The sequence below is a fragment of the Drosophila montana genome, unplaced genomic scaffold (assembly GCF_035044405.1).
Source record: "Drosophila montana isolate Dmon_TW-CO22-7 unplaced genomic scaffold, ASM3504440v1 contig_2081_1, whole genome shotgun sequence".
In the NCBI taxonomy this organism is placed as follows: domain Eukaryota; kingdom Metazoa; phylum Arthropoda; class Insecta; order Diptera; family Drosophilidae; genus Drosophila; species Drosophila montana.
In genome coordinates, this window is record NW_026996991.1 from 1,891,631 (window position 1) to 2,367,801 (window position 476,171).

Below are 476,171 nucleotides of genomic sequence, written 5' to 3' on the forward strand. Positions count from 1 at the left end.
AATCGAATTTGGGTATTCTTTTTTTTTCGGGTAAAACCAAAATTTTCTGTCCTTAATATTTTGAGAAATGATTGAATCCAAATCCGGCAACATTGCAGTGGCAACGGTTCAGCACACTGTTGCACGAAGGCAATAAGGTCTGCGCTCTGACTAAGGAAAGTGGGCGTGGCGCGACAATGGGCGGCTGGCAGCTTGTTGCTTGTTAGTTTCGCGCTCTCTCTCTCTCTGTGTGTCTCTTTATCTCAGCGTGTAGGTTCTAGGCGCGCAGAGGCCTCTGCTTGACCAAGTATTTGGAACAGCTGTTCGAGCTGACTTCGTCTAGATTAAACAAAAATAAAATAAACATTGCGTTAATTTGTTTTCTTGCATAAACTTATTTATAAGTAGTCTCTCGCTGCCAAGACTGAGTACCCAAAATACATATATGTACGCATATATTATACGAATTTGTAATAGATTTGGTAAAAATAACATATATATATGTATATACATATACCCAGGTATTTCATTCAACTTGAACTTGCCAAAAATCATCTTTTAATGAATGAAATCACAAATCCTAGGGTCGTCCCATAAGTAAATGACTTAGTCAGCAACCGACTTGGGATATAATTTTTTAAAGAACTATTCAGTTGGAACAGCTTGATATAAGTTTCTTTCAACTTGTAAGTTTCATTCTGATGCGCAGGATGCGTAATGTGAATCATTGTGCATTTCATTGCAAATCCTTACACCCCCCCACACCTCCTCTGCGAGGATAAACAGTGAGCCAACTTCGAGCATAAATTAGCCATGTATGTGAGTCTTTGGGTGGGTGTTTGGTGGTGAGGGGCGGGAGGGCGGGCGTGGGGCGTGGTGCTCACCACTGCAGTGCAGCGATAAAGTGCTGCATATTAAAATCTTCTATGCCTCGAAATGAATTTTGCGAAATAACCAAACAAAAGCCTCACTTGCAGAGTGGGAAAAGGATACTCTCTCTGTGTAGTATAGAAGGCTTACCCACTATGAAGGATTTTGCCATGCGTGTTTGTTTTAGTTTTCCATGGCTGCCGGAATGAATGCGTAACTCCAGTTTCCAGTTGGCTAATGCCACAGATACATCTCATAAGTATAACAAATTGTTTATGCAAGCGAAACGTGATTTCATTCCATATGACTGGAGATGTGGGTGAGCCTGCTGATCCTATAGTCTTAAAACTATCTCAAAGGCTCTTTAGCTATTAGATATAATCATCGTTGTGTTCGTTAAAAAAAATCGTTTAAGCATTGCTTGTTTCTAGATCTGTATGTAAGAGGGGCAACAGCTCTTCAAACTGAAATTATAAAAGAGTATTTCAGCAGGCTGAGTGTATTGTAATTGTCACAGTACTGCCGAATCCTTGGGTGCGATTCCTGTGTCGATCAATCCACAAAATTAAGGCTTTTTCCATTTGGCCGCCTGGTGAATTCTTCAGTTCTCCTAGTGTTTATTCATTTTCAAGGATCTATATGAAAAATCATTTGAGACGTGTTTCACATTTTTCGCAAAATGTATGCTTTCTCGGTGGAAAGTGCAATTCATAGATTTTTTAATGAATTTTTAAGTTTTGTCCGATTTGCTTCAAACCTATTTCCAAAGCTCTACTTAAGAACTTAGTGAATAACTGTTTCAGCGATTTGGGGAATTCCACCCGCAACAGTGGTTTATTGGCGGAAAACGTTTGTATGAAAGTGGTTTGTTTACCGTCTGATCTGTGTCCAAATCATTTATAAAGCTTTTTGGTTAAATTTACTTTAAACGTGCCATGGCAAGGCCGTAATACTTACTTTCATTATCATCAACTGAACATGCTCCTATTCCAGATTATTTTCAATCAGCTGGGAGCGGTTGCCCCTAAAGGATCTGACCTTACTTGTCCGAGGCTTATGCCTCAATGCCTGGGCGTGGGCAATGCGACTGATAATTCGCAAATTTGCGCGTCAATGGCCGTGACAATGATTATCCCCCGCACAGAAACTTTTCGACCGCCATGGCAAATACTTTTGTTTCGTGGCCTACCATCATTTTGACCAGCTGCAACGAATCTTCCGGCGTTTTCTTTTCTGTCTGCTGTTGCTTTTTTTTTTGTTTTTACTTGCTGGATAAAGTTTTGGCCAAGGTGGCGTACTAACAAAACTTTTCCATTTACTCAAACAGATGAACTGGCTGCGCTCGGAGGTTGAGACTGTTCTTTTGGGTGTGTTAATCCTTTTAGAACTGCGAGAGTCGCGATTTACAAATAGCAATGTTTTTGGCTTGTGAAAGGATTCGAGCTGCGGACTCACAAAAGAGCAGCGAATCTTTGCATTTTATTCATCCAGCTATTTATTGAAAGCGCAACAAAAGCGAATTTCCTTACCTCAGTCCCCTTTATCGATGTTGAGGCTGAGAACGCAGCCGGCGGTTGAGGCGGGGCTGTAAAAGTATTTACACGCTTTTATGTGAGTGTGAGAAGGAGGGCTTTATTTGGCAGTTTGGCGGAACTAATTAACTTCAATTTAAATGAAATACGAGCTGCGATTTGGCCACATCGAGAATGGGCATCATAAAGTCAGTGAGAGTAAAAATAATGGTGCGAGCAGCCGGAGAAGTGCGCACATCACATGTCCAATGGGCCGTATACGCAATTCGAAGCCATCGCCCTCGCTGGCTAGGCTGCGAAGCTGTTAAATTAATGCCTGCTCGTAAGTTTTACAAGGAATTCAATTTTTTGCGCCACACCAAGTAAGACGAATAGTGGATACTTTCTTGGGCGTCGCTGGCCCACACCTAGTTCCCAGCTCTAGCTCCAGCTCCAGCTCCAGCTTCCGCTCCAGCTGCCGTTCACACACACGTTTGGCAATCTCCCAACGTTCTTTCCCTTCTTTGTTTCACAGCTCTTGTAGTTTTATTTAGCTCGCTTGGCTTTCGCTGAAAATTGATTGGAAAGTTTTACCATTAAATTGTCCTTTGCCGTAATCTACCATTTTACGTCACTCACATCGAGATTTCTGTAACTCAGCCCGCACCGCCCCGTCCACTCTACAGATTTAAGTGACTTAAATGAAAAATATTATTGTATTGAATATTCTTTTTATTCATATATTAACAGATTTCTTAAAAATGCAATAAGTTTCATATGCATTATTTTCATTCCTTCAAATTAATTTATACAATTTTTGACTGCGTTTTCATTTAGCAAATTAACTTATATATAATTTGTTGTTCATTATTTTGTTTTCTGCCTCTTCTCTCATTATTGTTTCACTTTAATCTCTGGCTTCTGTACACCGCCTTGCTGCTTTTATGCTGCATTAAGAGTTCTAATAGATGCTACATAGAAGTAAACCCAACTCATCATAAAAACATTCACAATAATCGAATCTGCTTAGATGCATTCATTTTTTACAGGGTATATAAGGTCTATGAGAATACCTGTTGGTATTCTATTTACGTTGCTTGAGATTGAATTACATTTAAACTAAGTTCAGTATTCAAGTCTTGTCTGCCGGTCTCATCGCTCCTTTGCCTATTATTAACATATTACATATGCGTATTAACAAGAGAATTTCTTAAGAATTGTTTTGTGATTCGAGATGAAATCATAAAAGGCAATTGAGAACAAACATTTGAATGCTGTAAATAATTATATTCTTTGTTAACAAATCTCTTTGGCCATGCTTTAACTACACATTAGCATAATAATAATAATAATAATAATAATTATAATAATAATGTTATAACTTATATTATTTTATATTAAAATTTAACATAATTAAACTTTAGTCTTATTTAGTTTCCCCCATTTCATATGTTAGCATTACAAACTAAATAAATACATACTCGTATCATATCTGTGTATGAAAATTATAACTAATTAAATTTAATTTTTATGTGCACTTATCATAATTAAAAAACACGCTTTGTTTGTACCCAACAAAAAGTATTCTCTATTATGCGGGGAAGACATTTTTTTTTTGTTTTTTTTTTTTATAAAAATGTATGTTATCCATATTCTCATATATTTCACATTCATACTTGTATTCAGTTATAATCGAAATATTTGTAAAGTGCGGTAGTTATATTTAAAAAAACAGCAAGATAGTGTATATGTAGTATATGCGGGAGACGCACTGATAGACTCTAGTGTTCCGAGCGATTGAATCATTCACAAATTATTCACTCTTGTTGAGTAACCGTCAAAGAGGGGCCTCTAAGGTTCAAAGCTAACTCATACACTCACGGGTTTCTGACAGCTTAAATAGTTTAGATAGGGAGTGTCACTTAAGTGTAAAACACATTTCTACACGTACGAGATGCGAAATTTATTCTACTTTTAATAGCTATTTATGCTTGTTTCCAATTAAGTTTATTTTAAATTTATTTTATTTCTTGTATGACTGTCTCTTTTCTATATATACCTGCATTTGTCCTTTTACATAATTTATATCGTTCTTAGTTTTTCCAGTTAACCTTTTATTGTACAAATTAAATTTGGCATATTGATTGAGTAGGTCGAAATACGCTTCTTTTCTTTATCCCAGTTTATTGATTTATTCGTAGTACTTTCTCTCTCACTAGAGGTTTAATTAGTTCGCTTAGCTACTTATGTCTAGAATTTAATTTTAAATGCCTTTTATGCAATTTTGGCAGCCCTATTGGAGTTATAAGCTTTACATATATGTTTGTTAATTGGTGTGAATACACTCGATCCTAGACGTGTACCTTCAAGCACATTCGCAGTATCGCAGATCTGACTTGAAAGAATAATATGACTATAATTGCCTTTTCTCATATTTTCTCATCTGTTGATGATAAGTGTATTAGCTAGTCTGTTTGTTGCTTTGGATTTGCTATTAAGTCTTGTTTCCAAGGCTTTCAATTTATTGTCTGTCTGAACAATGGAAATCTTTTGCAAATATGAGAGTATTTAAGCTGAATCAGTTAGTCTGGTATTTATTGATAAATGCAGTTTCAATTTTCGTTGGTAAATAATCTGCATTCGTACACTCAGAGAAAAACAACTTACAAAGACCTAAAATGAATAGCAAAGAATTTATATATTGTTTTACTAAAATTTGCATAATTTATTTCGTTCTAAAGTTAAGTATTCTCAACAATTAAGAAATGTCTAACTTGGACGAATATGAAAATTGTTTGCGTTAAACAAAACAAGCTAGACTTTTTCTCTGAGTGTATATGTTGTACGTGCATAAAGAGAAGTATGTGCTGCTGGCCTCTTGTGGCATTAAGCTCCATTATAATTTTCCTTATTTTCCTGCTCATTTAACTTTTATCTCCGAACAGCAATCACAATTATTCAATAGCGGAAATCCCAGCGAAGACCTCACACAAAGCAGGGCCTGACGCAACAATGTGCGGGCGGGAGGAGAGGCTTGCAAGGAGCTGCAAGGCCTTTAAAATTGATAAACACATATATATATATAAATGTATCTGTATTGTGTGCAAGGATATGTGGCTTATCCTTAATTTTACTTTCTGTTTGGCAAAGCATTGCTTCGCTCCCTGCACTGCCTTTGTCTCAGGCTTTGGCTTTGTCTGTACGTTCGTTAATTTCGAATATATATATATATATATATATATATATATTTAATTTAATTCTTAATTACTTTCAGTCAGAGAAACATTCTGGCAGCAGCGACAAATGCTCATTTTTTATTGATGCTCAGATAGAGGCATGCAGTTGCGATTATCTGCGACTGCATTAGAGAGTGGCAGGGGGCGGGTGGGGAGTATAGAAGCAGGGTCTTGCTTTGGTAATTACAGCTCGATGAATATTAATTAACACACACCCACACACATACACATACACATACACATACATATATATATATATATATACAGAGCGAGATACGGCGCGGATATCTCCTTGGATATGTCTACTTTTGCCCTTGGAAAAAGGGTGGCATTTGCGGGGCGCTGGGCGTAGGGGTTGCGGGGTTCTACACTGCATTGATGCTACATAATAGAATTGTCATGATGTGCTCCAGCGCGGCCAGCAGCAGCAGCAGCAGCAACAGAAGTTAATGGCGTCCTCAAGATGAGGAGCATGTCACGCTCGCTGAGCTGCGACGAGCAGCAAATGTGCGGCGAGCACTTAAGACTGAGTCCGGATTGGGGGCGCGGTGGGGCGGGGTATCTGGGTTGGGGTATGGCAATGATACCTATAAGCACCCATAGATCGCAATCGGAGGCGGCAACAGAGCAATCGTAGCTGTGCGGAAGCCTTTGAATGTGCCAACTGCGGTGCCTGCACATAATGTGCCCGGGCATTGCTGGGCGTGGCATCAGCTGCTCCATTTTGTGCTTTGTGTTATTAGAGGAGCCGCATTCGGCTACCGGCACTGCCACTGCCACGAGCTATGCTTGTTTTGGTTATGCTCCGAGGGAGTCGCCCGTCTTCAATATGGCGCACTAACTTTCAGCAACAGTTCAAGGAGTTGGGGCCAACTAATCGCTCGCCGTAACCTGCCGCTGCTGCTGTCGCTGCTGCTGCTGCTGCTGTCAACTGTGTGTATTTTTTCTTTCGTTTATTTGCTTGCCACGCCCAGTGCGCCCGGCGCAATCACGTGCCCATCGACTTGAGGCCTGAGCACGCCCCGGGGAGCTGTCAAACGGCTGCGCGGCTGTTGTCTTCGTTCCGCTGAACTAATTTCAAAAATTTTGACCGCTTCCTGCCCCGCTTCCCCCCGGAGCCACCCGCTCAAAGTTTTTCGCTATAGCTGTTGTTATTGCTGCAAGCAGCAATCGGCGAAGCGACTGACGAACCGACCGCCTGTCCAGTCTCTTGGCAATGAGATCTCTGGGCTGGTTATCTGAATAAACACAGTCCAATGTTTTATGGGGAGGGAGTTTCGTTTTAAAAATTAACATAAACTAATTCTGTAGCTGATTTGAATAAGGTAATGGGGCACTCGTTGTTCTCATACCCTGTAGCCTTTCCACTGTGGGGTGGCTAATGTGTGTAACAGGCAGAAAAAAAAACTTCAAGCCCTATAGCGTAGCTTCTACTTTCTTATCTCATATCACAAACAAACTGATATCGCAACCCATTTGAATAATATCGATAAATATCGATTGTATGTATACCTCCCCCGCCACTCTTCGTATGCAGGGTATTTGGTAATTGCCTACAGTACACGTCTAGGATACATTCATACAGACTTCACGCTGAAGAGAGGGAAAGCTTCTAAACTAGCTACGAGTCGAGTGGAGTACATTTAGTTATATATATGTATATGTGAAGATGATGCAAGAAGTTACCTCGTTCAATGGGCCGAAAGACAGACAGACAGACAGACTGACCTGGCATCTTCTGTCTCCCCGTCTGGGGGCTGGCTGCTCAGTACCGGGTTTCAGTGCTGGCCCCAGTCTCTGCCTATAGCTATACGAGATGTCCGTCCGCATCTGTGTAGGCTACCGGCACGCCGCCGGCTCCGCTCGCATTGAAGCTGCTCAGCGAGGCGGGGTCGTAGGTGGCGCTGGTTGTCATCAGCAAGTTGTTGCCCAGCGCCGCGCTGGTCACGGGCAGATTCAGTATTTGGAGGCTGCCAACGGTCGCAGAGACGGGCACGCCCACCAGGCTGGCGTTAAGCAGCTGCTGCTGATGTTGTTGCTGCTGCTGTTGCTGCTGCTTGTTGCGATTAGGATCCTTGAGGATGCCGTGCGGCTGGCGAGGCAGCGTGGCCGTTGTCAATGGCAGGGCCGTCGTCATGCTGCCATTGAGCGTGGTGCTAGTTGTCAGCGTTGTCGCGCTGAGATTGACCGGATGCAGGTCGTGCATGATTTGCATGGATGGCGTGCCGCCGGCTGAGGTGTGATGCGTAACATCGGGTGGCGGCACGCCCACAACGCCGCGCAATATGCCGCGGCGCAATGTGCCCGAACCGCCCACGGCGCTGCCATTGCCCATGAGCGTGGCGCCTCCATTGCTCGCCAGCAGCGCCGCCTGCGAGGTCACCGTAATGGGCATCGGCTGCAGATGCGCCAGCGGCAGCGGCGGCCCACTGAAGTCCAGCGTTGCCGGGTATTCCTGAAACGAATAGAGTAGCAAAGAAGTCGGCAATTAGAAAAAGTTTCACATAGTAACTGCCACTGCCCTGGCTTAGGCCTGAGCCATAATTATGCATAGCTTTCGCTCTGGCTTTAAGACGAATTTCGGTCTCAGTTTCCGTTTCGTCAAAAGTTTTCTCATTTGTGAAGAAAGTGGGCTGTGAACCCAAGCCCAGCCTTTGTTATGCCTGCGTCTTACTCAACAAGACTCCTTTGCCTTCCTACCTCATAGGGCTAAAGAGAAGTTATAGCTGTGAAAATGATAGTCCTATTTTGCTCTGGAGGCGGCACAAGTTACGAACCCTAAACTTTATTTGTATTATTCTATGAAGCGATTAAAAAAGAGAATATAGTTTTAACGTGGAAAAACAGACGAGGTGTGATCCGAACTCTGCAGTTTTCAAGTGAAATCAACGCGAACCTTTGCTGCGTTCTCTTTAAATTGGGAATTTATCTTTATTCTATCTGTCAGTTTTGTTGAGAAAGGACTGCCCGTCAGGAGTAACAATGTGATAATTGTAAATTGTGCGTTGGTTCGTTTGAAATGTCGCTACACGAATTGCAAACGTATTTGAACCCCCATTTTGGCGTTTTCTTGCAGCTTTTTGTTGCAATTGCTGTGCATTGAATATGTGTGACTACATGTATAAAAGTTGTGGACAAGTTGCAAGTGCAAGTTGCAAGTTGGTAAAAAATGTGCTGCATTTTTCGTTGGCTGTGCTGCTAGTTGCCTTAGTTGGAAATATTATCTTCTACTTCGATTGACATGACACTTTGTGTCAGTTTGGAAATTGTTTCGCATGCTGGGGTCCAGTTGGATCCGCGCAAAAGTATTTCCAGTAGTTAGACCGAAGTTTAACGCCCGGCACAAGGCACACGGAAAAGGAGCTGTGTTAACTTTTAAGTTGCCTGCTAAGAAAAACTTCAACTTGGGCGGTGACTTGCGTGCCTAATTGGAATATTGGAGACTGAAAAAAAGACAGCAGCAGACTCTAAAGAATTGTTCTCTTTCTACCTCCTTTTTTTTAATCGAGAACAAATTATGTAAGGAATATGGGGCTGTGGCACATAAAGATGTATCGGGGCATATACACACACACACACACACCGTGCCTGGCCCTGATTAACAGCGAAACTCTGAAGGCCTGGTAGTTTAGCCTAAAAGGACTTGAGTATACCAAGGCGGACATTTTGTATCAGTTTACAAAGTTAAATTGTCTTTAACGAAAACTTCGAGCTGAGCTTCGGGTGTTGGCCAGGCCTGAGGCAGAGGCAGAGGCAGAGGCAGAGCGCCAGCAATTTGTTGCACTAGCTGAATCAGCATAGGCGGCGGTAAAGGGGTTTCTCTATAAAACTTTGGCGGCTTGTGCCACTTAAAGGTCTTTGTTGTGTGTGGCAACTCGCGTGCGCTAATTCTGCTGGACGGGTTGGGTTGGCCGGCTCATTATTGTCGTTATTGTTAAAGTTAAAGCCAACGAGCGGCAAGGAGTTCATTTTGCGTAAATAGAATATCAAATGTATATGACTGCGCACCCCAAGGACTACGTAACCGAGGCGCTGCCACTTTTAGAGCCATCAAACTTTACACATTAAAACCGGCGAACGCGGCAGGCGCCAGGGCTACGCGCCGTGCCTGCACTGAAATTAAATTATGGACACTACTGTGAGTGTATTTGGTTATTTATTTAATCGACAACAGCTCTGGTCTGTGTGGGCCTTGAATTTTAAACACGACATACCATACAGTGCGTATGCGGTATATACGAGAAGCTGACTTTCGACCGGCTGTCTCCGACAGGCCAGACACGACTCGAAAAGATTCCAGCTAAGTGAGACAATGCCAAGTGCCCGAAGCCCGCACAAAACTAATTGAATTTCAAACTCTGCAAAACTCGCTAACAAAGTGAGCCATAGTTAAGTTGGACGACGCCACTCAGCACATGCACGTAGCTGCTCCCAGATAGCGCTGGAATCCAGTCCAGAACCAGAACCCAGTCCCGGTCCCGGTCCTGCCAGCTCACGTCGCCCACGCCCAGCTCGGACATGTGTGTGCCGCATATCTAAATGGGACAGCAGCTCTCAGCCAGCATTTAACTTATCAACTAGAGTTGGGCAGGGGCGAGATGTGGCCCAAACTTTATTTTTTGTTGCTCTTGTTTTTGTTGCTCTTGTTGTCGTCGTCAAATGGACATGCAGAACGCAATTGGCAATAAAATACAAATTGCCGCTTAAATAGTTACATGTGGGCCCATGCCATCCAAACACGAACCTGGGCGTTGGCCAAAACTGGCATACGTATGTATACCCTGGACTTTAATAAGCAATGCTTGTATTCAAACCACACCGTTTTGAGCCTAAAATTTTATAGTTTTTTTTTTACCTAAGTTTAATTGGGGTAGAGTACAATTTTTTTTCCTTGGAATGGTGTCATTTCAAACCTAACATTTCTATTGCCTGACCTTTTAGTGGACAACTTTCGTGTTTACAATTTGAAATAAACAAAGCTAAAATTGTATAAACTTAAAATTGAATTGTTTCATTCGAAATGGCAGAAAATAAAAATGCTGCAAGGCTCGAGGCAAAAACTGGGTTTAGGTGCAAAGCTAGTTTAACAAGACTTTCGAGCCGTTAACCGAATCATTGGCTATTTTTGTTTTGGGTCTGTTGCCGGCGTGTTTGCTGGCATTAAAAACAAATTCAACACTTTTAATAAGCCGCACTGTCCTCGTATATTACGTATGCGCCGCGTGGGCCACTTGGGCCAATCCAATGGCCACGCTTTGCCTGTCACTGCAAACAGGAGCATCGTGTGAATGTGAGTGAATCTTTTTTGTTTGCAGTCAGGCATGCGATTGAAATTTAATTTGATTTACTACTATAAATTGTTTTTATTCATTTAGTTTTGTTTGAGGCGGTTAGAGGGAGGGGGGGGGGGGGGGGACGACGACGACAGAGGATCTGCGCAGACATCTGTGCACCGAAAAGTAATTTAGTGCTAGGGAAAATGTTTTAGAAAAACCGCAGCTGATACAAATGTTGTGCCTCTTCCTCTTCCTCTCTCTCTCTCTCTCTAGTCTCTCTCTCTGTCTCTGTCTCTCTTTCTGGCTGATTTGTTGCCGCATGCCGAGTGCTCTATATATTTTGTAATTTTTCTAATGATGTTTATCAAATAATTCAATTTGGCTTCACAATAAACATTTCTTATGTGTGGCAGAAAAGGCTCGCACGAGCATGTCCACACACAGTCACACACAAGAGGACCCTCACACACACACCCACAATGCCATTGTTGGCCAACTAAACCGAAATTGAATTTTTCTCCCTCGTTGACTAAAAACCGCAAACAAAAGGTTTTGTGTCCCATGCTGAATGACTAACATGTGCAATGGCGCAGCGCGTGGGCCGCAGGCGGCACAGGGGGCATCGAAAGCCTGCAGCTGTCCTCGGCACTCTGATATGGCTAGTGATATCTCCACTGGGCGACTCTTCATCATTTAACTGTTATCCAGAGTAAACAAACGCGCGTTGCCGGGACTTGAATTGGAATTGAGTAACTGGCCAAATCGCATAAAGCATAAAAGCCCATAAAAATGGTCAGCAGCTAGCATAAATATTATTACATTAGCCGCCATTAGGAGTGTGTCTCTGTGTGCGTGTGTGCGTCCCTTGCAGCTGGCGACATCCCTTTGGGGATCCACAAGAGTTGGCTGCTAACTGCATTTCGTTCGTATCTAATTTATACAATTATTGGCCTGGCAGCGCCATAAAATGCTAGCTGACAGTCGACAGCTGTGGGTGGCCGGGCGATGGCAATGCCAGGACAGGGGGACACGAGTGTCAGCCGCATTGAGTGTCGTCTTAACTTGTCACATTTACACCCCTTTAGCAGCAGCAGTCGACAGCGGCAGCAGTGATAAAAAGAAACAAGTAAGATTGCTCTAGTCCGGAGTATATGACTAGCAAATACCCTGAGCATTGCGTCCAGTTTCTTTTAAAAACATTTAAAAGCTTATTTCAATACACGTATAAACAAAAAAAACACGCATATGCACTCGAAAGCAAGCCGTTTATGTGTCTGCTGCGCGTCTTCTTTCCTGATTTATAATTAACTTTCAAGGTTTATTGCCTGATCCTTATAAACTTTGAGTGTATATGCCAACAGACAGACAGGCGACATGCTAGATCGGCTCAGTTCGTCCTCCTGATCAAGAATATGTTCACACCGTGGGGTCGAAGATGCCTTCTTCTGTCTGTTGCATACATTTACTCAAAACCATTATACCCCTTTTAGCCATTTTCAATGGGTTTAGCGAATAAAATATACATATACACATATCCTCACCTAAAAAAAGAACGATAGCAATAAATTTGGAAAATTGATTTTCCCATGTTTATTGTGAATTTGTGGAATTTATATTGGGTTAGCCTAATGCGACACGAAGACACTGCTCTCTGGCATTTTTTTGTGCCAGTCGAGCCCGGTCAGAAGATCAATGCTGGCTGTGGCATGCCACAAAATCTGGCAAAAGTTTGAAATAAGGCATGCCGCATACATATTTGAAATGAAAATCATGCCCCGGTCGAGAAGGTTGGGCGGCAGCTCTTTATGAGTGATGCGGCGCAAAACTTTGTTGCATGTAATGAAGCGAGGCACATACAACAAGAGGGAGCAACATGGCACAAGACAGCACATGGGATAAATTGTAAGTTACAATACGCGGAGGTTGTCTGTCCTCAGAAACGTCGTTCTTGCTGCTTCACACGCTGCGTATGCGTAATATTAAATTGTTGTCTTGAGAAAATAATGTTTACTTTTGCAAGTACAAACAGCAGCAGCACAAGCAACAACAATGACAACAAAGCAAATGCAGCATCCAACTTGCCAGCTTCGCCAATATTACAGCTGCCCCCCCCACCGCCTTCATCTTATGTACCCCTCCTGCTGCCTGCAGCTTAATGCTTTTGAGTTTGTCATTTGTCTTTACAGCGTTGCATGCGGCACGCGGATTATAAAAGTCGAACCGAGTTAACTGGCAGCCATTCTGCTGCAGCGCACATTGGCAGCTGCCAGCTGCCACATGGCAGTTGGCTGCCGCCCCGCAAGCCTGATCGTATATACAGATATATATACATGTGCATATATGTAGATAGATGTGCTAGCATATATAGTACACTTGGAGAAATAATCAATAGTTTTAGATCAAATTTGCTGACCGAGTTCAGCTTAGAGAAAACTCGATTTAATACTCAAAATTCCTAATCACAAGTTTCGTATACTCATTTTAGGCATATACAAGAAATTAAATTTCAAGAATCCAAACTGTATGAATCCCATGTCCTTCTAACTAGACTACATAACTTGCTTTTTCTCTAAGTGTATGTATAAGTATATGTGCATTGCCGGTCACAGAGCGATGCAAATGGAGTGGGATTTGCCTAGGGCTGACTGGCGGGTAGGGTGTGTGTGTGTGTGTGTGCGTTGTCCGGGCAACGTGCATAAAACTCCAACTAATTGCGCGAACTAATCCTTGGCCGTGACTAGCCATAAGCGGTGCAGCGGGTAGCGATATTAAGGATCAAGGCGGGCAATTAACATTGCATTGCAGCTGCATCTAATCCCGGCGAGTCTTAAAGAATCGCCGAGGCGTGACGCGGCAAGTTTGACGGAGATAAGGACGAAAACTCGCAGTTCTACTCACCATTGGCGGATACGACAAATATCTGTCGCTGTTCATGTTGTAGTAGGAGCCATCCGTTGGCGGTGCTGGCGAAGGGGACGGAATATAGACGCCCTTGCTGATGAGCATCTGATCGTCGCGCGTCATGTGGCCAGCGGCGGCGGCGGCGGCAATAGCGGCCGCGTGCCCGTTGTTATGCCGCGGATGTGGTAGCGTGCAGGCGTTGACTGCAAGTGGAGAGATAGCGGTTAATTAGTATCGTGTAAGGTCAGCGGGTCACAGGTCACAGATCACCCAGTTAGCTAGCTAGCGGGAACTTTGACCTTTGCATGAATTGAATTGAATTTTTAATGGTTGGCCCGACTGTTTCCGTTGCCAAGGCCCGTTCCATTAATGTTGTTGTTGTTGTTGCAACAACTAAAGCGCTTGCCAGCCCAACTAAAGCCTGGCCAGCAGCACAATTTCAATTTGGGTGCTGCAAATGACACATTTACAGGGGCATTTGAAAAAACCAAAAGGCACAGACTTTGCCTGAAAGGGACACACACTCGTACACACACACACCACATTGAGCACTGGAAATGCACACACGTAGCCTCCATTCGGCATTGAGCTTCCCTTTTGGCAGGCATGCGTGGCGCACCCACGTAGGTGCAACATTTTGCTGCTTTCTGGTTCATTTGGTGTGCAAACGTTTGGAAGTGAATAAAACGAGTGCCATTAATTGCAACGAATGGCCGGGACAGGTGATAAGAGGCAGGTGTTGCGGCGATAAGCCCAATGGGCAAATCGTTTCGATACACTTGCAACAAAGCCGGTTGCCCCAAAGCGTTAAAGTTGCGACGCCGATTGCATAGTATTTATGGCATCTACTTATGATAAGACAAATTGTCTGGTATTTGGTGCTGCCACAATCACACATGCACAGGACCCTCCCCCCCCCCCCCCCCCCCTCCAAACAGCCCACATTCACAGCGCTTTAACCACTCAAAACTCGCCGAGTTCCAACAAGGCTGTCATTCGAAAAGGCGTGAAAGCCACAAACGTAACAAATTTGTAATTTTGTAAAATAGACTTAGACAAAGAGCCACACACGCATACACATCGATACACACCCACACACACACACACACACGCACACCTACTAGAGTATACAAACGTGTAGCTCAAGTGCCAGCAACGCTCGAATGTAGGCAACAATAATTTTGTTAAGAAACTTGAGGAAGCTGCGGCTGTGGGAACAATCTACTCGAAGTAAGAACACGGAGACAAATCGAAGACGCCCGGGAGCCTGCCACACGCCGTAAAGGAAATGAAGCTCGAGCAGATGGAGAGGGAGCAGGAGCAGAAGCAGGAGCGGGAGATGGAGCTGTGGCTGACCTGCTTACGGGCTCCCATGTTCATTTTGTGGCCTGTTTACTTTGCATATGCGTATTGAGTATGCGTGTATAGTACAACATGGCGTAGGCTGGGGTGCACCTTCTAAAGGTGGGGAGGGGGGAGAAGGGGGAGGTGGTGTGTCCTCATGAATTATTGATTTTTCGATCAGCAGCAGCAGCAGAAGTCTTTGCCAGTTACAGCTAAATCAAAATCGGAGCACCGGCAAAACAAAAAAATCATTACTGTACATATACTTATAATGTGTGTAATTGGCCAGATCCTTGCAAGTAAACTATGCACGCTCACACACATTCATACATCTGCCCATATGTACATCTATAAGCCTTATCCACCCAGGTGGCATTCATTTCATATTAATAGCTTTGTTGAAAGGGAATTATTTTGTCGAAAGCATTGCGCTTGGTAAATAAAAACAAAGTAAGTAAGTTGCCTACGGATCGCCGAAGATTGAATACCCTTGCAGACATTTGTGTATGTGCATGTGGTTGTTAAAAAGATTTTGTTCAAGCTGTGGTGGAACATTTTTGAAAAACGATTTTGAACGATTCCTCCTATAGGATCTATTTATAATATTAGTGTAAGGCCAATAAGATTGGCCACTGTTAAGGAGCATGGTAGAATAAGTAACTGACAAGTCAAATTAACATATCATAGAAGACTAAAAAGTTTTGATTTTAAAAACTCATTTCTGGACCCATTCTTTCTAAGGCATTTATATCATATATATCGTTCCGATGCAGCTGACATAGGCATATGCACAGTCTGTATATTCGCCTTATATATATTTTGAAAGAGTATACAAAAAATATTTTATATATATTTATCCCTGGTCGGTTCTAAGCCGGCCAAGGCTATGGAAACTTGCTCAAAACCTGACTTTTCATTAAATTTTTTTTTTTTTTTTTTTTGTTGTCGCATATTTGCACATTCGTAGTTCGGAAAATCGCCCGTAGATGGCCGGGGGCTTTTCCATGCGGCTGCTCATTAACAGGGTGGCGCGTTCTATGGTATCTCATTAAAAATGCGCTTCACAGTTTGCTTTTGGCTTAAATGCAATGGAGGGGGATGCGAGGACGAGTTGTGTTCATCTATTATTTGATCTCAACTCAGCCAGCAGCAGGTGGCGACAACTAACAGCAAGACAGATGTATTTAGTATGTACGCTCGCATGTATGCATGTACATATATGTACATTTGTATATATGTATGTATTCCGGCTCTGCCTCTGCCCCATGGCGCATTTTCGCCTGGGGCGCTTGTTTGAGCTTCAGCTTCCGGCAAGCATTTTAATTTTTATGCCACGAGGCATTTTTGTTTAACATTTTTTTCTTTCATTCCTTGTCGCTTGTCTTTGTGTTCGTGCTCGTGTTCGTGTTTTTGTGTGGCTTTTCTTATTGTTGTTGTTTGTGTTTTATGTGTTCCTTTTTTATTTTTTACCACGCAGCCGTATACATAATTACTCGCCATCTCCGTTTATCTGTGGCAAAGTCCTTGTCCCGGCGTCAAGCGCTATCAAATATTGTTGGTCTTCTAATACCCTAACAAAGGGAATTTAAATTTGAACACGAAACGTGTAACGCATATTACCCGACCACCTAAAGTATTTACTAATAAAAAAAAACGGCGCTTATAATTCTCAACAAGTTTAGGCTTCCAAAGAGGAACAACGTGTTTGCAGTTCTTAAGTCGATAAAAAAAGTATCTTGACAATAGAACGGGGAGATTCTATAGAATATCTATACAATTAGCAGGAAGTACATATGTATATATATATTTGGTATGAAAAAGGCACTTTTGAGGATCAAAGGATATGCGACATATCCGCTGTCTGCAAGGGTATTTTGTGTTCGGCAATCGGAAGTTTATTGTTTTTTCTTGTTCTTCTTCTTCTTATTTGAGCTGTTGTTGTTGTAGTGGCTGCCACTTTTGAAGTATGCTCCACTTGGCGCCTTCACTTGCCAAATTCGTTGACATAAGGTAATTGTATTTTATTTCCAGCGCAGGCACGGCGGAGAATTGACAAGGAGACATGGGCACACCGGCGAGAAGAGGAAGAGGAAGAGAAGAAGCGAAGAGAAGCGAGCAAAAGTTTGAAGCTAATGTATTTTTATTATTTTTGCGCTTTGCATTTGAAATGCAGTTGCGATGCTTTCAGCAATGTCTCAAATGTTATTATAATACGACTATTGTTTTTCCCTTCTGCTTCTTCTTCTTCGTCTTTTACTCAGACATGCTGAGCATATTCCCCTCTCTAGTGGGGGGCATTAATATTATTATTATTCTTTCATTTTGATGCGCCTTGATAAACGATATTCTTAAATTCAGACGCACTCTTAAATTAGCGCAGGGCCCGGAACGTGATTTGGTTTCTAGTGCTGAACTCAGCCGGAGGCAGCACACATTTGCACGCACACACTTGCACGCACACACACACACGCATACACACTCATGAGTCAATTGAAAATCAAGACTGGCAAAAACTTTGCTGCTCAATTACAATTAAGATGGAGATGTTGCACTCAAATTGAATTTTCAGCTGGCGCGTACTTAGTTGCTCTGTGGATTTTGCCGATATCCGTTTTTACATCGCTTTTATTTTTATTTTTAGCTTTGATTGCAATCATGGCATAAAAAAATCAGCCAACAACTGCAGCAGGGCAGGGGGTCTGCCGCTGGAAGACTGGGCCAGAACGGACGTTGACGTGCTGACAGCGCGTGCAACTCTGAACTTGGTTTGTTGTTTTGGTCAAAAGTTAATTATCTAAAATGCTTTTTATGTGCTCTTCTCCTTCTCTTTCTCTCTTGTTTTTTTTTTGATTTGCAATCTGGACATTCATTATGCTGCAGCTGATATCTGGTCAGCTGGATCTTGACTTACCCATATTATTTGGATATAATGCTGGCAGTGTGCCATCCTTTTGGTATCTGGGTGGTGGCATGTCCGTGCTCTCAACTAGATATGTCGATGCCGCCTTCTTGCGTGATTCGTCCTGCATGGAGAAAAAAGAGCGACACGAAAACAATCAATGAAAATGCAATCGCCAGGACTTTTGCCTGCCCCCTGACCACAGCTCTGATTCAAACTCTGACACCTGATCCTTTAGCTGCACCTTGGTAATTACGTTCTACTTAAGCTTTTGTTTCGGGAGGCGTTGAAAGTCATTTGCGCGCAATTGACAGCGGCAATGACAGCGACGACATCGACGACACCTTCTCGGAGGGGTGCACGCTGCGTATACGCAACGTTGATTTATGGCACGCCCCGTAGGCAGGCAGACTGTTAACAGTCAACATTAGGCAGCAGTTTTTGTGGTTTACTGCGCCACAGCAAGATTACGCGGGTAATAAATGATTTTAATAATTTGAAACGATTTGTTTGCCGTTGTCCCCGCTCGCTTGGGTTGTGTTTGGGTTCGGTTTGGTTTTTGGACTCGCGCTCATCATTATCATCAGCAGGGCGTAATTAATCATGACGTCTTAGCCGGCTGCTGCTTCCGGCTAGCTGACTGGTTGCCAGCCAGTTCCGGCGACCTCGATGTCAACAGTCCCAAGCCCGAACCCAGTTCCGGCCTTGAGTTGTAATTTCAAGCGCCTGGCAATAACTTAAGGCAGCCCATAATTTTTTAACGCAGTGCCTGCCTAAATGCTGGCCACAGTTCCTCAGCTCCAGCATCAGACGACATTTTTGCCCATTGTACTCTCATTCGCGTTCACAAATTGCATATTCATGCAAAAAAAATCCAAATAAAAATGCTGCAATGGGGTTTAACCAACTGGGAGCAACGCTCCATCAGACAGCTATAAAGCACTCTTGTTTCAAAAATAATATTTTCTAGATCTGAGTGTACTCTACGAGATGGTGTCCCTAACTTCTGTATGCTCCAAAAAAGTGTGGTAAAATCTACTCTAGAAGCTTTCGATAATTTGAAATAAACTTTATTCTCGGACGGACGTGTCCCAATCATGTCTTCTTTTAACTTTTACATACAGTTGCATAAAACGATTATACCCACTTTCAATGAGCACAGGGTAGACAAAATAGTTTGGTATAAAAAGTGGACCTAAAAACTGAATTCGCAAACGGGTAAGTGGGGTGGTAGTGTGGTGGCAGTGTATGTGTGTGTGTGTGTGTGTGTGTGTGTGTGGTATACTCACAATATATTCCGGTTGACTGCCCTCATTGGAGTAGGACTCGCTCTTCTCCGACACGCTGGACAGTGTCTCGCCGGTGACGGTGTCATTGTACGAACTGGGCGCGTACATTTCGATGGTCGCCGTTTTGCCTGGTTGATTTGTAGTTTCCGCCACTGGATGCGACAATGCAGAGAGAGGATGACAGAGGTACAGCATCCAGCCAGTTTGGGCATCCAGCAAAAAAAAAAAGGTAGAAAGTATGCGGCGCAAATATTGAAAAGGTGTAATTGGCAGTGACATGCCGAAAATTGATTGGGCGGCGGCGGCGGCGGTGCGCAGTGCGCCAGTCGTTTGGAACACCGCACGGGCGGAGCATCGAGCATCGGAGACCCGGATATGGAGGGTTTGTTGTAATGCCATGGGCGTGGGCGTGGGAGTGGGCGTGGGCATGGGCGTCGGAGTGGGCGTGTGCATGGGCATAGTTTCAGGCAATGCAAATCAAATGCAAATAGCAAAGATTGTCAAAGTGCAGAGCAAGCAAATGTTGCCAAATTTGACAGGGTGAGGGTGAGGGTGAGGGCAAAGCGAGGTGGCAGGCATTGTGTTAAATTATTCACATTTGGTGCAGAGTAGCGCGCAGCCAACAACAACGCCCGCCGTCCATTTGGGATGCCAACGCATTTTTGTTGGCCGTGGTCAAGGGTTAAAATCAATGCACGATGTTCAGTTCGGCGATGCGTGGCAAGGCAAGGCATGGCAGCGCAGGGGCGGCGCAGGGACGGCGCGGGGTTGTCGAAGAGTAAAAATGCAATTAAATTTGTATATAAAATGCCATTAAATGATTCATGGCACATTTTCACAAATGGCAACGACAAAAATGACCGCGCCACATGGTTAACACGTGTTTTCCATAAAGTCAATGTGCGTGTGTGCGTGTGTGTGTGTGTGTGTGTGAGTACGTTGAGTGCATTTGGAGTTTCCATATTTACACGAAAGCAGCATTTCGATGAGTGATTCGTTCAGGTTTCATGTTGAGGAAAAGGTAAAAATCGAAAATATTATGTTAGATTATATTCAAATATTTATGAAATTTTATAAATTTATTACAATAGAATATTTAAGTATGTGTTGTTATTGCAGCTTTGCCAAATTCTGCCTAAATTCTGGTTTTTTGTTACTTGACTATTGTTCGATATTAGGGCTATTTTTAAACTCTTACCCATATTCACTTTAAATAATTTTTTGTTTATGTTAATACAAATATAAAAAGCTTTTAATTGCGAGTCGTCAATTTGTAGAGCACTCCCAGCCGACTGCTGTCGACAGCGTCACGTATTTATTGCGACAGTCGTTAATAAAATATGTTGCCCGGGGTCAGCTACTCGGGGAAGTGGCTCCACTAACAAATATGCGATTGCATTTATAGTTTAGTGAATTAAAAAAATATTTTTTCAACCCATTTACATGCTTTATTTATGGCGACACGTGGCGGTTACAATAAAGCCAAAGCCTGCAAAAGAACTACAATTGGCTTTAACAAGAATGAAATGTTATTTTTCGGGTTGCCGATAATTAAATACCCTCGTTCCTAAAGGAGCTATAATAAATCCCATGCTGATTGGATTTTGCCAACTTTGCATGCGTACTAGCTGCATACTCTTAAGCTCAGAAAACAGTTTACCTAGAAACAAACAGATGGAAGGACGGACAAAGCTCTATCGACTTGGAATACCCTCTGCTAGGGTATAAATAGGTTGAACTGTTAAATATAGTCAAAAGTCGACCAATCTAAACCAAAATTGGAGACGCACCCATTAGAAATCAATGCACAGAAATAAATACGCTTCGAATGGCAAAGGTAATCTCAACATTTCTGGGCTACTTGACTCTGTCAAATGTGTGGACAGACAGAATTAAAGGTTACCACACGGGCTTATCACTGTCAAAGCCTTCGGCCAATAACGTTCTGGGTGGGAGGCTTTATTCTGTGCTGTACTACAACCAGCCATACGTCAAATAAACCAGAGCCTTACTCGAAGATGAGCCGAGTCTTCCTCCGACACCTCCTCCGCTGCACTTTATGTGGCCGACACAGAGATTACAAATTTTGCACTTATGCCACGGCAGCCCGAAAAATCTGGTGCCTAGTGGACGGGAAGGACTGAAGGCGAGCGGATTTTGTCCGCTTTTTGCGCTGCTATATATATATATATACATATATATTTATGTATGTATATATGTACATATATGACATGGCTTAGACAGCTTTTGCGGTCGTCAGGACAGTTAATGACGTCGCCGTCGACGGGCTCGTCTGCTTTGAAGGTTTTTCTCCTAATCTGCTGAACTGTTGGGGCACAGGGTGAGCCGGGCAAAAAAATAGCTGCCAGTTATGCTTTGACTTCTCTCAGTTTTTGTCAGCATAGCTTCTGTTCGAAAGTGTTGGGCAAACTTCTTGCCTAGCTGTGCAGTTTTTATACCCTGTACCCAGAGAGAAAAGGTATATTGCAGTTGTGTAACTTTATGCAACGTGCAGTAGGGGACATATTTGACGCAATAGGGTATAAATATGATCGATAAGGTGAATTGAATTAGCCAACTTCCGAAGATAACGAAGAATGAATTGTGCATAAAGTGGAGCAAAGAAATGAAGAACTACAGCTCTGAGCTGTCTACAGGATATCTGGAGTTGGTACAGAAAATTGCAAATACCAAATATTTAAGGTTCACCCAAATATGTAGCATGTAGATAGCAATCCTTGGAAGGAAACTTTTAAAACTTTTGGACATCGGCAATGGCGCCGAATTGTTTGACAGGCTGTGTGCTTATCTCAACAGATTCGATGGACAGTTCCATACCCGCTGCCCACTGAGGCCGTAGTCAATTGTTTAAAGAGTGTCAAAGTCAAGTGGTTTCCGGAGGATTTCGTTTGTATTGAAGCGTTAGCGACATCGCTTATCGCCTCTGGCAACGTTCGCACAAAAGTTTTGCCTAGTGTTGCAGCCACAGTCTGCCCCAACTACTCGCCTCTCGCTCCCTGTCATTGGTTTTTGAAATTTCATCTTTTCCAGTCTCAAATTAACGTTTGACTATGCCAAGTGCTAGCCCAGGAGCACGACTACTCTTGTAATTTTCATTTTTTCTCAGTGGAACTGCCGCTTTGTCATTTCGCTCTACGCACTTCATATCTACGGAGCAGTCGACGAAAGGCAATAAACATTAGAAATGGCATTCTACAGGATGGCAAACTCATACGAGAATGATATATGTGTGTGTGTGTCCAATGTCCACTGGAGTCCATTGACCTAGTGGATAGAGGATACAGCCGAAAAGCCGAACCGCCGACCAGCTGCCAACCGCAGACTTTTGGCATAGTTTATCGGGCAACAGCCCAGTGGAATAGTGAAAGCTTCTTGGCCATGTCCTAGTCTCTGTGCGGATGACTTCCTCTTGTGGCGGGTGTATTTCTTTGCCGTCATGCGGCATTTGGACACAAAAGCGCAAATGCACATTAAAAATGCATATCCAAGGGCCGAGCACAACAAACAAACAGCAGCTAGCAGCCAGCAGCAGGCAGCCCACAAGTCAAGTTTCGCTAGCGAAAACATTGAAATATGCAGAGTTATCTTCGGGCTAAAAGCTGTCCACTAGTCCCCCCCCCTCCTCATACCCGCCACCCTTGTCATCCTGGCCAACGCACCAGTTTCCCTGACAACTCTTTTATGGTATAAAAAAAAATGGAAAAAAATGCTTTTGGGCATTGTCAGTTATCGGCTTATGGCGGGTTCGGGAGCGGCTCCAAGCCGAACATTGTCATAAAAATGTTGTTGGAGTAGACAGTTTTTTTTTAGTTTTTTGTTGGGTAGCAGAAGAAGGAGGCTCCTGGCTCGCTTAACAGTTCTTGTAACAAGCGGCTGTTAAAACTGAAATATGAATTTCTTTTGTGCAGGATATTCAACGGGATGGTGGTGTTAGGCACTTGCATCCATATGCAAGCGCGTCATTTGTTCAAACCTAACTGTGCACTGGCAATAAGAGAGAAATTGCTACCCCTAACCCTATCCCCACTGTTATCTCAGCTCGCATCCGTATCCGTATAATAAAGCAAGCGGAATTCTAAGAAAAATATCTTATTTATGTCCTGCGGCTATAGTTCATGCTCCGCTAGAGAGTGCCTCGCGCTCATAATGTCAAAAATCTTGGCCTACATTTCACACAGAGCAAATTCGAGAAAGCAGACAAAAGCGGCAACTACAAAACCCGCTGAATAGGGCCTAGGCTAGGGGCGTTCCCAAGGAGTCAAACTTCATTTAATGAAGTACAAACAAAAAAAAAAAAACGAGAGAACATGGACATAACTAAAGCTGAAGTACCTAATGATAATTTGCAATTTACTAATACATACATTGAGTTTTAATAAAAGCCAGTAAAACGGAGTTAAAAACCGATTGGATAAAAAACAGGAGAACAGTTTTCCGGGAAATGAAGACAGATCTTATGGGCTTTCTAGCTTTTTGAGTTTGAGCTGTGCGTCGTGTTGTCGATGGGTCATTCAGTCAGTCAATCACTCAATCATTCAGTTAGTAAAGTGAACCAGTTATGTATACATAAATACCCAGCTAGTTAAAAACTTTTTAAACTTTGTGCAAAAGATATCATCTATGCTACTCGGCCATGAATACAAAGCGTCCCATTAAGCCGTCAAAAGTTGAACTGGCGGGCAAAAAGTCGGAGAAGTTAACCAGCTCATAAGTCAAATGTTTGGCAAAAGTATACGAGCATACATTACAACTGCAAATACCGAGTACATACGGAGAACTGGGAGTATGCACAGTTGTACAAACTGTTGCGAACGACAACTGGCAGTCGGAATGCTGCATCTGCTGTCTCTGCTGCCTCGGGGTATGGCATGTAGGAGCACATCATATCGTACCAAGCTCACGTACAAATGCGTATGCATAATTCTGGAACGGTGGTGCACTGGGACTGACTCTGAGTCTGATTGAGAAGATGCTCCTGCTACTGCTGCTGCTGCTATTGGCACTGCTGGTGCGGCTGCTCGGGAACTCTGCGTGTCAAACCACTAAATTTGGCTCAATGAAAAATAATTTGGTTAGCACGCCCGGCCAAACGTTGGCTCATCTCTGGCCAAGAATTTTTGTGGTTCTGGCACTTGAAGCGTTCGAAATTTTTTGCTTCTGTGCTAACACTTTCTGCACGTTCTAGCTTGGTTTGTCTTTGAGACCTGACTTGCCAAGAAATGTCTGCAATTTTCTCAACTCAACGGTCGGGTGGCTCGGTGGCTCGTTGTCTTCGGTCTGTGGGAAGGGGAGGTATATTTATATTTCGTTCACTTGGCCTGTTGAAATATAATTCCATATTAATAAACAATCTCCAGCTTTAGCTGCAAATTGAGCGGCAGGCAGCCAGCGCAGGATTCAAACACTTGCCGGACACGTGCTCTCTATGCTATCTGGTGTCTGCTGTCTGCTGTCTAGTGTCCGTTGCCGGGTGTCTGCTGGCTAAGGATGGGGTAAAGCAATCTGATTTCCGAAAGATTGTGCGTTCAGCTAAGAAAACGATGCACATTTGTCTTCGCCATCGGGCTAACGGGGGCAACCGGACGAGGGGCAACCGGACGAGGTGGCTGCCAACGTCGTTGTTCAATAAACAGTTGCACTTGGCATGGCCCCGAGTCGTCGCTGCTGTCCGCTGCCAGGATGCATCATTATTTTCTGTCATCATTATATTCTTGTTGACTGCTCAGAAAGCGGTTTGTTTTTCTTTTCGCATTTCGCATTTCCAGTTTTCCCTTTTGACTTGGCTGTTTCCTTGCCATGCTCGGGCTCTGGTTTTCTCGCGGAAATTACAAGAAGCGCATATTGCGCATATACGATATTCAGACCTATAGCCCGCCCCACCTTTATCTATCTGTATCTGTGTGTGTATCATCTATGTAGATGCAGGAAATTGTTTAGTGAGCATCATAAAGTGAGCAGCCACGTCCACTGGGAGCATCGGATGTTGCACAACGCGTTTGCTTCCTGTGGTATCGCGGAAGTGGTGCGAGAGCCACGAAGTGGCTGCAGCCTGACTTAAGACTCAAAGATTACGCCAAGCATAAGGGTGTTCATGAATTTAAAGTATAATTTACATGGCCAAATGTGCCTGATAAATACGATTAGAGCTCTGAATTCCATACCACTTTGAAACGCATAGGAAACGCAACAAAAATAAATAACAAACCAGACACATAAAAGTACAATAATAAATAGTATGTACGTTAAAGGAAATAGGATCAAATAAATAAAAATCCTGTCAACGAACCTTTTTTCCGTCGCTGATGTACAAAGAACCAAGCGACGAGCGCCGCATTGACCAAAAGAAATCCGAATGCCGCCAGAGAGATGCCAATTATGACCAGATTCGGCGTGTTGCTGGAATCCTCAGTTAACTCGGCTGGCATCATTTCAAGTCCTGGTCCATGACAATGTCGCGACATCGAGTCAAAATAAACCAAAGCCAACCGAAGCGAACCAAACGAAACCATGAAAAAAAATATATAAAAAACAAAAAATATGCTTGCAAAAATAAAACAATAAATAAATTCGAAACGAAATGAGAAATTGTAATAAAAATGACGCAGCATCGCTCCAGGGCAATGGGATGGGGATGGATGCGAGCTGCTCGGGGCTGGGTAGTCGGCTCTGGGAGTTCTGCGGTTGCGCCCTATTTCCAGCTAGAGCTGAACGTATCTGGTCCCAGTTAAGGAACCCATGCAAAAGTGACGCAAATCACGTAGCCATGGAGTCACAATGGCGCACGCGGAAACGCAGCCCCAACATGTGACGGGCAAATGAAATTAGCGCCGTCCGACGCCTGACCACACGGCACGTAGCAGAGGACCGTGGGGTAGCAGAGGAACGGTGGCTGGATTATAAATTCAAATGATACGATGGTCAACTACGGCTGCGACTAGCTGTGACAGCTAACAAGTATTGTATTCCTTAAATTTAAAATCTCTTTATCTTCCATTTTTTATGAGGTTTATCGAATGTAATCTTTAAGGAGCTTAAGAAGTGTTCTATCCAAAGGAATTTCGCAAAATTCCGTCATGGGTTTCGAAAAAAAATACTCTTACGGAGTTAGTCAGTCAATCAGCTGCATTATTTAGACAAAACAACAACAACCACATAAAATATTCCTTTTGAGCGCTGATAATATACCTCGCTTGAGACGCTTCTCGTTGCGCTTGTGAATACAGCAGCCGATGAGAAACACGTTGAGCAGAACCAATGTAATTCCTGCCGCGATGCCGACTAGCAGTATGCCCGATGTGCCACCCAGGGGTGTCTGACTAGTGGTTGGCGGTCCACCGCCCAGCGAGGAAGCCGGTTGCGAGGGAGGCGGCGCTTCTGCGGTGCGGACGCATCCAGCGTGTATTCATGTTTTAGGTCGAGGTTTGGCCGTGTTGTCGTTGTCGTTGTCGTTGATGTTGTCGTGGACGTTGTTGATGGCCATAATACAATTCCAATTAAGTGCAGCGTTGAAGTAGAGAGAGATCATTGAGCGAAGGAATATCGTTGGGTGGGACAGAAAACGGCAGCAACTACCGCTGTGCCAATCTCAGGGGAAATGGACACTTCATTTTCTGGCACAGCGACTGAATGGACAGCGGATGACCATAAATGCCAACTGGCGGTACGCATAAATCAATGTGGAGAGGCTGGCGCCAGGACGGGACAGGCATTTGGCCCCCGGCTAATTTGAATATTTTGCGCGGCTTAAAGCCTTGCTTACCTTTGGTCTGGGCACGCGCCAAATCCGGCAGGTAGGAGCTCTGGCCCAAATCATTCCACGACATGACCGAAAACAGATACAGCGTATTCATCCGCAGCCCTCCGATGGTCAGCTTGTGGCTGTTGGGAAGCCCATCAATGTATTTGTACTGCTCGCGGTCGGCCATCCTGCAATCACAGAGAGAGGGAAAATGCAACGGGTTAAGGGGGGGAGGCTTCTGGTCGAGCTGGCAATTTCATTAGTGCGCGTGACATTTGCAGTAATTGCAATGGAATGAACTTAAGGTTTTGGAGAATCGGGTTTTCGGATTGGGAGGGTGGGATACATACCGATATCGCACGCGGTAGGAGGCCTTTAGGCCGCCATCAAAACCTGGCGTCCAGGCTACGGTGACAGTGTCATGGGTGACATTCAGTATATTAAGACTGAGCGGTGGCTCTGGCTGGGAGGTAATGTCCAGACGAACCGTTTCGACATCCTCGCCCAACTCATTGCGTGCCACACATTCGTAGGCGCCATAGTCGGCGGGTGCCACCTTCTCAACAATCAGGGAGGACTCGTAGGTGAGCGAGTCGATTTTACGCTCCTCCAGCTCGTATTTGAATGTGTGATTGATTGGCAGATCTTTGCCGTCCTGGCGCCAAATGAACTGCGGCTTAGGAGAGGCCTGCGCTCGGCAGGGTAGTCGGCCCCGCTCCCCAGTTCCGCTCGCGGCTCGCAGCAGCGTCGGCGACTTGGCGATCTCCGGCGCAACTGCAAATGGAAATTGGGAGTAGCAGACGCAAAAATGAGTTGCTGTCGAATCACTTACATTTGACTATAAGCAGCACATCTCTATTGGTGGGATTGGCCACGTGGTTGTCGGCCACGCAACGAAAGTTTCCGACATCTTCACGCTGCGCGTTCTTAATGTGCAGATAGGCGGTGCCATTAGTAAAGGTTGTTGTGGTCTTCACTTTCATATCGTAGCCCACTCGCTCCCATTTGACATGCTCGTCGGCGAGCGGTTTTCCCTCTACGGTGCAGGACAACATGGCATCCTCGCCCGGATTGACAATGATATTCTCCGAGACGGACTTAATGGCGGTGCCATCTGTGCAAGAGCAGCTGCTTAATGGCGGACTTATATGGTCGCTTTAGGTACTTACATTCCACCACAACGGTTATGTTGATGCTGGCCTTGCCCTGGGAGTTGCTGGCCGTGCAGGAGTAGATGCCGGAATCTTCGCGATGCAATTTGGTAAAGTTGAGAACAGCGCCATCCGCAAAGATGCGATGCTCGCCGGCGGAGACGCTGCCGCTGGTGTCTTGCGGTATGGGTGTGCCGTTTTTTGTCCAAGTGTAGCTTATTAGCGCAGGATTTGCATTGGCCTGCAGCGGTACCTGCAAGGACTCGCCCTCTAACCCAACTGACGTGGACGAGGGCGGCGGCACAAACTTGGGACGATCTATGCATGTGTGTTGGGGGTGGAAAGGGAGGAGCATTTAAATTCCAATTCCAATTTCAATTCCAATTTAAATTGAGATTCAGATTCAGATGGAGTCTAATTGCTCAATTAGGTATCCAGACGGACTACTTACACAGCACATTCAGGCTGATTGCCTCGTGGACGCTGCGCTGCAATGCCTCGTTGGCGCTTTGGCAAGTGTAGACCACACCGTTCATTTCCTGGGTAATGTTTAGCCTGAATTCGAGCGTGGAGACCGTGCCGCCCCAGAGGCCTGGCTTGGACGTGTTATTAATGCCTGTGGAGCAGCAGCAGCAGGAGCAGCAGGAGGAGCAGGAGAAGAAAACAAAATGGGCGTGATTTTACTTTACTGACTGAACTCGACTGGACGTTGGCTGGGCCAGTTGACTGGCTGGCAACCAGACCGGATGTTGTCGTGGAAACGCCTTAAAAAATGCAACGGCGGCATCAGCTCTTGGGAGGACGCAGCAGCAACAGCAGCAGCAGCAGCTGCCATTTTGACAACGGCGCCGCCAAGTCCACACCATGCCATGCCCTGCCGCCTGGGCAAACTTCCAAAATCTTTGGCGCTTACGTACCTTCAATGGAAATGCCATCCTTCCACCAGGACAGCTTTGCCGGTGGATTGCTCGAGCTCGAGTCGCAAATGATGGTTGCCTCCATGCCAGGTCGCAGCTCTTCCGGTTCAATGCGTATTTTTACCGTCTCTGGCGCAACTGTAAGCACAGCCAGCGGATAATAATGGCATGAGCTGTCTTCAACGACTTTTTCTGTGGCAACAACAACAGCAACAACAAGAACAGCAACTACTTACAGTGAACACTCAGCGTCGTAGACTCAAAGAGTGGTATCTCCGTGGCGCTGTTCGAGGCCTCGCAACGGTATTGCGCCTGGTTGTCGGTGACGTTGGCCAAAATAGTTATTTCGGCCGAAACAGATTTGTCTGCGGCCCGAATGACGGAGTTGATCTGGAAAGCAACAGCAAAGGTAAATTGCGTCAGTTGGCATAATGTATGTACATTCGCCGTTTGCTAAAAAATAAAAATGCACCTCCCATAACATGGCAAGAAATATCCAGAGTGTTCTAGTTGTGAGTGTCCAGCATTGAGATACCGTGTACCCAGCCATAACGTACATTAAAATTTGTCTTTGCACATACATACACACAAAAGCCGCAAGTGGGACTCTTCGGGACAGGCATACTACAAAATATGCTGTGTGTCTCTATATTCTCTCATAATCTGTATAATATGCTCGAAATGCTTAGACTCTAAATATATACTTTATTTTGCTTGTTACAGACATTTGCCCAGCTGCACTAACCAATTCCAATGTCTACAGGGTATACAAGGAGCACACATACACATACTGATAAAAGGTGGGCGCGAAGTGAGCTAAAAGCAAAACAACTCGCGGCAATGTGCTGCATATGCAAAGGGACAGGCAGCGGCAGCTGGCTGAGCAGCTGGCGGGCGAAGCCGAGAGCTGGCGTAAAACACAGCGCATTTTAATTTTGTTGATAAAATATCATTTAATCTGCGCGCCCAGATGAGCAGCGGCACCAGCGAAACCCCCGGGCAGCGCCTTTCGACTGGGATAGATACCAAACCGCAATGGTGATAAAGATGGCGAGAGTTGAGCGTGCAGCAGCAGCAGCAGCAGTTGCTTGTTTCCGTTGCTGTGACAGCAGCCAGCAGAAGGCAGCTGGCGGTGGCCACTTGCCATTTGTTGTATATCAACTTTACAACTGCTGCAGTGGCAGTGGCTGGGGCAGTGGCAGGATGTCGCCCCCATAAGTATGCAACAGCAGCTGTGCAGCTTGTGGCCACTTCCGTTGATGCCCAGCCCAGCTAAAGATTTAATTTTTCAGCTAGACCAAGGCAACGATAATTGCCCGATAGCGCATCAAAGTCCAGGTGTAAAAAGAGGCAGAGAATATATCTGGATATATATATAGAACGGCCCTCGGCCTGCTAACGCCTTATTAGCACTTTCAGCACATAAAGCGGAAGCGGAAATGGTCAACAAAAGCGTCATTATTGTTTGGCGCATGTTTGTTGTCTGCTGTTGATATCATAACGAGTCCAACTGTGTGTGTGTGTGTGTGTGTGTGTGTGTGTTTCTATCTCTGTTGCTCTAGTTAGTTTTTTGTACCCAGTACCCATTGAAAATGAGTAAAATAGGGTATACAAGTTAGCTAATCAAAGTCATAGGAAGGTTGCATCTGTGAACCCAACAATTATTTTGTCTAGAAATCAATACAGCCCTTCACCTAAGATTTGAATTATAATTTCTTTTTAACGATATCTTCTAATATTTCCAAGATATCGCTTGAAGAATATAGCCTAACCTGATATGTAGGTTCTCTATCTATTTTACATGGTAACTCCGAGTCGGGCACTCTAATTTGGATGTTTTGCCTGTGTGCTGCAAATGCTGTGCTGCATATGCAAAAACAAAAAACAGCAACAAGAACTTACCCGCTTGTCGTTTTTATACCACGTTAACGTTGCCAGCGGATTGCCGCCCGATGAGACACAGAGCAGTTTTTGCACCGAGCCGGCTGGTATAATTTGTCCCTCCATATAGCCCGAAATTAATGGCGGCGCGGGCGGATCTGCGAAAAAGATAGAGAAAAACGTCAGCATAAAGGACCTGAAAAAAACAATGGGAGCTCTCCCAAAAACTTGGCCAGCAAATTATGGCCTACTAAGAGTCGGAGCCAAGCCAACCCAAAAGCAGGACCAACCGCTGTGACGTCGCAACGGGCCGAAACAATAAAAATTAAAATTATTTAATTTGCCGCGCATAAAGTACAAGTATCTGGAGGGCCTCCCCGAGGGCAACCGCATATCCACATAAGACACAGCGGTTCGGCCTTGAATATTTCTAAATTCCCGAGCAGCTGGAGGGAGAGAGGAAGAGTGGAACAATTTCTATGCCCCACCAAACTGGCAGCTGCAACGTGTCAGCACGAAAGCGGTCGCTGGACACTGGGCAGATGGGTTCTATAGGGGGTTAGGGGGATCTCATTACCCCCAGGCCTGAATATGGCTAATAAATGTAAATCTCACAGTCGTGCTTCGGCTTCGGCTTCGCCCCGCTAATGCTGGGTGGAAAAATTAATTAGCGCTGCAGGAGCTGCACAAAAAGGACTCATGGAGTGGAGTAAGGCCTTTCAAGTGCCCACACAGACACACACACACACACACACATAAACACACACATACAGAGAGCTGGCTTTGTTTACAGTTGTTGCCACTGGCGTTGACCAAGTCAAAGCTAAAACTAGGAAGTCGGCGCAATTATTAATAAGCCTTGTGTCCTGGGCCATGTTACCAAGTTGGCATCTTGTTATCGAGAAGTGACTGGTGGTTGGTGGTTTGGTGGTTGGGTGGTTGGACTGTCGGCTCCTTTTCTCTTTCTCCCCCTCTCGATGAATTTCGTGTTCCGTTGTGTTCGTTGTGTTTTGCGCTTTTCCTCGCGCTATCCACTTATAATTGAGGCAAATGAAGAGTGACGTCGAACATGGCATAATGGAGTTTAAGACACCTGCGTTTGTAACGTGGCAAATAGAGATGAGATGTGACTGGACATGGAGCAGCAAGCAACTATAGAGAACTATGTCGGTCGTGAAGGGAGGATGTGAGGGGTTAAACAGATTGACGAGCGTTGACGCAGCGCTGGCAACTGATTGGACTTTTATGTGACAAGTGTGAATGTTAATGACAGTCTGTAAGAGAAGTTCGGGGTAAATGTAGCCGCTGTCGTATTCTCCCAACCCAATAACAGAAAACAGAAGTCGAGTAAAAATTTACGAAAGTCGTTAAAAGTTAACTTTGATGGTCAATATCACATAAAATTTATAGCACACCACAGCCCGTGAAGATAATGCTGCGGCTAAGCTTGCCATTCTTGGTGCCATAGCTTTGGAGGCAATCCAGAATCTTTTTGCCCTTAACAACTTTACCAAAGCCAACGCGGGAACCGTTCACCACGCGGAGCGGCTTAAACGAAATTGAAAAGGACATGTAAGTGGGAAAGCCCTGCAAATGCTGCTTGCTAAAGGACAGCACATAACTGGAGGCACCATGATCAATTATTTTGGCATCATACTCCATGGGCTGATTTAGATCCGCATTGCCATGGTCCCACAATTCGACGTCAAGCCAGAGATTTGGAAACAATCGCCTAATAACCAGATTTCTCTGCTTATTGCACATGCAGTCACGCACCAACTGTAGCACAACCACAGGGGCCGCCTCCGTGTACAGTTGGATGACGATGCGGCCGAGCGGGCGCGAGCCCTTTAAATAGATGTCCAGGTAAATTTGCGGACGCAGTAGCTGCCAGCGATCCTTGTCCGTTTCGGGCATCTTAATGTTGTAGCCCCTGTACTTGTCCAGGCTTTTTTCGGGCATAACGAACGGCTGCGCGGATCGATTACTTTTCGTGGGCCGTTTGTCTTTCGCTGGAAGACCAGTATCGATCTCGCTGACAACTTCCAGGAGGCGCTTGGCAATGTCCTGATTCTCCTGGTCAATGCGAGCCATTACTTTTAGGGTCATCGGCACCGCAGACATGGTATATAAACGCTCATGCCGAAATGGGTTTATAGCACCATGAGTTCGCATTGTTCTTGATATCTCTACCAGCATCTGAATGTTCGCCTTGGTACGTACATTGTAGGACTCTGCATTTTTCCGCAAGCCCAATACGCCGGTCATACGGGCCGCTTGGAAGCCGGGAGGTTTCGTATCTAGCTCACTCACAACATTGAGCACTCGATGACGATGCTCTAGCCATGCTTCCATGTGGCGCGTATCGCCCACTTTAACTTTCGGCTTTTTTTTCGAAAGTCTCGTTCCTTTTGGCTTAACACGCGATTGTGCCTCTGAAACCGGATTCTCTTCAATGGAATAAAGAGAATCCCCCGAGTTACATTGCGGCAACTCTGACATGGCCGGCTTATCAAAACGTTATACGATAAAAAAAATCACTACAAATTTCTGTATTATTTTTCATCCGACACGGAAAGTCGATTAAAAAGCACTAAACTAAAATTCAGAGCGTACTTACAACTCTGTGTCACTAAATTTGAAATGAAATGTTTGGCATTCTATTTCAAAAAGGATTCAGAAAATTTCTTGTGCTCTGGTACTTCGAAGACTTAACGATTCCTTTACATATTAAACAAAGAGTGTAGTCTCGCTTAGACGACGACGAAAGCATCAAATAGATGCCACTTACTTAGGATAAGTTAAAGCATCTGAGCAAAGCTTCATTCCCTTCATCAGGGAGGTCAAGTAAAACACAATGGACATTCTCGGGTTTTAGCATTTGCTGAGACTAGCTATCAGTAGTTTAATGCTCACCCATTCAGTAATCAGTAAATCAGACGCCGCTTAATTACACACTGATTTACTGGCAATACATCAAAATTTTGTCATGTTTTGTGGAAGGACTAAAGTACGCCACAGCTGGTACAGAGTATGCCGCGGCTGAGAGTGCCGTTCTTGGTGCCATAGCTCTGGAGACACTCAAAGATCTTGCTGCCCTTGATGACGCGACCGAAACCGACGCGCGAGCCATTCACCACTTGGAGGGGCTTGAAGGAAATGGAAAAGGACAGATTATTACGAAAACCCTGCAGGTGTGTCTTGCTAAACGAAAGCACATAGCTGGAGACACCATGGTCAATGATCTTGCCATCGTACTCCAAAGGTCGATGCAGGGACGCATTGTTGTCCGTGGGCAGCTCCACGTCCAGCCAGAGGCCAGGAAATAGCCGCTTGATGAGAAACTTATTGTGCATGTTGCACATGCAGGCGCGCACCAGTTGCAGCACCACCACTGGGGCCGCCTCAGTGTACAGCTGGACGACAAAGCGACCCAGTGGGCGCGTATCCTTGAGATAGATATCAAAGTAGATGCGTGGACGAAAGAGCTGCCAGCGCTCCTTATCTGTGCTGGGCAGCTTGATGTTGAAAGGTTTATACTTGGCCAGCGCCTGATCGGGCATGGTGAACGGCTGCGTAGGTTGTGGTTGGTTGGTATGGCGATCGGGTTTTAGGCCCGAGTCCACCTCGCTGACCACTGTTAAGATGCGCTTGCCCAGATCACGGTTATCCTGCTCCATTTGCTCCAGATTGTTAATGATTGTTGGCACTGCGGACATAACACTGACATTCTCGTAGCGGAAGGGATTAATGGCGCCGTGGGTGCGCATAGTCTGCGACAGACCCAACAGCATATGTATGTTTGCCTTGGTGCGTTCCATGTAGTGCAATGCCTGATCGCGTAGTTGATTCACACCGGTCAGCCGCACCGCTTGGAACGAGGGTGGCTGCTGGTCTAGATCGCTCACCACATTTTGTAGACGCTGACGATGCTCGCGCCACATCTCGTAGCGTGTCGCCTCCAGTATATTCGTGAACTTCTTTTTCTCGGCGACCTTTTTCTTAGCGACCTTTTTTGATGGCAGCTGGAACTTCATCTCTGATTTAGCCGAAGTCTTTTCGGAAGAATCATTGTCCAGATCCCCGGATGACACACATTGCGGAAACTCATACATTGCAAAAGTTTCAAAAGTAACGCAGACACGTAATTGCGCAAACCCAATGATATTAAATATGCGTAATTTTATGATTTCCAACCTATGTGTTAAGACTTTGAAAACAAACTGAGTTAAATTTCAAAAAGCCTAGTCGGATCCCCATAATTGCTACTAGATTGATTTGTTGGGCAAGCCCGTGCATCATAGACACTTTTGTCGCGACAGACTGCGCTATGGAACAATTTGTGAAAATCTGTCTTTACAATCTAAATAAAACTGTATTACTGATTATTTGACTGATTGATGGAATAGTACTTTAGAGGGAAATCGAAAAACAAATCTTATTAAATTGCTACTACTTACATAGAACGTTAATTGTGTGCGTGGAGACAACATTCTCCGTGAGCTGCATGTTGAGGCCATGACAGATGACCACCAGGGAACGCTTATTGGGCTCCACGATGGTCGTGATGTTCGAGCTGGTTGTCCAGCCGCCTGGAATGGATAGATTTCAGGATGATTAGTGAATTAATAAAGTGTGCTCAAGCCAACATATTTCTATACATCTAGTTGGCACTCACCCTCGGCACTAACGGCAGTCTTGGATGTGGCATTGCGTATCTGCCGGCCGCCAACCATCCACTTGATCTCGGCGGGCGGGTTCGATGGCGCTGTAGCGCACGCCAGGGGCACAACGTCGCCGACGCGTGCCTCCGTCGGACCCGTCACTGTCACTTGCGAAGGTGCGACTGTAGGTTGTATTGGAGCAGATGGAAGTAGAAGGGGAATTTTAGTTAAAACGGAGCAGAGTCGGAGCATCAGTAATTTCGCACAGCATTAATATTTAATAAGCCTGCGTCAATGTGAGACGCTGCCTTGCTTGTGGCATGCCGCACGGCTTCACATACTGCGTATCGTTCGCTCTTTGCCGCGTGTGGGCCAGAGCTGGCTAGAGACTGGCTGACTGCATGCAAATGATGACTGAGTGACTGAGTGACAGGCGACTGTGCTGTGCCGAGCTATTACCTAATTCCAGGAACGAGCAGAAGCTGCAGCTGCCTTCTGTCAGCTATTTGCCTTGATGGATAAGTGCAGGCAGCCATCAGTAGCAGTAGGAGTAACAGTAACAGTAGCAGTAGCAATAGCCGTAGCAGTAGCCGTAGCCGTAGCAGCAGCAGCAGCTGTGCATATATTACGCATACGCCGTAGTGGACCGATTGGGTCTGCAACCGGGGAATACGAAACTTCGGTTCGATATGTTTCGCATATAAATAAACATTATGAATTCTTAACTTCTCGCATATTTCGCCATACATCTTCATTCCGCACACACACACTGACACACACACACACACGCACACCCTCGGGTGTGGGGAGGCGTGTGGGGCAGGGCTCAATGTGTATTCCTGCTACGTCTTCATTTTTGTGCCACATTTCTTTATACATAAATAATGCGTGCTGCTTGGCGAGAGCGAGCGCAGCTGAAGTCAATGTAGATGCGCATGTATGTGTGTGCGGGCGCGTGTGTGTGTGTGTGTGTGTGCGAATGGCCACTCAATGTGGCATATTTTGGGAGCTAAACAAGGTAAACAAGGAAAGCTTTTTGAGGCTAAACAAGAGCCAATTTTATTGGCAATCGCCAGCAACTGGACAAGTCCTGGCCACGTCCGAGTAGTTGCTGGAGGCTGCTGCATCAGGTGCCATCAGGTTCGCCTAAAATCTTTCATACTATGCAACCATGCTGCCAGGTAAGGCCAGCGCTAAACAGCGACAATTCAGCTGGGCGAGTGGCTCGCCGCTTCAAATTTAAATATCACGCATACGCGGCGTATGCCCTCAAGTCAAAGCCCATTTGCATGTTAGACACAAGGGTGTGTGGTGGGGAAGGGGGCGACAAAGACTAGAAGCTGGAGCCACTGCATGCAAATGGCGTAGACTAACGACGTTTTGGACAGACGTCGCCTACTTTTTAGGCTGCTGCGCCTCGGCCTGATTGCAATTGTTGTTGTAAAGAGGCGTAGCTGAGGGGGCGATGAGAGGGAAGAAGTGAGCGAGGGAATGGTGCTATTTGGCACTTGAAAAGAATTTGCATTGCTTGATTTGACAAAGCTAAGTGGGGTGCGGGTGCAAAGTGCAAGCTTAAGCTTAATTGCAAAAGAAAGCAAGCAGCCAGAGCGATGTAGAGACAGAGAGCGGGAGAGAGCGAGAGAGACGGAGAGAGAGAGAGAGAGAATGTTGCCAGGCCTGTTTTCGCTTTGTGTCGCGTGCCAAGTGGCAGGCTCTGTGGAATGCAGCGAGTATGCAAAGGACGACTGTTGACACAAACCAGCAACGGAATCTGAGTGTTAGCATAAGTGTGTGTGTGCGAGTGTGTGTAAATATGAAAATTAACGAAATACAATTAGGCAAACAAGCAAAGGAGTCACAGGCGTCGCAGTAGTAGTAGGCAATTGCCACCGTCTGCATAACGAGCTCGGGTCTGGCTCTGGACAGGAGAGAATCGGTAGGCGAGAGATTCAAGTGTCACTTTGATGATGATGAGGCTGCAGCTCGAGAATGGTTGGGTGGCTGGGCGGTTGGGTGGTTGCACTTACATAGAACAGTCAAATCCACTTCCGCCTTGAGCGGTGTCTGGGACATCACATTGCTCGCCTCGCATCGGAAACGCGCCTTGTTGTCGCCCGCCTCGGCGGTAAATGTGTAAATGTTTTCCGACAGCCGGCCCGAGGTTCTGCAAGCAGTTAGATCGATTAAGGGCAATGGTGAGCTGCAACCAGCTGCCCACTTAGTAGCCACTTACCTGTAGGCCATACGTATCTGCGAGTTGTTTTTATACCAGATGAGCTGCGCGGGCGGATTGCCGCCGCGACTGCGACAAATCAGCTCCACAGTCTGGCCGCGTCGCAGTGTTTCGCTGGGCGAATAGCCCTCGATATAGGGTGGTCCGGGTGGATCTGTGGTTGCATAGAAAAAAGAGCAAACACAATAGTAAAACCGTGCGACGTGTTTATCAGCCCATATATATAGTTGGATAATGGATAATGGAAATAGCAGTAGCAAAAACCCGTGTCTGTGTTTTTTCGCGTGCATATTTAATTGTACTGGCTGCCACAAATAAATTCAATTTACACTAAAACAAATGTGGCCAGTTGGACAGTTGGACAGTTGAACAGTTGGCCATGCGGCATGCCACCAGGCCGAGCCGACATGGACAGGCGGGCATATGCAGCAGAATTTGTGCGCGATTTTTAATTGAAGTGTTTGCATGCAAATCGTTTATGTGGTCAAACGCATTATTTTCCGATTTCCCTTTTTCCCTTTTTATTGTTTATTTATTATTATTATTTTTTTTTATTTTTTTTTATTTGTTTGTAAAATTTGCACTTAGGGCGGGGCCCTGTTAAAACGTGTGCAACTGCATTGCATTTGTTTAAAGTGCAACGAAATGTTGTCTGTAATTTTCCATGTTTGTGGGCGGTTTAATAACATTTTAAATGCCGCAGACAATAAACAATGCGACTTGTTAAAAGCGGCCTTTAAACGCTTCAAAATTGGTGCGCAGTTCAAATTTATAAAAAAAGAAAATTTGATTGTTTCCCCTTGTCTAGCTGCTATAGGTGCGTATACGTAATGTGTGTGCACTTTAAAGCGGGAACGAGGTGTGCTGTAATGTATGCCACACAAATACACACACACCCACACACACACAGACACATGCAGAGCCGGCACAAAATTAAATTAATATCACTTAAAATATTGTGCGAGTATCGGTTGCCTCGGCGCTTGCCCATGACTATACATACATACATATATAGCCCAGCATGTGGCCAACTGAATCCGATTACACCACGGCCAGTTCTTGCAAATGACAGGACGAAGGGTTTGGGCTACGGGTTACGGGTTACGGGTTATGGGTAACGGGTAACTGGTAACGGGCCACAGGTTGCGGGGCCCGGGGTGCAATAATAGCGCATAATTGAGCACGCGTGTATACGAGTATGGCCCAACTGCACGGCAATGTGCATGTCCCAGAGATACGCGTAAGTGTAGCCGCAATTAAGATATATAAATATTTATATCTAGTACACACACAGACACGCACGTCGGATATATATCTGTGTGTGCGCGCCTGTTATCGATAAAAACATATCCATCACATGTCTGTATTTCATATATCAGCTGCCATGCATCAAATTGGGCAAACCGAAAAAGAAAATGCATACGTAGACTAAATACCCCTGTCGACCGATTGTTCCAAAGTTATATATGATATAGTAGTCCGATATTGATAAGATTTTGCGCATGGCTGGCTTTCCGTTTTTAATTAAGACATCTTAAAGAGGTCCTTTTACCTGTGCTCAATGCTCGACTGATTTTTCTTATTTATATGAACTGCATTCAACAAAATAGCTGGCCAAGATTTAATTAAGAGACTGGTTTGCATAGCAACAGACAACAGACTTGACTAAGTCATCTTGGCTGTTGATATAGATGAGAAATACATTGACTTCATGGGAGACGGGGATGTCTACTACTAATAATACAAAGCGTGTGTTCGGTTGCTTGGCTGCTTTGACAATTGAAATCTATTAGGTCAACGGGCGGGCTTTTGGCCAAAGAGCACGAAATGGCTAAATGAATGGCGGCGCCAATAATAGCCTCGTGGCCAGCTTCAGCCTGGCGGTCAGCGTCAACGCCAGCGCCAGCGCCAGCGCCAGCTTTGGCTTCATAGGCAGCAGCCTATGCATAAATAACAAACATAATTAATTTGAATATGGCGCACGTAATGTGTGCTGGGGGCATGGCCAGGTGCGTTGGTTACCTGGACAGCCAGCGCCGGTAATCAATAACGGAAATACGCAAATGCGACGCACCGGGCACGGAATTGTTGTGACCTCCCGTGCCGCTTCACGTTGCCATCATACACATCATACAATGTCCCCGTTGACCCGTGCCCCTTGCCGCATGATGCATGCAGCAGCTGGGCATCGCATTAGAATTTAAAAACTAATTAATACGCGCGCCAATTGCGCAATTAGCGGCCGCGGAGGCCATCAGAGCGACCGGCTGTGGCCATCGGTAGCCATCTATGTTTTGCGGGTCAGCATTGGCTGGCACCTCGTTGCGGCCCGAGCCTGCCTTTGGGTGAGGTGGGCACTTGGCACTTGGCATAAACGCGCGGCTAGCATTTCAATTGTATTGCAAACTTGGCCATTTGAGCTGGCTAATGAGGTCGGCATTTGGCATTTCGCAGTTCGCATATATTTGACATGCCATACAAAAGGCATCCCAGTTGGCCCGCTGGCCCGTTGGCCACAGGCCTCGCAATTGCAATTGCAATTGCAATTGGAATGGGCATCGGAATCTATAACGCTACTCACACAACACGGACAGTTGCACGGTGGCACGCATGGGCATATCCGGCGAGAGCGCCTTGTGCTTCGCTTGGCAGGTGTATTCCGTATAGTCATCGTTCGCGCCGGGCTTCAGCTTCAGGCTGGAGGTTGTCGTATAGCGTTTCGGTGTCGATTCCTCCACCTTATCGTCGCGTTTATCTGTGGAGTTGAGAGCAAAAATCGACAGCAATTATAATTAATGTAACTATAGTCTATAACAGGTATTGCCAGGCATTGCCCGGCCAATCTACAATTTTTCTGCATTTTATGAAAATGAGCTTGAAGCGACTCGGATGACGATTAAGTACATTTACAAATTTTACACCCTTGCATCAAAGACCTGTCGTGGTCTTAAATTACACATCAAAGTTAAGCTTCCTCTTAACGCTTTGCATGCTGATAGTCAGTCAGTCAATCAGACAGTTCGTCAGTCAGAGCATAAAAACAGTTTTGCATGAATAGATACATGACTTCTATAGTTTATTTGCCTGTCGTCTGCAGTTGCTGCTAATGTGGGGTCGGGCTAGGGGGGTCGGGCTGGGACTCGCATTGCCATAAATAATGACGCAACAAGCGAACTTCCAAAAATGCAGCTGAGCTTGGGTGTGTGTGCGTGTCTGTGTGTTGTGTGCTGTGTGTGTGCGTGTGTTATAAATTCTTGTGCGCTGCGTTAAATGTCTGCGATTTATCATAATAACAACAACAAAACATCAACAGCAGCACTCGGTCGAGCTTTACACAAAGAAAATTAAAATGGCGGGTGTATCTGTGTGTGCATATGTGTGTGTGTGGGTGTGTGGGGGGGGGGATGGTTGTGTGAAGGGCGTTTTCCCTCTGACTGGGTATTGCAAAATTTGCACGCCATTTTCGCGTACGTGCAGCTCCTCTGCCCTGTCCCGTCCCGCACCGCACCGCGTCTAAGTCGTTGTCATAAAGTTTAACGCATATTTTATGAAGTTTTCTCGCACCCCGCACCGTAATTCTCTTGCCCCTCTTGCCCTGACCCACGACCCATGGAATTCATTTGTAGGCGCATATTTTGTGTAATATTTGCTACGCGCACATTTTGTGACATAATTTTTAGTCATAAATTGTCAATGGCTCGTTGTATCTGAAGTATCTGCAGTGAGTCGCTCCCTCTCCCCTCTCTCTCTCTCTTTCTTCCGCCCTCTCTCTCTTTTTTCTGGCTTTCTGTAGGCCGGTTGTAGCATACTATTTGGGTTAAAATGAAGCTGCCTCAACTATTCACGTGTTGAGCATATACGCGAGGTTGGGCTGAAAAGTAATCGGCACCAAAAGGCTGTACACATTGATCAATTGGTATATCGGCTTTCGAATAGTATATTTAGATATAGACTATTTTACTCTTTTGGATAGATGGCAGGTGATTATGTTGAAACAACAACAACAAAATTGTATCTTTTCTCATCTAGATCGAATACTTTTCAGCCTGCCCTCTTGAACGTATTTAACATGGCAGCGGGATAATGAGCAGGCTGCTCGGCCTGTGCCTTGAACTGGCATTAACCGTCATTTACGCGACCACCACACACATATAGGGACGACCCTGAGCCACTGAGCCAGAGCCAGAGTCAGAGTCGAGTCAGCTTCACTGACAGCTTGCAAATGATGCTACAGGCTGCAGACCCGCTGCTGCTGTCCATTGTCGTAAAGTCTTGTTTTTGGGGGGCCCAGCCAGTCCAGCCGCAACATATTGTGTCGTAAACATAATTCATCATGCAGCTACGTCCAGCGCTTCCTGCCCCCTGTGCTGGCCGCATTTCCTTGCGGATTTTCCTACATTTTACGCCGTTTTGCGAAATTTTCTTATTTTGTTTTTCCTCGCTTTTCTTTTTGTGTGTGTGTATGTTGTTTTATTTTATGTTTGCCCAAAAATTTCCATCATCATCGTCGCTGTGCGTTTCACATTTTAAGCATTTTTAACGCGCCAGTTGTGTTAAAATGATTTCGTTAGCCGCCAAATGACAGCCGGAGACGACAGCCCGCACACCCACTAGCCACCCACACACACAACCACACCCACACACACAACCACACACACACCCACTGCTCGACAACACCTATATGTATGCCGCATATCATAATCATTATGAAAATTAAGTGTCGTGAAGGCGACTAAGCGACTAAGCGCCGTATGATGCCCATGCCCATGGCCATGTCCTGGTTAGCCTGGCCATCCCGATGCCTTTATACATTTGCATTTTTCCATATTTTCCGCAACGTCCACGGTCCCGTTTTCCAATTTGGCCGACTGCCGGGCAGCGGGCCACAATGACAAGGCACAAACAGAGGCCAACAGATAAGGGAAAAACGTCAGCATCGGCAGCTAAGAGAGACCGTTTTGTTAGGGTATAAAATTATTATTTAAGCACCGTCATCAAGCAGAAAGTCAACGGGCGGGTCTCATATGTGCCCCGGCCAACTGGTTGACAGCCAAAGGGCTACCCCTTCCCCTCCTTCCTTGTACCCCACCCCCGCCAAAACCCATTTACACTTTTCTCTCTTTGTTTTTTTTTTGGCCAGAGTGGATCAGCCCGTCGCGGTAGCCGTTGCGGGGGCTGCCTAAAAGCGCTCATCGGGTCGATACAGGAACGGCAAAGTGGGGAAGGGGGTGTAAAGGGGGGGGGGGGTGCCATTAGAAGACACATGCGTTGGAGGCTGGATGTTGTTGTGTAAGTGGACATTAAATTTGATGGCTTAGTGTTGTGACACTTGTCACGAGCTGCGTCTATGTGTGCGTGAGTGTGTGTGTGAGCTTGATGTTGATTGCGCCAGCCTTCTATTACATTAGTGCATTATGTGCGAATATATAGAAGTATCTATAGGCATATATGAATTTGCAACTTCGGGCTGACTGATTGAGCGACTGATCTGATGTAAGTGAAGATTCCAATTGCGGCAAATGGTTGAAAAACTGATACTTTGCCCGGGCAACGCCGAGTAATCCTTGCTAGCTGTTATAATACGTATGTTTGTATACCAACCTGGCTTATATTCGACGTTTCCTCTATACCAAACGATTTGCGCTTCCGGCTTCGAGTTGGCCACGATGCACTTGAGCGTGAGGTCCTGGTTCTCGCGCACCTCCACCTTGGAGTTGTGGCTGTAGCCTTTGATCTCGATCGATGAGGGTGGCGCTATAGAAAGAGAAAGAGCGAGAGAGAGAGAGAGCAAGGATAAGTGATTAGACGATTGTTACTTCAAATGCTCGAATCCAACAACTGTAGCAAATAATGCAACCGTCATGGAAGTGGGCGTGGCCGTAGGCGGAATAAAACAATGGCAGAGCAAAACAACGCTCGCTCATTATGCGACAATGCAGCACGTTGGCCAGCTGCTTGGGTGTGCGGGCATGGGCGTAGGCGTGGCAGCCATTGTAGACGACATTGTTGTGCTGTTGTGTGTGTGTGTGTGTGCGGCGGTTGCAGTCGCAGGTTGAATGGCCGCCAAAGTAGTGGATGGCCTGCAGGCTGACGTCTGCCACCAGCTCCCGTTAATGTGCTCAAGTATGAGTCTCAATATTTGTGCAGCACACGGCCAACGGGGCAGGGCAGGACGGGACAGGGCGGGACGGGCGGTAGCCTAACAATGGGAGCATTGCAGCAGAGTTGCAAACACACACACACAAACAAACAGTCGTGGATAAAGTTAAGTGCACGTGTGCATTATTTTAATGCCACCTGAAGGAGTAGGCAGCCATTGCGTCTTGTGTGGCAGCCGCAGACGGTCTGAGGAAAATGCGCTCGAAGCTGCTGCAACACATGTAGAGAAGTTAAAGTGAAATGCGGATGGCAGCTGGGGGCTGGGGGCGTAGGGTGTGTATTTGACATGCAACATATGTTGCCTGCTGTAGAAGTTGTTGCATGCAAAATGAATGCTCAAAGCCGTGGCAAAGCGAGGCTGCCCAAGCATATTGCCAGGGGAGCGCAGACGCTGCCACCGCGTAAGCCGTCCTGTCGAGGTAATTGCTTTTGCTGCTACTCCAAATGAAATCAACACCGTCCGAGCTCCCCATTGATAGCCTTAGCCAAGCCCTGATGCCTCGAAGCTGGCGCGTTGTTTGTGAATTTTATTTGCCTGGCTCGGGGCGCATTAAATTATTATGCACAAATCAAATATACAAAACACAAAATCCCGCGACACACAACAGAAACACAGCAGTACACAAAAGGTGCGACCCTGACATGTGTGTGTGTGTGTGCCTGCGGCATTAAATATTCCAGCTTCTCCAGCCTCCAATTTGGCTGCACATTGAGTATACATAATTTCAGCGCTTACTCCCGAAAGCAGGCAACGCTTCTACACACAAGTTCCCTTTGATTTCATAGATATACTAAAAAATATCTCATAGTTAGCTTTACATTCAAACTATTTAAAGCCGCCTTCGCATTTACTTCAGCTTCCTTCTTATGCAACTTGCTTATCTCGCATCTGTTAAAGGATATTTTCGATTGGGTCTTTAAAAAGACATATTCTTAAACCTATCTACGTGGCAAAGTCAGCCTTAAGTGAAGGCGTTTGTGTGCAAATTGGTGTCGCAAGGACGCCCCAAGGAGCATTACGGCTGTGCGGCATATCCGCGGCAAGGGAGGCGCTTTGCATTGGAAATTCATAATATTTGGCATATTGCAGCAGCAACGCAGCGTCACGACGCCGCGCGTGTTGCATATCTAACAGGAGAGAGCAACTGAGAAATCTAGAAGCGTAAATACTCTTCTAAATATACAAAAATATTGGGAATGTCTGTCTGATCGATTGACTAATTGAATAATGATCAGCGCATAACCCAAACCCAAAGAGCTAAGAAGCTAAATTTTTTACAGTAAATAACAATAAAAAACAACTTAAATGATGATTAAGACGCGAATTTTGAAAAGTTTACCAGAAGTATTGCAAAAAAGGGATAACTTTTTTTAGAAAACTTTTTTGGATCTTCAAAAGGCGTCCGAATGTATCCGTGTTATTTCCCGGAATTTCAGAAAAACCATAGTTGGGGTCATAATTATAATACCCTACATGAGCGTAGAAAGCGAGCAATGCATATACATTTTATGATTCTGTTTTGCACAAAGTCGAGGCAATGCAAGTGCGATTTGTAACAAGTAAATCCTGGGGCGACTTCGACCTGCAAGCACCTACATATATGGGGATTGAGAAGGACCTGCGAGCACACACATATGAGGGGGTCGAGAAGGATGTGTGCATTGTTGATTGGTATGCAAATTGTATTTGATTATTGACATGTGCGAGGCGCATTCACGACAATCGATCAGTGTAGCCGACGGGCCCGAATGGCAGAAGAAATGAGAAGATTGTCGTCGTTTTGTGCTCAGTTGTTGTCGTCACAATTGGCGTTACATGCGATTATGAACGAGCTTAGAAGGTACCATGCTGCAGGTGCAGGAGCAGCTCCATTGTGCGCTCGACCCTACTCCATTGAACCCTAAACATACGAGAGTCGCAGCGATTCGTTGATTAAATTTTATGCACTAGCCCAGCAGGGTAGGGCTAGGGGCAGGGGTAGGGGATGCTGAGGAGGTTGCAAATAATTTATGCAGCCATTGTTGGGCTGCAGCAGCAGCAGCAGCAGCAGCCCGGGCAAAAGGGTGTACAATGTGCAATTTGCCATGAATTCAGGCTGGAGCTCAGCCCGCTAACCCACTAATAGTACGCCTCATAAAAGTTTTATGCGCTGAAATATTTCTCGACTCTTTTCTCTACTTCTTATTTTTTGGTGGGTAAGAAAAGCAAGAATTGGCAATTTTTCCATTTGACGTCAACTGTTTTGCTGGGGTCTGGAGACAGCCTCTGAGTGAGTGAGTGCTGAGCCTTGGGTTCGAGTCCGCGTCCGAGTCCGGGTCCGAGTCGCTGTCGTCCCAGGCACACTCCAAATTGTTCACATCTCTGACATGCGCTCCCTGAGGGAATGGGCTCGAATGGTGACTTTAAGGTCGCAAAACAAATGTTTGGCCATATTTCAGAGCCTCTCACTGGGTGGCCTTAGCTGGGGATTCGAACTTTGATCATTTGCACTACAATTACGATGCGATTACTCGAGTCAAATGAGCGGAAATTGGAAAAATTCTTGACCATTTAAAAATCATTAAAGCACATTTATTGGCTGCCAGCCTCAGCCAGGCCAGGACTGAGACTGAGTCTGAGTCTGAGTCTGCGGCTTGGGGGTTGCTCCAACCGTTCGCCAAACTTCCGTCCCCACCCCCTACAACTTCCATTCGCATTTTCCCATCTAGACTGCATTGCATAACAGAAAAAAATGTTTCTCCTTTTTTTCTTTCAATTTTTGCAATGCTGCTTTGTATTCAAAATTTATAAAGGCAGCTCTGCTTTTTGGCCGTGCATGCCTGGAATTCCATTGTGCCTGGCCCGAAGCAGCTGAATCGCCATTGCCCACGCCCAGGCCCAGGCCCAGGCCCGGGCTCAGGCTCAGGTTCAGGTTGAGGTTCAGACTCTGGTCGTGGGTCCCTATGCGTTGGCAGCAAAAACTTTTGGACCCGGTCGGTCGGTCGGTCGGTCGCCTTGCGGCATATGTGTTTTTGGCTGCGTTTTTAAAAATTAATGGCATGCGAACATTTTCTAAATTTCCATAAATTTGCACGTGGACTTTTGTGTGCAAAAGTTCTTTACTATGCCAACTTATAATCTAATTGCGCCCTCACGTGTGTGTGAGTATGTGCGTGTGTGTGTGCGTGTGTGTGTGTGTGTGTGTGCGTGCAGTTGGGTCCATGAAACTTTTAGCTAAGCGGCCAGCGTACGTTGAAATTAGTTCAAAAAGAACTTTGCATCTGCCTCGTTGGAGTGTTTCAAATTTAATTTGCGAATGACAAAGGTTCGTTCATTAGGTTTCTGCGTTGCATATGCTATTTAAATTAGAGAAAGACAATGAGACACAAACAGAGACGAACACGAAAAAGCATTTAAGAGGGTTGCAATCGATTCCGCAATGTTCTATTCAGTGTAATAACCGCCGACAACAGGTCGGGAATTGCCTCTGGGAATAGGGAAAGATATATAAATTTTTGCAATCTATAATCAATATGCTTTTAACTCATGCAATTCTAGTTGGATTTGTCTAACTTCAAAATCGAACCAATATACCCCGTTTTGTGTGCTTGATGTAATATGAGATCAATAGAGAAATTACAGAGGAGTCATCCTATAGCCAACGAAACTTGACTGGCAAACAATGCGAAAGCAGGCATCAATCAATAACAGGTATAGGGGGGGGGGATGGTAAATTAGCTTAATAAATAAATCAAATAAATGTTACTTGAACTTAATTGAATTATTACGCATTTGTCTACATTTTGCCGGGCTAATTGCTGCAATAATGTCGCACGTGTTTTCATGGATGCCTAAGGGACATACCTATGTATGTAAACACACATACACACACACACATACAGTCATAGCCACACATATTTTAGTCCGTCAGTGAAACATAGTAGATGCCATTACAGAACAAAAGAGAGAATGGCACCTAGCGGGTGTAAGCGAGAGGGACGCACAAGTACCGACAATTATGACAAACATTTCTTCATGGGCTGCTGTGTTGGGACACAACAAGAAGAACAAGAAGAAGAAGAAGGCAGAGGCGCCGCCGGACGACCTTTTGCCGCAACAACAACAACAGCAAAACAAAAACAACAACAACAACAACAGCAATAACTAACGAGCTTATACGAATCCAACCCATACATATACACAACCCATACATATACACTCAGAGAAAAAACCAGAATTAATCGTAAGTTAAAAATGAAGCTGTTAGTTTATAAACTTTTTTAATTTAAGTATTCCTTACTTATAAATCTTGTTCTTCTTTTTTAGAAAGTGTTGGACTTATCTTATGCATACAAATTATTTTTTTCTGCTTAATCCAATTAACTTTTAAATCGAGGATAATTAATCGCTAATAAAAGAACATAAAAACAAATACAACTGAAATATTGAGCAGAACTCGTTATGTATGTCGGCCATGTTTGCAATATAGAACGTCCTTTTTTCTCTGAGTGTACATAGGAACTGGCGAGAGATTTTTTTCTTCTTTGAGTTTTTGCAAGGCTCCTCGGCACACATCATCATTGTCACAGCTCATGGCGCGTAATTAACTAAACAAACGTCATTAGGCATGCGCATATATGTGTGCGAGATGGTGTGCGCGGGTGTGTATATTGGTGTGCGTGTGTGTGTGTGTGTGTGTGCATGTGTGAGCCTTGGGCAAGACAGCAGCATCGCAGTCGACGTCGTCGTCATCGTCGTTGTCGTTGCCGTTGTCGTTGCCATGGACCATCATAGAAGTGGGCTGAAGTGGGGTACTCGCTGCGGAATCTCTACAAGAATAGAAGGCAGCCAAACGAAGCAAAGGAAATGAAAATCGCTGTCATCAAATGTAGCGCAATTTCTTGAGTGATTACAACAACAGCAAGCGGGAGCAGCAACAGGAGTACCCACACATTCAAAGTGATTACACGACAGCAGGAATAACAATGCAACGAGACCAACACACACACACACACAAATACACTCTTACTTGCCCACACACACATGCATACACTGATACCCATATACACCCAACACTAAAAACAAAAATAAATTCATTTCGCTTCAATTTGAAAATGCTTGCTTCCCTCCCTCTTCCCTCTTCCCTCTTCTCTGTTCCCGTCCACCACTCCCACTCCCACTCCCCTAACTTGGTCCTGACAGTGTCAGCTCAGACTGTGACTCCTTGGAGCAATAAACTGCGCTAAATTCAGCTCAGCTCGCACAAAGTTGTTGTTGTTGCTGTTGTTGTTGTTCCAGTTGCTGTTGCTTTGCAAATTGCTGACAATAAATGTTGGCAGCGACAACCAACAGCCGCCCCGCCATGCCATGCCCCCAATTTGGGCACCCGCATGCGGAATCTCCAGCATTTAAATATGCAAGTGCAAATGCTATAGGTGCAATGAGCGAGAAACTAAGGGGTAGGAGGTTCTACGAATTGTATTTATTACCGGAATTAATTGATGCTGCCTGCAACCAGAGCCTGGACTGAAGTTAAGAGGAAACTGAGAGCTCTAGTTAGGAATCGACCACAAATGAATGTCGTGCACGCCAAGCAGCTTGAACTGTATCTTAAACTCCCATTTAATTATATTTTGCCATGAATTGAAGCCTTTGTATGCTCAAAAATGAAACTAATTTAAGCCAGAAACAGATCATATTTTTCCATCCAACTTGAACTGTCTTGAACTGAAACAATTTTAGCTGATCTGATTTCAATTACAATAGTTTGTATCATGTTTTCTCCACCGAACTTTTTCTACCCCTAGTAAAATCGTTGCTTTCAGGCTTTCTTCGGGCACTCACTGACCATTCCCAGAATGAGCAGTGGCATAGCTTGCCCGGACAGGCTATAAATTTTCTCGCACCGGGTCGCTGATTTCCCATTACTATCTCTTTATCCTATCTAATTAATACTCTATATATCTAGTATACATTTCTATACTTCATTAACAACTTCTTTCTTTCGTTTTTTCCTATTTAATTATAAAGTAAATTACGATTATTTTTAATTTTTACTTAAGAGCACTATTTTCTCTACTTACACCCTTCTTCTTAGCTGTAGTCACTGACACAATTAACTGTGAAAAGGGGCATAGCTGGGTGGACGGGCAAATAAAATACCTTCATCGTTCGGTGATGCTATTGGAAAATTGTGTATTTTAATTAATGATTAATTAGGAAGACACTCGTTTTTGTCGACCATTAAATAAAAATAGTGAAACAAATTTGATAGCCGTAAATTGAACTACAGACAATTTCGTTTAGTTTCGAAGACATTTAAAGTACGTAGAAATAAAATATGTAGTCTGGGGCTTACTTACATATGACAGTCAGCTTGGCATTCGCCCGAATGGCCGAGTTGAGGCGCGCTGGCCCCACCTGGCACTGATACTCGGCATCATCGTTGATGGAGGCATTGGAGATGCGCAGATTGTAGACACCCTGTTTGCGATCACCCAGCACGGAGTAGCGCGGAAAGCCGGGTATGACCGCTGAGAAGCCCAGGGCGAAGCCATCCTTGGTCCACTGCACGGCGCCGGCCACGTTGGCCACCTCGCAGCGCATCATCGCCTCGGCGCCCTCCAGCACTTGCAGATCGTGCGGCGTTGTGCGAAACTTTTGCTGCTGGGCGTGGCTGGGCAGGGGCAAGAGTAGCGCCCATAGAACTGCAAGAAAAGAATAAACAAAAAGAAAATTGGAAAAGGATCGTTGGAAAAATGCAAGATTAATTGTCAGGCCATTTGTTATTCTTGGCCAGGCCATGGCGTCTCATGGGAACGGGGGCGTTGACTTTCATTTCCATTGGATACGTGACTTTCCATTACAGCTGAATTATGAAATGTGTATTTAGCCAGCCGGCAAAAAACAATGAGCGCCGCCCGGAGTCACAAAGAGACAATGGAGCCGCGCACAGAGACTTTCCTAAATAGCAAATCCTGCCCGCAATAAAACAGGACATGCCGCTGTCAGAGCAGGAGCCGCCGCAGCAGCAGGAGCAGCAGCAGCCGCAGCCTTTACCCGCCGCTAAGCTGCCGCAGAGCTGCATTTGGGGGTGAAGCTGGGGCTGGAGTCGGAGCCGAACTTTGACCGCTCAAAATGAAAAGTTTTTTAATGAAAAACAAACACATTTCCCCTCGCTGCTGCTGCCCGCTGCCCGCAGCCCATTGCAATCCAGCTCACAAAAGCCAATTGTGGGCGTGTCCGGCATCCGCCACGGCGACTGTTTGCCAAGACTTATTGCGGACTGCATTCGCAGTCGCAGTCGCCAGCAGTTTATTTCTTGCCAGTGCCACCGCCGCCAAAACTATTAAATTGTGTAAAAAAAAAGTAAAAAAAAAATAGGAAGAGGCGCGACCAGAGCCGAGGCCAGAATCAACAAAAGCATTTAACGCGGCCATCAGGCAGCTACAGTTGTTTTAGGGCCAGTGCCCATGTCCGTACCCGTGTCCGTGCTCAGAGCTCAGTGCACTTTATCCGTGGAACGAGGCTTTCATAAATTTCAAACGGATCTGAAGGTGGGAGGGTCTACGGTCTGTGGTATGCGGAATGCGGAATATGCGCGCATATGGCCAAAAAGTGGAGGAGCTGTTTATTTATTAGCGCCGAAATGCAGTTTTAAATACCACAACGAACGAGCTAGTCGCGAGTGGCAGATGAAATTCCAAACTTAAAACAAAACAAAAACCTTTTAAGAGTGCGCTAGTCGGGTGTGCTCGACTTGCAGATACCCTTAGCCCAGTGCGAGCGGGCAACAGTCGGGTAAGTCCTAGCCAATATACTCTTTTACACTTTATAGTATGAAAACAAAGAAGAAAAAATCACTAAAACTTGCCGAAAAATGCCGAGGCAATGATTAATATGGCCACTATTTGCATACACACGATGTCTGAAATGAATTTTAAACACAATCCCTACCATGCGGGACTTGTCGGGGGTCTTGTCAGGGGTCTTGTCAGGGGTTGTGCCTTGGATCGGTTGTGCCTGCCAACTCTTTACGATTTCATTATTTTGCTCTTTCGTACATAATTTGCGTTTTCGAGCCGAAGAATGCGATACGAAAAGTTGCTCCGGCTCCGGCTCCGCTCCTGTTGTTCTTGTTGTCAATGTTGTCGCGCAATTTAGCATAGAAGTTGTTGTTGTCGCTGTTGTTGTTGTTGCTGTTGTTATTGTTCTGGGCAGAGCGGCAGCAGCCAGCATTACTGTCAATTTATATAAATTTTCAGATGCCTTGCCCCCAACCTCGCTTTATCTGAATGAAACTGTCAAGCGCAGGCGAGCCTTGGCCCTTGGCTGGGAACCCTTGCCAGCAGCAGCAGCAGCAGCAGCAGCAGCAGCAGGCGCGGCTATAACCTTTGCCCCTCGAGGGGCACGGTCTACGCAAATTCGAGCCTATTTCACAGACATCACACACACACACTCGCATTGGTTGGGCTGTGGCGAGAGTTCATAGTTGAGTAAATTTTTACCTCGTTCATGATGGGGCGCATCATTGGCGAACTTGAGCGGCATGTGTGTGCTTGTGCGTGTTGGTGTGGGTGTGGGGTTGCGGGTGTGTGTGTGTGTGTGTGTGTGTGCGTGTGGGATTGCGGGTATGTGTGCGTGGATTTTCAACAAATTTGCCTAGCTTGTTGTTTTGTGCTCATTGCCATTGTTGTTGTCCCATATTTTTGAAGCGAAAAATTTTAATAAAGTAAATTCCTATTTTACGGCCTGAGAGGAAATGGGCTTCCATTTTGGCCGATGGGTGTATTAGGCACGGCTCATCCTTGGGCGCACATTGTATTGCGAAAGCGTCATCAAACTGAAATTGAAGCATGACAAGCAGTTCACCCATCCAACACATACAACATACTCGCAGACAGACTTGCACACGCACGCACACATAGACACTTCATATGTCATACGTGTCACACGTATTGCGGCCGGAAATAGTCGATGGAAAAACACGCAACAAGCGGAGACAGCGACAAGCAAAGTGCGAAAAGGATTTAAATGCTTTTCGTGTCGCCTTTTGACCGCGCCCGAGTCCCTGCAATCGGATGGCCAAGATTGGGAGCGGTGCAGGGCACCCCTCAACCCCAAGTGCCATTGTCAAATTTGTGCACTTGGAGAAAAATGGTATTCTAATTCAACTAGAATTGAAATCAATAAAAACGGCTTGAATTCAGTAGAAGTATATATAAGTAAATTGCAACTAAGATTGAGTACAAGAGTTGAGTGCTATTTTAAGGAATATCAGGATAAAGAAAGAAATTCTTAAAATAAAAATTCTTGTGCTCAGCTGAAGAAATATTGACATTAGCTGGATTTTTGGTAGAAAGTACTTGATTCTTTCTTCGAGTGTGTGTGTGCTGTGTGCGCAGCGTGTGTTGCTTTTCCTGTCGCGCGCGCTTTCTTGATTGTTTTTGAAGCTGGAAATGGAACGGCACACACACAAACATACACGCAGAGACGACACACATGAGGACATCCGCACACAAATCCCGGCCGCAGTGCCCTGACATTGCGGCAGTGGGCAAAAAGGGTTTTATTTTACGAGCGGGACTATCAGTGTTATTGTTATGACTGAAATTTGATGGCCTCAAACGCTTCTGGCTGAAACTGAAACTGGAGCTGGAACGGGAGCAGGAGCGCGTGCTGGAGAACTAGCCAAGTGACGAATGTGTGAAGTGGTGGCGCACCCATCGCCGGTCCCTTGCGTTGGTCCTTTATGGCGCTGACGCAGTCAAACGATGATGATTCCTGCTCCCGCCCAGCCCCAGTTAGTTATCTGTCACGGCCTGGCCGCTGATTAAGCAGCCCTTTCAGTTGGCGCAGATTGGTTTAACGAGGGTCGGGAGCGCAATAGGCTGCCCGCCCAACCGCCCAACCGCCCGCTCGCATCAGTTGACACCTGGTTAGCCTTGGCGTAGCAATACGATGCCTGCCAATCTCTGACACCATACATATATATATATAAGCATATACCTCTTTCTACACACGGCAGCACTTAAGTTTTATTCGCATGGCTTTAAATGCTCACGTAGTATTTGTGGCCCGCATCGTTCTCCCAAGCACCAATTTGAGCCTGGCGAATTTGGTGTTTCGTGCGAGGCGCGCGTTAATTTGATGATTATGATTTTCACACTGGCGAATCGTGAACATCTTTTACGGGTTTGCTTTTGCCATAGCCAAAGTAGGCTGTGCTGGAGCTAACTGTCGCAGTTTGGCATGTGGCATGAGGCATGCGGCATGAGGCATGTCAATTGTGCCACCTTGCGGTATGCCTTGGCCACGCCACGCTGTCAACAACGTGCTTTGCATGCCCAACTCGACGAATTCGTTATAAAATATTGTTAGTCCAATTCAGCGTCGCCTACTGCTACTGCTGCTGCTGCTGCAAATGCAATATAACAATAGCTGCGGGACCTCTCCGCCTAATGGTGCATAGCTCTATCCCAGTTTCCCCTTCTACCTTGGCGCGCGTACGTGCAACTGCAGCATATGCTCCACTCGATTGGACACATGGCCTCAAGCTTGAATCCTTTTTGGCTCCTGGCCTCTGGCAACGGCAAGAACTTATGTACAAACATTGCGGCTGCTGACTAAACGGAGCCTGCCCTGGCAAAGCATCTCCTGTCACTTCCAGCCTTTTCGTGTGATGGCAGCTGGCCCAAAATATGTTGAACGCAAGGGGCATGAGCGGAGAGTGTGGGCCAATTAATCGCATGCATTGGCTGAAGTTGGCATCATTATTGTCCATTTTGGCTGACTGCAGATGTCAGTCTTCACTTTATTGGGCAAACACATGCAGAATTCACTCAGAGAAAGAATCGAGTTCTTTTTACTCCAGTTAATATCTACCCAAGATTGCAAAATTTTTGGCTCTTAACGAAAATCTTTTTTTGTTTGCATTGAGATTGTTTTATGTTTATTTCAAGAATGTAATATTAACAATTAATTTTTTCAATAAATATTTTTACCTAATACAAGTAATTGATTGATTTTTTATACCCTGAACCCATTAAAAGTGTGTAAAAAGGATATAATGTATTTGTGCAAATTTATGTAACAGGCAGAAGGAAGCATTTTCGACCACATAGTGTATGTATTCTTGATCAGCATCAATAGCCGAGTTGATCTAGCCATGTCCGTGTGGCTGTCCGTCCGTCCATCTGTCCGTCCGTCTGTCCGTGCGTCTGTCCGTCCGTCTGTCCGTATGTATGAACGCAAGGATCTCAGAACTTATAAGAGCTAGAGACTAAAATTTGGGCTGTAGGTCCTCCTAGTCCCCGCGCAGATCAAGTTTGTTACCGATATTCGATAACTGCCCCGTTCCCAAGAAATCGAGAAAAATCGATATCGAAATCCTGTTTTTGAGCAATTTTGGTTAATAATAAGAGCTAGAGTCTCCAAACTTGACATGAAGCTTCTAGAATAGTATATATATATCAAGTATTTTATATCTTATACCTATCGCCTGTGGAAAGAAGAGGGTTTAGGATATGCCCTAGTCGGGAGCTCCCGACTAGAACCTCTTGTTTTGTAATATCGAAAATCAGTTTTTAGCTCAATTATCTTTAAAATAACCAAGGAATATTGAAGGACGAAATGTACTAGAAACTTGAAAGAAACAATCGGTTTGTATTCTAAAGTCATGCTAAAGTTTACAACTGGATTTCTCGAGGGGTCGATTCAAGGATTCTCATATTCCACCTGAGCAGCTTCAGGCAAACACTTTGCCTGAATTCTTTCCCTCAACATTGAGACCTGCGGCAAAGGGAAGGGCAACATAATCACCAACAACATTATTAGCATCAACATTGCCGTAACGGCGCCGGGATGAGGCCATAGTGCAACACAGCTTGCCAACCCCTCCTGCTCAGTTATCCACAGTCTTGAGACTTTTTCCGTGCCAACATAAAAAAAAATTGCGAAAATGCGGCAGACAACTTGTAACCTGCAACCTGCAGCTAGGTAACTCACGCTTAAAATTCTGCAACAACTAATTTTATTTATGCATTAACTATGAATATTTGCGGCGCCAAGCGACCGCAGCGAGTCGCGAGCCTTTGCCAATTTTTCGCAGGACTAAATTAAGAAGGAGACCATGAACCATCTAATAAATAAATGGGAGCAGGAATGAACCGAGCTATCCACAGACTGCCGAGAGATAAATGCCCCTGCAGATGAGAAATATATATTTATACATGTTATATAGTAACCCGTACAGCTAGTTGGTTGTTTCGAGTGATAAGAATAAATTCATGCATATACCTTCATCGAATACCATTTCTATCTTCTTAAAGATTCAACTAAATAATTCATAAATATTTAAATAAATATTACTTGCTGTTGGCATCTCTAAAAATGATATTTGCGAATTCTGCTGCACTTGAAGTGCTCCAAAACTAGAAAACTTGTTGAGGCAACCGTCGAAATGCTGCCGAATGCGATTTGAGTGCTTGAATGTAGGGCGCGGAGGAGTTGGACGCTGAAGTGGTTTTAGGGTATATTCTGTGAGTGTTGCGTTTGATTAAAGTGGTCATCGTGGCGCATACCTGTTGCAGGCAGCAAGGTGAATGCCGCATTCTGCATGTGCCTGCTGCTGCCGTGGCTGCTTGCACCCACTTTAAGGGTTCTCAGTGGCGCATAGTTTTTGCCACATCTCGTGCAACCACACAGATACATACATATACACATTTATGCGTAGTTGTGCCTCAATTAGCTAGTCGCATATCAAGAGGGGGCCAAAGCTCACTTTTAAAATGTGAAAAGTACAATTTTTATTATTTTTTTTTTTTGACTTCTGGACAATTGTGGGAAGCGACAGTCCATTGTTTTGAACATGCGTTCCGACAGGAAAATAATTTGGTCAGTACACGCTACAAGCGCAGACAATTACAAGTGTTGACCACTAAAAAGATCGCGGGGCTTTGTTGCCCGGGGGGAGAGCCTCTACCCTCTGTGGGGCATTTAAATTAAATGCCAATCTCTATAGAAATCCAAAGCTGATTCGAACGACAAGCATCTGAAAAATTGCTCCCAGCATGCTTGATTTATTTATAACACATGCGACGCATCTCATATACTTATGAAATTCACAGAATAAAGAAAACGTATACCAATCGACAACAACAACAACAAAGATGTCGACAGGATACAGCGGGACAAACGACATAAAAAGCGACATCATCCAATCAATTTATGCGCCAATGTCTCCAGTGGGTGGCTTGGGCAGCACATGAGCAGGCTCACAGATTGGAAAATGGATAATTGGAAGTGGGTTCGAGTTCGATTTGGGGCTCCTTTGATGGGGCGCAGGGTGGGTGCGTGCGTAATATTATCTTTAAAAAATCATTTCAGTTAAATCGAATTTTTAGGGCAAATCTATAGCAAGCAGTTCCTTTATACCATATCTCCTGGGTGCGGAGGTAGAAACAGAGTAGAGCCCTTCCTGACTGACAGCTCCAATAACTACAACAGACTCCAATTTTTGCGCAATAAACCCATCAATTGAGAATGGTGCCGATTTGGTCAAGAAGCTGTCATCATTAGTATTCTCATCCTAGTAAAAGGACAACTCAAATCCCGACTCCTGCTCGATTTCAACTTTAATTCTCCATTCAGGCGAATGCATTGCTTGATATTTTTGGCTGTCGTTGTTGTTGTTGTTGTTGTTGTTGTTATTGTAACGCTTTCAAAGTTATTTGCTGTCCATTTCCAAACATTAAACCAGAGTGACTTGAATAAATTTCATATTTGAAAGCCTCACACACACACACACACACACACACATACACAGCATACAAGAACACACACACACGGTAAATGGGGAAGGCGGAAATATCGAAACCAAAGTAAACCAACATGGCTAATATGTGCGGAGCCGACGGCGGCAGCCACTTTGGCGGGGTCAGCGGTAGGAAGGGGCAGCCTCTGCTATCCAGAGCCTGAGGTAGGCACAAGCCACTGAGCGTGTGTGTGTGTGTGTGTTGGGGCATAAACCAAAAATTCCTATACGCTGATGCAGCAATTTCCGGCAGGAGCGAAAGTGGTGCGTGCGACAGCAGTGGCTGGCCTGGCCAGTGGGCGTAGGCGTAGGCATGGGCGTGCCACCAGCTCGTCCTTTGCCTCACCGCCGCCTTATCACAGTGTCCCGAGTGGGGCAGGCAGGCAGGCACTCAAGAATTTTTGCTGCTGCTGTGGCTGGTCGGTGAGTCGACGGGTCGGTCGAAATAGCTGATATGGCTACTGCGAAACTGATGCCATTAACAGACGCAAATTTCATTCATATTCATACACTTGACAGTGGTTTCGGGTTTAGGCATTCAGTTTTTGCCTCGACTGGTTGCCATTTTTTGCCAAAGAGAAACAGAAAGGAAGACCGAGAGCAAGAGCGAGAGCGAGAGAAAAAAACGTCGACTATATCGAGGCAACATCTAGTTGGAACCGCAAAGAATTTTCAAAATTATGGCAGCAGTTATCGGGCGTGTCAGCAAATGTTGCCAAAATTGAGGCATGCGAAATTCAGAATGGATAAGCAAAATGAAGATGTATCTGTGGTTCAATGAGAACGAAAGAGGGCGACTGAGGCAGAGGGAAAGAGAGAAAAAAGCATTGCTCAGGCCAAATGTGCTACGAAGCACACAAGAGCGAGGTTAACTTTGGAGTGCCACAAATGACATAAGTCAGATGGGTAGATGATATAGTTAAGAGCTTTATGCTCCACCCTTTTTAAAATAGCACTGACTAATATATCCTTGGGATAAGAAAATAATGCATCCATCGACAAGCCTGCGATTCCCCACTTAGACAATTTATCTACCTTTCAGAGAAAACAATAAAGTTGTCCATAAACCGGGCCAAAAAATAGAAAGCTATTGAAAGGGTCATAGAGCCTGAGAGACTAGTTATAACAAATATATAATCAGAGGGACAGAGAAAAAAGCTTTTTATCAACTCGGCTGATCACAAAAGTATATATTTATATCCATGCGTTACACTCTTCTTGTTAAAATTGAAAGGCAAATAGCCTAGAACCTGAGACGTCGAACTTGAAAAACGGCAATTAGGGGAGACACCTGCAGCTTGCAGCTTGCAGCTTGCATCGGCAGCTTGCAGCGTGCAACTTGCACCACCAAATGACATCGGCGGCAACGGGTGAGGCTGGCGAGTTGTTTGTCAGCTTATTGTTTGCTTTAATTGCCGTTTGAGCTGGCAACGCGGAGCATTTGCATTGTTTGTCCAAATTACTCGAAGCACACACTTGCCCCTGCCACACACACACACAGTGAGTGGAACGGTGATGACAATGGAAGTCACCCCAGCGGGTTGCGAGCGAAAATACTGCGAGGAGGATGCTGCTGCTGGTCGGGCAAGGGTTAACAGGAGTCGAGTTACCAGGATTGGAATGAGACCAAATCTGTGCACACAAAATAATGTTTGCGCAATCGAACGACAATGCGAGAGGGATGGGGGATGAGATGAAAGAATGATTGTGCTGTCCGAGCTGTCCAATGAAGCATGTCTGCGTGTGAAACCCGATGCGAAGAAGAGTGAGGGAGAGGGCGAGTGGGGGGGGGGGGGGGGGGGATAGGGTGGTGGGAAGAGCTGTTGCATAGTTCCCAGCAATTGTTGCAGAGGAAAACGAATTTTTCTCTGTCGCAATTAAAAGCGCTGCGAAGCCATCGCCAAGTTTTTCCCAGTTCCCAGCAAATGCCGCGTCACAGATTTCCACACATGAACCACCGCCCCCCTCTCGTGTTCCCTCTAACCTGATGATGGGGTCAGCGGCAAGCCGGCGAAGCGGAACCACACGTCAACTGGACAGGTCGGTGCAAAAGGTGCAAAAGGTGCAAAGGCAAGCGACTCGCCCGAGACAAGTTAACTGATGCGTGGCACAAAGCGTGCAGCCGACACAGACAAAGCCAACAACAGCTCGGACGAAGACGAAAACGAAGGCGAAGACAAAGTTCACACGATGCAGCGCGATAAGCCAAAAGCCATCCACGAGATGCGGTTGCCACAGGCAGCTGCCGCTGACGACTTGCAGCATGTGGCAGGCTGCAGTGTAGCCAAAACCGGTTCAACACGCGCCAGCGTGTCGCAGCAATTAGGACCTGGCTTGGCTCACAAATGCTGCCTGCTGCCACACACCGAAGCATGCAACAAAGCTCACAAATCATGCAACTCAAGTCGAATGTATGCAGAGCTGATCAAATATTAATTTTCAATATGTGAAACAAGCTGAACAACAGAACTCAATTTATAACTCGGACTAACATACTTCTTGTTGTACACAAAAAGCGTGTGAAGTGGGGTATACACAACTAATGCTAGTGTATGCAACAATATAGATAAAAAGTCTTACAGGAGAACAATTCAACGAAAGTGAAGCCCGTGAAAGGATCTGTCAACAAATAAAAGTTATTTAAGAATGAGCGAACGGGGATGCGTGCAGGGTATCTTCTTGTCGGACATTCGCAACTAGTCCACTCTTATTTGCTCTTCTTCTTATTGTTGTTGAGTTGTAAACTTATTGAATCTGCATAAAATATGCAGAGGATTCCAAACTCACACACACACATACACACACACACTTGGCACACACACACATGTTGCACAATAAAGGCACTTGGGTAGAGGGAACACGAAAAGCGAACATTCATAAATAAATAAAATTTCAAAATTCATCCAACTTGCGATGATTTCGATTTTAATGCAAAAATACAATTTGAAAAGAAGCAGCAGCAGCAGCAGCAGCAAGGAGACCAACCGTATCTCAGTCATGAGCGTGGGCGTGGCTGTGAGGCGCCTGTGGTTTTCCTTCGCATATCGATAACAGGACCCGGCCTCACATCAGACGGAGGACCAGACGTTGGGATTCACGCACAGTATATCTCTGGCCGGGCGCACACAAAGGAAATCGACTCCCTTTGAGCAGAATGATGCAATTATTTACACTTGATTAAATACTCAAGAAAAGTGAAAGTGTGTGGAAGCAAGTGATGCGGGGTGGGCCAAGGATTGGGGGTGCGGGTGGGGGTGTTTCTGTCGCCCGAAACGAACACATAAATTTATATTTTAGGCAAATTCAAAGTGTGCCACACGCACTTTTCGTATTGAGCTGTTTTTCAGAAATTCATAAATTTAAATTAGCAAATGAAGCCATCGATCCGGGCAGCTCTAGAGGCTGGAAAGGGAACGGAAGGGAAGGGGGCGTGGTATATACCTATCCGCAAATGATATTCAATTACAATCGCAGTCAGCTCTACCCAGGGCAAACATTTAATTTATTGACTGTGCGCTGTGAAGGCGTTTCTTATTACCAAAAGTGCCAAAGCGCTGTCATTGCCATGGCCAACGCGGTGGACACACCAACACCCCCCCCCCCCCCACCCCCCACCTCTACCCCCAACCGCACCCGCAGCAGTTCTCCTGCCACTTCGCTTGCCTCTCTGTAACCATCTGTCAGTCAGGCAGTTAGGCAGGCAGTCTATGACGAGTCTCATTTGGCATTTGCTTGATTTGCTCTCTTTATTTATTCATCCATCCTGTCCAAACTGTCTGAGCGAGGGGTCGATAAGGGAATGGGGGCAGCTACTTCTTCTTCCTCTTCTGCTTCTTTAGCAACTGCTACTTCTTCTTCTTCAATTGTATCAGTCCGCATTGCACGCTTACCAAATCAATTCGCATCAAAATCGAACCGAAACCCATCAAAATTGAGGCGCAGTCATCTATGATGCCATCTAGAGTCCACACCCAGGACCCCGTCTACCCCTCTACCCCCGCTCCCTCTACCACTGTGTGTGTGAGCTTGTGCATTTCAACGGTATATTCTGCGTAGGAAATACGCTGGGCTGCACATTGCTAATATCCTGCGCACCACCCTTCTCCACGATTCTCAACTGAAATACATTTCATTAAGATACCCCCACAGACCAAGGAGAAACGCGTAGACTTCTTTAAATTAAGTATAGCGTAGTCTAGAAGTTCGCTTCTTGCGGCTGGACCAGAATGGACATTAGGCGTCCGTTTCGATGGCGGCGCAGGAAACGATAAAGATACGAGTACACTGAAAAAGAAAATGATAGAACAAATAATGCCAAATTGAATACAAAATGCTTATTTGTTCATTTCAAAAATCCATTTGTTATCTTTGTAGCATAAACACAATTTTGACATCAAAGATAATTCATATTAAATTAAAGAATGTATGCACACGAAATACAATTAAATGTTTGCGAGCGAAACAGCATGAATTCCAGTTGGAACTACCCTTTTCTCTAAGTGTACGGCAGCGTAGCAATAAAACTGTTTATTTGGCATTGGCAGCGAGGCGTGGCAAGGGGCCATCTACACACTCGAAACACAAACACAAACATAAACACAAACACAGGCGCATTGTGGGATGTGTTGAAAACTCATAAATCTGAACACAGATGACAAACTGAGGCAGGGATCAGATCCAGGGGCAGTGGCAGTAGCAGGGGCAGCATCAGTCCAGGTAGCCTCTGTCTGCGGCGCAGAGCAATTACCACATGCTACGATTGACAAACGCTGCAGGAGTTCAACTCGCCTGCGGGAGCTGTGCGGCAAGTGGAAACTGGAGAACAGGAAAATCAGAGAATCGGAGAAACTGGAGAGACGGCGACTTCAAGTGCGCAGCGCTCTTTTATATCTCCTCTCGTCTCGTCTCATCTCGTCTCGTCTCGACTTGTTTCTGTTTTCTCTTTTTTTTTTTTGAATAGTTATTGCCACATGCTGCAAGTGCAACCGATTTATTTATACACACACACACACACACACACATACACATTTATTTATATGCATTGTGCTGCTGCCGTTTGCTCACAAATTGGATTTGCTTGTTTGCTGTTATTGTTGTTGTTGTTGTTGTTGCTGCTGTTGTTGCTGCTGTTGTTGCTGCTGTTGCACTGTTGACATCCCAGCAATTACAGCGGCATTCTCAACAGCTTGGCCCGCCCCTGCGGCTGTAGGCGTGGCAGCACGAAAGAGCGTGTGGCCAATGTAGTTTATAGTTTTATATAGCCCGGCGCTATTTCGGTGCTGGCCACTCCGCAGGCGGCAAATAAACACACGCACACACACACGCACTCACACACGCACGCAGGCACACAGCCTGCCACAGTGTGTGGCAAGTGCAAGTCATAAGCGCGACAGCTTTCGGCTTGTGCATTACGTAAACACAAAGACACCAACGCAGCCGAGCTCAGCTTTTGTGTCACCTGCGTGGGCAAAAGCCACCGCTCAGACGGGCTGCCAAACTGGTTGCTCGGCTCAAGGTGTTGCGGCAGCCAACTAGTCAAGTACCGATATATACTATATATATATACTTTATATATACATATGCATGCAGTATACATGCGACTGCCCACACGGGTCGAGCGGGCGCAATCTTTCAAACTCGGCTGGCAATTGACAGCTGGAGAGCAGCGCAATTAACTTTGGAGCGAGAACAAACAAAGTCAAACGCAGACCACGAAGCCAAGTGGCCAATGGCTTCTGAGATGCTTGCTGCAGATATACTAGCTACTCTGTACAGTGAAATCTATCCCGAGTGAACAGAACTACTCTTCAAAGATTTGTCGAAGAAATGGGAAAAAACTCTATTTATTATATACAACAACAAATATGTTTTTTAAGGAAAATCACATTGATTACTTCCTTAAGATTTTCTCCTGCCATTTTTTGTATAAATTTGTAGATAGTAATTGTACAAGCAAAATTGAATCCATTTAATTAGAAAGGCTTGTGGGGAGTTGTTCGCCGTTAGCAGACTTTTTACTGTATTTGGCAGATTATCCGCTGAAGATATGCGCGTTGCAAGGACTCTTCATCCTGTATTCCCTTCACTCCATCTCCTACTCACTTTTTGTGTGTGCTAAGCACTTGCCCTTTGAGCTCTAGAATGAATAGAAAACGCAGTCTTGTTTCCTGCATGCATCTCTCTCTCTCTCTCTCTCTTTCTCTCTCTTTCTCTCTCTCTCTCGCTCCCTCCCTCTCCATCTCTGTGTGGTCGCTGGTCAAGCGGTGGCTCCTATTGTCAATGCACTTCAGTACATTTACCAGCTGTCAGAGACAAACGCAGCTGAGAAACCTTTGGCGCTTTCTTTGCTGCTCCACCTGCTGCCCCTCCTACCCTGCCCCTACCTAACTCTGCCCATTCTCTTGCTTATCTCTCGCGCTCTCCTACTATCTATTACGACATGTTTGCCGTACACTTTCGCCGAGACTCTTCTGTGGCACACACTTCAGCGTTTCAGCCACAAAAAAAGAATCGCACTCTTCTTCTGTATACGTGTCCTTGTGCTTGTTTATTTGGCCCTCGAAAGTCCGTCCTTCCGTCCGTCCGTCCTTCCGTCCGTCCGTCCGTCCGTCCGTTAGTCCGTTAGTCCGTCCTCGTGCCCGCATGTCCGGCTGTCTTTTCTGCCTGTTTGTTGACATATTATGATCCTTGATTATTTTGTGCTGACAAATAAATGCTTTTATTTTGCTTTTCTATGCTTTAACTTCGCATTCAACTTCATCTACATCTTCTGCTTCTACCTTTTGCTACCAATTTCCTTGCCCGCTTGTGGCATTCAGCTTCAGCCTGTGGCCGCCGTTGCCAGGTGCGCGGGCTTCCATTTCATTTTTTTTTTTATTTTGGCTAATTGGTCCAAAGCAAAGCTCGGGAATTAGTTGTCCGCTTAGCTCTTCATATGTTTCATTGACGCATCTTTTATATTTGTGGGCGTTGCCCTGTTACGCAGCTGCTGTCCCTCGCAATAGAGAATTGTGTGTGATAGCAGAGTGAGCAAAGGGGAGGAGGAGGCACTGATGGAAGGCACTGATTCCAACAGTCCAACATATGGGAACAGCAAGATTGCACTAGGGGAAAAGTTCACACTTTTTGTGCTATAAATTAAAAGCTCAAATGTTCCCAGATATAGTTTTGACTTTTTTCGAAAAAGTATGTTAAATATATATGATATAAAAATTTCTATTTTTCAAGTTTCAGCAAAACAAAAACTGTCGCCAAAGATTATTCCCTTTAAGTTAAAGTTTTTTTAATAGCAAAAATTCGTCTAATGCGAGAAGAGCTCAGTTTAACAGCTATTAACTTTACAGATGTTATTTATAAAAGTTATGTTAACTTTTCTGCTTTATTAGATTACATTTTGAAGTATTTGTAATGTATTTTGTGCACAATGTGCTGAAAATTCGTCGAATGCGAGAAGAGCTCAGATTAACAGCTGTTAACTTAACAGATGCGTGAGTCATGTTAACTTTTCTGCCTTATTAGATTACAGTTTGATGTATTTGTAATGTATTTTGGCACATAAATGCTGAAAACTCGGCAAATGCAAGAACAGTTCAGATTAACAGCTGTTAACTTAACAGATGCGTGAGTTATGTTAACTTTTCTGCCTTATTAGATTACAGTTTGATGTATTTGTAATGTATTTTGAGCACAAAATGCTCAAAATTAGCCACAGTGCATTGTTGGCGACCTGCCGCTGGCGCTGTTGATTGCCTATGTGATTTCGTCAACAAAATCAACAAAACAACAACAACAACAACAACAAAGAGCAGCCCATCACAAAGGCAAACGCCCACCAAAAAGCTACCAAATCTAAAAACGGTGGGCGTTTAAACATATTTTGTGAATTATATTTGATTGTTATTGTTTTGGGGGCCATCGAAAATGGAGACGGCCAAGTTCCGTAAAAAGCCTGAGCCGCACAATGAGTTGCTGAATTTCAATGGCCTGGGCAGCTGGTCTTTAGCTTGGGCTTGGGCTTTGGCTTGGGATTGAAGGGCGGAAGTGCGATAAGCGCCTCACGAAGTGCATGTGCTAGCCACTAGACCACGCCCCTTTGCCCATTCGATTCAATTGCAGCCACAGCATAAAAGACGGATGTGGAACGCTGCCGAGGCGCGTCTTCCGGCTCGCACTTTAATTATTAATTAGCTCCAGTGCTTTGGCTGGGCTGCTTTTCTTTTATTTTGTGTTTGTAAACAAATTATAGAGTGCCACGAGAAAGAGTTGCGGAGAGTTGACTGCGGTTAAAGGACACACTGTTGCTGAATCTCCTCCTCCTCCTCAGTTTCCCATCGCCCCTTTCGTGCGCTGAGCATGTGAACGACATGTGAAGACACCTTCAGACTCATCAGAGCTTTGCACTGACCGCAACGGTTATTAAAAGGAAGTTTGGCTAACCACAAGTCCAACACGCACACACGGACAATGTGACACATGCAGTCCCTTAACAGTTCCTGCACTTTGAGAAAAACTCAAGAAACTTGTTCTCAATTTCTTTAACTTGGTTACAATTTTGTTTATTAAAAGACTCAAATACAATGCTCGGAGTAAAATAAAGGTTGTACTTCGTTTAAAAATTCTAATGCTTATTTTAAGCTTGCAAATTCTTAAAATACATATTTTGTATTTCTTTATTCAAACCAATTTTACTCATGTTTCATGTTTCAGGTCAAAATCAAAATAGACTAAATTATTTGAACAAATCACAACACTTTTCTCTCAGTGCACAACCGATTGGTTAGTCAGCCGCAAAAGTCAAGCGAAATGACTTGTGTTTTTGGCCTAATGAGCTCGGTTTGGGGCTAGGATATTAAATAGTGCAGCAGCAACAGCTGCTGGAGGTGGGCGCTACCGCCACGCCTCCCCTTCAGTAAACGCCCCCTTTTGTCTGTGATATTCCCAAATGTAAAACTTACCAATGCAGACCAGTCGCAGCTGTTTAATCCAATGTGAATGCTGCTGCTGTTGTTGTTGCTGTTGTTGTTGCTGTTGTTGTTGCTGCTGCTTCCGTTGCTGTTGCCGGCAACTGCAATTGTTGTTTCTGCTGCTGTGATTGTTGTTGTTGCTTGCATTTTGCTGCCACTTTGCGTGTTGTTGTTGTTGCTGTTCCTGTTTCTGCTGTTCTTCTTCTTCTTCTTCTGGCTGAGCTTGTGCTTGTGCTTTCAATGCCATTTTGCTGGTACCTCTTGCTCTTAGCCTTAACAGTTGTTGTTGTTGTTGCTGCTGCTGTTGTTGTTGTTGTTGTTGCTGCTGCAGTTGCAGTGGCAATTGCTGCTGCTTTGTCCGAAAGCTGAGTGCTATAACAAGCAGCAGTTGCTGTGGCCGCTGCTGCAGCGCCGCATTTGTTGCAGTTGCAGTTGCAGGTGTAGTTATTGTTGGTTCAAGCAACTTTGTGACGCCACGCAACACACTTTTGCCCGGCTTAAATACCCTATAAACAAACTAGTTTCAGGCTGAGCCGCGATCGAGCGGGGCCATGTTCGGCGGGTTACGGGCTACGGGTTACGGGTTACGGTTAACTGAGGCGGCGACAGGACATGTGACGAGCCGTGAAGTGCCGGAACGGGAGGAGCCCCGCGCGACGCAACTAACGAAGCCGCGCGACAAAATACAACAACGAAAATATGTTGACGAGCAATCGACGAAGGATGCGTGGCGGAGGCGAGAGGAACGGGCAGCCGAATTGTGCCTTGAATTTTGGCCACTTGCACTTGATGTTTGGGGTACATTCGCTGGGATATTAAGTATATTCCCGCACTGCTTTAAGATTAACAATTGGCATCACTTTTGGCGCAGACTCGATAATTTGGCGCTTGTACCGCGGCGGCTGCCGAATGGACCAGCATGTGTGTGTGTGCGTGTTGCGAGTGTGTGTAGCTGCCCGACTGCGTCAGAGTGTGCGTGTGTGCGACGCACTTGATACGGAGCCCTTTTGCTTTATCGAGGCGTCCACACTGAATGAGAGCTAAAACCGAACTAAAACTTCTTCTAACTGGCGAAGCCATCTGCAATCAGCCAGCAGCCAGCGAAGGCAAAACTCACGAGCACCCCTTCGCGAGCACGCCTTCGTCTCGTGCAGAGCGAGAGCCACAAACCGAAAGAGAGTGAGAGAGAGAGAGAGAGTGAGAGCGTGCATGTGATAACACAAACAATTGGACTCATTGTGTTTGTTTGGCTCTGGCTGGCATTGCAGGTGAGTCGCTTTGTTCGCTGCAAGCAGAGCCGGTTTTACACACTCTCTCATTGTAATACTTATACAAAGACACTCTGTGCACTTATACAAAACGAGAGAGAGGCAGGCATGTGTGTGCTACGAGTCGCATACAATAGTAGCAGCCACTCGGCCTTCGATGTTTCCGGCTTTTATGTGCTACAGGACTTATACGTTACTTATACACAAATAAATGGTGTTTTTCGTTTTTGGTTTACTTATACTGGTAACACCCAATATAAGTGGTGGTTTAAGTATACGATAAAGCGTGCGACTTGACTTATACTGATTATGCTGCCGTATGCCTGGGAGTATACTCCACGTTTGGTGGTGGTTTAAGTATGCGACTAGATGACTTATACACGTATCGTATATTCATACAATAGTGAATCTACTAACATCTTATAATATAAGTGACGGCTGCAAGACTTATACCATTAACTTATACAGCACTTTTCAATGCTGCTAAATATTACCTTATAAATTCTATGTTTTTGGTTTGCATTACCAAAACTGTTATACACCGTATAAGCAAGGTAGAAGACTTGCCTTTCGTAGAAGTTGCGACAAGTTCGATGCGCTGTGCTCCGGCATCAAACAATAACATCAACAACAAACAGTAAACAAATAGCAATTTACAGGGTAATGATTAAAGGGAAAAGCCAAGTTTAATAATTGCATAAAATGCAAAAACTCATTTACAACACACAATTTAGATGTTTTTTCTCAACATATAATTTTCACAGTCATATGTATACCCTCGCAAAGGCGTATACATGAATAGGTAATCGAAGTACATAAATCTAGAAAAGAAAATATTATTAAATAATTTGATGGACTATTTTCTTATGTTAGCTAAACCATGACTGCAAGGGTATTTAGTCTTCGGCTTGTTGTAGATAATTGCTTTTTCTTGTTTATGTGCAATTCTTTGTCTCATATTCTGCGCACCCCTTCTTATACTCGCAATACTCATGAAATTCCCTTGCCAAGTGTAAGTAATTTTCATTTCATTTGCAAGAGAATTACTTCACACGCACGCACACACACACACACACGCACGCACATGTGTGTGTGTGAGAGACAACAACAAACACTTGTTACTCTCCGCTCGCCACACGCGACAAGTCCCGCGGGAAAGCTTCGCGTGCAATTTGCCTGAAATAGACGTGAATTTGGATGTGAAATGGCAGCAAACTGTTGCTGCCCGTGCAGGGGCAGGGGCAGGGGTGAAGAAGGATGAGGTGAAGAGCTGACAGGGAGGAGCTGCTGGCAAATTTAGCAGTAGGCGTGCCAGACGGGCAGAAAGGGCAGCCAAAGGCACAATAAAAGCCAGATTAAATCCTTAGAAACGTTGAATTTAGGCCAAGTGCGCAATTCAATCAACAGCTCTGGCGGCGAGGCGCAGAGTGGAAGAGGGGCAGTGGGGAAGTGGGCGTGCCGCCTAATAAGCCTCAATTTAAAATTGAGTGCTAATCTTTTTATGCGAAAACATAGCGAAGCGAAAATAACAACAAGCAAAACAAAAATAGAAAGCAGAAGAAAAATGCAAAAATAAAAAAACAAAAAAAGGCAGCTAAATGACAAACTGGCAGCGTTGTCCTTGAGCCAGGCGCAAAGCAGATGTCCTGGCAGATAGAAAAGCAACCAGACAAAAACAAACTCGAATTCGTTTTCAAATGTATTTTGCACATCATTTTCCAGCTCTCTCTCTCTTTCTCGCTCTCTGCCAACCCTCCCTCCCCATCAGTTCGCGCTTGGCTCTTTTCTACGGCGTTGCCAGCTGCAGCAAAGTTGATTCTGATTCCCAAACCGGAAGTGACAGGAAATGCAGTGTCTGTTGCTCAAAAAGGATTCAGCTGTTTTTTAAACCGCCGAATTGTGGTTGAAATGGACAAATAGCTGCTGCGACTCGCCGTACATCTTCCTCACTTGCGCTCTCTGAGAGTGAGAACAGGGAGAAAATAAGTAAGTAACACGAGCGCCTCAAATTAGCTGCGATAATACCCTGTAAAAAATCTGTGCCAGAAATCGATACCTATCGCGTTGAAATAATCAGGCACATTTATCTATAAGTGCAGAGTATACAAATTGATCTCTGCTTCTGTTACATGAGCATGCACAACTGTTGTATACCCTCATTTAGACACTTGTAATTAGTACAGGGTATACTGTCATATACTGCCATTGCTGCTGATATATTGTGCCAAGCATTCTGGTCTGGTTTAATGCTAAGCCAACAGATTTGATCCATCCGCAGCCCGCTTTTAGCCAAGCATTTACACTGCCAGAATTCGGCACATCAATCGCCCATCTAAAGCCTCTTTTTTGCAGTGCAACTTGGCAGAGTATCGTAATCTTCAGCGCACACCTCCACCCCTCCTTCCCGCCCGCCTCTCCCCTCATGTGACTGAGCTGCTGTTGTTTGCCATTGAGTCGGGCGTTTTTTTTTTCCTTTGCCACTTTTCTGGGGTTGCTGTCTTACTTGTTGTTGTTGTTGTTGTTACTTAGTAGGCCGCCATTGTAGTCTTTATTTGTTTATTGTTGTTGATTCAGCCCATTCGCCATTCACCATATAACATTCCCCCGCCCCGTCGCTCTCTTTGCCATGTGTTTTGCTTGAGCTATTTGTCTTTGTACATTACCAGCTCAGCGACAACTTATCCAGCCCCGCCCCCAAGAGACAGAGCAGCCCCCACCAGCCCCCCAAGATTTGAGTACAAATTTTTGTACGCGATTTGGAATTTATTGCTAAGTGATGCTTTGTAAATTCATATCGCAACAATTTTCCGGGCATTTCCACTGTCCAAAAGGCCGTCGATACTTTAATGAAATTAAATGCAAATATTTTCACAGACCCAACAACAAATATTTGTGTGGCAAAGCGAGCCATCAAGCTGGCCCACTCACTCACACACATGCGAGTGTGTCTTGAGAAAACTTTAGATTCATTTGCAAACAATACACGCACAACTTGGACTCTAATGCCGGGTCCGAGTTCAAGTCCGAGTCTGAGACGCGTTCCAGATGAAGGCGTCTGCCTCGGTTATGCGGCTTCTCGTTCCAGCACGCACGCAGTTTTTAATTATGTTTTGTAATTTACTCGCACTTTATATAATACACAATTGTTCAGTGTTTTCTTTTCATTTTTGTATACCCTGTAGCCATTGATAGTGCGAACAGCATATCAGTATCAGAGCAAGTTTATTATAAATAGATTATTGATAACTCTCTCAGTTTTCCCAACATCGATTTGCATTGATTTTCATTCTAGGGTTTTTTGGCATAGCTCGGATACTATAAGAACTAGAGACACCAAAAGCTGTACCAACTTTTTGTTCCTGATAAGCATGTTTTATTATTATTATATATCTATATTTAAAACTGTTTGTCCTGACTAACTGACTGACTGACTGACTGACTGACTGATTGGTGATCAACGCATAGCCCAAACCGTAAGAGCTAGGAAGCTGAAATTTTCACTGTAGTTACCTTATGTGATGCAGGTGCACGTTAAGACGGGGTTTCGGGAAATTCCACCCGCAAGTGAGGAAAAGTCGCGAAAAACGTTTGTATGTAACTTTTTTGTTACCATCCGATCGGCCTAAAACTTATTTTCAAAAATCTTTGTTCAAATTCATTTGAGGGGTGTTTCACACTTTTCCAAAAATGTATTCCTCCTTGGTGGAAATGGGGGTCAAAGATTTGGTGGATGACGTTTCGCGCTCAAATTCATTTTCAGAGATTTATAAGAAAAATCATTTGAGACGTGTTTCACATTTTTCGCAAAATCGTAACTTCTTCGGTGGAAAGTGCAATTCAAAGATTTTTTGGGCGAAGTTTTAATTTTTTTCCGATTTGCTTCAAACTTATTTTCAAAGCTTTTTGAGAACATTTACTTAACACGTGCCACGGGCAAGGCCAGGTTATTCCCGCTAGTATATATGTATATATATATTTATTATTTTAAATTATTTATAGAGGGTAACCTCCTATTCGAGCACTCTTCAGCAGGGTCTGCCTTCGTGCTTTTTGTCACTTTGTTTTTTGTTTCTTGGAAAATTGGCATACGAAATGAACTCATTTCTTTCGATTCGCATTTGATGGCCCTGTCCAAATTCGTAGTCTGCCGTGGCCTATTTAAAGGTGCCCCATTTTTGGGTTTGGTACAACCACGCACACACACACACACACACACACACACACACACACACACACACACACACACGTACACACACACGTACACACACACACGCGCGTGCATACACAAACAATTGAAAGTTATTTGTGAAAATTTTATTGTAATTACAAAAGTTTCCCCGTGTTGTTTTCTCGCGCTGCTTTCCCTTCGCCCCACCGCAACCTTTTTAGAGGGCTTCTTCGATTCCCTGATACCTTGAATTTTACTCAAAATTCCTGCCCCCGCCCTTCGACCACTTTTTATTTGGCGCTATTTCTATTCCTAGTCCTGTTCCTGTTACTGTTGCTGTTGCTGTTGCTGGTGTTGATTCAGTTTGGCTTGCCACGTTTCGGTTGCGTCTCCGTCTTGCTGGAAAACTTTATCCACTTCATTATTTGCTCGTTTTCATTGCTTTGTTTCGCTGTTTGTTCTCTTGTTTGTTTGTTGGTTCGTTTCGATTTTAATTGTATCCCCCCCGCCTGCCAACCTGCCAAATGGCGACCCCTACCATGCCATTTAATGGCAAAGAGGTGCGAGTATATTAAAATAACCCCAACTCAACCCCCTCAAGCCAAACGAAGCCGGTAAACCCGAGCCGCAGGAGCTTTGTTGCTCTGCAAAGCCAAAACTAACTTTTATAAAATAAAACCATTCTAATAAATAATTTTCGTTCACAAATTTCAATTCAAACTAATGCCTTTCTTCGATTTACGAACTAGAAAGAGAAACTAAATACCCAAATCGACCCAAGGTGGATAAGGAATATAGACTTGAATCGATAAGTTATAATTTCGTAAGTTATAATTTCGAAACAAGCCAATGTTCGGATCACATCAACAATTGCAACGTAGATACATCAAGTTATTTATAGTAAAAGTTTCCACAATATCGAGTGCCCTTCTTTAGGTTATTGTAGATAGGCTCAATGGGCACAGCATATTTGGGGTTAAGCAAATACTGCTCCTGGGCCAGTCGGGTAACATGCTGCAGGGGCTCGGAGAAACGCCGCTTTCCGTACTGCTGTGCATGCTGTGGATACTGGGCGAGATATTCCTCCTGCTGCTGCTGCTGCAGCTGCTGCTGATGATCTGTGGGCCGAGAGCCCATTATTGTGGTCGGACGTTGACAGAGCGGCACAGACGCATATGGGTTTTTGATTTTCAGAATCGTCCTCTTGGGCTGCTTGCTTTTGTCATTATTGTCAGACGTTTGCGTTTTCTCGTGGCTCTTGTCTCCAATATCGGCATCGCCTTGCCTTTGGTTCCAGTAAGCACGCAGCATCGTCGCATCGACAACCACAATCTTGGGCATCTCCTTCGGCTGTTGCGGATTCGGTCTGCCATTGCGCTGTCTTCTCTTCTTTCTATTCCTGCCCTCGCTACAATTCAGAGATATCATGTCCGCTTGTCTGCAACCCTTACAGTGCAGAAGGCCGGTCCCCTGCTGCCTTTGTGCACTGTATACCTGCTGTTGATCAGCGTCTACAGGATTGCAGGCTAGTTGCCAGGATAAGCTCAGATTGGGGCTGGCTGTTCCTGTCGCTGTCAGCATCGGAGACAAGGACGGAGGCGGAGAGGGAGACGTTGTCCTTGTGGCAGACATGCAAGGCGTGGACTGGCAGCGTTTGACTGTGATGCTGCTAAAATACCTGCTGAGCTCCACATAGTCGGACCATCTCCTTTCTGTTTGCCCCTCGGGAAGGCGATCAGGTGTTCCTTTATCCATTTTTATTTTGACCCAGTTAATTTCTTGATTGAGCGACTTCTAACGGCTAATTTAAAAACTGTACGAAAGCTAACCAAACAACATTTTATAGATATATTAAAAAAAAAAAATTTATCAAAAATTTTTATTTTCTATTTTTTTGTAGCTGTTTAAAGTGTGTTACTCAGTATCTGATTTTAGAATGAGGAAAAATATACAAACATTTCCAAAGCAAGCAAAGTTTTCGCTTTGGCTGTGTTTTTTGTCATTTTGAAAATGTGACTTGTTTTCGAAAGGAAATAAGCAAACATTCAAAATCTTAAAAAATAAACAGAGACTGGAATAGAATACAGCCCAAGCCTAGATAGCTGAAATCCAAACTGTATTTTTCCTATCTGTCGAGAGTGGCGCTTGGTAAATTTCACCCGCAAGTGTGGAAAATTGGCGGAAAGCGGTTGTAACTTCTTGTTTGTCATCCCATTGGACTTGGAGTGGAGAAAGGGTATCGAAGTTTGAATGAGCGGAAGTTAAGTGTTCGACTTCAAGCTCATTTACAAAGATCAGCATTGCAAAATAAAATGTGTATGTAAAAAATATTTTGCAAACTATATTACAAAACTAAGTAATATAATCTTGGATGAAGAGCAAAACAAAACACTTTTTACAAGAATTCACATACTTGAAATAAGCTCAAAATCTTCTCAACTGAACTTTAACTTATCTTAGATTATATTCTATAGTTGAGTTCTGCATTTAGGAAATTCCGTATATAATAAAAGTTCGTTTCTTAGATTATATTCTACATTTGGGTCGTGCATTTAGGAAACTCCGTATTTAATGCAAGTTCTTTAAGCGGGAATTTATAGATTTGTTATTCCAGATTGAACCAAGTTGTGATTTAAATCATTTGCAATGCGCGTTTGTAATACCTGAATGTAATCTTTGCTTATGATTATGTTTGGCATTCGATGGGTTTTGTTTATGGCCTATATGGGTCGCAGGTTGCTTTTGTATCCGTCTCCACCTCCGCACACGCACACTCACACACACACACACACATAAACTTTCAGATCGGCTGGGGCATTAATGCAAATAAGTGGAAACACAAATATTTTCAACGTTTTGTGGTCAGGGCAAACCTTTCTCTCTTTTCCTTTTTTTTCTCTCTGTGTTCTGTTGGCTCAAACATGGCCCATGCCCAAATAAATCGCTAGGGGGGCGTCGGATGGAGGCAACGGCAGCAACAAGGTCGATGGATCATTTCCGCTGTCATGGCGCTTCCTGAATCCCTTTGCCCAAGCGTCCGTTTGGGCAACCGTTTCCTGTCGGCGACGTAGTTAAATATTGAAATTTATATTTAAAATATTTCAAAAATACAGTTAAATGTGCGCTTTCCCTTTTTCCCCGTTAGCCGCCATTTTTCACTTTAGTTTATGTGCCGCATGTTTAATTTATGAGTCCAACCTGCCCCCAAATGCTTTTGCTCGACAGGCTGCCTTCCACATTAGGCCAATGAATATGAAAATCAATTTGGCTGGCCAGCAGGCGTCACACACACACCACAACACACACACACACACATATACAGGTCCATTAGTGTGCGTACAACCTTCCCGCTGAAGGTCAAAACCGTGTTCTGCTCTTTAAACAATCGCATCTCGTGCTGGACTGTCCGTTCGCCCAGGTCTGACTGAGTCCAGTTTAATAGCTCATTCTACATTAATTTCTCAAATTGACAATCATTTTGACGATGACTTAACCATTGACCATTGTTGTCTTTCCTTTTTTCTAAACAGAATAAAGTACGCGCTGCTTAGACTTCCGGTTCGTTGCCGAGGGTTCGGGTGAGTTTTTTTTTTATGATATCCTCCCCCGACCCTCGATTTCCAATTAGCAACAGGAATCACCTTTTTGTTTTGGGCTTTTCCTTTTACTTTCCTTTCGACTTCTTTACGTGTCTTTGTGTTAATTGAAGATTTGTACTTGCTACGATTTTATGAGCAAGGGATAACTCGGGCAGCTGGCGGCCATTGGGGGTTGTGTTTTTCCAACTTTCGTGCGAAAGATGCTACAAAGATGCCCCAGTTCAGTCTGCCGAAGGGAGGAGGCGGCTTCTCACTGTAAGCAACTGAAACTTGTTCGATAAATGGCGTAATAAATGGAGCTCGTGCTGTCGGGCCCCGAGTCAAACAGGATCCTCGGCACGCGCAGGTTAATTGCATTTCGCACTCATTTATTTGACGATTTCGCTTGGGTCGGATGTAGTGTGGTGCCTGCCGAGGACATGATGCTGAATCTATACAGACGATGCTTTAACTTGTATTTGTATTTAATTAGGCATGTCGTTTTTATGCTCTTAGATTTATTTGGACAGTTCTGGTTTGGGAATGTGTGCATTGCATTTCCGCTGTGCGCAGTGCTCGACTTTGGCAGGCACAAATGGAAGCTGAAACAGGATGTGGCACTGCCAGAGCACGATGCGAACGCAAAAATCCACGAATCCACTTAGCAGCGCATAAATTTTGCTGCGAACATAAAGTACAAGTGTACAAACAAAGGACTCTTGGCGACGAAGACGACGAAGAGGATGGGGATGAGGACGAGGACGAGCGGCATTAAAAACATAAAGAAACCGCATTCAAGTCCAAAGTCGGACAAAGTGCAGCTGAGCGGCCTGGGCAAACATAAACTGGGCGAGTGAATAAAATCGCTGCCAGAGCAGATGAAAAATGAAGGAGTGCTAGGCTGAAATCCTCTGCAGACCGGAGCCAAGTCGAGCCGAGCCGAGCCGGGCCGGGCCGGGCCGGGCCCCAGACCTTTGCCTATTTACAAATGTCCTCGCCAGCCAAGCGGACCAAAGGAGCACCGAATCATAAAGAGACCAGCCCCCCCCTCCCCCCTCAAGAAGATGGCGAGTGAAATGCACGTAAAATAATAAACAAGGCTTTGCAAACAATAAATGTTGCTCCTGCTCCGGCGACTGCTGCTGCTGCTCAGTTCCTCAGCTCCCGCCCGCTACGAGCTGTTGGCGACGGCGACGAGATTTCTGGGCAACCATTGTCGAGTCTTGTTGCAGCACGGAGTGCTCCCGACGTTGCACTCGCTCGCATTGTTATTGTTGTTGCATTAAATGCGAAATGCTTGTAACGGCAATGCAAATGTAATGGGCAAAGGACATTTCACGCTGCCGTGCAGCCAGCCTCCGTATGCTGCAGCCAGCTTTTGGGCTGCAGCTGCAGTAAATATTCGCCGGGGTCAGCCGCTAGTTATGCAGCCAAGTGGCAAGGCGGCAAGGCGGCACGGCAGACAGCCGCCGGAGCTGGCGACGTCGACATTGCCACGTCCTTATTAATTGCAACAATAACTGGGCCGTGTTGTTGCCACGTCGTGGCGATGGGTGTAGGTGAACCGGCCACGCGGCGCAAGGTCTCTTCTTTACGGCTTGCTCTGACTGCGAATTTATGGCATGGCGAGCACAGGAAGCGGCACTTAGCTTCTGGCACTTAGCCCTCCACTTAGCACACTGTCCTGGTCCAGTTCATCAGAAGACGAGGCAACAACCGTGCAGGTCCTGGCGGAAAGCAGGCAGCCTGTCAGGCTGTATGTGTATGTATATGATCCACCAAATGCATATCAATCGCCAGGCACATCCACTTCTTTAGTGTCTGCCGATAAGTAATTACTCGAGCTTTAACTCGGCCTCAGGCATCTCTTTGCCGGCGCTGTAAAAGCCATTCCTGTTGGCCTAGGTTTTTATGAGCCAAGACTTTTTGGGGCTCTAAAAACATTTAAAGGCAATAAAGAATGGCAGGCGTTATCAAGAGGCCCTCAAACTCAGAGCGGTCCGATTTTCCAGCCAGGTATTCAAATTAGAGGGCGAGAGCTACCCACCCCACTCCAAAGGGAAATGAGCCAGTGGCGGTGCCGTAAAATCCCCGGCGACCATAAAAACCACTGTGACGCTGACGTGGGAAAATCGGGGAGGGGGCAAGTGAAAAAGGTGGTAAAGGTGAAAAAGGGGCAGCAAAAAAGGGCAAAAAGTGCTTGGCAGTGATTTTTTTGCTTCGTAGCCTGGCAAATAAAACGAAAATGAACTCGAAATGTCGTAGAAAAAGTTTATTTTAATGAAATTCGCGTCGACATTTAACGTCGTCGGGCAGGAAGTGAGAGCGCTGCGGCAAGAAGCTCTCAAAGGTGGAACAGCCAAAAACCAATGGCAATGTGATTCACGTGTTGTTCAAAACCTGGGCACAGGCTGAACCTCTTCTGAAAAAAACCGATTGGCCGCATGTATTTAATTCGACTACCTTACCAAATCGAAGTTTAACTTAAACACAGCCAACACAATCGACTATAAATTTAAACAACCACACAACACTCAGAAAGCCAAACATAACCGGATAGATTGCCAAAGTTGAAAGTGATTGGCTGTAAGATTATTTATTTGAGTACGTTATTATTTAAACAACACAACAAAATAAGAAAGCCAATCAGCAAAGCTGATTTACATTTTTGAGAATCGCATAGAAAGGTCATATTTTGCTGAAAGAGAACGAGTAAGCAAGGTAGAGCAGGAGTGAGCACTAAAAGTGTAAAGGCGAATGGGCATGGTAAAGCTAAGTGTATCCCTTTAACACTTTACAAGTGGGTAAAATGTACAAATATTCAACTAAAGGTCGTAGCGGGAGCCTGTCAGAATCTCTCCCATGCGTATTGAACTTTCTCTCAGAAGTTTGGGTTTCAGTTAAACATTTTTAAAAGCCATAAATTTGGTTTTACTTGTTCGTTTATTATAGCTTTTGTTGCTGTGCAGTCAAGTAGAAAGACGCACAAGTAGGTCGCATTGTTCCATAGGGGTAGGAGGTAGAACAAGTGTTATAAGTTGTGCACTTGTCTTTTAAACAGGATTTGCTAGCTAATTTCCTATACGAAATCTGCATAATGAAGCACATAGAAGCCACTTGACATTCATTTCTATGCAGAAGCTGGAGAAGTGCTTTGGGTTAGCTGTAGAAAATGACAACTCCGACTGGTTAGTTGTCGTCCGTATTGCCTGGATGCGAAATTAGCCTGCTTCACCCCGCCCCTGAGCCGCTCGCTTAAAGCCTTTGATGCGATTGACGCTTCTACAAGTGGTTTAAAGCTCTCCATTGGCAACGGAAGTGCCGATTAGTTAATTAAATTATGCGGCTGCTCCACTTCAGTCAGGCCAGAACAGTGCGGGCCCAGAAATATTTTTAATTACCCTGCCACCATTTTCATTTGCCAGGACGCCGCTTGCCACTGAATGCGGTGTAGCCGGTGCCGGTGCCGGTGCCATTGTCGGTCCCGTTGCCGGAGACGGAGACGGAAATCAATAAATATGTTTGCAAGCGCAAATTGAAAAACTTGCCAGCCACATTTACTCGTAATATGATTTTTCTCTTATTTTATTTCATTTTATTATTTTTTGTGGAAAAACTCTAGGAAATATGCATCGTGATTTCTTTTCCCTTTAACTTTGCAGTCCGCACTAAAACAAAGGCTCAACAAAAGGCAGCCGGAGGCGTAAGCCACTTGAAGCAGAAGTGAAGGCGACTGCGAGAATGATAGGCAACGGCGACGGAGACGGCGACGGCGACGGGATTGGAGGCGGGTGATGCCTGTTTTCGAGGCACTCATTCATTCATTCGTAAAGGCTTTAGCAGTAAAATAAACGTGCATTGATGCGGAAAATGTGCTACGCACGACGCACGACGGTTGCCGCCTGCCGCCTGCTCCGGACCCCAATCGAGTCCTGTAGCTGCCACTTCCTCTAACCACGTCCGGAAGGTTTAGGCAGCGACAGTTTCCTCTTTGAGTAATACGCGCAGTCAATACATTTTTGGAAGTTTTAAAGTTGCACTTGAGTGGCTTAGCAAAGCCAAAGGATAAGGCGCTGGGGAGGCGGAGCACTTGACACCGACTAAAGCATTCATCGTTGCCAAGCGTTCTACACCGGCAGGCAGGCAGCCAGGCAGGAGGGAAGGAGGACAGGAGGGCAGCGCCACTTCATCATTCAGGCGTAAATTTTACTTTACGCAAATACGCGTAAATCTTGCAGCCAAGAGGCCACCTTCAGCTGAGGAAATATACACAGCAACAACATCCAAACCTGCTCCTGCTGCTCCTGCTCCTGCTGCTACTGACCTCTTGGGTCCTTTGGTTTCAGCATGATCATGTTTCATATTTATGTGTGCACTGGCATTGGCCAGGAATTCAATAAGCCCGCCTCACTTGCTCTCAATTCCTTTTTTCGCTTTGCCACTTTTATTATTTACTCCATTTACTATTTATTTGCTGCCTCAATCCGCAATCCAATATGAATCACCGCACATTTGTTTACCCTAAGCAGATTACCTCTAGTCGAGTTTCGATTGCCAAACTTTTGGCATGAATATGAAAACCTATAAACTCCCCTATATATGTGTGTCCAAAGTTAGGTATTGCTAATTGAACGAATTTCAAGGCGCACCTACCTTTCTTTTGTGCCGAGTTAGAAGCCCGCCTTCGGCTTGGTCCGGCAAGTCCAGGTCCACAGTTGCCTAACTCGATTTACCAGCAGCAGTCGGGTTACAGCTGCAATGCTAATTACTGGCATTTCTTAGGGGGTGAAAACACTGTCGAATATCCAAGCTGAGGTCCTGCGGACAGAGAAAAGAGTGATCATAAATGAAATTATCGACGCATAAATTATGAGCTGGGCTAAACGCCAGAAGCGTGCGCATGGGGCGTGGCTCAGGATGTGAGCTGGATACCATGGAATAGCATGGAATAGGATGATGCTTAGCAATAGGGTTGCCCTATTTCGTTCCAAATAAGTTCAATTGAACGGTTTGTTGGAACAAACCACAATATACATTAACAATGAATTATAATTTTAATTATACTTAACAATAATAATAATACCAAAAAAAAAAAGTAATAACAAATAATAATAAAAACAACTGAATAGAATGCAGCGCTCATGAACTAATTTAATTCACGAATCAAAAACGAAAAACTGAACTGATGAAACAATTTTCAATCTTGAATTCGAAACTCTATAAAACACTATTTAGATGAACAACTCATAATTATAATAGTATTAAAAATAATAACAATAACAATAATAATAATAATAATAATAATAATGGTAATAATAATAATAATAATAATAATAATAATAATAATAATAATAATAATAATAATAATAATAATAATAATAATAATAATAATAATAATAATAATAATAATAATAATAATAATAATAATAATAATAATAATAATAATAATAATAATAATAATAATAATAATAATAATAATAATAATAATAATAATAATAATAATAATAATAATAATAATAATAATAATAATAATAATAATAATAATAATAATAATAATAATAATAATAATAATAATAATAATAATAATAATAATAATAATAATAATATATAATAATAATAATAATAATAATAATAATAATTAATAATAAAAATAATAATAATAATAATAATAATAATAATAATAATAATAATAATAAAAATAATAATAAAAAATAAAAATAATAATAATAAAAATAATAATAATAATAATAATAATAATAATAATAATAATAATAATAATAATAATAATAATAATAATAATAATAATAATAATAATAATAATAATAATAATAATAATAATAATAATAATAATAATAATAATAATAATAATAATAATAATAATAATAATAATAATAATAATAATAATAATAATAATAATAATAATAATAATAATAATAATAATAATAATAATAATAATAATAATAATAATAATAATAATAATAATAATAATAATAATAATAATAATAATAATAATAATAATAATAATAATAATAATAATAATAATAATAATAATAATAATAATAATAATAATAATAATAATAATAATAATAATAATAATAATAATAATAATAATAATAATAATAATAATAATAATAACAATTCATTATAATAATAATAAGTAGTAATAAAAAGATTTACAATAATAATAAATAATAAAAAACATGTGAATGGAATGCTGCGTTCAAGAACTAATTTAGTTCACGAGTCAAAAATGAACAACTGAACTTATGGAACAATTTTGGATCTTGAATTCTCAACTCTTCTAAGCAGACAAGGCAACAGCAAAAGTTTTGCCGAGCCGAGCTGAAAATAATTGATTAGAAACGAACGTGATTGTTAACTTTTTGCATATGTAATTTCGATTTGGCCAATTCAGCTCGTATTCGTGCTAACCCTATTGCTAACACCCTCTCCCTCACTCTCTCTCACACTCTGCTGGGTGCAACAGTGCGTATGAGCAATGTGTATAGGGTGGGGGGTTCAACGACTGTTGCTGTTGCTGCTGCTGCTGCTGCTGCTGCTGCTATTAGCAATAAGCAAGCTGCACAATTGCTATTATGGTCGCTGCTGCTGCTGCTGCTGCCTAAGCAACATTTGCCGACATCCCCCCCTCGCCAGACTCCGCCCATGCTTTAGCCACTCACTGGCATCACACAATGCAAATTTACAGTTACATGCTTCGATTGGCAATTTAATAAGGTAACTTTTTTCTACAGAAAGAGCTCAGCTCGAGCCCGAGTCAGCGCAATGAGAGCCCTTTCAGTAGCGGCTCCTTCTGCGAGCAGCGCTTAACCGCTCACACACACACACACACGCACACACGTACACACGCACACAAACGCGTTCACACAGAAACTGACGTGCTTTACATATTTAATGTTTAACTGTAAATTAGGTTAAAATGTGTTTGCAAAAGCCGTTTTACACTGAAAGGATTTCAACGTGCAAACTTTGCACACATATCCGCCCTCCCCCCCCCCCCCCCCCTTGCTATCACCGTTTCCCTATCGCTCACTCCCTCTCTCTCTCTCTCTCTGCCTCTCTCTCTCTCTATCTCTCTCTCGTTCGTTCTGTATGCCTAACTACCCCCCTTTTCGCCTCCGGCTGCGTGTGGACCAAGTTTTTTACTTTGTGGCGCAAATTGTTTGCCTTCCATTTACTTTGCTCACGCGCTTAAAGATTGCCCAACATTCTCCTTTCAAGCTGGCCACCAACTCTGGGGATTGGCGCCTGTGACCTTCGCACTGGACCACATCCCACCTAATTGTGCACTGGAGCTGCTTTGCAAAGCGCCGGACGGCCAAACAGCTGGGATAGGGAACAGAGTAAAAACTGCTCACGCATTAATTAATAATTTATGCATGTGTGTTATGAGTGTGTGTGTGTGTGTGTGTGTTAAAGTGCATTTGCACACGCATTTAAAATAATTCATTTGCTGACGTGGCCCCGCGGCGCCGCCTACATTCAACCAACTCCTTAACTACACCTAATAACCAACTACTTAATTTTGTGAATGTGAATACACTTAGCCAAACAAAAAACCAACAATAAAATTCTTGCAATTTGCACTTGCTGCCCAATCTCACTCGTGGCCAGTCAAAACACGTTTTCTTTAATAACTTCTGTGTTTCTTTACCGATCTTGATGAAATTGTCAAAAGTAGTTCTTATTGTGCTATAGAGAATTTATATATTCTCAAAAAGTCAATTGCATTAAAATTGTGGCCCAAATTGGTGAGCAATACTAGTTGGCTAATTATCTTGATTTATAGCTTTGGTGTTAACGGGAGCTGGCGATAACTATAAAATGAAAGATACTTTATATTTCTATACTGTTCTAGAAGCAACACATCAATTTTGGTGATTTTCATCGCTTACTTGGAAACAGGGCAAGTTATCGATTATCGGAAACAAACTCGTACTGGCGTGCACTAGAAGGACCTACGTTTATAATGTCTTTAGCTCTTATAGGTTCTGAAATCCTTGCGTTCATACATACAGACGGACGGACAGACGGACATGAGTAGATCCACTCGGCTATTGATGCTGATCAAGAATATATATACCTTATGGGGTCGGAAAAGCTTCCTTCTGCCTGTTACATACATTTGCACAAATACATTATACCCTGTTACCCATTTTTAATGGGTTAGGGCTATTAAAATAAAATTCTTGAAAAAGGCATTTTATCAGTTTAATAAATTTGAGCCTAGACTCGTTTTGAGCAGAAATACCTAGATATGTTCTCTCAGGAATTGGAATCGAAGTACTGTCCGATTTTTGAATTGTTACCCAGGGGATGCAATTTATGTGTGTCTTGGCAATTTGAATTGCTACTCTACTTGTTTGGTACACAAGGCAATAAAATTGAACAAATTTTATGTAGAAATTTGTATTTTTTATTAGCACATTCAATATGCAAAGCACACACACACATACGCACACACACAAAGCAAAAAACAACACGAATTGTTTTCTCGTAAAAATACAAATTCTTCATTTTACTTTTCAATAAGAAATATTTATAGACTTTAAGGATAAGCTGAGCAAAAACATGAAAATGCATTTACATAAACAGAGAACGGAAGATTGAGCGGAGGCAGGACGCGGGAGGCGTGTCAGCTGCCGTCTTTTGCCAATATTCGCTTGTTTCCACAAAGAAAGAGAGACACTAAGAGAGAGAGAGAGAGAGAGAGAGAGATAGAGGCGAAGGCTGGCTCTGGACACATCACAAGACACAAGCAGGAAAATGTAATCCCAGCCAAGCGAAGCAAACTTCCGGCAAACACTGGAACGGACGCTTCAATGTATTGGATACGGGAAATGGCAGCAATTGGCAACAGCGCAAGAGCTGCCACTGCTGCTGCCACACCAGCTCCAGCTGCAGCTCCAGCTCCAGGTCCAGCTGCTGCTAGCTGCTGCAGGCTGTTGCGGCTGCGTCTTTGCTGCATGCGTGCCCGACTCCCGACCATATGCAACCAAAGGCAACAGCATTACAATCGCTGAACCATAACCAAGAACAGGCAACAATGGCAACGGCTTGCACAATGCCAGCAACAGCAACAGCAACAACAGCAACAACAGCAACTTGCAGCTGCAACATTGTCAACTCAAGCATCAGAGCGCAGCTTCTTTGCTCTGTGCCCCATTGTGGGCGTGAGTGTGGCAAGTGCGACGCCAGCTGCTGTCGGTTCGGGCACGGGCTTAGAGGTATTTCCCTTACAGTTTCTTTGTCTGTGCATCGAGATTTTTCTTTACCTTTTTCATGCCGTAGCACTTCCATGCCTGGACTCTGCTCCTGCTGTTTTCCCTGCCAGAGCCGAGCAAATATGAAGTGTAAGTGCATAAATGACTCTGAAACTAACTAAACATGTCCGTTCTATTGGTATTGCTCGCCACTCGACAATTGCTGCTGCTGCCTGCTTCTGCTCCCGCTCCCGCTCCCCCTGCTGCTTGCATACAACAGCATATGACATCGTGTTTATAAACATTTTTACTGCATGCGAGCTGCACGAACTTTAATTTCTCTCGCTCGAGAACTTTTATAGTTGTAAATATTTTCAACCAACTTTTGCCATGCGGCCTAGCAATGTTTTGGATCTGTGTGTGGGCGGCTTGGCTAGAGATGAGCGCGTGAAGGAAATCAGTCTCACGGCCCGACACGACATGACGCATGTACCAGCCAAGGCTGCGCGTTCGTGTCACGAAAGAAAACACGACACGCTTTCAGCTCTAGTGTCGGATGGGATAAGCACGAAAGTTGTGGGTTGTGTGTTGGTCAGCATCGAGGCCGCAGGCTGCCACGCCCACACAGTAAGAGAAAAGCCCTCGAGCGTGCGTCCTAATACTATTTGCATTTTTTTCACTGTTTGTTTTTTTTTCCCCGACAAGTTTTTGCGAATGTGGTTTTTTTAATTGAATAACTAGAACTCTAATACTGCTGCTGCTGCTGCTGCTACTGCATGAAATGGCCCAAAATCAATATAGTAGTGTATAATGTACAGTGAGGCATGTCGATAAATAAACATTATTGCGGGTTCGCCTTCAGTTTTCCTAATTTCAGTTCAGGGCAAACAAAGTTTTCACTCAGCTCAATCGCTGAATGTTTATGCAATAAACCCATTTTATAATGAAACTACCAAAAGTTCTGATTGACTCAGCCGCTTAAGCAGTAATAAAAAGCTGTGTGTGTGTGTGTGCGTGAGTGTGTGTGCTTGGAGTGTAATATGCCAAGTATCCTACACTAAACAAAGGCTCTGCTTTCATTTACCCCAACCTAATGTGTGTGTGTGTGTGTGCGAGAGTTTAAAGCAGCCAATAAATTATTAATAGCCCTGGCATTGATTGGAAAACTTTTCAAATATGTTGCCACTTTTCTACACGAATAATTTGAGAGCATTTTCCACACACACACACTTACACACACACGCCCACACACACACTGCATTCACAAGGACATCATCAAAAGAGGTGTGAGCGCAGGGCTCTGTTTATTTATTAAAGCTAAGTTTCAGGTGGCTTCCAGCTTATTTACTCGCAACTATGCACCACGCACTCCATCAGCTGCCCCACCCCCACCCCAGCCCCTCGTCCTTCTCTGAGTGGTAAATATTTGCTTGTTTATTCTGTGGCAATTTATTTTTGCAATATTATTTGATAGCTAGCAAAATCGTTACACAGCAACTGCATTAGTTTTCCACAAATCGTTGCAAACACGCATATATAATATATATATATATATATATATCTATATCCATATATATATTTTTCAATTTAATTTGTTTGCTTTGGTTTTCGGTCGTGGTTTGCGTGCTTGCAACTGCCCGGCCGGCCCGGCCGGCCAAGCCCTTTATTTATATGCAGTTACTGCTGCAGTTTCCACAATAGATCTGAAACTGACTGGAACTGTGGCAATTAGAAAAAAAAACATACACAGCTACCTGGAGGACAACATATTGCGCATACGCCGCATTGTGGCGCCTCGACAAGCTCTGTGCCTGGTTCTGACTCCAGCTTGGCTGTTCGACATATATGTATGTACATATGTATGCCAGAACTGTTTGGATCTGACCATAAACTTTGCGCTGTCAGAGCCTTGCGGACAGAACGAATGCGAGTGGCATTATAAATTTAATGCCATCTATTGGCGGCTCACTGAACGAGACACACAACACAGTTAAGCACGATTAGACTGCGCTTCCATGTCCTCTCTATCTCTCCTTTTGCCACAAGTTTTTCGAAGTTCAAGATGGCGCCCACAACTGCAGCAATTGTTGTTGTTGTTGTTGTTGCTGTTGTTGTTGTGACCTAACAACAAATTGCATACGAAAATGGCTGCAATTTGCATTCGACTGCCAAACAAGGACAGCTGACAGGACTCGTGCCACCCATTTTGCCGTTTTGGCATGTGTCGCACATTCATCGTCTTTTGGCTTTTTCTTTTGCTTTTTATACCCTTGCCGAGGACATTTCGACTATGTCACGACGAAGAGCCCATCAAATATATATGGCATATCCTTCGATCAGCAGCTACAGCCGCAGCGATATATCCCAGTTATATGTTTCTAGTTTCTAGCTAGTTTCTCATTGATGCAACTAGCCTTTAATCAATAAAGGATCGGCTGACTAAGATGTACTTTTGAAGGGTATTTAATCTGCGGCGGTCTGCTCTTCGTTTTTTTTTTTGTGTAAACACTTGGAGCATTTGCAGTATTGTCACTCTTGAAGTCGAAACCCAAAAGGGCTGCAGACTTTGGCTGCCGGAAGAGGCCCGCGTCAGCTGCCTGTCAGCTGTCGTATGTCAAATGTGGCCTCCGTTTGCGTAACTCTTTTACGGCAATATGGCGACATTGTTTGGTTGATGTCCTTGAGAGTCCACCTACAGCCAGCCCAGCGGAGGCTGTCGACACAGCGAGCCTGTTGTGGCATTTGGCTGCCTTCTCGTATTTGGCGTAGTTAATTATTAGCGCGTTTTAGTCCATTATCCGCTTCGAATCTGGCGCACTCCATTGAAATGCAATTAGCGCGCCATCGCGTCGTCCAGAGGGCCTCCATCACGCGGATGACGTATGACTATTAAATGAGGACACGTGTCCGCTCGTCCGCCTGCCCGCCTGTCTATCACTCCGCCTCTTGGCAACTGAGGCTGCAGCGCGCGATATATGTATTCATACGAGTATGTAAGTACGACTAAAACAATTTCGCTGAACAGCAACAACAACACCAAAATCAACAACAACATCAACAACGACGACAACGTCAATTTGTCATGGCATAAAAAGTGTTTAATTGTATTACAACTACAAGAGTGGCCATTTTATTTTTTGTTAGCCAAAGAGTAGCGAGGCTTTTATTTAATTTAGCGACGCCGCACGAAATATTTTGATAGCCAGCGCTATAAAGTGTAGAGCGGCTATGCTAAGCTATTGGGTGAGTATGCACCAGGCAGACAAATACTCTAAGAGAGAGTATCTACATGTTCATAAACAGATAAAATCCGTACACAACTGTAGAACACGACGAATGCCATTTCATAATTGATTTATACTATTTTATTTGTTGCACATCTACCAATGGCTATATCATGGTTAGGCTAATTTCTGCCTATGAATATATTACACCTTATTCTGTTTTTAAATTGATTCCAGATTTGTACACAAGCATAGTTATTAAAGAGAAAAAAGATATGCATATGCGTCTGATTGCATTGATAGTTCACAAAATATTAACAGTATCCACAAAAAGGGAATTCCCCTAAATTTGTGATATGAACATATTTCGGAAACAAACAAAACTTAAGCCCAAAAGTATTTGAATGGTAATAAATAACTTAAAATCGTGTAAAAAAATTAAAAATTTGTTTATTTTCAAATTGTGTTATATCAAAACCGTGTAAACTCAGAATTATGTGTATATATTTCTCACATTATCTAATGGGCATCTCATAGTCGAGCGTTATTCCCATTTCTTGTTCAGTTTTGTAGTACTTACATTGAAATCGTTTTTGCTGCTGCTGCTGCTGCACATAAATCTTTGCACATGCCCCAATCGCCCAGCTGCTTTAACTACAGCCAGCCCACACACACCCACAACCCTCCAACCCCTCCTTCCGCCACAATTTGCCATGCACCTCACCGCCCCCCCCGTTGGTTAACAAAGCTTGACACTTATCAAACTCAGCCAGCGCTTATAACAGGGTTGCGGTTTGGAACGCAATAAAAAACGGAGTAGCTGGCAAATAAAAAAAGGACAGCAGCAAACAATTATTGTCAAACGCAGACACACACACACAGCACGCACACACCACGCACACACCACACACACACACACTTAAGCATCATCTGTGTTTGTCAGTGTGTGCACATTCGCATGGCTGACAATTTTAGAGTTTCACACTGACAGTCAGACAGACAGACAGACAGCGAGTCAGTCAGGCAAACCAAACCAATCCAAACCCTAGCCCAAGCCCAAGCCCCAACTCGAGCTCGAGCTCGAACCCTCGACAGCTTTTACTATCCAATAATTTCTGTGAGCCGGTATTAGTTTTACGCTTATTATATTCTCAGTGTAGTTACAGTTGCCCCAGTCCTGCTCGTCATGCCCATCAAATACTTACACCAGATGAGGTCGTAGGCAGAGAGGGAGAGAAAGAAGACAGATAGAGATAGAGAGAGAAGGGGGAATGGTCCTGATATCATTAACTTATTGCATTTCATTCCACACCCGCATATTACCAGCCCCACCCGACGGACCCTTGCCCATATTTATGCATAAGATCAGGCAAACGCTGGAGTCGACTCCGACTCCCGCACAAAATGCTCATCTATCAAGGAGCAGCCGCTGACACATGCTGCGACGATTGCCTTTCCCTGTCCACAGGACGCACGAGGACACGTACCTGAATGTGGGGAAATATTATTTATGCACGTAACTAGTTTGTCATGTTATCCTTCTGCTTGAAGTAACTTTTTGCTGTTGCCTGGCGACTGGCGACTGGAGACTGGCTCTGATGACGATGTTCTCGAGTTTATTGCCAAGTGTGTGGACGCACACGTAAATAACCAGCTAGCCAGTTAGTCGAGCAGTCAGTCAATCAGTCAATCAGTCAGTCAGTCAGTCAATCAGTCAGTCGGCCAATCAGCCACCTGCCTTCTACTTAGTTCCGCAAATGTGACGTCATTGGCCTTTTTCAGCTGCAGTCACATACGAGTTAATGACGTTGCTGATAATAATAATGATGATGATGATGATGATGATTATGATTATGATGATAATGCGAAATCGACAGACTGTCGCACAAATCATTAGCATATCAAATTGACAGATGGCTACTTATAATTCACTCCCAAACAACTGCTCAGCAGGCGCTCTCTTATACCCCGGCACTTATACGCAGCAGCTGCCAATTGCTGAATTGCGTTTTCGATTTTCGAAATTCCCAGAGAGTCGGCTGCAGCCAGTGTGATGCTCTCTCTCTCTCTCTCTCGCTTTCTGTTCACAATGAACCGTAATAGCCACATAAATTCGCCAGTTTGGAGGCAACTCTGATGCGGTGTTGACCGTGAAAATTGTTGAATAACAACAAAATTGAGAGCAACTAATGCACTCGGAAAAAACCCGTTCTAAATTCTAGTATCCAGACAGATCATTCTTAAAATACGTATGAATTATTCTTGATTTCAAAATTAACTTTAACGGTTACAAAAACAGAATTTAATAAAGTTTAAAATACTGAATAGACGTAATACCACATAAATTGACAGCTTGATTAAAACTTGTTTTAGTGATTTCGGGCTTGACAAAAGAGTTCTAGATATAAGAATTTCGTTCTCAAGCTATTGAAAGTTCGGATTTAGACAACTTCTGTACTTGATTTGTGCACAAAATTGCGCGGATTTTTTCTATGCGTAATCTATTTGGACTCAATCATGTCCTACGCAACGAAAATTGCACACCTAACTAGGCCTAGAATTTTTGGTGAAGCAACGAATCTGCTTTGGGCTCGCTGTCGCCGCATAACCCTAATCAAAGCCAGCCAACCATAAAGTCCACTTTGGTGCCTCATCAAAATCACTTTATGCTAATGGACACATTTGCATAATTTCCAAGCATGCCCCGGCTCCCGCTTGGAACAAGACAAAAGCAAAGCAAAACAAAACAAAACAAATATTTCATATGCCAACTTTGGCAATAATTCGCAGCCTTAAATAAATTCATATATGTCTGCCCATACACTGTATAATACATAAATTCTTAACGATGCTCGGTTAAAAAACTATTATTGACATTTTCATGCCATCTGAATTATTGTTAACGGACATGTGCAATCCATGGCCCACCTCTCTCCTGGCTCTGGCCAAGATGCTCTGCGATTTGTTTGCCATATTTCACGTGGTTAACAATTGGCGGTTTGCTGGATTCACCTGGGCCACGCCCAGCCGCCTCAATTGCTGCCTGCCGGCTCTCGTGCGACGGAAACGGTTGGTTATACGCTCAAGTTCCGGTAATTATTTGATATAGGCCAGCAGCGACTGGGTGTGTGTGTGTGTATGTGTGGGGGGGGAGGGATGTGCGGCTGTTTCATATGTACGCCGTGGTTTTTTTTCCGTTTGGCAGTGCCAACTTTTTCATATGGTCACGTAATGCATTAAAACCTGTTACCAGGACTTGGACTCCGAGCCAGCGAGCGTCTGTCATTCGTGCATTGATTCATTGATTCGAGAATATCTATTCACCAGAGCTGGTGGGTTCATAAAATTTAATCTCCAGCTCAATTAGTGGCTGCCCCTCGAATCAAGAGGAGCACTCTGCTCCTGGCCCAGGACTCGCTGCTAGGTAGCAATTAGAAATGATTTATGCCAGGCCATCAAGTGCGCCCTGCGTGAAGCCCAGTCTAGCCCAGTTCAGACGCTGTCAATTGCAGTCAAAGTATTTTTATGAGCATCAACTTGCTGCTGCCACGCCCACTTCCAGCTTCCTTTAGCGCCCGCAATGAAGTCATCAGTAAATCTGCGGCCTGTAGTCATCATAAAAAAAGTGGCGTCTGTGCGCGTTTTTATGGCTTTTAATTTGATATACGCATTTACATAAACAGCTCATTTACTTAATACAAGAGTGGACAAATCACAAGCCGGAACTGCCTTCTACTCGGCAGCTCGACACTGTTCAACATGGTTTGTTTTCTTTTCGACACAGCACCTGTCCAGCCAAATACCAGGACACAGTCCTGAACAGCTCATCTGTTCAAGCCAAAGTTTGACTAGCTTTTAGGAACACAGAAAAATCTGGGGGAACTAATATTCAAGACCTTCGTGGAGAACACTTAAATCTATGAGTTAACACTCTAAGGACACAGCCGAATTCATTTAGATTTAGAGAAGTCGTGTCAAGGGAAATGACAAAAGAGCCTCTTGGCTTATAAATGTGTACCTAAACCGATCAACGTACTTTTCGAGTCATAGATTTTTTTTTTTATTTTTTTAATTCGTATTTTATTTGTAATCTGTCTTAGGACAATAAACAAACTGCTTTGCAAGTAAGGATATAATAACAGGATTGTTTCAGCTCCAATGAGTTCACAAAATGTATATCACATTATAGTTTGTGTATTTAACCTAATTAATGTGTGGAAGATCCAGCACGTGTAATCTATTTAAGCGTCGTGTGTCCATGCTATTGTCTAAGAGATCCTGAACCAAGTTCTTTTTGTGATTGCGTAACCTATTTATATACCTGAGATCTACTTATTTCACATCTGACCAAGAGCATGTTTAGGTCCTTATGTATATTATAGTTTCTCATATACCAAGGAGCACCTGTGATGGTACTCATAGATAGGGTCAAAGACTGGTATCTTTGCAGGATTTCTATGTTGGAGATGCTTGCCATAGATTTCAAAATACTTTTATTTGAATACACATTATTGTGTACAGTAAGAACTTGAAACTCGAAATCAATATATTAGCTGATTCTAGCTTCGCACACACACAAATCAACGTTGAGCTGGCAAATATTAATTGCTCAGGTAAAACACATAGCCACATATGCACACACGCACACACCTGTTCACCTAAGTGGCGCAACAGGAATCCATTTGCACTGATTGCCTTGCGGGACGGAGGGGTGGTGGGACGGGGCGGGGAGACACTAATGCGACACCACACCGAACTTGGCTTACTGGCAAAATTCCAGCTAATTACCGCATATTTAAACGATCTGAACTGAGGTCTGCATATTCTTTCGCCTGTTTAACAAATCTCTCGACATGATTTCTGACGGCAATCGCAATTGCATCATCGGCACAAGTCAAGTGGCAAGTGGCAAGTGGCATGTGGCATGTAGCAAGTGCTGCTGCCACACAACTAACTGAATATGCAATGAGACAGAAGCCATACCCCAAGCCCCAAACCCCAAACCCAAAGGCAAAGGCAGCGGCGAGTGTGAGTGTAGCCTTTGCTCTCTTGAGTGCAGTTTTGAGTTGTTGTTGTTGTTGTAGTTGTTGTTGCTGTTGCCTGTGAGTCTCGTTATCATTGGTAAATACTAAATTGCCTACAAATATGAAGCAATTATCAAACATAAATGGGGAAAAAAAATTATTAATTACATGTGTGGCATGGCCCGAGTGTATCTGTGTGTGCTTTTGATTGTTGTTGTTATTGCTGTCTTTATTGCAGCGTGTAGCGTGTGGTAATTGCCATCATTGTGTGCAATTGATTGCATCTGGCCGAGGGGCGCCAATATAAACAAACCAATTAAGGGCCAAGTGCACAGACCCAATCACTACAACAGCAACAACAACAACAATGGGAACAACATGTCTGTGTCGAGTGCCAAAAGGGGGCCTGAACTTAGGCCAAAGTAGGGGCCAGAAGGGGCCAAGGGGGGGTCAGCGGGGGTCAGCGCCTACGTCAGCGGCCAGCGTCAACGCAGGTCACACACAAATGGCAGGCAATGAAAATCAGAGCAAATGGAGCCAATTGTTTTATGAACTTATTGCACGCTCTTTTATCATGCCAGCCAGAGAATATTGTAGTTTCTCTCGAGTAGTAGAGCTCAGGACGAGGACGAGGGGCAGACGACAAAACCAACTGAGAGAAATGCTTATGCTGCAAGAAACGGCAAATACAAGAGTCCATATATATCCAAATAAAACATACGCGAGTGTATGTGCCTGTGTGTGCGTGTGTGTGGGTGTTGCTGTTGTGTTGGTTGAAGCGTAAAATGTATTGCAAACAAATTGTCAAGTATTTTTGTGGCTTACATCTTGGCTGGAGCCTCGTCGTCTTGAATGCTCCACCCCGAGCCCCCTGTCAAGGTCCACTCAGTCGCGCCACGGGGGGACTCGACCAGACATTTGGCTGGCTTTGGCACAGCTGGGCACTGACACCGCCCCCCCCCCCCCCTCACCATCTGCCACAAATGGATGTTGCGCGCCAGCCGAATGCCAGTCCTTGCTGACTTTTGCCATGTGCCGCGTGGTACAGTCGGAGAAATACGCCAATCTAAATTCTAGTTATATAATTGTTAATAGCAAACCGGATCACCAAATCGGTTCAATAAATCGCTTTCTTTATATATTTATTGGTAACTATTTTGTACGTGTTAAAGCTTGACATCAGACCTTAAACAGCATCAATTATAAAAAAAGGACAGCTAAGCCTTGACCTTGACTTTTTACAAATCAATAATTATCCCAACAATTGTTTATTCTTATAGCCTTGCAGAGGGTCGTGAAATGTGTAATGCATGGAAGGAGACATATATATATTCTTGATCAGTATCAACAGCCGAATCGATATAGCCATATCCGTCTGTCCGTCTGTCTGATTCTATGCGAACTAGTACCTCAGGCTTAAAGCTATTGCCATGGATCGGACCACTATATCATATAGCTGCCAAAGGAACGATCGGTCGAAAAGTTGGTTCTTATATGAACAACTTTTTTGTTTATCAAGATATCTTGAACACACTCGGCATTTTAGTTTTACTATGCTCCTCATATATATGCAAAATCCTATCAACATCGGACCATTATATCATTTAGCCATAGGAATGATTTGTCGAAAATTCAGTAGTTGTATGGAAAACTTTTTGTTTTTAAAGATATCTTAACCATACTCGGCATTAATTATTTCCCCTGTGCTTCCTATTGGTTGGGTATTAAATCTTCGGCATGTCCTTCTTTCTCGTTTCACATGTATGTAAAATTAATGGAACACTTTAGTTAACGATATTGATATTCATATTGATATTGATGATACATTTTTCTTTTAGCTTTTTGCTGAGTGTATGTCCCCGTCTGGGTGGCTTGTGCAACGCAAGAAATCGCTCGACAAATAATGAGCAGTCGCTGACCCAGCGACTGTGGGTTTTGCGAGTCCAACTCGAGTTGCTTAGAAAGTGCAAGTGGAATTTTTTGATGCCACGCTTGCCGCAGGTTGGCAGTTGGGAATCGGCTGCCGCATTGCAACATAATTGAATTATTTATTTTAATTAATGTAAGCAAATGGCAAACTTGGGCTTACGCTTTGCTGCATTACGCATACGCAAGGTGTGCCTTGTCAAGTTATCTCACAACAAAAAGTTCTTTGCTTAATTATTTGTGTGTGCGTGTGTATGTGTGTGCACGCGTCTAATCAAACTTTAAATAGAATTTTGTGCTAGCAACAGCAAAACAACTTTCTGCTGCTATCTCCCACCTCCCCCCTCTGCCCCCTGCCCCCTGCCAGCCATCCCGCCCACCAACCATCACGTACATATCAGAAATGTTTTACAAAGTGAAAATGCATGAAACGTGTGCTTCCAGAGTTCGTACGGTTAACTTGCTTTCTTCCTCTTCTGCTCTTCTTATTGTTGTTGTTGTTGTTGTTGTAATTCCTGTTGCTGCTGCTGCTGCTGTTGTTGTTGTTTGTTTGTTTTCCACAAAAGAGCATTTTGTATCTCGGGCTGCTCTGAGGTGCCGCCTGCCACATTGCGCAAAGTTTTTGCCAAAATGTTTTCGCTGCAGTTGTGAGTTGCACAAGTCGAAGTCGCCGTCGCCGTCGCAGTCGCAGTAGCAGTCGCAGTAGCAGTTGCAGTCGCAGTGTTGTGAAGCAACTGCAACAACTGCAAAACAACGGCGACACATTTCAGGCATTCGCAACACTTTTGCCCACAATTGTTTGCCAAAGTAGCAGCAGCAACAGCTTCTACTTTCGCGCTGCCGCAAGTTCTGCGGATCGAGGCAACTCCTGACTGGCACACATAAGCTCTAGCCGCCTGCCGCTTGCCGCTTGCTGCTTGCCGCTTGCTGCTTGCCACATGGTTGATGGTGTTGAAAAGCGGCTCATAAACAGTAAGCTGCTTAGAAAATGCAGCACGCGCCAACACATCGACAACTGTCTGCGTTCCGGCTGGAGCATGGCATGCCATACTTTACGCTTTATTTCAATTTATAAGTAAACCCTTTTTAACACCAAATCCCTTAAGTCGCCCCCGGCCACCCACCAACCCAAAGCAGCGCCAGCGCAGCAAGGACATCCCAGCCTGATGCAGCAATATTTATTTTAAAGCAAATAAGTTGATAAATATGTGTGCCAGCGTCTGTTGAGGCAGCAGCACAGTGCCATGTGGCAAGCGCCGCCGATTAGGCTTGGAAAGAGGTAGTTGGGGGTTTTGGGGCAGGCAGCAGGACTCGCCTCCTGCAAAGCGCTCGAAGCGTGCTCCGTTCCTGCTGTGTGTGAGTGTGTTGATATTTCAGACAGCTTCATGATTCTGCTAATTGCCAGTGCTTGGTAAGCCGCGCATGCCTCCGCATTTGTGTGGTCTAATGGGTGATGGGAGAGGGCGAGGGCGAGGACGAGGGAGGGGGAGAGGTTAGAGGTTAGAGCGTGCAGGACAGAGGTGATATTGCGTGGCTTTGTCACATTGTGCATTGCACAATGTGCTCCCCGCACAATCTATTGAGCAGTTGCTGCAGCAACTGCTTTAAAGCGCCTGACAAGCCGCCAGCGGGAATTGAAGCTGAGTCTGGCTGAGTCTGGAAGCCAGGAGATAACCATAAATCATTCCATTCATATAATTTGCCTGGTGCTTAGAAGGCGACGCTGTGTGCCAATAAAGTAATTTGTATAAACAATATAATTCATTGCCGACTCTCATTTATCAAAGCGAAAGAAATGGAGACACCGAGACATGGAGCGAACCCTTCTGCTGCTGCTGGAATAATCAGGCGCATCTCTTATTTATGCCATCGATGATGACAACGATGACGACGCTGACAATGATGACAATGATGATGATGATGATTGTCAGCCTGACAACTGTCAACTGTCAGCAACAACAATAACAACAACAACTGGAACTGGAACTGCACGCAGAACTCAAGATACAAGATACAAAATACGAGACAAACAATTGTGTCGCAACGGGCCCTGAAAAATTGTTAAGCATTTGTTTTGACAGCGCGTTTTGACAATACAAAGCAGACAAATAACACGACGCATCGGTGTAAAAGCAGCCAAACTCCTGGATCCTTAGCACAGCCAACGGGCCGCTGAATAGACGCTTCCCACTTGAAGATGTTAAATTAATTGTGTTCTGTGACGCGTGCCAGGCCCCAATGAATGTAGAAAAGCAGAGAAGCACACACACACATGTGTACCTATTATAAATATACTTAGTTGCGGGTGCCCCACGACTTCATTTGCCTAGTTATCAGTCGAGGCAAAGGCAACTGTAGTAAGCGATTGACTGACGAGCAGATACCTTGTGCTTAACCTCCGGCATGCAATATCTCTTTAATTTTTCACTTTCTATAATACAACGGAAAAGGGATACGAAGAATGTACTATAATTGCTCTGTATAACCAAATGAGAATAAGTACCGTCCTTTTTTATACTAATACTATTAATTAATTTTTGATGTAATATGATATTTGAATATTTATATATAGAAATCGGTGTAGCAGTCATATATTTTTGTCGATTATCTCTGCTTAAATATGTTTGGGTGTGTTTTCGAAATTAATATCTTATTATTCGTGCTTATGTGATTGCTTATGCATTATCTGCCTTTGAATTGCGCTAACTTTTTTTTAAAAAACATTGATTTAACCCATTGATTTTATTTTTAAGTTGTTGCATTTCTTTGAATGCCAATCATTAGTAGATGCTCAAAAAGGTATTACATGCCTAAATCGGACATTATTTACGCGTGATAATCAAAAAAATAATCATCCAAACAGTTTTCGAGCGGAATTATGTCGTCTTTAGAGCGGCGGAGTTATGTCGCCTTAAAATGACATAATCTCGCGCAGGTCAACGGCGGAACTATGTCAGTTTTTTAACGACATATTTCCGGCGCCAAATGATTGCTATTCAGGGTACCTAGTTGACCTATATATCCTTGGTTATTTTATATCATGGATATAGTCCTAGCGAGCCTAAAGGACCGAGTTACATTTTTGCCCCTAACTGCTGGGCAATGATCATTTTCATTCGAAGAACTCATCGACCTTCTGGGCATTTCTGTTCGCCTGGTATTTGAGTGCAAATTTGAGTGCAAATTGGGGGCACAGCCGGCGACGAGGGTGCCCCTTCGGGTATGCAATGCAATTTTTCGGCAGCTAAAAATATTTTTTGTCGACCTTTTAGGCATTTCTGTTCGCCTAGTATTTTGGCAGATTTTAAGAAAAATCTGGCTACCGCAGTGGTTTGAATTTTCATTTTTTAGCCACATCGTCTTGGCAAATATATATTTTACTCAGATCCTGGAAAGACTTACGTCCTTTCTATTATATTTTCTAAGTTAACAAGGCAAGGACTGCATGATGACCAAAGGACATGGCCGATTTAGTTATTAGTGTCCTTTATATATATATCGCCATATGCTTTGGCCTACTTTCTGTACAGACTAATGTCTCGTTTTGTTTTGAAGAATTACCAAGTTGTGGCCAATTTTGTGTAAGGAAATATCCTATTCAGTTGGTAACTGTGCCCTATACATGTCGTTTAACACAGGACTCGACATGATCGGACTAATTTTCTTGATTTGTGATTAAGATAAAAATGTCCTTTGACCAAATAACAGCGCTATTAATACACGTCGTTTGGGACAGGACAGTTTGGGATCCGCGCGAATGCAACCGACGTACAATAATATCAATGTATCTTGGGTTGGCAAATAAATTAAACTCATATGTGACTTACCTCGCTGTGAATAACAGTAATCTGGAGGGCATGACAGCAGCAGGATAACCAACGTAGTCCACAGCCCGTGCCCTCATCAACAACGGAAGCTGCCAATAGCAACGGGCCCTTGGTTATAGTATACGGGATAGAAAGAGCAAACAGTCTGCTTCAGGCTGCACAATAGAATTGCGATCACGTTATTCCACGGAGATTATTGGAAAACGTGCAACAAATACGTTCAGACTAAATTGTTTAAAAACATCCGACATCAATAAAGTAAATCTGTGCTCCCAAAATCACCTGAAATTATTGGATAATGTAATAAGACTAGAAACACCTTAAGCTTATGCTCCTACCTCTCCAGGCAGTTGCGTTTCGTAATGCGCAAACGTTCTGTATATCCAGACAGTTGCTAGAACTGCAAAGACATCCAAAACATTCAAATTAGCAAATTACTCCGAACTTTATAATGTGAATCAATGGTCCTGAATCTTGCTAGTTTAACAATGTATATCCTTCTCAACTCTTGAAGAATTTGGCCGAGTTATGTCCCAAAAAAAAAAGCGAATGAGTTTATTGGCCCTGCTTGCCGATCCGTGGGCTGGATACGGAGATAGTAACGATAGCCATTATAGACCGCCCAGATGAGCATCTATATGAAACCAAATTAGTTGATTGCATTAAACACTGTAATTCAGCCTATGTATACGATGTTATAGGATTTTAAGCACAAGAAATACTGCATAGATCTCGGAATTGCTAAACTTTTCACCATTATTCAATCTGTATATATTAATGTGTATAATAAATTTAATAAATATAAATCATACAAAGCTAACTTATTCAGACACTCACCTGTGTGCTGATAATCATGTACTCCATTCAGAATTCCATGTAATAGCCACAGCTTCACATTGCTGCAGCCGGACCCGTCCGGATTTCTTTACCCTTGTACGTAGATTCAATGCACATTTGGTGGAATCGTGGAAATCTTAGAATGCCAAACGATGGTCCTGAATCCTGTGCGTTCAATAAGATGTGACCTTGCTAGATCCTTAAGAAATTGGCCGAGCTATGAAAAAAAAAAACCAATTGTCTTATATCTTTTGATTATATCAATTGAAAAAGACGCCAGATTTAGAGGCCAAATTGATAAGGACGCCAAACCATGAACAAAAAGCCAATCCTCGTGAAAATCGAGTGAGATTTGACCGAGTAATAAGGGTGGGAAATTTTTACCCATGTCTATATTCAAAGATCTTTGAAAATGAGTCTTATGCCGATCGGATGGTATGCCAATTTAACACTGTTGCGGGCGAAATTTCCCAAATCGCTGAAAAACGTATTTATTAAGTTCTCAAAAATCATCAGAAAAATGTTTGAATCTCACTTCTTAACGATGAAACTTTGGTTTTTCGAAAAATGTGAAAAACGTCTCAAGTCATTTTTTAGCCCCCAATCTTTGGCACCCATTTCCACCAAGATTGAATGTATTTTACGAAAAGTGTGAAACACCCCTCAAATGAATTTGAACAAAGTTCTTTGAAAATGAGTTTGAGGCCGATCGGATGAGTAAACTATAAAGTTTCATACAAATTTTTTTCCGAGATTTTTCCACATAAGCGGATGAAATTTTCCCGAAATCCTGTAATAACGTGTACCTTTATCACACAATGTAACTGAAGTGAACATTTCAGATTTCTAGCTCTTACGGTATGGGCTGTGCGTTGATCATCAATCAGTCAGTCAGTCAGTCAGTCAGTCAGTCAGTCATGTCACAAAAAGTATTTATTTGTCAGGATGGATTTTAATACATTCCATTTGATATATACAGTACGACCTCGCTCAACGCAACCTTTTATAATTTGGCCAGTTGCGAAAACTGAGGGAACATTTTCTGTTGGCCACGAGACCTATTTCCAAAAAGAGATGCCTTTGCTAACCAATAAAATTAAAGTAAATCGAATAGTTCTGTGTTCAAAGCAAGGATTTCATTTTACTTTATTTATTTTTTGAAAAATTGTATTCTGTACTTTTTTACAATTTATACTTTTCTGAACAGCTGTTTCTACAATGTTAAGAAATCGGGTGTTGCAATTATCGAGGAATTGCGTGTAACGAGGGTTGCGTTGAGCGAGGTCGTACTGTATATACTTTAACTTTATTCTTTTTTTCAATGAGTTCTTCAGTCCGCGGTTTCCTCATGTCCGCTCTGCCCAACATCACAAATCAGACAATCGATAATTCCTTTTTACTAGTAATCAACATATGTCTCTTACTTCTATCTTATGCTACTCTCCATCTGTCATTTGACAGTCAGTCAGTGAGGACAAACAGTTTTATATATAGAGATATGGGGTCGCAAATGATTTCTTCTGCTAGCAACACTCTCTTACACATTATTATACCCCTTTACACATTCTCAATGGATGCAGGGCATAACAAAGCATCAACTAGCAAGGACTATGTGTGTGTGCGCGCGTCTCACGTCTTGTTTGCACAAATTTCAATTTGTATATTACCTCATATCATATGAGTATTGAGCGCATTTCTTATGCACTTGCAGGCAGCACCCTTGCATTCCTTTTGCACAGTGTGTGTGTGAGTGTGTGTGTGTGTGAGTGAGTGTGTGTGTGGTAGAGGGTGTAAGCGTGCGTGCAGACAATGAAATTTATGGAAACGCCAGACGGAATAGCAATAACCTCACTATTGGTAGGGCACCGAACAGAATATGCTACAAATTTGCTTTATTTAACATGCAAAAAAGTTGTAAAGTTTTTTTACGCTCGACGCAAGCTTTTTGCGGAGCTCGAAGTGCTGTGCAGCAGCAGGTATGGCAGGGTATGCCATATTCGGATTGACGTGCTCAGCATTTTGTTGCTGTTTCAGCTGCATTGCATTGTCAGACAAAGTATGTAATGTTCTTTCATGTGATTTCATTTCTGCTGGCAAGCAACCGCCCATCGCCCATCGCCCACCGAACCTCCAGAACCATCAAAATATCGCGAACGCGCAAAGTTTGAGAACTTTCTTGCGCTGCTTCAGTCTTTACCACGTATGAATAACTTGACGTGATGCTCTGCTTTCTGCTTCCTTCTTCAACACTCGGCGAAAAAACCAAAAATGTTTGCTTAATTCAAGTAAAAATGTTATCAGAATCCAGACCAGTTTTCGAGGAAGGAAATTCTCATTTCGAGATATTTTCTAATTTAAGAATATTTCAGACGGAAAACAACTTTGAACTTTAAGAACAAAACAACATGAGTTCTATGATAGTCTCCCTGGCAATTAAAACAACTTTCTTCGAGTGTACAGACTCTTGCTCACACCCTAAAAGCATCAGTCTGTGGTTCTACCACTGCCCGGCCGGGAAAGTCAAATGCTTTAAGGCACGACCTCTGGCTTAAATTGTTTTCGGCCAAACAAGATGCACGAGCTGCCTTCGCCGGCATTGACCAAAAGCAATTTGTTGTACAATTTGTAGCAAGTTCTGGCGCGCATGTAGCTGCAATGAAAGGCGAAAGGCGAAAAGCGAAAGCAAAGGATGCAGCCAACGGTCAGTGTGAGTGCGCGTTGGTCCTGCATCCTGCGTCGTGTGTCCGTGGCAATGCTGACAGACAACGGCGGGGACAATGTGTCCTTATTATTATCGTAATTATCTGTGGAGCGTGCTGCAAGCGTGAAGCAAATGTAAATATAATAAAAATAAAAGCAGTTAAATGAACAAATTGAGTTGAGTCCGGGCCAACGGTGACGCGTCGCCAGCAGCCGTCAACTTGCCACCGGGTCGAAAACATGGCGTGGTGTGACATTGTTGTTGTCTTTATAAACCTCTTTATAGCTTTTATTTTTAATTGCGTTTTTATTCCATTTAATTCTAGCTTCTTTTTTTTTGCCATTCGTGTGCGCACTGACCGAACAGCCGTAAAATGAGCGCACCTTGTGCACCACGTGACGTATGCGTAATATGTGCATGTACTTTGACGTGTGTTCTTGAGTTTGTGTGTGTGCGTGTGTTTTTGTTTTTGTGTGTGGCTATGATAGCTGCTCGCAGATCAGCTATTGTTGCTACAGAAAAGTTGCCACGTTTGGAACAATGCTCACCTGATGCACTAGCAATCGCAGCTGCTGGATCAAAGAGGACATTGCCCCACGCGGCACGCGGCACGCTGCATGCGGCATGCCTTCACCGAGATATAAATACTTCATATGTTTGCCAACGGCTTTGGCTATTTATGGTCAGCTTTGTGGCAATGCCACAAAATTTAATTAGAGAACGCACTGGGCTATCAACTGGACGCCAGTCTGTGCCACATTCACCATTCCAACGGTGGGTCTCTCGGCTGGCTTAACGCACACACGCACAACAGGCTGTAGTTGTTGTTGTTGTTGTTGTTGTTGTTGTGGGTGTTGATGCCTCATTTTATTTGCAGCATTTATCAGTAGAAACCGCAAAAGCCAGAGAGAAAGGGAGCACAGCTAACAGGTGCCGCAGAAAATTTTATGAATCATTTATAACTCAATAATCCTGTTGAGTTGATTTTAACCAATAATTGATTATTGTTTCCGTCGCTTAATGTTGCTGTTGTTATTGTTGTTGTTGTTGTAAAATGCAGCCATAAATTTATAAATTCATTTCAAAACGAATTTGTGTGCGCGGTATGTCTTTTTTTGTGGAGCCCTTTAAAAGTTGCCAACGCGTATTTCGTGGGAAATTTAATATCAAATTTAACAGATAAGTCCACAGCATAAAACAGCTGCTGCTGCTGAGATCCCAGCCCAAAGCTCGAGCCCTTATCCGCATATAAACTAGTCGGAACTCAAACTCAAATTTATGCAAATTTGTGGCTGCTTTTTCTGCAGCTAGCTAGGCCTGGTCTGTGCACAGTTCCATGAATATTAATGAGACAACACATGGAAATTAGAAGCAGCTAGTGGGTGTATATATGTGTGTGTGTGTGTGTGTGGCAAGTCAAACAATTGCTGGCAAATTATGTATTTCAACATGATTTCGAAAATCAAAATGCGAGCATAGTTTTTGTGCAGCTGCAGGAAGCAGGAGTCAGCCAACAATAATAAGACAGAAGCCGAAAGGTGTTGGACCAATGAATATATGAGCAAAGCGTGTGTGTGTGTGTGTGTGTAAGTATGTACGTGTGTGTTTGAGCACTATGCATATAGTATATACCAATGGTATTTATGGCCTGACCGGGAGGCAATTTGTGGCTTGCATAAATTTTAAGCAGTTGAAATTAATGACGCGCCTGAAAGTAGGCAACCGACAGACACAACCAAACATGCATACACACACGTACACACACACGCTAGATATACAATTAACAAAAATCAAAAGCAACAACAACATCGTCAACAACACTTAATGTGCCACAGAGAGAAATTTAATGAAAATTACTGCCCCTCCAAACAAAACTCGCCAAGAGAATACAAGAAGAAGCGGGTAGGTTAAAATGGAAGTATGTTAGTGTGGGTGTTGCTGTGTGTGTGTGTGTATTTTCTCATTTATTGTAACACACATTATAAAGTTTTACCGACACTTAAACATCGCTTACATACACAAACATAAACACACACACACACACACACACACACGCACATTCACTATGCAGATAAAGCTGCAACAGATTCCTCTGGCAGAGCACAGAGCACGCAGCTTGTATGCTAGATTGCATCTCGCCAAAGAGTAAAAACAAAACAACAAAAGTGGGCCCAGAGTGTCAGAGTGAGTCCTGCATAAAGGATATACAGATAGGGATATGCGGGTGTCGAGACGAGGTCAGACATCATCAGCCGAAGCAAAGGCAACATCATGACCTGCCACAATTTTGTGCACAGTTTCGGCAGGTTGCATTTAAAGGGGAAGCGGAAGGGGACTAAGCGAACATCATGGATCACACAAATATTTCCATATTAATAAAATGGAAGAAAGACTTTCCCACGGACAAGCACTTGCTGCCAGTTACCCAACGTACACAGTGAGAAATTTAGTTTAACAATCAAAAAGAAGGAACATAAAGAACGAATTAAATTTGTTTCCGATAAAGTTACGAAATATTTACTTAATAAAACATTAACATTATTACTTTACGCATGTTAGCAGACAAAGAGTTTATTTTAATCTATTTAAATTTATTTGTTTACTCATTGAATTGTTACAGTGTAGCCACACACATACTCGCTTTAATATCAATAGCTTAACTTATTCGAAGCTTAAATTTTGTGCGGCAGTTGACTTGATAGTTGACCCGACAGCTGGGCCAGAGACAGAGGCCACATATGCATATATGTTCCAAACTTACATGTGTCCCAACAATACAAAAGTCAGCTCTAAAATGGTATTGCTGGACTGTTCGGCACTGCCAAGTTGGGATTAGCTGAATAGAAGGCCCCCGACAAAGGGCTGAAAACATGCAATCTTTTATTTAATGAGTGCGAGTCAACAGCTCAGCTCCACTTCAAATTGACACTTTGGCCGCAGTCGTCGCTGCCAATGACTGCCTTATTGGGGACAGACGGAGACGGCGACGGAGACGGAGCCGTAGCCCAGCCAGCCATGCAAAAGTCGCCTGGTCACACACACACACACACACACCCAAGCACATGCACACGAATGAGTTATTAAGCCATGTTTGCGCTTGTCTCTGGTGTGGCACACATTCATTGAGAAATATTTGCAGTCAGCCTGGCTTTCAAGCTGTCTTTGAGGCGTGATTTGGAAACTTTTCAAATATGTTGGCCATTGCCACTTTTTGTTCCATGTGTGTGAGTGCGTGCGTGTGTCTGTGTTTGTGTGAGTATACACTAAGAAAAATGCCGTTTGGCTCTTTAATTCGTATATTGAAAACTTCCCAAAGCTTCAAGCTTCACTTAGTTCAAAAACACATCATCTAAGAATTTCCATGCCTAAAGTTAGCGTCAAAGAAAATATATAGCAGGGAGATTACTAAAAGAACAGTCTGCCCATCGTAATATACTTATATCCAGCTTACATTTTACCAACTCTATTTAAGCACAAAATACCTGGTTATTTCTTGACGTGTAGTTAAGCCATCAAGCAATCTTGACCAGCCTAGTCTACGCCTGTGATCTTTGGCTAGACGCTCGCATTCATTTGATTGGAAAACGCGCTGAAGCAGAAACGGCATCAGGCTATACAAGTCCAGGCACAGCAGTAGCAGCAGCAGCAGCAGCAGCAGCAACTACGTATGTCCTTGTGATTTATATTCAGTCACTCCCACCGCCACCGCCACCGCGCCCGACTCTTCAATCATCATTGTCAAACCCCTCTGGTTGCCGCTTTGCCAACCTTTTGCTACAAATGTGCATAGAGTTTAACTTGGCCGGGTTTACATGCTTGCTCTTGCTTTGCTGGCAGCTCCATTAGCAGCAGCAGCAGCAGCAGATACCCAAAGCAGGCCTCAGTCCGGGGGAAGTGCAGGTGTAAGTGTTCCAAAGCGAAGTCTGGCTATGGCCATGGCTACCCGCAAATTAGTTTTCAATGGCAACTGCTTCACTTTTGGCTCACAGTTTTTGGCTGCCAGGATTCCGGCCACTGTGTGCGGTGGTCGGCTGGCAAACCGGAATCATTGGAAACATAAATAAATATGCCTTAAACTGCCATATCGAGGCTGGTCAATGGCCAGCAATGGCCGTGCCACCCAATCCGGCCTGACAAGTATAATAATTTATACATTTATTTCATTTGCTTTGCGTTTTATTTATTTTTGTATTTACTGCGACTGCCTGCAGCTGCGCAAAAAAAAGAAATAACAAAGCAAAACCACAGTAAATATGCGCAAATATTTAATATTTTTTATAAAGATATGTGCATATATATATTCACTTTAATTGATACCTTTAAGGCTCAGACGTTAGCAAAACATCTAAGCCTCAAGGTTGCCAACATCCGTATATATAAACGATAGCTATGGCCTGTTCCTGACCAGGGTCAATGATTCTGCTGCTGGTCAGTGCGCCCATCGCTCTTCCCCCCACCCAACTCCTGCCGCAATCCACAAATTTTGTTTACGTTTTGCTGGACGCGGCGCGCACATAATTTATTTTGCCCGAGATGTCCTTGTCCGTGCTGTGTGTTTGTGTGTGTGTGTGTGCCTCATTGCTGCCTGTCAGCGCCTCTGAGATAAGCTGACTGCGAGAAATATGCGAGCAGCTCGGCTCCTGTCACTCCCACCCCCCCAGCTGCAGCCTCACGAATGTGCGAATAATGAGCCAGCGGAGCAGGAAATGGAAGGCGTAGCGAATGCGAACAAAATATGGCAAACGCTTCGAAGAGCATCAACCAGCAGCAACGAGACATAGATAAAACCAGCCAGTTATCATGGTATACCCAATATTAGATACCCTTCTTGTACAACAACTCAATGTCCGAACGATAATTTCAATGCAGATAAGAGTTTAATCATATATTTTCAACCAGTATTTCGGATGAAAGTAGTATGAAAATATAGTGCTTGGATTATAAGGGAAACAAAACAGTTTTCAATGCAAAATTTTTATTTTCCACAATACGACACCAACAAATATGTGCCTGCAACAAATTGCCAGATCTAGTGGCCTAGTGCCATCAAGTAAGCTTCAAAATTGACAGACTATATTGCCTTGGGGGAATCTGAGATGTATTTTCCTATGCGTTACACATGCGATGACAAATTGGGAATACCCTTTACCAAGGGTATAATGATGGTGGTCTTTAATTGGTCACGGCGGCAACAAACAACCGACTCACTGAACAACCCACAACAATCCAGCAGCAATCCACCGAGCACCGCTGAAACTGTGGCCAGTTTCTGTTCCTGCTGTTCGCTAGCGAGGTTAATATGTGCGACTGATTTATGTTTGCAGCAGCAGCAGCAGCAGTAGTAGCAGTAGCAGCAGCAGTAACAGTAGCAGCAGCGGCCGCAGTAGCAGTAAAACTAGCGGCAGACTGGGATTGCGATTGGGCTTGGTATTCGGACGTGGCTGCTATTGCCATCTTTAGTGTTGGCGCCAGGCGCCAAACGCACGCAGCACATCCTTCATCCTTCATCATGGAGCGCTCACATGCTGCCCCCACCCCACTCGCCGCCCACTTCACCCCTCGCTTAGCCAGTAGCTTGCGTGGCTCGGCGCATTATAAATGATTTTAATAATTTGAAACGATTTGTTTAGTTCTGCATCAAGTCGGATAAACGTCGATGATTAATTAGCAGCCGCGTCTCGGCTAGGGCACGCAGGACAGCGGCAGCAGCAGGAGTGGCAGCAGCAGCAGCATGTGCTAAAGCGCTCCGTTACATAAGCATGTTTTCTATTTTCTCCATTTTTATCGCTTTGCCATTAAATTTGTATGTTTAGGCGCGCGGCATTTGCCTACGAACTGTGTGTATGTGAGTGTGTGTGTGAGCGGAGACAAAGGCATAGTGAGAAAGTATGAGTAGGTTGATTGTGTTGCTGGCTCAATTGCCGTTAATCAACTTTGTGTTTTGTTCGCGCATCTTACTCAAAGCGGAAATTAATTGGCTACCCCAACCCTAAACCCACCACAGCCCTAACCCACCACATGTTTGTTGATTTCGCGTCTATTTTTTTCCCTCAAGAAATGGCGCCAATTGTGATACTCGCAAACGCTTGAGTGAATACATATGTATATGTGTGTGTGGATGCAAATTATAAATGTACTCATTTTTTTGTCTGTCTCATATCTTATAAGTATTGCACAATATAACATATTTTTGTCAATTACTTATTATTTACGAGCAAAAAACACACTTACCCCACCAAAAACAACAACAATTGCAGCACTTTTTCTATCACTTACACATTTTTCAACTGTTCCGTTTTAATGCGCATCAGTGACTAAACAATCGTCGCGGTGAGATTCACAACAATAATCAGAGCAAATATGAAGATCAAAGCATGTGGTCAATATATACGTGCGAGCGAGAACACGTGTCAATTATTGTTGCGCTCACTTACACTTACTTGACTTGACTATGCTACCTTGCATATGCACTCTCTGTTAATTAAGAGCGCTTAGATCAAGCTCAATACAGCAAATGTTAAGCAGAGAACTGTTATAAATCTGTAATTGTATATGTTAACATTGTAGGCGAGCTACTTAATATTATGCGCTTCCCTTTTAACTCGTGTGCAGTAATTAAATTTGTAAAATAAAAAAATTAATTATTTATACAATTTAACAACGGGCAGGCGAGTTTAAAACCAATTTATGCAAATGCATACGCAAATATTTGCATTGAAATGTACACATTGCCAAATTGAAATTATTGTTCTATATATGTATGTACATACATACATATGTGCGTTCGTGTGTGTGCGTGTTGTTCCAGCTGCATCATTCTGACTTCTGAGTTAACCGCATCCGCATCCGCATCGCTCGGTCAAACCTCGAATGCCATCGGCCTGGTTGCCTGTGAGTCAAATAACAAACTGTTTCCCAGGACCTGCTGCTTGGGCCATTTGTTTACCAGCCAAGGATACATTAATTCTAAATAAAATACTTTGTAGGCAGCGCTTAATTACCAGAGAGGGAGAAGGAGAACGTGTTGGAGCTGCCATTTGATACCTGGGCCAATTTGTCCATCTGCTGGGCAATTTGTCAATGTGTCATTATTATTGACACATTTAATCCATAATTGTCAGCATTATTTGCTGGACAAATTTAAGGCCATAAATTGAAATATAAAGAGTTATAAATATGTTTGGGCAATCGCCCGATGCGACCGCCGCCTGCAGGCAATATTCACAAATTTATTATTTGAAACGCATTTCAGTTTATTTTATTTAATATATTTTTTCAATATATTTTTAGTAATGCATTGCGACAGCCAGGCCCAGCATAAATCATAATGCAAGACAAATACTTAATATTTTTTAATTCACAATTTGCATATTTATGCGCATTTATTGACGCTCCAACAGGCTTCACGAATTCCATTCGCATTACTGCTTCGATTTATAACATTTACAATTTAAATCATTATTAATATATATATTTTAAATGAAATCATTAAATGCTCTGTGTGAGTGTGTGAATGTGCGCCGTGTTGATGGACGTCCAGCTATATTCAGCTAATTAAAATGACCAATCGTTGGCAAATTAAGCTTAACTTGCGACGGGTGTATCGCCCCGCCACGCCCACTCCTCTCGCACGCCTCCCACGCGCATGCTGCTTTAACTTCTCCTGCTCCTGCTCCTGCTCCTGCTCCTTAGTGTGGCCAGTGTCTGGGCGAATGACAATGCCATTTAATTAATGGGAAAAATCAAGAGTTTCAATTACGTGGCTTGCATTGATAGAAATCTATGGGCAAACATGCATAGCTACTAGCACACGTGCACACACAAGTTCACACTCAGAAAAAGAAACTTCGTTCTAAATTCTTGTACAAACATTAAATACGTGTACTTAAAGGCTTTAATAGAAAATACTTATTACAACAATTTGCATACTTGTAATTAACAGAATATTTTTAATCAAAATAAAACATTCCTAAATTATGTACTGTATTCAAGTCTTGTCAAATAATATTATCTTTAAGAAAACAGCTATCCAAATAAAAGAATTTTAGTATCAATTTTGGAAACGTCGAACTTAAGCAAATACTCAACTTACGTGAAGTGTACACAAATAACAAGTATATTTGAAGGCAAAATTCTAGTACAAATATTAAATACATGTTATACAAAATATTTTTAATTAAAATAAAACATTCCTAAATTATGTACTGTATTTAATTCATGTCAAATAATATTATCTTTAAGATAACAGTTATCCAAATAAGAATTTAAGTCACAATTGGTCTGGTCTTAGTTTCCATGAAGTGTACACAAATACCAAGTATATTTGAAGTCAAAACGATGGGCAGGGCAGGGCTGGGGTGGGGGGTGACAGGTGACAGGTAAACGGAAGCTAGAGAGAGAGCTGGAGAAAGCTATGTATGTTAATTATCTGGCACTATGATTTAACTGCTCATCTCTTCATTGCATAAATAAGTATATATATTTGAGCAGTTGCCGTTCTCAGGTTCATTCCTGATGCAAGTGCTTCACGTTCGATTAGTTTGAGTGCACATATGAATATATGAATATAACTCGTATCGATGGGTATTTTAATCACTTTCCTTGCACTCAAACGCACACTCGTTTGCCTGTTTCCGAGTGCATTCAATTACTTAGGATAATTGAATACCCACGACCGGCTGGCTGGCTGGCTGGCAGGTTGGGCCCTTAACTACATACACTTACCCATCATCGCGTGGCCCGCACTCATTTTGTCACGGATGAAATTAATTAATAACTGCACTCGCCGGATGACTGATTGTCTTCAAGGTGCAATAAAAAAATGACACGCTGCGTGTCGTGCTATTATGTCAACACAGGTCACTGGGCGTGGCAGCTGCAGCTGCAGCCGTTGATTAAGTTAATGTGAAACGAATTAACACCAATTCTGTCCATAATCGGCGGCTCAGCCAGGCACAGCCCTGCTCAGCTTGCTGGGAATGGGGGCAAGTAAATCTTGAAAGTATTCTAACACTTTTTTCATTACTGCTTAGTTCTCGTTGCTGCTGTTGTTCCGTTTATTTGAGAGATTTTTTTAATACCCTGTAACAGTTTGAGAACGAGTGAAATAGGGTATTCTGCTCCAAGTCGATAGATATAGATGGTCAGCCTAGATTTTGTATAAACAGAATTTAGATAAGCGATCGAATAAGGAGAATAACATTTATTTACGAATACAATTTTTCATAAGTAGTTTTTGCATAAGGGAAAGCTAAGAGAAAATGACGAGGCTCATCACAGGGTGTCTCCAAGTCGGACCCACTCGACTTGTTTGTTTTTTAAGTTTCTTGCATATTTTGCCCAACTTCACTTGCTGACTGCGATTGCTGGGTAAGGGAGGGCTTGCCCGAAGCTGGGCTATAAATTTATTGCTGAACTTTGAAATACCACGGCCGCAGCTACTTCCTCAGCCTCGGCTGGAGTCGAAGCGTTTTAAAGAAAAACTTCTGCAGCTGTATTTTTCGCAATTATCCTTGAAAATGCAAGCAGCCAAAGTTGGAGCGTGTTGAAGGATGCAGCGGAAATGTGTTTTGGGGTGTTGACACGAGCGCAGAACCTAAAACTATGGGACTGAGAGAGATAGAGAGAGACGGGTGAGAGGGAGAGGGGCGAAGGGGGGAGGGCAGAGCTGCGAATAATTTATTAGTTGCGTAAAGAAATCATTTATTTGTCGTTGTCTCCCAGCAAGCTGAGGGGCATGGGCAAAACCCACTGTTGAAATTAAATGAAGCACAGTTCGCGTAGCATATTTCCACGGTTCACGTCTTTGCTACAGTTTGAGTAGCACTGTGCAGCACGGTGAGAAACCATTTGAGATAGCCAATGCCCGGGTTGTGGTCGCAGCTAAGTTAAGAGTTGTGATTTTATTAAAATTACGTACACTTCACATTTACAATATGACGAGAATTGCAACAAAGGTTAAGAGTCCCTAGAGAACTAAATACCGCTTGGCTGGAGCACAGATCCGTCTCCGGACTGCGCCCTTGCGGTTGCCATTGATTAGAAATATGTTTCGATTCGGATTACGATTAGCAACTAAGTGTAGTTAAATATTAACAGCAGCGGTAACGGCAGCACCTGGTCTTCCCAACGGCTCACTTTGTCTTGGCGGTGCGTAAATTCGATGCTGACAACAGCGACCTGGTGGGTGGAGTACGCTCATCCACATGGTAGCCATTGGGGCGTCGTGTGGCCGCTTCATGGTGCTTGCGACCCAATCGGCTCAGCGTGCTAGCGCTGGTTGCGCCATTATGCGGTGGTGGCTTGCGCGGCAGCGTGGAAGTCTGTAGAAGATAAGGGCATGTGATTAGCTTAGGATTAGATGGTAACGGGAGTGGCGGTTGACGTACGCGCTTGTTTTGCTCCTGAGAGTAGTTGATCTCGTAGCCCTCGCTGATGTGCTTGGGCTTCCAGGGCGCCAGCATGGAGACAGAGCGAGAGACGGTGCGCGTCATGGGCTGCAAAGGCGGCTTAGCAGCAGCCCCACTGCCAGCTGCACTGCCGCCGCCCTTGCGTAGATCATCACGAGACATGGAGCGACGGCGCAAATTGTATGGCTGTGGTATATCACCCACGGTGGTGGCATGCAAATAGACCACGCTGCGCTGGCTATGCAGACTGGACTCGCCCTCGGTGCCAGAGCTCTCCGCGGGATAGCGTTCCCTATAATAAATAATGTTGATCAAATATGTTCTGGCTCACTGAGACAGCTAATAATTATACGACCACTTACTTGCCATAGCCGCCATCTGCACTGGGGTGCAAACCTCGTCGTTGGGCACTGCGCTCCGGCTTCGGCGGCCCCAGCAGCGGCCGCTCCTCAAAGCGCGGTAGCACATCCGCCGTGCGCTCCAGCGACATGGCACGCTGTGCAACATTGCCACGCTTGTGTCGCTCGACAGGCTCCGGCTCAGAGCCGCTCTCCGATATGTCGTGTAGCTCGCGGGAGCGCGAATAGTGACGCCGCTTGCGGAAATCAACCTCGTCGCTACCAGGTTCCAAGTGCTGCATAGAGCTGGCACGTTGCCGAGACGTTGTCACGGCCTGCCCGGAGAGACTCTGGCGATAGTCGCGCGACGGCGGCGGCGGGCTACGGTCCAGATTATAAGCGCTCTGCGAATGTTTCGAGTGCGCCAGCTGTGGACGTCGTCTGGGCGTGGCCAAGATATGAAGGTTAATTAGGGCTTTAACTTGGGATATCCATTGATACTTACCGCGGCATGCTGCTCGCCTTTGATATTGTTGGCGGATTCGAGTCCAAGTCCGTGTCACCAAAGAAACGCAAATTCTTTGCCGGCGCTGCGGATGCATTGCGTTTGCTGCGCTTCAGACTGGAACTGGCCTCGCTGTGTCCATTGACCGAAACGTTTAGCTATGGTACAAAAGTTATCAATTAGTGAGTGTCCAATGAAGAGACGGTCATCTGCTGCACTTGCCTGCTCCTTGGGATTGCTCTTGGCACGACGATCCAAAGACTTGAACCAGCTGGTCTTCTCGGCTTTGACTGGCGTCGAGCTGGCCGTTTCCTTCTGCTTCTTGGGCGGCTTATCCGCGGAGCCGCGCTTCAGCAGCAATGGACTAGCTTTCGGTGTGGATAGACGGCGTCGCATAGAGATGTCCATAGTCTGTCGTTAAAAGAATTTGATTTAGTTACGCTCACGCTCTGGCTCCAAACCGGGTCAAAGGTTTGCCCATTGCCCAACTGCCCAAGCAGCAACAGGTTGCCCAGCAATGTGGGGCAGGTGGCCTTTACACGAGCCTTGCCACAGCTCATGCCTGTCTAATGAGTGGCTGCAACTTTGGCTGTGGCTCTATCTGGAACTGTGGCTGTAACTGTAGCTCCGACTATTGCTTGTGGGGGCGCAACAACCAACAACAACAGCAACAAGCGAGAGTGCTCGACTAGGAGATAACCTGCACACGTATATATCATGAAATTTTCAGCGCTCAAACATGGCACCCATGATGTCTCTAGCCCTTATATTGCACCATAAAAGTTAATTTAAAATTGATAATTGTCATTATTTTGGCAATGCATATGATACACGAGATATATATGTTTATATTTATGACGAATTCGAGTTTTTGTAAACGGTTAGAGAGGCGAGTGTATTTCGACCCAGTTGATCTTGACTATATATATATATATTATATATTAGTGGAGTCGGAGATGCTTTCTTCTTCCTGTTACATACATTTGCAGAAAACCATCATGCCTTCCTTTAGGTATTTTCATTGGGTACAGAGTATAACAATGTCAGCTCACGTTGCAAACAAACTTGTTTTGCCATTTGCGAATGCGAATTCGCTCGTTTTGGCCCAATGAGACTTTGCCCCACTTGCGGTTGATATTATATTTAGGCAGGTACATGGGCATATGAGAGAGTCGAGTGTGTGGCAGGGTATTTATGTTTGTTCTATGCTCTGTTGTTGTTGTTGTTGCTGTTATTGTTATTGCAGCTAACAAACTAAGCTTTGCAATGGAATATTGGAATGTCGGAAAAAAGTCTAAAAAGATCGAAGCAAACACTTCGATTTGACGCTTACGCACCCACCTGAAATAATTAAATATTCAAATATGGCCGCCGCCTTAATATAGTTTATGGCCCCGACTTGTGCCATAAATTAGCTAACAACATTATTGGCGCACCATTTGCTGCGTATATTTATTTCTTTTTTGGTCATGTAGAATCTTCGGAACGAATGCCCAGCACTTTATGTTATTTCTTTGAAACATTTATTGTGCGGCTCCGATTTTTATGGCCATCGGGCATGAGCATGAATAATAGCCGCATATTGTCCAAATCGCTTACCACCAAACCATTCGAAAGTTTCGCTGCGGCACGCAATCATTTTGACAACGGTCCCAGGCCACATACTCACACACACAGAGACCACACCTTTTGATCACAAAAGAATCTGCAATCGTGTCTGGCCTCTCAGATGACGCCCCCGCGCTCCTGCAGGATTTCGGGCCGCCCGCTGAGCTGGCCAAAAATGTTGCTAATTTGTTTGTACCTATCAATATTGTGAGCTGAGCTGAGATGCAAACCGATTTTGACCGAACCGGTTAGAGCCCGGAACACCATCTTTTTATTTGCCCTGAGCCGAACCTTAAGCCTTCACCAAACAATATTTATCAGCCCGGGTGCATCGAACCGAACCTGAATATGAGGTTTGCTGCCTCACCAGCAGGTGAGGTGAGGCGAGGCGTTGTAGTGTGTCTTGCAATATCCGCTAGAACCAACGGTTGAGGCTAGCAACATCCTCTTGACAAGGTCTTGCAGGCCCACAAATCCGCTCAAGCATTGCAAATTAGCTAAGCACCAGCTGCAGTTGCGCCATGGCACAATGCCAATTGGCTGCGGGGCCCAACACCTCGGCACAGTAGCCCAAAAGCGTTTTGCAATGTGGAATCTGTGTGCGCAGCTTAATCAATTTCTCATACGCCCCGTTGGCCGTCGTCTTGCTGTCAGCTTTCCTAGTTCTCGAGCAGAGCAGATCGTGAGACAGACAGACAGAGAGAGAGAGAGAGACGGACAGAATGACTGACAGACTGACAAACTGTATTACTGACAGCTGGTGCGTGGGTTTCGCTTTTGTTCTAGCTTAAACGCTGAGCGACGCCTCGTCGAGCTCTTTGAATTCGCAACTCTATTTGGAAAACATTATTTAAACACAATTTCAAGCATTCTTTATGGCAGGCGACGTCTTGATTCGACTCGGATTTGTTTGGCCCCCTTCAGATGTGTCTCTAAGTGGCCCCAGCTGACATGACGTCGAGTCGCTGTACCATTTTCGGCTGTGCCCAGACGCCCACCTGGACAGCGACTGTGAGCAGGAAGTAGACGAGTCAAACAATAAATAAGAAAAGAATTGTTAATATCGGCACGCCGAAGATTAGATACCCTTGCTCATATCTATCAGAATAATAGAAGACGAAATATTTCTATGCTAAGAATCAAATAAAAAAGGATTGCTTGAAGAAGAAGATCCCTCAAAGCTGGAATAATAATAACTGAACTAATAAAATAGTTCTTAATATTAACAAATATATCTCAACTAATGCATTACACATTTTCTGAGAAAATCGAATACCCCTTGGAAGAGCATCAGAAGTCACAACAATTGCAAAAGTTCGCACGTACCGCGACGACTTGAGGGTGACTCGGGCTTAAAACTCATCGCCGCAAGTCTTGATTAATTCGAAATTAATAAGAGCCAAACCCATGACCGAATGGGCGAGTTTAAGCAGCTCCGCTGACCAAAACTGACCCATCGGTGGGTTCAACGAACTCTAGTGAAGCACTATCAATTGGCCATTAAGAGCTGGGTCAGGCTTACCTTTGGTTCGCGTGAGGTCTCTTCGGTCAGTGCTTGATGTTCGCGGTAGCGCGAACGCATCTCCTCCTCCCGGACCATATAGCGCTCCTTCTCCTTCTCTCTGCCCCTGTGTTCCGTGTTCTCCTTGTCGCGGCGACTGAGGGTGCTGCTGGTGCCGTTGGTTAGACGCGACTGTGTGTCCTTCTTCGCGCTGGAGACATTGCTGCCACTGCTGCGCCCGCTGCCACCATGGCTGCCACCTCCGTTGCCCGTAAACAGCTGCTTCACCTTCTCGAAGCCGCCGAGCTTTTTGTTGCGCTTCAGTGTGCTCGAATCCTCACGCTGTTTCACCTGCTGCGCTTGCTGCTCTCGGCGCCGCAATGTGCTCGTGGACACCGGATACTTGTCCAGGTGCGGATCGAAGTGGGAGCCATCGTCAATAGAGCGCTCCCGGTACACATAGCTGTGACGCGTCGATGCCGATTGCCGCTGCTCTTGCAGCTGCTGGGCGCTCTCGCGACGCTCCTTGCGCAAAAAGGATTCGCAGGCCCTCATATCATCAAGGGCCGTGCGCTTGCGCCATCTGTTTTGGAACAACAAAAAGGTTGTACAAGGATCAGCGCTGGGGCTACAAATTGGACTTACCTTGTGGTTAGATCGCCATTGAAGGACTCCTTGCGAAAATCATTCTCGATGCCCGAGTCACCCTTGTCAAAGCTGCGCTGCTGCAGCTTGTCGCGCTTCAGGCTGCTCTGCCAATAGTCCTGCTGCTGCGGCAGACGTCCGCGCTCTGTGATGCGCAGCTCTGGTGAGGATCTGTATTGATCGGTTAGCTGCGAGTCCAGGCTTTTCGGCTCCTGCTCGTGTCGCTCTGCAGAATTGTAGTCGCGCTCAAGTTCCCTTGGCGAGGAGCCGAGACGTTCGCGATGCCGCGACTCGCGCACCTGTCCATCCCTTTGTGTCTCCCGCACATAGGTCTCCTTGATGCCACCGTGACCATCGTCATAGTACTTGGTGTGGCGGTAGCGCGAGCTTTTCTCCATTTTCGGCAGTGTGCTGCTGTTCTCAGGCGTCGGGTGACCCCGATCCTGTGTATACTCCATCTGTGCAGGCCGATGGTATCGTTCATCAGTAGCCAACTCACGGTCCCGCTCTCGCTCTCGTTCCGGGCTGGGATATTCACGTAACCGGTCGCGCTCTCGCTCCTGCCTGAAGTTGTGCTGGCGGTCCAGCGTGGCACCCTCGCCAAAACGGCGGGTCAGTATGCGGTTCTCTAGTTGTGCCCTCCTGTACCCCAGTTCATCGAGATAGGGCGCCGGACTGACGCTTCTTATAACCGGCACAATGGGTGGTTCTGCACGCCGTTCTCTCTCGCGCTCCTGTTTGGGTATCTCGTCCTCGTAATAAACCTTGCGTGTCTCAAAGCCCAGACCCTCATCCTCATCGCTAAGATTACGTGGACTCAATTGTTGCCAGGGTGACGGCGAATGAGAAGAGCTGGCCAGTCTCGCTGGTGGCGCTCCTCCGTTCTGTATGGGTGAGTAGCTACGCTGCGGTAGACTACGCAACGGTCTGTCGTTGGCCCTAGGTGGCCTGGGCGGTGCGAATTCACGCTGTGGTGTGCGCGAATCGCGACCAGAAACACGCTGCTGCTCGTCGCTGAGATCGAGCTGGGCGTAGGTGATGCCCTCGTTTGGCCGTATGTAGGAAAAAGCCGGCTGACTAATGGCCGGTTGGGGTGAGAAGCGCTCCATCGAGAGCCGCTTCACAAGCCCATTGACAGTGCGACCCTTGGTGAGCGGCAAGCGCTCTGCGGGCTGCTGCGAGCTATGCATATTTTCGCTGGACTTGGACTTGAGTGTCTCAATGCGATCCCGAATACCAGCGGATATTGAGGGTCCTGAAGCTGTACCTGTACCTGTACCTGCAGCTGTACCAGATCCTGATTGCTTTTTGAATAAAGGCCCGTCCACTTGCGCCTTGGAACGGCTGCGCGAAAGCAATTCAGTCAGACCCTTCTCGCTTTCATTCTTCTCACGCACTGTAACAGCGTCTGATTTGCGTCTCTCGCGTTCCCGAAAATAGTCCTGCTCAAAGAAGTCCTCTCGTTGCGTTTGTTCAATGATGGGGCTCAGCTGTTGCTTAGCTGTAGTCGGTGTGTCGTTCTTTTTGCTCACTTTGCTGCGCGCCTCCTTGTGGTTGGCACTGCCAACATCACTTTTACTGCGAACTAAACGCCGACCGCCGCCGTCCTCGAAACGTGGATCCCGATCCAATTGGCTGACATTCGTGTCGCTCTTGCGACTGAAAAGTCCAAAGATTGAGGGACGCTTTGCTGGTTTCTTGGTTGCCGCCGCGTCGCTAACGCTGCGCGCCACGGGTTTGCCCTTTTTGCGACGCGTGGGTAGCGAATGGAATCGCTGTGAATCACTGGAGGCGCTTTGGCGCTTCTGCTTTACACGGAATGTGGGTATATTATCCCCGTTGGCCGCCTTGCTCTGGTGTTGACCGGCCTGTGCGATGACTAGGGCGGCCTCTTTGCGTATGTCCTCGGGATCGATATCCGGCGGGAGCTGATGGTAACTTTGTGGTATGCCAATGCCGCCAATAGGAGCTAGATCTGTCGTCTCGTAGTCGTACTCCGAGGGCTCGTTGGGACGCTTGGCTGCATAGAGATAGAAAACACAAAGAGAGAGAGAGGGAGAGAGAGAGAGAGAGGAAGATTCGATTAGCAAAAAGTCACAAAGTTCGCTTCGGCGAACTACTTCGCATTCATGTAATGACAATTAGCACATTAGCCGACGCTCTGCTGGCGATGATGTAATACGTAGCCAGCCGCAGCTGTTGGCCAAAGCCTCAAAGTGTGAATTGGCAACAGCTGCCTCCTAAATAAGGCAGCCTGACTGGCTGCTGCTGCTGCTGCTGAATCGTTGCCACTAACAATGGATTCAGCATTAGCCCACGTCTTTTGGTACGTGTTGTACTCTGTAATCGGGCGCTGTAAGCGCTAATGACCATTGAAGCGTTTCAGCCCGAGCCGAACGAGGCGCTACTAGAGACCGCTTCTATTCGAAGATCATCAAGATTCTTTCCATCCACTTCCTCACTTGTTCATAATCATTATTATTTAATACCCCCCGAAAACAAAAAACGTGCCGCTTCATCTCTATCTCAAGCAGCAGCGGAGCAGCCGAGGCGATCATCATGACCAAAAACAAGATTGAGCAGCAACAGCACCACCAAACTACATACAACCAGGGCAACCAGTAAAAACAGCAGAAACGTGCGTGTTCTTTGATAGCTTTTTTAGCTCTTTGTATCTTTTTTTCTGTTGCCAATTCGTTGCTGCTTCTTTTCTTCGGCTCCTCAGCTTAGCTCTAACCAGCTGAACGGGAGCAATCACAACATCTTGACAATCAGCGCTTGTTAAGCGATAGAACATACTATATACAACACATCACATCAGTTCGTTGCCTAAGTCATTTGTTTTATCTGCTTGACAACTGCAACTTGGCCTTGGCCTTGCCATACTCAGATTCTGAATCTATAATGAAGTCCATTTCTTAAAATTTCCTTAACTGAGTCAAAAATCGACCAATTTTGGTATAATTTTTATATATTATTTCTGCATATAAAAATCGTACATTCAAATTACATTTTTCATTTTATTACTCTCAAAAATACAAAAAAAAAACTCTGTAATATCTTATATTTTTATTTCAATTTTTCTACTCAATTCTAGGCAGCGACCTATATTCTTCTGCTCCTATGGGGATTATTATTCACCTGTAAGCACTCAACTGACTGCATTTGCACAGCCTGTCACATTGGGGAGCTTGCCACACCTGGCCAAGTAAGATATGAACCTGTGATTGGAACAACTGGCAACTGATTCGATACAACGAATAATGACAAGCTGGGCGTGGCAAGTGTCAAATTGGCAGTCACCATTCATGCGGGCAGTGTTTGATAATTGTGAAGCTATGCGAGAATTCCATGACGATACCAAGACGGCTCAAAGCGAACGCCGCTTGCCAAAATGATGAGCAAACCGCAAGCTGTGATCAGTCATATGTGTCAAGGTGAAATGTAGCTATGCAGTGCGTGCAAACATACATACATACTGGCATAAATACATAGCTGCAAGTATGTACGCATTTATAGTATGCGTTGGGTGCCAGTCGACATGCGAGTTGGAGGTCTTTCGAGGAGCCACTCGCATGTTTAGCCGACTGCGGTTGTTATACCCTCTACCATCCAAAATTGGAGAAAGAGAGTATGAGGTTTTTGATGACGGACCAAGTCGATAAATAAGTCGCATATTTAAGCGCCGTGTTTATTTGCTATCTATTAATATCATCAAGATGCGACTGTAATGACAAACAAAATTCAGGTTGCGTGATATAAAGGAAACAATGGTCGTTATATCATCGTGGCGCTGCGTTGAGGGTATCTCTTAGTAGGGCACTCCCGACATACTGTTCTTGTATTGTTGGCATACGCTGCAATGCCTTTGCGTTTTAGCTGGAGGTGGTTTTGGCCGCATTTGTGGCTGCTTTTAGGCAACAGGAAAACATAAATTGCGACTAAGCGACAGTTGCTGCAACTTGAGGAGCCAGTAAAACTGAAGCTCAAGTCAATGTCAAGTAACAGTAAACGCTTGAGCGCATTCCCAAGAGAGAACTGAGAGGGAACTGAGCCACACAATGAACTGGCTGTGAATTTCTGCGAGTGCAGCTATGATTGATTGCGAACAACAACACCTGGCGTAAAGGCAAAGGCTGCTGAAAGCCATTCATTAATTTAATCATCGATCCACTTAATGAATTCGAGCCAGGGCCGGCGGGCTCTATGATTTGTGTGCCCATGCCGAATGAGTTCAAATGAGTAGGAGAGAACTAAAGCCTCCAGGAATTGGCAAAAACAAGTCTAAGAAAATTTCAACGCATTGCGATAAAATATCTGATCCAATTTTCCGGCAGCCCAAACCTGCCTCAGCGCCTGTTCCGGTTTTATTTTCATTTTTTTTTCGGCATTTGCTGTTGCACTTAATTTGGTTTTCGTGGTAGACAAGGCAAGCCAGTTAATAGTAGCAGTTGGGCTTTATTTTTTATCGCAGCACACTGACCAAGTCTCAATCCATATAGCTAATAGTAGCAGTTGGGTTTTAGTTTTTTCATTCAGCTGACTTTCACTTGGTCAGTTGGCCTCTTCAATGGCTCGAGCGGAATTGTATATACGATGGCATGTGCTTGCCTCATTAAGAGCCAGCTTAATGCCAATAACGATACGTTTAGGCCAGCAAATGAATCATATCGAAACGCGCCCACAATCTGTCATGAGCTAGATAACAGGGCTCTTAGGGCTCTTTCCAGCTTCAAGACATGCCCACTACTGGTCTAAGTTCAAGTTCCTGCGCTAATGAACCGACCGAGTGGACGGGACTCGCACTTAAAGAAACCCATGCGAAAGGCAAATGGGCAGGGGCATGCATGCCAGTGCCAAAGATCTTGCGGCTCAGGGCCGTTCGCCTGCCGCATGCCACGGCGCGGCGCGCCTTTGGGGCATTTCAATTAACCTGCGCACTTTCGATTTCATTGGAACGGGGGCTTAGGCCTGACCAAGGCATCGGCTTCGGTATCGCCTTCGACTTGGACTTTATCTAGGCGGATCCAGTGCAGCAATTCCAATGCTAAACGGCTGCGCACTCATTCCAGAATTGAAATAATTGAAAGCCCTTGTGCGCTTATCGTTGACCAGAGGGTTCCCAGGCCTGACCAGGCCTCCTAATCACATCAAAAGACATGCCGCACCGCGCCGCGTCCTTGAATGCCAGCGAATACGCATGCCAGTGCAGCCACGGTCTTTCCGATGTGACAAGTATGCAAATAAGCTAGTGTATTTTGACATGAGCCTGCACTCAATCCCGGCTCGAGTCGACACAGAATCCAGCTACTCGTTGAGCCCAATTAAAATAGCTGCACTTGAGAGTCGAAGTTTGAGTTGTGGTTGCTGCTAAAGCGCTTGTCGAATGGCTTTCAAAACAAATACAAATATAAACTTTCGCTAAAGAATGGACGCGGCTGTAAAAAGACTGGCTAAGACGAAAGACTTAAGCGACAAACTTGTTTTGCACAGCAGCTGTCAACAGCACATTAAGTGAGAGCAAACAACAACAAGAACAACAACAAAACACTCTCACACACATAGACCGTCTATAGACGGTACCTCGAGTGCCAAAAGTTCGCTAAATATAATCTGAGACTCATTTCAATACACATTTCGATAAACAAATGACGCAATCTTTGCATTTCATAGCGATTTTTGCGCCAACTGAAGTTGCCCAGCAGAAAATATGGAGTTGTCTTTGAAGAGTGATTGAGCTGATGTCTGATCGAGCTGATCGGCAACTTCATTTACCCAATTCGCAATAATATCACTTTTAACTTGATAACTTCAATACACATTTAATAACTGCGACCGCGACGACAACAACACCCAATGCCAACCGGGTAAAGAACCTGACTGAGCCAGCGACTGAGCTAGCGACTGAGCCAACAACTAAAGAGAGGGCCGAGCTGCTGCCAGTTCTGCTGCCAGCTCTGCTGCCTACGCCAATGTCACAAAAGCAAAATAGTGCGAAATGGTGGGCAGCCGCAGCCAAAATGCGACTTATTAATTAAGTTTCTTTTTGCTGACTGTGACAGTTGTTATTGTTATTGTTATTGTTGTTGCTGTTGTTGTTGTTGGCACTATAAAACAACATATGCAAATTATGAATTAAAACAAAATATAAAAAACATAAATGGCATTTTAATGGTGGAAATGGTAGCGTGTGCTCCCAGCCTCGCAGATCTGCGTCTCCGTCGTCGTCGTCCCCTTCCCTTTCATGCGGGTGGAGTTCTCAACCTCAACCACGTACAATCAGGTTTGACAAATTCAAGCAAAGCAATTCTATGTGAAAATTGCGTAGTAGGCGAAGCACAAACAAAGTCATCAACTCAATTGTTTAATATAATCAACTATTAAATACCCTGTAAATTAGAAAAAACAACTAAAAAAGCTACCATGTTAGCTGTCACATATTCTCATGATTATCATACCCTTTTTGCAACTTGAAATTGTTACAGGGTAAACGAACTGATCAGCAAATAAACTCGCCAGTAAAAATTCTTTTTGTGTCTGGAATCGGCTTGTCTGCTGGCTTTTATGAATTGTCACATTTAGCATACCTTTTTTGCTCATTAATAAACTCGGACTATGCGAAAACAACAACTAATCAAATTCAAAGCTGGCCACAAATTAAAAATCACAGCAAGCAAACGGTATAGAAATTGCACGACTAGGAAACGCCGCGGCAATTTCATAATGAGGCATACTCATTTTTGTTAAACAATTTAATTAATTAATTAAAATATATGCGAGCTCATTAAAATACGTATGCATTATACAAAAAATACAGTAGCAAACGGAGCAGACACTCATTTAATTACGAGTGCAAATTGCAAATCTTACGTCATGATCGACTGGAGCTACCCAATTACGACAACTTGCTGCAAGATCAAAGCCATAATTGAATCAATTAAAGTGACGCGTTATGGTAAACTCTTGCAGCTAGCCACAGATTATGTCATTCACCAAGCGCAAACAGGAATATACATATATACATGCCGGGCATTGGCAGTTCAAGTATAAACAGTAGCATCTGCTCTGTCAATCTCGTGCTCTCGTGTTCCCCTGCCTGTCTGCAGTTGTCCGCCTTCAGGTGAGCAAGTGCATCACAAAGACAACAATAACAACAATATTTACGGCAACCACAACAACTATACTCACAACAACAACAGTCCTGAGCTGTGGCAGCCTCTGAAGCAGACTCGTTTTTGCCAAATTTGTCGCTACGCAAGGTTGCCTACGAGCTGAGACACATACACTCACACTCACAGTCACACTCATATTCATTCTCATACTGAGACTCACACTCATACTCATATTCACATTCATAAGATTGTTTTTGTTTTTATTCACTTGTTCATCAGGTGAGACTCAAGCAAAGAGCAAAAGTTTGCTGAAATTAGCCTCAACAGCTCGAACGAAATGTGGCTTTAACCCCCACGAGCGGCTAATTTGCGCTATATGTGCACAAATACACACACATTTTGAGCTCAAATTAAATCATCATTTTATCTATGTTTTCTCACATAATTGCCTCAATTTGCATGTGAACAACAAAGTCATTTAAAACATTATGGTTAACTACGTGTAGTCTGTGTGTCGTTAAATGTTAAATGCTGGCGCCTTGGCCGTTTTTAGATAGGACTTGAAGATCTAATTTCAGCAAATAAATCTAATTAAAATAACACTAGACAGAAAACGGACAAAGAAAAATTAAGTGGAGAAGATTTTTGCAAAGATTTATAGTGGGCTTATAGAAAGGCCCACCAAACTTGTTGTCAAGGCCAAATACAAAATTAAAAGTCGACCAAAAAAAATTTACAAGATTTGTCGCTTAATTAAGCGTATCTAATTAGATACAAACGCAGTTTACACCATATTTGTTTGCAGCCTCTTTGGCAACTAAGATTGCATTTTTGCTAGAACTGCAGCGCCCATAAGGAGATTCAAGTCAAGCCCAAAACAAAAGACTCGGGCAACGAACGTGGCATGCCAATTACAACACACACACATACACACACACACACGCACACTAAGAATGGGCGCATCTATTAAAGGCAGCTAAATAATTTACATTTGTGCCGCTTTTGTCATAATCAATTTTTAATTTCTTCATTTCAGACAGACGCCATAAATTCCATTCCGGCTTTGGTATAAATCGCATTGCCCTGCAATTAAATGCGGCTGCTTGGACGGGCGATTGTTCTGGTTGCTGTTGTTGTTGTGGCTGCTGCCAGACATAATCATAACAATAATAATGTAGTCGACTCTGGAGACAAACGGACAGTTGCAGCAGCAGGGAACAGCCGGGAACAGCCGTGGCCAGCCACAGGCTGACGCTAGGCATATACATATATTTAATGCGAGTGCCACTGATGAGTTTTGCTGCCACAGTCACCCATTTGCACTCCCCACTTCCCCCTCCAGCGAGCCGCAAAGACAGATGTGCAAAGTGATACTTTTGGTTTTAACAGGCAGACGCAGCAGCAGCAGCAGCAGCAGTGGACAGTGTGTCTCTCTCTCTGCTTGGTGCTTGTAATTCCTTATAAAAATTTATATATATATATATATATACATAACATATATATCTACTTATTTAAAATAGTTATTTGTGTGGCTGAGTTTTGCGCGATTGTGTGTGCTCTCGTGCTCTCAAGGTAAACTACATTTTATTGTTGAGGCGGCATTGTTACGAGCATTGCTTTTGGCATTCGTTCTGGCTTACTCGCCCACTTCTCGCTTCCATCTTTATATATAAATACCCATATATACACTATGTATGCATGCAATCAATATCAGCTGAGAGACTCGTCAAAATAGTTCAAAGAATTATGCATTTGATGGATGCCCAAATGCCATTTGCCAGCCCGGAGCAGAAGCAGATAACCATTTTGGAACAGCACGAAGGTGATCCGCTTGCCATGTCTCTGACCATCTTAGAACCCAGCTGTTGAGCGCCCGTTGACTGCGACTGCCCAGTTAATTAGTTAGTTAAATTATGTAGTCATTCAGTTGCCGATGTGCGGAGCGTGGGTTGTTAGCGGCATTGATTGACCAAAATTAGCGTGTATGTCGTACTACGTGTGTGCGTGTGTGTTTGTGTGAGTGTGTGCGCGAGTTTCTGTATGTACAAAAGAAAGTACGATCGTATAGTACGTTATACAGAGTATCACACAGTCGGCCACACTCGGCGAGAACACACTTGTTAATAATGAAATTTATTTATCGTTAAATAATGACAGCTTTCAGTTATATGTATATGTGTGGGAGTGTGTGTGGGTGAGAGTGTGTGTTGTGGTTATTTTGAGGTTATGTTCCTTAGCACAACACACTGACCTATACGCTTCACATGTACATCCCGATTGAAGCTAACACGTGGTCCGCCATTTGCTGCTGCTGCTGCTGCTGCTGATGTTGATCCTGGCAGTTGCTGAGGTTGCGGCGGCATTTTTAATGATTGTGGACGTGATTTTTTTTCAGTTGTTTGATCTGGTGCAGCTGCTGCTTGGGTTCGCTTTCAATTTTTCACTTTGACTTGGAGAAAAGTGTTAAGCTGCCGTTCCAGGCATTTTCAGATCGGTCTAGAAACCTAGGTTAAATTCTTGATATGCGACTCATCAACTATTTTGTACTGCAAATCGAAATAAGAAAGATAACAAATCTCAAAGTCAAATTTACGAGCCATTTGCGTTTTTTAGTTCATATTATTTTTGTTGTTTATTGTTGTTGTTGTTGTTTTGTTGTGTTTAGATGCGACCTGGTTAGATGCGACCTCGTTAAATTTGGTTGGGTTAAATAAATCAACTTTTTACTTGCTTGATTATGGGCACTTCACATGTGCCCCACTGTGCCAACAGCGAAAGTGTTATTAAAATTAAATCAAAGCTGGTAATTTAGCACAAAACCAGAAAAAAGAGCCCTCATCCTATTTGGCTTACAAGAGATTTCGCGTCCATTTGCAGACAACGCAATAAACCCCAAGAAATTAGAAACGAAAACAAGGGGAAGAAAACCAACATAAAAAGTAAAAACAGGCAGTGAATAGAATAATTGCCAATTAATAAAAAGCCAATGACTCTGACTCCCCCCCTCCCCCTCCCTCCCGAAAAATGTATTAAAATTAGTGTATGCTGGGATCAGGCAGGGGGGATCAGAGTAAGAAGTGAGCAGAGCGAATCAAGTTTGTTTTGCGTTATGCTCGTTAGCCGAAGCATAAAAAAGGGAATGGTCTAGTCGGGAGTATTCGACTAGGAGTTACCTTCTTATTATTCAACTCTTCTTAATACCCCATTATGGGAAACTTATTCTTCAATAACTTCGGTGTATATAGTAAGATCCTTATGAAAATTCGAGGGCTTGAATATGTCACCAATATATGCGTATATTGAGAAAAGGTTCAGTTTCCAAGAAGGTGTGAATATGGTCATTGGTCACTGGCTCATACAAGTTTTAAATTGTTCTTAAAAAACCGTCTTAAAATAGATATTTATCGATATTAGGGAGTCGGAGGGAGATATAGAGAAACAATGATAAATTGGTTCTACGTATGTTGTACAAGAATCGAGATCGACTCGGTTAAACAAACGGATCAAGAATTTATACACTATTTCCTGCCTGATGCCTGTTACATACCTTTGCACAAAACCATAATACACTTTTTTTAATGCCATTTTCAATGTGTACAGGGTATAAGAAATAGACATCATGAGGGTGTTTGTCTGCATACGACGATATTTAATTCGACTCTCGCCTTTGTCATTGTCAAATGGAATGGGGTTTGAGTGAGTGGAGCGAATATCAATACAAAGCGGATGTCGGGAGCCAACCGCCAACTGGCCGGCAACAATGTGTGTACCCCCACAAACGACAATTTGGGTGTGTCCTGCAGCAAGAACAAAAAATGTTGATTGCGATTAAGCAAACGCGATAATATTCATATTTGAATACGACTACGAGTTCGAGTACGAGTACGAGTTCGAGTACGAGTACTTGCAGCACAAACTCTATTTAAACAATGCATTTGGCCCGAGGACATGCCGCACACGGCAGAATGGTGGTCGCAAGTGCGCTAAGCAGGCGCAGCCAATGAGCATCCACTTAGTTTGGGGCCAGTCGTTATAGCGCCTGCTGTCTGCTGTCTGCTGCCTGTTGCCTGTTGCAGACACGCACCCACCCAAAACGCCAAATGCGACGAGCAGGAGCGCGCTGTAATGGCTAGAAAATGCATGCCCATTATGGCACCTGGTCAGAGGCCGAGGCGCAATCATGGTCAGAACCAGAATCGGTTCCGAACAGACGATGCCCAGTGCTCATTCACTTACTGGCTTACTTACAGACAGGACTGCTTTCCACTCTAACAAGCACACACTCACACACACAGAGCTACACACAGGCTAAAGCCAATCGAGCGACTAGACATCAATGGCGACGGCGTATGATCATGACTAGAACGTCTGTCTGCCCAGTTTAAGCCAGGCTCTAGCTGCAGCGGATACACTCTAAAAAAAAGCGACATACATTTTAGAATAACTTTAGAATAAAAATTCGTATAACGAAAATAAAGCGTTTGTGCGATGAAATGCAGGACTCGTAATAAGGATCTTGTGTTTATGAACTTGGAGACTTAACAAACTTTTCATCTTAATGCCTGTGCTTGATTAAAAATAGAAAATTCTTGTTGATTTTTCTGTAAGTGTACGCAAAACGCTTGCAGCTGCCAATAAAAATCCTTTACCATATAATTTGAGTGGCCATGCGTGCGCTCGCCGCAGCGACTGACGTTGATGGGAAGCTGACTAGTCAGCATGGACACCGACGCGTCGCTCCGCTGGATTCCTGCAGCCGCACCGGGTCGGCCAGATGCCGATGCCGATGTCGATGCCGATGCCGATTGCTGCGCGTTGATTGCGCCATGAACGTGATTTGTTTGTAAACACGCATTATTAAGGTGTAATAAACATAAAATTTGTAGCGCTTCAGAGCGTCCTCGCTAGACTCGCCATATATATATATATATATATCTATATATAAACGAGGGAGTGTGTCTATGCATATATCTATATATATATACATACATCATTCAATAAAAACAACGTTGCCGAATGCAATTTGAATCAAATTTTGCGTAGTGTGTAGCTAATTTTATACAATTTATTTAAAATTGTACAATTATACCTGTATGTACATACGTATGGCTGCGGCCTTTGCACTGCCCGTAAAATGTCTTGCAAATGGGGCTCTTAAAGCACAAAACAAACATACGCCCGACAGCTAAAGAAGAAGAACAATAATGATTCTGAACTTGAACTTTGACACTGCGAATGAGGCAGAAAACGCAATCAGCAAACATAATGATGGCAACTGCCCAACCCAGCCTAGGCTCTATACACACGCCCCCCGCAGTGCCTGCCCCAGCTACCACGGAACGTTCGTGTCAAGTGAAACCAAAAGTGCGGCAACATCAGCGAAGTGGAGTGGACAGAGGCAGAAGCACGGGCAGGGGTAGGGGCAGGGGCTGGGGCTGCGGCAAACAAACAACGCGTTCGCCCACTTTGCGTGTGTTCTCAGCGCCAGCGCTGACCTCTGGGGGGTTCAGGTTCAAGTTTAGGTACAACACCAGCAGGGAAATACGTACAGAGATTGAGTCTGTCTAAGCCATGTCGAAGCACAGCTCGGCCTTTGCCTGAAATGAAAATGAAGGTGTAGTCCAATTTGTAAGTATGGCCAAGCCCCGGGCGCACAGCAGCAGCAGCAGCAGCCGACGTCCAAGTTATGCAAAGCTTGGAGCAGAGAGTGGCAGTCTGAGCCAGAGCCAGAACCTCAGAGCCTCTGCTCCCGCTGGAGTTGAGCTAGAGCAACGTTTGGGCTGCATTTTTCCATGCGTGCCGCCTTTTGCTTTGTTGGTGGCGCTCGCAGCGGCGGCGACGGCGGCTCTGCTGCTGCGTCGTCCATTTGCCGACTTGGCAAATACTTAATTGCATTTCGATATCTATGCTCAGGCATCTGTGAGTAGATGCCGCACTAGGCTCAATACCTCAGACAGGGACAGCGGCATTTGGACACGCAGACAGCCAAGCAGCGAGCTGGTCGTCTCGGCAAAGATGCGAGGCGGCTGCTCCGTTTGCTGTTGCCTGTTACCTGTTGCTTGTTGCCAGTTGCTCTTTTTACTGACCAACTGCAGAGTTAGTCCACATTTTCGATTTTTACAACTAAATTCCGTTGATTCAGGCGCTTTACAAAAGAAATTAGTAATTGCTACGCCCATTTAGAGCCACATTGCATATCTACGCGCGCATCTGAGACGACAACGATGACAAGAGATTTCTACGCTGGCGCACTATTCTAATGCTGTGCACATACAGCCCAGCGCCCACACACATACACACACACACACACGCACATACATACCAATGCCAGCTCAACTGAGTTCGTCTCATATCCGCTCGCATATTGTTTGTCATCGTTTTGTTTGCTGCCGCTGATGGCCGGCCGTCAATCTTGCCGTCAGTCGCAGTAGCCCAACTCACAACGACATACACCTCCCTTGATCGCATTGTGCCTGAGCACGCTGTCATTTTCACGCTTTGTTAGCTCACCAAACTGTATATTGAAGTCCGGCGTCTACTAGGAAGCGCCGAGTTTTTTTTTTTTTTTGTATTTATGACTACATATTTAGTTTATGTTTATTATGTATGTTAGAAGGTTAATCTCTGCGGCATTACATTGCAACTTTTTGCGCCTTTGTGGCAATTTCATTGCCTTGTATAATATGTACACTGGATAACAGTAGAATATGGCAGCAGGAGAAAAGATTTGCAGGCAATGTGAAAGAAATGTGAAACTGTATCTATGCAAGCGACCTGGAGTGTACGTTGGCAACATCAAATTTTCTTTTAGATGCGGTAATTGTAGTCGGTATTTTGATGAGAAATGTAAATCAATTTCCTATTTAATGGCAACTGCCATGATTAATGTGGCTTTTAACTATGAGCTGCTCCCAGCGGGCAGTTTGGACTACACAAATTTCACTTTTCGAATTCATAATACAATAATTAACCCAGAGAGCATCTATGCTCATCTAAATGAGCAAAAAAACAACACAGAAACAACAGTTATGTTTGGAATGTCGAAGCTTAAATACACTTGAAGACATGGGTCTTAAAAAACGTCACTTCCGACCAATTGTTCAATTATATAGAAGACCGATTTTATATGGTTTTACAGATATGTTAGGCTCATAATTGCCAAGAGAAACATAAAAGTTTTTTTATTTAAAAACTCAATTTTTGAGATGGGTCTGATATTAAATTGCATTCATGTAAGATGCACAGTTTGGTCAACATATCTTGAGGAACAAACAACTTTTCCAATAACAACTTAATTTGTAAACAATCATCATATAGCGCTATGATCCAACCGACTATATATGTATATATATACTATCGATTATATATGTATACTGTCTACAAATTAGAGACGGGCCTTTGAAAAGTTGCATTAAGATAGCTTTTTAAACTAAGAGACTATAATTTAAATAGCCTTTGCAAGAGTATTAAAAAACGACTGCTTTCGACTGCTGTGTCATTTTTCCATGTCACAGTCGCCGGCTGTGCGACTTTTAACCTGTGCAGAAATCAATTAGGCACCATATCGAAAAGATACACACACACACACACACATGCAAAGACAAGCGATTTAGGTTTGCCAAAAAGCGATCGATCATCAGTGCCAAACAATCGCTGTAAAGTTGAAACTTGAAATATGAACGTCATAAAGCGATTGCTGAGTTGGCCCTTGATTGTTGGTTCAGTGAGTTTCAAAATGTATTTTATTTATCAATTAAATGAATCGAAAATTGTGCGCAATTACTGAGCAAATAGTTGTGAGCCAAGTTTGTTGCCCAAGTCTTTCTAGTTATGCGCCAAGTTTGTTGCCTAAGTCTTTCTAGTTATGAGCCACGTTCGTTGCCTGAGTTTTCTTTCGCCGCGGCAATTCTCACTGAGAGGCCGCACGAAATCGGCGACTCTCTGCCTGCCCCTTGGCTGGTGTCAGTTTCATTTTCGGTTGCATCTCCGAGTCAGTCCACATTTCCGGCAGCTTCGATGCAGCGCCACGTTGACGGTGGCAAAGGTCACAGCAGCGAAAACGAATCGGCACTTGGCACTTGGGCCCATGCAATCGGGCTGCATGCTGCATGCAACGTTCAGTGGGAAAAAGGGCGACTGGCATGCGATGCCTTCTTTGGGTCTGTGGTACAAGTCATAATCAATGTTGCATGCGACTCTGGGCCATCTTCCGTCTTGCATAAGCCACAAGAGTTTCACTTTTTTTGTTGTTGTTGTTTTTTTTCTTTCAGCCAAATCTGTCGCTGCCGGGTAATTAAAGCCAATGGGCTAGCGGTAGCTGATAGTTGAGCTTTAATTTATGCAAATTTGTGCTGAAATCTCAGTCTAATTATTAGCTGCCAGGCAATGCGATATTTGTATTTACTTTGATTGATAGAGACGCAAAGTCTGTTCGAAAATATTTATTTACATATAGGTATGCACGTGAGTATCTCGTAAAATAATATTATTGGGAGCAGCGTCTTCAGCTGATCGAGGGGTTCATTGATATGCGGTTCAAAGCATATCATCAAATGTTGTTGACCGCAAAGTTACGCGGCATACAAAGCAGGTTGCGGCAGGGGAGAGGGGGGGGGGGGGGGGTATCATTTGGGTGACTCAATTTCAACATTATATTTATTGCTTGATACTCTTTTGGGGGCCCATTGAGTAATGCGCATAATGGCAGCCCGTCCCTAAATGGTGGCCCAATTTCATTATGAAAGCGTTACCAATTGTTTTTTATGAGTCCTCTTTGACAATTGGCAAACCAGGCAATTCGCTTGATAAGACGCCCATTTTAGTTAATGGCAAATGAACTGGGAACAAGCTAACAATACATGGCCGTAATCGGTCCAGTTTCCATTTGTCTCATTTGTATGCATGAATCTCTTTTTGAGTGCAGTCAATGTCACCATCAAATTAAACAACCAAACCTGACGACTCCGGTTGCCCAATGACATCACATCGGATCGGCCCACGCTGACCACGACAATTAATAACCTCTAGCAGACGCTAGGCAAGAGAAATTTGCTGGAATCCAGAAAGTCGCAGCCAGACGCAATTCTTGGAAATTCGTAATTGGCTCGAGATGAAAGCTAAGCAGGCCCAGCGGCCAATATAGCAGTCAATACATCAATTTAATGACTTCATTGAAAGCATTTTCGGCTAACCTCATGCACGCCCCAAATATTAATATCGGTTCGATCCATTCGGCGGCCCAGCGACAGAGATTGGCTCTGGGCTTAAGTAAATAAAAACGTACGCAAACGTACGTTTGTTTTAACCGATTAACTGGCTAAACAGTAGAAACTGGAAATCTTTATTTATCACAGTAGTTACCTTATATAGCATAAGTGAGAGGGACCAATTCTGATTGGCATCGAGCTCATTTTCAAATGTCTCATTTTAAATGAAAAATTCGCTGTGTTCAAGACTTCCCTACTTAACTTTATAGGGTAGATCACTGCAGAGCTTTGGTCAAATAAATCTGCAAGCATCGTTCCCAGGGCGTCGTATTGCAGCCCAAGTCTGCAGCTGCCAATGCCAACGGCGACACTTGACACCCAAAGCTCCAACGGGCCAACACAAGCTCAGCTGTGAAGCTGAAGTGATCGATATAATTTGTCGGCCTAATTGGTGCTTTTATGAAGCATATTTACTTCCGCACATGCTTTGTGCAGTGTCAAATGCTGTTTACCGCTCAAGTGACCGATCAACTTCCGCTCGCAATGAGCGATCTCAGTGCCAGCCTGCTGTGGCTTACAAATCGAACGCGATCAGGTTAACCAATTTGTTAAATAGCAGCCGTACCCTGCCCACCGCGACCCCATTAAATCAACAGCTAGTCAGCGCTTGTTTTCAGGCCGCCTCAACAATCACGCACACACACGCACACACACGCACACACACACATCGCGATTACGCCATTTGGAAGACATTGTGTGCTTAAGTCGTGTCTCAGACATTTCGAATTTGGTTTTGATTTTGTACCCTGTACACATTGGAAGTGGGCTTAGGCGTTGTAGTGGTATGAAGGTTCTCGTAAAGTATACACATATTGAGTATATTTATTTTTTCGATTCCTCACAAACAAAGCGTTTCAAGACCTTGCTTTTAGGCAGACAAATGTTGAACCCGCTGTAGGGTATCTTTCGGACTGGCAACCTCGGTTGGACCACACTTGTTTTGATTTTGATTTGTGTGGCCCGTGGGCAATTAAAGGTGCACGATGCGAAAGTGAATGTTGCCGCTTTGTTGACCCGATGCGCAGCCCCTTCGTTTTGATTAGGTAAGGTCACTCGGGACGACGCGCATTCATTAGCAGCTTTTTTAAGTTTGGCAAACAGTCGCTATACAAAAGCCACTAAAAGCCAGTCAGCAATGCCAATTTGTTTATATTTGTCTTTTAGATAGGTGGGTATTCACAATTGCAAGTGAAGACTACATTTTTATTTCGAACAGTGTTAATCACCCTGCGGCACACTTGTGATGTTTGTGTTTGACCAAAATGTATTTTGTAGGTGCTAAACGGCGTACAGCGAATCGGACAATGAGTCAAAAGGGAAGCATCCAGAGTTGGGGGCTAAGCAAAAATAAAATACAAAATTTTGCTGACTCCGATGCCTTTGCATTAAAACAAATCATCCTTGACGCATGCACACCAAAAACGGCAGCCTGATAAATGAATAACAACAACAACAACGGCAACAAAAATTAAATGAGAAAAAAACAGCTCCCAAAAAACGAAACAAGCCGTAGGACTGCGTACAAGGCAAGGCTGTACACCATTTTTGGCCTCATCAACGAACAAAAAAAAAGCTGCCGCTTTTTGAGAATTTTCAATTTGTAGTGTGTGCGTGCGTGAGTGTGTGTGTGCATGCACAACTCCCCTTAGTCCGCTGCTGCTGCTGCTGCACAGGTTCCTTTGACGTTTATTTCCAGACACAAAAGACGACGGCCCCAAAAAGTCGTCGCAACTTTCGAAAGTTTTAATGAGCGCAAAATGTGTGCGTCGATTTAATTTGGCGAAGCGTTTGAAAACAGGAACAGACCCAGACTTGGATACGTGCTTCTGCTGCTTCTGCTGCTGGTGCTGCTGCTGCTGAGCAAAACGAGGTGTTTAGCCGTTCGAAAGACACCTACACAGACATACACACTCTACTTACATGCAGTCCACACACAGACACACAGACACACACACACACACACCAACATGACGTCATTCTGGCATTGGCATTGAACTGAAGGTGAAGATCGTTAAACAAGTTCGAAATGCTCCCACGTAGAGAACGTATATAAAAATATATAAAAGTGCATAGGATTTTGTCTCCCTAGTGTTTCTTCGATCATATTTCGCATAGTTCTCATCCTTCCACAGATCCTTAGTATTTCCATATTAGAAATGGACGCGCTATATACATTGAGTGCGAGGGATAGAGACTCGAAAGTGCCAGCAAATCCCCCAGCACAACCACAGAGACCTGGGCATATTGCACAGCTGGCAAACTGAAGAACCACACCAGAGAATCGCGCAGCCCGCGAAGTCTGTTCGACCTCGGAGCAGCTTCGGTGACCTCAACAACCTCCATGTCCTCTTTAAAAATATATAATATTGTTTGTGTTTCGGAGAGGATTTTCTATTTTTGTTTTTTTACTTGAACTTTCTCGAACAACACACAAATGAAGAATGGAGAAATTCAAGAATTTTACGTTTAAAGACTCGAAAGAGTTCTAGATCGAAGCATAACTCATAGAGTTTTTGATTCTAGCAAATAAGTATATCTTATGAATTTGGGCAAAAATACATAAATAACAAATTCCTAATCGCATTAAACACCAAAATTTATGTGCATTTTTAGGCTAAATTGTACGAATTTTTAATTTTGTTCAATCAAATTAGCAATGCTAATTTCGGCTCTTAGAACTGAAATCGATACAAGATAACGAGCAGCTAGGCTAATTTTTTTTTACGATATCGATGCATTAAGGTGAAAATGTATCAAAATAACGCCCATTCCCTACAAATGTCCAAAACTTTCACTAAGAAAACTTTAAGCCAATAGATTGCATTGTAAGTAAGACCTTCCGAATTCTATTTCCGTTTCGAGGCACAAACGAAAAAAAAAAAAAAAGAGGGGCATCCATAACGTGTTGTCGAGCTCTCAGCTCTCCACCATGTTCATAATTATCGTCATAATGACAGTGGAGCTTTTATTAACATTATAATTGGTTATTAATTTGCATCCAAATTCAAAGCACTCGCCGATCGCTAAACACGAAAACTTGTAGCTCCGACAAGGCTGTGATCGGAGCGGGAACCTATAGAGGTCGCATATTTACCAGATTTCTGTTGCAAAAGCTTTAAAGCAGAAAGAAAGTCTTCAATATATTCGCGCACTCTTTGAACCCCGAATACTTCAATTAACAGCAAATCAATTTATTGACTCCATTTAGAGCAAATGCGCAAAAGAATCAAGAACCACCAAATGTCAGCTGACTCACAAGACGTGAGTCTATTTTCAACAGCCTTTCCAAACTCAGAGAGAAGTCCCAGTATGATTGTAATATAATTCAAGTCGGTTTTAAGTATTCTGGTACATTTTGAGTTTGCGTTAAGGAAACTTTAAATTAAGAAACCAGTTCTTGAAATATGAATTTCCTACTCAGCTTAAACATTTGTTCGTTAACTTGAGTGCAAAATGCTTTGTTTTTTCTCTGAGTGTAAGTACGCCCACACGCACACTTATGCGTGTCTGTGTAACTGGAACAGCTTTAATAATATTCTAGGTCCATAAAAGCAACATTCACCCCGAGATCAAAGATTAGAATTTGGCTGACACATTTGCCTCCGCAGTTTTGAATTATTCAAAGCTGAAGAAACCAAAATTCCTCGTGTTTATTAAGTTTTTTAATATTTAGTACAGCTACGATTTAGTTTGTGTTTTAATCAATTTATATGGGTTACAGAAGGAAAAGCGTTACAGAGTCAGAATTTTCAGGTTTTGCTGCATTAGAAGTCTTGTTTAGCGTAGCTCTACTTTAGTTCATTCGGATGCCTCTAAGCCCACGTTAAATATTTGTGACAATTGTATTTACAATTCTGTTCAGCTCACATCTGCTGGGCGACTCACCTCATAAACTGGCAGTTCAAAGCAATTTGCGCAGTTCTAATTACAATACTTGTGCCTGTTCTTGTTGTTGTTCTTGTTGTTGTTGTTGCCGAAGCAGTTAATGTTGTTGTTGTTGTTGTTGTTGTTATTGTTGGAGTTGTTGTTGTTGAATAAACAACTTGTTATGCACTTAAAAATGTTACACTTGCTAAGCCGAGTGTAGTTCGATCTTTTTGAAATCGTTCGACGTTTCGCGAATGCACAACAAATTTTAATAAGTCACACACACATACACCTGCACACACTCACACACATGCAGTCGTTGTTAAATGTTTTTTGTTTTTGAAAACAAAAAAGAAGCAGCTCGGAAATCACCAAAATCGTTTGCACAATTTAAGCGAAAATTTATCACGATTTGTGCCGTATTTTTATTTAGCTTTTTGCACTGCGCACAAAGTCGTTTGTTTTTTTTCTATTTTTTCTATTTTTTTTTTCTGTGTGGGTTGAGTGCAGTTGAATGGACGTGCCGATGGTCGTTGGCGATTGATCGCAAATACTCGTTAGTACAGGAAAACACAGACAAACACAGAGACGCAATGCGCTTCTATTGGTTTCCTAATTGCAAATCTAGAGTTAGGTTAGAGGGGTGGGGGGTGGCGGTTTAGCAGCAGGGCTCGGCGCTGACCAGTTCGAATTGTATATATACGTATGTGTATATATATATGTTTTAATCGTCGTAAATTGTGAATATTAAATCAAACATCTCACGCGAACACACACACACACACTCGAGTACGCACGGCGCGTCTTTGGTTCAGCCAGGTGAACACCGTCACGTCTGAAAGTCGACTGAAGCTAAACGTCCGCACGATCTGCGGCTCGAGCTCTGTTCGTGAGCGATAAAGCTCGTCGCCGCTGCAGAAGAGCGTAAGCCAATCAGAGCTAGCTGGCAGAGCGGAGCAACAGGTAGCCGGCATTTCTTTCGCCCTCTTAACGGGCTCTCTCGCATTCTCTCGCTCTCTTTGGCTTGAATTAAAAATTATTCATAGTCATATTGCTGCTCTGCTCTGGTAAAGCCGTCTGTGCGGCTGATGATGGCGATGTAAACAAGTGAAACCAGCTCGCCCAAACATTCTTCAGATAGTTGTCCAGTTGCATCTTCGTTAAGATTGCATTTCGAGGATGGGGCTGGAAAAATATGGAAATTCTGCCAGCCAGAGCTGACAGACGCGCTCAACACGACCAGCTGCTGTTGTTGGCTGCGTAAGAAAAACAAACAGTAACCCAACCTCCCAGACAGCCCAGCACCACACCCTAGTTCATCAATCACGATATTGGCTAGCTATAATCACTGCACTCTGAGAAATATGTGGGCTTAAATTCTAGTATAAAAGGAAGAAACCTTAAAACATCAAGAGAGCATGGGCCAATTTTTAATATTTAAGAATTAGGTATAAACAGCCTTAGATTTTGGATAGTATGAGAGGTAGAAATCGAAAAACATCAGGAGAGCATGGGTCCATTCTTGAATATTTTAAAATTAGGTATAAACAGCCTTGTATTAAGCACGTTTGGACTTTTCGGTAATTATAGAAATTTCAATTTTGGAAATTTGTTCTCATGTTAAGAAATTTCGATTTCTTCGATTTTTCTCTGAGTGTGCCTGCGTTCAATCAGAAGTCATTAATGTGCTGGGCGCTTCACTCATTAATTCGTCTTGTAGATACGTTAGTTATGAAAGAGCGCTAATCCTCAAGGGAACTGAAACTATTCTGGCAAGTGTCATAAACAAAGCAAATCATGTAGGCAGTTTCAGCAGGTAGCTGAAGTCCAACTGGGCCCAAAACGAAACAGTCGAAATGAAATAATTCACGCAAATATTTCCACACACACTTGAATATTTGAATATCACAGTAATTAATCAAAAACTGAGAAATACGCAGAATATACAAATAAATCAACGATCGTCATCGTCGTCGTCGACGTCAACCGGTCAAGAAACTATAAAGCACCAAGCTGTTGTCGTCCCACGTCCACTCCAACTGGGCACCCCGCTCTCCCTCCCGCCACTCCGCAAGGAGCCCATTTAACTTTTAATAAAGTTGTCAACGCACGAGAAACTGTCGTGTGAAGCATTCGTATCTTTTTCAAGGCGCCAACGTTTTTCGACGGCCGAAATGACAGAACCAAGTGGACGGCTCACGTTTGCATTCCTGCTGGTGTTCGAACTAACGGTAACTTCGATAAGGTGAAAGCCCTTTCCCCACCATGCATCAACAAGTTTTCACGGCTATTGACAGCTTGCGAGTGGGATTTGTAAACTTTAATGAATCCCTTGAGCTTTTAACATTATTTCAAGCATAATGAAAGCTCTCGTTGGGGAAGCCTGCCAAGTGAAAAGCTCAGCTTTTGTGGGCAAATATTTTCTGTACAAACTTTTCTCATTTAGTACTTTTGCTGGGACTAACAGCAAAGTTTGCGCCGTGTCTTCTTCAAGGACGTGTAAAAGTGAAAGCATCTTAATTAATTTAATTGCAAGATTTTGTCAAAAATGTGAATTAAATTATGCAAAAAGAAACAGTGATCGTAATGTAAAATTATTAACAACATAACATTATGTTAATTTAGTTAATGTTAATGTCAAATTTTGCATTCCCACTTGCTGCCTTATGTAAATGTCAGAGTGTCATCTGCTTCCCAAACCAAGCCATAGATAAATCAAATAACAGCGCACGTGCATAACCTCTGTAAATGTACATCTATATGCATATAAATATACGTACCTTAAATAGCAATAAAGCTTAGAGCACTGAAAACGGGTGCTTTCTGCCCGTTACGTGTCAACAGCTGATTTTGGCTAAAAAGGTACCACACACATACATACGTACAACATCTGTATGGATTAAAACACACACACACGCACACACACAATTGTCTTCGTCGGCTTTGAGCGCGATTCTTGGCGATTTCAAATGGCTTTAATACGCTGCTGCTTTGAACCACCCGAACTGCCGGAGTTCTTCGATAGCTTTGTACAGAAATGCACCGATCCTGGTTGTAAGTATATTAATAATATTGTACAAATAAATTAAACAAAAAACAAATCGAGCTATATGGGCCAGGCGCTTAAACCAAAGTAGCAGTGAATAGCGAGGAGCAATGCTGTTAAGCAGCGCAGCCAACTTCATGTTTGAAAAGCGCTGCCAGACCGACGAATATGACTGTGTGGCAGCTCCATGGAAATAAGGAAAGAGAAAAACAATAATCGAGCACACAATTTTACAACAGCAGCATAGTTTTATCGCAGCGTTTATTACCTAACGCCGCGATAAAAACAAAAGTAACGACTGTTGACCAAACATGTCTGGTGAGTAATTGGACCCAACAAATTTTGAATGGCATAGCAGAGCGGCGCGATGTGACGTGATATGACCCCGAAATGAATGACACCAGCAATCGATGACGAACACAAGGATTTTGCGAAGATGTCAGACAAAAGAGAATGAATGAAAATAGCATTCGCTCATATCACGCGATGCAGGTCAATTCGCTATATAGCACGGCAACGATTATGGCGATAAGATAAACGACAAAATGGCCGACGCACCCAGTCCAACGGTGCGACCCCTACGGTGCCTAGAGCCACAGTTGGGGTTGGTTCTAATTAGTCACATTTTACCGATTGCCTAACGCACAACCGCAGCGGCGACTATCTCCGCGACGTAACAGACGCAGCGTCGTCGTCGTCGTCGACGTCATGTTTACCTATCGCTGCATACACGTTTGCCTACCTAATCCCTCTAACAGCTGTGCCTTCCCATGCGCTGTTCTAGGTTGCTGCGGCTGCTGCTCCGCTTTGCGTCCGCGCTACAAGCGGCTCGTGGACAACATATTCCCCGTCAATCCCGAAGATGGTCTGGTCAAGTCCAATATGGAGAAGCTGACGTTCTATTCGCTAAGCTCGCCGGATAAGCTGGATCGCATTGGCGAATATCTCTACCAGAAGGCAACTAAGGACATCAATCGCAAACGTTACAAGTGAGTACCAATTGCTGCCTGTGAACTGATATCATTAACCGAATGCATTCACAGGCTGGCCGAGATTGCCATGGAGGCTATGGACTTGCTGTTGCAGGCTTGCCACGCCCAGACAACCCTCAACTTGTTTGTGGAATCGTTTTTGCGCATGGTGCAAAAACTGCTCGAGGACTCGAATCCGAATTTAAAAATAATGGCTACAAATTCGGTATGAGGCGCATAATCCAAATCTAATCAGATATTTAACTGGTCTTCCCCCCTTAGTTTGTTAAGTTTGCGAATATAAACGAGGACACGCCCTCCTATCATCGGCGCTATGACTTCTTTATCTCAAAGTTCTCGTCCATGTGCCACAGTGATAGTCAGGATTTGCGTGACAGCCTGCGACTGGCCGGTATTAAGGGGCTGCAGGGCGTCATACGCAAAACAGTGTCCGACGACCTCGTCGAAAATATTTGGGAGGCACAACACATGGAGAAGATTGTGCCCTCGCTTCTGTTCAACATGCAGGTGGGTCCAGGTCAGTCGATTGGCTGCCAATAGGGTCAATTAACTTAACGTATTCCTAGCAAATTGGCAACTTAAACAATCTCTACTAATTTTGTTGTTTTCGTATATTCTGTTAATGCAAACGAAACGAAACGAAACGTAACCCAAACCAATTCAACACACAAACACACAATTACGAATCCATACATAACCGACACAAACAAAGTTCTGTGTAAATGTTATGTTTCTGAAGAAAAATTTTCTGGCGGTAATTTCTGAATATTTAAATTGCATTTGTACCGAATTCCATAATTTGTCTAAGCTAAGCTTTATACACTGAGCGCTGCGTACAACGGACCAATTGAAGCAGACACAAAGCTTGTAAGAAATGAATGGATGGCAATTTGAATTCAAGATTGGGATTGGCTATTTTGCCAAGGCAGATGTTCGTTAGCAGCGTTTTCATTGTATATATGTTTAAGAAATACCCAACTAGCTATTACATTTCCCCGACTCAGCAGGTAAACAATTGTAGCACTAACAACATTTTTAATTCACCAGTCCGGCGACCTCACGCCCATTGAAGATGCCGTCAATGTGACACCGCCTGTGCTGGCCGAGGAGGTGCTGCGCGAACTGGTGGGACGTGCCTCATTTGGACACATACGCAGCGTGCTAAAGCCGCTATTGAAGTGAGTCCTATCAGCCAATTCATGCTGAATATCCGGTTAATCCTTGCCTTTGACTCTTTTACAGGCATTTGGATCATCACGAGCTGTGGGTGCCCAACAACTTCGCCATACACACATTCCGCATTGTGATGATATCAATACAGCCGCAGTACTCGTACACGGTGGTGGAGACGCTCATGCAACATTTAGACTGCAACTTCAAGTCATCGCCGAAGACACGCACCTCGCTGGCAGTGGTGCTGTCGAAGATAATTGCGATTGCGGCGGGCGAGAGCGTAGGTCCATCGGCTTTGGATATTATCAACAATCTGCTGACCCATCTGCGCACAAGCGTCAGCACAACGACCGAGATAACGCCCGAAGAGTCGCAGTACCAGGAGGCGCTTATCAATGCGCTCGGCGAGTTCGCCAACCATCATCCGGACTATCAGAAGATAGAAATCATGTTGTTTATCATGAACACGGTGCCCGATCTGTCCAAAAAGAGCAAGAGCGATCAGATGCTGCAGAACATATTGCTCAAGTCACTGCTCAAAGTGGGGACCCAGTACAGCACAGTATCCTTCGAGAAAGCATTTCCCGCCTCGTTTCTGCAACCGCTGTTGCGAATGGCGCGCGCTCCACACGATCCCACGCGCATGATTGTCATGCAGATCTTCCAGGCGCTGCTTGATCGCCACCAAAACGAGAAGGTGCTCAGCAACGTCAGCGTAAAGCCGTATCCGGCTCTGTCCCAGGAGCCGCCATCTCGCTCTGATATAATCTTCACGCACAAATATGGCGCAAACATCATGCAGGCGCTGATCGATAGCATGGCACTGTCGGATCGCGTGGACGCCTTGTCATCTAGCTACAATACAGCTGCTCTGCTCATTGTGGAGATGTCGTGCAGCGAAACAGTGCAGGAGTTCTTGCTGTTCATATTGGGGTAAGACAATTCATGACCAAATTGAGTGTACTCCAAACTAAACCCGGCTTCAATTAATCCCTGCAGCATACAGCAAGTGGCCAGCACTGTAGAGACCTTGGGCGCTGTGCACAGATGCAATCTGCACGCCATATCCATTGGGCTTCTGGTGCTTATTTCACGCGTCAGCGGCATCAATAATTTGCTGGAATACGCACAAAAGATTGTTGAGGCGCGCCGCGAAGAAGCCGCCTACTATTTGCCGCCTTTGATGGAGCCCAAAAAGGTATCCACGAAGAATCTAAACCTGTCTTTACCACATCTGGCTATCGATAAGCTGGCGCTGGGCGAATGCATGCAGAATGCGGGCATGGATGCACAACGACTCAATACCGGTGCACCGTATACGCTCAACCAGGCCGACAATCCGGGCCACCGTCACTCCTGGGTGGAATCGGTTAGCACGCACATGACGCAGCGCAATAGCTCTGCCGATCTGACCCTTTATAATGGTGATGTAGACAGCGTAAACAGCTCGCCGGGCGTATGCAAAAAAATCTTAGCACCAGAGTTCAACTTTGATGCTATGAAACGCGCCCTGGCCGAGCCGACGGAGGCGGCGAAACGGGAGCAACGCGAACGGCAAATGCAAATTGTGCGCACCTTCCGCGAGGGCGAGTTCGACGATCTGGTGCGCCGCACCGAACCGAAGGTATATCCATTCCTCCTTATCTTTCAAGGCTCCTAGCTAATTGAGTTATCTGTTTCCAGCATGATCTCATTCAAAACCGTCTGAATGAACTCTTTAACTCGTTGGCCGTGGAACGCCAGATTACGCTGAGCGACAATAAGACAGCCCCACTGCAGGCCAACAATGAGAAACCCGTCTACGAGACGAAATTTCCAGAGCTGTTCTACTACTAAAACATATATTATTTGCAGAAACCGTACGTAGTATCTATAGTATATAATAGCGAAATTGTTTGTATATTACGGGCAGGGTATAGATATTTTTGACCTGGTCAATTTAAAATTAAATTTTTGTTATTACATGCTAATACTTGTTTAAGAGAAATATAAACGTTATGCTTATATCTGAATATATATACACATATATCTACTTGGACTCTTTTTAATGGCAACAGACCATTTGGGGGCAGCACAAGCTCAATCAAATGGAAAATTCCCGTTAATTATATTTCACACATTTAATAATTTAGTGAGGTTGATTAAAATGCAATGAGTTTTACGTGAGACGTTAATAGATTTAATGATGTAAGCAGTTGTGATTCGAATACGTTTTAACTTCGATTGTTGCTTAACTTTAGCGCTTAGAATCTGAGCTTTACATAGATAAATAAAAAATATATATATATATTTAACAGCAATGTGCCGAGCGCACAAAAAGTGTGCAAAAAAACTTAAACGGATCTGTTAAAAAATAATTTTACAATAGTTTCTAGGATAATGTAAACGATTATACAAAAATATAGAAGGGCGCATAAAGCACACTAAAGGATAATATACAATTATATGGCGTACCGTTAGTAGAATGATTAACTATATGTATATATAGTATAATATATATATATATATACATATATATATATGTATGTGTAGCACGCTAGTCGTAGCCAACGGGAAACGAATGTACAACTATATAAAACGAGGCTCGTGTGACGAGTCCTTGAACAGAACGAGGTGGTTGTGCCTAATGTGGGGAGGACTTGGAAGGGGAGAGTGTGCAACGCGCTCAACACGCCACGTCACGACATAAGGACTCGCCGTCGCTAGTCCTGGCCGCATTATCGCGCGGCCAACTGAAGCGTCCAGCTGGTCGAAGTCCCATGGACGGCGAGGACGGCGTCGATGCCTCCGAATCGCCACTCACACAAACAGCTGAATCATCGGCGCTGGCTGGCGTCAAGGAGCGCTCGCAGCTGGCCCCAATCTCTGAGATAGGTATGGCGGTTGCCGACAGCGACGAGTCCTCGCTCTGTGGCACAATCTCCTTGAAGCTCTGATTGGGCGGCATCACGACCAGCATGTTAATAGATATGAGCAGCGGATGCACCAGCTTTGGGTCAAGCACCATCAGCGACACCTCCTCGTTCTTCTCCAGGCTGAGCGTTGTGATCTCCGACGTCTGGGTAAACACCGGCTGGCGCTGCGCATTAATCGATGTGACCGTGGTGCGAATCATAAACTTTCGTTTCGTCTGCAAGCTGAGCACCCGCTCGTGCTCGTGCCGATGGTGACGTCGTATGTTCAGCCGCCGCGAGTCCATAATGAGTATGAGATCCATTCCATAGTTGAAGCCCGTCCAGCGCCACTTCTGATACCCAGGCTCGAGCAGCAAACGACCACAGCGCATACAGTTCTCGAAAAACTGCTCCTTGTCCAGCTGCTGCGGACTCCTGTTTTATTGTGTACACGTAATTGGACTCACATTTCGAAATAAAAATTGTTTACTGTCACTTACCCATCCTCCTGGCCGTGATCGATGCGCAGCAGGGCATCCCAGTGGCTGTGTATGTGCCTGTAGAGCCACTCCTTGGGAATGATGTTGTCGTTGAATATAATCTTCAGATCCATATAGTGATTGGTCAGGTACTGAGTGCGCAGTTTCTGGAATACGGGCACATATGCCTGACCCTCGGGCGTAGCCAGAAAGGAGCGCTCCTCCATGCGGCTAGCAAAGTACGTCCACTGAACAACATCCACGCTGGGAGTGTGCGTCTCCACGCCGGCATTCACCAGTCGTTCCTGGGTCTTTTGTGCCTCAGCGCGCTGCACAGGATCATCTGGATCGTATTGAGGATGCAGCTGTAGAAACATCCAGGTGCGCAGGAGTGTGTACAGCGAGAACTCTGTTTGCATCACGTACAGATCGTGGCTGGCAGTTAGCAAAGTCATTAGATCAATGGATATGTGCCGCAGCAGATTGGGATTCTTATTGTAAATGCTAAGTAGATTGATCTGGAACCACTGGAAGGTGGACTTCTTCACGCTCAACACACCGTACTGGCAGGCAGCCTCATAATACTGAATGGCAGTCTCTGCATTGATGCTATCCACCATCACTTCGGCGCACTTGTCGATGATGCCATCCAGATGAAAGAGTGTGGCGGTAGCCAGAACGGGTATCACATCTTTGACTTCAATCTCTATTTCATCCGAGTACATGGAGCCAAACACTGCGTCCAGGCTATCCGCATTGATCCGATCGTCGAGTATTTTAATGTGCACAAAATTTTGTTGCGCCTCCTTCCACGAACCATTGAACATGCTGTAAAAGTAGGGACTCTGGCTAAGATAGACCTTGTGCAGATGCCACACCTTGTCCAAAGCCATCACAGCCACATCCGAGTTCTTCTGCTCCTTAAACAGAGCATTGTATATATACTGTGTGGTCGTCAACAGCTTTTTTCTGCACAAGAAACACAGTGGATTAGTGGACTATATCTGTAATCTTCTGGAGCTTCTTACTTTTTCGGCGATTTGGCGTCCAGTTGCGCCCGCTCGCGCTCCTCCTGGGACGCAGTCGTGTCTGTGCTACGTCTGCGCTTCCGTCGGCTGCCGAACACCTCCGCCACATTGCTTTGCATGGATCCAACAATTTGGCCCATGGTTGTGCGTCTCTCTCCAAACAGGAGCACGTCCCAAAATTCTACAAACAGACACAAATATCATGGATATACAAAGAGATCAAGTCTTTCGTGAAACGAACAATCACGACCCAACCCTACATGTCTGCGTAAAAATATAAAATATAGTTTGACTTAAAATCAAATTTTAAATTAACATAGAAGTTACAAAATTCGGGCTGAATAATGGAACAAGTTGGAAACAGAAATGATTGAAATGTGGTTCGCCCATCTCTAATTCATGCAATATTCAAGCGGTGGACATTTGATGGTTCGGTTGCGTGGCTACATATTTTGTTTGTGTACACCAAGTTGACCCACTTTTGGGCTCTCCCCACAACGCCCACAACGGATCACGACCTTTTATGGTGGGCGACCGTCGAGTTGATTTTTGGGGGAAAGTTAAGCGCAGTGCAGTTCAGTGCATTTACCGCTCAGATCTAACCCCTCCTACATCTGCTTCGCTTAGCAGATGATGTCACCTGTGTGTAACCTTCAAAGTGGAGGCCCGTTTATAAATAGAACGATTTCGAAAGCGACCAAAAGTCCATCGAGTAGCAGATGTTGCGCCGCGAACCCGTTTATATGCTAAATACTACATGCATTCGCATTTGTTTATGTTTTTTTTGCTGCTTCTGTTGTTACTGGATGTTGTAACCGTGTCAAGGCCGTTGCCATAATAATAATACGAAAAAAAAGTTTTGATTTTGCTTTGTTTACAACATGTTTCTATGGTTTGTTACTCCATATCGGAAATTACGCACTCAGTCTCAGTTGCGAATGCTCAGGAGCAAATATACAAATACAAATACTTATATACACATACACACATACCTAGATACCTAGTTTGTTTTGGTGCGGCGCAGTTGAAGCTCTCAAAACCAGTTTAGGCATACTTTTCTTATAAGACCAAAACAAGAAATTCGATTGCAATGCCTGCAAATTACGTCACTACAAACAAACAGCAAGAGCGAGGAGATATCAAAATAGAGAGAAATAGAGAGAGGAGGCAGAGAGCAAGCGCTGTTGTCGTTACTTTCAAACGCTGACTATATCAGATAGCGTACAGCCTCTCCCACTCTGCTGCACGCGCTCCATTCATTGAACTGCATACAATTGAAAAAATAATAATAATGATAGAGAAAAGAAATAATATCCCAGCAGGTCGACTATTATTTTAACTTTATACAAGACCGTTCTTTTTCAAATGTTTCCCCTTGCAAGTTATAAAAAAAAGTTACTGTAGCCCGAGTAGTTACGGCCAAGTAACGTGAGTTGTCGTCAAAGAAGCCAACAAGCTCGGGCGGAGCGGGATTCGAACTCGCACTGAACGCACGGAGCGCCAACGAGAGTCAAAATGTTTAAACGGCTACGCCATCCTCAACTCTAAACGCATGTCTGCTAAACATCAACAAAGTTAGATACTTATGTGAATTTGAGTAAACACATAAAAAAATGTGCACGCATATATGTGTTAAACATACTATGAAATATGTTTATATATGTTTGTGTGCTTGTTTAAAATATTTGGTTTTATATACATAGTTTGATTTGATATGAACACACATGCAAACATACATAGGTGTAGTGAAGAAGTTCAGCGAACTTGCGAGACAACACGACGGGCACGATATTCACAGCTGTTCGGCTGTGGATCGGAAAGACGGACCAGATTGGTAAATGCGCTGCTGCTGCTGTCGCTTTAAGTCTCCCCAAATTTACTGTTGTGCGGCACTGATAGCGGGGCTTTATATAGGTACAGGCCATATGCATGTACATACTCTAAGACTTTTTAAAATAGAGTCGAAAATGAAATATGCCATCGCTTGTCAACATGTGTGCCGCCCTCACCCCATTCTCAGACAATTCGCGCACTCTCTCTCTCTCTCTTTGTTGCTTACACACCGATTTCCTGATGATACTGGCTGCAGCGATGCTGTTATTGCCATTGTAACAGTAAATCGTTAATATAAATAGCAAAGGAAAGTAAATTTGGGAATATGTGGGGGAGAAGTGGAGAATACAACAGCAACGACGCAGTAATATACCAAGGTGGAGAGGCATACAATTGTCTGTATTGGTGAGTGCGTGGTGCAGAGAGAGAACTGTGCTTACTCTAGAGCACCAAACAAAACCAGAGCGAAAGACGCAAAATGCAACGACTGACCAAGGTACACATACACATACAAAACTAGCTAGCGAACTGATAAAACAAACTAAATACATTGCAATAATGCAAACTTACTGTAAATGTGAAGTTACAGTTTTGCGTTTTTTTTTATATAACTGAAATATCACTTGACTTGACGTCTATTTACTAACAATTGTAGCACTTATATTAAATCACAACAGACTTTTTTAAATAATTTATTAACAATTCATTCCTATTAGTTGTATTTCAATTTATGTATTCTTTTTCATGCACAAGAGCTTTGCGCACTCCACAAGCAACAACCGTTCCGTCCCGTGAATCTTAAGCAACTCTCAATCATTCGTGCTTTTCTTGGACACCAGAAAACAACAAAATAAAAAACAAAAAAAACCCTGTGTTGAAAATGTTAAAATTTACAGTGCTGTTATTACTAACAGCGCAACACTGAACAGCTTCCGTTACTCTGTCTCAGCTATTAATTTATTTATGAATTTTTTAAAGAAATATACAAAATGATTGCACTACAAATATTTATATAGCCGCTTGCTTGTTCGATAGAAGAGTAACACGAATTTGAATTTTACAAGAAGAAACTATGCTCATAAGCATGAATAACAGCAGCCTAACAGCCCACAGCTGCTTAATTCAGAATCGATGAAACTTTCGATAAATGGACTATTACAAATGACCATCACTAACGCTTTTGACATTCACTGCGTTTACATTTGAAAATTTGAAAGAATCATAAAAAATAATTAAGGAAGCATTGGCATGAAAGTGACGCCAAAGAAAATACGCGGCGCTGCTGCGGAGTCATCACTGCGTCCGCGGGAATCCCGTAAAGAAGTGCCAAAGGATGAATCAGAAGCTCCACTACCGATGCTGCAAATCGACGACGACATTGAATCCGAGCTGCCGATACGGGGACGTCCCTCCAAGAAGCTACTCTTGCAAAAGCAGCAACAGCGCGCCCAGTTGAATGCTAAACAACAACCAGAATTAAAAACCACATCGACATCAACAACGGCAGCTGCTGCGCTAGCAACTGGTTCAGGGCGTTCCAAAGCAAAGCGCTCGCTCTACAAAAAAAACGGCAATAATGCAGCACAAAAATCCCACAGCGAATCCTACGTGATGCGTTTGTTTGAGCGGAGCTTAGACCTGTCCAAGTATAAGGACAAGACGCCGCTCTACCCGATATGCCGCGCCTGGATGGCCAACCAGCCGCGCAATCCAGCCGTGGCCATTTATAACACAGATGGTACTAATCCAACAGTCAAACGTGAGGACGACGCGGAGGAGATTCTGGCGAAACTGCTGAGCGGCGAACTGAAAGTCTTAAAGGAGATGCCACAGGCACGCAAAACAGATTTGCCGATAATTCCGCCTCGCCTGCAGCAAACCCAGGACGCGAAACTGCAAGGCGCCAGCAAAGATGAGCTGCTGGCGGACAATGTGAGCCACTGGAAGCGGGTTCGCAGCCACTGGCTGAAGCATGCGCAGAAATACGAGCATGAGCGCTATGAAATAATTGACCAGATAATGGATGCCGTTTGCAAGCGTGAATAAAACTGAATTTCACTTGAATAAATCTTTATTTGTATGCGTTTGCCATTTTCATTTATCTGTGTTGGTAATTAAGTCTAATTTCATGGACCATAGCGGTCACTTTTATATTTTGAATAGAATTAAAATGCTGTTGGATTGTTCTTGTTTGGTTCTGTTGCCACTGCCGGAGCGCGCCAGGTTGTATGTGTATATGTGCATGTGTATGTATGTAGCAGGTGTTCACACACACACACACAGACGCACAGTCTTCGGCTGTTTGCTGCACCCGACCACTTATTCGACCTTGAGCAATTCGACATCGAAAGTCAAGGTAGCGTTAGGGGGAATGACACCTGGATGGCCTCGGCTGCCGTAGGCGTAGTCAGGTGAGCAGATCAGCTTGGCTCGTTGGCCAACGCTCAGTTGAGCAACGCCCTCATCCCAGCCGCGAATAACTTCGCCCTTGCCAATGGTAAACTTGAACGGCTTGTTGCGGTCCCGCGACGAATCAAACTAAGATTTTGAAAGTGGAATATGATTCCAATTTTCTGCTTCAGCTAATTCATTTACATACCTTGGTTCCATCATCCAAAGTGCCAGTGTAATGCACCGAAACCTTTTGGCCATTCTTGGGGAAGGTACTGCCTGCAATACGAAGGCGTGTGAGAGTGAGATAAATATATGTATGTATGTATATAGAGAACGGAAAAATACTTCGTTTTTATCATAGCCGCAAAAATAGGGTTAGGAAAGCATAAATCCAATAAAATAAATATTTATTTGCTTACCATCGCCGGCTGAAATTGGAACAACTTGTACACCCATTTTTACGTTTTTTTGTTTGATTTATCTAATAAATCGGGCTGCTGAAAAAAACTAGCACGTTTTCTCTTCGCGTCGAACAGAAAAACCAGAGATGACACCAAGTATTAAAAATTCCGATAGTATCTAGCCTATTTTGATAGCTATCAGAATCGGCTTCCAGTGCGTCGCTGCATGCAGGAAAATGATCGATACTGCTCCCAGCCCTAACGCCAAAATGATAAGACGCGCGGTTTTTCAAAATTGGTTTATTAATCAACATACTGAATACCGCTCTCGTTGATGACAATTCTTTTGTTGTTCAGCGTTCGTTTGCCCTTCTTAAAGCAGTTCAATTGAAACTTGTGATCTATGTTTATCGCTCTGGAAGGTGCGTATGAATTTTTTAGATAGCTGCTATCCACTGTGTACATGCAGCAAACATAAAATCTCTTTGATATCCTGTGTATACGTTCCACAAATTTCATATAGTATATATATTTGCGCATGAGCACATTTGGCGGCAAGTCAAACCAATAGAATTCGCAAAGTCCGTCAATGGCAATTAGGCTAGCTTTCTCGTTATCAAGCAAAATATGATGATCTAGAGCTTTTATGGCCATGCGAACATCCAGGGATGAAAAGCAATTCATAATTTCCAATGAATCCATACACTTCTCACAGATCTCTTGCAATTCGACGGATGTTGCTTTTGGGTTGGCATTTTTAACCGCGTCCTGCAAAAGTTTTCCAAGTAACTGAAGATCAATTTTATGGTTAATATTAATTAGTATGACATCACAGCGTGTTAAACAGTTTGCCACTAGCTGCATTAGAAGTAGAGTTTTGCCGCTCCTACGCTTGCCAGAAATTTCAACAAGTGATCTGGGCTCTGGTCCGCCTGTTGTAAAAATGCCGGGATTCAAATCCGAGATTCTTGGCCGCAGCTCGCCTATCTGACGTAAGTAAAGATTAGCGGCAGAAATAATATCCATTTTCAAGCATTTCAAATTAAATTAATTGAAATTGTTTACAACTTGCATAGATATGCGAAACAGAGATGTTATGCGTCTATCGAAAATGTTCAGTGTTAGAAAGTGCGAAAAAGCACATAATATATTACCAGTCCACTTAATACTGACAAGAAAATAAGAAAAATAATGTGTTAAACTAAAAAACTAAAGAAATTATTATAATAATAATAAATATAGGAAATAAACAAGATTGTTGGCTGTTTGGCAACTCTGCCTGTATACCATAACTTTGTAAAACGGCACACATGTAGTTTATGTCTAAGAAAATCAGTTTTACAACTTGAAAGTGCATCGAATGCCAGTTGCAACATGCAGGCTGCTCCGGAGCCAGAGTCAAGTAGCAACAGCAACGGCAAGGTGGCAAACGCAACGCAACTGGATACCCCAGAGGTCAACGCCAAACTGTGCACTATTTGCGGCAGTAGCAAATCATCGTCATCCGCCCTGCTGGACCTTAGGGGCAACAGTGTGATGCAGCGACGCCTAAGCCGCGATTGGAAGCTGTCGGTAAGTGGCATCAGCCAGAGATAGCTAGCGCCCATTTCGCTTCATAATCGCACAATTGCAGGCAGACATAGTCAAGACAACGCTGCGAGCCATATGCGTAGAGTGCGTCTGCAAGCTGAACATGCACTCGGAGGTAACACGCACGCTGATGCAGCGGCTGCAGCGTCTGACCGTCACGGCGAAATCACAGGTTGGAACGCCGGTGGAGCGTAGGCAATGCGACAGTCCGCCCATTGCCGATGCTGAGGTATCTACGACAGGGGTGCCATTGGCACAGGAGGAGGATGGCACAGTGACAGTTAGAACCGCTTCGCCTACGTCCACTTCATCATCGTGCTCAGTGCTGCAGGCGTACTCAGCCCAACCCCCAGAATCTCCCTCCGCCACAGAGTCCGGTGGCCTGCGCAATAACAGCGGCAACGCTTTGGATGGCTGGAAGTGGCGCACACGGCGGGTGTGCCAGTATTGTGAGCGCGCCTACTCTCGCAAGGATCACTATACGCTGCACGTGCGCCGTTGTTGGCGTCGCCAGACGCAGCGTCGCCCCAAGTGTCGTGTGCTCAATGAAGCCGGCAATGATGAAGACGATGTCGAGAACGATAATGGGGATCAGGCTCTGCCCCGACACTCGCATACTTTTCAATGCACGAGCTGTGAGAAGGAGTTCGCTGGCAGTGTGGCCCTGCGGCAACACCAGCGTATCAGCCACCAGCATCGCTGCAGTCTGTGCGAGGCGGAATTTGGCACGAAATACGAGTGGGAGCTGCACCATACCATATGCAGTGCCAAGCAAGAGGCAAGTACTCTAAAGCAGAAGTGTTCTAGAATTTATACTCAATTAAAAACGCTCTACCTTAGGCTTTGCAAATGCAAGAATCCCCCACACAGCCTCGATCTACACGATCGCGATCGCGTGCCTGCTCGCTGGCCTGGTATAATGGTGAACTGGGCGATGAGGAGACAGATGACGATCAGCAGGACGACGAAGATGCCACTTCTATAGCCGACACGATGTACACAAGGCGCATGAACTTCACCGGCGATTGGATAGTTAACCACAGTCGCAGCAACAGCAACAGCGCCCTAAATCTGACCATGCTGTACGATGATTATGTGCTGGAGGAGTCTCATATAACCACAGATAAGGAGTATGATCTCTACTTGCTGGATCTGCTTAAAACGCAGGTACAGCTGAAAGCTTTCTCATGCTTTGCGCCCGCCTGCTGCTATCAAACGGACACGCTTGTTAATCTAATGAAGCATGACTACATGCAACACTGGAAGATGAGCTGGTTTTACTGCCACAAATGCGGCGACGTGTTCACCAGCAAGTGAGTTGACTGACACGTGTATTTTACTATTATCATAATTAACTTGCTGAGACACCTTGCAGGGTCTTCCTCGACTATCATCTGCATCGGCAAAACCGCGGCGTTTACATATGCCACAAGTGTCACGATGAGTTTGAGTTCCAGCATCAATTGGATCGCCACCAGGTGCTGCACAGCAAGGGCATCAATTATTACTGCAACTATTGCCGCTTGGAATTTCTTAGCGAGGCCAAGCTGTTGGCCCACTGCGAGCACGAGCGGCACAGCCCCAACGATGAGCCACCCCTCATACGCATAGAGCACGAGCTGTCCATTATCAATCCCGTACACAAAGAACCAGCCAAGGCACCGCAGTATACGGTGCGCGTGCTGAACATACCTCACATGCCGTGGATATCGAATCGGCCCAGGCATTTGCCAAATCATAAACCCTTCCGTTTTGCCATTGGCATTTGCGAGTTCGACAATCGCAATCCGCCCAATTGCGTGGGCTGTCTCTAGAGCCGATGGGAGAGTGTGTCCGATTTAACAGTCTGCATAATTGTATATATATTTGAGTAGGACTGAAGTAGTACTGGTTCTAGGATATCTGCTCGTCGAGCAAAGGTCATTTAAACTAATAGTACTTGTTTATAGTGTCATGTATATAAAATTAGTATGATTCAATTTATTTCTGTGCTAAGCAAAAACTGCTAGCTAAAGTCTTCTTCTGAATATATATATATTTATATATATATTTTTGTATTCGAATTGTAAATGTTGTAATAAATATTAGCTTACCATTGTTAAACCCTTAACATACGGACTTCCGATCTCATTTGTATAGAATCAATGTGTATTATTTTATTTATATATGTGTAGATATATCTTCAGTCATTTTTATTTTGCATTCATACCGAAAATGTTGCCTTAATTATGATTTGCACATTGCAATTGTAGTTACAAATATTTAAGAAATTTTCAATTAACACTAACTTTTATAACGGCAAAATACTTGGTTTGCATCCAATTATTTATGCATATTATGTACACAGGGATTGTTGTTTCTCATATCGATAGGCTTAGTCTACAATTGTATAACAAATGAATTAACGCTGTAGCTATATATATATTTATATATATCGTATGTGTAAGCATAAGTTTTTTCCATATACTTATGTGTACTTATATAGAGCCTATTGCATTGCCCCCAGCGCATGTTTGTTTGATTTTTGCATAATTTTTGCACTATAAACTAAAATTCTAATTACATTTCAATTAAGCTTACAATTAATTAATTCGCTTAGTTAAATTTGTACGCATTAGATTTGTATGTTGGGTTTAAATGTTGTGCGTATGTGTGTGTGTGTGTGTGTGTGTGTGTGAGTCGGTGTCAGTCTTATAAAATTCAACCCAGGACAATTGTTTGATTAGATTAAAATTTAACAAAAAAAAAAGAATATGTATAGGATTTTAACTAGTAAAATATACCAATTGATTTTTGAGCTTTTTGAGGTAGTTCGGTTTTAGGTAAATGGAGCTCAAAATACCATCATATTCATATAGTAATTAAACAAAACATAAACTAAAGAGCTGTTTTGTTTTTATCTAGTGTTTAAGAATTTTTAAAACAAATCACTGGCATTTTAAGATAGTTGTACAAAGTATTGCTAACTTGTTGCTGATCTACGTAACGATCCACTCTCAAATGCTATGCCTAACGAAACGATATATATATATATATATATATGTATATATATATATATACTCTATATAATCTATATACTGAGCCTCTTTTGCTCTGCCACGCCCACTATTCTTCAGTCTTATGCGACATAAGCATTACCATGGCCTAACACTGCCTAGCCTATGTGTGTGTGTGTGTGTGTGTGTGTGTCTGTGTGGGTGCTCGTAAGTCTAGTCTAAGCCTAAACTAGCCAATATACATATGTCTAAATCTATTTATTTTTATGTGAATAATTCTATTTCTTTTAGGCACAAAGTGATGCTGACAACAATTTTTTGTTTTATATTTATGTTTGATTTTTGTTTTTGTTTTTCTTTCTTTCTTTCTTTTTTTTTGTCTCTTGCCCTGCTTGTGGTGGGTCGGTGCCGGGGTGGGTATTCCGGGATAAAATGGGTCATTAAAGCTTCACTACCGCTAAATCGTTGCCGAGGCATGTCGATGATGAGAACACAACAAATAAGTTTGCACGTTGTACGCCGAACCAGAGAAATGAATCGATTGGGATATACACAAAGTGTGGTAAGTAAAATTTGTGGGTGGGTTGGTGGGTTGGTTGGTTGGTTGCGTCGAAGATTGGCCTAGAATATGGAATCGTGGCTATCGGTCGCATACTGCCAGGCCATCGTTAGCATCAATCAATCGGTGCGCGCCTGTGCCTCATCGCTGCCGAGCAGCTCGCGCTTCAGAGCCACGCCCATGCTCAGGGGCTGCGATGCTGGTGATGCCGCTTCGCTATAGTCCTCCAGCTCGTGTTCCTGGTCCTGCTCCTGTTCCGGCTGCAGCTCATGCTCATGAGTTTCCTTGCCATTCGCTGAGACCGATGCCGAGTTGGAGTGCATGATTACGCTGGCACTCTCCATGGGCGAGGCAGCGCGCGGCGGGGGTGGCGAGTAGGGCGACTCGGGACGCTCTTTGCGTGCCAGCGACAGATCCTCCACTTGGTCGTGATCATCCTCGTCGTCAGCGTCGCGCTCCTCCTCAATGGCCTCGCGCTTGATCAGACGATGCTCGTGCTTGTCCAGCGCCTCCTGGTCGGCATAGTGGCTGGGCGAACGGGCCGCATGCCCATTGGAGCCCGGCGGACTGCTGGACATCCGATTGGCTGCCGCGTGTGCGGCTGCCGCCAGGGCCATGGCGTGCAACGCCTCCCGTCCAGCGATATCGCCGCCACGATTCTCTAGCGCCTGCTGCAGGAAGGCGTGATCCAGCAAGGCGGCAGCCGAATGCGGAATGGTCGGCGGCATACCATGATGCCCGGAATGAGCATGGGCATGCCCAGCGCCCTGGCCATGTCCGTGCTCCTTCTGCTCGCGCTCCAGCTCCGTCTGGCCGTAGTTATGAGCAGCCGCCGCAGCTGCCGCCGCCGCGGCTGAATAGGGGAATGCGGCCGATGACTCGACGCCGCCCACGCCAGGTGGGCTGCGCTTGGGCGTGCGATGGGTGCCACGGCCGGTGGTGATGTTCAGCTTGCGCACCTTGTCGTATAGCGTGCGGCTCGGCAGACCGAACTTGCGGCTGGCCTGAAGGGCGCTCATGCCCTCGCGCACACACTGAATGGCGCACATCATGTCCGCCCGGGTGTATTGCTTGTAGCGCTTCCATTCCGGCTTCTTGCCACCCTGGCCGCCTGTCTCCTCGTCAAAGGAGCGATCCGTGTGCGGCGACAGCGGCTCCTTGTCGCCGCCATAGTCGGACCCATTGAAGCTGTGGCTGCTAGCGCCCGCAGCGCTGCCGCTGCCCAGCTGATGCTGATGCTGATGGGTGGGTGTCTTCTCGGCGGCTTGCTTGACGCCGGGCAGCAGCAACTGCTGCGGATTGGGCTGCGACGAGTCCGGCGGGTTGGCCTGGGCCAGCACATTGCGCAGAATGGGCGTGTCCCGTGTGGTGTTCAACAGCATGCTCGAAATGGCCGAGAGCTTCTTGCGCTTGAGCGGATTCATGTCCGCCGCCGACTCGTACACCGAATTGAGCATTGCCGCCGCCGCGGCGGACGGAGAGAGCGGCCATTGGCCAGCCTCGCCGGCAGCTGGATGGGGCGTTGAGTGTGTGGGCGTCAGCGGTGCCTCGCCAGCGGATATGTGAGCGTTGATGTTGATAGGTGCTCCGCTGGAGGCCGGAAAGCTCGTGTAGGGCGTCTGATACGAGCCAAACGGTGGCGGCGGCGGCGAGCAGCTGCTCGAGATGGCCGCACTGGGTGATATATGCGTCGACGTTGAGATCACGGAGGAGGAATTGTGCTGGCCATGATGGTGCGTGCCATAGGAGCCATCAGTACCGGCGCCGTTGAGGGGCTTGCTGCTGGAACAGCTCGAGGTAGGGGCAGAGTGCTGATGCGGATGCGGATGCTGATGATGCGGATGCGAATGCGGATGCGGATGTGAACCGGATGTGCTGCCCTGGAACTGATGATTGTGTGAACGGTCGTCGACCGTCGGAGTGGATGCCTTGTGATTGAACTTCATGAGATTGTCGTAGAGGCCCTTCACCTGCAGCTCCTTGGCGGTGCGCAATATCTCTGGCTCCTGGCTCTTGGTCACTGTCGTCTCGCCCGTGTACATGTACTGGAGCAGGGCGGCAATTTCGAAGCCCTTAACGCCCGGCAGTATGATGCTGCACTGATCCTGCGGCACCTCCTGGAGTATGGACTGAAAGTAGGGCGAATTGGCCGCGAGGACAACGCGGTGCGCCTTGAACTGCTCATCGTCGACGACCAATGTGCAGTCCACATAGCTGCCCACCTCGTGCAGGGCGTGCAGTATCTGGACCAGGTTCGTCTGATGATTGTTCCAGCGCAAGCAATACGTCTGACCCTCGTTGCTGGCCACTGGCGTCGGCCCGCCCATGTCGCCGCTGTGTCGATCCCTCTGGCTATGGCTGTGGCTGTGGCTGTGGCTGTTCTGACGCTGGCGTTGGCGCTGGCGGTGCGCTGGGCTGAGGCTGGGCTCCGGCTCCTCGTCCGGTGCGGTGTCACTGCTGCTGTGATAGGCGCTGTTCAGGCTGGTGAACGCGGCGCTCAGCAGTGTGGGCGAGTATGAGGCGAGGTGCTTTCTGACCTTGAGCGCCAGCTTAAGGCTTACGGTTCACCAGTTGCCTGTTGTTCGGGGAGAAAGAGAGAAGGAGAGAGTGAAGCGATTTCGTTACAATTAAAAAGCTGCCAAGTTCTATGCTCAGGAACAGATTTCCCTAATGCCCCTAAAGATTTGCACAGATATTTGGAAATGCCAAAAAAAAAACCTGAAGCGAATTTCGCATGGGTTACTATAATCAAAATGAAAATTGGCAATGGAACTGGATATGGAAATGGGAATGGAATATGCCCAAAGACCTCTCTGCCTAATCTCCTCATCCAACTCACCCCCCTCACCCAACTCACACCACTGACAATACAGGCAGGTGTGCGAAAATATTGTGTATTTTGGGAATGGTTACGCATCCTCCATGTTCAGCATCCTCCCAGTCAGCCCTAAATTTCCTGAGCCATTTTCATTGCAAAAGTTCTTTTTTCGTTGCTTTTTGGCGGAAAATCTACGGTTTTTTTTTTGTTGTATTTTTTAAATTTATGCCCAAATGCCACCCTGCCAAGTTTTATGCGCCATAAAAAGTGAAAGCGCCTTTTGCCAATGGAGAACGGGACGAAATATTAAGAGAGGTGGAAATGGAAACCGGGGCGGTGCGGTGCGGTAGGTGGGTGGGTGGGTCGGTGGGTGACAGAAATACGCGGATAAAAAATGGGGGAAAATATGCAAACATCCCTCGGAAAACGTGTGCGCGTATTTTTCCGGCTGCTTTTCGCGCGTTTTACTTTACATATTTTTTTTTATATGCGAACTGGAAAATGGAAAGCGTCACACACACACACACACACAGAGACGCACACAGCGACACACTCACGCACATAAAAACAAAAAAAAAATACGAAACTGAAAAACTTGCAATAATTTGCTTTGCTGAGTTTTCATTCATTTTTTTGTTGTTGTTGTATTTATTCTTGGCTCGTTTTTCCTGTTATTCTTTGGTAAGGGCGAGGGTGTGTGTGTGTGTGTGTGTGTGTGTGCGCGCGTGTTTGCCTGTTGTAGGCGCGTTGCAGCCGCGAAGTGGTTGTAGCTCTAACTGGAACCCCGTCCTAATGCTCGTATTTCAGCTCGAAACTCGTTAAAAATTGGGTTTTTGGCATGGGCCACCGCTCAAGTGGTGACCATATGTTGGCCCTATGACCATGTGCAGCATATGTTGGACATGCGACTGCCGACGCCATGTGTCGCGTGCGTTGCACTACGGCCAATAAGACAAGACGACCTTCTGATGGAGTTCGTGGAATCTTGAGGTTGCCAACAGGTAAATAATTCCGCACATTTCCCCCAACTCAGGCTCGATCGCAGTGCGTCGCAGAGAAATTAATTTCAAAAAAATAAAATAAAAATTGCCAGGATAATGGCAAACGAACAACGGGGGAAATGTCAAACAGACAATAGGCGGAAAAATAAACGACCGGCATTGTCTGCAGCTTGAAGTGCGGAAAATGCGCAAGCAGCTCGCCTTTGTGCTCGCTCTATTGTCCGTCCAAAGCGGATAATGAGCAAGAACGCGCAACCTGCCGAGTCTCAAACGATCCCTAAACAACTGCCTTTTGCGCAACCGAGACAACGACAACAACAACAACTGCAACAACAGCAATTGATATGCTCTGCAGGTAGCTGCGTGCCTGGCATAATGGGATCAAAATGGGATCGCATGAACGCCTCGCATGGAATATTGCAGCCGCAAGCTCTTATACTGTGGCTGTAGCGTTGCGCATACGCCGCCGATCGCCAAATGGCTGCAAAGCTTTTGCGAGCTTTTAGTTAACAGCGCTTTAACAGCGAACGCCATTTTGTTTGCTTCCAATTTAAAATGATAAGCCGAACGTCATTGAAACGAATGCACTTGGAAACCGGTTTCGGATTTTCCAGTTTATTTTTTGTGCCCTTTTGGTGTTTATATACACATATTTTTTGCTGCTGTTTGTTAATTTTTTACACGTAGCCCCAAGTTTTAGTTGCGGAATTTAAGGCCTAAACGTTGTGCCTAATTTAAGTTTTTTTTTTATAAAAGCAATATAACAGAAATACAAATAATATTTGCAACAACAAAATATAAGTGCATAAATTAAAATTTTTTTAAATCATATATCTTACCACAAAATTGTACAAATAATTCGCAGCTGCAGTTGACACTTAATTGCAAATGGCACTAAATTGTTTTAAATTCCCACAGTTTTAAAAAATGACAAGTTTGTTGCGTATTTAAAAATTAAACTTTTGTTGAACTTCGTTAGGTATTTTGATTAGATTTTAGTTCTTAGAAACTGTCAGCAGTCAATAAGAAAATTTGCAGTATTTTTGTTGCTAATAAGTTTCTAATTAACAATATCGCGATAATCACACGCACAGAGACACGAAAACCATCCGAAGTGCAGTTTATCCAAGTATTGTGTTTTTTTTTTTTTAAATATTTTTATTTTTTTTATTTTAAACTAATTTTTGTTGTGTTTTGTTTGGAGTGCCCAAAATAACTGCGACACGTACGAATTTGCGTTTTGAATTTTGCGTGGCACGTTGTTGCAGATTCGAGCGCTCAAACTTGAATAAAACTGCCACGGCGCTCGTATGCAGCAAGTCATTGAAAACAAAATTTCCCGAGCGAGACAGCGCGCACATTTTCACGCACACACAAGCAGCAAAAAACAACAACAACAACAACAAAATTAAAAGAAGACCTCTCACACGCACAGCGGCAGGCGCACGCAGGGGAAGTGCTCGCACATATAACGCAAAGGAAAAGCCGCAAAACTGTGCTACGGCTCTGGCAACCCTCTTGCTGTCTCGCTCTGTGCGCTCTGACGCCGCAGTCGACGTCGCTGTTCGCCGTTCGCCGTCGCTGTCTTTATTGCAGTCTGCAACTGTGTGCGTTTTTGCGCTGCGCTGTGTGTGTGCTTGTCTCTGTGTGGGTGAGTCTTGCATATGGCGGCTGCTGCTGCTGCTGCTGCTGCCATTGGCACCCAAGAGAGTAACCTGTCCATGTGTGTGAGTGTATGTGTGCATGTGTGCATTTGAGTTTGTGCTCTTTTTGGCGTATGTTGGACAAATAAAAAGTGTGGCGGCTGCATTTTTTCAACTGCCTAAAGTTGCCCAACTGGCTGCAGGTTGTCAGCGTGTGTGTGAGTGTTGTTTTTTTGTGTATAAATGTATAAATGTATGCGTAAAGCGCTGGACAGCAAAAAAAAAAAAAAACTGGTTAGCCCGTAACCGAATGAGAAACCCTTTTGCCTTTGGCTCAGCTTCAGTTATTTTTTTTTTTTTTTTTGAAATTTGAAGTTTATTTAGATCCCAATGCTAATTATACAAGCCATAAATGCCAATCTGCTAAGAGCATAAAACGTTTAGTAGGTAAAAAAAAGAGGAGAGCTGCAATTGGAAATTGTACAATTTATTTGGCATTTCGCTCAAGTTATGCAAATTCGATTGTGCCTTAAGACGTGCAGCGAAACCTTCTGTAATCAATATGCATTGAATGCACTTTTCTTTTTTTAAGGGTCGCTTGCAATTTGCATATGGGTTGGCCGTTTTCTATGCCCAATTTTTTTTTTCCATTTATATGCAAATCGCTTGGCCTTGGCAGTGTTGTAACGGTTAAAAAGTGTTGTTTGGCGCTTAATGTTGATGACGTCACAAATGGTCATTTAAACTGAGCTAAAATAAAGCTGCCTTTAATTAATAAATGCACATGTGTGTATGTGTGCATGTGTGTGATTACGCATGGAATTGCAGCAGAATCAACGCGCTGCGATTCGCTGACACATACACACACACATACATACAAGCAGCATCCGCAACAGTCGCCGAGCTGCGGCGCATGTGCAACTGTTGTGCTCTCGCTTGCACCCGCATGGCCTGAATGGCATCAGTTTCTTTTTGCGGCATTTGCTGCACATTTAGTTCAACAATTTTAATTACATAATTATGCTTATTTTAACAATATGTGGTTAGAATTGCTGTACCTGCAACTGTTGCCATTGCGAGTTGCTGCTGCTGCTGCTGCTGCTGTTGATATCAATTGTGCATCATTAATTTCTCCGGCCGTTGTGGCACAGTGGACGCCTCCTCCACTGGCGCTGCTTTTTTGGTTGTTCTTTGTTTCTCGATTCATTAATCATGGCCGGGAAATTAAGGTCAACCGCATTTTGGCATTCCCTTGGCGTGTAAAGATTTGTATTTTATGCATTTTAGTAGCTATTTTTTATGTACTCTTCTACTACGAATGACTTGCAGCCAAATTTCGGGTCTAACAAAACTAGTTCGCAAGTGCATTCAACTTCCCCTGCTCTGCGGCCTGCTGATAAAACAACAATTAAATATAACGAAAGACAAGCAACAAGAAAAACGAAATACCGAACTTGAAATACCCTTTTCTAGCTAACTTTGATTAACCAAAGTGTATAAAGATTTGACTCAGATAAAAGTTGGCAAACACAAAATACACTTTTTATACAGATTTACATGCTTGAACATTTCAAGCATTTTTGCTTGTCTTTAAATATAGGCTGACAATTTTGTAGGGTATGAAATGTTATAAAAAAAAAGTTGCAGCCAAGTCGAACTGTGCTGACTTGCACCATATAATCTATGGCATAATGTCTATGAGCTAGTTGAGTTCGTGTGCCGGGTCTCTCTCTCTCTCTCTCCCTCTCTCTAATCTTATCAGCGTTTTTCTTGGTTGTCAGCCGCAGTCGCAGAGAAAGTTTCAGTTTTTCTTGCAGTTGCATTTTGCGTTTTCATGTTTTATTTATTTTTTCCTTTTCGAGATAAGAACTGGCGATTCGGCTATATCCGGAAACTGTACAGATTTGCGGCCACATGGTTCGTGTGAGTTGAGCCAATCGACTTGTAGAAATCCCTAAACGGATTATCCTCTTTGGCCGTCAATGTTGACTCGGCTGACTTTTTGACTCTATTTTCGCTAGTGTGGCTGTGGCATACCAGAATGAAGTTATCCCATGAGACCGCTCATTATGTGAGATTAGCCCATGGAAATGCACACATAATCCAACCGCAGCAGCAGTCAATAAAGCTGTGAGCCCATCTAATGAGCGGCAGGTACAGGCCACACTTGAGCATAGTGAAAGCAATTGAATTGCATTCCGTATTGACAATTGATATTTGACGTGGTCCGGCCCGGCCCGGCCCGGCCTTGGCGGTGTCTTTAACCTTGCCACAGACAAAGGAACGCCTCCAACTCAAAATCGCACTGTTTCCTCGGCAATTTGCGATTATCGCTGGGCAAAACTCACAAACAGTCGCTTATCTCGTTGATTTTGTAAATGGAAAATGTAAATGGAAAAACAAATGGAAATGAGTGCATTTGTAATTTCGCGATAAGTTTTTACCAGCTTTCGGGTTTCCTTGTGGCGAAAAATGTTCATGGAAACCGAAATGGGACTGCGTTTTATGGTCCTAAAGGGTTTTCGGTTTATGTTTTTATTGGGCCCAGACTTTTGCGAAATAGTGCGAAAATTGTTCACGGGAAACTAGTTGCGATTTATGGCCATGTGTAACCCTTTTGCCAGGCCAAACTGTGCATCGTTACCATTGAGCAAACTGTTTGGTTATATGACGAAAGGATTCAAAATTCCTGGAACTGTGCTAAAAACTTGGCCTGCATATTTACGCAGACGAACAGCATCTCATCTTCATCATCATCATTATCATAAGGGGCTGACGTGAGCTCAATCAATGTCTGCAGACACAAAATAAATAATTTCCATTTGTCACAAGCATATGCAAAAAGAAGAAAACTCCGTCGACTCGTTTCCCGACCGATAACCCTTTCGCTTGGATGGTTTACCTGGGCAACTGGCCGACTGGCGGACTGGTCGACTCAAGTGTCCCCTTTGTGGCCGAAAGTAGCCGCCGATCTTTGAAGTTGCAAGCGGCATGTTGAAAATTTCCCTAAATATATCCAACACAATTAGCAATTAGCGCTCAGTTCCGACAAATGGACCAGGTCCAGGACCAGGACCAGGACCCGGCCGACTGTTTACTCAGCAGCAGACGATAGCCGAGGATGCGGCTCGGGCCAAAAAAACAGAAGCTGCCGCTCGACAATCGACCATCGACAATGGGCGACCTGCAGCGCACAGGTTAGCGTTATTTTCGTTCCGGCTCGAACCCGAACTCGAACCCGAACACGGGCTAGCCATAAAACGCATTTCGAAAATTCGGTGCTAATGGATGCGAAAATTAGAAACCACGGACAGACGTCCGACTTGAAAGCCAGCAGCTTTTCATTATCTTATGTAATATCTAAATAAATATAATTTTTCCAAATTTCTACATACTTTTTTTTGCATGCTATTGTAAGTAAGCTGCAATTTTATTCTGAAATTCAATTTTTGAGTATTTTCTATTATTCTGAAATTCAATTTTTGCATATTCTCTATTATAAAATGGCTTATTCGCTCCACGAATAATTTTCGTACAGAATTAAGTTTTTGAATATTTCTCGGAAAAGGCAAAAATTGGAACCTAAAAAATTTTGAAAATATCTGTCCGTTGTTACAGCTTTCTTACTGTACTCACAATGAATGCTGTTTATATATACTGCAAATAATCAAATGATTTATTATTTAAGAAACGTGAAGTTAGCTTAGGATATGAAAATGTAACAAATAGATTTTATATTCATTTGGTTAGGTGCATCGAACGAGAGAGATATTATACTAGATTCCCCACCCCCGATGTCTCCCTCCACTAGGTTGACTGACAAATGTTTATTCCAAATTCGACTGGCGGAAGGGCAAAAATACGAAATATCTACCAAATATTTATTTTTATGTGCATGTATATAAACATGTTTATGTATATGTGCCTGTAATTGTGCGTGTGTGTGCGTAAAGCAACAGTCAGAAAACAAACAAAACTGCAGCAATGAACGAAATTAATAAAAATGCAACAAAACTAGAAAAACGAAAAATGTGTGTGAGTGTGTCTCTGTCTCTGTGTGTGTGTAACAACATCACGAAAAGCAGAGGTATTGAAAACGCTAGAAATTTATCGCGCGCGTCATTTTGCTGCAACTACAAGCGCGCGCGCGTGTGTGTGTGTGTGTGTGTGTGCATTGCGTGTGTATTTATGCGTGTGTGCCTGTGTGTGGGTATGGGTATGGAAAGCAGCACGTAGGCATAGAACCGAAGCTGCGTCGACGGCAACGTCGTCGTGTTGGCGTCGAGGGCAGGGCCGGTGGAATAGCTGGAAGGGCGGTTGGGGGCGCTCATTCGCGCTACGCATGGGTCATTGCACTTTTGCAACGCGGCAACGGCAGCGCGGACGAAGACACAAATACATGCACACACATAAGCACACACACAGACAGATAGTACACACAGATGCAGATACATGCGGAGATAGCAAAAGGCAACATTTGACGGGGAATTGAATAAAAAACGTACGAAAAATTAGGCGAAAGCAAGCAGAGACAATGATAGAATGAGAGAGAGAGAGGGAATGGGGGGAGGGGAATATGGGAGAGCGAGAGACGGGCATAAATATTTGAAGCGCAGGCATACAAACTAAAACATACACAGTTACGGATACAAATACACGCGGAGAATAAAAAAGTACAAGCATTTTTTACTTAAATCAAGTGTTAATGTGATCAACATCGAAAATTTCTTAGGCTTAGAAGAAAATTCTTAGTTAAAAAACTGTTTCTTAAGTACAAAATTTCTATCTGCATTCAAACTTAAATACACTACTCAAACTATGAAATACATATATTACTTATTTAAAAAAAAAATGTTTACGCTTATTTCAAGAGTGCAAGTTCTTTTGCATTTTTGTATTTGATATAGGCTTTCTAATTTTTTATTATATAATAATATAATATTAGAATAATACAATAATAAACTAATAAAATTATATAATAATATACGTTATATCTCATTTGAAAACATTTTTAGTTTACATTTTCCATATAAATGTTTTTCATCTTAAGCCAAACCTTTTTTCTTAACATTTTTTTAAGCTTCAATTAAACATCACTCTTGAATTCTTAACAACAAATTTCACTTAAGAGCCGCTTTTTCGCTGAGTGTATGCATGTGGCCGTTGTGCGTGAGGCACGGAGGCACGGAGGCGGCACTAGGAGCACTGGCAGTGGAATTGTTGCATTGCGACTGCGCCGGCAACTTTGACTTTGCACTGGCGGCCATTTTGTTTTGTCGCGTTAATTTCGCCTGCATTCACAAATGAGCACACACACATGCACTTTCTAAAAATAGGGCCCACGCAGGCGGCGGGCTGCTTGTATGTATGTGCATACATACATATATCAGCTAGCTTGCCCCTGCCCCTGCCCCAGCCCCTGGCCCTGGCCCTAGTCGCTGGCAATGCCATTTGTGCCGCCAACGCCACTCGAGTGTTGCAGTTTGCTGCACATGTGGAAAACGAAAAAAAAAAACACACACACGAAATTGAAGTACAGCAAACAGAGCGGCGCATGGGGTGCGTTTTCCATGTTTTTACCAAAAAAAAAAAATTTACACACACGCACATTTCCCAGCGTCTATTTTTAGCAATTTGAATGTGAACGAAATTTTCAAGTCCAGCACAATGAGAATATTTAAGGCTTGAGCACAGAGGGGAAACAGCGGCGGAGCGCGGGCGGGGGTGGTGACATTCGACATATACGTTGTTAAATTGAATTGCCGCGAGTTCTTTTGCAGCACAAGCATAACATACCTTCTTCCGTTGCAGGGTATTTGCAGCTGATATAATTAGTTGAGCAGATCGAGAAGAGCGAATAGTTGATATACATATATCGCGATGTTATAGTTGATGTCTGGACAAGTTTTCACTTGCACATTTTTGCAAACTTTTTTGCCACGTGTCACACTTTCTCACTGTCATTTCGCACATTTCGCCAATACTCGATGATTCTTAAACTGGTTCTGCTCCGAAACTCGCGACGTTTGTGCCAAGCGTTGCACGCGTTTCGGCCACAATGCGAAATGGCTAGGCAAAATCAGAAATTCAGTCCGAGTTGAGGTTACAAGTTGCGCGAGTTGCTTACAAGCTTTTCTTCTTTTTTATTTTATTTGTGGATCCACGCAAGTTTATGCTGAACCATGTAAGACCAGGCGGCGGTTCGGATAGATTGGACGTGGTTTTTGGACGACTTGAGCTGACCTTGAGCCAAGTTACGACAAAATTGGCCAAGGGTCTGGGTATGGGGTCGGTCTGTTTGTCTGCCTGCCGGCCGACTAATTTTGTTTCTGTCTCTGGATTGCGTTTCTGAAACTAATTCTGAGTAAAGCGCCAGAGAGGCGGTAAAAGCTCCCATATACATAAGTCTATGTACGTATGTATGTGTATATATGTATGTATGTACAAATATGCCAAACTATATACTAAACTTCTATATACAAGCCACACACATACACATGCACGCCGACACAAACTGACTCATAGAATTGAGCAAAATAACAAAACGAATAAAGTTTACATTACAACAACTAGTTACGTATACAGTAGAGGAGAGGGAATGGGGACTAGGGGGGAGGGCTACAAAAGCTCTCGAGCAGCATAAAATTATCAAGCAAAGGGCCAGAGAACGTTTAGATTGACGCTCTCCGATTCTACGAAACCAAAAAGCATTTTGCAAATAGGAAAGAAAAAAAAAGAACAAAACAAAAAAATATTAAAATGGAAAAAACAAGAACCGCCATTTGGTCTCTGGGGTATCTGTAGAACTTTTCAGGGTCAGTTAATTATTACACAATTTTTGTTTACAGCGAAAAATATAACCAAGAAGAAGAAGCACTGTTAGATTTTTTGTTGTTGCTGGCAAAAAAAATACAAAATATGTTTGTCTGTGTGCGTGTGTTTTGTGTCAGCGATTCTGTTGTTTACAACGAAAACAAATTTAATTAATTTTGTTGTTTTCGTCGCTGTAGCTGTGCCAGGGCCATCAAAACGATTGCAAGTTTTTGTATGTGTGTGTTGGATATACATATATTTATACGTACATATGTAAATACGGAAGATCTTTTCCAATGCTAGAAATGACGAGCACATGTAATGTATAACTGATTGGTTGGCCATTTATTGAGCTATGTAGTTCAAGGCGTTGTTTTGTTTTTTTTTGTCGCAATATTCTGCGCAATTTCTCCCGCCCACAACAACAACAGGCGCAACAAGTTACGTCAACCACAGAACCCGGGCGTGTTATGTACTATAATAGACGAAAGCACGTTAAAAAGCTAAAAAAGAAAAAAAAATTCAACAACAAGAACAACATACGCAGAAAGCAGACGCACGCCTCGCGGCGCCGTCCCTAAACTTGAACTTGAAATACTGCGAAAACAAAATTCAAGAGCAAAATGCCGGCAAAAAACGCAAAAAACACACGCCAATAACAATAACAAACGTGCTAAATTTCAGAGTCATTGACTTTTCCATACCCTGTAACAACTAAACACCTGCATCTTGAGGCTTTAAAATAACTGCATGCATAATATTTTACATACCTTTGTGTTGTCGGACCAAGATTTTTCACAAAATGAAATATAAATTATAATAAGCAAGCTGCCTGCCACTGCCGATTGCAACATGTGGTACGTATTGCTCAACCCGTTAGCGCTTTTGTTGCATAGGGTATAGCATATAAGAGCTCTCTATCTTTCATTCGGTCTCGCGTTTCGGCAGAGCCGAAAGCTCCCGACGCTACCCGAAGTTTGCAAATGCGAAATTGCGATTCGGCTCTCCACTCGCGAATTTGACGGCCGACCAATCAGCTCGGCTGGGAGCCGAAAGCTGCCGCTATGTTCGCACACTATGTGCAAATGTATTTCGCTCGCTTTGCTTATTTTTGGCACAGATAAGTCGCCATTTTCGCGCAAAAGTCTACTCAACGCTGGCACCAAACAACAACTGCTCTGGAGAGAATTCGTTGTCTCCGGCGTCGTTCTATTTATTTACTATTTATTGTTTGGCTTGTGTGTTGATTAGGTAAATTGAAGAACCCGAAGAAGACACGTGGTTAGCTGGCGGGCATAAACTTTGCTTGAGCAGAGCTTTCTAGAGAGCGTTTTGCGCTTATCTACAAATAAGTCCAGCTCACTTTGCTCATATAAAGGTACTTGAGGCGAGGTTCGATGCTAATATTCCAAAGATAATATATATACATACATATATTTATAATGCTTTATTTAATTGAACAAATGATGAGAAATTCATTTCAACTCTTATAATATATGTTCCAAAGAATCTTTTATGAACAGCAGATATCTTAATATGGACAAGCAAATATTTTGGCGAATCGCTTGGCAGATTTTTCTGCAAATTAAGCTTTTTGCGTGCTTTCGTTTACAGTGGGGTTCTTGTCTTAGCTTAGGGCACTTATACGCCTAAGCTTACAGATCGTGTTTAGTATATAAGAAGATTGAATGTTGGGTTTGCTCATGTCGTATTGTGAGAAACCGCAATAATTGATCGTATACTGATTATCCGAATATGCCTAATTCTGTGTACCTTTCATCTCCATTATCCTCTTTCCCAAGCCAGGGGCTATTGATGCAACCTGCTGCATTTCAGCTGCTGCTGCTCGCCCCCTCCTCTTCAATTCTCGACTGACTTGCAACATGTTTCCATCCGCAACAGTCTGTCCTTCTGGAACGCAATCGTGTGACTTTTCATGTGATTCTTTTGCTTCAAATCAAAAAGTTAACTTTTCCCAGGGTTTCTGCCGAGCTGCGTCCCGCATGTGTATGTATGTATGTATGTATGTGTGTGCCTGTATCCTGTTGCTCGCGTCCTGCACGCACACCCATACCATGCAAGGTAAAATAATAATATAAGACTCCTCCGCCGTCGTCGCCCCTGCAACAGAAGCAGCAATCAATTTGTGCATTCGTTTTGGTTTTTGCCTGCTCAGCGATCTCCGTGTGTGCCTCGCTTATCCTTTTTGTGTGTGCCATAATTTTCCGTCATTCTCTTGGTTTCCTATTGTTGCTATTCCTATTGATGGGTTATTGAACTATTGATTCCACTGAATTTATTGTTCGACCCGGCACAGGTGATAATTTTTCAGTTCGAGATTTTTGTAGCGACAAGTGCTGGAAAGTGCATTGCGCAGATATAATCGCATTAATATACACCTTTGGCAAGCTTCCAGCTTTGGTAGCAAGATCTATTGGTTTTACCTGTTTGGGCTCCCTCAACTGTTTGCTGCACAGCTCACAATCGGTTTGTTTAAAAAAATTTCACACATTTTTCATTCTCAACTGCCAACAACTAAGTCAACAATTGCACGGCAGGTAGTGCCAGCCATACAGCAGCTCACTGTTTAGCCAAGGAACGTGAATATTCTCTTCTCTTGGCCAAGTCTTCTCAACAGGCGCAAATTATTTTGACAAGTGGCCGAAAAATTGTCTGCATTGTTTAAGACGTGTATGCACAGTGGAAAGAAAATATATAGAAAATGACAACAACAATCGCTGGTTTGGCAGGAACACAGAGTAGACACAGAAGACGCTCTTTTGAGTGGCAGCGGCTATTAAGCCAGACCCAATCTTGAGTGGTCTGAGGACAGAGTATCTTTGCTATTGAATAAATATTACGGCCCATTAATTACAATCCAAGTGCCACACACACACACGCACACATATTGCACATTAATAAATATGTTTTACCACTGACATTTAATCAATGTCATCTGTGCGTCGAATAAAACTGCATTGACAGCAAAGACAATTGCAATAACAGAGCAAATACAATTTATGTTTATGTTATTGCATATGTTAATGTTATTGCATAGCAGAGCAAAAGTCATTTATTCGCTATAATAATAACAGTTAGAGAACAATTTTTTTGCATTCCTTCAACTTTACGCTCCCTCACAGAAAATTAACACCACAAATGTAGCAAACGCAATTTATACGCATTTCCTTTTTACTAAATTAACAAAACTTGCATAGCAGACTTGCATAGCTATGCGTTTGCGTTGTGTCACTCTTTCGTTGTTTTATCTTTGCATTTGCAAAAACAAAGCATTTCCATTCCCTCACCAAGGCAAAACAAGATAACGAAGTAATAGGACCATTTGCGGTTCTCTCTCTTTGAATGATAAATGCCAACACAATACAAACGCATTTAATTGCATTCGTTCTTTTACGATTTTCGCTCTCTTTAATTGCAAGGCGAAGTCGCCAAAGAAGCAACGGATCTTAGTTTGCACTTTTCGTGCTTGCTCTTTCGCTTATTCTTTTCACCACAGTCCGCTTATTAAACGAGTTGCGTTTGAAATTGATTGAAAATTTCTTAAACTTGATGAAAAAAGTGCGGTAGAATGTTTAATTATTTTACTATATAGCCTGGTCGTGTTTAAATATATTAGTTATACCGCGGCGGGTCTTGTATACAATACAAAGCTGTTTTATGTTTCGTTTATAAAGGCGGCCATTGAAAGAGGAATGGATAACAACGAAAACGTTAAATAACTGTTGCTGGAGTTGTTTTTGTCGTGCATATTGGTAAGAAATATGCCTATTTTGCATTTATGATCGTAAATTATAAATACGCTTAGAGAATCTGTGTGTATGTACATATGTATGTATGTGTATTATTGTGGTACAGTCTCTCTCTAAGTGCTGTCTGTTGCGCTGGTGCAGCCGGAAATCGCCAGCAATTGCACGTTTCGGTCTCTTGTGCGTGTCTTCCCAATTGTATTTTTCTTTTTATTTTTATTTTCGTTTTTTTTTTTTGGAAATACGGCAACAAAAACAGCGCTGCGACTGTAGAATAACAAATAATTAGCATTAACCACGCAATTGACTACAGCAGCGGCAGCGTACGAAAACGGCGATTCGAGTGCAATGTGCACTGGCCTGCATACATACACAATTTAACACAAACACACTCGCACACGCACACTGGTGCAAGCGAGACGAAGACTTAGAAAACAGACAGGGCCGCCAATCAAGCAAACAACAAAAACAACAGCAAAAGCAAAAGCAACAAAGATAGTACATTTTTGGGTATGTCAACAAAACGAAGAACGAAAACAAATTGTGTAAAAGCAAAAGAAAATGCCAATGTTGAGAGAGCGAGCGCAAGTGAGAGCGACCAGAGAGAACAGCTACTACGCCAGCTTGGGACGTGGGCGCAGCGCTGCCCGTTTGACTTGATCAGCGACGCCATTTTTGTGTTGGAGCTGCGCATGCCAAAGGGCAATTGGTAAAAAGGCAAACAAAATAGAGTCGGGAATTCTAGTTCAATTCGTTCTTTTTGAGTCGTGAACTAGTTCAGCTATTTATGATGCATTATATTCAGTTGATTTTTAGCTGCTTTTTATTTGTTATGTTAATTATCGTAACTAAGTATGTCTTATTTCATGAACTAAACAAACAAAATAGAGTCGAGAATTCCAGTTGAATTCGTTCTTTTTTGGTCGTGAACTAGTTCAGCTATTTATGATGCATTCTATTCAGTTGATTTTTAGCTGGTCGTTATTTGTTATGTTAATTATCGTAAGAAAATATGACTCATCTATTGAACTAAACCATTTCTTGAATAAGTTCAGATGTTCATTTTAATAATTCGTTCAATTGAACGTATTCTGCTCAACTCTACAAAATATCATATATTCATGTGTGTGTGTGTGTTTATGTGTTGTGTGCGTTGCGGCTGCTGTTGCTCCATGCCTCATGTGGCGCGATGGCGGCCCTATGCCAACATAAACTGAAGTTTGTGCTGCTGCTAATGCTTGTGTGGCACGTCGCCAAGATGTGTGAGGGGCATTCAAATGAAATAACGATTGCATAATTGCCAGTACTCAAAATGCCTTATTGGCTATGCCTAATTTACCCACAAAGGTCAACAAGTCACAACAATGCCCACGGAGCCAGGGAACTGCAGACTGCCACACGTCCAGCATAAAGCAATCCTGCAAATAAAGGATGTCCAAACGAAAGTGAAACGCGCTCGTCAATCGCCAGAAAACCGACGACCGAAGACGCAAGGACATAAAAGCCGAGTCACAAAACAATGGAGAAGAGAGCAAACGTCTGACACACGTACACGCTCCACGCCAAGACAAAGGATCTGTGCGGCTGAGGGAGAGTGAGAATGCGACTGGGAATGTGAAAGAATAGCACAGAAATGCGACAATTCAAACATATTTCAAGTCAAAACTGCCAGCTATCTATTGTAATTGGATACTTTTCGAGATCCTTGCGCGTGTGAAGCACGACGAGTGCGCGTTTTCCTTTTTTTTTTTTTTGTCGCTTAAAAAACCCAAACCGTAACCTATCCCTCGTCGTCGCCCCCGTCAGCTCTCCGACGCCCTTATTTGAGATGGCTAGTGCATACGGGTACGGGTCGCCAACTATGGCGTCTAATTTATGCCAAATATGACACTCGTTTTCTTTTTTAACATCGAATGTTTGTCCTTTAGGTTTTCACTCGAGTTCTTGTCCTATATTTCGTGTACCCTTGCAGAGAGTATTATAAGTTTGTCACAAGACTTGTAAGGTATCTACATAGATCAGCAATGCTCGACTGTCTATGCAAACCAGTCTCTCAGGCTTAAAGCTTTCGTGATGTAACTTGACGTCCTTTATGAAAACTTAAACATATATACCTAATATTCGGCACCCTGAAGATAATTCTTTTTATACCCTTGCAGAGGGTATGATAATTTTGCCTCGTAATGTATAACGCAAAGAGTATAAAGTATACATATATTCTTGATCTGTATCAATAGTTGAGTCGATATAACCATGTCCGTCTGTCCGTCTGCCTGTTTCTATAGGAATTAGTCACTCAGGTTTCAAGCTATTGTCATGAAACTTTGCATACGTCCCTCTTTCTGTTACACGCAATACATATGTCGGAACCGGCTGGATCAGTCCACTGTATCATATAGCTGCCATAGGAACAATCGGTCGAAAATGAGGTTCTTGCATGAAAACTTTCTTGTTTTTCAAAATATTTTGGCCAAACTCGCTACATTTGTGCAAAATCTTTTTTACATCGGACCACTACAACATATAGCTGCCATAGGAATGATCGGTTTTTCAAGATATCTTAGCTATACTCGGCATTAACTATTTTCCCCGTGCTTCTAAGATACGCAAAGCTTAATGAGACATATGAAAAGGTTCGGTCAGCAAGGGTATTAAATCTTCGGGGTGCCGAAGATAGCCCTTCTTTCTCGATGTTTATCAAAATACTTCGGTATATGACTATATTTTCCTGAGGTTGTGCATGTGATAAGGAACATGATAACCAAAATAAACTTAAACAACTTTCAATTCTTATTTGACTCCTCTTAAGCATAAACAGGGCCACAAAAAACACAACAACAACGGCAGTCTATGCCAGAAAAAAGGCGCGGAATGCAGACCTGGGGGTGGTGGCTGTTGCTACGACTTCTACTTCTACGGCCTCTGTTGCAACTAAGCTTTGGCTTCAACCCCCGGACAAGGCAGGCAGAGGGCAGGGGTAGAATGAAAAAAATTTGCATGATGCCGCTGCAAAATAAGCAGATACAGAGAAACGTCTGTGAATGTGTGTGTGCGTGTGTGTGCATGTACATGCCACACGCAACGCACTCCACATTTATGCGTAATAATGTGCTAGCAGAGTGCGTAGGGCTAGGCAGGAGAGAATGTGTTTGGGGTGTTTCGATAAGTACTTTACGAGACACAACCCTCGTTTTGCGGATTTTTTTATGGTTTTGCCCAAACAGAGGCAACATCAAAGTTCATACTTTCAATTCGCCCGGGTGGTAGCTGGGCTGGGTTCTAGTTCAACGGTGGTTGCTCACCTCAGCCAAATCCCAATTCTCTTCCTATTCCTATTCCTGTTCCTATTTCTGTTTCCGACGCGCATTGGCTGGCATTTGCAATTTTATTGCAATGATGACGGTTCGATCGCTTTTTGGCAAACGGCATTGGCGATTTTGCAAGTTTCCGACTGGGTCTTGCTTGGGGTTGTAACAGACACCCTAGAAACCTGGTGGTTGCTGGAAATCAATGATGGGAGGAGCCTTGCAAAGCCGTGCAAAGCAAATATGAAAAGTTTTTGCAATTTTTAAACGGAAAATGGCGAAAAACTGCACGAGACAAGCTCAGAAAGAGAATCAACGGAGGCTTTTTATGGTCAAAATTAAAAATGAATTAAAAAGTAGATCATTTTCTTATGCCAAGCAAACATCTACGTTATGTACGCAGACATCAAACACATACCCGAATGCCCAGATAATTTGCATATTTTTCGCCTTTGCTAAGTTCAAGAGAGGTACAAAATATGCAAATTGAGCAAATCAATCGAGAGCTAAATGAATATCGATCAAAATTGATTTGTTGCCCGGTGCGCCTTAACCCAAACAGAAGAGTGAACGCTGCAACCCGCAAAATCGGAAAACCCAAAGTGAGCAAGACCCGGCCAAGGAGTTGAGCGTGAGAAAGTTTTCTCAATGTTTTTGCACGCATAATTTACATAATTTTGCCTGGCCAAATAACAAGGAAATAGATTGCAGGCACATCACAGTCAGTCCTGTTTCTATTTCTATTTCTATGTCAATTCCTTTACGATGTTATGCAAATTAGCGCTGTTGTTGTCCCTGTTCAACCCCCTGCCAGGAGCTGGGTGTGCGAGCGTGCCGGCATGCTGTGAGATCCGGTCTGGCGCCGTCCACTGTGCGCATAATTAACCCCTGTTGGGCGATTGTCTAGTGTCTGAGCCTTGAGCCTTGAGCCTGTCTCTGGCCTGGCCTGGCTCGTTTCCTTTTCACATTTTCCTATTTTCACTTTCGTTTTGCGTTTAGCGCACTATTTGCCCATTTCGCAAGCCCAGGCACCTTATGCAAATTAGGATCTTCGCTTGCCAACCCTTTTCGCCAAGTGAAAATCTGTGCTGTTTACCAAAAATTATGCAAATTTTCACTGGAAAACCAACGACAGAGATCGAAATGATCTTTGTCGCTCTAATTTCCTAGGCAAGTCGACGGTGTCAGGTAGAGTCTCGGCATCGTTTTGCCGATCGTGAGAAACTCTCAGGCATTTGCATAATTTTTCGTGAAAATTCGCCCAACTACGTGATCGCTGTATAGACAGCAGAGATGCAGAGATGCAGCGATGCGCTTTCCAGCTTCTCCTGTTTTCCTATTGCCAAAAAAGTGTCAATGAGTATGCACGTCGGATCTGGCAGTTTATTTTAATTAGAATGCAAATGTGTACACTTTTAGGATGAGCCTCTTTTGTTGGCCTCCTCGCTGTCGCTGGAGGAGTCGCTGCTGTCGCTCGAGTCGCTATTGCTGCTGGAATCGCTGTTGCTGCTCGAATCGCTTTCGCTACTGCTGTCCTGCGATTGCGATTGCCTGCCCTGTCCAGATTTGGAGGAGCCAACGCCTGTTTGCAGCTGTCGCTGCTGCTGCTGCTGTAAGCTGCAGGCGCCGCTGGAATTCTTTTTCGACGTGCTTGGGGCAGAGAAGCGCGGCCTCTTCTTGGCCGGCATGGCGGTGCGAATACGCATTCTATGCGTGTACTTGCGACGGTTGCCGTTGAGCGCTTGGTTAATATTCTGCAGTCGCATTTCAAGGCTGCGCTGCAGGTCCTCCTTCTCGTCGGGCTTCATGTTGCGTAGATTGAGCTTGGTATGCGGATGCATGGCTTTTTTCATAAGATTTAACGTCTCGGCGCCAAAGTTCTTGATATCGAACCACTGCAGATCACAGTTGTCAGTGGATATGTCCTCGGTTTGCGCAATAATGTGCATTATCTCGATTTTAGAGTTCAGGGGCAGCATTACGAACTGTTGCTGAATGGCGCGACGTTCCACCTCGCTGACGCTATCCATCTGCTCGTTTGTGTCCTTGGCGTTAGGTAAATTGGCTCCACATCCGTTCATATACGAGTTAAGCTTATGGCCCTGACTGTTGCTGGTCCGTTCCTCTTCCCTTTCGGCAGCTATCAGTTGTTCCTCCTTCATATATTCTTGTTCCTCATCCCCCTCCACCTCCTCCTCCTCATCGTCTAGGCGACACGAGTCCAGCTTACTGCCAAGTCTATCAACAGTAGCATCCAGCTCGTCCATTAGATTATCCTCCCACCTAGACTGCTTGCCTTGCTGTTGGCCTCTCCTCAAACCATTTTGGTCCTTTTGCAGGGCATAGAACAGCTGGCTCAACTCCTTGTTCTGCATGTGATAAGATATGCTATCGAGAGTCTCGTGATATGCATTCTCGAAAATTTTCTTTGCCTGATTCCGCGATTGCAGAAAGGTAACGTCCAAATGCGAGTGGAAGTCTTCGAGTGTCTTGAAATGATGTTTGCTCAGCTTCTTTGAAACCGCACTCAGCTTCTCCTTATAGAAGTCGCGAGCATCCGCATCGGCCTGGTCTGTGTTGGCACTTTGCAGCTTCTTCAGTTGCTCGCGGCACTTGCGCTCCGTGAATGCGGAGGCCTTTTCGTTGCTGCGCGGACTGCACACTGCTCGGGGATCCCTGTTACAGGCCACCTCAAGGCCCTCTGGCAGTTTCTTCAGCACCTTAAGGAAAAACTTTTCCAGCTTCTGGCCATTGCGATAGACCATATCCTCCGGCCGATTGAATGTGTAACAATTGCTTATCACCAGCCTAAAGTCGGCTATCAGCTCATCCACGCTGTGGTAGTATCGATTCTGTACGCGCTTGATGATGGTGCCCACGTCCATGGGCCGCTGGATGATTGTGTAGTATGTGGGTACCTGTAGAGCCTCCGAGTCCACCGGCTGCATAAAATCGAGGGCGAACATTTTCGTGGCCAGCTCATCGAGCAGATGCTTCTTCAAGTAGTGCATCTTGTTTGAGTAAATGCCAATTGAGTCGGGCGGCGGTATCACATCCGGCTGCACCCGATTCGGAATCTTCAGTTTGATTAAAAGTGCCTTAGAGGAAGACTGCGATTATGAATGGAAAATGGCAGAGAATACGTACCTTATTTACAACTTACCATATCGAATGGTATGATCCTGGAAAGTTTGTGGACAAGATAAGAACGAAGAGCCTACAGGTCGCAATAATCTTTCCAGATTCTATGACATCCGATTGGCTTATACCCATTTGATAATTTGCTCGAATATCTCATACAGCTTCTCGTTATAATTTGACAGCAAGGGCCATACTTGCTGTGTAGTGTTGCGCAACTTTTACCGCTTTGCCGGTAGTGTTGTGTAGCATGCACGCGTTAAATATTCGCTGCTCTTGCTGACAGCATCAATTTGGCACAGGGCAGAAACATTGATGCGTTATAAATAGACCCAAAACTACGGCCAACATTGCCGACACTTCAAAGCGGCAACAACCATCCACCCACTCAACGTTCAGCTTCAGCCTCCGCCTCAGCCTCAGCCTCATCCAATCCGGCGAGGAGCATTCAGCTCCAACCGCCCTTGTCTAATATATTGCACCACTTCACACGCAGCCGCCTGCCCGTCTCGCAGCTTCCCCCGTCTCGTTCTTCTCCACCCCCCCCCCCCAGCAAAATGCGGCAATGGGACATAAAAACTGTTTTTTGCAATTTACATGAACATTTTTATCACCCTCAGCCTTGGCATGGGACACGGCGCTTCCATCCTGTTAGCCGACCATGGCGCACAACAACATGCTTTTCCTATTTACATACACACACACACACGCACGCATATACACACACTTAGACCCCATCGGACTCTGATTACCTTCACATGTTAGCGCCCAGTACATTTCCTATCTGCGTCTTTTTGCGACACTTAATTACACACGCATACGCTTCACTCCACTTTGTCCCCGCCCCGCCCAGCCCCGCCCCTGTCAAGACCCCTTCCCCTTCGGGACATTGGAGTTTACTTTGGATGCCCTTCGCTTAAAATAGGCAAAAATTATAAACGAAAGAAACCATGAATTTGGGCATCTTTTCGATGACAAGTGCATCGCTGAGTAATGTACAGTCCTGCCTAGAAGACTGCCAATTTGTTGCTCTTTAGCTGGCATACACACACACACACACACACACACACACATGCACAACACAGATCACGTCTGAGGAGCGTCTGGTCCTGTACAATTAGATAGTCGCTGGCACGGTCAGAAATGCCAACAACGTATTGGCAGGTAGAGTCGTACCCATATGAGTTCCAGGTGAAGGTGTCAATGTTGCCTTATCATGCCGACCCCTGGCTAGAAGTGTCTCGTCCCGTCCTGTCCCTGTCCCTGACCCTGACCCTGGCCATGTCTATTCTTTCGTTAATTTTATCTTTGACGGCGATTAATGCGAATAAATTTTATAGTCGAAAACGAAATGTGCACTTGTGTGTGTGTGTGTGTGTGTGTGTGTGTGCACGTTGTTTTCTTTAAGTCCCTTTCTTCTTTGACTTTGTGCCTCTTATTGTTGCTAGCGTTGAGCAGCAAGTATGTGACTTCTTGTTATACCCTGCAAACATGGAGAATGATTAAAAGGGATGTTACAGACGTATGAACATGTCTATATTGAAGAATGATATGAATAATATTTACTTATGCGTGAAAAAATTGTATTTAATTATGGATGTCATCCTTCAATTTTCCAATTTCGATATTTATCGATTTTCCAACTTTGTTTCTGGAGCATATCACTGAAATTTTGACAGCTAGAGATACGACATTGTGTAACCTGTCAAGAATATTCACATTTTTTTGTATGTTCCATCTGCTTGGATCTGGGTACAGGGTATCGCCTAATCAGTCACTGTTTGTGATTGTGATCGGCACCTGCACACGACCATTTCCATTGCGCGATCTTGCAGTGCACTTTGATGAAAATCGAGAGAATTGCCACTCGGTCGCTGACTCAGCATCTCGAGGAGGCAGCGTGGATCAGGCATCCGCAGTGTTTACCCCTACCTCCAAATTAGGCAGGGCACGAAGCGGCACCAGCAGCAGCAGCAGCAGCAGAAAGCATTGCAACAGGCGGCCGTCAGGCCGACAGGTACAGGCTGCCCAGAGGCACTCGTATTCGAAACTGGTTTGCAACTACCCTCGTTGCGTCCGCGACACTTGCCCCGCTCGCTGCCTCCTGCCCCATAACACGCTATATGGCTAGTCCATTTGCGCGGCCATTGTTTGCGATGTGTTAACCTTAAGCGATTCCTAGCTGGTTCTTGTTGTTGGCCATGGCCAAGCTGGCAACCGCTTCGAGCCATTGTTCTTCGCATGTGACTTTTGGGTTTGGCTTGCCACATTCAGCGACGATCTTTGATTTTGATATAAAAAATAGATGTGTGTGTATTGCCGCGTAGACAATGGAGTCCTGTGTTTGCCTGCAACTGTGGGAACGCCGCGAATCCTGTGTAGTACAATGAGATTTTGTGTGGATTTTGATAGCGATCAACGGGCACAGCATGACAGCGAAATGCAGCGTAAAGATGCAGGTTCCACAGGCTGTCCTCGGATCCTGCTAACTGCCAGACTGAGCTACGCCAGAGCCTGCCTGAACCTTGGAAATCTCCAAGTGCACCCACACAGCTTATGACTGTGCTTCCGTTATGCCGAAGAGCTATGCAAATCATTTACTATTCGCGGTTGTAGAATTTACGACCCCGATGTTGAATTTCTATTTGTAAGCGCGAAGAGTGCTCTCAAGCAGAGTCAATGACCCGGTCGGATGGCGATAAAGATGCCATCATGAGCAGCTCGAAAAATGTTGCAATTGCAATTCAGATACGACGAGTAGATACATAACATAGAAATGTAGCCGAAAAAAGCAATGAGATGGGCGCCCGCATCTTGGTCAATAAAGGAAAATTTATTGAGAAATTGTGAAAATGTATTTGAAAAGGGCCGCGCAATGGAGGGCGCGGGACACGCGGCCTCAGAGTGCGACTGGGCACTGAAAGTGGTGAAAGCGCCACAATTAAATAGCAAACAAATTTCTGCCAATTATTTGACATTAATTATCAAGCATGAGGCGATGAGGGCCAAACTGGACCGTAACCGAGATAATCGCACCCTTGTTCCCACTCGAGAGGGTTCACCTCAAAGGCGTTCCGTCAACAAGATATTTACAAAGAATAGATGCTGGTGATATCGGATTGCTCTCAAATTCTAAATCAAGTTTCAGTTTTGCATTTCGTTTTCAAGCTAATTAACAATGTTCCAGACCGGGTGCATATGCATTTATGTAAAATTCTGTCAACCGTTCTTAAGCCAGGCGCTAAAAACCCAAAGAAAATGCCTCACAAGTCATTGACTCTGAAAGGTATCTGCATCTCGACGCTGCCCATGCGGTGCAATGGCCGTTGACGATGACGACCGGACCCAGAAACTGCCCGAAACGGCCCAAAACGCCAATCGACCAAGACGTTGTTCTGCTCCCACCCCCTCGAACGGCACTCTGCCCCGCACTCCAGCAGCTCGGAGCAAGTTTTGCGTCGCGGCCTAGACAATTAAGCCATGACAGCGACTGAAGCTAAATTTGGGGCTGTGTCCGAGTTTGAGGCGCGGCTAGCACACAGCAATGCAATCAAGAGAAGGTTCGAGGAAAGCAAAAACCCCAAAATGAAACATTTTTCAAAAAGAAAAACGCATTTAAACGAACCGAAAATTCGGGTTTAATGCGCAAAGCGCTTTAAAATGTGCGGCTACCTGTCCCAGCAAGATCCCCAAGCCAAGAGGCTGCAGCAGCAGCCGCAAAAAAACAAAAAAGAAGAAACAAAAATAATAAAAAACGATCATCAGAGGTTCGGCCGAGTCGTGAAAATGTTTTTCTAAAGTCAAACTCTGACGGCGACGGCGACTGCGACGACGAAGACGACGTCTCGCTCAGATTTCATATCTGGGATTACACATTTAATGCATTTGCTTTGACCTGACCTCGACGTCAAACCCTTCGATTAGTGCTGCGCCAAAAGCCGATTTGATACAAATATATACATATATATGTATGTATGTATATATGTGTATGTTTCTGATTGTCAACTAGTAGGCGGGCTGAATAGAAGAGTTCTTTGCTCGCCTCCCTTCTAGCAGCGATCTGCAGCGCGAGATAAATTTGTGGCCCGAACCTGTTTTATGGCCAAAATGCGAACGAACGAACCAAACAATGAAATTGAAATGCATAAACGTAAATCTCACAGCAGGTAGCCCACGAAAAATTACCTGAATATTGCTTGGATATAATATCTAGAAGATGGCGACACGCAACCTTATGACTTTGCCTTTGGCCAAAATGCGTCGACTGCGATCAACAATTTCTCAATTCGGTTCTCAAATTACGTCGATCTGTTGTTTATTCCGGCTGCTGCGCCATTCCAGCTTCGATTTTCCATTGCAATTGAAGTTCTTCTGATTATGCACATGATAATGAGGAGAAGGGTTCCATTCGCTTGGCTGCCAGCGTGGGCGATCCGCTTTCAATTTCCCAGATCTTTTGTGTAAAGGGTTCAACAGATCGCTTCGCTGACTGAAGGATCGATTATCTTGGGGTTTGCACTTGCGTGGAAATGCAAACATTTGCATGATCCGTGTGCCCCTTTAAGGTGTGCCATGGACTGACTGCTCAGAGTGTGTGAAAATTGTTGTCTCTACTTTTATTTTTCGTTTTTCGCAGCATTACACTGCAAACCAGCAGAATGCGTGTCTGGCAATTTTCCCAATTGAGTTTTCCGCTTTTTAGCTGCCTCTAAATTGACCCAGCTGCGGGTCAAAGGTCTCATTTTAGATAAAAATTAACGATTGGCAAGCCGCGGGCAATCTTCCTGTCATGCCCTCTCATATTTTTGCATTGTTGCGGATCTGTTTATTTATCGTCGATTAATTGGGCGATAAGCGCAAAAAATCTGTAGGAATAGAAAGCTGGTCATGAGTTTTCATGCATTCCGCTATCCAAGCCCAAACTCCGCTCAACTAACTCGTTGCTGAAACGGAACCGCATTTGTGAAGCTTCGTAATTTGTAATTTACTTCATTTGTTATTTTTTTTCTTTTTATTCAGTTTTTTGTGTGTCCGTCATTGCAGCATGTTCAATACACCAATACCAATGCCGACCTGAGCACTTATCGCAAAACAACAACAATAAAAACATCTGAAATGCATAGACAACACCGAAAAAGTTCATTGACTTTCGCATACGAATAAAGAAAACACAACACAACTTTAGTGCGTTTGCTTTTGCTGCTGCCGCGGCGGGGCCCAGTAACAAAAAATAAATATGGCTGCCCAGCAGCGCAGCGTGCACAAAAGAGCAAACTCCAAAGAAAGCAACAGCAACAAAAACTCATATTAAAGTGAAAATGAGCGATAACAACGCAAACACACACACACACACACACTCAAGTCAGCCTCCCCCCTGCTCCTGCTCCAACCGATCCACCAGCTGAGAAAAAAATGCACGCAAACGCGGCCATAATGCGCTTTTGACTTTGCCTTCGCTATTGTTTCGATCGGCCACATGAGTGCGAAGAGAGCGGCCAGATGGAGCTCACACGCAAACACACATTCGTAGACACGTTTGTGGCGCTTTTTCATTTGTATTGCAATGGGTCAGTATATTGCATGCCATCGAGAGAGCGCCCAAATGAAGGCTTATGGTTGATTAATATTTTGTTATTACAATAGGTTTAACTAATATTTTATTATTACAATAATTTGTAATAATTATTTAATATTTTTGAATTCTACCGTGCAGTTTTATATGACTCCCATTTCGCAACTACTCTCCCTCTCTCTCTGGCTGCTGCATTGAGGGAATTTATTTTGAAATTTCCCCTGCAGTTTAACAGCTGTTGCATACTTTAAAGCGCATTCGAATTTTAAATGCCTAGCATACTTTTGGGGGTGCTAATAATAATTGCGTTCCTATATAGGCAGCCTGTAAAAGAGGTGTGTCGATCAATTATGCTAGTTTAATTTTCTATTTAAATCCAAATAAAATTTCTTACGCTCCCTTCCACTTTGTGATATGCTTGTGCGGCTGCGACAGCCCCTTGTGTTCCCTTTGACACATACGTTTAGCTGGAGTCGTTGTTGCCATGGCAAACAAATAAACATAACAAACAATTTTTTGGTAACATTTAGGTTTTAATGTACAATTGTGGGCCTATTTGAGGTTTAAAAGTATGAAATTTGGTTGGCTTAACAGGATAATTGTCTAGTTGAACTCTTTTGCTTCAAAGCTCCGCTTTGGCCTTCTCCGGACCCGTCTTGGTTAGCTTGTGCACGCGAAAAGCTTCGAGAATGTTAAGCTTGTGCTGCAGCTCCACCTTTTTGGTGGCCGTCACTTTGCCGGCCTTGAGGCGTAGTAGGCGCTTGGTCTCCTCTTCGACAAACCCATAGCCATGCTCATTGATTTTTTGCATATATACCAGATACACCTTGGCATGCTGCTGCTCATCGGGTTTGCTCAGTTGCTGTATCTGGGGCTGCATCTCCTGAATCAATGCCAGCTGTTCGGCATCATCCTTGTTGGCATAGTTCTTGAGTGCATCGTTGAACTGCTTCAGGCACCCGTCGCGTCCAATGTAGAGCGGCGTGTTGCTGCTCACAAACGACTTTAGGTTGTCCAGCGTTACATCTAGATGGGCAGGAAATTGAATATAGTCGTCCTGCTTGCCTTTGAAGAGAAATATGCCAGGAAACTGTTTTTCGTCCACTTTGTAGCGTTCGCCCAGCGCCTTGTTTTCCAGCTCGCCATAGTCTTTGATGCCAACGGTGGCCACTAGCAACTCGTCGGTTACCTTATGCGCCGCCTTGGAGAACTCCGCAAAAGCCTCGTGCTTCTCGCCATACGGAAAAGCAATGTCGAGTTTCACCAGTGCATAGGGAAAGCGCACAATGGTCTTGTCAAAGTTGATCTCATCCAAATCCACGCAGCCACCGCACGATATGGCCCGTGTGTGCCGCGCTAGCAAAGTTGCCAGCAGCATTGTCAGCAACAACTTTATCATTGTCTCTTTTTACACAATTCTTTTTGCACAACGATGAAAACAAAACCTTGACCCTTCTCTGTCGTTGCTCGCTATCGACTGGCACCAAAGAAAAGAGCGAGAGCAAACTCGCGACTTTTCGCTGAAGTCAACAGAAGTGTTTGGTTGCTATAGCCACGCGGCCTGCTCCGACTCTAACTCTGACTCTCGAGTGCTCACCTTGGCTCGTGGCGCTCTGCAGCGACTGCTTGAGAGCTCTCTCTCCCTCGATCGAGTTGAACGACTTGTGAACACGTCAGTTGAAGCCGCTGGCAAGCAAGTTGTTCTCTTTCTCCCCTTTTTCTTTTTGGCCTGCCTAAAACCTGCTTCTGTTTGGTTCTTGCAGCTGGTATTATGTAATGCCAGCTATAAGAACTACGTTTCGATTCCGAATGCCACGCCAATTGAAATGTTTAAAAAACAACAGCTTACTAACTGTATTTATTTCCTAGCGATGGAAAAATCATTTGGCAAATTCATTTTAGTTCTGGTTCAGTTGCAATATCAGCTAATGCCCTCTCTGATTAGCTATCAGAGTTTGGCCAATGGAGCGTTCCACAAATTGTGGTGCGTAATTTGCTGTCATTGCCGAATGTCATTAGAGCTACATATGTGTGTCTAGTGTGCGTCTGTATGTGTTTATGTGTGTGTGTGTTGGTCAGTGGAAGGGGCAGGGGCAGGGGCCGGGGCAGGGGCAGGAGCAGGAGAGTGCTGTCGGGCGGAAGTTGTAATTTGCAATTGGCCGAAACAGAAACACCTGCATAGAGGAAAAACTTTTGGGCCCGGGAAAAAACCAACTAACCCCATTCTGACGATTGTCTCACAAAAAAAAAATGGTAAGAGGGCGGAGGGGGGGGGGGGAGGTTGGCCCGGAAAACAAGCATTTGCCACAATTTTCATTAGACTGAAATTGAAATTTTCCTACCACAGCAGTGTGACCTCGTTCCCCTTCCCCTTCCCCGACCCCATCCCAGTTGCCCGCCTCCTTCAGCCGCCTTCTTCCACCTGATAATGGACATTTTCGGCAATTGTCAATTAATAATTCATGTGCGTAGTACACACATGCCATGGACACGCCCCCACCTCCTGCCCACCTGCCGCCCAGTTCAAATAGTTAGTTTGGTTTTTCATTTGCGGTTTCGTTTGTTCATTTGCGGCAACTCGGAAAATTGACCACGCAATTCGGAAAAACATTTCGAGCTTCACACGATCGATATGTGCGGCTATTAAATTATCTTTTGATGGGTGGGCGTGCCCAAAAGTGGGCGGCAAGCATTGGTCAAGTGCAAAGGCATATGTATAGCTATAGACCGCAATGCGCAATATCACGAACGCGTACCGTGCGTGGCCTGATGGGGATCCGGATCAAAATCTGAATCTGCCCATGCGTGGATATGCCGTCAATTGTCTGTCAGCCGACAAAGGCCCGAAAGAGCCAATGTTGCTGGTATTAGCTGGTATTAGACCCTGGTCGAGGAGCAGGCCCTGGTATTATTTGATTTGGACTAGCAAAAAGTGGCGACCGAAAACAAGGACTCGGCAGTTCGTTGTGTACACAGTCTCTCCCATCAGCCTGTCGCTGTTTGCGCTTCATTCATTATGCAACACTGGCCAGGCAATTTGTTAAGTACACCCCAAGAAAGAACCGCGCCAAAACGCATAATTTGTGTGAGCCTCATAGCTAACTAGATGTCCATTCCGTAACCATTACCCCAATAGACTGCCTTTTATTTTTAACAGCCGAACATCGCGCCCCAATACGTCATTGTTATCCTTCAATCTAATTGCCAACGCAGCTGAAAATCCAGTTGACATTTGACGAGCTAAAGGTCTCAAAAATAACCATTTTATATTTAGATACGGCTTTTCATATAATCAGAGTTTAATGCTGAGAATTTCTAGGCACTCGACTCAATCGACAGGTGCGTGTCTCAGAGCAACCTTCTCTCCACGCGAGTAATTCGAATGCCAAATGCTCTTCAATGCGTAAGAGGTGCGTTAAGAATTTTTGGATTAACTGAAGTTCTCGAAACAAGAATTTTGTTCTTAGGATAAGAAATTTCAAGCATGATTTGAGCCCTTCCAGCGCTTAACACTTTTATCCCTGGGTATTTCAGCGATGTGTGTGTCCTCGATGTGTGCGCACATGTGGAGCATTAATAATATAAATTGTGTGGCTATTACGTGGAAGAGCGGAAGGGGTACTAATAACACAATGACCTTTATTATGCGAAATGGAAATGAACGGCATGTGTCCAGTTTGTTCCACATCGTATCTTATGCAAGGGACCGACCGCCCAATCGACATTAGGTTGATAAGCGCGCAAATTTCAAGCGCATTGTTCAGAAATTTGAATGACCGCAATCTTACCGATAAATCTAACGCTTACAACATTGTAAGTATGTTTTTGTTCCTTTTTATAGCTACACGTATGTATTGACCAATACGAAGCTAATCGTTTTGACTGCGTCACGGGCGTTAGAAGGGGGCACGAGGGAAAAGTGCTTAGATGGCCTCCATGTGCTCTATTTTTTGGCAGCGGCAAACTAATTATGTGGGGGTGGGGGGGAGACAATGCGAGGCCTCGACACTGTCTGGCCATGAATTTTTCATCGTACACGTATGCCAAAGTCATGCAACAAAAATTTATCGAGCGGAAGCATACATATGGCATATAATATATTTATCAATATATATATTATAGATCGGGAGTACAGACACGTGTAGAAAAGTTTTACGTTGCCCGTTTCTTCTTTTAGTGTGAGAAGTAATAGCCCGGTGAGAGTTTTGTAAAGTTGAAGCTCATCAAAATTGTGTGGCATAATTCCCAGAAAATGGGCCATGAAAGTCTCCACCTGACTCTTGACCATATGGCCATGGCTCCATTTTGCCTCCTCTTTCAGTCCAATAATTCGCATGCCCAAATTCAAATTGTATCAACATAATTGGTATTTATTGAAAATGTGTTTTTGGTTAACCCATTGTCGACTATAACTGCCTCGATTTCAACCCCGTTTCATATCTGCCTCGGCTGTTCGATGCGTTGAAAATTGACTTTTTAACAGTGGCAAGGGGCCACCGAGAGGGCAGAGTTCACGGGCCAGCGAAGGGCCAGCGGACAGGGGGGGGGGGGGGTCCGATGTGCTGTGCGTGTGTGGATTTTGTCTGTGTTTATCGCTTTTCATTTGCATTTATTGCCATTTTTATATGACCGAATATCATCTTTGGCAATTGGAAGTGTTTAGCGCAAATTTGTTTTCAATATTTGTGCACCCAATAAACCCGAAATGGAGTTCCATGGATTTGGTGCGGTCAGTTTAGGCCTTTACGGGCTGGGCTACCAATTTGATTGCAAATAATTTGAAGGGTTTTTGTTCATTTCTTTTATGCGAAATGCGTGCAGCGAATACACGAGTTGTCCTCAGCATGACTTTCAATTGGAAATGGAAATCGAAATCAAAATATGTATATGTTAGATAGAGTGGGCCTCCTAATGAACCTCAGGCCTAATTATGTGCCAGCGAGGCAGTTAATTACGCTTTTTCAATATTTGTTGAGGAGACGTTTGCGACCGACCACTTCAAATCAAATATTCCACATATAGCTCCTTAGACCGCTTTCACTGTCAATCAAAGGCACGTTCCGTGGCTCCTAATGATAATTTCTTAAGCGGTTGACCAATACAAAACACCATTAAAATATGGTCTAGTAATTCTGACGTCTAGTCTAGTCTGACGATGGCAGGAGTGGACTGGACTGAATAGACTTTTCGATCCGATCATGATGGGGGCCAATTTACCTGTGCAGCTTACTGTTGGGGAAATGGCCGTATAACAGTTAGTGAGTCAAGCTGTTCGGGCGCATGCGTTGGGCTTTGCGGGAGCGCAAATTTCCAATGCGACTGCCAATTTGGGGGCTATTCGGGAGCGTTTGTTTACAAACAAATGCAAAGAGCGCGGGAGCACTCACTCACTCACTCGTCGCTGCTCACTGCTGCACTATTGTGGCATGCAAATGCTTGCCAATACTTGCCTCTTGCTGCCACCACTTGTTGCTGCTGCGAGCACCATGGTGCATGTGGCAATTACTTAGTCTCGTGGGTGGAGGGAAAAAATACAAAAAAAAAAAATAGAAAGCAAAAAAAAGACGATTGCTCAGACAGACATGCAAATTGCCGTTTCACGAAACAGAAATAAGCGTACCGTCCTGCTACGCCCACAACACAGTGCCCGTTTTGGCCAGCTTTGCGTTTCAGCCATGACATGTTGCACTGGAGCCGCTTAACATTCTTTTTCGCTTTGCCAATGAAGGGCCCTTTCCCCTTCCACGCAACTCCCCATCATTGGGCTTTTGTTTTATAACATTTTAGCGCAAATTGCCATCAAATTTAATTGGCAATGTCGCGACAATGTCCGAGTCGAAAATTGCAGGGCTACGTTTTGATTTTTTGCACTGATTTCATCTGCCCCAGGGAATGGGAATGGGAATGGGCCTTGTTCTCGAATCGACTTTGTTATAATGTTTTCTTGTATATTATATCTTTGCAGTTCCTCTAATAAATGCTTTAAGGAAGTCAAGGATTGAAACGCTGAGTAAGTACAAGCCTATTATACTTTTATTATAGCTAAAGAAAATATTATTATTATTATAAGTATGGAAAAGCATATTTATATAGCACAGGCATCTATGGCCTTCGGCTAAGACTCGAATCTGAGACTAGGGGGAATCATCTACCGAGGGCTTCCTTTTATTATTTTATTATATTCAATTGGACCTATGGTTGGTGAGTTCTATGGAACTTTATCCATAGGAATTGTCTATTGTGCCATGGGGTTGAGTTAATAACACAGGCGAAATACTTGAAAACTTGATGCAATAGTCGGCCACAACTTTGGTGGCTTTTAGAAATTTTATCCTGACCTCACCGACATGCAATATGCAGGAGTTTGGAAAACAATAACAAAAACGAAATATTCGCAAGAGGATATTTCCACGCGCATTTAAAAATTCATGAGCAGAAAGCACTCAGCGCGGTCGCTTATCGTGTCCGTGGTCTTGTCCACGGGGTGGACATATGCCCGGAGCCATATTTGGGAGGCGTGGGTTGGTTGGTTAGCCTGGTCTATTGGTGTGGTCAGTGGCATTGCAATTCTTAGCAGGCTTGACCGACACACACACAAACAGACTTACTGACTGACTGACAGGGGGCCCACTAGCTGATGGATTGACCGCAGGCAAGGGTGCAGAATTTCAACGCCTCGCATTTGAAGTTTTATCGGGCATGGAACGCTTTATATCTAAACTATGAATCAATGCATTAGTCAGTCACCTTGTACGCTCCACTTTAATTACGGTTTTTTATGCTACCCCCTTGCCACCGCTCGCTGCGCTCTGTGCTCTTTTTAATCGTTTGCTGACATTTTTTTGCATGTTGCGGCCACAATTTAAAAATTGCATAGAACAGGAAAAGCAAAAGGTAGCTGGCCAAGTGAAATTCCTGCCATGGAACGTAATATTATTAGCAGGCGCCCCCCAAGCCCCCTCGCCAGCACCTCCCCGCTTCGGTGAGCTGTATAAATATTGCATTACAATAATTTGCCTCGTTGCGGGTCGCGAGTTGTCGCCGGAGAAATTGCGAATTGGATTTCATGTTAATGCAATGTCCTTATCGCTGAACATGTCCTGCATGGGGGGAACTCCCAATGGGTTCATTTGTTTTCTATTTGCCTGCTTTTTGTTGTTGTTAATTGCGATGATGTGGCGTAGTTCATGCCAGAGGTCAGTTCTTTTGTTATTTTTTGCCAACAATTTGGCGTCTGTTTTGCCCAATGAATTACTGATTTATATCGCCAGCAGCGCGTGCATTCATTGAATATTCAAACACTTTGGCTTACTTTTGATATGAATATCAACTTGGAAAGTGTGTACATTAAAGTTTTCTTTTTATTTTTATTTGAATGCAATTGTGGTTTACAAATATGTAATGAATACATTTATATATTATATATTTATATAATTTTTTCTCTTTTAACTTTGCGTTTGCACATTCAATATACTTTAATTGTGCTTTGTAATGCACTCTGTTAGACATACATAATAATAATAAAAGGTAGTTATAAACAACAGTTTTGTAATTAAAAAATAAAAAAAATATTGTAAACATATTGTATTGGCTTGAATTTCTTCAAAAACGTTATGGATAGCTCTGTAGAAAATATTGAATTCTTCATATTTAGCCATGTGGCCTTCTTCTTCAGTATGTCCGTCTCTATAAACTTAAGTATGTAGGTAGTATAAAAGGTGTACTGGATGTGCTGTGTACTTTGATTTGTTGTTGATTGTATGTTGTATGTTGGTGGTGCGCGGTCTGTGTGTGGGTGAACTGTGGTCTCAAGCTGTGTGGCTTTTACTTCGTAATTGTTTAAATATAATTATTAAATCTACTGCGTTTGCTGTTGAATTTCAATCTTCTCGACTGTCATGTCTGGATTCATAGCCGTCGCTTCCTGCAAAAACAAATTTTACAACAGTTTGAATATCCTGTACTTTTGTTTAGACTGTTGTCTCAACTCACTTGTATTGCCTCAGCCAAGGCTTTATCATGATCAATTGGGTCGCCATCGGATTGAATGGTTATTTTCTGCTCCACACGGGTCTCAACAATGCCATCGCGTTCGGTTTTGTACTGTTTGGCAAATGAGAATATAGATGAGTAATGCTTTCCAAACTCGGTTAAAAACTGTCTTTGATCTAATTCTCTTAAGTCGCAAATAAATTTGCCTAACAAAGGCCATCTTAAAACTGATTCTGAGGTGGTTGATGGCCCTTAATCGATTTCAAGCTGAAATAACTTTGCCAAAAGTCGACTAGCTTGCCTGTAGATTATTTCTACGTCCAAGATGTTTAAATGACTTATATATTTGTTGTTGTAAGATTTTATACAATGCACACCATATTACCAATTGGGACAAGAGACCAATGTATAAAATGTACAGTGGGGCGCATACGAATACAGGAAATTAATGTTTGGTAAAGTCAAATAAAATCCTACCTCCGAATACTTACTTACGCTTGTTCAATATCGCATTGCGTGCATGTGTGTGGGGATAACTTACGGTAATCGTTTCCACGGTGCGGGTTTTACTGCTCACGGTTTGCGTAGAGATGATCTCGCCATGTCCTGAGTAGCCAGGCGTATCCTCGCCGAGCACCACTCTGGTGCTTTCAACGTGTGGGCCAGTGGATGTGGTTGCAGAGCTTGCATAGAGCGGAGATTTCTGTGGGATAAGAGTCAAATGTTAAGACATTGGTGAAACAAAATACAGCTCTTTAAATATAAACAATCATTAGCTCCAAAGGATTGTTAAACTTTCAATTGTGTCTACTACAAACCTGGTTGTCAGTGCGTACCACGCTGGAACCATCATATGGCCCATCGATGGGTGTGCCAGAGTCACCTGAGCTGGTCGACGACACACTGTCGCGTCTCTGATACTTAATGGGAGCAACATTTACAACAACAACGGCAATGCAACAAATGAAATACAATCAAAAGTGAAATTAAAAGTCAGAACAAATCAGTTCATGCAAGTCAAAAAGTACAGCCATGCGAGCCCTTCGTGGAATCGATTTCTTACCTGATCGCCACTCATAACCGTTGCAGTCGTCTTCACCTCTTGGGTGACAACGCGCTGCTGCTGATTGTTCGGATCTAAGGTGCGGGTGGTGGCAACGGTCTTCTCCTCAAGCTGTTCCGTCTTGGCGTTCTTGCCCAGATCTTCGTGGGTGGTGGCTGTGCGGGTGGTGACTGCGGTGGCCGTGACATAGGCGCCACTTAGATCGGTAGGTGTTGCATCAGCCTAGGTAATTGGTTACGTGATTGTTGGTGAGGTTAGTGCGTAATCAATAACAACATTTAACGTCAGCAACGAGAACAGCAAAAGCGATTAGCAAAAAAGGCACAGGAAAAACTCAAATTAATCGAGGCAAAATTAAGGCATTCACAGAAAGCAAGCAGCGCGAGAGCTTTTTTGCCCAAAACGTATTAAATTTCACAACTGGTGCTAACCTTGTGCTCCTGTGTCGAGTAGGTCACCTCGCCGGTGCCCAGATTGCGCACCTCCTCCTCTACGTTGTGTGTGACACCGCCATCGTTCTTGGTCAGCACCTGTTTCGTTGTCGTCTTCACCACAGTGGGTGTGCTCACTGGTTTGCCCAGCTTGCTGCCGGCGCCAGATTGGTTCGACGTGCTTAGCACAATATCCTGGACATTATCACTGCCGTACTGTTGGGTCATGTCGTCGTCCGAGCTGCCCTCAGAGTCGCGACGTAGCGCACCCTTGCCAATGTGCTTGACACCGTCAAAGAACTGCTGTCGAGTGATGGGCACCGTCTCTGTGGTTGTTTGCACCTGGGCCTGTTTGCCGAAGTGCGAGGGATCGATCTGTGCGTAGTTGAGAATCAGCTTGCCCGTAACTGGATCAGTGACAGCTGTCGCCGGATCTATGTCACCCGTGTTCGGATCGATATCGCCATACTCGCTCTTGATGCGGCCTGTCACGGGATCAATTTCGCCAGTCAGGGTCATCGTGTGGGTAACTGTGGTGCGTGCCCCAGCGAACCGAGGATCATTGGGATCGACCTGTACAATTTCACCAGTTACCGGATCAATCATATTATAAACATACACGGTTTTGTTGAAGAACTTAAGAACACGACCAGACACGGGATCGATTTCGCAGGTCTCTGGATCGATTTCCTCTGGGCGACCACGTTCGTCTGTTTTCGAAATGAGCAAAATGCGTACGATAATGATCTTGCCCGTCTTTGGATCAACGCGCGCTAGCTTGGTATAAACCTCGCCAGACTCGGGATCCACCTGAGTGGCGGCATAAAGCGGTTCACCGGTGGCCTTGTCCACTTCGCCGGTAGCGGTGTAGATCTTGCCAGACGAGGGCTCGATCTTAATGGTGTTCGGGTCAAGCTTGGTCTGTTTCTTGATCTCGTGGGTCTTGGGATCGAGGTAGCCGTAGATGGTAATGACGTAGCCAGTTTTCGGATCGACGCTGCTGGAAATGTACTGCTGTTCCTTGGTGCTGGGATCACTGGCACCCGTCGGCACCCAGATCTGGTTCGATTTGGGATCAACAATAATGTCCTTGTCCTTGGCGGCGCTGACCTGTGAGATTGGTGCCTTTGTCGCTGGATCCACGCGCTGTTGGACGATTCGTAGCGAAATGATGCGTGCGTAATCCTTGTCTGGCTTGTTGTTTTTCGGATTGATCTGGTTCTTCAGCACAATCTGTCCGGTGGCTGGCTCGATTTTGATGTCGCGTGTTACCGTCTTGCCCGACTTGGGGTCGGTGAAGGTAATTGTGTGCTTGACCAAATCGATTTGGCCGTACTTTGTGTCGATCTTGCCCGCCTTTGGGTCGAACTGGCCGCCAGATGTTTCCACCTGAGCTGTTTTGGGATCGATAATGTTCTTCTTCGAATCGAATTTGCCAGCCAGGGATGTAACTTCGACAATTGGATCAATTTGCTGGCCGACCTCAATGATGCGGCCCTGGTTAGGATCTATCTTATTCGTTTTTGGATCGATTACGCCCAGTATGGTGATTTGGCCAGTGCCAGGATCAACCTTGACATTCTTGGTAACCACAATCTTTCCAGTTTTCGGATCGATGGCCTTAAGCTCGCCGGTGCGTGTGTTTATCTCACCATACTTTGTATCCAACAAGCCCGAGTCCAAGTTCAAGACACCCAGCGAGCGCTCGACCTCGCCGTTGACAGTATCTATCTTGCCCGTCGCGGGATTAATGCGGCTTGTAATGACGGTCAGTTCAACAACTGGATTGTCCTGTGGCGTTATGCACACAATCTGGCCCAAAGTCTCATCGATACGTCCTGTTTTGGGATCTGAGACGCCTGAAACCAAATGAAGGTTGCCCGTCTTTGGATCCAAATCGCCCTGGTACAATTCTTTTTTGCCCGTCTTAGTATTCAGCGCCTCCAAAGTGCCAGTCTTGGGATCAATTACGCCGTACTTGGTATCAATGCGACCCGTCGCTGGGTCGAGGATGCCTGTCGAGTGCTCGATAGTGCCATTTTCGGCATCAATGCGCTTGGTCGCAGGATCGAATTTCGAGGTGATGACCATAATCTTAACACGCTTCTTCTTGGGCTTAGCAGCAGCGGCAGCGGCAGCTGCGGCAGCGCCAGCTGCACCAGCAGCTGCGCCGGCAGCTGCTCCAGGAACCGCACTCGCACGAGATCCAGCTCCAGCTGAAGCTTTTGTGGGCGAACCAGGCTTTGCACCAGCAGCACCAGCTGCAACGCCCACATAACCAGGTTCCTTATTGTAACGTTGTGATTCGAGGAACTCGGCCGTGGGATCAATAATTGGCTTGTAGCTGCCGGGCGCACCCGAGGCATAGCCCTGCTGGAACTGCTGACCCTTAGTGGGTGAGTACGAGCGCTTCTGGCCATCGCTAAGCGGCACTGCCGCGGCGTCCACAGCGCTGCCCTGCAGCTTGGCACGCGTCGTGGGCGACAGGTTGCCATCCTGCAGCAGTTTGGCTCTCGACTTGGGCGACAGCTGACCGCGGTTAATCTTGTCCTGGGTGCGGGGCGACAATTGACCGGACTTGATTTTCTCGGCGGTCTCCTTCAGAGCATTTTCATTGCCTGGCGCATAGTTAAAGGCCAGCCCGATTTTCTTTTGCTGCGATGTTGGCGAGAGCTGCTCTTGACCATCGGCACCTAGCTGCTTGCCACTATTTGGATCCTGGTCGTAGCGGAAGCCGCCGGGCGTGTACGATTTACGTGTGGGGCTACTGGCTTTGCCATCAGCATCTACGGCATACTCATATGGACGGGTAACGCCGGGCGTTGTAGAGCCGCGCTTTTTGTCACCATCTCTATTGGCATCGCTTTGCTCTTGCTCACCCAGACCAGAGGTAACTACCAAACCAAGACGGCCCATTTCTTTATCCTTGTCCTTGCCGGACTTGTCCTTGCCATCCTTTGACGGTGAACCGCTCTTGCTCTTGCGACCCGACGAGAATATACCAACACCCTGTTCCCCGTTTCAGGCAGCGCAATATCACGGATCGTCAATAAATCAAAAGTTGAAACATAAAACGAAACGATTGGAGGGGGAATACAAAATTAAAATTGATGGAACTTATAAGAAAATTGGATTAACTACTAAAATACAAACTAACATTACTTAGGAGCTGAACTTAGGTGTGGTTGGGCTTGGGATGGGACTTATTTCGGTTGTATATACACGAGCGCGGGCGCAAACAGTGCGAAAAGGTCTTACGCAGGGAATTATCATAAGAGCTTAATGCTAAATGCTTATCAAATCGTTATATCTAAAATAACTTTATAATTAAAGTTTTTTCATTACACTTACACGTCTGCCAGATGTATCCGATTTTTTAGAATCGTTAAGCTCGTCATTTCCTGTTGAGCAAATCGTTTAGATAAATATATCTGTATGCATGTATTTGGGCTCACTAATTACCATTGACTCCAGCTGCGGCGGCGGCTGCGGCGGCAGCAGCTGCTTTAGCCGCCTTCTCGGCCCTTTCTCTTTCTTTTTGCTCTCGCTTTTCCTGCTCCTTGCGCTCCTTTTCTTCCTTTTCCTTTAGCTTCTTTTCGCGTAACTTTGCCTCCTTCTCATCATCCTGCGAGACAAAACACACGACGTTTAAAATATGACTTTGCGCAGTTTTATAAAATACAATAAAGACAACGGATTTTGGTTGAAAAGCTTACGAAAACATGCAACAAAAACAACCGATTTAAAGATAAGATCAAGCGCCAAAAATGTTAATGTATTATATGTATGTACAACTTGGCCAATGGTAATGGAATTATTATACAATTAATGCAGTGATATAGAGCGCAAATGAGGTAGACATTGAGAACTCAAATAGAACTAAACAGATCAAATTTAGATTGGATATGTACATATATCCAATATATATAAATCAGGATAGTATAGTTGTATGCAAATGTTAATCAGACGAAACGGTTTTAATCTAGAGTAGAGAAGATATGAGGGCTGAGTAGTTGTTTTTTGCTTTATACAAAATTTACCATAAGTAGGAAGTCCGCGTTCATAGGCTTCCAGAGTTAAGGAAAAGGCAATTATGTAATCAAAATAAAATTTGCATTAAAAAAAAATTAGTAGGTAAATAATAAAATAGTATAGATATATAAAATAGTATAAGTTAAATTGCTTTCATATCGTACTATGCGCAGTTCGGAATTGAATATAAAGAATTTAATCTATGGATAAGCTCACAACGATCAAAAAAGCAGAATTTAAGCCAAAGAAATAAAATCTGGAGTAAAGTGGTTAGGAATAAAGGAATCGAATTCTTGATACGATTATTTAGAACAGTTTTTAAACAGTAACCTGAGCGAGAGACGAAAAATCGGCAACAGCGGACGCTGCCTCGGCAGCGATGTGGGTCTCATAGTCTCCCTCGAGTGAGCTCTGCGAGGAGGCTGAAGCTGTACCGGTGCTCGATTCACGGATTAACTGGTTAATTGGTTAATTAATTATAAGGGTTAATGTCAGGACAAGTTTGTTTGTTAGGAACGGCAAGATTGGATTCGATTCGAGCAACGAGCAGCAGGACAACGGGCACGTTATGTCATTGACAATGGGGCACACGATAGTTGTGTGTGTGTGTGTGCGCCAAATTGTGCATGTGTTTTGGTTTGTGAGTGAGAGTTAGTAACAAACCGAGAAAAAAGTAAAGTAAACAGAATATCTGGTTAACACTCCCATAAATCGTTAAACATATTCAGCTCAAGTCAATAACAACGCTGACGGTCGGTCTGGCAGGCTCAACAGCTAAGCCGGCTAGTTACCTTGTCCTTTTTGTTCTTAATGGGGCTACGGGCATGTGTCGGATCTGTGTCCATACTTCGATCTCCACGATGGTCCAAGGTGTTGCTCTTGCGGGCCACCTTCTCCTTTTCAGCGATAGCCAGTGCTGTGTGTAAAAGATTCTTTATTAGTTTCTGAGCTGTGAGTTTGGATGCTAGATTTAAGGGACTTGCCATCCATGCTGCGAGATGAGAGACGCGCTCCGGATAGTGCCCTGTCGAATTTGGGCGCCGTGCGGTCAACGGGTGTCGCCTTGCTCTCGTAGTGGGTGCGCCCCGAAAACCGGTACTTGGAGCCAAAGCGTGGGAACAGCGTGGACCTAGTGTTCGGCTCTGGTGTCATCAGACGGAAGAAGGTGTGATGCTCCACGCAGGACTTCCACAGCTTCTTGGCGGCACGATGGTTAGCAAGCTTAAAACCGATGGTGGATTCGTATTGCTCGAATTCGCCCGGTCGTATCTTGATGTAGAAATGGTGACGCTTGTACGAGATCTTCAAGATCTTGGGCCAAGCGAAACGGTTAATGCGCAATCTTCAAGAAATGATAGTTTTTTGTTTTTATTTTTATCGATAGAATTTTTGGAGCTACGTACTTATCGCGATAAACCAACAAACCGGACGCACACACACCCAGCATGATATCGACGCCCTCAGAGTCCTTAGCTGGATGCAAGTCTACACCGTACATAGCCAGCTTCTTAGCGTTCTCGAGATAGTGTAGCTCAGCCTCGGCGGGCGATTGACCTCTGTGCGAAAAGATAATGGAACAGTCGTTAAGGCGTTTCGGCATCGATGGGTGATATTTGCTATGCTTACTTGTGAGTCTTATGCAGATCCATGACTTTCTCCTCGAGCTCTGATGTCTGATTGGGTGCAATTTTAAAGTCCTTCAGATAGGCGCGTGTCGGCATTTCCTTGGGATCATAGTCGCCCATCTCCGACTGCACAAGGTACGAGCCGAGTAGAGCGTGCGTGACAAAAGTGCAGGGTAGACGACCTTCTAGGATGTCATTGCGCACTTGCAGGCATAAATGGTAACGCGTGATGTCCTCCTGGAGCTGTGACGGCTCCGGTGGATAGAACTTGACTGCGAACGCAAGCGGCCAAGGATCTGTGCGAAAGAACTTCGCCACGGGCTTCTCTAAATCTAGCCAAACACGCGGATCGGTAGGCGTATCATAGGTCAAGCCAAAGTAGTCCTTCTCAATGATATTGAGACCAGCGCAGATCGAGTTCACCAGATCACGACCCTTGGCTTTACGCTGTGTTCGATAACGTATGGAAAAGAGATTAGATTAAGGCCTCGATTAGACAACGACTACTCACATCAATAGTCACGTCCAGAATGGATCCATCGAGCAGTGTGACGCGTGCCAATGCGGCCTTCGAGAAGGTCGATGAGCTGCTCTTCGGCTTGCTCTTGGTTGGTGTTTCCGGTTCCGCTGGCGCGGATGGTTTAATTTCCGCCGGCATCTTTCCAGACGCTCAGCTACGCAGACAGTTTGCTGAATGCAATCGAGGAGGAGAGAAACGGCGCTGCAAAAGTAATACAATCAATAATGAAGTCAACAATTTGTAGACACGCCAGGAAGAAGGCTGTACAACCGGATGTGCCCACTGCAATCGAGCGAATGCGTGTGGTCTCCGGTCCGCAGAACTGTGTCTGGACTCGCCTGCTGGCGCCAGCGAAGTGGCACAGCGTTAACTCAAACTGCCAGAAGCCCCTTTCAGCCACCCCAAAGGCTTATGATGTCATGCGATGACATTATTCGTACGAGTACTCGCACTTAGATTCGCATTCACATACACACTCATACTTACTTGAAACGAGCTCAATAGTTTCTGCAGCGGATTCTACTTGCTGTGACCGTACTTATTGACGAGCTGTAAATATAAAAGTGTACTATTAAACGCTTAGGCCACTCGAGTTCAGACTGAAATGTAAGTTTAACTAGCGAAAGCCGCAACCTCAACATAATCCCAGGCAAAACCATAAAACCCGATGCTGCTGACCAACAGCCATAAAAGAAGCAACAGTATTTTGAGGCCAGATGTGTGCAAGCTGTAAACTATTTGAAGTCAGGCCGGTTTTAATTAAATAAAAACTTCACGCCCCCACAACCCCCTTTGCCAACCACTGTAGCTTAGAGAAAGTGTGCAGAACTCTCCCTCTATTTGGTATTGTCTTCTTAATCCACTCATATATGTTATAAAGTCAAGGGTTGTTAACTAAGTCGACCGTGACATAAGATCCACAAACTCTATATACATACAAATATCAGGATTGAGTAAGATTGTGCTAATCCGGCGGCGTCATATGGTCGAATTTATTCCCTCTTGAAACCGCAAGTAAAGAGGTTCTATATTTTATTGCACAAAGAATATTTTTTTTTTAAACATTTTAGTTTTCAAGTGTGAATATAGCATGTGGTTTCGTGGTTTAACGCTAACAAATGATGCTCTATTGCTTTATATCGGCACACCACACCCAGCCAACATTCGAGAGAGAGAGAGAGCAAGAGAGAGGAGGAGAGCATTGGGGCAAGTGATCAATTGAATGTTTAATTGATTTTAAATTTGTTGCACTTTTTATTTTCTCGATCTCGCGTCATGATCGCACAAGTTACATGTGAGGCAGAATCTTCCCGACCGATCGCTAGACAGGCTGAACCAGTTTTGATCAAGGCAACTGCACGAGGCACGCGGCAGTCGGTTTATAGCAAAAAACAAAAAAAGCTAAAATAAAAAACTAGATTCGAAAATCCTCTCAAAAACACAAAAATAAAATAAAACGGCGCGTCACAATTTCGCAGTTGGTGGCGTCATCGTGCCTTCTAAAATGTTCCAAATGTTGAGTTGCCAGAAAGCAGCCAGCAGACAAGACAGCCATATAATTTTTATTATAATATCAAGCGGCTTGTGTTTGTGTTTATTTTCATCCATTAAATGCGAGCGGCAACAGTAGCATTCATGTTTTGGGCAATCTGTTCCCACAGTTGACATCATCCATATTAAGTCACCGGGATAATTATTAAGTACGCGCCACCGTACTCCAATTCGCAGCACATGAATAGCATTCCGGGCGATTGACAGTGAAATGTTTCGTGTCTGGGGCCACAATTTACCGATTGATGGATGCGAGATTGGAGCATGAATCACAGAGCGACAGAGAGAGAGAGAGAGAGAGGGAGGGAAGACGAGATTAGCTGCTCGCAAATTGGGCGTTGCAATTTTTATTTTAAGATTGCAATTGCGAATGCTATTAACACATTAATTATAGTATGTTGGGTGCTCTCGAACGCGCCATGATTTATTTTCGTATCGCATTAATGATGACATCATCATCGAGAGGAATTTCCACAAATTATTGAAATTGTTCTATGTTCTCTTGCTGCAACAATATTTTGCGCAATATTTTGCAAGACGCCGTCGACACCCAAAAACAGAAGAATGAACGCTTCAATTGAAGGAGGTCGAGGTGAAATTCATCAAGTAGCTAAAATGCACACACACACGCAGTGTATATACAAACTCACACACACGATCTGCCACGAGCTGGGGCTGGTACGCCGTCTGACGTCTGGGTGTGCTTCTAATCATGGCGATGTTGCCTCACTGTATACCACTGTTTCGGGGCGTGAGCAAAAATGTATCTACATACTTAAACTTATAAAAAGACAAACAAAAGACGTGACCGACTGCGGCAGGCCGAATTGAAAAGTATGTGAACAGTAAAAAACTCAAAACTCCGAATAAGTTGCAAGTTGTTTCAGCATTTGTTTGAAGTATGCAAATTATTTGTGTAACATTTTGATATCAAGCATTGTTCAATCATATTCAAGAACGAAGTGTACTTGAAAATCGTATGAATACTATTCCCAGTCATACTTAAATTAATATCTTTTCTCTGTCATACTGTGAAGTTTAAGTGCGTGGAATGGGAACGGAATGCCAAAGGCTGCCAAAGATTCGCTCGCCTGTGGCACTGGCGGTCAATCCAATTAAGTTGGGTCTGGGCATGGCGAGTGCTTCAGCGAGGCCGCAATTAAGTTTAATTTAATACAACTTAAATCAAATTCAATTTACTCGGACAACAAACAGTTACTCGATGAATATGAATATGAACCTGAGCCCCAACCCCAACCCCAACCTCAACCCGATGGGGTGGCTGCCCTCCCGCGTGCCATATTCCGTCATGGCATTAGGTCATCTGAAGTTTGAGCTGTTGCTGTTGCTGCTGACGTGACGTCAGTTTTAGAAGGTGTGTGTGAGTATTTGCAACTGCTATTCACAACTGCCAGTTCACAATAGACGGGTTCATTCGCTTGGAGCTTTCATATTAAAGCGTGAAATGCACAAAAGTTTTAGCTGCTCACCTGTTTGCAGATCATCGAAGCGTTACGTATAATATGTATTCAAAAAATACAAAAATGTATAGAAAATGAGTAGAAGAGTTGCGGGCGGTGCTCACATCCGTAAATAACCAGGTGTAGCACTCCAGCCAATAACGGCGCGGGCCACTTCCGCATGAAATGCTTTTCGCATTTTTCGAAAATATACAACAAAATGGATGATGATATATAAATTTATGAACTATAGACAAGTCCCACACTCAGATGTTTATACGAGTGTATTTTTGGGTGTGCGTGCGAAAGAAGTTGTTTGCTTCCATCAGACCCAAATATTTAAATAAATGGGTCAATCGATATCGTTGCCTTGGGAGAGTGCATAAGGGGATTCACACACGTATTTTTTCTGCACTAAATCGGAAGTTGGTGCCATGCTTGCGGTTATCGCCAGGGCGTTCTCGCCTACTCGCTTCACAGGAAAAACAGCGACATTTGCTACGATAAGCCAGATCCGCTCCAGTTGCATTCCCAGTTCCAGTCGACGGCCGAGTTGTGAATAGTTTGCACTTGTTGACCAGTGCTAAAAGTGGATCAGCCACTTGGCCACTTGGTGGCTTTTCTACTCATACACTCGGTGCGGGTATGCGTCAGCGGCTTTGCTCGATAGCGCTTGACGAATAGCCGCCCGACATCGAAACATAGCCCCGAACCAAGATTGATTTTGCTGATCGCGTGTACTCTATTAGGAGATACCCTGTACAGTTCTAAACTGCCGTAACATGTTTACTCAATTTACTTCCCCAATGAAGTTGCCGAAAAACAAAACTTGTTCTATATAATATATATATGCCTATTTCTAAATATACTTCGGAAAAGCCTCCTGTTGCAAACACTTGCACTTAAGTAATAAGCCCTTTACAAATTTTCAGTGGCTACGGAGTATAATGAAGCAAATCAATGCGACTCACGCCCTAACATTTTGCTATTTAAAGTATTCAACGCCTCTGGTTTATGTAGCCAACGAACTCGGCGCGGCTGCGATGCAGCCAGAGAGTTATCGAACCCAGACCCACCCACAAATAGACGCCAGCTGGGGCTGGGGTTGGGGCTGGCAAGGCGAGGCGGGGCAATGGTAGTCCCACTAAACCAGTAAACAAACCAAAATACACAGCAGACTCTTTAGCTACATAAATCATAGCGCCCCCCTCGACAACAATAAAAATCGATGCGACAACAAACGAAAATAGAAAATTCAATGCGAAAATGTGTGCGTGCCTGTGTGTGTGTGTGTCTGTGTGTGAGGGGGAAAGCGTTTAGCTTGGGGCAAAAAGCTGTTTTCGATCTGTTGGAAAACACTGACACATTGGGAAGAGTAGAGGGCGGTAACAACTCGAAAATAGCCCAATCTTTGAAATCATGAGGGAGCATCTACACTGATTGATTGATGTATCAATCAACTTGGCTGATGTGGAAACTCTGCGCAATGTGGCAGCGCGCGTTGCAGTGACCCAATATTTTCAAGTTTACGTTACCTACAGTAAAGCCTGACTTTGGCTAAGAGAACCGTTCGCTCTCTTTTGCTCTCTTCTAACGCAGCGACACACCTTGTTCTCCCACTACAACCGCTGCTCTTGGAGCGGTGTAGGAGCGAGAGGAAGGGGGCTAAACTTGCCTCGACTGTGGCTTTTGTTGAATTCAGGTTTTTCATAGTGTTTTTCACGTTTGGGCCCGTGTGCTTGCTTGCGTGTGGTTAAGTCTGTTGGATCTGGCTTTGGCTGGCCACAGTTTATTATAATTTTTTTCGACTCGCAGAGTTTACTCTTTTGTACAGTTATTAGCATTTGCTTTGCTCGTTCCCTTTATTTGTTTGTCTGCTGTGTAGCCAAATTCTTGGCCAAGCAATAACCGGTTTCTAATGCAAGTTCTTTCGTTCTCCCTCCCTCTCTCTCTCTCTCTGTCTTTTGCAGAGACTATTACTTGCATTGGTGAGTAGGCTTTTATTGTTATGTGTTCGTACATGGATGTGGCTAGTTGTACTATTTGGGTCAAATATTCTGTCCCAAATCCAAGCCACGTCCGCGTCTTCTTTTCAAAAGGCTTTCCATTTATTGTGAAAATCCGCTTTGGTGAGTGACGCATAGGGTATCTACTAATTTGCCGAGTTACCAGCACCATTCATAACTGATAGTTACCCTCGATTATTTGTACAAATCCGCACTGTGTTTGTTTAGGAATCTTATCGGGCCAAGTACGTATGAGTAATTTGTAGCCTTATCACACATAGTGCAATGGCCAAAAAGCTTTCAGACTTCCTTCGTTCGTTTAGCATTGATATCAAATAAAATGCCAATAGAGAAAAAGCACAGAGACGCACAAAGTTAACGCTTGATAAGGAAATAACCTGCTTAACGATCAATTTCCAAGGCAGCTGTTGGTTTATTTTTGTGCCAGTGACGTCGACGTTGCCGTCGCTGGCGCCCCTATTCGCTAGTCAGCGGCGGGCCTGAACAATCTTAACAGCAATTTCCACTAGCGGTTTTCAATCTTTTATCCAGACCGAAAATGTTTTACTGTGTCACATTTCATACATTCAATCGTATATCATTAAATGGGGAGGTTTCTACATTGCATAGATACAGGGCAATAATTACTTAAACACGCACACAACTGTATACAGTGAAATCTCAACTAACACACAAATCCCTTGATTTTACGATTACAATTTTTAGTCCAAATTATATTCGAACAAATGAATGAAAAACATATTTGTGATTAAGTGACAGAAAAATCTTGAAAAATGTACAATTTCAGTTTTTTTAAGTTTGCTGAGGCTTTCCTTTTTATCACTATTTCCGAAGCAGGAACAAAATGGGAGTCCGGTCTAAAGGGCTTTCACTGTAATTGTATCTCATCCGGCATGTGTTGAATGTTTTGAATGTGTCTCCTTGACTACGCGCCATTCCCTTGCCAATAAGAATTTCTCGACTTTCAGCCCCTGCTCGTAGCAGTGACCGAAAGCCAAATGCGAAACAACTGAGAAAAACACAAAATGCGACAACGAGTGAGATAGCAACAACAACAAGAGCAACAGCAAAAAGAACTCGTAAAGTAGCAAAGGAAACACAAAAGAAAACGTATAAAAAGATACACCTAAAGCTTGACGAAGCTATGGCCAAAAAGCGACAGCGTCAACGTTCTCGCTCTCTTCCACTCGCCACTCTACTGAGAGAGTGGTGAGAGAGTGTTTAGCTTTTATGTGTGTGCCCGTGTGTGTGTGTGATATGAAGTCATACTGTTCTTGCTGTGTGTATGTCAAAAGCATAAAATTATTCGGAGACGGAGCAGGCAATCGAAAACTCTGACCACAGCCCAAAAAAAAAATAGCTTGTGTGTGAGCTAAACAACAGTTAATGGCGCGTTTGCCGTTGTTGCAATGGAATGAGACCACATACAACTAAATGGAAAATTAAAGCTCAAGTTGAAGTTTCCGTTACTTACGAGTAAGCTGTGCTCTAATTTTCAGTCGTTAATCCACAGGAAGCGTTGAATACTTTGCGGCGCTTTTCCACAATTACGTTTTCGTTTGTTTTCACTTTTCACAAACGCCTGGCAGATTTTAGTTGACTTCGCACATACGCAAATACACACACACACACAGCTGCACACCAAATACTTATAAGCAAATTCTTGGCCACTTTTTCTATTGAACACAAAAAAAGACAATTTGTTGTTGTCGTCGTCGTCGTTGAATACCTGTTGAAAATTGACGTTGAGTGAGTAATAGAGAATAGTAAAATAGAGAGTGAGCGCAGTAATTGGGTGGAAACTAGGCGTGGGTGTGTGAAATACTGAACTAAAGCGGTACAATAATTTAAGTTGTACTATTTTATTTATAAACACAAAATTGCGCGCGAATTTCTGCAACTGGCACACAGATGCATTGATTTTTTTTCTGGCAATTCTCTTGCCTGTTTTTATATTTTCCCTATTGGCCTGCGATGGCTAACGTACCGTGATAAAAATATTCGAAATGCTACGCACGAAGAGCAAACTGGTACTGAGATATATTTTTATATTGAAGCGGCAGAGTCACAGTCGCAAAGCAACCACTGCCTCACGGATTGAGTTAGTATAAAGAGAGTGAGAGAGAGAGAGAAAAAGAGCGCGCATGACGTCACAGCTACAAAACGTAAACGTAAGTGCCCACCTTCTTGTCTAGATGTCAACGCTCAATTGCTCAACTGTTGGGCATCGCTCACATTTTGTTTTCCTTATTTAAATTTGATCGTTATTATGGAAACAACTTTATTTAAACTTATATGAATAATACTTATACTAATTTTTCTACTGTTAAGTCTAACATAAAAATTTACAAAGATTGCGAGTTCGATTAAATGAGACCTCCGCAATCTCCTTCGCATTCCGACACCTCCAATTCTTCGTCTCTTAAAAAGGCGCCTAGCCAGTTTTGGAGCCTGTAGGTTTATGACGTCCCCGACTTTGGGCACGCCTACGTCTCTTTCAAAATCGGAAGTTCGCATGTTCCAGGGGAACTGTCTTGCGAGACAGCTTGCAGAGCGTTTTTGTTTGTAACACCCTGATATTCGCAAGACGGGATTTTGCAGCAAACAATTTTTAGTAAAATTATATATTTTATTTATTTGCACTTGTTTCATTCGTATATAGTATCTATTCAGATACAGAACCTCGAGGTTTCGAACTGATATAGACTTTCACAATTCAAAAAAAGGGAAAGTCATCTAGGATAGGACGTCATTTACTCCAGAGAATTTCTATCTTTCTTTAAGTTTATAACCACATAGATTCTAATTTTAAGAGAAGTTATTTAAATATATAAACTAGATTAAATAAACAAAAACTATTAAAGTGAAACAAGAGAAACAACAAAATTTTAAAAATAAATACTCCTGTTTTTTTATTTATTTGCGCTCCTCTTTTGGCAATCACAAAATTATGCTTGTTTATCAAATAGAAACAAATATGTTTCCTCTTAAGAGTATGCTGTGATATCTTTATGTACATGCACTGCTTGAAGTCATCGCATTGCTTAAACAGAAGCAAGCAGTGCAGCCGCTTTATTTTCACATATTAACGTATGTGATGACTTTTTTATTTACACAATCTCTATTAATTTTGCATTTGAAAGTATGCAATGATGTTTTGTAGATTTACATTTGAATTTAAAAAAAAAAAACGAGTTTTCGAAGTCCGATCGCGACAGGATTTGACGATTTTGATGCCAATCGAAGGTGAGCAGTACGATTACAAAAATGTATATCTTTTCAAAATCGGACCGTTTTTAGCCGAAATATCGCAAAAAAACAAAAAACTTCAAAAAAACGGCATCGTTTTTTCCCTTCCAAACGCTATCTTTTGTTTGAAATTTCAAGGTTCTTTCGAATAGTAAACGCCATCTATTGCATAAAAAAGCTAGCCTCACTGCGTTGTTTTGGGAAATCAGGAAATCGGGACGAGTCGAAAGATATCGGGCGAAAAATAGCGGATTTGAAGATTGTGCGTTTTGTAATCGTGGAGGTCCGATCGATTGGCATCAAACGTTTTCAATTCCAGGACCCAAGCCCATTTTAGAAAAAAACGTGAAATTATTAATTTTTTAACTACAATTTATTTAATGCATTTGCTACCGCTTGCGGTACAGGCAAGGCTTGAGCGAGAAGGGCTTCAGTTTGACTAGCTTGTCAACATGTTGCATTTTTCGAAATTGGAAGAAGTAGAAATAATTCACAGCCACATCCTTCTTGACCAGATCAAATCCGCAAGATTTCATGAAGCGCACGAATTCGCGGACATCCTCGAAGCGGGACTGAATCTCTGCAATGTAGACATTGCCGTGCAATTTGAGCACACGGTTTGCCTCTAGCAGATAATCGTTAAGGTTGGTGCCCATCAGCGAGAGGCAGTAGACAGCCACGTCCAGCGATTGCGGCTCCAGCGGCGTTTTGGTGATGTTGCAGGCAATGATGTCGGCTCGGGTCGACACCAAATCCATGGAGTACACCTTATTGGGCACTGATTGCGCCAGCAAGCCCTCGCCGCAGCCAAAGTCACCAATGATAGCCGTTTTGGAGAGCCTTTTGATAGTCTTGATGATGCGCGCCAACGGATTCGCGGGCCATTTGTCCACCTGCTGACGATAGCCGGCATGATAGGCTTCAAAGGCGTCGCCATCCGAGCGGAAAAGTTGCTCTGCCTTTTGGCTGTTCATCGTGTACAGCTGCTCGTTAATGTACCGAAATCGACCGCCCAGCAGCTCTGACTGCAGCTTATTGGCCAACGTGGGCGGCGGACCAGCCGCTGTGGTTGTGGGCGTCGCCTCCATGGCCTGGACTGCATCCTGTATTAAGGCTGGCTTCAGTGTCAGCTGCTTCTTTTTATCTTTGGCTGTTTTGGCTGCTGGGCGCTGCTTTTCAATGCGTCCGCTTCTGATCTTGTGCATGGCCCGCATCTCATCGTCTGCCTCATCATCCGAGGAATCCGGCGGCGGCGCCAGCGGTCCTCTGCCCACTCTATATCCCGTGGCTGTTGCCCGTGTAGAATCCGACTGATCCGCCGCCTGCTTCTTTGCCTTTGGTTTTTTTTTCTTCAGCTTTTTGGCCTTAGCCTTGGCAGCGGCTCCACTGCCCGCTTCCTGCACCGGTTTGAATTGGATGACTTCGGCACCCTTGTCCCACGGTGGCACCTCAAACCCCATTTTGTGACTTTTTATTTAAATTGTTTGGTTTATAAAAAAGAAATTGGGCAACACGTGAAATTGAATTGTTGTTGTCAGTGTGACCGTAGGCGGCTATAACAAAAATACGAAAAAAATGCGCAAAATAATGCCATAAAACGTCTCCTGTTTAAACGTGCTGACAACTCGACGCAAAGCGCGCGCATTTGAAGAAAATCAAATCTCTTTTTAAATAATTTTTATTTTTGCACTAAACTAAAGTTCAACAAGTTTTTGTATTAATTTATAATTTTCGGTTTCTCGCTATTCACGTACAACTAATTAACTTAAAGCATTAATTTTTTTAACTGATGAAAAAAGTGTGTGCTCGGAAATTGATTTTTTCTTAGTTTAAAATCGTAATTATGACAATCAGTTTTCAACGTACAACTAATACAGGCGCCATTTGAAGGTCTTAACAATTTATTGTAAATTGTTTTTCAAATGTGTTTTTTTTGTTGTTGTTTATTATTAAGAAAATGCTTAATCTATTTTGTTTCCCAACAAACCTTATGCGCGCTCCATCCATTCAATTTTCACATTTATTAGATTTATCTTGTCGGTTTTCAGACGACTTTTTAATGCAGTTCCGCTTTACATTACCAACTACAAAACACTTGCGATTTACAATTGCTAAAAACTATGAAATTTCTGTTAGTTTCTAGTAATATTACGACAATAATTACGCGCTTTACCTCTACTTGCCAACTTTGACTCTTTAGCTGCTTCAATCTTCTTTTCCGGATCTCTCGAAACTAAAAACTAAATTTCTTTTCCTTTGTGATCGTTACACAAATTTTGTTCTCTCTCTCTAAAATGAATTGTTATGCATAATACCAAAAAAGTTAGGCATACAAAATTTAAAGCATTTCGGTTTATCTCTTTGTAATACAAAAATATAATTACAACGGAATAGGGTAGACTGTGCGGCTTAACTCGTTTAATACATTTAACTACATTCCTAGAGATTTTGGCAAAGAATGGAAAAAATGGGGGTGGGGGGAGACTAAGAATCTCTTTTAGAATTAATTAAATGCGCTCTAAGTAGCTCTCAAAATTGTAGTTTCGTATGCTCGATTTGTATTTAATTTAGCTTACGGTCTACGAGTAATTCAATTACAGTTAGTAGTTGACGCCGCCCGACGACAGCTGCTGCTCGCTTGCATCTCAAATTTATTGTGTGTGTGTATCTTGTATTATATATGTATATATTTATAATATAACAAGTAGCGCCGCCTAGTAACTGGCCTCGTGACCGGCTAAGATGTACAGATCGTGCCCCTCCTCGCTGCCCAGCGAGCCGGTGCGCAGTAGTTGACTCTCCAAGGCGACGACCCTGGCAACGAAAACGAGATAGATTCATATATTAAACACTAGTTGCTATTGTCGGGCTTAGTCCTGCTCATGTTATATTATCCTGTCATACTTGAACTTCTCCTCAGTTGAGTGAATTTTTAATGAATATTCATGAACTTCTTATGTAGAGATTTGCAAAAAAGGTTTAAAAAGAATCGGTCGAAAACCCAAATACACAAATGGAACTCCAATGTCTGCCCGAGAAGGGAGAATATTCCGAAAACGGATTGAATAACAAACTAAAAGGATACAACTGATTTATAGCCAATATCTAGTCTTAATTTACCAATGCGTCACTCAGTCAGATTGAAAGTTTTCTATATGTAAATAGAAAGGTAGATCCTGGCGATGTGCTTGAGATACTTACTTATCGCTGCCCAGCAGCCGATAGGTTCGACTCATGTCCTTGATCTCTTGCGTCACTTCACCATTGCGCAGAGACTTGCCCTGCATGCCGTGCTTGTGGAATGCTAATACACTGTCCGGTAGACAAACTACAAAAAAAGCACAGATATATTGTTGGGATAAGGAGAGCGAGAGAGAGAGAGAGAGAGAGAGAGAGAGAGAGAGAGAGATTGGCATACCAATACTGTCCACGTTAAAGTCGAAATTGAGTTGGGCGACCATCTTTTTGTGCTGCTTGGGATTGCCCTGCAGGGTGACCACCTGCATCACATTGCCATAGCAGACAAGAATGGCATCCTTTTCAACCTGATGAACGCGCACCACCTTCAAGAGATCACGACGAGGCACCATTGTGGCCATGGCATCATACTCCAAGTCCTCCGAATGGAACCAGCTGGCACCTGAAACATGGAACGAAACGTTAGTTAACTGATGCCTCAGTGCATCTCGTGCTGACTTCCACTGTTCATGTTGATCAGCTCCAACTTGAGGCATCCGTTGAGGGCCTTTCGGACGCCCGTGCAGACAATCGGATACTCCAGCTCGGGCGTGATGATCATTTCAAATACGGGCGTATGTCCGTTTTGGACGCAGCCATGGCCGCCGCCTAGGATGCTGATGGCCGGCCACTCGCACTGCTTCAGCAGCATAAACTTGTTGAGCGGATCATACCACTGCATCAGGAAGATTCCGCTGGGCGTCGCACCGCACAGATATTTGTATCCGTTGTACGGATTCCGGGTGACACAGCACTGGGTGCAGCCCTTCGTGTCGGGCACTTTGGTGGTGAGCGCGAATTTCCGCGGCACAAGCCTCTCCGGTATCTTGTTCATGTGCAGCGAGAAGCGCACCGTCTGCTTGGAGTGCAGTGCGACTAGATCGTGCCGGTAAAGCTGGCAGGATTTGCCGGACAGGCTCATCAGCACGTCTTTGATCACATATAGCCAGGTGGTGCGGCGCGGGAAGAGCTGATCAATGGCCGCGTCGTGCAGCTCGTTCATGTTCAGGTTGTAGATGCCCTCCTCGGCCCCAATCAGCAGATGCTGATCCCGTGTCTCCGGATGTATCCACGAGGCGGTGCAGTGCACGCGCAATGGGCAGCCGTTAAAGATTTTGGAAAAGCAAGCGCCCATGTGCACCTTGGGCGTCGGTGGCAGCCCATTCGAGATGGGCCTCGGCGGCGTATGGCGTCGGCGATGCGAACGCTTTGGCGGCACAGGTGGCGTGTTGTTCAGCAGATCCGGCTGCGCCTCTTTCTCGACTGCGATGGGAAATGGGGATTATTTTAGCTATACTAATTTGAGCCCCAATTCCCACTCACCCTCATCTTCGTCCTGGGCACCGCCGTCGCTGAGGCTGCGCGTCCGCGACGTCTTGCCCATGTCATTGAGTAGACCGATAAGCTGATCCATGGAGCTGTGGCGTCGCGGCGAGTCCTCCACTCCATTCTGTTCACCGTACACAACATAGAAATCATCCCGTCTACCCTTTAATCAGCTTCAGATACTCACCTGGCTGCTCTCGCTTCGGTAATCACAGTTGCTGCTCTCGCTGCCGGTCGCGTCTGTCTGGGATGACTCTAGGACTTCACTGCCGCTACGCAGCAGATTCTGGTAAACATGCGTCGAGCTGCTGCCGGCTGTGACACCGGCGCCAGTTAACGATGCAGCCGCAGCAGCTGCCGCCGCTGCTGCCGCCGCTGAGCTGGTTGAGGCGCTGTTGGAATGCAAGAAGCCATCGCCTGCTGACTGTGTGCTAGCCGGGGGCGTGGCAGTTGCCTCGTGCCTGTCCAGGCCATTGCTGCCCTTGCCGCCGCCGCCACTGCCGCCGACTGCATCGCCGCTGGAATTATCGAGTAGTAGGAGGCGATTATAAAAGGATGCGGATGACGCTGCTGCTGATGTGCTGCTGGATGCGAGCGATGAAAGCAACCCAAGCCCATGGCCGTCGCCACCATGAGACGCGGCAGAAGATACCGCAGCCGCCGCCGAGCGATAGTTGCTGCTATTGCGCAGATAGTGCGCAGCGGAGGCGGAGCAACCAGCGCCTGAACTTGATGCCGACCCAGAGGCACAGCCGCCGCCGCCGGCGCCAGCAGCAGCAGCAGTAGCAGCAGCAGACGAGCCTGACGCAATCGGACCGCCGCTGGTAGTTGCATTACTCATGGCAATGTCGACGTCCAGATTGATGTCGCTGTCGCCATCGCCAATGCTGGTGGTGCGTAAATTGGAGAGACCGAGATAGGCGCTTAGGCCCGGCATGGAGACCAGCGAGGCGGAGATGCTCATGGGATTCAAATTCGAATTCAAATTCAAATTGGAGTTGCAGTTGGCCGCCGAGGCCAAGGCGCTGCTGGTGGTGCTGGATGTGCTCAGTGCGGTGGTTGCTGATTGCGGCTGTTTAAGGTGGTGGTTATGGTGGTTGTGGTGGTTGTGCTGAGTGGCTATGACGACGTTGGCTATGCCGGTGCCGGTGCCTGTGCCCGTAACCGAGGAGTGATGATGATGCTGATGCTGATGCTGCTGATGATGATGATGGTGGTGATGGTAATGATGGCCTCCACTGTTTCCGCTGCCGCCACCGCCGCTGATGATGCCGCCGGCGCTGCTGTTGCTGCTGGCTGCGCCAGCCCCGCTGTAGCCCCCGTTTGTCGATGCACCGCCCCCGCTGACGATACCGCCTCCAGCGACGCAATTGTTGGAGCAGCTGCACTCGGCACTAAGTGCCGAATCTTTGGTGTCATTCAATGGCAATGTTGCTCTAAGAGCGACACAGCGACAGCAGGAGCAGGAGCGAGAGCGAGAGAAAGACAAGGATAGAGAGCGAGAGAGATCCGCGTGGGAAGAGAAAGAAAAAGAAAGCCAAAGTGTTTGAGCTTCTTGATAAACGCACAACTGTCACTTTGTAGGCCCTCTCTAGGGGCGAGGATTTGTGTTCGTGGAGTGAGCCGAAGGTGTTGTTTTGTTGTTGCGTGCAGCTTCAGACTGGACGTGTAGTAGGAGGGGGTGGACAGAATTGCATTCCAGATGGGTTAATAGTAAAACTGCGTGTGTGTGTGTGGGTGATTCTCCCGAGGATATATGTGTTGGCTTATGTTGTTGTTATTTTAGTTATTGTTGTTGTTAGTGTGCCACACATGCATCCGAATAGGTTTGACAACACCGCGAAATAGGGACAGGACTAGGAGGAATGGTTTCTATAATAAAATATGGACTGGTCTTATGTGACGCAATAGAAATAAATAAGGTAATGCGAATGCCATAAATTATGCATGAGATGCAAAACTGTGCACAAAACAAATACGCATACCACACACAGATACGCACACAGATCCACAGGCAAATGCACAAACACAAACACGGACACGGACACGCACACGCACACAGCTAAACGAATAGAAAATAGCCTCGCACATGAATGCACAGAAAATGGAAACCGAAACAGAAAACAAAGCACAACACACGGAGAAAATGCTACAAACTTAATACTTAAAAAAAAAATGAGAAATTTCAGCAATATTCGAAATGAAATGAATTGAAGCAAGCAGCAGCAAAATATACCAGAACAAAAAGAGCTGCAATTCTCTGTGAAAAATCTCACCAGCTGCCCAAGGGCGAGTGTGTGTGCGTGGGAAGGGGCAGGTGGTAAGGGGTGAGGGAGACTAGGCAAGAGGCCGTCTGTTCATTTGCAAATTAGTTTTGAGTACTGTCTTCCTTTTTGCCAGCATAATTGCAATTTGTTGCTCCTAAACATGCCACAGCTCAATTCATCAATTGTTCAATCAGCAATCGAGTGCAGAATGGGGCTTTTGGGTGATATTTTTGTAATATTGTTTTTGGAATTTTAATGCTTTTTGGCAAATGGAAAAATTACGCTTGTGCGCATATTTTAACAAGCTTTCAGCTCTGTTTCATAAACGGCCGCTTCAAGGCAAGCGAGAGGCGTAGCTGTGTCTATGTCGAGGCATAATTGCCATAATAAGTCTTCTCAGTTTATTTTATTTATTTGTGTCATATGCCATTTGATAAAATTTTATAAGACAATACAAATGTGATGCCCTTTTGTAGGGTGGCAAGCAATCAAAATAATAAACGAGACACATGGAGGCCTTCCCTGGGATTATTGGCACCAGTTAGCAGCGGCCATAAAAGTAATAATAACTATAAAAGCAATGTGTGGACAACTCTTTGCGCACGCATCAAATAAACAAATACGGAAAGTTGTAAAAAGGGTTCGGACTACGGACGGATGCAGGCGTATGTCTTTCCGTTCGGACTCGTAAAATTCCGTATGATCGCATGTTTCTATAAATTAGTTAAGAATTGTTTTCGTCTGCGGGTTGATTCTTTATTTTAATAGCCTCCGCGTGCGTATGCGTATTATGCACCTCAGACAAAGGCAAATTACGTATACGCACAGTGGAAGCTTTGAACAGAGCCCAAGCAGACAATAACCAAACAAAACAAAAGAGCCCACATTATAAAGAACTAACAAAAAAGAAACAAAGACTGTAGAAACTTTTTAATAAAGACAGTAAATTAATAGAAGAAAATGCGAGTTTACAAAAAAATAGACACAAAATAGGTGAGGCTAAGGTAAAAACAAACTAACACTGGCCAGCCACAGATGATAATAGAGTTGGCATAGCTAATTAGAGGGAGAGAGAGAAGGAGGGAGGGAGGTGGTAGGTGGTAGGGGGCAAGAGGGAGACTCAAATTTGACTCTAAGGAGACGTTGTCTCGGTGTATTTGTGTATGGGCAGGTGTCTATGCATGTGTGTAGGAAACTTCACCAGTTAGTTGAGCTTTGTAAAGATGTTTCTATGTGCGTATTGTATCTTTGATTGTATGTGTTGGGGGGCTTGAGAGGCAGTAAGTGTTATGTTTCTTAGTTAATTTGCCCAGCTAAATCTAAGTTTTGGGTTTTTTGTTTGTTTCGCAAAAGAAATTATTTGGTGTAGTTACCTTAACTTTAGTTCCTCATCAATATATTGTAAGAGGCTCCTACAAAAATCAAATACAAAAAATATACGAAAAGAAAACGAAAATAAAAGAATAAAAAATCGTTGTTAAGATTCCAGTAGAAACAAAAAGAAAAAAATTTGTTAAAAAAGTGTAAAAACATTTTCAATAATAAAACGAAAACAAAAAGTCAAGCAACTGTCATAACTTGTAAATAAATTTGGCATGAAGATTGTGTTTTGTATATGCTGAAAAACCTTTAACTGTTATTTGTAGCTGTAACTGTAAAGTGGGCGGGAAAATGCAACAAGGCCGTTAAATGGAAATCAACGAAGAAAAGGATGCTGTTAAGGCTAATTAAACACATTAACCAATTTTCAAAAGGTCATAATTCGTTTTAGTATCATATTTTCCAGCACTTAAATCAAGGATAACCCCAAATAGGCGTTATTAAAAAGCAGAAAAGTCACAAAAAATAAAAGACTAAAATAATTGGCTAATATTTTCGGTGCTTTTTCGGCTCTAATGATGTTTATTGTTCTTTGCGCATTTGTTGTTGCTTTCGGGTTGCTTTCGCTGGCAGCCCAAAAGTCCACAAAAGAATAACATTAGGAAATGTGTCGCCCGCACAAACTTTTTGGGCGCCATTCGAGCCGCGTGGGCGAAGGCGTGGCACTCTGCCAATACACTTGGCACCACTCTTCGGTGGTGTAAGCGTTTTATACAAGTACATAAAAGTTGACGCTGTCGATTTTTATGGCATCAATAAAAAAGTAAGCAACAAATTTGGCAGGATCGCCCAGCAAAGGGTTTAGCAACTGTGCAAAATGTGCAAACGCATATGTGTATCTGCATAGATAGATGGCAATCCTTAAAGGTTTGCCACCTACCAAGGCACCAGCTGCCCGACAATGTCATCGTTTTAAATGACAAATAGCGCGCATTATATCAGCGGCGCCACTTGGCGACCAGCAGCCGATAGCAGCCGTACAACGTGGCGTATACGTGAGCGTGTTAATTCCATATTGATTTCCCCTTTTACGAGGGGTAACATAAATCGAAATGTAAGAGCGGAAGAAACTATATTGTTGGTTAGTACCAACAGACGAGTCCGATCTATGCCCTTCTGATTTTCTATCCAACTGGAATTTTTCTTGAAGAAATTACATAACTCCCGAACGAATGGGTAAAAATTGAGTTTTTAAATGAACAAATATATAAATGAACTTGTATAGAAATATACATTGGAAATCTCTGGAGAGTATTTAATCTGGGACAACCCGAAACTAAATGTGCTTACATGCTTTATCATTTCCTGCTCCACGTGGGGTATGTTGTATGTGCGTGTGTAATTTGCAATTCTATTGCTGCTTATTATTATTGTATAGCATACTTTTGTGCGTCCGCTCTTTCAGGCAGCTGCTAATTGCAGTGCTGCACTGGGAAATACGCATACATCAACCTAGGTTGCCTAGGTAACAATTATATTGCACAGAGTAGTTCCCAGCACGTAGAGCTAACTAAGCGCGAGCGCGAAATTTCAACTATGAACCGTTTGCGTGTGTGCAGCAAAAGTAAGCACAGCTCTAGCATACGTGCAGCACGGCTGACAATTGCCAGCACACCAAATACTGTGTGTGTGTATGCAGGATCTGTGTGTAGACCGAACAAATTACCCAAGGCGCGTGCTCGACCAGAAATCGTGCTGTGTGCCACACAGTGTGTCAAATATACTGCAAAATGAAGCAAACGGCTGTGGCAAGCTGCAGCTACAAAGAAGCGCAGCCAGACAAGGCCAGGCAGCGTCTGGCGGCAGCTAAATGACATTAAGCGCACAAACCACGGGCGTCGCAGCGATGCCACAAAAAGTGGCAGGCATAAATTTGATTACAATGCAAAATGCAGCACCAGCAGCAGATGAAGCAGCTGCATATCAAGCACTCCAGGCACGCTAAAGGAGCTAATCTAACCTTAAGGACATGTTCATAATCAAAGTGCCGCTGGCTCTGGGTCGCACTGGCTGTTGACTATAAGTAAATAGAGAGGGAAACATTGTGTGTGAGCAAGAGGCAGATACATGATGATACCAAGAATAATACAACATTTTATCTGGAAGAGTGTGTATATATATATGTGTCTGTGTGTGTGTGTGTGAGAGAGTTAACTGAATTATAAATGGAATAAAAACTGAAGCAGCTATAAAATAGGTAGCAAAAGCGAATCTTAATTAACACAGAAAGAACAAAATAATAGCAAAGTTTCAGGCAACCCGACTTTTGAAAAAAAATATATATACATATTTATATATATATATATATATATATGGATTGGGCCAACTTACATGTCGCTGGGCAACGTCTCGGGACTAGAAGAACGCTCATACCACGTCGAATTTGTCGCCATGCCTGTGGAAGGAGGATTTTAAGGCAAAATGTAATTAACTGGGAGCTCTTCTTTTCATAGGTCTTCCTTCCAACTTGCCTGTCTTGAGCGTGTGGTTCTGGGCCGGAACCCCATTGGCACGCGACGTCATCTTGCTGGCAATGCGCTGCGGTACGCCGGCTACCGTCTGTGTGGGAGAAAAGCAAGGAGCAAAGGGTACGGTTCGGTAAGCGAAAGTTAGTTTCAGAGCCGGAGGCGAAGCCATCGCCATTTGGCAGTGACAAAGTTTTCAGTTTGCGATAAAATCTCATAAATCAAAATCATATTTGCCTCTTTAAAAACTGAGCCTCTAGAGCTGAAGAGCCGTGCGTTACGCTTGGCTCAAACGCAAACTTGGCGCTAAGTAAAATTTGAATATACGCATAATGCAAGTTGACTGCAAACAGCCAAGTAAGCGGCAATCTCATCCAATCTCCCCATCCGACACCCCCGCACCATGCCAAACACGGTGACTGGCAGCGAAAAGTTTTAGAAAACATCCAAACAAATTGAAGATTTATGAGTTGACATGCCGCACAACCAAACACGCAAAATGACTTTTTAAATTGGTCCTTCATTAAATTTGCATTTGTTAGACACGAGTTTGTGGACCCCCTGGACTTTGCGTCTAGACGGCGCCATTAATGGACTGTCCCTCTTCAGCAATGTGAAATATTTAGAATTAGTAGGAAAAGGACAAGCGAAATCCCTTCTTCAACCCATTTAAGATTCTGCACAGCAGCAAGTTGTTAATTGCCGGATGTGTGCGAATGAATAGAATGTTTATAAGTGGGATATTGGATTTATACCAATTTGCTCAATCTTAAAACGGACACAAATCTTGAAAGATGCAACGACCAAGACTCTTTAGAATGGATATGGGGATCATATAGAACGGAACTGCCTGTAAATTTTCGGACGCGGCCAGCAAAGAGACGCGCCAATAAAACGAATTCCTTATTATTAATCGTCTAGCTTTATAAGAATCTTAAAAACTCGTCCTGTCGCTCTCTGCGCCATTTTGATTCTGTGGTCTAGCAAATCATTTAGGCGGTCGCCTTAGGGAGCCTCCCTTAAATTAGGCTTCAAGGTGTCTAATGGGGCACTAAATCTTCAGGACTTCAGCGCCACAATGGCAGCCGCACAAGGCGAACTAAGTAAATATAACTGGGGCAGCCCAGAGAAAAGTGTGGCAAGCAGCGCTAAAAGAGCAAATAAATTACGTAGAAGGTGCCAAGTGGCTTTGGGGCAAAGTCGCCGTCGCCGACGCCGACGCCGTCGCAGCCTCGGTCTGGTGGTGTTGCTGTGGGCATGCTCACCTCCTCGTCGCCATCAAGATAGTAGTATTGCTGATTCGGGCTCTGGTACTTCTGGAGAAGCTCCTTGGCGACACGCAGCGGCATTTCGCTCTGAACAAAAGGATGCTGCAGCAGCCGCTCGGCGGTTGGGCGCTTCTTTGGATTCTTTGTCAGTGCGGTCTTGATGAAGTTGTGAAACGTTGGGCTCCACTTGTCTTTGTTACTCAGTGTCGGCGGCTTGAAACCGCTCTTTGACATCAGGAACAGGGCGCGCATTGGATGCAAATCGAACATGGGCGGCTGCAGCTCAGCTAGTTCTGTAAAGAAAGCAAACGTAATCATCGAATGCAATACTCGAAAATCACACCGAGTGCTCACCAATTGCCGTAATGCCGCAGGCCCAAATATCACAGAGTTGATTGTAGCCACCTTTGCGCTCCACGGCGGCCACCTCGGGCGCCATCCAGTAGGGGGTGCCTGTGAGAAGCAATGGTAATAGATAAGTTACTGTTTACCCAAATGCCAAGGTCAGCTAGCCAAACGCAATTGTATATTTAACTGAATTAAGCCACGCGTATAAGGATTTAAATTATATTTAATGTCGACTGTGGTGCGAGACGTCAATTGACATTGGGCATGCCACATTCCACATTCCACATTCAGCAGTTAATGCTCTGGCTAGATGTGACAGCTGCCACAGTTGGCGCACAATTTAATTAAAAAGTGAGAGATGCGGTCATAAAGTGACAGCCAGTTTGTTAATTGCGCGACTGCAGCCAGGATTGCACGACTAACAGACACCGTGTAAACAATATTTCTAATATTCACAGACAGCAAGCGAGTAGGAGAGAGCATCTAATCAGGCGCAAGCTGGTTTATTGCATGTAAAAGCGTGTGCTGCCAAGTCTGAGGCACATCCTGCAAGAAGGTGATAACGAGGATGACAACGATGATGGCGCCGAGTCGTTGAGTCGTTTGTTGCAGCTGACTTTTAAATGATACTCTAAACACAAGCATCAGCACACTTATATTTTTTTATTAAATAATAAAACGACATCTGGCAACTGTTGTTCGTCCGCGTTGTCCTGCAGCTATCCCTTGTTATTGACAATGTTTGAATGTGTGTGTGCGAGCGTCTGTGTTTTATTTGTCCTGCTTGCGGTTTCATATGCAGACACAACGGTAGACAGCCATATAGATAGACAGCCAGACACAACACAGAAGTATCTGTGTGCTTATCACCACATTTGTCACAGCAACAATGTCATATTGAAGCAGCACTCGAGATGATGATAACAGTAAGCGACGCCGCATTGTTTGCCGCCAACTGCAGACACAACCCCAAACAGCCAGAGTCTGTGAGCGACAATCGTCTGCGCCTCAGATTCGTTGTCAAATGTCGCTTACACTTCCCCGATACGAGGACCGCCCACCCGTCCCGCTGTTGTCTGTTATTTGCAGCATGCCAAGAGTCCTGGCAGCTCTCGTTAGGGCGTTGTCGCTGTCACAGCAATTGTTATGTGAGATTTTTGGTGGAAAGAATCGCTAATTCTCGACTTGAGAAAGTGCAGCAAGGATATGGAGCGCAATGAGCTATTAGCTTCCTTTGAGCAGTCTTCAAATTATTAACGACTGGCGCTGGCAATTTATAGGAAGCATAAATAAAATTGCGCTCATATTTAGCGACTAATTGTCTGGATGGGATAAATCTCAAAATTTCTGCGCAAGCGTTAAGGTTTTTACGACAGCCTCTAACGCATTAAAAACTAAACCCATCTTTGCTCTGGTCCAAGGCTCAGCATAAATCCTTGCCGACATAAAAGCAACTCGTCGCAGATTCGTCTTTTTATTGCAATCACAACTCAAATGTCGCCCATTTTACTGGCATCTTTAATGGAGTAAAATAACCTCACAAATGGAACTGGCTAAGGGTTCTATACATAAAACTGTTTGTCCTGACTGATTGGCTGACTGACTTACTGACTGATTGGTAATCAACACATTGCCCAAACCGTAAGAGCTACGAATCTGAAATATTCACTAACTGGATTTTGTAAAATTCCACCCGAAAATGTGGAAAAATCGCGAAAATCGTTTGTATGAAACTTTTGTGTTTGCCCTCTGCCCGAAGAACCAGGGCTATAATTCGATATTTACGATTTGGAACTAAACTTGATCTGCTTATGGAATGCAATAACATATATTTTAAGTCCCAAATACAGACAGTCAGGCGGACTGGACCGGCTGTTGATGATCAGATCAGTCCTACATGGATCATCCGCCTATTACCCTTTATTTTACTCAAACACAGAGATGCATCTGTGAAAACTGTCCATAGTTCGGTATTGCAATTGATAAATTGGTATTGGCATATAAATTACGTATACGACTCGTTGTTGTAATTCTGTGTGACCCTAGAGCTTAAAGCAGTTGGAAAGAGCATTTTAAAGCCAAGTCCTGTCTTTCATTTGAAATGGTTGAACTGAAAGCTGCTTAACGCATCGCAGCAGAAATCTATTAGTGTTGAAATATAAGCAGATAACAGAAGGAAAAGGCACTCAATGTTGCAAGTCCAACAAAAGAAGTCGCACAAATAAGGCGGCCAGCGCAAAGGGACATTTTTAAGAAATTATTTTCTGTTGCTCATGAGTTTGGCAACAAAATGAAAACTCAATGGGAACTGAAGCCGCACAGCTGCCTAACAATGCCTGAACGGTCCGTAACGGTCCACCTTTACCTGACTCAAGCCCCTTTTCCAACGGTACATTGGTTCCTCATATTGCATGGCGTAGCTCCCTATTTTCCCATTTTGGTTTGCTTCATGTCTGCATTTGATATTTTCTTTTTAAATTGAATTGTTCCAAATGCCCTTAACTCAACCTCTCTCTCGGTTCTCTTTCTCTTTATCCCTCTCTCTCTCTCTCTCTCTTACTCTAATTCACTCCTCACTTGTCTCGCTCTATCGCTTATGTCGTGCCTTTGGCACATTTTAGTGGAGATTTTTATTTTTATAAAACACATTATTATTCTTATTACTTCTATTTGTATTTGTGCCTGCAGTTATTTAATTTTCCTTTTCTTGTTTCACACTGTTGCCTCCTTTCATACCCTGTACCTATTTTAAAATGTTATAATGGTTTTTTTCGTATATGTGTTTAATGTCCCTCTCACTCTGCGTCTGTACACACGCTTTAATATCAGAGCGGGAATCTTATATTCGGACACTTTTTGTGGTCTTTATGCTTATTTGTTTGCGCGTTATTTCTGACAGCTGTTGTGTAAGTGTTTAAAAGCGTCAAAAGCAGAGAGAGTCAATGCAGAGAGAGAGAGAGAGAGAGAGAGAGAGAGAGAGGGAGAGAGATATAGAGTCCTTTTCTTAGCAAGTATGTATGTGAACATAACTGAAACACAATGATAAGCACTTTATCCAAATAGATGCGGACTGTCTGTCAATCTTTCGAGTGCGGCCCGAGTGGAATTTCTTTTGCTGTTTCCCTTTCCTGTCCAGCTACTAATATTTGTTGAGCGACCTGCAAAAATATGCTTACGTTCACCACATATCTCACATCTCAGTCGTTTTATTCCATTTGCATAAATCGAGCGGCAAACACAAAAGCGAACGTTGCTGTGGCAACAATTCACACACCCGTTGCCAGCAAATATTTGCAAAGATTTGCTAGATACAGCAGCGGGACGACAATGGAGCACTCATCGTTCTTTCAATCTATCGGTTTAAAGCTTTGAATAAATAAGACGAAGCTGCAATTCAATTGCGGCTGTTGTCAGCAGGAAAATCAACTGTATTACGCATACGCATCGCAGGCGACGCACAATACGAATCAATATGGGATATAGCTAATATAGGCTCAATCTGTAATGTGGAATCTTCGCACTCACCTATGAAACTCTTACGCTTGTTGATAGTGGCCGTTATCTGCGCCGAGACTCCAAAGTCTGCCAGCTTTACGTCGCCGTATTCGGTTAACAGAATGTTGGCGCCTTTGATGTCGCGATGCATTTTGCCCATGGAGTGCAGATACTCGAGGCCCTTTAGCGTCTCGCGGCACATATAGGCGATCTGCACTTCGGTTAGGGGTCCGGTCACCTGGTAGATGTCCTGGAGGCTGCCCCCGCCGCAAAACTCCATGCAGATCCAGAGCTTGTCGCGTCGCAGATAGGAGCCGTAGTAGGCAATTATGTTGGGGTGCCTGCAGTCGCGCATCATAAAGATCTCCTGCTGGATGATCTGTATGTCATCGGAGGGCTCCAGTTTGATGACTTTGATTGCGGCCAGCTCATTGCTCTGTATCCGTTTCGCCTGCAAGGCAAGAACATTGAAAAGCAGCATTAAACAAAATGTGCATTCGCAAATGCACAAGTAAAACAAGCAATCTGTGTGCATCGGCTCGTAAAGTTACTCGTCCCCCGATTCTCAATACTGTACCCTTAGCTGTGCACCTGCATGTTTGCACACCTGCGTATATGCGGGGGATGCGGTGTCTGCGGCTTTTCCGCCATTGTACAACTTCATTCATGCAAATATTTTTCGTTTTCAATCAATTTTTTTGTGCGCTCGCATATTAAAATGAGGCTACCCCAGCCCGCCACCTACAAGCGCATTTAACAATATGTGTGCTCTAAAAGGCAAGGTATCCCATAGTTAACTGCGCAGACCTTGCAAGTATATTAAAATTCTCTTCTCATAGGCAACAGCTCTAATTGCTATTTAATTCTATCTTTGACTTTGGTGATTAAGTGGTCTCTTTTTCTAGTTAATATATATATTCAAAAATATTCTAGGAATAAATCTCATCTATAAATTGAGCCCTAATTTGTAAAGGCAAGGTTTTCGGTTACAGTATCAGACATATTCCGCTTACATATTTAATACTTATATCTAATGCTCGCTATTTTAATTGGGCTCAATTGTTTCTTAAGTGGGCTTAACCTTTGCACTTGAGCATTGACTTGCAAACGGCACACGAAGACTAACTGGCGTTTGTTTACATTGATGTTCTTTCAACCGACTGGTCGTATACATTTGTAACATTTTTAGGGGCTCAACCGTGTTATGCCAGCTGGTCAGCCGGACGGACTAACTAACCGCAATTGTACTTCACTTAAAAACCACACCTGCCTGGCCGTTCGTCAGATTTCTTAGTGTGCGATGTACTTTCAGAAAGGCAGTGCCCCCATCTGAACCTTACTGCCACATGTTTGGCTACCATACGCTTGTTTGCCCGCCCACATGCCCAGGGATGCGCTGCGCACAACATGCATGTATCCACTTGGTGGCTCAACTATTTATCCTTGAGGTGGTGCTGCAGTTCCTGCACGTGTACACATGAGTCTACCATTTATCCCAGCATCATGTGCTTGATTTTGCTGCCTCTCGCTGGCGCACAGCAACTGGCTCGAGCGGTTGAGCGCTTGCACTGTTTCAATGTTTTTTTCTGTGCCGAGCTTTTATTTTATTTTCGTTGCATTTATTATTCAATGCGGCAGAGACTGTGCTCGACGTTGTTTAGCTTGTAGTCTGTGTGGGTGGGTGTGTGCCTGTGTGTGTCTCTGTGTGTGCCTGTGTGTGTTGGCAATGATATCTTGCTTGCTTTAATGAAGATAAAGCGATTTTTATTGCTGCGCGCGCTCTTCGCGTTTAGCTCGTTTGGCTCTTCCACCCTACGTTGTTGTTTTTCAATTTTTCACAACGCTTGCATTTTGTATTTCGTATTTCAATGTTTCAGATTGTGTTGCACCAAAGGCAGCGGCACGGGCAGCAGCAGCATCATCATAATTTGAACAACAATTCCGAAAGCAATGCAGAGCCAGCCAATCTCTGCGTATACGTAATATTGCGCAGCACATGTGCAAAGTGTAACGATGACAGGCAGCAACTTTTCGCAACATAAACGAGTTCGTCTGTCGCTCCGTAAGTTCCGTCCGGGTGGGTGTCCAAGGACATCCGAGCTGTGGCCACCCTACAACGACTTTGCTTGTTCTTCATCTTGTTTATGGTAAATAAATTATGCGTGATTTTTAGACAAGTTCCCCGGGCTCTGCTAAGCCCGCACCACAGCTAAAACCGACGAGAATGAAATGCCAAAGAAATGACTCCTGCTCCCGCTGCTTCTACTGCTGCTGTTGCTGCATAAAAACCAACTGATATGGCCAAGGCAGTATAACAGCAGGACCTGGCGAAGAGCAGAAGCAGATGGCAGGAAACGAGCGCAGCACATCCTGCCAGGCAGAAGGCAGAAGCCAAAGCCCCAGATATGCAGCATCAACAAATTTATAATGAGCTGCGCCAGCCTCGGCGGCTTCCTCAACGGGCGGAGCTACCTCCAGATGCAAATAAGCGCAGCGTCTCTCCCTCTCTCGCAATGTCTATCCATCTATCTTACTCTTTCGCTATCACTCACTCGCTGACTTACACCAGTTCGGATGGAACTTGCCGGCGAAGTTTTCTATGCGCAACTGCAAAAGTCACGGCAAACTTTTAATGACTTAGTTTCGGTTCAATTTCAAGCGTTAGTTGAGTCCTCGCCATCAGCTGACTTATGTCTGCCAGAGCCCAAATGTATATTCTTCATATTTGTGATAATTAAAAATGCTTTATAACAATCAACGCATTTCGTCCATGCAACATACAAGTACAAGTATGTACATGTACTGAAGAGTGCAAATCCCATTAAATAGCAATGCTTTCAACACGCTTTGGCACGCCTCGCACGTGATACCAATAAACGCCAATAATGATCATTGGATCAAAGAAAACTCCTCTACTCCAAGGGGTCCAAGGGTTATGCCCTTTCCTGTGTGTGTCCGGCGTATAATCGTTACAATTTCCGACATATGCATATGCATGAATAAGCAACAACACGCCCCGTGTAACCAGCAACCGTTATGTGCGAATACACAAACACTACAGTATACATATATATATATATATACACGCGGTATTCCGTGGTTGACCTCAAAACAAAAAGGGTTGCCGTTGGCCGTTGCAACCCCTTGACTGATGCCTGGTTGGCTGCGAGCTTTCAATATTTTGCATAATGGATTTGGGACATTAATCACATTGTTTAATTGTCGTTGGCTGCCAGTGTTGGCTAATTACATTAAAGGCACATTTGTATTAACTCATACGTGCAGAAAAACGACCTGACAATATATATATATGTTTATATATATATATAAGTTGTCGACACGGATTTCGCTTTAATGTTGTTGCCCTCAAATTGTTAATTGAGCCAAAATTAGGCTTAACACAGACAGGAACATTACTTAACAGGCAGAAGAAGCAGAGAAAGCTAAAATAGCAATGACATTGACCGAATATTCAAATAGGGTAAAAAAAAAAAATCATGAAATAAATAGACAAAATTTTCATGTTTCATTAACAAATTTTGTTGAATATCGAAAAGGCATTATTTTTGCATGAATGAGTATATATTTGTATGTGTATGTATGTATGTGCGAATGTATGTATTTACGTGTGCATGTATGTGTTTATGTATTATGGTGTGTATGACAATATGAGTTTGATGTGCAGGCATGGAAGTATGCATGCATGTGAATGTGATGTGCAGGCATGGAAGTATGCATGCATGTAAATGTGTATGTGTGTGTAAGTCTGTATGTACGTATAACATGTATGTGTATTACATCTGCATATATGAATGTATGTGTACTTATATATGTATGTATTTATGCATATATGTATGTGTGTATGTATGCATGTATGTATGTATGGATGTATGTGTGTATGTATGCACGCATGTATGTATGTATGTGTGTATGTATTTACGTGTGCATGTAAGTGTTTTTGTATTATGGTGTGTATGACAATATGAGTTTGATGCAGGTGTGGAAGTATGCATGTATGTGAATGTGTTTGTGAGTGTATGTCTGTATGTATGTATAAAATGTATGTTCATACACAGTTTCTAGAAGCCAAACCATGAACAAAGGGCCAAACCTCGTGAAAATCGGATGAGATTTGACCGAGTTATGGGGGTGGGAAATTTTGACCTATGTCTATATAAGATATTTGAGGGTGCCACTTTTACATTCATTTGACCAAAACTAATGTTGCCAGATTTATATGCCAAATTATAAAAAAATAAAAACGCAAGCTTGATATCAATTCGTGATATTTATACTCTTATATACAACTCATAAAGACTTTACATCGATATGAATCTGATGCGGTGTACGTTTTAAAATGTTTTCACAAATATGCGAAGCACAAATAACAAATTACATTATCTATGTGATGAGCATATTTATAAACAATAACAACTTAAATCTGCATTGACAGCCTCACACGAAGAACTTAATTCAATTTGCCTTGACATTCAAATGAAATGTCCAAATGAAATTGAATTACGACAGAATATAAATAAAGTGAGAGAGCAAAGGCAAATTAATGTTAAGGTCACGCTTTTTAGCCCCGCCCACACTCGAATGACACTTTGCATTACACAGAGAAAATGTACGAGTACTCACAGCTATTCGTATTACACACTCTGTCGAGTGGGCAATGTTCAAGTAGTTTCGCGTAATCAATATCAGAAAACTTAGCGATATATCGAACACAGCAATTTTTATTAATTTTTTCGAGACTACCAGAAAGGGTGAGTGCTGGGAGGGGGGGGCCATATCGTTCAAGTGTCAGCCAAGCAATTGGGGGGTCTGGGTCATTGTCAAGATGAGCACCAAGCACAAAGACAAAAAACGTTGCCAACTTGGCTGCCGGTGTTTTTATTGAGCCTTTTTCTATAAGCGACATGAGTTGGCCACAAATGGCAGGGTTGGGGCTGTGAAAATTTATCAAATTTGTCACGGCAAAGGAAAACAAAAACCAAAAAGAGAATATATGCATAATCAATCAAAGTGGACAGCAGCAGCAGCAGCAGCAGCCCAAAATCGATAAATTCAATTTGTACGAACAAAAACGGTGCGGATCGCTTTTGTATTCCATATTTCCTCATTTTCTATGCTGTGTTCTCATTATGTACTAATGAAAAAGTATCTGCCCTGGGTGGGTGTGGTAGCTGCGACCTACCGCAAGAAATGTTACATATATGTATTTGCAGCGTGCGTGAAATTAATCTTTTAAGCAATTGCCAAAAATTCGGATTGTCTTTTTTAAAGCAAGAGCGCCGAATTTATGGCATTTTTCGCAGTCATTTGTTTTGTGGATGTTGTTGTTGTTGTTTTTTTTTTTTCAACGCGTGCTTTCCACCACAAATGTTTGCCATTTCTCGCTGTCGGTTTTGTCTTTTAATGCAGGCATTATGTCAGCTTTTTAAATTGTTTATTCGTGTACGAGAGTGTCGTAAATGGAATGAGTTAAAAGAGAGAGAGAGAGACTGAGAGAATGACATTAATATGAACTTATGGTGGCGCCAATGACCCCTTGAACTCTTCACAAATCTCGCATTTCGTTCGAATGAACCTTCACAGTGCGCCCGCATAAAAATGCAAATGCAAATAATATGTGAAATGCGGATGAACTATTTTATCTGCATCAATTTGGAATAAATTTCAGTTTAAACTAGCGTATAAATTTGAGGTAAAAGCGTGATAACAACATTTCTCCCCAAAGAACAATAATTATATCTATTTTACCGTTAATTACACACGGACAATTAGTGATTATAGTATGAAGTGTGTGTGTGTGTGTCTGTGTGTATTCATTTAATCGACGCTGCCCGGCAATTAAAAAGGAATTTTTATCGCTCGGCACTCAATAAGCAGATATAAAGAGTAAAGCGCAGAATAAAAAAGAGCCAGGAATACAAAACACAGCAAGAAACATTCACACACATTCTCCCTGCCACTGGCCCCTACCCCCTCTCCATCCATCATCTGACAGAATTCATAATGAGCGCGCAGTTGGACGCGGCGCCAGATAAAACGAGTTAAATATGGCGCAGCGGAAGGAAGTCAACTAAAAGCTCTGCAAGAAGAAGCAGCAGAGCTGGCAGTGGAGAGCAGCAGCTCAGCCGGAGCTGGAGCTGGAGCTGCCGAGCAGACAACAAAGAATATTCGACACAAACAAAGCGACGCTTTCCAGTGGAGACACACGAATACGCTCTGCGATGCATCTGAAATGCCCGAATGTGTACACAAAACAGTTCCAGGAGCCAATACCCGTGACAGGCAGCTCCCTGCTCCTTTAGCTAGACGGGTGACGAGTGCTTTGAACCCTCCATCCGCAGGGTCATTATTATCATGAGAGTGCCCGCCTATCCACTAAAATCCTCTTTGAGCCTTTATTGTTTATGATTTGCTATGCAGCTTTATATGCATTTTACTGTCTGACTCTCAAAAAGTCTGTTTATTTGGTGACTTTGTAACCAATAAAGGGGAATAAAGATATTTTACAGCAGTAAGCGTACAAGTGCATTTTCCCCATATGAATAGTTTGAAGATTTGAATATTTGTCAATCGTTATTCAACATTACACATTAAACAGAGTATTGTGCAGTCGTTTGCACTCGACTACAACGTTCTTTACTTGATTTTCAATGGCATTCACTGTACTGTGGCTGGATTTCTCGGCATAGATACAGGTCAACCGGCGCTTAACTCCAATACTTTACATGTAGTTGAACCGAAAAGGACCTTCATCCCGTGTAGTCTGCGATTTGTGGACCAATCGTCTGTGCGATAAGCTGGACAGCTGCAGGTGGCAGTCGCACTCGTTTAGCCAAATGAGTATCGCGTTTTAGTGCGTTGCAATTTGTCGATGATTTCATGAACTGTGCTCGAAGCTGTTAACGGACCAACTAATTGCCGACGGTACTTTAATCACGCCAGTCGTTAATCTCCCCCCCACATCTCAGCTGGCATGTTTGTTTGATAAGTATTTGTGAAGGCGTATTGTAGTTGAAAGTAGCACGTGGCACGTTCCGTTTAGTTCGCAAAGGCCCTCACTAGCTGGCGTGGTTCCAAATCAAACAAACCTCTTTTCAGCTAGTTAGGGCCTTTCAGCACGCCCCTCTGACCAACTGGCAATGCTTTAGCCACTGCAGATGCGGCTGCTGACCACCGCCACCGTCAGCTACTTCTTAAGCTGAAACTGCGACTTAGAGCTTCTGCTTCATTTTTATGATTACCCAACGACATCAACTCTATTTCAACTTTCTTTCTATTAGTCAATGTTGTCGTTGGCGAGTCTCCGTCACTTCTCAGCAGCGGTCATTAGGTTTGAAATTTGCGCTTTAATTTTAATTCGCGCGCTTTGCTCATCAATTCCAATAAAGCTGCGTTTGGAAAGACAAAGGCAAAGAGAGAGAGAGAGAGAGGCAGGGCACCGGGAAAATGGGGTTCAGTCGCCCCAATTGAGGATCAGTGTAGGCGAAGAGAAAGGTCAAGCCTGGTCGAGACAGTTTAACATTATAAAGTCTCTGTGTGTTTTGTTGTGTATCTATGCGTGAGTCCCAACAGACGAAATGCTAATTGAAAATGTAAAATCATTTACATTTAAATAAGTTTGCCAAACAAGGCCTCACTCAACTTGTATAGGGGGACACCTTTTAAAGCCGTTGGCATTAGATAAGATGAAAAAAACTCTATGCCAAAATAAAGAGGGCGACAGACGATGGGCAATGGGCAGGCCGAAGCATATCTAGCTCATCTAGTCTAGATGTGGCTGGAGCATAACACAAGCAAATCACGTACGTATATACATGAGGATATGGATATGGATATGGTCTGCTAGGGAAGAGTTTACCTTTTCACGCGCACTTGCACCTGCCGTTGGTTATCAGTGTAAAACTTTATCTGACGAGCTGCTTTTGCCAACGGAACGTGCGTAACTAGCTGTCTCTGCCGGGTAGCAGCTAAATTTTTAACGAACTGGTTTATGCATGAGCTACTTTACAACATTATGCATTGACAACGACTGCCTCATGGCCATGAGGCGTTAGCCACAACCTAGTAGCTTCAACCTTCACCCGTTTACCACCGGAAACCTTGGATAACTTGACCTAGGATAAAAGACGGCAACGTGCAAATGGTGCTCACAAAGTCCAGAAAGTGCGTAAAGCGCACCGAAAACCCAAAGGATGAACCCAATGACCAGCACACCACTAAAAACGTTGGGGCCCCTCTCGAATGAAACTTAATTAAGGAAAATACTTAAACTGAGTGAGGGGGGGGGGGCTGTCAAGGCATGGGAAGGGGAGGGGTGTGTCAGAGTGTCTTTTTAACAAAGTGTGTCAACCGCTCGAGTGTAGCAGCAGGTGTACAGTCACCTTTCAACTCGCTGCATAAATGCATGACTTGTCCATGGGGCAGAGAGGGGGGGGGGCACAAAGGGCACCCTTGTCGTCTCCTGCGGGTCACCCTCATTAAGTCAGTTACATAAAGTTTTCGCACATTTTGCATGCTGCTAAACTAATTTAGCACCGCCGAGTGCGTCTGCGACGTGGCAAAGTTGTAACAAACGTTTAGCAAGTGCAACAACAGCAACAACAACAACAACAATTGCAACGAGGTGTCGCTTGCAGCGAGCGACAAGTGCGATAGTTGAAAAGAATTCAAGTGCCTTAGTTTTTAGCTGACGACGCAGCGAATTAATGTGCATGAATTAAAGTTTGTCAACCCTCACTAAATATCACCTTGCCCCGCTCGGGAGCTGCTTCGCTGTCCGTCAGGACGCTCGACAATCTTCCGGCATTTCGCTGTGGCGAATCCATGTCGCGATTTCAAAATTAGCTGCGACCAGTGGAGCCGTGGGATTGCAATGCATAAAAGCGTTTTTATTGTTGCGGAAAACAGTAACCTACCGCATTTCCGCACTATTTTCTGGTCGTCGCTGGTTTTACGAGCAGCTGTTTCGGAGGAGTACTGATTCATTACTGAATGTGCTGCGATTCGAGGAAAATTATTATACTGAATTGACATTCTGTCAAACAAATTTGTTCTTAACATTTATTTATTTATTTTATGGCAGCAATGCGGTAGTTAAATCGGCTAAGACCGTACGTTGAACTTGAGCTGAAAATTAATGAAAAACAATGCAGAACTAAGCAAATCTCTTTAAACAAAACAATAGGAATCTGCAAGAGGGGAAGTGTCGAGGGAGCCATCCTTTACTGATTATTTTCTAAAATACCAACAAACCTAACAACAACAACAGGCATTACATAAATATATAAGTGTGTTAGCCAGAGCGAAAGCGCCATTAGACATCCCGAAGATAAAGTACTCTTTTTGACATCTCTAGACAAAATAAACACGTATCTTATAGAATGTGTTTGCATCTATCCCAACAGGTAAGCAATCCAATTGGCTGCTTAAGCAATATGAATTGGTCGGGATTAGCGGAGAGGACATGTGCCTGAAGGCAGACCCGACACAGCAGCAAGTGTCTGGCAAGGAACGAAGCAGAGATTGTCGTAATTCCCGTCGGATAATAATGTAAATCAAATCATGCTCTTTCCATGCATATTAAACTACGAATCGCAAGCCACAAATTTGTGCTAGACCCAACAACAACAATTCACCTTTGCAGGTGAATGTCAAAGTGTATACCGGGTGGAGGGCAAAGGTGAGGCGACACTAATGAAAATACCTGTCATGTGCTTGGGTTCTTGTTTACCCAGGAGACACAAAGTAAATATGTGCTGTTTATTTTATTTATTTCTTCTTGCTTTTCCTAGCTTTGCTTTCACTTGAGCCTTTGTTTTGATGATGAAATTAAAATAATTTCATTGGCATTTTCGTTTATCTTCTCTGGGACTTCTACTTCATATTGGAATTGCTTTGGGTAGCCCATTTAAATCCCATGAAAACCACGCTAATAAAGCAACTTATAGGCAGCAAAATTAGCTTGGCTCCTATAGCTCTGCTGATATGCCAAGGAACTTATAGCTCGTTCCACTACAAGCTTGCAGCATAGCCCAGAGGCTAACGAAAATAGCCGCGGAATGCCAGCAGCAACAGCCGTCTAAATATGTAGCCTGGTCTGTTGGTCAGCGGAGCTGGTCCGAAAATAGCCGCATACACTATCCTGGGCCGGACGGAAATTGGGTCAGCAGTTGATGCACTGCAGCAAGTGAGAATTCGCAATGTTTCGCTTTGTTTAGCAGCTGGCGGCAGTAGGGCACAGACTGTGGTGAAATTTATCACCAACCCAGCGGTGGTTCCAGCCCCTTCCATTCCCTTTATATCACTTGCATAAATTGATAAGCAATTTGCAGCAGCTGCATCGGAGGCGTCATACAGTGGGTGTGGCAACCGCTTGGACGCATTGGCCGCGCGGGAAACACAAAATACGCCATAAATTTACTGCTAATAAAGCAGAGTGCAGCGAAACCGTGCAAAGGTGCAGAAATGAGCCGGGGCCGTGGCTTTATGAAATATTCATAGTTCCCTGTTGCCATCCTCCGCCAGCTCAGCAGCCTTCAACCTTTAGCGAACCATTCAGCACCTGCTCCAAGCATCGATATGCGTCTCTGTTTACGGCATGACGGAAATTTAATTTATTTACAGCTAAAGCGGCAATCTAGCCAACGGACAGTCAGTGGAGAGGCGGCCAGTCCACAGCTAGTTACATCTGATCAGACCCAGACCCAGTCAGACAGCACCGACAAAATACATCCTCATCTACTTACTACCCATGAACGTCTGCCGTCTGGCTGCCTCATTTCTATGTTCCATGCCTTACTTTTATTGACTGGAGGATGGGGTTTCAATAAATTGGCTTTGGTCAATTTGTACGTGTCGTATAATCACCAATCGCTGCGCGCAGCGCGCTGCTCAACTGACAGGCATTGTCATAATCATATAATTATATAATGGCTTATCAATATGAGTGTATATTGCATTATGCATACGCAGCGTATTACGCAGCGCAATTGATGCACGGGTGTGGAGCAACATGGCAGGAGGAGAAAAAGGTTCAAGGCGATAATATCGACGTGACACCCTCACAAAATACACACGAGATGAAAAAATCTCAGTAAAAGTGGCAGGAAGGACACACTATTGAAATGCGCGTGTGTGTTGGGTTGAGTCTGTTTTTGTGTTTGCCTCAGGCGTAATCAGTTTCAAATTTTTCCTAGTTTACTTTTTACATATCAAGCTGAAAATTGAACAACGCAGGACTCAAAGGAACGAAAACTAACTAGCGATAATCGTTGGTTGTGGGAATCGCATATGGAAGAGCTGCAAGTGGAGGGAGGGGAGAGGTAGTGGTAAATTGGAGTCATCACTGTCATCCTTTGGGATATTTGGTATTTGCCTTGCACTTGCAAATCGAATTTATTGGGCCAAGATGCAATTGACGTGCTTGAAGCGCTTGTGTGGCAGCTGCTGATATTCCAACCCATCCGAAACGGAAGACTTGACTTGGGGCGTTTTTTGGGTAGTCCTCCGACCTCAGTCGACATTCGCATCGATGTTTTTGGCGTGCGTTTAAACTTTCGCTAAATTGAATTTTTTATTACGTAAATATTGAAGTAGCTACGAGCCATTCCACCAAGGACCCACCTCTTTCCCTCCCTACCTCTTTCTGTCTATCTGTCTCTCTTTATCTGTCCGTCTCTTGCTTCTGCTTCTTACTGCTTGCTCATTTTTTACGAGGATTCTCGCACGAACGCCCAATATTTAAAGCGAAAGATTTCTGTCTCCATCTGCATAGCTCGAAGGAGAGCGGAGGCCACGGCTTGTGCGAAATTTATGTGAGTTTTTCCGAAAGCTTTTCACACCAGTAAAAGTGGCAGCATCAACAAAAAGCAAAGGTTACGCTATTTTGTGGATGGGTTAAAGGGTCTATGCAGAATGCAATTAGCCGCAAAAACTTGAAAAACTCGATGGGCCAAATATAATATAAAATAAATAAGGGAAAGAGCGAAAACTTATTTAAATTGTGAATTGTTTACTTAGAACGCGCTTATCTTCTGATCAGGCCATAAGAAAAACCATTTCTGATTCATGGCAGCAATTTTTTTCTTTGTTTACGCTGAACTTTGAAGCATGTCGGCCCCAGGGCTGTTGCAGAGCGAAAAAGTAAAGCACAAGCCAGATCCAACAGAAGCAATTTACATCACTTCAGCTAATCATCATCATCATCATCATCATCAGCTACTGGGCCCATTGCTGATTATCGTTACCATTGAGCCAATATTCTAATTATTTATGCAGCTTCTCCTTCATATCGCAGATATATACAAGAAAGGAAGTGATAAGCACGCAGATGAGGAGAGTATCCAAAGACCTACGCTGGATTTAAGTGAATCGAGTGTTCAAAGCGGACTAGAGAAATTAGTCGTCAACAAGAGTTTTGAGATTGAGTGCAGCCTGGCCGATGACTTGGCCTAGTTAGAAGGGGTCGCTTCCCCCCATCGTGACTGACATTAAACAATGCTCGAGCTTTTTATTTGCATCAGCAAAAAGATTTTTGCAACATATTTCTTCCGCTGCATTTTTTATGCCGCTTTACTGTTGCTGCCATTGCGTTTAGAGCCGGGAAAATAATGAATTTTCACACTGCTCTTGTTGCAATTCTGGTTGCTACATTTGCTTTTGCTTTCGGGCACTTTCGGGTTTTCGCTTTTTCCATGATTTTTTCCATGGCCGTTGTCGACGTTGCTGCAATCCCCAGTGGCATGAACTTGCCCCTCGTCTGTCTGGGCAGCCGACTATCGTCTCCCTAGTCTAGTTTTTCTGTCAACGTTGCCGAAAACTCCGCCGGCAACGACGCCGCCGCCGTCGTCGCCGCCGCCATTGTCATTGCCCGTTTCTGTTTGTGTTTCCTGCTGACTGCCAATACAGCCAGGGAAACGGCAATTGCAATTTAATTACGCTGCTAGACCAACCTGGCTGCCCCACCTACGACCACCGGCCCGAGGTTTGTGACAAGCGATTTTAAATTGTTTAGAGCTCAGTTTCATTTAATCTCACCTATCATGTTGCCATTTTATTTCATACGGCCTTTGGAGCGCATGATGAATAAAGCGAAGGCACAATAAATAGAGAAAAAGAGAAGGAAAGAAAGACGTTGTTTGCCTTACAAATAAAACGACTTTGAAAACATTTCGTTTTTCATTAGTTGCGTACTTAGTTCGCTATCAAACCTCTAATATAACATAACACTATACAAGAGCAGACCTTCGGAATTTTTCTGGCTCGCCTTGCAACGACCCGGCATAAACATATTCAATTTAGCGCTTCAAGAGGCCGCGGGGGCAATGGCAACGGCAATGGCAACGGCAACCAACTGTTTGTTTACGTTGTGCGCGTTTTATTTTTGGCACGCTTCGATTTGGGGCCTCCTACTGGAACCGAATCGGGGCAGCAGCCAGGGGAAACGCAAATCTCGACGCCTCGGAATTCTTTGTGTTTGCTGTTTCAATGAATTTCTGGCATTTTTCACCATATGTTGGCTCCAATCGATTGACATGCTGCATGAAATCCATCAGATGATTTAAGGCGGTTCCCAGTGGAAACTTAACACACATTGTTTTAATCTAATCGAGACTAACCCTTCTGGTTAGGAGGAAAACTTTTCGGGTGGCCACCTGCCACCGCATATTATCCTAATCGGGAGTAACGAGACCCTCGCGGCAGCTAGGCAACACATTTTTGGGGCTGGGTCAATCGCCACTTAAACCACTTAAAAACTTTAAATTGTCTTATCGGGACGACGACAGCCGCAACAGTGGTAACAACAATGACGCCAACTAGCCACAATTTCAGTATATCTAACTGAGCGGGAGGAAACCGCAAAAAAATGACGAAAATTTCCCTTTTACGAGTGTGCCTGCGTGTGGTGAGGTCCCTATGAATATCTTTTTATCTTTGGATGTGGGTGTATAACAGTTCGTCTATCTGTCTGTCTGTGTGATGTGCATAGTTTTTAAACAATGGGAAACTAAGTGCAACTAGCGCGCAAATGAAAAACTAGTCAAATAGAAAAAACCAAACAACGCACATAGAATGCGGACGCTCAGCGGGAAAACTAGGCAAGGAAACCATTTAAAAGTGACAAAAACCAAGCAAAATACAGAGGGGAAGGCTGCTGGTGTTGAGTGAAAGGGACCGAAGCGGTTCTATTGTAAATAGAGCCCAAAGTTTGGCAACTAGCAAACGTGAGACAAAGGGAAAAAGAAAGAATATCAGCTGGAGTGAGGGATAAAGAGAGACAAACACATGCTCTTTTTAAGCATTTAAGTTGCTAACCAAAAATTTAAAAAAACCAAAAAGGAGCAACTGCGTCATTGGGGAGCCCAGCAATCAGTTTTATACGTTCCCAGCTAAGCCCATGACACCAAGGTAAGTATCATTTACTAACTGACCTATCATTGGAAGGGACGCGCTTAGCGCCAATCTCACGTTTCGAGCTCCCAAATCCCTACTCATATAATCTGAGTAACTGAAACATATTTCGCTATTGTTATTGGCATTTACTGCTGTGCTTGCGTGCAAAATTACTTTCCTGCCCAACATCGAGCTGTTTCCTGTGCTATTTTCTTGTCTTAGCAGCAGTTCCCATTATTAATTTCGTTCCGGCAACTACAATGCGGCTCGTAGGGGTTTACCATGCGGTGTAAACGGCATCCAGAACAGCGGCCACAACTGTTCTGGTTTTATTGATTTTAGATTTGCCGTCGGCTTCACTTCTGACTTTTACCCCCGTCTCTCTCTCTCTCTCACACAATCCCTTTCTTATTATTGCTCGGCTCGCATGTGCGGGTGCATTCACCTTTACTGCCCTCCCGCCCGAACATAAATTATTCAGTGCCATGATAGGGCGCCACAAATCTGTTTATGCTGTTTGTTTTGTCGACCATCTCTCTGATTTACGGCGCTTTCAATTGCAGCCTTAAATACTGGACAGCGGCCAGGAGGTGCCAGCCGCATGCCAATTAGAATATACGCCTCTTTGCCGCTGCTCGGCTAAAATCTTGGGGCGAACCAATCAAATTAACTGCCGGCGAAAGTTTTTGGCTGATTTCCAATTAAGGTCAAAGGTCGGCTCAGCCGATTAGACGGTCCATTAAATGGAGCCTATCCACAGTCTAATTTAATTAAACTTAATTAAAAATTCATGGTGAATTCGAAAGCCCGCTCGATACTGGACAAACTTTCTGTTTGTGCCAAAGAGAAGAGCAACTTTTTCATCAAATTTGGAAATGCAATTAACTGCGCTCTTATGTATGCTACATTTTTCCATACAACTTCATTATATAACATCAAGGCTACACTTCTGGAAAACAAGCTTATTAAATGTGTGAAGCATTTAGAAACAAGTTAACAACTTTATGGAACACGAGTTTTAGTAAATCATATAGCTCTCGAATTGGGTTACTCTGCGGCAAACTACATCTGCAGATGCAAAACGAGAAATGAGAAAGGAAGAGGGGCAAGCTGCACCTTGTGTGCAATTGCGAAATATAAACGAAGTAAGAATAGACAAAGACAAGCTGACAAACGGATATGAAATTGAAAATAAATTAATTTTGAAGCGAAGAATTTACGAGATGCACTCGCGGACGAAATGCGCAGCGAGTCATGCGAAAGGACCAAGTTTGGATGCCACAAAATGAAGAAAATTACAAGCCGGGTAACTGGCTCCTCTACTACAAGTGCACCTTCCACCTACACTTTGTTCAAAATTTAAGCAATTTGTCAACCCAGCTGGCTGACATTGCCAAGAAATTTCCGGTATGCTAGCTAAAATGGGAAAGGGGGGCGGGCTAATACCACGTGAAAAATAACGAACTTCAACCTTGGGTCTCAAACGTTCCGATCATCATGAAAGCCTTTTAAACTAATTGAATTCATGTTTTATTAATTACAGCTCAAAGAACAGCCGACCAGAAGGAAATGAGCTTCCGGTTCGCACACATGGCTCGTAAATAAGCGATTATGTTGAACGATACACACTCACACACACACGACACCCCGAAGTATTTTCGGGCTGCTTGTTGTCCAGATTTATACAAAATGTAAAGCCAAATGCAAACCCAACTAACTCACAAAGGGCGTATAGCCTAGGCGACTTAAGCCTGAGACTGTAATCCAGACGAGTGCTTCAATTTACTTTCTGTGTGTGGAACAATATAATGTAGCTCGTGCCTGGCTGAGACACCTTAGGCCTTCCTGTCTGATACTCTCTCCCGCCTTCTAACTCTCTTTCTACCTCTACCATTGGTCCCTACACGACGCACAATTCAATTAGCAAAAACTAATCCCTTAGCATCCTCTCCAATTTTTTTCGCTTCACTTTCTCATATTTCAGTCAGGAGTTGCCCGGAAGCGGCACACGAACTAGAAACTAGAAACTATCAACTTTCTCGCACACTTAACCAAATTGCACTCATTGGCTGGAGTCAGAACTGAATTGGGATTGTGCCTGGACTGTGTCTGGCACAAACAGAAAGTTTCGAGAGTTGTAGAAAGTTTCTACTCCCAGTAGTAGCTCATGTTGCTCCTCGCCTCTGGACGCATTAAAGTGTCCTTTTGCCCTGTGCTTTTACACGCACACAATCCTACTTTTTTTTGAAAGCATTTCGATTTAGTTTTTATTCCTTTTTGCAAATACTGACCAAAATATTTACGACAAACAGAATATCAGCTGCGTTTCCTGACTGAGCTTTTCTCCTGATAAGGCTTGTGAAACAGACGCATGCAAATTGCAAAGCCTTTGGCCTTTAGCCTTTGGTCCACCCACAAAGCCCAGAAGTAAAATTGAAGAGTTCAAGAGGGTAACTGACGACATTTTGGAACTATTCGAAAGGCGCCTGTGACCAAATATTTATGCACGGAGCGGACTGTCTAGTCAGTCTAGCCTGTGTCCAGGATATACGGTCAAGCGGCAGCAGGACACGTTATTTAGGAGACAATATCAACCTTTTTAAGTTCGCAGCCTTAAATCAGCATTAAATACTTCTCACGCTTAGCAATATATCCGTAGACAACACATTTAAATACCCATATAAAAATATTTCTATTTAATAACCCACTTTCCTCAAATACAAACACACTCACAGGCATGTGAGCAGCGCTGGGTTTATTATCTCCGCATTCGGCTGTCAAGTGGCCTGTGTGCAAAAGGTGAAAGGTGCTCGAGAGCTTCGCAAACGGCTTAGAATACCTCTTTCAGGAAAATGCACAAACCCAAATTTGTTACGCTGAACAAGCATGAAACATCCCCAACTGGGTAAGCTGCGACTCGCATATAATACAGACTGCAGTGCATTGCATTTAATTTCAGTTGTTTTATTTTAAAGGCCGATATTTCTATTTATTTCTCTTTTTGTTTATTTTATTTTATTTTTCTTTGCTCAGACTGGTCCCCGTAGTGAGGTCACTTACAGGTGGGCAGTGAATGTTTTTAATTTGTGTGTCCTTTGTTTTGCACGACCCCGATCTGACAACCATTAACAAGGACTACAACATTGCCATGGATTGACAACAATTCGAACAAGGAGCGCTTGACAATTTCCAGTTAAATGACAGGCTACTGCACCTAAATGGGCGCTGGGCATTGGTGGGCATGCCACATGACAAAGTCGCATTGAATGGGCTCGAGGGCCGAATCTAGCTTCGTGCAACTTAAGCTGCTGCCCGGCCTGGATTTGAAAGAATGCCAGGAATCAAATGTAGCTATTGGTTGGAACTAGCCTGTTTGAGGGCAAACATTTCGGGTCAATTAGCAAGGAAACCAAATTGCAATGCCTCAATGATGACGATGGGATGCAAGCAGGAATTACAACTGCAACAGCAGCCACGGCAGGCGAAGCTATTTAAGCAACACAATGTTTTCCCTTCCACAACAAGAATAACTTATATCGACAACAATAACAAAGCTGCTCATTAAGCCCTCTACTTGAACTTAAAATGCATTAAATATTGCCATCATGTGTTGTTTGCACGAGTGTGTGTGTGCGAGTGTTTGAATTGGCTCGAGTATGTGTGCCTGGGACAAATCCACCTCTGCCAAGCAAACACATGTCTATCGAGAGTGTGCATCGTCCCCTCATCGTCTCTGTCACAGCCGTATGCTAATTTCCGTGGTTGATGTGTGAGCGAGTGAGGGCACGATTCAATGAATGAGCTGAACAGACTGAATTATCACGCGTTCACTGGTTGCTCTCTCTCTCTCTCTCTCTCTCTCTCCTCTCCTGTGCCAGGCAACGAGGTTCTCTTTAGATTTTCTAGCGATAACAAACCTAATGTTATTTCGCTTTATCAAGTCAAACTAATGGCGGCATACCTATAGCTTTTTAAACGTAGATAACAAACACACAACATTGACGCAAATAAATAGCTCTATGGCATTAAGCAAATGCTTATCACCATTGGATAGCTACTTCAGACGAGTTGTCAACCTGCTTTTACACCCTGTGTCCATATAAAATGGGTTATATATTTATATATATATAACCTGCTTTTACACCCTGTGTCCATATAAAATGGGTTATATATATTTATATATATATAAATATATATATGTTTGCCGAAACGCAGACCAAAACTAACTTTTAAATGACACCCTAAATGCGGTTTTAATTTATTATTTTTAGTAATGGATATGTTTTAGCGTCTGTCTCCCTCCTACTGCGCTGTGACAATCAAATAATCGCTCGTGAGTTAGTGAGTTTTTTCGTGAGTACATATTTTCATATATAAATATATTATTATTTATTTATAAGTAAGAATATAAGATAAGATAGATATAAGCTAATTCAGAACTGAACACGGGGTATATCTTTTCGTTGATTTTTCACAGCATTAGTCCATAATTTAAAATGTTTCACGCATTCCTACTGTAAATTTTTGGGGAGTACATATTTGCATAAATTAACATATTATTAATTATTTATAAGTAAAAATATATATTAAGCCACTGCATACCTGAATACGGGGTATATTCTAGTCGATTTTTCACAGCATTTGTCAAATATTTTTAATGTTTTACTTATGCCTATTGGCTTCCTCTCTCGCCTTTTTTGTCTTTCATAGCTCGTTTTGCTTTGAATGCGACAACAAAAGCACCTTCACTGTTCCAGCTGGAACGCCTGCATTTATTTCCCTGGTGGTGGCTTTCCAAATTGAAACGTGACCATTTAGACGACGTGCTAATAAAAATTCTGCCACAAATTCACTTGATTACCTCGCACACTGCACCCCAACTGCGCACAATTCCAATTGTGAATCATTTCCATACAAAGACAAAAGGCGTAAAACTATTCAGATATTGGTAATACATATACATATATACAAAGTGTATATGTAATATCTACACATCCAAAGAACTACTTAGCACAATTTGCACAGCATTTACAATTTCTGTTTCCGATTTTCCATTTCAAGAATACAAAAATAACCAAGTACATGAGACAAGGAAATATTCTTACACATTTTCTGGCACTTGAAATTAATAATATGGAAATACTCATAACCAGTCATCAATTGGGCGCCCCGGCGTGGCCATCAGCGACACTCCCCACTCGCCTGGCCCCAACCCCCCTTCTTTCTTTTGAGTAAGCCTGAAGGGGCTGTGAATCAAATGCGACAACAACTAGGAAAATGTTGCCAATGGATACTTAATATAAATTTGCATATATCGATCCATTATCATGTTTAAATTGATACTCTTTTCGGCTGGAGGACGGCGGCAAACACTTGAAGCAAAGGCAATTATTTCATGTTTTTGTTTTTCAGTTCGTGCTTTATTCCGAGTACCCCTTATTCAATTGATAAAGAGCGATAAGAATAAATGATTCGCTAGACCTGTGACTCAAGTGGATTCAAAAGAGGAGCCGTCCTATTCTTTCTGGCAATCATTTATATTTGAGATGATTATTTGGAATTATGCAACAGCAACAAAAATGGGAGCGAAGCCATTGACTGCGCTCAGATTTGAAAGCGACTGTACACGGAGCAGGAGCACCAAAGCCCGCAGTCGCAGTCGCAGTCTGAGTCTGATAACAAAAACCTAATCAAAAATGTGGATGGTGGAGGGCCCATCAGGCTTTTGTACAAAATGGGTCGAGCCTGGCATAGTTGCAAGTTCTTGTGCCAGGTAGACACGCCCACTGCGCCCAGCTCAACTTCAGTTTCAATTTTCTGCAAAAATAGAAAATTGCATAATTGAAGGATCTGCGCCTGGGGAAAATCCACAAGCGATGGTTAGGTGGGGCTAGTGATGCAGCGATGGAGATATGGGCAGAGAGGATTACACAGCCGGCAGCAGTTTTATGAAAATTCCATGCTGGTGTAGCTGGTGCCTAGCGGCTGAGGCTGTGGCTGTGGCTGTGACTGCTGCATCCGCTTTTTGGCATTGTTTGTGAAATATTGGTCAGCGGTTTGGGCAACAGCAAATGCCAGCAGAGGGGGCCAGGACCATGGTAGTGTACAGTTGTGGGAGTCCCATGTAAAATATTGACATTGTTGCACAGTGTGCCGCCATTTACGCAAGTAATGCCTAGAAGCTGCCAGAAAAACTCGAGAATTCTGTGCAGAAACTTGCGCGTTTGGCTATAGGCAAACTTTATTAACCTTTTTTTTTTGCAGCAATCGCGATGGACCGCCATAAATCAGAGACAGCCGACGCGCTTTACATTACTTTATCATCATTAACATCAACGGCATCATCATGATCTGGGTTCGCTCGTCAGTCGTTCCGTGGTTTGCACTTAACACATTCGTCTTGGCGGCTCAAGGTCATCACCCCTACTGCTCTCGTCCCCCCCCCCCCCCCTCCCTTTTTTTATTAGCAAAAACGCGAACAGAGAGAAACGAAGCAACGCTAACAAAAACCAAAGAGTTCGAGCGAGAGTAGTTGACCTACCCCTTCGTCCTCCCAAGCCAACTACTCAGCTATAATGACGCGCGTTTCCCTACAAACATTGAACTTGGACAATAACTACGCTATATATACTTATACACACTTATGTATGTATGTTTCTTTACATAGGTACATATGTGTATGTGCTGAAGATATGGTGCGGGACAGAGAGACGAGGGCACATTAATATTAGCAGGAACAAAGCGCAAAGAACGTCGCTAAAGACTTTTTATTTGACTGTCGTTTCGAGGCGTTTCTTTTGCCTATTTCCTTTCATTTCTGCCATCGTTTTTATCACATTTTCTCTTCGCTCTGCAACTTTTCCTTTGCTATTTACTTTTCCTTCTGGTATCACTTTGTTTATGCTGTTGACTTTCTGTTCCGTGTTATATGCACTTAAATATTGTTCTCCGGTTAGACTCATCTTTTTCCTCCCGCTCTTTTAAATCTAAGCATTTAATTTAAGTATTTCGTTACATCTTTTTCAAGTTCAGCCGCAATCTGTCACGAATGAGACGAAAATTCTACAACTTTCCTTGGCCCCTTTTATAATAGGCCAAAATGCTTTTAATTTATGCGAAAATCGCGTTAATAGTTAATCACTATATTCACAGGTATTTCAGCTTGTGGTTAACAGCTCAGATGATAATGCTGAGACCAACAAGTTAGGTTGACAGGTTAATATTTTAGCTGCTCTTCACATTTTTGGTCATAGTTCCTGCGCAATTGGGCACAGCTGCTGCGAATTAAAATCGATTAAACATCTCGAGCCGCGCTTAATGAATTTACCAGCCAAAGTTTTTCAGCTCTTCACAGGCTCAGCCATACTTTTACACACAGAACAACAGCACCTAATTCTCATTTCCCATTTCGCAACTCCCTTTGCAGCCGGGCGAATTGGAATTACATATTTTAATGCAAATTTGTTTGCAGCTGGAAAAGTTTTTGGCTCAGCAGGCCAACGACTAATGAAATTATGGAAAGCAACAAACAAACGAAAACTTTTTGCTCCCGATTATGAAAGCCCTCGCCTCACGCCTCCCGCCTCTCGACCCTCTGGCATCCGGCAGGGAGACAAGCGGCAGCAGCCTTTGTAAATAGCTCATTTTACTTGCATATTTTACAAGTTTTTAATCAACTTGCCCGAGGCACAAACTCGCGGTCAATTTGACTTCTGTGCAGTGGGGCTAGTCCCTGTCTGGCCCACAAGCGACAAACACCAAAAGTTGAATGCAAGCCCATGATGAACTCCCAAACTTCTTAAGTAGGTTTTTCAGTGCTCCATTACTCTTTGCACCAGACATCGAAAACGACAACGCATCTCACTTGCCTCGAAGCTGGACTCCTATTTAAGAGTTCGCTGAACCTCGGTACTCCCGACAAGAAATAAAATATGGATAGACGGAGGCGTTAGCTCGCCTCCATCGTCAGCATCATGTGTGTGCCTTTTAGGCAACTTTATATGACGGTTTTAATAAGGAGAATTCTTGGACTAAGTCGAAGTCGTCGTAATCCGCGAAAAACTTTGGCAGCTTTGCCAACTGCGTAATAAAGGCTTGGATATGCAAAGAGCAAAGTTTTGGCAACCTCATGTAGGGGAGATTCCAGAATGCGGCAAATGACGGCAAAATTGGCCAAATAACAAACTTACGAGCTCAACAACTGAACAGCCGCGCAACTGTAAACATTTCCTTTCTGGCTACAAGGACACCCAAGCGAGGGTTGGTCCAGAGTTAGAAGAGCGCTGCTGCGGCTCTGGCGCATATCCAATTTAGATGCCGACTGTATAACCTTCGCCTTGCCAAGCGGAAATGGAAACATAAGCAGACGAGAGAATCAAAAGACAAGGCAGCACGAGTGGACAGGAGCTGCCATGGAAAGCGGTCATTTAGCCGCCCAATGAGGAAAATAATGATGAATTCGACGGGTCTAAGAAAAATTTGAAAAACACCATAGATTTACAGCGAGGGTAGCGAGCGAGAAACCTTAGAAGATTCAAGGGTAAAGAGATAGAAAAAGAGATAGCAGGAGCTTCGCTGAAATATAAATTTAAATATTTGCACTGACCACGCCTCCGCTCACGGAGAGTTGGCGACAGGCAAACAGCATTAAAAGGATGTGTTTGCCCCCCTCCTTCCATGCAAGTTGCGTTCTAAACACAACCTGAAACACGTCAAGGAAAAATAAAATGAAAAATGCCTGTATTACCTTTTTTGGACTTTGGGGACGGTTGCTGATGTCGGTTAAGGGGCCAAAGGGTTTGCCACAAACTGTTTAATATTCCTGATATCCTTTAAAGTCATGGAGATAAGGGACATGCCCAGCTCTCATAATGTAGTACATTACAGGCTGGGCTGCCCCAATATTTGCACAACTGGGATTTCGGATTTGCGGGCAGATATAAAGCAAGCGCAAAGAGAATAAAGTAAAATCAAGTTTGTTAATTTAAGTTGATTTGGTGAGTAAATTAGAGAGGGTCAAATAGAGTTAATACGGCACCCTAAACGATTGCAGACAGTCCAGAAAGTTCACCTGAGAAGTCTTGCTCTACTGTGATGAGAGCAACAGAAGCCAGTTGCATTCTGCTTGTGGGGCCTGTCGTTTGTTGCTTTAATTGTTCTCCGGCTGACAGCAGACCGCAGTAGCAGGAAACCCAACCCTAACCTAACACAGCCCTAACAACGGCTAGGCCCCGTCAACCCTTCAACCCTTCAACAAAGAAAACGTGCAAATTATTGCGATGCGGAATTGGGTCAACGGGCTGCCTCCTCTCTTTTGTTACGCCTGTTTGTTATTGTTGTTGTTGTTAATAAAGCAAGGGTTACTTTTGCCCGCCTTGGCTTAACTTATCGTTTTTTCTAGGATTTTTCATTAAATACTCAAATCTAGCGCCGTTCAAAATGCGTCTCTCTGGATTCGATTTGGAATATCTCTCATTTGCATATAGCATATATTACAGAGATTTCTGCGATGATTCCAGGCGCGCTTTTTTCATCTGTTTGTTTTCTTAACCACCGCGAATATGGGATTCTGGGTTTTCCCCAATTTCAACCCCAAATGAGTAGGGGTCGACTCAAAGAGTGTATAGCTTGATAAAGTTGTATTTTGCCATAGTGCAAATGATCTCAAAATTAATTCTTAGTTTTAGGACACGAAACGGAACTGTTAAAGGGGTTGGATACTGTCTTGCACAGGAAAAGCACTGTGGTTGCATCAAAACAAATGCATTTGTATACATCTGTGGGCACAGTCACCCACACAACAACACCACACACACACACATATACGCTAATGTTACGTGACCCGCCTTCTAATCTAGTAGTCCTTCCTTCGCTCCCCGCAGACGACGTCGCTGCTCGGCTTCAATTCACAACACTTCGTTCTTTTCTCTAGTAATTTTCGCGTTTTCCCCTAACCAGTAACCAAGCCACCTCTGACTTACTCTCCCGTTGAGTGGTTTGCGCCAATTTTTTCATGTTTTCATGCGTGTTGCATACGGTACAAAACGTGAGACAGACTGGGAGATACCCTATATATGTTTAATATGCATAGGCGGACAGGAAATAGAGATGGCTAATTGAATTCGGTTGTTAGAACAGATCAAGAATATAGAATTATAAGCTCGGAGTGGGTTTCTTTCTTTTTGTTGCCATTACAAACATTTACACAGTCTCACTCTTTTTAACAGAGACAGAGGGTATTCCAGCAAAATACATACAACAACAACAACAAGCTGAACAATGACGACGCTGATTGTAAAAATGTGTAGCAGAAAAACAAGAGCAACAACAATGGCAACAATGTGCGAAGTCAAGTGCCTGGCTAAGGCAATCAACTTGTGTGTGTGTGTGTGTGTGTGAGTGTGTTTGTGGTGCCATATTTCCTTATATTACTGTAGCAGCCACTTGCTACCACTTCTTCTTATTGTTTTTCCTGTTACAACTTCAGTTTCCTTTCGCTATCAAGTCTTCACGCCTTAAAGTATACTTTGTTTGCGCTTTCCCCATCTTGCTTCGATAATGAAATGCCCTCGCCTCCCCCTTTGCTTGTTTACTCTGTTTGGGGTGGCCAAGATTTTTCTGGTTGCCATAGCATTAACTTTCGCCCATTGTCCAACTAATGGCAATTTATATGAATGAAAATGGAAAATTGAAACATGTGTATTCTCGTTTCAGTTGCTTCTGTCGTTGGCTGAAAATTGAGACTGTAAGCAATATGCACAAACAAATAAAGAAGCAAATAAACAAACAGAAGCAGTCCTTGATAATGATGACGATTTTTCATTAGTTCGTTAATCGAATTTTGAGCAAACTCAAATAATTTGACTTAAAAATACAATGGACGCAGTAATCATTTAAGAATTTAAAAATATATAATGAACATATTTATGATCATCGGTCGATTGCGAATTTAATATGGCAGAATATAAGTGACTGTCATGTTTACACACAAATGTACATATCAATTGCCAAGAACATCTTTGTGTGTGTCTGTAAGTTGCTTTAAAAACTTGCTATAAACAATAAAAACTCAAAACAGAAAACATACGTTTTTTCCAAATGATACAACGCTTGCTGAACATCTGCTTATAAACACAGAAAGAAATACAGAGAGACCAGAGCAAAGACTGAGTTAAATAGACAATCAGAAAGAGGGGTAAAGAGAGTGGGTGGCATCATAAATTCCAGTATGAGCACAGCAAATTCCAAAATGTGGAAATAAATAAATGTGTCAAGACTGGAAAACGCCAGCGACCATTGGAGCAATGCGCGGTTGGCTTTGGCGCATGACGCATGCAAAACACAGCAAGCAAATGCAACCCGCACGCACACACACCCACATTAATACTCAGACACAAATAAATACTTACACATTTGAGTACACAATGCAAGGCAGATGGGTAAACATAAATATACACACACACATACGTATATATCCACATTGAAATTAATCCGCATAATCAATGCGAGCGCGTGGCTCCAACGGTCAAAGGAAAAGTGGGGAGCGAAACTGTTCAAGAAAATTCTAATTTCAATTAGAATACGATGCGCTTGGCGCGGATTACGCACGGCCTACGCCACAAATGCAATATGGCCACACCCCTTGTGTGTGTGTGTGTGTGTGTGTGTATATGTCCCCTGTACTCTTTCATTTTAAAGTGCAAGAGCAGCTCGCCTTGGGAGCAGCATTTGTCATATTTTGTGCAGTGTCGATGTCGATGAACACCAAAAATAAACAGCAAAAAAAAGAACCAGAAAAAAATGCGAATATGTCTTTTTAAACTTACATATTTGCAAGTAGTGCCAGAAGGAACGGGAGTGGAGCAGTGGAGCACCGGAGCTATGCGAAGCAAGCAGATGTACAAATAAGCGTGGATAGGGGACGCGAGAGATACCAAAGCGCCTGCTGCTGCTGCACGTGCATTCATGCAGAGGCAGCAGCAGCAGCAGCAGCGGCAACGAATGCAGCAGGAATGCAAAGCAAAACAAAAGTAGTGGAGTTTACGCACACATACATATTCATATACACATACACATACATAAATACATGCATTTTAAATCGCAAGCATGCTTTCATTTGTTTGCTATCTGTGTGTGACTTTGTGTGTGTGTGTGTGAGAGAGAGGAATTCATTCTTTTGAACAAAGTGGCGCTTATTCAGTGTACGTGTGTGCCTTAAAGCATGTGCTCGTTTGACTGTGTGGGTGTGGTTCAGCGTTAGAACAGCCAAATTGGCAGCACTGAGCGAAGCTTGGAAAGAATGAGGCAAACTTACCTTGTAAACGTCGCCATAGGTTCCAGATCCAATTTTCTGTATGAGCTCGTATTCGTCCTGCGGATTGCGCCGGGATATGTCCGAGCTGAGCAAATTGGCGTTGTGGTGACTGTGAGAAGCGGCCATGACGAGAGCTAATTTACTAAGCGGCTCTGCCTGCCTGTTGTATGTCGCTGGGCTCTGCTCTTTCTTTTGTTTTGTTGTTCTTTTCGCGGCTGCTACCGCTGCTGCTGCTGCGCGCTGCTGTTAAATATTCTGGCCGCTGTTTTGTGTCAGTTTCAAATATCGTAAATTAGATTAAGTTGTTGCATTGTTGTTGGGGGCCGTTGGCACCGCTCAAATATTGGAAAACTTCTTGGAAGTTAAATGTTAAGCAATTTATTTGCAAAGTTGCGTAACGTTAACTATTTGCGTATTTATAGAACTGAAATTTGAATGAATATCGAAAATTAGCTTTTGCACAAATACACACAAACGACAACAACAACAAAGTGGACATCACATTCGGGTATCTTTTTAAACGCAGAAATAATCACGAAATACTCGTAACAAACGAAATAGAAGAGAATTGAAGCGAAATTAAAGCGAACACGGGCAACAATAACAACAACAGCCAAAAATAATGATAAACGCGACGGCGTTAGCGTTGGCGTTGCAATGTGAGAGAAAGCGAGAGCGGCGGCAGAGGCGTCGACATCGGCGTCGCGGTCGCAAAAGTGGAAAAACAAGTGGTAGCAGCGACGGCAGCATCAACGACAAAAAAGTTCGCTTAGTTTTTAATTTGATTTGTTTATTTTTAACATTTTTTGGCCGCTTTTGAGTGTTGTTTTATGTGTTGTTTTATAATTTTATACACTAAATGTATATCAGTATAAACAGATGCCAATTGGAAATATATCGCACTCACATACGCGACAGACACGGCGGCGTTGGCAAACATACACATAAACAGGCAGACGCACACATATACGCACACTCACACGACACGAAAACAACACGAAACAAGGCAAAGGCGACAGCAAAGCTACTGCGGCTGCTTCTCTTCAGCTTTGTGCTGCTTTTCGTCCGTATGATTTTGATTCCATGTCGCGTCGCGAGGCGTGTCTGTTGTTCTGTTGGGCACTTGCACGACGCACGCGATATTTGTTGTTGCTGGCGTTAGCTGCTAAGTGCTTTGCGACAAATTCACTTAATTCCACACGTGCTTACTTGATTCTTTTTTTTATATCTATTTTATGAATAATTTTTACGCACTATAAAAACACGCACACACACACATATAACACACGCGACCAACCGACCGACGAGTGCAGCGCAAGAACAAATACAAATACAATGCGCGCACCTACATTTTTTAACCAGGTTTATTGTACTCAAATGGCGCTGTTAAACAACATGTACGAAAAATGTTGCCCAAATTGTGAGTAATGTTGGGGCACATGTTGCTGGGTGAGCAGTGTTGCTTGTGTGGTATTATCACTTTACAACAGTTTGGTTCTTGTTTAACATTTATATATTACTTGCAGCATTCACATATATAATATTTAGCAATAAAGATTACCGAAACTGTCAAAATTGTGCTTTTAGAAATGTTGCTCGGCTGATGCATATTTCTGAATCTGCTAACAAAGCCACTGTTGTAACCAAACATAATGTTAATGGCAATCGATATATATTAGCGATATTTACAGAACTGCTTGGTAAATAATCGATTTTGGCCAAGCAGCTGTTCAGTCAGGGCTGCTAACTAGCTCACATGCTGAGTGTGGCCACTCAAGCGGCACAGTCAAAAACAGTTTCAATTTACTTTTTACCATTAATTTTTATTTAAAATTTTTTTCAATTTTGTACAATTATTATTCGTGATGGTAAATATAAACATGTTCATGGGCTCTCTTTGTTAATGCTAAGAAATTCAGTAAAAAATAATATTTTAAATGAAACCAAAATATTGCACTCGTGTAGAAAATATATAACATAATTATAGTAGAAGAGATAGGGATCATATACATACTGAAGTATGTATGCAAGTGTATTTTGTTTTTTTTTTTTAGAGTTCGACATTTAAATAATCTAGATGACTTCTTTTCGTTTAGTGTATAAATTGCAAACTATTTAGATTGTAGATTTTTACAATTTCCTAATGCTTCGATCCGCAGCAGCTGAGTTTAGTTTCGTTCTGTGAAAAGAAGAATGGGAAACATTAGGGAAAACTGAATTGAAATAAAAAGAAAAATGGGTAATTTGTAACAACAAAAATTAATACTATAAATACATAAACAGCAACAAAACAGATTTTAGGCGACAGCTAAGGATACGAATTAGAGAAAAGATAATTAAAATTTTCGGAGCTTTCATGCTTTTCAGTAGAACATCTTTTTAATTCAATTTCCGAGCGAGTAACGTGTTAATTTTGTTTAACAATTAGGTGGTGACAAGGAAATATACTGGAACTTTAAGGTGCTGAGAAGCTTACCCATTGTCCTACGTTAGAAAACGGAAGTTCAGGAAAAAAAACTGAACTGTTGAGTTGAGCGGAACCGGAACCGGAACCGGACGTGATCCTAAAACTCTCTGCTCTCTGAATATTTTTTTAGTCTACAATATTTTGCTCTTGGCGTCAAAATGACGAAATATTGCATATTTTGGATTTAACTCTTGCACATAAACTCTTGTTGTTACCTTAAACTTTTTGAAAAACATCAAATATATATATATTGTGCTCTTATATTTACTGATCACTAGGCATCCTGTGTCCAAGGTTTTAGTTGTTGTGAGTTGTATATGTTTTGTATGTGTGTGTGTGTGTGTGTGTGTATTGTTGTGTGAAATAGAAAAACATCAAATTATGTTAGAAATCTGTATGAAATAATCATGAAGTAGATGATAGATAGAAAGATAGATAGATAGTTGGTGAAAGCATTTAAATATATGACACACTTTAAAGGATACCCCATATATATTTGTTAGGACGTGCAAAAACAGCTTAAGCAGCTATCAAGGGATAGAAATAAATAAAATATGCCAAATAATTTGGAATCCTGACGCCAATCGCAACTTTTAGAAGCTCAACAGAAAATGTTTTGCGTATAGTAAATATTCAACAGCATTTAGCAGACATTAAAACAGAATATTATTGAATATTGAATATTGTTTTGGATATTTAAGTGTGAGTATTTTAGTTCAGTTAACTATATTCAAATCTCGCTCTGTGAGTACCGGATATGAGGCCCTACGTTGTGGCATAGAGCAGGGGCAGGAGGGGGAGGAGGGTGTAGAGTTCGGGTGTATGCGTGTGTGTAGATGTGTGTTTAAAAAAAAGAGAAAAATAAAACAGAAACAATAAATTAGTCTTTCAATTATTAGGGCCGACCACCGCATATAAAAAATAAAGTGAATCAAAGCGAAAGGAGTTATAGAACTAAGCATAGTAGGTCGCGATCCCCGAACTTAAACATCAACTTACAGTTCCATGGAGAGAACAGTGGGATTGGGGCACGCCTGTGGGGCCCGTATGTGGCATTGCTTGTGACAGATCAGCTGGCAGTCGCGGCACTCGTAGCCCTGCTTGCCTGGCCGCCGGGGTATCGACTTCATGCAGATCGAGCACTGCAGGCCACTGCTGCAAATCGAAATATATAATATATATAGTCTGTCAGAGGAGAGAGAAGGTGGCGATTCTCTCACATACCCGCTCAAATGCTTGGCAATGAACGTGTGGTCATTGTAGATGTGCAGCTTGGTTCCCTTGCGTCGCCAGCGGGGCCTTTGGGCAATGGCCAGCGGCACGATAAAGTGGCTGCAGCAGGAAGAAATAAAGTGACTGTGATTGGAAGGAATGCAATTTTGTACTAACCGCTTAACGCCATTCTCAACCGTTTCTAAGACCAATGTGGATGCCTCATGGACATAGGTTTTGTTGCTGGCCGAGGAGAAGCCGGAGATGGCTGAGGATTCTGAAATTGAAGAGCGTCGTGAGTGGTCGGTGATGGATGAGCCAATTCCCATGCGGGGTCCTTCATTTGCATGATTTTTTTTTTGTTGTTGTTGTGATATTGTTATTGTTGAAGTTATATATAAATATATAAGTGTTCATAGTATGCAAAGATTACATCCATAGCCATAGCGACACACACCAATAAACCCGAATCAATCAAATTGAGGCACACAAGTGGTAAAACATATGAAAATAAATATAAATAAAAGGAAACCAAATATAAGCGCAGTGTATCAAATTATACACAAACAATTTTAATTAAAATATTTCAAAAGTTTTGTGTCCATGAGGGTGTGTGTAGGTGTGTGTGGGTGTGTTTGGGTGTGTGGAGCGTTTAATGTGAGCCCACACATATAAATATTAGATAGATAGAGAATATTTCAAGAAAAGGTACATACAGATTTGTAATTCGTGCAGGAGACAGTTGGGTTAGCGTTGGAAAAAGAGTAGAATAAAGTTGAGGACATAAGACAAAATGAAATATATATGTACTTATACAGGACTCGAAATATAACTAGATTTATATGTGCGTAACATCGTACATAATATTCTCATGAATTTATACACTACGCATAATTATTAATTACGATGCGAAATGATTATGATACGATGCCATAAAAATCAGTTCAAATTGCTAGAAATTATACCTTACTCTTTTAACTTGACTAAAACTGAACTGATTTTCATGCTTGAGCGCACTTAAGTCATAATTTGAATTTTTAAATTAAAAAAAATAAACATAAAATCTATTTTGTATTTAAAAAAAAAATTTTTGAATTTAGAAATCACAAATTTCTTTTTTTTTTGGCTTTTAACAGGTTTTGAATTGGTTCAGTTTTTTTTTTCTTAATCAATCCGAAATTTAGTTGTAGTTTTTCGTTTTGATTATGTGTTTGAAGTATGTTACATGCTTTTATGAAAATTTTAGAAGAGCGCATTTAAGTCATAATTTGAATTTTTAAATACAAAATATTCGATTCGTAAATATCACTATTTCATTTTGTATTTTCGAAAAAAAAAAAAATATTTTAGAAATCACAAAATATATATTGTTTCAGATTTTAACAGGTTTTGAAATGTTTATATTTTTTTTAATCAATCCGAAATTTAGTTGTAGATTCTCCTTTTAATTATTTGGTTGAAGTATATGTTTTTATGCAAAGCGCATTTAATTCATAATTTTTTCCCGTAAATATCATGAAATCTATTTACGAAAAAAATTGTTTTAGAAATTAAAAATATTTTTTTTCCGAATTTTTCAGGTTTTGAGATGGGTCAATTTTTTTCCTTATCAATCCGAAATTTGTTGTAGATTTTCGTTTTATTTATGTGTTTGAAGTATGTTACATGCTATTGTGCAAATTTTAAAAGTGTTTTTGGAATATGAAAATAATATAAATGATGTGCGTGTGTGTTTAGTGGAGGTGTGAATGAATTTTGGGTAATTACCAAGTGAATTGCTTTTAGACAGAGTGGCACGATCGACAGATAATGAACGGGAAGATTCACCATTAAGGGCTCCTGTGGCTGTTCTTGTGAGTCCAGTGGCTGTTGTTGTATTGGCGGAATTGGTGGCTGATTGTGAATTATGGTTGTTATTGGGCTGGTCGGCCGAGAGGGTGCGTGTTTTGGAGCGGCTGAGCCGCTTCTTGAGGGTGCCAAAGAAATTACGTTTTTTGCTGCGACCACGGCCGTCTAAATCTACGCCCGACGGCTGTTGCAGGCCCGAGTACGCCGAGCTGCCGCCATTTCTGGGCAAGCTGTTCGAGTTGTGGGCCAAGGCGCCGCCGCTGCCGCTGCCATTGGCGTGCCCGGCGAGATTGCTGTTTCCATTTAAGCTGTAGTTGTTGTGCTGTGTGTAGCCGCTGTTGTTCGGCGAGGAGGCGGCATTTGGCTGACCAAACTGCAAGCAACGGAAACGGAAGTCAGAGCTGAGTTCCACAATGATGCTAACAAAACTGCATGCCATGCTTGCATTCGAAGCTAATCTGAACGACGTGCAACCTAGTACTCACCTCGGCTGTGCTTTCCTCGATGTAGTTATTGTTACCTGTCGTGTTTGCGGATTCGCTGGCCGGGCCATCTACCAAGTCGGCCGAGGCGGCGCTGGCCATGTTGGCCGCCTCGGTGGCGGCACGCTCGAAGGCCTGGGCAACAACCTGGTCGAGCTCAGTGGGAGATTCGACGACCTCAATCTGACCATCTTTGTTCAGCTCGACCTGGCGAGCGCGTGTGTTTTGTGTCGTGGCATGGTTAGAAAAGCGCGGGGTTAGGCAAACGGTCAATGAACAGAACGAGAAACAAGTTTAGATTAGTTAAACGTGAACGCATATTGTTTAAATGGTTATTAAAATTGAAATTCAAATTCAAATCAAAGAATCTTGAGACGGGCGGCTGGAGACTGGCAGCAAAAGTTACCTTAAATGCATTTGGATTGCTCGAGTTCTGGGCGGGATCACAAAATGAAATAAAAGAAACGGCCGAAAAGATACAAATTATAAAACCAAAGACAGAAGAGAAGGGCTAGCCAGGAAATGGGAGGAGGGAACAGGTGCCTCCATGCCATGCCCCGCAGAACTTACCCGCTGCACGCTGTGGATGATCAGGGTGCTCTTGCTGGGCTGCCCGCCGCTAGTGCCCGAGAGAGTGCCGTCCTGCAGGGCTCGGACCGCGGCATCGGCCAGGTCGGCACCATTGCGTATGTGCTCGTTAATGGCGGGCGTGCTGAGGCGCAGGGCCTCCTTCAGGCGATTCGGACGCGAGCTGGCCGGAATCTCGGCGCCCTCGATGAACACAAAGTCCACGGTTATGGCGCCTGACACAGGCTGCGTTTCGTAAGGTCGCGGCTGCAACTGCAGCAGTTGCGTGGAGGCGGGCCCCACAGCCAGCTCGTCGATGCCAACTAGGCCGAGGCCAAGGAACTTGGGCGGATCCGATGCAATCACTGGATGGTCGTAGACCTCGAAGAGTATTTCAGCAGATTGTGGGGAGAGTTCGCTGAAATGGATAAGAAAAAAAACAAAAACAAACCATCAGCAAATGGCGTTGGACTCCGCAGAAATGATGAGCTAACTTACAAGAGGAAGTGCTCATCCCAGTAAGGCTTGCTGCCGCGCTGCGTGCCCGTTTGGTTTTTCTGCGCCGGCTCATCCATCTCAATGACCACATACGGCTCGTGAGCGTCTCGCAGGCCCTCGCCCTTGACGATCTTCACAAGCAAACGCCGGCCGGACACCATGTGCTGGGAGTCGCGCAGGATACCCGCTCCCAGGTGCTCCATGTTGTGCTGTGTGTGGGCCAAGCATGCAATGAGCGAGCGACAGTGAATGAATTAACAGAATTGAATACACAGAGAGAACTTAGGGTAGCTGAAGCTTATGAAATTCGCCTTTAATCGCGATTGAAGGAAAACAACAACAAAGGGGGAAAAGGTGTTGAATTATTTAGAAATTGTAATAATATTGAAAGTATTGATTGCCCTGAAAAGAGAGAGCGCAAAAGAGAGAACTTTTACTTAAACCGCAAACGGATATATATGGAAACACGTGAGCTTGTAATGACATGTAATCCGAATAAAGACGAAAGGCGAATTTCATAAACAGAACAATGACAACAACTATGAACATCAGCTAACTTATTGGATAGATAACAAGATATATAGACAGAGAGTTGATGGTGGGGCGTAAGAATAATGAGAAGTGTTGTTTCTTGTCTGTGTGGAGTCTAGGGAGACAAGTTAGGGCAGCCATTACTGTACAGTCTCCCAGTTGAGTTCTGTGTAAAGCGCAAGAGGTTACGAATATGTCCAAAATCAACTGAAAATACAGTCAACACGCAACACGCAACACACAACACGCTTCTCAGTGCTCTACACGCTCACCGCCAACGAGTCATAATGCACGGGATAGATTACAGGCAGCTCCATGGGCTCCACCTCGGCGCGCGGGCAGGTCGAGTAGATGGAGAAGTCCACCGGATAGACGGTCTCACGCAGCGCCGTCGTCAGTATGTCGCCGATGACAGTCTGCAGCTGCTGCTCATCCTGATCCAAGGCCTTGATGGCGCCCACGCTGTTCATCGCAATGCGTACCTGTGCGCGATATACAATGGAGGTTAGCAATATATAAGATATAGTATCTACATGTGGCATGGCACTTACGTCCGGATAGCCGTCGACACGCATCTCACCCTTAAGCGTATTATAGTTGATGGGTATGGACATGCGTGCACGGAATCGCGACACGGTAACCTTATAATGCGAGGTCTCCACCTTGCCCGCCTTCTGCCGGAAGGTCTTCACCTGCAGCACAGGCATCGCATCGCAGTCGAAGGTGATCAGCTGCAGGGAATAAAGCTTTAGTTAGTATCGGGGCAACAGAGAATAATTCTAACGGACTGCTTACCATTTCAGCCGGATTGTGCTCCTCGCAGTTGCAGAAGATATTGTTCAGGCCCGGTGCCGGACTGTCGGGCAGCACACGGACCACTTCAACGGCCACGCCATGCTGCAACGGAAGGAGCTGATTTTAGAGCCTCAGTACAACAAAAGTCGGAAACCTGTTGGCGGCTGTTGCCGGCCCCCAGTTTCAGGTTTTTGTCACATTACGTAAGCGACAGCTACATATAAAAAAAAAGTAGTGCGCGATCCGACAAAACAGCAACAGCAAAAGCAACGGCAACAGCAACAGCAAAAAAAGTCATAAAACTGCGAAAATGACTAACATGATGAAACACTCGTAAATAAAATGCTGACCTTGGCCTACGTTCAGAGAGCGGGCTTCGGCGCGTAAAAGCCGATAAAAAGCAACGCAAGCTGTGCTCAAACGCGTTTTCATGCCAGTTACGGCTGAGCGACCAGCCAAGTTTCTCAAGTTGAAAGTCGAGGCCACGTAACCAGAACAGAGTTCAATGCACGCGGCAACTTTCGAGAGCCAATATCCTAATGACATCACAGCTGGGCGAAGGTGACGCTGACGGGGACGGTGACGGGCTGCTAATGATGTCAAAGCTGAGGGCTGATGTCATGTACTCACCTCCTCGACGGACTTGCGCAGCGTATCGTTGATGGCTATCACCCAGGACATGAGCAGCTCGTTGACTATAACTAGATCGCTGTACAGCCAGCGGAACACTTGGCTCGTCCACGTAACGGAGCTCTGTGTTAGAGAAAATCCATTAGGAATAAAAAATACCACCCGTACAATTTGTAGGATTCACTCACCGTTTCTGGTCCGACCACATTCGAAGGCGGCGGCACGTAGCGTTTCTTGCGATTCTCTGGTCCCGTTGAGCTCTGACGCACCACACGACGTCGCGGACCGGCAGCAGCGCCGCTGCCGCCCATGGGCGAGGCGGTGGAACGTCCACGCCCCGCTGAGCCACCACCCGTAAGTGGCTTGGACAAATCCTCTACTTTGCTTTTGGTGGCCAGCAGATCGCGTGGCTCAGACAGCCGTTTTTCCTGCTTAGCACCGCTGGCCCCCAAGGCACCACCGGGTGCCACACTGCCCTGACGACTGTTGCTGGCGCTGGCGGAAGCGCCCTTGTTGAGATACTTGTGGTAAAGCAGCTTGCACAGCCAAACGGAGAATAGGGCCAGCACGGCCCACAAGAATATGAATATGGCTAGGGAATCCATTGTTAAGTCACCAAGTCCCTCGAATGAGCAAATATAGTCATCGATTTGATCTGCCAGATCCATTGTTCAGCAGCGCATCGCGAATATCCAGCGGGCGGTCAGCATCATTAGAATCACAGTTAAGCCTGAAAGTCGCAACAATCACTGAATGAGTTGCGATTTCGAAATCGATATTTGGAATATATTGTCGGTATCTACACATAGTATGTGCTCGTATACGGAACAGTAGCTACAACAATGAGCACCACGGGCTCTGGGATCTCTGAGATCTGTATGGGCAGCCATGAGAAGACCCATGTCTATTTATAGATACTTTTTTTTTTGTTAATTTTTCTTTAGAAAATATGAAAAAGTTGGTCACTCACAAAGAAATGTGCACAAGGAAAACCCCACAAAAATATTCTTTACAAAACGTTTATGAAACAAAATAAATAATTATGTATTGATTTTTAGATTAATTGTGTTAAATAATTAATTTTTAAAAAAATAAATACGAGTAAAAAGAAGAAGAAAAACTCAAATGAAAATCGTTATGTTCTAAAACCGAACCGAAATGAAACTGAACACAATTCGCAGGCCCCTACCGTGTGTATCTCAAATAAGAATCTGAGAATATGTTGACAATCCAATTATGCGCCGGCGCAGAGAGCTTGCCACACACTCGAGAGAGAGAGAGGGAGGGAGGGATAGAGAGGGAGAGCGTCTCTCACTGGAGCAGCAGGCGGGTAACTATTGACGTCATGACTTTTTGAGGTCGCGAACATGCCAAAAAAGCAAAAGAGGAAAATGAGAAAAAAACACATCTAGCTTCAATGAGTCGAATATTGAAGACTCTAGCAAGCATGTCTAAATATCACGACGAATTATAATAAAAAAAGAAGGGCTATCTTCGGCACACCGAAGATGCAATACCCTTGCAGACCCAACCTTTTTATAATGCTCACAGTGGTTTGCCCGTACCTAAGAAGCGCAGGGAAATTAGTTGGGGTCGAGTATGGCTAAGATATATAACCTACTTTTCGCCCGATCGTTCCTATGACATCTATATGATATAGTGGTCCGATGTAAATAAGATTTTGCATAAATGAAGGGAACATCGTGAGATATCTAAAAAAAAAACAAAAAAGTTTTTCATAAAAAAACATAGTTTCGACCGATCGTTCCTATGGCAGCTATATGATATAGTAGTCCGATGTTGATAGTATTTTGCAAATATATGAGGAGCATAGTATAACTAATAAATGCCGAGTTTGGTCAAGATATCTTGATAAACAAAAAAGTTTTTTACATAAGGACCTTCTTTTCGACCGATCATTCCTATCGCAGCTATATGATATAGTGGTCCGATCCAGCTGGTTCCGACATATACACTGCGTGCAACAGAAAGAGGCACAAGCAGAATGACAGACGGACATGGCTATATCGACTCGGCTGTTGATACTGATCAAGAATAAATATACTTTATGGGGTCGGAGATGTCTCCTTCTATGCGTTACACGTTTCACAACAAAATTATCATACCCTCTGCAAGGGTATTATGTTAAATGTTTCTTTTAAAGCCTACGTCTTTGGTCGACAAACAAGAATATACATATTAACATAAACGGGTTGTTCAATGCGTTACAAATTGCTTGGAAATACTATAATACCCTTTGCGAGTGAATAAAAACAAAAAAGACTGCGCCTATTGTATGTAAATAAATAAATATGTACATATACATACATATATATAAATGCTCATTCGACAGATAAACACAAAAAGAAATGACGTAAGATATTTGGGAACGTTTGGAGCAAAGGAACACGTATGAGAAACGCCTGCCAAGGCGGCCTATTTTTCAGTTAGGGGATGGTTCAACAAATTAAATAGTTTCTATTTAATAGGGATTATTTCTAGATTATAGGATTAAAATGGCAACCTACCGCCCGTTGTATACATTTCTCAATATTATTACAGGTTAGGAGAACAACAAACACTGAGTCGTGGAATATCCTCCCTCCCCCCCCCCCCCTGCATTCCAACCCATATATGCATTCCACTTGAACGTTTGGCACTCGCTGCAGTTAATATTTAAACATTTGCTATTTGCTTGTTGTTAAATTTTGGCAACGTTTCGCTTTGTCTTAGCAAGGCCATTGGCTATTGGTCATTATTTTATCCATTTGCTGCTCTCACTGAAAGCAAAACAATAACAAAAATAACAATTAGATATCTTTGTGTCTAGTTTTGTTTAGCTCCAGGAATCTGTTTCGTGTCATTTGCGAATAGCTCTCGATTGAATATCAAAGATCGCACGCAGCAACTGTTTATATATATAGACATAGATATATATATATAAATATATATATACATATAAGTGTATGTGTTTATACTGTATATACTTGCACATAAATCTGCTTCGTCTTATGCCATTCTAACTGCGCCGTTGACTTTGACTTAGCGGCTCGGCTTGCTCATCTGGCGGAGCGCGTCTATTGACCCCGCAGGGCTAGCAGAGTGCGACAGGGGCATGGGGGCGGGGCGCTAACGACGCTATTACAAGAGCAACAAGTATTCGTGGGTATTTTTAAGCATAAAACAAAGGCAAAACAGCGAACAAGCAACTGAGAAAAATACCGAACGCCTTTGCTAGGCGTCGCAGCCGTCGCCCCATGGATTGCTGCCAAGGGGCGGCTGGCAGACCCCAAAAGATTTACAAGTGCTAACAATGAACAAATGTTCCTCATTGTTGTTAAGGCAATGCTCGCAGATTTTCCCAATTCATTAGACGTATATACACAGTTAAAAAGATACCACTGTAAAGGTTTAGAATGCAACGTTTTAAGCTTGAACTACAGTTTGGTGAAAAGATCAATGTGACCAAACAAAAGGATAAATATACTATAGCGATAGACATATATCGATAAAATTAGGCATATAAGATAAAACTAGACGGTCACACAAGCCAAAGAAAAGGAAAAACGGATGAATCGAAAATAAAAGAAAAGTGTTGCGGATGGAGAAAAAACGAAATTGAAACGATTTACAAGAATTAATTTGAAATTAACATAGCTTTGAAAATACTTGAATAAACGTAATCTTTATACATAAGTTACTCCTCATAAACAATCAAAGTAAAAATGGTGTTTTTGAATGCCGGAATTTTCCAGCCCATCGAATTCGATAATTTACAAAGAAATAGGCAGATGGACAAGACTTGAGTTTGAGAGTGAATCTTATTGGTTATTTTAAATTTGATGAAACTGCATATTTAAACTTCAATTAAGTGAGGGAATTGCGCAAAACCTACGACGCTTGGGCTGACGACCTGCAACATGTTACCAAGAACCGGCTCCACGACTTTTATTTCCGTTTAAATTGCGGGTCGAACCGTTAGAAGGGTCATAAACTCCGGGTTTATTATTTTCATTAAAATAATGGGAATGAGACCATGCTCTTGATTCTCACCTGGTCTTTAAGGTCTTCGAGAGTAGAATGCATTAAATGAATAGCAGCCCTTGCTACTTAGAAGCATAGCTCATTAAATTTAAATATGCACAAGCATAGCAAATGGGTTTGCTGGGTTTGAGATTCAGTAATGTGATATAGCTAAACGCAAAGCCAGCCAAGTCGGGCAGCTTTAAGGCCAGACGAGAAGTGCTTGGAATATCAGTAATTTGTTTAATTGATTAGCCAATAATATTCGCAGCAATTCGAACGTGATACGAATGGTAAGTGCTTTGAAAGTCTATCCACAAAGAGCCAGACCGAAGCTTATTCATTCACAAAAAGAACTGGGACACTCTTTGGCTATCTTATCTGGGAGCTTATCAGTGAAGGTCAAGCAAAGCGAAGCAGCGACTCGACCTGTAACTGAACTGGCCGAAGGTGCTTTCTATCAATGGGTCAATAACATATACTAAGTAGTACGCACTTTGAGTGAGACACGTGCTGATGTCATTTCAGCGAATATATGAATTCTTTATTCCAATTGATAAGACGTCATCGTAAACAAAAATGGGTGTTGCCTATATGCAAACAATTCGAATTCCGTGTATTTAAATACACTCACACCAACTACGACTAATTCTAAGTTGAGTTGAGTTGTGATTCAATGCCAAAAAAGGTTCTAACTCTTATCGGCAAATTTCGCATTTCTCATTTCGCAGTTATTAAAGTCGATTGGCGGTTTCTAAAGTTATAAAGCAAACATCAATTGCCGTTCAATTTAGCTTTTAAAACAGTCAGTAATTAGCGGCATGCAGGTTTTATTTATAAATAAATCTAGCCGACCTTTAGCTCTGCTGCCTTTCCTTACAAAAACACCGCAAGGTTACGGCTAACTGGCGCTTGGAGCTCGAATTCCAACGGAATAAGCCATTTTTCGGTGTGCCAAATGTTTGGCGGTCTCATCGTCATCATCATTACGCAGCTTCCGTTGCGACAATAGCAAATATCTGATGCCTACGTGGCGTATGCGCATTACGTGCACACTAGAAATAACTATGGCATTACGCATACGTACAGTTAGCGCAAAGTGTGACAACATGGGATATGTAAAATAGGATATATACAATTTTCCCTTTTTTTCTGGTATGTTTTATGATGTTCGAGTCGGGTATGCCTCTAAATCGAGTATATCTCGGTGTCTGCTTATAGAGTTAACAATTGTTGTGTAGGCAAAGTTTAAGTAAAGCGGCTGCTGCTCGTTTGCGAGCAAAGTTCACCTGCAAAGTTCACATAGCTTTCGTTGTCAGACCTTACGACTTCGTACGCCTGTGTAAACTCGTTTACTGTTGGGGCTCGGACTCAAAAGGCCCCTTTATCGATTACAAAATACAGCCAGGACAGAGCTCAACGTAAATAAGTCACAGTCCGTCTACTTAGTACCAGAACGTTTAGGGCTTAAATGGCTGGGTCACACGCGCTAACAAACTATTGAAAAGACGTCGCCTGCTCAATAAAATATATACGAGCTTAATTATTCTCCTATAGTCTTATATCATCAATATATATACATACATATATTGCAAATCTGTATTTGGGCTTCATCAAAATGAACAGTTCTCATTCGTTTTTTATTTCGATTTCGAGTTCTGCTGTTGATATTGATTTTCGTTTTCGACACAAGGTTAACTCCAAAACTGAGACCTCTCGACTTGGCGAACAGCTGCTGCGTCTCTGGGCTTATTTGAGGCGCTGCTGAGCAAGGCCACTTTGTATATTTTAAGATTCTAAAATATTAGATCTAACTAATTCGTATTTGAACTCTGGGCATGTGTTGTGACCGCAATACGTTGTCAAGGCAACATATAGATGACCCCAGCGCATGAAATTGATTTATTAACATTTCGTTTCAATCAAAAAACCCACAAACAAAACATATTTGATGCTTAAGTCTGTTGGCTCTGTGGTCGCCTGCTGTGCGCGAGCAAAAAGCTAAGAGCAAAAGCTTTCGAGAGAGACAACAGCCCTGCCCTGAGAGGTGGGGAAAAGTAAATGCAACTCGGTTAGGCTATCAGACTAGAAGGTGGTGGGTGGTGGGTGGTGTTTTGGTGGGTGGTGATGTCAGGGTGGTGTAACAAATGGCAGCTTCTGCCTTTCACGGTGCAGAACTCTGTCAACAAATGACGTGACCCACTGTTGTTGCCTCTGGGTGAGGTTGCGCCTTGCGAATGAGCGAACACTGTTAACTGATGTCGGGCACGGCAAGTGGTCTCCAGACGAGGGGACAGCGGGTCGTCTACGGTGACAACACATGCATTCAGAAGTTTCAAAATGGTTAAATATCTTAAATATCTCTTAAATTGCTCGACTCAACTTAGCCTGCACCCTAAAAAGCGTATCCTTAACTGAACTTATTTACGTACGTTTGTGCCACATAAAAACATGAACCAGTTTTAATGGACACGGGGTACAAATCCACACCCAAGTGCCGAGCCCATTAAACCCAAAATGGGGTAACTGCAAATTGTCTAGGGGGTTGCTTCGCTATGCTTAATTTACTCACATTTCCATCCAAAGCGGCGTAATTTATTATTGTTTCCAGGATATGCGTTGTAATTTTATAGATTTTGCGCATTTTCAAATTTTTGTGTTTCATCATGGGTTTTGGGAGAAAAAAAACATATTATTAAGAACGCGTTTATTTGTTCAATTTTTTGCAGCAAACTTATAAATAGAATAATAGAATAATAATAGATCTGGGGGTTAGTTGGTGGCAGTAATGCATACATGTATATATATATATATATGTGTGTGTGTGTGTGTGTGTGTGTGTGTTAATAACATATATGTATATGCAAATATTAAAAAGGAAAGCACAAAATGAGCGCAAGTTGAAGCTTCTGTCTACTCACGCTTTTGGCAAAAATGTTTTTGGAGTGCTTTTAAGTCGTTAAGCGCCACACAAAAAAAAAGTTGTATTAACAGGATCAACAGTTAATTTTTTCAAACTTCTTTAACTACGGTTAACTGTACTAAAACGTTATCGCTTATTTTCGAAACATATAAAAATATCGTCGTTTAGTATTTACGTTTAATTTGTATTAAATAGTAACAAAACCGATTTTCAATATTATTCTTATTATATTGGTATTATTATTAATATGAACGCAGTTATTGTTTTTTTTTTGTTACTTTTTGACCAGTCGAAAACTTGGAGGTTGGCGTCTTGACGTGTGATGAACTTTACAAAAGTCGTAAAATTAACTGAAAGAGAAACACTTGTTTCAGCTGAAATTGGTTGAAATCAGTTGCTTTGGCTGGCATTTGGCCAACTAGAGACGGGCGCGTGTTGGCCTTTTCCAACACAAACACACCACGAACCGCATTTATCTAATTAAATGTTTAAAGCTTCTTTTTTGTCCCACATTCCCTCAAATTTCACGGAAAGTCCTGTTGTCGTGTCGATCTACTTCGCGTGTGTGTGAAATAAAGAAGTTAAACAGGCTTCCAGCTGTAGCTCCGACATATTGTTGGTGCTATCAATGTCGCGCTGATAAGATCGGCGGACGAAATTCAAATTAGGTTGCGTTACGATCGAAATGTTGGGTATTTGTACCGCTACAAACAACACACACTCACACACACACACACATACAGAAATATTTGTTTTGACCGTCACGTTTGTGGGCTACATTTTAGCTACACACACTTGGCCAACTTAGTATATACTTATAAACATACATGAGCTTTAAGCCGTTGTTAGAGCGGAACAACATAGGCAACAATAAGCGAGCAACCCAAAGCAACCGCACAGCTTCATTGAGAACTGAATGCACTCACACATACATGCATAACATATGTGTACATGTAAACAGTTGCTTAGTGATTCTTGTTTGTTTACCGCATTTCGGTATTTACAGACAAAATGTAGAAACTGTCTGCAAATTGTATTTTATTTTTGCAGTTTTCATTTTGCATAGCTTATATAGCAGGTATATATGTACATATATTTCTTTTCTACACATTTTATCGTTAGCTGCCAAATTTCAACCGCAAGCAGCACACACTGATAAACACGGGTTCTTGTTGTTACTGCTTGTTCTTTCTCTGCACTTTCGCATCGTTTTTGTAGGTACTTCCTTAGGCGCAAGCAACAAGATTTGCCGCTGTTTTACTTTGCACCAAACACAAACACATGCACACAAACACAGTTCTATTTGAGTTCGCCATAAGAGAAGAGAGTGAAAATTATGCACCACATAATAAATGTTGTGTACATTTGTCTTTTTCATTGTCATTTTTGACTAGTTTTGTAGATTTAAGTTAAGGCTTTTAAATATTCAGAATAAAATTTTCCGTTCGTACCACCCGTTCGCGCTCAGCTGTCCAATAAGACTAACTGCCTGTGAGTTGAAGTCCGATAACGATAACTAGTTCCCATTGGAACTAGAGATGTGCTTTCGTGTCACTGGTTCACGAAATCTATCAACTTCTCAGGTGAATAAAGGATATTTAACTATTCGAGTTAAATGGCAAATTATTTCTTTCAGCTAAATGATTTTTTCTTTTTAAATTGATGAACAATTTGGGCGTAGTGTATTAAAAACGCAGCATGCGCACCTCTAATAAAGTTTAATTGAAAAGCTTTCGACTGACGTTCTAAAGCTAGCTGCTATATAACAGCAATGCATTTAATGGAAACTTCATATATAGCTTGAAAAGCCGTGATATTTTGTGAAATCCCATAGAAAAACCCATATAAAAATGTCCAATTTGATACTTTTTTTTTTACATACAAACGCTTGTTTATTTCATTTTACGTTCTTTAATTTTGCTTATTATGCATTCTATTTCGTTCGCTTCGATGCGATATCTGCTTATAAATTATGCCACTTAAACGTCTAAATGAATCCGTTGCTGATTTTTATTTTGATCTCAAGTCAAGATTTTAATGCTGTTGTTGCTTTCGACTTTCCGAGGCTTGCTTGTAATATGCGTGTATATTGAATATTTCTTGTATATAAGTGTATAATATATTTAATTTAATACATAAAATTATGCGGTTACCACTGCACAAGATCTGATCACCCTCATCATCTTGTTTTTAAAATAGTTTTTTTTTGTTTGTTAATATTAAACTTGTTGCAGTTGCAGCCAATACAAAGATCATATATAAAAATACAAAAAATCATAACATTTTCATATACATTGCCCATATACACATAGAACTAGGATTAAATATCTCTAAATCGACCTTACACAATCAATATAAAAAATTATTATTATTTAAAATTAATGTCCATCCGCATTGTTGTATAAATAAATGTTTCACTTAATAAACAATTTCACTTCGTTATGGTTCAGTCCTAAGAACTAAACTCTTCTCCAACGACTTCATATTCGTATGTTTGCTTACGTCTCATTCAAGTTGTATAAATTTCACTATTTAGTCTTAATTGTATATGGAAGTTGAAATTGGTACTCAATGTGTTCAGGATCAACTAGGAAAACAATTTGGGTCTCTAATGGAGGAGAAGAGGTGTATCAATTTACTGGCTACTTGGTATTTAATCATGTTTTATGTATGTATATTTTAATGCAGCAGTCAATTTGTTTTATTTGCTCTTGATTTTGAATTTATTTTCGCCTTCTCTGTAATTCGATAATAGTTGAGCGTTTATAGATTATCAATATCTGTTTTCTAATGGTAAGTATTGTAGTATGTATATAACGCTAATGCTTTCAAAAGTGCTGAACACTACACTCAATTCCACTCTGAAATGTTTTTGAAGACTTTTTACTTGTTAGGTATATTTCTGGTTTTATCAATATTTCTTGTGTTTTAATGAGATCGTGACTTAGGAAAGTGTTTTGTTTTCATGTCAGTTGTCAACTGGGGAAATGTTGAAGAGTTATCAAATGCATCGACGTTATTCTGTTTTGATTAAATTGATGATCCCATGACGCATCTATGGGATTGCGACTCTTAAATTTGCAATCGTCTTTTTGTAATACTATACTGCCTTACAACGCGTATATCTAAACTTGTATGTATTAGTGTAGGTGTGTGAGAAAGTGTGTGATATACTTATATGTAGAATAGATAGATGCTTGTTAAAATTTTTTGTTTCTTTCTTTTCTTGTATAGGTTTATTTTTGGCTTATGTTTATATGTTATTATTTACGAGTTTTTGATTTTTTTTGGTATTTAAGAAAAGCGAAAATGAAATGCATTTGAAATAAGTGCTCCTCATAGGCTAGGAGGTTAAAGGGGCGAAAAGTACGCAGGGTGAACACAGAACAAAAGTATACAATGCATTTCTTGTTCACATTTAAATTGTTTTATACTTATGTAAAAATAATGTACAGTTGTAAAATTACATACTAAAATTTTACTCGCACGAAATTTGCGTAACTTAGAAATCGATTAGAATTAAAATTATTTTGACTAAAGTTTCTTGTAAAAAGCTGATACATAATTGCGTACTTTCGTATATGTATAAGGTTTATATATATAGAAATATACATATAAATATATATATTTATATATGTATATTTATATATATTTTGATATATATATACATATTTAAATCTATATACGTATGTAGATATATATAAATTTGTATATATGTATATGCTTGTATATACCCATTATGTTGGGCGCGATTTGAATATATGAATGAAATACAATTAAAATATTTAAAATTACACATTTAAATATTTGACGCGGTTTCTGTTTACATGCAATATAACTCAGTTCGTGACACGTGCGCTGGTTGCTGAAGACACGACTACGCCCGCCCATAGCCGGGCTCACTTTTAGGACAGTGTTTGTGTAATGTGTTGGTGTTTCTTGTTCTTATTCTTGTTATACTTGGTGTAGGCAGTAAACAGTAGACAGTGATAGAGGTTGCTTTGAGGCTAATTATTTATTTTGATCTATCTACGATTGAACTCCGATTTGATAGCTGCAAGGCATATAAAAATGTGCTTTAGAAGAAATGTAAGCGCAGAAAGCTGGGATATCGAAATAGCTTACCGTCTATGATTTCGTTTTTCACTTTTTGTATCTCCAGCCGCATCTCACGCACTATCTCAGCTTTCAGGGTGTCCAGGTCGCTGTTGGACAGCGCCAGCGACAGACCATCGCCATTGACCTGCTAAGCGCGACGAGGGTCATTATCGTTAGTTTAACAAATATATAAAAATCAACTCACCTTGAGAATGGTCTCCTCGCTGGCGCTGCCGAAACGCTTGCGCATGGGACGCGGCGATTCGCCACCGCTGTTCGTTGTGTTGTTACCGCTGCCGCCACTGCCGTTGGCTCCGCCTTGTGCACTTGACGTGGTGTTGCTGCCGCCGCCACTGCTCAATTTGTGGGGCAACGTATTTGACTTTTCCCACGGCCTTTGTTTAACTTCTGGCTCAGGATCGGGCTGCACAGTGTCGAAAAGTAGTAACAAATAACCCAATATAGAAATTGTCAAATATACACAACTCACCTCCTTTTTCTCGGCCTGCGCACGACGCCGAGCGAGCGTCTTGGCCATCTCGTCCATCATGGAGGCCATGCCATTGGAGCTACGTCCAATGGTTCCATAGTTACCGCTGCCGCCGCTGGAGGTGCTGCTGCCGCTATTTTCGGGAGCGGCTGTCGTGGACTGAAAACAATCAGCAGAGCAGAAATCGATTAGCCAATGTGGTTCATTCTAATTGCACAGCACTAACGTACCTTGTTCTTTTTTAGTTTGAACTGCTGCAGCTGCGAGGCCAACGAGCCCATAAGATCGGCTTGCGGATCATCCTTCTTACCTGCGGCACCGGCACCCACAGGAGGCGGTGGTGGCGGCGGTGGTGCTCCAGGACCGCCTGATCCACCTGATGCGCCCCCCTGAGCCGGTGGCGCAGGCGGTGCCGGTGGCTGTGGTGGCGCTGGAGCTCCATTAAACATCTGTGGCGGGGCCGGCGGTGCACCACCGAATGTAGGTGGCGGTGGTGGTGGCGCCGGCGCAGCCACCTGCCCTGGACCCCCGCCTGTGCTGCTCATGCGATTGAGCGGCGGCGGCATTGGCACACCACCGCCCTGTTGCTGCATCATAGGTGGTGCCAGCGGAACTTGCCCATAAGGATTCTCCGTCTGCTGCTGCTGCTGGCCATTGTGCTGGACATACCCAGGAGCGGGCATACCCGGCGCCAGCGGTGGCTGAGGTATCAACTGCTGCTGACTGGTGTAAACGACACTATTCGAGCTGGCCGAACTCGGTATATGGGCTGGCTGCGTGGACCCATATATGGGTCCGACCCCATTCTGATGCACCGGCGGCATCGGTGGCTGTGGCTGTGTCGGGTATTGATGTAGATTGAGATTGGGATTAGAGTTTGAGAGCACATAATGGGGCTGCTGGTACTGCTGGCGGGTGGTTGTTGTGGTGGTAACGGTAACGGTAGCGATGGTGGTGGTGGTGGTGTTGGTTGTTTTGGTGGTAGTGGGTTCGGTTTAGTTTTTGGGGAAATTTCAAGCCAATTGCGGACGTGCGAATGTTTGGAATGAAATGAAACAGAAAGGTAAAAGTAGCAACATAAGCGGACCTCATCAAGCGGACCTGGCTGAACGGTACAAGCCCAAGTCGACCAAACCTACCTGTGGGGGCGCATAGCCGGCTTGCACCATCTGTGGCTGCTGCTGCTGCGTATTATAGACGGGCTGCTGTTGCTGTTGGTACTGTTGCTGCTGTTGCTGCTGCTGCTGTTGCTGCTGCTGTGTCTGACCGGGTGCAGGAGGAATTTGCATCTGTGGATTACCCTGCTGCGGCAGGCCATTGGACGTTGGCCCGTTTGAAGTGGGTCCGTAGTGCGAGCCTGGCTGTGTTGCCAATTGCTGTTGTTGCTGCGGCTGCGGCGCCGGCGGTGCGCTAAGGGAATTCCTTTTTGTGAGCAATTTGTGATGATTCGGCAGTTCGATTCGAAGATCGATTCAATGTATGTGTGTGTTAGAGAGCATGAAGTGTTAGGTATCGAGAATCGAGTATCGAGTACGACGACAACAAACAGAACGATGTGCATGTTACAGGAAAGCATGTGTGTGTTTGTGTGAGTGTGTGAAAGAGAGAAGAAAAATGAACGAAATCAAAAGATATGTCGACTGATTGATTGATAGATGACCAGTGTTGCCAATTGCCGTTCCAAAAAGAAGCTGAATTTAATGTTTAATTGCAGCTAAATTACCGTCCTCGGCAAAAATAGTTTTGCTAGATCTTGTCATTAAGATGCCAAAAAAAGGCTAAATTAGTTTAAAAATTTAGCTGCGACTTGTGAAATTAATCAAATATAGCTAGATAAAGCTAAATTGGCAACACTGTTGATGAGATGAGTGCCCTGGAACTGAAACTGTGATCATGGACCCACCTGCTGGTGCGATGATGTCCCTGCGGCGTTGGCGGACTCTGCGGTATGTTGTTCTGATTTGTCTGCGATGTTGGCGTTTGGGCCGACGGTGTTATGTGGCCGCCCATACCGTTGTTCTGTCGCAAAATTGCCGCATCTTCGCTGGTCATCGTACGGTAGCCCATATCCTCCTCGTATCCATTGCCATTTGTAGGCTGGCCGGCAGGATTGTTGACCACGCGACCACTCAGCACCTGACCACAAGCCGTTGGCGAAAGAGAATGACACAGTTAAGCATTGTTTACGGCAAGAAACAGGAGAGAAACCGACACTTACCTCCAGGGCGTGCATCATGGCCCGAGCAAAGTTCTCCGCGTCGCTCTGGCTGGAAAAGTTAAGACCGTATACATACTTGGAGTCGCGCCACTGATGAAACGTGGCCGTAGCCTGATTATATTTGAGACCCTTAAGTATAGAGCAGTTGATGACCACCTCATGGTCTTGCAGCTTGCGTCCCACCACTCGAAATGTGTTATTCTGCTGGTGATGATAGATTTGCACCTTGCTCAATCCTGACGAGCTGCCCGATGGCACCCACTTTTTCTGGTTGTCATCGTAGACCATCACAGAGGCGCGGGCGCCAATAATGCTTTGCTCACTGCAAACAAATAAAGAAAAAATACGCAAGACTAATTATTTAAGGGAGCCCAGGAAACCATTAAGATTCTTAGAGCACTAGATTAATGTATCCAAAACGAAAATTGCACCACAATCAGAAAAGCATTAGATGATTTATTCAAAGTGCAACTAACATAGACTTGACAATCCGACCACCACACCTCTGGTTTATTCTGTTTCTATTTACGTCTCGGCTTTCACAAAGTTTCACACGGTTGAACTGAAGTGCAGTGATCTCTCTGGATGAAGCTGTAGCTGGGACTGGACAGGAAGCGCTTGGCGTTCATTGTAAAGCCTCTATTCCACTGAGAAAACTGCACACCTGTCATGCAGTTGTCATTGCCGCCGCCGATTAAATAGTTCTAATGAACCTTTACGCAACCTTTAACATATTTTTTGCAGCGCATTGACAATTAAACCGGGAAAACTAAACACGATGCCATAGAAGAGTTTCAAATATGCTGCAAGCATGACGTTGAAGGCAAGAACATGGATCTCAGTCTCTGCAACGAGTTGCAAGAGTTAATGACAGCCTCAACTGAAACAAAAACAAAACGAGTTACGATCGCCGTCTTTTTGCTCTGTCTAGAGCTGGCTTCAGTATTCTGGCAGCCAGCAAAACTTGGCCTGTCTAAAAGTTGACTTGTTTTGCACTTAAATGGAGCCCGATATCAAGCGCTATGCGCGAGGGAAGTGAGGAAAATGGCCGAGAAGCAAGTCCACAGCTGTGCGGCCTTATATAACAAACGTACTGTGTTGGGGTAGTTGGTCATTTACGGCATACGATGATGTGATTCGTGGAACGAAAGTGAAGTTTATCTATGAGATACGTGTAATTTGTTAGATACCAACAGGGACGAGACGCGGATTATCTTACTCTCTCATACTGGCTGGCATTCCCCAACGATTTACAGGCTCCGGCACCGAGTGCGTCGCTCCAAATGAACAGCAAGAAAGTGGGAGGTTTACTCAGTGATTGGAAATGAGCATGTGGTCAGGTAATGAGATTAATGCAAATTACATTCCATTCATGTGGGTCGTTTAAAGACTTCATTACGGCGGACGCAGGTGAAATTTTGTGTTTATATTTCGTTTTGAGCTCGAGTTGTGGATTAATTCGTGCGTTAAGTTTAATGCACATTTCCAGCACGAAAGCAATTTTCTTTATAGGTTTAAATTTTCGCTCAATTATATACAGTTACGAGCACATTTGTAGCAGGTCGACACGGGAAAGCCCTCTGCGATCCAAATTTAACTTTGGATATACGCAGAAAATCTGAACTTTGCCTGTGATACGACGGGATGGGCAAGGGAAATATGTAATGGAAAATATTTAGAAATTGGATCACGTTTTAAGATCTGTAACCTGTAGAAAAAGGACGTTCAAATTGAAAAACTGATCTCAGAGAAGAATGAAAAATAATATGAAAAGAAGAACATACGTTAAACTTGTTGGGCCCCCAATTAATTTATATTTGACCGAATTATGGCGACGTTGAGGGATGCGTTGTACGTGTTGCTGTTGCTGTTGTTGCTGCTGTTGCTGTTGTTGTTGTTGTTGTGTTTGGTGGTTTTGTTGTTGCAGTAGCAAATAATGATGAATGTTGCTATAGAGATGCTGATTTGCGGCTGTTGTTGTTGTTGAACGTGGCGCTCTAATTGAGAACGACATAGAGCTGGTCAGTCTGGACGGAGCAAAAGCAGGGACAGCGGAGCAATTGGATGTGGAAGCTGGGTCAGCGTTAGCTGATATCGGGTTGGTCACTGAACGAGACTGGGACGGGAGCGGGGACTGGGGCAGAGCTACGCACTTGCGTAAAGTAGAAAATATAGCAGTCGATGTGGATAAAGTGTGGGCAGGGACAGGGACAGGGGCAGATACTGTGGGAGTGGCTGGGCTAGCTATCAAGACAGAGTTTGTGGTCGCGGTGGATAATGATGTTGATGTTGATGTTGATGATGATAATGATGCATCGACATGTCTGCTGTGCATTGCACCAACATCTTCGCCCGTCGGTACGTACAAGGACTGGTCATTGACTACCGATTGTGTCCATGTGGGCGCCTCATAGATGGGCGTGGGCGTGCCATGGGCCATGGGCAACTGCAACACAAGTTGCTCATGCTCATGATAGGCCGTGGCACTGCGCTGGCGCAACAAAAGATCCTGCTGGTAATGATGGTACATGGGATGGCGATAGTCCAGCTGATCCAGTTCCTGCAGCTCCCGAACGCTGTAGTAATCCCTGCCAGCCGCCGGCAGACTTCGGCCCTTGGGCGATGCCCTATTGTAAAGACTTTGGCTGCGCTTGATCAGCAGATCGGGATCCGGTTGTTCCTCGTTTGCCTGGAACTCGCACATGGCCAGCTTTGCATTGGCGGACTGATGATAGGCCAGAATGGGTCCAGCTACTGCGACACTAGCATTGGACTTCTTGCTCGTAAACGAGGTTTTGGCATAGAGTTTCTTCATGGCCATTAAGTAATAGCAAACATTTGCACACAAACACGGTTCCTCACACAAGCGTTCGGTCACACGATCACAGCACTCAATAAATAAATGGAATTGATGTTTGTCTAGGTTCGCTTCGTTCTCAAACTATCGTATGTGCAGCCGTGGCTGGTGCTTGCGGCTGATCGTAATCGAACCTCAATTGAGACTGAACGCGCCAAACAAGTCTCGGCCTGAACTTGGCCCCAGAAAGAGAGAGAGAAACAGAGAGCGTGGAGTCTGCCAAGCCACTCACAGAACGGCCACTCGACTCGCGGTGAGCCGAAGATGAAAGAGCAACAAGAAAAGAGCAGACAGCGAGAGCGCGCAGGGCAGAGCGAATCGACGATCACCGATCACGGCCGAGAGTCTGTGTAATTACACTTGCCAGACAATAAAATAATGAGATGTGCTACTGAGATCCATCCGTAGTCTAGCCGGCCCATAGATCCCTTAATATTGTTTGGTCTTCTCTTCAGTATTATTCGGTTCCCACTTGACGATGCAATTAAAATCCCGCTCACATCGCATCGCATCGCAGCTTAAGCTCAGCTCTAGACAGCCTTCCTCCCTTCCCCAGTTGCCCATTCTGTCAGATAGTCTAGTCGCTCAGATCAGTCAGTAGATCAGTCCGTCCTTCTCTCTGCGATAATTACTTAAGAAACGAGCTCAATAATTTATATTTCCCCCCGAGCGACTATAAAGTTCTTTTTTCTTTTCAGCTGTTTTGTTGAGGCGGCAAAGCAGTAAGTAGGAAGCAAGTTGGCAGGAGGAGATTGGGGGTAATTCACAGCTTGTGGCATGCCATGAAAAATTCATACAAATACAAAAACATATACGTAGTAAGTCTGTCTCGCTGCCGAGCTATAGAGCTGCCTGCGGTTGAGTAACTGAATCAGTTTGAATTTTTTGTTCCACAACAATTCTTAAGCGTACATTTCCAATTAACATGGTATTTATCTATTTAGAATGTTGTTGCTCTTAGAGCTCGTTATAATGCGCGCGTCTGGTCTTTAAAGCTGTGTGTGATTTTTGTATGATTTCAGCTACGATTATTCTGCGGCTTAATGGCTTTGTAAAAACGGGCTAGGCCTGGCAGGCCACAACTCGCACTCGTGCTCGTACTCGAATTTAACACTCTATAGATCAAGCCGTGGCTTAAATGATTTGGCAATTTTTCGGCTATAGCGTCTTTATTAGTTTATAAAAGGGCTACACGGCGAACATGGCAACAGATGTAGGAATGTAAACTCTTGCTGAAATCATTCAATACTTTTCCAATCCTCCAGCATCAAACAGATTTGATTTAGTCTCGAATTTGTTTCTCTTTATCGTGCTTTACTCTTTACATATTTGATTCAAATAGCTCCCGAGTTACCTATTCCAAAAAGTATAAGCAAATGATTCAGCAATGCGACTCACTATGTCGGTCGTCGCTCTTGAACTGTTTCTATTTTGGAAGCATTACTCAACTATGAGATAAAAATGCACTGGCTGAGTGAATACGTTGCAATTAGACCGGAATTCAAGGGCTTTAGGGAGATCTGTGCACTTCAAATCAATTAAACAATTAAAGTAACCCCGAACTTTCAAGAGCTGCACAGTCATTTTCTCAGTACATCATTGAGAGAGATCGAAGCGATATATTCTACTTTGGGGCATATCCCACCTTTAATTGCAAATTCCACTGCGGAGAGTGTACTGTAATGGGCTAAGCTAAACTGGGCAAACAGAGCTGAACCAAAAGCTGAGGGCCCAGTTTAAAGCGTGCCGAATTTCCGCGGAGACTACACGGCAACGGCAATAAATGATGACACACCCAGAAAATGAGCCCCAAATTGACTGCGTTTTTGCTTATGAATCAGTTATCAAGCAGAACGGGGACAAATGCCCTGACTAAGCACACAGTCCGACTTGGCAGGAAGCCACCGGATGTGCCACTCCCCGGTCGCGTAAACGTCATTTGGCTAAACAAATTATGGGTATTAAAATAGATAACTCCAGGCCTCTAAGGGCTGGGCCCCACATAGTTTCGCTGACCTATAAACTTTTGGTAGCTTTAATGTAGGCAGGTATTCCGTAGTGAAATTGTACCGGCCCTAGTTGGACACATGCCAATTGAAAAGTCGCTAGCAGCATCAATATCGTCAATTGGGTTAACCAATGACAGTTAGAATGACAGCGAGAGTGTCATAATTGAAATGTCCTTGAATGGAATCGAACGTCGTGGCGTCTGATAAATTACAATAACTTTGCGACAATGTAATATATCTTTAAATATATACACATTTATAAATATACATAAGATGAAATCAAACTTGAAATTCGATGTGGCACTTACGTCATTTCGTTTTTATTTGTTTTTGTTTGTTTTTGTTACTGTTGCTTAAGAGGAAACCGGGCGGACTTTTGATGTATGGAGCGGGGTTAGTTGTGCTTCGCTTGGCTTCCACCAGGTGGTGCTCGTCTCCTCGCTTTTTCTCGTTAATTATATTTATGATATCTGTAAATGTATTAAAACAGAATATCCCGGTTAAACGTTCAACTGTACGACACTTTTTAAAGAAGAGATGTCCATAAACACAGTTTTATGCCTGAGCCTAGGTAACAAATCGATGAAATGAGACCTTGAGATTAAAGCTAGCCCCATGAATTAGCTAAAGTAACCGTCGAATGACAGCAAACGAAAGTAGCTGCAGATAATAATAATAATATTAGCGAAAACCAAGCCATGCTAATACAAACCGCAGAGACTTAATTTAAATACAACCGTCGATAGACAATGAGGCTTATTTACTTTATCTTTCTTTTAAACACGAAAATATCTTTATAAACTGTGGCGAGAATAATGAAGACAACAGATAGCTAAGCTCATTTGCATTAGAAATGCAAGCAGCGTCCCTTGTCTAATGAATACGGTCAATAAATAATTCTAAAGACCTAACTAGGCAAAACCACCGAATTGCTTCGGGGCCGTACAACGCATAAATGCAGCCAGAGCTACGCGAAATTTGTGTCACGCTCCTAAAAAGGTTTTTGACCCAGTTTTGTACGTCGCCTCCTCCACCGACATAGAGCATGGAGCATTGTTTGCGTCATAGTTAGCTAATAACCTGCCCTTAGCGCGACTTTGTAATCGTTATGCGGGCTCGTTACTCCAACGTCCGCTTTGTTGCCGGAAGTGTTCAGAGAGCGCAAAATTCATTGAGTATAGTTTATCACAGCGACCACATTTGCGATGTAATTATCAACTACTTCTGGCCTGTAAACTCATTCTCTGTCTGTAAGTTATTAGGCGACAAATCGACTTACTCGTTCGGTCTAGTGAGAGAAATCTCCAAAAATAGCTTTGTGCTGATTCGAGCAATAATAAAAATGAAACAATTGGCACTCGCACATGTGGGAAATATGATAGCATTTGACGAGTCAATTTTCTTGAATATATGTAATTACATTGTTGGCTAAGCAAACAAATCCCACAAAGCCATTGAAGAGTTCGTTGAGCGTTAAGCGGGATAGAGGCACATGTTCTGCTTCTTTTGCTTTTTTGCGTTTACCAGGATAGATCCTGTCCCGACTCGTGGGCAGTTAAAATGTAAACTTCGGATGAGGGGTTCTACAAACACCCCTTAAAACCAGTCGTAACTTGCTGTCATTGCTCAATTTGCTTACTTTGGGGGGTGGCAAGTAAGCCAAACCGATCGGAAGCAGACAGGCCGGTACACAAACATGAAAACTGTTTGTTTTACGCACTTAACCCGAAGGCAATGCATCCGGCTTCCGGCGCAAGGGTTAGTAGTTCCGAGCTCCAAATACCGTGCTCCCATCTCTAGCCTGTTATTTTTTTCATTGTCATTTTGTCGACAAAATAAACGAAAAACATTTCCAGGAATTTGCATGACTCCTACGTGACGTTCAGAATGATGTCAGTTGGCAAGTCACAACTTCAACCCTATTCCGATACCAGTCACAGTTTTCCGTTTTCTTCTTTGCAAAGGACACCAAATGTTTGCACTCAAAACAAAAACAAATTAATGTGCCGCATTGCACATGGAAATTTCCCGCATTTGTTTTGTGTCTTGGTTGTTCGCGTGACTCGTTGGATTGTCAAATTGACGCGGTATTTGTAATTTGACAGCTTCAAAAGCAAACATTGACACATTAACGCAACTTGCAATTCCACCTCTAACATCATCCCTCTCCAATACTATCCCAAGGAGAGTAATCCGTGTTCATTATCATATTTTAGTCTGTCAATCCAAGCCAACACAACTTCTAATGAGCCCCCGCATAGAGCTCTGTTGCCGCAGCCGTCCATTCGTCTTTTTTAGCACTCGCTTTGGAGCTCAATCTGGCCAAGGCGAATGCGTCGCAGTTGATATGGTCAAGCAGATCGCAAACGGGTTTTCCAAGCAACGCAGGCAGTCACCTTTGCATTTGTCTACCTCTGCTCTCTTGGGTTGGGCAAAAGTTTGCTTTAGTTTGGATTGCGACTGAATTTGGGTCGCTGTCCTGGCTGTGACTTCAGCATTGTGCGCTGTTTACCAAATCGACTTAAGCTGAATTTGCCAAGGCACGAGGCACCCAGCGGCTGCTGCTGCCAAAATCTATAAGGCGAATCATTCAGAAGACTAAAAGACTCCCAGGCATATCAAAATCGGCAGCCAAGCGTCAAGCCTTTTGCATTTTGCCATGGCTTCTCACGGCTTCTCAGCTCAGCTGCTAACAAACTATGTTTGCATCTACAAGCAATTAATTTGTTGTAATCCAGTCTGAACTTTGCCTACATTTGTCTTGAGATTGTGGGCATTGTTAGGCTAGGCCGGGGGGCTACCATATTGCTTTCGCAAATCGACCCAAGATGAATCTAAAATCAATCGACTGAAACACACATATTTAAAATCTGGTATTTATCGCTTTAGCAGTTATGATTGTACACAATTTTTATGAGCTGTTGTAGTTGTCATTTTGCCTCAATGGTGAACAGCGCATCAATTTAATGAAGCGATGCAACTCGAACCGAAAAAATTTGAGTAACTATTATATAATGCTAATAACAAATAACAAATACCAAAAATGAAATGAAATAGGGCGCAACAAAAGACGAAAAATATCTATTATTACATTACACACAACAATGGGCTTCGGCCTAGACTTTTCCCTCAGCCGAACTGCCACTTCTAAGCCGCTCGAGTTGATTCCAGCACAGTGCAGACAGCCCACAAAGTTCAAGTGAGAAGCGGACATATCATAATCATAATATAATCAGCTAGCACCTAGAAAGAGGGTAGAAATCAACGAAGTATGGAAATGTGCAGCAGCGACAAACATCAATTTAGCGCAAAATAACAATAATAACCATAACAGAAAAAGCTTGCACGAATGTCAAATACCCAGTAACGAAAAAATAATTCGATTCACTTAAATCTATTTCCTACCATTTTACTAATTCATCACTGTTTACAAACTACAAGCATTTGTTAATGTTTGTCTTAGATATTGGGGAGCACATCACTCCCAAAAATCCTGGCACCTTGGTAACGTTGCATCAAGTGTCGCCAACTGAGCTTTGTGTGCGTGTGTGTGTGTGTGTGTGTAAGCAGAAGTATTTGGATGCAATCAAAACGAAAAGAAAACTTTGCCGTCACCTTTTAGTTGGGAAAAACAAAAAGCAACCCGCCGCTTGGCTGTAAATTGTCTGATTCAGCACCAGTCACAGCAACCGTCCCAGACCGAGCGGAAGCACTTCAAGTGCTTGCAATTCCTCTTTGAGCATAGTCAGTGCGGAGACGGAATGGAGACTACAGGGAGGAGGTACAGGAGCCCTACAGCTATTGACTTCATATCAACTTTGGTCACTGTGGCAGTTCAATTTAATACTTCTTCCCACTTCGAGTTTTTTTTTATTTAATCAGCGTATGTGGCTCTTCCCGTTTCAACTGACGGTGCCGAGCGGCAATGTCAATGGAATGGAGAGATAAAAATGAGAATAAACATTTTAATTTTAATATGATGTATTTTTGTTTTTAAACTACACTTTCGCAATTGCCTCTTTCCATTTACGCAAGAAAAAAGGTATTTTAGAATATGAATTCCAAGCAACGTATTTCTAGCCACGTTGATTATTTGATTTTTAAATAACAAATATCAATCTTTACTTGGAATTTTATATTATATATTGATATATATTATCGTTATAATTCAACTTAAACTTGCAAGATATCTGAGTGCTGTATTTAACTGCCGCTGCGAATAGCCGAGCGTTAGACCGTAACGTTAGTACAAAACAAAAAAAAAACACCAAGAGAGGAGGAGGTAATTTAGTAAAAGAATCAGCCGGAACAGAGCAGCAACTTCGGCAAATGTCTATGTTCGAGTCTGTTTGTTGTGGTAAAATTTCTAGGCCGTAAAAAATGGTTTAACAGCGCGCCAATTGCTTTAGAAATATAACTTGTTAAAGGCGGAGTTGTATAGTACATATGTAGATATACACATTTATATAATAAATGGAACACAACAGGTATTTGAAGAGACTCGCTTGCTCTGCAATGCTCTTGACCGTATCTATTTTATAAAATACTTACTTTGGACTGGAAAAACGTAACAATTACATGTGTATATATTTGCATATATACAATAACTAGATTAAAAGCTCTAATAACAAGCAAAGTAGAGTGGAGATTTCATTTAACTTTTTGATAGTATCATTTGCTTTAAATGTGTATACTACTCGAATAAAGCTGACAAAACTTTTTATATATATTACATATTCCTGCTGAATTTCGCTAAGTGCATTGCTCAGCGAGTGGAGTCCGCTGCTTTTTTAACTCGAATTTCACTGCATTTATTTTGCATTTTTCCGCATGTAGGCGCGTGTTTGATTCTGTGTATATTGCTTAGGATTGTGAATGATAATTTTCGTTCATTTAATGTGCACTGTTTGTTGGTACTCGAGCCAATGCAATGGCCTCCAATCCAAAGCCAAAGCCAAAGCTATAACAGCCAAGACAGTGGAAAGAAACGCCAGAAAAGCTGCCGCTTAAGCGAATTTCATTCTCCGTTCTGCTTATCTGTGCAGTTCGTATATTTGTATCTACAATTTATGCCATTTGAGCGGTATATTTATCACGCATATGAATATATTATACACTCTCAGGCCCATCGGTTTTCATGTGCATAGTCCATAATCTACGATGCTTTCCTCTGCGGGTAATGCGCATTAAAAAGGAAACAGCTTTTTCTCCGATATTTCACAGACAGCACAATTGCGCTTGATGTGGAGCTATTGCTTTGTTCGGCGAAGAAATTCTCAAACCGAAACGGGATTATCTGACCATTAGCATTAGCATTAGCTAATTGCTGCCTAAAAAATATCCGAGCTGACATTCCATTTGGAAAACTTACATAAAAATCCCAGTGCACGTTTAAATTGCAAATGAAATACAAGAAGAAAACCCCCTTTCTTTCAGCAAAACCAAAGCGAATCAATAATAAACAAATTATTAAATAAACAAATTTAAAATAAGGCAGCGAAAAATTATTTAGCTGATATTGTATGTATGTAGGTAAGAGTCATATAAGGTATGAGCTCCCATAAAAATCAAAACACGTTTCATGCATCCGATGGGCAGAGACGAAGACGGGCAGGCCCAAGAAGACTCATGAATTCCAATGAATTATGCAGGTGACGATGGCGCACCATAAAATTGATTATAAGTATACATTGTTTACAGTTTAAGGGAAATAGCTATGCAGCTGTTCCTATATTTATTATAGTTGTGGCATTAATAAAGTCATTCGACAAAAGTGTCAATATGATCATCTACCGACAAATGGAAGGAGCCCAGCGGTAACAGAGCATCTGACCACCCAGTATAATGTCAGGCAGATTTAAATAAAGAGGCTGGATTTTTTTCTAACCCGCATTGTGAAGCCTCAGCGAAAATAAGTAAGCAGACAACAGGAAATATAGTTTTATTGAATGCTGCGTGGGAGCAGGGTCACACTGGCGAGCAAAGCGAAAAACTTAAATACATTTGCGCGACAGTCAGAGTTCAGTGCATTGATCTGCATTCTGGCTGCTATGACACGCGTTAAAGTTTAGTCACAAAGCAAAACAAGTTGGGGCAAGTTAATGATTCAGAGCAGTCGCCGCTACGAACACATAAACAAAACAGAAATAAAACCAGGGATAAACCACAAGGAGAAGACACGAATACTTGGAAAACTTGTGGCGATTTCTAAGATTTTTTTTATTCAAAGTTTTAGTCATCGTTAAAAATGCCGAAAAGCAAACTGAAAGTGAACACAACTACGAGAAGATGCGTAAATAGGGCGCAAACATACCGAAAAGGGGACGGATGGCTGATAAAAAAAAAAAGAGAAGTATAAACCGCACACATATTTCGATTTGGTTCTTATCTTATCTAGTAGTTGCGTGACTCCAATAGCAGCTGCTGCTGCTGCTGCTTATGACTGGGTGGGCAACGTTGTTTAACTTGTTTATACCATAAATTATTCACAAAAAAAGGGCAGCCATTTGTTAGCAGGAGCCGCTATGCAACACTGGCAAGCAACTACAGCAACAAAAACAACAGCAAAATATAAGTATTTTTGAAATACGAAATCTGGCAACACGAATAAATTCAATTTTGCAAGCGTCAATAACAAATTGCGTACTTTGATTTACTTACTGTATGTTTTTTGTTTTTGTTTCTGAACGGGTTTTGATGTTTGGCTATTTTGTTTTAGTCTATCGGTGTACATGTCGGTGTGTGTGTGTATGCGAGAGAGCTGCGGGTCTTTGGCCCGCTTCATTTGGCAGCGAACGAACAAAAAAAAAAAGAGTGAGTCATGTGGCGACTCCAGTGATGCAACTTGGCTGTCTTTTCGTGGGTGGCAAAGGAAGGGTAGAGAGATATGTGAGGGAGCCCGGATCGTGTCTCTGCGGTGCATTGACATTTAAATGCTGCAAAGAGGAGAATGCAAACCCCACTTTGGCTCGCATAAATTAAAGTTCAAACAAACACGATAAAGATGAAAGAGAAGTATAAATATCAATAGCCCCACCCGCGTCGCCTTGCTCTCTTTATCAGGCTCTCGCCTCTTTCCTCTTACATTCACTCTCAAATTGGCAACGCTGGATATTTGTTTGTTTGGCAACATTTATAAGGAATTGGAGAGTAGTGCACGAGAGAGAGAAAGAGCATATCAATATAAGAGCCTGCGCCCAGCAACACAAAAACAAGCACCAAAAACGAGAACAACAAAAGAGGAAGGCTGCCAACGCGGTGGAGCCGTCGGGGGAAATGCACAAAAACAATTAAAGCTGGCGCAGGACAAATCCAACACACACACACACAAACACGCGACACACACAAAATATAAAATGAATGCAAAAACTGGTTTAGACGCTGCAGACGCGACAGCTGTTAAAGTCTCCAATCGCCCGATGAGTAGGTAGAAAATGGGAAATACGCAAATTTAAATTATTTACCCAAACGGCATAATTATTATTCTGCTATGCACACACTCACAGCCGCATGCGAAAAAGGGCGTGTTGTGTGAAAGAATAAGCAAAAAGGGGAGCAGAAGTGAAGCAGCAGCTATCGACGTCGCTGCCACAGCAGCCGCCGAACTAAAAAGGGAGCACAAAGCGGAAGTCGTGGGCAAAAACATGCGCAGAAAATGCAACGGCCGTCGACAGGGCTAAATTCTGCTCTAGATCTCCGCAGACACAGATTATAAATAAATTTAAAACAAAAACTTACCACATCATTTTCGTTAATTCCACAGTGAAAATGCGTTGGTGTTAGTATCTGCTGCCTAGCAGCTACTCCCTTTTTCCTGCTGTTGCAAGCACGCACACGCACACACTCAAATCGAGTGGCGGCGGGCAAAGACAGCACAAACTAATCGCCGATAAAAGTGCTTGCTGCGTGTCTTTCCAGGGTTTCTTAGTTAAATTTTTTTGTTTTGTTACAACAGGAAAGAAGCCGCAATTTTAATTCAATTTGTTTAGTTTTCGGCAGCACTTTACTCGAACATCACTTACACAAACAAACACACACACGCACACACATTAACGGAGAGCGAAAAACTAAACTCCTTTTCAAGGAGTAGAGACACAATTTTTTCGGCTACTTCGTTTTATACTGCAACTCCGTTTTTTTCGATGCAGTTTTAAAAAGAACTTTGCACGGGTGTTTTGCAAAGATTAATACTGCTTCTGTTCGCCTTGCGATTGCGATTTTGTGACTTTTTGTTCACGACGCGATTAATTCGAATTAATTTTGGTCAAATTGCGACAGCGACAACAACACACCAGCGCCATATTTGATCTGATGTAAAAAGTAATGTACCAGGGCAGCCCTGGTTTAACAGCGACCAAGATATTAACATTTTCTAAAATGTATTAACAGCGAGTTCCTAGCAAATTTGCCGTTACAAGTTTTTATGTATTTTAATCAAAACTATTAATGTTGCATATTGCCTTAAATTGCTATAAATTACTCAAAACATAAATAAAAATATAATATTCCAGTATTTTGCTAGTTTGAGAGAATAATTAGAATTTAACAGCTGCTAACTAGATCCAAATAACACACATGTGTTATTGAACAGCGGCATAACAGGGTATCGCTGTCGAAAAATCGATTTTTCTATGTTATATAAGATTGCGATAAATTTACTTCGCAGGGTAAAATCGATAGTTCGAGTTTATTAAAGCAATAACAGAGTGCACACACTGACCTCGACGGTGACAAACTTAAATTTAGAAGTAAAAGCCCAACACTTTTGTATCCTATAAATGACTACTTTAATTTGTATGCACCGTGTGATTAATATTGTAACATGTTGCTGTATAAAATTAAATTTAAATACTCTGTTGCTTTTATAAATAAATTACATCCTACATTCCAAGAAGGAATCCTTGTCTAGTAGACTGCATCGCGATAGGTCTCCAGGAAGTTTTGCACCAGTCTCGGCATCTCCGGAGCCCGACATAAATACTTGTGGCCGTAGCCATGACTCCCGTCGAAACGATGAAACTCAACTGGTCCCCAGGAGCGACTGCGCGTATCAAGTGCATTGCGGTAGAGTCGATAGCCCAAATGAAAAGGCACCACAACATCGTCCTCAGCGTGCACAATCATGATGGGTTGAGGAAACTTGGCCACATGCTTGTCCGACTCAAAGCGCAGTCTGTTACTATACATTGGGTCCGAGATCGTAAAGTCATACCAGGGCAGATGTCGAAAGGGTCGCGAGAACGGATGCAGCCGAATCTCGTCACGAATGTTTGTAAATGGACTTTCCAGTATGACGCCGCGCGGACCGCGCTCCTTTAAACTCGCCAGCTTGGCGCACATGTGGGTGGCCACACCGGTGCCCAGGGAATGACCCCATATGAAAATCGGATTTGATGTCAAATTCGCAATGTATTCAAAAACCATCATTGCATCACGCACCACGCCATCCTCTGTGGGCGGCACAGGATCCGAGTCCGCGTAGCCGCGATAGTCGAATGAAAAGACATGATAGTTCAGTTGCCGTAGGAGCTTGTATACCTCGGAACGATGACCGCTGCCCCTGGTAGCAGTGTTGCCATGCAAATAGAGGACCACGCTGCCGCCCGGCACGCGTAGTAAACGCTCATAAAATAGCTGTTCATTCTCAGGGACAATCACCGGAAATTCAGCTCGCAGCGCAGGTGCCAATCGCTCTAGCTCCTCATTGTTGCCGGCGATGTTGCTGGGCAGGGACAACTGCTCGTGCAACGCAGCTGATGCCGCATCCTCCTCATAGGCCGCCTCCACATGCAGCTCTCGCCTAAATCGGCGCACTGTGTTCTTGGGCAGCACGTGCCAGACACCAATGCGTACGCCGTCATCGTCTTCGTCATGATCCTTAACGGTGATATAGAAGTTGCGTGTTGCATAAAGTCCAACGCTATCCGGTTTAGTGAGGTCAAGTCCTTTCGGGTAGGTAACTACAAGAAATATTGAATTTCGTATTGGAGCGCACCTCGGAAACTAAGCCGAATCACTTACTGAATGTGAGGAAAAGTATGCCCCGCTGCAATGTCACCGAGGACCGAAAAGCCAGAGGCAGCAGTACGAAGAAGACGAGAAACAGCAGCAGGGCTATCACCAGACAGGGTAGGCCAACTCTGAGGAGTAATCGCATTGTTTACAAATTAATCGTTAGTCCTGTGCAGAGTCATTACAAAGAGTACTTAAACGTAACAACTACAAAAAAAGAAAAACTACACACAAAATGATTTAAATTATATACAAATGTAATTTTGATTCGAGTGGACACAGCAGCTGGAATTCTTGTCAACTTTCTGATACGGCAACTAGAGGAGCTGAAACGGAGCACAGTGAGGTTTGCCATCTCAAGGATCCCGAGCGAGATGCCAAATATTTATGCCACGATGCAAAAAACTTCTTTCAAATTACAAATCAAATGAAAATAATAACAAAAAATATATATGCAGTGTATAAAATCAAACAAATTTTATGTTACATCCATTTAGATATATTTTTAAATGTGTATATTTTGATATGTGTATATTTATATATATATATATATATATATATATATAAACTTTTTTTTATTAATGTAGGGATCGTTGCGATCGAGCATAAATACTTACAGCCCAGTCAGCCAACTAATAAGGATCGTTCCGGGAATGATCGTTGCATAGAAAACTAAATTTAAACAACTATGAAGCTCGTACATTGCGGTTGACGAGAACTTCCCGCGATTACGATTATTTAAAATTGGTATGATTGTACGATCGAGCCTTTGGTTAATTTTAGCAGAGCGGTATAAAAATTGGGGCTTGGTTTTGTTTTTCTGTACAAAATATTTGTATTCTGTGTGAGATTCACGGATTTTTCTTTTACAAACGTACTAAACGTCTAGCCGAAAATAGGGAAGAGAATAAACAAAGTTACTTGATTATTAGCTTATTATACATACAAATTAAATAAATTAAAGCATGCAAAAGGCCATACTAGCATCCAACTGAGAAATATCCCAAGCCAAAAAAACAAAAAAAAAAAACAATTGACAAATGCACTGTGAAAAACTTTGTACCCTGTTGCTGATTAGGCAGAAGGCGGCTTTAAATAATTATTACGTTTAGTTAAACAGCAGTGCGTGATGTATCGTATTATTTGCCGAACACATAAAGATAATGGAGAATGATAACGTATATGAATCGCTGACCGACCGATCCCGTTATCAGCAACAGACTACACACATAAAAATAAACTAATACAGTTATGACTTATGCAGCCTTAAGGAATTTCGAATTTCTTGAAATCAAAATTCTTTAAAAATATGTTAATTACGCGTTAATTATACAAAACACTAGAATTCACCTCTTGAAGAAATGCCGCCTACGAGCAAGGAGCATAACTGCAACAACAACAAGAAGAAAATGAACAAAGCATTTAATTAGAAAGTTTGGATTAACAAAAAACAACACGGTTAGCAAACGATTAATGGAGAGTGGAGAGAGTGCAGACGCAGACTAAACCAAATGCAAGCAATTGAATCATTAGGCAATTAGGTAATTTATATGATTTGACCGATTCTCAAACAATTTTGTAGACTAACAAACTAAAAGGCAACGTTGAGGCCTGTGCGTTTGGCCTTATACGACTGACTGGCCCCAAAACAAAACAAATGCAAAACTATGTTCGCGAGTGAACGCAAGTTTTTCCCGCTCTCTCTCTCTCTCTCTTTCTTTCTCTTTGTTACTCTGTGTCTTACGCCGGCCAGCTGATCATGTGCGCTCTGTGACTTTTCACAGGCATTTATTTTACTTTAACTTGAATTGAATATGAATGGTAAATTGTATATGCACTTGTTAATGCTTCCATTAACGCTAATTGAGTTGATATGTTATGCGACACTTACCGGCGCCTTTGTTGCAGTCTACGTGGCAAATGCTGAAAGTGTAAAGTTGTGTTTCAGTCAAAATATTTTGATGTTTCTCGTCTTGTGCTGTAATCAGCTTTGTTGAGATCTGCAGGAGTACGTTAGTAACTTGTAAGTAAAAGTATTTATCAGACATATATGCCCTATTGCTTTTGACTTACGTATGGCCACGATTACTGTTAGTTCTGGCTATATTTTATATAATATATTCAAATACCAAGACGACGACCAATACCAATGTAAATACACTTAACCAGATTGTCACCAAACTCACAAATAGCTTTCTCGTAGGAAGCTTCTTTGGCTTCACTTGATGATAGTTTCAAGTATTAAGAATTATAATCTTTGATTATTTTTTCTTTCAATAAAGAACAACAGTGTGCCAGTGTGTGCACTCCGCTAAACGAACAGCTGGCATTATATATTTCGATAGATTTCTAATCAATAATATTTATTACTTTGTTGTACTCTTTTAAAGTCAACTTTTGAAATTGCGACACTTTTAATTATGAATTTACATTTGGAATGCATAAATAGAATATTTACAACCGACCACAGGGTGGGCTGTCGATTACCGTCCCCAATCGATTAATACTTGTCGTGTGAAAAACAGTATTGAAAAATGTTAAAGTTTTGATGAAACAAGTAAGAGTGCAATTATGAACTAAATGAACGACAATAAGGGACTCAGTTCGTATGTTCAGTTTAGAAAGTCGTTCGATCGAACCTTTTTCGAACAATTCGATACAACTCTAGTTAGCAATTAGTAGAACGCAACGGCAGCGCCGCAACGAGAGAATGAAGAGTTTGGACGAAGTTAAGTCAGAATATCCGCTGCACTGGCAGATCTGGAATGGGAACGTTGAAGAGCTGCAGCAACAATTGCAGACCGAACAGGTTTGTAGTCGGGTGGGTGGTGTGGTCCCCGAATTCTAACGGGGACAGGCATAGGTAGGTGTGCGCTACTAATTGAATTAGTGCCCCAAATGACTCGATTGCAACAATAGAACAACGTTAACAGCTCAACTTTCAGATTGATAAGGAAAAAATCGATCCGCGCGGCCGCACACCTTTAATGTTAGCAGTTCGTCTAGCAAATTTGCAATGCGTTAAGTGCCTTTTAGCTGCCAAGTGCAATGCGACCTACGAACATGCAGGCTGGTCAAGTAAGTCGCATACCCGAGCTGCCCTTTCAACTCCTTATCCCCCTCTATCTCTTTCTGCTGCTGTCACATATATATATATATAGTTGTGCAGGAGGCTGTGTGTACCGGCGATGTGGATATACTGACCGCCATCATTGAAGTACGCGACTTGCAACGTCACGTGCAACGTGTGACGCACGTGCCAAAACTGCTGCAGCATCTGCTGGACGCACCTGACTTCTACATAGAGATGAAGTGGGAGTTCACGTCGTGGGTGCCGTTGATGTCTCGCCTCTGTCCAAGTGATACCTACAAGGTGTACAAGCGTGGTGCTAACGTGCGCATCGACACTACCCTCCTTGGCTTCGACAACAACACCTGGCAGCGCGGCAACCGATCCTACATCTTCAAAGGCGGCAGTGAGTGCAAAGATATGCGATAACTATACACTTCATAATGCCAGCATCGGTTTGTTTGTTTAATAGAGGACACGGCAACAATGATTGAAATTGATCACGATACACACGAGGTGATGGTGGAGCAGATGAGCAGCGATATTGGTGATATTGTGGCCATACCGCCACCGTTGGGCACAGTTCGGGCGCGCCTGGCGGCGCCCGTCATCACCAACAACATCGAAATGGAAAAGATCAGTTTCGAGCGCAACAAATCTGGTATTTGGGGCTGGCGCAGCGAAAAGTCGGAGGTTATCAATGGTTACAACTGTAAGGTGTATGGCGCCAGCAACGTGGAGTTTGTCACAAAGACGCGAATGGACCATCTGAACGAGGAGCAAATCAAGGTTAACTTAAGCGAAAGTACAAATAATTAACAATTAATTCTGATTATTCTCTTTTTGCAGAACAAAACGGCTCGCACGCCTCTGCACAGTTTGTTGGGTATTGCTGACGAGGATTACGTGCCATCAACGGATGTCCCTGCAATCAAAGAGCGCGTAAGTCGCAGACTGTGAAGGCATCCCTCTAGGCATCTAATGGCAACTGCTGATTTCTGATTTATAGACATATTTACCTCGACCCGTCGAGACAGTTCCTGCTGTTGCCTACAGTGAAAATGGCGACCGTGCATCACCCATTCTTCAAGCTGAGAGCAATGGCAGCTCTGCCTGCGGCTCTGGCGCTAGCACGCCTCATGTGGTTATCACACCCGAGGAATACTTTAGTGCTGAGGTTGATCTGCAGGGTCGGGATATTGGCAAGCCAAAGAATTTAAGCACAAAGGTGCAGCGCTTTAAGGCCAATCTTTGGCTGGCAGAAGAGTATCCCATTCGCCTGCAGGAACAAGTGCTTCCCATACTGGACCTCATGTCCACAATGGCCAGCCCGCATGTATCCAAACTGAAAGACTTTATTACAATGCAACTGCCCTCTGGCTTTCCGGTCAAGGTAGAGATACCGCTCTTCCATGTCCTCAACGCCTGCATTACGTTCGGCAATGTGTTCGCCATGACAACGCCGGTGGAGCACGTGACCACACTTCAGGAGCAAGACCGCACTACATGTTTGGTGGACGATCGCTGTTTTGACATACCCAGTCATTATGCCAACCGTGGCGCGGACTCGCGCCGACAAATACCGCTGGACGAAGACGACATGCTGCAGTACGCCATCGAGCAGAGCCTGGCTGAGTCAAGCGGCGCAGTCGGCGCATGTGGCCTAGACAATGAAACTGACAAGGTTGACATCTGGGAGGTGCTACGCGGTCAAAATGCTGTAGGCACTGAGCTGCTGCCTGAGGACGACGAGCAGCTGCAGCGGTGAGCAAATCACATATATTTTTTACTTATACATCCGATTTTAACAAGTGCATCGTAACGTAACGCTAGTAACTCCCACTCCTATTTAAATAAGCGCACTATGCTCTCACCTAACCAACTATATGGGCGCTATTCGCCTTCGCCTTTGCACACTTCTCACCTGGCACCGCCTCCAGAGCGGCAGCAGCGAAACCGCTCTGTCTCGGCGGGCGCGCAGTTCAAGAATGATCTTAGCTACATGAAAAAGATCTTCAAGTAGATTACATTCTTACTTTTCCCCTTGCCGTTTTCCAACCTATTGCTAGCAATCATTTTACCCCTGCTTTTTTTGTGTGTTTCTCTGTTCCGTTCACAGTGTGTTGCACGAGTCGCTTCTTGGAGCCCGTGGCAACGCGAGCGGTTCACCTGTCTCCGAGGATGATGATGACGGCGGCTTTCGGTACATGGACTCTGATCTGGCAATGGCCATGCGTCTTTCGCAGCAGGACCAGCAAAAATACGAGTTGGAGCGCCAGCGTGAGCAAGAGATGATCGAGCAGGCGCTTAAGCTCAGCCTGCAGGAGCACTAGCCATCCTACCATCCATTGAACCAATTAGGTAACCAAATGTAACCAATCAATCAATCAGCAGTCACAAGTCTGTCGTCAATCAAAAGATTCCCCTTTTGTCGATACCAAAATTGGAATAGTTTATATGTAATTATAGTATGTAAAAATTACGCCTATGTTGTAAATTTTTTTTTTAGTTTATGTTGGTTTGTATTGTGATATGTAACTAAACAACATAGCAAGAACAATTTTCTTCTGAACTCTATTCTGCTAAGGAACGCTCTTAAGCTCTCAACTCCGAAACTCGCGCGTTTTTACAATATCCTCATAAATGTATATCACATTGTATGCATATTAAATTCATGTATTAGCTCTTGCTAAATAACTATTAAAGACGAAAACTCCTAGGCGACAAAAAAAAAATGCGTCACGTGCAGAATAGTCATTGCTAACATTGTCAATCTTCGGCTGTCGGGGAAACTTTTCTAACATTCTGATTTATTTATACACATGTGTATATTGATCTAATCTATTAGTTTACTACTAATCAGCATTATCAATATTTTAATACAAGTAAAAATTTTTGTGAAAATTAAAATATACAAATAAAAAAGGAAACTTTATATTAATTACGCCTTACCCAATCGAACAAAATGACAACGAAACCGACTGCGTAAATAAACAATTATATTTTATTCGACCGTATATACAATGTCATCTCTGACTTGGACAGAACTTAACATTAAAAATCTTACAAACTCTTTGGGAACCTCTGTTCGACTAGCCGAAGCTAAAACAAATATGAATTCAAATTCCATATTCATATTCATGGCAGCTATATAATGTATTTACATATACCATTTCGATAATCTCACAATTACGCATGTTATAGCCACTTACTGATGGCTTGATCAGTTGTATTGTTAACTAGATACTTACCAGCTAAAATATAGTAAAAAGGATTAGGCATAAGTACGCCCGCTGTGGAGTCTCGAATCTAGATGTACTTGAAGCATTTCTGCTTGTCGTGCGGAATTCGCGTCTTAAAGAGTATGGAGTCGGCACGATATTGCGTGTTAAGCAACGGTGTGTAGCCAAAGACCTGGCTAAAGAAATTTATGCACTTATGACGCTCCTGAAAATGTGTGTCGTCCTCGCTAAGGGACACCGGACAGCCGGGGCAGCGGAAGGTCCAGCGCGAGGTTACCTTAACGGGCGGACGGCGCGTCAGATGGGAAACGAGAAAATTCATGGCGATATCCTCGCAATTCATATACTCATCCACCTTGTCGCGTATGGCCTGCGGCAGGTGATAGGTGTACAGGAACATATAGTACTTGTGAATGAAGGCGGCGCCCGTGAGCACCATGCTCAGCTCACAACTATAGTTTGAGTTGTAGTGCCACATGTTATTGCTGCTAAGATCCCAGGCGTGGTAGCGACCCGGGAAACCGACGACCCGATCGCGATGCTCTCGCCACACGCGAAAGCCAAATAGAATCTCGTCATGCCGCAAATGGGCGTCGTCATCCACTGAGAGAACTGCTTCTGTTTCAATAACATCGAACGGAAGGAAGCGATTGTTGAGAGAGTTGCGTGGGGCTCGCACCACGGCAACAGGCACACCTATATCAGGCCAGCGTAGGTCATCCAAAGGCGGCTTAGGCGAGTTCCACACGACGACCACTTTATGCAGATATGGCAGTCCGTAGAGGCGACCCAACGAGTCCATTAGCACCTGCTCACGTTCGTAGGTAAGGATAACAATGGTGAATTGTTCGCGCGGGTAATTACCACCCAGTGCTTCACTGAATTCCTTTCCAGCTCCGCCAATCCCTTTGCCAATGGGTCGGAAGCCTGTGTGAGAGCCCATGAACTTCGCCTCGGATGGTAGAGCCGGATCAAAGGGAAGTTGCGGATACAAGAAAAATGGATCCATCCAATCATTCCAAGCTTCTTTTGATTGAATGCGAAAAATTGTATAGTTGCGTCGGAAAGATGGACTCGGATACGGCGGCTCAATTGGGCCCAGGGACTCCTCCGGCTCCGTATCCATTCCCACAGGCGGCTCCGATTTCAGAGGTATAAAAGTGTTATTGAAAACGCTCTGGGCAACAACTGGTGGCACCGGACGTGGCGGTATTCCCAGTCGATCGCGCATACTGGCTATTACAGTGTCCACAGTGGCTTGCACCGAGCTAAGATAGCGTTCCCAAATTAAACGGCCCTGGCGACGTAATTGCAGTAAATCCGCATCCTGGACAGCCCGCAACAAAAAATGCAATTCCGTTATGCGTGCCTTTGGCAGTAAAAGTGCAGCACGGCGCCAGTCAATCGTCTCAGCATATGGCAAGCGCAGTTCATCAGCGCCCAGGATGACAGGAACAGCGCCCGAGCGCAGCGCTTCGTAGAGACGCGCCAACATCAGCGTGGAACTAACGCGCTGGCCCAATGGAGGCAAGATCAGCACATATGTAGAGTCCTTGAGTAGCTGCTTGCGCGAAGAGTCAGAGCCGCAAAGCGTCCAATCGCCTAAGGTATCCGCTTCCTGTTGCTCTGTTGCAGGCACGCATTGGAATTGTAGCTGAAAGTGATCCTGTGTGGCGGTGCGTGACATATCATTGAGATGATCGATAATAAAGTCATCCAGCGACTGGACTGCTAATTGCGGGAATTGTGTCGGTCGCAGCTCCCCCTGGAACGTCAGTAAAAACTTTCGTCGAGCTGGCACCATACTGGCGCATTCCTGCCAGACATCGCCACCTGGAGGGCCCAGAATGGGCGGCACAATCAGATCATAGCCGGGTCGGAACTGATCACGTTCAAAAGAGCTCTGTACGATGATGGCACGCATGGTATTCTGCTGAAGCAGCGGATTGGTGCGTGCTGAATTTAAGTCGCGGCGCGCAAGATTCAACAGTACATGATTGCGTCCATCGCCTCCCCAATATGGCAGCTGGTACAGCTTTTGCATATCGATGGGCGAGCTTACGGCGTCATTTGCGGCTGTCGAATGCTGCGGCTGGTGTGCGACCTCTTGTGCTGCATAGCGGTTGTTGCGCAGAAGATCTTGCTCTAAAAGAGCTTCACCCACTAGTACAAGGTAAATACAGGCCAGTTTGGGATCTCGCACGATGTGCGCATTGTAGCCTAAAGTTTGTTTTAGAGTGGTCTTCAAAAAGCCATCGATGTCGTAACCCGCACGTTGCACGTTGTAAACGTCTGGATCGTAAAGGTAGACTGGAAAACCGGAGGTAAGACTGCAGCGCGAATGATCAAAGCAATTGTGCATCTCACAGACAGCTGCAATGCCTTTGCTGACTGCGTTCATCTTGCGCGGAAGAGAGCTGGGTAGTAGTGTGCGTGGCAAGGCTAATTCTGGAGTGTTGCGTTGAACGGCTTCCTGTTGCGCCACCTGAGCCTGCTCCACAGAGATTTTCAGACGCTCAAGTTCAGTCTGTTCCCGTAACAGCTCCTGCTTCAGTTCCTCGATCTTCTGGTTGTACTGGCTGATGTCCGATTGAAGTTTTTGACGACGAGATTCTAGTTCACGCAGCTCCACAGATACGGTGCTCTAAAACGGGTGCACACAATTTAAAATATGTATGAGCCTCTCTCTGCCGAATTCCTTCTACCTTAATTCTCAGCATTTCTTCAATGCGCATCTTCAGATCGCTCGCCCGCATGGCACTAAAATCCTCATAGGCGTCCAGCAGCGGTCGAGTGCGATGCACATCTGTCGGCGGTGTATCCAGCTCAGCCTGGCACAAAGAATGAATGATTATTATGGATCAGCACAGCATATTTAACTCACATTAAGCAACTTGCGATGCGCTAACAAAGGCAGCAGCACCAATAGAAGCAATATTAGGATCGTAAACTTGTAAAGACGACACTGTCGCATCCAGACAGCGCTCATGCTGTATCTTAGATGCGTTGATGCTGCTGGTGGTATGGATTTTGACAGATTTTTATCCATATCGCTGCAGTCCTGTGATATGCTTTGATAGGCATTGGTGCTATCCAGATCAAAGGATAGCGACATTTTGCTGTTTCCACTTTCAGTTGGAAATTATTAGCTTTGCAAATGCAAATTGTTTGCTTTTATCAAAACATTGCACTAAACATAGTTAAAAGCACTGTCTAAATATATCGAACTCATCGATAATTTTTAACTCGCGATTATTATTCTATCGAGCTATCAGACAAGTATACCAATCTTTACAGCTGATTTTGTTTACATTGCAATGCTATTGTTTTAAATAACAGCCCTGTCTACCTATTAAAAATGTGCGCTAGCAAAATGTCGCTTTTGTTTGTTGTGTTAGAGACGTATGGCCCCTTAATATATTTCATTTCAGCAGGTTTTACATAAATGCATGTGCATGTTTTTGGTGATATTTTCTTTATTTTTTGTGCGACATAAAATATATGGTGGCAAAACACACTATTGCCTCTTGCTCTTCCACCAGCACACACACATATGTACGCATATGTAAATATGTATGCAATTCACCAAGCTTGCTGACAAGAATCCAAAACCGCAACTAAAGCCGAAGCTTTGAAATCAGTCGGCCTGCGTACGCGCGCCTAGCTTGTGGCCATCGTCGTGTTTAGTCTTTTGTGTGTGTGTGTGCTTGATTGTTTATTATGCGTAATTTCGTCTTTGACCGGCGGGAGTTTATCTTAGGCAAAGCGTAAACTAATTAAGCACAGAGTGTTATAATTGATCAAACCCAATGAGAAATAACAAAAAATGATTCAAAGTTGCAAGTGCATTTAGCCGGTCAATAAAAATTCATCCAAAAACTTGCCAAATAACTAACGTTTAGAAAGCACCTCAGCAATAAAAGTGAAAATGGGTAAAGTGCCATAGTAAATATTAGTAATTATATTCCAATGTTGTTAGCTAGAGCATTTCATTTTATATTATAAATAAATAAAATTAGCATATGCATACATAAGTAGCTGTACAAACGTATTTAAATGTATATTTTTCCCATTATCCATTATTTTTACCATCTAAAAATGATTTCTACAATACAATTACGATACATCATGTTGTGTAAGTTATGTCAAAGCATCGTGAGGAGGGGGCTGTTGATAAATGACTCTCTAAAATTCCCGGTATTAAACTTGATTTCCTGGTTTCCACTTATCTTAATTATATAAAAGCTGAATAATCGAGGAACTAAAAAGAATTGCATTTATTTCAACTAAAATTTGGAGTTTTACTTAAGGTAATTTTGAAAAAGAACGCCAATCTAAGTCAGGACCTACCCAATGGGTCTTTCATTTGATTTACTAAAACAAGTAGGCATATTAATGAGAACAGATAAGCAAAATTAAATGCAGTCATCAAAAGCCGTTCTAATCAAAATAAATTAATCGACCAAATCCTTCTGGCATGGCTCCTGGCAGCTCCTTTATTTCACTGCCCGAAGCAGCCCAGACTTATTCATGTTGTGATTGTGTCGTAGATTTCTTTGTCGTTGACCCCAAACAATGCGATGAACACACTTTTGGATTTGGAACACACAGCTTATCGTGTGGGGCCTTATTAGGGGCACATTCAATGCATTGAGAACTGTCGGCTGCGTCTGTGGCTCAGGCTGTGTGTGTGTGTGTGCGTGAGCTTCCGTCCATGCGCTTAAAACCAGTCAGCACCGGGAACCCAGAGGGAGCCGAGGGCGTAACTGAGCGACCTTTGTGCGGCTGCAGCACTGCGGCCCACAATTACCTTGTCTAATGACATCCGTTGAGCGTTTTGGCGGATTCAGGCTCGCCGTGCGACTATCGCTTATAGAAGCCGCAAGAAACTGGCTCACAACGCCGTACGGGTACGGGGGCCATGGGTACGGCTAGGGCTACGGCTACGGCGCTTGGTATTTGTATGGTGGTCAAGTTAGTCCGTTAGCTGGACATGCACTGATGTAGGCGCAGAAAGTCGCATAACTTATTTAAATTCAGTTCGCATTGGCCAAACACACGTTGCAGTTCAGTAGAACAATGCATCTGGAATTACGCCTGTCTTATCAGAAATATGAAATCTGGGGTAAGTTGTTGTTTTAATTAGCACTTAGCCTTAAAAAAAAGACAAGTAAAATGGCGGTGTCTGGAATTTATAGCATATGCAAATGAATTTGTCATGCCGTGCATTTTAAGCATTTGCTCGAGTTGCACCTTCATGGTCTTTAAAAAGAGAGCTGCCGCTGGCGTTCTAACTTCAGTTAGCAGTTAGCCGTAGTTACAGCTCAATACTCGCAGAGGCGGAAAAATGCGTAAGTTTCTAATATGAAAATCGAATTGGGAAATATATTAATACTAGCGGGTAACACCCGGCCTTGCTCGTGGCACGTATGTTATAAAATCAATGTTTTCAAAAAGCTTTGAAAATGATTTTGAAACGATCGGACGGCAATCAAACAACTTTTATGCAAATCGGACAAAACTTAAAATTCACCAAAAAAAATCTTTGAAATGCATTTTCCACCGAAGGGATTTAGATTTTGCGACAAATGTGAAACACGTCTCAAATAATTTTTCTTATAGATCTTTGGAAATAAATTTGAACACAAAACGTCACCCACCAAATCTTCGACCCCCATTTGCACCAAGGAGGGATGGATTTTTCAAAAAGTGTGAAACACCCCTCAAATTAATTTGAATATAGATCTTTGAAAATGAGTTTGGGGCCGATCGGATGGTAAACAAAAAACTTTCATACAACCGTTTTCCGCCAATTTACCACTGTTGCGGGTGGAATTTCCCAAATCGCTGAAATACGTATTCATTATGTTCTTATGTAGAGCATTGAAAATAAGTTTGAAGCAAATCGGACACAACTTAAAACTTCGCACAAAAAATCTTTGAGTCGCATTCCACCCGAAAAGTTTGGATTCTGCGAAAAGTATGAAACACGTCTCAAATGATTTTTCTTATAGATCTCTGGAAACGAATTTGAGAGCGAAACGTCACCCACCAAATCTTTGACCTCCATTTCCACCAAGGAGGAATGGATTTTCATAAAAGTGTGAAACACCCCTCAAATTAATTTGAGCATAGATCTTTGAAAATGAGTTTGGGGCCGATCGGATGGTAAACAAAAAACTTTCATACAACCTTTTTCCGCCAATTTACCACTGTTGCGGGTTGAATTCTCCAAATCGCTGAAATTCGTACTTATTAAGTTCTTATGAAGAGCTTTAAAAATAAGTTTGATGCAAATCGGACACAACTTAAAACGCCGCCCAAAAAATCTTTAAATCGCATTCCTCCCGAAGAAGTTTGAATTCTGCGAAAAGTGAGAAACACGTCTCAAATGATTTTTCATATAGATCACTGGAAATGAATTTGAGCGCGAAACGTCACCCACCAAATCTTTGACCTCCATTTCCATCAAGGAGGAATGGATTTTCCGAAAAGTGCGAAACACCCCTCAAATGAATTTGAACAAAGATCTTTGAAAATAAGTTTGGGGCCGATCGGATGGTAAACAAAAAAGTTACATACAAACGTTTTTCGCGATTTTTCCACACTTGCGAGTGAAATTTCCCGAAACCCCGTCTTAACGTGCACCTACATCACATAAGGTAACTACAGTGAAAATTTCAGCTTCCTAGCTCTTACGGTTTGGGCTGTGCGCTGATCACCAATCAGTCAGTCAGTCAGTCAGTCAGTCAGGACAAACAGTTTTATATATAGAGACCGGAATATTTTCAAAAATCCGTTATAAATTGAAGCCCGCTTTTCAGCGAAGCTTTTTCCAATATACATATCTGTCCTTGTTCACTTACCAGCTGATAAGCATGCAAAAAGATAAATAATACATCAATAACAAATAAAACATACCATAAGTGCAAGCGAAAATCAATTGAATTCGTCTATTTGACCGGAATATTTTCAAAAACCCGTTATCAACTGAAGCCCGCTTCTCAGCGAAGCTTTTTCCAATATATCTGTGCTTTTTCGCTTACCAGCTGATAAGCATGTAAGAAGATAAATAAAAAAAAAGAAGTGCGGCACAACCGACTAATGCCCGCCTTAGTGTACTTTTGGCTGGCAAGCGAGAGAGCAGCAAACGTAGCTCGCATATCCCATCCTCATAACGCTTGTATTATGGGCTTAAAGAGATTGTTTAAATGTTTGTCTGACTATTTAACTATTGTTGTTATTCTTTTACACTATGCGTGGCTTAAGTAATCTAAACAAAATGCTAAATGTGTGGTTACGGCAGTGCTTCTTTTTTCCTTTTTTTAAATATTAATATCACGTTTATTTTGGGTCAGTGTGTAAGAGAGAGGCAAAAAAAAGAGAGGGAGAGCGTTAACTTTTGCGAGTGTGTGGGAGAGCTTGAATGTGCTGAAGAACAGCTGTTCCGGCTACACCTGTTGATATGTTGAAAGCTTACCACGGCTTAGCTCTGATGCATTCTTAATTTGCATTGCTTATTATTTTGTTTAGCTTTTGTTAAGTATACGCCATATGCACACGCGCATTAAATTTTGTACCGTCAATATACATGACCGACTGCTTATGTTTTTAATTACATTGTTGCAAAACCTGACAATTAATATTGGATTCCATTTCGTTTCCGTTACGTTTCGCACACTGATTTTCAACATAACAAATGCAAATGTGAGTACATATTAGACCGTAAGAATTAAACGACACAATGCCAGATAGCTGTGCTTTGAATTAAGTCTTACAATGCGTTGACATTGGCATTGACCAATCGTTTAGCACAGGTACAGTACTTACGAGTATGTATATGGGTAAAAAATATGCCCTCTTTGGCTGCTTTATGTGTTATCCGCAACTGATGTATGTATCTTATCAGGAAGCGGAACGAGAGCCCAAAACAAAAAGTGTTTTTTTTATCTGTGACTGGTCTACATTGCAGTGATAATTGTTTTACTGTTCATTCTCTTTACTTTCAGCTCTTTCACTCTCTTTGCTGGTCATCGGCTTCTGTATTCTAAACTTCACATTAGCTTTGATTATACTAAACAAGGACATTGATACTACGCGAGGCATGCTGTATCCGCGTGAGTCAGAGACGCGAGAGGTGCGTGCCCTGGACGGTATCTGGAACTTTGTGCGCTCGGACGAGGCAAACCCTACGCAGGGTATACGTGATGGTTGGTTCAATGATGACTTGAGCAAAAGCAGGCCAACCATTCCTATGCCAGTGCCGGCATCGTACAACGATATCACAACAGAACAGGCTTTGCGTGACCATGTCGGCACAGTTTGGTACGATCGAAAGTTTTTCGTTCCGCGGTCCTGGGGCCAGCACCAGCGAGTGTGGCTGCGCTTTGGCAGTGTCCATTATGAGGCCTTTGTTGTGAGTAATCACCGAGAAAAAACTGACCCCAATGACTATGTATGGCTTGTCTGCTTTGTCTGCAGTGGATCAACGGCCAGTCGGCCATAAAGCATGAGTTGGGACATTTACCCTTTGAGACGGAAGTCACACATTTGCTTAAATATGGTGCAGAAAATCGCATCACCGTTATGTGTGACAATGCGTTGATACAGACGACGGTGCCGCAGGGAAAAATCTCCGAGGTGGCTAACGATGACGGCGTCACCATCATACAAAGCTACACATTTGACTTCTTCAATTATGCGGGCATCCACCGTTCCGTGCATCTGTACACGACACCCAAAACATTCATAGAGGAGGTGGAGATCAAGACGAATCTGTCCGAAGACAACAGCGGTTAGCATCCGATTCAGACCAAAGTAGAACTATAATATCCGCAGCTTATTTTCAGTGGGCACCGTGAATTACAGCATTACCGTGAATGGCACAGCCGCTAATGAAGCGGACAATGCTCTATATGCACGACTGCAGCTGTACAGCCGGGAGGGCGAACTAGTGGCCAATGCCACCTCTAACAGCAAGCTCTTGGGTTCATTGCAAATTGAGAAAGCTAAGCCCTGGTGGCCGTATCTAATGCATCCTCATCCGGGATACCTATACGAGTTAGAGATCAAACTCTATGCAGCCAAGGAGCAGCTTCTAGATGTCTACCGGTTAAATGTGGGCCTTCGGACGCTTAGTTGGACCAACACTACATTCCTTATTAACGGCAAGCCTATCTATTTTCGCGGCTTTGGGCGCCATGAGGATGCCGATGTGCGTGGGAAGGGCCTGGATAATGCTTTGATGACGCGTGACTTTAATCTGCTGAAGTGGATTGGGGCCAATGCTTACCGCACATCGCATTATCCATACTCGGAAGAGTCAATGCAGTTTGCCGATCAACATGGCATTATGATCATCGACGAATGCCCCAGCGTGGATACAGAGTAATAAATATAATAATTATAACCAAAAATTAACGCTTTCTTACATTTTCTCTCTTACAGAAACTTTAATCAAGCGTTGCTGGACAAACATAAATCCTCTCTGGAGCAGCTAGTACATCGCGATCGAAATCATCCCAGCGTTGTGATGTGGTCCATTGCCAATGAGCCCCGCACAGGACAGCTAAATGCCGACACATATTTCCAGTGAGTAATTAGATTGTACAGTTTTCTTGGTCATTGATTATCCTATGCAGCGTTTCTTTTATAGATTTGTGGCCAACTACACACGATCCTTGGATAGCACGAGGCCAATTACAGCGGCTATCGCAGTGCCCTCGAATGATGACAAGGCGGTAAGTAGCTTATCCAAATTTGAATTACATACTTAGCTATTTTTTCATACAGGGTCGCCACCTAGACATAATAAGCTTTAACCGCTATAACGCCTGGTACAGCAACACTGGTCGCTTGGATATGGTCACACAGCGTGTCATCAATGAAGCAACCGCTTGGAACACAAAATATAACAAGCCTGTTATCATGGCGGAGTATGGCGCCGACACGTTGGAGGGCCTACATCTGGTAAAAGGTAGCCAGCTGTCATCTTTTATAGCTAATGCCCATTTCTTATTACAGCAACCCGCTTTTGTATGGTCTGAAGAGTTCCAGACGCAGGTATTCTCGCAGCATTTTAAGGCTTTCGACACGTTGCGGCGCAAAAAGTGGTTCATTGGCGAGTTCGTGTGGAACTTTGCCGATTTCAAAACGGCTCAATGTGGGTAACAATTGACAGGACCGCCGATATAAGCGTACTAAAAGTTTCGATTTCCCCCAGCTTATACACGAGTCGGAGGAAACAAGAAGGGCGTCTTCACGCGTGCACGTCAGCCCAAAGCGGCGGCTCACCTCCTGCGCCAGCGATATTTTGCTCTCGGCCGCGAGGTGGATCAGTGCAGCTTGCCAAGTGACCTGTTCACCTACATTGCTGATGTGGGTTCCAATATAAGTCATGATTCCAGTGATTTATAAAATAATAATTAGAAGGTTTTCATCTTCGACTGTGGAATACTTAATCTGACAACAACATAACAGTACAATATTATACACATAAGTCCACGCGAAAGAAAAGTATTGTAGATATTTATACTGTTTTTATAATCAATGTTTTACTAAAACTGACCACAAATGCATTTCAGTAGCTACACCTTCTACAATGTTATATTCTTTTTAAAATAAAGAGTTTTCGCCTTTGACTCAAATTAAATTTAAATCATGCCAAAGTGTACTCGACTAGAAGCTTTTCTTTAAGAATATATTATATCTATACTGGTTTTGGTGTGGGCTCTGATCAACTAAAGCTTACATATTTTGGTAATTTTTTAGTAACGTTCATAATAATATTTTGATGAACTTATATGAGGCTGACTGGCTCAAAGTAAATGCTGTTTATTATTTGTTATAACCAACAAATAATAAGGTAAGCCATTTGTAATATGCATGTGTATATTCTCACTCACTCTCCATTACGTTGCTTCACCCGTTTGCTCTCTTACATTTCATTGCTACTCTCTTCCGTCTCTCAATCTCTTTGCCAGTCTCTACTGCTATTAATCTCTATCTCTCTTGTTCTAGCAATTCTCTATCTCTTTTATTTTTCCTATCTAACTAACTTGGCCTCGTTGTTTACATACAAGGAAATTTAATTGAACAAGTGTAATGTTAGTTAGAAATGTTCACCGAGAATCTAAGTCGGGCACAAGTTAAGACTAAAATATCTATGAAATTGCCACACAAATATTTTTTAACAAAACTCCAGAGCTCAGCAGTTTGCTTCATTAAAAAAGTAGCTAACCGAACACCACAAAGTTCACAACAGCTGATTTTTATTGTATTTGATACGTTTATCGATGACAATGTTTTTGTTATCGATAAGGCCAAGGCGGAGAACTGTGCTTAAAACTGCTAAATATAAAATATTGCAATGCTGTTGTCTGTAGGTGTTCGACGGTAGTTAATATTTTCTCCCTTCAACAAAGCGTAAATTTATTTTTGTGTTACAGTCATTGCCAACTAGTAAAATGTTTGTTGTCGCGTAAATACTTTGGTCGAGCATAAATGACCGCAGAGTAATGCGGCGATACGACCGATAGAAGCCAAGTATTTATTAATTGACTCACATATGTACGTTTGTTTCTTTTTGATGCCAATATTAATATTTTTTATTATTTTTAATGAATTTTCATTTTTTCTTTAAATAACAGAATTATAGCGCCATAATGCAAAGAAATACATGCTTTTTGATAACTTTATTGAGCTGTTGCCTCTTGGGTGTAGTCGCATCCTGCCCCAAAGAATTTACGAATCTAGAGGAGTCTACGAGTGCGCATCGAAACATATATACTTACACAAATGTGAAGCCACCGAATCCTACAGTGGGTCTGCTCTATCCGCATGAGTCCAATACGAGAGAAGTGCGCTCTCTGGACGGAATATGGAACCTGCTCAGAAGCAATGCCAGCGATCCGCTACAGGGCATACGGGAAAAATGGTACAAGCAAAACCTCAGAGTGACGAATCACGAAATAACTTTAATGCCTGTACCAGCATCTTACAACGACGTGACCGTAGACCAGCGACTACGCGACCATGTGGGAACAGTTTGGTATGAGCGACATTTTTTTGTACCCAGCCGATGGCGTAAGGATCGCATGCGCGTCTGGCTTCGTTTTGGTAGCATTCACTACGAAGCTATTGTTTGGATCAATGGTCATACCACGTTGCGCCATAGTTTTGGTCATCTGCCGTTCGAAGTGGAGATTGGGAGTTTTGTCAATTACGGCAGCGAGAACCGCATCACAATCATGGTAGACAACCGCCTCAACAATCACACCATTCCTCAAGGTCAAGTGCTTAAGCAAGTTAATGACGATGGATTCGCCTATATACAAACATACACATTCGACTTTTTCAACTACGCCGGCATCCATCGTTCAGTACATCTTTATACAACGCCACCAACTTACATAAGCGACGTGGAACTGAAAACGCAGGTCTCCAGAAATCTAATGGGCCGCATTGATTATCGCTTGTGGCTTGGTAATGCTGAAGCCTTGGATGTGAAGTCAACTCATGTGCTAGTACAATTGCGAGACAAAAATGGCAATGTTGCGGCCCATCAAATAAATCGGGATATTCGCAATGGTACTCTGCTTGTACCAAATGTAAAGCCTTGGTGGCCCTATCTAATGAACCCGGATCCAGGATACATGTACACACTGGAATTCCAGTTGATTGCTGAAGGCGGGACTGAAGCAGAGCCAAATAATGAGCTGTTGGACGCCTATCGAATGCCCGTTGGCATTCGCAACCTCAGCTGGAACGACGACGGCTTGTACCTAAATGACAAGCCGCTTTATTTGCGTGGCTTTGGCAAGCACGAAGACTCGGATGTAAGTTGTGTAAAACCGCACAGTATTCACAGCATGAATACCTTTTTATCTGACGGTGCTTATTACAGATTCGTGGTAAGGGCCTGGACAACGCGCTGCTCACGCGCGACTTTAGTCTACTCCAGTGGGTTGGAGCCAATGCCTACCGCACCTCACATTATCCCTACTCGGAGGAATCCATGCAGTTTGCAGATCAGCATGGAATTATGATCATCGACGAGTGCGCTAGTGTTAATACGGATTTGTTCCAGCCACAGCTGCTGCTTAACCACATGTCTTATTTGGAGCAGCTAATTCATCGCGATCGCAACCACGCTTCTGTGATTGCCTGGTCGATAGCGAATGAGCCGCGCACAAAGAAAAAAGCGGCCGAAGCTTATTTTGGGTAAGTTATTAAAAATCGAATTAATAGAAAGTATTAATTTATATGTTACGACAGCGCATTGGCCAACTATACTCGGGGCATTGCCCAAGGACGTCCTCTAACGGCTGCTAGCAATGTGGATAAGCCTTCTGAGTGCATGATGTCACAATTTTTGGACATAATTGGCTTTAATCGTTACAATGCCTGGTATCACAATGCAGGACGCACCGACATGATTGTGCAACCAATGTACGACGAGGCCAAAAATTGGCGAGATTGGTATCAGAAGCCGGTTATTCTGTTTGAGTATGGCGGTGATACCATTGAAGGATATCACACAGTAAGACGTTAGAGAAACATTTAAGCGAGTTGCGCTTTAATCATTTTCAACATAGTTGCCCGCATTTATCTGGTCGGAGGAATATCAGACGACGCTGTTTTCGAAACATTTCAAGGCATTTGATCGATTGCGTGAGCTTAAATGGTTTATTGGCGAATTTGTCTGGAATTTTGCCGATTTCAAGACAGAGCAAGGTAAGTAACTAATATTTTCCTAACTACTAAATAACTAATCTAACTAATTGTTCGTAGCCTTCACGCGTGTAGGGGGCAATAAAAAGGGCGTTTTCACACGTAATCGGCAACCCAAAGATGTAGCGCATCTGTTACGAAAGCGTTACCACGCACTCGCATTAAAACTGGATAACGCCAGCTTGCCTGCTGATCTTTTCGATTACATTATCGACTGGAATTAGTATACATTCGTCTTAACTTATAATATTCCCCAATAGCATATATGTAGCTGGAGATAAAGTTGATGATTTCAATCTTAAACAGGTTTATAGCACTCTTAGTTAAAGCAGAAAGCCAAATATTTATATGGTTTATTCATTTATATCTTTCATTGCACTGAAAGTAAATTCCAGGAAATATAAAAAGCTTTCGAAATTTTTTGAGTAAATACTTCCTCTAACTAGAGCGAATTAAGTAAATACTGATAAATTTGATAGGCAACCGCAGTACAAATTTAAAGAATTGCCATAAGAGTTTGTTGCTGAAATTATTGTTGATTGCGCCTCGATGGGGGAAGCACAACTCTGATAAAAGCAGCGACAGCATTTATTTAAAATGCAATCACACCAAATACTCAAGCGACAATCAGTATTGAAGTTTACTACTGACAAGATGCAAAGCGCTGTCCTGCTGCTCCCATTGTTGATCTGCCTAGGAGCTTATGGCGATTTGTCTACGCCTCTTGTTACGGTCCATATGGAGGACTATATAGCTCAGAACCAGAGACAATACGACGCCAAGCTTAAGATGTGGGAGGATGAACTGGCTATTTTTCGGAAAACCTATACCAGCGAACTACGATCTATTGCGGTGCATGCCGATCAGCTGGAAGCAAAGCTGGAGGAAACGAAAGCACGTCTAAATCCAATTGAGCTTATCGACTCTTGGCACAAGCAATGCGTGCAAAACTACAGCGCAACAATTCCTTTAATTGCCAATGTGCGAACCGCCCTCAGCAGCTGTGCAAATACGGCGCAAAGCAACCTGAACGGTATCCTAACGAATTCACAGAACACCTTTAACAACCTAAAGAACTTCTACAACAGCAACCTTAAAACATTACTGTCCGACTGCGTGAAGCGAAACCCCAATAGCCAACTGAACTACACAATCTGCGTTATGAGTGCAGTAAGTATGAATGAATAGTGATAAAGTGTTACTCGATAGGTTTACCTATTTTGAATATATTTTGATCATAGGATATATACCAAATGAACTCTCTCTTCTAGATTACTACAACCAATACCCATACTATAAACAACCAGAAGAACTTCAACACTTACATGCAACAGGCAAAGTGCGCTGCTGATATACGCACTACACAGACCTGGGAGTGTGCCTTCACCACGGTCTATAGTACTAGCTCATCCCTGGGGGCATCCATTCGTCTTATCGATGATTGTATTGCCAATAAACTGGCTTGCGCTTCCGTATCCTGCGCTAGTAGTTGCACCAATCATATGGTTATCAGCTTTAAGGAGAACGACTTTCTTAACGCTACCATTAAGAATCCGTTTTATGGATTGGATAGTAAGCTAGGTTGCTTAGAAATGAAGTTTAAATATTAAATCCCAAAAATTTAAATGCAATTTTCCTGCATGCGAAGCTGTAATCACTTGGTCTTCGAGTGAAATATATATTTATAATTTCAGTATATGTCCATATATTTATACACTTGGTCGCAAATTGTTAACTTGCTTAATTTCTAATTAATACAAACGTTTGACAAACAGGTTTCTGTTAATATTGCAAATATCTGTTTTATTATGAGCTCGGGTGGTTTTATAAAAAGTGTTTTGTTGTCCATGATCTCTTGGGCGATTAAATTAAACAGAAGCTGTAATGTTCGGAATCACAACAGATAATATTATGCAACTCAATTTGAAAATCTTTGTGGAGCAACAATATTGTGAATAGAATAACAGGCGATCATGTTTGCGAGCACGTTACCACTCGGTAAGGATTTCTACCTGAACTTGGTGCGGTTATACCTGTTTCTGAAGTATATTTAAAAAACTACCACCAAAATGTCTACTATTTCGTTAAGGTTTCCTCGGGTGTCTCTTTTGTGTGTTCTTAAGAAGGCAAACGCTGGCACTTACCCTCTCTTGAAGTGGTTTCATCGCACTACGTCTTGGTAGTTACTAGGGCAACAGCAGATTCAGAACAAGTGTCTTTACTCAACACACCAGACACTGGCTTACCTGAAACGTCTGCTTTATTTTATGTCTGACAAGTCAACATCCCTATTCAAGATCTTCGTTGACATCCGGTAAACAATTATTATTATGTATTTATTATTATGGCTCAATGGGGATCATCAGGTCACTGTTTTTGGTGATTTTTTTGAAGAATTTCAATCTTGACAATTCAGCAGGCGTGCAGAAAAACTACACCCCTTCCAACTAAGCATGCCAAAGAAAACGGAAGTAAGCATGAGACGCTTGAGACGCGAACAATGCTATAAAAAAATTACAGGAAAAAAAAACTCATTTTCTAAGGGCACCTCCTGCAGATAGGGATCTTTTTTAACATAAAATAGGTTTGTTGCCAGCATCGTACAATGTATCTTGACGTTGCGTGGGAACTTTCAGAGAATAACCTTAAATTCTGAACAGGCGAGCAGACAACATTGAAGAGCTAGAATCTCACGCTGAATTACTTAGAAAGATCCTCGATTTGTTGTTGTATTGGTCGGGTCGTGCGATCGTGGAGGGCTTCGAGTTGCTGTCGAGCTCGCCTGTCTTTACACAATCCAAACACATAATTGTGAGCGTGAGAATTTTTCACGCCCTGTGACATACGCCTGCCAGGCGAGCAGAAGCTGACTTATGCGTGACGGAACTTTCTATGCTGTAATAATAAATAAGACTAGAACGGAATTGTAAATATGAGGCCTGTGAAAATATTTATATCTACCTCATGTATACATAGTTTTTGTTTTTGTCTGTCTGCCTGTTATATTGGCAGACAATTTGCGATCATAAGTAAAAATATAAGCAATGGTAGTTTTTAGGGACACATTCCTTTGCTGTCATTGTTAAATAATCCGGATCACTTTTAAATAAAAGTTGGCGTTGCGTGTGTGCTTAAGCACAAAAAGACCCTGATATTTGTCACGATAATTTCATGTTTTTGAATAGGCACACAGAAGTTGACACAAGCACTCGACAAAAAACAACCACCAAGGGCCTCCAGACGTAGTTGACGATGCATGCGTGGAATTTGTATTGAATTACATTCAAGCGAATATACATATAAGGAAGTCGGTCTTGCTTACCTTTCTGAGTGCCAAGGCCCATTTTTCGTCCCATTGAAACGAACAAAGTCAACAAATTTGGAATATGAAAAATTGTAAGCCCAAAAGAGTTAAAAAGTGTAGCAAAGAAACAGGCAAACAGAATAATTACCAGGTTTTACGTTCACGATTCTGAATGTGAACTATAGAAAGACGAATCAATACCAGCAGCTAGATGCTGTGGACCTGTTCGAAATCAATTAGAAAAGTAAACAAAAAATACATCAATCAACCGTTTCCCATCATCCTAGGTATTAGTGGCCCGGGCGGTAGGTTGAGGATTCAAAATGCAATCAAACCTAACGAATAAACAGGTGCCGAGAATCTTGCCGAAGGTTTAAACATGAGTTGAGATTTTTATGCGTGCTGAAATTTCAGTAGAAAAAAGAATTTGAGACAAACCAGCTTGTTTATAAAACTATAGCCAATTTTCTGCTAGCCTATTCGAATGGACCAGTTTAAAGCTGACATTTTCATTCACTTTGCGGTTTTTTGTGCGAGAAAGTTTTAATTATTTATTCTTCCTTAGTACATATCAGTTGAGAATAAATATAGCAGTTAGTCTTCACAAATCGTTTATAATATTAAATATATGCAAATAATACAAACAGCACTACGGCAGAAACCCTGAATCAATGAAGCGTGACCTCAACGATGAAAGGAATAGGATTACAGCATTGCTAAAATGAGATACGTTTACGATTTTTAAGATCACAACAAGACAATCTGTGAAACTCGTATTTTATTATCCCCAGCAGGTGGCTGGCTCTAAGCCAACAGATAATGAGACATTTGTTTCAAGATTTCAGTGGCTTCTAAGTTATGCAGGCCTGTTAGAAATAGGAACACGAAAACAAACAAAAAACTCACATTTTTTAGTTTTCCACAATGAGGAAAGAGCTCAAGAAAAGATGTTTGTCTGCATCTGCTGGGACAAAAATAGGTTATGGCAGGTAGCAAACTATCTAGAAAAATCTAAGTCGGCCACCCACTTTTATTACTTACTGTGCTCCTGTTAACAATAAATAAGCTAAACAAACAACCAATTTAGGAAATTAAGCACATTTTTGGTCAACAAATTGTAACAGCACTGCAGCAATATACCTTAAAATCAAAATGCGCATCATGAGTAGAAAACATAATATGAGTTAACTATACATACATATGCACATATGTATGCAGCCGAAAATGTTCCAAGATGCCACAATGTAAACTCGAGTAAGTCTCTTGTTGAAAAATCTGTTCGCCTCGGCGAATGTTACACTTGGCTTCACATGAGCAACAATGATTCATTGTGATGCTGCACCCAGTCCACAGCTTGTCATCTCATTTTTATATTTTGTTTGTCTAATTATTGACTTTCATGGGCGCCTGCTATAGCTTAAGGCTGTGGCTTCAAATTTCATAACCGATCTAGCAGTGCCAATATTGGGGTCTCTATCGTTAAGGAATTCGATTTTTGTTAAGCGCGTTGTTTGATTACTTTGGCAAGTATTTAGTTTTTCATAGGAAAAAATCTGGCCTCTGTTAAGCAAAAATTGATTATTTATAAAAACAATTTGTTTGGTTTGACTATCTGATTTGGATCATATTTGTAATAACTAAAGCAAAACATATAAATATTTATAATAGTTATATTTTCTTGTTTGTTTTTAACTTAAAACGTTTATTTATTGAGTAAGATGAAAGCAAATATGTTAGATTCCTAAAAAAACAGTACTTTGGCCGAGGCCGCTCAGCAACCAAGCGTAGCCGTGATCGTCTAGTGGTTAGGACCCCACGTTGTGGCCGTGGTAACCCAGGTTCGAATCCTGGTCACGGCAGTGCTGTAAACGCATTGTCACGGAGCCTGGTTGTACTTTTTGTTACGAAAATAAATGCATTATTTTAATTTCCATCTAAAAACATAAGTCATCAAAGTTGTTTTTTTCACCAACCCAACCACTTATTAAACCTTCATTATTTACAATAGGAAATCACTACAAATGAAACACACCCGCTAAGTACCCACGAAAAAATTTAATAATTGTCAAAGTATGACAAATTTTAAATAAAATGGTTTGTGTATACAAATGTATAATACAAACTGTTTTTTGACTCCAGTCATTACGATATTACTACATAATTATATATTGTGCTTTAAATTGTCGCTGTTCTAAGCCTAAATTTTATACATACATACAATATTTTACATAAACTAGCGTTGTAAATCCATGCAAACATGAAATTGTTCCACTTAAGCGCAGCACAAGCGCCATCTATTTTTCAATTATGGTTGTCTAATTTTCACTAAAAGTGTTTGTGTCATTGCTTGTAAATTAGCTGCGACTTTATAAAATCAAACTGCACTCAATAGCCATCTACCTTTTGTCTGTGTTTCACGTATGCACAAATGTGTATGTATGTGATTGATTGTAAGACTAAATTTTAGTCGGCCCGACAACATAACCGATGTAGCCGTGATCGTCTAGTGGTTAGGACCCCACGTTGTGGCCGTGGTAACCCAGGTTCGAATCCTGGTCACGGCAATGCTGCAATATGCATTGTCACGGAATCGGATAATTTTTTATTATATTAAAATATATAATAATAATATACATTCTAAATTAGTCTCCTACAAATTTAGTATATATAAATAAATGCAGATATTTTATCCCACATAATATTAATAATAACTGTGTAGACTAGTGTTAATTAAAGTGGGTCAAAAGACGACAACATTTTTAAATATCTTTGTGCCCGCTTGATAAAGCCCATATCGATTTAGTTTAACTGTATCTTGATTCTTTCTCTTCCGTTTTTGGCAAAGCGTTGTTCAGTGGATGTAGTAATATATTTTTGTTGCTTAAATTAAAGAAAACTCTGTGAACTTTATCTAGTTAAATAATATTTAACTTATCACTCGAGGCTTGTTGAATGTATTCAAATCTACTTGACCTTCCCCAAAGACTAGACTAGTCTATCTCCACCCCTTCCCTACACTTAACAGACACAAAGATACATGCAATACTTTTTTTTTACCAAAAGAAATGTAATTATATCCCAAAAAGCGGGCAGATTTGAAATAAAAACAATAATAATGTTAAAAAGAAAAAATACTAGTTATAATTTATAGAAAGATATTAAACATTAAAACTTGAAAAAAAAAAGTTTGTATGTTTTGGATTTGTTTAGTTATTTGGACAACGGCTTTCAACAGCCAGACGTAGCCGTGATCGTCTAGTGGTTAGGACCCCACGTTGTGGCCGTGGTAACCCAGGTTCGAATCCTGGTCACGGCAGTGATGTAATTCACTGTCACCGAGTCGAGGCTTATTTTATAAATTTGAATTCATTTTTACTTTATTGGAGTCTGCACTGCGCATCTCGTGCAAGTACTAAAAAATCGCAGAAAAGTAGCTATTATTTGTTAAAACTAGTTTTATTTAGCATATGCATTATTAGTTGTATATTTAGGGTTTTGATATTTACAATTGCCGTTTTGCATAACATACATACGATATTTTCATATAAATATTTTTCTAATTATAATAGACTATTCCTCGTAATTAAAACAGTGGCATAAAGCTTTATCATTTTGCATCTATACGTCGAATTGCGTTCGAATTAGTGAAACTGTGGTATGCTCTTACAATGAACTCACATTTAGAAATCAACCATGCACACCCGCGGAATGTGTAAAAAAAAAATATAAATTGTATTACAAGAAGTTTTATATAACTGCAAGTTTTCTTTTCAAAAAATACACAAAATAAAACGCCTAAAATTACTGAAAACAAATACGGGATTTTCCATCTGAAACAAAAGCTTTAAAAGCTATCTTCACATTGGCTGCTCATTGCTGCCCATAGAGCAGTTCAGAGCCGGGCGGTATGGTGCTGGGATCGACATTGGCATTAAAGTAGTTTGCGGGCGTGGCAACAGCTGGAAATACACTCTCAGCAGACTGTTGCTGTGGTTGTTGATCCTGCGGCGCCTGCTGTAAAGTTATATTATAGGGGTTCTGCACGTATTCCTCATAAATGTCAGAAGCATTGCCAGTATGTACTTCTGGCGCCTCGTAGACTGGTGCGAAGCTGTGCACAATGGATGCGTTCGGCATCTTGGGCAGCGATGGATATGCATTAGAAGCCAAGAGATGGCTAAGGGGTACATTACTTGGTGTATGTGTATGTGTCTGCTGCGTCTGGTACTGCTGATATTGGAATTGCTGATGCAGGGCCTGCTGATGCTCGACTGAATTTGGCGGCGTAGCTGGCAGCTCAATAGCGTAGCTATTACTGCTGACGATGGGCGTAGAAATGGGCACTTCCGCACTGTAAACGGGTGTTGTGTACGTATTGGTGTGAGCTCCAGCCGCTGCAGCTGCCTCATTGATCAGATCGGGCAGTAATGTGTTATTGTTAATGAGAGACTCCAGTTCTGCAGGCTGTTGCGGAGGAACCAATATCGGCTATATCGGGAGCATGCAAAGTTAAGATAAGTAGGAAACAATATTAAGGGCAGAGACAAGTTTACCTGAGCAAATGTAAAGCTGGGCGCTTGTTGCAGTGCCTCCGTCGGTGGCGGCTGAAGAATGATGCTGCGTCGTGGCGATTCAACAGGTGAGACCAACGAGGGTGTGGCAACAACACCAGGCACAAGAGCAGCAATATCGGCAACAGTATTGAAACTCGGCTCCGTGTGCTGCTGTACTTGGCTAGGCAGAACGGCCGCAGACAACATCTGTTGATCGGTTGCAGTGTTTGTCAATGTTTGGGCTCTTTTGCCTGCAAAACGAGCAGTTAAGAGATTTAAATTAATTGATAACTAAATAAATTAGGAACTAAAACATCAATCTAAAGGCACAAACTAAATAACATTTCATTTCATCTTCTTGGCCAAACCCTTCAGCAACTTAAACTTAAAACGAAAACGGGCCCAGGGTTTCTTCTGCCTCTTAATTTGCACTGGAACATTGGTAAAACCGACACTTTTGGCTGTGGCCGTCGAGAACGTTGCCAGGTCGTAGCTGCGCACCGGCAAGGGCAATGACATGGAATGTTCATAAGTGATTTTTGTTATGTCCAGCGAAATGGCTGGCGAGACCAAATCTGCAGGCGGACAGGTACCGGAAATTAAAACGGGGTGGCCCCTTAAGGCTTGGCTTGACATTCGACTAAACACCCGACGCACCTTCATCGTGAAACAGCTCCGTTTTCAGATTTGGCAGAAACTCGCCAATGCGCCGCCATGTAAGATCCCATAAAGCTTGCTGAAGTGTACCGTCCTGATTATGAAACACGCGCACAGAGTGCATCACCAGTAGCATGTTTTTAAGAATCTCCTGCATCTGTTCTGAGAGCGTGTCAGAGCCCACCTTCATGAATCTTTCAATGTAGTCCAATATGTCGAGCCACAGCTCGTTGAAGGTTGCTCCTAACTCAATAAGCGTCGTCAGGTGCTGTAAAAACATTTTGGACATAATAGTGGCGGTGCGTATGCGTGACTCCTCCAACAGAGAGCCTTCCAGCTGACTGTTAGCAACGCTGTCCGGCAATAGTTCATTCAGTAGCGGGAACAGGACATGCTGGAAGCAGGAGCACCATTCAGCGCCCGACAGCGTCTGTAAATCATGCACCAACAACGCACGTTGCTGGAGACAGGATATTGCATGCGTGCGCACCTCACGCCGGCGATCCATGGCAAGCCTTGCGATACCCTGCAGCAGCGGACACCAACCGGACGTCCACAGCGCCGCCGATTGTGGCACCGTGCAACCCTCTTCAGCCCACCAGCGAAAGATCTGTGCGGTGCGCGTGTACAATGTGTACATGAGGTCCAGTAACTGAATCGACAACTGTTCGTAGCGCTGTGCCAAATCTTCCTGTTCCGCAGCATTTGGAGGATGATTTTCGCCGATATCGCCAACCATCGAATTTAGGTTACCAGTGGACGTAGACTTAACAACACCTGGTTCACGTCTGCTTTCCTGCCGCTTTTTTAAGTTACGTTTTTTGACATTGACTTCAAATTTTCGACGCTGGTGTATGCCACCATCTCTGCACGCTTCCACAAAGATCCGAATGCAACGCACACAAGCCTCAAAGTTGTATGGCGTGATGTGAGCCACACTGCGCACGATGAAAGCAAGAGAATCCCAGCACTTAAACAGCGCAAAGGGCGCATGGTCTAGTAGCTGGCAGTTAAACATCAGTGTGCTTACAGGTGCGACGGAACTGGGTGGCGACTGCGGCCTATAAAAAAAATTAAAAATTTTAAACATACGGGTAAAAGGATGAGTAAAAGTAAAACATACCGAGATGCTGTGGTCAACTCGCTATCCTTGCCAACCAGTATCCAGTTCTCAGTGCTGGGACTTGACGTGGGGGGTGCTGCACTCGCCGATTTACTCAATTCCGAGTCAGATGTATATCCGCGCTCGAGAGACGCAGCTACATCGTCTTCGCTACTTAACGCGCCATCTGATGTGACGTTTCCATTGGGCGGAAGTGGTAATTGCAGTCCAACTTCAAAGTTAGGCGGAACAGCTCCAGCGCCGACACACTCCAACAAATTAAAAATAATCTGCCAGTCTTGCTCTGAATGAATGTTTTGGGCAGAGGTCTTAAGCAGCTCGTAGATGCCAATTGAAATTTGCTTCGAGATCCGCAATAGCAGTGCCGGCTGCAGTGATAACAGCTTCTTGAGCGACTGCAGCACAACGGGGCACAGCTCCTCATTGCGCATCAGATAGATGGCTAGCTTCAGCACAGCCACAATGCAACGATTAAGTAAATAATCATAGCCGTTCTGAGCACTGGCATGCAGTAGATGGAACATTTGATCACGCACAGCTGGCCACAGAGGAATCATGCGATCCCGATTATGAACCACAATTTTTACAAGAAACTCCATCCAAAATACGGTTATATCTTCTGCATAGGGCTGAGCAGAGGATTTATGTGTTTCTGGTACCTTCAATAGAGACAGTACGCATCTAAGAAGCTCCTTTAACGACTCCAGCTGCACAAATTTTGACTCCTGCAGCATTTGCTCTAGCTGACACTCCTTAATGCACTTCCGGCCATGTTTAATAAAGTCCTGCTCTTCATAGGTTGGCTCACGCTGGCCTTCAGAGCTGATAAAAGAGTAGAGGCTGGAGAACAGACCCGACTCCTGCTTCTCTCGGGGTTTCTCCAATATCAACATAGCCTTACCATTAGGCTCGCAGAAATCCTCTACTTCGATAAGCGTTTTGGGTAGAAGTTTTAGACGAAACAGCTGAAGAAACAGATCCAAAATGTGCTTCCAGCTGTCGCGCAGACTGTCACCATAGCCGTGTACTAGGAGAAACACAGTTCGCATTGCCGCTTGCGCCTTAGCATTTAGACCAAAATTAACTGCCAGTTGGATTTCATTGTTGGCTGGCACTGGCTCATGTTGCTCTACGCTGCTCAACAAAGTTGTGAATTTGCACAGGGTCAATATAAGCGCATCAAAGTCCGCATGTAGATTATAATGGGCCGATATAGCTGCCGATTTACTAAATCCTGCAAAAAGTACGTTTTAGAACATTTCAGTGAATTGTCCACTATATATTTGCCGGGTATTTTTTACCTGCTAGTGTTCGCTGATAGCCCGTCTCGGTGCTCTTGTCAAACATAAAGCTGAGGGCACTTAGTGAGGCGCCCCATACAATATTGAAGATTTGTACATCGTAGGCAGCATCGTTTACGTAGTGAAAGTAACCGTCGTGGGTAGCGCCACGACGCAACAACATCTTCCACAAATAATTTTCTCGGACGAGACCAGTCTGCTCGGCCGGCATAACAATCTCTTCGTTTCTGAGGAAATAAATAGTAAATAGAATAATATTTGAATTAACGTTGAACTTCTGCTCACTTGATGCCATTAAAGATCTGCGCTAGCATTTCCTGATCAAAATCCTGTCCACCATTTAAGCCTCGTAAATTCTTTGTAAAGTCCTCTAGGGTCATAGGTACATTAAGACGCTTAGCATTTGAATTGTGCTGATCCATGTTTAGCATGATGATGGCATAGGCCAAACGGAAGGCGGCATCTGTATTGGCAAAGGGCTCCTTGTTTTGATTCTGTAAACCAAGTCACAGTTCATAAAAGTTGTTGAATAGACGACACATAATCAAACTTAGAAAATGTTATAGTTTTATCATGAAAAGTATTTGTACGTCTCTCTAAACATAGCTAGGTCAAGTAATTTAAAAACCTGGAACCACTAGTTGTGTGTCCTTCCAATTACAAAAAAAAATAAGTCCATAAAATAAAAAATATATTTGTAAAGTATACTCACATGCCAATGATCTGAAAAGTGCTCCAAGACGAGGAATATCAACGGAGCCTCACCAGGTAAGCGGAAAGTCTCCAAGTAGAGACGCAGAGCTTGATCAACGCGAAGCCCAGTGAAGTCAAAAGAGTCCACAAAATTGATAAGAATTTTAGAGTCCACGTTTTTCTTTTTGGAGATGTATTCCCCAATCATTTTCTTGTCCAGCCCTGGATTCTCGCGCAGGAAAAGTGCTACTTGCATGGGATCAAGCTTAGCATTTAGAATGCCATGCTCTTGCAGGTACTGAATGCCTTTGTCGGGTCGCTGATTAAACCACTCCGTTCCCTTGGACAATAGACGCTTCTTTTCCTTAACGCTGGCCAGCTGTTCACTTGTAATATTGCCACCCTCGCCTCCTGATTGTAGTCGTAAACGGTGTGAGCTATTGTTGATAAAGCTCGCTATGTTTTCTACATGCTCCTCTCCATTGTCAATTACTATGCCCTCAAGACCGCTGTTATGACGCGAATGACGGCTGCCAACAACACCTGTCGTAGGAGTCTGCGCAAGAGCGTTGTTAGCGCTGTTGTTGCTTTTCGCAGCAGCACAATTATATTCGATGCAATCGATGACACTGATCAGGGTATCCATGGAGATGATGTGCGTGCTGTAGACTGCATTAGTGGCCGAGAGCGTGTACTTGCTCAGCATATTAGTAAGACTCTCGAACATGTCCGTACAGTACAGATCGCAGTCGTAATTGATGTAGAGTTCGGTGACAAAGCCGGGAATACGCCACAGCTGTAACAGATTGTCTAGCGCCAGTTCGCGCATCTCGTAAGGAGTTTTCGGATTATCACTCGCTATAATTTCGCTTAATTTCTTAAGATAGCACTCCAGCTGAAACTTTAGGTGTCCGCGCAGCGATTCAAAAAGTAAAAAGCAAAGTTGCAAATCAGCAGCAAAGATGCTGAGGCGCTCTGAGCTAAGGAGCTATTGAAGAGAAAAGTTATTATTAATATAAAATAATTGTGAATATTTTGCCAGATATATGCAAAGTCCTAGATTTGTTATTCATGGTTAACTCACCGATATTAGGTTTCTACACAAATCATCTTTGACCAGGTCTAACAGTGCCTCATATTTTCCAATGTTATCGGCAGCCACCTCAAAGGCAACGGTAAGCAGACTCAGACCAGTATGCATCATGCTGTCCGAGTTTTGTTTATCCAGCGGATTGCATAGTATGATAAGAAACCGGAACAGTTCCTGAATAAAGGGTAGCCCATACGGCGTGAGTGTTGCTGACAAATCGGCTGTATTCTGCGTAGACGATTGCTGGGTAAATCGCACGCCTACCGAATTGATGTATTCGCTGCTGTTGGCATCAATTAGTGCGGTAGTCGTGCCCAGTGTAGGCTCCTCTTCGCCATCAGTTGGCTCCTCAGGTTTTGTGATGTCCACCTGTATTGATGGCACATCTATTTGAGCATTGCTTACATTACCAGGATCGCCAGCATGGTTAACAGCTGTTGTTGTGGTGGGAGTTTGCGCGATCTTGCCCTGCATATCAAGAATATTGCCTACTGGAGAAGCAGGAGTCGTAGCAAGTATGGGCGCCTTCAAATGAGTGGGCACCACTAGCGTGCTCTGCGGCGTTTGGGGCGGCTCCTCGGTTGTAGATGACTTGCGTTGCACAGCTAAAGCCGACTGTGTCTTGGACTTATTTTTCTCTGTGGATGCACCAGCGGCTTCATAAATAGTAAAGCGCTTCTGCAGTACAGTGTCGCCGCAGTCTTCCGTAAACTGTGGTAGGCGCATGAAGAACAGCAACACCATGTCTTTCAGTGATTGCTCTGCGGAGCGGCGTAGCAATTCGCTAAGGCGCGGCTCAAAGCAGATTTTAAAACAGCTGAGCATCACCTCACACATTGACTCATTGCTAACGGCGACTCCCTCTGGACTACGGATCAGAGCATGTAATACTTCGATGAAACGCATAAATGTCACACTATCCGAGGACTGATCAGTGCCCATAAAGCGGGCATGCGTGACAGCATACGCAATCTTCTCTACAATCACAGCCAGATTTGGTGTTGTGGGATCTAAATTGCAGAAACGTGTTTAATTATTAGAATGAATGAAAATTTGACTTATCGAAAGTGTTTATTATTATTTTATTTTATCATAAATAAAATACTGAAGTAGTCCAAATTTAAATTATTGAAAAATTGTAATTAAAATATTTTTCTTACCAATCAGGCCATATGACAAGAATTTGGTGACCGAGGCTAAAGCGAGACTCGTTAATGGTCCTGTAGTCTCCGCTGTGCGAATTACCTCCAAAAAGGGGGCCAAAAACACATTCGGTTCAATCAAACGTAAATCCTCAATGCGGTTCAGCACCTGCTTCAGATCGATGAACAGTTTCAGCAAGGCGTCCTTTTCATCATCCTGCAATATTATTAAGTTGCCAATGTTCTTTGTATATACATATATATATATATATAGATATGTCAGGAACTTACCACGTAGGTTGTTGCATTCCAACGCGTACCACGTCTCATGGCTGTCATGAGTGTGGCCATTTCACCGCGCACCACATAAATACCGTTGCCTGGCAGTGACATTGTGTCCAGATTCAATAATTGCACCTTATTGGCTTCCACCTTTTAGAATTTGGCACGCAACGAACAAATTGTTGAAAACCCCGCTGCTGCAGTTCTTTTCTCACATATGTACATACATATGTTTTACTGCCACTTAGACCCAGCAAAGCTCACATACACGCTCATACACACATACACGCGCCAAATGTGTACGTTTAATTAAACATTTTAATAATACGAAATTTGTCAATAATTTGTTTTCGACTACGTTTTTGGTGACGTTTACGACGTGTATGTTCTGCCTTAGTTTATTCAGAAGCAACCCTGCCAGATTTGTTGATATGTGGTCGATATATCGATATTGTTGGTATTTTTGATTTCAATTTTCGATACCATAATAAAACCACCGACGTATTTTTAAAACAAGTGTCTTTAAACCGCTTCTTCAATTATCTTGCTACGGACGACAAATTATTATTCAACACAGTTTTGATGAATGAATTATTCATTATACTTATAAAGTTTCAGTAGGACAGTTACTTAAATTCTCAATTATGTTAGTATGATTTACTCCCGTTGCTGTACATCGCCGTTGGTGTATTTTCAGATTGCATTTCTGGGTGAATGCCTTCAAACAGTGAGCGCATTGGTGAGGACGTTCTCCTTTGTGTCCGCGGATATGTGTTTGGAGTATGTGGTTTAATCCAAAAGCCTTTGAACATTGGGGACACTGATATGGCCGTTCGCCCTTGTGTCTGCGAATATGCGCCGTAAGATAGGGATTTTGGGTAAATGATTTCGGACAATGCGGGCATTTAAATGGTCGTTCGCCGGTATGCACACGTATGTGCTCGGCCAGAAGATGATTTAAAGAAAAGGCCTTTGAACAGTGTGGGCACTTAAAAGGTTGACCTGTGTGAGTGCAGACGTGTCGCTTAAGATGGTGACTCTGGGCAAAGTCCTTTGGACAGTGGGGACACTTATATGGGCGTTTACCCATGTGTCCAGATATGTGTCTCTTGAGATGTTGGTTTTGAGCAAAGGCCTTTGGGCAGTGAGGGCATTTATATGGACGATCGATACTACTTGGCATGTCTTTGCCGCCATTCTCATCCATGCAACTGTGGGACATATAACCAGATAAAATAATAAAGTCAATAGTTAGGTGTATTTGCACAATTCGTACTTCAGTTCCCCTTGCTGGGTGTCCTGGTTTTCTATGGTCTTGCTTCTCAATTCATTCTCTATCTTGATGGATCCCAAATCCATTTTGCGGATATCAAGTCGATCTCGTGTTCTTAAATTGACGTTGGTTTCTTTACCGTCATCTTCCTCCATCTTTAAGCAACGCGTTTCCATGCTTTTGAGTCTATCTTCAATGGTTGTGGCAAGTACCTCACCGGTACTGGATATTTGTCTCCTTATTGTCGCCGAGCGTTCATTCTTACCCATTTCTGCGCTAGTGTTTCGCCGCTCACTAAGAAGCTGGCAAAAGAAATGGTAAGTGTGATTGCACAAACGCCTAAACTTAAATGCTTGCTGGGCGTCTATAACGCAGCGCATGCAAATTTTTTTTGGTAGTTCATCTTCAAGCTTGACTTCGCAGTTGGTGCATTCGTTAAGTATGTCATCAAGTCTAGTACTGCCTATCCCTATCTCGTCTTCCATTACTGCAACTTCAGGGCTCCACTCAAATATATTAATTAATTTTACAGAATGGGCACTTTCTCTAGCCATACAAACTCGGCACACGTCCATATCTTCCATCACAATGTGTATAAACAATTTTTGTGTTAGCGGAATTATAAACAGTGTTGATAATTGGTAAATTCAATAACAGCTTACATTTACTATCGATTTTATCGATAAGTTTCATTAACTGGCGTTATTTCAGACATATGTTAAGGTGTAGACGCTGTAATATAACATAAATGATTTAATTTACATTTTTCACGGCGACCACGCGGTTGTGTTTAGAGATAACAATTCATTTTACGTAATTTTTATGCTGGACTGATTTGCTGTCCAATGCACGCTCGTTAGTTTAATAACCAAATCTTTCGGGTGCTATTTTTCATGGACAAAGAGTAAATTTACAATCTTACCAAAGTGCTGCACTAATTCCTGGTGCACCATTTTCAATAAATTGTTAAACACACATTCACGCTTAAGTTGAACAACAATTAAGTTGAAATTTATTTTATAAAACTATGCTGGAATGATTTGCTGTCCAATGCACGCTCGTTAGATTAGTAACCAAATCTTCCGGGTGCTATTTTTCATGGACAAAGAGTAATTTAACAATCTTACCAAAGTGCTGCACTAATTCCTGGTGCAACACTCTTATTAAATTGTTAAACACACATTCATGTTTAAGTTGAACAACCATTAAGTTAGTAGTTATGCGTTCAACAGTAAATTGTCGCCGATAGATTAGTAGGCGACAGTTATGCAAGGCAACGCTAGAATAAGCAGACGACATTTAATAATGCATTGGCCGATAAACTCTACGGCCTTTGCGTTTTGAGGTGTCGCCACAAGTTTTAAAATAGGGTTATATGTATTTTTATTAAGAGTAACATTACAGACTATATTTATACGTTAGATTATGGCTTATTATAATGGGAGCTGCGTTTATGCTAATGTCTGCGATGCTCCGAGCAAACTCTTCAAATTTTCATCTTGAAACAGGGCTGTTTTTACGGCCAGAAGTAACTGTGAGTCAATAGTTTGGCTATGCTGCTGAACCAGGGGTAGTCGACTGAGACGTTTGGCCAACTCGGCCAGCTTGGGCTGTTGCTGCAGAAACTGGTCCAGTACCTGGGGCGAAATGTTGGCCATCTGCGCGAGCTGCTGAACATGCGGCGCCACTTGATCGGGTGATGGCATCCTTGTCTGTTTAGGTGTGTTTAGGTGCGGCGGCCTTAAGTCGTGTGTGGATCGATTTGAATTCGTGGTGTTGTTGGTTAAAGTTGAAATAGACGTAGACTTCACGGGTTGCGACATCAATACGGAGCGTAATGGAATGGGAAAGTGATAAGGTAATGGCTGTCGTACGAGTACGGGACGCATAGCTGTCCCATGTCTCTGCTGAGTTGGCTGAACTGGTGGCATCAACACACGCTTGTACGACAAAGGTCTAAGTGTTGTACTACTACCCGACCACAAACTGTATTGTTTCATAAATTCATTTAGCCTCTGCATTGAACTACCCTGCTCCAATTCCGACTTTGATGGCTTCATTTTTGTTGGTATATTTAGCTTGGAGGTCGTCTCATCGTAGTCAACATCTATATCTGCATTGTTATCAACATTGTCATTTTCGCTGTTTTTCTCTCGAGGCGTGTTATCGTTGGCGGTTAGCTCGTAGTCAAACGATTCCAAGTAAGTCTTCATCAGTTCTATTCCCTGATCATTAGACATCAGAATGCGAACGTATTTTATGGTTTCGTCGGCGTTGCCCGTGCCCAGCAGCTTACCAAGCTCACTGATGCTGGGCAGCTGATCCATGCGCTTTAGGCCCAGCCTAGTGCGTGCAATATGGAGCAAATCACTGGGATACTCGTCGACTACCATCGGTGCTGTTGTTTTCGCTGTTGGGTTACCCGTGCTTGGATTGATAAGTTTATAGACGGGTATATTGTAATAAAGTGCATTTTGAAGCTTTGAATTCAACCTAGGCTTGTCAGTGTCTGCAATTATTTCACTGTGTTGCCCGTAGAACTTTGGCCCATGGGACAAACGTCCGTTAATGCACTGCAGCAAGGCCAACTGCAAGACGAATTTCAGTAACCGGGCGAACATTCTGCTCGATTCGACGTTTAATGAACAACTAATAAAATATCACTGATCCCATATTCCAAAAAGCCTTGTAAAAACTATTTGCTTTACTATTCGTGTGTCGCCCTAGCTTCGTGGAATTTTCTTTATTTTCTTTCCACGAATGTTCGAGTTCATAGATGACGATTTTCTACCTGCTGTGTCTTAGAAAATCTCAGTTTCCTTTGAATTTTCGCCGAGACCGTCAGTAGGTACCTGCATTATTACCTAAATACGTTTACCTTTTTAGAAATTTCATTATATAGGCATTTATTTACATTGATTTATGCGATCAAAATACACGCAGCTTTCTTCGGTATTTTTTTTTTAGCAATCTCATGTTGATATGATAAAAATAAATGCTATTCATTTGTTATGTATTACACAATTAATTAGTATGGGTATTACCTACCAAATTCAAACACATCACAATTTGAAAACAAACCAAATAGTTTAATAACTTTAAAGCTCTTAAATTCGCCATCCAGCGACAACGTCTGTGGTGAAAATGTGTTGTACACTGAAGGGCCTAATAGCACTTAAAAACTAGGGAATCGCTGGCTATAATTAGTAGTGAACTTTAATTTTGCCAACTCTTAGAAAATTCCCTGTACATAGGGGAACTTATATGTATTTACCAAGTAACGTACATGAATTTTGCACTTGAGACAAATTTGCAAATAATGTAAGGTATGCTATGTAAATGGAGTGTTTTCAGCAAGTACATAGCATAGGATTTCCGCTTGCATAACTGCTATCAGCATTTCGACACGCCAACTAGAGCGGGGCGTATGCAACGTTCCTGCAGTTTGTAACCGAGTTTAGTAACCTCCACAACTGTATTGGCCTCGACTGTAGCGTCGTCCTTTTGAAACAATGCCTCGTGCATATTTGGATCAAATTTCTGATTGATGGGATCTATAGGCTCTAAACCATGACGCTTGAACACCTGTAGAAGCGCTGCGCGTGTCATGGTTAGTCCCTCGAATAAGTTCTTCAGATCAGCATTGCCGTTAAGCTAAGTATGTGAACCAAAAGCATTGAGTTGGAAGGATATGCTACGGATATAAGCTAAATATAACATACTTTTTCCTTAGGTACTGCTTGAGTTGCATGACCTAGTGTATCGGCGACTTCAAGTAGATCCTTACAAAAGCTTTGTATGCCAAAGATTTTGGCATCGTTAATTTGTTTGTTTAGTCGTGTGCGCATATTCTCGCTATCAGCCAGCGCGCGCTTGTATTTGTCTAGAAGTTCGCTGTTTTGTTCTTTTGCTGCCGCCAATTCTTGCGTCAGCCGCTCGATTTCCGGAGATAGCGTCTTTTTTTGTTCCGCCGCTGCGGTGTCATCCCCCACCGTTTGCTGCTGCTTTTCTGTGCTATATCCGCGCAACAATTGTGGTTGGGAGTGGCGCAGTAAGTTGCTGGGATTTGGTACAAAAAGAAAGCATGATAACGTGCGTCCAACTGAATATAATTACGTCACAGAAAGAGACACATGCGGTACATTGCAACGGCGCTTACCTCAGACGTTTGGTGCTTGCCACGGTCCTAATGTTGCTCAAGCGAATGGCTAGCATTTGCAAAGTTGAAGACGCTTTTGTTGCCATTGATGTTTTCGTTTTCTTAAAAACTATGCAGCTTTTCACTACTCTTAGAATAAAAACTTCACAGAAATAAATTTTGCCGCAGCGCTTGCTGATTAATCGAAATCTGTAATCGATATACAAAATACCAAATTTCAATTGGTATGTTATGCGCAGCATTGAGCTTTTTTTCAGCTTGACAGCGTTTATTCAAATTCGAGGCTAATGATCGCTCCAGCCAACACCGACTAAAAAGAATGTTGACTTGTTGGTTAGTTAAAACAAGCAACTAACGCCGATTTTCCTTAAAACTTAACTGCAAAAGTTTATGTTATCACTAAAAACATATGCAGAAAGTGACCGGACTTTACTTATGCGTAAAAGCAGTTTAGTTAAGGCAGTTATTGCCTTGAAGTCGTTATAATTGTTCCACCTGCACTTGATACGCATAAGCCGCCGGGTGAAAGCAATTAATCATACAAAAACATAAAAATATTAAACATGTAGATCTTGGACGCAAACACGCCCAAAACTGTAGCAAATTGATGAGGCCCACATGTGTGTGTACACATATACCTTCATACATACATACATACCTATATATGTGTACCAAAATGTATGCAGTGTCTGTTGTGAAAAATGCAAATTTTGTTCATACCCAGCAACCATAAATATAGGAAAAAGGGGAATAATGACCTAGTATTACAAATATAACATTTTTGATAAATATAAACACTCCAGTCGATCTGTCACCCAGATGTCCAGGAATTCGCTTATAAAATTTTTATGTGGCGTAGGACCATGTGCGTGGTATATTTAGGTAGGGTACTCTCGAATAGGGAATTCTTACTTGTTTTGTAATAAGCGTTGTACAATTGTTTGGAGTAGGAATCTTTAAAATTCAAAGTACGAAAATGTGTGCTTATTCAATAGAGTATCTTACAATATACATACATACATGCATGTATGCGAACAATGTATCCATGACTGTGTATATTTACGTACGTATGTAAATACAAGTTGTATGCATGTGTTGTATATATTTTAGAAGTTAAGGCATAGAATCCCATTTAGTTGAAATTGAACACTGTATCAGTGCAGTTGAAAAAAACATTTGTAGTGTAAATATAACAAATAGCTATCCTGTTAAAATGCGTGACGAGGATATACAATTAGCTCTGCAAATGGCTGCCAACTCAATATCTGTCGAGGATGAATCTCTTGGCGCAGCAATAGCATCACCTGAGAATTCTCCGAAACCATTGAGGAAAGCAGTCGTATTTGATTTAAATGAGAGACGTAAACAATTTCGGTAAGCAAACAGAGAACAAATGAAAAAGTAACTATAAATAGTATGAGATATACAAAAGTATTTTTGACACGCTGAATATTAAACATCCAAACATATAGACATATGCATATTTCGCTTTTATTGTTATCCAATTATTATTTTGTTTATTGAGTGCATTTATTTTAACAATTTTTTCTATCATCTATAATTTTAAACGACTTCTTTTTTTCATTTCGCAACACTAATCATTGCTTCCTCGATAACGATTACCGCTTTGCTATAGCAAAAACATCATTAATTTCAAACCTGATTAACCAATAAAATATTTGAATTGGAATATACCATAATCAAAACTGATTAATATCAATGGTAAAAAATATACTTCATAAAATTCCGAAAATTTTTTGGGAAACAAGCTTGCAGGCGTGTGTATTTTACCAGTATTTTTCCGGTCCAAGTCTACAGTCACACTCAAAGGCAAATTTATTACGGCTAAGGAGACTTAAAATTTGCAGTGGCCGCTTACTTTAAAATGTCAACATTATCAGACACCCCCAAACATATCAAATCAACACCGCTTCAACAACAGGCAAGCCAAGAAACCAAGGATAGCAATAGGGTCGATGGCAACGAGTCGTCCAGTCGAGTCAGGGGCAGCAGCTGGTGGTGGTAAGCTTTATCATCTGGCTATACGCGCGCAATTTGCAGTTAATATTTTATTGAAAACCCAAGCTGACTGACACCGGGTGTTCGCTCATTTTAATTGTTCACACTGTTGCCGGTGTTTGCGCTCTGAAATCAATATCAGTCGCTTTGCACTACGGGATTTACATTGTTATTTACAGTGATCGTTTCACTGCTGTTGTCTGTTGTCATAATGGTTAATTTGTCGGCTCAAACTGCAGCTGCGGTAATCATTAAAAAAAAAGCCACGTCCGCCGACTTAGCATTTAACAAACTTGATTTGATTAGGTTTTTATTGCGAAAGTTTTGTCGACTCGTCCCGTACACTTTGGGCTTAATTCAAACGAATATAAAGGTACCTTAAATAACTAATGATTCCTGCAAGAGATGCGATCTATGATAGCAATAAACACAACAGTGGAGGCAGCCATGCCACAGAGGTGCAGCTTAAGAGGATTCAAAGTTTTCTTATCTGATTTTAATTAATGACTACTTCTTCTAGGCGTACACGCAGCTTAAACGCGCCGTCACCCTTTCAGCAGTTTGGACCATGTGGACGTATCATGAAAAACTCAGCAGTGGTAATGCAAATCCAGGATCCCGCCAGTCAACGGCTGACCTGGTACAAGCCACCACTAACTGTTCTGGTCATTAAGAAAGTCAGCGATGCTTCCGTGTTGACGCCGTTCGTGCAGCTGGTCCTTTGGTTGCTGCAGGAGAAGAATATGGTCGTCTGGGTGGAGTCTGCAGTACTAGACGATGCTTTACTCAATGAGGACGTTCAATTTCGTGCCATTCGCGATAAGCTGGTGACGTTTAAGTAAGAATTTGGTTTTATAACTTTTTCAATTAACATTTACATATACATACTCACAATGTTTCGTGCCAACATTTTCTAGCACAATATTTGTCTATATAATAACCATTTTGCTTCTTCTACCACAGAGATGGACGGGATGATCTCACCGATCGAATTGATTTTATTGTCTGCCTTGGTGGTGATGGTACTCTGTTATATGCCTCTCTACTGTTTCAGCAATCGGTGCCGCCAGTTATGGCCTTCCATTTAGGATCTTTGGGCTTTTTGACACCTTTTCGTTTTGATAATTTTCAAGAACAACTTACCAGCGTTCTTGAAGGTCATGCGGCGCTTACATTGCGCAGTCGCCTGCGCTGTGTGATGCATCGAAGAAGCGAAAAGCGACACGAGGTAAACCTAGCTGTGGATGTGAATGCACCCATGTCCCCCTTGGCTAATACAATATTAGTTTTGAACGAGGTGGTCATCGATCGAGGCCCATCGCCCTATTTAAGCAATATTGATCTGTTTTTGGATGGCAAGTACATTACATCAGTACAGGGCGATGGCTTAATAGTATCCTCGCCCACGGGCAGCACAGCCTATGCGGTAGCTGCTGGTGCCTCCATGATACATCCGTCTGTGCCGGCTATTATGGTTACTCCGATTTGTCCGCATTCACTAAGTTTCAGACCAATTGTGGTGCCCGCAGGTGTTGAATTGAAAGCAAGTACTCTTAAAACATGTTGCCAACTTAACTTAATGCATGTGTTCCATAGATTTCCGTTTCACCTGAGAGTCGCAATACTTCCTGGGTAAGCTTCGATGGCCGAAATCGTCAGGAGCTGTTTCACGGCGATAGTCTGCGCGTGACAACCTCAATTTATCCAGTGCCCAGCATTTGCGCCCAAGATCAAATATCCGACTGGTTTGCCTCTCTAGCCGATGGACTGCACTGGAATGTACGCAAACGTCAGAAGTGTCTTGATGAATTGTCAGACTTAACGGCATCCGGATCGGAAGACACGTTCGATGAGATTGAAAATACAAAAATGTATGATATGTAGTACGTAAGTTTAAGAATTCTCCATTGGGGATATATAAGTGTGTCACGTTGTAAGCTTTCGCTGTAGTCAAACTATGCAATCGCTGCATGTATGTGTGTCGTTTAACAGTTTAACATATTGTAATTTTTTTGGATAGTCTTAGTTGTGTAACTCGAATATTTTTATTACCAATGTTGCATAGGCAATTAAATATTAGTTTTTCTCTACTAGCAGTTGGTGTTAATATGCTAAGGCTCAGCCTGCAGCTACAAACTCAAGTAGGTCAGGTGGCCACAGAGATTTGAGTTTAAATATATTTGTATATAAGTACTTATTACTTGTATGCATGGCCACTTGTTGGTTACATGTTGCTCACCTCGGTTTAAACTGTTTGCACTGCCTTACCCAAGTTATTCGCAGTTCCGATAATACTCATTTTGGCTTATCGAACGGCGTTGGAAGGCTATTTGCTTAGCAAACGAAACTGAAAGTTACGCCGTTATTGCCGTTTCCAGTTTAGAAAAACTGCCCTCAGGCCGTACATGAGATGTGCGACGAGTTACATGCTTTAATTTTTTTTTTGCCATTGTTTCATGTTGTCTGTGTTTTGCTTTTGCCTTTTTTGTTAACAAATTCAAGGTGTGCGAATGAATATCAAAATGCGTATTCGTGTGATTCTGTGCTTGTGTCCGTAAGCATCGTGACAGGTGTGCGTGCTTATCTAGTCATGAAATGCATAAAATCTTGGATTATAGGTGTATGCAATAGTAGACTCCGAACGGTGCCAGAGTACGGTTGTGTTTGTGCGTGGATGTATAAGTTAATTGTATTTATTGTTAATTCAAGTAAGGTTTAGCAATGGATGTACGAGATATGGAGCGGGCGAGACAAATTCTTAAAGATGAAGCAGCAACGCCGCCTTGCAGGACCACAGACACAATGAAAAATACACTAGTGGGTAGTTTGTTCGACAAGCGAAATCAGTTTCGGTAAGCAAACAATATAAGTTTATTCAAAAAATAACTGAAACTGGGTTGTAGCAGTCCAATTATTGCGCTCAGGCTGCATTCAATTTATAACATGAACTATCGATAAATTAAATAGCTCCTGAAAGCACCTTTCAAAAATGTTGAAAGTGGATAATAATAATCGAATTTTAGCATATCGAATATGTCTGTCTAATTAGTTGATGTAAAATAAGTGATAGCTGTAGTTGTCGATCTAAAAACTGCAATTATGAATAATCGATTTTATGTTAAGAAACAGCTGTGTAACCCTTAAGCTTAAAAGGAACAATTTATTTCGATGCTCTATAATAGCTGACGACTTTATAACTGTTTGTTTTTACCAAGCCGACATTACTTTGTCTCGTTTTCAAAAAAAGATAACAGTTTTTCTCTGTTATAACCAGTGCATCAAAATGTTATGCTGAAATCGGATTTAATTTGTTCATTCAGTGAGCCAGTTAATCGAACTAATTCCAAACGATTCGATTAACTCTAGCATATACAATGGACTTCAGTTTATAAATAAATAACTGAAATTGTACCAATGAAACTTTGCTAATTACTACTGCGGCATTTATACGAATATTCGCAAATAAGATTCGGCCATAAGCTTCATACATCTACGCGGACAGGTGCAAACGTTTGTAGTACGACTGCAGCAGCAAAAAAGCTTCAAAAGCATGTTGGATAAATTGAACGTTCGCAAATACATTAAAGTTGCAGAAAATATAGTGCCGTGCTAAAAACCCCATTAAAAAAATAATATTTCGTTTGCGCGCTTGATCGCCCAATGAAAGTTTGGCCCGCAACCATTTGTGATTGTTAACCATGTCGTCCTCTAACATCCAATGCCCAAGTCCAACGTCTAAGGCGACACCTGCGCAGTCTGTGCCAGGTGCGAATGAAGGAGCAAAGGCAAGGGTCTCCCATTGCAGCAACTATGATGAGCATGAAAATCAGCTGCTGAATGTAAACACCACACGCCAAGGCCATGTCAACAATGGATCCGCATCATCTGCTCCTGGGCCTGGCCTGATGACCAATGGCACTGCAAGCGATATAGAAATGCGTTGGTGGTGGTAAGTAACAAAGTGAAGTATGTTACACAAGTCATCTTACATATGTGCAAAGACACTGCTAATGGAGCCAGTTAATTAGTACAAGCACTTCTTGGTAAGCACACATTTTGGAAAAGCACCATTCAAGAAGTAGCCAATCATATAAGCTTGACTGAGAAAAATTATAAGAATTGAACATGTAATAATAATTAGGCAACACTGGCTGCCAATTACTCCGTTGTTTACATAAAATGCTTACCGTATTTTTTACATGCCACCAGATTCCAACACCTGTTCGCTTGCTTGGTCTCTCTCGGTCTCCGTTGATTATACGATGCGTGCTCACAGTGTGCTCAGCTGTTGTTTACAACCTGATCGCTGGGCAGCGCTGTGCGACGTTTGGAAACGGCCGTAAACTTTTATATTTAAATCGCACACAGATTTACAATTTAATCACCTTTTTGGTGTTTCAGTTCAGTTATCGCTCGTTCACTGGACAGCTCGGTCGTGTTTGGTGAGGTCGGTGCGCGGCGCGCTCTCTTTCTCTCTCTCTTTGCCTCTCTCTGAACCTTTACCTATGTTGTTGTATTTCTGTGCCGCGTATTCACTCTCTCTTGCTCTCTGTCGGTCGTTGGCTTTGCTTTGAAGCTCGGGCTTAAAGTTTCGTGTGCTTAATACGCCATCTTATATAACATGTAATTAGATGACTTTTTTGTTAAAATGCTTTTCTAGCTTAACGTGACTTGGCATTTTCCATTGAGAGCTTACACGTTTTAATGTGCCACCCTTGCCAATCGTTAGTATGTAAGAATCAGCGAGGCCTCGATCCAGCCAATGATAACCACTTGAGTCTTGGGCTCGTCTAGCGCATTTGTTGACATTGCCTTTTGCCTACAATTGATTACTTGTTTTGTTTTTGAAACGTTTCTTTGTTAAGTAAATCGTTACAAATTCGCTCGTCTATTGTGACAATGGGGTGTTTTCTTTGTTCACAAGCTCACACAAGTATATTTTTATTATAATTTTTGTAATATATCATTTTATTTTGCAAACGTCTTTGAATTACTTCCTGGTATATTAATGGGACTGAACTCGTAAAACTTTCACCAAAGAAACGTCACATGAAGATTGAGTATATAGACTTTTTCTCTCTCATTTGGATATTTTCTTAAGTCTTCAAATGTTAGGCAACCTTCACAGTTGATCAAGTTATAACAATTTATCAAAGACGTGTCTATTTGTGGAAAAACTATTTACGTAGTTGTCATTTTATTAGGATATCAAATAAATATAAATAACGGCATGTCTGTTCATCCCTTAACACATCCATTAAGGCTGCTGACTAATGACAACTCAAGCTTAGGAGTCAGTTCTCTGTCTTGCTCCGTTTTTGCCTTCTGCTCAGTTTGCGTGATTATTGGAATTTCTATGCAAATGCTAATGGCAATTAGTTGACGTCACAGCCGGAACTAGGAGCAGGTCGGAGATGGGTACGTTAGCAAAAACAACAAACTTGGCGTCAACAATAATTGTTATTTTGTTCTATAAACCTGTTGCCAAGTAGCAAGGTATTGAGCATGGTTTAAATCTGATACTTTCATTTAATAAACATTCAAACTTTTATAATTCATATTTTTTGGACATTTCCTCGCCAATTTGAATATTCGGCACGCTGTCTGACTGACTCAACATTAAATGCGTGGCTTTTATGGCTTAAGTTAACGAAGTTAACACCTTTCGAAGAAGGGGGCAAGGTTAAGACTGTTAACATTTTTTGAGCGAAAAGCCAACACTCAGGGTCGTTTCAAGTCGTTGGGCTAGGAGTTAACAATGCCAAGTAAATGTTAAGCTTACTTAATTAACCATTCTAGCTGAATTAGATGTTACAATGTGCTAAAAATCTATACAATTCGAAATTAAAATCTGTGGGCGTTAAATTGTAACTTTCATCGCTTGTGAAGTGAACCATTTGCACCTGATCCATGGCCTGCCGTTCGGACATTGATTTGGCCACTCTACATCAGAATCGCCTTGAGGAGCGTTGGCACTATGGACTTGCTTGGTGCGGTGCCCACGGAAGCAGTCAGCAGCAACAGTTGACCCACTACAACGAAATGCTGATCCGCCAGAGCGGCAACCAGCATCGTCAACGCGCCTCCAAAAGCGGCACCTATTACAAGGTATACGATGCCAATAATACAAGTGCGGCAGCCAGCAGGGTTAAGGAAAACGTAGCCAAAGACCATCAAAATAAAACTCTGGAGAGATTGGATGATGATAATAGCTATTTTACAACCACGAAGCGTCGCACACGCTCCGGCACTTGGCCGTAAGTAACGACAAGTAACGTCAAAATAAATAAAAATTTGGTTTAAACAAAATAAGACTGTTCAAAATTCGTGTAAATTCAAAAACTTCGAGAGACTATCAATAAATTGTCAGTCGTGAAGAGCAAAGGGAAGAAACAAAACTATTCATTTTCCATCATTCATTGCTAGATTAATGATTTATTATTATTTTAAGCAACAAATAAAGTTAAATGAGACAGTGAAATACATTATGCTTCCCTTTTGAAGACAATTTCGAAAGCTGAGTATAATAAACTAAAAAAGTGCATCGAACCTAGTACATAGTTTATTATTTTTTTTTTCACGCTGATTACGAATAAACCCTCCAAGAAAATGTTCTCAAGTTCACAATAGTAGTATCATCATGACGGACCTGATTTTGTTATCAGCTGTTTACTTTCGACGTTTTGATGGGTTTGTTTTTAATATTTATAAGTATGTAATTAGGAACTAATATTTATGGTTTCGATCAACGCTTTTCAAGGGCAACAATTTCATTCAATGACTGTGCCAGAAAGTATAAATCAATATGAATTTTAAACAGAAATTGAATATCTGAATTTAAATCCAAATCTGCGTTAGAATTGAAGAAAAGTATAGAGAAGTATTGACGAAGAGTATTGCGATATCTTTAGGTACAACCTTATTAGATTTTTAGTTAATAATTTAGATCCTAACAACCGTAAAGTCCTTGACCCTTCTGCACAGATGTATATATATTTTTATGAATATTTATCACCTTTTTTCAGGCATTTAAAAACAAGTTTGCTAACACCTCGAAAACCCAGACATACATATGCTATGATGGCGCCGCGTGTCAATTAAAGCCGATTAATAAATATTAAGCACCCAAACCACTTTTTGATCTGTTGTTGTTTTGGCTACCAGCTACTATATTTATTAACGATTTGTTTAGAAAAACTTTAGGAATTGAATAGTCCGATACCAATTAATTCATATGGTGCCAGCTTGTGCGAGGCGCGATTCATAAATAAAACACCATATCGCATATCGACAACTGAAATAAAGCTGATGACGGGCTCCAAAGGTGCAGCGGGTCAAAAGACGACTTAACCTTCAATTTGCATATAGCCGAACATTCACAGTTTGCTAAACGAACGACAGACAGCCCTTAATTAATACCCTAGTGAAATTGCTAGATAGATTTTTAAAAGTCAATGAGGTGCGGCTTATAGCCAGTCATGGTGCTCCGCACTGTGGGGCCGCACCTAGAATGCATTTTTACAAAAAAAAAAAAAAAAAACTAAACAAACAAAAAGTGGATACAGGTCTTGAAAAATGTGTACAAAAATAATTGCCGTTTTTTTTTATGATAATTACAATATTTTTATCAACGCAACAAATCAAAACGTCACACTGTACATCGGCTCTATCAGTATAAGGCCTGCCTTCCTACTTTTCAATTATTTCAATTAGTCTGATATCGTTTATTGGTACGCGTAGAGCTTTATTGGCCGTGGTCTGACGCGGAACTTTATAAATGTGTAAGTACTGGTTGGGTACGAGAAATAGAAAGTTCAGAATAGGGGAAGAATTTAAGGCAATTTAGTGGACCACCGTAACAGAACACAGCAACGGTTGCTGCCGCTTTTATTGTTATATGGGGAAGCTGTGGAGCAATCTATCGCCGCACACAAATCTTGGATTGGTGCGTTTTATCAGTTTGTTGACAACTGCAGAGATCATCCACATAACATCCACAAAACATTTAGCCAAGTTTTCTACCAGTGCTCTCTCCCTCCCTCTCAGTCAATCCTTCTATCTCTCTCTCTCTACCTCTGTCTGTGCTATTGCCAATGAGCGTGCAGTTCCCGTTTGTGGCGATTATAAGACTAAACGAGTTTCTTTAATTTTTCTGGCGTCACTTTTGTAATGAAAACACAAAACCTTTACTCCCAAAAAATGTTTTGGCCTGTCAGTGATTTTGTAACCTTCGAACGAATCGCACAAAACTGCGAGTAGTCACGAAATTTTTAACAAGTTTTTGTGTATTTTATTTGGGAGTTGACAGCAAAAAAATCGTTTCATAGCTATTAGGTGGCAAAAAAGATTGCATAAATAAACGCATTGCATAATTAAATATCTTAGTCGTTGTTAACCATGCAGAATAAAAAATTGGGACTTGCGTCGTTGCGCTTTGGCCTAGTTTCCCAGCATATAAATCAAGTTCAGGGTCAAAACCCCGACTTTTCAGAAGCCAACACAGAGCCTGTGTCGTCAAAATCCGAGGCGCGCATTTTGAGGTTTACCTTAATTCGTTTTCAATTGTGCACATTTCCATTTCTTACATATCTGTTTCAGGCGTACTCGCAGCCTGAACGCACCTTCGCCATTCCAGCAGTTTGGACCATGCGGTCGCATTATGAAGAACTCCGCCATGGTAATGCAAATACAAGATCCCGCCAGTCAGCGTCTGACCTGGTACAAGCCACCACTCACTGTACTCGTGATTAAGAAGAAAGACTCGCTGGTGCTGCTGCCGTTCGTGCAGCTAGTCGAATGGCTGGTGCAGGAGAAAAATATGGTGGTCTGGGTAGAGTCTGCTGTGCTGGAGGACAAGTTGCTGCGCGACGATGTCAAACTGGAGCAAGAGAGTGCTAAATTTCGTCAGGTTCATGAGTATTACAGTGGAGTGCGTTCACGTTTTCTGGCTCTGCGAGAAAAGTTGGTAACCTTTAAGTAAGTACAGAGTCTAATTGAACAAGTAAGAAGCACTAGTCGGGAGGTCCCGACTAGGGGATACCATGAACCCTCTTCTTCCAACACCAAATGCTGCTTGGGCTACGCGCTCGTTTGCTTTAGCAGTAATAATATTAAAATAAATAAATAAAAAAAATAGTACCCTCGGTAGGGTTCGAACTCGCAAAACAGACCACACTAACTGCCTCCGCCTCTACTTAACAGCCACACCAATAATTGGGTTTGGATGAGAAAAAAACGGATTAAAATATCATCAATTCAATGAAGACGCGCATGAATGTGTGTGTGCACATGTATATAGAAATTCTTGCAATTTGCGCTAGCTGCCGCAAGCACGAGAACAGCCAAAACACATTTTCTTTAATAACTTTTGTGTTTCTTAACCGATCTTGATGAAATTTTCAACAGTAGATTTAATTGTACTTTATAACGGACGTGGCTTATCAAGAATATATATACTTTATGGGGTCCGATGTGCTTTCTTCTGCCTGGTACATACATTTGCACAAATACATTATACCCTTTTTATCCTTTTTTAATGGGTTCAGGGTATAACAAATAGTTGCAGTAGTAATGTTGTGCTTTGTATTGACAACTATGCTAACGATCTTGTTTCTTTTATTTATTTTTTTTTGGCTAACAGAGATGGGCGCGACGATCTCACCGATCGCATTGACTTTATTGTCTGCCTTGGAGGCGATGGCACGCTTCTGTATGCTTCACAGCTATTTCAACAATCGGTGCCACCAGTTATGGCATTCTATCTCGGCTCGCTGGGTTTTCTGACCCCCTTTCAGTGTGATAACTTTCAGGATCAAGTGACCAATGTGCTGGAAGGACATGCTGCGCTCACGTTACGCAGTCGTCTGCGTTGTTCAATTCATCGCAAGGGCGAACGGCACAGGGAGTCTCTGCAGCAAGTAAGCAATAATATGCTGAAGCCTAGTCTGCGACTGCACAATTACAGTGCGATGGGTGACCCAACAGTTAGCAACAACAACTGGAGTTCATATTCAGGACAGTCGTCTGCAGCCAACAACAGTATTCTTGTGTTGAACGAGGTGGTCATCAATCGGGGACCGTCGCCTTATTTGAGCAACATCGATATATTCTTAGATGGAAAATACATAACATCCGTGCAGGGCGATGGATTGATTGTGTCTACGCCAACGGGCAGTACAGCTTATGCGGCAGCCGCTGGCGCCTCTATGATACACCCATCTGTGCCAGCCATATTGGTGACACCCATTTGTCCCCATTCACTAAGTTTTAGGCCAATTGTTGTTCCAGCTGGTGTTGAACTGAAGGTGAATTGATATTTTTTATTTGTTTGCTTTACTTGAGCCTAAATTGTTGTTTACCCTAGATATCAATATCTCCGGACAGCAGGAATACGTCTCGCGTATCTTTCGATGGACGAAATGATCAGGAGTTAAATCATGGTGACAGCCTGCGAGTGACAACCTCTATTTACCCGGTCCCAAGCATTTGCGCACAGGATCAAATATCCGATTGGTTCGACTCACTGGCGGAGGGTCTGCATTGGAATGTGCGTAAACGTCAAAAGTGTCTTGACGAACTTTCGGATTTGACGGCATCCGGCTCAGAGGACACGCTCGATGAGTTTGACAATCTTAAAATCCAAGATTCGTAGTGCTCAACCACAATCTAGTGTAGTAGTGGTTTAGTATATAGAGTTAGCTCGTGTGCAATTTGTAAACATTTAAAGTTTCTAGCTAGAAAAATACTCCGTTCTGTTGTACAATATATTTGGTTGAGTTTAACGTTATTTCTCTATTTTAAACTAGACAATTTTTTATTTCTTGAGAACAAATCAGTTTAAGTGTAGGTCCTAAGATCAAGCTCACGCAAAGTGCCGCGGAAATGTTAAAACTGTGTGTGTGTATATTTTGTACTAGTAATAAATTATTTTATTTACTAAAACCAAATTCACTCAACTTTTTTCTCTAGTTTAAGAATGTTATATTGAAATGTATAATCTCATTAAGTTATCACTTACTAAACCCCTCGCTCTTAAATTCGTAGAGTGTATCTATGTCCACTTATTGGTTTATTGGTTAAATTTAAAGATACAATCAAATAAATTAAGCCTATCCGAGTAGACACAACAACACCGTAAAGCACTTAACATAGTCTATGCATTGAGACAAGGACAAGAAAATTAATTAAATTCGTACATATGTCGAAATTCACATTAAGTTACATAAACTGCGAACTTCTCAAGAGTAAACAGATAATAAAAAATGTTTTAAACGAAATCCTTTTAATATGTACCTACTTTCGCCTAAAGAGACAAATTATTATTATATCGTGAACTTAAAGAGCCTGCAAAGAACCCAAAGAATTGAATACAGCTGGATAGATAAAAATAACAAAAGGGCAATCGAAACCATAAATGTTAGCGCAATCTTTTCATGGATTGTGCGGATGTGAGTGAGCATTGAGTTATTTTCCCACTTTTATAACGCTTAATAATAGACGCCAACCGCAGACCCTACTATGTCAGTTGCATTTCCGAGTCCAAGCAACAAGTGGGTCGAAACGAACCGCAGCGACGCGCAGCATCCTTCCGTTACAGCATCGCATATCTGACTGGCGGATAGGAATACTGCGTGTTATCCGGCAATTACGATTGGCGGAGCTTGCTCAAATGACACGCCCAAGTATATTCAGTGCGCAGGCCTCAAACTGAACATGCGTCATGGGCTGGACAGCTCAACAATTTTATTATGCGTACATTAATGTGAGGCTTTCTTCTCCAATATATATTTCTTAATGCTTACATAAATAATAAATATATGTAACCCTGTATGTCGCCTGTCGCCTGTCTGATGAACGGATTGGAGATCAACGCTCAGCCAAAGCCCTAAGAGATACCAAGCTGTAATTTTTACAATCTGACCTTTGACCGTCCTATCATGTTAGCGAACTCTATATAGGATTCAAAGAGAGAAACCGATCCCGCTAAGAACATTTCAAAATTTGGAAAATAATAGGCTTATAACTACAAATCTTACTTAGAAATAACATTTTCACAAATTTCCCGCCGGCATATTTTGACCTATACGTCTAAAGCTCTTTTTTACGTAGATATATGAAAATACGTTTGAATTCCATCAGATTAAGAACCAAAAGTTGGAATCAACAGTTTCCGCCCATGTTAGTCTTGTGGTGAGAATCTTCAAGCCGGAAAACAAACAATGTTTTAAGCTAACTACAAAGCTTAAAACATCGCGCGAAAAAACTTTGGATCGAGGAAGCTTGGGATCTGCGAAAACTGTGAAGCACCGCTCAAATGAATTTTCATAAATATCCTTGGAAAGGAATTTGAGCCCGAATCTAACCAAATCTTTGACCCGCATTTAAGCCAAGGAGAAATGGATTTTCTAAAATGTGTAAAAGACCCCTAAAATGAATTTGAACTTGAAAAAAAGATCTTTGAAAATGAGTTCGGGGCCGATAGGATGAAAAACAAAAAAGTTTCATACAAGCGTGTTTCACGATTTATGCCATACTTGCGTGTGAAATTTTTGAAAAGCGCTTCTTAGCTTGCATCTCCATCAGATGAGACAAATGCAGTGAAAATTTCAGCCTCCTGGATCTAGAGGCTTGGGGCTGTACGTTGATCAGTCAGTCCGCCAGTACTCAGTTTAATAAATAGAGATAATGTAAATTGTGTTATAATCAGTGTTAGTATTAAATTGTAATTATTGTTTTATTAATACTATTAGTGTTTAGTGTAGAAGTAAAACGTTTATATATTCTTACCCTTTGAATGTTGTTATCTAAAATTTATAAGTGCATGTGTAAATATAAATGATGATCCAATTGTGTTTATATTTAATATATAAATATTATTAGATCTTTCACTAGGAAGTCGTTAACATCCCATACCGGACGTGAGAATTATTTTCAATGCGCCACCGCAAGATATTTTAATTCTCTGGTAGAAGAATATAATCCGAAATATGCTTGGAATTTCTTAATGAAATTGGTCGTCTGAGCTTAAGACAAATGGTAAAGTAAAAATGATGAAGGGCAATTCGAAATAGCGAACTAACTTGGCATAGTATTCGAAGCTGCCACGGCACGTGCTGATATTTCAATTGAATGCCACAAAATATGTGGCAGGCACCCTTCTGCCATAAGGCCAAAGGCATCTGTGGAACAATCTCGAGCTGAATGAAAAATATTTTCCTCCACTGCATACGCACAGGCGCATCACTTGACATTTGAACTTTGGCTGGGGCTATTTTAAAGCATGCAAAGACCCGATAGTATTCCAAGTGCTGATGACAGTTGAACTTTCCGCTCTTTATGTGTTTTGATGACTGGAGGGCTATCTCTGCTGGAGTTGCTTTGAGTTGCGTTGAATAAAAGGAAATTAAACATTTTCACTCGAGTTGCTTTTGTTTTCGGATCCCTATGATAACAGTTGACCAGCACAAACAGATTACCAAAGTTATTCCTACTCGTATGTGAAGAGCCCGCAGTTGTTCGCAAAAAGCAGCATCAATCTCGTCCACAAATTGCTTCCATATTTGTCATATTTCTGGACCTCCATTCGTGGAGAAATTAAACTCTTGGTCCAACGATAATGGGACAAAGGAAAAGACACGTTTTGCCTTTAAATGTAGCTTGGTATTTTGATACGCCTTCAATTATAGTCCCGTAATTTTTTATTGTCCTGCTTTTACTAAAGCCGAAATCTATATTCCCGCCTCCCACACAAATATTTACGTGTATGGACTAAAACGTATTACTTTATGCCATCCCTCAAATGTCTGATTTCTAGTCCATTAACTTTGAAGTTATTTGGCGACGCTACTTTAACACTCCAACGGATTTTGGACATTTCGATTTCAAATTTGGTTGCTTCTATGAGTATTTGTGCCCTTTTATTTTGGTCTTTTCAATTGGTAAAAGTTCTGTTTTTTTTTTCCTTTAAGTGTTTTGAGTGCTGTTTGCACATAAGGGTAGAAATTTCATATGAGTGCATATTGAAGGAAAAATTAAACACCATTTTATGCAATAAAAAACTGAAAACTAACATGTGCTCGTAATACCCAACCATCCAAATATTTCATGACAGCCTCACAGTCTTAATTAGACGGCGATAATCGTCACTTGTCTCTTTCCTGTCCGTCTAATTGCATAAATTTGCAATTTAGCGGCTGATCAATTATACACTTTATGCCTGCAAACCTGACCTAATTTAAAGTATTCAAAACTGTTGCATTTTATGTGATATAGTCTATCATATGGCTTGATTTTACTATCCTTACCTTTACGGGTAAGGAACACATATAATAATTGACTAAATCACAGCAACAACACGTTCGTTCGTAAACCGAACCGTACTCAGAACGCATGCCACCTGTTAAACTCTGTTAAAAAACGAATAGTATTGATAAAAATCATCCAAATGTATTAATTCATACTCGGTTTTGTAAACTTTTTAAAATATTTATTTATTATTTATGTATGTAAATTTTGATTTTGTTTAAAAGAACATAAAATCGACTTGAGGCGAAAATGTAACCGAAGTATCAATTAGGCTTAATATGCTGATCCTAGTTGTTTTTGGTGCTCACTGCCTTATACATGCTTATACATATGTACAGATTGCATACTTACAGGCGCATAACGGAATTGACAGTGAAAATAGAATCATACGGCAAACCCATGCACACACACTTACACAGATTTCTCTGCCTCCGACTCACACACACTCACACAATGAAGGCAATTGAGCAGAATCATTGCCGCTGGCAGTTTTCTTCAGAATGATTTAAGAGGAAGGCGGGCACTTCAACAGGCGACAACAACAACAACAAAAATCGACGACGTCGACGTCGGTGTCGGCGTCGGCGTCAACGTCGCTGTTGCCGATTCGCATACAACAAGTGGCAGCGAATACGACGCAGCTTCTGCTGCTGCCCTTTCACATCGCATTCCAAATCCTGACGCAGTCAAAGGCGCTTTGTGCGCGCCTCGTGCGCCGTACACAGCTTTTTTTCAGTGCGAGATGAAATCTCGTGGCTGATGGACGTGTTCGTGTCCACGTTTCCAGTGCTCCAACCGCCAGACACTTGTAGCACTTTAGTATTTATAACACAGTGCTCAGAAACACTACTCGACTCAGTACATTCTGTTCAATGCATAAAGAAAATGCAGTTCACAATCAGTATATAAAATATAATAAATCCATTAAATTGTGCTTATTGAAGTTAGAAACAAACAAAAACCCCAAGTCTAATCTGAAAATATGTAATTTTTCAGAGAAACAAATGTAAGTCCAAAATATGATATGTAAATTTAAAAAAATATAAAACATTTTTTGATTTGACTTTGCCCAATCTCTTAAAGTGAATAAATAATTATGGTTATATTTGTCAAATTAAATGTGAAGCTTTTCAATGTGTATTCATAAGTGTGTAGGACACAATGTAATCAATATGAGCCGAAAATATTGTTCTAGTCAACGTAATTTCGTGCACAATGTATTTGTTTGCACTGCGTTAGCTCGATTGCGTCGGGTCTTTGGGGCTTTGCTTTTATACAAAAAATATTTTGCTCAAATACCAATTTATTTGCATTGAGGAAGTTAAATAGAAACTTTTCGCAGTGAATTTTTTGTGGCATTCGAATTTTGCAAGTCGTTGACATTGCCAGAAATGATGGGCATTGAATACTTTACCAAAATATTTCCATCAAGGCCATAGTCTAATTATTTATTTCCTCATTTACTTGCAGGAATACATAAAATCTTCACCCCCAAATGCAGCAATAAACCACAAATTGATATAGCATCAACAGCTAGGATATTCAATCGTTATAGCTGCAATCAGACTACACAACAAAAACGCAAATAATAAATTATTTGACAGGTAACTTCTTCTTTCGCTAAAAACTGTTCGAGAAAATGTATACATATTAAAAGTGGAGACTCCTTAGTTGCAATCATTCTTTAAAAACAAACTGAAAGTAATACATATTATGAAAGCTTGCCCTAGTTATGCCTTTCAATTAGCTAATTTCCAGATGCAACAATTGCCGAAACACAGGAGCCAAGAAGATTAGTATATTTTACTAGCTCTGAGATGCATGAAACGTGACCAAATTTGCTCTTAACGACCCTGTATATATATGTATATACATATATATATATATATATATATGCATTTGTGTCTTACTCAGAGTCGCGATTCAGTGTCGTATCGTAAGATCAGGCTGGTTTTCATTAATATTTATTTAATATTAGATCTAAAAATGTTCGCAATTTAATTTTAGTTGCGTGCTAAGCTCAGGAAATCAACAATTTAACGTTGGTCGTGTGGCGTCTGTTAAGTTTTGTGCAATTAACGCAGGCAACATATATTATATAATATCAACAAGCATAAGAATCTAATAATATCATACACAAATATTAAGCTAGGCAATCCCAGTCGCACATGTAAACGATAGCTTATATTTTGATAAAGAAATATCCATTTGTTCTGTTCTATTCCATTCTATTCTATAAAATATAGCAATAATTGAAGTAGAAGTTGTTTTATCACGTAAGTATGACTTTTTTAAAGGAAAGAGTGTAACAAATTCGACTTGAAAGCATTTGTATTGTTTTTTTTTGTGCTTTTCTCGTCTACCTTTCAGTTGCGAGCATAGGGCACACGCGACGTATGCGCATTGTATAAATTAAATATTATTTACAATTGAAATTGATGAATCAAAATAAGGTTGTCGGCATTAAATCTCTCATCCTTCTATCACTCGTTTCTGAAAAAAAGCGTTTTAAACATTACAAATCTGCATACATTTTTAATTGTGCTGCCGGTTTTACTTTTTTCTCACGCTTAGAAAAGAATCGCATGCCCAATGCTAATAAATACTTGGAAATATTAATATAAAACACTTTTAAAATGCATTCATTTGAAATATGAACACATTAAAGCCGCGGGCTGTCTGAAAAATCAACGACTAACACGCGCGAAAATCTAAAACAAAAATTAAATAATAGCAACAAGTTGTTGTGTTGCATTAAAAAATTCGTTAACAAAAGCGCCAAGCGACACGCTAATGATTTTAGTTTCAGTTCAGAGTCCCGACTTGTCGGCAGAATCAGTATAGATCACACCGTAGTCCCAGCAAAATAAAGACGTAAAGACGTAAAGTGAACCTTTTTGATAACCATACTGTTTTAAAAAGTTAATACCATGCGACCAATACAAATTATTCTTAAAACATAAGCAAAGTGAAACATATTGAGAAAAGTACAAAGCCCTACGAAGAATTTATCAACAAAAATTAGAAGCACAACTCTTGGTAAGAATACTATGCAGTCGTAAAACGAAATGTTAAAAGCTTGGCAAATTTATAAAATTAATTATGATTCACTTACATTCGTAATTTATGGGAATAGATGTATTCAATTATACCCAATGTTTGTGCCTTGAATAAAAATTTAAAACATTTAATTTCATAGTTCTCTGTTTTAGGCGAATTGAAATCATCTTCAAAGTACTTCCATCTTCCATCTTGTTCTCAGTTGGGGCAGCGTTTTGATTTAATTGACTGCAAGTTAATTCAATTTTTGATAGTCGCACCCAGCACTTAACACTGAAGTCAAATTTTGTCAAACAGACATAACAAGAAAACTCCTCCCAGTCACGAACAACGGGTCTTAACTAAGCGTGGGCGTGTGTGTGTGTGTGTGTGTGTCTGGGGTGTGAGGGTTGGGTACTATGTAATGCCTTCTAAACGAATTAGATGTAGAATTCAATTTCAATTTGCGACGCGCGCCTTGTATTACAAAGTTTGTAAATTGTAAAGACCAAATTTAAATGTTACGAAGCCAATTATATAAATATTTAAATTTGGCCACATTGTCTTATAAATGCATAGCAATTATTATATTCGAATTATTGTGTGAAACTGAAAAGTCTGTGAAAAGCATTTTTTAATTTGCGCGCCCCCGAATGCAATACAATAATTGAATTAAAATTAAAAAACCGAGACATATAATTTAGTTTTAATTGGTGTAATCATTGGAGCGTAACATTGGAGCGAGGGAAATTTCTACTCACCCCAAGCGGCTTACATTTTGATTACATTTTAAAGACAATCCTCTTAGCACAAATCTGACAAGACGTTACGCTTCTTCGTTTACCCTAGCAACAAGCGGCGGGCGACGCAATGCAATCATCGACTGATGCGGGCAATAATGGCACACGTAAATATACAGCACAACAGCAACAACAGTCGCAACCATCGCCAGGAGCTGAAGCAGGAGCAGGAGCAGGAGCTGGAGCAGAAGCAGCGCCGGCTGCAACAAACCAAACAACGTCTTTTACCGTAAATGACAACAGTCAGCAGCAACAGACGAGTATAGGCAACACATCTAGCAAAAATCCGTTCAAGCAACAGTTGGATAGCAATAAGCAGAATGGCAACATGGAAGCAGACTACGGCATTATGGGGACTAGCGGAGCAGTCGGCACTGACCAACAGCTGCCATCGCCAACAAGCCAAGAACAACTTTATGCATCACGCAAATTGACAGGCGGTCAGCCGCCGCCGCCGCCGCCGGATCAATATCGACAAGAGGATCCACGTGCAGCCGGGACTTGGTCTGCTGCCAAATCATGGATGGTCAGCTGGCGGGGCTCCAACCGGCTCGTTCTGGTCATTGTCGCCATAGCTCTCCTGCTGGACAACATGCTGCTAACAACTGTCGGTAAGTGAAGCCAAATTTACATTCTTAAATATATATCGTAAAAGCCGCATATTTCTGCTACCCATTAGCATTTCATGACCATTTATCTTGGCAGCCACCTGACAATCCAAGGCAATCACCTGGAAATTATTCATTTTCATTTCCAGATAGGTGTTTAGCACTCCTTTGGCCATAAAATTACCACAAAGCGCCACTTAAGCTAATGAATGTTTTCTTGGCGTCAGTCACTCAACAGTTGGCTTTCAGTTCATCAATTCAGCTGTCATCGTGTGATGCCAAGGGATTTTGATTAGCTTTGGGATTTGCTATAAAAGTACACCTCGTCTTCTAAAAAATATATATACTTAATCAATTATATTCATATTTATGCACACATTTGTATTCTCGAGTACAATAGCTATCAATCGATAAACACATTCCTTGTTCGTAGTCCTTTGTACGAAAGCAACTCAAAGAACCCCAAACCAATTCTGTTAAGCGAACTCAACAAATTTTCAACCAACCACAGCAACTAATCAATTGTTGGAGTACTATTGCTCGGCAGCAGTGTGATTTGCCCGTCATTATTAAAAGCCGACACAGGCAGAGGCAGAGGCAGTGACAGAGAGGGATTGGCAAAGGGATTGGGATCGTGACGAGGATGAGAATGGAGACACTCAAAGTGCGGACAGTCAATTAAATAGACACGCGACCATTGCTACTGCGTGTGACACTAAATCTATGTAGGGGGAGGGCGTTGGTGGTCGAACGGTCGGACCAAGTGCTTATGTCAAGTGTCTGGACAAACACGTGGACATCAAGTGGCCGATGGACCGACGGACCGCAGCCGTACTCCAGTCTGACCAATGTTTACTGCGGCTGACAACACAAAAAGCGATTGAAGTTCCTTCTTCTTCTTTGTGTTAAACGTTCATGAAATTATATCAACAAGTAGGAAGTAGCCAGCCGAAGACAAATAGCTAGGCGAATGCGGCACTTAAGCAACTTGTTGAAAGATACGGAAAAAGAAGTCAAAGCAAAAGTGGAAAAATGCTCATGGAGCGCGCAAAAGTCAAAGTGTTGGCTCAACCCCAAAAAGAGAAGCAACCATCCGAACCCCAGGACTCAGCTCCCGCTCGATGCTTTTCTAGTTTCCGTCCGTCCGTCTGCCTGTCTTTGCTACAGCAAATCAAAGTTAGCTCTGAATGCCGCATGGCAAGGGGTGTATGGTTAAGTGCTGGATTAGGGGAGAGGTTACGGCAAATATGCTTTTAGCGTTTGACTTGAGGCATTTCCACTTAAGTGCTTTCACTTCGCCGTTAAAGGTGTTGAAGTGAAAATTGCAAGAAATACATGCTTATTACATTTGATCTTCGGCAATGAGCATAAAATTCTCATAAATTTGATTAAGCTGCCAAAAGGGACTCATCGAAGGAACGACGTCTTACGAGCATGCTTAGGCGACTTTCTTGATTTATGTATGGGTCAAAGTCTTATCTGTAAGTGCTTTATTGCATAAATAAACAAAAGGTAGTATGTATGTACATATGTATGTATGTATGTATATGGTTTGGTGGTTTGTTTGTTAATGAACAAGTGAGAATCTTAAAGCTAACAGTACTCGGCTATTAGATACATACCTCGTATCCTGCTTTAAGTTAAATAGTCAAAATTCTACATCCATTAACACAAGTAAAATATTTCGATTTTAGCAATAGTTGCTTTATTTATTATACACCAAAAAAGTGAATAATTGGACGCGTAGACGCTGTAGGCTAGAGAGCTCGCGCTGGAATATGTTGTACAAGCTTTTCGTAAAATTGTGAAATTTCAAATTAGTGTAACCATACTAATTAAAGACAAAAAACTTAAAATATATCAATTTCTGTGATGCCAGATCGCCACAAGTTCATAAGCCACAAATTCGCATATAAAATATATTTTATTGCTTATGTGCATTTATACACTTGAACAGCACGAAAAAAATGTATATACATAAACAAATTAAATACATAAAATACAATTATTTGTATTATTCTTGTCCGTTCTTAGCGTCACCGATATCGATACTTCAGGCAAATTGCGCTGAATTGCTTATTATCTTATCATATAATATGGTTACATTGATTAACTTCAAATTCACATTCGGTTGGTTGTCGATCTTACATCATAAACATTATGTTTTTTAAACTTGCGTGTATTAGTATCCGTAATTCATAGAAGTAAGCTTTGCGTTCCTTCATTTTTATTAAGGCTCAGCATTATTTCTGATTTGCTTTTCCGTAGTATCGAATTTCTCTAGAGAAGCTTGCGATCGATTTTTGATGGGCGTAGTTCCCAATGAACGTGCCTTCATAGCACCATCGCTACTCTCCGGCATTGGATTGAGCAGCTGATAAAGGCTGTCGGATTCGTTCCTTGTGAGAGAAGCACTGCGTGCGAAGGGAAAGTATTCATTAAGTTGTCGCTCCATAACATCCTTATTAATGGTGGTCTCCCAAATTTGGTTTTGGATTATGCTGCTGTAGCGTGCCTCAAAGCTGTGCTGATGGCGCAACAGATTCGATGCACCACGTGCGTTTGTGTTCTGTGCGAGTTTGGGTTCCCACTCCGTTGCCCGTTGGGCGGGCTTGGACGTGGTCGGCTTTAGGGGACTGCCCACGGTGTCCTCATCCGTTGACATTTGCCAGGCGTACTAATTACCGGAAAATTAAATACAAAAATTATGCTTGTTAACCGGAATAGCACTTGATATCGTTGCCGAGCCGTAAAACTTGCAACCTTCCGCGTGGGGCTCAGAATCGCGAATAAGTCACGGCAGGCATTCTACTGTCTTGTTAAGCAACTATTCTTAGCCGTTTTTCTTACCAAACAGGCAAAAACTCAAATGTCAGACAAAAGTTTTTTTTAGCTGCGTTGTAATTGCGAGCGTGCCTTTTGTCTTTTGGAAAAAGTTTTTCGAGGCCTTAGGGGTTGCTAAAGATTGACGTTATAGGCGTGGTGCCTTCCTCAGCCCAAGCCTGCGGCGACAGGTTATCCACCGCCAAAGGTCACAAAGTCCTGCCGTTTTTGGTGTCGCCTTCGATGCTGCTATGGTAAAATTACAGGTGTGCCAGGTGTCAGAGGTGCCCTTGCATGACGGTTGAAGCAACTCCATCTCACTCTCTCTCTCTCCTTTACTGCGGCCCCATTTTTGATCTATCATATATTATATCAATAATTGATTTATGACCCTTAATGCATTGCTATTAAAATCTATAATTATAATAACTTACAAGCGGAAAGCAGCCCAGTACGTATTTAAAATAATATTAAAAAAAAAGTATTAAATATTAATGTATATATGAATATCTAATTCAAATCTAGTTAATCCCATAATTATTCCACCCAACTTTAGATATTATTAATATTTAAATTCTCTGGCTCGGTGAGCTCTCGAGTAAAATCTAAAGAGAATAAACCCAGTTAATTTAGCCATATTTTAGAAAGCAAGATACCCCGAACGCCAAATAAAAATCTAGTAAAATTCATAAATTTTACCCTGAACATTCGACGTTGTTAATATTCCCCCAACTTTAGATATTGTTAATATTCAATTCTCCGGAGATTACTTTGATAGCTCGGTGAGCTCTCGAGTAAAATCTAGAGAAAGCAAGATAGACCCGAACGCCAAATAAATATCTAGTAAAATTCGTAACTTTTCTTCTGAACATTCGACGTTGTTAATATTCCCCCAACTTTAGATATTGTTAATATTCAATTCTCCGGAGATTACTTTGATAGTTCGCTGAGCTCTCGAGTAAAATCTAGAGAGAATAAACCTAGGTAAAATATGTATATATAAGAAAGCAATAAATACGCCAAATAAAAATCTAGTTTAATTCATAAATATTCCCCTGAACATTTGATATTGTTATTATGCAACGATTACATCGATAGTCCAATAAGTCAGGAGCGTAGAGGTGCCGGCCCAATCAAAACAGAACTTACAATGACAACAAATAAGGAAAATATAAATTAAGTCAAAAATCCTGACCCTTAAAGAAATTAAAGCATACTTTATTATTCCTCATAGAAACAAATAGATGTTTAAATTTTAGCGCTTAAAAATATAATTCACTAAAACTAGCGCTTAGCGCATCCTCGTTACTTGATGCTGCTAGGAGCAGGCCCTTCTTGGGCAGACTTGGCATGAAGATGTGCAGCTGTTTACGACTCTCCTGTTGAGTTGCGGTCAATCCGCGACTGCTGTGTGGCGGAGTACGTGCGTCTTTCGCAGTGGGTACTGCAGCCGTGCCATTATATAACCTGGCCGATGCCAACTGTCCGGCCATGCGACGCGTCGTGCTGGCGCTGTTGCTTAGCGCACAAAGATCAATGTTGCGAGGCGGACGATTGAGGCGAACGGGCACTCCCTCCTTGTTAAAAATGATGGTAATCGGCTTGGCATTGGAGGAGTTGGCGCAGTAATTCATCACCGCTTGCTTTGTCGCGGGCTTCCTAGGGGCTTCACGCTGTGCAACTGTTCCCGTGGCACTACGCTTCAGGCCCATGCCACGTTGGTTATGCCGACTGATTCGATGGCTCCTTGATAGCATTGCACTGCTGCTACTGACTGGCACTGGTGTCGATCCTTTTACAATATCCGCACGACCCGCCAAGTCCAGCCAATTGATCACACGTTCCGCAAGACGTTCTTCCGGATTGACTGTGCTCGGGGCCAGTGCATCCTGAAGCGAACTACGCCGTGAGTGCGGCTGATGATCTGTAATGTGGTCCAGTTGATAGCCCTTATCGCTGCTCAGCAACCAGGCACGTCTCTTGGAATGACGCCTGCTGTGCAGCACGGTAAAGGAAGCACTTTGCACTTTGTTAGACATTACGCCTTGCCCCTGGCAAACTTGCTGTTGGTGCTGCAACGTAAGTTTGGTCGCATCCAATAGCAGATACTCATTCAAGGTATAATCAGCGTAATTCTCTGTTGGCATTGACTTTCCGTTAAACTCGTTGGATTCGCTACCATAACTGATGTCTGTCCGAATTTGATAAGTTTGGTTGAATTTGGTTTTATCCCCATCAAAGGTAATTCGTTTTACTTACCACCACGTTTGGCATTTTGTCGTTGGCACTGAATCCACCGCTGACGCTCGTGCGGCTCATAGTCGAGTATGAAGTGGCGTCGGTGGCTGCGCCCCGTATCCCCGATTCTCTCCAACCAGACAGAGCGCACAAACAAGGGTCGACTGGCCGACTCCCAAATGGAACGAGATGGCCGTCGCATAGTCTCCTCTGGTTGTCCACTCCACCATAAATTAGAGCCCTTACCTATTACCTCTTATGCAGAAAAACAAATGCAAGCAGATTTCGATTGTCTCGCAGTCGCTGTTGTCCTCATAGTTACTGCCAACTGTCCTCGCTGTCGTGTGTGCCTATACCGCCGGTTGTCGCTTTCCCACTGTTGTCGCTGTTTGCCTGACGACGCCAACAACGGCTACCGCAAAAAAACTTTCCTTTCGCTAGGGATGGCCAAAAGTCACGGAATTGGAATCGCCTTAAGCTAAAGAGTGATTTTTTCTCAAACCTTTTCAGTTTTTTGACCCTTAGTGCATCAATAATTCATGACCATCTTTGGTGTTAAGTAAATGGTAAACCCTATTTTATTCGAATTACCAATAATCACGTGGAAAGCTTGAAATTTGTTTGCTTAAAGTATCGACTGATCACGTAACTAATTCCAAGCAAAAGCCGTTACAGATTATCAATTTGTTTTATTGGGCGCTGGAATCGCATTTGGTAAAGACCAAGCGAAAGATTTTTAATGTCAAAAGATTATGTAGCTTTTGGAAAAATATGAACAGCAGATCGTGAGAATAAGCTCACAAGAAGCCTATACTGGGTTCGCACGAAGAAGAGCCAAGAGCAGAAATAAGGTAGACAATTATAGCTACAGGGCTGAGCTATGCTCAAATCAGTGCATCGATCAGGCAGGTAGGACAATCAATTTTATATATGTATGTTGATTTTTATTCTAAGAACTTGTAAAAGTTAATGTCATTCGTATTGTTCCTTACTGTTAATATTGTATGTTGAATTATGTTTACACAATCTCTCTTTTTGGCGAGTCCCTGGTCGTCATGGTGTTTTGTCTGGTCGCCCATCACCCGCCGGTTGCTTTTTGCTTTGCCTTGCGGCTTAAGTGTCTTCGACACGCGAAATGTAACCCAAACAACCAATGCCCAATCCCCTTTTTCGAAATGCTCGACTCCATTAACCGCTTTTCAGTTGCACGTGCCTTTAGATATTTGTATGTCAAAAACTGGGAGGTAGTTTAATGACTTGTACAAAATATCCATTATTTATTCTACAAAATAGTTAATTATTTGTGGTGAATTATAAAGTCAATTAAACCAACTACTCTTTGAATACATTTCTGTTTGCTCACTTTTTGGTTTAAGTTATTTTCATATATTTTGCGAGTGCCAACAATTAGGTTGTCAAGTTACATATCCAACATATGTACATACATATGTATGTATGTATGTGGGAGCTGTTGCAACTGTAGTAGGATAAATACATGTATACATGTATGTATGACATACATTCATGCAGACACATAGTCAAGGCAATTTACTCAACGATTTCCCGTTTATCTTAAGTTCGCTCAATTCTACCATTCCTCTTGTACTCTTATTCTGGAAGAAGGCCTCGACAAGTCCAATTACTCCTTGTCTCGCTCATACATGCATAAACTTATTGTCAATTCTCCTTTAGTCTGAGAGCATAAAAAGAACGCGGAGTCAGTCGCGATCGAACATTCGAATAAAAAAGACGTATCGAGATGATTTTGTGTTTTTCTTCGCAAGCGACATTTGTCTTCTACACAACTAAGAACTAGAATTATGATGGTGATTTTGTATGGCGAATTTCACATTCACCGACTTTTCTATAACCATGTGAGTGTAAGCAACAAATAGGTGTATAACTTGGACTTAACGTAATACATTTAAGCGCAATAAGAACGTTTCCCATTAAAACTATAAAAACAAAGTGATTTAATGAGTTTATACGCTTCCACGCTTCTTTCCAAGCTATTAACGTCATTCATTAGAGTCTTTACTACAATTCTCCCTTACAGAAATACATACATACATGTGCATATGAAGATACATATGTATATATCCCTATGAATGACAGGCATATAACTTTGATTTGTTAAACAGCTACCAAATCAACCGCAATGCTGTCTAGTTGCCATCCACAAACTATGACAACAACACTTCAAACTGAAGCAACTAATGCAACGATAAGCAGGGACTACAGCTATCGCCCAACACTTAGCAACTTGCAAATCCAATTGAAACGAGAAAGAACGGCTATCTTCAGCACGCCGAAGATTAAATACTCTTGCAGACCCTACCTTTTCATAATGCTCATAGGGCTTTGCCGTATCTAAGAAACACAGGGAAAATAGTTAATGCCGATATGCTAGAACCTACTTTTCGACCAATCGCTCCTATGGCAGCTATATGATATAGTGGTCCGATGTATATAAGATTTTGCATAAATGTAGGGAACATAGTGAAACTTATAAATGGCGAGTTTGGTCAAGATATCTTGAAACACAGAAAGGTTTTCCATACAACTAATTAATTTCCGAACGATCGTTCCTATGGCAGCTATATGATATAGTAGTCCGATATTGATAGGATTTGGCAAATGTATGAGCAGCATAGTAAAACTAATAAATGCCGAGTTTGATCAAGATATCTTGATAAACAAAAAAGTTTTCGACCGATCGTTCCGATGGCAGCTATATGATATAGTGGTCTGATCCAGCTGGTTCCGAAATATGTACTGCGTTTAACAGAAAGAAGACACGTTCGCATAGTAACAGACAGACGGACAGGCGGACATGGCTATATCGACTCGGCTGTTGATACTGATCAGGAACATACATACTTGATGGGTTCGGAGATGTCTCCTTCTATGCGTTACACATTTCACAACACAATTATAATACCCTCTGTAAGGGTATAACAAGACCTCACACATGAATGCAATTGCAGCAACGAAACAAGCACTTGCCAAGGTAGGTCTAGACTGGGTCTGCGTCTGCAACGGATACCGCTGGCTACGGGTGTTGATAATAAATATAAACAGAGTCAAAACATGCAATAAACAAATTCAATTTCATACAAAAGGGTAAGGGTTGAGTGCCTTTTAAGTCAGCGCTTCCGTGCGAAAGGGAAAAGGGGAGCAAGCGAACCGAGCTCCACTTGAAGCGCTTCCGCTTACATGCCTCGACAAGGCAAGGTGTAATCGGCGTATGCGCAATTTGTGCAACCTTGTCGGCATGGCCGAACAACTCAATTAGACCACGCAATCCTTCTTCGTGCAGAAATGCCTAGAAGCCATTATAAACTTTTAGTAACAACAATTTTGCGGGCCTTTAATACAATTAGAGAAGCGGCTGGAGAAAATTGCTTTCCCAGCGTCATCTAACTGCAGGCCGTTAGGCTAATTGTACCTAAATTCTTTGTTGCAACTCAATTACAAAACCATTACCCGACTGTTTCTATTTCATAGTTCCCATCATACCCGAGTTCTTGTACGACATACGACATCCGGACGCACCTCTCGACAGTTACCCACGCACGCCTCTCACCCTGAACACTCCACCACCACCAACGTCCTGTCCATGTAAGGAGGGTGGCAATGATGTGGCGGTACCGATCGAGGTGTCCACGCCGAGCGCAGAAGGTAAGCACGGTAATTGGGAGGAGTTCAGGCAATTAAACGTCTGCATCTTCAATAGAAAATGAAACATACTACCGTGAGCTAGAGGAACGGCACAATGAATTGGTTGGCGAAACTGTGGAAGTTGGTCTCCTCTTTGCATCGAAAGCCATTGTCCAACTGTTGGTTAACCCGATTGTAGGACCATTGACCCATCGGTGAGGAATTGCTTGAATGGTTTGCGTAATATAAATTTCATCATACTCCTTAATATTACATTTCAGCATCGGCTATAGCATACCCATGTTTGCCGGCTTTGTAATTATGTTCTTGTCTACGCTGAGTAAGTATAAAATTAATCTGCTTTGGCTGCATCTCTAACATTTTTCGTCTAGTTTTCGCCTTTGGTCGTTCATACCTGGTACTTTTCATTGCTCGAGCCCTTCAGGGCATTGGCTCATCGTGTTCCTCTGTCTCTGGAATGGGCATGCTGGCAGATCGTTTCACAGACGACAAAGAACGCGGTAATGCCATGGGTATAGCCCTAGGTGGACTTGCGCTTGGTGTGCTCATAGGACCGCCCTTTGGTGGCGTTATGTATGAATTTGTGGGCAAGTCGGCGCCATTTCTGGTGTTGGCTGCGCTGGCACTGGGCGATGGTTTGCTGCAACTATTCATGTTGCAGCCGTCAATACAGAAATCCGAGTCAGAGGAGCCACCGTCACTGAAGAGTCTGATTAGTGATCCTTACATTTTAATAGCGGCTGGTGCAATCACCTTTGCTAATATGGGAATTGCTATGCTGGAACCGTCTTTGCCGTTGTGGATGGTGGACAACATGGGTGCGACGCGTTGGGAGCAGGGTGTGGCATTTTTGCCAGCTTCTATTAGCTATTTGATTGGTACAAATCTGTTTGGACCACTTGGACACAAAATTGGAAGATGGTTTGCCGCCTGCTTAGGACTGGTTATCATTGGCGCCTGTTTAATCTTTGTATGTACATTTAGCAGATTTCCGGCATGCAAAATTACAAATGCTTCTCCTTCAGATACCCATGGCTACCTCTATCACGCATCTGATTATTCCCAATGCTGGTCTCGGCTTTGCTATTGGCATGGTGGACTCTTCGATGATGCCGGAGCTGGGCTATCTAGTCGATATACGGCACTCGGCCGTCTATGGCAGCGTCTATGCCCTGGGCGATGTGGCATTCTGTGTTGGCTTTGCCGTAGGTCCAGCTCTCTCGGGCTCACTTGTGAAAAGTATTGGGTTCGAGTGGATGTTATTTGGCATCGCCATCCTGTGTTTCATGTATGCGCCGCTGTTAACCTTCCTTAAGAACCCACCGACCAGCGATGAGAAAAAGGTGCGTATGGCCACTGAGGCTGCTGCTGCTGCAGAAGCAGCCGCCAATAATTCGATTGCTCAAATAATGACATCCTGTCCGGCTATCATGCACGATGCTTCGACGGATGCAGGCAAGGCGAATGAGGCTTTTGAAAATGAACGATTATGAGCCCTTAATTTATGTTTTTAATTTAATTAAAACGTACTTTTTGTAAGGCTTTTTCCTCTGTCTACTTGCAATATGTCTACAACAATAAGATGTATATAATTATGTATATATATAATTTCTTTTAATTTACATTAGTTTTGTCATAATTATTGTACATATAAACTCGTTTTGATTTAATGAAATTATAAATGTAATTTTTGATTAATATCAATTTATTTGTTTATTTTAGTTTTCGGTTTCGCTGCTGAATTTTATAATAAATTTTATTTTATTATTGCCTCTGTGTTTACGCATTCACTTGGTCAAAACATTTTTAACGTATTAACAATGCACCTCTTAACTTTTACAGTCATTAATTTATGGACGCGACCGCTCACAGGTACGTTATGTAACCTATCAAAACTACGATGACGATGAATAAATTTTCCGAATTATACAAATATTTCTTGGCAATGTCAATAAAAATGACAAAAAAATGTTGAAAAAAAATTAACGAAACCAAAAAAAATAAACAAGGAAAACAAAAATACAACCAAAAATATCAATAATATCATATGAACTGAATGAAATTGTTATAATTGTTTGAAGAAAGAAAAAGTTAACCTTAAATCCTATGCTATATGCTTACAACAAGAACCACAAAATATGGAACAATCTTTAGCTAAACCAAAATTAAAATAACACAATTTAATTAAAAATAATTCTCCCAGATAGATATCAAAAGCGTTAAGTACATTTTTTTTTTCAAAATAAATGACAATGAAATGAAAGTAAACGAAAGAGGAAAAAATAGTTAGAAATAATTATTTATACTCGAAATAAAACTTTTCACCTGAAATAATGGCAAGCGAAACAAATAAGAAAGTCATCAAGAATTAAACATTTATTAAACATATACCAAAAAAAAAAAACTTAAAAATATACAAAATTAAATTTAGATTTATTCAGTATAGAGAAATAGCAACATTTACAAAAATCAAAATATACATATATGCATTATATATATATATAAATAGACATATATGTACATTTTACTCCCAGAAAGGAAGGTATTTGCGTGTACAATGTGACAAGTGTCAGCGTCCGGAATTGCATTGATTTACTGTGAATTCCAAAGACTAGTCAAATAGAACGAATTTGTATTTAAGGTAAATGTATGTTATATTAAAATAATAATAATACTAGCGAATAGGACGCGAAAAGTTTGGAATTGACATAAGACGGCAGACGCAATATTGAGCACGAATCCAAAAATGTATATGAAAATATTTGAGGCTGGTACAGCGTTCAAATAACTGAATAATGAAGCTATAATCATCAGTCGCATGACAGTTATCCTGACGTTATATCAGCCGCAAATATTTGGTTTTGCAATTTATAAGCGCATCGTGCGCAAATTATCCGTATAGACATTGATGCTGACATTATAGGGCATGGAAGCTGACTCTTCGTTGCGGTAACCATCGCTGCTGCAGCTGCGCCTCCTCTCGTGAACTGGGCATGCTGCGGGCGAGGCATTGCGGACTCGCACCCTATTTAATGAGAACTCCGTGTCCTCACCCACCGGCTGCGATGTGGTAATGCGTATGGGCATGTTGTTTATGCGCGTGTGTATGGGCTGGCTTGAGCTGACGGGCATGCCGTTCACGTGAAGATTCAGTAATTTACGCTCATTCAGGCGAGTGGCGGACAGACGTCGTTGCTGTAGACTGGCGTTGCTGGCACTCCCGAGCACACTGGCATTGTAATTAGAGCTACCCGAGCTGCGGCGTTCCAGTGTCCTGGCTGGTGGTGGATCATACTGCGTCCGCTCCGGCTGTGGACTTATTTGCGGCTTAAGGCAACGCAACGTTGTCAGATTCCGAGTGCAGTTTTGCAAGCGCTCGGCTCGTGCCGTCTGCGTGCTGGCACTAGCCGCGGACTGATGGACATAGCAGGGCACCATGCCTGGCAGACGATCAGTCGAAGCTGGCCTATATAGATGTGATGTCATAATTACAGGTGATGCAACTGACGTTGGCAACGACGTGGCACGCATTGGCAGACGCATTTGTCTGTCCTGCCACAACTGCTCCTGGTAGCAACGTACACGTTCGTACTCTCTTTTTCGCTGTGCTTCCCGCTCTAGCCCACGTAGCCTATGCCTTTCCCGCTCCGCCTCTATCTCCAGCAGCCTTTCATGATCGCGCTGTCTTTCCAGCTGCCTGAAACGCTCGCGTTCCTGATCACGTTGCCGCATACGCTGGTGTTCTTTTTGTAGCTCCTGCTGACACATCTGTTCCATACGTTTTCGCTCCATATGCACTTGCAGCCGTTTGGCTATCAAAAGATCTTGTTCACAATTCGCCTTGCGCAACGAATTAGTCTGGGCCCGGGCTTCGGGTAAACTAAACTTGGACAGACGCTTGTCAATGACAAAACTATCTGAGCTGCCGATGCGCGCTGTCGATTTATGTACCTTATAATTGTCCGTATTGTTGTGCAGACAGGCATCTGTTTCAATCTTGATTCGCAAACTCTTATCCAGCTCTGCCTCAGATTCCAGTCCATTTATATTAATGTTGATCGCACAACCGCTACAATTGCTGGCGCTGCGCCTCGGCGACACCTTAAAAGTGCACGTTGAGTATTTTTTCTCTGGCTCCTTTAAAGTGCACACGGAGGCACTTCTGCCACATCTGCGGTTCACATTTGAGTTAGCGGTGCTCTGCCTTATTGTGGTAAAGCTCTGGCCACGCCGCATCGTCTGATATTCGTCTCGATTGCAGCAGGTGCGCAACAGTGGGAAGTTAGAGACCGCAGCGGGCGGACTGCTAGCGAGCTGGCGACGAGTCAGTGATATATCCTTTCGCGGCTCAGTGGACACCATTACATTGTTAACTTTGTTCGGCAACGAGGAAATGCATTTGAAATCATTCAAAAACCTGCGACGCCTGTTCTCAGCGAAGGCACTCGTCGCCGGAGCAGCCTTGGGCTCTTGACACCTGGTGATGAACTTTGGATTCTGGTAATAGGTCTCGAAGGTGAGAGGCTTCGATTGCGGCGGCTCTGGTCGTTGGTATTGCTGAACGTGATATACGGGTCGATCAGCGTAGCGAAAGTTATACGATTGAATTTTGAATGGGTCGTTGTAAAAGACATCCGTAGACTGGCGGCGTGTATAAATGCTACTGGGAGCATCTGTCGATAAGAAGGCCTTGAAAATTGGTTCATTTCGAAAAATTGAAATTGTCAAATATACTTACACTGACCGCGACTCATTTTATGCAATAAATTTTGTGCTTTTTAAGGACTTGGGCCAAAGTTTTGCAAAATATTGCGCAATCATCTAGATTTTTTTTTTCAAAAATATTGTTCATGCCAAAAAAGAAAATTTTGTCAACGACGACTTTGTTTAACCGGAGAACCGACGAATTTGGATTTGCTTTCATCTACATACTTCAAAGTTCGGGCTTTGGGGCGCACATTAAAACTCTATCAGCAATAGGACGAAGCATTTGTGCAGCAATTCGGTTGTCGAAAACCAGCCTTCCTTAAGCAAATCAATTTACAAATCAAAAAAAAAAAAAAAAATCATATTAAATGTATTAAAAGTATATAATTGATTTTCAAAATGTTTATGTAATTGTCTTTAAATAAATATAAATAATATATTATATATACATATGTATGAAATAAATATGTAGCTACACTTACAATATATCTGACGCAATGAGGGAACTACACATAAGTTTAACAATATTAAGTATTCTTTACATTTTGAAGTATTATTCTTAATACATATGCGCGTACAAATGGTACAATTATTTTTCATTACCAATACAGACATACTTAATTTTAGTAAATAACAAAGATCAATTGGATCCCTCGGATACTTACGCGAGTTACTTGAATGGCTGCAAGTTTCTCCAAGCGTTGTACGCCTTAAACGGCGACGTAAAATCCAAATTTTTAAATCATGCACATCGCCGCCATCTTTTGGGCAGAATATTAACATTTTTACGCGCATAGAAAATTTAAACCTCGTAGCATGCAGTTCCAATAATAACTGAGAATCAGAAGAAAAGATTTTGAAAGGAAACATTTATCAGTTAATCGTATACAATGAGGTTTTATTTACAGTTGTACATAAGCAAAGCTGAAATACTTGCTGATTATCATCGTTATTTCATTGCACTAATATGCCTAACGTTAAAAAAAAACAAATACAAAATATTGAATACAACTATCTATCATAACTTACATAAATATAAATGTACGCTTAGATTATGTGTTGTAACTTTAAACGCTTGTAAAGAATTGCAAAATGCAATCATGCAGTATAAAAACCATTACGAATTCCCCAATACACTTATAAAATTATGTAGTACAAAAGCATTGTGCAGGGTAAAAACAGCTGTTTTCCTAAGAAAAATTACTTCAACTTTATTATGCAAACGTTTTGTTCACATTTACTTGTTGCTTAAAGCCTGCTTATCAACATGGTCTAACAATCTAAATATACTTGTGAATTAGACAATATAGCATAACCATGAACATATACAATCTACTATATAAATACATCAGTTATTGTTCAATAATATTATAGATATTGCATTACATAAAAAAAGCTGGTATGGGGTCAAACAATCTATAATACAAATAGCATAATATTTGAAAAATATCAAACGTTTTGTGCACAGTTTTAAGACATACTAAACGCAATGTATTTATTAATACTATACAAATTGATGTCAAAATTTAATAAAATACTAAACGCATATACATACTCTATCTAAAATAATAAAATACCGCTAACAACATTCAAAATTCTTATAGCTTAGTGCGAGCATACTAGTCAAAAAAAAAAAAGCAATACTATACTTACTACTCATATAAAATTATAATGCTATATTTATTAACTACATTAAGAATTTAAAAACCTGCTTTATCTATATAATAAGAAGTAAAACAACAATAAAAGCCATGTGTAATCATGTGAATATATGTCAAGTGTTGCGTTAAGTTTTTTGAAAAGCATTTGTAAAAGTATTGGAATGTAGAAATATATATACTGTGCAAATAAAATACACAGCTAAATAAATACATATATTATGTTATCATACAAGGAAATCAAAAGTATATTATACAATCCGTAATAGTCAGTTGACAAAAGTTTATCTATTTAATTGTAATCTGATAACTAAGCTGCTAATTACAAATTCAAAAAGGAGTTAAGTTTAACATACTGGCAAATTGTACTCTTACAACTAAATAAATACACGAAACACATACATATGTAACTAAAGTTGTTGGTGAATAATAAAGCTAGACCCGAAAACAAAACAAATCTTAAAAATAAACTTAATCAGTAAATTCTAAGTGTACTTTGCATTATGGAGGGATAATTTTGCAGCCACGTTTTTAATATAGACAATTCAATTAGGAACAAGTCTACGGTTCATGCTAATTCAAAGCTGACGTAATCCACATTAAACCCTTTGAGTTTTAAAAAGTGATGATAGTGTAAAATGTTGCGGGTAGAAATGTATATTAAAGCATGTCGAGGTATTAACTGCAAGTTCATCCTGAACTTTGACCGAAAATTTACAATTCAATTTAAAATGTACAATTATTTAAGAAGATAAGCCAGGCCAAAAAAATAATTCTGCGTATAAATCGGTTGAGTCTTAACAGCGTTATGGTAGTGTAAATTGAGCATTCCGACTTAAAACGACTTTTAATTTTTAGCCGATCACTAACAAAGTGTGTAGTTTAACATCTGTGAGCCTATCGAGAAAAATCGATTCTTTGGCGAACAACTGAATCCATCACATTGAATATTGGAACAAATACAACAATTGTATCTATATTGTCTTTAAATCGACTGCTTTTTCAGTTGTGTTTTTCAGCCCCATTCAATCTGTTTAAATAAACAAGCTGACAGACATTCAGTTCAATTTTATACGTGGTAATCGAACTTTTAGTTCATAAAATACACTGTTGTACTCAGATGGTGGTGTTAGGAATCCGTTATCAAATAACAATGGAGCTATTCACGATTTTCACCATTTTCCCAAACATATATGGCTGAAACAAATTATAATTATTATAATAAACAAAAAAAAATTCCTCATTTTTGCTCAAGCCAGTAGCAAGTAATATTTTTCTTGAATATTATTCGTGTCGCTGTTAACTAACAGTGGATCAAAATGTTATGTTGTGTCGCTGTACAACCGTGTGCATGGGCTACAGATAAACAACTGTAACCTCATCGCCAACATGCAGTTGTAAATTTTGTCATTTAAATTGAATTTTGAATACTTTTTTCGGGAGGTATTAAAAGTGCAAACAGAACGTGCATATTAAGTCAAGCTGTAGACAAAGTGATTAATTTTCGTAAATGCGCAGTGCTCGCACCTCAACGGTATCAAACTTACTGCCATAACTGCTGTTCGTGCAGACAGAAAAAGCAGCCATAAGATTTTCCTTTTTTTGTTTTGAGTTGTGCGCGCACACACAATCAAAACACACAAAACAACTGATACTTTGAAAAGGAGCAGCAAAAGAACAATGGACACCACTTTAAGCGCTGGAGCTGGTAAGTAGCTGAGTCCCCTTAAAAGAATTTGTCATATTTTAAATTGAATTTCCAACCTCCTACGGTCGGTGCGCTACAGCGCGTGTATGTCAGTTGGACAGGCGGCCTATATACATACGTATGCTGGCGCGCAAATTGTTGAGCTAAAGCAATACTGCGGCCGCACGACATATACGCAGTCGTAGGTTTCCATTAGTTTAAACAGATTTAGCCACCGATGTTGAATAATATTAGTTACATATTAGGTCGCAATAGCAAACAATTTGCTCAAATACAGTACATAGTGCTTTTTAACAAAGTGAAACATCCCAAAATACCCCATATGTAATCTGGCAACTCCGAGGCGTGTGATAGTGTGTGTTACTTTCGATACAGGTACAGTCTGTGGGGAGATTTGCTTGCAATTCGACCATTGCAAAAAATGAACATTTACACTTCCGAATTGTTTCATTTTAAAATTACGGCGGGAAACTTTGGCTTTAAGTGAGCGTAGACAAGTCATTACATTTTTTATAAAACGGCGGCACTCATAAATTTCTGAAATAATTTAAACAAACTTGCCACCCCGCACTGCCTTACAGCTGGTACGTATTTGAGTGGCAACACTTTAGTGACCCGATCTGGCAGCCCCGATGAGCAGCACATTTTAAGGTTTACGCAATTTTTTCCAATTCTTCCCAGTTATTAAAATTGAAAAAGCTAGCATAGCCGTTCATATTCGTTGTAAGTAATTTAATACTTGTGAGGTACATGTTGCGCCATTAAAGTAATTTGAAATTAAACTATAATAGGCAATCCCAAAGTATAACGAAAATAATGTCGCAAGCATTCGCGTCTGCCGTTTGCCGGACCGGAGCTACATTACGCTGCAGCCGGCGTGCCTTGTCCACGGCGAGATTGCTACGCAGTGTGACACGCCCACGTCTAGCCACCAGTACAGCATTTACCAAGAGTTTCCAGGCTGGCAATTGTCCCCCTACTTCTAAGGGCAATCTGCAGCAATATGTGCGCGAGTATGCAAATGAAAAAAAAGTGTTTGAGCGCACCAAGCCTCATTGTAATGTAGGCACCATCGGCCATGTGGATCATGGCAAGACTACACTGACGGCGGCTATAACGAAAGTACTAGCTGATAAAAAACTGGCGGAGAGCAAGAAATATAATGAGATTGACAATGCACCAGAAGAGAAAGCTCGTGGAATTACCATCAATGTGGCGCACGTTGAGTACCAGACGGAGACCCGTCACTACGGTCACACAGATTGTCCCGGTCATGCTGATTATATTAAGAACATGATAACTGGCACCGCACAAATGGATGGCGCTATTTTAGTAGTGGCAGCCACAGATGGTGCTATGCCTCAGACACGGGAGCATATGTTGCTTGCCAAACAAATTGGCATTGATCATATTGTGGTGTTTATCAACAAAGTCGATGCAGCAGACCAGGAAATGGTAGATCTTGTCGAAATGGAAATACGTGAACTGCTGACTGAAATGGGCTACGATGGCGATAAAATTCCTGTAGTAAAGGGTTCAGCATTGTGCGCTCTGGAGGACAAGAATCCCGAAATTGGTTCCGAGGCTATACTTAAATTGCTTAAAGAAGTTGATAGTTTTATCCCGACACCAGTGCGCGAGTTGGACAAACCATTCCTGTTGCCTGTGGAAAACGTGTATTCGATTCCTGGGCGTGGTACTGTCGTTACGGGTCGTCTAGAGCGCGGTGTGGTCAAGAAGGGAATGGAATGCGAATTTGTGGGCTACAACAAGGTACTAAAGTCCACGGTCACTGGCGTAGAGATGTTTCATCAGATTCTTGAGGAGGCGCAAGCTGGCGATCAGCTGGGTGCTTTAGTGCGTGGCGTAAAGCGTGATGATATTAAGCGTGGAATGGTCATGTGCAAACCCGGTAGCGTCAAAGCACTAGATCAGTTGGAGGCACAAGTTTACATACTGTCCAAGGAGGAGGGTGGTCGAACCAAGCCCTTTATGTCGTTCATTCAGCTACAGATGTTTTCTCGCACTTGGGATTGTGCTGTTCAGGTGCAAATACCGGACAAGGAGATGGTTATGCCTGGCGAGGATACTAAACTAATATTGCGTCTGATACGTCCCATGGTTTTGGAACAAGGTCAGCGTTTTACGCTTCGTGATGGCAACCTAACCTTAGGCACAGGCGTTGTAACAAATGTAATGCCTGCACTGACAGAAACTCAGCGTTCTGAGCTAACGGAGGGTAAAAAGGCGCGTGAGAAAAAAGTCGCTGCCAAAAAGTAATAGCCTTGTATTCGTCAGAAGCTTATTCTAAAAGTCGGTCGTAAATAAATAAATATATTTCTAATTTAATTATATTTTATACATATTGAGTTAGTTGTTTTGATGCGTTTAAAATTTAAAATCATAGGTCAACCATTAAAAAAACAAAAATAATAAACTTCTACCTACACCAAACAAAATAGACTTGCTAGTAACCAGTCAATGGTTCGTTGTTTTATGGATGCAACTTTAACTATCAGAATCCATACTGAACAACCTTGCAATGATAAGCTCTGCTTAAGTTTATATAATTTCTAGCCACAAGCTTATGTCTGTTGAGTGAATGGTTTGGGAAATTTTGAAGATCAAACATGATATATTTTTACAACTATCGATAATAGCAAATAGCAGCACTGGTCTCAGCGGGACCAGTGTTGGTCAATGCGGTGTTCCAACCGCTACGCAGCTGATGTTCATGCTAGAAGTTTTTGAAATTGAATTGAAAAAAGTTGATTGTCTGCAAATATGTTTGCTAACCGTTTGTCTGAGCTTTCGGGTACATTCGAATATTGATTGTTTATATTCAATTTAAGTAGTTTCATGTTAATTTGCTTATCATCCACAGACGAACTAGGGGATACCACGCCATTGCCTGAACTTACCCTTTATGATTTGCTGGAGTCGCCAGCAACGTCTAAAGAGCACAACATGGATGTTGCAGGTCATAGTGGTAATGTCGATAAAGATAGCGAAGACCAGTACGTGGGAAAAAAATTGACGTCAACCTCATCCAGCGAATTGTTGAATAATCCGGGGCCAAAAAAGACTCCAATTGTGCGAATACTGGAGAACAAACGATTGACAGCGCCTATGGGCACAGCTTTAAAAAATATGCTAGGTGGATCTGTTAGGGTAGTAACAGCGCCAACAAAAACGACGCAAACGATGGACGTTAAAATCCTAAACAAGCTGCAGACGAAGCCCTTAAATGCTTATGGCAACGCGGCTGTTAAAATCGGCAGCACCACAATAGCAGCACCATCAGGTTCAATCCCACCACTAACAACCCAGATGCCCAAAAATATTAGCGGTGTCACCATGACGCAAATTAAAACAGCTGACGGCAAAGTGCTCTATCTACATAAGTCATTGCCCGTATCAGGGGGAACCGCGGCAAAGCTGCCAGTGAATGCCACATCTCGCTTGGTGAGCCAGTCTATTCTTTCTAAAGGTGTTACTCTAAGTGGCACAGTCCCAATCAAGAGCACCGCGCCGAGCTCGTCAATAACAGTCAGAGGTTTAACGGCCATAGGAGCGACTAAATCAACACCACCAACATTATCAAATCCCTTAACAACAATAACAACTTCACAAACATCGGGTTTGGTAAAAAGTCCATCATCAGCAGAACCTGCATCTGTACCAGGGTCTTCTAAGATGCCAATACAAGTGGTGCGCACCGCCGAAGGTAAGATAATTAAACTAAATCAAGGAGTTCCCTCTGTGCTTCTTAATTCCAAGTCAACACCGTTGGCTGTAAGAGCTTCAGCTAGTACTGCACCAGCAGTACCAACGGCCGTTTTAAGCAACAGTAGCAGTAGGTTATTAAACAAGCCCTCTACGCAAGTGATCATAAAGGGACCGTTGAAGCAGCTACCGGCAGGCTCATCACTTAAGCCTGTCAACAACAATACAAGCAGCAGCAATAATGCAACTGGCAGTGGTAACACCAGTAGCAGCATAGCATCAGCAACAACAGGGGCAACAATGCCATCCGGTAAAATGCTGGTTCAAAGCTCTACGGGCAAACAAATTGTTGTGGCCAGTAAGAATATTATTAAGTTATCGCCGAAGCCAGGCGCAAACGCAACGACTAATACAAATACGAATACCACGCCCAGCGGTCTGCATGCCATTCAATTATCGGGAAAAAGCGGCGTGCAGTATGTGCGCGTTTTACCCAACAATAACACTGAGCCGACCACTAGTCCACAGAAGGTGTCACTCGGGCGTCCACGCACGAGCAGCAACAGCAACAACAACTCAACTGTATCTGTCAGCAACACCAGCAAAATCGTAATGAAAACAATGGGCGGTAGCATCGTGCCGCTACCGTCCATGCAAACTTTGGTGCCCAGGGTGAGTAGAGTCAGAGTCCAAGCGGATACTTTAATTTTTACTATTTGTAAGATTTGCTTTCTCACTAAGTAGTTACAAAAAGCCTACTAATATAATATATAATAAAATATATATTATATATAAAAAAAATTAAAAATATAAATTAATAAGTTTTTTTTAAACGGAGTGCATAAATTATTTTCTATAAGAATATATTAGGACAAAAATGTATATTTGAAAGCTTTTACATTTTACAGCGAGCACCTGGCACGACATCTAACTCAGTACACGCTAAGACCCCCAGCAACAGCAATAATTTGGAGGCCACACGCAAGCATCGCCTATCCGATATCAATGTGCAAATAAAGCATTTGACAAACGATAGCATCGGCGATACCGGAGGACCGGACGCGAAGAAGGCACGGTATGTTATTGCCATGCCCCACACTTCGACGACATCGGCAACGATGTCAACGACAACAACTCCAGCGTCCCAAAAACATATGCAGAAGTTGACGGGAACGCGGGCACCACAAATGCAACGTGTCACGGTGCAGGGCGCTAAAGTTGCAGACCAAGGGCGAAAGGTCTACAATCTGGTCACAAAAAGTGACGCCAATGGCGTCAAGTATATGATCTGTAACAAAGGAGGCGAGGGAAAACCACGCACAGTCTTCAACACCACAATGCGACGTGGCTATACGCTCGCCGAATCAAAGCTGCGTCGTCCTGTAACGCTTACTTCGCAACAGTTGCGCTTCAAGCAAATGAAACTGCAGCAGCAGAGACAGATTGTTGCTCAGGCCAAGTTGCGACAACAACACCTACAGAAACAGCAGCTGTCTACCCAAACAAAACAACAACAGCAGCAGCAAATAGTAAAGTCTAAATCAACACAGGATAATAAATTAACTGTGCCGGCCAAGCCATTATTTGATATACTAAAGCCGCCGCCAACACCGGCTCCTGCAGCAACTGCAGCACTTGATGCACTAGGCGGATCCCGAAGAAAACATTGCAACTGCAGCAAATCTCAATGCTTGAAACTTTACTGTGACTGTTTTGCCAATGGTGAATTTTGTCAGGATTGCACCTGTAAGGATTGCTTCAATAACCTGGATTATGAGGTCAAGCGAGAGCGAGCCATACGAAGCTGCTTGGAGCGGAATCCCAGCGCATTCAAGTAAGTAACTAAGACAATTTAACAGAAATATTTTATATTCTTTATTACTCTCTCGCGTACAGACCCAAAATTACGGCGCCCAATTCCGGTGACATGCGTTTACACAATAAGGGCTGCAATTGCAAACGGTCTGGGTGTCTAAAAAACTACTGCGAATGCTACGAAGCCAAAATACCCTGCTCTGCCATGTGTAAATGCGTAGGTACGTATCTGACAATCGAATATGAAATATGTAACACTGATATAGCATTGATATAGCATAGTAGTGAATAGCAACAAACTGACTAACAAATGGATATTATACTATAAAGTCACCTTATTGTTATAATTCAGAAAATATGTATATGTAATTACTTGTTTGGTGAACGTATATTGAAGCAGTAAACTTTCCCATCAAGAAATAATTTGCACCGATGTTAATAAGATTTTACTCATGTTTAAGGATCATAGTAAAACTAATTATTGCCGAGCTAGATTCAAATATCTTTGAAAAAAGATTTTCAAAAACTCAGTTTTCGATCGATTATTTCTATGGCAGCTATAAAAGTATACAGTGGTCTGATCCGGGCGGCTTCGACATTGTTCTGCCAGCAACAGAAAGACGGGGCTGTGAAAAGTTTCATGCCGATAACTTTAAAACAATAATTTGTTTATTCATGCTAAATATATGTGTAATCTTTATTAGCTCAGAGATGTCTTCTTCTATGCGTTACACATTTCATGACAAAATTAAAATACTCGACAGGAATATAAAAATAAAAGCTAATTTCGTTTAAAATTTCAAGGATGTCGTAATATGGAGGATCGTCCCGATGTTGATATGGACTCTATGGACAGCCTGGCTGATGTGAAATTACAATCGAATAAAATGAAAGAACTAAACGGAACACATCTACAGGACAACCGCTCGAATGTCTATCTAACAGACGATGTGATAGAAGCGACTATAATGTGTATGATATCGCGCATTGTTATGCATGAAAAGCAAAATTTGCCAATAGAGGATACGGAACGTGAGGTAATGGAGGAGTTGGGCGAAAGTTTAAACCAAATTATTACCTTTGCCAAGGAGAAGAACGATACATTTCATATGGACGATACCAAGACGATGGCTTAAGAATAGAGCTTGAAATCAATTTATATTCTTACATTTTAAAGATCCTTAATTTTCAGTCTTGATGCACATACTATATTATTTTTTAAGTTCAAAGCGATCTGACCTGTTTATTTTTTTCAATTATTAATGTCTCTTAAATAAGCTTTCCAAAAGTTGACCTTAAAGTGTAAAGTGCAAATAAATTATTAACTATATGCAATTGCATGTAAATAGCATTTACAATAGCAATAGCTAATGTAAGAACAAATCTATCTTTTGGTATCGTTTTTTAACGCTTTATACCAATAACACCCAATCTACTGTGTATGTAAATAAATTAAAATTCAATAAAGCAGAAATTTCAATTACTCCTATTTAAATTTGCAAGAAAACAAAAGATATTGAAATATATATGTAAACTTTGTAGTCCGAAGGTCTTCCTTTACGATTTGCAATTCTTCAACGCGACTTCGAATTCGCGAACGTTGCAGAAACTCTGAACTTTGTATCTCTGACTCTGCTATATAGTAAAGCTGATGGCAATTAAGCTAGATTCTTTAAAAACCTTCTTTTTTTATTAATAAAATGAGTAAATAAACATTAAGACTATTCAAACATAATTAACACTAAAATACAATACACAATCATTTTAGAATTCTCGATGATAGGCGCAGAAAAAAATTCGAAACATAAAAAACTTTTTAAATAAATTTGAAAAATAGATCGACCATTTTAAATTCTACATAAACTCCGATGATGGTCTTAATTTAATCAAACGATTGCGAAGCGAATACGCCCTTGACGCATTCCCATTGCTTTCCCCAGTTTCTTCATTTACTGAAGTCATTCGCTGACCGTTTCGAGGCGAGGGTTTTTCTGGAGTCATGTCCTCTTCACAGTCTTCCAGCTTGTTGCCAATGACAACCTCATCTCCACTAATATTGCCTTCGTCGAAGGTGAACTGAAAACGACGCACTTTTTTCTTGGCGCTAAATATAACACCGTGGGCACCAGACTCACGTTTTTTGGTTCCAGGCGTTTTTAAAATGGACATGGGCAGCTCAGAACGTGGCGTCATCTGCTGACGAGATACTTGCTCCGCTGCGCCCATAATAGCAGACTTCAATAAACTATTACCGCCAATGGATTGCCGATTATCGGTGTCACGTGATACCCGAAGCACGGTTCGTGCCGGCGAGAAGGATTTGCGGTCGCGAACCACAATAAAACGATGCTGTGAGTGACGCTTCGGAGTAAGGTTTGGCTGGCTGTTTTGCTCGTTGATTTCGCCAGATACCTGATTTATTCGCTTGGCTGCATAAGCCTTTCGCAAAAAGCTTCTTAAGTCGCTGCTTGGCTTAGCGATTTGTTTTCGTTTTGCTTTAAGCCCCACTTTTGATTTGGTTTTGGGCACTGTCTCCGCTTCTGGATCCAGCCAATCGTTGGCTTTCAAACGCAGCAGATTATCGAAGCGTTTGTCTACATTTTCGCTCTGTAAACGTAACATATCCCACCACCCCTCTAAATCTTCAACGAACACAGGTTTAGAAGCCTCACTGCCATCATTGGGAGGCAAACCAATGCCGGTAGCACCCGCTTCACAGCGATCAATAAGACTCTTAAACTGCATTAGTTTCTTGCTGGTAAGCAGATTTGTCTGTCCAATAGCCGCATCTATCATGTCCTTTGCCCCATTCTCTAGAAGTCGCACTTCATTTTGGTTGTTATATAACTGCCACTCGGCACAAAGCGAATGCAGGCGTCTAATTTCTTTATCCAGTTGCATTCGAAAGTATTGTACAGAGTCTAGTGTGCTACGCACAGCAACGGGAGTCTCCGGTTTTTTCTCACTTGGACTCTGTGTGCTAGTGTTGTTGGCATTGTCACGCTGCATCCGTGTGCTCGCTTTTCCACGTGCTACGGTCACAAAAGGACTTAGGTAAATTGATTGACTTGCTTGTGTACGTATCGGGGACTTCGCCAACATTGTCATGTCATCTAAAATTATATATGTATGATGATTACCATTTATTAGAATTTATGAAATCGACAAAAAGCCCACTTACCCTCTTCTGCAGGCAACGTGAGTTGCGGCTCCGTTAGTGTCGGGGATCCTGTCAACAGTCTCTCCGCAACAGACACTATTTCATTGGACTCATCGGCAACTGCCACAGAACTTATATTGGGTATCTTTCCGTGGGCCTCTAAAAAATTATCGCTACTTTTATTGGACCTGCACTCGGTAGATGTCGCCGCTGCATTGAATAAATGTTTATTGCTGACAACATAAAGTGACGTATCGGGGCTCTGCATATCGCAAGTTGATTGCAGTAGGTTCAGTTTGGACAATATTGCTTGTCTTTGCTTGCAGTTCATGAGCGCTGGCTTTTTGGACTTCATGCGTGTCGAGAGCTGTGAGGAGAGATTGTTTTTTGATTTGGTTTTGCACTGGGCTGCACCACCTCCTCCCCTGTTTCTGCTTGTTCCGGGTAATTCAAATGGCTGTGTCATCAAATTTTGCGGCTTTGATGCGTTTTTAATGGACCCCGCCATATTTTTTTTAACTCCAAGGGTTGTTGGTGGCTTTCGTTTAGGTTCAGGGTCTATTTGTGGCTTTTTAACTATAGATTCAGTAGATGCTTGCAGAGACTTCGTTGTCTGCCGCTTATTTACTGCTTGATTATCAGATGCTGCTAGTGGCGGCTTCGTCGAACGATTCAATTGAGGCTTCATTTCAGCATTTTGTAGGTTTCGGCCAATAGCGAAAGGCTTAACTGATTTGGCCACAAGCTTTGACTTAACTGCAGCTGTGGAAGCAACAGGAGACGAAGGTTTTTTCGTTGTGGGCACTTGAAAAGGGATGTGCTTACCTGCATTCGCGAATGCTTTGGACTTTACTGCACTAGTAGCAGCACAACCCACAGTTTTTTTTGCGGCCGGCATTTGCATAGATATTGGACCTGTTGTTACCTTAGGAATATCTGGAAGCTTTTTGCTTTTCGATGAATTAGAAACCGGCATCTCTGCTTTGGATTCATACATTGAGCGACGTTTTTGCTGCTTATCAGTACGTATCGGGGTCGTCGTCAACATCGTCATGTCATCTTTAATTAGATAAGTGTGATGATTGACAATTATTAATATTTTTGAAACCGACCTAAGGCCCACTTACCCTCAACTGCCTGCATCGTGTGTTGCGACTCCTTTAATGTCGGCGACGATGTCAACAATAGCCTCTTAGCACCAGACACTGTCCCATTGGAGTTATCGCCAACTGCCACAGGACTTATATTGGTTATGTCTCCGTAAGTCTCCAATAAATTATCGCTACATTTATTGGACTTGCACTCAGTAGATGTCGCCATTGCATTGAATAAATGCTTATTGCTGACAACATGAAGTGACGTATTGGGAGTCTGCAAATCGCAAGTTGCTTGCAGCAAGGTTGGTTTGGTAAGTATTGCTTGTTTTTGCTTGCAATTCAGGAACGCTGGCTTTTTGGACTTCATGCGTGTCGAGAGCTGTGAGGAAAGACTGTTTTTGGATGTAGTTTTGCTTTGGGCTACACCACCTCTTCCCCTGTTTCTGCTTGTTGCGGGTAATTCGGTTGGCTGTGTCCTAAAATTCGACGAACTTGATGCGTTTTTAACGGACCCTACCATCATTTTTTTAAGTCCAAGGGTCGTCGGCGGCTTTTGTTTAAAGTCAACCTCTCTTTGTGTCTTTTTTATTATGGGTTCAGTGGGTCCTTGCAGACTCTTCGCTGTCTGCTTCAGATTCCCTGCTTGATTATCGCATGCAGTTAGTGGCGGCTTCGTCGAACGATTCTTTACAACTGTTTGAGGCTTTATTCCAGCACTTGGAAGATTTCGGCCAGTAGCTTGAAGCTTAACTGCGCTTGCCGCAGTCTTTGCAACCGCAGATGTAGACGCAATAGAAAGTTTTGTCGCTGTGGCGATAGGTGCATTCGCAAATAGTGCACTAGTAGAAGCAAAACCCAAGGGTTTCTTTGCGGCCGGCAATTGCAAAGATATTGGAGCAGTCATCTCTGCTTTGGACTCAAAAACGTATAGTGAGCGTCTTTTTTCCTGCGCTTCTACTTCACTATTTGAATCTGGTTGCGCGTCCTTTTCTTCTTTCCTTTTCTTCTGCTTTTCAGCCTCCTTCCACTCCTTCCACCCGAGAAAGCGTTGCAAGTAATGGCCTTGGCGCTTTGTTATCTTATTGACAGGATTTATATTTGGCGCCGGGAGTGCATTTTCTTGCTGGTTTTTTGCTGCAGTCGTTGAAAGGCTGTTCAGTTTCTGCTCCTTTTGTGTTAATGTTTTTGACGAAGTGGGACTGATATCTATTATGCGATTGCTTTGAAAATGTGCGTCGCTTAACTTAGTTCGCACGACGCGTTGACGCTCCCGGTTAATTTCAATATGGTTGTGCGGACTTAGCACCCTCGATTGCATCTTGAATAAGTTTTAGCGATTTTCAGTAGTTTGTACACAATATCACTGCAATTTTATTTTCGAATAAATTTGTACAAAGTTACTTTTAAAATCCAACTGTATCAAAAATAAAAACTACAGTTTCTAATGTCAAATGCAGTACTATTAGAGCGGTCGCTTGGGATGGCGATATTGCCACATTGCACGATTAGGTGTGACCACTGTCATGAAAAAAAATACATTTTTGAATACTAAAAGATTAAAAAGGCGTACATTTGCGGTAATTTCAGTAACAATAGTTTATTTATAATAAAAAATACGTTTAAATTACAGCGATTCTGTATTAGACATAATAAAATTAATTAAATAATTTGTATCGTGAAAAAAACAAAAATTCGTCGAATATTGCATGAGTATGTGGCTTCAAATGAGTGCGATTGTGTGTGTCTAGAGGGGTTAAAAAAAATAAACAACAACAACCTTAGCGATGAGCACAGCGGCATTGCCAGCAGAAACTACACGCCCTGCTTTTTGACAAAATGAGTTTTATTTTGATGTCGTCTGGTGCATACTGATGGTCACATGATTATTTATAAATTGTGCGATATGTAGATCATTAGCGTGTTTATTATTTATATTTAACAGGGCGGTTTTATTGGTAGTCCGTAAAGTACACGCTGCTGGCAACGCTATGCAAGCTCAATTCCTCTCGTTTTCTTTCTATCTTTTTCACACACGCATACATATATGCCCGTCATTCTCAGTTGTTTCGTCGTGAGTGCCGCTATCACTTCGTGTTTGTTGCTCTGTTGCTGGCCTGGCTGCGGCTCCGTCATCGTCGTCGGTGTATTTTTAATCACTTTTCTCGCTGTCTATGGCTTTGAAAATATTGTACTAATTTGGAGACGTGCAATCGAATATATGAGTTATTGTTTATATAATAAGTTTCGTTGTGTTGTGTTTTAAATGCAGATGTGAAAATAAACGAGTAAATCATAGCATTTTTCAAAAAATAGCTACGAGAGTAAGCACCTAACAACAATTGCATATATGCATGGGAGTATATATGTACATATATGTATGTGTAAGCAACAAGGCTGATTAAGAAAAGTAATTCAACTAAAAGTTAAACAAATTGTACTTAGAAGAGCAACAATTTAAAAACAAACCACCCTCTACAAAATGGAAGCAATTGCCAAACATGATTTCTCTGCTACTGCCGATGATGAACTTAGTTTCCGTAAAACTCAAATTCTAAAGGTAAGAAAAATTAAAAAAAAATTGACTAAGATTTACATTTTGTACATCTCTGCAACAGCTTACAGGTCTACAGTTTTATAGATGACTGTCACCATATACTGCAATTATCGCCGTCGAGTTCTGTTTATAATTTTTTCATACAACTTGATTCATATGTTTGCTTGCAATATTTGTTGCCTGAGTTGCGGTCGGTTCCCATGTTAACCCAAATTCCTCTCCAAAGTCTGATGTATTAGTTGCAAAGGACTCCAGAGTGCGTATAATTTTGCAAATGGATCAAAAGCGCATCTCGCAAGAGCAAATGCATATGTGTACAAGCAATGTATACTTGCAAGTATATGTGTTTACTCAGGGATTTGTCGGAATGGCCCCGCTCTTTATACAAACTCTGTTAGTCAGATAATAAATCCGTGCGAAACCCTATAGGCGCAATAAACATGAATTGAATGTTAATTAGAATAAATAGTACACATTTCACGATTTTCTACATTTGTAATGTAGAATTGTTAGATTCGTTTGGTTCTTATTTGCAGTAGACTGCAGTATTATCATAATCTTTGTATTACGATTCGTCATGTAAAACTTTGCAGAGCAAAAGGAGCACATTAAAATTTACCGATAGTGAAAAAAAGAAAAAAACAAAACAATTCGTTACGAATAGCGATTATCTGCAAAAACGCTTCTTTTTTTTTGTGTATATACTCTTATATTTGTCTCAGCTGGAGACGGAGTCCGAAACCCAAAATTATGATGAAGAATCTGGTTTTCTCCCCACTGCACTATTGTCTTGGTGTGCGCTTGCCATGCCTGGGGCCCCTTTAAGCAATTGGTTCTCTTTGTTTTGGCAGGCGAAATTTCAGGTTTTTAGTTTTCAGGCGGTGTAAGCTGACCTGACTGCTGCGTTCTTGTTGTTATTGTTTACTGTCTATCCGCTCTTGTCGTAGGTTAGTCACTTAGCGTGCCAGTGGTTTATTTTTGTCTTGTAGGGTCGCTTTTGGGTTGTTCATGCTGATTGATGATGTCAATGACTTGGACTACGCTTTATCAAACAGCTGCTGTTTCTGGTTATCAAAGGCTTATCAGTTGCACTCAATCCAGATCAAACAACTAATCGAGCGTCTTATCAGTTATTTTTGAAAATGCTGGCAGCTCGATTAAAGCTTCCACAATACAGTATAAGGAGACAATGATATCAAGATCACATCCCCACGTTTTAATAGGCTTGTAAAATGATGCGTGGAAACACAAAATGATTTTATATGGCTTATACATAAACTGTCGACTTGGCTTCGATTGGTCATGAATCAAGTTTGAGAAAGATTGGATTATGTATCTACCATCAAACATTCAAAAAATACATTTTCTCTGTTATAACAAATTTGGGCGATGTTTTAATAAATAAAACAGATACCTAAAAATAAACCAAACTATTCTTCGCTTGTTTGAGAAAAAGCGAATTCGCCAATAGTTGAACATATAGAAATACTGCTGCTGCCAGCCAGCTTACTGAATATATACATATAAACAAAATAACATAAGTAGAACGCATATGTAAATAGTTTTTATAAACGCAAAATAGTGACAAATACGAATCACAAATTTTATAACAAAAAAAAAACGGACAATTAAGAATCCTATTTGAGTTTATACGTTTTTAGCATTGTACCATAAAGAATCCTGCGTATCTGTAAATTACACACATAAAATATAAACCGTTTTATATTTAGCCAGTTTATCTGTTTATCTGACATGGTTTAGATAAACGCATGAACTAGCGAAGCTCGGAAATTTCGAAGAAGGTAAACAGATGAAACACGACGGAGTCTACTTGCATTACTAAACGAATACTATTACTCATTTATTAGCATTGCCTCCGGAATATGACTCACTGTTTGCTGTTGAGACGGTGATCATTCCCATATTTTTAAAGCCAAACCTTTCCTATTACTACTGTATTGCCAACCATAATTAAGCATGTTTTATTCGCAGATATTAAATATGGAGGACGACTCAAATTGGTACCGTGCCGAGTTGGATGGGAAAGAAGGGCTTATACCCAGTAATTATATAGAAATGAAAAATCACGAGTGAGTAACTATGAACATTAATCAGTACATTTTAAAATATCGTGATAATTCTAATCATATATTCAAGCTGGTACTATGGACGCATAACCCGCGCCGATGCGGAGAAGCTGTTGTCAAATAAACATGAAGGCGCCTTTCTGATACGCATCAGCGAATCTAGTCCCGGCGATTTCTCCTTATCCGTCAAGTATGTAGCTTTAATGTATCAGTCAATGATTAGTATAATATCCTTGTATGAATTCACAGATGTCCTGATGGGGTCCAGCATTTTAAAGTACTACGGGACGCACAGAGCAAATTTTTTCTCTGGGTTGTCAAGTTCAATTCTCTCAATGAATTGGTCGAATATCATCGAACGGCGAGCGTATCGCGATCACAGGACGTAAAATTACGTGATATGATACCTGAAGAGGTATATTATATTGAGTGAAGGCCATGCAACAGATGTTTTCATATAAATAAAAATTGTTCACGTTTATAAACTCGAAATATCCCGTTCTTTTGCAGATGCTCGTTCAGGCGCTATACGATTTTGTGCCACAGGAATCTGGTGAACTGGACTTTAGACGCGGAGATGTCATCACCGTTACAGATCGTTCTGATGAGAATTGGTGGAATGGCGAGATTGGCAATAGGAAAGGCATTTTTCCAGCAACCTATGTGACGCCATATCATTCATAATATTGTTCACCCCAACACACACATACATAACGCATAAAACATAATTCACACACTATACTATGAAATACCAATTTTTAATGCATATTATTATATGTACTGTTCAATAATTCGACATGAGCATTGCATATAGATACATATTGTATAAACTGTAGGCATAACAGCCGAATGCATTTTTTTACGTCATTGACAAGCAGTTTGCAGCCATATTCTAAATTAATGCAATATTACAAGAAAAATTAAACTGACAACTAAATCCTCTTGTATGGTGAATATATTATACATCGCACTATATTATTAATGTAACAATTTTTGATATATATACATATATATATTTTTATTTAAGTCCAATCACATGTAGCTTTCCACGTACACCACTCTAAATGTGCTATTTATTTTGTGTGCGTGTATGTGTGTGAGAAAGAGAAAATTTTATGATAATTAAATATATTATAAAAAAAATTACCAATAACAACTCTACACAAACTACCGCTTATTTGACAAAAAAATTTAAAAATAAAACTATGACAACAACTTTTGCCTAAATGTCTCAAAGCGAAGACAAATAAAATTATTATCATAATTAACAGTCAAATATAATATATTTACATATATGTAATATATATATATATTTAACAGTTGACGTTAAGCATACATTTTTACTGAATTTCACTTGTACGATGCGCCTATAATCAAATTATATAAAATTTGTTTTCTCATATAAGAATTTTGTGTGATTGACATTCAGTTGCTGGCATTTTATAAACTTTTGCAACCTTTCAAAACAATATTACTTATTTGCTATTGATATACATTGCGTTTTAAATGAAAACATACTATTATATATTAACTTTTGTTTTGCATAAGCGCCTTTGGTTGTCATAATAATTCACCGACAAGTAGTTGCACACTTCTAACATTACGTACAATATGCATTAAAATAAATACGAAGTTGCCAATATCAGTAATTACACCGAAAAACAATATTTTTATATGTATTTCCTAACATACACGAAAATTAAACGAAAAACGAAGATGCCTCATAAAAATTTGTCAAAATTTATTTGATAGCTATAGTTATGCATGCACAGTTCAATCGGCCGATGGCATACATTTTTTGAAGTAATATGCAGGCTTATATAATAAATATTTTGCTTAGTCCACGTCCTCTGAAAATCAAATTAAAAACCTAGTGGTAAACTAAGCGTGGGAGAGTGAAATGGTTAGAATCGGATTATTCAATTAGTTAGATTTAGAAATCTATTACAAATTCATAAGTATATATATATTTGTGGAAGCAATTAGTGTGCGCACTGATTCATCTAATTAAAAGCAAACCTATTTACGTTTTTATTTGTTTTAATTTAAATTTGATCAACATATCTTATACATATGTATATAAAAAAAGGTTTTCATACAAGAACCTACTTTACGAACGATGATCACCATATGCAAGTTTCAGAACGATAGCTTTAAAACAGAGACTAGTTGACATACAAACAGACAGACGGAGATGGTTATATCGACGCGGCAGTTAATGCTGATCAAGAATATAAATACTTTATTGATTCGGAGATGACTTCTTCCTCTTCTATGCGTTACACATTTCATCTACAAGGATATAAAGAGCAGACCCTTTTGCGTATTTATTATTTGTGATATATTATTAGAAAATAGATTACGAAAGATGCAAAACTGTAAAAAAAAACCTCTTAACGCCTAACCTAATATTTATTTCCGTACCCGAAAATAACAGAAGATTAAGTATTGCCAACAAAAATGTAATGTATGGAAACTTACTGGTTAAATGAACGCATAGCAAAACCAATAAATTCGCAATTGACATTTTGCATTTTTAACACAAATCCTATTTTCTAAAGTAATCACATTTTTTTTAGTTTGTGTCATAAAGTTTACATATATTGTAATAATCAAATAAATTTAGCTTGGTATTTTTCTGGAAAATTTAGTATATTTTGTGTATAGATGTACGGTCACATTGCATTCGTATCGACGACGGAAAGCATGTCAGGCGAGTTCTTACGCGCACGACAGTTAAAATAATTTACTATATATGTATATATATATATATATATATATAGTATAAAGCAAAAAGAACACGTACGAATATACAACAATCATTTAAATTAAATAAGCTGAGTTAGTCTGGTGTATTGTGTAAAAGAAGACCATTGCCAAGCCTTTGAGATTGAGTGTTATATGTGACTTATCAAGAAAAATTTTGACACACGGCACACACACACATACATAATCGTTTCATAGACGTAGTACATATGTATATGCATGCGAGTGAAAATTGCAAGTAACAAGCAGGTGTGTGTGCGAGTGTGCGTGTGTGTGCAAATGCTCTTTCGATAATTTACGCGCCTTGTCACACAGTCAAACAAAATTGTTGGTTTCACCTTTGCCACCTGCTTATACAAAATGCCGATACTTGCCTATAAGGAACAGCGCATTCTCAGCCCCCAGCAACTGCGCAAGCTAAGCGAACACAAATACTCATGCTTCAGCGCAAGCCTGCTGGATCCCTTGCTGCAGCCCTGGTGGAATTGGTTGGTCTCCCAAACGCCACTTTGGCTGGCACCCAATCTGATAACAATCGTCGGTCTAATACTCAACATTGTTACAACGCTGATATTAATTTGGTAAGTGCTAATTTTGTATCAATCTTTCTATCAATTATGTACAGGTGCGTTATTGCGTATGTTCATACATATGTGTGTACGAATCTTACAAATAACTCAATTTTGGAACTCATTATATACGCGTTGGGTAGCTCTTAGTTGGCGTGTTGCGGTTAGCCGATGAACACAGTTGATTAGATGCATTAGAAATCTACTGAGTGAAATAACCTTTCCATTTCTTTCATATTCCCACATGTTTCTTTGCTATCGTTATCGTAAATATTTCTATAAACATGTGTATAGACGGAATTTCATACATTCAATAGCTTTAAAGATATGTTATACAGTTGCCTTGATGATCTCCATTAGTTCTTCTCACGGCTTCAAGTGAAGATTTCAGATCTTGAATGAATTTTTTATTTTAACTAACAAAGTTGAAATATTAAGCGCTTTATTATTATAATCCATCCAAAGGAGGAATTTTCTTGTTCTGCGTATAATCGATCGATGGTTAGTATTATTATATACATATTCAAACCTACATTAAAAATTGGTAGTGTAGCATTATCTACAATCATCTGAAATACAGATGAGTCGTTTCCCCTAATGCGTGGCATTAACCTTATCATGGCGTAACTTGCACTGTTAGTTCCAGTCGAAATGTCGACTCTGATAAGATAGCAACGGATCGTCGGGGTCGCAACTCATTTACTTTTAAAATATCTTGTTTTTTTACTGGGTTGAATTCAATAAATCAGAAAGGTGGTTCAAGACATACGAAATAAGTAGTGGAGAACTTATCATCGACTAGTTGTTGTTGATTACACTCCGTCTGCTTGCTTTTTGATATTGCCCGACTTTTTGGCTTCGCATGTGCACAAAAGTTCAATTGAATTAACCCCCGAGTAAATTATTTTCAAGTACAATATTTTCATTATTCTTGCTTATGCAATTGATGAGTGCTTTGATTGAATTAAATAAAAATTTGCATTTTTAATTGATTCCCATTTTGCAAATAAACGACTAACTTTCGAGCACTACAAACGCCAAATTTTGAGCTATAATGATCCCACCCTCATTTATGTCAGCCCTTATATTTTTATAAAGTATACTTCCAAAATTAACTTTTGAACTTTTTTTTTAAAACCGAATCGTAAAGATTTTGTTGTGACTAAGAACTTCAGTCTTATTATTTTTTCACTAAATAATTCATCTATTCGGTATTTAATACTAATAACTAGAAACAAACATTGGACATTCAAAAATTCATTATAGTTTTATTTTTGCACAATCAACCAAGTGTTAATAAAAGGCGAACTCTGTATATAGTTCTTCTTTTTATATACATTTAAAATGACAATCTAAAGTCTTTAGTCTTTCCAGTTGAAACTTATTCGATGTTTTTACTGGTGTTCCAATCGAACAAAACGCGACTTCAAAAGTGTTTACATTAAAAGTTGCATTGAAAAATCGCATCTACAGCTGTAAAATGTCAATTTAAGTATAACTTACAATTTTTAAGAACTAAGCAATATTGGCAGACCAATTGACCACTATAAAAAACTTGAACGTTTGGCATTGGCGATCAGCTACTTCTATTTTGCCGTCTAAAATATCACGATTTCCAAGAGTGCAGTGGCAAAAAAAAAAAAAAAATCATAGTTCGCAGAATCCGTCGATCATCCCTGCTATTATTTGGTTAGCCCCGACAGCCCCGACTTAAAACTCAACTGATTTCGAATGATCTGCGACCAATTGCATTTTACTTGTAAATTGCCTAGAAAAGTTATCTGATTGTTTGAGAGTTTCTTTTAGGAGTCTTTATCAGAAAACGATGATGGCAGTGAAATATTAGCTTGACTATGTCAAACCTGCTATTCTATTCCTATTTAGACGTTAAAAATGCAGTTTGCATTAAAATAGGTTATGTATGACAGTGCACTTCGGACTCCCTAGGAATCTCGCTAATCTCTCTCCCGAGAAGAAAAGTTATGCTTACTTCAATAAACTGTATTGAAATCCTGAAAATGTTGTTTTTGAGCGTTATACCCATGTATGTGTGTACTACAAATATATTTTTTCTTACAGCTATAGTCCAAATGGGGTTGAACCACCGCCACGTTGGACCTGCTTTCTCTGTGCTCTGGGTCTGTTCGTCTATCAAAGTCTAGACTCAATTGATGGCAAGCAGGCGCGACGTACCAACACGTCATCGCCGCTTGGCGAACTTTTCGATCATGGCTGTGATTCCATATCAACTATATTTGTGGCGCTTTCGGCGTGCATATCCTGTCAACTGGGTCACTATCCAAATTGGCTTTTCTTTCAGGTAAGTTGCTAAACTTGAAATACTTCAACGATTTTTTAATTCGATATGTGTTATTTTCAGTGCTTTTGCGCCATTGCGTTGTTTTATTGCGCACACTGGCAGACGTATGTATCTGGAACGATGCGCTTCGGCCGCATCGATGTAACTGAGGCTCAATTCTCCATTATTGCTATACATTTGGTTTCGGCCGTGCTGGGACCCGAGATTTGGCTGACGAAGGTAAGCCATCTGGGTGGATTGCCATGTTGCTCATATTTCCATCTTTATATAAATAATCCCCTTATAATATTGATTTCGTTTTGAACCGAGATTTTCAGAAGTTATATTTTAAATTTTTAACGCCTATTTTAGACTATAGAAACGCCTTTTTTAATAATGCAAGTGTAATTTTTCAATTATTATAATTTTTTCGTCATTTACTTATGTTTTAATAAGATAAATGCAAATAGCATCAATAGCTTGGCTTAAGTTCAAAATGCATTAAGTTTACTAAATGCTTATAATATAAGAAACTAATATATTAGAGACGTTAAGATAGAATGCTTATTTGTTGTTTTGCGTTGTAAGATCTTTGGTTCGATTTATTAAGTTTATTATCATTGGGTTGCAACCAAAAAAATAGTATATATTCCAAAGACAAATTCATTACACAAAATTTAACGAAACTAAATGAGACTGCAATACATACATTATTATTAACTTTGTATTAGCTAGAGCTTACATAGAAAAGCTCTTTTTCACATAAATAGTTACAAAAAAAAATAATTCGAAAACATATTGTAATTGTCTCAATACCTTTTACTTTTATGTTGCATTCAAATGTGTGCCACTGCCACAAAACAAAACAACACAAAATGCCTAATCTACTAAAATCCAACAAATATTTAACACAAACACACAATCGTATCCAATATACAAACACAGATTGGCATTGGCAATATTGAACTTTGGCATGGTCCTGCTATTACGACCATTGTGTGTGGTGTAATCTCCTTAACCTATGTATTTTCCGTCGTTGTGGCCGGTGGTGTTGGCAAAAATGGCTCCACAGTTGCTGTAAGTCTGAAACATTCACACAAATACAAAAAAAACGGAAATATGTACAAAAATGTGCACAAAACATATGAGATAAATGACTGCTAACAAATATTTTGGGGTTTTTCTTTTACTATATTTACAAATATTATGAGCTACTGACTGTGAGCATTTAATATTTTGTTTGTTTTGTACTAAAAGTAAAAAGAGAGCCGTCTTCGAGCTCTGAAGATAGGCAGATGTTTCAATTATGATCGGCTCTTTAAGCAAAATTGTATAAAATAAACCTGTGATTTTGGTTACATATGTATGTAGTAATTCTATAAAAATATGTATGCCACTCTTTTGGCAACAATATAAGGAAGCTCCAATAATTTAAAAAGAATTCACATGTAAAACCCCTGAAATATTGAATGTTGTATGATGCTTATTTCAACTACAAACAGAAACAGGAAGACACATACAACAAAAATTATTTTGGCTCTTAATTCGAAAAATCTAGTTTAAACATTAATATTGCAATGCGGCTATTTCGTGGAAACGTGGTGTGGGTCCTTGTTTTTCCCTATTACCCCAATTGCTTGCATTAACTTTCTACATTTATACTTATACACAAATACATATTTATAAATTGTTCCGTCGTTATTGTTTCCTATTTAGTATTAAAGCCGCTGCTCTGCTTCTCCGCCTTGTGCTTTAACACATAACAAAACTTTAATATTGCTGACTCTTACTTGGCATGCTCTAATACTGTTGAATGCCTAAATTCAATAGAATGCGATATGCAAAATTTGTCTTTCTTTGTCACTGGTATGACCAGAAAATATATTCTATATTTGTAGAAGTCCAGAATCGTATTTTTAATATTATATGTATGTATCTATACTGTTGGCTAAGGGCTTAAGATTTACTTAATTTAATGTATCTCAAAAAATACGTATTTCCCTTGGAGTAGCATTAAGTTAGATTGGCACATTATATTGTGATAATTGCGGTATCATTTAGTTTTAAATTTTAGCTGAAAAACTATCGAGGTGCTGTCATTCGAATTTAATTTCTAATAATTGTGCTTTTTTTTACTGAATTATGAACCCTCGAGTTGTGAACTCGACAAGCAACCCTCCATTGTTTTAAGCTTACTCTATTACTTATGCCGCAAAAGCTCTCCGAGTTAGGTTAACGATTTTTAAAATTTCCATGAAAATTGTTCTGTTCTGTTTACTGTTATTGTTTTTGTTTTGTTCTGTGATCTCTTCTCATATACAATAGATGCCAATCGTGGGAGTTTCATGGAATTATACAATATTAGTATTTATCACATTCGGTTATACGTTGAATATAATCAATTTTCAAAAAATGTTTATTGAAGGCGGCAGTGGTAAAAACGGCTCATCAGTTGCTGTAAGCATTGCTATCCATAAACGGAACGAAAAACGTTTTAAATCAAATTTGAATTTGCTAATCGTACTAAACATTTAAATTAAAAACATCTGTTGGATTAACTCATTAGTTTATTTCCCACACATTGACACACGGACACTTGGCTCTAACATTTAATCCATTTGCAAATGTTTATATGGTTTACTAATTTTTTTATTTGGTTCTATTGCATAAAGTAAGACAATTTTATTGGGATAATTACTGAAAGAGGTTTGTAATTATATTACTCTGCCAGCATGAGCTTTTGAGTAATTTAACTTGCGATGGAATAAGTGTTTATTGTTTATAGAAAATATTTAAATATAAATATTGTAATTATTCATATTAGTCTCAGTGAAATGATATTGAAATATTTTCAAGTTATGCTTTCTTACTATTATTCTAAGGTTATTGGTAGCTTTAATTTTAATCAGCAATAATAGACCGCTTTTAAAACTTAAATTACTTGTGGCTATTTATTAGACAAAAAATTTGTATTAATATCTAATGCAGCGTAAAATAATTTTTTTTTTTCATTAATATTTATTTTATTACTTTCTTTCGAAATCCATATCAAATTAAATGTTTTAATATACCTATTATTGCATTTTTTTTCTTCTTTTAAACTTTTAAAAACGTTTGACAAAAATTAAAATTTTTTTGAATTTTATCAGATGCCTTATCTTGAGTGTGAAACACGCTGCTTGCCGTTTTATATGGCCAGTGGAGTTGACTTCAGTTTAGCATTACGTTACTCAAAATCCATTTTAAACGAGGGCTGTGGGAAGAATGGATCATCTGTTGCAGTAAGATTTTGTATTTTTGTATGGCACAACCACACGAAGGCATTCTAATTAGCTTGGTCGCTAGACAAGTAGCTAAAATAACGATAAAATGTATTTGTCATTATTTCTCGATTTATATAAATGATCATGTAATTTATACCCTTGTACAGGGTATAATAATGAAGTCGCAAAATGTGTTAGGCATTGCTGGTGGTGGAATCGTCAGACGTCTCGGTTAGGAGTTGTCTGCTTGTCAATTACTATCCATGGTTATTTGCATTGTCGCAAATTGATATAATTGGTATAGGTTGCTTAAATGACAAATAATATCGTAACCAAAAATTGTTAATTCCAAAAGAAATCTATCTTGAATTTTAGAGCTTGCTAATGCTAATGACATGCTAATTTTTAAAGCAGTTTTTTGTATTTTACTTAGCGCTGTGCTCATCGATTTATCACAGATTAATTAAAAAATTTGCGCATACGACTACAAGGGTATATAAACTTCGGCACTCCGAAGCTAAATGTCTCCTATTTTTAAGTTCCTTGTTGTATTGTTTTTTATACCTAATGATGCACGTCTTATATGCATATGTTATTTTTACTGTTTGCCATTTGGGGTTTTAAGACTTAAATGCTGCTTTCTTTTTTTTGGCATTTATTTTTATATAAATACTCTTACTTTATTGTTGGCTTGGCTTCTACAGCAAAAGATCCGCTCACATTTACTAACAAACATTCACACCCACAAATTAGCGCTAGACCATGTAATTAAAAAAAATTACCATTTAATAACGTAAATCCCAACAAACAAGAATCCCAAAATAAATGTTGCTTTTGGTCAACCTAATACTGTGAATTTGCAAAATGTGCCTCCTGGAACGTTAGCACATGCAAACAAATAAATGGCAGCAGCTTGTACAAAAGCGGTCACAATTTGCAATCTCACAATCGTAAAGAATTTACCAAGTTTGTATAAAACAAAATATTTTTCTATATTTCATCTATACAAAAGGGAACCAGTGTACTATCGCCTAGTATACCGCTGACACTTGTAGTGCTGCCCGCGCTGATGATAGCGCAAAAGTCGCCGGAAAATATTTTTACGGAGCACGCTTCAGTTTTTATTCTGGCTTTTGGCATGGTGGCGGCCAAAATTACCAACAAGCTGGTGGTAAATTGATCTTAAACTAAAAATAATCATTTCTTGTATTTTATTTAATGTTATGAAATATGTAATCCATAGATGGAGACATCTTCAACCCCATAATGTATATATATTCATAAGTAGCCATTTATGTCTGTCTGTAACTACTAAAAAAAAGTGTCTTGTCAATTTTGAAACTATCCCTTATCATTTTCCAACGGCAGTTGCAGGCAGTCCATACGTCAAAATCGGCCTTTTTAATAATCGGATGAAAAACTGTTTTGGTTTTCCAGAATTCTCGACCAAACTCGTTATTTTTTTTTTTTAGTTTTACTAACCTCCTCATATATTTGATAAATATTTGATCTTTACATCAAGTAGCTACCAATCGAATGATCGCGTTTTGTTTTTCAAGGCATCTCAATCAAACATTGCATATACAACTTCGAACCATCTTTCTTATATATGAGCAGCATTTTTTAAAATCTATATGGAAAAAAGGTTCTGTTTTCCAGATATATTGACCAAACATACAATTACGAATTTGATAATTCTGGCATATCTGCAAATGCGTAATCTTTATGTTATTCGCGTGCCAAATACTTCGACATTATACCGCTGTTTATTGTATAAGGATAAAAAGCTATATATAAATTCTAGATCAACAGGCTAGCCGTTCCAATTTTCTGTGTGTCTCTTTAAAATCTTAGAGACTATAAAAGAGATACTACTAAATAGATATATACGCTGTTTTCGTTAAATTATCTTTTGTTTAATATCTAATTGACACATTAAGCATCAAAATATAAGGTTGATTACAGATATTTTTACCAAAACCTTTAAATTTAAATCCTAATAATGTGTTTCTTTTGCGATGTAGATAGCGCACATGACCAAAGCGGAGATGGAGTATCTGGACTGGTCGCTGCTGGGTCCTGCTTTATTGTTCCTGAATCAGTACTTTAACTGTATTGTACCAGAGATTTGGCTGCTTTGGTTTACGCTAGCCTGGGGCACACAGGATCTTCTGCGCTACTGTGCGCAGGTTTGTCTGGAAATTTGCCAGCATCTGCGCATCGATCTATTCAGAATACCGTATAGCCCAAAGGTGTCAAATACCTCTTCGGTGGGAAGCCAGAGCAACGTTGGAGCTGACAAAAATGGTGGCACATCACATAGAAAGTCGAAAAGCAAAGCGCACTAGATCAATGTTCGCTCCGGTTTCATGAAAATTCATATATTTTTCAAATATTTACGGTATTAGCGAAAGCTAAACAAATTTTAAACTCAACCCAACAAAATTTACCGTCGAAATGTTAAAACATAACAAATTATAGCATAATTAATTTATAAATGTTGTAACAAAAAAACTGGAGGCAGACCTATATCAATTATATGCATATATTACAAGTATAAATATATTTTATATAATTCTGTAAATTGTAATATATACAGTTTTTTATGCTGTGCTAGATGTTTCATAGTGGAAAAAAAAAAATAAAAATATAAATCAAATGCCAAAAATATCATTTTTGGCGTACTCAAAGCTCAATTTAAGGTTAAGTCCAAGTCAATGAAAATTCATTGTTAGGATTTCCTTTATTTAATGATTGGATTTTATTGAGCGTGCGCCTGATTCTGAATAATCTATTTATGTTATTTGCGTACTATAAAATGTTATGTAGAAATATTAGCGCTTAATTTCCTACTCACTGAGTAATTAGATATAATTACATTGTATGTATGTATCTATGTAACGATGTCAACTCTGAAGTATAGTAACTTATGTAAAGAATGTAAATTGCCTTTATACATTCTAAATGGTAACTCATTTCAAAAAGCAAAATTGTTTATTATTTACTGATTGGTTTTGACTTAAAGTGTACACCCAAATTTGCACCGATTTAAAATATTCGAGTTGACTATTATCTTATGTTTGAACAGATAAACAATGCGTAAAATGCAAAAATAAAACGACTAAAAATGGGATTTATGGATATATATTCAAATGGAAATAGTGAAATATTGAGCTGTTTGTTAAAACAGAATTTTTATTAAATCTAAGGTGTCGTACAAAACCCGTGCTGCAAACCCCTATAAAATTGGTCGGTGACATCCTGCCTTGTGATACGGTTCGTGAGCATGCCTTTTCACATCCTTTACATCCGTAGATATTTCCAAATTGAAGTTGGCTAAATTAAAACCAGGTCCGCGTAAACAACACGTCAAATTAAAAAGATACTTGTTTACTAAAAATATGTTTGTTTAACAAAGAAGTATGACACAATTCAAAAGGTGATTGAGATATCACTGATTTTATAAGGTTGTATGTTTTATTTATTACCTATGATTATGATTGATACACATATGTATAATTATGAATGATGCATCTCAAAGATTACCATAGGTTTTGCAGAAATATGCCACCAACGCCATGTCGCGCACCTCTAACGTTACACGGCTGCGATACTGGGTCAGTAAGTAAGCATCCTGGAAGCGCTGGGTTAAGTACATTTCTGTCGCGGTCTGTATAGCCTCCAGGGCGCTCATAGTTATCATAAAGGGCGTTAAAGTATGTTCCATCATAATTTCGCGCACCAAACGCGAAAAAGGTAAACGCGGTATCATAAAACCTTCATTCTTTTGTAAACGTTCAATCTCACGGTGCAATTTTTTCATACGACCCTCCGGTTTATTTTGTTTGCGTCTTGAGGCAGGCCTTGATGCTAGTGGCGCCTGACGTTGGCTATTCTTACTCGCTGCGGATGTTTGTAGCGGCACCTTTCGGGGTGTGTGTCGTATTGCCGTTATTGCCGGTGGCTGATTCTCTGAATCACTGCTGTCTTCGGATCTGTCTATATCTCGACGACGGTCTTTTGGAACGTTTTTGCGGAGCGTAGAGCATCGACGTGGAGATGTGTTCACTTCAGCCAAACGGCTTGTAGTAAATTCCAATCCGTAGTCAGTTTCATTTTCACGATCCGGTGTTCGAAATGCATTCTCGTCATATGAATCCTCAATATTATCTAAATGCGATTCCGATTTCTTTTTTTTTTGAGTTGAGTTTTTAACAGTGCGTGGTCGCATTATGAAGTAAAAATATAAATTCCCTATACCCAAGACTTGGTTCGCTGTAATATACACAAATATCTGATTCCCGCCTTTTTTGCGCAAAACGCAAACATTTGCATTCATTTTACAACACTAAGTAATTTGAAATTAAAAATTGGTATATAAATGGATACAAATGAATAAACGTATATTTACAAATTTAATAGTATATTAAGAATACCTTTTTATTTTTAATCATAAAGCATGCACATAAATTCACAAAACTGTTTGACTATAGCGTGTGAATTAATGTCTGTTTTCAGACAGATCAGTATTTTAGTATTTTGACGAGACGGTCTCACTGAAATATCTAATTAATGTGTATGCTTGCATCCACTGTTTACTTTTTGATAATTTGACATAAAAGCAGATATGTCCGAAGATAATTCTCATAGCAGGGAGTATATCTTGGAAGCAGACTCTGAGCTTCGTTTCGAAATCGAGCAAAAAGATGCCAAGGTTCTTGTTACGGTATGTAATAATATTTTTGTACTCGGCGTGGTAAATATTCCTAAATCGTGCTTCAGCTCGTCACAGGTTTTGCAGAGCTCTTTGGTACCGAATTGGTGAAAAAAAAGAAATATGAGTTTGGTGTTGGCGCCAAAGTGGCTATATTTACCTACCAAGGCTGCGTGCTGCACGTGTCAGGCAAAATGGATGTGTGCTATATCTCGAAAGAAACACCAATGGTACAATATATAAACTGCCATGCAGCATTGGAACAGTTTCGAATCGAAGCCGAAGAACGGGACAAGCGCGGCCCTGTTGTATTGATCGTAGGGCCTATGGACGTTGGAAAGAGCACACTGTGCCGCATTCTATTAAACTATGCAGTACGCGTAGGCAGGCGACCACTTTACGCAGATCTTGATGTGGGCCAAGGTGCCATTTCCATTTCCGGCAATGTAGCCACTATTCTTATAGAGCGACCAGCCAGCGTTGAGGAAGGATTTACAAAGACAGCGCCACTAGTTTATCATTTTGGTCACAAGTCCCCTGGTGCTAATAACGTGCTTTACAATGCAGTCGTCTCAAAAATGGCTGAAGTAACACTGCAGAGTCTGGATGCCAATAAACGAAGTATGTTTAACAGCATATACTCTAGAAACTTGAAATATATGACCATTTTTTTTTGTAGCCAAAAGCTCTGGGATCATTGTCAACACATGTGGCTGGGTGAAGGGCTCTGGCTACGCACATTTGTTGCATGCAGCACGAGCTTACCGCGCTCGCGCCGTATTCGTATTGGATCAGGAGCGTTTGTATAATGATTTGCTCCGCGATGTGCCGTCAAACGTCCATGTTGTCCTGTTGCCAAAGAGTGGCGGCGTGGTGGAACGCAGTAAAGAATTACGCCACGAATCCCGCGAGCAGCGTATCAAGGAATATTTTTATGGTAATACACGTACACCGTTTTATCCCTTTTCGTTTGAGGTCAAATTTCAGGACCTACGGCTATACAAAATTGGCGCACCACCATTACCCGACTCATGTATGCCAATTGGTATGAAAGCGGAAGATAACAAAAAGAAAGTTGTACCGGTTACACCCACACCATCGCTGCTACATCACATTCTTACGCTCAGTTTTGCGGAGTCTACGGACGATGATGTTATAGGCACTAATATTGCAGGCTTCTGTTGTGTGTAAGTGTAACCAAGTGATTTTCGCACAAATAAATTTAATGTTGCCATTTTTTCTATAAAGCACCGAGGTGGACATGGATCGACAATCTGTTATGCTGTTATCGCCACAGCCACGGCCGTTGCCTCCAAATGCATTGCTCTTGTGGTCGGAGTTACAGTTTATGGACAATCATGCCTAACATTCACTTTTACAATATTAGTAGTATTATGTTTGTAAATAAAAGTATGAAAATGTTGCGTTAATTTTTTAATTTAATATAAATAGCAGTAATTTTTATTTTAAATCCAAAATGTGGCGTAAAATTGCACACCTCGCAGCACTGGAGAAAATTATAACATTTTAGGAAAATTTAGCAGTGCCATTGTGAGTTTAACGGCATAATAAAATAATTCAGCCGTTTAGTCTTACAGTGCTTATTTATTTAAGAGAACAGTGAACAGCATTAAAATGTTTTTCTTTTAGTTTTATTGTTTTGAGATGTTTCGATAAAAAATATTAATTTTATTTATGTGCAACAACACGCCAATTGCACAAAAATTCAAACAAAACAGAGCACGCGATGCTCAACATGAAAACACTCACGGATATTACAGTCCAGACAATGTTAAAGTTCATTCTGCTGTTATGGTGCTGAATTGCTGAATTGTCATTTGGTTGCTTACATGTAGTATCGAGTAGTATCGAGCGTGGAATAGAAGCATCACAAGGTGTAACAAATTAAAGTTTTACAAATAGCAAAAAAATGGCTACCCTCTTGCGGTAACTTTATTTCACAGCAGTGTGTTAGTTTTATATAATTGATTTTATCTACCCTCGCAGTGCTTGTGTAAAAAATGTCTATCGCCTTTCAAGTCGTGTGTGTCGCTCAAAGAGTAAAAAACAAGTTCAAACCAAGTGTAATTATTACCCATGTCTAATGTATGGACGGACGCAACAATATTATGGCCTGAATTAAACACGCGTAGTACGCATTTTTTACTGAATAACAGGCATCGTTTGATGCATTTCATTCTGAGTTTGAAGTAATGTAGTTCGGCGACGACTGCGATATTTACCGGCTTGTTGCGCCAATGCTTTAATGTCACATTTAGACCCAGACAAAAATCACTCCCTTAACATTGTAGCGATACGTACAAATGCAACAACGGAAATGAGACAACAACAAACATAACAATTACTGTTTTTAAGTTTTTGCTTTTTGAGCTTTGTGTGAATCAAAAATTTGTGTTTCCTCCTTTACAGTAAAAAGCAAAATATTTGTGCTTAGCGAACTAATCGATCTCTGTACTGCTGCACTTTTATATTTTGTTGTCAAGTTTTTCATTTCAAATGTATTTCGAGCTCTTGGCCAAGTGCGTGTAAAATGACTCGTAGGCCATACAGAAGTGAACATAATAATATTAAGTTTAAACAACTGTTCCAAATAAATACAACAAAATGCGTTAACAATTGTAGCAGAGACTATCACCACTTTAGTTATGTGATCATTTTTTTTATTTGCTGTTGCATCTCAAACAGCTTGCAGTATAAAAATGGTAAGTGCTCAAAATTTTTAAACAATTTAACACATATGTAAGTATGTTTAAGTAGTTGTATTGCACGTGTAATTAGATAATGGCCAGTTAATGATTAATTTGAGTTCAAGTTAAAAAGGCAATAATAGATGCAGTAGAACCAGGAGTGGATGTGTGCGTTTATTTAGTTTTATAAATCCCATTACAATCGTCGGAACTGTAGATGGCATGTCAAGCCATGAAATATGTCGGGTCGAAGATAATATCGGATTAACATAAACTCGATCAGTATACGACATCCAGAATATATGGATGCTTGTTCGTATTATACCAGCAATTGTTTTGTGTTATTTTTTAAAATGTATATTAAAGCGAACATACAAAATACGTACATAATTTAGTATATGTATAATTTGTAATTTTGTAGGCGGATTTCTATGTTGAGGTCCTCTTTATAAATCCGTTGGTGTTAGTCAACCAACGAATTAAGCGCAACAATCGGGAGAAAACAACAAGAGCAAGCCTTTTAAAGGTTTTGCTTCACCCACGTCTTCATTGCTAACAAGTTATTTACATATACACAAACTCATGTATTCTCGGACACGAATGCTCCGTTCAGATGTTTATACCCGTACAGAGTTTGGCCCTTTATGCTGCTCGTTGTGTTTGTCGTTGTCTTTATGGCAACTTCTTTAAATGTCTGAGTGCCGCCCTGCTGCGACGTCGACGGCGTTTACGTATTAACGAGCACATCTTTAAGAGAAAACCCTTTTCAGACCAGTCTGCGTCTCTGGTGATTTGTTTTCAGATATACATATATCATACTAGCATTACCCGGCCTTGCCCATGGCAAGTTTTATGCTAAATATTGTAGATATTCATTTTCCTCAATTGCGAGTGGAATTTGCAACGTCGCTGAAAGACGTATTAATTTAGTTTTAATATTGAGATTTGAAAATAAGTTTGAAGGCGATCAGACGAATATTACAACTTTTCACCCATATTCATCCAAGAGAAGTAGATTTTGCGAATATTGTGAAACACGTCCTAAATGCATTTTCACAAAGTATTTTATTTCAATCATTCAGTCAGTCAGGACAAACCTATTTAAATTAAGAGATGATCGACTTTTGACTTGAATGTTCACGAATACGCCAAATAAAATACATATATCGAGCCTAGTTTGAATATTCTGTCGTTTATGGCCCATTTCAAGTTTATTCCACTGTTTTTTTTTTGCTCTTTACAAATCGAATAGGTTTTTAATTTATGACTTATAATCTATATTTATAAGCATTTAATATGATGTTTGCCTGTGTTCTGATCTGTTCCGCCACATAATAATTTGGTGATAGTTTGTTTCTCCCAGTCCCAGTCGCAGGAGGCTAAGCTCCTACAAAGCAAATAAAAATAAAGTGCTTTTGATTTTATGAAATATTTACCTGATTTTTGTCTTTCCATAACCCTTCTGAATTGTAAACCCATATCAATTGATAATAATGATAATAATTGAAACACCTCAAACATGCGTGTGTAAAACTAGGTGAATGTTATCGTCTATGTTTTCCTTTCAAATATTAAATAAGCAGGGTTATTTTTGTTGTTTTTAATTATTCTATTTTGTGCGGAAATACAAATTGTTACAATATGATAAAAAAAATTATTTATCAAAGTCATAGAATGCAAACTGCATTTAAACACAGTTATTCCGACTTCAGTAAGGTGCTTGACTCTGTGCACCATGACCTTTTACTCTTTAAACTTGACCGTTTAGATTTTCTTCCCTCTCTAAGAGTCATGCTTGACTACCTCGAAACAGGTTCACGCTACTTCTGGTGTACCTCAAAGTCATCTTGCTCCTCTCCTCTTAACTCTTCTTATAAACGATTTCCCCTCTGTTATATCACATGCCGATGTACTTATATATTCGGACGAGGTGAAATTTATTCTTAAATTCACTGATCCCTTACATCATTCTCTCTCTACATGATGATTTGGACGCTATACAACTTTGGTGTTCGGCCAATCAATTGCATCTAAATTGATCGACAATCGACAATACTCCATTGCAACATATACTAAGTGTTAAGGACCTCGGCGTTCTTTTTGATTCAAAATCTTTTCCTAACCAAACTTCTACCTATCTCCCAGGTACCTTCTATCCTTGAATACTATCTGGTGTCCGCATTAAAATAATATCCAGGATCGTATTGAATCAGTTTAGAAGCCATTTCTGATTCTGTTGTTTTTTGCATAGCTTTCCAGGACAGATTTTTCCTTTACTTTTTTAACAACTTTTTTCTTTCTATTTTTTTTTTTTATATATATTTTATAATAAAAGAGGCAATTAAGATTATTTTTAATTTTTCTACTAACACCTTTCCTGTAAGCTGTAGACTAATTTATACGTAGGTTGGCAGTCGTTTTGTCGACCATTAATAAATAAATAAAACGTCAAAAACATTGCATCCTTATAGTTAGTTTGGATTAACGGCCAAAATGATTGAATGAATGTCTGTAAAATCGAGTCACGTCTCTTAACGAGGCCAAAAGGGTGTCAGACCCCTTACCAGCAACATACTTAATTGTGTAGGCTGATTTTGTTCATCCCTGTGTTTTATTTTCATTCCGTTGCTGCATTTAGGCAGACTTGCTGTTAGTTGCTGAGCTACCTGCAATTCAACGGGCAACGACACGAACTTTACTTGAAGGTACATCGTACTGTTGGCGTTGGTAATGTGTATAAATGCACAAGGCAAAACCATAACTAATTAAATCAAAATTACAAACCTTTTTATAGATGTTTTGACTCTGTGAATTTAATATTACAATATTCAATAATCAATTTGTGCCTATAATAGATGCTCACTTATAGATGTTCACTTTTCTTAAATGCCTACATCTAAATTAACTAAATGTTGAAGCAAAATTAACCAGGCTAACAGTTCGTGTTGAGGGGCTAAAAAAGAATAGCAGCAAATCAGCAGCCGCAGCAGAAAACATTAACACAACATATTGCACGCGAACGGCAAGCGTTGGTTTGGATAGGTGCCTCAACTGCAGTTGCATTTGACCAACCCACATCGTTATCATAATATGAGTTGTGGTATCTGGGCCTGGCATGATTTCGCCCGGCTATGGTAACATCATGTCGTGCTCGAGCTGTTGTTTTTGTTGGTGAGTGTGTAGGCGGGGTACCAACGCTTTATTATGAGCTCGGCTCAGGCATGAGAAACATTGAAGCACGGTCATGTGATTGGGCTTGACTGACTGACTATTGCGTTTACCGGGGTGAAATACAGCATTTTGCCATTGCTGTTATATCAGACTTTTGCAGACTAGGCATCGTCTTGAGCTCTTTTGTCTATTTGCTTTTGATTATTTGGCGTGGTCGTTTCGTATTTGACACAACTGTTCAAATGGAAAACAGTTTTTGTTCTGTAAAGATTTAGTGTTTAACATATTGTAAAAATTAAATTTGGCTATATCTAAATAAAAAACAAACAAAAAATTCAAATCTAAGCACAGCGTATCTTATAGTCGAACATTCTTGCTAAGATTTCAGTGGAGTTCCCAATTATTTCCCTGAAGCATGAACAACGAGAAACTGAGTTTTGACAAGTCTTTGTAAGCGTGTAAATTGCATGCTATGCGAGTTAATAGCGTTTGGAGAGAAGCTAGGCAAGGAAAAGAATATATCGGCTGCCATAAGTGTTGATTCTGACGATATGAATAAAAATAAACTACATAACTTTTTTCCTCACGTTAGTGTTGGGTACACGATCAGTTATTGCCTTGGCAAAATATTTTTATTTAATCAGACAGTCTTACAGGTTACCTTCAATCAACGATCGTTGGAATAGTATATGATTGCAATTTAATTTCAAATCAGTTCTTTTCTAAATAATGATCAGTCCGATGCAACTTTTTAATATTTAACAACCAAGAACTGCGCCATTACATTTTTAAACAGTTTTGAAATCAGCCAAACAAAAGGTAAACAGTGCAGGAAAATTAAAAAAAATATATATATAACTAACTAACCCATATAAAATCAAGCAGAGTGTACTGGCTTAAACTAGGTGTGCAAAATCCAAAATCCCGTTAGAACTGACTTTCTATCAGATATTTTCAAAATTAAAATTTTTAATTTATGTGCATTTGGATTTGTTGAGGAGTCAATTCATTTTAAACAAGTAAGAGGTTCTAGTCGGGAGCTCCCGCCTAGGGGATACCCTGAACCGTCTTCTTCCAATACCAAATGCATCTCGCGCTACGCGCTTGTTTGATTTAGTAGTAATAAAGGAAAATGATAATAAAAAAAAAAATCCTTCCCTTGGCAGGGCTCGAACTCGCAACTAACCGCACCACTTGCCACTGCCTCTACTCAAGGGCCACACCAATACTTGAGCTTTAATGAGAAAAAAACCAATTAAAATAGCAGCACATAAAACAATACAATCGCAATTGCAATGCTGTTGATAGAATTCAAAGCAAACACGCATGAATGTTTGTGTGTGTACATGTATACAGAAATTCTTGGAATTTGCGCAGCAGCTGTGCTGTTAACACGTGCGCACATAACCATTAACCGATCTTAATGAAATTTTCGACAGTACATCCTTTTGTAGAATAGAATTAAGAATATTTGTGTATTCTCAAAAATGCAATTGCATATAAATTGTGGCTTAAATTAATGGGCAATACAAGTTGGATAATTAACTTGATTTATAGCTTTGAGGTGGTAGCGGTGAGGTATCGCCACCTCACCAGGTATAAAATGAAATATACTTGATATATATATACTATTCTAGAAGCTACATGTCAAGTTTGGCTTCTACTAGCTTCTAGCTCATATTATTTGCCGAAATTGATAAAAAAAACAGGATTTCAATATCTATTTTTATCGATTAGTCTCTAGGTTCTGATATCCTTGCGTTCATACATACGGACGGCCGGACGGACAGACGGACATGGCTAGATCGTCTCGGCTATTGATGCTGATCAAGAATATCCTGTTACTGATTTCTGCATAAATATATTAATTCTGCTTATTTGTCTGCCTTTAAATATTAATAAATGAAGCTGGAAAAACTAAAACAAATATAACATAATTTTGAGTATGCATTTGTCAGCAAAAGGAGTTTTTCTATCTTGTTTTATTTTACTTTTACCAGCACACTGTACAGATTTTGTTTTTCAATTTGTTCAGCAACCGGAAAAGCATTAACATAGTCAAGAATGGCTGCAAAAACGAAAAAAAAAACAAGTAAGAGGTTCTAGTTGGGAGCTCCCGACTAGGGGATACCCTGAACCCTCTTCTTCCGACAGGCGATAGGTATAAAATGAAAAATACTTGATATATATATACTATTCTAGAAGATATATGTCAAGTTTGGTGACTCTAGCTTATATTATTTACCATCGATTTTGATCGATTACTTGGAAACGGGGCAAGTTATCGAATATCGGAAACAAACTCGATCTGCGCGGGGACTAGGAGCACCTACAGCTCAAATTTCAAGTCTCTAGCTCTTATAGGTTCTGAGATCCTTGCGTTCATACATACGGACGGATGGACAGACAGACCGACGGACATGGCTAGATCGACTTGGCTATTAATGCTGATCAAGAATATATACACTTTATGGGGTCGGCGATGCTTCCTTCTGCCTGTTACATACATTTGCACAAATACATAATACCCTGTTTACCCATTTTTAATGGGTTCAGGGTATAAAAAAAAAAACACCCACCATCCAGTTTGCAGTCAGTCAGCCCTCACTTCCACCTTCCGCACCTTCCCTACCCTCGCAAATGTCGGCTGGTTGCCTATTTAGCTAACCCAGCCCTCAACACATTTAAAATGCTGCAACTGCTGTTGCAACTGGCCCAACGCCAGAGACAACCACCTGTATAGGAGACCTAACTTACGTTGTTCCCATAATGCTGCCACTCAGCGTGAGTGGCGCGGAGTGGGCGTGGGAATGGGCTTGGAGCTTATGAACAAGCTGGTAGCATTGCTCATTTAAAGTTCCGCAGCCTCGACTTGTTTCGTTCTAGAAAAGGGGTACTTGCACTCATTTAGCATTTATGTGCACATGTTTATTGCATCTCCGGCTACTACCACTGCTGAGGTTGAAATTGTTAGCCACAGCTCAAGTATTATTCCAAAATCCGGAAGATATAGTCAAATATGGTACTAGGCTTTTCGTACCAAATATATACAGTACATTAATATATTGTAGAAACAAATTATGATCGGTTAAATTAAAGAAAATGTATACTCACATTTACCAAATGTCAGCTTTCAGCTCAACCTTGATACAGTTGTACAATAATAGAATATTAGGATTTCCTTTTTGTTTATATACCCTGAGAAAATAAACAAGGTTTTTTATACAAGAACTTTCTTTTAACCGGATCGTTACTATGCTGTTGTATGCTCCAGCTATATGATATATTGGCTCGAAGACTATAAGATGTTGCATAAATGTACAGAGTGTAGCGAAATTTATAAATGCCGAGTAAACAATTTTAAGTAAAGCAACAAGTTTTATCTGTCCTGACTGTCTTTTTGGTGATCAACGCATAGCCTAAACCGTAAGAGCTATGAATCTGAAATTTGGACTGTAGTGAACCCACAAGAAAAACGGTTGTTTGAAACTTTGCTTGTTTACCATCCAATCGGCCTCAAACTCATTTTCACAGATCTTTGGTTCGAATTAATTTGAGGGGTGTCTTTTCGAAAAATCCAATATGCCTCGGCGGAGAGAATATTTTTTCGATAACTTTTAAGCATTGTCAGATTTTATTTTTGTCAGATAAGAACTAATGAAAATGTTAGTAAAAACTAATTTAAGCGATTTTGGAAATTCCACCATCAACTGTGGTAAATTGGCGGAAAACGGTTGTGTGAAATGTTATTGCTTACTACCTGATCGAAATCAAACTCATTATTAAAGAAAATAAAAATGAACTTGATATATGTTTCAAACTTCGCAAAATCATCTTGGATGATAAATGCTGGTCAAAAAGTTATATAAATAATTGTAGGCACACAAATTGTTACGGACCATGCTGCGGAATACCCGCTAATTGTTGCTAGAACAGGATTAGTTTTTAATATTGGATTAATTTTTTGTTTAAGGTGATTCTTGAAACTTTTGAGCGTTTTTCATTGGTGTATTGCGCATTGATTAGACCGCTTTAGTTCTCAACATTTAAACAGCGCAAGCAACTATAACTGATTAGACACACCTGCGTCCACTTTGACACCCACTATTCATACAACTCCCACACAGGAGTCGACCAGCTCAATCAGTGGCGCCTAGTTGCAACTTGCATTTACTGGCTATGTTACAAATCAAAAGCGTTGTATAAAACACGTTTTTAGCACCGTCAGACGACAGGTCGAATAATCCAATTCGTAAATTATATAGTTACTGTAGACAAGTTAGCCTCAATATTCAGTGTTTTATAGAAATCGATCTTGGAAAATAAAACTAACTAAACCATATGCTAATAATCTTTTCTTTCAGTACATGGACAACCGATCTCTTCCTCGATGGTGTCCACGCCTACCATTGCTCAGCAGTTTATCAACACACCAGCAACGTTGTTGTTCACTACACGGCACGATATTCAAGTGGCAAACATAACGAAGCCAACAGGTGGCCCACAGATCGATGTAATTGTCAAGGATTTGGCTGAGGCGATGGCCATCGACTTTTACTATGCCAAGAATCTGGTATGCTGGACAGACTGCGGGCGTGAAATTATAGAATGTGCTCAAACAAACTCTTCGCTGCCGCTGTCCAAGGCTCCCAAGCAAACTGTGATATCGACGGGTCTAGACAAGCCGGAAGGTCTGGCCATCGATTGGTATACGGACAAGATCTACTGGACGGATGGCGAAAAAAATCGCATTGAAGTAGCTACAATTGACGGTCGTTACCAGAAGGTACTTTTCTGGACGGAATTGGATCAGCCACGCGCTATAGCTGTAGTACCCGCAAAACGGCTACTTATATGGACGGATTGGGGCGAGTATCCTAAAATAGAGCGTGCTGGAATGGATGGAGATCCACTAACACGCATGACTCTTGTAAAAGAAAATGTGTTCTGGCCAAACGGGCTGGCTGTTGATTTACAAAGTGAGCTCATTTACTGGACGGACGGCAAATATCGGTTCATTGATGTCATGAAGCTTGACGGGAGCAATCGTCGCACCATTGTCAACAACCTGAAGTACCCATTTAGTTTAACCTACTTTGAAAACCGATTATACTGGACAGACTGGTTACGGGGCTCTCTGAATGCTTTAGATCTGCAAAGTAAGGAGTTGAAGGAGCTCATTGATACGCCGAAGGCACCGAACTCAGTACGCGCCTGGTCGGAGTCCCTACAACCTTTTGAAAATAATCCATGTTCATACAATAATGGTAATTGCTCGCATCTGTGTCTACTTGCGACCAATACGCAGGGTTACAGCTGCGCATGTCCCACGGGCGTAAAGCTGCTAACTTATAATAAATGCGCAAATGACTCACAGGAAATGCTGTTCATAGTGCAACGCACGCAAATAAGCAAAATTTCTCTTGATTCTCCGGATTACACAATTTTTCCACTGCCGCTAGGCAAAGTCAAGTATGCTATTGCTATTGATTATGATCCCGTAGATGAGCATATTTACTGGTCTGATGTAGAGGCTTATACAATTAAGCGCTCTCATGTAGATGGTAGCAATATTACAGACTTTGTCACCTCTGAGGTGCGACATCCGGATGGCTTGGCCTTAGATTGGCTGGCACGTAATCTCTACTGGACGGATACAGTGACCGATCGCATCGAGGTATGTCGCTTGGATGGTTCTGCGCGTAAAGTGCTTATCTACGAGCATCTAGAAGAGCCGCGTGCCATTGCAGTGGCACCCTCGCTCGGCTGGATGTTTTGGAGTGATTGGAATGAGCGCAAGCCTAAGGTGGAGCGTGCTTCTCTCGATGGATCCGAACGCGTTGTGCTTGTTTCCGAGAATCTCGGTTGGCCCAATGGAATTGCCCTAGACATTGAGCATAAAACAATTTACTGGTGCGATGGAAAAACCGACAAAATTGAGGTAGCTAACATGGATGGATCGGATAGACGTGTGGTAATCAGTGAAAATCTTAAGCACCTGTTTGGATTGAGCATCTTGGATGATTATCTTTACTGGACAGATTGGCAACGCCGCTCTATTGATCGAGCCCATAAGATCACAGGCAACAATCGTATTGTTGTCGTTGATCAATATCCCGATCTAATGGGCTTAAAGGTAACTCGACTGCGTGAAGTGAGTGGCCAAAATGCGTGTGCTGAACGTAACGGTGGCTGCTCTCATCTGTGCCTGAATCGTCCACGGGATTACGTTTGCCGTTGTGCTATCGATTACGAACTATCGAATGACAAACGTACATGTGTGTTGCCAGACGCTTTCTTATTGTTCTCTCGCCAGGAGCACATTGGTCGTATATCCATTGACTACAACGAGGGCAATCACAATGATGAGCGTATTCCCTTTAAGGATGTGCGTGATGCGCACGCTCTAGACGTGTCTGTCGCTGAGCGGCGCATCTACTGGACGGATCAGAAAAGCAAATGCATATATCGTGCATTTCTTAACGGCTCTTATGTGCAGCGCATTGTAGATTCAGGACTAGTTGGACCTGATGGCATTGCGGTTGATTGGCTTGGGCACAACATCTACTGGTCGGACGCTGAGGCACGGCGCATTGAGGTGGCTCGTCTCGATGGAAGCAGTCGCCGGGTGCTGCTTTGGAAAGGTGTGGAAGAGCCCCGTTCTCTTGTACTAGAACCTCGACGCGGCTACATGTACTGGACCGAGTCACCATCCGATTCTATTCGTCGCGCAACTATGGATGGTAACGAGCTGCAAACAATTATCGCGGGTGCTAATCATGCCGCTGGTTTGACCTTTGACCAGGGGAGTAGACGTCTCTACTGGGCAACGCAATCGCGACCGGCGAAGATTGAGTGCGCCGATTGGGATGGAAAACGGCGACAGATCTTAGTGAACAGCGACATTGATGAACCTTATGCTGTTTCCCTATATCAAGACTATTTCTATTGGAGTGATTGGAATACCGGGGATATTGAGCGCGTGCACAAAGTTACTGGACAAAATCGTAGTCTTGTGCACACTGGAATGACATACATAACATCGTTGCTAGTGTTTAACGAGCAGCGACAAACTGGAGTTAATCCATGCATGCTTAACAACGGCGGCTGTTCACATTTGTGTCTTGCTCAGCCTAGCAGACGTGGGATGATCTGCGCTTGCCCCACTCACTACCAGCTAGCCAAGGATGGCGTCTCTTGCATTCCCCCTCGGAACTACATCATATTCAGCCAGCGCAATAGCTTTGGCCGCTTGCTTCCGAATACAACGGATTGTCCAAATGTGCCATTGCCAGTGTCAGGCAAGAATATCCGTGCTGTTGATTATGATCCCATCACGCATCACATATACTGGGTAAGCAGAGTAACCTTCAATAATTGTCCATTTCCTTTATACCAGACCAAATTAGCCGTAACATCTTTAATCGATAAAAATATTCAAGGTTTTTGATATTTTCCTTCTTATCAGATCGAAGGACGCAGTCATAGCATTAAAAGGTCTCTAGCAAACGGGACCAAGACAGCTGTGCTGGTCAACACCGGCCAACCATTTGACATTGCCATTGACATTATTGGTCGTTTACTTTTCTGGACGTGCTCCTACTCCAACAGTATCAACGTAACTAGGTATATTACAACCGAAAAAAATGCAGTCTCACACAAGCTATCCTAAAATCTTACCTTTAAAATTTAGTTTCCAAGGGGAATCAATTGGTGTAATTGACACCGGCGATTCAGAAAAGCCGCGCAACATTGTCGTCCATGCTATGAAGCGTTTGATCTTCTGGTCGGATGTGGGCAGTCATCAAGCTATTATAAGGGCTCGTGTCGATGGCAATGAGCGCATGGAACTAGCTTATAAACTAGAGGGTGTTACGACACTTGCCTTAGATCAGCAGTCGGATATGCTTTATTATGCACACGGAAAGAGAATCGATGCAATGGATATCAATGGCAAGAACATGTAAGTAAAATTTTAAAAATTAAGGGGTTATTATGAAACTGTCACCATGGTGCTGCATAATGGAGCAGATAAAGTAGTATAAACTTGTCTCGGTATTTGCGTTTGTAACATCAGTGTAGGATGCTTAATATAAAATTCATTTACTCACTTTTGTTATTCTTAGAAAAACGCTGGTGTCGATGCACATCTCACAGGTTATCAACATTGCGGCGCTTGGTGGCTTTGTCTATTGGCTGGATGACAAAACTGGAGTAGAGCGCATCACAGTCACGGGGGAACGCCGGTCGGCGGAACTTCAACGACTGGCGCAGATAACAGACATCCGTGCCGTGTGGACGCCGGATGGAAAACTGCTCCGCAATCACACCTGCTTGCATAGTCAGACCAAGTGCTCACACATTTGCATAGCAGCTGGCGATGAAGTGGGGCACTCACGCGATATTTGCTCTTGCCCTAAATATCTGATGCTGCTTGAGGACAGGGAAAACTGCGGCGCTTTGCCCGCTTGTGGTCCGGATCACTTCACCTGTGCGGCGCCCGTGGCTGGAAATAGTGATATGAACAAGGACTGCATTCCAGCGTCGTGGCGCTGTGACGGCCAGAAGGACTGTCCTGATAAATCCGATGAGGTTGGTTGTCCCACTTGCCGTGCGGATCAGTTTAGCTGCCAATCTGGAGAGTGCATTGACAAGGCCCTTGTTTGCGACGGCACTACAAACTGTGCTAATGGCCATGATGAAGCCGACTGCTGCAAGAGGCCGGGTGAATTTCAGTGTCCTATCAATAAGGTATGTTGTGTAGATGCATAGAGAAAAAAAACATTTCGACTTTGCTCTTCTTACTTATCCAAAATATATATATATATATTGTTTTTATATGAGGTCAGGGGTAACTCCTTTAACGCGGTACAAACATTGTGTTACAACAAGAGTGCGGGGATACCCTGAACCTTCTTTTATCAACCCCAAATGCATCAGACGTTACGAAAACGGGGCAAGTTATCGACTATAAGAAACTCGTACTCGTACTGCGTGGGCACTAGAATAATCTAGGTTCAAAATTTCAAGTCTCTAGCTCTTACAAGTTCCGAGATCCTTGCGTTCATACATACGAATAGACGGACATGGCTAGATCGACTGTCTATTGATGCTGATCAAGAATATATATATACTAAATGGGGTCGGAGATGTCTCCTCCGTGTTACATATACTCGCACAACACGCATTATTCCCTTTTTACCCATTTTCAAAATATATACCCGTGCTTGACGACAGCTTGCTTTGGGTACAATAATATGTCAAATAATGCTATAGTAAATTGACCATTTTTGCGATTAAATATAATCTCCATATCCCGTTTATTTTATTTATAAATTGGATGGAAATGGTATACATATATATTCTTTATATACTTAAATCGTTGTAATCTTTTACAGCTTTGCATCTCAGCTGCACTGCTTTGTGATGGCTGGGAAAACTGCGCTGATGGAGCGGATGAGTCGGTGGACATTTGTCTTCAGCGCCGCATGGCACCAGCTTCTGATAAGCGCATTTTCATGATATTAATTGGCGCCACGATGATTATCATATTCTCCATTGTTTATCTGCTGCAATTTTGTCGAACCCGCATAGGCAAGAGCCGCACAGAGCCTAAAGATGACCAAGCCTCAGACCCCCTGTCGCCCTCGACGCTGACTAAATCGCAACGAGTCTCGAAAATTGCCTCTGTAGCAGATGCGGTTCGCATGTCGACACTCAATTCGCGAAACAGTATGAACTCTTACGATCGTAATCACATAACTGGTGCCTCCAGTTCAACAACCAATGGCAGCAGTATGGTAGCCTATCCAATTAATCCACCGCCTTCACCCGCAACGCGTTCGCGTCGTCCTTACAGGCACTACAAGATCATCAACCAACCGCCTCCTCCTACACCATGCTCTACAGATATTTGCGACGAGTCGGACTCGAATTATACTAGCAAATCAAATAGCAACAACAGCAATGGTGGCCCCACCAAATTACCATCTAGCTCGGCTGCCGCCTGTCTTCAGTTTGGCTATGACATTGAACCGTATCCGCCGCCACCAACGCCACGCTCGCATTATCACAGCGATGTGCGTATTGTGCCGGAGTCTTCATGTCCTCCGTCGCCGTCCTCACGCAGCTCTACGTACTTTTCACCATTACCGCCCCCACCATCGCCAGTGCAGTCACCAAGTCGCGGATTTACGTAACATTATTTGAATATAAACGAACAAGGCAGTGTATCATAGTTGCATTGTATGTATTCCTACAAATTTTCTGACTGCATTGTATATATTTAGATTTATTTTATGTGAAAAGAGCCTTATAATTTATAATTTTAACGTTAGTTTGGTTATGGGCTTGATCCCAAATGACCGACATGTGTAAATAGCATAGCTATAATCTTCCTTATTTGTATTTCGATCTCGTTAAGTCTTATTTGCCGAACGACATTTATTATTAAGTAATATAAAGTTTGTAAACAATAGACTGCAATCTTTTAAGTAAACTACAAATTAATGAAATAGATTAAAATGAAAATAATGCAAAATACAATAACCTATTTTTTTACACGATGAAAACACACATTACATATTCCGCGTGCCAAAATTTCTAAAATACACAAATATACCTAGATATGACTACATTTAATATAATTTAGATACGCATTATTTTGGTTTGTTATAATTACTTTTAATTGTAAATAGCAACTTTTAGTAGCAATATTAAAGAAATATTCATTTTATTTAATTTTCTTCTTCTTTATTGTTATAAACACCAAAAAGTGCCTCAGTAATATGTGTGTTTTATTGTTTGATTTTTTTACACCATTTTTAAACTATGAGAAAATTAAAAAATATATATGTAATTTTCGCAATATATAACATGTTTATAGTTAATTTTTACTGAATATAATTGTAATTACACAACAACTTAGGCCTATAAAATGTTATATTTAAAATATAAAATGTGCAGTATTTATAACTTAAGCTTTAATTGTTTTTCATTCAACGATAGCTATGCTGTTTCCAAATTTTTTCTATATGGGAATGATACATTGGTTTTAAGTTAAGTTTGTAAACAAGATGATCCATGATTTATGTGTTTATATAACGATTCGATACATACATTGAATGAACGTATTTACAATTTTATTAATGTGAATATATCCTACAACTACAACGTTAGTCGTTCAAGTTATAGAGAATGTTAAATATCTTAACTTGCTAATAGTTTGTTGTCGGCGGATACTGATCAATCCATTTGATTTCGCTTTTGGGCATAAATTAGCAATGCTTCCTGTTAGAGCACAGCTGCCCACACAGTTTTTTTAATGCATTGCGAGGTATTTGCAACCTATCCATTCTCAAAGACATTGCAGAAGCCGACCGGGTTCTGTTATTTTCTTTTTATTTCAATTTTATTAATGTGAATATATTCTATAACTAAAACCTTAGTCGTTTAAGTTGTAGAGAATGTTTAATATCTTAACTTGCTAATATAGTTGGATGTCGGCGGATACTGAACAATCCCTTTGGTTTCGCGTTTGGACATAAATTAGCAATGCTTTCTGTTAGAGCACAGCGGCAAAAACAATTTTGTTAATGCATTGCGAGGTTTTGCAACCGATTAATAACATTGCAGAAGCCGACTGGGTTCTGTTATTTTCCATCTCAAATGTCGGCAAAATTGGTACCAAAATCCTCATTGTTATACTTATAGGCTTAAGGAGAACACTGTAATAATTCACAGTTTAAAATCCAACATGGTCTTTATTCGCCAAAATTATTAACTTGCTTACGTAAACCTAATATACATATTATTCTACTTAAATGTTGTCATAGTCTTCATCTAATTCGAAAAGCGATTCACTTATTGGTGCTGATGCCGAAGGGACCTTTGGAATGATTGGAGTTTTGCTCTTTCCAGCGATGTAGTTGACGGACGACCCAATTTTAGCGATTGAGTTATTGTTGGTTCCACTCGCGCTGATCTTATCTGTTGACAATATTCCATAGCTAATCTTCGCTGAGGTGGGTAACTCGCCAGCTGCTACAATATTTGTAAGATCAATATTTATAACTGGGGGCGCAATATTTAAGTTTAACATTGCATTAGATGTGCTGCCGGTATCAGTGTCTGTCGGGCCCAATGTTGTCATTTGAACGTTGCTATAATCAATTTTAACAACAGGCTTGTTTAGCAATTCGTAGTTGCATATTGGTGCAGGTATGGCAGCGTCTTGTGGTTGTCGACTACTGTTATGGTCATTGGTGTTCGGTGGCCTGCCACGCGGAGTATATGCAGGCGTTGATTCAGAACGTGCTAGCTTCGTGGGCAAATGTCCTGTCTGGTGATGCATATTTTCCAAAGCTCCTGCTGTTTGCACTATTACTGAAGGTGTGGATGAATTGTGATTTCGTTTCTGTCCGCCTCCGTTTAAACTAATCGAGCGCACATAGGGAGTGTTTCCGTTGGGCAACGCTCGTAGTGATGTTGACGGAAGACTAAGGTCATATGGCGTATCCGAGTCTGGATATTGTTCCTCCGAGCTATGTATGTCATCGTCATTATAATTAAACGCAGCTTCCTCGGCGACGCTAATGTCTGGTATATTCCTCACAAGCTCTTTTAAAAAATCGAATCTTTGTTCGGACATGATGCACTGTTTCATATGGGATGGTGACAAAGTTTTGGCGTTTCGCGAATTTGTTATGCGCAATGTTTTAGTTAAAAGTGACTCCACAAACAGCTCCAAAGTCCGTGAAATGATAACGGGAACCGCCTGTGCAACCTTACCAATTTCTTCATCGCTCTGCATAATTTTCTTAATACGGCCCTGTCAATTAAAGAAACCTCCAAATAAATATTTCAATGCTTAAAACGCGTGTGCATCATATACAAACTGAAAATTTCATCGTTGTGATAATGATGCATGCACAACTTTTACGCATGAAATGCAGATCTAGTAACAATTATTTATTTATTCGTTTTACTTACCGCCGGAAACCGCGCATTATACTTTTTCTTTTTAGAGGGCATTTCTAAATTTATACAATCTGATATCAGCCAAATGTAATCTTAACTAAATTATAATCCTACTATTTTATTTGCTTGTTTTTTTACACAAGAATAGTTCCAAATAGTTGGTTTATTGAGAATGTCAACAATTCACATGGAATAATAGTTTTCTACACATTCACCCAGAAATGATTGTCATAAGTCGATTGACAGTAAACCAGTATCCCGAATATGTATGTTGAAATCTTGTTTTTACAATTATTTTTTATTATATTTAAAAGATTTTTATTTCGACAACGTTGCTTGTTGCATGGCACTGTGAATGTTTTATTTTATTTACAACGAATTTTTGACAGGGTGGCAACACAGTGACAGTCCGCTGTGAATGTCAAATTTTACATCAAAGAAAAGTCATCTAACTTTTTATTAATTTGCAATTTATTTCGACTTTAATTTACAAATCATAGTGAATTAAATTGATGTCTAATGCTGGTAAGGATCCATGCAAACCTTTCGCCTGCGCTATACAAGCTTGCTTAAAGGGTATGTAAATGAAATCCAGAATATTATGCAATGTGGCATAATATTAATACACAAATTCGCATGTATTTGCAGAACACAACTTTCAGGAACATAAATGCAGTGAGGCGCTCGAGCGAATGCGTTTGTGCTGTGTAAAGTGGCATAAGCAGTCGATCTGTTGTAGTGGTATTGATTTGGAAAAATCGTATTTACCAAAGACGAAAACAGAAAGCAATCCAAAGTAATCATTAGGTGTGGTACAGAAATACATACAGTTGCGTTAGTTTCAATAATAATAAATTCTTGCTTATTAGTAACAAATAATGCCAACACCTACAACAGCGCCTCCATACAAGCCGCCCAAAGATATTCAGGAATTGTTAGATAAAAAACAAGAAACGTATTTGAGAAGGCGAACAGCTGTGCTACCGAAGCGCTCATGGATAAAGCGTAATCCGCGATTATTTCAGATTACATTTATAACCACGTCAATGCTAATATTCTTCTCAAAGCCGCTTTACGACGCATTCATAGCAGATCCTTTACCCTTGAAGGGTTCATCTATACCACCTCATAAGCGTTAAGGAATGGAATCTGTGCGCAAAGCCAACACTCGACTACGTAACTATCCGATTTTGCTTACAAAATGTGCTGAAAAGGCGTCACTATATGCGGCGTGCGTATCTCGGGAGATCAACGTTCAGCCAAAAATTTGCGAGAGCGAGTTCAAAGAATTTTTGAATTGTATGCGTAAAACCGCCAAAGAACTAAAAACAAAGTTGTAAACATACGCTTTTAAATTCTATTTCAAATATGTCAGAGACACAGGGCAAATTCCCGACGCCACCCGTAAAAATCACCTGGCTACAAAATAAAAGCCAGTACATAATGCATCTCAGTTTTCAATCACATATAATAATAGCCGCTATACTCCGTCTTGCGCTTATTTTCTATGCCCACGTACACGACACCAGATCGGCAGTGCCATATACAGATATAGACTACAATGTTGTAACGGACGGCGCTCGGCTAGCTTTAATCGGAGATACACCCTTTGCACGGCACACCTATCGTTACAGTCCCATTATGGCATATATTCAAATTCCAAATGTTATTTGGCATCCTGCATGTGGAAAATTATTTTACGCTGTGTTTGATTTACTTCTTGGAATACTTATTTATGCCTTAGTGCGTTTTGAGTTGCAGCTGCAATATCAAAAGGAACTCAAATATTTACAAATTAAATGTGGTAAATCAATGCAGATAGAACCCACGAACTCGCACAAAGAATGTAAAGGAACAGAAAAAATAGCCCGCATCTCTGCCTGCTTTTGGCTCTACAATCCGCTTACGGCAGTAATATCAACTCGTGGTAACGGCGATAGTGTAACCAGCTTCTTTGTGTTACTAAGCATATATCTACTGATTAAAATTGATCATCAAATATCCAAATCCTTGATTGCTTTCTGTGCCGGTCTGGTCCACGGATTCGTGATACACTTACGCCTTTACCCAATAGTTTTTAGTTTAACATACTATTTGAGCTTATCGGCTGTCGTTTCACGGAAACCTCGTGGACTCCTTCAAATGATTTTGCCTAATAAGCAGCAGTTTTGCCTTGTGCTCGGAACATTATTAGGACTAGCAGCTTTTACTTGGACTTTTTATGCACTGTATGGATGGAAGTATATGTACGAAGCCTATTTTTATCACCTTGTGCGAAAGGACGTGCGACACAATTTTTCGCTGCATTTCTTGCTGCAATACCTGAGCAATGCGGATGGAGTTGATGAATCCAATCTAATAGTAAAACTGCTTGTGGTAGTGCCGCAGTTAATACTTATACTATACTTAAGCCTAAGTTTTGGACGATTTCAGCAGACATTACCATTTTGTGCGTTTAGTTTGGCTTTTGTCATCGTGACTTATAATTCAGTTGTTACTTCACAGTACTTTATTTGGTATTTGGCTGTGCTGCCGGTGTGCATAAAAAATTTTCAGCGTCTGTCGTTGGTCAGATGTGCATCACTTCTTGTTCTTTGGTTATGCGGTCAAGCTCTATGGCTTTTACCCGCATATTTATTAGAGTTTAAAACATGGCATACTTTTTATTGGATTGGTATACAGAGTTCCGTGTTTTTTTTAATTAACAGCTATATTTTATCCCAGCTGTTAAGGAACTATAGACTTAAATCCTTAAATATTAATTGTACAAAATGTTTATAAAGAAATAAAAAATAATATAAATAATGATTGATGAAAGCAAAATACTTTTTTCCGATAATGATGCCGCAAGAAGCGTTTGTAGTCCGAAAGGCTAAGTTTCATGTTAAGTTCACAAAAAAGACAGTAAACAACGGATGTGTCAACATAATGGTATGGGGCTGTTTCTCGTGAAGACGTATAATAGCCAATTTTGTCATGGATTTTAAGTGGGACGGTAAGGTTTCCATATGCTTAATTTGTGGACATTTTGGTAGGATCCACAACATTCATAGGGATTAGTTACACACACAATGTGGAAATCCCAGATCTCAACCCTTTTGAGATCCTGTGGGGTGAAGTTTATCGAAAATTTTCTAAGACGGTTTGCCGAAAAAAATATTTTGAAAATGGTACAATATTCAATGGAAGCTTGATGTCGTCTATGCCCCTTTTATTATTTTTGTTGACGAAGATATCTTTTAAATCAAAAAGCAAACTTGTTTATTAAAGAATATTCAAAAGAACATAAAAAACGAGAAAGAAGTGCTATCTTCGGCACACCGAAGATTTAACCTTTTCAAAATGCTCATAGTGCTTTGCCCGTATCTAAGAAGCACAGGGAAAATAGTTAATGCCGAGTATGGTTAAGATATCTTGAAAAACAAAACAGGTTTCCATACAACAACTTAATTTTCGACCGATCGTTCCTATGGCAGCTATATGATATAGTAGCCCGATGTGAATAAGATTTTGCATAAGTGGAGGGAGCATAGTAAAACTAATAAATGCCCAGTTTGGCCAAGATATCTTGAAAAACAAAATAAATTTCATACAACAGCATAATTTTCGACCGATTGTTCCTATGGCAGCTATATGATATAGTTGTCCGATCTTAATAGGATTTTGCATATATATGGGGAGCGTAGTAAAACTAATAAATACCGAGTTTCGTCAAGATATCTTGAAAAACATATAAATTTTCCATACAAAAACTTAATTTTCGACCGATCGTTCCTATGGCAGCTATATGATATAGTTGTCCGATCTTAATAGGATTTTGCATATATATGGGGAGCGTGTAAAACTAATAAATACCGAGTTTCGTCAAGATATCTTGAAAAACATATAAATTTTCCATACAAAAACTTAATTTTCGACCGATCGTTCCTATGGCAGCTATATGATATAGTTGTCCGATCTTAATAGGATTTTGCATATATATGGGGAGCGTAGTAAAACTAATAAATACCAAGTTAAGTCAAGATAACTTTATAAACAAAAATGTTTTTCATACAAGAACCTACTTTTCGACCGATCGTTCCTATGGCAGCTATATGATATAGTGGTCCGATCCAGCTGGTTTTGACATATGAACTGCGTGCAACAGAAAGAGGGAATTCTGCAAAGTTTCATAAAGATAGCTTTAAAATTGAGAGACTAGTTCGCATAGAAACAGACAGACGGACATGGCTATATCAACTCGGCTGTTGATACTGATTAAGAATATATATACTTTATGGGGTCGGAGATGTCTTCTTCTATGCGTTACACATTTCACGACAAAATTATAATACCCTCTGCAAGGGTATAAGCTTGTTTGAAAAACTTTAGGTGTCTAATCGGCAACTATCAAGTGAAATGTCATCAGTTCAACTCTAGCAGCAATTATCATATTTAACATTCGTCCATTTAATTTTTTATCATGCACATAAAAAATAATAAAAATAGTTCAACATTTGTCTATCTAATATTAATAATATCTTAAGAAAATTGAAGATTGTATGTATTGTTTTTGTTTTTTGTATACATCAATAGCCGAGTCGATCTAGCCATGTCTGTCTGTCTGTCCGTTCGTCCGTCTGTCCGTATGTATGAACGCAAGGAACTCAGAACTTGTAAGAGCTAGAAACTTGAACTTGAGCGTACATAGGTTCTCCTAGTGCCAGTACTAGTTTGTTTTGGATAACCGATCACTTGCCCCGCTTCCAAGCAATCGATAAAAATTGATATTTAAATCGTGCTTTTAAGCAAATCTCTTAGGTTTTTAGAGCTAAAATCACCAAACTTGACATAGATTCTAGAATTGTATCAAGTAGTATAGTATTAATCAAGTATCTTGCATTTTAATGATGATGTTAAAAACAAGGACCGAGCAAGGACCGGATATACCAGCTAGTAGTATACACATATTTTTTTTTATTTCGAGTGAGGTTTTGAATAAACGTATATTTATTTGAAAACATAAAAACTGTATTCTTTAAAGGACCATTTGGTTGAAGTAAAGGCTTTACATTACGCCAATTACAACTATTGTAACATATATAAATAAACCACCAGTAAATAGTTAAATAAGATAAAGGTAAAAACTAAATAAAACCAGTTTCTTAACAAATAGTTTATACATATTCTTAGGGGTGAAGCTTTCTAATACGTAGTATTTAAGCTAAAATAAAATTAATGTGCAACGAGTTAAACTCACAGTTGGGTTTGTTTTGAAATTGAAAATTTTTACCAAGTGGAACAAATAAATGGCACTAAAGCAATTATCATATATAGTTAGGTAAATGAAATGTAATTTTAAAATGTACATGACAACATTCTTTTAAGTAAAATGGTTAAGAATTTATTCAAATTTTAAAGCTGCTTAATTCGCTATCGGACGTTTTGATGTCAATTATTTTTTTTACATTTTTAACCCATATGTTTCCAGTCTGCAACATCTGTTAAAGAAGACTATTGGATTTTTGTTTTATTTTGATATTACGATTTTTAATACATACAGTTAAATCATGATTTTGTATATCCACAATATTATAGATATCAGTGTAGGTTTAATCTCCAGTCAAGTTGAATTACGTCAGGTGTTTTTTTTTTTTTATTGTAGAATACACTTTTCTTTGTTACCGCTAATGTCTACTTGTTCAAGCTCACGCGCTATTTCATGGTCGTCCTCAATACTGTAAAAAAATGATTTAAAGTTTTTTTAATGTTTCTAGTGACAATACATACGCTATTTCTTGATTGTGTAAATGTTGCACCAGCTGATCTCTCTTATCAACAATAGTCACAAGCTCTTCTAACAACAGGCGCTCCTTTTCACGTTGCACCTCCGTTTTCCGCCAATCCTCAACAGATTGAGCAGCGCGCAGCTCCTGATTAAGCATTGTGAATTTACGCTCGAGATCCTTTTCTTGTTCACTATTGAAAAAATTAACGATGATTTGATTGTAATTGTTACGCTTGTTACGCTAATTCTTACAGAATGTTAAGCTGCATCTGCCGCCTAAGGAGTGCATTTTTCTTGTTTACAAGTGTAAACCACTGTGATAGCAATTGTTCTTCGGTTTCTTCAGTTTCTGTGGGAAAGCAAAAGCTGTTTAAGACCGACTCTAAACTATCGAAAAAAGATTAAAATTATTTAACATTATAGAGGCTAACAAAGTCGGTAATTAAAAGTCAGTAGTTTTGGTTCTGTATTTTGTCGTCGTCGCAGAGATCTAAATGGTGATTAGTGATATTTTGTTCATTGTGGTTATAGTAAAAATTTGTAAGGAATTTAGTTCGAGGCAAGTAAAGACTTAAAGTCTATTTTTAAACAAATGCAGCGCGTTGACTGAACGGTTAAAAGCAAAAACACAAACAGATATGCGAGCAGGCAGGCGTTTAGCTTTGGCGTGCTGTTGCGGGCATGGCAAAAGCAGTTAACTTATTTGGCCTTTAAGACACGACATTACCACAAAAACTGCGGGTACGAGGGCGTCGGTGCTTCTGCTGGGCTCTCTTGTGTTCATCACGTCGTTTCCTACAGAAGGCCATTTGACCAGTAGGCGCTACAACCTTAGCATTGACATCTTCTGCACTAAGGGCTTGTAACTTATCACAGAAGGATTGTCGGGAGGACGCAACTGAAGCAGAGTTACATGGTAAATGACTGTACGGTTCCACGTGATGAACGTGGTGAGAAACTTGGTTCGAGCCATGCTGATGACGATGACAATAATTTTCAAGTAATTGGTGTTGATATGTAGGCCGAATCAGTGAATAGTTAAGATTCGTAGTCACAAAACAAGACTGAGCGCGCGGCCGTGACCGTGTTTGCATCTTTATCGCGTGATCTTCTGGTAGAGGTTTCATTTCGAAAGCCTGAACTTCACCCTGTTGTTTCTCCTTATTGCCCGAGGTGATGGAAGTGTCACTGTATGTCTCTTCGTCGTCTTGGTCGTCGTCATCAGTACCACTGCCAGCACCGCTTGCACCACTACCAAATAAACTTTCATCATCCCAGTCAAGCAGCTTAATACGTATGACATCACCGCCACCAATGCTATTGCGTATTAACCTAAGGAAGGGATTTGTACCAGTTTTATTATTACTTGGATTACCGCCCATAACTGCACGTAGTTTGGCCTCCAGACTGCTAGCCTTTTGGTCGATTGCCTCTTGTTCACGTTCCAATGCTTCCAGTTCAGACTCAATATATGTAAGCCTATCATTCTGAAAACGAAACTTTAATGCAATACATAAACCACAGGTATCTTCGGCATGCCGAAATTTATAAGCGTATACTCTTGCAAAATAACTTTGTAAATATTTTTTATATTGCCTAATTCATAATTCTTGTGCGGATTTATTCTGAAAGCTATTGTTGTCAATCGGCGTAGACAACAAATAACCATAACTAGAGAGGGTTCAATGATTTGATTTATCTTTTAAATAAAAGTAAGGTTTGATCGAAACAGCGTTTACAATTTAAAATTAAATCAGACATGAGGACAAATCATAGTAGAGATAGTGCTTTTTTTAAATATATATATTCTGTAAGGCGCATCAAGCCGCTACTAACTTTTTTTTCATGCTTTGGTGAGATCCTTTCCACGACTGCGTTAAAGGATTGCAAAGGAGTGATGTTACCGTCGCTTAATCTATGACTAGGACTCGTGTGGTTAACGTAGTGATCAGGTTTATCCCGTATAAAAGCTATTTTATTTGAGGGAACGTCAACGTAAGACTCTCCGTTGCTACTGCCGTTGTGTATAGGTGAAATGGTACGTTCAGGAGTGTAGTTGAATCGCTTGAGCTTAGTTGGGGTTGTTGGACTGTCAACACCGCTATTTACAGGCCCTGCTATCTTATTCCGTGTTTCTAATATAAGTCGGCGTGCTTGCTCCCTTAACCGCTGCTGTCGATCCTCCTGTTGAAAATTTAAAAATTAATTAACATTGAATTATTTTTCTTCAAAATTAAAAATACACGTGCATGCAGGCTCAACTAGCAATATGCAAAAAGTGCCTATGTCTACTTACATCGTTCGCTTCAGGGCGTTCATCACAATTAGAAATTTTTAATTTTTCCATCATCAGCTTAGCTTTTTCGCTCATTTCTTTGTGGCGCGTTAAAATTCGCTACGAAAATAAAAACGAACAAAACCAAAAACAGAAGCAAAAGCCGAGGTCAAAGCAGATGCAAAATTAAATTTAAATGAATGGATAAAAGTAAAGTAAGGCAAACGAACAAATAATAAAATTATATTCAGCAAATTCACATGGCTCTTAAATGCCGAAAGTTCGAGCAGTTGGAATAATATACCTTTCTATGCGCAAAAATATAGCTAAAACATACTTAAGCTGGTTTGGCTAAGGCCTAACTTACATTTGTCGCATTCGCATCTAACGACATAGGCGACGTTGATTCCTTGTTAAGCTTTTGCATTTCCTCAAATGTATCGCCGTTGCCATCGATAGGAGGAGGAGGAGTATGTCGACCCAGTAAGGATTTAGTTGTCTGATTTGCGTTCTGCATTGCATTGACTGAATTTTTGTCTTTAGTTGGGGAAAGAACTTTACCCAAAATATTCTTTGAACTTGTCAATATAAGATTTTTGACGTCTTTTTTACTCGTGGGTGACAGCTGTTGTTGCTGACAGATGTTTTCTTCGTCAAACGAATTCTGATGTAAAAGCTGTGTCTTCAGGTGCGAGAAGTTTATTAGATTTTGCGACAGATTGTCAGACTTGTAGTTGCCGATAACGTAGCTGGACTCGTCCGATGTCGGGCCTAAATACAAAGAATGTAATGTATGTATACAATAACTGTGTTATTGATGTATAACTTACCAATTTGCTCAATTTGCAACTGCTTTCCTGTGAAGTGTGCCCGTAATTGGTGCAGGTACGTCATGACTGCTAATTTGTCTGGTACTGTGAGCAAATTCATGTCTCGTGGCTCAATGACACGAGGTATGCCCAATGTTTCTGCCGCATCAAAAGCTATACGGCAGTTACCAACAACGTCATGTGCACTTAACTTCGACATGTCTCTATGATTAACGATTGTGTTCAATTCATTTCTAACTAAAGTAAGTTAACCAAGTACTTACATCAAACGTGGCATAAAATGGTGAATTATTGCGCAAAACGCCATGCCGTTGCGCCAGCTGGTAGTCAAATTTGTCACTTTAACATTTGGATAATCTTTGGTTACCTCTTTGCACCACTCTAACAAATCTTGTCCAGGGGTGTTATCCTTCAGCACGATCTTCTCCACAGGCTTTAAAGCAGCATTCTTTACTGTTGAAAATTTATTTATGGTAGGTGTAGACTCATAATTTATCTTTAAATTCAGGGGCTGAAGTTCAGGCCGCTTGGCAATGGGTACTACAGCCAGGTCCTCTATCGGCTTCTTTTGTTCCTTGATAGATTGTGTGGCTCCAGTTTCCTCAGCAGTGGTAGACAAAGATAAGACTTCAGTTGATTCATCGTCATGTGAATTTATATTCTGTGATTTTACTATGTCGACAGCGCTACAATCATGTTTGTCAAAGATGAGAGCTTTGCTTGAGCTATTTTTACTTTTCACTGTAGCTTTTTGTGCTTCTATAGGCGTAGATGTGAGAGCTTGCTGGAACCTTTCGTTTTGATTAGATTTCAACGATTGAATAGCAATTTGATTATCTTCTTCCTTAATCAGATCAGCGTCTTTAATAGGCGTCCTGAGAGTAACCAGTTTTGAATTATGTGCACTAGGAGTATTTAATGGTTCATCCGCTTTAACGATCGACCAAGGCTGTACATTTTCATGATCCGCTTCTAGTTCAAAGTGTATGGGGTTAAATGACTCGGCCAATGGGGTTGGATCTTCCGACAATGAGGGAACTACCCACACCAACATAATCGAAAAAGAAACATGTTGATCATATTGTCAAACATATTACGTTGTGTTAATTTTGTTGTATCATTAGTGGCGGATCAAAAAAGAAAGAAAATGTAGTAAAATTTTTATTATGCATACTTTTTTAAGTCTATCGACACCTTTTTGAAATGCGTTTTTGTTTTCATTTAAGCGCTTCAATTCAAAATAAATACAATCACCACTACAAACTTTCGTAAAAAATTCATAGTTTTGCGGCATTTTTAAGTTTAAAATAAATATATACGTATGTCTTTAAACATAACTATTTCCTTGATATCCCCAAATGTATGTAATAATTTTATCAAACATGGCTTGCAATAATACTACCCGATGCAATTCACCATTTCCTTTAACAAGAAAAAGGTTTTCTATGTTTTGTTAACGTTTGCTAGAATAATTTCAGTCGTTCACTACAGGACGAACTTTGTGAAGATCTTTGAAAAAGGTTGGTGTACCGATAAAAATAAATAAATACTTACCGCTCAAAGGCGTTGGTACATCAGTACAACCATTTAAACTTGTTGTCATTTGCTCCAACTGTTGCGTGAAATCATATAAATTATCCGAGATGTCCCCGGAATTTTCCAAGTCTGGTATATCCTCTAAGTCGTCAAGAGGCGCTACATCACAGTTGTTATTGACAGACATAAATGAGACAACGCTTTGCATATCTTCATCACTGCAATGCCAAATTAAAAAAATTATGTTTGTGCTAAAAGTGATAGTGTTAAACAGTAGCACTCACGTTGCTTTACCCTCGCGCAAAAAAACACAACTTATTGTCAATTCCAAATCAGCGGCTGTTATTTTCCGAGAAACTGGCTTAAGGCTCAATGTAAAGCTCTGCTGTGTTGACTCAACACTAGCATATTTACGCATATTGATGCTTGCGTTTGCCAATACGCGCTTTTTACCCAGTAGTGAAATCTGTATATATATATATATATATGTATAATATAATTTAATATTCTGAAAAACATTTCAATACATAATAAACTATAAAACTAAAGTGTGGGAACGTTTTTTTAAAACCGCACTTCAAGAGAAAACCGAAATATCCTTTGAAAGTGTACAGTAAAATAGTCAGCTCCTTAATATATCTCTATATATAAAACTGTCCTGACTGAGATTGGTAAGCAATGCACAGCCCAAATTGTAAGAGCTAGGAAGCTGAACTTTTCACTGTATTTACCTTATGTGATGAAGGTGCACGGTAAGACGTGGTTTTGGGATATTACACCTATAACTTTTTTGTTTACCATCCGACCGGCATAAAAACTTATTTCAAAGATCTTTGTTCAAAGTCATTTGAAGGATGTTCCACACAATTTGGAAAATCTATTCCTCCTTGGTGGAAATGTGGGTGAAAGCTTTGGATGGTTTAAATTTCAGGCTCAAAATTAATTTCCACGGATCCTAATGAGAAATCATTGCAGACATGGAAGTTGCGATTCAAAGAAAGATAAATGTGTTTTAACGATTTTGGAAATTCCATCCGTAACTGGGGTAATTGGCGAAAAACTTTTTCTTTATACAATGCTCGATCGGCATTAAAGCTCATTTTTAAATATCTTTGTCCGAATCCATTTGAGGGGTGTTTCACACTATTTGAAAAATCCTAGCTTCCTCGGCGGAATATTCAAATTCAAATATTTTTTGAGGCCCTTATAACAACTTAATGAACATGTGTTCCAAAGATCTTTGTAAAAATTCATTTGAGTCGTGTTTCACGCACAAAATTCGTTCCTCTTGCAAGATAATTGCGTATCACAAGTTAATTTGGGGAAGTTTTAAGTTGCATTCCATTGTTAAATCGCTACAAAACAGCGTATTTAGGCGAATTTCACCCGCGACTGTGGGTCAAAATCAAAATCATTTTCAAAAATCGTTGTCAATGTTTTTCCACATCTCTTGGGTAGATGCAAGGTTTAATGAACGTAAGTTTTTTAATCGGCTTCAAGATTGTCCCACAAGACTTTTCGTTCTTAGTTCGAGAGATATTTTCAAGTTCAGTTTGAGATAGATAGGGCGGGTCTGGGTGAAAAAATTATATCTAAATTATAGGCACAAAAGGCAGGGAATCACCCATTAAATTTGTATAAATTTACTTCTGTCAGGAATGAGATAATAAACGTTTATGCATGCGACTACTCACATCTTCGACTACAAATGTCCAGTCTTTGTCTTCAAGTTCATGAGTGCGTGGATCCTTGAATAATGTTACCGAAATAGCGTGATTGTCTGGTACTGGCCACGATATGTTTCCCACCAGTGGGTTCATCATATCTGGCTCCCATGGCAGCGGCAAGCTAGCAACACGCCTCGAACGTCTCGTCCAAACCACCGAAAGATTTGAAGGGCGCCTTTGAAAACAAATAATAAAAATACTGTATTAGGAACACCCACCTGTTAAAATAACATTGAGGCAAAAATAACATTACCAAAATATGCTTTTTATATTTTACGACTAACATTCTTTTTCTCGATTGCTTTCTATGCAACGCAGATATATACCTAAATTTTTCATCCTACAATTTAATATATACAGAGAGAAAATACACATGTATTTATGTCCATTTGGACAATCTAACCTACTTATGTAACTATGTATATGTAGAATATCGCAGAAACTAGAAAAGCATCATTAGTAAAGTATTTATTATTCGAAAGTTATATTAAATTTGTACATATATGAAGCACAGACTCACAACTAAAATACATATATGTATGTATTTTGTATATAAGACTTGGAGATATACTGTTTGTTGATAACACTGATTGGATATTTTTGTTTCAAAAACTGCTATGGTGCCTGCTGGTATCGAGAAAGTGCGGGCACCAAACTATAAGTCATGCAGAGGCATTGACTTAATCATTTACAATATACATATTTTATTCGCTTATATTAAAGACCATAGCGAATGGTAGTGGTGTGTGTAAAGTCAACAGGAAATGGATATCATCGTTAAACCCTATACTTATAAATGTTTATAAAACATCAAAAACAAACTAAACAACAAACATAAAAGCAAACCATGTATACAAAGTTATGTATATTTTACAGGCAATTTTTCCCGACGAAATGGCGATAGTTAAAAAAAAACTATATTAAAATTACAAAAATGATCTCACTTACCACTTAGCGGTGGTCTCCAGTCGAAGATCATGATAGGAGGCAGTGAACTGAAATTTCGCCGCACGTTTGTTAACTCGCTGCAAACGTTTCCAGACGCTGCCCATTGCGACCCAAAATCAGTTTAGTTTCTAAACTAAGGCACACACTCAATCCACATTCGATAGATGGTCTATTTTTCGTATGTTATGATCACGTTAAATACACACCTAACAGAAATATTTGTCTTGCGATTTATAGATGCAATTTTGGGCTATAACTGACGATTTCCCTGACTCTTATTATAAGTCAGAACTCCTGTAAAAATGTACAGAAAATATACGATAAATCTAAAGTTTAAGATTTATTAGTTTAGATTTTGTTTAATTGGGCTTATACCGTGTTTTTTTTTTTAATAATAATGAAACTAAAAACAGTTATAATAAATTTTTGAATATAAACATGATGTTTTGACACTCTTTGAGGAAAAAATAAAATTCAAGTGTCAGTTTTATTATTCTATAAATGTAGATACAAACATATCTACTTTGATCAACACGATGCCTCGGCTTTGGCTGCGAAGCCCCTCACGCAAAACTAAAAACTGTTTGCGGTCCCTTTAATTTTTTTAGAAGATATATCTACATACATGTGTATGTGTCTAAGAATGCACATTTGGTGACCTTTAGATGTCAGTTTGGTATTATTCGTTTGTTGAATGAAAAAAATAAAACAAAAACTGCATAAAATATTGGTGATTATTCACTTTATCCTTCTTGTTTGTATGTACACAAATACATACAATGTTATTATGTTACACCCACAGATATTCATGCCAGACACTTTTAAAAATTGTAACATACATGTACGCGAGTATTGTGTGTACATACATATGTATATGAATGCTTCAATATATAGCACCACAATGACATCACGCTCGTTTGGAGCCAAATTTTGTTATGCGTTCATTTCTGTTCATCGATGTCAAGCAACACCTTGACGCACTTATTTTAAACACGACACTAGTAATTTCGTATTAAACATTTTTAACTTTATTTATAATAACTTGCAATTCTTGAGACCCAAACAGAACACAAAAGGGCGAAGAGCGCATAAATGAGTTACAAAACGCAAATATGATCCGATATGTATCGAATATTATCGATACCTTCACTCAGGAGCTCAAAGCGCCATTATCCATATTTAACTACTCCAAGTACCCACTTGTACAGCAAATAAGTTACTTGAGAGACGGTCGCGATTCAAAGGTTTATTTATATATTTAAATCGTTTTTTTTTAACATTAATTAAAATTAATTAAAAAATTAAGCGTGGCTGTTGTTTTTAAATTTATATGATCAAGAGAATGCAATTTAAATTGAATGTGTTTGCAGTTATGAATCTACATATGTATGGATGTGTAGGCATACGAATACTATTTGTACGAGTCTCAAAAAGTGTTTGTGTTATAACGCATCGGCGTGGCAGAAGGTTAAAGAAAATGTTAAGATTTTTTTAAATGTGTACCTATTTCATAAAAACAAGGTATTTAAAATATTGAGAAGTGCTTCTGAATGTGCCGTTACCAAAATCTGTGCACACATATACACACATATGGACATAAATATGTATGTAATACAAAAGCTAAGCATAGATGTCATATATCACAAATAATTTGTAACCAATTAAAAATAAAAAATTTTTAAAAACAAAAAAAATTCAAATTGCAACTACACAACCAATAATTTGTCAGGTATCCCCTTTAAATATGTGAGTATACTTAAAATGTATCCTTACTGCCACGCCAAATTAACACCACACATTTTTCACACATACAAAATCTAAGATTTCTTGTTTGCCTGCGATTGTTTTCCTTGTTTACAGAAGTCCTTGTAAGCACGCTCAGTCTCTTCGTCCATTTCCGGGTCGAGATCCAAATCGTTATCTCTTACATCAAATTCGTCGCCATCGCTGCCGGTGGCATCATCTTCAGCGGCAAGAAAATCAGTTTCCTCGGCTGTAAGCTCGCGTCCATCTGGGCCATAAAAAACGGGTTCGTCGCTCAAGCGTGGTGGCTCTGGTGGCTTTGCAACAGCATCATCATCTCCACCAAGAGCATTCGAAACTTTCCGTCCCCAATTGTTTTGTTGCAATGCAATCACATTGGCAACCATAGCGTATTTACCAGGCGACTTAAATTCAAACGCCTGTAATAAAGCAATAATATATTGCATGTCCTGTTTGCAATCAGCGCTTAGGTCGTAACCGGCCAACTTCAATGTCTGGCAAATACAGCGCACATTATCAGAACTCTCATATGCTAAAAGTTGTTTCAGCGAGTACACTATATTAACGGCAATGAGCTGGATACGGGCGTCATCATCGCCACGCAATTGCATGTACAATTCGGCTAGAAAGAGGGCTGTCTCCCTCACCTTTTGCTGCTGTTCTACCGATTGCATATACTTATCTACCTCAGCACGGTGATAGTCAAGCTTACATTTAAGCAAGTTGTGAAACAGCGAATCCGGCTTGAGATTGAGCATATGCAGTAAATTATACAGTTTAGCTCCCATGTACCGAAAATTTGGTTGTTCAATTGATTTTTCAAATATATCCTCCATGGCGATTGAGAGCACATAATTATTACTCTCCATGCCATCAAAGATTGTTAGGAAACGTGATGCAATCGTATCGAATTGTCCGGGATTCTGGATGAAAATATATTCAAAAATTAAGAAATTTACGATTATATGAAGTAAAAAGGTATCATTATTTAACTCACCTGGTTAAGGCAATGTATTACAGTATCGAGATATTCTAAAGCAATTGTTTCCATGTCAGGATGGGACGAGGCCGACGAAGTCGAAACAGCCGCCGATGAAGTCGATGGTTGTGGTTGCTGGTGGAAATATTGCTGCTGCTGCGGCTGTTGTGCAATTTGTTGGAATGAATTATTTAAATGCGCATGACGTTGAAATTTCGATTGTGATTGTTGTGTGTGATGTTGGTGTTGTTGGTGTTGCAGTGTTTGTACCTGCTGCTGTTGATAGTAATTGCTCATTGCACCATTATGCGGTGGCTGTTGACCAATATGCAGACGAGCTTGAACCGAGTTTGACAGCTTTTGCATATCATTGTTATACTGCAGATTTTGCTGGTGATGATTGTAATTTTTTTGCTGCTGATGCTGCTGCTTGAGACCATTCAAATAACGCTGTTGGTGTTGTTGAGCATAAGGTGCTGGCCCTGACGATTGATGCTGATATTGCTGTTGCTGCGGTGGCGGTCCACGCTTACCTATATTGCTGTTACTCGATTGGTTAGGTATAAAAACAGTCGCGCTAGCCGAAAGCTTTGACTGCCCGAATCCACTCGCCACGTCGGCCATAATTGGTGCCTGTGAAGGAGCTGCAAAACTAACAGGAGGACCTGGTGCAAATGCAGCCGGAGCATAGCCAACAGAGGCAAATTCATTAAAAAGGTGGGCCTGTTGTTCCAGAGGCAAAGCAGTGGAGAGTTGTGGTGCGATAGGAATAGCGGCACCTGGTCCAGGATTCGGTCGGCGCAACTGCTCGTATTGTTCCTCGGGTTGAAAGGGTGCACGGCATGACATAGCGGTAGCGGCGTCGGACTCAAAAACTATAAAATAAATATGTACGTGAAAGCCTATTTCATTTAAATATTTTTAAAAATTAAAAATGCAAATCACATTCACGCTCCATTGCGGTTACGTCGAGTGTCGCTAATTCGGTCAAAGCAGCGGACATTTTGTTTTCCTCGTTTTAAAATTATTTGTATTTTTATTATTTGCACAAAGCTGGTCTTCAATCCAAATCAACGATGACTGGACTAATATTTTTGCTAAACATTTAATGTCACATGTATGTAATGTTATTTTCATTGCCTACCTTAATTGTCTTAAAAATTTACGTATACGTAGATGATATTTTTTTCTTCGTCTTGCTTGCGTCGTCACCTTTTGCTGCTAATTGAACTTTCTATTTGCGTGTGTTTATAGAATATAAATGTATACCTGATTTATTATTAGAGAGCCATATTGTATATTGATGCGAAAAGTGAATATTTAATTTATAAATAGGAGTTCTTACCAGTTCAGTTTTTCCTTTTCAGAAATTTGTTGCAATAAAGTGCGAATAACTTGTTTTCACCGCGACAGCTACATAGAGTTGATATTTATGTATTATCGATATGTTGATGTTTGGTATAACAAGTTCATATTTTTCAACAATTATCATCTTCGGCAATGATAAGGTGGTATAAAAAGAAAATAACCAGTATTTACAGCAATTTATGTTTTATTGTTGCATTTAATATCGCCCAATTTGCAGTTGTCAGTATTTTGTGGTAGCAAAATAGTTTCTTCTTACTTCTACTATTACGGTCACACTGCCAGAACAATAAATATATAAACAAGCGATATCAATAGTGATTTCCATTAGCTCAGTACTTACATATGTATATGTTTCTGCATGTTTTCCTAGTGTTCAGATCTTGTTAAAAATATCATAACTAAAAAAGTCGGAAATATATTTGTGATACTATTATAATGGCAATATACATATGTATGTAGCAAAGCATGTGTACCTTGGCTGTGCATCTTGTGTCTGTAAATTAATAAATAATAAATATTTCATATCACTTGTTATTTGCAATATTTAAAAAAAATTGTAAGTATATTTTATCCAACCCAGTAAATTCCATAATTAATTAAGACGATCCGAATATTTTTAAATAATCATGTATACAAAAATATACATATATGCATACATATGTATCAGAAGTCACTGAACTTACTCATACCCTGAGCAGTAAAATGAATAACAAAAAAGGTATTATGATTTTAAACATCGAAAATATAAGCATATATGTATTATGTATGAAGAATAGATCAAAGAGAAAAATCTATTTTATTAGATCAATACTAACCGATTTTAATACATATTAGCAAGCAATATTTTGTGTCAAGTACGATGAGTGAGAAAACGATGAGAGAAATAACGAGACAGAGGACGGAGTATAGCTGAGTCGGCAGCTTTTGAATAGAACAGTCTTAGCTGATTATTTGGGTTACATGCGTATGTAATTGTAATTGTACATCTGAATTTTAGCACAGCTTGATCTTGGTTGATGAGTTGTTTGTACAAAAACCACATTTTCAGGCATATCAGAAACGACATTAAATAACATCCTTGAGGCTTTTTTAAGTCACCCTCAAGCACGACCCTGGACAACAGTGTTGCTTGCCCATACCAAGCAGCGACAAATAATCTAACTTTTCCATTTATATGATATTTTCAATTATGTACACGTTCAACATTTATATGTTTTTGCGTTGTTTATGTAATTTGGATCGATGAACGTAGCAAGAAACTTCAGTATTCAATCATTTATCTTGCCCCAATTCAACAAATTTGTTTAACTCTTTAAATTCAATAAATATTAAAGCGAATGTTTATAGTGTATAATTTCTGGGATTATTTTAAACCCTTTCTAATATTTTCATTAACCTCGAAATTTCTTAAATTTTGTCCATGTAATAATAATAAAAAAATTTTGTTTTAAACATTAAGTTTTTATATGTATTGATTTTTTTTAAAAATTGTATAATTAAATAACTATTAAATAGCCAATTATATTATTAATCAATGATATGAAATATACGGCATCCCGAATATAGTTGCAGGACTGATCGAATAAGATGAGTTGCTGCAACAGTGTGAGTGAGTTGCACCATAGCTATGGGGATATAATCCCGGTGTTTCTGGAAGATTTTAAAAAGGATTTTGATTGCAAAGATATTGAGGATATTTTGCGAATAATATTAAATAAAAAAGAAGTCGATGATATTGTGAAAATGCCGCACCCAATGCAAACATACCGTTTATTTTGGACGTTGCGGGACCAACCAAAGGGAACAGTTAAAAAGTTTGTCGAAGAAGGGCTTAAAGACTCACACGGACCCAATTATGGTTTTCTAATGTCCGCCATTCAGAAAGAATGTAGTGATCCCAGCTTGAACACCGAAATCTACATTCAGGAAGTTGATCGCCTGTATAATGATAATCAAGAATTCACAAAATATAATGTACCAAGGATTGAACCACACTTGGAACTGCAGAAGGCTTTGCTTGAACTGAGGCCGTCGAAAAATGTTGTAGTCGAAGGCGATCTTGGAGCTGGCAAGCAGTGGCTTGTTTTAGACGTTTGTTCCTCGTACGTTGTGCAGCGGAAAATGGACTTTAAGATATTTTGGCTAGACGTGCGAAGTTGCCTTTGCCCAGAGAGTCGTTTAGAAGTGCTGCAGTCATTTCTTTACCAAATTGCTCCCAACTTGTGCAGTTACTGCAACCAAAGTGTGCCATTACGCATCGAAAGTGTGCAAACTCAGCTAAGAAATATACTTAAAAGTAAGTCTTACAAAAATTGTCTACTCGTTTTGCGCAATGTTCAGAACAAAGAAACGTGGGAAGCATTTAACTTAGGGTGTAAGATCCTACTGACCACCCGGGACAAGAGCGTAGTTAATTTCCTGTCGCCAGCAACTACAACTCATATCACTGTCAATGATGTCCTAACACTATCCGAGATGGAGTCTTTATTTGCAAAATATCTTCCTAAAAATCTACACGATTCGATCAAAGAGTTAACGGAAGCACTTTCTCAAGAGCAAATAAATAATCCCCTCCAACTGAGTATAATCGCAGAGAGCATACAGGATGGTCTTTGTACAATTGCCAATTGGAAACAGTAAGTAACTTATATCTTATCTCATATATATTTATAAATATGACTATTCTAATCATTTTGAACAGAATAAACTCTGCCAAATTGACTACTATAATTAAAACCTCCTTAAATGTGTTGGAGCCTAACGACAGGCAACTATATGAAGCTCTATTTATATTTCCTGACTCTGCCCATATACCTATTGATGTAAGTAATATTATTCAGTAAATAACTCCCATTTAATCAATTTTCTTATACAGCTTTTGGGCGCCGTTTGGTCAGTAACGGACCCGATAGTCGTCGTCAATAAATTATATAAGTATTCTTTAGTAAAAAAGCATACAGATAAGCAGAATCGACTGACGATAACTCTACCTAGCATATATAGAGAGTTAAAGTTACCTATTAAAAATGAAGCTGCATTAAACAGGAAAATTATTGATTATTATAAGTAAGTTGTTTGAACACTGGTTTCTTAGCTTTTTAATTTAAAATGATTATTTTTCTGTTTAGCATACCTCAACTTTTTGACAAATTCAATGGCCTGACTTTACCACATCTGGACAACTATTTTTATAGTCACATTGGCGACCACTTAAGCAAACTCAATGACAGCTTCGAGAAAAAGAGTTTATTTCAAAAAATATTTCTTGATTTTCGTTTTCTCGAACAAAAAATACGTAACGACTCTACGCCGTGGAATGCTCGAGGATCTGTTCTACATACTTTGCAGGTTCTAAGGTTCTACGGAGAGCAGATAGCTGGTAGGAACAAATTAAAAATATATGCATACGTGATCTAAAGGATTTTTTATTTTTAATATTAAATAGATAATGATTTCCTTAATACGCTTTTGGATTTTTTGCTTTATGCCGAGGAAAAGTTAATAAGGTCGGAATTTACGAACTTGTTGCAAATTGCATTAATGACTGCGGAAGGCGCGCTTTATGATGAAGCGTATCGACAGGCGCAACTTTTTCCCAATTATGTTTGGTTTACAGAACGGTAAATATGTTTTTATAGGTATATATATATGCATATATAATATATACCTATATATAATATAATATATGTATATTTTTTGCATGTATTTTAGTGGGCGGTTTAACCAACACCGTCAAATTATAAATTTGGGCGAGAATCAAGTGCGGCATGCAATTTATCTGGACAATGACTATTGTCTGATGGCACTAAGCAATCAGCAGCTATTGCTAACTGATGTGTCATTAGAAGGCGATATGACCTATCTGCTAAGCGATGAAAATAATCCCTGTGATATTATCGAGATGCGTGTGTTTAACAACCAGTCGCACCTCTTAACACTGTACAGCAACGGATATTTAAAACTGTGGTCGCTGCAGCAGTTGCTTCACCGTAGCTGTGGCTGTGAAAGACCACAACTTGCCCATCCACCTAAGCATTCGAAATCACTCTGCAATGTGCAGTTTGTAAATAGCGCAGTTCAACGTTTGACTAATACCCACGCGGATCAAAAGGTGTCATCATTTTTTCTTGACGAGAAAGATGAGGTAGAAAATAATTTTATTCAACTGCATGTGGCGTTTACCAACGGAGATATTTGCATATGCGACTGGGAAAAGAAGGAAGAAAAATTCAAACAATCGCATACACCGATTCTAAAGACGCAACAGCGACACGTGAGATGTTTTTCAAAAGTTTTGGATCGGTATTATGTTCTGTGCACAGGTGATTGCACATTAACTGTTTGGGACCTGCTCCGCGGATCAAAAGAAACGGAACAGATGTTTCAAACTGAAGAAGCGCTTACAATGCAAACTTATATCGACAGACTCGACGACGGCAGCCTTCATACAATGTTGTTGTTAATATTTAAATCTAGCGTCTGGCGGCTTAGATTCAAGCACACCGATAGAAATACTATTAATCCTCTAAATCAAGAAGCGTTGAAATTTTCGGATATAGGCGCAGTATCTATAACATGTGGCAGACTATCCAAAGACGGACGTTATCTAGTTCTTGGGACGTTAGAAGGTCTCATTGTGTACGATTTAAAATGGTCCGAACCCATTCTGCGAAGCAACGTCAGCGAGCACATTGTTTGTTTAGATGTCTATGATCTGAACGATCCTATATTGAAGTACATTGTTTTATGTGGTGCAGCTGGAAAAAATGTTTTACACTTGCATACCTTGCGAAACGTTCCAGGAATTGACAAACATGCTATAACATGGATTCACAATGCTAATAGAGAACAATTTGAAGGCAATAAATCTGAGTCACAAGCACATCTTGAACCAAACGTATACCTGCGCCCGCTCTTAAAAATTACCGATGACGGCACGCTATTCATCGTAGACTCAAAATCGCGTATTTATCAAATCCCAACAGAACTTGGCAAAAAGCATAGTGGCGCCTATTGGTCAACAATTACAACACCGCCGATGGATGGGAACAACCACATCACTGCTTTACACGTTTACAAAAATAAGACAATTTATGCCGGCTATAATAATGGTAAAATTTTCTGCATTACCGAGAACAAAGAGCTACTACACGAATATACGATTGAAAAAATCGACTATATAAAGAATATTAATTCGAAGATATTAATTGTGTCATCTCGCGGAAAATGCATAACTTTAATTTTCAATTTGTCGACATTGGAGGGTAAAGCAACATTAACCCCAATTTGGGCGGTCAATTTCGCCATATATACAATGTATGCGCGAGTTTTTGACGAGCACTTTCTGCTTATATTTTCAGAGGAGGGTATTTTTGTAAGTACACTGAAATATTAGACTCGAAAGCATTAAATTTTAATTTAAACTGAATCCCCAATTAGTATATAGATTTATTAAATCCTAAACTTCAACACTTTGACGAACTTCATGATCATTTGGCCGGATTTGATCTGAAAGATAATCTTCTTTTTTTAGCATTTAGAGACGGAACAATAAAGGTAATCCCTAAAACACATTTTATTTTGAAAGCAATTAAAATAAACGAATATGATTACAGGTTTGTGAATTGAGCACCACGACCAATAAAGTATATTATCAACTACTCTGCAGAGAAAATATAAAAAGTCAATCAATAATTAATAACCTCACAGTCACAAATGATGGTAAAATACTTTCCATTGGATTTTATAATGGACATATTAAGGTAAAAGCAACAAAAGGCCTATATATAATCAGGAGAACATTTAAAGACCTTTTTATTTGTAGATTTACAGATACGAGAAATTTCGATTACAACATATTTATACAATATCACAGGGACATGAACCCTGCCATGAAATGAAACTACGTTTCTCGCCTTGCAAACAGATTCTTGTAAGTTGTGCAGAACAATTGTGTTTTTGGAGCGTGAGTCATATGCTTAATAATCGAGTGACTCCTTATCGTCGCAACATGAGATTTAGACAGGGGCAGTCACAATATCATGCCGAGGATCGGGAGGAAGTCGACGCATCTCCTTGTTTGGACCAATCAGAGGATCAGAAAGATGCGAAGTCACCGATGCCACTGGATGACGATAAACAAGCAGAAAAAAGCAAAGAGCATCTTTGGAGAGATAAGCAGGGTAACGCCAAATTGCCAGAGTTGCTAGCGTGTATAAAATATGTAGGAAACGTGGCTCGTCATTTCTATGCAAGTGGTGACTTCTCACAATTTTTTGCGTTAGACGACGAGGGTGTTTTTTATCACCTTAAGGTACTGGAATTTTCAAGCCCAAATAAACAGGCGATTGCGGCTGCACAACTCTTGCGTGAAGTAGATTATAAAACTAGTATTAATCAGACTGAAATGCCAATACCGCGTATCGATGATATGGAAAGACAAGATGACGATGGTATCGATGTCGTTGGAAATTCCCCTTTATTTCCTTTTACATCTGCAACCACTTCACAAACTGACCATGAACCGAACCTTATTTGACGCCAATTGTGTGCCATATTTTGGCACACACAAAACGGTTATCGATTTTACCAAATCGCATTAATAGGATTATTACTATATTATCTAGTGATATTAGTGTTTTATTGCGTCAACTTGCTTTTCAGCACATGACTGTATTCTCCTGTAATTTGAATAATGGCGAGAATTTATTCTCTAAATACAAATCAAAGCTAGCGCGATGCATGGGAACACGAATTGATAAAAAAGTTCAAATGCCATATGTATTACGCGGTTAGAAGTTTTGTTTTCAAAACAAAAACGTGAACGTTAAGATTTCTGATTAACAAGTGATGTTGATAAATAGATATTTACTAAAAAACCGATACATTAAAAGTTTTTTTTAAACCAACCTGCAAATTTGAACCATTTATGTAAATCCTCCTTTTATTAAAACGACAATGGAGTCGATTTATTAAATTCAGGCTCTTGACCAAGTTTTAAGAAACAACTCTTAGTTTTTATTTAATAAATAAGTGAACAAGATAAAAAAATTTCAGATTATTCTAAGGAAACTTTAAAAGCCTGCATATAATTATTATTAGCGGCAAACTTCAATCATATTTGGAAACTAGTTTGTAAATTATCTGAAACAAAGCATTTGAAAACAAAGAAAATGTTAGGGATTGTGATAATATGCTATGTAAATAAGTTTATGTATACGTTCTTTAATTAAATGCAGTTTTGGGGGACATGATGGATTTAAATTATTCTGTTTATAAGTTGTCCTACAAATTAACCAGAGCTGCTCAGTTATTTATTCAATGGTACCTTGAGCTTTGTGGAAATATTTTATAAATTTGTTTGATGACATTTGGAAATATATAAAATTTCTCATGTCAAAAATATATTCTAATGCACATTGCTAAAACTCTGCTAGTTAGGAAAAATATATTTTGTTAAAAATTAGCAATATGAGTTTACAAAGTTTTTACCTTACATCGTTTTCCTTGTTGTGTACTTTTTTTTTATTGTATAGTTATAAAACTTTCTTGTAACTTCTGTAAACATTTTTGAAGTAGCCGTAAAAACAATAATTTAATTGTCTTTAATAAAGAGTGTTAACAGTTTTCGTGTGCCCATATATATATATTTTTTGCGCTAAGTGTAGTTTATCCGATATTTTATATTTTATCGATATATTGCTCATCTCTGATAACATCGTCCATTTCGAGTACAACATAGTATCAATTTAGCGTTTATTGCGTTCGGTTTGTGCGACAAAAGTAAAACTAAGGTTTTTAGCAAATTTCTTAGTAAAAATTGTAGAAATTAATATTTAACATATAATAATAATATAAAAACTGATATTGTAATGAGTGCATGTGAAAAGAGTGCCTGCTTCACAACGCGTAAAAGAATTATGCGCAGTGCGCTAGGTATTGAATCAAGCCCCATAAAAGAAAAAGGCAGCATTCGAATGCGCGAGTGTGAGTGTATATAAACTAGCATATGAATAAACACATATGTGTATATATATGTATGCATATTTACTTGGTGAGTGTGATGATCCAACCAGAGGTGCGTTCGTGTCGGGCTTTTTTTTTGTATTCGTGACAATATGGGTATGTGTGGATGCTCATGCAGTATAATTCTCTGATATAAACCCATTTTTAACGCATTAACAACATTTAAAATGGATATTGGCTCTTTTAAAAAAAATTCCGTCATTGTTTGTATGCAATAATCGAAATTAAATAAAGAATGTGTTACAAATATTTTGTGTTTGTGTCGTCCCGTGTCAAAATATTCGTCACGCCCGCACCTCTCGAATCAGCAGCAGCACAGTGCAAAACAATATGGCTGCCACCACCACTTGTTGGATGTTTGAGCGTATTAACTGTGCAGATTAAAAAGTACTTTTTGTATATGTTTTACTTAATATTAAACAAAAATTTTATTTAAATAATCACGTTCGCATTCCCAATTGTTTTGAACGCTATTTTAAGCATATGTATGTTCAGAATTTTTGTTTTGTGTGTACATTAATACATATGTATATGAATATGTTTCAACAGTGTTTCGTACTAGTCCACAATGTACGTGTGTGGAATCATTTTCAATTAAAAATTTGCACCCCAGAATGCAATGGATCCTTCATTCAATGCATGATACGAGTGCTCTTATAATTCAATCTCTATTAAAAGCATAGTACATACCGATATTAAAACATTTTGGCTATGTAAATAAATTTGTTTTGTCTATATATTGTTAAATCGTTGATTGTAGGAGGTTTTTTCGAAAAACTAGTTCCTGGCGACACGCCTTTACTCCAATATTGTTCTCAGCTTTAAGTAAAAACTAAGCAACATTTATCATATACAATACAAGCGTTAACTTATCTACTGTTTTTTATAGAGTTCAAGAGCATAGCAAATAGGGCGCAGTCAGTAAAGCGCACCTCTAATTATAAAAGAGATTTGAGGAACAAAGAATAAAATTAAAAATACCAAACGAATTTCTAAACATTATTTTTTAATTAAAAATAGTGCAAATAAACTAATTTTTGAAAAAAATAAAATTAATAAAAAGTAATGACATAATTGATAACTTTGTCGTGAACGGCGAATAAAATTGCAATTATTTTAAAAAGTCTTGCGCTTTATATTGTGTTACTTGCTGAACAGGGACTTCCTTTTTAAGAACATGAAGCATTAAGTTATAACAATTGTCAGTTGGACGGGCGCAATAATCAATTTGCGAAGGTTAGATTTGAGGTTACCTGTTAATTATTTATTAAGATACTATAATTATTAATTAATTAATTAACAATGATAAACACCAAATCAAACGAGTATTGTTGTGGATATTTAAAATAAGACAAGTGAAAATGAGACGTGTTTTCAAAGAAATTTTGATTACTCAAAATGTTTTTCGCTCGGAGATTCATTGTGTTTCAGACGAGTTAAGTGCCGTTTTAGGATCAGAGACCCATGTGAATACGGATTCTTTCGGCTATTTACAAGTATTTACTGCAAATCGCAGCAATATTTCGATATTTTATTTTAAAGACCATTGCGGGACTCTATGGATGACCCATCAATCAAAAAGCGGTAAGTTCAATTGTAAACTTTTTAAGGGAACATTTTGTTTCAGAATACATAAATGTGTTGATTGGCTTTATTAGAAAAAGAGAAGATACTTAAAATAAGTAATGGGCCTTCTTATGTTTTTTGTAACAGATCAAGAGAGGTGTATCTGTACTTAATGTTTTCCCCAATATGCCGAAAGCCTAAAAAGTTGTACAAAATAAAATTCTGAAACCCGATTGCAGCGCCACTGACGTGCTCCAATTATGAACCTAAACCACTCGTGAAGCCCCTCAAGCACAAATTTCATTAAAGTCGGCCCAAGTGGATTATGTTTCAGTATAATACCCACATTATAAAATTATATAAAAAGAATGGATGGGACGAAGTTGCTTACTTTTAGCTGTTAGATATTGGCTGCCAAGAGTTTTGAACACGGGATCCCCTTGCGGGCTCCTCGTTTGATAAAATAATAGTAGAGAGTAAGCTTAGTAGTGCTTTACGTAATAATTTTAAATATTTTTAAACAAACCATGGATGAGTACTTCAGCTTGCTATTATATAGTTTTTAAATACACAGAAGGGCCACTGATATTGACTGAGGTTTTAAGATTAAAAATCATTGATACTCGTATCGTAACTTTTCTACCTCCAGTGAAATGTTGTGTATGTTGAAATTCTGATATACTAGATGTGAATTTTCGCAACAAAAAACGTTTAGAAATTAATTTGTATCTATTTTATGGCTAATTTAATTTGTGCTCAATTAAAAAAGGTCAAACAGTGGTCACTTTGTTTTGTGAGTTGATCTCGTGGCTTTGGCTTGTTACTGGCATGATTTTTTTGATTGCGAGCTCTTGCCTATTTACTACATCTAAAAATACGAGCCTTAGCTAAAACCACCCCATGGAAATTAGCGTTTGAGTGTTATTCCAGCTTAGCATCAGCGTTAGTATTTGACATCTGTGAGGGGCTTTATAATTGCATTGTACTATGTGGGATTAAAAGCGTCGGGACGTCATTGTTATGTATTTTTGTTGATAGGGAATGGAAAGCTTTAGCAGACCGACCGAGTGTTGTATTGCTTTTTTACTAATTGTTGTTCATTTTAAAGATTGATTGATTTTGGTACCGACGATCATGAGTACGATGAAGTCCATGAACTACCAGAGGAATCAAACAATCAGTTATTGCAGTCAACATCAACTTCACAAAATAGCCATACTGGAGACAACAGTGCCGTAGCATCAAGCACTACTGCTGTCGCTGGGGGCACAGCAACCGAGGATTCGCTGCCAGAGTTGCCACCTCCAAAGCAGAAATCTGTAAAGAATTCCAAGAATAAACAAAAGCAGAAATCAGCCAACAAATCAAAAATACCACGATCTCCGTCTCTGGCTAGCAGCTTTAGTAGCTTGGCTAGCAGCTTTAGTGGCAGCCATAACAATAATAACAACGTTCCACCACAGACGCCTCCATTGCCAAGCAGTTATCAACAGCAGAATAAAAAAAATAAGGCGAAACTTATGAATGGTGCGGAGAACTCTGATTGTGCAAGTGCAACGCCAGTGGCTGCACTTGCCGTACCCGGACCATGTGAGAGCAATCTAATGGGAACTGGTGTCCTATTAAGTCCAGTTCTTACAGCTGATGGCGACGGTATCACTAACGTGGGAACCAGCCCGTGTTCAACGGGTAGTCGTCCTCAGACACTCCAACTAACTCCAATTGCCCCAGTGCAAAAACCAATGACTCCCAACCCAGCATCACCAAAAAATTTTCAGTATTTAACCTTAACTGTTCGGAAGGATGATAATGGCTATGGTATGAAAGTAAGTAGCCAACACAAAAATCAACGAGTCTGCCAGCACTAACAAGTTGATATTCATATAAGTCCAATTAACGCCATTTGTTACAAATAATAATTTTCACCTATATAGGTATCCGGCGACAACCCGGTTTTTGTGGAAAGCGTAAAGCCCGGTGGAGCTGCACAAATTGCTGGTTTAGTTGCCGGAGACATGATCTTGAAGGTTTGCTGTTACCCTAAAATTTAAAATTTATTTTAAAGTAATTTTGAAATCTGACTGCCTTATTTTTTTTTTAGGTAAATGGACAAGAAGTTCGGCTGGAAAAACACCCGACTGTTGTGAGTTTAATCAAAGGTTTGTATATAACCTAACCATATTGCTCTCCTTTAAACAGGTGTGACGGATGTTCAATTTATTAATTTCTCCACCGCGATTTTGTTGTTGCGTCAATTATGTTTGCCAGGTGTAATAGGCTCCTTCAGACCGGTTTTACATTTGCATTTATCCTGTGCCTCTTTTAACTGTGTTCCGGGTTGTCTTTCTGATAAGTCACGGTTCGGGCACTTGGGCTTATTATCCGACCAACCATCTGACTCTCTAATGTCGCATTTGGGACAGTAACACCTTTTATCCGGATTAGAGGGAGGAATGGTTGAGGGTTTTGGACAAGGGCTCTTTTTATAAGGAGTTTTTGGAACATCTTTGGGTTCTGTTAACTTCTTACGGCATTGGCTGTCCGCATCAGGGTATGGTTCTAGAGGTTGCACTAGTGCCCGTTCGTCAATGCATCTTTTGCGTTCTTTCCGTTGAATTTCTTCTGAACGTTGTTTTTTATATTTGTCGTATTGTTCACGTGCGCGTCGTACAATATCGCTCACAAAGCCTGGAACCTGCTCTAAAACAGCATGTATATACGTGGGACCCATATTAAGCAAGTCGACTATAGTCATAACTGTTTGATTATAATAGTAAACACCGAGATACGATTTCTCTCTCTGGGGGGGGAGCGGTGGTATATGGATGTTCAGATAGTCACAAGTTTGCCTGGCATACGGACTGGCCCAGTTTACTGTTGAGTGGTATACCTCTTGCGCTTCATCCGACGAATCCCAAACGTCATAGTGTCTGGTGGCCATAACAACAGCAACCACGATTCCTGTGCGCAATGCGAGATCTATAATCATTATCGAGAAAAGACAAATTTTAAAACAGGAAAAAGGATTGCCCTAATGTATGTATGTACTTAAAATTTTGACATTAGAAATATTTAGCCGCCTAAGCAAGTACTCGTTTGCCGCAAGTTATGTCGTCCTTGATTTTTGGTAGTTTTATTGAGCGATTGCCTTCAATATTCACCGGGGAGTATTCGTCAGGGTTACAGACAATATCAATGCGGTGCCCAAGAGCGTTTCCGTCACTGTCGAGCGAAGAGTGATTGTCCCTTGATCGATGTATATCGTTGATACCCTTCTGAAGCTCATTTTCGTCCAGTATTTCTTTGGTATGCTTCAAAAATTCACTTGTCCAGTCGGGCATGCGATAGGCAAAATAGAAGCCCCGCTTAATTGCGTTATTATAGTCTCGTTGAGCTACAAAACAGTAGTCAAAAACGGAATGCCGTGTTGTATATCTACTGCCAGAACTATTGGCGATATTTTTCAATTGTCTTGACACACGTTCAGTTAATTCATAGGCCACATCTGGCTCCGCCCAAACCCCAATGTGTGTGGTATAAAGTAAAACCCCTGTAAGAAAACCCAAACGTGTAAGAAATTTATATGCCATATTGATGGTCATCTATTTAAATAAGTCTAATGAACCGAAATTTTATATGTATTAGACAGACATATTTTTTGGTCTGAATTATTTTTGAATTTGCCATGTTGATGATCGCCTACTTCATTGTATTGCCATGAAATAACTGATTGATACTCTTCTGAACATCATCTGTAAAGCGATAACAATATTTAGGTAATCGGTTGGCTGTTAGAAAGCCTTCTTTTATGCTATCATTCCAGGCATCAACAAAGGATTCACGCCATGGCTTTGCGGGCTCCTTGTTCGTCCCACAATACTTAGAGCAGTATCTTTCTTTTATGTCCTCTGCAAACGGCTTTATTTGACATTTAACATCCTCGTATATTGCAGCTGTCGTATCAGGGCCATCCCAAACCCCTAGTTCTTTAGTTAGCCATACTGTACCAGCTACAATAGCTAATTTCATGATTATAACAATGACCATTGGTCTGATTGCCAACAATTTAATGTAGTGGACGAAAAATGCCAAATGTTTAGAAAACTGTGTAATTTTGATAAAACCTACAAATAATTTAAATTGGAATTGTGTATGGCCTACTTGTCACTCTTAAAAAACTCCTGAATGCTTTCTTGGATGGACTGCGAAAAACGGCGCCAGTGACCAGGAACAGTTTGGATTGCCTTCAGAGATTTATTCCATGCTTTTTCGAATTCCTCGCTCCAAGTATCGGACTTACATATGCATTTCGAGTCTTTATCTGTATTTAAACAGTTAGTCGATTGTTTTGAGTCCTCTTTATTATCTCTATCAAATTTTACTAGTTTCGACTCTTTACTTGGATTCTTATCGCTTTCTATTGGCTCCAACTTATTGATTTGCATCGCTCGTCGTTGGTTATCCCACAGCCCTAACTCCTTAGCTAAATATAACGACCCAGAGGCTAATACAAATTTAAACAAAGCTATTAGGGCCATTCTCGAAATGATAATTGAGGAAATATAAAACATCGGATTTAAATTTTGAATTTTGACAATATTATTAACGCCTATATATCCTTATATTTACTTAATTTACAAAAGCTTCCACAATTGTGGAACTGTCTGTAAAACGCAGTCAAAAGATGTCTAGGCCCACATCTGTGGGAATTGTGCCAACGACACCGGTACTCTCGGGCCGCGATCGCACAGCCTCAATTACTGGACCCCAACCTGTTGATGTACGTAACTTTACTTATACTAACAAAACCAACAAATCGTCATATTTGTATTTGGATTGCAGAGCATTAAACGACGAGAGATGGAAACGTACAAGATTCAAACCCTACAAAAAATGTTGGAGCAAGAAAAATTAAATCTGGAGCGTCTTAAAGGCGACACAAACAATCCCAGCTATAAACTGTCGGAGGCAAACATACGAAAGCTGCGTGAACAATTACGTCAAGTAGGAGCTGAGGTGAGTAAATGATTCTGGCAGTCCAAATTCTCATTTGTTTACCTGTTCGTATTAGTGTACATATATGCATTCATATATGTATGATGTATATTCAATATAGTTATGTATATTTTTATTGTCGATCTTCGCATGTATACATTATTTTATATTGTAATAATAATTACGATAAACTTCTCCACGTACACCTATACACATATTGTTTTCCGTCTGCTAGCTCTTTAACTTATGCTAAATTTATAGTACAGTACACATCATCCCTTCATTAATGTTCATGTGTGGGCGGAGAGATATTCTTGTCTACTTTTAGATATATCTCGAGTCTTAAATGCATACATACATATGTGTCGTACAAGCTCTTATAAAATTACGCTTTTATTTATTTATATTTGTCCAAAAATGTTGCAACTTACTTTTTGGCAAAAAATTAAAAATTGTTCAAATTTAAACAACTAATATTACCAAAAAAACGTTTGATAACATTAGAAATAATATTTTAGTAAAAGGTCGGGCGTTGATCAAAACATATTCAGGTCCACTAGTAAGGTTTTATGTATATATGTACATCTGATATACATATGTATATGTACTACGAACTATTTTTTAATATTTGTAAACACTTTAATTTGATCAACTTAAATGAATTGACTTCAGGATATGCCAGCAATTAAATGTCAAGCCGCTGCAATCGACAAAAATACTGATTTACTAATACACAATCAAATTCCAAATTTGTCTGTTGTCACTACTCATCACAATCAGCAGCACCATCTTCACAACAACAACAATCATCACCACCAACAGGCTAGCACACCACAGTCGCAATCAACACAACACACATCACCCGCATTCCTATCGCTACTGCCACGCTCACTTTCGTCTCTTTCGCTGGGTACGCGAAAGAATAAGATCGACAAAGATTTGCTAACCTCGACACTAAATAATACAACGGACGTGTTACCCCAGCAGCGAATTCAAGATGCTTTTAATCCAATGTCGCAGTCCCTTTACCACCATGTCCAAACGAACACGTCGAATATCCATCAGAATACGCAGCGTAGTTTGCAACAACAATATGTTTATCAGCAGCAACGATTAAGAGAAAATTTAAAATCAGCATCAGGATCAAAGTGTAAAAACATGTTTACAATATCAAAGAGCTTGATCGAGGAAGATATTCCGCCGCCCCTACCACAGCGTAATCCAACAAGGCAACTTACCTTGGATTTGGGTAATGCAAACAGTGCCCACCTTTTTTCCCCGATTTCCGACTTGGATCGTGCTGGCAGTCCCCAGCGGAGTTCACCGAAGTCGAGCGCAAATACAAACGACAACAGTAGTCCTGTAATTAATAACAATAACAATAACAGCAGTGCCAAGGCAAAGCGATCAAAAGTCAAAGCTAAAGCTTTATCGGATCCAAAAATGACAACGCAAATGTTTTTACAAATGGAAACAACTAATAGGTCACTTGTAACTGAAGATGTGAGTAATTGTGGCAACATGGAAGTAGACAATGTTCCCCCGCCTTTGCCTCCACGGCAGCCGGGGATGTTGTCAGAAGAGATAAATCGTGGCAGCTGCCAGAACCTAAATACTGGACGTGCACAACCAAATTCTGTAGGTACTGGTTACAATTATCCACTTGTTTCGACATGTACTGCAGTTCAAAGCGACAATATAAAGGCGGCCTTTCCATTATCGCAACGCCCCAACATAGTTAAGAAATTGCAACAGAACCAGCAACAACAACAGCCACTCGGCGGTATGTCCACAGCAGTAAGTAATCAAAGATCTCTCACTCCCTAATTCATAAATAAGTTATTATCCCTTTTTATAATAAAACATCTACTTTCATTGCATTTGCAAATTACTATTTTTTCACTGCTACATCAATTTTTTTAAATCATTTTATCATGTCTTTGGGGAACTGAATTGCTTGACAAGCACCTGCATAAGCTGCCATTATTGTGTTTGATCAGTTTATCATGTACATAGTTTTAAAAGTTTTTCACATTTACCAATAACAGAGGAGCACAAAGCTATTCATTATTCAGTTTTTTGATATTTTTTATTAATCCTCACAGATTGTGTATGCTACCACTTTGCCAAAATTGCTATAGTTGACTACATATACATACATCTTATTGGCACAAGAAAATTGAGGCTAAAATTATATTTCTCTCCATTTAACAATAGATCATGTCTATCTTATCTCCTGATCAATGTAACCGTATCTGTCAGCCTGAATATATAAGAGGTGTTAGGCCACTTAAGAACTAGGAATAGGGTATCTATAAGATGTGAATTTCGGCTAGAGGATACATAATCGTTTTTTTAAACGCATTAATTAGGGAAAGTATTAAGAAAGGTATTTCCGCCCTCCATATAATACATACGTATGTATATTTCAGAGAAGTACAGTGTCATTTGGATTTATATTTCGTTCACCACAGCTTAGAAACCTTCATTGTAGAAACTTTCGAGCAGTGTTTGAAATATGCTTGTTTATTTATTTAAATGTTAAAACTTAAAAAATCCTAATTTTTTATACTTATTCAATTCCTGCATAAATAACCGACTATTGCAATGTCTTTTGTCTGCCCTAACGCAATATTGACAACTCTTAAACAGAAATCTTCGTCTAAAAGCTTTTACAATTTATGTAATTTAAGCACAAGAAATAATTATTTGCGCATAACTGTATATAATCATGAGATATACAATATTTTTCACTTTATTTTTGCCAAAATATCATATGTATTCTTTAATATATATCTATACAAATACAAAATAAATGCAATTGGTGATAAGGAGTTATTATATGTGTATATATGTGCATAACCAAATGTTGAAAATATTGCTGTTAAATAAAGCACGTTGAATAAATATATTTGTCGTTTTACGTATAAATACACGTTTTTATTAACTTTCGCTTTGTAATTGGTTTTTGATTGTTTCTTTTTTACCATTTGAAAGGTCCTAGGTCAAACACCCCCGCTAAATCAAATGAAACATCGACGCGTTGGCTCTTCACCGGACAATATGCATCCAAGACACCCGGGTAACGTTTTAATTAGTTATTTTTTCGAATGTGTAAATGTATGCATATTCAATACTATGTATATGTGTATCGTTAAGTTAATATTGTAAAAAATTACATTCCCATAAAATAATGAATGTAATTTAAGACGATTTAGATAGTTATGTTAACTAAGATACTCATTGCATTTATTTTAACACTCTACAGATAGACTAGTAAAAACCACCTCTGGCTCTTGGGAGATCGTGGAGAAAGATACCGAGATAACGCCACCAGGTACTCCACCGCCGCCTTACTTAACAAGTTCACACATGCCCGTACTTGAAGATCCAAATGAAAGCTGCAGTGGCGGAGCTGGAATATTTATAGAAGCACATCACTTTACGCCACTGGCGTGTGCAACCTCACCTTCGCAGCAGCCTCTACATTCCAGCCGCATACAGGCGGCTCAGTCTACAGACACTCAGAAGGAAATTATATCAATGGAAGACGAGAACTCTTCTGATCAGGAAGAACCATTTATCGATGAGAATGGACCATTTAACAACTTAACCCGGTTGCTTGAGTCCGAAAATGTTGTTTTTCTAGCTGTCTTCCTTAACTATGTTTTATCCAATTCCGAACCAGCACCACTTCTTTTCTATCTTATAACTGAACTATACAAGGAGGGTACTTCCAAGGACATGCGAAAATGGGCCTATGAAATACACTCAACTTTCCTTGTACCGCGTGCACCGCTGTCTTGGTATCGACAAGACGAGTCCTTAGCGAGGGAAGTCGACAATGTGCTACAGCTGGAATTCGATAAAGTGGAAATATTGCGAACTGTGTTTTTACGCAGTCGCAAACGGGCCAAGGACATCATTAGCGAACAGTTACGGGAATTTCAACAGAAACGCACGGCCGGTCTGGGAACCATATATGGGCCTACCGACGACAAGCTCGCTGAAGCGAAGGGGGACAAGCAGAGGGAACAAATTATCGACAAATATCTTATGCCTAACCTGCAATTGTTAATGCAAGTACTCGGCGCCACTGTCTCTTATATGGTGTTAAATTTAGCTTTTTATAGTGAAGAGTTTGAAAAGGATTTGCCACAAGAAGATGCTCGGAAACTTGCCTTGTGTTCTGCTCTTTCAACGGTGATAAACCGCATATTTACGACGCGTTCGCATCCAAACAGTATAGTGGATCGTGTACACCATTTCGTTAGCCGTGAAAAGAGTTTCAAATCACGAATAATGGGCAAAAATCGGAAGGTTCGTTTATTATCATTCAAAAATGTATCTGTAACTAGCTTATATAAATTTAGAAAATCTATCTATTAACCTTCTAACCTTTACCCAGGCATTCTAAAATTGATCTGTAACTAGTTTATTTAAATTGAGATCTTCAATCTATTCCCTTGCATAATTTATTATTCCTGGAATACTTCACCCAAGGATTCAAAAAGTTATCTTCAATTAGTTTATTTAAATTGAGCAATGGTGATATATTACCCTCCCACTATGTATTGATCATGAAATGCTTCACCCATCAATAATAATATTCTTGATCAGGACGTCAAGCTTAATTAATAGAAGTAATCAATATATAAAAAAAAAATTAACCTTTTAACCTTTACCCAGGCATTCTAAAATTGATCTGTAACTAGTTTATTTAAATAAAGATCTTCAATCTATTCCCTTGCATAATTTATTATTCCTGGAATACTTTACCCAATCATTCAAAAACTTATCTCCAATTAGTTTATTTAAATTGAGCTAATTGATATATTACCCTCCCACTATATATTGATCATGAAATGCTTCACCCATCAATAATAATATTCTTGATCAGGACGTCAAGCTTAATTAAAAGAAGTATTCAGTATATACAAAAAAACACAAGTTAAGATAAGAGGGGTTAATGTGATACTATTAGTATAAGTATAGTGTGATATAATGTGATACCATTAGTATACTACGTGTTTACAGCAACAGCTCTGCAGGGGTATTTAATCTTTGGCTCTTCAACGATAGCGCTACGTTCTGCTAATATTGTTAACTTTTTTCATGTAACATTACAATTTATTTCGACTAGATGATTGTACGGGGTCATCCATTAGTATTACGACAATACTACGAAGTGACACATTGTAATCATTGCCAAACGATTATATGGGGTGTGAGCCCGCAAGGTTATCATTGCACAGGTAAATTCCATAACATAGTACCTTATTTTCAAGAGTTTGTATGCTTTCAATCATGATTTATTTATGTTTTAATTGTAGACTGTAAATTAAACATTCACCGTCCGTGCTCGAAAGTGTTAGATGAAAGCTGCCCGGGACCTCTTCCTCAGGCAAAACGACACCCGCACAACGACAATAAAATTAGTAAATTTATGGGTAAAATAAGGCCCCGGACGAGTGATTTTATAGCAAGTGCGTTTTTTTTATTTGTTTATATGGCCTATATTGATTTGATCAATTTCAGATGAAAAACGCGCTCGTCAGGATGAGGACATGGATGCAGAGTCAATTAACGGTAAGTGTTGGTCTTTCAATAACTATTAACTCGTTTTAATTATTGCCCGTGATGTCCGCTTAGATTATTTTGATCAAAAAATGCTTTGTGTTTAAGGACATAGAAGCCAAAAAATTACACATTTATTTTCACGCTTCATGATGATTTTTAAAGGTGTCTCCTGTTGAAGTATTCGTGTTTTCTTATACCCTGAAAATGGATAAAAATGCTATATTGTTGTTGTGCAAATGACCTTAAGTCAGGAAAAGGTATCCCCGACCTTAATAATTAAATTAGTATGGGGGCTCTTGTATAATATACACAGATCCGGAATATTTCACTTTTTGGATACCTCTCCTTGTTCATCACAAACATTAAAAAAATAAAATCCCGTTGCCATTTGGTATATACACACATTTGGGTGCCACATTTATGGCCTGAAAATTTCATAGAGATCAGAATACATATTCCATAGTGCGAAGCCAAGTGAAAAAGTACAGCCACCGGTAAACTGCGCAACAAGCGGCGTGCATTTGAGTTTTTGTATATGTATGTATTGCATGCTATGTATAGAAGGAAGCTTGAGCATTCGGGACCTATTCGCGTTTTAGTTTTTGCAATTTTTAATATGACACGATTTGTGTTAAAAACCAAATATTTGTCTGTATATATAGATATTATACAACTGCTTCAAAACTTTCTTTTTTTGATCCAGCATAATCTTAAAGTAGCTAATATTGCGTTAACTTTTTACTTATAGTGCGTGCATCAAATTATAAAGTTACATGCCTTATATACCATAACAGCAAAATGATTTTTTTTATTTTGAACTTTGTTTACTTTTCCTAAATAAACAAAATATAATAATAAACACACATACTTGTGTATGTATGTAATACATAGTATGTATCTGTATATGTACCAAATTTATGCATATATTTAGATAGCTCTATCCGAAGCAGTTGACTAGACGATACCCTGTGGTCACCCTATACCGCATTCATATTCACAAATGCATATACAGTGAACCAATAATGTCTTCGTTCAGCGACTAAGATATTCTTTAGTAACGAAAATAACTAACTTGCAGAAGAGAAACAAAAAAAAAATTTAAATGCAATTTTCTTTATCTATTAATTAACTTTATTCAACAAAAAATATTGGAGCTAAAATCGTGCCCTTTTTTTGTTTTTTATTTATAACTTTTATATTATTATCCTGATTTGAGTTTTTATTGAATTCTATAAACAGCAATACTATATCGATTGTATTGAAATCTGTGCTGTGTGTCTGATCTGTTATTTGAATTCGGTTTGTTATTTTGAAGCTTTTTACTTGGTTATATTAATTTTAATTTCACCAATTGCGAGTCGATTTTTAAAAACGTAGTCATTTTCGGGCCAAACGAAAGCTTAAGGAAAAATTTCAGTTTCGTATATCTTTGTTTTGGATGTGCATCACCGTTTGGTCAATCAGTCACCACAATCTCTTTTATTTATTTATCTCCACTTCTATTTGAAAAAGTCCATCGAATAAAGAACCAAAAGTTGAATCAACGGCTTCCCCCCATGTTAGTCTTGCGGTGAGAAGCTTGAAGCCGACGAGTAAACATTCGTGCAATAAACCCACCGCCGCATTTTCCATTTAAAAGCGGCAGATATCCCGAAACGTGTGTCAAATAGAACAAAGATCTCTGAAAATGAGTTTGAGGCTGATCCGATGGTTAACAAAAACGTTGCATGCAACAGTTTCCACTATATATCCACAGTTGCAGGTGAAATTTCCTTAATCGCTGAAACACGTATTCATTTAGTTTTTATTTAGTGCTTCGAAAATAAGGTTAAGGCCGATCGGACAATACTTTACACTTACACTTCTAACCTTTTACCCGCAATAGAGGGGCATTTTACGAAAAGTGTAAATCACATCTCAAATGAATTTTCAAAAAATATCTTTTAAAATGATTTTGAAGCCAAACGGATAAAATCTTTAAACCGTTTTCCGCCAATTTACCACAGTTACGGATAAAAAATCCAAAATCGCTGAAACGCGAATTCATACAATCCTTATGTTAAACTTTTGAATTAAGTTTGAAGCAAAAATTAAAACCTCGCCAAAAATATCTTAGATCCGCGATGTCCACCAAAGTAAGAAACACATCTCAAATCATAAAGATTCTAAGAAATGAATTTGAACCGAAACATCAACCACAAAATCTTGTATACAAACGTTTTCGTGATTTTTCCACACGTGCGCAACATAAGGTAACTAGAGTGAAAATTTCAGTTTCCTAGCTCTTACGGTTTGGGCTGTGCGTTGATCACCAATATATAGAGATAGACAACTAAAATAAAAGCATTAAAATAAATAATTTAATTTAAAAAAAATTTTTTAAACTTTGCCTTCGGCTAAAATCTATTTTCTACCGACTCAACCTTAGTACACAAAATATTCTATTTATGTATATACATAAATATATACCCATAATTGTCGCACGGTCCTCGCAGAGCTGAAACTGAGTACACATTCTATTTTTAACATTTTACGCTCTTTATTTTTTTTTGTCCTTAATTTTAAGAAATTCAAGTTGCTTTGTAACATTTTGTTTTTTCTTAGTATTTATATTGTTTTTGATAAGCATGTGTATTTATAAAACGAAGTTCTAGTCACAATATAGTGGGTATCTCCGAGTCGGACCTTCCTGTTATAATTGCACATGTACATTCACCCGTTCATTTATTCAATAAACAGTTCATTTGCCAAGCTTTAAAAATAGATTTATGAGTTCGGCTACTATCTTCGTCTACACCAAACCGAACATTTTCAAAAATTTTATATTTTTACGCGCAAGTTTATTTTACATTCATGTGAATGTGCATTAAGACGTAAAAATAAATTTGTTCCTGTATTTTAATATATAACTGTCTCATATGCACATACGTATAAGAAGATGGTCTTATTGAAAATGTGTGATCATTTGTTATTTTTTCCCCAGGTGTACTGCATGTTGGTATATGTACGAACTTACGTACATACTCAAAAAAATAATACATACATATATACAAACACAAAGATTGCAAATATATTTTTGTGCAAAGTTATAAAAGTTATATTTTGTGATGATCAATAAATCTTGAAGGGTTTACGAAAAACCCTCCAGTGTCGGCTGCGTAGATGGGTACATCTTATAGTCCTAGATCAGTCTAATTTTTTTTTGGCTCTTTTTGAAATTTGTTTTATTTTTTGTGTTGCGCTACAGCACTTACTGCGCTATTTCGTAATAATGTACATTTTCGTTTATTTTTTAGACCGCGTACACTCATCAATTGTTCGCCAGCCATCAGACCGCAGGCTTGATGCTAACATATCGATTCGTTCTAATGGCAATACATCCAGTAGCACCTCTGTGCTTAATAGTAGCGATCTGCAAAATTCTTTTCACGCTACCAGCAACGCCAACGAAAGTGCTACCAGTAGTGGTGGCTTCGTAGGTGCCTCAGATCTTACTATAAGCTCGGGTTCTACGACTTTATCTAATTGTTTGACAGGCGGGAGTGGTATGACTTCTATAAGTGATCTAAATGCACCTGAATCGGCCGATAGTAAGGATGCGCGAAAAGAAACGTATGTTGTCCTATAAACATTAAAGAAATCCCTATATTCACTAATATTTATATTTTTTACTTTTTGCAGTTTTTACCAACATAACAAAAGCGCTCCGGTATCGGTAAACCGCTCAGAGTCGTACAAGGAACGACTTTCAAACAAGCGGATCCGTAATAGCCGTCGCAAAACTTCAGACCCGAGCTTATCATCGCGAACCAAGTAAGGAAACTTAATGAAATTAAATACCCTACCAAGCAAGTAATACTTACCTCTGACCGGGCAGTTTTTTTATTATTACATTTAAAATACCAGTTCGCTTTTTTTTTTATCTGTGAACTCTTGAACGACACTTTCATTTTGCAACAAAACGGTTTCAAAATATTTTTTAAAGGTCTTAAAAAATATTTATTTTCGAGACGTGAATATTTTTTTTCGGATAATCCCCCCTTGCATGCAAAAAAGGTTCTAAGGCTGTATACGCAAAAATTAAGGTTTCGTCACATCTGCATTAAATTAATTTTGAAATCAAGTTGGGGAACACGCGCAAGACTTGTTGAATTTAGAATTATTTTATCACTGTATGCATGGGGCAACAAAAGTGCATAGAAGAGTATTGCAAGCAGCCGCCGGGTACAAAATTAATTATATTAGCTTGTCTCTAACTCGTTGTGTGGCTCATGTATTATAATGCATGACAGCATAATATGGGCCACGTCTAACCATCACATTAGTTTTGCTTCCGTTCCTTTATTAAACTGTCTCACTTACTGACTGAGGGGCTTTTATATTATCTTACTGACAACCCCAACTTTAAATCAACATTACGAATTAGACTTATTGACTGGCTGCACCTCTTTTGCTCATATATGTATGTTCAGTGGCAGTCCTCGCACTCAATTCAATTAGAACGGAGCTGAACCGGCGCATGCACAAAAAATTTAAGAAAATTTGAAAAAATTTGCAGTGTCATGTTGCATAGAAAACAATGAAAAGCCAAGTTCGTTATATTCGTAGTAAAAGTTTTAAGGAGATGGTGTCCCAGAATAATGACAAGTATGTGCTCTTTTTTTTTGCTTTCTTCAGCTTAGGCTGTAAATCTACCAGAGGGTGTAAAAAATATTGATAAGTTTCCCTGCGAAGTAAAATTGTAAAAATATACTAATCATATTCACAGTGATGACCAAGCAGACCTGGGCCTCTCAACATCAAACTATACGGGAAGCTCAAGTTCTAGTCTCTCTTCGGGAGGTGGCTCTGATAGTCCAAGTACCTCAATGGAGCAGGTTGCTAGTGGTATTGCCACGGCAACCATTGGGACAGCCGTCATAACCAGTGCAGCCAATTTTCACCAGCATCCACATATCCTTATGCAGCAGCACGCAAATCAGCACAGTCAGCAAGATTCGTTTCAAGGTAGCGTGGGAAGTAACAGTAGTGCCAGCAACACAAGCTTCTGGAATGCCGGACAACCTGTGCAACGTCAGTGGAATTTTGAAAGCGATGATGACGATCTCAATGAAACGGACTGGAGTTCAATAGTTGCTGTTGAGATGCTTGCAGCGCTAACAGATGCTGAAAAAAAGCGACAAGAAATTATAAATGGTAAGCTTAAATAAAGTTCTAAATATTATAAAAGCGACTAATTTCACTTACATTATACCATGTGTAGAAATCTATCAAACAGAACGAAATCACGTCCGCACTCTTAGATTATTGGATCGTTTGTTCTTTTTGCCTCTCTATGACAGTGGTTTGCTGTCCCAAGACCATTTATTGCTATTATTTCCCCCTGCATTGCTATCGTTGCGTGAGCTTCATGGTGCCTTCGAACAAAAGCTTAAGCAACGTCGCGTAGATCATAATCACGTGGTACAACACGTTGGTGATTTGCTCTCGGACATGTTTGATGGTAAATCTGGTGAGGTGCTTTGTGAACACGCTGCTTCATTTTGCGCTCGCCAGCAAATAGCACTTGAAGCATTAAAAGAAAAGCGACACAAGGACGAACAATTGCAAAAATTGCTTAAAAAATCGGAGTCACATAAGGCTTGTCGTCGACTAGAGCTGAAGGACTTATTGCCCACGGTATTACAGCGACTGACCAAATATCCTCTTCTGTTTGAGAATCTTTATAAGGTCACTATTCGAGTACAACCTGAAAACACCACTGAAGCAGACGCTATACAGCGCGCCGTGGAGTCGTCGAAGAAGATTCTTGTTGAAGTAAACAAGGCTGTCAAAACAGCTGAAGATGCTCACAAGTAAGAAAATTCTACCAAATTGGGTAAAATGTAAAATAATTATATTTTGGTAAAAACGTTTTTTAAAAGGTTGCAGAACATTCAACGCAAATTAGACAAATCTTCATATGATAAAGACGAATTTAAAAAACTAGATTTAACACAACATCGTCTCGTTCATGACGGAAACTTAACGATGAAAAAGAATCCTAGTATACAACTTCATGGATTGCTTTTTGAAAATATGATAGTTTTGCTAACAAAACAGGTAAGTCAAAATAAAATCCCTTCTGCGGCTAATCTTAGCATATGAACTATTTACTTTGATGTGACTTTTTACAGGACGATAAATATTTACTAAAGAATCTTCATACACCACTAGCTGTCAGTAATAAGCCTGTAAGCCCTATTATGAATATTGACTCGGAGACTTTAGTGCGTCAGGAAGCCGCTGATAAAAATTCGTTCTTTTTAATAAAGACAAAGACCTCTCAAATGCTAGAGCTTCGGGCGCCTAGCAGCTCTGAGTGCAAAACGTAAGTTAAATAAATTTTCTGCTAAAGTTAATTTAAATTGTGTAAGCAGGAAGGTATCACAAAGTTGTAAATATGAACTGAACAGAATGAAATATATATCATTATTCATCAGGATGGTGACACGATTTTACCTAGCTATATTCTCCTATTCATCCGCAGCGGTGCATATATATGTAATAAGCTAAGGAAAGCATCTTCTTCATAAAGTATATATATTTAAATCAGGACGACAGCTGCATTTATTCAGCCATGTTCGGGTGTACATCCCGCCGTCTGCCCATTTATCAAGTCACTGTAAGATTTGTAATGTATATTACCATAAATCATATACAGAATATTTTTATATTTTTTCCGAATGGGCGACAATTTTCCTCCTTTTCTTTAATATAAAATAATTTAATTATTGTATTTATTTAAAATATGTCATGACTAAAATCTTACAATATATATAATTCCTTGTCCTTGCAGGTGGTTTAAACACATATCTGATGCTGCTGCACAACAATATAAGCCTCGATTGAAAAATGCTAACAATCAAGATGCGCCTAGTGATGACCCTGTTATCCCCACAACACCGCATTCACATACCAGAGAGTCAGTGGAACAAACGCCTGACCGTTCCCAACCAACAAGCGCTACTGCAATTGTTACTACAACTCCTCTGGCACCGCTTCTACCAATAGCTACTGTAGCACCAGCCCCAACCACAATTAATAACTATGACAGTGGTGCTCAGCTAAGTAATTGCCGTCGCGAAAGCACTAACACTGATAATGAAGGCTATTACAACATAATGGCTAAGCGACGCCTCAGCCAAAACGACACAAGCGCGGTCATAAGTCGTACCATGTCCACGCGTAGCTGTGGAGAGTCTAACAATAACTATCCCACCATTACTCAGGATATAAATACTGTATGTTTGCGTCACACCCAATCAGCACGTGAGGCCAATAACGAGGACCGCGCAATGAACTACGAGTTAATAGGCGGACAGTCAAAGCGCGACAGCGCTAGCATCGTTTGCTCGAATAATTCTAATAACACTCGCACATTACTCATGCAGTCACCCCTTGTTGAACCAACCGCGATTCAAATTAGCATAAGCCCTGCGCACACTGCCGAGCCGGTGTTGACGCCAGCTGAGAGATTACGTCGCCTAGATGCTTCTATTCGAAACGGTTTACTGGAGAAGCAGAGAATTATTTGTGATATATTTCGCTTGCCAGTGGAGCATTTTAACGAAATTGTCGATATTGCTATGATGCCAGAAGCACCCAAAGACAGCGCTGATATTGCACTAGCTGCCTATGATCAAGTCCAGATGTTGACCAAAATCTTAAATGATTACATGCATGTGTCTCCGGAAATGGAGATATCAGCTGTATCGACGGCTGTGTGTGACCATTGTCACGAAAAGGAAAGGCTTCTCAATATTGCAATGTCTCCGCCACCATTACCGAAACCAAAAAAGCAACAGCAGGCTCAACAGCAAACACCACAGCTAAAGAAAACATCAAAACATAAATCACTTCTTGTTGAAGAGGTAGCTATACATGAAGATGACGACGGATATTGCGAAATTGACGAGTTGCGTTTGCCTTCTATTCCTGCAAAGTCATCAGATACGGCTACCCCGTTGGCGCCCTTTAAGTTTTTAAATGTGCCAGCTACAGAAAATAGTTTGATATTGCCTCAGTCAAACAGCAATAATACTGATATAGACAAAAGACAAAGCACCATTAGTGTTGATGGCATTTGTGGAGAATCGCCTGATGAGTTGCATTCAGGTGTAGGTTTCAATGCCCATAACTCAGAGGCATCAATAACCCTTAAAGCTCCAAAATTAAATGAATCAACTGAAATAATAGAGCATATAACTTTATCTGAACTTAACGATAAGAATCAAATACTAGCAACAAAAATGACAAACCAGTCGTCTCAACAGACGGGAGACTCGTTCGATGCGAAGCAAAATGAGGAATCTGCAGACAAAAGTGACCACATTGAAATTAATGATGTGTATGATAATTTGGTGAGTTTCATAGAATAGCATGAAAAATTGGTGTGTGATTTATATATTTACTTAATGTTCTTAGCAGGCTGCACTTAATAGGACTCACACAAGATTATCCACGGATGACATTTCCCCAAAAACAACACAGGCAATGCCTCCAGCTGAAGTGGAAAAAGGGGCAGGCTCAGCACCCACTGTTGGAAACGTATGTAGACTTAACCGCATTCAGCACGCTAATTCTCTAGAGCCAAGCGTTCCATGTCATGCTCTCAGCAGTATTGTAAATGTGTTGAATGAGCAAATTTCTCTACTTTTGGTAAGTGGATCTTAATTCATGTAGTAAAATAATAGTTATATCTTACAATATTTTTTCAGCCCAAAATTAATGAACGCGATGTTGAGCGCGAGCGTCTACGCAAGGAAAATCAACATTTACGTGAACTTTTAAGTGCCATGCATGATCGTCAGCGAGTTGATGTAATACAGGTATTATTGTTTTATACATTTGATATTCTAAAACAACAATTTATGAAAGTATATACATTTATAAATAATAGAGGGTATAACCCGGCCTTGCCCGTGGCACGTATGTTATAAAATCAATGTTCTCAAAAAAATTTGAAATGATTTTGAAACTGATCGGACGGTAAACACATAACTTTCATACAAACGTTTTCCGCTAATTTACCACTGTTGCGAGTGGAATTTCCCAAATCGCTGAAACACGTATTCATTACATTCTTATGTAGACCTTTGAAAATAAGTTTGAAGCAAATCGGACACAATTTAAAACTTCGCACAAAAAATCTTTGAGTCGCATTCCACCCGAAAAAGTTTGGATTCTGCGAAAAGTGTGAAACACGTCTCAAATGATTTTTCTTATAGATCTTTGGAAACGAATTTGAGCGCGAAACGTCATACACCAAATCTTTGACCTCCATTTCCATCAAGGAGGAACGGATTTTTCTAAAACTGTGAAACACCCCTCAAATGAATTTGAACAAAGATCTTTGAAAATAAGTTTGAGGCCGATCGGATGGTAAACAAAAAAGTTACATACAAACGTTTTTCGCGATTTTTCCACACTTGCGGGTGGAATTTCCCGAAACCCCGTCTTAACGTGCACCTACATCACATAAGGTAGCTACAGTGAAAATTTCAGCTTCCTAGCTCTTACGGTTTGGGCTGTGCGTTGATCACCAATCAGTCAGTCAGTCAGGACAAACAGTTTTATATATAGAGATTATATACTATTTTGTGATTACCTTAAATTTCGATTAATTTTTGTATGTATACTTTAACAAGGTAGAACAAAAAATTACAAAATATACAATATTACATATGTTTGCATGGATTAGGAAAAATATTTACCGTTTAGGCCAAACCCGGCGTTTATTGGTTTCACTATGCTCCCTGGATATTAGCAAAACCTGGTAGGGAAACTATCGATCGATAATTAAGTTCTTGTTTCAAAAAAATATTTTGGTTTATTAGTTTCATCATTCTTCTTCCAAATCTTATCAATATGGAATCAACATCAAATCTACAAGCGGATCGTGCGTTTGGCGGAGTATTAGGAATATTTTTATATTGTCTGGCTTTTCTTGGCTTAGACTTAGATACTAGTATCGCTTGGTGACCGAAATTCAACCGCTACTACTTGCTAAGCATGTTTTTTTATAATTTAACTGACGACTCAATAAAGTGCATTACGTCGTCAGTCTGTTTCTATGCAAACTGATTCCTCAATTTAATTGGCATAGATCCACTTTATTGTTGCCGACGGTACATTTGTTTATGTTGACAACTCAAACTAAGCTTATCTATGGTCTTAACAAATATAGTTTAATTGGTGGAAAATTGTTTATTCGTACCTAGACATTGTGGCATTTGTGGCAGGGTTAAGAAACATAACGCAGCTGTACTTGCAAGGAAATGTAACATTCGATAAATTGCTGGTGATTGTTTGTCCTTATTGTAAAATCTATGTTCTTCTTTAATTTAAGCACACTCCAACCGATATCCTGACGATTATGCAAGCGGCTGACGCAGAATTCGAAGATGATATTGACTCAATTTCCAACATATCCCTTACACCAACACCCACACCGTTACCTTCCGATTGTACTGTTGAAGCAAAGGGAGATTCGCAGGATCTTCCATCACATTTAGCTGCAGACTTTCTGGAAACCAAGGATTCTAAACAAAACGTTGACCGTGATATACAATTGCCAGGCGATTCTCACAGGCAACCAGAAACCTTATTAGATGCCGCCGATGAAAATAAAACAATGGAGCAGCAACGCGAAGATAAAAGCGTTAAGAACTAGGTAAGTAACATTAATAATTTTATTATTAGAAATACAATTTACTTAAATTCCCTTATTAGCGACAGAATGCAACACCTTACCTGGTGTTAAACATTCCGCATTGTCTTTTGCGAAAATGATGCGGTGGACCTACAATACTGTGACTGCTCCTTCATGCAATGTCTTAAGAAAGCGTTGAAATATACAATAGCTTCTTTTATGCAGGTTTAAGCACAAATCTTTGCAACGCCATTGTCCAATTGAATTGGCAGCGTCTGTGTTAATATGGCCTTATTAAAACATTCAACTACTTATTATAGCTACTTTTGCTTTACTAAGTTGTAACTTGTAGTGGCTTAAGGGTGAAATAAGTTTTGCTTTAAAATACCTATGTAAATTCCATTTAGTGACATTAAATAATTTAATACAAATTAATATTAGTCATTTTGCGATAAAAAGCAATTATTGTATATGAAATATTACGAATATACTTGATGTAAAACAAACGCTAATATCAACTTGTTAAATGTAAAGTACATTACGCTTAATGCATTACATAAACACCCCTTATTAAAACAAGAAAAGTTATCTTCGGCGTGCCGAAGATTAATACCCTTCCAGATTATTCAACTAACGGGAATATATTTTGTGTTTTCTAGTTTTCTTATAACGTGAAGAGGATAACTTACCTAGTCACAGTTTAACAAATGAATAATAATTACCTTGTTGTTTTATTCAGGTTCGATTCTTGTTTGTGTCCGATGGGACAGTTATAGCTCAAAAATAGTTTTTTTTGGAACACACTTCCTTCTCTAGAGCAGCTACTGCCTAAAGCTATCGATGACTTGTCAAGCACTTAACTAGAGACGCATGTTATCAGTTGGCCATGTTGGAAATTTTATACCCTTATATACCAAATAACCTTCATCAAAATGTGTGTCCTGATAAAAAAAATTGCTTTTCTATTTCCCGTACAATTAATTTAATTGAATATAAGATTTGCTTATATTTCCGATCCACTTTTGTTTATGAATATATATTAAATATCAATCTAGCGATACCGATATTAGTATCACTACCATCATGTTGGTAACAAATATTTTATTTATTAGTCAACGACAATTTCCACACGTTCAACAATTTACACACGGGCTCGCATGCCTTTCCCGCTATCATAAAATTAACATCAATATTTACTATAATGCTAATTGCACGGATGTAAGGAATTATTATGAAATAAAAAAAGGTAAGTTTTGGAGCTCGTAAATACATATATGCATAAGTTACACGATCGTATGGTTGACTATTTCCCTTGCTATTTTAACTTAAACTTGGCATTATTTTTTTATATAGGAGAGGCTCTCGGCGATGGTGAAATTTAGCATATTCGTATGCTTCAGGCAGTTGTTTATACCTTGAACCCAAAAACAAGAGACTTAAGATGTTAAACGTAGGTCGGCCTAGTACCCGCCCAGTACTCGTTTGCCTAGTTGGTTGGGTCCGATATTATCGGCCCCGTCGATATCTTTTCGTTGCAAGGTCGGGGTATAGGGAGGCTGAAGTCAAGCGCCCAGCAACCCCCAAATAGCTGGAGGGTCGCAACGCCCGGCTTGCGATCCATTGCGCTAAGAGGGGTAACGCGATAGAACAAACATGATTGGGCAACCGATTCGCTCATAGAGAGATTAGGAGGAGAGCGGATCGAGTGCCCTTGCTAATGCCGTTGGCCTACAACTGGGCCGTTGCCCCTAGCGTGCAGCTGTGCAGATGGGCAGCAACATGTATGCGTGTGCCGAAATTCGGCACCGATGGTGTTGCTGCCCAAGTGTACAGCAGGGAGTTCGATTTGGTCAGCGGTTAGCGGCAGGCGTGTTGTGCGCAAGCGCACCTTTTAAACAAATTTTCAAAAGAACATAAAGTATGACTGGAGTATGCGGAACGAGATAAGACAGGCTTTTTTTTTTGTTTAATTGTGCCGAAATAATAAATAAATTTAAATAAGGCCGCGCAGTAAAATATATATATATAAGTTGGAAAATAGATCGGGCAGGGCAAAAATTTAATTTTCTTTTAATTGTCGGCCGCACAAAATCGTCGTCCGTAAATAACAAGAAAACTTTAAAACCGAGTGCCGCGCGCTCCAATAAACAATATATATATATAGGACGAAAGCAAATACAGTGCAGCTCCTAGCTCACTTCGACGGCGCTGGGCCGGTCAAGACATTGTCCGGGGCGAGGGAACGCGCAAGCCATCCAAGAGCAGGAAGAGAGGAGACCCCCAAAGGCGAGCTGCAGCGGACGAGGCGGCGACAACCAAAATCAGGAAGGGCGGCTATATCCACGTGAATCCGTTCCATGAGCGCTATCCCACCCCAGGCTAAGGGCACGGCCCAGGGAACCCGAAGGGCAGTCCAACTCTGGGTCCCATTAGAATTGGTCTAAAATAAGATCAAGAAATATATACCTCATTAAGATTCGTTTTATTTTTGCCTCCTGTGTAATCTAAAATTTAAATTAAAAAAAAAAGGAATACATATATTGCCTAGGTTGCGTCGAAAGGGAGGACCCAAAGGTTACGACCAGTGTCAGGGGAACCTAAAAAGGAAAATTTTAGTTTTGGATGGACTCCATCCGTACATATGTATACATATAAAAGAAAAATTCATTTACTTACTTCGACCTTAGCATATATATAACAATTTTTATTACATACCATTTTTTTCAGCGTGGTAATACATGCGAATATACGGCATGAATGTGTGGGGGGAGCCAATCACTCAATTGGCCCTAACATTCGGTATCGTCGTTTCTTTGTTGTTGTTCTGCTATAAATGAAATTTTAGAAATTAAAACTTAATTGTCAATAATCATAAGAATATGCTAAGTGTAATACGCACCTGTTGACGGGTTGAAGACAAATGCCAGCTTGCCCGGAATCGTAAATTGCACAACGGGGATGCCCTGTAAAAATTGGAGACAAGAGACATTGAAATTGTTAATAATTATTAGAAACGCAAACAATTATACGCACCTACTGAAGAGAGAAATGTCCGGCTAAGTTTCAACTGATGTGGAGAGGGGCATGACAGCCGACACGGGCTGATGAAGGCCATCTAGTGGCCAAAATGAGGGAGACGAGTTTAGGTGATCGTCTCAGGTAGGGCGGGTACGGAAGCGGGATCCGATCTGGAGAGTAAAGTGGATTAATAGTGTTATTTTAGTTAATTTATATTGAGTGTCTCACCTTTGTTGTTTACATTTACTTGTTGTCACAGAAGTTACAGTTGTTCATTTCTTAGTGGTTCCAGCTGTTTGATGTTTATCGATTTATTTTTTATCGATGAGCCAGCCGGGTACAGAGAATGCAACCCTTGGCTTTGGGGTCCACACCGCTGATGTCTTATGTGGCATGAGTACACATAATCTCGCAGCGTGTAGTGGAATCCGAGAAGCACGACGGAGGCAGATATTATCAGAATATCCCTGAGCATAAGAAGTTTTTCTTGTCGTGGTTGATTGCGGTAATTGACTTTCGCATGTTGGCGAAACGTTCGCGACCGTTCCTCTTAGCCTAGTGGTAGCCGCAATGACAAAGGCATCTTTTGATAAAATGTGATATTAGGGTAGTTTTGTCAGATGTTATTTATTTAAGTATTAGTTTTGATTGTCTCATTTTGTGTTAATGTTAGATGTATGCTGACCGTAGTTACAATAACTTCGGAGACAGGTGACCCAGGACGATGTAGAATCGAGCCTGCGCCGCAGAAGAGTGACGGAGACGGATCTTGCCATGGTATCTCTTAACATGGGGAGTTTTCTTGTCGCGATTGATGACAGTATGACACGTTCGTAAGTCGGCGAAGCGTTTGCGACTGTCCAACATAGCCTGGTGGTAGCCGCCATGACAAAATAACCTGTGATATTAGGGTAGGTTTTGGTTAGAGTTTGTTTAATGTTTACTATTCTTTTTGTCTCGCTCTGTGTTTAAGTTTGGTGTGTGCTGGCCGTAGTTATATGAACTTTGGAGACAGGTGACCCAGGACGATATAGATTCGATCCTGCCCTGCACCTGTGACACAGCATGCCCCACTTCAAGATAGCGTTCCTTGATTGTCGTTCGTCAGTCAAACTGACGAACTGAGCATTTGACGAATGCTTAAATGTGGTCCACTGTGTTAGGATTTGTCTTCTCTCCCCCAAAGTATGTGAAATTGAATTAAAAACACAAAAAAACTATTTTTGAGAGTTGGTTTTGTGGTCGATGTTTATTTAGTTATTGAATATTAGTAAGACTTGTTGGTGGATGTTTATTTATTTATTTAATTTAATAGGAATTATTTGTGAACATTTTTGTATTATGGTTAGTAAGCGTTATAGAAGAGAGGGGTACAGTTTTCTGAAGGGATCAGTATGGCTGAGGAACAGGTGTCTCACTGGGTTTCGGACTGCCACCGCCACTTCCGGCAGGAGGTCTGGTGAGAACGCCAATGAATTTCCGGGGATTTCCTGAGAGACGGATTCCGGAGGGTCATCTGGTAGACTTAGAGAAGGAATTGGCGCAACAAAATAGACCTCCACGGAACCTGGAGTTCCCAAAAGCGACGAAGGACTCAGTGCTCACATTGGCAGTAAACGCGGCTCAAGCCCACCAGACATATTTGCATGCTTTGCCATCTGACATGAGCGAGTCCATCATGGAGATGATGAGGGGCATCATTGATGTGCTTAGGCCGCCAGGGAGCCACGCCGGAGAGCCTAACATTGCGCCGATGCCGTCGAGACCCATCGTGCCGGGACCACGAACAGGTGCCATCCCAAAAGAGTGAGAAGGTATCCAGCGCGAGGCATTTCCACCACCGGTGTCACCGAAGCCACACAGACAAGGCGCGCGAGGAGCGCCACCAGCCCAATATAAGTTGCTGATGCTCAGGCGAGGAACTGGCTGATTTCGATTAATCGCTACTTCCGATAAGAGGACCAGAGAGCGGATGACTTTCAGCCGGAGGAAGCATATGCCAACTTACGAGGAACGGCGTACCTGAAGGTCGAGCGGTGGAACGTCAAGTTTGACGGCGAGGACGCAATGAATTCTGTCGTGGATTTCGTGTATCGGCTGGAGTTCCTGTAGAGGCAATATCAACGCCCGTGGAAGGAGGGGCTGCGCGGGTTTCACCTGCTCCTGACCGGCCGTGCCCGCTAGTGGTATTGGATGCATGTGCGGCATTCTAGGGTCGATAGCTGGATGCAACTACGGCACGTTCTCTTAGACAGGTTCCGGGGCTATCAGACGGAGCATGATGTAATGTAGGAGCTACTACAGCGAGAGCAACAGACCAGCGAAGGTCCACCACATGCGTCAGTTTGCCGCGCGAGTCCAGAAGCCGCTGAGAGACCGCGAGCTGGTGAAGATTATATATGTTTGAAGGAGAGTCTGGGAAAATATATCTATGCTATGGATGTACTCACATGACTGCCTGTCCAAAGAGCGGAAGATATTCTGCTATAAGTGCGGAAAGCCGGACATTAAGGGGCTTACCATATGAAGAACGTGTTCGGGCATACATGTCCTCCCGAAATAGAATTTTTGGTGAGCGACAGCTAGATGGGATGACGCTGGCCAACCTTAGAGTGGTGAAGGCTCGTGCACGCTGACGCAGAGGATAGCATAGACCCACGCGTATTCGCCGAAGTGGAGGTCACTGGGATCAAAATCAGTCAGTCTGCTGGGAAAAGGAAGTCGAGAATTTGTCGAAGAATTAGGGGTTACGGTGCAACCTTACGTTTCGGTAGTCACAACCGCTGGAGGAGAGGATAAATCGATTATAAGTAAACTAAAAAATAGGTAAATAACTTTTTTTATCTGCCCCTTCCTAAAACAGCGAGCCTATTTTGGGATTGATTTCTGGCGAGCATTTAACCTAGCCTCAGACATTTTGTGCCCCGAGAAGCTAATCTCCACAGAATGCCAAGGCAAAGAGCTCTTGGCCGTGTCGATGACGCACTATGCGGAAGAAGAGGAATAACTCGAAAGTGAGCCAGATTCAAGGGAGTTGTCTAGGGAAGAAAGGCAAGAGTTTTTCTCTTTTTAACGTAGCAAATTAGGAACGACTGACTTAGAGAAGCACACTATCGACTTAGTGGACGGGGCCCAACCATTGAAAGATAGACCCTACCCGTTATCGCTTGCGGTGCAGAAAGTAGTGGATGATGAAGTGGACAAAATGTTGAGTTTGGGGGTTAGAGAAGAGTGCAACAGCCTATAGAGTAACCGCACAACAGTAGTGCGAAGATTGGGTAAAACCCGTTTTTGCCTCGATGCACGCAAGCTCAACAATTTGACGGTGAATGAAGCGTATCCAGTACCCTGTATAGAAAGCATCCTGTCTAGGATAGACCAGACCTACTACATCTCCAGTGTGGATCTGAAGTTCGCTTATGGGCAAGTCGAACTAGACGACAAAATCAAGCCACAGGGCTTGCGGTATAGACCGCATTTACCGTACCAGGTAGGCCACTATACCAGTTTCGAGTCATGTCATTTGGTCTATACAATGCAGCCCAACGTCTAGTTCGTGTGATGCACAAGGTGATTCCCACTGCGCTATGGTCCAACTTCGTTGTGTATTTGGACGATTTACTAGTTATTTCCTCAGATTTTCAAACGTACTTAAGATATCTTCGACAAGTGGGAAAATGCTTAAGGGAAGCGAACCTCTCAATCAGACTGCACAAATTCAAATTTTGCTTCAGGCATTAAAATATCTAGGATTCATTATTGGCGGAGGCACGCTTCGCATGCACCCCGAACGAGTTATAGCTATTAAACGAATCCCCGTGCCTCGGTTGCGCAAAGAAGTTTGCTCATTTTTTGGTTCAGCAGGTTGGTACCGGCGCTTTATGCGAGACCATGGCCGCACCACTAACCGAAATGTTAAAAAAAGATAGTGGAATGTTTGTATTGAGGAGGCAAGACAAGCCGTTGAACAGTTGAAGACCGCCCTGAACACGGCCACAGTGCTCGTGCACGCGGATTTTTCTAAACCCTTCTTCGTACAGTGCGATGCGTCTCAGTCTCAGCCTTCTTTTCAGCCAAGTTGAACAAACACCAACTAAACTATTCCGTCACTGAAAAGGAGTGCTTAGCGATACTGGCCATAAAAAAGTTCAGACCGTATATAGAAGGGATGCAAGAAGGACCTTAGCGGGAGACTAGTTCGTTGGTTGCATTGCAGTTGCACCGTAAAGGCAGTGAAAATGAGCAGTGTCGAAACAGTGAGCAAGGTTCCAGGAGGTCTTCTTAAATTTGAGACCCCGAGTTCGAGTCAGCGGAATATCAGGCGTTGCTTGAACAGGTAATTACGAATCAGGACAAACTACCAGACCTGAAGGTTGAGGGGGTTTGCTTTTTAAGCGGATGGGGCTCGTTCACCTAGAAGACGAGTTTGAAGGCACCGTGCGGAAGCTGTGGGTGCCAAGCTCTTTGAAAGCTGGCTTAATTGCGAAGGCTCATGTAGGTGAGATGTTAAAACACTGGAGTGACCATTCCAAAAACTGTATATCGACTTTCTGGGAAAGTACCCACGTTCGAAGAAAGGGCACGCTTGGATCTTCGTGGTAGTCGACCATTTTTCAAAATTCACTTTCTTAAAAGTGATGCGAGAGGCTACGGCTCTTAACGTAGTGGACTTTTTGGTTAGCGAGGTTTTCTATAAGTTTGGAGTACCCGAGGTCATTCACTCTGACAACGGACGACATTTCATATCAGCTTTCGGCATCTCGCATTTGCGCACTAAATGCGCCACAAAGCAATGCAAGCGAGCGTGCTAATCGTACCGTGTTGTCGGCATTCCGAGCGTATCTAGAGCAAGATCACCGCGAGTGGGACCTCTAAATTCCAGAAATAGAAGTGTCCATACACACAGCGACAGGGGTGACTCCATTCTCTGCCGTTTTCGGACATCATATGTTCCTAAACGGGGCATGCTACAAATTGGCTCGTAGGTTAGGGTCTCTGGGTGATCATGAGATTTCTCATTTGCACCCAGCAGACAAAATACACCTGATTAGATAGCGAGTCCAAAGCCAGCTACACCAGGCTTACGAAAGAAGTCATCGGCAGTACAACGCTCGAGCCCGACTGTTCCAGGCGGAACCCGGCCAAGAAGTCTACCGACGCAACTTTGTACTGAACGATTTTGGGAAACTTTTAACACCAAATTTGCGAGGAAGTTCCTAAAGTAGTGCATCGAGTAGGCAACAGCTCGTACTTGCTAGAAGATTTATAGGAAGCCCCTAGGCGTGTTATATGCCAAGGATATAAGAGTATAGACCAAGGTCGTGGTGTGCCTCACGTTGGGCGTGGCTCAGCTTAAGGAAAGGGGTGTGGCCTATGTTGGGCGTTCTAATTAGCCGGCTAGACGAACTAATATGAAAAATGCGCACGCAGATTAATTGTAAAAACGTCGTCCGTTTGTTTACAATAATCTGCGTGCTGATATTGCATTATTATTACATTATTGACAGCATCGATAGTTTGCCTAGTTGGTTATGTCCGATATTATCAGGGTATCGGGGAGGGGTGGGGGGAGGTGTGGTGAAGCAGATGGTTAGCTGGAGAGTGGCAACGCCCAGGCTGCGATCCACTGCGCTGAGAGGGGTAACGCGATAAAACAACCATGATTGGGCAACCGACTCGCTCATAGAGAGATAAGGAGGAGAGCGGATCGGGTGCCCTTGCAAATGTATGTAACAGGCAGAAGGAAGCATCTCCGACTTTATAAAGTATATATATTCTTGATCGGCATCAAGAGTTGTGATGGGCATATCAGCGGCGCATATGTGACTGGGGTAATTGCGAAGGCGTTAGCTGTGGTCGCGATGTAGACCGAGCTCGAGGCGGTAGCAGGTATCTGGCTCTCGCAAAGCACAGTTTTATACCGCTCGTCTAGTCGCCTCGCTTGGGCGTCTATAAATCTAATTTTCTCATTTTGGAGATAAATGATGGGGACAAATTGTATATTTCTGAGTCTTTGGTGTCGCTGTACGTGTCCATGATGAGAAGTATTTCTTTGCAAGATTTACCGCAACGGTCCCAAAAAGTTTAAAAATTATGCTGAAAGATAAGAGCTGCGGTGCAAAAACGTATACAATGCAAGCACAATCACACGCACACGCACTAGGGTGCACACGCACAATTGATAAGGAACGTTTTGCGCTCGCTTCTATGCAGCTGCAGCCGCCTTCGTTCCGTTTTATTGCCCTTGGGCAGGTTAATTTGTGTTTGTTTTCTATTATATTTTTATTTTTTGCAAGTTATTGTTGCCGGCAATACTGTAACAGCATTACCCAAAACTTAGACAGTGACGCTTGGGGTCAGAAAGTTTATTACACGCCGATATTGAATCGTAGATCACTTTGATTTTGATTTGATTGTTACGCACTTCTCTCTCATTCAACTGTCGGAGAGAAGCTGAATGTATTCCTTCTTGGTGGAAATGAAGGTCAAAGATTTGGTGGGTGACGTTTCGCGCTAAAATTAATTTCAAAGGATTTATATGAAAAATCATTTGAGACGTGTTTCACAATTTTCGAAAATTTAAGCTTCCTCGGTGGAAAGTGAGATTCAAAGTTTTTTTGGTGAAGTTTTAAGTTATGTCCAATCTTCTTGAAACTTATTTTCAAAGCTCTACATAAGAACCTAATGAATCCGTGTTTCAGCGATTTGGAAAATTCCACCCCCAATTAATTAGCGAAAAACGGTTTTATGAAAGTTTTTTGTTTACCGTCCGATCGGCTTCAGCTCATTTTCAATGAGCCACGGGCAAGGCCGCGCAATACTCGCTAGTACTGTATATGTGCCTCCGCTGTAATTTACACTCGTGATAGGAATGAAAAGAATGCAGTTGTAGCAGCTGATACCTCATATCAAGACGCTGTTGTAGCAGGCATGACAGGATAGTTCATTGTAGGAAACGTTGACAGCGCCGCGGCATTGCCCCCCAAGGCTGCTGTTGCTGTTCCAGAGACATTTGTATTAGTAGCACTTGGGTGCGTACGTAGGCTTGTGCAAATACGTTATAGGCTACAATAATTTGATTTTGTGTTTTAATGGTATGGTTGCTGCTACTTAGGCAGTAGCTGGATTTGGAGCGACCTCTTGCGTAGCATTTTAATATGCACAGGTGAGTTCGTCCATAGTTGTTTTGAACCAGCGTTGAAAAACTAAATTTTTGCTTAATAGGTGTGGATGTAGTTGCCGCTGCTTAAACGAAGACAACAGCTCAGTCCGTTCAGGTTGCCACTACTTCTGCTTTTAAGAGAGCCTGGCTGCATTTGTTGTGTGGGATAACCCTTAATTTGCGGCTACTAGTAAGTAACAAGAAAATTTTATTACAAATAAAGATGCCGCATTTGCGGCTCATTAAAATGGTCCAACAAATAATAAATACGTTTGCAACCCAAGCAGCAGTTCGGATAGTAGTAGGTTGAGCGATGAGCTGAGCCGTCTATATAAACGCGTCGAACTCGGAACCTAAAAAGATAGAGGATTGAAATTTTCTATATATTTTCTCTCATACCATTGTCAGAACGAGGTCATCAAGCTTTGTGTTTTGGTTATTGTATAGTATATAAATATTTTATCAATATATGTCTACAGAGTTCAACCAAAGACAATACAAACACACAAAGAAATTTTATAAATTTTTGCATCGACTTAAAAATACAAATTTTCTACCTAGCTAACCTCAGTACACAACATGCATTCATATGTGTGGTCAGCGCTAGAAAACTAACAAAATTTATTTCTTTAACAACAAAAGCCAGAGCAGTGACAACACATTCAAATACGCTGTTATGTGTGTATATAAACACACACACAAACATAATTGATTGCACGGCCCTCATCGAGCCGAAGCTGAGAGTACATTCTATTTTTTGCTTTTTCGCTCTTTCAGTTGTGAGAGCGCAATGATACTGATTTCGTATTTGTTGTCAATTTTCAAAAAAATCAATCTTTATTTTATTTTATGGCGTTAGTCATCTTAGTGTTTATATTGGCATTAGTTCAACTGTATATATATATATGTTCTTATTTATATTTATATATTTGCGTACAAACCTAGACAGACAGACAAAAAGACTTGGACAGACACAAATATAATATACAAGACAACTTTATCTGTTTGGTATGTACATATATAAATATATATTTATATATATATATATATATATTAATATATGTGCGTGTATAAATATTTATATACATTTATATATATTTATTTATATATTTATCTCTTTCGGAAGAAGCTTTAGTAGACAAACCGAAAAGAATACAACTTATATGTATTTGTAATGCATGTATATTAATGACTATCTCCGTAAAGCTGAGACTAATGGACTAGAACACAACCTGTGCAAAGCCACCAGATACCTAAAGAGACCTACTAAGAGGATTGCAACCATCTCAACGCATCTGGCTCCTGGTGTGGTTCCAACAAGGAGAGAGCACAGACTTTTGCACTTCATCTGGAGAGAATTTTCACACCCTTCAACATATGTTCTGCTTTGGATGGAACAGGCACACAGCTATTTTTAAATGCACCTTGCACCTTTTAAATGGACTTGCCGATACGGCCGATGCAACCACTATCAAGCTCCTTCCCCCACGTGTCCTTGCCTTCCACACGGCTTTCTACAAAATACTGTTAAGCGGCCTTCCTCGATTTAAAGCAGGCTTTTGACTGAGTGTGTCAGTCAACGTTTGGTGCACAAGCTGAAAATCCTGCTTCCAGCCTTGTTTTATTTGACGCTAAGGTCATATCTTTATAGGAGGACGTTCTACGTGAGAAGCGAATGGGCCGAATCCGAAATATGCCAAATCAATGCTTGTACACATCATACACCCTGTACACAGCGGACCTTCCTGCTATCGACAGAGACGACCTGCTTTGTAGTCAAAGGATCATGCTGAAACCTCCGTCATCCTGCAAGCTCAGCTGTCAAGCCTCGAACCATGACTCCAAAGATGGAATATTGTGGTCAATAAAACCAAGTCCACACACATATCGTTCACCTGCCCTTCTGTTAACCTAAACGGCAACATGCTGCCAACAGAAAACATAGTAAAGTATCTCAGCCTAACCCTAGACAGGAGATTTACGTGGTCAACCCACATAAAAGCCAAAAGAAGATGAAATGGCTCCTTGGGTACAGATCGCAGCTAAGCTATAGAAATAAAGTGCTTCTATACAAGGTCATTCTGAAGCCTTCTGGACATACGGGATTCAGCTGTGGGGCACGGTCTCAACTTCCAACATTCCTGCAAAGATTTTTAAACAAAACACTGCACATGCTGGTTAGGGCACCCTATTATGTGCAAAACAATGTAGTCCACAAGGACCGCAACATCCCATCCGTCACCGAAGAAGTAAATCGAATAAGCCTAAAGCATAAAGGATACCACCCGCTTCACCTGACTTTAAGGCCACCCAAAGAGTCGTGAGCCAATACCATTGCCAACACACACATAAACCTCAAGCAAATATTTATACCATATGATTGACATATTATCGCAAGATAGATTATAAATAAAAAATGAAACTGAAAAAAAAAATAAATTAATATTTTTGGGACAAAGCGTAATACAAAACAGGCTTGAATATAGACAAAACAAGTAAGGGGTTCTAGTCGGGAGCTCCCGACTAGGGGATACCCTGAATGCAATACCAAATGCAGCTCGGGCTACGCGCTCGTTTGCTTTAGTAGCAGGAAAAATAAATTCATAAAAAAAAAAGTTTCCTTGGCAGGGTTCGAAATCGCAACTGACCGCATTACTTGATGCCGCCTCTACTCAACAGCCACACCAGGCAAAAAAAAATAGTTTCCTCGATAGGGTTCGAACTCGCTACAAACAGCACTACTTGCCGCCGCCTCTATCCAACAGCCACACCATTAATTGAGTTTCACTGAGAGGAAAACCAATTAAAAAAGCAGCATAGCAATCGCAATTACAATTCTATTGGTAGAATTCAAAGATGAATGTGTGTGTGTACATGCATACAGAAGTTCTTGGAATTTGCGCTAGCTGCTGCTACATTACTTTTGTGTTTCTTAACCGATCTTAATGAAATTTTCGTCAGTACATCTTATTGTGCCATAGAATATTTGTGTATTCTCAAAAAGTCAATTGCATATAAATTGTGGATTAAATTGATGGGCAATACAAGTTGGACTATTAACTTGATTTATGGCTTTGTGGTAGTCGCAGGGAGGTGGCGATAGAAAAGAAAATGAAAAATACTTGATATATATATACTGTTCTAGAAGCTACATGTCAAGTTTGGTGACTCTAGCTCTTATTATTTACCGAAATTGCTCAAAAAACAGGATTTCGATATCGATTTTTATCGATTACTTGGAAACGGGGCAAGTTATCGAATATCAAAAACAAACTCGATCTGCGCGGGCAATTGGAGGACCTACAGCTAAAATTTCAAGACTCTAGCTCTTATAGGTTCTGAGATTCTTGCGTTCATACATATGGACGGCAGACGGACGGACAGACAGACGGACATGGCTAGATCGACTCGGCTATTGATGCTGATCAAGAATATATATACTTTATGGGGTCAGAGATGCTTCCTTCGACCTGTTACATACATTTGCACAAACACATTATACCCTCTTTACCCATTTTCAATTGGTTCAGGGTATAAAAAGGATAAGACGTAGGTATTTATTATACATACATATATGTAAATTCATAAATATCTTTGAGACAAACCTTAAACAAGCAGACGGAAAGGCTTGTTTGAAAATTAATAGATTGGGACAGATAATTATATATATTTTGTATGTAGAATTTTAACAAACAAACAGATAGAAATTCAGACGTACCAATTGTAGATTAATTAGATTATTAATTGTCATTGCCTCGCTGTATGTCTAAAGATACTTTAATGTATTCTGTTTCTGTTCGTTTTGAATATAAGTATGAGTAGTATATTAGTAGAATAGACACATAGACAGGCACGCACATAGACAGACAGAAATTAAGACAGGCCACTTGTCGAATAGATATTGAGTTGTATGTATGTATGCATGTATGTTTGTGTTGTCATTGGTTAGCGCCAAAGCATGGTGTTTGTATGTGTGTATTGTCTATGATAGAGAAAGAAAGATAGATAGAGAGACAGGCAGGCCAGCAGGCAGCCACCTACGTATGTGTGTGTTGTCATTGGTTATACGTATATATATATATTATATATATATATAAGAATATACATGTATATGTATCTCTATATATAAAACTGTTTGTCCTGACTGACTGACTGACTGATTGACTGATTGGTGATCAACGCACAGCCCAAACTGTAAGAGCTAGGAAGCTGAAATTTTCACTGTAGTAACCTTATGTGATGTAGGTGCACGTTAAGACGGGGTTTCGGGAAATTCCACCCGCAAGTGTGGAAAAATCGCGAAATATGTTTGTATGTAACTTTTTTGTTTACCATCCGATCGGCCTCAAACTTATTTTCAAAGATCTTTGTTCAAATTCATTTGAGGGATATTCACACTTTTAGGAAAAGTGGA

At 41.7% G+C, this 476,171-nt stretch overlaps 49 protein-coding genes, 7 long non-coding RNA genes and 3 other non-coding genes across 142 annotated transcripts; 26 read left to right on the forward strand and 33 right to left on the reverse strand.

The window, feature by feature from the left end:
• Nucleotides 1-7,329: 7,329 nt before the first annotated feature.
• On the reverse strand, nt 7,330-67,341 carry sns (sticks and stones). 6 transcript variants are annotated; one of them, XM_064679925.1, is made up of 22 exons: nt 66,817-67,101; nt 50,412-50,756; nt 43,512-43,664; nt 40,492-40,665; nt 37,911-38,064; nt 37,705-37,841; nt 35,692-35,859; nt 35,474-35,605; nt 31,035-31,171; nt 29,369-29,522; nt 29,133-29,270; nt 28,667-28,831; nt 28,234-28,533; nt 27,897-28,178; nt 27,415-27,838; nt 27,086-27,252; nt 26,512-26,700; nt 25,613-25,762; nt 19,306-19,457; nt 18,029-18,140; nt 13,771-13,976; nt 7,330-8,051 (listed from the first exon to the last, which is right to left on the reverse strand). In XM_064679925.1, the coding sequence occupies exons 1-22, from the start codon at nt 67,070-67,072 to the stop codon at nt 7,404-7,406; spliced, it is 4,743 nt and encodes a 1,580-aa protein (XP_064535995.1). In that variant the 5' UTR covers nt 67,073-67,101; the 3' UTR covers nt 7,330-7,403. The 6 variants fall into 6 exon arrangements, with proteins under 6 accessions (XP_064535995.1, XP_064535992.1, XP_064535990.1 ...); XM_064679922.1 differs by lacking the exon at nt 25,613-25,762 and having other exon boundaries at nt 66,817-67,341; XM_064679920.1 differs by lacking the exon at nt 26,512-26,700 and having other exon boundaries at nt 66,817-67,087.
• Nucleotides 33,878-35,248, reverse strand: LOC135426724 (uncharacterized). Its single transcript, XM_064679983.1, has one exon. The coding sequence runs from the start codon at nt 35,126-35,128 to the stop codon at nt 34,019-34,021; it is 1,110 nt and encodes a 369-aa protein (XP_064536053.1). The 5' UTR covers nt 35,129-35,248; the 3' UTR covers nt 33,878-34,018.
• Nucleotides 67,342-112,485: 45,144 nt separating the features above from the next.
• Nucleotides 112,486-138,676, reverse strand: blo (bloated). The gene is made up of 9 exons (XM_064679977.1): nt 137,872-138,676; nt 126,972-127,266; nt 117,609-119,628; nt 116,985-117,546; nt 114,077-114,265; nt 113,855-114,012; nt 113,374-113,790; nt 112,991-113,303; nt 112,486-112,924 (listed from the first exon to the last, which is right to left on the reverse strand). The coding sequence occupies exons 2-9, from the start codon at nt 127,081-127,083 to the stop codon at nt 112,736-112,738; spliced, it is 3,960 nt and encodes a 1,319-aa protein (XP_064536047.1). The 5' UTR covers nt 127,084-127,266; nt 137,872-138,676; the 3' UTR covers nt 112,486-112,735.
• Nucleotides 135,116-136,499, reverse strand: LOC135426754 (uncharacterized). 2 transcript variants are annotated; one of them, XM_064680030.1, is made up of 3 exons: nt 136,396-136,499; nt 135,907-136,334; nt 135,116-135,839 (listed from the first exon to the last, which is right to left on the reverse strand). In XM_064680030.1, the coding sequence occupies exon 2, from the start codon at nt 136,327-136,329 to the stop codon at nt 136,123-136,125; it is 207 nt and encodes a 68-aa protein (XP_064536100.1). In that variant the 5' UTR covers nt 136,330-136,334; nt 136,396-136,499; the 3' UTR covers nt 135,116-135,839; nt 135,907-136,122. The 2 variants fall into 2 exon arrangements, with proteins under 2 accessions (XP_064536100.1, XP_064536099.1); XM_064680029.1 differs by having other exon boundaries at nt 135,907-136,426.
• Nucleotides 138,677-140,750: 2,074 nt separating the features above from the next.
• stmA (Protein EFR3 homolog stmA) lies at nt 140,751-145,096 on the forward strand. Of its 2 annotated transcripts, none has more exons than XM_064679978.1 (8): nt 140,751-140,907; nt 141,684-141,888; nt 141,943-142,096; nt 142,153-142,398; nt 142,939-143,069; nt 143,134-143,997; nt 144,064-144,688; nt 144,748-145,096. In XM_064679978.1, exons 1-8 carry the CDS (start codon nt 140,823-140,825, stop codon nt 144,898-144,900), a joined length of 2,463 nt encoding a protein of 820 aa, XP_064536048.1. In that variant the 5' UTR covers nt 140,751-140,822; the 3' UTR covers nt 144,901-145,096. The 2 variants fall into 2 exon arrangements, with proteins under 2 accessions (XP_064536048.1, XP_064536049.1); XM_064679979.1 differs by lacking the exon at nt 140,751-140,907 and adding an exon at nt 141,060-141,217.
• Nucleotides 145,097-145,220: 124 nt separating this feature from the next.
• On the reverse strand, nt 145,221-150,104 carry gcl (germ cell-less). Its single transcript, XM_064679980.1, has 4 exons — nt 149,869-150,104; nt 147,466-147,646; nt 146,459-147,406; nt 145,221-146,393 (listed from the first exon to the last, which is right to left on the reverse strand). Exons 2-4 carry the CDS (start codon nt 147,603-147,605, stop codon nt 145,730-145,732), a joined length of 1,752 nt encoding a protein of 583 aa, XP_064536050.1. The 5' UTR covers nt 147,606-147,646; nt 149,869-150,104; the 3' UTR covers nt 145,221-145,729.
• A 361-nt stretch (nt 150,105-150,465) lies between these two features.
• Nucleotides 150,466-151,378, forward strand: mip40 (Myb-interacting protein 40). Its single transcript, XM_064679981.1, has one exon. It carries the CDS (start codon nt 150,547-150,549, stop codon nt 151,342-151,344), a length of 798 nt encoding a protein of 265 aa, XP_064536051.1. The 5' UTR covers nt 150,466-150,546; the 3' UTR covers nt 151,345-151,378.
• On the reverse strand, nt 151,352-152,270 carry Fkbp12 (peptidyl-prolyl cis-trans isomerase Fkbp12). The gene is made up of 3 exons (XM_064679982.1): nt 152,112-152,270; nt 151,898-151,968; nt 151,352-151,836 (listed from the first exon to the last, which is right to left on the reverse strand). The coding sequence occupies exons 1-3, from the start codon at nt 152,146-152,148 to the stop codon at nt 151,618-151,620; spliced, it is 327 nt and encodes a 108-aa protein (XP_064536052.1). The 5' UTR covers nt 152,149-152,270; the 3' UTR covers nt 151,352-151,617.
• A 1,010-nt stretch (nt 152,271-153,280) lies between these two features.
• Nucleotides 153,281-156,565, forward strand: LOC135426634 (zinc finger protein 33A). The gene is made up of 4 exons (XM_064679860.1): nt 153,281-153,665; nt 153,727-154,461; nt 154,524-154,996; nt 155,059-156,565. The coding sequence occupies exons 1-4, from the start codon at nt 153,468-153,470 to the stop codon at nt 155,495-155,497; spliced, it is 1,845 nt and encodes a 614-aa protein (XP_064535930.1). The 5' UTR covers nt 153,281-153,467; the 3' UTR covers nt 155,498-156,565.
• A 405-nt stretch (nt 156,566-156,970) lies between these two features.
• rib (ribbon) lies at nt 156,971-159,938 on the reverse strand. Its single transcript, XM_064679859.1, has one exon. The coding sequence runs from the start codon at nt 159,563-159,565 to the stop codon at nt 157,358-157,360; it is 2,208 nt and encodes a 735-aa protein (XP_064535929.1). The 5' UTR covers nt 159,566-159,938; the 3' UTR covers nt 156,971-157,357.
• Nucleotides 159,939-160,702: 764 nt separating this feature from the next.
• LOC135426776 (uncharacterized) lies at nt 160,703-161,750 on the forward strand. The gene is made up of 3 exons (XR_010435960.1): nt 160,703-160,737; nt 160,864-161,057; nt 161,150-161,750. It is a non-coding gene; the product is annotated as an uncharacterized LOC135426776 (long non-coding RNA).
• Nucleotides 161,751-177,942: 16,192 nt separating this feature from the next.
• On the reverse strand, nt 177,943-180,564 carry tbrd-2 (testis-specifically expressed bromodomain containing protein-2). 4 transcript variants are annotated; one of them, XM_064680003.1, is made up of 2 exons: nt 179,749-180,564; nt 177,943-179,683 (listed from the first exon to the last, which is right to left on the reverse strand). In XM_064680003.1, the coding sequence occupies exons 1-2, from the start codon at nt 179,749-179,751 to the stop codon at nt 178,001-178,003; spliced, it is 1,686 nt and encodes a 561-aa protein (XP_064536073.1). In that variant the 5' UTR covers nt 179,752-180,564; the 3' UTR covers nt 177,943-178,000. The 4 variants fall into 4 exon arrangements, with proteins under 4 accessions (XP_064536073.1, XP_064536071.1, XP_064536075.1 ...); XM_064680001.1 differs by having other exon boundaries at nt 177,943-179,695; XM_064680005.1 differs by having other exon boundaries at nt 177,943-179,662; nt 179,733-180,564.
• A 5,243-nt stretch (nt 180,565-185,807) lies between these two features.
• On the reverse strand, nt 185,808-187,127 carry wbl (endoplasmic reticulum protein 29-like protein wbl). Its single transcript, XM_064679798.1, has one exon. It carries the CDS (start codon nt 186,692-186,694, stop codon nt 185,918-185,920), a length of 777 nt encoding a protein of 258 aa, XP_064535868.1. The 5' UTR covers nt 186,695-187,127; the 3' UTR covers nt 185,808-185,917.
• A 5,599-nt stretch (nt 187,128-192,726) lies between these two features.
• On the reverse strand, nt 192,727-208,066 carry cora (coracle). 6 transcript variants are annotated; one of them, XM_064679738.1, is made up of 17 exons: nt 207,984-208,062; nt 207,471-207,725; nt 201,445-201,507; nt 200,950-201,159; nt 200,440-200,885; nt 200,217-200,369; nt 199,797-200,155; nt 199,605-199,729; nt 199,144-199,269; nt 198,244-198,406; nt 198,133-198,182; nt 194,782-197,790; nt 194,351-194,572; nt 194,106-194,207; nt 193,829-193,990; nt 193,288-193,398; nt 192,731-193,219 (listed from the first exon to the last, which is right to left on the reverse strand). In XM_064679738.1, the coding sequence occupies exons 4-17, from the start codon at nt 201,094-201,096 to the stop codon at nt 193,154-193,156; spliced, it is 5,241 nt and encodes a 1,746-aa protein (XP_064535808.1). In that variant the 5' UTR covers nt 201,097-201,159; nt 201,445-201,507; nt 207,471-207,725; nt 207,984-208,062; the 3' UTR covers nt 192,731-193,153. The 6 variants fall into 6 exon arrangements, with proteins under 6 accessions (XP_064535813.1, XP_064535811.1, XP_064535808.1 ...); XM_064679740.1 differs by lacking the exon at nt 199,144-199,269 and adding an exon at nt 198,822-198,848 and having other exon boundaries at nt 207,984-208,061; XM_064679741.1 differs by lacking the exon at nt 194,106-194,207 and having other exon boundaries at nt 192,729-193,219; nt 207,984-208,064.
• Nucleotides 208,067-209,596: 1,530 nt separating this feature from the next.
• Nucleotides 209,597-210,790, reverse strand: LOC135426610 (ribosomal RNA-processing protein 8). Its single transcript, XM_064679795.1, has one exon. It carries the CDS (start codon nt 210,703-210,705, stop codon nt 209,635-209,637), a length of 1,071 nt encoding a protein of 356 aa, XP_064535865.1. The 5' UTR covers nt 210,706-210,790; the 3' UTR covers nt 209,597-209,634.
• Nucleotides 210,791-210,907: 117 nt separating this feature from the next.
• hppy (MAP4K3-like protein hppy) lies at nt 210,908-253,100 on the reverse strand. Of its 4 annotated transcripts, none has more exons than XM_064679749.1 (14): nt 252,963-253,100; nt 251,754-252,177; nt 225,062-225,482; nt 221,543-221,641; nt 221,186-221,481; nt 219,927-220,014; nt 219,787-219,850; nt 217,449-217,487; nt 213,996-214,326; nt 213,806-213,932; nt 212,948-213,745; nt 212,664-212,885; nt 212,447-212,573; nt 210,908-212,059 (listed from the first exon to the last, which is right to left on the reverse strand). In XM_064679749.1, exons 2-14 carry the CDS (start codon nt 251,877-251,879, stop codon nt 211,960-211,962), a joined length of 2,838 nt encoding a protein of 945 aa, XP_064535819.1. In that variant the 5' UTR covers nt 251,880-252,177; nt 252,963-253,100; the 3' UTR covers nt 210,908-211,959. The 4 variants fall into 4 exon arrangements, with proteins under 4 accessions (XP_064535819.1, XP_064535817.1, XP_064535821.1 ...); XM_064679747.1 differs by having other exon boundaries at nt 213,996-215,244; XM_064679751.1 differs by lacking the exon at nt 217,449-217,487.
• A 761-nt stretch (nt 253,101-253,861) lies between these two features.
• On the reverse strand, nt 253,862-269,220 carry LOC135426619 (uncharacterized). 21 transcript variants are annotated; one of them, XM_064679817.1, is made up of 17 exons: nt 261,754-261,888; nt 260,972-261,513; nt 260,784-260,906; nt 260,154-260,255; nt 259,910-260,089; nt 259,664-259,840; nt 258,828-259,036; nt 258,333-258,747; nt 258,169-258,195; nt 257,766-257,969; nt 257,200-257,653; nt 255,610-255,769; nt 255,445-255,552; nt 255,220-255,375; nt 254,973-254,985; nt 254,230-254,503; nt 253,869-253,932 (listed from the first exon to the last, which is right to left on the reverse strand). In XM_064679817.1, exons 2-16 carry the CDS (start codon nt 261,449-261,451, stop codon nt 254,495-254,497), a joined length of 2,817 nt encoding a protein of 938 aa, XP_064535887.1. In that variant the 5' UTR covers nt 261,452-261,513; nt 261,754-261,888; the 3' UTR covers nt 253,869-253,932; nt 254,230-254,494. The 21 variants fall into 21 exon arrangements, with proteins under 21 accessions (XP_064535894.1, XP_064535893.1, XP_064535901.1 ...); XM_064679819.1 differs by lacking the exon at nt 254,973-254,985 and having other exon boundaries at nt 261,754-261,887; XM_064679824.1 differs by lacking the exons at nt 254,230-254,503; nt 254,973-254,985; nt 261,754-261,888 and adding an exon at nt 269,181-269,220 and having other exon boundaries at nt 253,862-253,932; nt 260,972-261,438.
• Nucleotides 269,221-271,513: 2,293 nt separating this feature from the next.
• Nucleotides 271,514-287,716, reverse strand: ena (enabled). Of its 9 annotated transcripts, XM_064679851.1 has the most exons (10): nt 287,139-287,716; nt 279,710-279,871; nt 274,536-274,857; nt 274,221-274,453; nt 273,457-273,739; nt 272,548-273,225; nt 272,318-272,476; nt 272,033-272,251; nt 271,855-271,975; nt 271,514-271,783 (listed from the first exon to the last, which is right to left on the reverse strand). In XM_064679851.1, exons 2-10 carry the CDS (start codon nt 279,712-279,714, stop codon nt 271,755-271,757), a joined length of 2,049 nt encoding a protein of 682 aa, XP_064535921.1. In that variant the 5' UTR covers nt 279,715-279,871; nt 287,139-287,716; the 3' UTR covers nt 271,514-271,754. The 9 variants fall into 9 exon arrangements, with proteins under 9 accessions (XP_064535921.1, XP_064535919.1, XP_064535917.1 ...); XM_064679849.1 differs by lacking the exon at nt 279,710-279,871; XM_064679847.1 differs by lacking the exons at nt 279,710-279,871; nt 287,139-287,716 and adding an exon at nt 276,902-277,371 and having other exon boundaries at nt 271,855-271,972; nt 273,457-273,727.
• A 447-nt stretch (nt 287,717-288,163) lies between these two features.
• Nucleotides 288,164-291,672, reverse strand: LOC135426630 (lysophosphatidylserine lipase ABHD12). 3 transcript variants are annotated; one of them, XM_064679856.1, is made up of 5 exons: nt 291,486-291,672; nt 291,304-291,412; nt 290,030-290,297; nt 289,422-289,540; nt 288,164-289,360 (listed from the first exon to the last, which is right to left on the reverse strand). In XM_064679856.1, the coding sequence occupies exons 3-5, from the start codon at nt 290,113-290,115 to the stop codon at nt 288,306-288,308; spliced, it is 1,260 nt and encodes a 419-aa protein (XP_064535926.1). In that variant the 5' UTR covers nt 290,116-290,297; nt 291,304-291,412; nt 291,486-291,672; the 3' UTR covers nt 288,164-288,305. The 3 variants fall into 3 exon arrangements, with proteins under 3 accessions (XP_064535926.1, XP_064535927.1, XP_064535925.1); XM_064679857.1 differs by lacking the exon at nt 290,030-290,297 and adding an exon at nt 290,763-290,799 and having other exon boundaries at nt 291,486-291,665; XM_064679855.1 differs by lacking the exons at nt 290,030-290,297; nt 291,304-291,412; nt 291,486-291,672 and adding an exon at nt 289,607-289,782.
• Nucleotides 291,673-291,988: 316 nt separating this feature from the next.
• Nucleotides 291,989-295,217, forward strand: LOC135426628 (ankyrin repeat domain-containing protein 13D). The gene is made up of 7 exons (XM_064679853.1): nt 291,989-292,221; nt 292,358-292,490; nt 292,574-292,888; nt 292,955-293,271; nt 293,332-293,424; nt 293,492-294,246; nt 294,602-295,217. The coding sequence occupies exons 1-7, from the start codon at nt 292,123-292,125 to the stop codon at nt 294,813-294,815; spliced, it is 1,926 nt and encodes a 641-aa protein (XP_064535923.1). The 5' UTR covers nt 291,989-292,122; the 3' UTR covers nt 294,816-295,217.
• A 247-nt stretch (nt 295,218-295,464) lies between these two features.
• botv (exostosin like glycosyltransferase 3) lies at nt 295,465-298,957 on the reverse strand. Its single transcript, XM_064679841.1, has 3 exons — nt 298,609-298,957; nt 298,430-298,555; nt 295,465-298,368 (listed from the first exon to the last, which is right to left on the reverse strand). Exons 1-3 carry the CDS (start codon nt 298,837-298,839, stop codon nt 295,792-295,794), a joined length of 2,934 nt encoding a protein of 977 aa, XP_064535911.1. The 5' UTR covers nt 298,840-298,957; the 3' UTR covers nt 295,465-295,791.
• A 4,815-nt stretch (nt 298,958-303,772) lies between these two features.
• Nucleotides 303,773-306,381, forward strand: LOC135426629 (beta-glucuronidase). Its single transcript, XM_064679854.1, has 8 exons — nt 303,773-304,140; nt 304,206-304,518; nt 304,574-305,111; nt 305,172-305,315; nt 305,380-305,464; nt 305,517-305,693; nt 305,748-305,886; nt 305,947-306,381. The coding sequence occupies exons 1-8, from the start codon at nt 303,829-303,831 to the stop codon at nt 306,138-306,140; spliced, it is 1,902 nt and encodes a 633-aa protein (XP_064535924.1). The 5' UTR covers nt 303,773-303,828; the 3' UTR covers nt 306,141-306,381.
• Nucleotides 306,382-307,095: 714 nt separating this feature from the next.
• On the forward strand, nt 307,096-309,758 carry LOC135426627 (beta-glucuronidase-like). Its single transcript, XM_064679852.1, has 6 exons — nt 307,096-307,292; nt 307,373-308,560; nt 308,629-308,945; nt 309,000-309,264; nt 309,320-309,458; nt 309,516-309,758. The coding sequence occupies exons 2-6, from the start codon at nt 307,388-307,390 to the stop codon at nt 309,677-309,679; spliced, it is 2,058 nt and encodes a 685-aa protein (XP_064535922.1). The 5' UTR covers nt 307,096-307,292; nt 307,373-307,387; the 3' UTR covers nt 309,680-309,758.
• Nucleotides 309,759-310,052: 294 nt separating this feature from the next.
• On the forward strand, nt 310,053-311,250 carry LOC135426631 (uncharacterized). The gene is made up of 2 exons (XM_064679858.1): nt 310,053-310,625; nt 310,727-311,250. The coding sequence occupies exons 1-2, from the start codon at nt 310,053-310,055 to the stop codon at nt 311,063-311,065; spliced, it is 912 nt and encodes a 303-aa protein (XP_064535928.1). The 3' UTR covers nt 311,066-311,250.
• A 567-nt stretch (nt 311,251-311,817) lies between these two features.
• LOC135426706 (uncharacterized) lies at nt 311,818-312,918 on the reverse strand. Of its 2 annotated transcripts, none has more exons than XR_010435948.1 (3): nt 312,778-312,918; nt 312,417-312,689; nt 311,818-312,350 (listed from the first exon to the last, which is right to left on the reverse strand). It is a non-coding gene; the product is annotated as an uncharacterized LOC135426706 (long non-coding RNA). The 2 variants fall into 2 exon arrangements; XR_010435947.1 differs by having other exon boundaries at nt 311,818-312,368.
• On the forward strand, nt 312,580-313,841 carry LOC135426707 (uncharacterized). Its single transcript, XR_010435949.1, has 2 exons — nt 312,580-312,851; nt 312,911-313,841. It is a non-coding gene; the product is annotated as an uncharacterized LOC135426707 (long non-coding RNA).
• Nucleotides 313,842-314,546: 705 nt separating this feature from the next.
• TRNAH-GUG (transfer RNA histidin (anticodon GUG)) lies at nt 314,547-314,618 on the forward strand. Its single transcript has one exon. It is a non-coding gene; the product is annotated as a tRNA-His (tRNA).
• A 633-nt stretch (nt 314,619-315,251) lies between these two features.
• TRNAH-GUG (transfer RNA histidin (anticodon GUG)) lies at nt 315,252-315,323 on the forward strand. The gene has a single exon. It is a non-coding gene; the product is annotated as a tRNA-His (tRNA).
• Nucleotides 315,324-316,003: 680 nt separating this feature from the next.
• TRNAH-GUG (transfer RNA histidin (anticodon GUG)) lies at nt 316,004-316,075 on the forward strand. The gene has a single exon. It is a non-coding gene; the product is annotated as a tRNA-His (tRNA).
• A 414-nt stretch (nt 316,076-316,489) lies between these two features.
• Nucleotides 316,490-323,992, reverse strand: garz (Sec7 domain-containing protein garz). Of its 2 annotated transcripts, XM_064680104.1 has the most exons (10): nt 323,610-323,991; nt 323,337-323,535; nt 322,171-323,186; nt 321,106-322,074; nt 320,679-320,887; nt 320,394-320,620; nt 319,093-320,326; nt 317,970-319,030; nt 317,313-317,563; nt 316,490-317,247 (listed from the first exon to the last, which is right to left on the reverse strand). In XM_064680104.1, the coding sequence occupies exons 1-10, from the start codon at nt 323,709-323,711 to the stop codon at nt 316,630-316,632; spliced, it is 5,886 nt and encodes a 1,961-aa protein (XP_064536174.1). In that variant the 5' UTR covers nt 323,712-323,991; the 3' UTR covers nt 316,490-316,629. The 2 variants fall into 2 exon arrangements, with proteins under 2 accessions (XP_064536174.1, XP_064536175.1); XM_064680105.1 differs by lacking the exons at nt 316,490-317,247; nt 317,313-317,563 and adding an exon at nt 317,593-317,887 and having other exon boundaries at nt 323,610-323,992.
• Nucleotides 323,993-324,177: 185 nt separating this feature from the next.
• LOC135426811 (zinc finger protein 160-like) lies at nt 324,178-325,518 on the reverse strand. The gene is made up of 2 exons (XM_064680106.1): nt 324,877-325,518; nt 324,178-324,811 (listed from the first exon to the last, which is right to left on the reverse strand). The coding sequence occupies exons 1-2, from the start codon at nt 325,455-325,457 to the stop codon at nt 324,205-324,207; spliced, it is 1,188 nt and encodes a 395-aa protein (XP_064536176.1). The 5' UTR covers nt 325,458-325,518; the 3' UTR covers nt 324,178-324,204.
• A 725-nt stretch (nt 325,519-326,243) lies between these two features.
• On the reverse strand, nt 326,244-327,532 carry link. Its single transcript, XM_064679989.1, has one exon. The coding sequence runs from the start codon at nt 327,492-327,494 to the stop codon at nt 326,325-326,327; it is 1,170 nt and encodes a 389-aa protein (XP_064536059.1). The 5' UTR covers nt 327,495-327,532; the 3' UTR covers nt 326,244-326,324.
• A 409-nt stretch (nt 327,533-327,941) lies between these two features.
• On the reverse strand, nt 327,942-329,222 carry Roe1 (grpE protein homolog, mitochondrial Roe1). The gene is made up of 3 exons (XM_064679990.1): nt 329,033-329,222; nt 328,596-328,932; nt 327,942-328,527 (listed from the first exon to the last, which is right to left on the reverse strand). Exons 1-3 carry the CDS (start codon nt 329,116-329,118, stop codon nt 328,267-328,269), a joined length of 684 nt encoding a protein of 227 aa, XP_064536060.1. The 5' UTR covers nt 329,119-329,222; the 3' UTR covers nt 327,942-328,266.
• Nucleotides 329,223-330,230: 1,008 nt separating this feature from the next.
• Nadk1a (NAD kinase 1a) lies at nt 330,231-341,997 on the forward strand. Of its 6 annotated transcripts, none has more exons than XM_064680052.1 (7): nt 330,231-330,406; nt 331,572-331,889; nt 332,015-332,594; nt 332,648-332,922; nt 339,650-340,027; nt 340,692-341,355; nt 341,415-341,997. In XM_064680052.1, the coding sequence occupies exons 1-7, from the start codon at nt 330,246-330,248 to the stop codon at nt 341,700-341,702; spliced, it is 2,664 nt and encodes an 887-aa protein (XP_064536122.1). In that variant the 5' UTR covers nt 330,231-330,245; the 3' UTR covers nt 341,703-341,997. The 6 variants fall into 6 exon arrangements, with proteins under 6 accessions (XP_064536122.1, XP_064536123.1, XP_064536127.1 ...); XM_064680053.1 differs by lacking the exon at nt 330,231-330,406 and adding an exon at nt 330,860-331,054; XM_064680055.1 differs by lacking the exons at nt 330,231-330,406; nt 331,572-331,889; nt 332,015-332,594; nt 332,648-332,922 and adding exons at nt 335,532-335,674; nt 336,851-337,308.
• LOC135426771 (uncharacterized) lies at nt 334,338-351,603 on the reverse strand. 3 transcript variants are annotated; one of them, XR_010435955.1, is made up of 4 exons: nt 351,425-351,603; nt 335,239-336,448; nt 335,041-335,151; nt 334,338-334,969 (listed from the first exon to the last, which is right to left on the reverse strand). It is a non-coding gene; the product is annotated as an uncharacterized LOC135426771 (long non-coding RNA). The 3 variants fall into 3 exon arrangements; XR_010435956.1 differs by having other exon boundaries at nt 335,239-335,870; nt 351,425-351,595; XR_010435958.1 differs by lacking the exon at nt 351,425-351,603 and having other exon boundaries at nt 335,239-335,367; nt 335,437-335,573.
• On the forward strand, nt 346,826-365,366 carry Vmat (Vesicular monoamine transporter). 4 transcript variants are annotated; one of them, XM_064680062.1, is made up of 8 exons: nt 346,826-346,959; nt 349,244-349,805; nt 358,371-358,544; nt 358,600-358,738; nt 358,805-358,863; nt 358,916-359,514; nt 359,570-359,887; nt 360,387-365,366. In XM_064680062.1, exons 2-8 carry the CDS (start codon nt 349,265-349,267, stop codon nt 360,456-360,458), a joined length of 1,902 nt encoding a protein of 633 aa, XP_064536132.1. In that variant the 5' UTR covers nt 346,826-346,959; nt 349,244-349,264; the 3' UTR covers nt 360,459-365,366. The 4 variants fall into 4 exon arrangements, with proteins under 4 accessions (XP_064536132.1, XP_064536131.1, XP_064536129.1 ...); XM_064680061.1 differs by lacking the exon at nt 360,387-365,366 and adding an exon at nt 360,000-360,115; XM_064680059.1 differs by lacking the exon at nt 360,387-365,366 and having other exon boundaries at nt 359,570-360,128.
• LOC135426770 (uncharacterized) lies at nt 351,691-352,573 on the reverse strand. Its single transcript, XM_064680065.1, has one exon. The coding sequence runs from the start codon at nt 352,465-352,467 to the stop codon at nt 352,033-352,035; it is 435 nt and encodes a 144-aa protein (XP_064536135.1). The 5' UTR covers nt 352,468-352,573; the 3' UTR covers nt 351,691-352,032.
• LOC135426769 (uncharacterized) lies at nt 353,840-356,119 on the reverse strand. Its single transcript, XM_064680064.1, has 2 exons — nt 354,885-356,119; nt 353,840-354,816 (listed from the first exon to the last, which is right to left on the reverse strand). Exons 1-2 carry the CDS (start codon nt 355,063-355,065, stop codon nt 353,888-353,890), a joined length of 1,110 nt encoding a protein of 369 aa, XP_064536134.1. The 5' UTR covers nt 355,066-356,119; the 3' UTR covers nt 353,840-353,887.
• On the reverse strand, nt 359,883-360,391 carry LOC135426772 (uncharacterized). The gene is made up of 3 exons (XR_010435959.1): nt 360,168-360,391; nt 360,075-360,113; nt 359,883-360,014 (listed from the first exon to the last, which is right to left on the reverse strand). It is a non-coding gene; the product is annotated as an uncharacterized LOC135426772 (long non-coding RNA).
• Nucleotides 361,174-363,424, reverse strand: LOC135426767 (protein PRRC2C). Its single transcript, XM_064680063.1, has 2 exons — nt 363,283-363,424; nt 361,174-363,217 (listed from the first exon to the last, which is right to left on the reverse strand). The coding sequence occupies exons 1-2, from the start codon at nt 363,296-363,298 to the stop codon at nt 361,413-361,415; spliced, it is 1,821 nt and encodes a 606-aa protein (XP_064536133.1). The 5' UTR covers nt 363,299-363,424; the 3' UTR covers nt 361,174-361,412.
• Nucleotides 365,367-366,282: 916 nt separating the features above from the next.
• Nucleotides 366,283-373,630, forward strand: mip120 (Myb-interacting protein 120). 2 transcript variants are annotated; one of them, XM_064680079.1, is made up of 5 exons: nt 366,283-366,617; nt 369,502-371,015; nt 371,252-372,177; nt 372,240-372,379; nt 372,963-373,630. In XM_064680079.1, the coding sequence occupies exons 1-5, from the start codon at nt 366,590-366,592 to the stop codon at nt 373,292-373,294; spliced, it is 2,940 nt and encodes a 979-aa protein (XP_064536149.1). In that variant the 5' UTR covers nt 366,283-366,589; the 3' UTR covers nt 373,295-373,630. The 2 variants fall into 2 exon arrangements, with proteins under 2 accessions (XP_064536149.1, XP_064536148.1); XM_064680078.1 differs by lacking the exon at nt 366,283-366,617 and adding an exon at nt 369,306-369,432.
• On the forward strand, nt 367,184-368,966 carry mEFTu1 (mitochondrial translation elongation factor Tu 1). The gene is made up of 2 exons (XM_064680080.1): nt 367,184-367,340; nt 367,409-368,966. The coding sequence occupies exon 2, from the start codon at nt 367,434-367,436 to the stop codon at nt 368,895-368,897; it is 1,464 nt and encodes a 487-aa protein (XP_064536150.1). The 5' UTR covers nt 367,184-367,340; nt 367,409-367,433; the 3' UTR covers nt 368,898-368,966.
• Nucleotides 373,631-373,826: 196 nt separating the features above from the next.
• On the reverse strand, nt 373,827-377,862 carry mars. The gene is made up of 4 exons (XM_064680077.1): nt 376,446-377,862; nt 376,144-376,377; nt 375,340-376,080; nt 373,827-375,271 (listed from the first exon to the last, which is right to left on the reverse strand). Exons 1-4 carry the CDS (start codon nt 377,731-377,733, stop codon nt 374,013-374,015), a joined length of 3,522 nt encoding a protein of 1,173 aa, XP_064536147.1. The 5' UTR covers nt 377,734-377,862; the 3' UTR covers nt 373,827-374,012.
• Nucleotides 377,863-378,413: 551 nt separating this feature from the next.
• On the forward strand, nt 378,414-382,786 carry drk (growth factor receptor-bound protein 2 drk). Its single transcript, XM_064680082.1, has 5 exons — nt 378,414-378,972; nt 380,962-381,059; nt 381,127-381,246; nt 381,306-381,471; nt 381,567-382,786. The coding sequence occupies exons 1-5, from the start codon at nt 378,895-378,897 to the stop codon at nt 381,738-381,740; spliced, it is 636 nt and encodes a 211-aa protein (XP_064536152.1). The 5' UTR covers nt 378,414-378,894; the 3' UTR covers nt 381,741-382,786.
• A 1,016-nt stretch (nt 382,787-383,802) lies between these two features.
• Nucleotides 383,803-393,086, forward strand: bbc (choline/ethanolaminephosphotransferase 1 bbc). 8 transcript variants are annotated; one of them, XM_064679902.1, is made up of 8 exons: nt 383,811-384,071; nt 384,138-384,403; nt 386,471-386,711; nt 386,772-386,930; nt 389,016-389,147; nt 389,840-389,971; nt 390,966-391,124; nt 391,978-393,086. In XM_064679902.1, exons 1-8 carry the CDS (start codon nt 384,042-384,044, stop codon nt 392,299-392,301), a joined length of 1,443 nt encoding a protein of 480 aa, XP_064535972.1. In that variant the 5' UTR covers nt 383,811-384,041; the 3' UTR covers nt 392,302-393,086. The 8 variants fall into 8 exon arrangements, with proteins under 8 accessions (XP_064535978.1, XP_064535972.1, XP_064535973.1 ...); XM_064679908.1 differs by lacking the exon at nt 390,966-391,124 and having other exon boundaries at nt 383,803-384,071; XM_064679903.1 differs by having other exon boundaries at nt 383,811-384,403.
• A 298-nt stretch (nt 393,087-393,384) lies between these two features.
• On the reverse strand, nt 393,385-394,243 carry cid (centromere identifier). The gene has a single exon (XM_064679915.1). The coding sequence runs from the start codon at nt 394,182-394,184 to the stop codon at nt 393,489-393,491; it is 696 nt and encodes a 231-aa protein (XP_064535985.1). The 5' UTR covers nt 394,185-394,243; the 3' UTR covers nt 393,385-393,488.
• Nucleotides 394,244-394,514: 271 nt separating this feature from the next.
• Nucleotides 394,515-396,097, forward strand: cbc (crowded by cid). Its single transcript, XM_064679913.1, has 4 exons — nt 394,515-394,679; nt 394,736-395,288; nt 395,347-395,854; nt 395,916-396,097. Exons 1-4 carry the CDS (start codon nt 394,581-394,583, stop codon nt 396,031-396,033), a joined length of 1,278 nt encoding a protein of 425 aa, XP_064535983.1. The 5' UTR covers nt 394,515-394,580; the 3' UTR covers nt 396,034-396,097.
• A 416-nt stretch (nt 396,098-396,513) lies between these two features.
• On the forward strand, nt 396,514-411,047 carry arr (low-density lipoprotein receptor-related protein 6). Its single transcript, XM_064679911.1, has 6 exons — nt 396,514-397,390; nt 404,911-407,900; nt 408,015-408,172; nt 408,240-408,509; nt 408,673-409,297; nt 409,945-411,047. Exons 1-6 carry the CDS (start codon nt 397,219-397,221, stop codon nt 410,743-410,745), a joined length of 5,016 nt encoding a protein of 1,671 aa, XP_064535981.1. The 5' UTR covers nt 396,514-397,218; the 3' UTR covers nt 410,746-411,047.
• A 1,234-nt stretch (nt 411,048-412,281) lies between these two features.
• Nucleotides 412,282-413,730, reverse strand: NC2alpha (negative cofactor 2 alpha). Its single transcript, XM_064679914.1, has 2 exons — nt 413,537-413,730; nt 412,282-413,375 (listed from the first exon to the last, which is right to left on the reverse strand). Exons 1-2 carry the CDS (start codon nt 413,576-413,578, stop codon nt 412,365-412,367), a joined length of 1,053 nt encoding a protein of 350 aa, XP_064535984.1. The 5' UTR covers nt 413,579-413,730; the 3' UTR covers nt 412,282-412,364.
• Nucleotides 413,731-413,924: 194 nt separating this feature from the next.
• Nucleotides 413,925-414,324, forward strand: LOC135426679 (uncharacterized). Its single transcript, XM_064679917.1, has 2 exons — nt 413,925-414,100; nt 414,173-414,324. Exons 1-2 carry the CDS (start codon nt 414,037-414,039, stop codon nt 414,322-414,324), a joined length of 216 nt encoding a protein of 71 aa, XP_064535987.1. The 5' UTR covers nt 413,925-414,036.
• Nucleotides 414,325-414,402: 78 nt separating this feature from the next.
• LOC135426678 (uncharacterized) lies at nt 414,403-414,869 on the forward strand. The gene has a single exon (XM_064679916.1). It carries the CDS (start codon nt 414,403-414,405, stop codon nt 414,661-414,663), a length of 261 nt encoding a protein of 86 aa, XP_064535986.1. The 3' UTR covers nt 414,664-414,869.
• LOC135426680 (uncharacterized) lies at nt 414,667-414,869 on the forward strand. Its single transcript, XM_064679918.1, has one exon. It carries the CDS (start codon nt 414,667-414,669, stop codon nt 414,862-414,864), a length of 198 nt encoding a protein of 65 aa, XP_064535988.1. The 3' UTR covers nt 414,865-414,869.
• Nucleotides 414,870-414,892: 23 nt separating this feature from the next.
• Nucleotides 414,893-416,329, forward strand: PIG-M (Phosphatidylinositol glycan anchor biosynthesis class M). The gene has a single exon (XM_064679912.1). The coding sequence runs from the start codon at nt 414,893-414,895 to the stop codon at nt 416,303-416,305; it is 1,413 nt and encodes a 470-aa protein (XP_064535982.1). The 3' UTR covers nt 416,306-416,329.
• Nucleotides 416,330-418,495: 2,166 nt separating this feature from the next.
• On the reverse strand, nt 418,496-427,676 carry Ehbp1 (Eps15 homology domain containing protein-binding protein 1). Of its 9 annotated transcripts, none has more exons than XM_064679760.1 (15): nt 427,474-427,676; nt 426,608-426,901; nt 425,627-425,834; nt 424,217-424,398; nt 423,951-424,150; nt 422,660-423,434; nt 422,397-422,599; nt 421,934-422,337; nt 421,588-421,686; nt 421,128-421,475; nt 420,643-420,790; nt 419,544-419,640; nt 419,294-419,482; nt 419,065-419,241; nt 418,496-419,004 (listed from the first exon to the last, which is right to left on the reverse strand). In XM_064679760.1, exons 2-14 carry the CDS (start codon nt 426,709-426,711, stop codon nt 419,160-419,162), a joined length of 3,039 nt encoding a protein of 1,012 aa, XP_064535830.1. In that variant the 5' UTR covers nt 426,712-426,901; nt 427,474-427,676; the 3' UTR covers nt 418,496-419,004; nt 419,065-419,159. The 9 variants fall into 9 exon arrangements, with proteins under 9 accessions (XP_064535830.1, XP_064535829.1, XP_064535833.1 ...); XM_064679759.1 differs by having other exon boundaries at nt 427,447-427,676; XM_064679763.1 differs by having other exon boundaries at nt 420,667-420,790; nt 427,447-427,675.
• Nucleotides 427,677-427,838: 162 nt separating this feature from the next.
• Paip1 (Poly(A) binding protein interacting protein 1) lies at nt 427,839-430,847 on the reverse strand. Of its 3 annotated transcripts, XM_064679771.1 has the most exons (6): nt 430,696-430,847; nt 430,495-430,619; nt 430,296-430,435; nt 429,621-430,225; nt 429,369-429,512; nt 427,839-429,294 (listed from the first exon to the last, which is right to left on the reverse strand). In XM_064679771.1, exons 3-6 carry the CDS (start codon nt 430,351-430,353, stop codon nt 428,425-428,427), a joined length of 1,677 nt encoding a protein of 558 aa, XP_064535841.1. In that variant the 5' UTR covers nt 430,354-430,435; nt 430,495-430,619; nt 430,696-430,847; the 3' UTR covers nt 427,839-428,424. The 3 variants fall into 3 exon arrangements, with proteins under 3 accessions (XP_064535841.1, XP_064535840.1, XP_064535839.1); XM_064679770.1 differs by lacking the exon at nt 430,296-430,435 and having other exon boundaries at nt 429,369-430,225; XM_064679769.1 differs by lacking the exons at nt 430,495-430,619; nt 430,696-430,847 and having other exon boundaries at nt 429,369-430,225.
• A 1,443-nt stretch (nt 430,848-432,290) lies between these two features.
• Dark (Death-associated APAF1-related killer) lies at nt 432,291-437,925 on the forward strand. Its single transcript, XM_064679758.1, has 9 exons — nt 432,291-433,354; nt 433,420-433,540; nt 433,594-433,784; nt 433,847-434,097; nt 434,164-434,338; nt 434,430-436,092; nt 436,158-436,274; nt 436,334-436,480; nt 436,543-437,925. The coding sequence occupies exons 1-9, from the start codon at nt 432,306-432,308 to the stop codon at nt 437,254-437,256; spliced, it is 4,428 nt and encodes a 1,475-aa protein (XP_064535828.1). The 5' UTR covers nt 432,291-432,305; the 3' UTR covers nt 437,257-437,925.
• A 2,217-nt stretch (nt 437,926-440,142) lies between these two features.
• Nucleotides 440,143-462,085, forward strand: RhoGEF2 (Rho guanine nucleotide exchange factor 2). Of its 6 annotated transcripts, none has more exons than XM_064679752.1 (24): nt 440,143-440,327; nt 441,418-442,135; nt 442,244-442,336; nt 442,411-442,468; nt 444,953-445,089; nt 445,152-445,325; nt 445,977-447,101; nt 448,302-448,386; nt 448,573-449,383; nt 449,438-449,624; nt 450,448-450,559; nt 450,638-450,790; nt 450,843-450,893; nt 454,181-454,496; nt 454,566-454,697; nt 455,653-456,080; nt 456,148-456,739; nt 456,809-456,986; nt 457,061-457,254; nt 457,723-459,286; nt 459,351-459,584; nt 459,644-459,754; nt 461,275-461,598; nt 461,658-462,085. In XM_064679752.1, the coding sequence occupies exons 1-23, from the start codon at nt 440,302-440,304 to the stop codon at nt 461,596-461,598; spliced, it is 7,803 nt and encodes a 2,600-aa protein (XP_064535822.1). In that variant the 5' UTR covers nt 440,143-440,301; the 3' UTR covers nt 461,658-462,085. The 6 variants fall into 6 exon arrangements, with proteins under 6 accessions (XP_064535822.1, XP_064535823.1, XP_064535824.1 ...); XM_064679753.1 differs by having other exon boundaries at nt 459,354-459,584; XM_064679754.1 differs by having other exon boundaries at nt 440,144-440,327; nt 446,085-447,101.
• Nucleotides 441,028-441,821, reverse strand: LOC135426595 (uncharacterized). The gene is made up of 2 exons (XR_010435925.1): nt 441,684-441,821; nt 441,028-441,626 (listed from the first exon to the last, which is right to left on the reverse strand). It is a non-coding gene; the product is annotated as an uncharacterized LOC135426595 (long non-coding RNA).
• A 9,547-nt stretch (nt 462,086-471,632) lies between the features above and the next one.
• LOC135426802 (uncharacterized) lies at nt 471,633-472,351 on the reverse strand. The gene is made up of 3 exons (XR_010435961.1): nt 472,315-472,351; nt 472,028-472,110; nt 471,633-471,944 (listed from the first exon to the last, which is right to left on the reverse strand). It is a non-coding gene; the product is annotated as an uncharacterized LOC135426802 (long non-coding RNA).
• Between the last annotated feature and the right edge of the window lie 3,820 nt (nt 472,352-476,171).

Bases quoted from the DNA above. Each gene is read 5' to 3' on its own strand.
- Paip1 (XM_064679769.1), bottom strand. From the start codon at position 430,353: ATGTCCGCTGCTTTGACCGAATTAGCGACACTCGACGTAACCGCAATG. The intron at 430,226-430,295 runs GTGATTTGCATT...TTTATTTTATAG, and splicing joins AACCGCAATGGAGCGTGAAT to TTTTTGAGTCCGACGCCGCT. The intron at 429,295-429,368 runs GTGAGTTAAATA...ATTTTCATCCAG, and splicing joins TAATACATTGCCTTAACCAG to AATCCCGGACAATTCGATAC.
- LOC135426724 (XM_064679983.1), bottom strand. From the start codon at position 35,128: ATGTATGAGTTTCCGCAATGTGTGTCATCCGGGGATCTGGACAATGAT.
- mip40 (XM_064679981.1), top strand. From the start codon at position 150,547: ATGAAAGTGACGCCAAAGAAAATACGCGGCGCTGCTGCGGAGTCATCA.
- LOC135426811 (XM_064680106.1), bottom strand. From the start codon at position 325,457: ATGGAAGATATGGACGTGTGCCGAGTTTGTATGGCTAGAGAAAGTGCC. The intron at 324,812-324,876 runs GTACGAATTGTG...TATGTCCCACAG, and splicing joins ACCCAGCAAGGGGAACTGAA to TTGCATGGATGAGAATGGCG.
- RhoGEF2 (XM_064679752.1), top strand. From the start codon at position 440,302: ATGGATGACCCATCAATCAAAAAGCG. The intron at 440,328-441,417 runs GTAAGTTCAATT...TTCATTTTAAAG, and splicing joins GACCCATCAATCAAAAAGCG to ATTGATTGATTTTGGTACCG. The intron at 456,987-457,060 runs GTAAGTCAAAAT...GACTTTTTACAG, and splicing joins TAGTTTTGCTAACAAAACAG to GACGATAAATATTTACTAAA.
- drk (XM_064680082.1), top strand. From the start codon at position 378,895: ATGGAAGCAATTGCCAAACATGATTTCTCTGCTACTGCCGATGATGAA. The intron at 381,247-381,305 runs GTATGTAGCTTT...ATGAATTCACAG, and splicing joins GATTTCTCCTTATCCGTCAA to ATGTCCTGATGGGGTCCAGC. The intron at 381,472-381,566 runs GTATATTATATT...GTTCTTTTGCAG, and splicing joins GTGATATGATACCTGAAGAG to ATGCTCGTTCAGGCGCTATA.
- LOC135426631 (XM_064679858.1), top strand. From the start codon at position 310,053: ATGCAATCACACCAAATACTCAAGCGACAATCAGTATTGAAGTTTACT. The intron at 310,626-310,726 runs GTAAGTATGAAT...TCTCTCTTCTAG, and splicing joins CAATCTGCGTTATGAGTGCA to ATTACTACAACCAATACCCA.
- LOC135426754 (XM_064680030.1), bottom strand. From the start codon at position 136,329: ATGGAGGTTGTTGAGGTCACCGAAGCTGCTCCGAGGTCGAACAGACTT.
- blo (XM_064679977.1), bottom strand. From the start codon at position 127,083: ATGCCGCCGCAACCTCAGCAACTGCCAGGATCAACATCAGCAGCAGCA. The intron at 113,791-113,854 runs GTAAGTATCAAT...GGCCACGCCCAG, and splicing joins AAGGCGAGCAGCATGCCGCG to ACGACGTCCACAGCTGGCGC. The intron at 113,304-113,373 runs GTAAGTGGTCGT...TATTTATTATAG, and splicing joins GCAGATGGCGGCTATGGCAA to GGAACGCTATCCCGCGGAGA.
- LOC135426627 (XM_064679852.1), top strand. From the start codon at position 307,388: ATGCAAAGAAATACATGCTTTTTGATAACTTTATTGAGCTGTTGCCTC. The intron at 308,561-308,628 runs GTAAGTTGTGTA...TGCTTATTACAG, and splicing joins GCAAGCACGAAGACTCGGAT to ATTCGTGGTAAGGGCCTGGA. The intron at 309,459-309,515 runs GTAAGTAACTAA...AATTGTTCGTAG, and splicing joins CGATTTCAAGACAGAGCAAG to CCTTCACGCGTGTAGGGGGC.
- LOC135426634 (XM_064679860.1), top strand. From the start codon at position 153,468: ATGCAGGCTGCTCCGGAGCCAGAGTCAAGTAGCAACAGCAACGGCAAG. The intron at 153,666-153,726 runs GTAAGTGGCATC...GCACAATTGCAG, and splicing joins GCCGCGATTGGAAGCTGTCG to GCAGACATAGTCAAGACAAC. The intron at 154,462-154,523 runs GCAAGTACTCTA...GCTCTACCTTAG, and splicing joins TATGCAGTGCCAAGCAAGAG to GCTTTGCAAATGCAAGAATC.
- Nadk1a (XM_064680052.1), top strand. From the start codon at position 330,246: ATGCGTGACGAGGATATACAATTAGCTCTGCAAATGGCTGCCAACTCA. The intron at 331,890-332,014 runs GTAAGAATTTGG...CTTCTACCACAG, and splicing joins GATAAGCTGGTGACGTTTAA to AGATGGACGGGATGATCTCA. The intron at 341,356-341,414 runs GTGAATTGATAT...TGTTTACCCTAG, and splicing joins CAGCTGGTGTTGAACTGAAG to ATATCAATATCTCCGGACAG.
- LOC135426619 (XM_064679814.1), bottom strand. From the start codon at position 261,451: ATGGATCTGGCAGATCAAATCGATGACTATATTTGCTCATTCGAGGGA. The intron at 255,770-257,199 runs GTAATTACCCAA...ATGCAAATGAAG, and splicing joins GTCTAAAAGCAATTCACTTG to GACCCCGCATGGGAATTGGC. The intron at 255,376-255,444 runs GTATGTGAGAGA...TTCGATTTGCAG, and splicing joins ATTGCCAAGCATTTGAGCGG to CAGTGGCCTGCAGTGCTCGA.
- wbl (XM_064679798.1), bottom strand. From the start codon at position 186,694: ATGATAAAGTTGTTGCTGACAATGCTGCTGGCAACTTTGCTAGCGCGG.
- cbc (XM_064679913.1), top strand. From the start codon at position 394,581: ATGTCCGAAGATAATTCTCATAGCAGGGAGTATATCTTGGAAGCAGAC. The intron at 394,680-394,735 runs GTATGTAATAAT...ATCGTGCTTCAG, and splicing joins ATGCCAAGGTTCTTGTTACG to CTCGTCACAGGTTTTGCAGA. The intron at 395,855-395,915 runs GTAAGTGTAACC...TTTTCTATAAAG, and splicing joins ATTGCAGGCTTCTGTTGTGT to CACCGAGGTGGACATGGATC.
- sns (XM_064679925.1), bottom strand. From the start codon at position 67,072: ATGGCATTGAAAGCACAAGCACAAGCTCAGCCAGAAGAAGAAGAAGAA. The intron at 31,172-35,473 runs GTAAGTAGTAGC...TCTTTTTCGCAG, and splicing joins GCACACAATTAACGTTCTAT to ATCCGCCCGCGCCGCCATTA. The intron at 19,458-25,612 runs GTTCGTTGACAG...TGTCGCATCCAG, and splicing joins ACATCAGCGACGGAAAAAAG to TGGCGGAAACTACAAATCAA.
- Ehbp1 (XM_064679760.1), bottom strand. From the start codon at position 426,711: ATGGGCAGCGTCTGGAAACGTTTGCAGCGAGTTAACAAACGTGCGGCG. The intron at 425,835-426,607 runs GTAAGTGAGATC...TTGTTTTCAAAG, and splicing joins CTGGAGACCACCGCTAAGTG to GCGCCCTTCAAATCTTTCGG. The intron at 419,242-419,293 runs GTATGTATTGTC...ATTTTTTTACAG, and splicing joins TTACACAATCAAGAAATAGC to TATTGAGGACGACCATGAAA.
- link (XM_064679989.1), bottom strand. From the start codon at position 327,494: ATGTTCGCCCGGTTACTGAAATTCGTCTTGCAGTTGGCCTTGCTGCAG.
- Vmat (XM_064680059.1), top strand. From the start codon at position 349,265: ATGCAATCATCGACTGATGCGGGCAATAATGGCACACGTAAATATACA. The intron at 358,739-358,804 runs GTGAGGAATTGC...ATTACATTTCAG, and splicing joins GTAGGACCATTGACCCATCG to CATCGGCTATAGCATACCCA. The intron at 358,864-358,915 runs GTAAGTATAAAA...TTTTTCGTCTAG, and splicing joins TATGTTCTTGTCTACGCTGA to TTTTCGCCTTTGGTCGTTCA.
- PIG-M (XM_064679912.1), top strand. From the start codon at position 414,893: ATGTCAGAGACACAGGGCAAATTCCCGACGCCACCCGTAAAAATCACC.
- bbc (XM_064679902.1), top strand. From the start codon at position 384,042: ATGCGAGTGAAAATTGCAAGTAACAAGCAG. The intron at 389,148-389,839 runs GTAAGCATTGCT...GAATTTTATCAG, and splicing joins AAAACGGCTCATCAGTTGCT to ATGCCTTATCTTGAGTGTGA. The intron at 391,125-391,977 runs GTAAATTGATCT...TTTGCGATGTAG, and splicing joins AAATTACCAACAAGCTGGTG to ATAGCGCACATGACCAAAGC.
- hppy (XM_064679747.1), bottom strand. From the start codon at position 251,879: ATGGCCGCTTCTCACAGTCACCACAACGCCAATTTGCTCAGCTCGGAC. The intron at 221,482-221,542 runs GTGAGCACTCGG...CTTTCTTTACAG, and splicing joins CTGCGGCATTACGGCAATTG to AACTAGCTGAGCTGCAGCCG. The intron at 213,933-213,995 runs GTGAGTATCTGA...TACGGTGAACAG, and splicing joins ACCGAAGCGAGAGCAGCCAG to AATGGAGTGGAGGACTCGCC.
- LOC135426628 (XM_064679853.1), top strand. From the start codon at position 292,123: ATGAAGAGTTTGGACGAAGTTAAGTCAGAATATCCGCTGCACTGGCAG. The intron at 293,272-293,331 runs GTTAACTTAAGC...CTCTTTTTGCAG, and splicing joins TGAACGAGGAGCAAATCAAG to AACAAAACGGCTCGCACGCC. The intron at 293,425-293,491 runs GTAAGTCGCAGA...TCTGATTTATAG, and splicing joins TCCCTGCAATCAAAGAGCGC to ACATATTTACCTCGACCCGT.
- botv (XM_064679841.1), bottom strand. From the start codon at position 298,839: ATGTCGCTATCCTTTGATCTGGATAGCACCAATGCCTATCAAAGCATA. The intron at 298,556-298,608 runs GTGAGTTAAATA...TCTTTGTGCCAG, and splicing joins CGCATCGCAAGTTGCTTAAT to GCTGAGCTGGATACACCGCC. The intron at 298,369-298,429 runs GTAGAAGGAATT...CACCCGTTTTAG, and splicing joins AAGAAATGCTGAGAATTAAG to AGCACCGTATCTGTGGAGCT.
- cora (XM_064679738.1), bottom strand. From the start codon at position 201,096: ATGCCGGCGGAAATTAAACCATCCGCGCCAGCGGAACCGGAAACACCA. The intron at 200,370-200,439 runs GTAAGCATAGCA...CTTTTCGCACAG, and splicing joins GATCTGCATAAGACTCACAA to AGGTCAATCGCCCGCCGAGG. The intron at 193,220-193,287 runs GTGAGTTGAGAC...TTGTTTTTGCAG, and splicing joins CCTTGGCTGAGGCAATACAA to GAAGCGACGGCTATGAATCC.
- LOC135426770 (XM_064680065.1), bottom strand. From the start codon at position 352,467: ATGTCAACGGATGAGGACACCGTGGGCAGTCCCCTAAAGCCGACCACG.
- LOC135426629 (XM_064679854.1), top strand. From the start codon at position 303,829: ATGCTGTATCCGCGTGAGTCAGAGACGCGAGAGGTGCGTGCCCTGGAC. The intron at 304,141-304,205 runs GTGAGTAATCAC...CTTTGTCTGCAG, and splicing joins TCCATTATGAGGCCTTTGTT to TGGATCAACGGCCAGTCGGC. The intron at 305,112-305,171 runs GTAATAAATATA...TCTCTCTTACAG, and splicing joins TGCCCCAGCGTGGATACAGA to AAACTTTAATCAAGCGTTGC.
- mEFTu1 (XM_064680080.1), top strand. From the start codon at position 367,434: ATGTCGCAAGCATTCGCGTCTGCCGTTTGCCGGACCGGAGCTACATTA.
- cid (XM_064679915.1), bottom strand. From the start codon at position 394,184: ATGCGACCACGCACTGTTAAAAACTCAACTCAAAAAAAAAAGAAATCG.
- ena (XM_064679842.1), bottom strand. From the start codon at position 277,356: ATGGCCATGAAGAAACTCTATGCCAAAACCTCGTTTACGAGCAAGAAG. The intron at 274,454-274,535 runs GTAAGTGTCGGT...GCTTGTGGTCAG, and splicing joins CCATGATGCACGCCCTGGAG to GTGCTGAGTGGTCGCGTGGT. The intron at 273,226-273,456 runs GTAGGTTTGGTC...ACCACCCGCCAG, and splicing joins CCGGCTATGCGCCCCCACAG to CAGTACCAGCAGCCCCATTA.
- LOC135426678 (XM_064679916.1), top strand. From the start codon at position 414,403: ATGCCAACACCTACAACAGCGCCTCCATACAAGCCGCCCAAAGATATT.
- Fkbp12 (XM_064679982.1), bottom strand. From the start codon at position 152,148: ATGGGTGTACAAGTTGTTCCAATTTCAGCCGGCGATG. The intron at 151,969-152,111 runs GTAAGCAAATAA...TTCGTATTGCAG, and splicing joins TCCAATTTCAGCCGGCGATG to GCAGTACCTTCCCCAAGAAT. The intron at 151,837-151,897 runs GTATGTAAATGA...TCAAAATCTTAG, and splicing joins CTTTGGATGATGGAACCAAG to TTTGATTCGTCGCGGGACCG.
- stmA (XM_064679978.1), top strand. From the start codon at position 140,823: ATGGCTTTAATACGCTGCTGCTTTGAACCACCCGAACTGCCGGAGTTC. The intron at 140,908-141,683 runs GTAAGTATATTA...GCGCTGTTCTAG, and splicing joins GAAATGCACCGATCCTGGTT to GTTGCTGCGGCTGCTGCTCC. The intron at 142,399-142,938 runs GTGGGTCCAGGT...TTAATTCACCAG, and splicing joins CGCTTCTGTTCAACATGCAG to TCCGGCGACCTCACGCCCAT.
- arr (XM_064679911.1), top strand. From the start codon at position 397,219: ATGACTCGTAGGCCATACAGAAGTGAACATAATAATATTAAGTTTAAA. The intron at 397,391-404,910 runs GTAAGTGCTCAA...CTTTTCTTTCAG, and splicing joins CAGCTTGCAGTATAAAAATG to TACATGGACAACCGATCTCT. The intron at 408,173-408,239 runs GTATATTACAAC...TTTAAAATTTAG, and splicing joins AACAGTATCAACGTAACTAG to TTTCCAAGGGGAATCAATTG.
- mars (XM_064680077.1), bottom strand. From the start codon at position 377,733: ATGCAATCGAGGGTGCTAAGTCCGCACAACCATATTGAAATTAACCGG. The intron at 376,081-376,143 runs GTAAGCACATCC...TTGCTTCCACAG, and splicing joins CAAAGCATTCGCGAATGCAG to CTGCAGTTAAGTCAAAGCTT. The intron at 375,272-375,339 runs GTAAGTGGGCTT...ATATAATTTTAG, and splicing joins CACGTTGCCTGCAGAAGAGG to ATGACATGACAATGTTGGCG.
- LOC135426769 (XM_064680064.1), bottom strand. From the start codon at position 355,065: ATGCGACGGCCATCTCGTTCCATTTGGGAGTCGGCCAGTCGACCCTTG. The intron at 354,817-354,884 runs GTAAGTAAAACG...AAATTCGGACAG, and splicing joins ACAAAATGCCAAACGTGGTG to ACATCAGTTATGGTAGCGAA.
- NC2alpha (XM_064679914.1), bottom strand. From the start codon at position 413,578: ATGCCCTCTAAAAAGAAAAAGTATAATGCGCGGTTTCCGGCG. The intron at 413,376-413,536 runs GTAAGTAAAACG...TTTAATTGACAG, and splicing joins ATAATGCGCGGTTTCCGGCG to GGCCGTATTAAGAAAATTAT.
- rib (XM_064679859.1), bottom strand. From the start codon at position 159,565: ATGGGCGGGCCGACGCCAGTGGCCAGCAACGAGGGTCAGACGTATTGC.
- garz (XM_064680104.1), bottom strand. From the start codon at position 323,711: ATGTCACTGCCAGGCAACGGTATTTATGTGGTGCGCGGTGAAATGGCC. The intron at 320,621-320,678 runs GTGAGCAGAAGT...TTATTTCCTCAG, and splicing joins CAGATCTTTAATGGCATCAA to AAACGAAGAGATTGTTATGC. The intron at 319,031-319,092 runs GTATGTTTTACT...TTTTTTTTATAG, and splicing joins GAGTTGACCACAGCATCTCG to GCCGCAGTCGCCACCCAGTT.
- mip120 (XM_064680078.1), top strand. From the start codon at position 369,402: ATGTTTGCTAACCGTTTGTCTGAGCTTTCGG. The intron at 371,016-371,251 runs GTGAGTAGAGTC...TACATTTTACAG, and splicing joins TGCAAACTTTGGTGCCCAGG to CGAGCACCTGGCACGACATC. The intron at 372,178-372,239 runs GTAAGTAACTAA...TCTCGCGTACAG, and splicing joins CGGAATCCCAGCGCATTCAA to ACCCAAAATTACGGCGCCCA.
- LOC135426630 (XM_064679855.1), bottom strand. From the start codon at position 289,767: ATGGCAAACCTCACTGTGCTCCGTTTCAGCTCCTCTAGTTGCCGTATC. The intron at 289,541-289,606 runs GTACTCTTTGTA...ATTACTCCTCAG, and splicing joins TTTGTAGTTGTTACGTTTAA to AGTTGGCCTACCCTGTCTGG. The intron at 289,361-289,421 runs GTAAGTGATTCG...TATTTCTTGTAG, and splicing joins CATACTTTTCCTCACATTCA to TTACCTACCCGAAAGGACTT.
- Roe1 (XM_064679990.1), bottom strand. From the start codon at position 329,118: ATGGCAACAAAAGCGTCTTCAACTTTGCAAATGCTAGCCATTCGCTTG. The intron at 328,933-329,032 runs GTAAGCGCCGTT...ACCAAATCCCAG, and splicing joins GCAAGCACCAAACGTCTGAG to CAACTTACTGCGCCACTCCC. The intron at 328,528-328,595 runs GTATGTTATATT...TCACATACTTAG, and splicing joins AAGCAGTACCTAAGGAAAAA to CTTAACGGCAATGCTGATCT.
- gcl (XM_064679980.1), bottom strand. From the start codon at position 147,605: ATGGGCCAAATTGTTGGATCCATGCAAAGCAATGTGGCGGAGGTGTTC. The intron at 147,407-147,465 runs GTAAGAAGCTCC...TTTCTTGTGCAG, and splicing joins GACGCCAAATCGCCGAAAAA to AAAAAAGCTGTTGACGACCA. The intron at 146,394-146,458 runs GTAAGTGACAGT...ACAATAAAACAG, and splicing joins GATCACGGCCAGGAGGATGG to GAGTCCGCAGCAGCTGGACA.
- LOC135426679 (XM_064679917.1), top strand. From the start codon at position 414,037: ATGTCTAATGCTGGTAAGGATCCATGCAAACCTTTCGCCTGCGCTATA. The intron at 414,101-414,172 runs GTATGTAAATGA...ATGTATTTGCAG, and splicing joins TATACAAGCTTGCTTAAAGG to AACACAACTTTCAGGAACAT.
- LOC135426610 (XM_064679795.1), bottom strand. From the start codon at position 210,705: ATGGGGTTTGAGGTGCCACCGTGGGACAAGGGTGCCGAAGTCATCCAA.
- LOC135426680 (XM_064679918.1), top strand. From the start codon at position 414,667: ATGGAATCTGTGCGCAAAGCCAACACTCGACTACGTAACTATCCGATT.
- Dark (XM_064679758.1), top strand. From the start codon at position 432,306: ATGAGTTGCTGCAACAGTGTGAGTGAGTTGCACCATAGCTATGGGGAT. The intron at 433,785-433,846 runs GTAAGTTGTTTG...TTTTCTGTTTAG, and splicing joins AAAATTATTGATTATTATAA to CATACCTCAACTTTTTGACA. The intron at 434,098-434,163 runs GTAGGAACAAAT...AATATTAAATAG, and splicing joins CTACGGAGAGCAGATAGCTG to ATAATGATTTCCTTAATACG.